This window comes from Rhineura floridana, chromosome 21 (assembly GCF_030035675.1).
Source record: "Rhineura floridana isolate rRhiFlo1 chromosome 21, rRhiFlo1.hap2, whole genome shotgun sequence".
In the NCBI taxonomy this organism is placed as follows: domain Eukaryota; kingdom Metazoa; phylum Chordata; class Lepidosauria; order Squamata; family Rhineuridae; genus Rhineura; species Rhineura floridana.
Window position 1 is genome coordinate 543133 of NC_084500.1, and position 568248 is coordinate 1111380.

Genomic DNA, 568248 nt, shown 5'->3' on the forward strand with positions numbered 1-568248 from the left:
AGGGAAAATAACTGGAGAGAAGTAAAAGGAGAAACAATGGTATAAAATTGGTTCTATTACGTAGATTTGGGCTGGAGGTGGTTCCCGCATCTGAAAAGATGGACAGTGTACTGGTGTAGTAGCTAAGGTTGAGTTGGATAGTCCTCAGTCCAAGTCTTCTACCAGCGTGAGACTGTCATCTTTCAACCTTGCCCCTTCATCTGCACAGTGAGTGTGCAGGGCTGTTGTAAGGATTATTGGGAGAGTTTGTGTGACTTTTTTTAGAAAACTTAAAAAGAATAATACCAAAGAGGATGCAAGATTCATTTTTGAGAGAACCGTACAATGATACTGTCTAGTAATGTGCTTTTTGTTTGTTCCTCCGGTTAAAAGCTGGGACTTGCAGGTTTCCAGTCTCTTTGTGGCATTGTGGAAGACAAGTACTTTAATTTGGAAAGTGGGAGATTTCCACAGTATTGTGCTGTCTTTCTCTTCACCCTGTTTGCAAAGAGAAGATTTGATGGCCCCTTTGGGGATATGTTGGGATGCATATATTAACCACATGAAAAAAGCCCTGTCTAGTGGCGATAGGCACAGGTGAGTGGCTTGTCCTGGCCCAGCAGGTGATGTGGCCACACCCTTTCATGTAGCCACAAATGCTCACTTGAATATGACAACATAGTACATTTGCTCAAACTTGCTAGCAGTTGCCTCTGATTTCTCCTGAGATCCTCATAGCCAAAGTTGTGAGTGTATTGTTATGAAAGAATTCAGAGACAGAAGTGTGTGCTGCTACTGAGCACAGAATCCAGTTTTCTAGCAATCTCTTCTCTTCTTTACAGGGTGGAAGTATTCTAGTCTCTATGACTGCAGGCAAAGCTATGCCTGAAAGCCTGTGGGCACTGAAATCTCAGAAGCCAGACAGGTTACTGAGTTAGAATCCCAGTGATGAGGGGTTTCAGTAGCCCCTTCCTGTGTATAGCAAAAGCAGAATAAATTATCTAGAGTAGCAAAAAAAATGGAGCCTAACATGCAAAGGAAAAACCAGTTGCATAATATGTGCCATCAGCTTTTGCTGCACTGGAGGAGAATAACCTTGACAGGGTTGCTCAGAGTAGATCCTTTGGAGGCAATGGATATGAGTAACTTAGTTTCATTAACTTCAGTGGAACTACTCTGAGTAGGACTCCGTTGACTGCAACCCAATGTTCTGTTTCCTTGGTATACAGTTTGGATTACCTGGTCGTGAATTCCCTGTTTAGAGCCGGGCAGCCACATCCTTGCTAATATAACTGCTAGTTGCTTTTTGGTGGTCTATCTCTGCACATTACTAGAAATGATTAACAAGTGCATCACTTGTGAGCAAGAAACTGTTTTGGAGTGCGAATTGAGCATGCAGATCCCCCCCCCTTTAAGAGATGCAGGGGTTTGCAGGCGTCTTGTGGCTGTGAAGAACTGTAGGAGGCAGCAGGTGGCAGCAGATCCTTTCCTAACTAGCTAGCCATTTATCTCTTCCTTTCCTGCACATGCTTCATATCGATCAGTGTCTACTCAGACTCAGGCTCCAGGTTTTTTCAGGGCATATTGGTCAAAATTCCCATAATTGGAATGAATTGTGCAGATTTGACATATCTAGATGTGTCTACCTTAGTGTGTCTGGTTTAGTTTGATTATTTAATCATATAGAGTTGCTGCTTTTACATTTTGTAGAATATACGTGGTTATACTTGGACCTTGCATTCTCCTCAGGGCTAAAAGACCAAAAGATCTCCTTTCTGAGATGCACACTCCTGTGGCCTTTTCCCATCTACTTGACTCTACCACTGTTGGCTCTCCAAGGGTCACTCTGAGGTTGTCTTAAATGACTCTCTACTTTCTCTTGCCATCCTATCTCCCAGAACACCCCTCTGCTGTTACCTTCTCCCCCCTCCTCTTCCTGAGATTTCTCAAGTTTAAAACCTACCCCCGTTTTGGATGCCTTTGGCTTAATTCCTTAGTCCTCATCCCAGCTGAAATAAAAGCAAAACAAGTGTTCACTTGCCTTTCCCCCTCATTTGGCTGCCTTCTTTTGTGTTAGGCTCTATACCATGTGCTGTGTACGCTGTACGCCATAAGAAACTATGTGGTGGTCTAGCATTCCTGTCTAAGGGCAAGCCTTTTTTTTTTACAGCTCAGTCACTGCAGTGCTTCTAGGTGCCTGCAGAGGGAAATATGGCTGGGTGGGCTAAGAAAATTAGAACCCAGGAGGTTTTTATTTATTTTTTATTTATTTGTTGAATTTCTATACCGCCCGACTAGCATAGCTCTCTGGGCGGTGTACAACAGAGAATATAAATATACATAATAAAATCCAATAAATCAGTGCAAGGGACATGTATATAAAAATCCACAAATCTAAGATCAATTACAACATATTTAAAACTAAAAAACCACTAAACTAAAATGCCTGAGAAAAGAGGAACGTTTTAACTTGGCGCTGAAAAGATAACGTCGGCACCTCATCGGGAAGACTATTGCACAGTTCGGGGGCCACCAGTGAGAAGGCCCTAGTTCTTGTTACCGTCCTCCGAGCCTCCCTATGAGTCGGAACTTGGACTTTTCAGGGCAGAGGCCTATCTAGTCCAGCATGCTGTTTCCCACAGTGGTCAGTCAGGTGCTTCCAGGGAGTCCGCAAGCAGCTAATAAAAGGCAACAGTTCTTTTCCATTGTTGCCCCTCAGCAACTGGCAAAGGGGGTCTCATTTAGCCAGCATGGCTAATAGCATTGCCTCAGGGAATCCACTCTGCCTCCCATTTCCCCCATTCACAGTATGGAGGTATTTAATACTGAAAGTCTTTAAAGAGTTGTTGTAAGGATTATAACTAGATGCTGCCTGTGAAGCATTTTGAACAACTGAAAACGCTGCACCTTGTTAAGTATGACTTATAATCTCTCCTCCACAAACTTTTCTAACACCCTTTTAGAGGCATCTAAGTGGGAATCACCACATCTTCTGACAGTGAAATACATAAATCTAGATGCCTGCAACTCAGGATAAGATTTCATGCATCTCATGAAGTGACCTGTAGTCCATGGATGGCACAATAAACATTAGTCTTTAAAATGAATTTTTAGTTCTTAAGATTCTTTGCTTTCGCTGAGCCAAGCCATACAATCCAAGGGGAAGCATTAAAGAGAATATGTCGGTGGCCCAGTTTAATGTGATGGAGAATTCCTTTCCCACCCCAAGTTGGAGTTCATGCATTGAGATGTTACTCTTTCAAATGGATCTTTCAAATCTCTCTTCCGCACTTACTAGGGTTTTCTTTTTCATGAACAGACTTGCATGGGTGCCTTTACATAGCAAGGGCTTCTTATTCTGCCTGACAGACAGCCACTAGCAAAGGCAAGTTAAGAAGTGCAGAGGGGGACAACCTTCATCTCTCTGTCGTTCCACTGCCATGTCTGGAACTCAGGGCAGAGTGCTTGCTCTGTGGCGCCAGCAGAAATGCTGCTGTGGAGTCTATGGCTGGCACCTTCAGCCTGCCTGAGTTATTTTTTTTTATTTCCTGCTGGGGTGGGGGTGAGAAGAGGGGGAGATGTTGGTTCAAATGTTCTCCTGTGCCTGCCACTGAGTTTATGTTGGCAGTAGCTTGGGGATGGAGCTGATTTAACTGGCAGTTGTTCTTTTGTGGCCAGGGCATTATGAAAAGATTTTCTGTCTTTCCCCTCCAAGGTTAATGCTGAATATTTTCCTTCTTAATATACTGTTCACTTCATTATTAGCTGAACGGTGCTCTTTTAAAAAAACATTTTTAAAGAAAAACTTTTTTCTTCCATTTTTTTTTAAAATATAAAAGTCCCTTCATAGTTCTGTGTTCTGGGAGCCGGGAAGTCCTGTGGACAGGAAGTGAGAAACCTGATGGTTGGTGTGATTTATACAGAAATTCCTTTCTTCCCAGTGAGCTGGAACAGTAGGCCGATGTGTCAGTTTGCGGCTGGCTGGCTGGCTGCAAACCCCAGCCATTGTTGCTCCTTTTGTCCTCCCAGCTCCATTCCCCCTGCCCTCCCCCCACATGGCAAATGACCCACTCTGTTTAAAAGTGATGAATGAGGTGTTCTTTGAGTGTGGAATTCAGAGGAGGCTCCTGAAGCCAACTTCACAGTACAGCCACTTTATTCCTGTCACAGGTTTCTGTGCCTTCCATTGTTCTTCCATTGTTCTTGAGAAGCAGGGTGGGTGGGTGGGTGCTGCGCCTTTTGCTGACTGAGCCCCCTTTGGGGGCATAGCTTTTCACCCTGTCCACTGTTGCTGATCATGCATGTCTTCAGGAAATCCTGTGTGTGGTTCACAAAAATTACTCACCTAGTTCGTGTAGTTGGTATTAGAGGCTTTCTCCTGCATCAGCAGAGTTTGTCCTGGAACATTTTCTCATTAAAAGCTTGTTCCTGAGAGAGAGAGTAGGGGAGACTGACTTGTTTGTGACATCTGTGGGGTTGGGTGAGGTGTAACTCCATCGTGAAGCACATGCTTACATCTGAAAGATCCTGGGTTCAACTCCCCAGTTAAAAATAATCTGAGGTAGCATGTCTGGAAAGATCTTGCAAGTGAAGTCCTCAATGTGCCCAAGTTTGCAACATAGAAATGGTACCATTGATACTGCTCTGATAAATTGCACAGGTACCAGAATTGGTCAGTGTCAGGCAGAAGCTGTTAACTTCATTTGTAAGGAGCAGAGCAGTCTAAACAATAGGAAGTCACTGTACCTTACAGCAGCTTAAATTATGCTGGTGTAACTTCTGCTGGGTTGCTAGTCCATGTGACCAAGATGAGTAGAGTTTGGAATAGGGCAAGTCTCCTCTTGTTCAGTACTTAAGCCAGTGTATCTCCAGCTGAGCCGAGATGAGGAGCTTCTGGGCTTAGCCAGAGATCCGCCTTTTCCAAACTCCACGCATTCCGGCAGATCTTGGGTTTGGATTGTTCCCCAAAGTAGGCTCAGGTTGGGCATTCTGTACAAGTAACAGAAGAGAAACAAATGTGGTAAAAACACAGGGGGAGAAAAGTGTTTGTTGCATAAAACAAACCAACCAGCAAACAGTTTTATCATGCCATGAGCTTTTGTGAGCTAGAGTCTACTTCACAAGTGATTAACACGTAATGCATCTAATACAGTGGACTCTGGCCCACAACTGCCTTATTCTTTAAGGTGCTATATCACACTTCTTTGTTCTCATTTCACTATTATCAGCAAGGCAGTTGTGCTTTTTGCATGTGCCAGCAAACTGAAAATGGTAGTGTGGCTAAAATTAAGAGAATTCCCTCTGTATTGCAGAAAAACTATCAGGCAGCTGGATCAGGGTGATTGTGTATGCATTTGTCTTTGGTGTTCTTTGCGAATGTCACCAGATTAGACAAAGTCAGTCATGGGTTAGGACAGCCTTTGCCAAGCAGGTGCCCTCCAGAAGTTTTTGATTACAACTCCAACTCCCATCAGCCCCAGCATCATATGGCCACGCTGGCTGGGTCTGACGGGAGTTGTAGTCTAATACCCTGGAAGACAGAAACAAAACTCAAAGTGATCTTGATAGCTGGAGCATTGGGCTGAAAATAACAATGAAATTTAACAGGGATAAGTGCAAAGTCCTACACCCAGGAAAAAGAAACCGAATGCACAGTTATAAGATGGGGATACTTGGCTCAGCAATACTACAAGCAAGAAGGATCTTGGAATTGTTTTTGATCACAGCTGAATATGAGCCAGCTGTATGATGTGACTGCAAAAAAGGCAAGTGCTATTTTATGCTGCGTTAACAGAAGTATAGTTTTCAAATTGTGTGAAGTATTAGTTCCCCTCTATTCAACACTAGTTAGGCCTCATCTTGAGTACTGTCCAGTTCTGTACAGAGCACTTCAAGAAGGATGCAGACAAACTGGAACAGTTTCAGAGGAGGGCAACAAGGATGATCAGGGGACTGGAAACAAAGCCCTATGAGGAGAGACTGAAAGATCTGGATATGTTTAGCCTGGAGAAGAGAAGGCTGAGGGGAGAAAGAATAGCACTCTTCAAGTACTTAAAAGGCTTTCACACAGAGTAGGGACAGGATCTCTTCTCGATCGTCCCAGAGTGCAGGACACGGAATAATGGGCTCAAGGTGCAGGAAGCCAGATTTCAGCGGAACATCAGGAAAAACTACCTGTTAGAGCGATAACGCCAATGGAACCAATTACCTAGAGAGGTAGTCGGCTCTCCTACACTGTAGGCATTCAAGAGGCAGCTGGACAGCTATCTGTTGGGAATGCTTTGATTTGGATTCCTGCATGGAGCAAGGGGTTGGACCTGATGGCCTTATAGGCCCCTTCCAACTCTACTATTCTATGATTCTATGATGCTTGCTTCTAGAAGGCCTGCTCAGCTCTTGATGTAGGTTCTGAGATTTTATAATGAAATGACAATACATTCTCAGGTAAAGTTTGTCTTTTGAGGGCTAGAATTTTCTTTTTTTAAAAAAAGGAGCGGAGGATCTATCATTTGTGACTGTTTCTAATCCAATCTCGTGAACTTTTGGAATGTGTGTTACATTCGCTATTGCTTTCGTGAAGCTTACCTCGCAGGCTCTGCAGCCCAGGCAGTCTCTAAGCCTTGCAACTGTCTTTCTGATTTTGAAAGGAATGTACACACGAGAGCTCCCGCTGAACCTGACTGGAACATTTAGAAACTGAAAACACACTCATTCCCCCCCCTCCACCTGTATGCATTCTCTTCGGGACTCGGCCACAGAGCTATGAGGGTTTGGGGTTTATCAGTTGTGTCTTCCTAACAAATAGCAGTTGCTGTGGTGCCCATCAGTCTTGGTTTTACAACTGTTGCTGGAATTGCTCTTGGTCAGTGCTCATTTGGGACTGGGCCATCCACATTGTGCCTTACAGCTTTAGCTTAGGATCAAGGCTGGTTTGATAAGAAAGCTTAAAATGCCTTCGGGCTGTTTCCGTTTGGTGCTTTCATAAGTATTAGCAAAAAGAGCCTTTACTTAAATGCTGAGTGGCAGAGTGTCCCTGTACTGTTTTGTGATTCACACCTTGGCAAATAATTCACCCTCGCAACCTGGTGCACTCATAGAGTTCTTTGGGGGGGGGTCCCATAATGTGCTTGCTGCCTCTGTTTAACACCATTGCATCTGAGGTGCTGTAAGAGTTCTGTCTTGTGGTAGCCCTTTGACATCTGCAAGCCAGCCCTCCACATCAGGGTGGGAACCCTTTTTCAGCCTGAGGGCTGCATTTCCTACTGGTGAACCTTCCAGGGGCCACATACCACCAATGGGTGGGGTCTGAGGCCAAAGTGGATGAAGCAACAAATACGAACTTTTGCCTTTGTACAGTATGCTAGTTTCTACGCGCACCCAACTTATACTCCATTCGAGCAAGCACAAAACATCATCGGAGCAAGGGCACATTCCAGCCGGACAACAACACACAAAGAGGCTTCAGAGCAGAGCTAGCGAGGAGCATGGTCAGGGGAGGGCAAGACAGAAGCCTGGGTGGCTGCATTTGGCTCCCAGTCCTGAGGGTCCCTGCTCTTGCTGTGGTAGATGCTGCAGTCATCATTTCTGAATGTAGCCAGTCCTAAGTTATGGAGAGCTGTGCAGATAAGGGAAGAAGGGCTATAACTCAGTGACAGAACACCTGCCTTGCATGCAGAAGGTCCCTGATAACAATCCCCAGAACCTTCTCCAAGTAGGACTGGGAATATTTCCAGTCTGAAACCCTGGAGAGTTGCTCTAAGTGTAGGCACTACTAAGCTAGACAGACTTGTGGTCTTCAGTATAAAACAGCTGCTTGTGCCTCTATTTAAACCAGGGATTTATTCCAAACAATGTGCTCTGGAATCTTGCATTATTTTTTAGGGGCAGAGCCATAGTTCAGTGGTAGAATATCTGCTTTGCATGCAGAAAACACCTGGTTCGTTCCCTGGCATTGTCAGGTAGGCCTGGGAATGCACTCCTGTCAGAAACACTGGAGAGGAACTGCCTGTCAGCGTAGATAAAACTGAGCTAGGTGGCCCGAGGGTCTGACATGGTAGAACACACTTTCCCATGAGTTTTTGTCATGCAGGATAAAGAGTGAAATTTTCAATTCATTCTGCATAACGTAAGCTAAGGCTCTTGTGGAAATAGAAGTGTCCTACCCTCAGGTGTGTTTTCTAACCACTGTGCTCTCCCTAGAGCGGGCTGGAAATCGTAGAAGGTCCCTTCTCTGGCACTTCCTTGCACATTTCCCCACCACCTGCAAATGACAATGCAGGCCTTGCTATCAGGTCCTGTTTGCTTATGGCCTGCCTCCAAAGTTTGGAGCTTTGAACTCTAACAAGGTTGCTCCAGAGCAAACAGCTCACTGGAGACGGTCAAGCTGCCCTCCCTCTCATGGACATTTTCCAGAAGGGTAGCTATGTTAGTCTGTTGCAGCAAAACAAAAGAGTCTTGTGCCATCTTAAAGACTAACAGATTTATTTTGGCAAAACTCTTGTGCAGGAAACTTGTGCCATAAAATTCCCATGGCCATGCGACTGCTCCAAGCTCTTACCACACCCAGAATGCAGCTGCAGAGGCTTCTCTTTCTCCAGGACCCTGTTGTTGTCAGACACTTATTCTGCCACTTTGCAGAATAAACGGGGGGGGGGAGAGGAGGCGAGAAAGGCATACGCCCAGCTAGGTTTATGGCAAGCCTGGGTCATGCAGTCTGTAAGCAATGGCAGCCACCTTCTTGCTCACCTGCAGTAATGCTGGCGATGGAGCGGAGGGAGCCAGCAAATCCCCATCTCTAAAACAAGGGCCAGATACATCTAAACTGCAGTGCTTCTCTGCTCTGGATTAAAGATTCCTCTCTCTGACCTGGTTTGATACTTTGCACAGAATATTGTTGAAGTGGTGCTTGTTGTGTGTTCCATCCTCATCATCACTCCGCATTCATAACAAGATCCATTTGTTTTTCATGAGCTATATTTAGGCGTCACTGGCAGGACCCCAAAACTGCTGAGTTCTGTTAAGACAATATTTTTTTTCCTTGGAAGGTAGAGAGCAGGATTGCCAAGTAAATGGTAAATAATATTTTGGTTTAGCATAGCTGAAGGTTTTTTCACCACGAAGTCCCTTGTGTCCAGCCAGGGCAAATTATTCAGGTGGTGGTAGTTACAGGAAAAAGATCCTCTGCATTTTTAAGGGAAGTTAAATAAAATAATAAAGGGGTCTTTGAGAATGGCTCTTCACCCAGTGTTTGAAAAGCAATGTCACTTTGAGGTGTTTCCACTGGGGAGGTAACGGGTTGCTCCAGAGAGCTGGAATTTTTTTCAAAATGGTAACCTTGCCTGTGGTGGCACAAGCAAGACATTTATCTCATATGATAATGGCACTGGTTTCAAACTCTGTGTCCATGTATAGGACTTGAAAGTGGGAGAGGGGAAAGTACAGTGCACCACATACCAGTGGGACTCTCAAGTTTACCCTGAAGTAGGACAGGACAAAGCACAGGCCACTCCAAAACAAGTAGTTAGAAAGAAACAATAGGTAGAAGAGTATGAATGGGAAGGATACTCCAGTGGTTGTGACCTGCAAGGGGTGTGCCATGTTTGTTTTCTTGCCTGAGAACAACATGGCGTACACGTGCAACAAGTGCAAGCTCGTGGCACTGTTGGAAGAAAAAGTGAGAGGCCTGGAACGGTGGGTGGCCACACTGAGGACTATAAGAGAAGATGAAGAGTTCTTAGACAGAACGCTGGAACAACAGCAGCAAAGAAAAGTGGAGGTGGAAGAGCAACAGCATGTGGAAGCAGAAGAGGAGGCTGCTTTGGAGAGGAGCAACGAAGTGGAGGAAACTCCGTGGGAAAGGGTGACAGTTAGGAGCAAAAGAGCTGGAAGACACCCTTCACCAGTGGAGCTATGGAACCGCTTTCAACCACTCGAGAATGAGACTGGAGGACAGCCTGTGGTGGAAGAATTGCAGGAGACCCTGTGCGACAATGAGCAAGAGGCTGAAGCACAATTAAACAAGGACAATGAAACCACACCCCACAACAAGAGTACTAGTAGTGGGACACTCCCTACCGCGTGGGATTGAAACCCAACTATGCAGAGAAGATCCATGGACTCACCAGGTATGCCGTCTACCAGGAGGATGGATTAGAGATGTGACAGAAGGGTTGCCATCACTCATGAAGCCCACCAACAGGTATCCCTTTCTCTTCATCCATGTAGGAACAAATGATACTGCCAAATGGAGCTATGAAGAAATCACATCAGACTTTGAAGCTCTGGGAAGGAAACTCAAGGACTTTGGGGCCCAGATAGTTTTTTCATCCATCCTTCCAGAGGAGTAGAAAGGGAAAGAAAAATACTCTATGTGAATGAATGGCTATGAAGGTGGTGCTGACATGAGAGATTTGGATTCTGGGACCACGGGCTATGCTTCCTGGAAGATGGACTGCTGGCAAGTGACGGGTTGCATCTCACAAGGACTGGGAAGAATATGTCTGGCCACAGCATGGAGAAGTTCATCAGGAGGGCTTTAAACTGAATCCTAAGGGGGAGGGAGATGTAATCTTGGTGATAACGACTGATGAAGACTTGTGCACAGTAATGAGAACAGAGATCGGCTGTAATAGGGCCCAGGAACAGAAAAATGTAGTAAGGAAGCCAAGCTACAAATCACGTGGTCTGCGATGTCTGTATACTAATGCGCAGAGCATGGGAAACAAGCAGGACGAACTTGAACTCTTACTACAGGAGGGCAATTACGACTTGATAGGTATAACTGAAACTTGGTGGGATGAGATTCCCATGACTGGAATACAGCAATTGAAGGATACAACTTGTTCAAGAAGAAAAGAAGGAATAAAAAGGGAGGTGGAGCTGCGCTATATGTTAAAAATATATATCTCTGCACAGAAATACAGGAAGATGAGCTTGGTAGCTCGAAGAGTATCTAGATTACAATTAATGGGGCAAGTAATAAAAGGGATGTGGTGCTTGGAGTCTACTACCAACCACCTAATCAAGGAGAAGACGAGAGTGTAACTTTTGAGAAGCAAGTTGCCAATGTTTCGAGGAGGCATGATGTAGTAGTAGTAATGGGGAACTTCAGTTATCCCAATATATGTTGGGAGACAAATTCTGCCAAATAGGGCCCCTCCAAGAAATTTCTGACTTGTGTTGGAGATACCTTTCTCCTACAGAAAGTGGAGGAAACAACCAGAGGGTCAGCTATCCTGGACTTGATTCTAACCAATAGAGATGACTTGGTGGATGAAGTGCACAAGAATAGACACAGAGGAGGGCCGGGATCCCTTCTCGATCATCCCAGAGTACAGGACACGGAATAATGCGCTCAAGCTGCAGGAAGCCAGATTTCGACTGGACATCAGGAAAAACTTCCTAGCTGTTAGAGCCATAGGACAATGGAACCAATGACCTAGAGAGGTAGTGGGCTCTCCGACACTGGAGGCCTTCAAGAGGCAGCTGGACAGCCATCTGTCAGGAACGCTTTGATTTGGATTCCTGCATTGGGCAGGGGGTTGGACTGGATGGCCTTATGGGCCCCTTCCAACTCTACGAGTCTATGATTCTATGAATCCCATCATTGAAACAACTAGATAAATAACCCAATTCAAGGCTCAAAGCATTTTTTAAAAATGGGCCCAAAGAGGCAAAGTTAACAAAGTTAAACAGCAACAAAAACTGTGTTTAAAAAGAAAAGCCTTCAAGCGCTGGCAGAGCAGAGATGAAGAGGAAGATGATCTAAACCAGCTTTCATCAGCTTCAGGACCCCAGATGTTGGACTACAGCTTGCATCTTTTATAACCAGCTTGGTCAGTGGTCAGGAATACTGGGAGTTGTGTTTTTTGTGATATGATTGTAGGTTGTTTTAAACTGTTTTTAATGATGTTTTAGTGTTGTTTAATGATGTATTTTACAGTGATGTGGCCTGCCCTGGGACCTTTGGGTGAAGGGCGGGCAATAAATCTGAATCATAATAATATTAACAACAATAATCCAACAACATCTAGAAACCCAAGGTGGTGGTTGTTAAATTTATTACCTGCCCTTCACCAGCAGGTCCTAGGGCGGGTTACAATAATTTAAAACTCAGTATTGAAAAACAGTTAAAACAAATTACAGTTACAGGAGTAGGGTGGGTCCTGAAAACACACATCTTGGGTGTGAAAGGCCAGGGTAAAGAGGTGTGTCTTCAGCATTCACTGAAAGCAATATAGCAAACGTGGCAGATGCACCTTTTTGGGGTGGAATCCCACAGTGTAGGGGCTGCCACAGAGAATGCTTTTTGCCAGACCACCACGACCGAACTTCAGAGGGCAGCAGAACCACCAGGAGGCCCCACTCTGCTGATCTTAACACATGAGAGAGTCTGTAGGGCAGGAGGTGATATTTGGGCCTTCAGTTAGGGCTTTAAACCCTAGCATGAGCACCTTAAATTAGCCTAAAAATAGCTTGGCGCCAATGCAACTGTTTTGCAGAACCAGAGTGACCCAGCTAGAAGGTAGGCTAGCCAGGAGGTTATGCTTGTCTGCAAAAGAGAGTGCTGGAGTGTGAACAATAGGTTTGGTCTGCTTCTCGATGCTGGGTGTTTGCTGGGGAATAGCCACCCTTTTTTCACTCACTTTTCATGGGTTTTGTTGTGAACAAAACTCTCCACTCTACCTTAAGTCCACCGCTTTTCGGCAATTGGGCCAGAATGGTACTTTGCTTTTCCCACACTTTTCTGGAAGAGTGTAAAAAAGTATATCTGGCTTTTTGAATTAATGTGCATGCACAGATTTGCCATGTTTTCAATGAAGTTTATTGGTCTTTGCATAATATTGCAAAATAGCTTTTAAGTGGGAATGTGATTCATTAAACATTTCATTTTACGTCTGAGTGCAAAAGAGTCGTTTTTTAAAAAACGACATGTGATACAGCTACAGAAGGAGGAAGTTCCCCGGTTCAGTGCCGGAAGCAGGAATGAACTGTAAGAAAGGAGGAGGAGGTGTGGACCGAGGATGGGATCTAATGTCATCCACCCATAATAGAAAAAAGCAGGGAAAGACTTCCTCGAATTAATGGACACACAAGGGGGTTAGATCGCAGATTAGAAGGAGGTATGGATGGTCCCTTGGTACCAATTACTTCTTCCCTAATATTATATTTATGTCCCCACCCTCACCTGCATGTGGGGTGGTGATGGTCACAGTTGGAAGTTCAGTGAGAGGAGGGCATTTAATTCTCTCCGTCCCCCACACCATACCATAGTTCAGTGAACGTTGTCCTCTTCTGCCACTTGGGGGGAGGGAGGCTACCCACTTGGCTACAGAGTTTTAGAAGTCTGGAGGCAGAGTTGGCATTCCCCTGCCAGCTGAAAGTAGGGCAGCAATAACTGGAGACTGCTAAATCATCCATTTAGCTGAAAGCACCCTTCGCCCTCTGAAGCCATTGTAAGTTGGGCCTGTCCTAGAAGGCCTTGGCATTTGCTGAATCCTGTGGGCAAGAAGTGGCCCGCTTATCCAGGCAGAGGTGCCTGTGCTGTCTCTGCCCCACCAGGCCTGTTTCCTGAGACCAGCCTCGGCAGCGAGCCCCAAAACGTTCTCCGTTCAGGAGGCTCCAAAACGTCCTGTGTTTCTCTCCTATTTATTTATTTCTGTTGGGGATGTAATAAAACTCCATCAGGAAATGGAGCTGGTTCCATGAAATTCTCCGCAGCCCACTGCTGGAAAGGCCAAACAAGGAATCACTTTGTGTGAAGAGAGGCTTTGCTGCCAGGACCAGCCTCTGGGTTGGGAGGTGGGGAACGGGGGAGGGAATGTGGGAACAGGCAAAGAAAGAAGAATTTGTGCTGAACTCTACCCCAACCCCCCCTTACCTTGCCACACCCCAGGCCCTACCACCACTGCCGAATGAGACCTGATCAGAAGAACTCGCCTATAGATTCACAACCACTCGTGCCCGAAAAGAAGAAGCAGCAAGACCCAGCAGGGAAGGTTACAGTGAACAGCCTTGTGTGCTGGGGCTGGACTGCCAAAAGTATGAGCCGAGCCAACCCCACAGGGAAGGGAGCAGTGTGTAGTTGTCCCGTGGGTAGGTGAGGGAATCCAGCTGGCCAAGAGGGAGCTCTGCTGTAAGGTCACCATGAAGATGTCACCAAAAAAATGGTGTTTTGCTACCCAGCCCGAAGTCCCCATGCCCTGGCCATATGCATGGGAGCATCTGGGAGGGAGATGTGGGTGGAGAAGGTTTCCAGCAGGATGGGGTAAGCCACAGGGTGAGTACTTGGGAGCAATCATAAGAGGGCATCACGCCCTGGCAGACTTGACATGCGTGCATGCATGCGCCCACAGGCCACTTTTCTGGAGAGTGTCCAAAAGCAGATGGCTCTCCCATTGTGGTCACACCTGGTTTGATTGGGGGGGGGAAGCTACTGAAAGTCCCTTTTTCTCTGCTGCTCAGCAAGCAACACAGCTGTAAAATAGTGGGTAGGTCGGTGGGAGTATGTTAGCCTTGCATAATATTGAGAAGGGCAATACATTCTTGCTGCTTTCATAACTCGAAGGTAGCCACCATGAGCACGCCTGGAATCCCGCCTGCAGTGACCCATGCCTGCCAAACCTATATCATGAACTTTGGCTCAGTTACCTGAGGTGAGCCATTTGCTCTTCAAATACCTCTTCTCTGCTTGGGGCCTCTAGGGACGGATCTTGTGAGTGGGTGGCCCTGCTGCTGGGCAGGGAGGTTGGTCTTGGTGGCATCTTGATCCCTTCCAGCTAATCAGTGTGCAAATCATATTCTTTCTTACTTTGCTTCTGGATCTCCCAAGTGTGGCTAATTGCAGCCAACCCGTCTGAACTGGAGTCCTGGCACTTGTGTTTTAAATACATTGCCTTTACTCCCTCCTACAGCACTTTGACCACAGCCTTGATCCTCTCGTGTAAACCTTTGGTAAGGTGTGACTTAGAGACAAGCCACATGAGCAGAATGGGAGGGGAGGAGCCATCGCTCAGTGGAAGAGCATCTGCTTTGTATGCAGCAGGCCCCAGGTTAAACCCCTGGCATTTTCAGGTAGGGCTGGGGAAAAGACCTGCCAATGAGTGCAAACCAGCGGTCATCAACCTTTTTGGACCAGGGGGCACACTTCAAATTTTGAGAGTCCTGAGGGTGACAGTCACAAAATGACTGCCATGGGGGTGTGATCTAACACATCAGCTGCTATGAAGGGAATGGCATGACACAAAATTAGAGAAAATGCTTTCATTCTGCTACTCCCTCCCCCCGACAATTTCATGTTTACCATGGGAAGTCAGCTGTGTTGCACTGGTCCCGATTGTGGAGATACAGCTGTTAAAGGCACAAGAACCCTGTTTTCCTCCGTGCCAATCCTAAACCAAAGCCTAAGCTGCCATCCTTGTAAGTCACCTGGAGACCTCTGGATGACAAATGACTAATTAATAATCATAATAATCTTGTACCCACTTACCTGGGAGTGGGATGGGTGAGAATTTTGATAGTTCGCATTTTAAGCAGAATTTATCAAATTTGCACTTTCTGAATCAGTATGAGAACCAAAACACAGCCATCTTTAGAAAGTTGCATTTATGAGAATTTTGTGATGCAGTTCACCAGCTAAACAATATTTACAAAAACACAGATATGAAGGGAAAGTGCATAAAAATGAATATGAGTGAAAACATGCAAAAATGCATTAGATAACAAGTGGCTTGCAAAAATGGGTACCTTTGTTAAAACTGCTTCTTTTTTTAAAAAAATGGAAATTGCTGCAGAAATGGGGAGAACTGAATCTAAGGTTGGAAACATGAGCCACTGAGAGAACTGATACTGACAGATCTTTTCCTCCTTACCCGGGAGTGAGCTCCATTCAATGCAGAGATTTATTTCTGAAGTAGACATGTATACCATTGTACAGTGAATTCTTAATAATTGTCTGAATACTAGTTCCTGCACAGCAGGAAACAAGCATCTGGTTGGATAATAGGATGCTACACCATTGGCCTGATCCAGCAGGCTCTTATGAGACCTACGTAAGCCTCTTTGCAAAGTTTTCACATTTTGCATTTGCCGCTTGGGGAGTGGATTCTTTAACATCCACCCATAGCACTCTCTCAGAATCTGACATGTTCACACTGGTCCAAAAAGGCTGGCGACCTCTGTTCTAGGGAGTTCCTGATGTCAGGCAAACCCACCACGGGAAGGATGCATCCTGGCAGCTAGAGAAAAAGGAAGGGCAAACTACAGAGATTCCAAGGACTTCCAGTAAAATGGACAAAAGCAGAAAAAGTGCACTAAAGGGGAGAAAGAAGCAGAAGATATTTAGGGCCCCAGGTATTCATATTGCCTGATATTCAATCAACTCACTTATCAATCACAGCTCTGACTTCACTCATTACTTAAAAGCATGTGACAGGCAGCAGCCACCAGACTGGCTCATTTCACAGAAATCACTTAAAAGGGTCTCTGCATATTTTCCTTCATTACTTTTTTTTCTAGGAGGATTAGAGACTTGTTTTTTAAAAAACACGAAAGCTCAAGAGTCTAGGACCCCTTCCTTTCCAGGCACCAGGTTGGAACACCCCCCCCCCCTGAATAGACAGTTTTGAAGTAGATGGACCAAGGGTCTGACTCCTAAAAGCAGCTTCCTAAAAATCACATGGTACAGCTTTTGCTGGACTACCACTTGCCAACAAAATCTTACTGAGTTGCTCCATAAACCAGCAAGTGAAAAACCATAGACCACACTTCCCCAACCTGTGCCCTGTGGATGTTTTGCACCAGTCCCAATCAGCACAGCCATACAGTGCTGCGGCTGGTGAGGGCCAGAGGCACTAGCTTGGGCAAGAGTGCCATAGACAATTTGATATGGCATATCAGCATTGTGGCACTGACTTAAATTGACTTGATACTCATCCCCTCTTCCCATGGAAACCTTGCATTTGTAGGTCTGTGAAGGAGAGCTAGGAATCTAAGCAGAGAAATCTCGGCATCAAACTACCATTCCCAGGATTCTTGGGATGATGCTGTGGCTGTTTAAGAAGCTGATAGGAGATTATAGTGTCTTTCAAGGGGCTCACCAAGTTGTACTGTAGCGTGGCAGGGTGGGAGGAAGTCTTCACATTTGCATAGTGCTGCCTTGAAGGGGAGCCCAGATTTTGAAGGCAAGCGAGTTGATTAACAGTGTCTCACCACTGAGGACTGGCGAACTGGTGGACGGGCACAGAATCTGGTTTAACCTCCTGACTGTAAAGCGCAGAAACCAGTAGGCACTCTCAGCCCCTTAACAGAGGAGCCCTTTCAGCTCTGCTTGGATTGGAAACGGCGAGGCAGGGCAAAGCCAAAGTTCCTGCAGGACATTTTTGCTGGGCTGGAAGCACAACTGGCCCTTCAGGTGAGGCATGAGCAGCAGTTGAAGGAAAATGCCGCACTTTCCAGGGGAGCTGGGGAGGAACTTGGGGGGCCTCTGGTGGTTGGCCAAGCAGACCCTCGGCTGAGAGGGCTGATGGCGATATGGCAGCCCTGCCTGAGGAAGGTAACATTAAGGCTACCTCAGAGGAGCTTGCAGTCTTGGTTTGGCTCTACCCTGCAATGTATCACAGCTCAGGGTTGTGGTGAGGAGGGGATGCGCTTTGCTCACAAAGCAGCAGGAATGGCTCACGTTGACCTTCCTGCCCAATTTAGCTCTCACAGCTGCTAGAATTACTAAGGCTGCTGCACACAGAAATACTGAGCGGCCTCTCAGCAGAGCCTCAGCGGGGGATTTGATGTAGCTGACAAGACCTGAGGCCCATCCCAGCAGGGGGTGCCTTGCGCTGGCAGCCAAGGGTCAGCTGCATGCTCTCCAGCCAGAATTGGATCCCCTATTTATTTCTTACTTTATTAATAACACACAGGAAGAGAAAAAAGGCCTTCCTCATACTTGCTTGAGGTGGCAGGAGAACAAGGCTGGCCTTAATATGAAGTGGAATCAAGCAGTCCCTTTGCGCAGCAGCAGCAGCAGCAGATCTGAGGATAGAGTGGGTGCCCTATTTTTATGGTCTCTAGTCTCCGGAGGCCTTTTAAAAAGTTCCACTTCAGTTCAGAGCTGGGGACCCGTGAGCAGGATTTTGACATGTCTGAACTTGGCATTTTAGGAGCACAGAGTGTTTTGCAGACACCTTACGACGAGGTGCATCTGCCCCATACCTTAGAAGATTAGCAATGTTTGGAGGCGTCTCGAACAATAAATATACTGGAAGAAATGCATGAAGATCCTTGGCACAACACTTTGGAACCTACCCATCTTCTAGATGGTTCCCCTCTCCACGCCCTCATGTAATTTTATACTTGGCCAAGAGTGGCCCCCAAGTGCAGAATCCTGCATTAAACACAGACACCCGTGTGAGGGCATCCATGCCTTCTGCAACCTAGAGGAGCCACAGAGCTACCTAGGGATCTTTCAGAAGTGGCAAAACACCTTTTTAGTCAGTGAAGGATCGTGTGAATCCAAATACACAAACACTGTGGAGAGAGAGAGAGATGCTTCTCTATTGGTTAGAAGGAAACAGGTCCATACGTACACCAGGCAAGCACATTTGTAGGGGGTGGGGTAGCAAGCGACTCAGACTTTTCACTAAGGAGGCCCTTCTCCAGGTTCCCCCCTCTGAGGGAGACTGGAAGGGTGGTGATGGGGGAGAGGGCCTTTCAGTTGTGGCTCCCCGTTGGTGGAATGCACTCCCCAGTGAGGTCCACCTGGTGTCTTCATTAACATCTTTCTGGAGCCAGGTAAAGACATATGTTTTCTCCTAGACATTTGATAGACTGTGATGATGATGTTTACATGAGTGCTGCCAAAGCTTCCTGTGGCTATTATGGGGGTGTTGTTTTGTTATATATTTGTTTTTGTTTTTAATGTTGTAAGCCACTTAGAAACCTTTAGGTATCAAAAGACTAAAAAATCTAATAGATGATGATGGAGGGGCCACCACAGCACCCTGCTCAAGAATGTACGAGGCCTCATTTCAACTTGGGGATTTTTCCTCCTTCCAGCAAACACACATTTCCTTTACAGCCATACTGCAAACCTTTGAGTTTTTAAATTGTTATTATTAAAAAGGAGTAGGTTAGATACATCTTACAGGGCCAATTTCAGGGAGTAGCATTGAGTGACTGCACTTCAGCCCCTGGTGATTGCTACAAGGTGCCATCTTGTCCCCAACTCTGTTCAACATATACATGAAGCCATTGGGAGTGGTCACTAGGGGACCTGGAGCACAGCGTTGCCATCCAGCTGTATTTCTCTTACATCTGAATCCAGTGTGGTCGTCCAAGTATAAACCCATGTCTAGTTGCAGTAGCAGGCTGGATGAGCGCCAATAAGCTGAAGTTGAATCCTGACAAGACAGAAGTCCTGTGGGGGGTCCCCAGGTCTGGGAATTGGAACAGTAGCCTGTTCTGCACAGGGTTGCAGTCCCCTTCTCCCCCCCCCAAAAAAAAAAGTGTTTGGGGATGTTTCTTGATTTACTTTTGTTACTGGAGGCACAAGTGGCTGCAATGGTTAGGAGTGCTGTTCACAGGCTTTGGCTGGTACGCTAGCTAAGACTATTCCTGGACAGGCAGGAACAGTGTCACCACTGTGATTCATGCATTGGTAACTAGGCATGGGATCCGTTGGCTGGTGCCAGTTCAAAAGCATTCCATTGACCTAACAGGCTGGTATCGATTCGAGGTCTTAATTTGTCTGCAAGCCACTGCTTTTACTGATCTGTTTTTTCCCCTCAGAAAAAAATGATATTAATATTGATATATTGAAAGGAGAGAAACTGAAGGAAATATCGATAAAAATATTGATATTAATGTCAATATTTTACATGCTGATTTTTTTAAGAAAGAAAAATCCATTTCCAAAAATAGTTGCAGAAAATTACTACATAAAAATCTGATCTGCAATGATAGTGATAAGCAAATTAATGAAAAAGTTGGTACCCAATACAAATTCTGGCACATCTCTGTTGGTAACCTTAAGATTGGGCCACTGCAGTGAGCTGGTGCAGAATGCAGGTTCTGGGTTCCTAAGTAGGTTATTCTACCACACGCACATTACACGTCTCTTTAAAAAGTGGCACTGGCACTGGCTGCTAATATGCCACCAGGCCAGTTTTAAGGTTTTGGGATTGACTGATAAAGCCCTGGACAACTTTGGACCAGGCTCTCTGAGAGAGCGTCTTCTGTATTGAGCTGCCCAAACACTTAGGCTGTCTGATGAGCCCCCCCTCCCCCAGCCTGGCTGTGCCACAACCTGTAGACATTTGGCAGCAACCAGAGAGATGGCCTTTTCAGGGCCTCTGAAGTAAGACAGGAGCTGGCATCAAAGGCATTTTGACACCTGCTAAAAACTTACCCAGTCCTTTGCTGGACATCGATGCCAGTTGACTATACCTTAATGCTGTCTATTTTGGCCTGATGTTTGTGGCTATTTTATTCTGTAAGTTTATGTCATTTTAATGTATTTTCGTATACTCTCTTGTGATGTTCACATGAAAGGCAGTATAGAAACAGTTTTAACAAATAGATCTCATTCCCAAAGTGTTCATCATTCAGAGATTTCACTTTTCTATGACCGCGTTTACTCTCAAAGTTGCATAGCCTGATAGCAAAAGCAAGAACATTTGGTGTCCATCATCAGCCAGGAGTGCACATGCAAACTAAGTCCCAGGGTCAGGCAGAGACTGGGCAGCTGGGAGGTACTCTGCCTGCCCCTTGCTCAGGGGCCTCTGCCTTCATCTTCAGATGCCACGCTCCAGAGCAGAGTGTGGGCCATTCCCAGAGATGTGTGCTGTGGAAATACGTTCTGTATCTCTTGCACTTGGGAAGCTGAGGTTGATACAACTTCAGTAAACTCTGCATACTGGTGTCTGAATTGTAACTTTGTTCCTGATTTGAAATCAAAGCAGTCTCTCTGCTTAAAACACTCCCTCCTCCCTTGGCTCCCTAATTTCTCTGTCCTCCTGTTTCCTCCTTTTCTTGTAACCCCAAATCTCTTTTTTTTGCCACTACTTTTTTCTCAGGTGCTGCTGGAGCCACTGATGTGTCCATGTTTACCTGTCCTGTCACCTGCCTGTAGGCAGAGAGCCTGATATCTGCAGGGCACCACTGCACAGCTTCCAAAGCTGTCCTCCCAGCTCAGGTTTCCTTCCCAGTGCCAGGAAATTACAGGAAATGCCAGTGAGCTTAACACGGCCCCTGGCATAAAAATAACAGCAGCTTGGATTTATAGGTAGCTGGCAGGGCTGCTGCATCCTCCTGCACTCAGTCTCTTCTTGTTGGGCTCCCGTAAGTAATGCCTGGTTGAGGTGGCACAGAGGAGCTGCCCAGGGCTGGCCTTGTGTGAGCTCTGCAGCCATACCACCCTTTCAGACCATGGTCACTCTCCCTCATTAGCCCCTAGAATTGGTGCAATGCTGTGGCTGAGAGCATGAGCTGGTAATCAGGAAACCTGAACTTAGCTAAGGTCTCAGGCAAGTCGCTCTGCCGCTAAACTGGAGTATGACAAATAACACCACCCTCTCTTACTAGTCTGTTTGACGGATTACAAGAAGATAATGTCTTCAGAGTCCTTAGAGTGGTTAAGAAGCGCTAACAAAATGCTATCGGCTCCACCATGTAAGAAGAGCCTGCTGGATCAGGCCAGTGGCCCATCTAGTCCAACATCCTGTTCTCATAGCGGCCAGCAAGATGTCTGTGAGAAGCCCTTAAGCAGGACCTGAGCTCAAGAGCAACCCCCAAAAGATCAGAAGCGTCCCAGAAGCACCAGGGAGACTGCTTCCTCTGCTGGGCGCAGACACGTCACCTAGAAGGGCCAGTGGAATGGTCTCAGTCCAGCAGAGCACCAGTTGGGGGGAATGGCCTTCTTTTGCAATAGCTGGAGCAGAGGGGTTAACTGCACATTCCCTCAGGGCAGCGCAGGGTGGCCACCCTGTGACAGGAGCCTCTCCCTGATAGGCAGGAACCTAGGGGTGCATCTCCTTTTGGGGGAAAGCTTCACCTGGATGACTTTGGCCTGTTGTATGTGACTATTCATGTGGCACAGAACATAATGAAGCTGATGAGCCAGTAGATCTCAGCTTGGCTTGCAGTAACATGTGATTGTTTCTCAAAGGTCTGGGATTTACATATGGAGCAGGATGGGGTGGTATGGTGGGCTCCAGACTGTAGTTGGAGGATACCATTTTGGAGGAGGGGAACTGTGTTGATTAGGAGATTGGACTAGATGGCCTACAATGCCCCTTCCAATTTTAGAATTCTATAACTCTAGTTGAAAACAACAACTAGGACATCAAGCAGAGATGTCCCAGCCCGATGCATTTCCTCTTGTGCTACATTTGTACTTGGGAGTTTTTCATACAAGCGAGCATTAGAAATTGTGTTCCCCACAGCTGAAGTCTGGAGTCGTACAGTGTAGCTGACCATCTTAGAGGTAAGACTGCCATCTCATAGCTGTAGGTGGTGGGGCTGATGGGAGTTGTAGTCTGAAAGAGCTGAAGGGCACCGGGTTGGGAAGGCTGCCATAGATTATTGTGTGATGATAATTAGTTGGGTTTGCCTCTTCTGGTGTTGTTGCTGTCTGTTCCCCCATCCCTCATTCCCTCCAGAAGCTTGCTGGCTCCTCACAGAGCAGTGCTCCTCTGGCAGTCCTTTGAAACTTGAACCCCTGGCCTTTCACTCCCATCTATTTCTGCAGAATTCCAGAGGAAGATAAATTTATCTCCCAAGGATCAACTTGAATGAGTTCTTTCACCTCAGCCTAAGCTTCATTGCAGTGGGCATGCGTGGCGGCGGGCTTATGGGCGAAGCTCAAACTGGAACAGGTGGAGGCTTTGCTGGAATGACAGGTTTCCATAGAGCCAGGTTTGGGTTGCTTGGGGTCTGGAGCATCATCACAGGCACTCATTCTGGAGTTGGCTTGGCCAGGGCACACACACACCCCACAGCGCTGTCTATGAAGTTGGATCAGTCAAGGCTTCTAGAGGGGTGTTTTTGGGGGGGTAGGGCTTATTGGAAAGATTTCAATTGAGGATGTACAGGAAGAAATTGATCACACACCAAAGCAAGATGTGCTGATAATCATGGGGGACTAGAATGCAAAAGTAGGGAACAGGACTAGGAATTATGGGGAAATGGGGCTTAGGAGATAGAAATGAAGCAGGAGAAAGACTTACTGAATTCTGTGAGGCCAATAATTTGTTCCTTGCAAACACATTTTTTGAGCAACAGAAAACATGACTGTACACGTGGACATCACCAAATGGTCAATATAGAAACAAATTGATTATATAATTGGTAGCAGAAGACCCATACTTTCTGCAAAAATAAGACCAGAAGCAGACTGCGGTATGGATCATGAACTGGTAATATTGAAAAACAGAGTAAAGCTAAAGAAGAACAAGCAATCATAATGCCAAAATACAATTTAAACAACATCCCAGAAGAATATAAAGATCAAATAAGGAACAGATTTGAGGCTTTAAACTTCATTGACAGAGAACCAGAAGAACTCTGGATTGAAGTCAGAGACATTATCAGGGAAGAATGCAAAAAGACAATACCTCTAGTTAAAAAGAGAGAAAGACCTGACTGAAGAAACTCTTAAAATTGTTAAAGAGAGAAGGAAAGCAAAAGGAGATATAAACATGGTTAGAACCCTAAATGCAACAATACAGTGACTAGTACTCAGGGACAAAGAGAACTATTACAATAGTTATTGTATAGAAACAGAAGAGGACAACAGAAAGGGTAGTACAAGAGCCCTATTCCAAAAGATTAGAGAAATTCAAGGGAAATTTAAACCAAGGGTAGGGATGTTGAATAATTAACAGGGCAACACACTGACTGACTGAGATGAAATAAAAGGAAGATGGAAGCAATACGCTGAAGAACTCTATAATGCAAGGATGACAGATTCATTCATGGAGGAACCATATGATGAAGAACCAGAAATTTTAGAATGTGAGGTGAAAGCTGCTCTTAAAATACTGGGAAGAAACAAAATCACCAGGAACAGATGGCATACCAGTAGAGTTGCTACAAGCTACTGAGACTGAATCTGTTCAAATTTTGACAAAAATTTGTCAACCAATATGGAAAAGAAAACAATGGCCCGCAGACTGGAAGCACTGAGAAAGGGGATCCCAAGGAATGCAGTCATTATCAAACTATTGTCCTAATATCCCATGCAAGTAAAGTAATGCTCAAGATTCTACAACAAAGACTCTTACCATATACGGAGAGAGAAATGCTAGATGTCCAAGCTGGATTCAGAAAGGGAAGAGGCACCAGAGATCATATCGCAAAAATACGTTGGATGATGGAACGAACCAAGGGATTTCAGAAGGAAATCACCCTGTGCTTTATATATATTAAAAGGCTAGGCGGCAGTTCCTGGAAAGGTGCGGGTGGCAGGCCACGCCAGTTTAGGGGAACAAGGGATAGATGCATAATATCTATCCCCTGTTCCGGGCCTGTCCATCACCAGAAGACAACTGGGGGACGCAGGACTCCATCCGACCTTCGACTGCTGTTGTGTAATGCCAGGTCTGTGGTACAGAAAACAACGCTCATCCATGATATGATCCTGGATGAGAACGCAGACCTGGTGTGTATTACGGAGACCTGGCTGGATGAGGCCTCAGCTCCCACTCTTGAGGCCATGTGTCCAGCCGGTTTCCAGTACGCACAGCAGCCGAGGGTTGGTAGGCGGGGAGGGGGAGTGGCAGTCATCTATCGAGGGTCCTTGGTCTTTGCCAGGCCCCCCCTCCATAAGACCAAGTTTGTTGACTGCATGTACTGGAGGTTGGGCCCAAAGGGCATTTTAGGGATTCTACTTGTGTACCGCCCACCCCGCTGCACGGCAGACTCCCTGGCGGAGGTGCTCGAGGTGGTCTCGGGTGTACGAATGCTCTCCCCAACCTATTGGTTTTGGGGGACTTCAACGTGCACGCCGAGACCGTCCTCACTGGAGCCCCTCGGGATTTCATGGAAACCATGACTTCTTGGGAACTGCACCTTAGTAATATGGGGCCCACCCATGTAGCCGGTCATGCTCTTGACCTTGTGTTTGTCTCGGGAGGGGGAGGAAGTGCTCTGAAAATGGGGGCTGTTTCTTCTCACCCCGTGTCATGGTCAGATCACTATCTGGTGAATATGGACCTCTCAATGCCACACACCCTCCTCAGGGGACAAGGACCTATTCAGATGGTCCGCCCCAGACGCCTGATGGAGCCAAAGGGATTCCTGAATGCGCTGGGAGATCTGGAGCCGGCGGAAGGCCGCCCGGTCGAAACCTTGGTGATGGAGTGGAATAAGGAGATCACTAGGGCAGTAGACCGGGTGGCTCCGAAATGTCCTCTCCCCCTGAATAGAGCTCAGATAGCACCCTGGTATACACCACGGCTCCGGGGTCTGAGACAGGAGGTGAGATGACTAGAACGCCGGTGGTGGAAATCTTGCTCTGAAGACGATCGGACACTGGTTAGAGCAGCAATAGCCGCCTACCAGGTGGCAACAAGGGCAACAAAGAAGGAATTCTTTGCTGCCTCTATTGCGTCCGCAGAGTGCTGTCCCAGGAGGTGGTTCCAAGTGGTCTGAAATCTGGTCGGTCCAGTTGTTCAGGAACCCATGAAGCATTCTAAAGCCTCCTGTGACACATTTGCTAAACTGCCGATAAAATCGAGCGCCTGAAGAGCATGATTCCGTGCGCCGTGGATACAGGAAGTGAGCCAGAGTCGGCCAGTTGCATTCCGGTACAGTGGGATCGGTTTCAGCCTCTTCCCTCTGAGGAAGTGGACAAGGTGCTCTCTACTGTGAAGCCAACCACCTGTCTGTTGGATCCTTGCCCCTCGTGGCTCATTATGAGCTGCAAAGAGAGACTGAGCGAAGGGATCAGGGCAATAGTAAATGCATCCTTGGAAGAGGGTGCAATGCCATTAGCCTTCAAGGAGGCAGTTATAAAGCCCATCCTGAAAAAGTCCTCCTTGGATCCCCAAGAGTTGAATAACTTTCGCCCAGTCTCTAATTTACCATTTCTGGGCAAGGTGATTGAGCGAGTGGTGGCTAAACAGTTACAGACACACTTGGATAAAGCAGATTATTTAGATCCATTCCAATCGGGTTTCAGGACTGGACATGGAATGGAAACAGCCTTGGTCACCCTGGTGGATGATATGAGGAGGGCGTTGGATAAGGGAGAATTCACCTTCCTCGTCCTCCTGGATCTCTCAGCAGCTTTCAATACCATTGACCACGGTATCCTTTTAGATCGCCTGGAGGGATTAGGAATAGGGGGCACTGTTCTACGGTGGCTCCGTTCCTATCTCTCAGACAGATGCCAACGGGTGGCATTGGGGGATGAGGTTTCAGACCCTTGGCCTCTCAATTGTGGAGTGCCACAGGGCTCTATCCTCTCCCCCATGCTATTCAACATCTATGTAAAGCCGCTGGGGGCCATCATCAGGAGATTTGGGCTGCGGTGCCACCAATATGCGGATGACATTCAGCTCTATCTCTCATTTAAGTCCTCACCAGAGTTGGCAGTGGACACCATTTCCAAGTGCCTGGAATCTGTAAGTGAATGGATGGGAAGGAATAGGCTGAAACTAAATCCCGACAAGACTGAGGTGTTGCTCATGGGAGACGGGGCAGGTTGGGGGATATAGACCTGGTGTTCAATGGGGTAAAATTGCCCCTAAAAGACCAGGTCCACAGCCTCGGGGTCATTCTTGACTCCTGGCTGTCCATGGAGGCTCAGGTCTCGGCAGTGAGCCGGGCAGCTTGGTATCAATTACATCTGATAAGGAGACTGCAACCCTACCTTCCTGCCCATCTGCTGCCACGGGTGATACATGCCCTGGTCTTCTCCCGCTTAGACTACTGTAATGCGCTCTATGTGGGGTTACCCCTGAGAACGGTCCGGAAATTACAACTGATACAGAATGCGGCGGCACGTTTGATTAAGAACAGCCATCGCCGTGATCATATCACTCCGGTGTTAGTAGATCTACACTGGCTACCACTTGCTTACCGGGCCCAATTCAAGGTGTTGGTGTTGACCTTCAAAGCCCTATACGGTTTCGGCCCAGTTTATCTGAAGGAGCGCCTCCAGCAGCACCAATTATGCCGCCTGACAAGATCAGCCACACAAGACCTTCTCTCGGTCCCACCAGTTAAGATAGCCAGGCTGGTACGGACCAGAGAGAGGGCATTTTCGATTGTGGCCCCCACCCTCTGGAATTGCCTTCCTTTTGAGCTTCGCCATGCCCCTTCCCTCTGGGATCTCTGGGGTAGCTTGTTTTTAATACAGGTACATTAATTACTGTTTTGGTTTTCATTGGTTTTTATTGTATTTTAATATGTAAATGTACGTCGCCTAGAGTGACCGTTAATTCGGCCAGATAGGCGACTCATAAATAAAATTTTATTATTATTATTATTATAGATTACAGCAAAGCCTTTGACTGTGTAGATCATGAAAAACTATGGAATGCTTTAAAAGAAATGGGGGTGCCGCAGCATCTGATTGTCCTGATGCGCATCCTATACTCTGGACAAGAGGCTACTGTCAGGACAGAATATGGAGAAACCGATTGGTTCCCCATCGGAAAGGAGACAGGGATGTATTTTATCACCCTATTTGTTTAATCTATATGCAGAACATATATGGGAAGTGGGGTTGGACCAAGATGAAGGAGGTGTGAAAATTGGAGGGAGAAATATCAATAATTTAAGGTATGCAGATGATACCAGACTACTAGCAGAAACCAGTAATGATTTGAAATGAATGCTGATGAAAAGCACAAAAGCAGGACTGCAGCTGAACTTCAAAAAGACTAAAGTAATGACAACAGAAGATTTATGTAACTTTACAGTTGACAGCGAGGATATTGAACTGGTCAAGGATTATCAATACCTTGGCACAGTCATTAACCAAAATGGAGACAATAGTCAAGAAATCAGAAGAAGGCTAGGACTGGGGAGGGCAGCTATGAGAGAACTAGAAAAGGTCCTCAAATGCAAAGATGTATCACTGAACACTAAAGTCAGGATCATTCACACCATGGTATTCTCGATCTCTATGTATGGATGTGAAAGTTGGACAGTGAAACAAGCGGATAAGAGAAGAATCAACTCATTTGAAATGTGGTGCTGGAGGAGAGCTTTGTGCATATCATGGACTGCAAAAAAGACAAATAATTGGTTGTCAGAACAAATTAAACCAGAACTGTCACTAGAAGCTAAAATGATGAAACTGAGGTTATCATACTTTGGACACATCATGAGAAGACATGATTCACTAGAAAAGACCATAATGCTGGGAAAAACAGAAGGGAGTAGAAAAAGAGGAAGGCTAAACAAGAGGTGGATTGATTCATAAAGGAAGCCACAGACCTGAACTTACAAGATCTGAACAGGGTGGTTCATGACAGATGCTCTTGGAGGTCGCTCATTCATAGGGCCGCCATAAGTCGTAATCGACTTGAAGGCAGATAACAACAACACAAAAGCCATCAGAACGTAGGAACTTGCCTTATACTGTACTGAGTCAAACCACTGGCCACCTGGCTCAGTTTGACTCTGCACTGGCTGGCAGTGGTCCTCCAGGTTTTCAGTCTGGGTTTCTCCTTCTATTGGTGATTGGATGTGGGACTTTCCGTCATACAGAAATACGTGCTGTACCACTGAGTAACGGCCTTTCCCCATTCAGTTACAGGAGGGCAGGCAGAGAGCATAGTCAGCAGCTGATCTGAAACAGACAGGAGAAGGGTGGCTTTTATCTGGTTTGTAACCTGTCTAGAATGGGATATTGATATCTAAAATGAAGGACTTGCAGCATAGCCAGAGTGTTTGCTGGCCTGTTCCACTGAACATGTGAATCCATAGGTGCTCTTTCTTCCCAGACCCTCTATTGCTGACCACCATGTGCCCTCATAGGAAAACATGGGAAGCTGCCATATATCAGCTCAGGCCCTTGGGCCATCTAGCTCAGTGTCCTCTACACTGATTGGCAGCAGCTCTCTAGGGTCTGTTGCAGCTCTTCCTGGGGACTGAACTTGGGACCTTCTGCATGGGAAGCCGTTGTTCTGCCACAGAGCCCCTGGGTCCTTCTGTCCTTTGGTTCTGGCCGCTGATACGTCCTTTGTCCACCACACCCCTCATTCTCTTGCTATGCTGCCTCTGCTTGGACCAAGCTGTTGCCTACTGTGCCTGCCTACCTTCTTTTCTCCAACTCCTCTCCATGTTTCTCAGGGTGACTTGGGGGGGGCATAGAGAGAGAGAGGCAGACAGGGCAGCCTCAGTGTTTGCTGGAGGCAGAAGGGAGAGCCTCTGCTTTTGAACTCTAATGCAGGCTCTGTTGGAATGCCTCCTGGTCCAGTCCTCCCTCCCTCATGCAGGTTTCCAAGCCCAACTGGTAGGGAGGAAGTGAGGAGCTGTGCGGGTGCCAGGAACCACAGTCTCCCGGCTCCTGAGATACAGCCTTCCAAGCGTCTGCCCCTTCCATCCAAATGGACTCTGGGCAGGCTCCCCGTTTGAGTTCTGTGGCTCCTTTCTTCTAGCTATTGATATTGGATCCCCTTCCAGGGCTGTAAAGAAAGGTGATCTGTCCCTCCTTCATCAACAGCGTTTTGCTGTTCCTCCAAAGAAATCCAGGTCTGGTGAAGTGCGGGTTGGTGATGGGCAAGGTCAATTTCAGCAGGCAAGAAACTAAGCTGAGCCCCTCGTGCCTGCAGTGGTGCAGACAAGAGATTGTGTACATAGCCAAAGTGCTCTAGAGCCCATGAGTGTCCCAGCCTGTAGGCCTGGGAGAACATCAGCCCACCCCCATTCCAGGTGGATTCAGCATCTTTCCTCTTTGACTTCCCCCTTCTTCACAGGCCTTTGTTTTTTTCAAGCATCCTCTATTCTCCAGGAGCCCCTTTCTGTGCACTGCAGAGGAAGGGTGGGGAACATTTTTCAGACCAAGGTCCACATTTCCTTCAAGGCAACCTTCCAGGGGCCACATGCCAATGGTGGGTGGGGACAGAAGCAAAATGTGTTGAGCAATGAATATAAATTTTACCTTTGTACAGGACGCTGGCTTCTGCATGTCCTCCATAGGCCAGGAAGAGGCACGATCATAGTTCAAGGACACGTTCAGCCCAGGCATAAACACTCAGCAGAGGAGGGCTGGGAAGGGATATGGCCTAGGAAGGGTCCCAAGGGCCAGACTGAGAGGCTGGAGGGCTGCACCTGGCCCTGAGGCTCCCACCCTTGCTGCAGAGGATTCTGGGGCATTTCCTAGGACACCCACTCTGCTGCTGCTGTCCAGGCCAGGGCAGTTGGATGCTGCTGTTGCCCTCTAGCAGGGGTGGCCAGCTGTATCAGGAGGACCCCAAAAACAATTTTGCCAGATTGAATCAAGGCGTGATGCCTGCTGTAAAAAAAGGGAGATATCCCGGACCTGCGCTCTGTGATGCTTTTGGCAATACATCAGTGCACAAATCGGCATTTCAGGCCAGCCCGTGGCTGCAGGGTTTCTCCTCTTCACCAGGAGGTTCCACAGCAAAGCTGGCTATTTCCAGGTGGTGCCGATTTTGTTTTGGAGTTTGGCAGTTCATGAGGGGCCACCTTGTGTGGCAGAATACATCTCTGCAATGCGGTTGGGAGAGGCTTTGATATTTGCTGCTGCAACTTTGTGGGAGGTCATGATTGGTGCTGCCTGTTGCTTTACACTGTTCTGCTGTATATTGTTATGTTTTAATTCTTGCTATACCTTTGTACATTGTTAGCCGCCCTTGGATTACAAACGCGAGGAAGGGTGGGATATAAATCTAATCAACAAAATGAATAAATATCAAAATAAATTGTAAAGCAAACACAACTATAAGCACCCTGACATGCTCGGGGGAAGGTGTTAATGGCAGGCAAGCTGTCTTTCAGAAGTTTTCTGCTCCCCGGAGGAATCTGGGATTACCCAGAACAGTCAGGAAACCCTTTCTTGCTGCGCCAGGTGGGGTGTGTGGATTCTGCCCATCCAAGGCACCAATCCTGCTCCATTTTGTAGCAGAAAAGGAAAGTGGAAACTCAGCCAATAATTCAGGTGAGCTCACTTTAGGCTTCTCCGGATGGTCTGTTTATTGAGCCCTCGTCCTGATTTGCCTGCACAGAGTTTACTCAGAGATTAGGTTATGTATTGAACATTCGTTCTGATTTGCTTGTGGGGAGGTCATCATATAACTTAGCATCCTGAATTCATCCTGATTTGCTTTCAGGCTGTTTCTACATCATCTCGTTCACCCCACACTTTTCAGTGTGTTTCCCCATCACTTTCCTAAAAGTCTGGGTTGGTTGCTGTTGTTTTTTAAGTGACTTTGTTGCACCGGGGCAACAGAGCACTTTAATCCACTAACAATGCAAACCTAAATTTTTGGTATGTGCCAGAATCCCTCCCACAAAACCCTGACAATCTTGGGGCGACCTGTATCTTCAGAGGTTGAGCTGGGTTCAGGGACTCTGATCCTGGGGAAAGTACTCTTGAAAACAGCCCTCAGTGGAGAGGAGGAGGCAGACAGCAGTACTAGTGAAGAACAATTGTGTAAAAGGGGGAGTTTCAGCAAGTGCTGCTTGTATCATGCAGGGCAGAAATCCCCTTTGGCTCACTTCCATCCCGGGAGCCGTTGCTGCCTTCCTTCCCACCTGTTAGCCCTGGTACCTCTTTGGCACCATTAGCAGGACGTTGGCCCATATCCCAAGCTCAGCCTCCAGGCAGAGGGGTGCTGGGCCCAGGAGGGGCCTGCTGGTGTTGTCACAGCAACCAGGATCCAGAGGACCCAGCGTCAGCCTCCTTATTTATTTATTTATTTATTTACTTATTTATTTATTTATTAAATTTATTAGTCGCCCACCTGGCTGGCTGTCCAGCCACTCTGGGCGATGTACAGATTAAAAACATACAAATACATTAAAACATTAAAAATCTCAACAACAATAATAAAACCTAGCCCACCCCAAAAGCCTGCCTGAAGAGCCAGGTCTTCAAGGCCCGGCAGAAGCTCATCATAGAAAGGGGCTTGGCAGAGATCATTTGGGAGGGAATTCCACAAAGTGGGGGCCACAATTGAAAAAGCCCTCTCCCTAGTTCTCAGCAGTCTAGCTGTTTTAACTGGTGGGACAGAGAGAAGGCTTCTGAGATGCCTCCCACTCGCCTGAGGGATAGGGCACCTCACCCAGGAGACACCTATTTACACCTGGAGCCAGATCAGAGGGGCTAGTGGCCCAGCAGCAAGGGAGAGGGGCAAACATTCTTCTTAAGTCTTGGGCTCCTCCCCACCCCCAGGACATTTGGGGAGCATCCTCTCTGAAAGAGCTCCAAGGGGTCATGCTGTGGATGAATGGTAGTCCACTGCTCTCTTCCGTGCCCTGCCTGATAGCCTGGCTTGTGTGTTTAAAGTGCATCTTGACTTTGAAAGCCACATGTTATGCTTGGCCAAGCCTTGGTGCCTCTGGCCAAGAGCAACAGTTTTACATATTACAGCTAAATTAAATTTAAAGGCATGCATTTTGTGTTTCTGTCATCAGTAGTCTGTTAGCTTTTCACTGTCTCAGCAAGCCTTAACTTCCAGAAGAACAGCATCTGGGTTAGTCTGTTGCTCCTAAAATAGCAAAGATTAACATATTTGTGATAGACAAGAAAACATTTTGGGGCAGATGCTTCATTACTGTAGTCCATGAAAGTTTATGCCATTGTTACATACTCACCTGTCACCGAATGGTGAGAGGTTTTCAGGGGTTGCAGCATGTGAATAATGTCACTGGAGACTTACATCACTTCTGTGATATAACGTTTATTTACAAATATATGCAGGCTGAGCATAAGGGGGTTGATGCTATGAGCTGCCCATCAGATTTCTAGAGGAAGCTCCAATGCCATCGGTCTGGATTCCCACAGGTGGCAAGTCAGACCACTCTCTCTTTGTCAGGCTCGGTTCCAGGACTGCCAGTCTGTTGTCCTTTCTCATGTATACAGAGACACTTCAGTGATATCATCTCCAGCCAGTAGGGAGCAGGGGTGGGGAGGGAGGCCTGTCCTCTTATATCATACTTGAAGTATCTCCAACCCTTCCTGTGACCTTAGCTTGCTGTCCATTAGGGATGGGACCTGTTGGTCAATGACAGTTCAATGCATCCCATCGACCTAACAGGCAGGTGTAGATTTCAGTTGTGCTTTCTCCTCCAGCCACTGCTTTTACCAATCCGTGTTTTTCTTCCCTCACAAAAAATATTAATATTGAATTTTTTAAAGGAAATATTGACAAATGAAAGGAAATATCAATAAAATTATTGTTCTCAGTATCGATGTTTTAGACGGAGATTTTTTTTAAAAAGATCCATTTTTGAAAATAGCCACGGAAAATCACTACATAAAAATTCAATCTGTAATGAAAGAGAATTAATGAATCAATGGAAAAATTGGTTCCAAATCTGAATTGGGTGGAATTGTAACACATTCCTACTGTTAGTCAATCAGTCAAGGTGGCATATGTGGTTCTCCCTTGCCCCAATGTTATCCTCACAACCACCTTCCTGTGAGGTGTGTTCGGCTCAGAGATAGTGACTGGCCCAAGGTCACCCAAAATCTGCATCTCCCATATTCTAGTCCAGCACTCTAACCCCAGGATAGCCAACCTGGTGCCCTCCAGATGATGTGGGACTCCCAGCTCCCAACAGGCTCAGCCAGCATGGCCAATGGTCAGGGATGATGGGACTTCTAGTCCAACATCATCTAGGGTACTAGATTGGCTATCCATGCTCTAACCACTACAGTACACAGGGTTAGGTTGTTCGTTACATTTCTTAAAAAATGTTATGTTTGCAATGTCATCTTCATTTTATGAAATGGACTTAAATGATTGGACTTAACGGACTTACAGACTTACGAATGGACTTAAAAATGAAAATTGCAAAAATAGCTCGTGCTGGGATTAGCCGGATCCATGACATCCGTAGTCAAAAGGCTCAGGACACGGGCAGCTTTGCATTTGACCAGAGAGGAAGGCAGTGCTTCAGTTGTTTCCCAGCATCAGCTGCTATCAGTGGCAGCTAGTGCCGCCTGGACTTGGTCACGGAGGTGTGACCAAGTTCTGGTTTTCTCCACATCTTTCTTCTTTGCAAAGATACTGGGGACACATAAGCATTGCAGTTGTGCATCCAGCTAAACTGACACTTGGCTTATTTTGGTTCAGAACAGCTTCCTGTTGTCACTGTAGCTTCTCTACTAGAAGAAAAGTTGTGTGTGTTCTGGTTCTGATTCTCTTTCTATTCTCTTCTTTTGCAAAGGAACAGTGGACACAAACATTTCAGTTTTATTATTATTTGGCACCTAAATGTCTTGCTTTGATTCTGAAGAAGTCTCTGCAGTTTCACTTACAATTTCTAGTGTGAGTCCATGCCACAATGACCATACATTACTCAGGAGTAATGAATTCCATGGGTTTGCTCCCTGATAAGTATGTACAGGGTTGCAGTCTGAATTAGTCAAGTCTTAAAGGTACCATGCAAGGGACCCCATAAATTTCCAGACCCGTGAGAAAATATAATTTACCCCAATGCCTTCTTTTCTCCGAATTGTGGAATGATCTTCCTGATGAGGCACGCCTGGCGCCAACATGACTATCCTTTCGGCGCCAGGTTAAAACTTTCCTCTTCTCCCAGGCATTTTAGCATTTTAGTATTTTAATATTTAGTATTTTAATATGTGTTTTTGTCTGTCTTAAAATGTTTACAATTTTGAAATTTGGATGTAGTTTTAAAATTGTTTAAATATGTGTTTTAATTGTAGATGGAAGTTTTAGTTTGTACACCGCCCAGAGAGCTTCGGCTATGGGGCAGTATAGAAATTTAATAAAATAAATAAATAAAATTTCAGAATGTGGAATAAGATGTATGTACATTAAGTGGTCTAGGGCCTGGGAGACCAGAGTTAAAACCACCTACTCAGCCATGAAACTCAATGCGTGACCTTATTTATTTATTAAATTTATATCCTGCCCTTCCTCCCAGAAGGAGCCCAGGGCAGGAAACAAAACACTAAAAACGCTCTAAAACATCTTTAAAACAGACTTTATATTAAAACAAAACATTTTTAAAAACATTAATAATAATAATAATAATTTAATTTAATTTATGTGTCGCCTATCTGGCCAGTGGCCACTCTAGGCGACGTACAACTCAGTTACAATAAAATACATCATAATAATACAATACAATTAAAACAAAATATCTTTTTAAAAAAAGCTTTAAAAACATATTAAAAAGCAATTCCAACACAGACACAGAGGATAAGGTCTCTACTTAAAAATCTTGTTGAAAGAGGAAGGTCTTCCGTAGGTGTTGAAAAGAGATGGCGCCTGTCTAATATTTAAGGGGAGGGAATACCACAAGGTAGATGCCACTACACTAAAGGTTCTTTTCCTATGTTGTGCGAAACAGACTTTCAGACTTCCTGAGGCCCTCACCTGCACAGCGCAGGGATCGACTGGGTATATAAGAGGTAAGACCGTCTTTCAGGTATTCTGGTCCCAAGCTGTATAGGGCTTTGTACACCAAAACCAGAACCTTGAACTCGGTCCGGTAGCTAATGGGCAGCCAGTGCAATGCTTTCAGCAGCAGGGTGACATGTTGGCAATACCCTGCCCCAGTAAGCAGTCATGCTGCCACATTTTGCACCAGCTGCAACTTCCAGACCAGCATCAAGGGTAGCCCCACATAGAGCACATTACAATAATCCAGACTGGAGGCTACCAGGGCATGGACAACAGTGGTCAGGCTATCCTGGTCCAGACACTTCTTGTAATTTCCTTTGGTAGGGCAATGCCCTTGTTTGCCCCAATGGACCAGTCTCCACTGGATGTCATGATGCTTCAAAAAGGCTCGCACTGCCCTCCTGTGTGCCTGCCTGCCTGCTTGCTCCCTGCTCAACTGGTAGATTTCTGAATAAACAGTGTATAACAAAAGCCACTTTAGTCTTCATTGTTCTCTCTCCTCAAAGAAAAGTACTGTATAAATCTCCCCAGAACTTCCCTTGTGGGCTGGGGGATGGGATCGAGCACGCTGGCAGTTGTCTTTTGTGTGCCTGTGAAGTGGACACAACAGGATCTTTGCCAGTTGCTGTAGTCAGTCAACCAGGCTTTGAAACCAACATAGCCGGTCATGTTTCTCTGGGATCTTTCTGACAGCCTTTGCTGCTGGTAGTCAATTCTTCCTCACTATAGAAGATTGTGCAGGCAATGGCAGGATACTTACGTTCTTCCCCTGTGGGAGATTTCCTTCTTTTTGTAGTGCTGTTTGATGTGCCATTTCAGTCAGAAGCAATAGCCCAAAGCAGTCACATCCATGCAAACAGTCTTCTTGACTTTCTGCTCTCTACGGCAATTTTGCAAGCTGCAGACTGATTAGACAGCCTGCAAGGGGCTTAAAGGATTCAATCTCAAACGACCAGGCTTCTAATAGCTCACCAAAATCTTAAGCGAAGAAGCAACTCACAGCCTCACAACTCTGCACGTGGGGCTACCTCTAGGTGTTGCTTCCCCCTGCCTCTGAAACAGGAGGCACATAAAGTCAGTGTGATGGGGAGAGCTGAAACAGGAGTTTGTGCAACCCCAACATTTTGGAATATTCAGATGTGATTTAGATGAAATGTTTTAGCTTTGACAAAATGGCAAGGCAGTTTTGTTGAGCCTACCAAGCTAAAGATTTTGCACCCTTTCTTTGCGGGGAATACACTCTCCATTGGATGGCCTTACATTAGACAAATGCCTGGAGGATAAGGCTATCACGTGCTACTAGCCATGACTGCTCTGCTGTCCCTCTGCTGGGGACCACCATAGTTGCACCTTGGTTCTGCGTGTGGCTTCCCTGGTTGTTCATTGTGCGAACAGAGTGCTGGGCGAGATGGGCCTTTGGCCTGACCCAGCAGTCGCTTCTTGTGTTCTTAAACTAGCAGTCTTCCCAATAACCCTGGGCACCCAGGAGCCATGAATTCCACAGGCTGGTGACACTTTGTACAGAGAAGTGTCTGCCTTCAGCCTTCCACCTCTCCAGGTCCCCAAAGACGGCAATGAAGGAGCACCCCAAGGACAGGGTCCCTGCAATGAAAGTCAGATTGCCTGGCTGTAAGAGCCACCATGAACCTTCTGTGTAGAGAGCTGGGTGGTGGCAGCTGCAGCCCCTTGCCCTCAGGAATCCAGAGGTCCTGCAAAAGGGGACCCACCAGGCCACCACCCAACCACAGAAGACAGAGGGCCAAGTAGGGCTCTCCTCCCATAAACCAGCTGCACAGGGCTGCAGGTGGTGGGGAGGTTTCTCATTTTGCAAGAGCGTTTGTGTGGAAGAGAAGGAGGTCTGTTATGGGCAGGCTGGTGATTGCATACTCTGTTTATTACTGGCTTTTGCTGAGCAGATCACAGCATCTCACTGGTCCTTGCCTACGTGTGCCACATGCATAATAGTCCCAGGCACTTAACAGTTTCTTCTTCAAAGTAGTTTTCTAAAGATTCCCTAATATATTAAACATGCCCATCCCCTTCCCACTGAAGAAAGGACAGAGCTCTGGTTAGGGTTTGTAGCCACCCTTCTGAAATCGTTTGCTTCCAGGGGACCATGAGGTTTTTTTGAAAGGTTCCAGAGAGAGAGAGATCCCCTTGTGCTGCTTCCCTTTAGAGACAGCATCAAGAGTTCCCAGAAAGATCCTTGGTCTCACTTGAAGCCTGAGAGGCTGCTAAGGTGAACCTGTAGAAGCAAAGACCTGGAGTGGCTTTTTGGTGTGAGAGTTGGGCGTCAGGCTGTGCATTTTTATTCCATTCTTGTCCACGACAAGTATGCAGAAGAGTTGCTAAAGTCTAGAGCAAGCTGGCAAGCAGGCCTGTGGCTGGGATCTAATAAGACCACCAGAACGGCCCTACAGGAGGATCAGGCCAATGGGGGCCCATCTAGTCAAACCAGACACCCAAAAGGGAAGCCCACAGCAAGTCTCACCTCCTGTGGCTTCCAGCAGCTGGCATTCAGAAGCATGCTGCCTCTGACCCTCCCAGCCTCCCAGGAATTAATATGCTCTCCTTGATAGGGCTTGCACAGAATTCCTTGCTGGATTATCTGGGCCCCCTATGGGTCAGATCTCTCTCGCTCCTGCCACCTTCAAGGGTGCCCAACACTCCCGTTAGCCCCCTAAGCTTGCTTCCGACAGCAGTTTGAATTACACCCCTGCAGGCACGTTATGACAGGACTGCTTATTTGGGGTCCAAGGAGACATTTCCCTGCAGGATGTAGGTGCAAGTACCCATTATTTCGGCACGAGAGAACCCCCCACGAGCACCTGCCCCAGGGATTAAAAAAGCACGGGTAGTTTGTTGCCTTTTCGTGACATCCCAAACCAGCCGCCTCGCTCTGCTTAAAGGGAGAGAGAGGGCGGCCCTGGGTGGGTGGAGGGGCAGTGAAGCTTCAGACGCTGGAGGAGCCCCGGTGGGGAACTGGGTCTTGGTGCGGCAGCCAGGAAGAGAGGAAGATCCTTCCGCTTCGCACTGGAAGAGTCCCACTCCCCACGCGGGGAGACCAGCGGTTTCCCCTCCGACGCGGTCATCTCTGCACTGCTGCCCGACGACCGCGACGCTTCCACGTGTCAGGGTCCCGGGCTGGCGTCGCCTGCGCCGAGCCCCACAGCCTGCGAGGCCTAGCTGTTGCGCCTCCGAGCCCGGGCAAAGCGGCGAGAGGACAGGCCATGGCATAACAGGGCAGGCGCCCTGCGGCTGCGGCTCCGCCGCTCAAGTCTCCCGTCCTCTCCGCCCCGCCCCGCAAGGGTGTGTCCCGCCGGCGCCGGCCCGCCTCCCGAGGGTGTAGCTGGGCGGCGGAGGCGCCCGGGACTCGGTGCTGGCGGAGGCGCGCCATGCCACGGCAGGGCAGTTAGCAGCAGCGATCGGGAGCGGGCGGCGGCGCAAGGGATGGCCGCGCCTGCCCTCCCCGCCGGGCTGCTGCTGCTGTTGGTGGCGGCGGGCGGCTGGGCGCTGGAACTGCTGGGCGGCGGCGGCGGCGCTTACGAGGCGGCGGCGGGGTCGGAGCGCGGTGGCGGCGGGCGGTGCCAGGTCATCGCGATCCCCATGTGCCAGGGCATCGGCTACAACCTGACCCGCATGCCCAACCTGCTGGGACACGAGCACCAGGGCGAGGCGGCGCTGAAGCTGCACGAGTTCGCGCCGCTGGTGGCCTACGGCTGCCACGGTCACCTGCGCTTCTTCCTGTGCTCGCTCTACGCGCCCATGTGCACGGAGCAGGTGTCGGGCAGCATCCCGGCCTGCCGGCCCATGTGCGAGCAGGCGCGCCAGCGCTGCGCCCCCATCATGGAGCGCTTCCACTTCGGCTGGCCCGAGGCGCTGGACTGCGCCCGCCTGCCCACCAAGCACGACCCGCAGGCGCTGTGCATGGAGGCGCCCGAGAACGCCACGGGCGCCGGCACGCCCGAGCCCCCGCGCGGCCAGGGCATGCTCCCCGTAGCGCCGCGCCCCGCCCGGCCCCATGCCGAGGCCGCCGCCGAGGGCCGCCTGGGGGCCGCCGGGCCCTGCCCCAACCCCGACAAGTTCCAGTTCGTGGCCAAGAGCGCCTCGTGCGCGCCGCGCTGTTCCCCGGGCGTCGACGTGTACTGGGCGCGGCGCGACAAGGATTTCGCCTTCATCTGGATGGCCGTGTGGGCCACGCTCTGCTTCGCCTCCACCGCCTTCACCGTCCTCACTTTCCTGCTGGAGCCGCAGCGTTTCCAGTATCCTGAGCGCCCCATCATCTTCCTCTCCATGTGCTACAACGTCTATTCGGTGGCCTTCCTCATCCGCTCAGTGGCTGGCGCCGAGAACATCGCCTGCGACCGGGAGGAGGGTGAGCTCTACATCATCCAGGAGGGGTTGGAGAGCACCGGCTGCACCCTCGTCTTTCTCATCCTCTACTACTTTGGGATGGCCTCCTCCCTCTGGTGGGTGGTCCTCACCTTGACCTGGTTTCTGGCCGCTGGGAAGAAGTGGGGCCACGAGGCCATCGAGGCCCACAGCAGCTACTTCCACCTGGCGGCCTGGGGTGTCCCTGCCATGAAGACCATCGTCATCCTCACCATGAGGAAGGTGGCTGGGGATGAGCTGACTGGGCTCTGCTATGTGGGGAGCATGGATGTGGCTGCCCTGACGGGCTTTGTCCTCATCCCTCTGTCCTGCTACTTGGTTATCGGAACCTCCTTCATCCTGACGGGCTTCGTCGCCCTCTTCCACATCCGCAAGATCATGAAGACGGGGGGCACCAACACCGAGAAGCTGGAGAAACTGATGGTGAAGATCGGGGTCTTTTCCATTCTCTACACTGTCCCAGCCACCTGCGTCATTGTCTGCTACTTCTACGAGCGGCTGAACGTGGACTACTGGACCCTCCGGGCCTTGGAGCATGGGTGTCTGCCCTTTCCTGGGCGGCGCAGCACGGACTGTGCCTTGGATTCTTCTGTGCCCACCGTGGCCATCTTTATGCTGAAGATCTTCATGTCCTTGGTGGTGGGCATCACCAGTGGTGTTTGGGTGTGGAGCTCCAAGACTTTGCAGACCTGGCAGAACCTCTGCAACAGGAAACTGGGGGTGAGGACTAGAGGGAAGCCCTGCAGTGGGGTGACCTGCACCGGGGCACACTGCCACTACAAAGCGCCTGCCGTTGTGCTGCACATGACCAAGACAGACCCGTACCTGGACAACCCAACACATGTCTGAGACAGGCCACCAGGGAGGAGCAGAGCCATCTCAAGGGAACAATTCAACACTTCACAGAGTTCCACATTTTGTAGCAGGGTCAGCAAAGAGCGGACAGGCATGTCAGGTGCGGGATGGAAGGAGAAAGATTTCAGGAGTGGCCATATGTGGGCATGGGGGGGGGCTGTGGGCAACTTTATAACGCCTCTGTCTGAAGACCCCAAAGAGGACACCTAACAGAAAGGCCTCCCCCCCTTCCCTCCCTCTTCCCCACCCCGTCATATCTAGCTTTTATTCCTAGCGTTGTGGGTCGGATCGCTCTGTGGCCAAGATCCAGCACCTATTTGAACGTTTTTGTTTTGGAGGGGAGATAGAGGATTTGTCCAAGTTTATTTAATTCTGTAATTTATTTTCGTTTGGTTTTTTAAAGGAATTCATTAACTAAAAGAAAGGAAAGAATCCCCAATAAACCCTGGCTGTGTTATTTCAACTGAGGCTGTTTGCAGGAATGTTGCGAGGCTTTGGAAGCAGCTGTGTGGGGGAAGAGATTTAAGTCCAGCGGCTGAGCCTGGATGTCTGCAGGAGGCAGGCAGGGGGTGAAGCCTCTTGCTGCTGCTCTGCAGCCCTGAACTAGCTTTAGACCTTGTCACCACCAACGTGGGGAGGTGTTTGGGGCTGGGGGGGGCCTCTCTGTCCCCAGAGTTTCAAGCAGCCAGGGCCAAGGGCAGGAGGCTCTTTAAATATTTTTAGCCTGGCTGCTGGAGAGTGACAAAGCTGAGGTGGCCTGTGCCAAGGCTGTACAAGTCATCATCACACAACAGCCGTCGCCCCCTCCAAGCCCCAGTGGCTGCCAGTACTCTGACCTTCAGCCTCCTCTCCTGCTGAGCTCCAGGCAGGCGCTGGCCGGGCAACCGCTGTTTGGCCAGCCGGGATGCTTCTTTTGCCCTCTGGAGACCTTGTGTTGTGTTGGTCCAGAATGTTTGGCCTGCTTTGACTTGGATTGGCAGAACGGATCCAGGGCTCAAGGGGGAGGTTGGGAGCATGTGACCTCAGATGGTGCCCAGTTGTGGTTGGAGGGGTGAAGCGGCGGCTGTAGCTGTGCTCTTGCAAAAGGGGTTGGCCATTCAAAGGTTAGAGCAGCTCTTCTACTCACCAGGTCCTCTCCCCCCACCCTCACAACAGCAGCAGGGCAGATATCTCACCCCTTCCCCAGAGAGGCCCTGGCTACTAGCCAGGAGAAGCCGGCTGCTGAGCTGAGCGAGCGAGCAGGCTGTGTGTGTGTGTGTGTTGTGGGGATCATCTGCCAACAGCAAGGGGGTGGGCAGGCGCCAAGTGAGCCTGTCTGCTCTCTTTGGCTGGGTCAGCTGCTGAGCAGCCCCCAGTGCTGCTTTTGGCACTCTCTGCTCCCACCAAGAGCCAGACCTTCCCCCTGGACAAGCAGGGAATGAATAATCCTTTCCATTCTGGCTCCCCTCCCATGCATGAGGGGAGGGGAGGGGACACACATCTTGCATCCAGTGAAGCCCAAGAAACTTTCTGCCATAATAAACGTGTTAGTCTTTTAAGGCCCTTGGCTGTTTCTGAGGCACTCACCACCTGGGGGCGCGTGGTTGGATCCACCCACCCCAGGGAGGCTCTAAAAATGGGTTTGCCCCCCTAGAGTGATGAAGCTGGGGTGGGAGATGGGAACCCACCAGTGCTTCAGACCTTTCTGCGCAGGGCTGCTCAGCCATCAGGCAGAGGAGGGTGGGCTGAACAGTCATGGGGCACATGGGCACACTAATGGGCTGAAAAGGGGTGTTCCTGGCGCATCCAAGCCCAGCAGCCACCCTGTGTGGGTTGGGTGAGTTGGGTAGGCAGCATCTGGGCATCTGGCACAGCAGAAGGTGTCCCTGGATGGCAGCTCTGTGGTTGGGGTTAACAGGGCCTCTTCTGAGTGGGCAACACGTTTTGCCTGGGTTCCTTGTGGGCAGAAGGCACCTTTGAATCCGGCTGGTTTGCCATGACATGACAAGTCTCCTTCTGCCATGCTCTGAAGTGGCAAGGTGCATGTCACACCTGCTCTTCTCGCCCTCACAATGCCCCTTTGAGGTAGGCTGCTGTTATTCTCCTTTTGCAGATCAGGAAATGAGGTAGAGAGCAAGGAGCTTATTGGAAGGCATGCTGTTCACGACCAGGGCGATGACCTGGTGATGTAGTTCTTGTCAAATTCTGGGGAAAGCGCTGCATGCATTTGTGTGCTCAGTGTGATTCACCATTTACAGTTAGGGTATCGTCTGTGGTTGGCAACTGGAAGGAGAAAAGTTAATACAGAGGCACCCCAAATCATCAGAATGCCAGAGCAGTTTCCTGTAAGGGAAGGGCACGTCTGGGGCTTTTGGGTTTAGAAGAACGAGAGCTTGGCGAAAATCTGTATCAGTGTGAGAGATGGGAGGGAAAGTGGTGGCAAGTTCTCCTCCCTCCCCCATAGCACTAGAAGCCAGGGGTCACTCCACTGAAGTGGTTGGCAGGACAGACAAAAGCCTTTATCTATCTCAGGATGTGGCGGTCACTGGCTTACTTAGCTTGAAAAGAAGACGAGACAGATTTGTGGAGAAGGAGAGGTCTAGCAAAGGCTACCACTAGTGAAGGTGGCTAAACAGACCCTCCAGGTCCAGAGGCAGTCTACCACTGAATTATCTGTTGCTGTGAGGGAGCAGCAGGGAAAGACTATTGCCTCGTGTGTCATGAGGAGGAACTACATAGAACAGGCTTTGACACCTGGTGCCCTCCAGGTGTTTTGGGCTATGACTCCTGTCAGCCCCAGGGTTGTCATATACTGTCTGGAGTTGATGGGAACGGTAGTCCAAAACATCTGGGTTGGCAAAACCGAAGGTACAGCTGGGTTGCCAGCAGAGGTTTGAAGCCAAAGAGGGGACCCCCCCCCAACTCGCCTGGGGATCTGCAGGTACAGGACGCTGGAAATGCCTCCTGGCTGCGGCAGGTGCACAACCCCTGGCCGTTCACACTGAAGGCAGAGCCTGCCCGGGATGCCCCCTTCTGCTGTTGGTAGGAAAGACTGACAGGTTGCCGTACCAGGAAGGGTACCCAAGCAGCGCAGAGCCAGTGAGGATGACGGGGAAGGCTTTTTATGCTGTCCGTCTGGAGGTGGGCAGAGGACAAGGGTGCATGCCATCTTTTTCTTTTCTAGATATTGTCGCTGTGCACCCCACCCCACCCCATGCATGTGCACAGGCATAGCAAAGGCAGAAGCATATGGAGAAAGACCTCCTTCCTTCAAACTGGCTACAGAGGAGGGAGATCACTGGTGATGGGTGGGAGGAGCAGTTCTGGTGGATCCGCATCTTCCCACCAGTGAGCCAGAATCACTCGACTCTGCCGTGCGCAGCCCTCCAGATGTTTTGGACTACAATTCCCATAAGCCCCAGCCAGCACAGCTTGTAGTCCAACACATCTAGAGGGCACCCTGTTGGGGCCACTTGTCCTAGTGTGACAGAGAAGACTCCTCCTCTAGCAACAGGCCTTTGCGGCTGAGGTGGTGTTGAGCTGAGCCACTGTCAGATCATCAGATTGGGCCGTAAATCCCACCCATTGGGGCCATGCAAACATCCTGGGCTATACTATCTCCCCCCACACACACACTTCTGCCAGAGGGAAACCGTTACTTGAAAATCTCCCCCTTACTCCACAGTAGCCAGCTGAACTGAAGCCAGCCAGGAGCCTGCCCCAACCAAACCCTTTTCCAGAAAAATGCTCACACTCGGCCCTGTGGCATGTCAAGCAGTCCTGGGCACTGGTGGTGGTGTGTTTCCCCCCTTCCTTGAATGGGGAAGTCGTTGGGGAAGCCAGTGATGCAGCCCAGAGGCTTGCTCCTTTCTTTTGTGGGTGAAGCAACCTCTGAGCAACCTCCTTGGGTGAAGGCAATGTGTGTGTGTGTCATAAGGGGCAGACGGCGTCCTGGGACTGTTGCATGTGACAGCATACTGAGCAGCAGCAAACTTCTGGCCCTCCAGAGCCAGCAAGGACCCTGCAGTGCCCTCGCCCTCTTCTTCTGGGCTGCCTTTGCCATCAGCAATGCTTTGTGGGCTAACTCAAGCAAGCGCTGTAGATGCTCCCAGAGACGAGTACAGTCTGCTGAGATGTTAGCTGTAATAAAACCCATTAAACCTGAGCTACAGGATAGCTCAGCCCCAAGGTGTTGGATTCCTAACCAGCCAAATGGAGCAAGGACGGTGGAGAGCGCTGGTGACCCTGGAGGCAGGGGGAAAGGAATTGTGCTCATCGTGGTGGGTCAAGCATTGGGGATTGCACAAGTGAAGCGTGTAAGAAGTCGCCTTACACCGAGTCAGACCCTTGGCCCATCTTGCTCAGTGCTGCCGACTCTGACTGGCAGTAGCTCTCCAGGGCTCCAGGGGGGGACATTCCCAGCCGTACCGGTGATGACGGGGACTGAACCTGGGACCTTCTGCATGCAAAGCAGCTGCTCTGCCACCGGGTGGTGTGCGCTGCTTTTCTGATGTGCTGGAACAGCCTGAAGTCATGACCCCCATGGGGAAGCCCCTCACCCCAGCTGAGGGGCAGATTCTGCAAAGGAGCCTTCTGCACCATCTCGGAGACATACCGTCACTGCTCTTGCCTCGCCCAAGGCCTTTGGCCTGCCAAAGTGAGCTTCGGGAGCCCTCCGGGGCTTCTTGTCTCATGGCGGCCCCCCGCCTGGAGGCTCTCAGGCCTGCTTCAGCAGCCTGCATAGTAATCCTCTCTGGTGCCCGATGTGCAGCCTGGCTTCCCACCTAGTTCCTAGCCCAGCGCCTGCTTTTGCATGCCCAGTGCAAACCACAGTGATTGATGTTGCCAGTCACTTCAATGCGCCACTCCTTGGGAGTCTCACTCTGCTGCTTCTGGAGAAGTCAAGTGGGTTCTGATGGAACATCTGCCTCATGCCTCCTCTGGGAGATGTCAGGTTCAAGCCTGTGCTCCAAGGTTTTCTCTGTAACTAAGCCAACCTCAGCCCCCAAGGTTGCTGTGGGGCTCCAGGGCCCCGCATTGAAAGCATAGCAGACAAGAGGCAGCTATAGGGCCTGGGCAGTTAGGGTACTGGGAAGGGAATGGTGCTGATGTGCACCGTCTGTTTATGTGCTCACACACCTCCGCCCCCAATCACATGGAGCAAGCAGTGCTCATTGTAGTGGTGGACAGGGGCGATCTAACACCTTCATAGCAGCACCCCTCCCCCAAATGTACACCTAAGAAGCGACTCTTGGGTTTTATTTGCCTTGGCAAGAGGGTTTAATCCTTATTCTGGACCAAGGAAAAGCCACACCTGTGACCTGAATGCACAGTGCCAAATAAAGGCATCTGCACAGGGCAGCTTCCCTGTTGGGGAAAAATGATTTGACATCTGCCAGCCACAAGGCAGCCAGGCTCAGGATCTTCCACCTTTTGAGCTGTCACGAGACCTCAGCCACGGTGGCTTTAAGCTTTTGGTAGCCCAAAGGGATAAACACTTAAAAACAATAACATAAAGGTGAGATTCCAAGGTTGGAAAAAATGAAAATGGACTGTTGAGGTTGCAGGTGCCAAATCTAGCATTCATGTCTTGCACTTGTGTCCGTGGTGTGCAGGGGGGGTGTTGCTGTTGGTGATGCTGCTAACATCTTGGGGCCTGCCTAGTGAAGGAAGCCTCTCTGCCTTTGTTTGCCGCTTATGTATCCCTCCCCTTCCACCACACTGGAGCCCTGGGCAGGGTGGAGAGAGGCCTTCTTGGGGACTGCTCCCCACCACTTTGGACTCCTGCTTGCCACAGCCAGGCCTTGCCCGGACACAATGCAGGACTCCGTTAGTAAAGGCATGAATTAGTTGCTGAAATGTGTCCTGCACTCCCCCGGGCCCTCATGGCAGATGCGTAGGTTACTCCCTGACACAGCCTGCGTGTGCTCTGGTGTATTTGCTGCATTATGTACTTGGCATGAATAATCCTGCGGGAGCCTGAAGGATGACAGACGGCACCTCTTGGTTTTATTTTAGCTACACTTTTTACTATGTTTCACTGAAAGAGAGTATCAAGGCAATTTATCGGGGGGGGGGGGAAATAAAATAATAAAATATAACTCAAACAGATCCAACAGCAATGATATCCTCACCACCACCACCCTCCCCCCAAAAATCAGACAGGCTGAGCTACAGGGGACGTTTGCAGCGGCCTCCTCCAGGTGCTGGAAGGGAGGGCCCAGCTGGCCAAGAGGAAATGCTGGGCTGCCTGGGGGGAAAGACTCTCCTGCTGCCGGGGCCTGGCACTCCTAGCAGCTGAGGAGGCATCCTCAGCCTCCCATCTCCCCTCCTAGCCTTCCTTTCTTATGGAAATTGCCAGGCCCTTGCTGCAGCAGCCCTGCCTGGCCAGTCCTCATCTCCAGTGGTGGCCGGTAGCGGCAGCCAAAAGAGGCCTGGACCTTGGGCTGTCCTCCCTCTGCTCCTAGACCCCTTACACCTACTTCCTACGCCAACGTGCAATGTGTCAGACTAAACTGTAGACTGCATGAGGTCATCCCCATGAAGGAGCCCATGGAACAATGGAGTCTTAATAGGTAGAAAGGCTAGCAAGGACTGCAAGTGGGAAAGCGAGCAGGACGCGGCTGACGTTGCCAGAAGGGGGCTGGGGGGGCAGAGCACAAGGCTTAAATGGAAAAACCTTTATTGCCCTTTGCACTAGAGGGCAAAGGTTTCAGTAGGATGACTCAAGACTGCTGCTGGTCAGAGGCAAGTAGAAGGCACTCCATACATGCCCAGAGGCATTGTTCTTTACTGGGTAACATTTGTTCAGGTCTGTTTCTTCAACTGACAGGTCACAGAATTGTGCCAGGTGTCTCCCGGGCCTGCAGGGTGAGGCAGGCTTGGGCACGTTAGTGGAGGGAGAGAGAGAGAAATCTGGCCAAGCCAAGATCTTTGCTCCACCCTCTTGCAAACTGGAGGGAGGGGTGATAGAAAATATGGAGAAAATTCCACGCAGAGAGAACAGCAAGCATTGCCCTCTGAGATGGATAGACGGGTCTCCAAGCTTGCCACAGACAAAGCACAGGAAGGAGCACACACTGGCTCTTTTGGGTGTGGGAAAATACAGATCTGGAAGCAAAAGGCAAGCGATCTGTGGAGAGGCCTACTTCTAAATCATACAAGTGGATCACCCACTGGATCACTCCTAACCTGCAGCAGAAAGCCCAGAACAAATGGGAATAGCTCCCCCCACCCCCACAAAAAAAAAAACAAAAAAACAATTGCATCTACAGGAATGTTGAAGTGGCTTCTGGTTTTGGAAATAAAGTAGGTACATGTTTCTCATTATTATCCATCATCATCCAGTTCTAGGGCACTTCTGTAGGTAAAGCACTATACAATTTTGTTCAGAAGGTAGGCACAGTTCCCCCCTTTTTGCAGTTATACAGTGAGTCTGGTAGAGGCAGGACTGGAACCCAAGCCTTTTCACAGTCAAGTGGTGTCCCTTTGCCTCCGCACTTGTACATCATATGCACCAAGCATTCAGAATAGCAACTGGTTGCCCCTGAGGTCTACCTTATTTCCTTCTCACTCAGAAAACATCATTGCAGTTTGATCACAGCGTATCACTTTACTCTGTACATTTTAATTGGGTATGGTGTATTCAACATCCATGACAGCTTCAAAGGTTAGTTGAACAAAACAAAGAATGCAGACGGCTCCAGAGAGTAAGCCAAGCTGCAAACAATAATAAAGGCAGCCACCCTGCCTCAGTCAGAGATCTCCTTGAGAGAGAGAGACCAATTGGTATTCAGTGAGCAAGAGATTTGTAATATGATAAATAAACCAAAGGAACAAGAGACTGAGGTCTGGTGGATCCTTTAAATATATTTAATACTGGAAAGTGTAACTTTTCCAGTGCTTAAAGAACTTCACATACATGAGCCTTGCAACAAACCTGCAGTGTAGTTGGAGCATTATTTTCCGAAGGCAGGTGGGCTGCAGGAAGGAGCTGAGACGAGGCTACCTGGTCAGTGTCTGGCAGGTCAGGCCTGAACTAGAGCCCTCTTGGGCCTCAGCTCCCACTCTTAAGAACGACTCTAGCCCAGGCCTGCACCCTACAAAGCACCTCCAATTTCACAGCTCAATGCCGTACGTTTGACCTGTTTAACCGATGCCGTCTCCATCTCACTGCTAAGATGCTACAAATCTCAGAATTTCCCCTGAAGGCACTTGAGTAAAATGCCAAGAGCCCGTCTCCCTCCCCTATTTCATGCCAACCAAGCTGGTATGCCCAACAGGTGAGCTGCAGCCACACAGGCTGTTCTTACATGTGGGGCCACAGCAGGAGGGGTGGGGCTGGTCTGCAGACCACCTCTCTGCACAAGCCACCTGCTACCAACACTAATGAAGAAGGGCCTGCGTTTCTGCTCTGGCAGCCATGCTGCCTGCCTCTCACCTGACATTTCAGCTGGGAGAGGGGATGGTGTGGCTCTGTGGGATGACACTTTGCTTCCATCACAGACCCTTCAAGGGCTTTTCCTGCAGTCTGCCTGGGAAGTCAAGGCTTCCTTAGGGGAACTGAGAAAAGTGAGGGTGTGGGGAGAAATGGCTCAGAAACCAAGCTGGCCCAGCACTAAGGGCCCCCACTCACTCTCACCCTTATAGCACAAGGAAAAGGCTCCACCATGGCCCCCCACACTAACTTCTCCCGGGCTCTGCTCAGGAGCGACTCCTGCACAAGGGACACGAAGAAGTCCTCAACCTGCGCTTGGAAGAAGCGGTGCTCTTTGGAGATGTCACAGCCTGGCCTGGCTGAAGGCACGAGGTGGAAGGCAAGACTCTGGCAGCTGCATCCTGCCTAGGGCCCCGGCTTCCACCCGCCTCTCCTGAGTTGCAGGTGTTCACGGCCTGCTTTTTTACACAAACCTAGGGAAGCCTGCACAAAAGCTGCTCCGGAACCGCCCTGGCCCAGCTTTTCAGGCACAGGGAAATGGGAGCAAAGTTCTGTCCTAGGTGGCCACTGAGGTCCCTCCCTCTCAAAGCGCCTGGCAAACCTTTTGGTTTGAGAAACCGGTGTCTCTCACAAGTGGCTCTTGCAGAGTTACCACTGAGGTTGCACTAAAGCCCTTTATTTAGCTAGAACAAAGGCCCCACCAGCTGTGCCTTGGACCCCCAACTCCCATCACCCCAGAGCATGGGCCAGGTTTAACTGCTGGGAGTCCAACCGGTTCCCCGTCACCAAGTTAGACCATTTCCCGTTCTTATAACTCTTATAACCATCAAGTTCCAGGCAGAAGCTGAGAGATCCTGGGACAAAAACTCCTCGCCCACAAACTCTCCTGTTCAGGTTCCACATTTCATTTCACTTTGCTGCTAGGACCCTAAAAAAACCAGTATCGACAGGCAGGAAGAAAAACAACTTTTACTTTTATATTTCCAATTTATTACAAGTACAGCCCTTAGCAGAACCCCCCCTCCTCAACAAGCAACAACCTTTAAAAAAAATAGTCCAAAAACATATCATTGTGTAGAGAGAGGTTGGAGGGGGAGGGGAAAATTCAACAGAACAAAAGCTGCAGGGGAGGAAAGTGGGCAGGTGGCAGTTTGCAGGTGGGGTGGGGGTCACTGCTGGCGGCCGAGGAGAGGAAGTGACCCACTGCCAGGCTGGGGTCCTCAGCGCCACAGCCTTCCCAGCTCCAGCAGAAGCAAGAGCTGGGTTGGGAGGCCCCCTTTCGAGAAGGAGGACCACGCCTTGTTCATAATCCCACCGTCTCAAATCAGAACGCAACCCAAAGGAGGGAAATGCTTCTTGAAATGGAGGAAGGTCCAACAGAAAAATGGGGGGCGGAGGGTGGGGGAGAGAGAAGCATCTTTGTGGGGCGGCCCAGGCTGCCCCCAGACTCTGAGGGCTCCTCTGCAAGGTCAGACCCTCCTGTGACCCAACCCAGATCCCAGCATCAGGAGAGGAGAGATGAGGCAGAGGAGAAGGGGCAGGACTAGGAAAGGGGGCTGAAGAAAGCTACAAAGGGCACAACCCCTCACGGATTCCCTGGGTCAACTCCCAGCTACTTTATCTAAGAAAAAACAAGTGGTTTATATGGGGGGGGGGCAGGGAAAAGGAATATAAAGCCAACACATCATCCTCATATAAACTGTACAGTCCATGTCAAAGCCAAGACGAGTGTATCTTACAAGGTGTTCTGTACAAGGTCAATGCTGGAAACAAGAATCTTTCCTTAACTAGGAAAAAAAGAGTTAAAAGTTGGGGAGGAGCGGCATTCCTCCAGCCACCACAAGCCCCACGCTCTCTTCCCCCGGGGCAGGGGAGGGCACAACCTTCCCTCCACTACACCCAAAATAGAAAGGGCAGAGAGAGAAGCACCCCCAAAGCTGGTCTACACAGAGATGCTGGTGAAAGGGGTGGGGGTCACCTGGAGAGGTAAGTGCTTGCTTGTCTTTCTGCAAGATGGCTTCCTCGCAGGGCTCCAGGTACTCACTCATAAATAGAGAGCCCATCCGTCAGCCCACAGGCAGGCTTGCTTGTGTCCAAACGTGAGCCAGGACAGCGGAGGAGAGGAAGGGGGCCCCTCTGGAGCAGAGAAGAGCCTCCCCCCCCCGACTGGAGGCTGCTCCCTCCACTCCCCCCAGGGCCCTTCTGCCTGGCCTGCAGAGGAACTACTACGCCGCCTGTTCCACTTGGGGGCTGATCAAACGCTTCAGGAAGTTGCCGAGAGTCAAGCGAGAGCGAGCGGAAGGAGAGCCGGGCAGCGGGTCCTGCTCCAACCGCGCCCCCTCCGGGGGCCCTTCATTTCTTCCTCTTCCGCCCCCTGGAATACTCCAGCGCCTCGGGATCGCTGTCCCCATCAGCCTCCTCGAGTTCCGGGCCGGGCTGGGCCAGCGGCCGCTTGTATTTCCGCCGCAAGTACGTGTGGCCCGGCAGGTGTTTCTGCAGCATGTCTATCAAGCACTGTTCCGTCTTCTCCAGGCAGGAGAGGACGTGGCTGCCATTCTGGTTGTATTGCTCGGCGTTGGTGAAGACCTGCTTGATGTCGGAGAGGAAATCCTGCACAGAGCGGTAGCTGCCACAGCAGCACTTGCTCCGCATGGTCTGGAAGTCCATGGGGCTGCTGATCACCTCAAAATAGTCTTCGGCCTCTTCAGTGGTCACCGGCTCCCTGCCGAGGAACGCCGCATGTTAGTTGCCGGCTGGGGCACTGCTTTCTCCAGCCCAAGCACCACCCTCAGGCCTCTGCCGAAGCCTGGCTCTGGCGCCACCATGCTTCACCTCCCCACCACTGCCCCAAAAGTTGTAAGAGGCTCGCACACCCTGAAAAAGCCAGCCACCATCCGCTTCCCCTCTTTAAAGGGGGGGGGGAGATCCATGGGCCTGGAAGGCATTTAAAACACACAGCACAGAGCACTGCTGGTCTGTAGCCACATGCTTCGGGAGAGACAAGGAAAGAGTAAGCACAGCTGAGGAAAAGGGGGGCTTGCAAAGGACCTCCCGTGTGCCATCAGGTATTCTGCTTAACATGACTTGTACTTGGTGATCCATTCATTGTTTCCACCCAAGCTGCACAGGTAGCGTCTTCCCGTCTTTCAGTACATACTCAAGAGCTGAGAGTGAAAAAGGCAAACTTCATGTTGGGGATCATTAGGAAAGGGGCTGAAAACAGGCCTACCAATCTCATAATGCCATCATCCCAATCTATGGTGCGACCACAATTGTAAGACTGTGGACCATCCTTTCCCAACCAGTGTGCCTCCAGATGTTGTTGGACCACAACCCCCATCAGCCTCAGCCAGCATTGCCAATGGTCAGGAAGATGGGAGTTGTAGCCCAACATCTGGAGGCACACTGGTTGGGAAAAGCTGCAGGTGTGGATAGTTCTGGTTGCCTCCCCTCAAAAAGGGGACCGTAGAGATGGAAAAGGTTCAGAGGAGGGCAACCAAAATGATCAAGGGAATGGAGCAACTCTCTTGTCAGGAAAGGTGGCAGCATTTGGGCATTGTTGGTTAGAGAAAGGGCAAGTCACAGGTGACATGATGGAAGCATATAAAATGATGCATGACAGAATTTCTTCCCTCATGTAATACTGCAACTCAGCAGGGTCATCCACCAAAGGTGAATGTTGGGAGATTCAGGACAGCTGAAAAGAAGAGTTCTTCACAGAGCACACTGTTCACTGCCACAAGACACAGCGATGGCCACCAACGTGGGCAGCTTTAAAAGGGAATTAGACAAATCCACAGAAGGGCAGCCATGTACGACCGCCAGTGATGGGCACACTATGCCTTTGGCAGGACTATTAGCCCAGAACACGCCACGGTGCTTTGGGCAATCCCACCCTCCAGTGTGGAAGGAAGGAGGGTCTCTCAAGAGCGACTCCAAGTGACAGGAACCAGCCAGAACAGCCGCTCAAGGGGCAGGGAGGTAGAAGAGCTGTGCCTGACAAGCACGTGGGAAGGTCCTGTTTCCCCTGGGGCCGTACCTGAAAGGCCAGCTGAAGCGGTACTTGACAAGCTTGTTGAGGATTTCCTCACACTTCTGCAGCTCCAGGTTCTGCCGGCGAGAGATCTTCTTCGTCTGATACATCTGGAACAAACAAACAGCCAGCCAGAGGCGTCACAAGAATCAACGCGCCCCTTCCCCACCAGCCCAGCACACCTCTGGAAGCTAAGGGGGCTGGAGGCCACTGCAGACTGCTGGCTGGGCCCATGCCAAGCAGCTGACTGGGGAGAGCAGATGCATCTGTGGGGAGGAGCAGCTTTGATAGGTCTCCCACTGGAGAGCAGGTGGGCCAGGGAGGATCAGGATCACTGTACAAAGTGGAGCATAGGACTCGCAAGGCCCATCACCCTCCCAGCCAGAAAGCCTGAAACAAACCCGGGCGGCTGCTGGGACTTTGATGGGGCAGCCAAGGAACATCCCACCCCCACTTGCGTTTCAGAAGTCCTGCCCAGAGAGCCAGCCAATCACTTTCCAGACAGCCCCACTCCTCTCTGGGGGGCAGCAGAAGCTCTTCTTCAAAGAGCTTCAAAGCAGCCAAGGGATCAGCGAGAAGGGAATTGTGACCCACCCAACAGGGCACAGCACGCGACAAGAGGGCGGCAGGGCACCTGCTGAAGGAATGGGGTGGCCAGATTTCAGATGCCAAACAGCAGCTGAGTCCCCTGCTGTGCAGGAGGGAGGAGGGAGGAGAAAGGTCCAAGGCCAGCCGCCCACCCACCCCACAACCACCAATGGGCCAGGATACAGGGAGAGGAGGCAGCTGGCCGCAGGGAGATGCAGGTCTGGCCTTGCACAAGGAACAGGGAGCTTTTCCTTCTAGACCTCCAGTTTGAAAGAGGGAAAGGTGGTGTGTACAACTCAAGAGTTCACAGCTGAGCTACAGTCCCCAAGGTGAGAGCAAGTACACAGCAGTCTCTGTGGCAAGGCACACAGAGAAGCGGCCAACTCTGCAGCACAATCTGGCAAGCGGCAGGTCCCGCCGTCCAAAACATAACTTGGGGGGGGGGGGAGAGGAGGAGACTTCCCAAGAGAATGAAGGCCGAAAGGTTTCTTCTGTTAAAATGCCACGTGAATTACGTTCAGGCAAGCAGGGCCAGTAGGACGGACAGCCTGGGCACCAACTGTCCTCCCTCAGGGGCTACCTTGGAAGGGACGTGGTGCTTCGCATTGCAGGCATGCCAACGACCCACCCTCCCCACCCCTGGTCTCTAGCCAGACACACATGGCGGCTGCTCCTGCCGTTCAAGAGATTCTAACAAGTTTCCTGCTAATCGGGAGGAGGGAGGGAGAGAGAGAGAGGCGGCCTTCCTGGAGAGATGCTTGGCATGCTTGTGTGGCACAGCCTGTGCCTGCCCAGGCAAGGCCCTCTCCTGACAATGCCGAGGGAGGAGGAGAGGGAGAGAGATGCCCAGAGACAGACACTGGCTCTGCTCAGAACTCCTGAAAGTGTCACCATGGGCTCTTACCAGCTCATCGATGTCTGCTTCACTGACAGGGGCAGCCCGCTGCCGGGACCCTCGGGGGCCATGCAGGGCCCGCTTCTTCCCTTGATGCCGGCCTCGCCGTGGAGGGTCTGCAGCTGGGCCACCTTGCTTCCCCTTGGCTGCTTTCCTGGGCCTCACTGCAAGGAAGAGACGGCAGTCAAAGAGTCAGTGACCCCCTTGGTGGGGGGAGAGCCCAAGGGCCAGGAAAGAAAGCGGGTGCCGTTCCTGCCCTCCACCCCCAACTCACAAGATGGACTCCAAAGTCCACCCCACAAAGCAAAGGCAGCTCTTCCCTGACACCTGTACAGGAGGCAACTAGGGCAGAAAGTCCCAAGCGGCCCCATGACACACGAGCAACTGCACATGGACACTGGGAGCTCATGCCGAAGGGGCCTCCCGGACACTGCCCCAGTCTCTCTCTGCGACCTTTTACTGCATTTTGTGGATGAACAGATGCATCTCATGTCAACTATCCTAACAGCTGTAGACCTGTCTCGTTCTCAGCAGGGCGGCTACTCCAGTCATTCATCCAAGTGGCCATTCTCATGCGTCTGCTGCAGTCCAAAGGGAAGTGTGCAAGGCCAGCGGTTGGGAGTGGACAGGCCAAGAGAGAGACAGAGAGGAGAGCTGCAAGAGGAAGGGAAGCTCGAAAAAGAAGGGCCCTGCTTGCTCATTCCTCTGATCCAGGGGTCTCCAACCTTTCGGGGCCCATTTGGAATGTTGGGGGTGCCATGAGCACCCCCCCCCGGTTGCTTCTGTCCCCCATTCCCTGAGTTACTTCCCCAGCCCAGAGAGAGAAAGGCAGGGATGGTGGTAGAGAAAGCACCTGCACAAGCACACTGACTTTGCTCTCTGAGCGGAAGTCAGACCCAGCAGAGTTAAAAAGCGGGTCCTCTTCAGTTTGCGCAGTTGTACAGGGGGGGTCTCAAAAAGCCACCTGGTTAGAACACGGACCACTTTTTGCACCACAGCAGCACTGCAAAGTACCAGATCTGTGGTTTTTATGGCCCAGGCAACAGGCAATGGAGAGACGCCACCTGTGATCTGACGGTGGTGGACTCATGAAAAGTGGTCCCATTTCCCTGGATCCCACTTGTGGGCAAGCAAGCACCTTCTCTCTGGCACGCCATTCCCTCCTCCCACCCACTGCAGCACCCTGCTTCCCCCAGGGTCACCCTGCTTCCCCCAGGGTCACCCTGCTTCCCCTGCTCCTCATGCCCTCTCCACCCCCCACTTTCTGTTCAGCTGCTTGGGGAAGGGCCCACGAGTCCCTGCTTTGCCTGCAGATGGTCCCAGGCTCAATCAAGGCCCAACGGCAGCATCTCCAGGTAGCGCTGCGAGGCAGCTCCCAATGTGCCCATCTGAGCCTCCAGAAGCACATGGAGCTGGAAGAGGGATGCAGAGTCTGCCCCCGCCCACCTTCACCTCTATGTGCTTTCCATCAGGTGGCGGTGGAGGGAGCAGACAGGCACCCTCGCCCTCGGGTGGCAGAAGGGGGCAGAGAGCGGGGGCACATGAGCAACCCCCACTCTAGTCACACACACGCGCAAGTGCCCATGTTTGGTTCGGGGGCACCATCCATCCCAGAGCGCCCACGAGCACGTTCATGAAGCCCATTCCTTGCCTAAAGGCCACTCTTCCCTCCTGACTCAAGTAGGTCCCGGGGGTGGCCTGAAGGCCCATCAGGCAGCCGCTGGAAGCTGAGCAAGTCTTGGTCAGGTCAATGCCTGGACAGGAGACTCGGGTATCCTGCTTTGGGTTCTGTGGCGGAAGAAAGATGGGGCATAAATGAACTTGAATGCAGCTGGCCGTGAGACAGGCATGCTGAGTGGGAAGCACGCAGCCCAGCTCTCTGATTTGTAGTCTCTGGGGCCAGACCCTACCGCAAGGCCTGGAGCCGAGCCGAGCCCCACAAAGGCCGCTTGCTTTCCTTCTCCTGCTGGCCACGCACTCCCAGGAAGAGTGACAGGCTGCACGAAGCACCATCCCAGGCATCTCAGAGTGGGCCACAGCAGCTGCTCAGCCCCTCAGCAGTCGGCCTGTGCACACGCCGGGTGTTGCGTTTCCCCTGCCAGCTGGCCAGGAGGCAGAGCCGGCAGCAGGGGGCTCGATGGCAGGAGAGCCTCCTCCACGCTGGCTCATGTGGAGGGCTTGCAGCAGCAAGAGGGCTTGCTGCACCGCAGAAGGACAAGCGCGCCAACCACCTGCCACTCTCCTGCCCCACGTGCCCAGCTCCTGTACCCAAAGCTGCTCTTGTCCTGCCTGAGGCTGCCCCACGTGCGAAATCGCTGGCAGTCCCACCCTTCCCCATCAGAGCTGCAGGCTCAAGCCCAACGCTGCCAGAAGGGGAGGTGTCTCCACAACAACCCACCTGGGCAGGAAGGAGCCTGGACAAACGTCAGGCTCAGTTAAAACATAGAAGCTCCCCTCAGAGCAGGTGGAGGGAGCCGTCGGCCTTCCAGATGTTTCTGAACTATGGCTCCCATCAGCCTCAGCCAGCAGGGCCAATGGCCAGGGATGAGGGGAGCCATAGTTCAGCAACATCTGGAGGGCCGACGGCTCCCTGCCTCTGGAAGGGGCTCCACACAAGCCTGGAGAGCAGTTCTGAGCAGAGCCTCAGCCCACAGCCTCCCTCTTCCCTTTTGCAGTTCAAATTGCACAAGAGAGTGGGAGACGCATCACCAGAGAAATTGACCAAAAAAGCCAGCTAGGTAGAAAGCAGCGACGGCTAAAAGCAGCAGCGAGCTGCTCCGAATAAGCTCCAGTGTTGGCCACGATAGTGCCTCAGAAAAAGCCACTGATGTGGCCCCCAGGCAGCTCTGGTTGTCCCAGCTGCAGAGGAGGCAGAGGCAGGCCAGCCCAGGGCTGCAGGAAGGCCACCAGCCAAGGTGGAATCTCTCGAGGCTCAAGGGGCAGCGTGGAGGGGAGGAACAGTGGCAGCATGGGGAGCTACTCGCTGGCACGGAAGACCAATCAAGACTAGGACAAGCTAGTCCGACTCAGAGTAGACCCATTGAGGAATGGACTGGGGCAACCTGCATCCATACATTTCAGTGGGTCTACTCTGGGTAAGGCTTAGTTGGATACAACCCTAGGTGGCGTTTGAAAACAGAATTTGATGAAAGGAGGGGGCAGGACTTTTATGCAGTTGTATTACCGAGTATCATGAATGTTTCATTCATTGCCTACTGATTACAGCCGTCATTGCATGATCATCTGAACCTGCCCAAGACTTGTGGCCAGTTCCCCAGACTGCATCATTTCAGGCTGCAGGTGGCTGTGAGGGGAATAGCATATTTCAGGTGTGGAAACAGGCTCTTTGCAGCCACGACGCCAGGACGAAGAGCTCTCTTGGCACAGCAACCTCCTGGCCTGAGGCTTTTCCACAGAAAGAGAGAGAGAGAAGCTTGTTTCCCCAATGTAACATTCAAACACACCACCTGGCACAAAAGGGAAAAGCTTCACCAGTTGCACCTGCTGCCTGTATAAACTGCATTTTTGCACATGGGGATGGGTAGGATGTGTGTCTGCAGCTACAAGGAACAAGAGGAGGATTTATTCAACCCAGGGAGGACTGCAGCACATGCAGCCTGCGGAAGCGCTGGAGGCCGACACCTTCTCCAGAGGAGCCGCTTCTCGGAGCGCCGGTTGGTCCTCTGCCCAAGCCAGCTCTCTGGCAGGGACAGGAAGACGGGAACGTCAACAGCACCAAGGGAGACGGGAGTATCACGTGGGAGCGATCGTCTCAGGCTCGGACTAAAAAGACACCGGGGCAGTCCAGGGGACGTGAACTCCTCCACTGGGGGCATTTCGGAAGCCTGCCTGTGCCTGTCAGGGGATCCCGCTCCAGCCCAAGGGCAGGCTCGCATGCCAGTGATGTCTCCACTGCCTCTCTGCAGCCTTGCAGGCCCTGGGAAATCCCTGGGCCCAAGAATGCTTGGATGGTAGCACAGAGCCCTTAGGCAGCTTCACCACAGGCTGCTCTGGTGAAAAACCCAATTACACATTTTAACGTGACTCGCCACTTGGAACCTGCCCCCAGAGATTTCAGCCGCGCTCCTCAAGCCACTCTAGCTGGACTCAGTTCAAGTTCTGCCCCCAGCTCCTAACCCCCAGTGAAGCATCTGGAGCGAGAGAGTCAGCAACTCAAGGACGAGGGTTTAGTGGGAAGCTGAGTGAGGCAGAGAGAGACCCCCCCACCGCTGCCTGCCCTTCCTTCTTCCAGGGCAGGGCAAGTTCCCGTTTGGCTAGCTGTCCTTCCCTCAAGCAACAGAGCAATTGGCCAAGCAAGGCCCCCTCACCAACCAACCATGACTCTGCTGGTGGCTTGGTGGCATTTGCAGGCAGCCCCTTAGCCCAGAGGGGCCAGCCAGGCACACCACTGTTTAAAAGGAGGGCATTTTACTCCTAAGTGGCAACCTTACCCCCCCCACTGGCCAGTCACTGAACTGTTGCATTTTTATGGCAAAGGAGTACGTACATTTCAATCCAGCAACCTCATAGTCTTCCTCCTCTTCCTCCTCCTCCTCCTCAGAATCCTCCTCCCCGGCTTCGCTCTCCTCTCCAACAGAGTCTTCAGCATAGTTTCTAAAGGAAAGGTTCCACACCAGCCTCAACACCTCCGTCCTTCACAGACCTCTGCCCTGCTCAGCTCTGTGGCCTTGCCCTGAAGCAGGCCACAAGATCCTGCCCGTGTCACGTCAGGTCAAAACAGGCAGCCACCCGAGTCTAGAAGCCGCCCCAGCAGCTCATGTCCTCAAACTGGGGGAAATGGACTTATTTTGGAAATGGCCGCTCTGCAAAGATGGCGTTTAACCTCCCACACTTGCCTTGCCCAAGGAAGGCCAGCAGGAGCGACTGCTGCACAGCCCTGGCTCACTCACGCCCGTGAAGTCCTCCCCTTGTCCATTTCTCCCATTCTGAGACTGAGCCCAAACACTCCTATAGGACACCAGGAGTTGGCAGTGAAAACAAGCCTGGCTTGGCTCTAGATCCAGTCATCGACCCACTCATCCCGACCTCCGGGGGCAAGACACACCAATGCCGGTGGGCCCTTTATTGCAGGGCAAAGCAAAAGCGGCCTTACCTGCCCCGGGAGCTGCGCCTGGCCACAGAGGGCTGGCAAGCTGGGCATTGCCACTCGCCTTCTGGGATCTCGTAGAGGGCAGGCCTCAGGCAGAAGAGATGGAAGGCTTTGTTGCACTCATCGCACAAAATGAGCTTGTCGTCCTCACCTGGGGGAAGGATGGAGAGAATTGTATACCTGGCAGCACAAAGTGGGGAAATGAAAACCAGGCAAGGGGCAGGCTGAAGAGTGGTCGTCAAGACACCGACCACACCCCCCAAAGCAAGTCACAATGCTGGGCACTGCCTTGGAAGAGCCGAGGAAGGAGAGAGGACCACACAGCGCTCTCCCCCACCCTCCATGCTTGTGCCAACAGGGAACAGCTACGGAATAAGATCCTTTACCCCTTCCTATCTTGCCTGATCCCAAATCAAAGGCTGAAAGTGTCGGAAGTGCAGCGCTGGGGAAAAGTGTCTGTCCTAACACTTCCATGCTGGCACCTTAGGAAGCCACAGAAGGCTCCAGCTGCAAGCAGAACCACAGCGATGAAGCCTCAGTGCAGCGCTCAAGCTTCTTGCCCTAAAGATTCTCCCCTTCCACCTTTCCCCATCCCTCTGCCCTCTCATCAACAGCCGGCTTTGCTGCCTCCGCCTCCCGCTGCCTCTGACCAACTTTGTTTCCGGAGGTCAGGAACGTGCCTGCCACCAAGTCCTCCTCTTGTCCTTAGACGCCACTTCCACCATCGGCCCTTGTGGCACGGACTGCAGAGCCACCTGCTTGCTGCTAACTGCCCCGCATGCTTTCTCCTAGCTCAGGCCCCCAGAGTGTTATGGACCACAAGCCAGAGTAGCAAGAGCCAAAGGGGCTGCAGAGAAGTGCTTTCGTGGTGTCTTGAAAAGGTACATTAATAAGATGAAGAGAACAGCCAACCAGGGCAGGGGGGAGGTCGTCTCTGCAACCACTGTGAGCCCCGCAGCAAGGAAGGGTGGCAGCATTCAAGAGCTCACTCAGAAAGGGGCCCCTGTAGGAAGCTGCCTTCACTGCCCCCCCACTTTGAAAGAGGACACCAGAAGCCATCGTGATGAGGCAGTGGCTACAGAATGGGCGTGCGGGGGGGATATCTGTCCAGGTTCAGATCACTGCTCTCAGACAGAGAGCTTGCAGGGCTCACTTTGGGCCAGACACTCTCCGCCCGCCTTGCCGGTCACTGAAAGGAAAAGGGAGGGGAGCGGGACAGGAGGGAACAGCTACACTGTCCTCCGCTCCTTGGAAGGAAAAGTGGGGTAAAGCCTAACAACCCCCTGCAAGAGGTCCCAGTAGAGGTCCCCGTGGCTCCCCCTCTCTCCCCCAGAGCTCCAGCAGGGGCCTCCAGGCCACCAAGACGCACCTTTCTTCCGACAGACTTTGCACCGGGCGTTCTCTGCCGACATGTCCCACTTGATGCAGGCGTCCAGCATGCCCAGCAGCACATGCACACGGGAGAAGGTCTGCGCCTCCCGGATGGCCACCTTCCACTTCTCCAGGGCTGAAGCGACCTGGCAGAAGGAGCAAGCAACTTAGGCCAAGACTCCCAAGGGCTGGGTAGGCATTTGGTGACCCTTCCCTGGGACTCTCGACAGCTGTTCTTCAGGAGACAGCAAAAGAATCCCTCCCCACCACCCGCCAGAGGCCTGCAGCTCTTGCTCAATATGTCCCACGCAGCCAGCCTGGGACTGGGCGGCATGCTTGACTTTGAAATCCTAACCAAATCCTTGTCCATCAAGGAAAAACAAACAGCAGAGAACTTTAGATGCTAATTGCAAGAACAGCTGGGGAGGGAAAGTTCAGGTCACAAAACCTGAGAAGAGCCTGGGCTGCCCTCTAGTGGTGCCTGTAAATAGCTGTGCCCTGAATGGGCAGCCCAGCCCATTCCACAGGAAAGCCATGACACTGGCCACTAGCCCAAAGGCAGAAAGGCTCACAGTTGAAAAGCCTTCTGTGCTCAGCGCTGGGCTGAGGTACTCACTGCTCTTAGCACAAGCATCCCCTTAGCCAGGCCACCTGGACTCTGCATCAGGCAGAGCCGGAACATCAGAAGCGATCAGAACTGGCTCACTGGAGGGGGCCTCACACATGACCCTCCGTGGCTGCTCCAACAGTGGAGGGATTCATGGCACCACAGCTCACATCCTCCTAGCCAGGGCAGTTGAGCAAGCGGCAGAGGGAACAGCTTGGCTTTGCAGTTAACAGCAGTTCGGGAGCCAAATAAAACAGTGGATTTCTGCAGAGTTGCACATTCCCCTCCCACTGAATCGGAGAAAGTGCCATGTGAATGGGACACCTAACAAAACAGCCGCTGCTCACACCAGCCTAGAATCCCCTCCTGATGGCTCACTGGGGCAGTACCTGGAGCAGGAGGCAGCCAAGGCGGCGGGAAATGGCGGGAACTCTATCAGCCAGCCGCCTGCTTTCGCCCGGAACACTGCTCCCAGTGCTTCTCGGACCCACCAGTTTCCAAGGAGCTATTCCCAGAGCTTTGCTGTTAAGATGCTGGGCAAAGATAAACCTGGGCAGATCCTGGCAGATTTTGCTCCCTGACTCTGAAGAAAGCATCAGCACGACAAAAGGGGGCTGGGTGGGAAGAGCAGCTGTGCTTCTCCCCAAGACGGTTGTCCCACCCTGATGCCAGCTGAAGTGCCCAAGGGCAAGCGGGAGGCTCGGAGCCCAGAAGGGGTCATTTCTCACCCCCTGCTCCATGTCTGGGGCACCTGATAGCCCTGCATTGCCTGTCAAAGAAGACGACGTCACAATGCCCAGCAATTGGCCATGTGCAGCAGTCATTAAGCAGAACAAAAACAAAACACAACACCAATTGTTCCACTTTTAGGGCTCAGGGCCAGGAGGACAGCAGCAGCAGCAGCAAACAGATTCAAGGCCATCACTTCGCACCTGCTGCCCAGGAACCGGGACAGGGACAGTGCCTTGATGCCCAGCTGCCATTTAGGAGCCCGGCTGGCTAGCTAGTCCTTGCTACCCCATGGCCTAGTCTCCATCCACACACCATCCATTTCCACCAAGGGCCCATCAGGGAAGAGCAGGAAGACACAGTGTGGGCCAGGCAGCTACACGGGAGCAACAGAGCCAAAGAAAACCAGCTGCTGTCAGCCTGGCAATTTCTGGAACAATGAAAACAGCAGGAAACAGCCCAAGAGAAGTGAAAATGGATAATTCGCACATTCCCCAACTGGCGACAGGCGCTTCTTGCTTGCTGCGCCCGTAGGAGGGGAGAGGATGCAGCCTACTCTCCTTCCCTCCCTGCGCCATTATTCTGGCAGGGGGGCCAAGGCCTTTGCCCTTATCCCTCCACGCACACCCCTGACAGGTGCACAGAGCCTCGGTTAAGCTGAGCAGGCCTCCCCCCTTCCCCTCAGATCTGCCCCAGTCAAGACCTTGGCTTCTTCTGCCACCCTCTTCTCCTCGTCCACTTCCTCAGCTGCCTTGGCAACAGCATCCTCCCCTTGGTGTTTTCTCTTCTTCTGCTTGGGGGCCATGAAGCCTTGCAGGAACTTCTTGATAACGCTGGCCTGGAGGGCAACCACACACTCCCCGAAATCCTTCAGGCTCTCCAGCGTGCAAACCTGATCCAAAAGGCACAAACATATTCCGATTAGTCACGTCCAGTGCGCAGAGGGGCTTTGCAGCTCTCGTTCCCCCAAGCACCTTAACAAACAGCTGCCACTCAGTGCTGGCAAGAGCCTGGCTACAGCATCTCTGGTCCATGCTATGCTGAGGACCAAGGGGCCTTCACAAGCTCCACACGGCAGAGAGACTTCCTCAGCCCCAACTGCGCTGCTTCGTCAGAGCCTTCTATGGAAGGAGCCCCCCAAATCCTCCCCCCTCCAGGGGACCACTTGAAAATCGCTGGGGGTCTTGGCAGAATATTCATGATATTTTCTTTGTCCTTTTTGCCAGTTTAGCCAGTGTAATCCGCCACAGCTCTATTCCTCCAAGGGGCAGCATCCTCCCCACTTCATCACTTCCAGTCTGTCTCTCACTTTCTGGGCAGGCCACTGGGCTCCAAGGGCGACAGAGGCGCTGCTGCGCCCACCAACCGTCTCTCTCTCTCACACACATATGCAGCGATGCCACCCCACCACAGGCCACCTGAATGAAGCTTGTGAACTACACTGAGAGAGCCCGTTCTATGGCGCCCGTCAGAGCGACTCAGGGTCACCAGGGTTTCAGCTCAACTCCGCTACATGCAAAAAATACCCAGCGTTGTCACCCCACCCCTTGGCTTACAACTGTTCTTGTGGATCTGCTTCAAGGGCCAGAATCTCCCAAGGATATTCCACAGCTCTTAGGGTGGGGAAAGGAGCCTCTGGCTCGTGGGCCAGATTTGGCCTGCAAGGCGTTTTCCCCAAGCCACGCCCACCCACCCCATGTCCGACGTCCTAAGTGAAGGCTAGGTCAGCTGCACAGCCAAGCTTCCCATGGGGAACTCAACCAGCGCAGAAAGCATGGTTGCAGTCACCACCCAGCAGCAGCGGATGGGCAGCAACTTCAAGCTGGCAAGATCCACGGGGAACTCGATTGCAGCTGATCAGAAAGCAGCTCAAGTACAGGGCTTGCAAAGAGCGCTTCCCAAACACCTGACAGCCAGCTTTTCCCAAGCGCCAAGCATGGGGGGGCCGGCAAAGCCCCTGCCCTGCGGCTGCCAAGCACCAGACAACCAGCCGTCCGCTGGGCACTTGGGAAGCACTGCAGAGGGGACTTGGACAGGCAGGCAGGACAATCCATCTGCCAATTATGTGCCATCATGACAACGCCTGGTGATTGACAGGTGCTTTGTCGCAGCCATCTCTCAAGGTGGCCTTGGGGGTGGGAAGGCAAGGGTCTGGCCAGCCAGGCCAAAGAGGTTCCTGACCTCTATCTTAGGGGGTGGCCTCTTCATTACTGCTCTAATGCCAAGGAACTCCATTCTGACGGCTTCAGTTACCACCACAGCAAGAAACACAAACACAGAGTCTGCCTGACAGCAGCTCCAAGTTGGGAAGCCCTGCCAGGGCGCTGGAGCTGGCCCTTCTCTGCCCAGGCCTTTCGACGCAGTGGCTCACCTTGGCTTCAAACTCTGCCTCACTGATGTATCCCAAGCCGCCTTTCTGCAGCCGTGTGGCCACTTCAATGAGGTCGCTGCGCAGGAAGTTCAGCAGTTCCTGGTTGCCGTCACAGGACTTCAGGCCTGGGTTCTGCTTCCGAGCCAAATGCATGGAATGTGTGATGTCTTGATATCTGAGAGCGGAGAGGACACCGGTTAATGACGTACAGTGGACTGACTCTCACGAGCTGGGGCCCTGGGAGATGCTCAGTTAGCTAGCGAGCTCTGCCGGACAACTATTTAGCTCTATCAATCTGAAGGTCTGGATTTTGGAGACGGCCTGTAGTAAGCATGAGGCCATCTACATGCCATGGGAGCTCAGTGCTGGACTACACCACTGGCTTACCAGGCCTGAAGAATTTAATGCTGGTGCTTAGTCCCGGATAGGGTTGATTTGATGCCGGTGCCTCAAAAAATTTAAAAGTATTTCTTCAGCCATGTTCTGGGATATACAATGGCCCATAAAGGAACAATCATGTACAGCTGTGGTTGTACTGCTATGCATAGGGATGTTTGTTAAAAGCATTTAAGACGACTAAAAGTCTATACTTGCAGCAGCAAGAGCTAACCCACCCAGTAATTTTATCCATCCCCAAACATTTGTCCATGATGGAAAAGATCAGGGCTCTTGTAAACCATTTCTTGCTCCAAAAGGTGTGTGGCACAAGCCCCTGAAACAGTCCTGGCAAATGCATCTGAGTCCTTCTCCAGCCTGGTCTGACCAGCAGAAGGGACACTCAAGCAGGACGCTGACCAAAAAGCAAGCAAGGCCTCACCTTTTCTGCAGGCGATCTTTCAGCTGGCTCTCTCTGATCCCCTGAGAATGCAAGGCAGCTAGCAGGTCATCCAGTTCTTTCTGGCTGTCACAGAGAAACCTGGAGGAGGAGAGCATACACCTGTTCAGTGCTGCTGTCGACATGCAGTAATATACAGCCCACCTGGAGAGGCAGGCAGGCCGGCCGGCCACACCGAGGTGAGCGCCATAACCCTTCTCAAGTGAGGAGCCAACCTCTCTTCACCAGTCCACACCAGATAAACACTAGCAAAGTCCTTGAATCATTTAACTTAGAGCAAAACACACAATATTCAACTCTCAAGTAACCCTGCACTGGGTTTAAATGCACTGGGTTGCTATTTTTATTATTGTTGCACCAAAGCCCCAAGGAAAAGCAGGGCTCAACCCTAAACCATCAGCTGGGGAATGCGGGCATGACTTATTGCAGGAACAGTACTGTTGTTACTGCCCCCTGCTGGCCACAAGGTACATCAGCACGGGAGGTGACAGTGAACAGCGAGGCCTTAGGGTCGTGGCAGATAGCTCAGTGAAGATGTCGCCCCAGAATGCGGAAGATGTGAATAAGACAAATGCCATGCTAGGGCTCATTAGGAAAGGAACTGAAAATAAAACTGCCAATATCATAACACCGTTGTATAAATCAATGGTGCAACTGCATTTGCAACACTGTGTACAGTTCCAGTTGGCTCTCCTCAAAAAGGATATTGCAGAGTTGGAAAAGGTTCAGAAAAGGGCAACCGGAATGATCAAGGGGAATGGAACGACTCCCCTACGAGGAAAGGCTGCAATATGCATGATATGGAGCGCGTGGAGAGTTTTTCCTCCCCTCTCATAACACTAGAACTTGTGGACATCCAATGAAGCTGAATGCTGGAAGATTCAGAACAGACAAACGAAAGGACTTATTTATAAAAATATTTCTATGCCACTATTCATAAAAAAATTGAAGCAGTTTACAACTTATGTAAATACACGATAAAACCATATAAAAATTTAAAATCAGAAACCATTAACTATTTCTTCACACAGCACATAGTTCAACTATGGAATTTGCTCCCACAAAAGTGATGGCCGACAGCTTGAAAACGGGATTGAACAAATTCATGGAAGATAAAGCGACGGCTGCGCTCTGCCTCCATAGTCAGAGGTGGCCTGCTTCCAAATACCAGTTGGTGTAAACTGCAGGAGGGGAGAGTGCTCTTGCGCTCCGGTCCCACTTGTGGGCTTTGGCCACTGTGAGAACAGGGTGCTGGACTAGATGTGCCTCCTTTGGCCTGACCCAGCAGTCAGGCTCTTCTCATGTTCTTAACAGGTCAGAAGTAGACAGTGGCAGAGGGCCAGGAGGAGGGTCAGTCTGGCTCCCTTAACGGGAGGGACCACGTGTCCTACAACCTACAAGGTCCAGCCACCTTTCCCTCAAAACAGCAGCTTAATTGCCAGTTCTTGTACTTTGCAGTAGAGTATTTTGTACTGACTGGAGTCCAGAAGACTTTATGTGCATGAGCCCAAGGCTTGGCTGTGGAGTTAGGAACCCTCAAGAGCACCACAATTAACTCTTCAAATAATGCAACAACGGCAGAACATTTTCTCCAAACGGGTGGTTCCAAACACAATGGAATGGTGCAGGCCTCTTTACAAAGCCAAAGCTGCACTTTCCTTGCACAGGCCAACGAGAAACTAACACCCTCCCAGCTGATGATGGTGCACCACCAAGACCCCAATGTCAAGGGCCCACACATTTCGATTGCCAAGAGCAGAAGCAGCAAAAGAGCATCTCACCAGAGGTTCTGTCCCTGCTTGGGCACCGTGGTCTCCACAGGAATCTCTGGGACGGGCAGGACCCCTTGTGGAGCGTTCAAGACACTGCCTTCCACCAGGCTCTCCTGAGTGTCTGCAAGCAACACACACACACACACACCATGAACAAGGAGCCTCAATGTCCCCAGACCTTCCCTGGACCACTTCAGAGTAGTGCCAAGCCAAGCCCCACTTGAGTGAGGGTTTGGGGTGAGAAGAATGACTGTTCCTGTGGACCACAGATTTGGCTCCTGAGAGTGCCAGAGCCACGACTGAACGGGAGAACGCTGGAGCCACTTTGGGAAGAAAAGCAGGAAGGTGGGGTGGACACCTTTATACTGCATTTTCCTGCAGGTTTTCACTTTGAGAAATGCAGTGTTCCATACAATCAATTAGGAAATTTTACACACAATACAAGTTAAATTGGGCAAATGAAATGGGATTAATCCAAATCAAACACTAGTCAAACTTGTAACTAGTTTTCTTTCAGACTAGAAAGTATATCTTTACATGAATAGCTCTACAGGCATACTAAAATCAGTAATTAAGCTACAGCTTTCAGCACCTTCATTTTTTTTCATTAGGGTGCAACCCTAAACAGACTCACTATGGATCAAGTCCCTATTGAGCTCAGTGGGACTTAATTTAGAGTAAATATGTAAAGGATTGCATTGTTAAAATTGTGCACGTTCTTCAGTAGTGTCTTAAGTACAGCAGGGAAATAATTGCCAAATAAAGCCTTGAATTCATTTGAATACAACATTTAAATCAAATTAAGTACACTTTGTTGTTCCCCCACCCTAATCAAATATTTCAACACATCTATTTTTGGCTACTCAACTATTTTTATACATTTATACAGCATGTGAAGCTGACATGACACTTTTTTTTTTAGTTTCAGAAACCCACATCGTTATACAAGGCTCCCCCCCCCCGCCTCACTGACGGTTTTTAGAAGACACCTTAATACACGTCTGTTCACAAAAGCATCTGATTTATTTCTACTTGTTTAATGTAATTTTAATTATGTTCAAATTATTTTACAGTTTTATTATTGCATGTTCACTGCCCTGGTATCCCACAGGATGAAGAATGGTCTACGACAAAACAAAATAAAAGCAAACATTAACCACTCAGGTGGGAAGCATGAGCAAGCGTGCCATGCCCAGCAAAACCACAAAGAGATAGTACGAAGAGGAGAGGCTGCGCACTGTGGAAAGACTTGGATTCCAGAGAGGTCTGGATCGCTCTGCTGACTTCTGCAGAGCACACACCATTGGCCACTTCGGCAGGGCCAGGGTGAGAGAAGACTGTATGTGACAACTACTGGCCAGTCACCAAGACCCCATTTTTAGGGAGGATGCTTGTCGAGATCCACTCCAATCCAGGATTAGGCCTGGTTTCCAGGCTGAATTGGCCTTGGTCACCTTGATGCATGACATGCATTGGGGGAGGTGACCGTGTTAGCACTACTTGATCTCTCAGCAGCTTTTGATACCACTGATCATGGCATCCTCCCGGACTGACTGTGTGGGATGAGTATCAAAGACACTGCACTACAGTGAGTCCATTCCTACCTGCACAGTTGAGTTCAAAAAGTAGCACTGCGGGAGTGCTCTTTGACTCCCTGGCACCTGTGCTATTGGGCTCCACAGGGCACCATGTAACGTCTGTATGAAGCCACTGGGAGGGCCCATAACGAGTTCTGGAGACCGGTGTCATCAGTATGATGGTGACACACAGCTCTACTTCTCCATAATATCTTACTCAGGAGAGGCTGTGCAAGCCTTGGACTGGTGTCTTAATGCAGTGCAAGACTGAATGAAGGGCAATAAGCTGAGTGAATCCTGGGAAGACAAAGGCTGTGTGGGTAGGTGGTTCATATGTCCGGAAGACAGGCCAGTTGTCTGTTCCGGAGAGGGTTACACTCCCTGTAAAGGAGCAGATACGCAGCTTGGGGGTACTCCTGGATACATCTTTGGGACAAGTGACCTTGGTGGCTAGGACTGCCTTTTACCAACTTTGTCTGGTATGCCAGCTATGGCCATGTCTAGATCAAGGTAACTTTGCCACTGTAGTCCATGCTCTGGAAACCTCAAGACTGGATTACTGCAACATGCTCTAACTGGGGCTGCCCTTGGGCCCGGCCCAGAAGCTCCAGCTGCTGCAGAATGCAGTGGCCAGACTACTGAGGGGGGCAGATGGCCGACAGCGAGTGACACCTCTGCCGAAACAGTTGCACTGGCTGCCCACATCCTACCAGGCCAGGTTCAACGTTCTTGTGTCAATATACAAAGTCCTGAACAACTTGGGTCCAGGATACCTTAAGGACCGCCTGAGCCCTTCTATCTGTGCCCAATCGCAGAGATCATCACTGACCCCCCATGCTGCCGGTCCCTGGCTGTGGAACACGCTTCTGGCAGCCATTTGGCAGGCCTCCCACCCTTTTGACTTCAGGCATCTCTTGAAGGTTTGTTTGTGCCAACAGGCCTTTGCAGCTGTTCAAACTGTTTTTAAGTATTTTTATGTTGCTGTGCACTGCCCTGATGTTTTGCAAGGTGGTGGTATATAAACACTTCTATAAATAAATCATGTATTATTATCCCCCTTTAATATTCAGCGAGTGTTGCCCACCCACATCCCACCCACCAGGCAAACCAACTGAACACTCAGGCCCCTTAACGGAGAGGAACCTTCTGCAGACTGCTGCTCAATGAGCAGCTCTGTTAAAACAATATGTCAGTTGCTCTTCTAGGGCTGCTTAATGCACAGCTATGTTACATTGCTGCAAACAGCCTGTCTGGCCGCAATAAAAGAGTAGCTGACCAACAGTTTGGTCTCTAGTGGCAGGAGCAAAGGCCCCATCCGCAGTACAGCCCAGCAGCAGCACCTGTTTCATAACCAGACAGAAGCAGCTGTTTCAGACAGAGAGAGGCAGATTATGATTTCTGGTGAAGGGTTGCTTAGTGGTTAACTTGCTTCTATTTTTTCTTACTGAGAAATCCAGGAACTGTGGCATTCACAAATGCAATGCGTCCAGCTACTTGACCAAGAAGAAGCTGTGAGAAACGGTCAGCCTTACCTTGCTGGTAGTCCTCCTCGTCTTCCTCTTCCTCTTCTTCCTCCTCTTCTCCCTCCTCCTCCTCCTCCTCCTCCTCCTCTTTGTGGGGAGGCATGAAATTATAGTTGATACCATCATGCACCCAGCCCTTCTCTATGAACAGCCCAGGAACCTCATCAGAGAACAGCCAATACCTAGAGGCACAATATGTAAGACATATGAGTGAGAGAGGTTAAATTAACATCCTTTTCCAAGACGTTTTCTCAGCTGCTTTGCAAGTGCCCGTTCAGGAGCATTGTTTACAGCTGCTCAAGAAAAAGCATAACCAGAGAATGCCAAACACACAGCGCTTGTGCCAATGTAAAGCATTTAGGAGGGCACTCCAGAGGCGCCTAGACACGGGCAGGAGGAGCCCAGCAGCTGGATGGAGCAGGCTGCAAAGCAGAGGATTACAGGGGAGAGCGGTGGCTCAAGCACCAGCAGCAGCAGGAGGGAACAGGGCTGCTTGCCTCTGCGCTACAGGCAAAGGGAGTAGGCCACAAGAGCTTGGGGCAAAGCGACTCAACAAGGCTAAAATGAGCAGACGGTGGGAAACTTACCAGCTGTGCGTACGGCCATTGGTGCAGCGAGGCCCAGGCAGCACAAGCCTCCACTTTGCTTCCCCAGACTACATGGGGAAGGCCCATGTAAGCTCAGTAGCAGAGCCCCTGCTTTGCGTGCAGAAGGACCCAGGTTCAATCCCCAGCATCTCCAAGTAAGGCTGGGAGAGACCCCCTCGCCCCAAACTCTGGAGAGCCACTGCCAATTAGCACAGACGATACTGAGCAAGACAGACCAACCGTCCGACTCGGTTTCTACCTGAAGAAAGCCTGGAGACAATGCTGAACTAAATCAGTGATGGGGAACTTGGGGCCCTCCAGACGTTGGGGACTCCCAATTCCCATCAGCCCTAGCCAGCCAGGGCCAATGGCCAGAGCCCAGGGGTGATGGGAGCCCAGCAACATCAGGAGGGCCACAGGCCCCCCGCCAGGCAGCAGCTTCCCACCAGCCACGGAGGAATGCCCTCTTCCTTGCCTGTTGTGATTGCGGTCCGTGCCGACTGGCGTCCTGCGCATGACCAGCTTGGCCTTGGCAATGCCGTCTTGAAAGGCCTTTTCAGCTGCAGCCTTATGCTTCCGAATCCGCTCCTCTTCTGCTTCTCTTTCAAGTTTTACTGGTGGGGAAGAGAAAGGGGGGAAAGGTATGTTGGTTCCCCCACCATGTACAATTCTGCCATTCTCATCCCTTGAAAGCTGGATGATAAACTAACTCTCACAGGAGCTGCCTCCCTCCCTCTCTCACGTCAAGGGCCGATCGGGAAACACACGACATTTCAATGGCGCCCTGGAGCGTCCACAGGACCACACCGCCATGCAGAGTGCTTAGAGCGGATGGGAGTTCTGGCTCAGAGGGCTGCCACAGACAAGGGCCTCAAGCGAAGGCCCGCCCAGAGCAGCAGCAGCAGCAAGGATCCCTCTTAGCAGACGCCTCCCCCCGCCCTCGTCCCTTCTTTGGGGACTGATTCCCAGGCTCAGCAGCCAGGAGTGTCTCATGCCCCCCGCCCGCTTCTTTCCAGGACGCCATTTCCTGGTGCTCCAGAGCCGTTACCTTTCATCTGCATCTCCTGCTGCTCCTTCTCCTTCTTGGCCTGGATAGCCAGAAGTCTCCTGCTCTTGACTGCGCTGATCATGTCCTCCGCTTCCGCCTCTGCCCGCTGCTCTGTCTTGACGGCTTTTTCCACTGCCGCAGCCCCCACCTCCCCTTTCTTCTTCTCCCCCTTTCCCCCAAAGCTGCCCTCCTCTTTGCCGCTGCCCTCCTTGCTCTTGGCCACCATCTCCTTCCGTTTCTGCTTCTCCGCCCTCTTCTTGTCGTTCTCCTCCTTCAGAATCGCCAGCCGCTCCTTCCACAGCTCCGCCGACATCTGCTGCTTCGCCTCTACGTGATCCTGCACCGAGTAGGTCATCAGGATCCGGTGGCAGAGCGCAGCCAGGATCTGCAGCTTCTCCTCGCAGGTCAGCTCAAAGAATTCTGACGTCTCGAGCTTCTCCAGGAACTCGTCCTGCACCTCGTTGTCCTCAAAGGCTGCCAGGCCTTTGCTCTCTTCAGCGTTCTCCGACGCCTCGCTCTCCTCTTGCACGTCCGACTTGCGCAGGCAGAGGCGGACTAACTCGGAGACGGAATGCAGAGTGAGCGGGATTTCTGACAGCTTCATGCCCAGCTCACGATAGTCTTCCGCTATCTCATCTTGCAGAAGGGTCTGCAGGAGAATAACCAGAATTCTGTTCAAGTACAGGAAGCCCCCTTTGTCAGCACACAGGGCTTCCATGAGGGACATGGCAGTGATGGGATACTGGGCATCCGGCAGCAGGAGCCCCGAGTAGCAGCTGAGGAACTCCACAACCATGGCCACGTCCCCAAAGAGGGTGTTGGGGAGCCCCTCAGGCGTGTCCACCAGCTTGAAGGCAGGCAGGTTGCCCCCCTGGAGGTCCTGGTCCTCGTAGCGCTTCTGCTTCTCCAGCTTCTCCAGCATCTCCTTCTCCCGCCGCTCCCGGGCCCTCGCCTTCAGTTTCTCCTTCAGCTTCTCCCGCTTCTTCTTCAAGTACTCCTTCCGCTGGTCCTCGGTCATGGAGGCCCAGTTCTTCCGGTGCTCGAGGAGCTCGTAGCGCTTCTGCACTATCCCCCGCAACTCCTCAGGAAGGCGGGCACGATCCTCGCTAGACAGCAGCCGGGCAGCTTTGGAGATGATGCAAGAGAGGGCGCTCTTCCTGTCCTCGCGGTCCTTGTTCTCTCTGTAGTAGGCAATGAGGTGGAGAGCCGCAGGGGGGAGGTGCTTTGGGGGCTTGCTGGAGGACCTGGGGCTCCCCGCCGAGCTCCGGGGGGATCGTGACACCTTGGGGGTGCCCTTGGTCGCCATGTCCAGCAGGGTCATCTGCTTCATCTTCATCTTAGAGTCTTTCTTGGGAGGCCGGGATTTGCCAGACTTCTGCCCGTTCAGCAGCTTCTTGTTTCTCTGCTGCTTCTTGCTGAAGTTACTGCCCAGCTTCCCAGCCGACATCATCTTCATCACCTCCTCCAGCTCCTCTGTGGGGGACTTGGGGCTCTTGGAGTTCTTGACTTTCAGTGGGGAGCCCATCAGCGTCTTCTTCAAGTGGACGCTGCACCAGAGTGAGGGGGGGCTCAGCCCCTGGCCTGGAGCAGAGCCGTCCGATTTGGGCCTTTTGGAAGGCTTCCTATCGGGTGACGATGTCCTCTTCCTCTTCGCTGAGGGGTTGAGTGTCAGGTACTGGAATCAAAGGAGAGGCAAAGGTAAGGGCCAGCCTTTACAAAAAGGAAGACAGAGGTTGCCAGGAGTGAGGTGAGCGACAGGTTCAAAATCCTACACTGGTATTTGTCTCTCGCGCCTCTCGGCAGCCCACAGAACATGGAGGGTGCTCTGGAGGCCGCTCAAGTGCTCCTGAACACCAACCCTGACTCGGCCACATACATTTGGGGAGAAACTGCCCACACACCGAGGGGAAACCCCTTAGCGTCCATGATACACCTCAGTGGCATCTGAATCACGTTGCTGACAGAATGCAGCTGCGGCGGCAACAGAAGCAAAATGGAATGTACTGTCCCACATCACCAGAAAGCTGCTCTAGGCTTATGGCAGTCACCAAGCGACAAAACAGACAAAGGAACGTAAGACACAATACTCTTTTTTGTTTGTATTCCCTTTTGTAACCATACTGACTGTGAACCATGCACAGATTGTACCTTGTGGAGTATGCTGCCTTTTGTTTATTAAGCAATTTCTACATTTCCTTTACTTTCTGTCTGACCTTTGCCTCAGCGTTCCTGACAGGACTTTCCAGTGAGGATATGGGCTGAATCTGCCATTACCCTTTCCTCTCCTTGCAGTGGCCTGACAGTTAAGCTCACAATGGCTCACTCAGAAGCATTCACATCTCCAGAGATGATGCAAGTATGACCAGCATGCAGGGCTGCCCAGAGCAGGATCTCAACATTTATTTATTTATTTAGTTTAATTAACATCAGAACAGCAAAGCAAGTGTCTAAAAGCGAAATCATTTGGATACCAGAGTCAAGGGGATCCACTGTGGAGGCAGATCTTTCTGCAACACTCCCACAGTATGGAACACCTCGTGATGCTCCAAGCTCCTCTGAGCCATTGCATGGAGGCCCTTTACAAGCACCCTCATCTCAACCAAGAGATGGATCATGAGTTTCACAGGCTGTCTTTTCAAGAGCAAATGCATGGAGCTCCTCTGAGAAGACAAGGCCAGCTTTCAGTCACGCACAGAAAACAGCTTCCATGCCCGATTCCTACCACAAGCTCAAAGGCAACAGATTCTGTTAACGCAAGACTGCAAGTGAACTATTTTTTCTTAATTGGCCTTTTAAGTCACTTGTTCAAGCGCTTCAATAAAAGGAGGTCATCTGATAAGACCACTCGAGTGGCAACTGAAAGCATGCCGTTTGGGAACAAGAGAGAGGCACGCAGGGAAACCCTGAGGCTTGCAGAAGCACAGTAGGTATTTTTTTAAAAACCTCAAAATGCAACCCAGCAAGGACTGTGGATGCTCAGCAGCCCGAAGCTGAGCGTCAGTTGGACAATGTGAAATGGAGGGAGAGGACAGCATGAAGAGATGCTGGCAAGTAGCTTTGCGGGGAGATTGCTCTGGAGACCCAACTTCATTCCTCCTTTGAAGAAATCTCCACACAGCTGTCATAAAGAAGGCAACAGATTGCAGAGACTTGGGCAGGCCAGCTCAGTCTCTGCAGGGTGGAGAAACAGCACGGAAGACAAGGGTCACTCCTGAGCAACAGCAAAGACCAAAGCTGTCTCTGTAGCACCCAATGACTGCCACAGGCCAGCCACTGAGCCAAGATTCGCCCTTGAGGGTGCCTTTACGCACCCCTCCCCCAATGTCAGCAGAGGCACTTGAAGCACCACCATTATGAGCCAAACGCTACGCCTGCCCTTTCTCCAACCCACAACCCAGACAGATCTTGCCTTCTTTCTCACTTTATACGGGTCAAGCAAGAAGTCACTGAACTTGCTGGGAAGGGAATATTTCTTCACCAGCTCATCCTCAACGACCCAGGGGGCGTTCTCGCCAGTTCCAGCCCGAAGGGCATTGTGGCGGATGAAATAGCGCAGGATCTCCTTGTTTGGGGGCCGCTCTGTACGAATTAAGCTGTCCACTGGCACGTTGCTGATGATCTTGGGAGACAAAGAAACAAGCCATTAGTTTTCACAGCCAGCCACTGTGCTAACGTACCACTGTCCAAAAATAGACACAGTTGTTTCTAATCGCTCCTGACCTAGAAGCAGCCACATCGTTAACATCCTGCACACCCTCCTTGCCAACAGGTAGCCAAGGCTTCTTGATGCACTCTCTCTGCCTCCTCACCTTGTCTTCATTTTGCAGCTTGACATCGTATTTGTGGGGTAAGAACTTGGGAGGGACCCATTTCTTTTCTTCCTTCTTCAGAGAAGTTGGCAGCTTCCGAGGAGATCGCCGTGCCCGGTCACCTGCGGAATCGTATAGAAGACAGAAAGACAGTGAGTAGCACACAGTGCTCCAACAAGGCCTAGGCTGACAAGTCTGAAATGTACTAATGGGGGAAAAAGATTACAGCTTGCAGCAAGCACAGATGGCCAAGGAATAAACACAAGCCCAATTCCAAAGAGGCAGGCAAGGAAGACTGCAGATCAAACAGTTTTCAAAGGAGACTGAACCTCGAGCGCCTTTTGCAGGATCAGGCCAGCAGTCCATGCATAATCCAGCAACCTCCTGTATCCCACAAATACATGCCCCTGGAAGCCCACAAGCAGAGCTTCGAAACAACACCTGGTGCTCAGAGAATTCTGCTTCTGAACGTGCGAGTTCCACACAGCCATCAATCTGAGTATTATGAGAGATATGGCAGTCCTCCTAGCAATGCAGGTGTGGCAAACCAGATGTTTACCCCCCGCTGTTCAGGGAAAACAGCCAGACGCAGCAGCCTCTTACACACGTGAGGGCTCCAATATGCACAGTCCCTGCCTGCGCAAAAACCTCAGACTTCGTTCCAATGAAGGCAGCACACACAAACACCCCAACTAGCAAGTCTTTCAACTGCAGGGGCTATACATGTCAGTGCAGAGCATGCATAGTTCTGGAAGGGAGCCAGGATCTCTGAAAGACACAGCTGGTTTGAGGAGCACCACCAGTGATGTCACACGTTGCCGCCTTCATGCCTCTGATGTATGCTCAGTTGAGACTGAGGAGATTTAGTCAAAGAACATGACAGATAGTTGGCCCAATGAGATGCTCCCATCTCATGTTTTCAGATTTTCGAAGCGCATATGTGAATATTTGCACTGTCTAACTAAGAGAAGCAAATTTAATAAAATATTGTGTTCCTTATTTGCTCATGAAGCTTCCTAATGCAAAGCCCATAAACGCTGCATCTTTAAAATTATTTTCTAAGCATCTATAGGTGAAGCTGCAGGAGAAATTGATTGATTGATTGATTACTTTATTACGGTCAAAGACCAGCAGAGCTGCAGGAGAAAGCAAGTACATACAATACCAGCAAATGCAACCATTCCCTTGGAAGAAAGACACAAAGGGTCCACCTGCATGCTACATTTAAGCTATGACTGTGTTTTGTGCCACAGAACCCAAGGCCAATCAAGTGGACTATTAACACTGAAGTGGCAAGACCAATGGCAATGCCCGTTACAAAAAAAAAAGCCCCCCTCCTTGCACAGGGCACCAGATTTCTCTGGTAAGCCAATGGTTTTGGTTTCCCTTTAAATGCCACTGGGCAAATGTCTGCCAGCCACTCTTAACTCCAGACTGATCTGTGCCAAGGACTTATAAGCAGCACACTTTGGGCAAAGAAGTCACTCCACAGCAGGTGGGGGGAGCTTCCTAATGCTGCTTCTTCAAGCAAGGATCAGTCCTACAATAACAGACACTGGAGGCCTCAGCTTAGCCAGAGAGAAAGCCAGCCGGGCGCCCCTCGGCACAACAAAGGCAGGCGCCATCTGGGGGACCCCTGGGGATTTCCACTCTCCAAAGCAGTCTGGAAAACATGGCAGGGAGATCAGCCCTACCCCTCACAACCAAGAGATCTTTTGATGGCAGCAAATATTACCCAGATAAAATATGGTGGCATGCCAGTCCTCGGTCAGCCTGCAGAAAGCAGCTGTCAACCATGGCCTTCTACACACTCTATGGTCAGAATGAATCAGAATCAAGGCTGGCATGAACTAACAAGAGAGTTGTGCCTGAAGCTGCTAGCAGCCATGTCCAAACCGTATGTGCAATTTCTGAATCATCTGCTCCTCAGAAGAGGGGCCTCAGCAACACCCGAGGCCAGGGCGCCGCTTCCTACTCACTCAGACTATCTCTCCGGCTGTCGTCTTCCTTCAGTGCCAGTTCCTTTTGGTTGTCCTGAACAGCCTGGCTGGAATTCTCTTTGTCACTGGACGGGGAATCACAGGCCCCATCAGCTTTCTTCTGTGCTGCCGCCACCGCCTCCTCCTCCTCTGTTGCCTTCTCCAGAGGATGGATTTTCACTACCTTCACCCGGAGCACCTTCTCTTTCCCAACCTGATTGGAAGAGATTGGAAGAGATTAGACCTGGGCAAGAGAACCCGTGACCAGATTCAGGCAGCCACTTACAAAATGCTGACTGTGGGTTCATGCATGCAGCTGGGCAGGGAGCTGGTGGTTATCTTTAGCAAGGCCAAGTTTACCACATGCACACACACACCCTTGTGCTTGGCCGGGAAGGCAAGATGGTAGGAAAATCCACTATTTAAAAGATGGGGTAAAAATCTTTTAAACATTCATTTGAAATATTTTTACCCCATCAAACTGAAGTTTGAAATAATGTACAAAATCTGAAAAGCCAATAAAAAATAAAGCCCAATTCAAATACAGTGTAGGCACAAATTTTAAAAGCAGCACTAAACAGATTAAAAATCAACAACTACAGTTAAAACCCAGCAAAGGCTGTGCTTTGTGTTTCCTCCGTATACCCAAAGGCTACAGATCACTGGCTCGCCTGAGCCTTGCAGAGGTTTACATCAGGCCATCGACAAGAAACAGGCATCTGAGCCAATCCAAAGATGCTCTGTAGGTGACAACTGGTCACTTGTTCACCTTGACAACTATCTCCCCCCACCCTTGTCTTTCCTCATCCCAGGAGTGCCACTTCTAATATATACTCTGAAATTTGTCTGGAGACTCCCACCTTTCTGACACGACAATACCAAGGTCATAACATCACAGAATAAGTAGGCCTGGAAAAGAGAAACAGCCACAGACATCTTGATTCATTCAACCTGGGGCCTTACCTCAAAGTCACACTCTTCTCCCACAGCAAACTTGGTCATGATCTCCAGCCATGAAGTGTCTACCAGTTTTTCTAAGGAAATTGTGTTGTGGTGAACCATTTCCAAGACAAGGTTCTCATACCATACTGGGAATTCCTCCTTTAAGCTGAAAATATCAACAAAAGAGATATAGCATATAGCACATTCTATTTAAGAGGCAACTCTTACAAAATGGGCAACAGGAAACTCCCAAAATTAGCATCCAACCAGGGAAACCAGATTCAACTACAGTAGGGTCCCGCTTATATGGCGGGTTAGGGACCAGGCCCCCGCCGTAAAGCGGAACCCATAGACTATAATGGGGCTGTCGTGCGAAAATGCCACAAAAATGTCGCAAAATTGGCTTTAAAAAGGGGGAATTTCCCGTCGCCGCATTAGCGGAATACAGGAATGCGAAGCGCCGGTAAGCGGGGCCCTCCTGTACCCATTCACAAGATCCCATCACAAGATGTCAACTGATAATAGCAATACCCACAATGTTGTAGGAAGATGCCTTGTGTCTACCTAGTTAAAAGGGGGCAGGGGAGCTGTTAGTGAAGCTGCTACAAAACCTTGTACAGATCGGGGGAACTAAGCAAGCCTGCAACACTCGGCCTGCATTATTACGCTATTATAAAACCCAAGTAGGAAGATTCAGTCATTCTATCAGAAGACAGGCTAGAGACAAGGTGAAAGTTCAGACTAGTTCTCACACACAGCTGACGAGATGACAGACCTGCTTCTCAATAACCCCTCTCAGACTGCAGGTGCTATAATCCCCTCCACACAGAAATGGGTTTTAAGTCCTGCCTTCTTCCCGATAAATTTCTATGGGTAGGATTTTTTTTATTGTAAGGAATCATTTCCATCGTATGAGCTCCACCTGCAGCCCAACACACACAAATGCACCACCACTTCTAGCTGCTGGGAGAGAACTAGGCCAGAAGCTTTCACTAAGACACTGGGCCCTGTGGGAGCCTCATGTGCCTAGAAGAATGCCTTCCCAGATATTACCCAAGGGAAAACGTGCTGATTGCAGCTTTTCAGCATGAATGTCCAACTCTCAGAAAGCCTCAGGAACGACATACATTGGGTTAAAGGAGTGCTGTTCTTACTGCCTTTCTGTGCAACACATCTGCATTTGATTTTAATGGCAGTGTATTAACTTGATAAATAGCCACCTTGAGTCCTTAATGGCGGAAGGCCAATTAGAAATAAAGTATGAAAAATGGAAATGGACTGCCTTCAAGTCGATTCCGACTTATGGCAATCCTATGAATAGGGTTTTCATGGTAAGCGGTATTCAGAGGGGGTTTACGATTGCCTCCCTCTGAGGCTGAGAGGCAGTGACTGACCCAAGGTCACCCAGTGAGCTTCATGGCTGTGTGGGGATTCGAACCCTGGTCTCCCAGCTTGTAGTCCAACACCTTAACCACTACATACTGAACTAAAAAAAGACAAGTTGCACATTTACAAGCAACAGAAAAATAAGACCTTTCCAACAACACAATGAATTAGAAGAAGAGGCAAGGCCAAAGCCAAGTCCAACTAAGGAAGTAACCTTGACTCTTAGGAAGTTCTATTTATTTATTTATTACATTTATATACTGCCCTATAGTCGAAGCTCTCTGGGCGGTTTACAGCAATTAAGAACAATAAAAACAAATATACAAATTTTAAAACACAAAAACAATTTAAAAAAATTAAAAACAATTTAAAAACAATTTAAAAAACATGTCAAAGTGGGAGAAGGGGAAGAAAGCCACACCTCTGGATTGATCCCCTTGATCAAGGGAGCTGGCGAAAGGGCTTCCCTTTTCCTTTAGATGTTGACTCTAACATGACTCCTTCTGAGGATTTTCACAGCAACGACCAGCTCCTTGCCCAACATGCCACCACCCATTCAGGCCTCATGCCCTGGCCTCTAAAAACACACCCTTTGGATTCTGCTACTCACAGCTCAGCAACTTCCTGCTCTTCCTCCCAGGCTTCTTTGTGTGTCAGCTGGCTGCTTCCGGTACTTTTGCAGGTCCATATTCGTTGATTGTACTTTTCAAGCCGTGCTTCGTACTCTCTGAAGGAGCAACAGCTCAGGAAAACAGGATGTTTAGTTTGAAACTGCCAGTTTATCTGCATTGCTTTATACAAAGTTGTATGGATTGACTGATTTTTTATGTGTATATCTGTTGATACTTGATTAGTTGATCCTATTACATTTTCCAAATTGTTATCATTTATTGCTGTTCATCTGATATTCTGAGCCACTTTGATGGCTATCAAACAAACAGTTTGCCTCCAATGAAAATGGGAAGCTAAGCTTTGAAGGGGGTTTCCAGTTCATGCGTGGAGGCAAACGAAGGCTTGCTATCACCATAGCGTGCCCAACCCAGTTGTCACAAAAAACTGCACTTGAGTCCATGATTTGACTCTGACACCTGAGACAGGACTACATCAACACAAATCCAAGACACATACACCAACTATTCAGTACACCAGCTAAATTGTTATCAAAGTATATTGTGCACTGTGTGCTTAGACAAATAGGATTCAACCCAAGCCAGCCTGGACTTTTTCTATTCACTCCCATAAACAAACAGCTCTGGCATGAGTTGCTGGAGAAAACAGCCACTCAAAGCAGAACAACATTTGAATGTTGCACAATTAAACAACCAAGTTCCCCATTCTATGCATTTGTTCAAGGAGTGTGGCTGACAAGATAAGGAGGGTCTGTGGTCCCTTTAAGACCAACTCACTTTCAGGGACAGCTTATCTCATCTCTGATAAACCTAAAGTAAAAGAAATGGACCGTCATGAGAAAGGAAAATATGGAGATTGAGATGGCAAAACGAAAACATGGATAATGGCAAATGCACTTAGAATCACACACCACGGTTAGACACTAAATGCTCTAAAATTATAGAGCTATGGGGCAATACAAAAGTGAGAGGACTCAGGCAAGCCAACAGAGTGCAAATACAACCGTAATTTAGCAAGATATACTAGAGATGATGTGCAGAAGGAAGTCAATAGAGAAGAGAATGAATGAGGAAGTGTCATCCTTCTTTTCTAGGACCCACAGAAGTCCCAGAATCTGCATTTATAACCCTTAGCCATTACTGACAAAGGATCCCGCCTAACAGTTACAAGACAACAGACACAAACTCTTTTTAGGTAGAAATATGTGGAACTGTCGTCCTAGCTAGCCCTGTACAACCTGGGCTGAACTGGAACTGAAAGCGAAGGTCAGAATAGGGAAGAAAGCCAAGAATGAACACCAGTGTGAATGAACACCATCTACATGCTGCTGGAGATGACAAAACCCACACCAAGTGCTTTTCACAAGAGCACAGAATGCTATGGCAATGACAAACCCACAGCCACAGGGCACAGGATCCAGACACCTTCAGCAAAGCTCCCGTTTACGAAGATCTTTGGATGGTAAAGGAGGGAGTGGAGGCCAGTCTCTGGATGGCCTGCTTGGAATGATTTGTTCCAGTGCCCAGGGCGCTTGTATTCTATTTGATATGTTTTGTTGTAAACTGAAGTTGTAAGCCGCCTGGGGCAATTGAGGAAAGGTGTTTCAAAATCTACTACATTTTATAACCCACAGCAATCTAAATGAGTGGCAATAACTTGGCAGTCCAGCTCCAGACCAAAGATCCCCTCAAGTCCTACCCTACAACCAAGTCCTCCAGTGTCTGCAGACCACAGTTGCTTCTGGCAGACACAGGCAATTGCAGGACTCTGTTACTACAGAAAAGCGCCAGAGCCCAAGCCTCTTCCACAAGGACTGTTAACACCTTTCCATCTGTGCTAGCCACTGCTGGCCAAGGTTAAGCCTTTAACTGAGCATTCCAAAAGCAACAAGTCAGCTGGCGAAGGGGACAAAAGTCACAGACCCTAGGGCTGCCTGCCCCTACCATTAAGCCAAGCGCTCCACACACATCCTCCAATTTCAACTTCCCCAAACTGAACACTCCATGCACAATACACTGAATTTCACAGCCTGTATAAATTAGGCCAAATGTGTATACGAAATGAAATGTGTGTATATATGTATTTGGTTTCAGAAGCTCCACCCCATGGAAATTTTATTGGCTTCCCCTCTTGCTTCAGTGCTTACACACTCTCAAGACTGCATTTGGAGTCTTAGTGGCTAAATACTTGCCTTGACTTTTTGGTACAAAACAGATTCTCATGTGCCTAATCACATGCCCAGTACCAATCTGTGGGTTGTTTCCTGCACTTGTGGAGGTTTCTAATGCACGCAGAGTACTGAACTACATATATTCTTAACTAGTTTAAGAGTGTGCAAACCCACTAAAGCAAATTCCATCCACTCATTTCAGACTTCCATTTTCCACACCCTCTGCCAGCTGTTACAGCACCTCAGATATGCCACAAAAGTTTAATATACCACCTCCCTCCAGTCCTCCAGCACAGCCGCTTATGGCATTACAAACCATCAATGCATGTGTGTCACCCTCTACCTCCAGCTGACAGCCACAGACTGATTATCTCACCCTCAGCAAGGAGATTCCCCTGCCAATCACATTCCCTTCCTGTCATCTCACTGTGTAGTTATGCGGCACATGGATGGTTTAATCCCCAGGGCTGTTCTGACAGTAGACTAAAAAAAGAGAAGAAAAGCAGGAGCTGCCTTTGTTACGGGCGCATGGAGGCTGTACTGAACACGCTCCAGCCAATCAACACGCTCTCCCCAAGGCAGCCCTCCCATCTGCGGAAGGACCCATCTCACACACATCTCACTCATTCTGCAGTCCAGCTCCTTACCAGATGCCTGAACCCCCTTCACATACACACTGTGGGGCAGGAGCTACTCAACCTGTCTAGTAATGGTTTCTGTAGAGTCCAGGCTTCTGTACCACGTACGCTTGACTTTGTTCTGCTGCCCCCATTATCGTGACAAACATTTTTTAAAAGATAAGACAGGGGTTGCAGACAGTCCACAGGATTCCAGTGGAGTTAAACTCACTTGAGTGGGCTATGCAAGCTGCAATCTAGCACCCAAAGGAGTTACTCCAGAGGAAGCAGGCTGGGAACTACTGTGGCTTGACAGATTTAAACAAGCCAGAAGATTGACACAGCCTTCTTCCCTCTACACTATGGGCATGCTTCTGCATGATCCAGGCAGATCTGTGCACACGAGCAGAAGGGCTCCAGTTTCATACAACAGCTTCTGGCCCTATGATGGCAAACAAATTACAAACACAAAAATCAGTGAACCCAACTCTTCAGAAGTCACTTTCTACCTCAAATCTCTTGCCATAGATTATCCATGAAGACATTGCAAAAAAGTCCCCCTTCCCCCCAAAAAACCCCAGCTGCTGCCAACCAGAGAACAGCTAAGGCTGTGCAGACAGGACTGGGAAGGGGGAGGGGAAAGAAAAGAGGAGAGGGTTGGGTCAGAGGAAAGGACTCTCTTGAGTACAAGACAAAGAAGCCAGAGTGGGGGAGGCAAAGCTTTTTCTTGTGTGGTTGCTAAATGTAATTGCTTAGGCCTACAAAGATCAGCACTTTGAGGTTTTAAGATGCCCATGCATCCCACCCTCAGCCCTTGAGACAGGGCAGCCTAAATCCTCGGAGAGAATTACATTTTATAGGCAAAAATAAAATGACATCCATTATTAGCCTAACAATGTACTACAGAGAGATTTGGAGGTGGCAGATTCAAGTTCAGTTCCCTGTTTAGCCATTAAGCTCACTAGCTGTTGGGCGTTGGCAATGTTACAGTGATCAGTTCCTAAATAGCATTCCTTGAATTTAACATCAATAACTGTTGGGTTTGGATGCAGACCTGGTTCAAATCCCTGCTCAACCATCGTGAATGAATAATTTATGTCAGCCAAAGACCAGCATAGTGCTCAACCATCAAAAGGTCTTTAAGTGGTCCGAGCAAGGTCACATCAAGCCTAACCTCTTACACAGTAGTAGCAAAAATAAAATGCCTAAACAAAGGGTTAAGCCACAGAGAATATTTGCATCAATCATGGCCAGGTCTTTCCTGGCACTAGGCCTCAAATCAGCATTGGAATCAAACACACAAAAGTTATTAGACTGCAAAAAAACAAAAAAACAAAACCCCACGTACAGCCCACTTGTGGCTGGCAGAGGCCAAATGGGGGCTTCTGTCCCTTTCCTGGCAATCCAGGCATAAAGGAGGGAGGAAGCACTTCATCCCTGCTCTGCTACAACCAGATACATCCGTGACATCCCTTGACACCTGTGGCTACCAATGCTTAAATACAAGACTGAAGGAGACCGAAAAAGCACATGCAAGGGAAGCGGCAGCACATGGCAAACAGCAGCACTTAAACAGTAAAACTTCTGCCACCAACACCACGTAAGTGTTTAAAGCACTAATGGGTCAAGAATTAGGAAAATAAAAAATACTAAAATAGGAAAGCAACAGGACCATCTCACTCATCGTTTGCCAGCTTGTGACCTTCAGTTGTTGTTGGACTACAAGTCCCATCAGCCCCAGCATCATGTGGCCATTTTGGCTGGCACTGATGAGAGCTGTAGTCCAACACGGCTGTTTGCCACAGTGGCCAGGCAGGTGCCCCAGAGCAACTGACAAGCAAGGTGGGAAAGCAGTAGCATTCCTCTGCTGTTTGCTCAGAGATGTACTTCCTCTGAACATGGAAATTCCATTCTGCCATCAGAGGTAAGTATTTCACCATGAAATTGGTCTAAAGAGATTTAAGGTAGTGGCTATCAATACTTGTGATAGCAAATTTATTTATGCACACCACGACAACAGGGAGCAACTGCTGCTGCTCTGCTCAACAAATAGCGTTTCCTGAACTTTCTGCCAATCAGCCTCACTGGGTAATAACATGAATTCCAGGACTATACAAGAAAAGACTACACCCATAAAGGGAGGTCCTATTCTCAAGTATTATTCCCAGGATGCAGTCACCACCTTGCCAAAACTGGGCTGCTCTGAGTCTGGTTAGCGTTTAGATGGGAGGCCTCCCTGGAGCCACACATGTGCTACTCTGGGTTCCATGAGGAAGGGAAGGAAGGTTGGATACAAAAGTAAATAAAAGCAGATATGAGGATTTCCCCGGCTGGATCAGATTGAAGGGGCTCCAACCAGTCCACCGTCCCCTTTCCAGCAGCACCCAGCATGGCACCTCTGGAAGCTCACAAGTGCAGGGCTAAGGCAAGAGCTCCTCCCCCAGGAGCTTGATATTCAGAGGCAGACTGCTGGTAATCATGGACACTTCATTCCTAACTCTCTTGGCTAATGATAAAATCATTAAAGCCCTAATCTATTCAGACTAAGGCCCATTGAGCTGGCAACGTTCCCCCACCCAGACGACTGGCATCCGGAGATAGTAAAAGAATGCTGTTGTGCTCATGCCCTGTTTGTGGGCACCTGGCTGGCCACTGTGGGAAAGAGGAAGCGGGACAGAGAGGTCCCTCTAAACTGATCCAGCAGCAGGCCAATTCTTATTGGGGAAGGAGACAGACCCTGTGAGCTAACAGTCACTGAGGGAGCTGCAAGAACAGGAGGGGGGCACTGCACCCTGCCCCAGATTCTGGGTCAGCCCACTGCCCCTCAGTACTAACTGCTACCCTGCTCAGGTCGTGCTTGGGGGCTTCCCTTTGGAGCACCCGGCTGGCCACTGAGGAACGGGGGGGAGAGGGTGCTGGGGACGTGCGGCCCCTTTTGGCCTGACCCGGCTGCAGCGGCATCCTGGCGCGGGTGGTGCTGCTGCGCTCCTGCCGCTGCTTCCGGGCTCCGTTTCGGGGGCACCTGGCTGGCCACTGAGAGCAGAGGCTGGACTCCATAGCCCCCGGCCTGACCCAGCGCAGGGCTCCGGAAGAGGGCTAGGCACACCCAGGGAGGACAAAGCGCGGAGCCACAAGGCCTACTCCGGCGGCGGCCCGCCTCTGGGCGCCGGTGCCTGGGAGCGTGGCGTGGAGGGCGGGCTCGTCTCTGGTGGGCCGGAGCAGAGGATGCCTCCTCGGCCGCGGTCCAGCAGCCGGGCTCCTCGGGCGGCGCCTTCCTCCCTGCTCCGTTGGGGCCTCCCCGGAGGAAAAGGAGCGACGAAAGAGGCGGCCCGGGGGGAGGGGCGGCCTCCTCTCTCGCCTTCCTCGCTTCCCGAATCGGGTCAGGCCAGGAGAGGGGGAGGGGCGCAAGAGCAGACAGAGACAAAGCCGACCCCTCCCCCTGCCCGACTGAGGTAAACAAGGCCTCCTCCCCCCCCGCGGCCCCGGCCCTCCCCCGAGCGCGGCGGGATACTCGCTGGAGCGGAAGGCCTCCTGCGTGTGGGCGATGACGAAGCGCTCCTCCGGCGGCTCCCCCGGCAGCTCCCCCGGCGGCGGCGGCAGTGGCTGTGGCGGCAGCGGCTTGGCCAGCGGGAAGGGCTTGCGGCCCAGCAGCGGCGCCATCGCCCGGCGGCGACGGGCAAACAAATGGCGCGACCGACTCCGAGGCCGAAGCCGCCTCCGCCTCCCTCTTTCTCCTCACAGAAGCGAGCGCGGGAGGGAGGGAGAATCCCCCTCAGCCGCTCTCGCCTCTCTCTGCGCGCGCGCGAACTACAGCGGGCACAGAGGGAGGGGAAAAGAACAGCGCCTTGCTCGCGCGCTCTCTCTCTTTTTTTCTTTATGGCGGCCCGCCTACTCCGTTCCTCGCCACCTTCCGAGCACCGCTAATGGCCCGGCTCAAAGAACCTGGCTGCGCCATTGGTCGACAAGGCACGTCAATCCAGGGACACGTTGCTTGCGCGCGCGCGTTCGAGAGGGAGAAAGAAAAAAGGGAGGGAGGTCGCGTTATGTAAGCGCAAGAAAGAAGCGCGGGCGTCCCTCCGCCATTTTGTGCGTCGCCGTTATTATGTCCCGCCTTCCGCGGCCAATGGGAACACGCAGCTTCATCCGGGGATGCGAGAAAGATGGAGGAGGGGGAGCCCGCTTCCCCGGCTTTTGTCTGGACGAGAGGCGCGCGGTCTCTGCTTAAAGGGGCAGCGCCCTCTCTGAGCATGTGCAAAGAGCCCAGGGTTAGACCTCGGCTTAGCTTGGCCTAGTTTAGCTTGGTACTGGTATGTGCGAATAACTGTGTGAATAGTGTATCTGAGCACGTGCAGAGCCCCCACCTCACAGCTTTTCAGAAGCCGCTGGTCACGCCATCCTGCTCCTGGCTTTCCAAGACCCAGATTTTACTTGTTTATCTGTCAAGCTCTATCTGCCAGTCTTTCTATTTGCATACCTTGAGAGGAGTGAACAACATCCCTGCCCAGCAATTAAGAAATTGGATATTGTTGTTAACAATAAACGAGCAGATCCAGCTATTATTCAGCCGCTTCACTTTCAACATCGCTTGGGGCTGGACTAGGACACTGCGGAGCCCGTCCAGCCAAAGTCACCTTCTCATCCCTCTTTGGTGACTCATCTGGGGCTCTCGGGGGTTTCGCTGTGCACGGCTGAGTGGATCAGGACTTGCACAAGGCATAGCTAAACTACTAATACTTCTTTTCCTTAAAAAAAAAAATAGTCCAATTGCTTTCATTGTTGTCCTGCGACTAAAGAAATGGATCACTTCCAGTGTCCAGTGTCACCATGCAAATCTGCCTAGGCCATTTTGGTAGTCTTACGTGCATCATGTTTGGGGGGGGGTCTACACACAGCAACACAGATATACAGTCATCACACAACCTGCTGCTCACACACTCCCTGCACACAGAAATAAGTATGCATATGGAACATACCTCATGGGGTGGGCCCTATTTTCGTTTTGCACTGGGAATATACAAGCTAAGAGAGACTTCAATTCTACACATGCTGAAGGACTTACTCCCACGTACCTAGAAACAGGCTGGAACTCAACCAAGGGCAGAGGTGAGACTTTAATTCTGCCAACTGAGGCACACTAGAAACTTGGCCTTCTCTGCATGGGCCCCAAGGTTGCAGCATGCCCTTTCAGCCGACTGTATCTGGCCGCATTTTTGTGTGCTTTCCAGATGGTGGATCACGCTGCATCTTTTTGCCAAGGCCTTCAGGGATGGAGAATCACACCTGGATGCCCCCTATTACTTTTTAACAGATGATAATCGTTACATAGCTTTGTTGTATGAAATTGGGTGTCAACCGCCAGGGACCACTTGGTGAAAGGAGGGGGGTCAAAATGCATTTTGTTGCGTGAACCCCAATCTCCAAGTGGTGTGAGACTCCCAGGGGTTCAAGGACTTACCCTGGATACAGTTTCCTTGGAATGAAGGTCAGCAGAGACTGCAGTGTCTATAGAATATATGGTTGTATTTGCACATACATATATAACCTGAGCACAAGATGGAGGGATTCACAGCGTTAGCGCTCCCTCAGCTCTTGCTTCCCCATAAGGCATCTGGGGGATGGTGGTGCCCCAAAGCCATGGCCTTGGATTCAACACAGACAGAGGAGTCAAGCTTCTCTGTCTCTTCCTAGCTCCCAGATGAGACCAACGCACACACACACACAGACTACCTCCTGGCCCTAGGGTGGGGGTAGAGGCCTACCTCCTTTGTTCTCATGGGACACATCTGCTCTTGACCAAGGTTTTAGATGGGTAGATTGGGTATTCGACTTTAACTTAACAAAGAAACTGGCTTAACCAGTACAGCGGTTTCTCTGCTACAACTTCATCTATATCATAGGCTGAAAGGGGAACCAAAAATATCATCCATCCCAACCCTGCAATCCTCTGACACTACCCCCTCCCCTGAAAAGATCTGTACACACAGGGCTGGCCCTACCATTAGGCAGGTGATTTGGAGGTGTCATTAAAGAGGCAACAAATTGTTGCTTATTTGTATTGCTAGGGATGAGGGGAGGCTCCATGGCTTGGTTATTATGCACCTTGCTCTTCTGCTTAATGTCTTATGCTAGCCCCGAATAACACGTTGGGAAGAACTAAACGGGATGCATTTTAATTGAATATGATGAAAAGCGCCTTAGGGTCCTACAGGATGAGAGGTGGCTTAAAAATGAAGCAAATAACTTACCGGGTTGCCCAGGTGACAGGTGTGGACATGGCTGAAAAGCTATGTTAGGGCTGAACAGGAAAACCTGATGCGCTTGGTTTCTTGGGGGAAATGTGCTACTTAGAAGCAGGCGCCGAGGGAACCACCTTATTCCAAGTCAGATGGCTGGTTCATCTGTTGAATCGTCTGCACTGACTTGCAGGAGCTCCCCTGGGTTCCAGGGAGGGGTCATTCCCAGCCCTGGGGATGCTGCTGTGGATGGAGCCTGGGACCTTTTGCATGCACTCTGCCACATGAAGTGAGATGCCAGTGCTCAGGCTTCTGAAGAAACATAGGAAGCTGCCTTAGACCAAGTGTGGCTATTGGTCCACCCAGCTCACTGCTGCCTACCCTGAGCTGCAACAGCAGCTCTTTCCCATTTTGGGAATGATTGTTAGTTGTTTCGATGGCATGCTTGTAAATCGCCTTGAGACCCCTGTGATTCAGAAATCAATAGATAAATACCTGCCTCTTGGCCATCATTTGTAAGGCTGCGAGCGTGTAAACATTTTGCATAAAGGCACCCTAAGAAGCTTTGTCTGTCTCCTCTGCAAGAAACTGAGGCTAGTGAGGAAGAAAAATCTGTCAGAGCTCCCGGGAATCACAAGTGGAAAGAGCCACTATTGCGCTCAGGCCCTGTTACCGGGCTTCCCAGAAGAGGCATCGGGTTGGCCTCTGTGAGAACAGGATGCTGGACTAGATGGGATGGGGCCCCGCTGGCCTGATCCAGCAGTCAGGATCTTCTGATGTTCTTAATGGTTCTAGGTTGGATGCTCAGGAAAATAAATGCACAGGGCGTGAGAGAGGCAGGTAAGGCACTGGGCACAAGGCCCATTTGTGGTTTTTCAAAGGAGAAATCCAGTGACAGATAGCAAATATTCCCCCAGTGCAGGGTGGTGAAATGCCTGATCCACACACACACAAAGGTAGCATGCTGTTGATTTTATTTGGCAGGACAGCTGAAATCCAGATGACTTCGGAATCTGAAGAGAAAACAAAAACCCACCAGGTCAACAGTTTTCACTCCCTTTTTTGGGGGGGGGATTATTTCATTCACTTTTCTTTCAGCAATTTAATTAAACACAACACATATGGCCAATCATTTCAATAAGTATACAAAGTATACATAAAACCAACTTGTTCCTCAAAAGCATTTCTCTGTATCAAAAATGTATTTCCATCAAAATCCAACAGAATTTTCTTTGCGAGTTTGCACACCCAGAAATAGAAATATTAAAACATATACAAATGGCAAAGTTCCCCATGGATTAGATAGCACTGTTGTAGAAAACGTGTAAGACTGGCGTTTCATCTGCACCAGTAATCCTAACAACAACTCTGCAAAGTAAGTCCATGCTATTGTACCCAATTTACAGGTGGGAGTGGAACAATCATGGCTGGCCCAAGGCAAACTCATGTGTTTATAGTAGATCTGAGAGTTAAACGAAGGAGTCCTGGCATGCTGTTAACCACTACCTGACACAAGCCACCCATTTATTTGACAGTCTAGTAAGGTGCACCTGAAATTTATCTTCCTGACTTACAGTTGACTCTGGGTGGTAACTTGGAATTGTTCTCTCTTTGGAGAGTTATCTGTGGAGGGACATGGTAGGGAGAACGGAATGTGCTTGTGTGGCATCAGCGTCTATTTTGTTTAGAAGCATCAACATTTCTGTGGAACAAATGTGGAATTGGAAAAAGATCTGGAGTTTATGGATATTAGAAATAAAATCTACTGTTTGGAATTTAACGTTATCTCTGAAGAAATTAATGAAGATATTAGAGATAAAGTTATCAATGGCTTGGATAATCTTCTGGACTGGAATGACGTGATGGAGCTTGATATAGAGAAAATATATGGAATTAACTGCAGCCATGTGACAATGGAAAAACTCTCAAGAGATGAGCCAGTGCATTTTGTAAAAAAGAAGAACAGAGATATGACTTTACAACAATATTTCAGCAACTTATTCAGAATTGATGGCAAGAAAATATTTGGGATAGAGGAAATTCCCATCAGACTCTTATTATATGACTATGGCTATGACAGCAAGATTATTATGGAATACTGATAATGGAAGATTGGACACTGAAATTACTGGATTTAACAGGACTATTGAAGATGGAAGATGGAATTAATATGGATAATGGAATAATGGCTATTGAAATTATTGGACCTAACAGATTTTGATGAGATGGATTAATCGATATGTTTATTTGGACTATGGTTATGACAATAAGATTATTATTATTATTAACGAGATGGATTAATCGACATGTTTATTAGGAGAAAAATTGATAGATATATTTCTTAAAGAATTGAAACCTCTCTTTGACTTTTTGTGGAAAGAATAAAGTAATGTCTATGAGATTTGATGATTAATTAAGATAACTACTGGAGGAAAGTGATTTTATAATATAATTTAAGAGACAGGATTGTTATATATTGTAGACCTATAACTGATTTGATCTGCGACAAATGGGAAGTCAACATTTTATTTTTTTGTTTAATCATTTTTGTTTTGTTTTGTTTTTTGTCTTTGAATGTTTTATGATTTTGTTTTGTATGTTTTATGAAAATTTGAATAAAAATTATTGTAAAAAAAAAACATTTCTGTGGAAGAGGTGCCCACCCACTTGCCCTTGCCTCATCCCCACTCCATTGACCACTACTGTTTACTGTTGCTCCATGGTGGAGGTCATCAACCCAGCACCCATGGGCACCGTTAAGCCTTTCATGGGTGCCCCCAGCCAGGGGCCCAGACTGAGCTTTCATTTAAAAGAAAAGATAAGTCTCTAGCCCTTCTAGAAAGAACATTATTAAGCCAAATGTGCAGGGACCCTTGTAAGCAACGTCTACGAAATGAAGTGGCCTGGCTGTGGTCACCTCTCAGTGTTTTAAGCTGATAAGTGAAGTCAGAGCTCTGATTGTTAAGTGAGTTGTTTGGACTCCAGGTTGTGGGGAGCTCTGACAGCATGTGTTTTTAATTTTAGAAATTTTTTTTAAAAAATTAAATTGTATTTTTAAATTGTGTTTTAAAATTTGTATATTTGTGTTTAATGTTTTTAATTGCTGTAAACCGCCCAGAGAGCTTTGGCTATGGGGCAGTATATAAATGTAATAAATAAATAAATAAGAGCCATTCTCTCTTGCATGCCCTGGCCATCTTTTGGACGACACCCAAGTCCTGATTCTCTGGGATGGGGCGAGTTAATTTCCCTTGCTCAAAGTCACCCGCTGATTTTGTAAGAAGGCTCTTGATCCAGAAAGCTGAAGGCAGCACGCGCAAAACACACACACACACACTCACACCTCAGGCAGGAATGTGCAAGAATGATGGGATCATGTCCGGCGAGATCATCCCTTGGTCGTAGAGGTACCACCCGACTGCACAAGCCAAACAGATGATGCCGATCATCCACAGGAGACTTTTGATGATTACCGAAGTCCAGGAACCTGCAAGGGTTAGCGGATCCTTAGAGACCCCGTCGTTAGAGACCTCGTCCGGCAAACCTGCACAGGAATTCTTGGGTTAACTGGATTGAGGGGGATGTGGTTCCGCATTCACGTTCCTGCCACCATTTCTGGAAACACACTCGTGTGCGTTTGTGTCTGCAGTGCCAGCTGGTGGCTCCATGCCAGTGAGGCAATGGAATCCACTCTGGGTTTTAGTCTGAGGAGCTGCCCAAGGTCCAGATGCTTTGGAGGCAAACTCCCATCAGCCCCAACTAGCACAGGAAGGCATCCGGCCTGCCGGTTGGGGCAGGCTGCTCCCTGGGGGATCCCTCCTGTGATTTCTAACCCAGACATTTCTGTGAATAGAGCTATCCACTGCCCTGTGTGAATTGCCCAGAGGGGCTACCTCTTAAGGCCTTGACAAAAGACTACTGATAGCCCATTAGCATTAGCTGACTTCCTTCAATAGCTCAATTGTTTCAAGATGGCCCCGGAAGGGGGCAGAAGGTGATGGGGAGAGGGGGCTCATTCTTAGTCTCTGCAACTTCATTAGTCAAGGGCAGGCAGCAATCCAAAGCAGCAGCACCCTGTTGTTGGGGTTTTTCGATCCAGAAAGGACACAGGAAGTTGCCTTATACCAAACTGGACCATTGGTCCATCTAGGTCAGTACTGCCGACCCTGACCGGCAGCGGCTCTGCAGGGTTTCAGGCAGGTGTCTTTTTCCAGCCCTACCTGGAGATGCTGCCACTGGGGATCAAAGCTGGGGCCTTCTGCATGTGAAAAAGGTGCTACGGCCCTTGACCATTTCAAGCACATTTAAAGCACATTCCCCTCCCCCCCAAGAATCCTGGGAACTGTAGTTTGTTAAGGGTGCTGGGAATTGTAGAGGGGAAAACTGACACTCCTAGATGCTTGGGGTCATGGGTGTTCTTTAAATGTTTTGTGTGTACACCGCCAAACTTAAGGCTGAGAAATGGACAAGGAAAGCTGAGTTGCTCTCTGTATAATAATAATAATAATAATAATAATAATAATAATAATAATAATAATAAAATGTTTGATGGTGCTGGCAATTCTGCTAGAAATCTGATGCGGAGCAGTGAACTTGGGGGCTCTGTTGGAGTTAAGCCATATCTCAACCTAACTGATCAAGAGAAGTACAGTGCACATAGTCCTATTCTGCGCTTTAAAAATCATCTGTCTGCATCCTGCAGCTTGTATAAATTATGCAAATAAAGGACATGTTTCCATTGGCTTGCATAATTTACTCTGCTTTTGCTTCTCATGGGAAGGGACTGCGAAAAATCCACCTGAGCCTTTTCTGGCTTTAGAGGTGTGCATCATCCACATGCTTCAAAAATTTTAATTGCTGGCATAGGGACTAGAGGCTTGGTGCACACATGCACATGCACACACACACAGAGGTTAGCCATCACAGAACTGAGCAGGCCCAATCGTTTGCACCCCTCCCTTGCTGGCGCCTTCCAGCCATGCTCAGACCCCCTTAGCATCCCAGATGGAAACACAACAGGCCCTTCTCAGGGTCAATTGGGGGAAGGAGTGGAGGGGTTTGGTCAAAGGTGGGGGTGGGGAACCTCTGTGGGCGGGTCTCCAGAGGTTGCTAGAACACAACCCTCCTCATCCCTGGCCACTGGCCAACCTGGCCGGGCCTCATGGGAGCTGGGAGTCCTGCACCACCAGGAGAGCTACAGATGGTACTCACCCTTGGTGGCAGGCTGCACCAAAGAGGTGGACTTTGAAAGAGGAGGACCAGAGGCCCTCCCACCAGGTACATAAGGAGAGCCTGGCTGCTGACCAGGCCTATCTAATCCAGCATCCTGTTCTTCTGGCAGTGGCTGACCAGATGCCCCCAAGGGAAGCCTGGAAGCGGGGCGGGAGTGCAACAGCAGCACTCTCCTCCCTTGGGATTCAGAGGGGTGAAGGGACAGCCAGCCATTGTGGATAGTAGCCTGACTGTGCCGGGAAAGGGGCAGTGTCCCAGAAGGGGGCAACAGTCTCCATTCAGGGCCCCTGCTGCCACACCACCACCCCGGTGCCAAATTCCAGACGTGCCCTGCAGGGCCACTGCATACCTTTTTTGGCCAGGGCTTCTGAAGCACGGTAAGCCGCCTTCATGATGGCCAAGTTCCCCCTCGGGTGGCCCGGGGTGTAGACCTCCGCATCCACCTCGATGGCCTCCAGCTCCATCGACCCGGTCTTCTCTGCCTCCCCCTTGCTGGCAGCCTGCGCACCCTGTTTCTGCGAGGGCGCCTTCGGGAAGGCTCCCCGGAGCAGCCGCAGCAGGTGGGTGCGGGCAGCCTCTGCCTCCCCGGGCTTGGCTTCCATGATGACCCCCACCAGGGCGCAGGGGGACTTCTCCACAAATGTCTTCACCTCCTTCAGGACCTTCCGCAGCTCCGTCTGCTTCCCCTTCAGGCAGGAGGCACGGCAGAGGAAGAAGATCAGCTGGCACGGGGTGCCCCCGAGGGTGCAGGTGCCCCCGAGGGTGCAGGTGCCCCCGTGGGGCTCCTTCAGGAGGTCACCAGGGTGGATGGGATGGCAGGTGGAGGAGAACAGGTCCTTGACAAAGGAGGCCATCATCCCATGGACATCCTTGCCCTCCAGCGTCTCCCCAATGAGCAGGACCTCAGGCCTCCCACCCACCTTCTGGACCAGCATCTGGAAGTCCTGGGCGACTTTTTGCCCGGAGCCTGGAATGCATATTGCATCGGGAAGTTGTTCGGAGCCCTTCCCCTCCCTGCTCATGTCCTGCTAGCATGGACTCTTGGGCCTGATGCCCTTCGGGAAACCTGTGGCCTCCAGACACAGTCCCTGACGATGTCACAATGCACACCCACACACAGCTGGGGATAGCCCCTCCCCCCCAGCCTAGCAGCACAGCCCCAGCTCACCTGGGCTGAAGGCAAATGGCCGGCGGGTGGGCAGGCGGACAGGCCGGCCAGCCTAGGGGAGGGTGGGGTGAAATCACAACCTGGGTCCTTCAGCTCCCGGTGAGGCAGATGCATCAAGAGCCACAAATAGTTGCTACAGTCGGGCCCCAGATGTAGTGACTGCCTTAGGCCACATCCAGAAACTGTCACTATGGTGCAAGCGCGTACAGGCGCACTTAGGTTGCATAGTTGAAGTGGCTCTGGCATTCTGGTGCAGCAACTCCGATTTTAAAAAAAACCTGGACTTTTGCAGTAAGGGGAGTGGCAGAGAAAATGCGTTGGGAAGTGCAGGCCAATAATCACTTGTCGAGATGTCATCTAACTTCTCCTGCAAGCCAATCAGAGCTCAATGAACAGGAGACGCCATCTAACCTCCTTGCAAAAGTTTGTGCAAGCAAGTCAGGATGAATATTCAGTAAGTTCATCCTGGTTTGTTTGCACAAAGTTTTGCAAGGAGGTTAGATGACGTTTCCAGTTCATTGAGCCTGTGCTCTGATTGGTTTGCAGGGAGGTTAGATGATGTTGCTTCAAGCAAATGTTATCTCACACTTTCCAGTGCATTTTCCCATGACTTTCCTTATTTTATTTTATTTTTAAAGTCCAGTTTGGGGATGGAGCGAGCGCAGATGGTTTGTTGCATAAGAAAGAGCTCCAAATCCGCTTTAATGGCACAACCTGAATTTGTGGGGATGTGATTGAATCCCACCTGCAAAACAGCAACTGCCGGGAAGCACACTTAGTCTGCAGCAAAACCAACAAGGAGTCATGTGGCATCTCAAAAAGTGCATTTTGTCAGAGGTATGAAGGCAGACTCTATATCTACGGCTCCGATGTCAGCGGGGCAGTGAATCCACTCTGGGTGGTAGTCCAAACTTTCAAGGAGCAACTGTCCAAGGTGCTTTCACCTTGAATGCTTGTACTAAAACCTGGAGTGGATTCACTGCCCTGCTGACATTGGAGCCACCTGCCTCCACTCTGCACACCTGACAGAGGAAGAAGTACAGTCAGACAGCGTGAAATGCAGGAGGCCCAACCTGCATTCATTCTGTGTAACGCAGGTGTGGGGAAACCTTTCAGCCTGAGGGCCGCATTCCCTTCTGGGCACCTTCGGAGGGCCACATCCCAGTGGTGGGTGGGGTCAGAGGCAAAAGTGGGTGGGGCAATGAATGTAAATAGGTGAGTTTCTACAGCCACTCACACCCCTCTCCCTCTCCATCCCGGCCAGCATTCAACAGCACATCCCAGCCCCTCCAGGAAGGTGAAAAGCGGGCCAGAGGGGGTGTCAGCTGGGAAGAGCTCCAAGGGCCAGGCAGAGTGGCATGCAGGGCTGCAGCTGGCCTTCAGACCTGACGTCCCCGCTCCCGATGCGAAATGCACACCAGAGACCTACAAGGGCCTGTTCACAGCGACTGGGGGCAGCAACAGAGGCTGCCTCACTTTGGCGGGTGAATTCACACCTGCAGCCAATCCAGCCCCAATCAAACATGTCACTCAGTGCCAGTGACACGACAGCGGGCGAGAACCTCTCTTTGAAGTTCTCCTGCTTGGAGAACCCGTCAGCAAAATCATGCAGCAAACCGCTGCAGAAGGACGCTACTTCCGCTGCGTGAGTGGGAGGGGGAAGGCCGCCCCCTCCCCGCTTTTTGGCATGAAGTATCCCCACCCCTGCAGCAAACTCCCTACACTCAGAAAGGTAGCACGTTCCCAGCGCAGCCTCCCTGATGTACTAGCTTTCTTCTCTGTGGACCTTTTCCTCACATGGGAGATGGACCGCCTTTGGCCGGATCCATCAGCCCAGCTGAGTCAAAAATGATCTAACACTGAGTGCCACAGCAGCATCTTGCCGCAATTGAGTTCCACAGGTTAATTGCGCGCCATGAAATACGCATTCAATCTGGGGAGCGCTTTGTGGATCCAATTAAGAGTCCTTGGATGCCATCCTAAGAGACATCCTGAAAGCTGAGAAGGACTTCCTTCTGAGTAAACAGGCCCGCAATGGATAGTGTCGGTTTCCTTTCGTTTTGTCAAACTTCCCGGGAAGGAGAATGAGACTAGCTGCTCCTTCAAAAATGGAGCTGGTGGCATTTTGGGGGCTCCCTTCCACAGTTTCTATCGAGTTCTCTCTCTCCCCAAAGCTCAAAGCTTTTGGTGAAGCGAAAGCTCCTGCCTCAAAGGCAGGCTGGCTGGCTTCCTTGCTCCTAAGGGGAGGGGGCCCTGCAGGAGGGGCGCATCTTGGACGGCTCCTCCTCGCCAAAGAGGCCTGGGCAGTGCGCGCTGTGCCCCCTAAGCGCATGGGGCGGCTGGTCCAGCGCGCGCCTTTCCTGGGCACACGCAGCCCCTTACGCGGGGCGGGGAGGGATTGTGACAGGGCGGCGCGGGAGGGGCAGCCCCGTCGGGAGGACCGCCAGTCGCTGGAGCCGGGCGGGATGCAGCGCAAAGAGCAGCATCGGGGCGGGAGCCCGGCGGGCGCGGGGCGGCAGTCGGAGGCCCGCGACGAGGCGTGTGAGGGCGAGCCCGGGTCGGTGGTGCAGCGCACGCAGGTGGTGCTGTTGGCCGGCGAGCCGTGGGGGGCCGACGGCGGCCAGAAAGTGCTCAGCTCTTTCGCGCACCACGTCCTGCCCCCGACAGGCGCCGGCGGCACCAGCCTAGCCCACCGCGACCCCGCCGCCGCCCCGGGCGAGCCCGGCGCCGAGGAGCAGCAGCTTCAGCACCGGCGGCCGCCGCCGCATCCTCCCTCAGAGGAGCCGGCTGCGCCGTCAGGGCAGCTGACCTTCTTCCTGTGCCGGGCGGCGTCGCTGCGGGAACGGGCCGAGCGGCTGCGGGAGGTGCTGCAGGGCGTTCGGGACCAGAGCCGCGGCGCCCCCGCGGCCCTGGTCGGCGTGATCGTCCAGCCGCGGCCCGAGGAGGAGAAGGAGGCGCTCCTGCGCCTGGAGGGTCTGCTCCGGGAAGTCTTCGAGGCCGAGGGCGCCGCCGCGCCCATGGAGATCCACACGGCCGTCTTCGCGCCCGGCCGGCCCGACGGCGCCCTCGAACTGCGGCGCGTCACCAGCCGCGTCTCGGCCCAGCAGTCGGGTGAGTGAGAGGAGGGGCTGCCCGGCTGGGCCGTGGGGAGCCCGAGGCGCTTCGGATACGAGCAGGGGCCAAGCTAGGAGCCTGTCCCCCAGAGCTAGGGTTTTCTTCTGCTGCGGGACACGGTGCCTTTGGGGGTGTGCAGAGTGCCACTCACCCCAGCCACGCCTGTAGCCAGCCTAAAAGAACTGAGGCGACACCAAAAAAAAGTAGGGGGGGAGAAAAAATGATGTAATAATTGTAATTCTATATATATATATATGGGGAGCGAGCGAGAGAGAAGAAAAGGTAAGGGGGGCCCCCCCTCTGCTACAGGCTGCCCCCAGCTGCAGCCTTCCAGGAGCTGGCCAAGTCGGAGTCTACCTTGCTCCCAAGCGCCTTTCTGAGGTGAGATTTGGGGGAAGGGGGGAGCGTCAGAGTCTGGTGTTGCAAGTCACAAGAAGGTGTGAGCCACACAGAGCACTGCCGCCCCTTCTGGGGCTAAAAGATGAGGTATAATTGTTTGTTTATTTATTTATTCAATGTCTATCCTGCCCTTCCTCCCAGAAGGAGCCCAGGGTGGCAAACAAAAACCCTCTAAAACATCTTAAAAACAAAATACTTTAAAGTATATTGAAGCAAAGCATCTTTAAAAACATGTTAAAACAAATTATCTTTAAAACAGCTTTTAAAAAACAACTTTAAAAACATATTCCATCCATGTGCTCTGTAGCTGACATGGGCAGGGGTCTCTGTGCATGCCCAGAGTCTACTGTCCTTGTTTATCACATCCTGTGTTTATTTGCCTGTGAGCTGCCCAGAGAACGTTGCTGTTTGGCCTCACGTGGATGTTGTTATAAGCGGACCATCCTGCGGTGATGTTGGCATTGCCTTTCTCCTCCCTCTCTGGAACCAAGCCTAAGCAGGCGTCAGTGGCAAACGTCAGATCGGGGGCTCCCAAACTGTGGTCCGTGGGCTGCTGGTGGGCTGCAGGTGTCATTCAGCTGGTCCACGGAGTGTCTGTGAATGTGGGGTTGAAGACGGGAGGCGGCACATCCATCACACTTGATATTCATATTGATTTTTTATTCCTGCTTTTATGTCTTATGGATATTGTATTCCACGGAATTCAAACTGTAATAAATAAAACATAATAGGCATAAGAAATACAGGAAGCAATAAAAATGCCACTAAAAACAGTGCCTAGCGCAGTGCGATGGCTACGACAGGCAGAGAAATCACTCACTGGGTTTCCCAAGACCCTCAAGTGGTCCGTGGGGAGGGAGGAGGAACGTTTGGGAACCACTGCTTTAGACTGCAACCTCCGTGGGGGCAGAGACTTGTCCTCTTGCACTTTGTAAAGTGTGATGCACATTTATGGGACTATACAAAGGCTCACTCATTCTGTTTTTTCTCCCCCCCCCAAAGTGAGCGCAATCTGGAAGGACAAATCGCTGTTTATTCAGGTGTTGGGAGCGTTACTGTCCTTTGGAACGGTGGCCTATGGCGGCTATTACTTCTACCACCATCCCCCCATGTGAAGCCTGCATCCCGGTTTCCTTATGCGGTTAAGGTGCGTATCAAGGGTGTGTGTGTCAGCTTCTGCTTCCAGGGTCAGGGTGGAGGTGGAGCGGCTGAGGGGAATCAAGGCATCCTTACGCGGCAAGTAGCTCAGCAGAATCCCGGAAGGACTCCCCCAAGTTGGCCTGAGAGGCAACCGCAGAGGCAGTGGTGGCTGGTGCCCCTGGGGACTGGTGGGGCGGAAGGCAGGGGGCCCCGCAGGAGGTGGGGCCAGAGTCAGTGATAGGTGGAGCCAAAGCCACCAAGAGGCGGAGCCAACTCATTCGAGTTCTGTCCCGGTCTTCCTCCTCGCTGCTGAGCCCTACACGGTGGCAGCACAGACCCTTAGGGAGAAGGAAGTGGGCTGGCAGTGCTGCGCCCCCCGGGCTGGATGAGCAAGTGGAGGCCCGCTGAGGGCAGGCTGAGGCTGGTGGGACGGAGCCACTGTTGCCCTAATAGAGACGCCTCCATTGGGCAGAGAGGAGGGCTGCTGCCGTTGGGTCCTGCACTTACCAGCTTCCTGTCGTCTTGCGGGCCACGGGATTGAAGCCCTGTTTGCGTGCAATCTAAGGGGCTGGAGGGGCTCAGAGTCCCCAGCACTCCCCCCTCCCCAAGTGTGTGCATAGGATCATATCCAGCCTTCGCTGGCCTGGTGCCTTCCAAGGGTTTTGGACTGCAGCGATCCAAAGCCACACTGGCTGGGGCTGGCGGCAGCGGTAGTCCAAAAAGCCTGGAGGGCACCAGGCTGGGAGAAGTGGCACAATGCGGTCTCCAGGGGGTCCTGCTCCTTTAACTGCCTGTGTTGTTGGCAGGTTGGCACGAGAGGCTGGTGTCTTTGGGGTGATGGTGCCTGCCTTTATGGAGATCCCTCCCTGGTGAAGTTCGGAAAGCCGTGACGAAATTAAGACCACTTTATTTCCTCGAGAGTTATGGGCTTTAAATATATAAATCCAGATTTTATTGTGGGGTTGGTTGGTTTTTAAATGCAGGGAATTTGCTGGCAGCTAGGAAACCTGATTCAGCTGAACATTAGGAAAAACTACCTAACTGTTAGAGCGGTGCAGCAATGGAACCAACGGCCTAGGAGGTGATGGGCTCTCCAACAGTGGAGGCCTTCAAGAGGCAGCTGGACCACCTGTCGGGGATGCTTTAAGTTGGATTCCTGCATGGAGCAGGGGGTTGGACTAGATGGCCTTAGAGGACCCTTCCAACTCTACAATTCTATGATTTTTTCTGCTGCTAATTTCATGAAATAAATTATGTCAGTTCAGTGTAATATGCCCTTTCTAAAGTGCTTCGAAGCCAGGTGGCCAGACACATGTTTTGAAAATAAATAATTATAAAAGTCAGGAAGGCTGCAAAACATAGATTGGCGCCACGTGTTGACCAGTTGGTTGCATGCGGGGGAAGAGCCCTGACAGCATTAGAAGCCCAGAGGAAGCCCACAAGCAAGGCAAGGACCACGGCTCAGTGGCAGAGCGTCCGCCTTGCCTGCTGAAGGGCCCAATCCCTGACAGCATCTCCAGGCAGGGCTGGGAGAGACCTTGGACAGCTGTTGCCAGGCAGTATGGACACTACTGAGCTGGATGGACCAAAGGTCAGACGCAGTATAAGAGAGCTTCTTGTGTCTGTGTGGATTTAGATATGGAATGGTGTAGTGGTTAGAGTGTCAGACTGGGACCTGGGAGGAGCCACGTTCAAATCCCCGATCAGCTGTGAAGCTCACTGGGTGACCGTGGGCCAGTCAGCATCTCTCAGCCTAACCTACCTCACAGGGTTGTTGTGAGGATGAAATGGGGAGGGGGAGACCCATGTATGCCACTCTGAGCTCCTTCGGGGAAAGGTGGGATAGAAATACAATAATATAATGAATAAATATATATCCACTAAAATAGTTTTTAAAAATCTGAATTGTTATTGTAAGTAATGTATTGTTCATGCAAATGTATCTCAGTGTTCGTATTTATTAATAATCTTGTCTATATTTGCAGTCTGCTCTTGAATCATTTTTGGTCCTCTCCTCCTAATGTGGTGTTTGCATTTTTTTTTCCAGTTCTTGTGCCCATTTGGATTTTCAGCTGTCACCCAAAATAAACATTAAAAAAAAAAACCACGAAAGGTGTTGCTTTGTCTTCATAAGCCACTCAAGGGGAACTTTCTTCAGCCGCGTGACCTTGCAGAAAACCTTCCAGGGGGGTGAGGTAGCATGCCAGTGGTGGGCAGGAAAGTCCAGAGGCCTCTCTCGCCATCCTGTCTCCAGGCAAGCAGGGGGCCCCATCACAGCTCCAGGGCGCATTCAGCCAGGCACAAGCACCAGAGGAGGGTAGAGCCAGAGTTCACGGCCAGCATCCAGGCAGTGGTGGTGGAGGGACCCCCGCCCCCCAAGCAGGCTGCGGAGTGCCCGCACCACCCAAACACACACCATGACTTGGGTGTGTGAGGGGGAGGAAGAATGATGGGACTTCCTCTCAGGGTTGTGAGGATGGAGGCAAAGCCTTTTACAACAATAAACATCATGGAAGGCTATGAAGACGCACCAGTCTGGAAGCCAGACAAGAACTTTGTCATCTCATTTAAACCAGAATGAAACGGACACTGGAAACGCCTAACTCCGCCCAGATACAGTAAAGTCCAGTGCCACCTAATGACAACTATAGAATGACACTATCCACATATTTATTAAATTTATATCACGTCCTTCCTCCCAGAAGGAGCGCAGGGTGACAAAAAATCTACAAACATATTAAAAACAAAGCACCTTAAAAAAAAATAATAAAAACTTAACATATCTTAAAAACAATTCCAACACAGATGAGGACTGAGCTTGTATCCCACCCTTCCTCCTGAAGGAGACCTGGGGCGATAAAACAATTTAACAAGAAAAAAGACAAGCATACTAAAAAGATTTCAAAACAATCCAAAACACAATTACAATTAAAAATATCCTAAAACACAGCTGAAAAAGAATGTTAATAAAAACTTTCTTTCGTCGGTGATCTTCAGGTTGTGAGGAACAGTTCCCTTCAAGCCATCCAATGCATGGCCAACAGGAATATTCCTATGTTGTGCAAAATGAGCCTGGAAGCATTAGCAGGAACAGCAGCCTCTCTGGTGCAGAGGTGAGTGAATTTTTGAGTTATGAGAGGCAGCTGGACAGCCACTTGTCAGGGATGCTTTAAGGTGGATTCCTGCATTGGGCAGGGGGTTGGACTTGTTGGCCTTATAGGCCCCTTCCAACTCTACTATTCTGTGATTCTTTCCGTAAAGAATCTGGACAGGAATGGTGGGGGGGGCGGGGATTCCAGTGCTGGATTCCCCAGGAGTGGAATATGCAAGAGCTCCACAGAGAACTGCCAGGGCAGATAGCGACCGGCCAGCAGAACCCTTGTTGCTAACAATGTCTAGGAAGGTTCTAGAAGGGCTGCGCGGAGGGAGGTGGCAGTTGGAGGGCGAGTGCTCTGAGGGCAGCAACTCAGACTGAACCCCGAGATGGCATACCCAAACCGAGGGCTGCTCAAGGCAGCCATGGGACATTACCTGACCGAGAGTGCCCGGACAGCACTTGAAGCTTTGGAACCAGATGAGGATGTGATAAATGTGAGTGCTGGTGCTGCTGCTGTGAGCTGAGGCAAGACCCTCCTTTGGAGCTGGGGTGGGAGAGAGAGAGAGAAATGTAAGAATGGTGGGGGCTGCACTGATCCGTGTCCTTAGCTTGAGGGAACTGGCAATTTGAAACACAAGGTGGCCCACCTGTCTACGTTGTGGGAGGGCCCTTGACACCTAGGATCAACCTGTGTTCTACCAACCCACCCATTATTAGCCAGAGTTCCCCAACCTGGTGCTCTTGCAGCCATATGAAGCTGAGGCTGTTGGGAGTTGGAGCCCCAAACATACAGAGAGCACCAGGTTGGGGAAGGCCAGCCTAGTCCATTGGCTCTCTAATGGAGCAGAAAAACACAAGCTTGTCTAGTCCAATCCTGGCCCAACCCACCTGGGCAAGTGCCAGAATAGTCGTGCAGCAGAGAAATGCCCCTGCTCACAATATTTTGTCAGAAGTTCAGAGTATACTTCTGAAGCTGTTGGTGTGTCAAGTGGCTGGCTGTGCAAGACAGAGGCATCCCTCCCCCACCTAGGTAAGGAAAGTTGCTCTGTAGGAAACAGTGGGCCCCACAGAATGGCCATGGAGTGCTGCCCCAGGCTTTTCTGCGCTGAGGGGAAGCACAGATTCTGCTCTGAGCTCCTTGGAGGACAGATGCAATGAAAATGAAATAAATATTTGCAGCACTGCCCCCCCCCCTTGCATCCAGGGCTGAGGGTGGGGTGGCGGAATGAGCTGAACTAAGTAAGGTTGGTCTAGAGTTTTTTGTTACACTCTCAGAGATCTTTATTACGGTGGAGACTGGTGGCTTTAGAGATAATACCTTCAATGCCTTGGACAGCTCCTTGAAAGTTCAGGCCAAAACCCGGAGTGGATTCACTGCCCCACTGACATCGGCGCCACCTGTCTCCATCTGTTTATCAAGAGTCCCCAGAGCGAGTGGAGCGCTGCCCTGCGGTACACAGCAGATGACCAAAAGCCCGCTTCCTCTGCTTGTGGGCATGTTTTGTCTCTTCCAGGTGGGGCCTGGAAAGCAGATGCCGGCCGTGGGACCTAACCAGATCCTGGACATGCCCCTCTTCACCAAGATCCCTTTCCTGCCGGGCTCCGGCACCATGTTCTACACGACAAATTTGGGTGAAAAGGTAAACAGAGGACATCAGCCAAACCCCACTCCAAAAAATCAAAAACAAAAAATGGGGGGAAAGCCCTTGTCCAAACTTGCCCTGGTCTCATCACCATTTTGCTGTCCATCAAAGATGTCTTATAACACAGCCCAGGTCCAAGAAGTGATTCTACAGGGCTGACCGCCCGTTGCACACTAAACCTGGCTGAGTCTGCCCTGGCACAACGGAGGGACGAACCTGTCGGTTTTAGCTCCTCACAGTTTCTCATTTTTCCAGTTTTAAATTCAGTTCTCCACATTTATGAAGCAATTCGCTATTATGTTTTTCTTAAAATATCCTCATGAAAATTCATCAGCATTTTAATGTGAATTTCTCAATATGCACATTTTTGCAAGCAATTTCCTCGAATATTTTTGTGTGTCATTTTCACTAATGCATTTTTATTCACACTTTCCCCTACTATGCACATTTTTGGAGACATTGTTTGGCTGGAGAATTGCATCACAAAATCAGAGAAGTGTGGGATTTGTAGGATGGTTAGCATTTCAGATTGGTTTGAAAAAGTGGGGATTAGGTAGTTTCTCAAAAGGCAAACAATGGAATTCCTCCCTCATCTCAACCTGACATTTGTTTTTCATGAGAAAAAGAGCTGTGAAAGAATTTAGAAGCTTCAATTTAGAATTTAGAGGTAGGCTTGACTGTTCTTCCCCCTCCTTGCCACTTCTCCCTCTAACATCCCTGCTCTCCAAGTGGTGTTTCTACTTCAAAACCAGTGCCAGGGTACTTTTGCACATGCTGCCATGTAGTTAGCAACTGTGTGGTCTCTTTATTTATTTTAAAAGATGTATAAACTGCTTCACATTCAAAATAATAATAATAATAATAATAATAATAAGATTAATTAGATTAAATTTCTATCCCATCCTTCCTCATAGTGGGAGCCCAGAATGGCAAACAAAGGACAAAACACCTTAAAAATAAAGCATCTTAAAAACAGATATTTTTAAAAAGCAATTCCAGCACAGATACATACTGGGATAAGGTCTCTACTTAAAAGGCTTGTTGAAAGAGGAAGGTTTTCAGCAGGTGCCGAAAAGATAACAGAGATGGCGCCTGTCTAATATCTAAGGGGAGGGAATTCCACAGGGTAAATGCCACTATACTAAAGGTCTGCTTCCTATGTTGTGCAGAATGGACCTACTGATGAGATGGTATCTGCAGGAGGTCCTTACCTGCAGAGCGTAGTGATCAACTGGTTATATAAGGGATAAGATGGTCTTTCCGGTATCCTAGCTGTACAGGGCTTTGTACACCAAAACCAGAACCTTGAACTTAGCCCGGTAGCTAATGGGCAGCCAGTGCAATTATTTCAGCAGTGGGGTAACATGTTGATGATGTCCTGCCCCAGTGAGCAGTCACGCCACTGCATTTTGCACCAGGTGCAGATTCTGGACCAACCTCAAGGGCAGCCCCACATAGAGCACATTACAGTAATCCAGCCTGGAGGTTACCAGTGCATGGACAACAATGGTCAGGCTATCCCGGTCCAGAAACAGGATGAGAAATACACAACACACAATAATGTCAAATCAATATAAAATTACAAGACAGTATATTTCACACATTAATCATGAGAGAGCAGTGTGCTTGACCAGCAACAATAGAAACTTACCTGGGAAAGTTTTTTGCATGTTCCAAAAATGCAGATCTTATTTCTAGGAGAATAGTGTTGCATAGATCAGGCGCCACCACAGTAAAGGCCCCTCTGCACGTGTGCAGAGGTACGCGGACTCACCAAGAGGGCCTCATCAGATGATCCCAGTGAACGGACCAAAATGTCAGCAGGGATTGGGGTTGGGGAGCCAATCTCTCAGATGACCTGATAAATGTAAGCTGTGAACAATAAAATACTGCAAATTTTCGTCGTGGTTAGGCCTCTGAAACCGGCGATGTCTGTGCTGGCTGGGGCTGATGGGAGTTGTAGTTCAAGAGCATCTGGAGACACCAGGCTAGGAGAGGCGGCTCAGAGTCAGAGGGAGTCTTCACTGGCTGTGTTTTGAAGTGTGCCTTTCCTTCCAGCTTTACCAACCGTCCGCCACTTTTGACCTGAGCGATCCGTATTGCAATGTAATGGCTCCGAAATATAAAAGCCTCCACGACCCGCATTTGCGCGCCTACTACAAGCGTAAGGACAATCTGCGGAGGCTGAAAAAGGCTGGCCACATCACCGACAGAAACAAAGTAGGTTGGGTTGGTTCAGCCATTTCTGTCCCTTCCACCTCCCTATTGAGACAACCGAGATGGCAAACGATAACATTAATATATATATATATATATAATGCTACAAACTTTAAAAAAAGATAGCACTATTAAAATTATCTCGGGACAGCTCAAAAGTTTATCAGCCACATCAAGAACTGCCGCTTTTGTAGAAGAAGAGGCATCTTCACTGGGGAGACGGCTGAAGCACCTGGGACAGCTCCTCCTATTGCGAGGAAGAAACAGTTTTGTTGGCTGTGCCAAATGGAAAGACAAAGGCAGAGGCAGAGATGGGAGGTTTAGGTGAAACTGAGGTGCAGCCCATTGAGCCCATTTTTCAAAGAATCTGATGCACACAACCAGAAGTGTTGCTACCGGCTTTGCAAGTGCTAGATTTTATTATCATTGTTTTCAGATTTTTAATGTCTAATGTATTTGTATGTCTATTTTGTACGTCACCCAGAGTGGCTGGATAACCAGCCAGATGGGTGACTAATAAATTCAATAAATAAATAAATAAATTTGCTTCCATTATGCTCCCCATTTATTTATTTATTTAGGCAAATCAAATAGGTGCCACGAGCACATACACCAGTTTGTGCTACTAAACCCTGGAGGCCTGCCCCTGGTTAGTGTGTGGACTAGGACCTCAGAGGCCAGAGTTCAAATCAGGGTTGTCACATAGAGGAGGGCCAGGATCTCTTCTTGGTTGTCCCAGAGTGCAGGACACGGAATAATGGGCTCAAGTTGCAGGGAGCCAGATTTCGACTGGACATCAGGAAAAACTTCCTAACTGTTAGAGCCATACGACAATGGAACCAATTACCTAGAGAGGTAGTGAGCTCTCTGACACTGGAGGCATTCAAGAGGCAGCTGGGCAGCCATCTGTTGGGAATGCTTTGATTTGGATTCCTACATTGCACAGGGGGTTGGACTTGATGGCCTTATAGGCCCCTTCCAACTCTACCATTCGATGATTCTATGATCCTCACTCAGCCAAGAAGCTTGCTGGGTGACCTTGGGCCAGTCACAGACTCTCAGCCTGACCTACCTCACAGAGTTGTTGTGAGGATAAAATGGAGAGGGAGGAGAACCATTTGGCTGCCATGAGCTCTTGGAGGAAAGGTGGGATAGAAATATCAGAATGAATGAATGAGTGAACAATGTAAGTGGGGAGTGTGTGGGCTTGCTTAGAAAATAAGGATGCCATCTTAAGGAGGCAGTAAAGTCCAACTAGGGGCTTGCTTCTGAGTAAACGCTTTTCAGATCGGGCTGTAGATGCTGTGCCTGGGATGTTGGCACAGCTGGTCGCGGGCATGAAAGCAGAATGGATCTCAGCCACTCCACTTCCCAGTGGGTCCCTTTGGCCATGGATCCTGACCTTTTGGTCTCCTCCCAGGTTGTCTGCACCCTGAAGGAGTTCAATGAGTACAGACAGTACCTGACTTCCCTCAAGCTGGAGTTTGAGAAACATTATATCAGAGAACAGGCAAGTCTTGGGGCCTTTGGGGTCTTTTTCTGCCTTCTGTGCCTCAGTCTAAGGCCCGATGAGGTCCTGTAAACAGAGAGCATATTGCAAACATTATAACAGGCATGGTTCCCACCCACCCCCAGCCAAGAATCCTTGGGGGACAATTTTCCCTGCTTCCCATCATGTTATGGCCGTTTCCAGGAGTCCCAGGGATGCAGGGGAGTTGCCCAAGTACATGCGGTTCAGGGCATAGGCCTGTGACACAAATGTGCATATATGCCGACTCTCTGAGGCTTGTTGTCATGGTTTACTCTGAGCCACAGGATGCCAACAGGGTTTTTGGGGCCCAGGACACTGCTCATAGATTGGGTCCTTTGCAAAAGAAGGGGGCAGGGGTCTCCCTGGCACTGCCGTCTGCAGTGTGCCCAGCTGCCCTGCAGGCAAAGTGACGGGGCAGGAGGTCCAGGGCCTGGTGGCAAATGCCTGGGGCTCAGGGCTCCTTGGCCACCCACTAACAGGAGCCCCAACTGACAACCCCGTCAGAGTCTTCCAGGAAAACACGCCCAGGGTCCTGCTGTTGCTGTTCACCATGGCTCAGATCCGCAGCAATATACCTGGTTGTCTTTTCTGCATTTTTGGCTTTATAAAGATCTGCCCTTTTACTTACACAGACAAAAGGAGAACTGCCCTTGGCTTTCTCCTAGCTGCTCAACAAGAAGTAAGCAGAAGCGGCTACTGGGCACCAGCCCTGGCTACCAGGTGGCATGCTGTACCCCAGTGGGAGGGCATCCACTCTGCACGCAGAGGGTCCCAGGCTCAGAGCCCAAGGAGGGCATCTCCAGGCAGGGCTGGGAACATCTCCTGCCTGAAACTGTGGACAGCTGCTGCCAGCCAGTATAGACAATATTGAGCTAGAGGGCCCAGTGGTCTGACTCAGTGCAAGACAGCTTCCTCTGTTCCTGTGTAAACTGGCCCTCTTCAGAACCATGAGGACTGGAATCTTTTTTTATTTTTAGGGAATGTTCCATAGCTCACTGGTAGAGCATCTGTCTTGCATGCAGAAGGTCCCAGGTTCTACACCCCATGGCATCTCCGGAGAGGGCTTGGAGAGATTCCCTGCCTGAAACCCTGGGAGCTGCTGCCAGTCAGTGTAGGCAACACTGAGCTAGACGATGGTCTGACTCTGTACAATGCCGCTGTTCCTGGGATCACCCTGCGCCACGTGGCAATGACAAAGCCCTGATGCCCTCCCCCCCCTGAATTCCAGAAAATGCTTGAAAAACAAGTCACCAAACTCCAGGACTCTCAACACCTTCCTGAGGCCGCTGACACGTCTAAGTATCGGGACTGGATGCTGAAGGAAGAGAGACCAACCATCCAGGAGCAGGAGACTGTGATAAGGAACAGGTGCCAAAAGCAGAGGGGCTCCTCTGGGCGTTTCTCTACCTGAGGGTTAAAGCGGCCCTTTAGGAGGTTTGCACAAAGACACCCCCCCAAAAAAAGCCCACATTGGCCAGGGGGCTCTTTCAAAAACCCCTTGCCTTTCTCATCTGCATAAACAGTGAGAACCAGGCGTAAAAAGCTGGAGAAATGAGGGGTGATCCACTGCCGCCCAATCTCCCACCACTGCACAAATTGGGCATTAGGAAAAGGCGGGAGCTTTAATTTATTTATTATTACCCACGTATTGAATTTATATTTATATATCAAGCTTTGCATGTGAGGGGTAGGAAAGTAAAGAGGCAGCCATTTCCATTTTGACCAGTGTTTGTCACAATCAGCGGCGTGTCCGTTCCGCTCCAGTTCAGTTTCCACCAAATACTGCACGATTGTCTTGCTGTCTGCTGCTCAGCGGAACCGACATAACTAATTACATATTTACATAACGTTGATTTCAATGTAAAGGAAATTTCAGAAACAATGTAAAAATAAAGAGTCATTTATTACGTATCGTTTGCAGACTTAAAAACAACATTGATGTGAACAAACACTGATCATATTTGCTTGGCTGATTTCCATTCCTGGCTACAGACGAACATGCAAAGGGCACCAGTTTCTGCTTCCTTCTCCATTTTTGTTGGTGTTCTCCAACACTTTACTAAGTGGAGAGACAATTAAGGGCATTCATGTGAGAGCCAGCCAGGAATCGGCAACACTGCCCCATGTAAGCGATTTCAACCAATTGTTGACATTCATTCCTTTTTTAAAAAGATATTTAGAGTTGATTAACCAGGAGCTTGAAAAACTCGAGCAGCTTGCTGAAGAGAACCGTCAGCTTGCCATGGACCAAGATGACAAAAAGCAGGAAGGTCTGGAGAAACGGAAACAGCTCCTCCTGCGTAAGAAAATGGAAGAGGTAACGCAAAGGCAGCCAGCGGGCGGGAGGAGCAGGGAGAGTGCCAAAGACCCCAGCAGATGCTGAACTTGTGCAGTTTAACATTAGCAGTAGTAGCATTGGTTGCAGCTGTAGGAGCATGTTTGTCACAGTCAACTAGGGAGGGACAAATCTGTAAGCCATTGTCCCTAAATCGATGCAATTTTGTTCATTCTTTCCTCGCTGACATCATCCCTGACCATTGGCCATGCTGGCTGCTGGGGGTCAGGAGGGCAGCAGTGCCTGGAGAGCCAGGCCCCCTCCTCTGCTTTGCGCCCTGCTGAAATTAGGGATGGCACAAGGACAGCGGACAACTGACTGACAACTTTCTGGTCCCCAGGAATGGAGAAAAAAGGAAATGTTGCTCCTGATGAAAATTGGCGACGACGTCAAACGAGAAGCAAGGGTTGAAGAGCAGCGCAGGAAGCGCAAGGAAGAGAAGCTGAAAAGGGTACATGGAAGAGTGGTGGGGAGAGGCAGCTGCCTCTCCCAGGGGTGGGGAGGCCCAAGGGGTCTTGCTGGGCCAGCCGCTCAAGGTGGTGACTCAGCCGCACAGCACCAGCACCACGGACAGGGGCACAGCGGCCCAGTCCAGCCCAGCTCAAGCTGCTGCGGGGTCAGGGGTGTTGCGAGGCCCTGAAAACACGCCAGGCACATCCCATGGCACAGATCCGTTGCAGGGCCCTTCAGAGCTGCGTTGCCACAATTAGCTGGAAGGAACATTAAAACATGGCACTGGATGTAGTGCTCTGTTATCAAGAAGGGCTTGTCACCTTGGCAGAGGCCCTTCCATCACATTTACTCAGCAATAACTGTTATTCAGGAAAGGCCCCCTCCAAAGTTAACTAAAAGTTTCCTTGTACTTGGATGGCTTTCCAAGAGGATGAGACAAATTCATGGAGGAGCTAGTGGTGGCTACTAGCCTGGGTGGCTATGTTCTGCCTCCACAGTCAAAGGAGGTCCAGTTGTGGGAAAATGCAGGACGGGAGAGTGCTCTTGCGCTCCGCTCCTGTTCAGGCTTCCCAGAGGAGGCTTCTGGCTGGCCACTGTGAGGACAGGAGGCTGGACTAGGTGGACCCCTTTGGCCTGAGCCAGCTGCTGAAGGGCTCTTTGTTTGTTCTTACGCTCCTTCCTGTTGAGTGTGGAGTGCAGAATCGTCCCTTAACTGCCCAGTAATCAGTCAGTTCCTGTTCCTTCTAAGGTGAGAGGTTTACTACTAGTTTCCTTTCTGTCTGTCTTTCCTTCTTGTGTAGCAAAACTGAGCAATTTTGTTGTGACCAGGATCATTAGCTATTCATCACAGCAAAACAGACAGACAGCACAGCTCACGGGTGCAAATCCACCAAAAGTCAATTGGGCAATTGCAAAGGAACTGAGTTGTGACTTGTGCCCAGTACTTGCTGCAGGGTTTTATCGCTATTTTTTGGCGGTGGCGGGAGCAGGGGAGGTTGCTCCAGCAGGACATTCTTAATGAGCCCCCTAACCCTGAAAAGAGGTGGGGCATGCAGGCAAAGAATTCTCCCACACTGCCTCTGAGCCTCCAGGGCGCACAACGAAAGGGCCTTTACCAGTTTGGGGCTCTCAGCGCCTCTGCCTGGATCAAGTCCAGAACTGATTCCGACATGATGGTGAGGCTCTGCCCTTTGAATCCTGCAGAAACAAGTCATGCTGGAGAAGAAGATGGCCTACCACCTGAAGAAGCTGCAGGAGCGCTTCCAGAAGGAAGGCCTCCTGCCCCCCACAATAACCCTTGAAGACCAGGCGCCCCCGGCTAAAAAACAAGGTATGCGGGCAGGTTCTGCTTGGGTGGAATGGCCTCCTGCTGCTCCCTCCCCTGCCTCCTCTCTCTCCTGGGATGCTTTCACGCCATCCTCTTTATGGGGATGGCCTGTATATTGAGCCCTCATCCTGATTTGCTTGCACAAACCGTACGCGGAAGTTAGACTATGGCTGTGAACACAGTACTCTTCAGAGCAAAGCGTTCCCATTGGCCACACCTGGAAGGGGAACGGGTTGATTTGCCAATCAGCTGCAACATCTCTTTGCAGATATTTTTTTTAAAAATGCACTCAAGCTGCTCCCACCAGGTTTTACAGCAAAATGAGGGGGGGAGTTTGACTAGCATTGTGTGCCCCCGTTTTCAGAAGAGAGAGGTGGAGATGCACCGGAACTGGCAGTGCAGGGAGTGTGTCTCTACTTTCTGTCTGCTGTTCACTGTGCATCCGCTCTGGTTTGGTTTCAGAGATCCCACCAAGCATTTCCTAGGCATACTAAAAGCCCCTCTTAGCCCCCCTCAAAGATGAGATTGTGGTATTATGATTTTTTTTGGTAGTATGGATGACATTTTTGTACCATCTGATAATTATGTTGCATTTTGATATATCTTGATATATTTTGATGTTTTCAGTATGATTTGTTTTTGTGGTCCTTAGTTGTTTTGCTTATGTACATTTTTGGAGGTATTTATTTAATCTTGTTACTTAAAATGTGGAACTACTATTATCAGTGGCAGAAGTGGGATTGTTTGGTTTTGCGTGTAGAGTTTGAATTGCACTTCTTATATTGATTGTTTTTTGTTGGCATTTGTAAATCGCTGAGAGATTTCTGTTGAAATACGAAGCAGCGTAATAAACAAACAAACAGCATTTTCCAGATGCTGAATTCAGAGACTAAATGCCAGATTCGGAGGCTTTTCTGCTCTGCTGCACACACCTGGCACTGGCTAGTTTAGAAGCTGACCAATTCATGTTTATTATTAAAGACTCCTCTTTGCCCAAGAAAAGCACTGAGGATGCCAGCAAGTACACAGAGATGGAGAAAAAGTCCACCAGCTTCCTCGGCCAGAAAGGCTTAGAGCTTCAAAAAGGTACAGTTTGCTTTTTGTGGTGTAGGAAAAGGGGCTGGGAAGCCAAGCCAAGGCTGGGTTGGACAACACGGAGGGTCGGAAAGGGTTGCCTTTCAGCACAGGCCAATTGCGTGGATGCGCATGTGAATGCATTTCTAAGTGAGAGGTGGGGAGTGTGAAGATGTCGGCAGTTCTGTGCTCCAAAGGATCCTGGTCTTATATCCAGTGGGAGCCAGTGCCCATCACTCATTACATATTCCTTTTATTTGTCTCCCTTTCTATACGGACATGTACTCAGAGCACATTCAGAAACCTAAAAACACAGGGGGGGTCTCCTTGGTGAGGACTAGGGATGCACAAAACTGTCCCTTGCCTTTTTTCTTAGCTTCTCATTTTTCCAGTCTTGCATTCAGTTCATAGGACCGGGTGGGCTGAGAGAGGTGAATTGGGCGCGTCACGATGGGAGTAACGTGCATTACTTTCCCCTCCAACCTCCCCACCAGCCTCAGGAGCCAGCATGACCCAGCCTGCAAGCCAGCTGTCCATTTCCAAAGGGAAGAGCAGTACGAAACAGTCAGTGGTGAGCCTGTCACCCTTGCCCAACGTCGAGCTGGCCCCAAGCAAGTCCATCCCATCCCTGGAGGTGAGAGAGGCCTCAGATGAGAGGCAGGTCGGTGGCTGAGATGTGCCAAGCAGCAGCCCTCTCTAGAAGGGATGGGTGCCTTGTTGTCTGAACCACTGAGCAGGGTGGTGGTTCCCAAGTGTTTTGGACCACTTGGAAACTGCCAATGGTCTTGGTGGACCCCTGGATGATGCTTCTGCCTGTTGCAGCCATTTCAATGCACCGTTCCAGGTGCTGCGTGATTTCCATGGTCTTTTTTTATTTGTGCCTTTCATTTTTTACATTTTGTATCTTGTTGCATTCCATAGAGTTAAAATTGTTAATGCCATAAATTCCAATATCAGAAATAAAAGAGGCAATAAAAGAGGCCATGAAAAACCAAGAAGAATATTTTGATGCAGAGACACCACGGACCACCTGAATGATGCTCACGAACCACAATCTGGAAACCCCGATAGAGGACCCGAGGGGCTGATATATTAGGTGCAAAACTCAAATGGCACAGCCCCCCCTTGCGAACAAGGGGCCTCACTTGCTAGGAAACCCTTGCACATGGTCCCCCACTGGAAGTGCCCAGGAGGCAGGTCAGAGGTGAAGGGGGGGCATCTAATGCCTTTTTGACATCCCCTCAAAGTGCTTTGCTGTTTGATGCTGCAGCTAGGTGGTCGTTTTTAAGAGAGCTTGAAGAGTCTTTGTGAGAGGTGCTTCACTTCCTGCAGCAATACCCTCAAGATTTCTTTTTTCCATCCGTGGCTCTGGTCAAATAGGCTTTGCAGGGTTTTGAGGCATTGCAGAAGCCCCCTGAACGTGCTTAGTGGAGGTGTAAGTGGGGTGAGTGCCCCTCCCATAAGCTGCCTTAGAAGACTCTCTGGGAAAAGCAACGCCAGCCTTGGGCCCTCGGAGGGGCCACCCGACAAAATTCAGGGGCAGGAGATTCAGGACTTTTTCATACAATACATAATCAGTGTGTGGAACTCACTGCCAAAAGATGCGATGGTAGTAACTGATTTATGTGCCTTTAAATGGGGATGGGACAAATTCACGGAGGGGGAGATGGAGGAGGAGCCTGTCAATGGCTCTTTGTGCAGCGTATAGTTAACCTACGGAACTTCCTGCCACAAGATGCAGATGATTGGGGAAATTAATGGAGGATAAGGCATCAGTGGTTACTAGTCATGGTGGCCATGTTCTCCCTCCAGAATACCTCTGAATTACCAGTTGCTGGGGAACAACAAGCTGCATATTGAGCAGTATATGCATCTTGCAAAACAAACAAACAAACAGTGGGAGAGATGCTCCCTCCTTTTGGGCTCCCTGGAGCCATCTAGCTGGGCCCCCCATGGGAAACAGAGAGGACTGGGCCAGAGGGATCTTTGGACTGACCCAGCAGGGCTCTTTTTGTGTTCCCAGAGGGAGATTTGGGGCTGACGGCAATCTACTTCGAAGCCAAATGAGTGAGTTAAAGGGCTTACTTTCTCACCATTTTTATTTTATAGCAAGAAACAGTTATCAGTGAGAAAAACCTGCAGAAAAAAGCAAGCTGTGATTCAGAGACAGGTAAGAGGGGGCCAGTGTTGTTCCTCAAGGTGAGCAGGGGATGGTGGACTGCAGAAATGTCTGCATCTCTTGTTGAGACATAGAGAATATTTTATTTTATTTTGGGGGCTGGGTGTTTCAAGAGCTGAGATATTCTTGGACTGGTTAATTTAAGGGTCACCAGCGTGGCATCTATGGGCACAGATGCACCCACAAAAGGTTTTTCTGGTGCTCATAGGATCTCCTCCCCTGCTGAAATTAGGCTTTGGAGAAGCATTCAGGTTGTGGCGTGTGCCTGGTTGCAGTGTGTGTGTGTGTGTGTGTGTGTGTGTGTCTGTGTTGGTGGTGTACTGAGGATTGCTATGTTCTTAACTCTGTCATTTTATTCTGTTTGGAACTTACCCAGAGAGATTACTTTTGCATTAGGCAGCTAATAAATCAAATCCATAAACTCATAATTTAAGCTGTGCTGAAAGGAGCTAGGCAAATTGCTGATGTGGCTGGAGGATCTGCCCTGTGGCTACCACTTGCCCAACGCTGACCTAGAATAACGTAAAAATTATCCTCCTGAATTTGAACTGCCTCTCTCCATAGGCTGACAACTCCCCAAACACAGCTTGTTATGTCTTGTTCCTGGTCGTAGGACCATAGGGAGTTGCCTGGTAGGGAGTCAGACCACTGGGGTCCATCTAGCTTACTACTGTTGACACTGACTGGCAGCAGCTTCCAGGGTTTCAGACAGGACCTTCCCAGCCCTGCCTGGAGAGGCCATTGGGGACAGAGCCCAGAGACTACGGCATGCAAAGGAGGAGCTGTTACAGCCCTTCCCCGAAAAGTTCCCGGTCCCTTCTACAAGACACCCAACTCTAGTCTTGCTTTCGAACACACACATCCCTTGTAAAATACCAGCAACACAGACACCCGCCATGGCGGCTCTCCCTGGCTGAACATCTCCCGGCCTTCTTCCCCTCCCTCCGCCCTTTCCATTTACCTCCTTACTCGTGTGTCGTCTTTCTGTCACTGTTACATCTGCCAGCAACGTTTTAGGCCTCTGCAATTTCTTGATATTTTCTTCTCCAGACCTTTATAAATAAGCCACCACCATCATAACTGGCACAGGTAGGTTCTGGGAAAACTGGTTCAGGTAGGTTTTGTTGGTGGGCTCTTGTTGGATCCATATCAGGTATTTAGGAAGAGTCTAAGTAAGGAAGAGCATGGGTGATGTCACCCCATTGTCATGGTCAGACCACTTCTTGGTGAAGTTTAGACTTATGGCTTCAATCCTCCCCTGCAGGGGTGGTGGGCAGATTAAGACAGTCCACAGGATTCCTGAATGCCCTGGGGGAGTTCGCAGTAGATAGAGCAGGTGACCCTGTTGAAGCCCTTATCATACTGTGGAACAGCGAGACATGTCAGGCTGTTGACACAGTTGCCCCCGAGTGCACTCTCTGGCATTGTGGAGCCCGGTTTGCACCTTGGTACACCAGTGAGCTTAGGGCAATGAAACTGGCTGGAAGATGGCTAGAGTGCAAGATATGCTGTGATCGGGCACAAGCAAAACATCATAACTGTGCCTACTGTGTGGTGGTGAGGGCAGCAAAGAAGGTCCACTTCTCTGCCTCCATCGCATCCTCAAGTAGCCATCCGGTGGAGCTTTTCCATATTGTCAGGAGTCTGTGACATCATAAGAACATAAGAACATAAGAAGAGCCTGCTGGATCAGGCCAGTGGCCCATCTAGTCCAGCATCCTGTTCTCACAGTGGCCAACCAGGTGCCTGGGGGAAGCCCGCAACCAGGACCCGAGTGCAAGAACACTCTCCCCTCCTGAGGCTTCCGGCAACTGGTTTTCAGAAGCATGCTGCCTCTGACTAGGCTGGCAGAGCACAGCCATTATGGCTAGTAGCCATTGATAGCCCTGTCCTCCATGAATTTGTCTAATCTTCTTTTAAAGCCGTCCAAGCTGGTGGCCATTACTGCATCTTGTGGGAGCAAATTCCATAGTTTAACTATGCGCTGAGTAAAGAAGTACTTCCTTTTGTCTGTCCTGAATCTTCCAACATTCAGCTTCTTTGAATGTCCACGAGTTCTAGTATTATGAGAGAGGGAGAAGAACTTTTCTCTATCCACTTTCTCAATGCCATGCATAATTTTATACATTTCTATCATGTCTCCTCTGACCCGCCTTTTCTCTAAACTAAAAAGCCCCAAATGCTGCAACCTTTCCTCATAAGGGAGTCGCTCCATCCCCTTGATCATTCTGGTTGCCCTCTTCTGAACCTTTTCCAACTCTATAATATCCTTTTTGAGATGAGGCGACCAGAACTGTACACAGTATTCCAAATGCGGCCGCACCTTAGATTTATACAACGGCATTATGATATCAACTCCAGGAAATGGATTTTAGACCCTTCGGAGGCCCACTGTGAATTGTTTGCAAGGCACTTTGAGGGTAAAGTTGCTCGTCTCCATAGCAGTCTTGGTGCCCCATCCGCATCTACTGTAGTCCCCAATGAGGTGTCCAGTGCAACGTCTGCTGCAACATCTTGGGAATGGTTTCAGTTGATGCGACCTGATGAGGTAGACAAGGTGCTTGCGATGATGCGGCCAGCAACGTATCCTCTCGACCCTTGCCCTTCTTGGCTTATTAAAGCTTGCCAAGGGGGGTTGACTGAGTGGATCCAGGGTGTGGCCAATACATTGTTGTGGGAGGGACTAGTTCCAGCCACCCTGAAAGCGGTGATGATCCAACCGCTCCTGAAAAATCACCATCTCTGTTATCTTTTTGACACCGACTGAAGACCTTCCTCTTTCAACAAGCCTTTTAAGACCTTATCCTAGTCTGTGTCTGTGTTGGGATTGCTTTTTAACATGTTTGACAACTTAAAAAAAAATAGATGTTTTTATACCTTTTTTAAAAAAAGATGTTTTTAAACCTTTAAAAAATGTTTTTAAAGATGTTTTGTATATATTCTAAAGTCTGTTTTTATGATGTTTTAAAGTGTTTTTAGTGCTTTTGTTTGCTGCCCTGGGCTCCTACTGGGAGGAAGTGCAGGATATAAATCAAATAATAAACAAACAAATTATTGTTGTTGTTGTTAATTAATCAATCAATTAATTAAGCTCTCCATGCTTAGATGTCCCCTTTTGTCCTCCGCAGCAGGCAAGTCTGCTGTTCCTCAAGGCGACAGCAGCAAAACGTCCTTCACCTCTACCAAAGACATTACGTCAATGGCCAGCAGTGCCGCTGACAACACCAACCCAGTGACAGAGGCTGCCTCCAGCATAGCAGGGAGCACAAATGTTGTCCCTTCTGCCTCTGGTGGATGCATCAGTAACGAGGGTGGAATGTCCACCTGTGGATCAGCCGGGTGCGGAAGCAAGACTTCTTGTTGTGGATCAGCCGGATGTGGAAGCAAAGGATCCTGTTGTGGATCAGCCGGGTGCGGGAGCAAAGGGTCCTGTTGCGGATCAGCCGGGTGTGGCAGCAAAGGATCCTGTTGCGGATCAGCCGGGTGTGGCAGCAAAGGACCCTGTTGCGGATCAGCCGGGTGCGGGAGCAAAAGATCCTGTTGTGGATCAGCCGGGTGTGGCAGCAAAGGATACTGTTGCGGATCAGCCGGGTGTGGCAGCAAAGGATCCTGCTGTGGTTCAGGAGGATGCTGCAGTAACAACGGCAAGCCTGTCTGTTGTGGCTCAGGTGGATGCTGCAGCAATAGCGGTAAACCAGCTGGTGGCTACGATTCCAGTGGCAGCAGCAGCAAACAGGGAGCAAGCAGTGGCGCCAGCAAAGTCCCTTTCACGTCCTCAGATGGTAAGTTGAAAGGCTTGATGGAGAGACAGAACTGGAACTTGACCTGAAATAAACAAAATGGGGGAGAAAAAGTCTCAAAGGATCTCTGTTTGTTTGCAAAATTTTATCTTTTCCAGGGTTGTAAAATACCCGGGGAGCCTCCCCTTGTATGGAAGGCGTCCTGCTTCAGACAGTCAGCCCCCAACTCATACAGTGCAACTTACTAAAAAGTAAGTTTTGTTCAGCAGAGCTCCTCTGCAATGTTAATTAAATGGTTCCTGTTTGATTATTTTGTTGCTTCCTGTTCAGCACAGCTGGAAGATCAGTGATGAACACAGCCTGTGAATTGCCCCTTATCATTCAGTTCCTGCCCTTGCAAAGAACGTTCATTTCTGTTACTGTTTCACATACAGAGCACCTGACGAGTGCTCTGCAGCCTGTGAACAGCCCCTTCAAATTCAGCTTCTGCCCCACAATGTGGGTGGCTTTAAATTACTGGTTTCTTTCCATTCTTTTTTGTTTTCTTTTTAAATAGCACTAGTATGCAATTAAAAAAGGGAACACGATGAGAGGGGCATAGAAATGAACATTCTCTGCAGGGGGCAGGAGCTGAATGATAAGGTGCAATCCACAGGCTGTGTTCATCACTGATCTTCCAGCTGTGTGGAACAGGAAGCAACAAAACCATCAAGATCTGCAAACAGGAATCATTTAATTAACATTGCAGAGGACCTTTGCTGAGCAAGGCTTACTTTCTAGTAAACATGATAGATGGATCTTAGGTAAGGAGAGAGGCAGTGTTGGATAATATAGTGCTATAGTAGAGGGATGGGTGCTATCTTCATTTTGATTCCACTTCCCAGTTAATAGCAGAAAAGCTGTGCTTCAGCAGTGCTAAGGGCAATCTAATTGCAGCAAGCCTCCATTGCATGAAGCTGCTCAAGGTCCCTGGTGCTGCAACGGCAGAACTCAAATGAAAAACTGAAACGAGTCACACAATCCCATCATTCATGGCATGGTGCCAGTGGAACAAGTGGGTGGCCAGGGGGCAGAGTCAAGCTTTTCCAGATTTCTATGTTATACAAGCAAAGTATTTCTCTCCCTTTCATTCTAGGAGCGACTCTGTCACATCAAACTCCACTGAAGCCTTCCGCCAAAGCGACAGCGTCTTCAGCCGTCTCCCAACATGCTGTTAGTGAGGGCTCTGGCAAAGGGAAGCAGAAGAAGCGAGCAACCTTGATGGTAAGCTGTTGGGATACTCAACAGCAGGAAGTTAAAAGCTGAGCAATGGAAGTAGTGTCAGGCTTGGAAGGGCTGAAGAGTTGCCATCAGGGTTGGGGCACTTGTTCTGCTGCGGCTTTTGGGGCAGGAGTGGTACAAAGGCAAGGGAAGGCAGATCAGGTCAGGTCAGAATCTTGGACAGCTCTGAATGAGCCCTGCTCGATGAGCTAGGGAAGATGTTGTCTCAGCTAAGGACTAAGGTCATCTGAAGGCTCAAGAAGGCTGGCAAGACCTTCCCTTCCAGTGGGTCCACCCCTCTGGAAGAGCTGCCTGCAATCCTTAAAGGGGCCCATAGCTGGTTTTACACTCACACACCCCTGTGTGGCTGTGGAGCAGGAGAAGCTACAGGGGTATTAGGGATTGTGGATGGTGGGAGAGCCACCTCCTCAGGTCAAAGTGATATAGAAAGGGACACAGAGGGCTCCCCACTGAATGGGGCAACCTCCTCAGGACCTAGACACAGGGAACATGACAAGGTCTGGACAGGCTGCAGACAGCCTGCAAATGCAGCAGCGTTTATTGAACTTTGGGGTGGTTTAAAATCCATCTGGGAAAGTTGCAGCCAACTCCAGCAGATGTCAACATCCTTCCCCCTCATCCTTTTTTTTTAGTTTTCCCAGAATGAGCCGGAAACACAATCAAAAGAGAGGAGCTCAAGTAAGAAGAGAAGAGTTGACAAGACTAAAATAGGTACGGCCAAACCCTGGATCATGGCCTGTACAGCCACGTGGGCAAGTCAGGTGATTTCTGGGCTTTTGCAGCTGCCGCCATGAAACCTGATAGCAGGTGTGGCCATTTAGGATCCTGGGCACCTTGTGCTTCACGTATTTATTTTTATTTATTTATTAAATTTATACCCTGCCTTCTTGCCAAAAGGCCCTCAAGGTGGCTTACAAAAGAAAATGAACATAACAATACATCAATAGAACATAATACCTCAATAAAATACAATTCTCAAAATTAAATAACAGTTCTCAAAATTAGATAACAAATAACATTATTAAAGCAAATTATTGAGCAAGTGACTGCTAACCTACTCACTTACCTGGGGGTAAGTCCCAACAATCCCAGTAGGGCTTACTTCTGAGTAGACACAGAGAGTACTACACTGCAACACTGCAGTATTGGCATTAATTCCCACTGTCCTTCCAAACTTCATAAAGTAACAGTGCATGTCTACTCAGTAGAACAAACAACACCCCCCCACACACTAACCTGAGTCTGATTTCCGCTCCTGAACCTTCCTGCAGGGCAAAAAGGGTCTGCTTAAAATCTGAGACGTGAGAAATGGATTTGGCAAACGGCCCATCAATCAGGCATGGTGTGTACCGACCCGAATCTGTGAAGATGATAAGAGAAAGCATCTGGGCGTGTTATGAGTGCCTTTTCCTCACCACCAAGTGTTAATTAATACCTCCCTTGAGGTTGGGGGGGCAGGGGGTGGTGGGAAGGGGGGGAGAGACATCTAACTTCACATCTTAACACTTTAATATGTTTTTAAAACTTTTTAAAGAAAAAACGTCTTTAATCTTTTTTTAAAAAAAGATGTCTTGAAAGCTTTTAAAAAATGTTTTTAAAGATGTTTTGTTTTAATGTATTTTAAAGTCTGTGTTTATGGCGTTTTAATGTGTTTTTAGTGCTTTTGTTTGCCGCCCTAGGCTCGTGCTGGGAGGAAGGGCGGGATAAAAATCTAATAATCAATCAATCAGTTTTTCATTTCACAAAACAAGCCCTGGGCAGGGCACAAAGAGTGGACTAAAGGAGGTTTTCTTGTCATCTGTGGGGTCCCCCCTCGCACTGCCCTCGCTAGCTTGGACTGTCGCTACATCCCTGAGGTGGTGCTCACGTCAGTGTCCCTCCTCCTCTTCCAGAGAACATGGCCTCAACGTCGCAGGACAACGAGGACTCGGAGTCCTCTTACTCAGCGTACCTTCAGCACCTGCTTTCAAATTCGTAAGTGCCGAAAGAGAATCAGAACAAAGCACATGTGGAATCTGCACAATTCTGCCATGCTTTGGAGGGGGAGTTGACAACGTGGAGCCTTCCGGATATTGTTGGGATGCAACTCCCATCAGAGCTGGCATGGCTCATCTGGAGGGCACCACGTTGGCTATACCTGCTCTAGAGTCTTGTTCTGTAGTTCTCTAAATGTCTTTTTATCTTTATGTTTCTCACTGGTACTGTATATGGGTTCTCCTTTTACCCTGCTATTTTACAACAATTGGTAATAAACCAACCTGTAATAAACTGGTGTGGTTTTCCTGGATGCGATGTTGGTACTAAATCCAGAGTCTGGCCAATTGGCTGAGCCTGGCTTTTAGCTCTTGTTCCACTGAATCCCAAAGGACAACCAGTACATAGCTTGGGATTCTCCTGATCCAGGCTGGAGTGTGATGAAGTGGATGCAGCATTCTACTTTGCAGGGTTGGTTTACCCTGGTTATATTTTGGTACCTACGACACCCACAAGGACTCTGGCCCTAGGGTTTGAGGACTAGCAGTCCTTGACAGGAGAGTCCATGGCAGCCTGCCCCCCCATGGATGTTCAGCGCCCATTCCCCAAATGTGCAGCTTCGCAAAAAAACAAAAACCCAACAAAGATATAAAGTAGAGCATGCCAGGAGGATTCTACCCAATCGCGCTCTAAGGAGTCAGCCTGTTCCCGCCTTCCAATGTTGAGACCAATGAGGGCAAAGGCACTGGGATGGCAAACAAGCTTGAGCTCGTTATTTTAAATATTATAACATCAGGCTGATGCAGTGGTGTTTACTTCTGACTGCATAGGCTCAATGTGTGAAAGGCATCAAGCTTTAACAAAAGGTCTTCAGCGAAGTGGAATGCAAGCTTTAGTTTTTAATCAGAAATGCAAACCATCTTTCACGGAAGTGTGATCATTCAAACTACTAGTGTGAAGTAGGGACCCCATCCAATACAAGGAGAGAAGTGTCTAGCCTCTACTAGATTATTCACCTTGTTTTCTGCTTTCTCTGTGCTAATCTGTCACAAGTAAACCTGAAAGCCTCCGTCGCCTCATTCACTCCCCAGAGCTATCACCCTGGGGCTCTGGCAAATGATGGCTTCTGCTCTGAAAAAAGTCCCAGAGCTTCACCCTGTTGTCTTCCCTTTCCACTCCACCCCTCAACACAACGGAGCCTTCCCCGTCATTCTGGCCTGAAGTCGGTTGCTTGCCGATGCATGAGTTGGCTGGATCGGCCCTCAAAGCTTTGCAGGGGTCCCAATCCTAGGCACATGGAAACACAAGTTTGCTCCAACATTGTAACTGACTTCTTTCTCTCTCTCTCTTGTTTCCAGAGATCAGTCGGCGATTCGGGACAGCCTAAAAGGAAAAGTAGGCCATTCCATGAATTATATTAATACATTTGAAGGTAGTTGAGCTGAGCCTTGAGGCGGGGGAACTCAAACTCACCCAGCTTCAGCCCCACGCACTGAGAGTGATCCTTTAAGATGCGATGGACCTGATGGGAAGTAGGAGATCTGTTTCCCTAATTGAAATCCCTCCCACACTCAAAGAAAGCTGCTATAGTTATTGATTATTATTTATTCCCTGCTTTTCAGCCAAGATTGTCTCGCAAAGCAGCTTACAATAAAATACACACGGCGATACAATTATGAAAGGGATCTTTTCATTTATTTACTAGCAGCCTCAAACCTGGCATAGCTCAGGAGTTCTAAGAAACCAAAAAAAACAGTGCAGCTTTGAAATCAGTGGTTAAACCCAGTGCCGCTGGGAAAGGTTCTGTCTGCCATCTTGATTCAAAATGGCGTCCAGCTGTATCTAAACATAAACGAAAACCTGCTCTTTGATCTCAGGAACAGTCATTCAAAAACGGGTCGAAATCATTGCAGTTTTGAAAGGTTAACACCCCCTTTCCCCTCCTCCCATTTCCGCAATAGGTCTCAGCTTCTGAGCTGAACAGCATCATCCAAAACACCATGACCTGGGTAGTGTCCGCAGTCACCAGCATCCTCTACCCTGCCCTTACCAAGTTTGAAGAGCGGGTGAGGACCAGAGTGTACACAATCTCCGAGGAGTCTGTGATGTCCTCAGACAACTCCAGCAGCTGCAGCACCTGCAACGAAGACCTCTATGAAGCCTACGGGAGCCTCCCGACCGCATCCACCAGGAAGGTCAGCTTCACGGACACCAGCATAAAGCCGACCACCAGCTCTCCAAGTGAGTTCCAGGCCACGAGCAGGAAGCCTGCTTCTTTGCTGTCCTCTAAGTCTTCCTACACCTCCTTTACCAAGAGCACCCACATGTCTCTGGACAGCGACCTCTTCAAAGGGAAGTTTAAGAGAGGGAAAACGGCTGTATTTTTGTCCCCGTCCAAGCACAGCGGTTTTCTATCCACCACGGCAAGCATGAGGAGCTCCAAATCGGACAGCCAAATCACCCAGGTGCAAAGGGGAACTGTTGATGCCCCCGAGAAGCTGGCTGCTTTGTATCATGGCAAGCGCAAGCACATGCTTCCAAAAGGTCACTTCGGCAAAGCAGATGCTGCCACCACCACCACTGCCGCTGCCACCACCACCGCCACCACCACCACCGACACAGAAGGCATCCCCTTTGCTGGAGGGGAGCACAAGCCCCCGCGTGGCTCCATAGACCGGAGAGAGACCGTCTGCTCAAAGGACCTCAAGAGCATTTTCGCTGACCTGAAGCTTCCCCTCAGCAGAATGACTGCCATTATCCTCGACGATGTTTTCAAAAGGATACTCATAGGCCTGGGTGGCATATCTTGCTCCCTCTCCATCTCCATGGAGGGCCTTTTGGAATCCATCTCAGAGAGCCTTTTGGGTAATCAAGCCACAGGCCAGCCTGTCCCGGGGACAGTCTCCAGGATCGCCAGCTTTGTGGCCAGCGACATTGTTGACAGTGTCCTGGGCAAGCTGCAGTCTACCGCACAGAAGAAATATTTTGAGACGGTCTCCAGGGATGACTTCATGGCAGAGTGCAAAGCGATGTGCACCATTGCGGCTGCAAAGTGTTCTGTGCCAGACCCGGCCTTCTGGTGGACTCGGGTGTCCCTGTCCCTTGAGTCGACGTATGGGATTGCTGAGGAGATCGTTCAGATCATCAACGAGAAACTGAAGGTGTTTGTGACTTTGAGCCAGACAAAAGTGTCCCAGTTTGAACTGTACGCAAAAATAAAAGCCATCGGCATTCCTCTCGAGCAGCTTTACGCAACAATTCCACCGCATACCGTAGAATCCGAGGCAGCAAATGCAATTGTGAAAGACACAATCCGCAAGATCGTTTCCAAAACGGTTGCTTCCTCGGAGACAAACATCCTCCAATATGTGGAAGAGATGATTGGCAGCATCTTAAACTTCATCCAGAGGCAGATGAGCCCGGAAGGAGCAGTCCCATCGAGGGAGAGCTCAATACTCCTTCAGCTCATCAACGACGTGTTCAATGACTTAAGTACAGAAAAACTCCAGGGTATTATTTCTCCATCAGCAAAATCAGGAGCCAGCCCCAAAATGCAAGGAGGGCTTCTGAGCCTCGAAGCCTCTGCTGCACCTGAGGCAACAGCTACGACAACGGTGATGACCACCACTCTCTTCACCGCTGAGAAAAAGCTGAGAAAACCGTTTCCTCCTGTTAACGTCCCTGGCATGGTAATTTATTCTGAAGCTGAAGCCAAGGAAAAAGAGAAAAGGGAACGTGATGGAACTTTATCATCACTCAACAAGGAGAGGAAAGTGTTGGTGACAGAAGAGGCTCCTGATAAAGTTAGATACGAAAGTTTTGGTGTGGAATCCCGACAACGGAGCAGGCCCAGCCCAAAATCAGCCCTCCAAGACGAACAGGAGTTCCTGGATAAAGACTGCAGGGATGATTCAAAAGAGACAGAAAACTATATGGAAAATTTTGTGCACGATGCTATTTTCTCTTCTCTTGGAGCTCAGCAGAAAACAACCTTTCCTGTTAACCCAACGCCAGAGACGGGGCAATGGCTGACTGCTGAAGAGTGCACATTAGAGCAAGCCTTGAAAAAAATGGAAGAAGACTTCAAGGGGGAAGAACAGTGTCCAATCATCCAAACGGTGCGGAATCTCTTAAATGAAATGTTTGAGCATATTTGGGCTGAGCAACCAATTTGGCCTCCTGGTCCTCCTCCTCCATCGCTGGCCCATGTGGGCATCAACCGGCACCAGCCAGAGGAGCAGCTAGCCTCCAAAGGGCATGCCAGGCCCAGCAATCAGGCTCCAATCCCTGATTCGGATGTCAATGCTTTTGCCAGCGATCTGGTGAAGACTGCATTCCAGAAGATTTCATGCGCCACTCAAACTGAGGCCCAGGGCATCAGAAGCCGGCACTCTAGTTTGATTATCACTGATATCTTCCCTCTGAATGTACCTGGAGAAGCCAGCAAAGTTCTACCGATGGTCCATTTCAGAGACCCAGAGATGCCTTTTCAGCCAAAAGCGGTGCAAGAGGAAACACATACCACTGCAAGCGCCACAGAAGATCCAACCAAGACCAATCAGCCTGGACATAACTTCCCATCAAAACCAGACTTGGCTAATGACCTCGTGCAAACTTTTATCGCTAAACTGGAAACATTTGTCACATCCAAAGTGGAGTCTCAGCTTTGTTCGGACGTGCAAAACCTAAAAATGTCAATCAGTTCAGACTTTTCCTCTGCCATCCAGCAGGAACTCAGGCGGATACTAGCTAATCAACAGGGTGATCTGCCCAGCTACTTAGAAGACATTTTTAACACCTACAACAATTCTGTTTTATGCGAAAAGGAGAAGGCTGAACAGGTGCTGCCATTGTCTTATTCAAGCCTTAAATCATATGCACAAGAAGTGGCCAAGATGATGTTGAAAAGCCTAAAGCACGGGCTGGATAGGGAAGTGGAGAAGATTTCCGCTCTCCCTGTTATATTCTCTGAAAGCATCGCCGCAAGTCAGATTGTCAGCATGGTTTTAACTGTCTTTGCACCTCAAGAAGCGCAGTGCTCCTTAAAACGGCAAGAAAGTGTTCTGGAGAAACTTTTCAGGAAAAACCCTGCCTACAAAAGAGATCTTCAAGTCCAAATCCAGAACACGGTTGAATCGTTTTTAAATGAAATCTACCAGACCATAATGTTAGATGTGGGCAGCTCTTCACCTTCGCACTCTGGGACAGAGAAAATGCATACATCTGGGGCCTCTAAGCCAGGAGCTGACCCCACCAAGACAAACAATTCCAGACCATCTGTGGCCAAGTCTGACGTTTCTCTGGTTTCCAATGACTTGGTGGATATCATGCTTGAAGATTTGAGTTCTGGTCTTGCAGCTGTACTGAACACAAGGGGAGCCCTCTCAGACCGGCTTCAATCCCTCCTCTACAATCTCATTCAGAGGACAGTTGAGCCTCTTGCACAGCTGACAGGTCATGCAGGCAAAGCAGGGCCCAAGAGCCATTTTCAGGATTTCAAAATGGGTCGGCATCAAGTCCCAGGCTTGTCAAAAGGCAAAAAAACAGGCGAATTTGGCCCCAAACAGCTCTCAGATTTAAGGGAGTTTTCCCCTGAAGGTATGGCAAAATACTTAGTTGACAGTATTTCCCAAAGGCTAGAGCAGTTTGCTGAGGAGAAACTGGACGCTGAATTGGCCCTTGATGCTCAGCAGAGAGCCACCGAGGCCAAGGCAAGCAGCCATCACAATAGAGCAAAAGTAGCCATTCAAGACTCCCTGTCCAATTTAAGGCTGTGTGCTGAAAAATTGACTTGCACCCTTCTGAAAGTCATCCAGGCAGATCTGGAACGGGAGATGCTCTCTTGCCAGAACATTCTCCCGTATGAAGAAAATGCCTCCGCTAATGAAATTATGAATGATCTCCTCAAGATTTTATCTGTCCAAATAGCTTTAACAGAAGACGAGGTTCAGAAAAGGGTCCTGAGAAGGATTTTTAGGCAGCAACAGCCAGGGCAGAGAGGAGGCTTCCCACTGCTGGCCAGAGTAGAAGATGTTCTCAACCAGGTCACTCAAAGGATTATGGGAGAAGTGGGCCACTTGCCCTCATTTCATACAGATTCCGTATTCCTCAGTTCCGAGTCAAAGTCGTCAGCTTACAACGGGTTGATGGAGACTGTCTCTCAGGCAAATGCTGGAAGCGTTGCTGGCAACATAGTGGACAGCGTCCTTAACAAGATGTATTCCGTGGTGGTGGACACGCTCTTTAGCTCGGGTGAATCAAAGTCAGAAATGGACAGTTCAGGCAGCAATAAAGACCCATCGTTGCTGGAGGGGCCTTGCCTGGTGGGGAAATCAGACATCCAGAAAATGACTTTGGCCCTGTCTCAAGTCCAGCCACTACCACGGTCCTTGGGAGAAGAATTGGTCCAGAGCGTTTTGAATAAAATTGCCCATTTTGCTGCATCCAATTTGGAAGAGATATTTCCATTATTTACGCAACAGAAACGGAAGCCACACGTGGGCTTTCAGCACGAAGCACAAGGCGGTGACAGCATGGTAGGAAGGCCGAGAGCCTTCTCTGATGACTCGGAAACCTCACTCATGAGAGTGCGCTTGTCCAAGTCTGACTTGACGGTTTATGCCAAGGATGTGGTCAGCAAAGTGCTGGGAACCATCATGGATGAATTCAGAACTGAAGATTACCACCGGACAATCTTACGAGTCAACACCTTATCGTCAGAGCAGATATCCATAGCAAGTGATCTGGTTCATTCCATCGTGCAAGACCTGCACTTCGATGACCCGCATTCTCACATTCACAAACATACTGCCAGAAAGCGTTACAAAACAGACAATGGCCAGGTGTACTTTCAGTTTGAGTCAACAACAAAGGACACCCGGGGGAAGCCCAAGTGCATCTTTTATGAGGATTTTTCATCCTACCTCAAGCAAGTGCTTCCCAAGGAAGGCATTTTAAGAGAAATATTTGAACAGCAGCCACTGACTGATGCAAACATAAATGAAACCCTGAAAATGCTGCAAGTGGCAGAGAATATTGTCAGTGAGGTTTTCATGAGAACCCGAGATCTTGAGCCATCTGTTTGCATCCTGAAGAAGACTCCAGGCGAGCTCAGTGAGAGACTGTTCTGCTGTGGCTTTAAAAGGCCTGAGGGTACTGTGCTTTTCCATAGCGATTCTCAGGCAGAGATTGGCTCAGCTGCAAGAGATATAGTAGCAAGTGTGTTTGAAAATGTGCATAAATGCTTGATGTGCAGCATTCCCTCTACCTTAGAAAAGGATGGCTTCCCCAGAAGGAAAGTGACGCCTAAAGGATCCGCAAAGATCCTCAAACACCGATTTACCCAGCCCGAATTTCCTTTTTACAACGTTTCATTGAAAAGTGCTATGGACACAATTGACAAAATAGCTAAAGAAACTGTTGAGTGTGTCGTTCTCATGTTGGAGACCTTTGTAGCGCGGCATTTTAGACGGGACTTCAAATGCAATTTTTTGGAAATAGTGAAATTCCCACTGGAGAGCCTCTCTTTTGCACAGCTGACGCGCTCTTTAGATTCCCTCTCGACCCAGGTGGGAAATGTAGCAGAAACCACAGTAGAAGCATTCAGAAATAAATTGCAGGAAGATAAAGGGAAAGGCACGTTGCCTATATTGGGGTCGACCCACAACCTCCTTGACTTTTCCAAGTTAAGCAGCGCTGTCACCCGAGAATGCATTGAGACAGCAATCCAGCAGGTGCAAATGCTCCACTCTGAGCTCAGTGTGTATGCCAACAATGCCGTCAGCAGCATTCTGGAAATTATCAAGCACACCCTGGACAGGGAGCTCACCCAGAAGGATGCCACTCTGTTTTGTAGCTCATCAGAAAGTCTCGTGCTGAGCGAGACCATCAGCGTCATGTTGGATCACTGCAATGAGAGCCTGACAGAGATTACGTCTGAACTGATGGTGGAAAACCTGCAGCTAGAAATGTCCGGGCGAGCCTTTGTAAACGACAAAACCCTCACTCAGGATCTAGTTGCGTCACCAGGTGTCAGAACAACTTCTAAGAAAATCAGAAGGATTGACATGAGGGATAGTTTCCCCCCGATCAATGTACCTGGGATGGTGATCTATTCAGAGGAAGAGGCAGAAGTGCAAGAAGAAATCTCATCTAAATTCCCTTCTGTTTTTAAGTACTCTGAGTGGGACGCCCACATTGGGCCAGACAGGTACAAATGCATGCCCTCTTGCATGTCAACTCCCAGGCTGAGGCCTTCCGGAAGACGTAGACAAGACAGAGTCCCAAACAAATTCCGGCTGGATTTCCTGGAGGATGACTGGTTCCCCAGGCAAAGCTCTATTCCCGAGGGAAGCATTTTGGACAAGCTGTTTAGGAAAGCGGCAGAATCTGAAGTCATTCCCAGCCTGGCCAGAACAGGCCACTGGACAAAGGCAGGCCTCATCCAGCACCACCACCATGAGCCCTCTGCAAGAGGCCCTCCACTAGCTATCCCAGAGAACATGTGCTATTCTGCCATCTGCCCTCTGAAGCTTGGCCACGCCGCCGAGGCCATCGTCAACACTCTCCTCTGTGAGTTTGGGCTGGAGAATGAGCCCTTGGTGCCGACCAGTTGCTACGAGAAATGCAGGCATCTTTTCCCACTGAAGGAGGGCTCCAGCCTGAGGGCATCAGGCTCCTCGGAGTTTGCAGAATCGAGGCAAAGGGTGCACAGCTTGCTCAGCCAATGGGAGAAAAAGCTGAGTGATTCCAGCGAAAGGACCCACACGACGACGGAGGAAAGCTGCCTGCTCACGCGGGAAGGGAGTAGCTTGCTTTCCAAGTGGGAGAGCAAGCAGTACATCTTCAAGAGCAAGAGTCCCGACAGGCATAAAGACCTAGAACTCCTGGCTTGCTCCCACGTCCCAGACCCCTGCGAGATCCAGATGTTGGCCAACCACATTGTCCTGAGTGTCATCAAGGAGCTGATTGCCTTCCGGCCAAGAGGTGAGCCTGAGCCCTTTGCAGCAGCTCATTTCAGGCGAGTGACAGCTGCTGATCTTCCACAGCAACAGCAATTAGGGATGGGCAAATCTGCAAATTCTGGCTTCTCCAGTGGTGGCTGCTGGGAGCTCCATGTCAGTGGAATCCGCTCTAGGTTTTAGTCCGAACTTTTCAAGGAGCTGTCCAAGCTGCTGCCACGGTTAGGGTTAGGCTCAGCACCTTGGACAGCTTCTTGAAAGTTGGGACTAAAACTCGGAGTGGACTCCACTGTCCCACTAACGTGAAGCCACCAGCTGCCACTGGGTTTCTTTCAGTTTCTAATTCAGTTCTCTACATTTTTGCATCAGTTAGATTTAAAAAAAAAAAAAAGCCCTCATGAAAATTAATCAGTATTTTAGTGTACATTCTTTTAATACAAATATTTTATTTTGCTTCATATACACATTTTAGCATGCAATTTCCCCTAATGCTTGTCTTTTTTATGTTATTTTACTCGAATGTGTTTGCCTTTTTATGTACACGTTTGCCTGACAGATGCATTTTTACACACATTATTTGGCTGGAGACCTGCATCACAACATTCAGAGAAGTGGAAAAGTCAAAGGATACCTGTGTTTTGGATCACATATTGTTTTAGAAAGTGTGAATTAGGTAGCTTTGCAATAAAATGCAAACAAAACTGAATTTCTCCCCTGTCTCTAGCCAAAATGTGTTTGTAAAATGTCACTGAAAATTTAAATTCGGCCAAATACATTGCGAAGGATGCAGAATTTCCCAATTGCATTCAGATTCCCCCCCCCGATGTCGCATCTTCCAAAACCAAAATCAATGAAACAGGAGGCAAACGGTGTTCAAGAAAATGTGTGGGTCATTACCAATTGCTGTCTAGTGGTGTGTTATTTGTGCCTATAGCATCTTTTTTTCACGGGGTGTGTGTGCCTGCAGTTGGTGGTGCCTATCCTTTTTTTCCCTGTGTAATTTTTATCCTCAAAACTCAAGGGCTTGAAACTCATTGCCCTCTCATCCTTGCCATAGTCCTCCTCTTCCTCTCCCCCAGGCACCCCACCCCCTTCCACTCCTCTCCCCTCCCCTCCCAAAGAAGAGCCAAAGAGGAGGGCCTGTCCGAAAAGGGAGGCATCCTGAACAAGGAGGCTGGTAGAGCCTCTGTCCTGCCACCACTGTGGCCAGAAATGCTGGTTAAATGTGGTAGAAAGTTTAAAATTACAAATTAAGTATGTTTATATAAATTGGGCCAATTTACCTGTTTAATTCAGGGTGCAGAATTCAGCTTTTTGTAAAATGCAGAGTTTATAATTATGGGGTTGTATCTGACTTTAGTCCTACTCAGAGTAGACCCACTGAAATTGATGGGTATGACTAACATGGGCCTCCCCTGAGTATGACTAAAGTCAGGTGTAACCCAGTAATGATAATAAAAGCAGCACGAAAGACCCCTTGCCCCCGAGAGTGGTTTCCCCAAGGGCACCCTTTGGGGATTTCCAGACTTGGCTCATGGTGTTTATTTATTTATTTTATTTATTGTTTCATTTATAAACCGCCCATAGCAAGTAGCTCTCTGGGCAGTGTACAGAAAGGTTAAAATACAGAAGTATCACAATAAAATCAGATTACAAATGATAAACACAAGCAACAAACAAGACAATATATTAAACAAAGTATAAAAGTTTAAAAATTACTGTGCTTCAGTAACCTCTCCGTGTTCCCTTCCCCAGATGCTTTGAATGAGAAGGGCCTTCAGACTCCCTTGCCAGCCTGGAAACAAGAGCTGATCAAATCTGAGTCGAGATGGCTTCAGGAGCGGATCTGGAGAAGCACATACTTGCCACTGACCAGGAAACAATCTTCCTGCCTCAACGTGTTCTGGGAGCCTTTAACCCAGGCCGTGGTTTGCAATGTTCTCCTAAGCATTTTGAATCCTTGCATGCGACATAACACTCAAGAGAGGAACGAGTTCTTTGACAGCAACCTCTCCATGTTCTGTTCTGTGGACACTTGCTGCCCTGTACACGGGCCCAGGAGTCCCAAAAGCCCTCCCATTAACATTGAAGAACTGTCCTTCCACGTCTCAGAGGTCATCATTGGCCTCTTGTGTGAGCGAAACATCTTGCAGGAGATGGTCAGCAGGAAAGGCTTTGGGGCAAAGCGGTCAAAGTACATTTGCCTCCCGCCTCTCTGCTTGGCTGACTTTGACGACGTCTATTTTCCTCTTGTGAAGGAGGTTGGCACCCTGCTGTCCCTGGAAATCGAAATGAGGTGCAGATACAGGAATGAAGGAAAAACTGGGGACACTTTCTTGCATCAGCCGCGCTTCCTCAACTCGCGCTGCTTCAGCAGAGCCTCCAGAGGAGACTGCCGAGGCCCTGGTGACGTGAAAGGGACGTCGGGTCTGTCAGCAATGAGCCAAATTGCCCGCAAAAACCAGAGGCTCAGCTGCGTCGCTTCCAACCTGGACAGCTTCATCCACAGCTTGAAGACCAGCGAGTCAAAAAACATTGTCAACAAAGTCTTGCACATCATTTTGGACTCTATGTGGCCTGACCAGTCCCAAAGTGGTTTTGCAGGGCCCTTCGTGGATCCCAGATCCCAGAACATGATGCCTTATCGAGAGACAGATCTGCTGTCTAAAAGGCAGCCCCTCTGTTCTTCGGTATGTCCACACTCTTCTAGGCTGTGCCACGACATGTTCAGCAGCAACCTGGGACTCTCCCCCAAGTCTGTCATCCTGCTGGATGTCGTGAGTGAAAAGCTCATACGGACACTCTTGGACAAATGCCTCACGACAGACCATTTCACCGGCACCTTTGCTTTTGACGAGTTCCCAGAGGATGAGCAGCTTTGTGATGTGCAGAGGTGTGTCAGCGATGGCGAGCTCTTCCAGTATTCCAGTAGAGAGGTGAAAGCCCGCAAGACAGACTCCAACTCCTCCGTTCTGACGTACGACATTAAGTACACAGAAGCTCCCTGGGTGGAGGCTGAGTCAGGGGTGTCTTCCTATGAAGCTGCTCTTGATATCCTGGCACACACCCTGGTGAGGCCTGTCATGACAGAGCTCTCCCTGAGCATCGAGCATCCGGGGCACATGAAATCTTTCTCAAAGAAGGCCGTAGGGTTCTCACAGGCACCATCTAGAAAGGCTCGCGGACAGGCCTTCAGTAGAAAGCACACACGAAGCAGTAAATGGGAACCATACTCCTCGCTGCCGAGAGGTAAGAAACCAGACTTGAAAGCGACAGTTCTAGGGAGGCGTCAAACACGCAAGAGCATGCGAGAGAGGAACAAGACGGTCCTGGAAACAGCCATGCAGCACAGAACGCTCAGCTCCAGAGCAGCTGTGCCAGCAGGCAGGCCGAGGGAAACGAGGCCGTATTCAGCCACCTGCACCATGAAATCTTACCGGAGAGAAGTGGTGACAGTGACAGGGCATGGGGATCATGGGCAGCTCCAGCCAGAGTTTTCAGCCATTTATTCTGCATCGTTCCTGGAGGAAGCCATTTCTCAGCTCTTGACCAAGATATTTTCTTCGCTGCAAAACAAATATGACAGTGAGACCTGTATTGGCCTCTATGAGATGAACACATTATTTGTCAGTGCCCTGGTGGAGGAGTTTAAGAAGGGAGGTGTGGGGATCCTACCGGGGGCCGAGGATAAAACATACTTCCCACTGGTGGACAGCCGAACCATCAGCAAAATCGTTGACTCCATTTTAAGGGAGTTTGGATTCCAGTTAGCTGCCGACAGGGATATAGGAAGGGACATGCAGACTTTGGCTGAGAGGGCAGCTGAAATTATCCTGACAGAGATCCTGGATTACCAGTTGCCTCCAGTGGTATGCAGGAGGCTGCCCCAGAATGCCTATCAGAACGTAAAGGCTGAGCACATCATCCAGAAGATTGAATGCTGCATCTGCCTCCCTAGCGCCCAAAAGCACAGGCAGCCTCCTCCGACCTACATCACCATATTATCTCAGAAGTATTTAGAAAGGGTAATCAACCGACTCCTGACTCAACTCTTCCCATCCTCCAAGGGCATCGCAAGGAAGCGAGATAGGAAGGGGTTGCCAGGAGCGGATTTTGATGAGCTCTGCTCTTACATGATCAAGCAAGTGATGGCATCCATTTCAAAACACAAAATCTGGGTCGCCAAGAAGGACGACCCATGCCGTTCCCATTCAGAGAAAGAGATTCAGAACATGGTCGATTCAGTATACAGAAATATGCTGAAAAAGTCTGGCTCGCAGGAGTCTATACAGAAAGATGTAAAGTGCAGGGACACAGCTTTTGTCGACTGCATTACCAGCTTCATCATTCAGGAAATTACTAACAATCATCTTCAGAGATTCCTCTTTAAGGAAGAGTCCCCTCCAGGAAGCCCCAATCCTGAAGCTCTGTCTGAGAACATCGTCAGGACAGTTCTGGATAGCCTCGGAGGGCCCCTGGCGTCTCGCACGGGGGTTTTCCCAGCTAGGTTCTTAGAAGAAATAGTTTCCAGGGTTTTATCCAAGATTTTCTGCATTTCAGTAGACAAAAAAGACGTGGGCAGAGGGGTGTGTGAAGCTGAGCTTGAGAAGGTGGCCAAAAACTTGGCCAGTTCCATTAACTTGCACTTTGGCAGGGCTACAGTCAGTGGGATCCCAAAAGGAGAGGAGCAGAGTCTGGGAGAGCAATTGACAGACGTCATTGACAGCGTGGTTGACTCTGTATGTAACACTCTATCAAGAGAAAGAGAGATGGCCCCAGAAGATGACCTCAGCCATGGGAAGGAAAGTGCCCTCTTTGAAAATATTAAGAGGCTGGTTGAAAAAGGCATCTCTGATTACCTTCTGCATCCATTGTTTTCTGGAGATTTGCCCAAGGCTTCAACTCTGTTTCATGCAGATGTTCCTGAAAATATTAGAGACGAGTTCCGGGAAACTCGGGAGGAGAATGAGAGCCACTCGCCATTTAGCACTCTCTTGTCATCAGGATTCCTAAAAGATTTAATTGCTGGGTTGTTATCAAAAATCTTCCCTTCCACATCATCCAGAGATGCTACATCTCCTTGGGGGAAAAGGCTCCCATCAGAAATGGACCTCAACAAACTCTCCACCCAGTTGCTTGATGATGTCCGGATGAAACTTTTAAAACATGAAATCAGGGTTACGAAAGATGCCCACCCAGGGCAATATGAATATTCAGAGGAAGATGTTCAGAACATGACAGATTCCCTGTGTAGCAAGATCATACAGAAATCTGGCTCCCTTGAAGCAGTCCAAAGAGAAGTGAAAAATAAGAGCAACAGCCTTATTGACCGAATAGCTGGGTTTCTTGTTGGAGATATCCTCCAACAACATGTTCAGCCTTTTGTGTCCAGACAAGAGTCTCCTTCTTGGGACAGAGCTGCTGCAGGGGACTCCATGGCAGGACTAGAAGTTTACCGAACTGCTATCAAGCCCTTGGACCTATGGCGTACAACCCAGGGGCAAAAGAAAGGTACATCTAGCCCCTCCTCCTTCCTAGGAGAAATAATTTCTGAGTTAATTTCAAGGATCTCCAATTCTTTTTTGGACCCCCCTCTGAGTGCCCCTGGGGATGACACAGAAGACACAGCCATGAGGTTGGTGAAGTCCCTTACGAAAGAGCTTACGAAAGCTCAGCTCAACATCCAGGAGGGACCCAAGGAGCCACCGGGCTCCCCTACAGAGACCAGAACTTTGGGGGACTGGAAGTCACCTGACAAGGACGCTGCACAAGATTTGCTGTCTGATGAAGATACCAAAGATGAGAGGGACACTTTGTCTCGTCAAATGGCCACAATGGTATTTGAAGGCACCGTTGATCATCTGCTTCAACCAGGGGCTCCATCAAATGCAGTAGAAGTAAAGTGCCTCCTTCAAGAAAGGCTGGTGATAGATGAGGGCAGCCCCGAGGCAAGCCCGTTGCCCCCTTACACCACTGTGCTCTCCTACCCAGTGTTAGAGGCCATCGTTGACAGGCTGCTCTTGCGGATCTTCCCACCTCCTTCTAACACCGCTCCATGCTCAGGTCCAGGGGAAGAAGTCCCCTTTGACTCTGAACTGTGTAGCAGAATTGCCCAGCTCAAAAAGGACATTGTGGACATTGTTTTGAAACAGGGCATCTGGACCAGTACTTACGGCAATGGGAAGGAAGCGGGCATTCCGGAAGAAGCCATAGGGAAGATGGTGGAGTCTGTCTATTGCGATGTCCTGCATGAAGTTCTGTTGCAGCAGCCCTTTCCGGAGGACAGAGAAAGCTTGCGGAACTTATATGTCACTCAGATAGCTTGCTTCATCATTAATGAAATCTTTAAGTATCATCTTCAGCCTTTGACATTGGACGAGGCACCCGCGTACGAGGTGGGCCCTTGTGCCAGGGACCTTCCAGGCTCCTGCGTGACTGTCTTCCCTTTCAGTCTCCTAGAAAATATGCTCAACCAGCTGCTGGAGAAAATATTTCCCACTCCAGAGAGCATCGCTGCTTACATCGGAGACCAGGCAGACTTCTCAGAGACAGATTTCATGGAGATGGCGGTGAGCCTGAAGCGCTACGTCGTCAAAGAGATTCTAGCGCATGAAATCAAGCTGGAAAACAACTCAGAGCGAATTCCAGACATGGACCAAGAAACAGAGGAGGACATTGCTAACTCCGTGTACAACCAGATTTTGCAAAAGTCTAATTCCCAAAGTGAACTTCAGAGTAGTCTCCGGGACCAAAGGAACAGCACTCTCCTTGAAGTTGCCAATTTGCTCATAAGGGAAATTTTGAATTTCCATCTCCACCCATTTTTAAATAGCAATGATTCCTCCACCCTTGAATGCATCAAACAGCAGAAAGAAAGACAGCCGATTTCTCAATGCATCTATTCTGCTACATTTTTGGAGGATGTTGTTGTTGCTTTCTTTTGTAAAATCTTGTCATCCCCAAACATTTTGGCATATTCCAAAGACACCAATTTATCAGAGCGAGAGATGAGAGATCTAGTTATTGCACTAGTAAATGCTTTAGTCAGTGAATTTAAAATGTCAGAAATAAAGGTTGTTCAGAGTGCGGAGGGAGACTTGCCTCTCCCACAGATAGCAGCCGAAGAGGTGGTTCAAATAAGCAACTCCATCTATGAGAAGTTAATGCAACAACTCGGATCAGAGTTTGAGATTTTTAAAGCCTTCCAAAGCAATAGACATTTGTTAGCAGAAAAACTCGCCCCTTTAATAATCGGAGAAATCTTTGGATACCAGTTGCTGCCTCTGTTTACTGGGGACACTACCCCTTACCTGTTTTCATTTCTGGAAGCTGAGACGATTCTTGACAGAGTTGAAACGATCCTACCAGGTACAACCTCCTCTGGCTCTTTGTTTGGAGAGATGTTTATCAAGATAATGCACAGAATATTTCCATCATGGGTCTCCATCAATTCATTGGATTCTTGTGACCCAGCAGTGGCTGGTGCAGGAAACAGAAGTCCTCCCATGAAGCGCATGAAGGTAGAGCCATCTTCTCGTGCAGGCAAAAGTATTCAAAGCCTTGTGGAAAATATCTACAAGACTGTCTGTATCAAATCTGAGTCTCCAAATAGGAAGTGCGAAACCAACGCAGAAGAGTTCACAAGATTTCGCGGTCAATCAAGGCAGGACTATCCGATTCCCAAGACACCTCCCAGCCAATCTCACCCTCCTCCTGCCCTTTCTGCTAAAACAACTGGCTGGACAATCCACCATGTGAAGCTTGGTGAAGGAGAGGTGCAGTCAATGCAGGATGAAGAGGGAAGTGATGTTTATTCATCGACCTTCTTAAAGGACATTTTTAGTGGACTAATAAGCAAATTGCTCTCATCAACAACCAATGTATGTACGCTGAAGACAAAAGAGACAGAGCCTGAAGTAGAGCCCCCCCTCACAAATTTGGTTGAATCCATTTTGAAGGAGTTTGCAAAATCCCCAGTTAAGGTATTGCAGCTCCCTGATGGAGGACAGAGTTTCCCGGCTGTGGGGAAGACGGAGGTTGCTAAAATTATCCATGCCTCTCTGTGTGGCATCTTGCAAGATTGGGATTCCGGAGTCCCCATCGGCACAGACAAGGAAAGCAATCACATGTTAGCAGAGAGACTGGCCAATGCAATAAAGCAAGAAATCCTAGGCTACCAGGTTCAGGGGCTGCCAAAGACACCCCAGAGCCCAGTCTCTAAACCTTTTGAATTTGGAGAGATGGCGAAGAAAGTTTTGATGGAAGTGAAGAAAACCAATACTCCGTCCCAGACTGCTACACCAAATCCACTGCTGGTGTCTCAGAGATTCATCCATGATGTTCTCGCAGTCCTCTTATCCAGAATTCTCCCTCTTCCCATAACAGCTTCTGCATCTGCTGACGCTGAAGACCAGTGTGCTGAATTTGATTTCATTCACATGAAGCTCCTGAGCAAAGTGATGGCAGAAATCTCTAAGGACAAGAACACAGAGGTCCAGTACCTTGACAGGGTGCAGCCCAACCGTGTGGTGAGCCAAACTGTGGCCAACTCCATCTATAACAATATTTTGCCAGAGTTCGGAACCATGGCAGCAGTTGAGAAATGCATCAAGGCAGGCTGCACAATCCTTGCAGAGAGGATCACGGACTCTGTGATCAAAGCAATTTCTGGTAACCAGATGCAGACATACTTCTCAGAGGAGCTGAACCGACAGCAAGAGGTCATTGAAGCAGAAATAGACCTGGAGGATCAATATGGGGGCAGTCCCGAGCCACCAGTGGGTGAGACGCCATTGCGATCCCACCTCAAGGGGTTGTCGTCTATCATCATAGAGGAGGTCGCTGCTAAACTCCTGTCAAAAATGTTCAGCTCCCTTCCTCTGGACAACATGGAGGCAAGCAGCATTACCTCTATGAAGGAGGTGGCCAAAAAAATAATTAATTCCTTGCAAGGGCTCATTTCAAAGAATAAGCTGAGTGTCTGGCAGCAGGACGATGTGGAAGACTTGGGCTGGGAAGACAGCCAAGCGGTTGGTGAGGTAGTGGACTCTGTTTACACCGACATCCTGAAACATTCCAACTCTGAAGCCTCCGTGTATGAAGACTTGACAAACAAGAACGAGGACTTTGTCAACAGGGTGGCATGCTTCATGGTGAGCGAAATCTCGAGGCGTGACTTCCAGTCAGTCTTTGACTCAGAGGATGAGTTGTCCCGACACTCCAGCAGTGCAATAAGGCTGGAAACAGACAAGATAGTCAAGAAATTTCTTGGCAACATAGGGGCAGTGGAAGCCACGGAAGAGTCCTCGGCAACTCAAGTGCCTGTGGTGCCCGTGGCATTCTTGGAGGAGATCCTCAGCCGGTTCCTCACGAAAATCCTCCTCGCACAGCGGGATCTTGGATTCCATGAGAAAAAGACTTGGTCTAAAACAGACGTAAATGAAATTGTTGGCCAGCTGAAGACGTCCGTGGAGAGAGAAATGTCAAGGAACAAGATCGGCCTCGTGGCTTCTGACGATCAGCCAACGCTGGATCCGCAGTATGAAGACACAGTCAACCAGGTTGTCCATTCTGTCATCAGCAATGTCCTGGAGAAATCTGGGTCCCAGCAAGAGCTGTACAATGACATGACCACCAACAAAGTCATATTCCCTGAGCAAGTCGCCAGTATCATTATCAATGAGATCTCCAGCTTCAGTATCAGCAGCAACTCTTACGGCGAAAACTTAGAGAACGAAACCCTCAGCGCTCTGGAACTGGATCGCATTGTCGGCAAAGTCCTTGCTCAGGTCAGCTCCCACCGGGAGCCCGAGGAAGACCTCTCCCTCCTGGAGCTGACCAATCTGCCACGCATGCCAGACGATGCCATCCCAGAGGCCCTGCTGCAGTCTGACGAATTGCCGGTTAGAATCATCCCCTACATTGGGCACAGGCCCTTGAAAATTGACCCAGACATCATCTCAGATCATTTAGCGGTGCTGTCCATAAAAACAGAGCCGTTGGAGAAGCTGAAAAAGACATGCCTGTCGAAGATAGGGGTGAGCCTAACGGAGCTAAGGAGAGCCTCTGCGTCAGGGAAGAGTCTCTCAAGCGGGATGACCCTCCCAGAAGTCAACAAAAGGAAGGAACGGCGGCCATCCTTGGACATGGCAGGACGCCTCGGGGTGAAGCCCAGGGAGGTAGGTGGCGGCCGCGGTTTGCCTGGGCGAGTGGACGTGGATTCAGATTAGTGCGCTCTGCCTCTTGTGCTGCTGCTTTGCGTCTTCTGCAGCGCGCACACACAAAGCCCCTATCTGGCTCCAAAGGTGTTTTCTCTGGAGGGGCTACTTTTAGTTAACTAGCAGTGTCCGTGCCAAATTGTTGTCTTCCAGCAGCGGTTGCTCCAGCGTCAGTGGGGCAGTGAATCCACTCCAGGTTTTAGCCCAAACTTTCAAGGAGGTGTCCAAGGTGCTTTCAACTTGAACATTTGGGCTAAAACTCAGAGCGGATTCCACTGCCCCGCTGACATTGGAGCCACCTGTTTCCACTGGACAGGATGTGACACAGCATCTGTTTGCAGCGCAGCCCCACCAGCAAATGAGCCCCACACAGAGGGGCCATGACTCAGGTGACTCAGGGCAAAGGGCCACATCTCCCTGGCTTCCTGTGGCACACACGCAGAGCTATGAAGGACGGGCACTCTCCCCACCAAGGAAGCCCCTTGGCCTATTTATGGCCTGTTCTTTGGGTCCGTCTGTTAGCAAGGAGTGGGGGAGGATCTTGTCCTTGTTGTTGACTGTCGGTAGGTGAAGGTGTTTAGCATCATGGGCGGCTTTGTTGTGTTTGCCTGTGTTATGGTGTCCTGCATTTTGTAACCTATTCTAAGTCATGGACCGAGACTTGGCGCAGGTGAACCGTGGCTTCATGGAGCATCCCACTCCGTGGGGGGTGGGGCACTCCTCCTCCGCATGCTGTAAAGAGGCCACTGCCCCTAAAAGGTGACGCTCCACCTCCTTGCCCTTCCCTTCTGCATTCCAGGCCGTCTGCAGAAACTCCTTCCAAAGCCTAATGAAGCCTGACATCACCAAAGTGGAGCTCCTGAAGGATGTGGAGAGCAAGCAAGAGCTTATCCTCCGCCTGGTGGCCCATGACATTGATGAGGTCCACTTTGCTGGCGTGCGGAACATGGATGACATGGAGAGTGATGAGGAGGAGCAAGTCCTGAAGGAGCACAAGTCCTTCTACTTCGAGGTCCCGACTCTCATGAAGCGGCAGGACACCTTGCCAGTAAGCGAGGAGAGGAGAGGACAGGCAGGCAGGCACCCTGTGTGGGACATGCCGTGTCCTCCCAGCTGAGGGAGGAGTCACCCCTTGGACAAGAGGGTGCAGGGGAAGTCCGGGCCGAGGTCAGGATCCTGAGAAGGCAGTTAGAGGGGCTGGAGAAAGGGAAGGACCGCTCTCTGGACCAAGGGGATTAGCAGAAGTGGGGGGGGAGTGCTAGCAGGGCCTTCTCTCAGCAAGTTCATGACGTGATTAGCCACCTAGGCAGTGGCGGCTGGTGGCGCCATGTCATTGGGGCAGTGGAATCCGCTCCGGGTTTCATTTGAAACTTCAGCAGCTTGGAAGCTCCTTGAAAGTTTGGGCTAAAGCCCAGAGTGGATTCCAGTGGCTCACTGACATGGAGCCGCCACTGGTCCTAGGCAAGGGATTAACAGAAAATGGACATCAGGAGACAATCACAATGGGGTGTAGCAGAGGAGAGCAAGCAGAACTACTTGGGCCCCCGGTAGGGATTTCCTGCAAAGAGCAGCAGCCCCGAGCAGAGCTAGTGACCCTGAGCCCTGTGGTCCAAATGCAGCCACCCGGGCTTCTCTGTCTGACCCTCAGGACGTGCTCAGGCCACACCCCTCCCTGGCCCTGTTCTGCACCCTCCTGGAGTGCGTTTGCTTGTAAGGAAAGTGCCCTCCAATGGTGATGAAGCCTCTTGTTTGCCTTGAGTGTGTGTGTGTGTGTGTATGTAACAAGCTCTGACCTTTGCACAGCTGGAGTGTAGCCTCTGTACAAAGGTAAGAGTCCCCCCCTGCACCGCTGCCCAGTTTTTGCCTCCATCCCTTCCCCCTGCCACCCAGAGGCATCAAGGCACCAAAAGGCTGCCCCCCTGAGGGAATCAGGATCCTGGACAGCTCCTAGTGGGCCCCCCTAGATGAGTTTGGGAGATGTTACCTCAGCAAAGGCTGAGGGAGTCATCGGAGGCCTTAAAAAGCTTTGTCGGGGCTTGACTCCATTCATTCATTCATCATTTTATTTGTATGCTGCCTTTCCACAACAGAGAGCCAGTGTGGTGTAGTGGTGAAGGTGTTGGACTACGACCTGGGAGACCAGGGTTCGAATCCCCACATAGCCATGAAGCTCACTGGGTGACCTTGGGCCAGTCACTGCCTCTCAGCCTTATGAAAACCCTCTTCCTAGGGTCGCCATAAGTCGGAATCGACTGGAAGGCAGTACATTTACATTTTTTCCCCACAACAAATTGTACTGAAGGCGGCTTACAACGAGGTGAACAGAACTACATCTCAAAAGCAACTGCAAAAACAATTTCCTAATAAAAAAAAACAATAAAACAGTAACCCAACAGCAAATATAACTGCAAACAAAAGCAACTTCTCAATATTATGCATGTTGCAACATGACTTCCCTGTGGCTCTGTGCCCCCACCCTGGGGAGAGCTGCTGGCGATATTTACAGGGCCAGTAGCCTATCCGGCATCCACATGCTCCTGTGTGGTTCTGAAGCAGGCAAGCCTGCAGGGAAACCATCCTCAGACTCCGAGGGCCCCAGAAGAGCCATATGCTCGGGTCAGAGGAATGGAGAAGGGGGTGCTAAGGATGCCCCCTCGAGTGGGACATCATCCAAATCAGAGTCCTGTTCCTCCAGCCAACACTGGGATCCCACGGCAGGGACAGGACGCCAGTGCCAGTAACGCCTCTGTTGTTGTTGTTTTTGTTTGGGCCTCTCCACGGCTGTGGCAATTCAGTGAGTGAAAAGGTAGGATATCAATGGGACTCTGTGAGCCAGTGATCTTTTTCCTTTCCTTGCCCTCAAACAGCAAACCCCGAGCGACCCTCTCCTGCCAAAGGCATCCAGCAGTGTCAGCCGAAAAAAGAGCCTGTCCCTGAGCAAATGCTGCCCGTCTTTAACCTTGTCCAGCACCAGCACCGAGGCCAATCTCCTCAAAGCAAAGCAGGAACCTCCCTCTCTTCCACAGACCGAGGTCACATCCCAGTCGATGGCCAGCCAAGCACATGAGGTAGGCCGAAGGGAGAGGCCCCCTCGTGCACTGAGGGCCAGAGGCTACCCCTGGGGGCGATAATAACCCGCTTTCTTTCTTTATGCTCGTCAAAATCTACTCTTTGATTACAGACAAGAACCAAACACAGGAGGACAGTAAAAAGTAAAATGAACCATGAAAACAAAATGCTGACGTTTCAAAACCAAGTGAAGTCAGCATTCAAGGGCTAAACTAGATAAGACATGTGACCGGTCAAATCTGCGCTCAAAACCAAACTCAGTAAAATGAACCAGGAAACATTTGGCCCCAGTGAAACACATGGAGGTTACGCAAAGGGTTTTGATATGAAAAGCTCTTTGCTGTGCATTGGCAGTGGATGGGTACTCAATGAGCCTCCCAACGGAGGGACCTTTGAAGGAGAGGCACTACGACTGGGGAGGCCCCTCTCTGCTCTTGGCCACTAGCCCAGCTTCCAAAAGCCTTTCGAGGCCCAGGGGCTCAGAAGTGGGGAGTCTCAGGCCTGAAGGTGTCCCTCCGGACTCCTCTGTCCAGCCCTGGGAACTCCCTCTGGGTGACACGCTTCACCAGCCCTGCTCCAAACTCCCTTGAGTGCTTTCTGCCAGCTGGTTAGTGTCCTGAAGCTGTGATCCTGCCTCTGCTGGCCTAGTTGCGGGATGGTGATAAGCAGTGACTTTTGCGTGGCTGGAACATAGTCTTCTCTACAGTGGTAAGTGTCGCATCCATCCCCCCCCCATTTTCTGCCCCTGACCTTGCCTACCCCGGCATGCGGACCCCAGAAGGTGGTCCCTGAGGGAACCCGGCCCTCAGACTCAAAACCCCCCACCCAGCCCAGCCTTAAAACATAAAAGAAACCATTAACAGTGTAAAACATTGCTCGGAGTGCAATCTCAGGGTAAAGCAGACGTGAAACGAACATTAAGAAGTCCTTACCTGGTGCAGGATGGACATGTGAATCAGCACCATGGTCAGGTGTGACCCTTCCACAGCCAGTGCCCTGCAATGGAAACTGAGCTCCCCTTCCACAGTCATCCCTTGCCTTTCGGCAGGCCTAATGGTGGAGAATTGTAAAACTCAGGTGGTCCTACCTGGCCAAAGGTCCTCCAGGGGTGCTGTGATGCTGGGAATGGGCTGCTTTTCCCTCCAGCTGTTTACTGAGTGAGGAGATATTTTTTTCCTTGTATCAGGTCTCAATTTGGGCTGCTAAACCTTCCTTGGGTTTCCATTCCATTATTTAAATTGACGTATCAAGCAACAGCTGGAACAGATATTCAAGAAAATAGGTGTATTGAAGAGTGAGGTTTTAATTTATACATTTTGGGAATGACAAAATTAGATATAACATATCCCACCCTATCCTGCTTATGCACCACTCTGAAAACAAGTTGAAAGACCACTGGAAGAACTGGGGGGTAAACTTGTATGATACAAGAGTTCACTCTTGTTTCCTAATTGATTGTCGTACTAGCAGCCCCGCACCAGGCGTTGTTCAGGAATTCAAAGCAACCAACAAATCAGTGCCGTTCTGGAAGGTGCAGTCCGCCATCTTGATTCAAAATGGCACCCAACTGTAACCCAGCACAGACAAAAGCCAGCTCCTTGACCGCAAGCACAATTTGGTTATGATATCTGAAGAGGTGTCCCAATGCATGGCAAACACAGAATTTCCCAAAATATAAGGAAGTTTTTTGTGGTTATAAAAACAGTTTTGTTTTGTTTTTTAAAAATGACTTCTTACTGGGCACACAGCTTTTTGGAGAGCAACTTACACATTTTTAAACAAGATAAATAAAACGGGATTGGATTTTGCCCTCCAGGCAAGACCACCGCCCCGCCCCCCGCTTTCCAGAATTAAGCGTCAGCTTCAGCAGCACAGCACAGAGAATGTAACCAAGTTATCTCCCTCCCTTTTTGCAGGCCCATGTGCCCAGCCCACCCATCACGAAAACAGAGGAGAGCATCCCCCCCACAGCTTCTTACACCAGCATGGAACCTGCAGAGACCCCCGAGAGGTAATGGCTGGAGGGGGGAGCACAATCCATGGTGGGGCTGGGCTGCGATCCGCCAGGAAGCCTCCTTTCAGGGAACACACGTGCTTGTACATACCCCCTCCCAGGGGAGACTGGTGTCTCCGATGTCAGTGAACCTGCAGTTCAGCACCTTGGACAGCTCCTGCCGCACTGACCCCTGTGGGGACTGCCCCCACCAAAGCCCGTCCTGGTTCCCTGCTGATCTGGGTTCTCCTCCACTGTCAGGGGCAGCCTCTCGATACCAGTTGCTGGGAACCCCAAGTGGGGAGAGAATTTATGTAGGGCACTCAGGTCCTGCTTGTGGGCATCCCACTGGGCATCTGGTTGGGCTCTGTGAGAAGAACAGGTGCTGGGCTAGAGGGACCCCCCTTGGCCTGATCCAGCAGCCCAGCCCTTCTCACATTCCTAGGACAGGGAGAGGGAACATCTGTGGCCTCCCAATGTTCCTGGACTAGCGACCACTCGTCATGCTGCCGGTTGGGGTTGCTGGGAACTGGGGATCTACAGAGGTTCCCTCACCCTGTTAGGGCTGCCAACGTGACCTGTGGGCTGAGCGGGTGGGTCACAATTCTCCAGGGGCCACGTGCCTCAAGAGCCAGCTGATGATCATGATCCAAAGAGGCTTTGGTGGCGGGACTGCGGGGCTGAGGAGAGCAAGCGTGGTTCTGCCATTGCTGCATCTTAACCACATCCTTCTCTGTCCTTTTCAGTGAGAACACTCTGGATAAAGGTGACTATCAGTTTTGTCGACTGGGGTACTCTGCGTGGGTGTGTTCAGTTGCTCTTTGTGGCATCCGTAGAAGCAGCATGGTGCCGAGCCCCACACAAGCATTGGTGTGCAGAAGGTCGGGGGCTGGCTGTGTCCCATTGACGGGAGCAGAAAGATGTGCGGCTCCTTTCTCACCCCCTTGGAGGGGGAACATGGGGTTGCTTGCAGCAGTTACATCCCCCCTTGGGATCCAGTAGGGTTGCACAATAACCCAGCAATCCCTCCCCAATTTTATTTCAGCTGCAGTTGGCATGCACCTCACACGGGACACTGAAGATCTTTCCGGGCCTTTTGAGGTAAAAAGGACTTGATATTCCTAGCTGCATTCCAGTTAGGTAGGGGGCAAGCAAAGAGCTTTACATGGATTGGGTCCTGCCCCTGCTTTGCATTTCGGCCATAAAAAGGCCTCAAGGCAGCTTGCAACAAAGATTTAAAATCGCAACAATTAAGAAATTTACACAAGCCAAGCAGCACTGTAGAAGGAAATCTATCCAGCAATGCACTTCTATAAAACGAGCGGTGCTATCTGTAGGAATGCCAGAAGCTGCCTCATATGGAGTCAGACTCCTAATAAATAATAATAAACTAATAACTAGTTATTATTAATAACAAGACAGCAATAATTTACATAGAAACAGACATGATCAATGATGTTAATTAAAAGTGCAGGTGATCAGGACAGACTTATTCTGGCACTGAAATGGTGATAAGGAGAGTGGCAGGCAAACCTCTTTGGGGAGGGAATTTTAGCACTGAGGTACCACCACAGAAAAGGCCCTCTCTCAGGTAGACACTCACCTCACTCCTGAATTGGAAGGGACCTCAAAGGCAAGGCAATGGCCTGGCCTGGACATTGCCCCTCATGCTAGAGGAGACAAAGATAACATGGCTCCTTCTCCTCCGGTGGTCAGCAGAGAAGAGAGAAACAGGAAGGTGAGTCAGAGGTGTGAATTGCTTCCTGAGACATGTCAGTTTACACGGACGGAAGACAGACAAAAGATGGACGCAGGTCAGTGGCAGCCTAGCCATGGAAAGAGGACCAAATGGGAGTTGCTCTTGTCACACTTCTAACACCTGGCAGATGCTGTGCTCCCACACACAGAAGGTCCCAGGTTCAGTCTCCAGCTAGACGGCTTTGGAGTAGCCAGGAGAAGGGGGGTCTCTGTCTCTCTCTCTCTCTCCGCCCAAGACCACACTGGACTGAGTGGGTCAGCAACCTGTTCCCTACTGACATCTTTCCCTTTTGCAGATCACCTCTGTCTACCAGGACGTAAAAATGACAGAAATTGTCACGGAATATGAAATCGGTAAGCTGTGCTGCAGCCAATTAGGGAGGGAGGGAGGGAAGGGGGGGTCTCTTTTGTCCTTTTAACAGTGGTCAGGGGGAGGCAATGTCCTCTCCCTTCTTATCTCAGGAGACTTCCAGCACCACCTGGCCAGGTCTACTTCAGGAGAACTAGTGGGGGAGAAATTTGATTGCATTTGCATTTAATGGTCAAGCTGCCTAATTTGCACCCTCTAAAATAATATGCAGACAGAAACGCAGCCATCCTTTGAAATCTGCACTTCTCTGAGTTTTGCAATGCAATTTTCCTGCCATGTAATGTGTAGAAAAATGCATGTATTTCTGAAAACAGCATACAAAAACATTAGGAAAAATTGCTTTGCAAATGTGTACATTAGGTAAAATGGCCATATGCATGTTATGAGAAATTTGCACTAAATTGCTGATGAATTTTCATGAGGACTTTTTTGTAATGCAAACTAATGTGGAAACTTGGAGGACAAATCTTAAGATTTGAAAAATGAGAAACCAAGATTGACACATCTGCCCATCCCTCATGTACCATAGGGGGTAAATTAACTTTTAAAAAACCATTCAGGCTCCTATGAGCCCCAAACCACAACTCCCATAACCCCCAGGCAGGACAGTGATGAAAGCTGTAGTCCAAACCATCTGGAAGAACTGGGCATGTTTAGCATGGAGAAGAGAAGACTGAGGGGAGATATGATAGCGCTCTTCAAGTACATGAAAGGTTGTCACATAGAGGAGGGCCGGGATCTCTTCTCGATCGTCCCAGAGTGCAGGACATGGGATAATGGCCTCAAGTTGCAGGAAGCCAGATTTCGACTGGACATCAGGAAAAACTTCCTAACTGTTAGAGCCATACAACAATGGAGCCAATGACCTAGGGAGGTAATGGGCTCTCCGACACTGGAGGCATTCAAGAGGCAGCTGGACAGCCATTGTCGGGAATGCTTTGATTTGGATTCCTGCACTGAGCAGGGGGTTGGACTTGATGGCCTTATAGGCCCCTTCCAACTCTACTATTCTGTGATTCTATGGAGGGCACCAGGCTGGTGAAGTCTGAGCTGGTTGTTCTCTGTTTTGCCTCCTGGAGGCACATGGAGAAGGACAAGCCACCCTAGTCAGGTTATGGGGATTCCTCACCCCCTGGAGAGGCATCCTTACAAAAAGCAAATTAGGTAAACTCACACATGCACACATGGTTTTGGGACTTGGATACTTTTCTTATTTATCAAGCCTGCTAGGTTTATTATTTACCAGGTGCCTACTACCTGGTGTTGCTCAGAAATGAGAAATAAACAAAAAAAATGCATTTTTTAAATCAGTGGTTAAAATCAGTGCAGTTTTGAAAAGTCCAGTCCGCCATCTTGATTCAAAATGGCATCCAGTTGTATCCAATCATAGGTGAAAACCTGCTCCTTGATCTCAGGAATCATCATGCAAAATTTGGTATAATATCTTAAGAGGCGTCCAAATGCTTAGCAGACAGACAACTTTCCAAAATATATTAAGTAGGTTAATTTTATTTAAAGCATTGATAGACAGCCCCTTCCTGCCCTAAAGCCTCAAAGGCAGCTTGCACCATTAGATTAAAAAAGCAACGCCTGAACAATACAAAGAGACAGACAACAAGTAATTCAGAAAAATGCCAGGGCGCATAACAACAAAAGCCAGCAGCTTGAGCAGCAACATGCTTGTCAAAAGAAAAAACAAAACCTTCACAAGATGTTGGAAGACCATCAAGGGCTTTGCCCAACAGGCATCAAGGCCCTGAATTGCCCTCTGTCCCATGCTCCAGGATGGAGGTGGCCTGGGGCCCTCCAGATGTTGTTGGACTCCCAACTCCCATCAGCCAGCATTGGCCAACAGCCAGGGATGATGGGAGCTGGAGTCCAGCAACATCTGGAGGGCCACAGATGTTCCCCGTCTGTGGTCTAATGCCTTGTGTGTGGCCCCGAATGGCAAGCTGAGGCTATGCAAATCCATAACAAGAGCTCTGTTTTGCTTCCAGACGAAGAGGGAAAAGTCATTTCGGTCACCACCACAGAGGCCCCCCTGCCCCGCCGCCAGAAGTCTTCCATGTTTGAGAAAGTCTCCAGTGCTCTGTCCAGGGTTTTCTCCCGAACGTCCACCAGCAACCTGACCCAACCTGCTCAGGCCCAAGAGAACCCCCCCAGCGACCAGGCCTGACGAGGGCCCAACGCCGTCTTCTTTATACAGCCGAGAGAATAAATATTTTCTTCAGAAGTGGGGAGGCCCCGCCTTTGCTTGTAGAGTAAAAGGTCCATCTGGAGCAAGGGGAGGTGGTGGAGGAGCAAGCAGGCACTGGCCGGTTGTGTGAATGACCTGGCTCATTGCAGCCAGGGCGAGGGGTGCAAAACATCCTTGCCCTCCCTCAGTTGCTTAGCCGAATCCGCCTGAGTCAGGGACGTTCCACGGGCACAAAATCTCCTGTAAGGGATTCTTATCACCATGTGGGGAATTCACGTGTGTTTATTTTGCCATGTCTGCATCAGGCAAGGGGGAGAAAATTGATTCCATTCACATTTAAAGCCGAATTTGTCAAATTTGCACTTTCCAAAACTATATCAGAACTGAAACTCTCCTTTGAAATGTATACTTATCGAAATTTTGTGATGCATTTCCCCAACCAAGCAATGTTTACAAAAATGCATGTGTGAGGGGCAAGTGTGCATAACAAATGGATGTATTCATCGAAATACACAACAATGCATTATGTTAGGAGAAATTGCTTGCAGAAGTGCGTCCATGAGTCAAAACTGCATGCAAAAATGTGTTCCTTAGGAAAAATTTGCACCTAAATGCTGAACATTTTTTAGAAGTCAGATTGCTGCAGAATTGTGGAGAGCTGAATTTCTGATTAGACCAAATGAGAAACTGAGGGAATTGAAACGGTCAGATCCTTCCTCCCCTAGTGTGAACGGAGTCCTGAGTAAGGCCGAAATGGCATCATGGTGTGCATACAGTTTTTAAAATGAAAACACCTTGGACAGCTCCTTGAAACTTTGGACTAAAACCCAGTGGGGATTCAGTGACGTCAGCCACCTGGCTCCACTGCCCAGGCTCCTTTCAAACAGATGCAACCTCCACTTGTCCCACATCAAGGAGGCTTCGGCATCGAGCAGGAAAAACAGGAGGAGCCGCCCTCAAGAGGCTCTTGTCGTTCTCCACAGGCATGAGGCAGAGGGAGTTAGCTGACGATGCCCCCACTTCTCCTTCATTGTGGGGCCAGCAGTGCCAAGGGGGGTGGGAGTCAAAGGACAGGGAAGATCCAGAACTAAGTGGGGGCCCCACCTACGGAAAGGCTCCAGAGGAAAAAGCTTTGCAGGGAAGGTGGTGGAGAGAAGGGTTGCACCTGCATCTGAAAGTCTATGCAAAGGAGAGCCCTCCCAGTCCTGGCCTGAATAAAGGACTTCCCTGGGCCATTCTCCCCATTTGTCAACTCACCCTCAGAATGCCGTCAGTGCCAGGATTCGCCTGGCCCTCCCTGTGCTCACCAAGTGGGTGGCAAACTGTGGCCAGGAAAGCCAATGTCAATGGGGGTGGGGTAGCTGGTGGACGGCCCTCCCTAGGGGGGGTCTCTTCCAGAGTTGGGACCTCCCCTACTTCAAAGACAGCCAAGCAGGACCCCCACCCCACCCCTCCATTCTCACTTTCTGAAGAGGAGGATTAAGCCAGCAAGATGTCCAGAAATAGCACTCCTTCCAAAACAGACGCCACTTGAAACTATGCATATATATTTCAGCCTTCCTATGTTTCTCCTTCAGTTAGACCTGGCCCCAGGGCTGTCAGGGGGGCCCTTTTGCTGCCGGCGGAAGAACCAGCCAGAAAGCAGAGGCCTCCTTTGGCGGCCACGAGCCGAGCTGGTCTGGGTCTCTTGGCGTCTCCGCTGCACGGCACGGACAGCTTCCGAGGCGGCAATCTGAACAGCGGCACAGGGGTCATGGCACAGGGGGCAGAGGGCTGTGGAGAGAGAGGAGAGGCATCCATACTTTGCCATGGCACCTTGCCAAGATGCTTTCAACACCCCCAGTGTTTGGTTCTGGCAGCCTCGGCGCCACCTCTGAAGAAATCAAATACTGGCAGCCATTTTCCAGGCCGTATTGAGAAGGCTCTCAGGTGGACGACCTCACATCCACAGGGCAGGCTGAAACTGGTCATTTCCACCCATTGGATCCCAGAAGCTGTAGCTTGGTTGGGGGGTTAGGGTTGGGTGACCTTCAACGGAATACTCAGTGCCCTCATCAACTTAGAAGGATTCTTTGGGGCATGGCCAGGGAACCTTTGTCTTTCACAGGCCATTGACCCATAGATCAGGCAGCATGGAATTGGGGCTTCTATTTTTATTTTTGTGCTGTGGGTCAACAGTCTGCCTCATCTGGTGTCACTCCAATCCACACTTTCAAAGCTCTCCCCAGATTTGTTTTTTGGGGGAGGAGGCTGCCCAGGCTGTGGAGAGGTTTGAAGGTGTTGGGGAGGCATCTGCTAGCTTTGAAAACATCTCTCCCCAAGATGGAGATGAAGAAGACCAAGATATTTTGCTGCTGGAGGTGAAGGCAATTCCCCAAATAGGTTCAGCACCCTGGACAGCTCCTTGAGACCCCAGAGTGGATCCACTGCCCCACTGCCACCGGAGCTAGCCATCTCCCTTGGGGAGGTCAACAGGGCACACACCCGCACCCCAGTTCCACACAGAGAAACTGTCTGGACCGGTTCCAGTGGGGCTCCTCATTCCTGGCTCTGTGGCGTGGCCTGCCTTCCACACTCACATTCGAGGAGCTGCTCCAGATCCACCCATCCAAGGCGCCGAGTGTCCACTGTCTCCACAAGGATTCCTTGCAGGAATAAAGGGAAAGTCCGGGCCTCAAGTCTGGGGCAGGGATGCCAACTCTAGGCCTCCCTCTCATGGTGCTTGGGAGGGTGTGTGGAGAAGAGGAACACACCTAGGCCTTCATCCTCTCCCCCCAAATGGGCCACCATCTCCACTTTCCTCACACATCATCTCATACCTGCTAGCTTGCAAGCTGCAAGGCGGATCCCTTCCCAGGGGCCGTGCATGTACTGGGGCACCTCAGCCACGATGGCCTCCAGGAGAGCTGTGTTTGTCTGGGCCTAAGGATGTTAAGAACATCAGAAGAGCCTGCTGGATCAAGCCAAAAGGGCCATCAAGGCTAGCATCCTGTTCTCACAGTGGCCAACCAAATGCCCCAATGGGGAGTTAGACCAGAGCACAAGAGCACACTCCCCTCCTGTGGCTTCCAGCAACTGATATTCAGAAGCATCCTGCCTCCGACTGTGGAGGCAGCCCTTGTGGCTAGTAGCCATTGATAGCCTTATCCTCCATGAATTTGTCTAAAGCCATCCAAGTTGGTGGCCATCGCTGCCTCTCGTGGGAGAGAATTCCATACAGCAGTGGATGAAGAAGGTCTTTCTTCTGTCTGTCCTTCCAACATTGGAAGGACAGCTTTGTTGGATGTCCCCAAGTTCTGCGAGGGGCAGAAAACCTTTTCACATTCTCCACACCATGTGCAATTTTGTATACTTCTGACATCACCTCAGACTTGCCTCTTCTCTAAACTAAAAAGCCCCAAATGCTGCAACCTTTTCTCATAGAGGAATTACTCCATCTGCTTGATCATTCTGGTTGCCCTTCTGTGAACCTTTTCCAGCCCTACAATATCCTTTTTGAGGATACCCACATTGTGAAGAAGTCTCAGAGGGGGAGTCATGTTAGGTTGCTTCCAGATGACCTACTCAATAACTATTAAGCCTCATTTGTTTGTGAAGAGATTAGACGAGATGGCTATTTAATGAGCATTTATCTTGATTTGTTTGCCGGGGGACTAGACAATGTTGTGTCAAAACAACAGTTCACCCACACTTTCAAGTGCACTTTCCTTATTGCAAAAAGTCTGATCTTTTGGGGACACGAGTCTGTTGCATGAAATCTCCAAATCAGCTTTAATTGCACGCCCTAAATTTGCTGGGATGTGATTTAATCCCACCCCAAAATAGGGACAGTCCAGAAGCGTCTTAATATCTTGGAGAAAAACAACAGTGAGTCTTGGTGCATTTTAAAGACTAACAAATGTTGCCAAGGTGCGCAAGGAAAGTGAACCCAAATGATCGAGGCCTGGGGGCACCTCTCCTCCAGTTAAAGTAGTTTGGGCTCTCTAGACAAAAAACCAAGGCATACCTTCAAAGCACATGGCTTCCCCCAAAGAATCCCGAGAACTGTAGTTTACTCCCCACAGAGCTACAGTTTGCAGCAGCCTTAACAAACTACAGTTCCCAGGAATTTTTGAGAGGAAACCACGTGCCTTAATGTATGGTGTGGATGTGGCCTTTGTGCAGGGGTCAGGGGATGCAATAGAGGTTTGGAAAAGGTTTTGTCTTTACTCTATTTTTGCTCCAACAAGTATAGTAGGAGAATAACCAGGATTTTTTTTTTTTGCCTGGTGCCTAAATGACAGGGAAGAAAGCACCCTGTAGGCCTCCCTCTGGAGACCATTCCACAGGCAAAGACCCCTCTCTAAGTTTCTAGCCCTCAGGACTACAAAAGTAAGGTTTCAGCTCCACATTCTTCTCCTCACAGCTTCACTACAGACCTGCCAATTGGGACATAGGGAAGAGAGCGGTGGGGAAGACCACCAAGCAACGAAACTTAAGGAGCAACCGGGCAAAGGTTTTCCTGGCAGTTGCAAGGGGTGGTGTCTTGGCTTGTCAGCTCACTCACCAGCTGTCGGCAGGCCCTGCCCATCAGGTGGCAGTGCCGTGCACCAGAGACGTCTGACAGCAGCAACAGCATCCCAGCCTCCAGGCTGCCGGTGAGGCCCACCAAGGGAGCACATGACGTGAAGGCAAAGTGGCAGGCCTGGCAGAAGAGATGGGACAGGTCACTGCTCCGTGCCCACAAAGCGGAGGCTGGGGGAGGAGGAGGGCCTTGCTGGTAATCCCAGCATGGAAGGATGAGCGTCCGTGTGCCCAACTGTACAGAGGAGAGTCCTCTCGTTGAAGGCATCCTCTAGCTCAGTCTTGGCCAACCTGGGAAACACCTCATGGTCCATTTGCTAAGCAGGGTTGGCCTCGGTTTAGATATGGATTGGGGACAACATGTGTCTGCTGCAGAATATCCCGTGTTGGGAAGGGGCCGTAGCTCAGTGGGAGAGTCCCTGCCTGGTAAGCAGGTTCAGTCCCCAACGGCATCTTCAGTCAGAAACCCCTGAGTCTGAAACCTGGAGAGCTGCTGCCAGTCAGTGTAGACAATACTGGCTGAGATGGACCAGGGGTCTGGCTGCCTATCAGGCAGTTTCCTATGGTGCCCTCCAGATGTTTTGGACTCTGACACCCAGCAGCCCTGGCATCGTACAGCCGTGCGGCTTGTGCTGAATGGGTCAACATGTCTGGCTGGCGACTGCGGCTCTGCTTGAAGGACTGCTTGGCCCAAGGCCCATTTCAGAATGAAGAACTCAAAGGAGGCAGAGCAGAGGCAGCCTCGGAGCTGTCTGCCCACCTAGGGGGCAGACTGAGCAGGTGGCACCAACAGGCCGGCCTGGTTCCCCACAAGGAGGAGACAAACGGCATTCCTCTTTAAACTGCACCCATGATTTCTGCACGTGCATTCAATACATATAAGTTGGCATTTGCAAATTGTATGCAAATCTCTGCCTCCCATTCCCTCCTCTGGACACTATTGTAACGGCACCTTCCTGTCACGTGCAGCTGTGTGAATTCTCACTGGGTTGGGGAGACTATTAAAAAACACACCCTCAAATCATGAGTCAAAAATGTTGCTTTTAGGATCCACCCCCTTCATTTTTTGCTGCTGGATTTAATTTTGATTTATAACACAGGAGGGGAAAAATTTGTTCAGGCCAAGGGCCACATTCCTTTCTGGGTAACATACCAAGGGCCACATGCCAGTGGTGGGCAGGGGCAGAGGCACAAGCAGGCAGAGCAGGCATATCTTAGCACTGCACAGCAGGCTTGTTTCTACACACGCTCACACACCCCGCTCGCTATCCTCCAGGCCACCAAGAGACCTTATCAGAGTCCAAGGCACGTCCCAGCCAGGCGGAGACACTCAAGGAGGATGCAGAGCCGAGCCAAGGAAGGGTGTGACCTTGGAAGAGGGGGCATGGCCTAAGAAGAGTCTCAAGCCCTAATGGCTGGTGGCTCCCAAGTCAGTGGAATCTGCTCTGGATTTTACTCCAAACTTTCAAGGAGCTGTCCAAGGTGCCGAAAGTTATTGTTTACACAATTGGGTTCAGAACCTTGGACAGCTCCTTGAAAGTTCGGCCTTAAGCCCAGAACAGTCTGCACTGCCCCACTAATGTAGCAGGCCGCAATGGGCCCCAAGGGCCAGACGGAGAGGTCTTGGGGGCCTGAAATCTCCCCTCCCCCACCGTTTAGCAGAATCACCAATCAGAGAATGAAGCACTTTCCTCTGGGAACAGAACTGAGCTTTCCAATCCTGGAAGGCCGAGGTGGTAGCTTGTGGCCAAACCCAATCGCAGGCTGGCTTGAGATCTGATAACCTAAGAGCAGCCCCTGAGAAGAGCAAGTTTCCAAAGGGGGGATCTGACAGGTCAGGCCTCTGGGGTAAGGACGGTGGGGTGAGGAATAGGCTTCTGTTCACATGTAAATGCATGAAATGTAAAATTTGCCTTTCCTGAAACGATACCGGAGCCCACGCGCAAAGTACCCTTTGAAATTTGCACGTCTCCAAATTGCGTGATGCAATTCTCCAACCAAAACATGTGTACAAAAGTGCATATCTTAGGGAAAACGGCACATTAATAAATAAATACATAGAAATGCTTATATAAGTGAAAATGCATTAGATCTGGGGAAATTGCCTACAAAAATGCAGATCAAAAAGAAATCACAAACTGATGTGGAAAATGTGGAGAACTGGAAAAATGAGCAACATGTAAAAACTGAAATTGGCAGATCCGTTGGCCCCCTAACTCTGGGAAGCCCCCCTGGGTGGCCTTTGCTCGTTGCTGGTTTCAGGGTGCGCAGAGAGCGTGATTGGGAGCATGAAGCCCAAGGCGGCCTGTGGAATGAAGGGGTGTGTGTGTGTGATGCCCCCAGGTCCCACCTTGGCCACAGCAGGGCTCGGGTCCCGGAGGTGCAGCAGGAGGGCAGGCAGAGCACCCCACACCTCCTTGACAAAGGACTTGGCCTGCTTCGGCTGAGTCACCAAGGGCAGCAGGCCAAACAGTTCAAAGGCTGCTTCACGGTGGGAATCATCCGCCTGCAGGAGAAAAGAGAGGGCGGGGACAGAAGCTCCTATGAAGGGGAAGAAGCTCACAACTTGCAGGGAGGGAGCAAGCAGAGAGCAGCATCCAGATTTTTTTGGGGGGTGGGGTGGGGATGGGGAGACCAGCAAGCAGGTGGGTTGGCCAAACCAGAATGGTCTCTGCAGTGCCAAAGCCGGCTGGTGGCAGATTGAGGGCAGACGAAAGGAAGGACAACTGACCGAAGGACAGTGCTTGGCACGAACTAATTCAGATCCACTCATTTGCTGAATTAACTCAAAAATCTCCGAAGGACACCTGAAAGTAGTTCCAGCACCAATAACTTCTGGGGAACTGGCCGCGAATAAAGTTCATTTTCCCATTTCCCCACTCAGTTCGGTTTTAGTAGATACAGATGGGTTTGCTCTCACTTCCCTCTCTGTTTGGCTGGGGCTGTTCTGCCTTTCCCATTCTCCTGAGGCAGGACTGGGAGGGAAGGGCTCACTCACCCACTGGAAGTGCTTCCGGGTCTGGCTGGCCACTGCCTGCAGAGCCCGGCCAGAGTGGCATCTCCCGAGGCATCCCCATGCCTTGCTGAGGGCACGCAGGCCCTCAGTGGCCACCTCGGGGCTGGCATCGTCCCCCAAGGCCTGCAGCAGCGTTGCCACCAGTGCCTGCTGGTGCTTCTTTGCCTGTGGAGGAGACCTTGTGCCTGTCAGTGCCGGGGGGTCCCTTGTGCTGCAGCCCCCAAACCTCCCAGGATGAGCTGCGGACACCTGCGCCGAAGGCTGAGTAGCAAACTCTTTGCCTGGGTGTTTCAGGATAATATGAGCCCCCTCAACCCCATCCTCACCCAGTGGAGACTGGTGGCTCCGATACTGATGGGGCACGGAATCAGCACCTTGGGCAGCTCCGTGAAAGTTAGGACTAAAACCCGGAGCAGATTCCACTGCCCCACTGACATGGAGTTACCAACCGCCACCAACCTATTCAAACAAACCCAACCCCAAGCAGCTGCACAGCTGAGATTTAAGATCTTCCACATGCAGCCCTCCCTTCCTCATATGCCAGGGCCACTCTGGGCATGCCCTGCCCTACCTCTTGGGGGGCTTCTGCTGCCATGCTCCCCAGTGCCCGGACCGACAGGGAGCGCAGGGTGGTGTCCCCATCTCGGGACTTGGCCAGCAGCTGTTGCAGGAGAAGGCCACGGGTCTCCGGCGTGCACAGCAGGGGATGCCCTGGGACCTGAGCCAACGGGAGGGACAAGCAAAGGGGCCGCCGGTCAGCAAATCCTTGGAAAGGGAGGGAGGTGGGACATGCTGCCGACCTGCTGGGCTCACACTGAGGAAGATGGCAGGAAAATGGGTCTAGAGAGGGGAGGAGGCATGGAGCCTGCGACTGAGGAGGGCTGTCTATAGCTCAGCCCCTGCACTTTGCTGTCTTTTGCTCTCCAAGTTCCCCCCACCCCTGCAGTACTTGATGCTGTCACCTCACCTCCATGCAGAAGACCAGGCTAAGGTCTCTGGAGGAATGCAGGGAGGGCAGGAGGTGACGCAGGAGCCCATCCAGGAGGGGGTTCCTCGAGGACCCCATTGCCCTGGGGAGGAAAGGAAAGGATAAGCCTAGCTGCCAAAGCATCCAGCCTCCCCATCTTCAGCCTGGCCTCCATCCTCCCCACCCTTTCTGAATCCGAATGTTCCAGCTTCCTCATCATTCTGGCTTCTTCTCCTTCACCCAAGGCGTTGAAGCGATGGTCTTGGCAAGTGCAAGAGCTGAGCGAGCCAGATCAAAGCAAAGCACACCATGAGGCAGCTCAGCTCCACAGCAGGTTCGTCCAGGCAGAGGGTGCTGAGCCGTCAGCTGAGATCCAAGGCCTTGCAGACAGATCCTCCTTACCTCATTTCCTTGCAACCTAAGTGTGAGGTGCCCAGATCAGAAGGCAAAGGTTGGGAGACGTCTATCCAGGCTTGACTTTGCAAGGTCCCAATGGCGTGAACTCTTCCCAAGTGGGAAGCTGCTCCTCTCACCTGGCCAAGAGGGCGACACCCTTGAGGTAACTGCCCGGCTCCACCAGGAAATTCCAGGCACTTCCCAAGTTCATCTCCCTTGCAGCTTCTGGCAAAGCCCTGCTGAGCACGGCCTGCAACACCAGAGCAGCCAGCCTGGAAGATGAAGGCAGCAATGACAGAGGAGCAGCAAACTCCATTCAGAGCAGTGGAGACGGGTGACTCCAATGTCAGTGGGGCAGCGAATCCGCCTCGGGTTTTAGTCCAAACTTGCATGGAGCTGGCCAAAGTGGCAAAACGATTTTGGGAATAGGCTTCAGAACCTTGAACAGCTCCTTGAAAGTTCAAACTAAAACCCGGAGTGGATTCACTGCCCCACTGACATCAGAGTCATCAGTCACCACTGGGCACACAAGATAATCTGCTAGGCATTGTGGTTCTGAGGCTTTGCGTGGGGCTTTCTACTCGGGTACCAGGACCTTGAACTTCGCTTGGTCATCCAGAACATCCAAAGGGCCCCAGGTTGGGGGAGGCTGCTCTATACAAGAGGGAAGAATTCCTGCATTGAGCAGGGGGTTGGACTTGATGGCTTTATAGGCCCCTTCCAACTCTACTATTCTATGATTCTATGAAGGCCATCAGCATGAGAGGGCTGCTGCTGGGAATAGAAAGAGAGGCATTACCTGCGAGGGGCCCTGGCGAGGTCCCCGCCCCTTTCCGGAGAAGAGAAGGGTGGCATCGGCGGTGTCTCTGCATCCAAGTCCTTGCTGAGTTGGCATAGGAGGGTGTGGCACAGCTCCGAAAGCAGCGGGAGCATCCTGGCACAGCTGTCCAGAGCCAGGACCCCTTCCCGGAGGGCAGCAAGCACCTGGAAGTGAGAGAGGCTCCGTTCCACATGGGCTGCCCTCGTCCAAGCCAGGGCGTGAGTCCGTCTTAGTCCAGAGACGTGGGGCCTGTGGTGGCCCGCCAGGAATCGCTGGAGCCCAATTCAAGTCATGACCACCATCCCTGAGCGTTGGTCATGGTGGCTGCCGGACTGTGAGAGTCAGAGCCCCAACTACACACAGAGGGCAGCAAGTGTCCCCTAGCAACATCATGGGCAGCCATGTGCCTTGTCTTCTTTATTATCTCTCCCAACAGTTAGAACGTCATAAAAAATCAGAGTCCCACTGGCCCTTTCTGTACATATCCCACAAGCAGCAAGCCTTGCAAACACAGGGCTGTCCCCCGGCCTCAAAGCCAGAGCTCTCACCGGTGCATAGCTGGGGGAATCGCTTCCTTCCACTCTCAACCAGCTGAGCAGATACTTCAAGATGGGCGCTCCGTTCGTCTTGTGAGTTGCCATGGCCACCCAGAGTTCCTTCCTTGCCCTGAGGAGGGCAACACAGATGGTGATCCCACTCAGAGAAAGCACCAGTCTGCACAACCAGCACCAAGGGTTGGCATCACTGGGCATCTGTCAGGGCCCATGTCCCAGGAGGGGACCATGGCCAATTTTTGGAGACTCTGGGCCCACCTCCTTCTCCTCTTCCACTTTACTTGCTGCAGCCAGTTCCCCTGCCCTCCCTGAGTGAGCAAGTGAGAGGAGCAAGGAACATCAGCCTCTTTCCGTGCCTCTGGGAGGTGGTCCACAAAGGGAAATATAGGAAGCTGCCAGAGTCAGGCCCTTGGGTGGCAGTGGCTCTCTGGGGTTTCGGACAAGGAATATTCCCCAGCCCTACATGGAGAAGAAGTTGGGGATCAAAACCTGGAGCTTCTGCAGATGCATTTGGGGCCCTTCAGCATACAGTAAGAGGTGACACGGTAGAAGTGCATGAAATTATGCATTTGTTGCACCAGGGCTGCAGAGCACTTTGATCCACTGAGTGGCGCAGTCTGGAGGCGACTCATATTGTTTTAGGAGCAGGACTTTGGGGCGGGGCTTGACTTCCAGGTCAGAGGGCACAGCCAGTTCCCCATTTGGGAGTAAAGCACCAATGTTTTCAACAAATCACCTGAACCAATGGTGGGTAATAGATGGAAAGGCCACCTATTCTTCCCTCACTGATTCCTTCTTAAGTAACATTGTTGTTTTGTGCCTTTAAGTCGCCTACGACTTATGGCAACCCTATGAATCAGCAATCTTCAGCGGCATCTGTCATGAACTGTCCTGTTCAGATCTTGTAAGGTCAGGTCTGTGGCTTCCTTTATGGAAACAATCCATCTCTTGTTTGGCCTTCCTCTTTTTCTACTCCCTTCTGTTTTTTCCAGCATTATGGTCTTTTCTAGTGAATTCTTAAGTAACTACTTGTTTGTTTTTCCTCAGGCTTCACTTCCTCCCTCTTCCCTTACTTTGTTAGTCAGAGATGGTGCCCCTGAGTGTGAGCCTCATGGCTCTACCATGGCCACATGTATCCCTGTACTCAGAATGACTTTACTTCCCAGTAGTAATGAACCTTAGCTTTCTTTATTCTTTCAACCACCAGTCTTACCAGACTACTTATTTCTGCACTCCACTGCAATATATACCACACTCCAATAACCCCAAATGACAGTGGGGATCCCTGGTGTCCTCTAGCACACACCTGTCGGGGAGGAGGGGCTGCTCCAGAAGGGCGGCGCAGACAGCCTTGCGATGGTGCTCTGTCAACACGCAGATGGCCTGGGCCAGGGAGAGGCGCTGAGCTGGGTCCTCCAAGTGTTGCATGCAGGAGCAAATGACAGCCACGATGTCGCCAATCTGGAAGGGACAGGGGAGGAGCTCTGTGTGGCTGCACCATGCAGCCCTCCTGCGTTTGGGGTGCCACTTATACGACTGTCAGTCCAAGACAGACTATATGGCTTCACAGTTAGAAAGCTCTACAGAACAAAGCAAACAGAGACTCACAAGGACCTATCAATTCATCAGCTCACTCAAGCGCCTAGTCTCTCAAGACTTTAACCATGTGCAAGTTTACTTCACAGGTGACTCGGGTGGATGGCACAGCGAGCCTAAAGGGATGTCCAGCACCAAGCCAGGAGTGCACCAGCTCTTGCCAGCCCTCCTCTAACCCATGGGTTTTCAAAATCTCTCTCTCCCCCTCTCCACCTGAAGACCATTTGTTTATTTGTTGCCTCACACTGTAGAACGCTTGCATTGCTTCCAGATTAAATATGAAGAAAAATAATACACCATTCTCCCCTGCCTGAGGACCAGTTTTATTTTCCAAGCCAGAGCCGTATTGTCCAAAAATCACAGGCCCTGAGCCAGGCTGCCCTTTAACTGGCAATTTTTACAAGCGTATGAAGAACCCAGGAAGCTGCCTGAGACCGAGTCAGAACATTAGGCTCCCCCTAGCTCAGTGTTGTTGACACTGACTGGCAGCAGCTCCCCTGGATTCCAGGCAGGAGTCTCTCCTGGCCATAACTGAAGACACCAGGGATGAAGCGTGAGACCTTCCACACGCAAAGCAGGTGTTCTGCCACTGAGTTATGGGCCCTCCCATAATCTTGTAGCACCATAAGGGTCTTGCCAGCCTGTGTGGTGCTCCTGCCCTGGTCAAAACAGCCTCGGTCTCCATCATCAGTGGAGAATCATCAAGTGCAAGGCCAAGTACAGAGTTTTTTTTACCGTTCTGCATCATTTTCACAGACCCCCTGGATGGAGCCTGCACCAAAATCTGAGAGTCTGTGATCCAAGCGTTTCATCCCCGGCCTTACCTTGTCCTTCAGGTCGAGTCTTCGCTCCCTCACGGCCACCTCAAACCACAGGAGGACAGCCTGGTCACAGGTGGCGCCCACAGCTCTCAGCTGCTCCAGCAAGCTGTGCACAAAGGTCAGGATCTCTGCGGAGGGCAGGGCACAGCTGACGACCTGAGCCGGGAGCAGGGGGGTGGTGGGGAGAGAACATGCTGAAATGGCCCCATGTTTGTCTGCAATTTCCATCCGGTCTCCTTCCCTGGACGCTCTGATGACCCCTGGGGCCACGGAGGTTCTGGGACATTTTGGGTGTGTGTGATGTGGTGGCCGGGCTGGAGTAATAGCTATGCTACCATACTTCCATAGTGGGACTTCTGCACGGGGTCACAGGAGCTGTCCTCCAGGCCTCAGTCTTCTCCCAACACCCACCTGGTAGTCTCCAACCTGCCCTACCTTGGCCAGCTGGAGTGAAGCCGTGCGCACCTCCTGGGTGCTGTCGCTCCGAAGCTTCCGTTGGATGCAATGCAGCCGCCATGCCTCAACGCGGCCCTTTGGCCAGTGAGACCCTGTCATGCCTGTGGGAGATATCTGCAGGGTAGAAAGCGTGGCTGGCAGCTGGGCGCAGCCACACAAGGCACGGCCAGATGGAGGGTCATTGCAATGTTCGCCATCAGGCCCAGAGCCAGAGGGGTCGGTCTCATTGGGCATCTGCTGTGGCCCCCTCTCTTGGGTCCCCACTACCATCCCCCAGAGGCTCCTTCCCTTGCTGATTTAGCTACTCCTCGATGTTGGCGTCCTCTTCATCTGCCCCCCCCCAGGCATGCAGGCAGGCTCTGGCCACAGGGAGCAGGTAGAGGAGCCTCAGAAGAATATCAGAAGAGCCCTTCAGCAGCCGGATCAGACTAAAAGGGGGCATTTTAGTCCTGCCTCCTGTCCTCACAACGGCCAACCAGATGCCCTGATGGGAAGCCCGCAAGCAGGACCTGAGTGCAACAACACCCTCTGCAGGAACCAAGGAAGCTGCTGTATACTGAGTTAGGCCACTGGCCCATCTGGCTCAATATTGTCTACACTGATTGGCAGTGGCTCTGCAGGGTTTCAGCAGAGGACATTCCCAGCCCTGCCTGGAGACCGTCTGCATGCAAGGCAGATGATCTGCCATGGAGTTATCGCCATTCCTCTTGACCCTTCCCCTCTCAGGTGGTTGCGCAAGGACCAGGACCAGAGGCAGAGGGCCAAGTAAATTGGCTCTAGCGACAGTGGCGAGGGAGAGGTGGGCCCACTCAAAGAGGAGGGGGTCCACTCAGCACATCCTGCAGGCTGCGCTGTCCACCAGGATCAATCCCGTCAGATTTGGGGGCTGCAGGATCCATCCAGTGGAGGCTGGTGGCCCTGATGCCCGTGGGGCAATTTTACTCTGAACTCCCAAGGAGCTGTCCAAGGTGCTGTCAGGTTGGCAAAGGCTGTTTTACTGCAACTAGGTGTTGGGCAGAGACAGATTTGGGCATGGGCTGGTTTGCTAAGGCTGCAAGCCTTTTTTTACTTCCTCGGGAGTAAGGGGACTTCCAAGGGAGGACGCGCTGCCATGGCTAAACTGACTAAGCACGCCCACCTTGGACGCTTAGCAGGACCCTGACGCAGTCCACAGCGCCTTGGCGGATGGTGCCCAGCACGTCACCGGTGAACGGCCCCAGCACCCCCAGCAGGCGGCTGAACTGGCCTGGGGGCACTCGCTGCTGCACCAATGAGAGGAAAAATGAGAAGCTGCCTTATGCAGAGTCAGACCGTTGGCCCAGCCGGCTCAGTGTCGCCTACACTGACTGGCAACAGCCCTCCACGCTTTATCCCAGCCCTACCTGGAGATCCCGGGGAGTGAACCACAGACATTCTGCATGCAAAGCAGCTGCTCTGCCACAGGGGGGCCGCCTCTTACAATGAAAACCATTTGTCTGGAAATAACACACAGGCCCGGAGTGACCTTGCACTGAGAGAGGGCCCCACAGCAGAGGTGGGACCCCCAGGAATCCCTTGCTGGGGAAAGCAGGTATGTCCTGAGGCCGGGGGAGGCCCCACGGAGCCGTACTCACGGAGACGCTGGCCCTCTGGCAATGTGCCCGTAGCAAGTGGACGCCAAGCTGCAGAGCCCGGGCACGCTCCCATTCAGACTCAGAGAACATCCAGTAGCCCAAGAGCTGTGGGTGAAGGGGAAGCGGAGGCAACAGTCAGCCCCTCATCTGAAGCAGCCGGTCTTTGTGCTGGAGACCCAGGGGCCACGTGGGTTACCCACGCCAAGGCCCTTCTCTCCCGGAAACCACACAGACAATTGGAAAGGAGGTGGAGGGTGGAGCCCGTCTAAAGACGGCCCGCCAGCGGGGCTGGCTTCAGGGTTTGGGCAGCAAGAGACCGTCTGTGGCATCCCCCTTTGCCACTGGAGGGGAAAGGGGGTGGGACATGCCAACTGGGGCAACCCTGCTGAGGTGGCTCCAGGAGTCCAGCCAAGCTGCATAGCTCATTTGTTCAGCCTTTGGTTCACCGTTCCAGACGGGGCCTTGTTGGTGCTGGCCCTGCGCTTGTGGAGCCCTTTTCCAGTCAACATTCACTCAGCGCTTCCCCTTCAGGTCTGGCATCCGAGAAAACCTTCAAAATGGATCTCCCCACCCACCACTATCGCCTTTCCTTAAGGTTTTTTAGCAGACCTGACCCCGTGATGAGTCTGTTGCTCTGCTTCAACTCAGTGCTTCGTGTTCTGCCTGAGGTCCCGTTGTTTTTCATCTCTTGCCCTGAAAAGCAGCTCAACAGGTAACAGGGATGACTGAAATAAGCAGACACAGCCCTCGCTCTGGTGGCAAGGGACACCCCACCTGGCCTCCCTCTGGAGAGGGCCTGGATGGGTGAAGCGGGGCAATGAGAAAGCGGCAAAAAGAGGTGGAAAGTGAGCTTGGGCAGTATGGCAGAAGCAACAGGGGGTGGATGGGGAGAGGAGGGGAGGGAGCAGTGAGATTCAACAGTGAGGGCTAGAAGCTTAACGCCGATGTGAAGACCATCTCCCGCCTTGCTCACCTGGAAGGCCTGTTGGAACCATTCTGAAGTGGCACCCGCTCCCTCCTCCTCCTCCTCCAGCAGGGTCTCCACCAGCTCTGACAGGGAAGTCACTGCACCCACATACAGTGCCTGAATAGCCGTGCAGACAGGTCCGGATGCTATCGAGGACCTCCCCAGCACTCCTTTTTCAGCAGGAGGCTAGCTCCCCCCCCCCACCCTGCTGCTACAGCCGCTTACCTGACCTGCGTCTCCTGAGAACCCCACAGGAGCAAGAGGGAAAACGCTGCTCAGGCAGGCCTCCGCCAGCTCCCGGCTCTCCTCGCGGCTCAGCCTCTCCGGCACCTTGCTGAGGGGACAGGACGAGAGTCATTGGGGCTCACCATTGAACAGACAGCCCCCAAGCCACTCTTGTTCCTGGAAGGATAGAGGGAGGAGTCCCCCACAGCAGCCTGGTCCAGGCCCCTTTCTTGACCACCCCGAGGCTGGACTTGCACAGAGGCCCAGAGCCAAAATGGCAGAGAGCTCTGTATTTGCGTCCCTAAGAGCTGGTTGACCCATAATAAGTATGCCAGTTGATGCCAGCTGTGTCCAGTGGTAGCCTGTATGTGTGAACAGCCCATCACAGAGCCGTCGCTGCGACAGGGTGTCTGTATCGCACACATCCCCAAAAATGCAAAGTCTGCTGTCCACATGTGCAATTAACAGCCATCAAGGTCACAGAAACCAAATGGATCTCATGTTTGTGTTCCGGGGCTAAATTTGGGCTTCGAAATCAGGCTCCAGGGCTCAGCCTTCGCTCGGAAGTGGCTCCACCCGACGCAAGCGTGGGGCTGAACCTAAAAAGATGGGGCAGAAATGGGGTGCTCACCTCAAGTGCCGGAGAGCAACCATCGCTTGCTGGCGGACGGGAGACACGAGGCTATCGAGGGGCTCTGCTTTGATAACGGCCTGGAACAAACGTAGTGAGAAAGAAATGTATGACATAGGCAATGAGCCCTCAGTCGGTGAAGGATTCTGGGTGCTGGCTTGAATACTTCCAAAGGGTCCTCCCCAAAGGGTCACTGCCCCCTTGGCAGCAGTCCATAGGCTGCCACTCACTTCCCAAGGCAGTGGGGTGGGGGGAGGCCAGCTGAAACTGCTCAACCCCTTCATGACGCTCACAGAGTCTCCCCCCCCAGCACCTCTTCAGGACATGAGCTACTGACCCCCAAGGGCCACAACCACCCATTCTTGCCTGACCCACCCCTCCCTGTGGTTGCTGGTGCCTGTCCCAGCGTCCCACTCTCCCCTTTGCCACTCACTATGAGATGGTCAAGCAGCCGTTGCTTTTGGGGCAGCCGGAAGGGTGGGGCATCCCGCTTGTTCTGGATGGAGAGGCTGATCTCAGAGACACACTGGGAGAAGCGCAGGACCAGCTCAGTATCCTTGGCTCTCTGGACAAAGAAGGAAAGAGTGCAAGGGAGGCTGGCTCTGGGAGCAAGGGAGTCGCCCCGCCGCAGCCTGCCTGGGTTATGGGGAAGCTCTGAGCAGGGGCAGGCAGAGCTCTGTATCGTTGTGGATAAAGAGCCCTTTAACGTGTGGAGTGCTTCATTTGCCCCATCGCAACCTCAGGAGGATGTCTTGGAGCCCTCAAGGAATAAACATGTGCTGGCTTTATGCTTTCTGTCCTGATGTCTTACCCTCCATCCCAGAATAGGGATATGGGATGGTGGAGTCAGGCCCCTGGTTCATCTGGCTCAGTATTGTCAACCCTGATTGGCAGCTGCTCTGCAGGGTTTCAGACAGACGGCGTTCCCAGCCCACCTGGAGATGCTGCTGGGAGCTGAACTGCTCCCTCATGCATGCAAAACAAATGCTCTACCAGTGCTAGATTAACTAAGCACATAGAAGAACAAGCCTTGCTGAAGCAGAGCCAGCATGGCTTCTGCAAGGGAAAGTCCTGTCTCAGTAACCTATTAGAATTCTTTGAGAGTGTCAACAAGCATATAGATAGAGATGATCCAGTGGACATAGTGTACTTAGACTTTCAAAAAGCGTTTGACAAGGTACCTCACCAAAGGCTTCTGAGGAAGCTTAGCAGTCATGGAATAAGAGGAGAGGTCCTCTTGTGGATAAGAAATTGGTTAAGAAGCAGAAAGCAGAGAGTAGGAATAAACGGACAGTTCTCCCAATGGAGGGCTGTAGAAAGTGGAGTCCCTCAAGGATCGGTATTGGGACCTGTACTTTTCAACTTGTTCATTAATGACCTAGAATTAGGAGTGAGCAGTGAAGTGGCCAAGTTTGCTGACGACACTAAATTGTTCAGGGTTGTTAAAACAAAAAGGGATTGCGAAGAGCTCCAAAAAGACCTCTCCAAACTGAGTGAATGGGCGGAAAAATGGCAAATACAATTCAATATAAACAAGTGTAAAATTATGCTTATTGGAGCAAAAAATCTTAATTTCACATATACGCTCATGGGGTCTGAACTGGCGGTGACCGACCAGGAGAGAGACCTCGGGGTTGTAGTGGACAGCACGATGAAAATGTCGACCCAGTGTGCGGCAGCTGTGAAAAAGGCAAATTCCATGCTAGGGATAATTAGGAAAGGTATTGAAAATAAAACAGTCGATATCATAATGCCGTTGTATAAATCTATGGTGCGGCCGCATTTGGAATACTGTGTACAGTTCTGGTCGCCTCATCTCAAAAAGGATATTATAGAGTTGGAAAAGGTTCAGAAGAGGGCAACCAGAATGATCAAGGGGATGGAGCGACTCCCTTACGAGGAAAGGTTGCAGCATTTGGGGCTTTTTAGTTTAGAGAAAAGGCGGGTCAGAGGAGACATGATAGAAGTGTATAAAATTATGCATGGCATTGAGAAAGTGGATAGAGAAAAGTTCTTCTCCCTCTCTCATAATTCTAGAACTCGTGGACATTCAAAGAAGCTGAATGTTGGAAGATTCAGGACAGACAAAAGGAAGTACTTCTTTACTCAGCGCATAGTTAAACTATGGAATTTGCTCCCACAAGATGCAGTAATGGCCACCAGCTTGGATGGCTTTAAAAGAAGATTAGACAAATTCATGGAGGACAGGGCTATCAATGGCTACTAGCCGTGATGGCTGTGCTCTGCCACCCTAGTCAGAGGCAGCATGCTTCTGAAAACCAGTTGCTGGAAGCCTCAGGAGGGGAGAGTGTTCTTGCACTCGGGTCCTGGTTGCGGGCTTCCCCCAGGCACCTGGTTGGCCACTGTGAGAACAGGATGCTGGACTAGATGGGCCACTGGCCTGATCCAGCAGGCTCTTCTGATGTTCTTATGTTCTTAGTGGTGAGCTGCAGGCCTTCCCCGAGAAATAAAGCACAATTCTAGTCCTCATGGCTCTGAGCAAAGGGTAGAAATAGGAGCACAGGATGGTGCCTTCTGCGGAGTCAGACCTTTGCGCCACCTACTTCTGTACTGTCTCTATCAGGGGTTCCCAAACTGCAGTCCGTGGACCACCAGTGGGCCACAGGCTTCATTCAGACTGTCCGTGGCACGTCTGTGGATTTGGGGCTGGAGATGGGAGGCGGCACATCCATCGCATTAAATATCCAGATTGGCTTTTAATGATATTTTATTGCTTGTTTTGTTTCTCATACGGCACTTTATTGTATTGCAGTATTGTATTGCAGAATACGATGGAATTCATCTGCCCTGAATTTTATGATATGACGGTATGGAAATACTTCTATAAGTAAAATAAAATACATAAAGAAATAAAAGAAGTAATAAAACTGCAGAGGATCCAGGACGGACCATCACAATTGCTACAAGAGGCCGAAAGATCTTCACGGGGCTGACCTCGGCAGCTGCCTTAGACTGAGCCACAGCAAAGGCCGTCTAGCTGCGTGGTCTTGGCACTGACTGGCCCGTGGCCCCCAGAGTTTCCGGGAGAGGCCTTCCCAGCCCTACCTGGAGAGGCCCTGGGGGCTGAGCGTGGGACCTTCTGCATGCCAATCAGGGGCTCTGCCACTGAGCCACTGGCCCTCCCACGGAAAACGAGCGCCAACTCCACAACTCCCAGCCAGCCCAGCAACCAGGGACCATGAGCAGGACCTTCTTTGGCCCAGAGCCTGCAAGGCAGAAGGAGCAGCCATCAGGATGTTCTGCTCTGCCCCACATCCCCCTCTCCCCTGGGGGCTGGGGAGACCCTGTCCCTCTGTCTCTTCCCTGGCCAGGGGCTTATTATTGGAAGGGGATCCCCAGGGGCAGGCATCTCTCCTCCTCCTCTTGGCCCTTTGGAGCCCCAAAGTGTGGATCTGGAGGGATTCAGGCGCTCACAACAAGCTTTTCCAAAACCCAAAGGCAGGTGCTGAATGTGCCGGCTTCATCCTGGGTTAGGGCCTCCCCCCAAAGGCCCAAACTCCATGGCTGGAATAATATTACTCCATTCCCTTTGGCCACCTTCTCTGCAGCCACCCTTCCTCCCATAAAGCCCTGCCTGTAGATCTTGGTTTCTTCTCTCCTTTTGTCTCTTCTGAGGCCAGATTCTGCCCCCAACCCTTATTCCTCCACCCCTCCTGAGTCCTGACAAGGAGGCCGGCTGTGCTTGCAGCAGAGAAGGGTCACCTCTGGGCCGCTCGAGGTGTAATGGTGCAGGATCCGGGGCACGATCTCACTCGCCAGCAGGGGCAGCAGCTGCTCCCAGGGAGCACGGATCGCCACGCTGCTGTATAGCAGAAGGAGGACACTCTTCACCCTTCCCCTCTCCGGCTCAGGCAGGCCCTGCAAGTTGGAGAGGGAGGACGGAGGTCACGGCAAGGCAGCCCCCCCTCCCAGGGCCCCCAACCGAGGATACGGCAAAGATAATGGAGCCCAGGGTGCCTACACTGACTGGCAGCAGCTCTCTGGCGTTTTAGGCTTGGGACACTTCCCAAGCCTTCCTGGAGATGCTGCCAGGCACTCAACCAGGGAGCTCTGCCACTGAACCACCAGGAGCCTGCCTTCGGATCTGAACATGACCCTCGTTCTGACTTGGCTGTTAGGAGTTTATTTTTCAATGCATTTTTAAGGGCGGGTTGCAGCAATGTAACCATACCACTAAAAAACAAGTCAAACAGTTTATACACACGTAAAACAATTCCAAACAAGAGCAGCATAGGATAAGCCAAACGGAGGCGGCCAGGGCGCACAAAACAAAACACCTGAACCGTCACACACCATGGAGGCACATCTTTATTTATTTATTTGTTTGTTTGTTTCATTTTTAAACCGCCCATAGCGAGTAGCTCTCTGGGCGGTGTACAAAAGATTAAAAATACAAAAATACAAAATATCACAATAAATAAACAGTAAACAAAGAGATTTAAAATTGTAACATTAAACGCATTAAAATGCCTGGGAGCATAGCCAGGTCTTAACCTGGCGCCGAAAAGATAGAAGTGTCGGCGCCAGGCGTGCTTCTTCGGGGAGGCTATTCCACAGTTCGGGGGCCACTACAGAAAAGGCCCTAGATCGAGTAACTGTCCTCCGGGCTTCCTGATGGGTTGGTACCCGGAGGAGGGAATTAGATGCTGAGCGAAGTGACCGGGTCGGTTCATAGTGGGAGAGGCGTTCCACAAGATACTGCGGTCCCATGCCGTGTAAGGCTTTATAGGTCAAAACCAGCACCTTGAATCTGGCTTGGAAGCAAATGGGTAGCCAGTGCAAACGGGCCAGAACAGGTGTTATATGCGCTGACCGGCTGGTCCTCATCAGCAGTCTGGCTGCTGCGTTTTGCACTAGCTGAAGCTTCCGAACTGTCTTCAAGGGCAGCCCTACGTAGAGCGCATTACAGTAATCCAACCTAGAAGTTACCAGAGCATGAACAACTGAGGCGAGGTCATTCCTGTCCAGATAGGGGCGTAGCTGGGCTACCAACCGAAGGTGGTAGAACGCATTCCTTGCCACCGTGGCCACTTGCGCCTCAAGAGACAAGGAAGGATCGAAAAGCACCCCCAGACTACGAACCTGTTCCTTCAAGGGGAGTGTAACCCCATCTAGAACAGGGTGAACATCCACCATCTGGGCAGGGGAGGCATTCACCAACAGTGTCTCAGTCTTGTCTGGATTGAGTCTCAGTTTATTAGCTCTCATCCAGTCCATTATCGCGGTCAGGCAGTGATTCAGCACATCCACAGACTCACCTGTAGAAGATGAAAAGGAGAAATAGAGCTGCGTGTCATCAGCGTACTGGTGGCAACGCACTCCAAAACTCCTGATGACGGCACCCAGAGGCTGCATGTAGATGTTAAAAAGCATGGGGGACAAGACCGACCCCTGAGGGACTCCACAATGGGGGGTCCAAGGTGTCGAGCAATGTTCCCCAAGTACTACCTTCTGGCGACGATCCGCCAAGTAGGAGCGGAACCACTGCCAAGCAGTGCCTCCAACTCCCAACTCCACGAGTCTCCCCAGAAGGATACCATGGTCGATGGTATCAAACGCCGCTGAGAGATCAAGGAGAATCAACAGGGTCACACTCCCTCTGTCCCTCTCCCGACAAAGGTCATCGTACAGGGCGACCAAGGCTGTTTCAGTGCCAAAACCAGGCCTAAAACCGGATTGAAACGGATCCAGATAATCGGTCTCATCCAAGAGCACCTGGAGTTGACCGGCGACCACCCGCTCCAGAACCTTGCCCAAAAAGGGGACATTCGCCACCGGTCTATAATTGTTCAAGTTATCTGGGTCTAAGGAAGGTTTCTTTAAAAGAGGTCTCACTACTGCCTCCTTGAGGCTACCAGGGACTACTCCCTCCCTCAAGGAGGCATTAACCACCTCCTTGGCCCAACCGGTGGTCCCAGCCCTGCTAGCTTTCACTAGCCAAGATGGACAAGGATCTAGAGCAGACGTGGTCACCCGCACCAATCCAAGCACCTTGTCCACTTCCTCAAGCTGCACCAACTGAAACTCATCCAATAATGAAAGACAAGGCCGTGTTCTGGACACTTCAATGGATTCGTCAACACAATCTTCAACACAATGCGGAAGACATGCAAGAAGGTGAGGCCCCCGATGCACCTCTGTGGGGAGGGAGGCCCACAGTTTAGGGGCTGCCACAGAAAAAGGCCCTCCTGGGCCCTGCTGTGGGTGGCAGAACTACCGAGAGCCCCCTCTGCTGGCCTGAAGCCGCTGGAAGAACTGGGTTCATTTTCAGGCCAATGGGTGAGGAGGGGCAGGGTGGAGAGCTTGCCCATCTCTATCTAATAGGAGCTAAGATCAGCCTTGCAAATCTGTTGGCAGGCTAAACCCTGGAACGTGTCAAATGGAGCATGTGCAGAGTGCCCTTCTCTGGCATTAAGGAGGAACAACCTTTCAAAACCAGAACAGCGGGTTGGACTATCCAATGTTAGTCATACTCAACATAGGTCAATAAATTTCATTAGTTCTGTTCTGAGTAGAACTTAAGTTAGATACCCAACCTCAGCATATCCTTTCCCCAGGGATTTCTGAGAGCTGTAGTTCTCCTGCCGAGTCTCCAGGCAAACTACAAATGTCAGGATAACTGTATTGCATTCCAATGAATAAAACATTTACAGCAAAGAGATGCCAATCCGTTTGTGACTCGTTGCCCCCTTTGTGGTACAAGGCAGCCAGTTCAAGGAAAAAAATGCCTGATTAGTGAGCCAAGCAACTCCACTTAAGCCATGCAGGGTCTTAATGGCTCAGGAAAGTTCCTTTTACTAAAGTATATATATAATATGTTTAATATGTTTAATTTTAAATTTTAGTTATATGTTTTTTAAGATCCTATGTATTGACTATTTGTTCTTAATGTGTGTGGGTTTTTTTTAATGGATTTTGATACAGTCTGGAGACTTATTCAATAAATTTGTTTCTGATTCTAGTAGCAAGTGAATAGGGAAGAGGGCCTTTCCCTGTCGGGCACCTACTGCCAGTCAGAGCAGACACAGATATAAAGAATGGCCTGACTTGGTGCAAGGCCGCTTCATACATGTCCACATGAGCTGTGCCACTTTGGGCTGGCCCTGGAATTGGTACATTCTGCTTTTCACCCAGCAGCTGCAAAATGGGGGGGAAAGGGGGCACCTGTGGAGATCTGAACCTGGCCAAACTGAAGGCAAGCCGAACCCTCCTCTTCCTCCTCAGAGATCTCCTCCTCAAAGCTCCTCAGGGCCTGCAGGACAGCGGACAGCTGCCCCTCAGCGCAGTAGGCCAAGCACCAGCGGACCCCCTGCAGGCGAGAGAAAGCAACCATGAGCTGGCATGACCTCTCGGCTAAATCCAGGCTCCCCCCCATACCTTGCAGCCCCCCATCTTTCCATTTCTATCACCCTCTTCTGCCTGTAGCTGTGGGTCTATATACGCTTCCGGCTTAAATAGAGATGGGCAAATCTGTCCGTTTCAACTCCTCTCATTTTTTTCAATCTTTAGTTCTCCATAATTCTGCATCAATTTGCAATTTTTTAACGTCCTCATTAAAATTCATCAGCATATTTCTCCCAATATACATGTTTGTATGCCGTTTTGCCTGATATACACTTTTTTGCGAAGTAATTTTCCCTTACATAATGCTCTAGCAGAAAGTTCCCAGCGTTGCTTAGGAATTCTATGAAACCCCAAAATACTGAGATGCACATATGCATAATTTAATTTTTTGGTTTCTTAATGGGGAAATATACATATTTTCATTCTAATTTTGTTGGATAAAGTATAATATACAATCCTGCCGAATTTGGCTAAAATCAGTTTAGTTTAGAAAACTTCAGCCCACCATCTTGATTCAAAACGGCATCCAGTTGGATCCAAATGACAACCTTCTCCCTGATCTCAAGAACCATCACACAAAACTTGGTGACGATATTTTAAGAGGCGTCCAAATGTATAGAGAACAGACAGACAGACAACCTTCCAAAATGAATAGATTTTTGTACATTGTTTTCACCAGTATATGCATTTTAACACACAATTTCCTTTAAGGTACACATTTTTGTACATATTTTTGATCAGAGATCTGCACTGCAAAATTCGGGGAATTTCCCTGTCCCATTTTGTGGGAAGCCCCCTCCCCGCCGCAACCTGACTCTTAGCAATTTAAAGGGTGTTCCCCATCTGCACTCAAGAATTCTTTCCAAACTTTTCCCGGCCTCTAGTTCTTCTACCAGCAGGCTCTCCCCCAATGCTGCTGAGGCCTGCCCATCCCTGCCTTTGCTTCCAGTGGTAAGCTGGTGGCTCCATGTCCATGGCACACTGGAATCTGTGAAAGTTCAGACTAAAACCTGGAGCGGATTCCACTGCCCCTCTGATACGGAGCAGACAGCCGCCACTGTTCGCTTCTCTCTCTAAAACTCGAGGGCATCCGGAGTTCCCATGTCTGTTCAGTGTGGAGGGAAGAAGAGGCGGAATCAAGGGGCTCCGGGCAAACCATCCCTCCCAGTTGCAGCTCTTGCCTCTAACTGGGCTTCCTCTGTGTAATCCGTGTGCAGCAGCAGATCCAGAAGCTTCTGTGCCACCCCATCTGCGTCCCCTGGAGCAGACAGAGCCGTCCCTGTGGCCTTGTAGAGGAACCCCTGGAAGAGGGGGAGGAAAGAGACAACCCACTGCAGGTGTAGCATTGCGCAGTTTGGGCAGCCAGCAACAAAACAGGCCCAGGCAGACTCAGACCCACAGCGAGCAACCCACCGTGGCCCAGGATCTAAACTGCGAGCTGCCTCAAATTCCTCCCCTGTCCCTACGCACGGGCAATGCAAAGATCACTCCCGGCGATCAAGAGTGTGCAGTGGGAAGGAGAGGGACTGGGGAGTAACTTTGGGGAGGGGCTGCATTGAGGGGGGAGGAAGGACCCTGGGCGCCTCCTCGTGGGCACTGACTTTCTCCCTGGAGGAGCCGCGATAGATGCTCAGCTGCTTGGAGAGTTCCTTCCCCAGGGACAGGCTCCAGCCTCCCACCTGGCTCCTCAGTAAGGACTTCTTCAGGAACTGTGGAGGCATCAGGGAGATGAGGGTCAGTGCAGAGGGTCAGCAGTGCTGCTGCCGCCGCCACAAGACGGGTCCACTCATTCGCTCGCCCTGCCCGTGTTACCTCCAACAGTTTGGTCTCCCAGGCTGCCGGCTCGAGCGTGTACTTGCTGTGGCCTTTGGGAGAGCAACAGAGGAGGCTGCTTTAGGCAGAGTCAGGCCATCTAGGTCCACCTAGCTCAATACTGTCTACACTGGCTGGCAGCCATTCCGCAGGGTTCTTTCCCAGCCCTAGCTGGAGATGCTGCCGGTGACGGGACTCGAGACCTTCTACGTGCAAAGCAGATGCTCCACCACTGAGCTATGGACCTTTCCCGAAAAATAAACTAAGATTCTAGTCCCCATAGTTTCGAATAAAGGGTTGAAATTGGAACATACAAAGCTGTCTTATACAGGAGCAGACCACTGGTCCATCTAGCTCAGTACTGTTGACACTGACAGGCAGCGGCTCTCCAGGGTTCCAGACGGGGGCTGTTCCCCCTGCCCTGCCTGGAGTTGCCATTGGGAACTGAAGCCAATGCCAGGCCTTTAGAGACGAGGGCCGAGCGAGGGGGGGGCAGGATGACTGGCAATGCCTGGCACAGGCTGAAGACATGCCAGCATGCCAACAGACCTGGGCACCCACCACAGCTCCACTGCAAAACCCAGAGAGGGAAATAAGACCGTGCAAACTTGGCCCATCCACCTGCATGAAGAGCTGATCCCACTGATGGGGTTTCATGGGGAAGGATTGTTGTTATTATTATTAATGGTTGTTATTATTTATGTAGATATTGTTTAATTCAAAAACCATTTAAAAAGTATGAACGTGCATCAGGGTGACTTCACTTGCTCCTTGCAACATAAGCAACGTGAACATATATATGCGTGGATACGCAGATAAGTAGGGAAGGGTCAGGAGACCCAGGGCCCAGCACAGAAGACTTGGGGCTCAGGCCCCCTAACAACCCCCCAGATGCCAGGTGAGGATAGCAGGACAGCAGCCAACAGCTTAGAGGTCTTCATTAGGCACAGTCACAGGGGAGAGGATTGCCAGCGACTCTGAGCCCCCAGAGAGAGCTCCCACCTATGGAGGTGTGCATCCCCTGAGCAGGGGAGGGGAGGGCGGGCTGCTTTCCGCATCTCACCTTCCAGGTGGTGCACCATGGCAGGCACCCCCACCCACCAGTGGTCGCCCACATCCCTGTAGAGTTCTGGGCGCAAGGCGTTCATCAGGAGCAGCACGGCTGCCCCTCGGCCGGATCCTTCCAAGGGGGACACCGCCAAGGCCTGTGAACAAAGGACGACGATTACGGGGAGAGGAGGTTTCTTGCAAAGGGTGCCATGTTTACACATCAGAAACATGCTCTATCCGGAGACCAGGCTGTTGTCACATCTGCAACGCACCAGATGTCACTGGACTCCGCCATCGCCATCCCTGGCCACAAGGGCTGAGAGGAACTGGGGGCCCAGTGGCATCTGGGGGGCCACAACTCTGCTTTAAAGCCAAGAGAGGGAGACCCACGTAGACCACCTTGAGCTTCTTGGCCAAAAGGTGGGATGTACATGTAATTTAAGTAATTAAACTTAAAATTAATATTGCCAAGCTTTTTATGAAATCTGTACCGCAACGGGCCAGCTGCGAGCAGCTGGTTGATGTTTTGACTCCCTCTTTGCAGCTCCCCCCATGTCCTATGAGAGGAGAACAGACTTTTGATAATGAAGAGAGGCTGAAGGGTGGGGGGGGGAGAGACAGGGGGGTGGAGCTGAGCAGGAAGAACTTAAGATTTCAGCTTGCACTGGGAGTTTATTTATTTATTTATTGCATTTATATACTGCCTCATAGCCAAAGCTCTCTGGGCGGTTTACAACAATTAAAAACATGAAAAAGAAACATACAAATTTACCTGCCTGCCTATCAGTTATGGACAGAGAGAAGAGACAGACTGGGAGGTCTTTCAACAGAAAGAGGAACAAACTTTCTTTACTAGCTGACCTTTGATCTGGAGGGATCCCGTCACTTAGGACTTGTACATACTTATATTTTTGTGGTAATAATGAAAAGAACAAAAGTTGGAGAATCATAAACTTTATTTTGTCCAGGTGTTTGCTCTGCAAAGAGCCACCCTGGTTGACTAGAACCCTTATAGTTTTATTTGGGGGAGGGGAATCTGAGAGCCTGGCCTTATCGGAGAGTATTTCACTCACACAGGAGGCAAGAGGCATCATCTCCCGGGTGGTTTGTTACCAACAGAGGGGCAGCTCATCCGCTCTTCTCCTCTGTCCACCCTGGAAACCTCCCTTTTTAGGAAGGCCCTGGGGGATCTGGAAACCGGGTTGCCACACATATTGCAGAAAAGGAGGGCAAGTTCCCTTGCAAGAGTTGAGCAACAAGGGGCTTTCTTTCCGGGGATGCTAGAAAGGACCACGAGCCACTTCCCTTCCCCCCCTCAAAAATACCCACATCACTTACCAAGAGCCGAGCCATCAATTCTTGGGGAGTTGGTGAACCCACTGGAGAGTGGAGAGAAAAAGAGGATGGGCGGCGGAGAAGAAGTATGATGATTATTAGAAGTACTTTACTTCACTTGTTAGTCCTGTACTACCAAGGCAACTTGGAAGTGAGTTATGGCACGTAAATTATACTACAACAGAAGCAGTTGAGGTAAGGAATTGCTGGTGGCATTCAGTGCTAGTCCTACTCAGAGCAGTCAGCACCTTGGACAGCTCATTCAAAGTCCGGACTAAAACCCGGGGCGGATTCCACTGCTTCACTGACAAGGTGGAGTGATCATCAGCTCCTGCCTGCGGGCTTCCCATTGGGGCCTCTGGTTGGCCACAGTGAGAACAGGATGCTGGACGAGGTGGGGGCCCCCTTTGGCCGGATCCTGCAGCCAGGCAGACTCTTCCGATGTTCCTACTGGCACCCCTAAATCTACTGCCGCCCAGAAGCAGCCTTGGGGGCCGCCTGTGCTGTTGGGCCCTGCCCAGGAGGGCATCCTCGTACCCACCTGGCTCCGAGCTGTCTTGGCCGTTGACTTCCCTCCGCAGTCGCTGCTCGGCCATCAGCCTCAGGGCGTGGCACAGAGGGGTGGCCAAAGCTGTGCAGGGGGGCTGCATTACATAGCCCAGCAGCTTGGTCCATAATTCCTGCCACGAAGAGGATGGGGGGTCATGTGCTTGCAGCCCGCTGCCTCCCTGGCCCCACAGAGCCCCTTCCTTCATCAGAGAGCTCAGGGCTGCCCAGGCCCCAACCATTCACCTCCACAGCCATAGCAACTCTCCCCCCACCAGCTGCGGCCTCATCAGAGGCTTGGCATCTCTTTTGCAGGGACAGGCTGCTTACTGGCGAAGGAAAAGCGTACTGTACATGCTCAGAGGTAGACTTTTGTCCCACATGGTCCAAGGCTGCTTCCAGTCCAAACAAACAAACAAACAAGTTCTGGATGTGATCCTTTAGCCAGGGGTAACCAACGTGGCGCTCTCCAGCTGTTCAACTATAACCCTTTTCAATGGTCCTCCCTCCTTGCTGACTTCTGCAAGGAGCAACACTGAAACTAAAGGGGATGAGGAAGGTGGCGGGCAGGGCCATTCCCTGGGCTGGCTGTAAGAAGTAAGAAGGCCGGGCAAGTAGGGGGTTGGCTGAGGTTGGGGGGCAGGGCCCCAGGCACCCCACACAGGCCAGCCTCCACTGGTCAACAACATGCTCAAAAAGGACTGTTGTCCTTCAGCACCCCTGCATAAGAGGAACTTGGAGACCCTCTCAACATAGCAAAATGCCCATTTATTCACGCAGAATTAGTCCCATTCAGAGTGTACTCCCCCCTGCCCACGGCTGCCCACAACCGTTTTACTACCCAGCCAAACAGGTCCCTGACCTGGCTTGTTCCCCTTCCTGAAGCAACAGCGATCTGGAGCACGTCCGCACTGGCTCTTGCAATCGCCTTTTCCTCCAGGCCACCCAAGGGGAGGGTGAGTGAGGAGTGCGTCTGGAAGGAAGGGGGGGGAACAGTGGGAGGGGGTGCTCCTTAGATCGCCACCAAGCCTCACTGGGCAGACAGGAAGCAACCCTGTTTGAAAGAGCACCGGTTATGAAGGTTTCACACTCCTTCAGTCCGAAAGCAGGAGTGGCTAAACTTTGTTGGCCACGGGGCCAGGTTTGCTCTTAGACACCCCTCCAGGGCTGCATGCTAGCAGAGGGGTGTGTGTGTGTATGGGCAACACAAAAGAGGATGTGGTCGCCATTCACACACATGTGCAAACCACACACACACACACCATACATGCCAAATTGGGTCACCGGGGGGGGGGGCTACTGAGGAAGGCTTGCTAGGCCAAACCAGGTCCACAAAGCAGTAACTAACCACCCCTGATGAAAAGGAATCAGCACTTTCCTGGGCACCCAGGCTAGTGCTAACAGAACATTTGTTTTAAGAACGTCTGCAAACACAAAGCAGCTTGCAAAATCACCAAAACAAGGAACAAGATCGACAACATCCAGACATTGCTGCAAAGAAGGGAAAGGGGAGCTGGCTGGGCCTGACTCTGCCTGGAGCAGCCTCCCCCGTTCCACAAGATCCCGACCAGCGGGCGCAGGCGCTGCCAGGGGCACCCAGAGCACCCTCCTCACCAGCTGATGGGTGGCCACAGCCATCTGCAGGGAGACGTAGTTGAGGGGCCAGCCCTCCACCTGCTCCAGGTAACCGGCACGCAGCAGCCTCCCAATGGCCTGGAGCGTTGCCAGACGGACCTACGGGCCACAGGAGGAGGAGGGGGCACAGATGCATCTGTCAGGTACTTAGAGGACAGGGCACTGACCCACCCGTGCCCCACCTTTGCGTGGGTCCTGGTTCTCCTCACCCTGGGGCTGTCGTCACCCAGCGCGGCCTTCACCACCTTGATGCACAGCGGCCGCCTGCTCCACAGCTCAGGCACTGGAAGAGATGGCAAGGCACATTGGGGACCTCCCTGACAGAGGTACACCCGGGGAGGGGCAGCCACCCCAGCCCGGTGCCCTGCAGAGGCTGCTGGGAGGCAGAGCCCAGCAACATCTGGAAGGGCCCGGTTTGTGGACGGCGGAAGGAGGGGCTGGAGGGAAGGGGGAAGACTCTTTGGAAACAGGGTCTCCCATCAACAGATTCTCATTGGAGGAGACACATACTAGATTTATTGCTCACAGCTGAAGGGCTGCTTAAAAGAGATTAAAGATAACACTTAAATTTAAAATAATGAACATTTTTTTTTAAAAAAGCATGTTGCCCAATTCATGGGCGATGCAGTTTTAACCAATTAAAATTGAAAGGGGACTTTAAGCGAAGAATCTAACTGATTCATAGATTAAAGGTTGTCCTATGGTGTGTGTGTATATATATATTCAAAATACGTTCCTTGCACTATCTCAGTAATCCTTACAACAGCTCTGCAAGGTTGACCAGAATCATCATCATCCCTATGTGGCAGATGAGAAGAGTGGCTGGCCTAGGCCTACCTTGCAAGGTTGTCGCCAAGGTCAGATTTGGGCCAAGGCCTCGTACACTTAGCCACAATGTTCTGTCCACAGCACGGAAGGGAAGGGGTGGGTGGGGTAAGGTTGTAGGGCAGCTGTGTGTGTGTGTGGAGACCCAGACTGCCTCCCTTCCCAGACGCTTACCCTGGGTGGCGACAATTTCGGACAGCAGCGCCAGCAGCACCACGCGGACGTTCTCTTGCCTGTCCTCCATCTTCCTCCGGAAAACTCCCATCAGCTCCGAGGGATGTGAACGGGCTGTGAGGGAGGCAGAAGGGCCATTCGGGGCTCAGCTGCAGAGCGCCTGCTTTGCAGGCAGAAGGTCCCAGTTCCATCCCCGCCAGCAGCATCTCCAGTTCACACTGGGAACGAAGAGCCCCTGCCTGAAACCCTGCAGAGGTGCTGCCAGTCAGAGCAGGCAACACTGAGCTGCTTAAGGCAGCTTCCTGTGCTCCTAATGAGTGCAGGGCCCAGGGGTGCAAGTGTCTACAGCTTCCCACCCCCTTCCTCTTGGGTCGAGCTGCAGGAGGGTCCCAGAACCTGCAGGCCCCCTCCTCTTGCCCCTACCCAGTCGCAAGAAGATGCAAGAGATCTCCGCGTTGTTCTCCTTACAGTGGGGGTGCTGCTTCTGGCCCCTCGTGCAAATCTAGAGGGAGAAAGAGGTTCGAGGGATGGCAGGAGGGCTCAGCCACAGTCAGGCACTGCGCTCTGCCCTGGTGCCTCGGCTGTCCAAAAAAAGAAAGACCTGCTACAGCACTAGGAAATCCAACAATTGTTTTACAACAATCCTGTGAGGTAGGTCAGGATGAGAAAGGAGACTACTTCTCCTCGTTATATCTGCACTGACTTCATGTGAAAAGAACGGGGTCCTAAGTGTTGGGCAGCCCCCCAAATGTCTGCTGCATTCAACAGAAGGTGTCAGTGGGATGCGTCTCACCAACTTCACATGGTTGGGATTCATGATCACACAGAGAGCCCCATTCATGCCTCCTGCCAAAGACCTGGAGGTCAGTGGGCTGAGCTGCCTCCTCCTTCCTGCGGATGGAACAGGGCTAGCCCAGCATCCCATCAGCCCCAGCATCATGAGCCTGGCTGGTGCTGACCCACGACAATGCCTTTTCAGTGGGGGGCCCCTGTGTGTGGAATGCCCTCCACAGTCAGGTGCATCTCTCTCCATCGTTACTGACTTTTAGGAAGAATTTGAAAATGGGGACTGTTCCTCGCCGCCCAGAGATAACTGGACGGAAAAATGTTTTTATCTGCAATTGCGTTTACAGTGTTTTAACTGCAACTGTTTCTAATTGTTTTTAAAATATTTTGTTGTTGTTACAACGTTTTGTTGTAAATGCGTTTGCTGCCCTGGGCATAAAAAAATGAAAACATAATATGGCCATGCTGCCTGGGGCCGACAGGAGTTGGTGTCCAAAACAGTTGGAGGACGCCATGTGGGTGGGAGGCTGGCCTAGCTTGATGGACCCAAGATCCCCAGTGAACTTTGCAGCCAAATGGTGAGCTGAACCTGCTGCTAGCCTGACACACCGACCACTACACTATACTACCTCTCCCTCGAGAGTTTTGCATCCAGTAGCATTAGGAGTTGGTTGTGTTGTGTTTTTTGCCTTCCCTGCATCTTTGGCAATCGCACACCTCACGCATGGAGGCGGCAACTCTGCCCTGGTGGAGAAGGGTGGTTGGGGTCATTATTCATGTTTGGCTTCAGGATGAAAATCATGAACCCGAGTTAAGGCACAGCCCGAGAGGCAGGAGCCCCCACCGAGGCAGTGCATGGTAGAAATTGTGCAAGGCAGCGCGGAGCAGGCCTGCTGCCTGATACATGCTACAAGCCCTTTGGGGACGGTAGCATGTCAAGCCCCTAATGCTCTGTTGGCATTACATGTTGCCACCCAGCCATGGGGTCTGCCACTTCCCAATCTTACCTGGCGGGTCAGGACCCACGTGAGGGGCTCCACATGCCCCCTTGGGATTGGGTTGTGGTTCACCAGAGATGCTTCCAAGATCTGGCCCAGGACCTGCAAGAGGCATCCGGAAAATTGATCTTACCTTTGGGATGCCTGGGGCAGTAGCAATATTTGGGATGGAAGGGGGCAGGTGTAGGCAAGGAAGGCCTGGGGGTGTGCGCCTGTTGAGAAGAAAGTCTGGTCACTATGAAATCATAACAATGGTTTACACCACTTTCCAACCTCCTTGGGTGCCAGATTTAGGGGTTGCAGCACTTATTTGCTCCGGGCCAGCCACACCTGCTTTTGTTTCACTGCCAAATGGGTACCAAAGATGTTGGGGGCTTTTGTTTCACTGCCCTTCAGCCGTTGGAGGGCCAACAGCTAAATATTGAAGGCTAAAACACCTCACCACTCTGGGGACATTCCCCCTCGCAGCCTGTCATAAGGCCAGTGCTACGCGCCTCCTTCACTGGTGGAAATATGGACAGTGGCCTTTTCTGTGGTGGCTCCTCCTGGCCTTCGGAATTTGCTCCCTCAGGAGGTCTCTGTGCCTGAATCCTGCCTGATCTAAGACTGCCTTGGAGAGAGGAAGGGCAGTCGAGGGGGCACATCTTGCTGCCCGTTGGATCCAATTTATCAGGTGTTTTTTTAAAAAAGAAGAATCTACCCTCCTTACAATTGTTTGATTCTGCTCTTACTATGATTCATGGCCGAAAGCCAAACATGTTTGTTTAATACGTATATTTTTAAACAGAGGCAGCAACAGCAACAGCAGCCAAGCGTGGCGTGGCTCACTCAAGTCCTGGGTGGGGAGCAGAGTCTCCCAAGCGCCCTCACCTTGGTGACAAGAAAGCCGCCCACGCTGCTCTCGTACTCTGCCAGCAGCAGAGAGATGTCCTTATAAATCTGAGCCTGGAAGTCGGTCTTGGGCAGCAGGATCCTCAGCATGGGACTCAGCGCCTTCAGAACGGCCAGCTTGACCTGTCGGATGAGGCAGCAGCTGCGATCGGGGCTGGACCAAGACATTTTGCTGCCCAAGGCCAGGGGAAGACGGTGAACCACCCCTTGACATGCCCAGAAGCCACCTGGGCTGGCAGTTGGACCACCTCCCTCCCGGGGGACGGGGCACCCTCCTCTGCTAGAGAAGGGCAGGGAGCCAGCTGAGGGGCTGCAGGGCCGGCAAAGCGGCTCGTGAGCCTCTCCGTCTCCAAGACTTTGCTGCTCCTTCCAGCATCTGACGCCTGAGGCCTGCCTCACACTGCCCAATGGTACGGCCGGCCCTGGCAGTGAGGGCTGTATGCTGGGAGGGGTGACCAATGGGCTGCAGGCCATATATGCCCCCAGAATGCTCATGTGAGCCCCCAAGGGCCCCATAACATCTTTTTCTGACTGCTCCAATGGACACCGTCCTTACTACGATTGCCAAAAAGGGGTGTTGTCCCTCACCATTTTTCTCAATTTATTAATTTTTTTACAGACTGCTCCCATAGGTCACCAGCTGCGATGTCAAAAGGTTCCCCCCCCAAAAAAACCCTCCAAATGTGTCCCATTTTAAAAAAAATAAAAAATTAATTGTTTTTACTGACCAGTGCAGCGGGTCACCTGCTGTGATTCTATGATGCCAAAATGTTTTTGTGATAGTTCTCCAGGACCCCCCACAAACGTGTCCTTTTAATTAAGGCCACACTGGCTTCCACACTTTGGCCCCCTTTGACATGCAGACCACCGAGGGTTGACCATGCGGCCATCAGCCTGACAAAGATCAGCCTCCCCCTCCTCTAGATCACCATAAATCTTGCCAGGGTAAAACGTGTCCTTCCTTCTTCCAGGGACCACCAACGCAAACCCCGGAGAGGCAGCACAGCCGTTCCACATCCCCCACCCGAGGTCTAGAGGGGGTCCGAGGAGAGGATCCTCCGGAGTCCTCCCTGGTGGGGGGCTCACCTGGGCATCGCTTCCAGGGAGCCAAGCACGGATCATGCAGGCATAGACAGGGAGAAGATAGGTGGAGAACTGCTGGACACTGATCCGGGGGTAAGAGCTCCGCTCCCAGCTCCGCAGGTAGATCTGGATTGCCCCACATATCTGCTCCAGAGCTTGCGGACGTGCATATGCAAGAGAGAGGGGGGGGTTGTAGAAGGCCCCCAGGCCAAGCCCCACTGGCATCTCCAGGTAGAGCTGGGAACGTCCCTGCCCCAAACCCTGGAGGGCTTCTGCTACCAGTCAGTATCAACAGTACTGAGCCAGATGGTCCAATGGTCTGACTCAGTCTAAGGCACTCCCTACGTTTCGATTACAGGGTGCCCTCCTTCCTGTCACCAGGATGCTGTTGCGCTCAGGCCCTACTCAGGGGCTTCCCATGAGGGCACCTGGTTGACCACTGTGAGGACAGGATGCAGGACTAAGTGGGCCCCCTTCGGCCAGATCCAGCTGTGGCCGGGCTCTTTGGATTACCTCTGTTCAGAGCTAGGAGGGGGTGAGGTGGCAGGTGAACAGGAAGAACACAGCAACGAGTAGGAGAAGCAGCCAGAGCAGGAGGCTCTGGGGCTCAGCAGTGGGACCCCTGCAAGAGAGGGGGCCTCAACAGGTGCCCAATGATGCCGACCTTTCTGGCGCCAGATCTGGGTGGCCATTCCAATCAGAAATCCTGGTCCCTGAGAAGACTTGAGTTCGAGAACCTCTCTTTCCCAGCTGTGGTCACCACCTAAACCCCACTAGGTCCAACTAAGCTGGGGAGAACTCAGGCTGGACTTCCCACGCGGTCCTGAAGCCCAAATTTGGGGTGGCGGACAACAAGGCTGGGGCCAGCTCTGCGAGACTCACCTGTACAGAGGGCCCTGCGCCTCTGTCCATCCTCAACCCGGCGCATGACGGTCTGAATGGTGGTCAGAGTGATGCCCAGGAACGGGATGCAGCTGTAGACTGAGAAGAGAGAGGTGGGCCAAAGCAGGAAAGAGGCTGGTAGGTGGATACCAAGCAAAGGCTAGGCCCCCTTTTGCCTCTCGGTTGACGAAAAGGCCAGATACAGACAGAACAATTATTTTTGGGGGGGGAGGAACTGGGTGTCTCAGTGGGCCGGTGGGGTGGGGAGAGAAGAGTCCCTCCAGGCCTTTGCACCACACTCTCAGTCCCCCTACCATTGCTGGCTGCAATCTTGCCCAAGGTGAGGAGGGTGAATTCATCTGGCTGCGCAAAGGGCTTGAGCTGCCGCTGAAGCTCCGTCATGATGGGGTTGAAGTGGCAGCGGGCGAAAGTGGCCAGGGCGTTGCTGGCTGCCGCCCGCAGCTCCCGGGAGACTTCCTCCTAGGGAAGGATGAGATTGCGAGGCAGGGAAGGATCAGCCACCGGGCAGCAAAGGGGCAGGGAGAAGGGAGAGGGCAGCTCCAGGGCCTGGACTGGAGCAGAGGCGATGACTGAGCAGAGAGTGCCGCCAAGCATGCACAGAGCGTCGTTCCTTTACGAAATGAGTGACATTCAGGATTAAAAGGAGCAGCATGCCCCGCCTTCCAGGCATGTTTGAACCCTTGCACCTCTTCAGGTTTTAGAAAATATTATTATTATTATTATTATTAAGGCAATCTGTCCCTCCAAGTCACAGGGCAGATGTCTCCATCCAGTCCCTAATGCAAGGGCAGCCAGTGTCATGCCCTCTAGATGCTGGTGGATTCTAGCTCCCATCCTCCCTGACTATTGGCCATGCTGGTTGCTGGGGCTGATGGGAGTTGGAGTCCAACCACATCTAGAGGACATCATATTGACCACCCTTCCTTAATGATGTTATGTTTCATTAATTGATTTGTTTACTTTTTTTAAAAAAAAAACACCATTTTGTATTGTGTCAGGATTGGAGGGTTGGTCTGGATGATGTCTTTGGGTCCCCTCTCAGCCTCTAATTCTGTATCTGTAAGGATGGACTTGTAGGAGAGGGAATGACTGAACTGGTCAAGCCAGTCCCTTTGTTAAGGTAAAGGTCCTGGCCAAGACTGTCAAGCATCCTAGCTGCATGTCTAAAGAGTAGGCCATGTTGCCATAGGAACAACCTGCTGGTAATGCTCTTTCAGGTTAGGTCTCTCCACACACACCCCTCTGCTAACCCTGGCTGGAGATCATCTTGAAAGCACGACAATAGTCCAGGAGCTAGCCCTGGCTAGTCTGGTCTGGAGCTGGGAAGACACAGAGCTTGACTTGCTCTCTGTGCTGAATCTAAAGCTAAGGGTTGATAAAGAAATAAATTCTCTTTGCCATCTGGACCATATCCAGAATGGGCCTCATCCATAGGCTTTTGGAAAAAAAATATTTAGTTTGGGAGAGGAAAAGGGAAGAGATTAGATTAGATAGAAAGATCGATCGATCTGTGCTTAATTTCAGCTGGGTTTGAACCCCCCAGAGTCTATGCCTCCTGAGCATGTGCAGAATGCCTTCTTCCCTTCTGGGCGATCACTCCCCACCCACCACATGGTTGAGAGGTCACAAGGCAGGCTTTGGTCTCTGGATGCCTTTAAAAAACAACACAGAATTAACACCCCCAAGCAGGAAGAATCCTCTGTCGCTTACCACTGGAGAGGCCCTCAGCTGCTTGGAGGCTGTGACAATGAAGTCGCAGGCAGGCTCCACCTCCAGGCCATGCTCCAGCATGGCTCGGAGGCTGTGGTAGATGGCCACCTTCTGCCAGACCATGGCCTGTGGGGAGGAAAGAGACACAGTCCTGGGAGGTGCCTGGACATGGAGCCACGGAGCCAGGTGCCCTGGATCACCAGGAAGCCGCTTATTGCTTCCTTCCTAAAGGCACTTGGGATAATCATCTCTCCGGGCTGGGAACCCAAAGTGGAAACTGACTCTAACCAGCCTCACACATGCCACTCTTCTTGGTGAACCAACATTCCCTGTGACGTTGCAAAATGTTAAAATAAAGGAGGGAGTTGTTAGGGGGTGAGACCCACGTTTGTTGAGCTGAGCGCCACGTGTCCTGAGTAGACATGTATATCACTGTACGGTAAGTTACCTATACGGTGAATTCATATTGAGTGCCTAAGCCTCTTTGCAAAGTTCTCACACTCTGCATGTGCCATTTGTGGGAGGATTCTTTAGCATCCACATACACTAATAGTGTACCCACACTTGCGGAAAATAACTTCAAGGGATTACCTGATCTAAGAGGAGCCCACCACAGGAAAGATGCATCCTGGTTGCCAGGGAAAAAAGGAAGGGCAAACTACGGAGATTCCAAGGACTCAAAACTGAGGGAGGAGCAGGAAAAGTGCACTAAAGAGGAGGGGGCAATAGCAGCTCTTGAGGGCCGTAGGGCTGAGTTCCCAAACCTTTCCCTTCATGGATGGATATTGCTGAGGGTCTTGGCAGACTTCGTTATTTTTCTTCCTGCTGTAATAATTGTAATGTGCTGTGTTAGATGCTGTATGATTTTTAATTGCATTTTATTGCTGAATTTATTTCCTATATATTGTATTTTACTGTATTCCATAGCATTCAAATTGTAACACAATATAAGAAATCAAAGAAGCAATAAAAAGATCAGTATGGATATTTAATTGTTGTAGCAGTTGAATCGAATGAGGTGTCCAGAGCACGGTCTTGCCTTGATGTTTTGGATGAGTTTCAGTTGGTACAGCTTGAGGACGTTGACAAGGTGCTTGGAATGGTGCGTGCAACCACTTCTAGATTGGATCCTTGCCCCTCTTGGCTAATAAAAGCTAGCAGGGCTGGAACTGCTGGCTGGGCCAGGGAAGTGATTAATCCCTCATTGCGAGAGGGAGTGGTCCCTAGCTGCCTGAAAGAGGCGGTGGTAAGACCACTTCTGAAGAAATCGTCCCTGGACGCAGAAAAATCTTAATAACTATAGGCCGGTAGCAAATGTCCCATTTCTCGGCAAGGTCCTGGAACGAGTGGTTGCTGACCAGCTCCAGACACTCTTGGATGAAACCGATTATCTAGATCCATTTCAATCGGGTTTCAGGCCTGGTTTTGGTACGGAGACAGCCTTGGTCGCCCTGTATGATGACCTTTGTCGGGAAAAAGACAGGGGGAGTGTGACTCTGTTGATTCTCCTTGATCTCTCAGCGGCTTTTGATACCATCGACCATGGTATCCTTCTGGGGAGACTCGCTGATTTGGGAGTTGGCGGTACTGCTTTGCAGTGGTTCCGCTCCTACTTGGCGGGTCGTCTCCAGAAGGTAGCACTTGGGGAACACTGCTCGGCACCCTGGGTCCTCCAGTATGGAGTTCCGCAGGGGTCAGTTCTGTCCCCCATACTTTTTAACATCTATATGAAGCCCCTGGGTGCGGTCATCAGGAGTTTTGGAGTGCTTTGCCATCAGTATGCTGATGACACGCAGCTCTACTCTTTTACATCTTTTTCAGGTGAGGCTGTCAATGTGCTGAACCGTTGCCTAGCTGCGACAATGGACTGGATGGGAGCTAATAAACTGAGGCTCAATCCAGACAAGACTGAGATGCTGTTAATATTTTAAGGAAGTCCATTTTTAATGTTGTTTGAATTGTTTTAAATATGTGTTTTATTGTATTTTGATATTGTCTGTTGTGAACCGCCCAGGGAGCTTCGGCTATGGGGCGGTATATAAATTTAATAAATAAATAAATAAATAAATAATGCAATGGATGCGATGTCTCCCGTCTTCAAATACAAATGCACAGGCACTCCACTGATCACCTGAATGAATCTTGCAGGCCACAGTTTGGGAACCCCTGCCCTAGAGACTCCTATTGCCTGGGGTCCAAACAACTCACTCATCAATCACAACGCTGAGTTCACTCAGTGGCTAAAAACACTGACATTCCACAGAAATCACCTAGAAGGTTACCTGCACGTTTTGCTTTGTATCTTTCTTTCTAGGAGGGCCAGAGACCTTTTCCCCCCTAAAAATGAAAGCTCACAGCCTGAGGCCCACGCTGACCTGACTGTGGGCCCTGTTGCAGTCTTGCAGCATGCTGGCTGGGGGCTGATGGGAGTTGTAGTCCAAAATGTCTGGAGAGCCCCAGGCTAGAAAAATGGTTCAACTCGGCATAAGAGCAGCTTCGAGAAGAAGGCTTACCTCGTCTTGCTGAAGCATCACCATGAGGACTGGCATCACGGCAGCAGGCTGGCTACGAGCTGCCCGCACAATGCGGAGGATGACCTCCTTCTGGGACACAGCCTCTGGGAACTGCAGGAGGTGGCTGATGGAGCACAGGCAACCTGAGCAGAGGACGGGAGGCTGCAGCAACCCATCAGCCTAACAAGGTTCAATGTTCTAGCCCTCATTGCTATGAAGATAGCCTTGAATGTGCGTGCAAAGTCTGGTGAAGTCTCTGTACCACTCAGGCCATGGGGAGGAGCGAGGTGAAGGCCAAGAACAATTTACAGTGGGGGTCTCTCCAGATGTTGCTGGACTCCAAATCCCAGCAGCCTTAGCAGCTAGCATGGCCAGTCATCAGGGATGATGAGAGTCCATCCACATCTAGAGGGTCACATTTTGACCAACCCTGATTTACAGCATCCGTAACCCACAGTGAGCAGAAACTCTAAATTTTTGTACCCTTGGCTGACCCTCCGGGGGCCACTTGCCATCTGTGAGTGGGCCAAATTCAGGTGTGGCATGCACTCTTTTGCATGCATGCACTCAGCCCCCTCCACAGCTGATCTGCCCAGATCAGTTGGAAGAGGGAGTTATTGCCCTTCTACACTCATCAAATGATTGATCTGATGACAGGGAAGCTTTATGTTGTGATTACGTCAAATCTCAAATTACTGTCATAGTGTGTCCAGCAGTTCTCAACGGAGCACGCAGGGTTACAATTTTCAATTCCCCCACTGAAGTTCTTAGAAGAAATCTTTAGGTATGAGATCTCGTTAAATTATCTCTCTCTTTTTTTAAAAAAGTGTTGAATTACTTAATACAACAAACGGAACTAAACCATGAGACTAAAGCATAGTATACTACAATGGTTAGAATTCTGTATGCAAAAACCTGGAAAAATAATCAGGAGCCTAGTAGAATGGATTTGCTAAGGAAACTCTGGGAACAATTAAGCACAGTAAAATTAACTGGAATGTCTACAGACGGAGAAAAAATATGGAGTTTAGGAGCTGGAATCTAGGAACACAGTATGTTAAAAAAGAATGGAAATATCAGGAAAAGAAATGGCTTGTTTCTTAAAAAAGCAGAAAAGAGGAAGGAAGCATTTTTAGTTGCAAGTGAATACGTAAATACTTGATATTTTATATTTAATACAGTTACGATACTGACAATTTGAATATATATATTAAAAGTACATATAAATATTACCAAATAATCTTCCATGATGTATATACTGAACTGTATTTTTTCACTGTGCAATTTATACTTTTAAAAACACACACACTTGGTAAGTAACATTGTATAACATGTTAATTTGCAACGTTCTATATAAAACTCAAAACAAAGAACAATTGGCAATCTCCATCAGGGGGCCTGGCTGGGTGGAGAGATTTACAGTTCTTGGCTGCCGCATCCCAAATCAGTGGGGCCAGAAAAAGTTTGCTGGGGGGTCGGGAGGGAGAATCAGGCTTCCAGGCCCCCTGCTGCCTGGGGTGAGGTTAGCCACCCCGTTGCAAAGTGAGCAACATAGAAACTTTGCTTCCATCATTTATAAGGCAGCCCACGCCTCTTCTTTCCTTTGGGCCGAATTTTGGGTTCTGAAACAGCAACAAACCACCATTCAGTGTATTAAAGAGCCAGAGGCTGGAGGTAGAGGGGCCATTTGCAGACACAGCTGCAAGATGGATGATGAATTGTCGTCAAGACGCATCTAGGAGAGCCTTTTACCAGCTTTGGCTGGTAAGACAGCTGTGGCCATTTCTGGACCAGAGTAGCCTGATCACTGTTGTCCATTTAACTGGTAATCTCCAGGCTGGATTACTGTAATGTGCTCTATGTTGGTCTGCCCTTGAGGTTGGTCTGGAAGCTGTAGCTGGTGGAAAATGTGGCGGTGAGACTGCTCACTGGGGCAAGGTATCACCGACATGTCACCTCGCTGCTGAAAGGGTAAGCAGGGAGGGTTAACCTAAGCTTTAGGGCCGTTTTCCCAACCTGGTGCCGTTCAGGTGTTGCGGACTGCAGTTCTCATCAGCCCCAGCCAGCATGGCCATTCTGGACTCCAACTCCTATCAGCTCTGGCTCTCAGGGCTGTGCGCCCATCAGCCCTCAGGACCACCACACAGCCATGCTGGAGAGGGGGGGCTGGGAGCAATCCAAAAAGATCTGGAAAGTCCCAGGTTGGGATAAGCCGCTTTAGGGAGAACTTGCCGGTGGCATTATTTATGCTCCTGCCATGAGGGGCCAATTGTGAAGTTATCTTTTTAAGGTGTGTTAATAGTGGTGATCTTTGGATCCAACGATACGAAGAGTGGTGTCCTTACACTGAAGGCACAGGAAATGGGAGAAAAAGAAGAGCAAACAGTTACATTTGAGCCCCTAGAAGCTGTAATAACCAAGTCATTATATTTGAATTATTATTTTTAAAATCTTGCTTTCATAAATGGCCCCACAAGCTCCAAGTCCCTTACCGTCACTGGGCGATTCTCCCTCTTCAGCCATGCCCTCACACTCCTTCCGCTTTGCTCTTTCTGTCCAGTGATGAAAGACTCAACGATGGCGTCTTGCATTTACACACAACCCCCTTGATGCAGTTGGTCACTTAGCTCTCCTTCCGCCCACCCCCTCCTTGTGCAGGTGAGGGGTCCTGAGACTCCCAACACATTTCTCCAAGGTCACCCTAAGAGCCTGTGGCAATGCCACAAGCCACACCAGAAGGTCAGATCAGGGCAGAAGCTGTCAGCTAGCACTCCCTGTGACGGGCCGGTCACAGGCCACAAGGTGTCCTTGGAAAGACACAGGCGTCCTGTCCTCAGAGAAGCCCTGTGTTTGCCATGGGACAGGGAGACGTTTTTCTCGCTCTCTCATAATACTAGAACCCAGTGAACGTCATCCAATGAAGCTGAATGTTGGAGGATTCAGGACAGACAAAACAATGTACTTCTTCAGAGCGTACATAATTAATCTATGGAATTTGCTTCCACAAGAGCCAGTGGTGGCCACCAACTTGGATGGCTTTAAAAGGCAATTCATGGAGGACAAAAAGACTATATATCAATGGCTACTAGCCACGATGGCTATGCTCTGCCTCCATGGTTGGCAGCAACGTGCTTCCAAACACCAGTTGCTGGAAACCGCAGGAGGAGAGAGTGCGCTTGCGCTCCGGTCCTGCTTGAGGGCTTCCCTTCAGGGCATCTGGGCCACTGTGAGAACAGGAGGCTGGACTAGATGGGCCTCCTCTGGCCTGATCCAGTAGCAGAGCTCTTCTGATGTTCTTAAGGGAGCCAAGGCAGAGACTGGCCACTTGCACAGGGAAACACACACAGGAACAGCCTGTCTGTGCACTCTAGGGGAACGAAGCTGCAGTACAGGAGACCACCCCCACCCTTACAATGCCAATTGCCCACGTCAGAGCAAGGACCCTGGTGGTGGTGGGGAGGAGAACTAAACCAAGCCACTTCTGCTAAGTCAGATGTTCTTGCAAAGATCTAAATTCATGTAAAGCAGCCTGGCCATGCTGTCAGTCTCAATGTGGTCTGTGAATTGCTCAGCCAATCAAGTCCCAAGGATGGCAAACCAGTGGACATTATCATCATCACAGAAGACTGAATGCGCCACCTCCCTCCCTCCCTCGCGACACATAAAAGGGGGCTTGAGAATCCCGTCCAGCTCACTTTGTAACGTGCCAAGTGCTTGCAGTCATCCCCCAACCACGAGGCCCTCAGAGAGCGAGAGAGGGGTGGCCGGCTGGGACTTCAGGTGAGCTAGCAGGAAAGGGTGACCGTGGCTCATGGAACAGCCGCATCCAGGAGGGCTCTGTGACATCACTGAGCTGTGTGGAAACCCTTGAGGGGCTGAGTCACTTGGAGGCAGCAAGGAAGAGCCTCTGAGTGCAGGCGCGGGCGGCAGGCAGCAACAGCAGGAGTGCGTGGGGCACCCTGGAAAAGGGCAGGCCCCTCTTCTCCCCCCTGGGGAGCCGCCTAGCAGCAGCGCCTACCCAAGCCCAGGCAATGGCATCGGCCAACAGGAGGCACCATCTGCCCTCAGAAACAGAGCCAGTTACAGACCCTTCACTGAGCTCATGCCAGGTCTGGGGCAGCAGGGAGGGTCTGGTCAGAGGGTAGCAGGAGGGCAGCAAAGAGGTCAAGACAGGCATGCAGCGCGGGATGGAGGGACGGGGGGGAGAAGAGAGAGAATGGAAACACAGTTGTGGCCACTTATTGCAGTTTAATCTATTTTGCTATTAAAACAACAAGCAACCCTCTTCCTGCACACAGCTCTGCTATGTTAGAAAATATTGTTGTATTTCCTGTCCTTATTGCCATTCCTTTAAAGCAGCCCTCCCCCACCACGGTGCCCCTCCAGATGTTTCGGTCCCCAGTTCCCACCAGCCCCAGCTGGCATGGCTAACATCGCACTGGCTGGGGCTGATGGGAGTTGTAGTCCAATAACACCTGGAGGCCCCAGGTCGGGGAAGGCTGCTTTAAATTGTCCCGTGTCACATGCTGTAAGTGCAGAAATAACAATAACAATAACAATGAAGCATTCTACACACACGTGCGCATGGAGAGAATGAAATGCATCCCACCCACCCCAACAGAAAGCCTGGCCTTGCTGCCAATCAGCCCACAGGCCAGTCCAAAGAAGGACCTTCCGTTTCAGCTCTCGGACTTCTGCAGCACTCAGGAGAAAGGCAGCCAGAGCTCCAAAGAGGCCAGGCTGGAGGAAAGCAGCTCTTCAGGCAACACGGCCATTGGGCAAGTGAGGAACTTGGCCAGCCACAAAGAATTACCTCTGGAGCCCAACACACTGCCTCCCGCCACCTCCTCCAGCTGCAGACACAGCCCTCAAACAGCGGGGAAGGACCCTGGTCTTGCCCAGAAGAAGGACGAGGGCCACCCTTGTTTCTCTGCACTTGTAGATTTGGACTACAGAATCCTGTGACTGCTTGATGGCGGCTGGTTTTGAGGAGGGCTTCCTGTACCATCGCTGCGCTCAAGTTTCCTCCCGACACCAGAGGCCCGGCTGCAACCTTGCCTTAGAATGCCCTTGGAGAGAAGGAAGCCTATCGGAGGCCCTGGCCAGGGCATCTCGCAGGCTCCTCCCAATGGGCATGGGTGAGAGAAGCCAGGGCTGCTGCCGGCCACTCAAGACTGTTCTCGTCACTGCTGGACGGCGGAGGCAGAAGTGCGGATCAAATCTTGGGGGAGGCTGTCTCTGGCCTCTCGCATCCGGTGCCGGGCCCTCTGGAATGCCTCTGCAACCAAGAAGATTTGGAAAGGTGGGAGGAGGGAGGGTGTTCAGCCTGAGTAGGTAGCTTGCCCCCGACCCCTTCTCTGCCACTGAGAAAATACCCTACGACTCTACACAAGGCCTAGGCTCTGCACTTTGTAGCCCAACATTCGACTTGGAACAAATTACACACATTTGCAAAATCTGCTTCTCCTTGCCTAGGGTGGGGGTACAAAGGAGAGCACAGACACCTCCACAGTGACTTTGAACCCTGGAAGCCACCACCAGCTGCAAAGACTTATCGCCCAAAGACCTTCAGGCTGGTAACCATAAGGACTAGAAACTTTGTTTAAAAAATGTATATATAATTACTCCAAGCCACCTTGAACTTTTGTAAAAGGAAAGGCAGGGCATAACTGAGATATATCTGTATCTAAAAAGAAACACATCTGTGTCACAGCCTCGGTTAAACCCCTGATCCATCTCTAGCTAAAAAGGATCCTGAAAAGAGACATATACTTAAAAAAAAAATTGTTTTAGAAAGCTAAACATTCCATATATGTGGAGGGGCTGTGGGACGTTTGCTTGAATGGAAAGAAAGCCCTCATCTCCCCTGCCCGCTCTCCCTGCGGGGCAGCGGAAGCCTCACCCAAGACGTTATAGAGGGAGCCTGGCTGGCTGAAGCTGCCCAGTCGGTCCAGGACGCTCTGCATGCGCCTCCTCAAGGAGGTGGATTCCAGGAAAGCCCTGCAGGGAGAGGAGGTGCACAGCTCAGGCACAGACCCAGACCCACACGTGACCTCGCAAAACAGGCTGGCGGACAGTGGAGGATGCCTCCCACCAGTCTCTCTCAAGGTGGGACGTGGGAGGGAGCTGGCATTCAAGAGAGGATCCCTCACGTCCTGCCTGGGCCTTTTGAGAGGGAGGAACACACACACACCCCTTGCCTATCCAGCAGTCATGTCACACAAGCCCCGGGGTGGATCATGAGTGAATCGTGCTTCCTTTCGTGTTTCGGGGACTCAGAAGCGCTCAGCCTTTCTAGTGGAGGGCGGTGCTTCCTCCTGGGGCAGGGAGCCCTTGGCAGAAGAAGGGCCGCATTCCCTTCTGGGGGCCAATGCCAGCGGTGGGCGTGGCCAGAGAAAAGTAGGCGGAGCAATGAACGTCAATGTTACTTTTGTCCAACAGGCTGGTTTCTCCACCCACTCACACTCCCCTCTCTGTCCTCCATCCACAAGCAAGAGGGACTGTCAGAGCTCACGGACACGTCCCAGCCGGGCTAAGACGCTCCAGGAGGGATGCAGAGCAGAGCTGGGGAGAGTCCCAAGGGCCAGACAGAGAGGACTGGGGGCCGCATTCAGAAGCTGGGCTTGAGCTTCCCTGCCCCCAACTTACCTGGACTGCCACAGGCAGTTCAGCCGGAAAGTGACGCTGCCTGTCGTCTCTGTGCGGAAGCCAAACCGGCTCAGGCGGCTGCCCTGCAGGGAAGGAAGACAGGAGCACCAGAATAAGCACCTCCAGGATCCATCCTCCTCGTGCCTCCTTCAGTCCGCCTCCCACGAGGAGCCAAGAGGTCCTGCAGGGGGACGCCCCCTGCCAACGGCACGAGGACATACAAAGAGTCCTGGCGGCTGGATTAGGCTGGAAACGCGTCCCCGCAGTCCAGCAGGCAGTCCTCACAGCAGCCAGCCAGATGCCCTGTGGGAATCTCGAAGGCAGGATCCGAGCGCCAGGGCATCACGCTCCCCAGCCGCGCAACTCCCCAGCAACCAGTGTCAGTGGAGCAGGGGAATTCGCCCAGGGTTTAGCCTTCAGCGCCTCGGACAGCTCCTCGAACGGTTGGATTAAAACCTAGAGCGGATTCGCCTGCCCCACTGACATGGGGACGCCAGCTGCCACAGTCAGCAACTGACATTCGGAGGCGAGGCAGCGGAGGGGGAACGTAGCCATCGGTATATGGAGATGTGCATGTGAGGAGGAATGCCCTGTTGTCCCCACTCCACAGCTCTCCAGCTGCAGACACTCACCACGAAGGTGCCGGGCACTCTGGCGTAGGTCATGTCCTCCAGCTCTGGTGAGCCCCCAATGAAAAACCTCTGCAGTTCCGAAAAGGTGCCCAGCTCCACAGGACGCCAGGTGGAGGCCGTTATGGTGTGAGCCCCTGAGCCGCCAGATGTGGGAGAGAGGGGAAGAGATCACGGGGCCACTGCCCAGCCAGCCAGCAACCCCCACCCCAACCAGCACACGCCATTCCAACCACAGAGAGCATCGCCACAAGGCAGCAGCCTGGATGACTCAGGTCACGGTGGCAAGCCACGTGCTGCCAGGCAAGGGACGGTCACAGAGGCCTCAGAGCAGGCCAGACTAAACGGCTGCCCTGCCCAGGACGGTCTGCTCTGAAAGAATTCAGAACCAGGAATTCTTTAGGCCAGCCTTTGATCAAACCGGTGAGGAGGGCTCATGTCCGGTGCCAAAATCGGCTGTGAACAGGCGGCGGGGGTGCCTTGCTTCGTGCCCACCCTCCCCTCTCCTCATGGTGTCTTCTTACCCGCTGTGGCTGGCAGGACCACAAACCCGTAGCCTTCGACGCGATACCTCTGCCAGTAATCCAAGGAGAGGACCTCAAAGTAGAGGATGGGCCACTCGGAGAGGGTGCCTGCGGGAGAAGGGGAGGAAGGGAGGAGGAGACCAGCGGGGTCCTTGCAGAGGCCCAGCCGCCCCCGCCTGTTCCTGGGTCAAGCGATGTTCCCGCCCTCTGGGCTGCTGGCCAGATGCTGAACTGCAGGTGGAGATATGAAGGCCTAGGGGGAAAAACTGGGGAAAGGGGGTGGGAAGTGTTCCACCCGTTTTCCCAGGTCTTTTTCTGGCCCTTCGCATCTCTAAGCGCAGCCTTCCCTGGGACTAGGTCAAGGCCTTCTGGGTCCAACAGTAGCAACGGCCCCTCGCGACTTCATTGGCACAGACCACAACCCTCTCGGCCATCCTCCGGAGAAAGGCTGAAAAGGTGTTCCTGTTCATCCAAGGGGGCTTTTGCCATGAGGAGACTCTGACAGACCCAGCCTCACGGGACACCATCTCCTCTGTCTCCTGCACCGCCCTCCCAACTCTGCTGCCAGAGACGGCAGCCTCATCTGTGGCAGGACCACCTCTGAGCTCTGCTTGGCAATGCCATAGAGCTAATCTCCGAGGGCCCGACTCACCTTCCGACTCGTCCTCTTGGGTAAAGAACATCTCTACGGTGAACGGGAAGGAGAAAAAGGCCACCCTTTCCTGGGAAGGGAGAAGGGAAACAGAGTCACCTGGCGTCTGTTGGGATGCGTGCGCATGTGAGTGTGCGTTTAGAGAACTGGTATCCCAGAGAACAGGCCTGAAGGAGCGGCAAGGGACATGGCTAAATATTGCACTGAAATGAAAGGACTCACATAAGAATATGAAACATCTGAGTGAGGACTGAGGATCCTGAGCGATGGAGTTTTCCTGTGCAACCTCAAGGGTTGGAAACTTAGGGTTGCATCCAATGCCAGTCTTACTGAGAGCAGACCCTTTGAAAATGTATGACTAAACTGTGGTTAGTCATTATTTATGATTACACCTACATCTCACCTTTTTTCCTCCAAGGAGCTCAACACAGTCCTCCCCCTCCCACTTTTCTCCTCACAACAACCCTGAACCCTGTGAGGTAGGTGAGGTTGAGAGACTGTGACTAGCCCAAGGTCACCCAGTGAGCTTCATGGCTAAGTGGGGATTTGAAGCTTGGCCTCGCAGGTCACAGCCCAACACTCTGACCACGACATCACTGGCTCTCAAAATGAGTAAGACTCACTTGGGTTTATCAGTTTCAGGGGGTCTACTCTGAGTAAAGCTTAGCTGGCTACAGCCCATTGGCCCTTGCAGGAGCGGGGCGTCAGATATTGCTCAGCAGGTGCCCTGTTTTTAAAATGCCAGGAAGCTAAATTCCTGGGTGAGACCCGCATGCCCTAGAGACACACTGGGCTGTTTATTCCACAGTGCTCAGGCCCAGTGCTCATCGCCTCTCCCTCCCCTCACCTTGGCAAGCGTCTTGGTAGCACAGGTCTGCGTCACTCCAGAGAGCTGCTGGGATGGGGGGCACGACCAGCCTAGGAGAAAGCAAGTGGGGGGCTGAGCTGGGCTCTGCCCCGAAGAGGGAGCTGGCTGCAGATGCTCTGAAGCAAGGAGACTCCAGTCCAGCAACAGAGACATGCTGAGATCTTGGCAGGAACTCTTGGCAAGTAGATTAGAAACCCCACAAATGCAACACGCTTTCATCTGCAGGTGCAGGGGCCAAATGCGGCCCCCAGAACTCCCCCCAAGCCACACCTCCCACGGGCCCTGCTGAAAGCACCTTGAAAGTTTGGACGAAAACCCGGAGCGGATTCCCTGCCCCACTGACATCGGAGTCACCAGTCGCCACTGGATGGCAGGAAACATTAACAGCAACCCTCAGCTGCTGCCCTCTTTCCCCAGAACAAGTCGGGCGCTGCAATGCCCTGGGCTCTGGACGTGCCCAGGGCACTGCCTAATTGCTTCTGCAGAACATATTTCAGGGGTGGGTGGGAACCAGGATAACAAGGCTTCTCTCCTTCATTCGGGCAGCCCCCTGGGGTGACCTCCTTGCCCATCAGCACCCCAAGATAAAGACTCAAGGGGGGGAAAGAAGGGAAGGAGATGTGGCGGGTCTTGAGGGCCGTAAGAAAGAGCCAGGCTTGGGGCGGTTTTAACAGCAGCTTCAACAGCTACCAGAAAAATACCTCCCCCTCCACTCCCATCCCCACCCCCACACAAAGGCTAGGCCCAGGTTCCCACCCAGCTCCTAGGTCCCTCCCTCTGGGGACAGTGGCTGTCTGGAAACCTTGGCATGCCACGGAGAGTGCCCGGCCACGTCCTCCCCACAACCCATGCCTGGTTTACTCACAGCTGGGCAGCTCCAGAAAGAAGTGGATGTAAAGATTGTTGTATTCGTAGCCCTGGGCTGAGACTGGGAGGGAGGGAGGGAGGGAGGGAGAGAGAGAGAGATGGAGGGATGGATCCCAGCATTCTCCCAGAGCAGACTCCGGGGTCCTCATGCTTCTTAAGCAAGCTCCCCCGCACCACCAAGAGCCACGGTGTGGGTGCATCGCAGCCGATTTGTCCCACTGTGCACATCTCTCCCCAGCCCAGAGAAGGGGATTGTTTCGGGCTGGGGGCCGGTTGCATCTCAGCCAGGGGACTGCAGCCCACACCCCAGAGGCTGTGCAAACGCAGAAGGAGGAGACGCAAAAGCCTCAGGGAGTCACGTACCAATTTCGCCGTTCACGAAGAGTCGGAGGGCGCCAGGTGGGGCCTGCAAGATGGGGAGACAGAGAGATCACTGGAGGGGCTGAACCCTGATGGCCTCCCTGAGCTGATTCTCTGGCGTGTCCAGTTAAAGCAGGGATGGGGGCATCTGTGGGCCTCCAGCATTGCTGGACACCACCAGCCTCAGCGGCCAGCACGGCCAATAGCCAGGGGGATGGCCATGGGAGTTGTGGAGCCCAGCAACATCTGGAGGGTCGCCACAGAGGCCCTCAACCCCTGGCTTAAAGGATCTCAGAGGCAGTCAGTCAGAAAAGGCTCCCTCTGCCCGTGGCCCTGAGGAGCCTGCTGCCAGCCAAAGGCAACGATGATATCCGTATATTTTTCACATGAGCAGCAGGACGCCAGAGGCAGATCACCGGAGCCGAAAAACCAGGCGCCCCCTTTTTAATCATTATCGTCACTAGGGCTGCTATTCTGGGTTCCACACCCAGAGCACTTCTTCTGCACAAAGGGATGCCTGATGAGGTGCCTACAACCTGCACTCCCTGCTTGTGGACTGGACCAAGGGGGCTCCGGGGGGGGGGGATGTCCTGACTCGAACTGGGGAGGGGGGAGTCTTCTGAGCCTTTCCATGTCACCCTTCCAGGAGCGCAGGGCGGGGGCCCCAGGCGAAGAGAGAGACTCGCCCAAGAGGGTGCAATGAGTTCACTGCAGAGATACAGGAGGAATCTGGGGCCTCACAAGCGCCAGGCAATCTTCTCCATCTCAAGCCTTCACAGGAGCCCTGCTCTATCTCTCCTCCAGTTTCGGTTTGCTGAGCTCAAGCAGACTTGAGATGCTTTTGGCAGCCCTGGCGGAGAGCAGCCCAACGCAACACCTCACCCACCTTTCCTCCCTGCCCCCTCCCTCCCGAAAAGGGCCATCGTTACAACCCCTACTTGGGCACACTGCACACTGCAGGATCATCGTCTATTTGCACAGAGCAGAGCGGGGCTTAATTCCCCGAGTTTGCTTGTGTTTACAGCAACGCCTGTCGGGAGCCCAGACAGACTGACCTCCACCTCAAGAGGTCCTGCCGGAATCAAGGCCGTGGCCACACCAGCAGTGGCCAGGGCACGGAAAAGTCACTCACCATCTCAAAGTCGGAGCCAACAAGTCCGTTGAGGTACTCCTTATGCCGGCTGTACAGCTGAGGAACGGCGAAGCAGAGGGGAGGTCAGGCCGGTGGGGGCTTCCCACCCCCCTTTCCTCGGCGGCTGCCACAATGGGAGTCAGGGGCTTAAGCAGCACCGAAACGCTGAAACACTTCCTTGGGATATTTGTCTCAGTGGGTGGATTCTGCCAAGACTCCTGGGCTGATCCCTGGCTTGTCGTGACACGGGCTTGTCACCAACTTAGGCCAACCCGGGGTAGACCCATTTAAATTCATGGACATAACTTAACCTAGGTCTGTTGATTTCAGCGGGTCTACTCTAGGGATGTGGAGGAAAGTCAATTCAGTTTGCCTTTAGAGTCGAATCTATTAAATTTGCACTTTCTGAAACGACAGGAGGGCCGAAACACAGCCATCCTTCCAAATCCTCCTGTCCCGAGACTCGGATGTAAACCTGAGTGCCTGTGAGCCTCGTGCCCGCAAATGACCCTCCCCTGAGACGGCTCCCACTGAGCCGAGGGAGACCAGTCAGCTGGCAGGATCCGGGTTCTCACGCACGGTCCCAGATGGCAGTCGGCTCGGCCTACACAACAGTCTTCCCTAGTCTGGCGCCTTCCAGGAGCTCTAGACTACAACTCCCATCAGCCCCTGCCAATGCAGCCAGTCATTGCCTGCTTCAGCACACCCGTGCTGGCAGGGGCTGATGGGAGTTGTAGTCCAGAACACCAAGTTGGCAAATGCTTTACTCCCACCCACCCCCAGGGTGAAGGGCTCTTACGTCCTTGAAGACTCGTTGCTCCCGCTCCTCTTCCTCCGGTTTCACGGGGGCCGAGGTGTTCTCCAGAGTGAATTTCCACATCTCCCGCTTCTCGCCTTCCAGCTCGATCCTTTGCAGGCCCACAAGAAGGCAGGCAAAGTTCAGAGGAAACTGCCAGGGGCCCAGTGGATCAGCCCAACTCCCTCCCATAAGCCACCTGGGCTCCATCCGCCTACCCCAAAGGCCAAGGAGAGGGTGGGGAGAGCCTGGCTACAGTTTTGTTCCTGACCTGCCCCCTTCGTCCTTCCAAGGCTGTGATTTTTGCACTTCTTTCTATTTGTACTTCCTTTAACGGTCGGCCGACTGTAACAAACGTTCGGTGGACTGATCGCCTGGGCTGCTCACCTGTAAGGCCCTTTTGTGCCTGTGAAGTCCGGCTTGACGGTGATGACGCCATTGCCGTCCACCTGGATCGTGCAGAGGACACGCTCGTGCTCCCGGCAACCGAGTCTGTGGGGAGGTCAGCGTGAAAGTCAGGCCCCGGCTGAGCCTGGCAGCGCAGGGCACTTCTGTGGAACGGGAGGGTGTGCAGGCGGGCAGCACGGCGTGAAGAAGCCCAGGATCTGGCAGGCTCCTCGGCCAGTGCAGGAGGCCGAGCAGGTAGAGGAAACTTCCCACCCTCCCTTGGGCTGCAGGCAGATGAGCCCATGCACACACCCTTCACCTTCTGGGTCACGTTACCCTCCGCCCTCATTGCTGTGGCCATCGGGGGAGGACCACCTTGATCCCTTCTCCGTGGTCCAGACTGCCTGGCCACTGCTCCCTCTGCTTCAGGATGCCAACAGCAGCTCTCTAGGGTTTCAGGCATGGGGCACTTTCAGCCCCGCCTGGAGATGGAAGGAGGAAACCTGGCACCTTTGGCTGTGCCACTGAGCTATGTTTGTACCTCTAAGAATAAAGGAAGATTCCAGTCCTCATGGTTCTGAAGAGAGGTCTGATTTAACCTGGAACACACGGAGCTGCCTTATACCGAGTCAGACCCTCGGCCCATCCACCACAGTACTGCCTTGCAGCTCTACCTGGAGATGCCAGGGGTTGCACTGGGGGTCTGCTGCATGCCAGGCAGATGGTCTGCCACTAAGCTGCAGTCCTCCCTGACCCACGGCTACAGACAAAACACCCCAGAGAGGGGATGTGGTTTACGGCTACCGAACCCTGGATGGCGACTCACTCCGGACATTGCGGCCAAGGGCACTCCTTCAGCCTGTCTCCGCAGCCATCCTGCAGACCGCCCCGCGGTGAGCTGCTGGCTTTTGACTGAGCGCCAACCCCTTTTGGAAGGGGGGCAGGTGCACATGTGTGTGTGAAAGAGAGATGGGGCCAGGAGGGTTCCGATCCATGAGCGCTGGCTTACTTGCCGGGGGGTCCAAAATCCCCCATGATATACATGGTCTGCACAGGGGTGTTGATGATGTGGCTGTTCCTGATGAATTCATCCGAGGGTTCCCAGGTGACAAGTCGGGATTTCGGGATGCCCCCTTCCCTGCCAAGAGGGACGCAGGAGACTGTTACCCACAAGGAAGGAGGTTCCCTTCTGCTTCGGCAGCAGCACCCGGAGGCGCGGCTGGCAAAAGCATCCTGGCTGATTCAGCTCACCTCAGCCTCCGCTCTTGCCGTCTCCTCCTCACATTGGCCATCCTCTCCGCCAAGTACGAAGGTACTTCCTTGACAGATGTGGTGACCTTCTGGGAGAGCTGGAACCCACGGAGACAGCCTGTCACTCCTCAGAGCCCACCAGCAGCTGGATCAGATCAATGGGGACCCATCTACTCCAGCCTCCTGGTCTCACCGCGGCCAACCAGACGCCCCGAAGGGAAGCCCACAAGCCAGGCACGAGCACAGCAGCTCTCTTCCCTCTTGTGCTTCCCCAGCAACTGGTACTCAGAGACTTACTGCCTCCCATAGTGGAGAGAGATCAGAAGCCACCGTGGCTAGTAGCCACTAGCCACTGACAACATCGCCAATGTTTTCTCTCCCAAGAGACCTCAGCCTCGTTCCTTGAGTTAGTAGCTCAGCCACCATTCTGCTGGGTGACCTTTGTCAAGTTACAGTAGGGCCCCGCTTTACAGCGTTCTGCTAATACAGCGGTTGTGAATTGTAGAAAGGCCCCGCTTTACAGCGCTTGTTTCGCTTTTACGGCGGTTTTTTCCTGCTGGGGGCCATTTTGGTCAATGTAAGTCAATGGGATCTGCTTTACAGCGGGGGTCCGGAACGTAACCCGCTGTATGAGCGGGGCCCTACTGTACTCTCTTCCCCCTTAGATCTACCTCTCTCCATCTGTAAAATGGGAACAGCCACCCACTAGAAGGAGCTGTTATGCAAAAGAAGCACAGAGAAATGCTGCGATAATTTGAGACTCACTGAAAAGTGGGTTGGAAATCAGACTCCCAGGCCTGGGGCTTCTCATTCCCTGAAGCAGGCAGCCCCTTCCACGTCCCTGCCCCCAGGACACCTGAGAGGCATCTGTATTCTGTGCCCCCCCCATTCATCCCCACCCGCCTGAGAGGAGCAGGTACCTCCTCGAGGTTGGTGAAGCGGTCATGGTCTGTGTAGGTGAAGATTCGGCGGTTCTTCCGACCCCCGGACCCTTCCAGCTTCACGATCTCCTGGTGGTACTGCCGGTCGAGGGGGCTTTGGCAGGCAGACTCGTTCTGGTAGAGGTCCACCTCAAACTGAGCACAGCACAGAAGCCCTTAAGGTGCAGGGCAACGCACTGGGAGCAGAGGCACCCCGACCGGGCAAAAACCCTGGTCCCTTGAACTGCAATGATGATACCTGGGAGTATTTAGGCTTTAGTCAGAGCAGAGCAGAATGAGAGCACAAAGAAAGGCCTCTGGTTTCTGCGGCCCTCTTATGTTGCTCGATTGCTGACGCCTGAACGGGACGGTCTGTTGAAAAGCTACAGAAGTGGGGACGGGGGGGGGGGAGCCCATCAGCGGGGAGAGTGCTTCTACCAAAGTCACAGGCAGAGCGGAGCCCAGAGAAGCCAGGCTGACTTCTGCCTGTCAAGCTGCAGCCTGAAACCGGGCACAGAGGAATCCCGTTCAGACATGTCCCCTTAAAAAACCTGGGGAGGCAAAGAGTTGCATCCAGTGCTAGTCTTACTCAGAGTAGACCCACTGATCATAATGGACACATGACTCACTTCAGCCACGGGTCTACTCTGAGTGAAACCTAGTTGGGAACAACCCGTTGGCCTTTGTGGGAGCAAGGCTTCAGGCAGAGCTGAGCAGGGTCCCTCTCTGCCAGGAGGGATCAGGACCTTATTCAGAGAAGTGTTAAGCACAAACTGCCTCATTGGGGGGACCTGCCCACTGACCAGGCACTGGCTGGCTGCCGACTTAATGTTCTCCACCACAGAGGTGCTCTGGAACGTGGGCAGCACAGAGGAAAAGTGACACCAGATGTGGTAATAAACATGTTTGGATTTTGCAGGGATGGCGTGCAAGAAATTCTGTAGGGGAGGCCAGCAGGAAGCAGTGGCCGCCAGCAGGGATGAGGAGCATCTGTGGCCCTCTGGGTGTTGCTGGACTACTGCTCCCATTATCCCTGGCCACTGGGCATGCTGGCTGACAGGCTGGTGGGAGGGGGAGACTCAAGACATCTGGAGGGCCACAGATGTCCCCCAGTCCCTGGGCTGGTGCTGTGCTAAGAGGCTGGAGATCTGAGTTTAAGTCAGATATGAAATTGACCTTGGCAAGTGACTCGCCTTGATTACTTGTTTCTTTTTTTACTCAATTAATAGGCCACTGTATATCTCCCTGTCTATAATTCTCAGTGATTTAAACCACAGCATCAAGATTACGACACAAACAAAATGAAAATACACACTACCGATAAAAGAAAAATGGGAATCAAGATACTAAAAGAAAATACCGAGCAGTGCAATTAAGAGCCAAGAAATGTTTTTAAAACAGCCCTCTTTGCAATTTCAAGGCACTCTGAGTTCTAGAGAAGCAACTCTTCATCCCGCAGGAAGCCCCTCCTGTCCACTCACCTGACTGAAGAGTTTCTCTTGCCAGCCAATCACCGCCTCCTCTTTCTCCTCCTCAGGACAATGCCCACCTGGAACACAGACAGGTGTCAGCTGGGCACGGACTCCGACCTGCTTGTCGGCAGCTCTTCAGCCAGGCCAATCCCCCTCTTCATCAAGTTTGTGTGTGTGTATGTGTAGGATCAAGGACACTCCCTGAGGAGGAAAGGGGTCAGGAGCAAGGTGCTCATTTCACTCCTGAAACCTGATGAAAAGGGCAGTGGCTTTCTCTTTTTCAGAAAAGGTCAGAAACTTACTGCTCTGCACTAAACCTGACCCCAAATAGGGGAAAGGGGGCATCCATTCTTCACAGTTGCCAACCAAGCAGTAACAAAAATGTGCAGGGTGCAATTGTGTGTGTGTGTGTGGGGGGGATCTGACCCACTTCCCCTGGCCTACATCCAGTAACCCAATGCCTTCTCCAAATTTATTTATTGAAGTATTTATAAGCCACACTTGATAGAAGTACATCAAGGCGGCCTACAACATACAAAGATGCAGTAAAATGTGAAAACCAATAAAAACATCAATGGCCCACCAGTAAGGGTAGTTGCCGATACAACCGCGCAAGGCGCTGGGCCTAACTCCTAGAATTCTTTGCTTTGACCTCTTAGCACAGAAAACATCTGGGCCGAGATCCTTACTGCCCCATCGCAAATGGTCAAAAGCCTCAGATGAGGCCTAAGTATTGCACACTAAATTAGCCAACACTATCGCTACACAAAAGATGCAAAGCGCTTGACTGTACAGCTTAGCCAGAAAAGCGAGACGATGGCGAAGATCCGTCAGCTGAGCGGCCTTCAGTAGTGGAGGCGGCACGCCCACTCACTTGCTGTGTTGTGTCCGCCGAGGGTGGCCAGGCTGATGAGCTGCTGGCCCAGCTGGCTGAAGGGCTGTTGCAACTGCTGCAGCATGAGGCTAGTGGAGGTCACCCGCTGGATCTGAACCCTGCAGGGCAGGAAGCAACACCATTGGAACATCTGGAGTACAGGGGAGTCAGGAAGAGATTGCAAACAGGGCAGAGAGCGCGAGGCCTAATAACGCAGAGTTCACAGCTAGAACTCAAGGGGAGAGCAAGGATGCTTTTCGAGCAACATAGGGCTGAACACATTAAACACATTCGTAAGGGCCAAACATGTCAATAGCCATTCGCAGGAGAGTGAGGAATGGATCCTCCACACTCAGCACAGCAGACTCTGAAGGCGAACAACGTGAGGCGGTTATTATCTGCATCCTGTGAGCTTTGCAGAGGCCTCTGGCTGCCTGCTGCTGGAGCCAGTGCACTGGGTTCGACGGGGACCCAATGGAGCTTACTTCTGAGTAGACTTGCATTGGATTGCAGCCTAAGATAATGTTGGTTGTTAGTATGCTGCCAAAGCTTCTTGCAGACCTTGGGATAACAAGCGACTAAGAAATACAACAGTCCTGCCTCGCCCCACGTGTCGATTCGCTGGGATTGTGTTTTCCTCACTTGCTCCTCTTGCCAACTGTGTCACTGCGCGCATTTTGCGCCCATTTCGGCACACGCTGCTCCACTTTTTGCATTGTGCATCGCCAGTCCTCTCTCCCCAACTAGTCCTACCAAATGGGTGGCCGGACTTCGTGCACGGGGAGAAGCCTCCAGGCCGTGGAAGCGCCTGCCGCAAACAACAGCAGCTTGCTACTTTTTAAGGCAGCAGAATACTCTTTGGTGCAGGTTTTGCAATGCGGGGCAGAGAACGCGTGCCTTTGATGAGTGGCCAGCATTACAGGCTTGTTTTGATCGATTGGTTGGTTGGTTGGTTGATTGATGGGCGGGAGGGCCGAGCTTAGTCTCGAGGGATGTGGGGGAGGGGGGCTGTACAATGGCGGCGGAGAGAACGGACTGACCTGACGCGCAGGTTGCTGATGGGGTCGCGAGAACGATAAACCGCCCCGCCCGGGTCCTCGTTCCAAACGGCCTCCGCCATGGCTTTGGAGGGCTTCGGCGTCTCCGCTAGGCCGCGTTTCCATGGGTACGGCAAGATGGCGCCGTCCACACAGAGATAGGAAAAAGGTAGAAGACACCCCCTTGCTTGTCCAGGTAGGTTCCTTCCGGTTCTCATTCGAGAAGCCGTTCTTAAATCTCCCCCTCCCCCCCCGAGGAAGCTAGGTGGGGCTGCTGCCCATAGAAATCCACGGAGATCTCTCAGGATTTGTTTTTTTGGCATAACAGACTGGGTTGCAAAGGGTACATCCACCTTGAAATGGTAGCAGCAAAGAAGAGTTTCTTTTCCAGCTTATTTTTGTGTGAAACGTTTTTTTTTTTTTTACCGTGACCTTCGCAACACTTAAAATCTAACCCTGCCGGTGCAGATGCCACTGCAGTCCCTCATCCCCATATTTGCAGGCTGCCGGGGAAGAGGGAAAGGAGTGGAGTTCTTTACAACACCTCTGCAGTGTAGTCCACTGTTCATATTGCTGGCTTGGGGCAGGCTGAGTGGGATTTGCAAGCGCGTCTGCCGTGTAGTCAAGTGTTACCCCCTAGTGCAGACTGGATAATTGTATACACATTCTATCACATCACCTTTTCTCTAAGCTAAAAAGCCCCAGCGCTGCCACCTGTCCTCACAGGGGAGTCGTTCCATCCCCTTGATCATTTTGGCTGCCCTTTTGTGAGCCTCTTTCAGCTCTACATCTTTTTGGAGGTGAGACGGTCAGAACTGTACATAGGAAAGCGTCTCTCCATTGACGTGCTATTGAAACCGGAAGCTGGTTCAGTCTCATTCTACACGTTGTAAGTCTATGGGTGTCACGGGGCTGCTTTGCCCTGCGATCAGCTGCTTTCTTGCCAAGCTCTGCAAAAGCGCAGCAGTGCCTCCCAGCGGCCGGAGGCGGGAAACGCAACTGTAGGTGCCTATTGGGAAGGGCAGGATATAAATCAAATACTGTCGTCCCACTCAACTGATTTCTTTTGAAGGTCTCTAGTGGAAGGGAAGATCTCACCGGTTCCTCCCCCTATTACTTAATTCCACCACCCATTGCCTGTGTCAAATAATTCGAGTTTGCAGAGCTAGTTTAAAAGCAACCACCTTGGATCCAGATGACAATCTAACACCTCGCCTCCGTTGTCCACGCTCTGGTAACTTCAAGATTGGATTACTGTAATGCGCTCTACATAGGGCTGCCCTTGAAGACAGTTCGGAAGCTTCAGCTGGTGTAGAACGCAGCTGCCAGATTATTGACGAGGACCAGTCGGTCTTCGCATATAACACCTGTCCTGGCGCGTCTGCACTGGCTTCCTATTTGCTTCCGGGCGAGATTCAAGGTGCTGGTTTTGACCTATAAAGCCTTACACGGCGTGGGACCTCAATACCTTGTGGAACGCCTCTCTCGCTATGAACCTACCCGTTCACTTCGTTCAGAATCTAAGGCCCTCCTCCGGGTACCAACCCATCGGGAAGCCCGGAGGGTGGTTACGAGATCTAGGGCCTTTTCTGTGGTGGCCCCTGAGTTGTGGAACAGCCTCCCCGAAGAGGTACGCCTGGCGCCTACACTTCTATCTTTTCGGCGCCAGGTAAAGACCTTTTTATGCTCCCAGGCATTTTAATCTTCTTAACTTTTTTAATCTTTTAATCCGTATTTTAATTTTTGTAGTATTTATTTTGTTTTTGCTGTGCTTTTCGTTGTTTGTTTGTATATGTTTTTGTATTTTTATTATGATATATTGTATTTTATTTTGTTTGTTCACCGCCCTGAGAGCTATTTCGCTAAGGGCGGTATATAAATTGAAATAATAAATAAATAAATAAATAACACACCTCCATGAGAAAGAAGATCAGAAGAGCCTGTCTGCAGCTAGAGCAGGCCAAAGGGGGCAGGGGCGGGATCTAGTCCAGTGCAGCACCCTCTTAAGCATCTTCACTTGCTGCTTTAAACGGGCCTCCCCTCCCTAAGGTAGTTTAGGATGGCAGCCTTAGCGGCATAAATCCCAGTCCATTAATTGGATTAAATCTGTGTGCATTTTACAGGTGAATAAAACAAAGAGTTTTGCAGCATTTCTGTTTCCTGCCTCCAGACTGAGAGCAGGAAAAGGGAGGCACCTGCAAGGGCGGCAGGAACCACCAGGTATTTGCCGAAGCTCACCTCGGTGCCATCACGCTTGCAGTGGCAGCTAGAAACGTTTCTCAAGCATGTGACAGATGATGATGATTTTGCTGGATGTGTTTTCTGTGCCTGTTCTACAGATTTTCAAATGGTTTTTATTGTTAGTTCTTCTGCCTCCTGATTGTACATTTTAAAAAGTCTCTAAGGCTGTAGCTAATACATGTCTACTCAGAAGTAAGCTTCATTGGGTTCAATGGGACTTACTCCCAGGTAAGTGTGCACTGGATTGCAACCTAAGTCACCTAGAGACTTCCAATGGAAGCGACAAATAAATTTATTATTATGTATACATTATGGTGGGCAAAGCTCATGCTGTTATCTTGCACTCAAACCCACAACCTGACCACACAGAGAATCCTAGAGTGGCCATTGGCCAGATAGGCGACAAAGAAATTAAATTTATGTATTTATTTATTTATTTAATCCCTGGCCACATATTTCGTGATTGGCCTTCTGTGCAATTCATCTCAGTCCTCCCTGGCCACATTTTTAAATAAGGAAATTCCATATCCTTGCAACAAACAAACAAATGCCACATTGCAGAGGGGCCTCCTGGTAGCCCAGTTTATTTCAGCACTGAGGGCTGGGTTACGGTCGGGCTGGCTGGCTTGGGGAGTTGTCGTCCAAAACATCTGAAGGCTGGCCATGGCTGAGCTAGGCAGTGGCTTCACCTGGTCAGGAGTCAGGCTGGCTCTGCACTTCCGGAGCCCCTTCTCCAGGCCCTGGCCCCCACCTTCCCAGGTCCCCGTCTTACCAAGGTTGTCCCAGCCCCCGGCACTCATCCCTCTCAGTGCCGTCAGTCACACACCCCACCTGCAAGATACATACGCACGTACACACATGTGGGCTCTATTTCAAATAGTTTAATTTTAAAAATATTCTCTTCAGTGCTAAAATATCTCTTTGCTTCCCTGTGCGGCTGGCATTCCTGGCCGCAGCAGGGCCTCGATCGCAAACTCCATTCCATGTGCAGATCGTGATGGAGCAGACAGGTCTGCAGAGGCAGGAGGGGCCAGGTGGTTGGTGGCGGGTGGCCCCCGGGAGGACTGCTTGGAAACAGGGTCCCTGAAGCCAGGATAGGCCCAGCTTCTGCTTCCCAGTACACCTCCCAGCTCCAGCGGGTCCCCTTGCCTGGGTGCAGAGATCTGCCTCGCTCCAGTGCTAATGGCTTCACCCCACAACTATTGCACAGCATCCCAGCTGGACTGCCCACCAGATCCTGCCCTTCCGCCAAGCGGAGGAGGAAGGAGGGGGTGGGCGGGCGGACCTGGGACCACCCATGAAGTGCCGACAACTCCTCTTTTCTACAGAAACATCTGCAGCCGCGGTCCCCAGAGCCACAAAGAGGATAAATTAAAAGCATACAGGAGAGGCTGCAACACCTTGCCCTGGGGCGTGCAAATCGGGAGGATGTGGCTGGCCAGCGGGGGGGGGGGGGGGAGGAGGAGAGAAGAATATTACATGGGGGGGGAAGGAGCAGGGAGAGCCGGTGCCTGGAGGGGCCACGGGAACGGCAAGTTGATTCTCAGAGGGACACAGAGGTGGAAGAGAATACCGACTGCCAAAGAGAGTGGCATCCTGGGGGCCAGCCGACTCTTGGGAAGGGCCACGCCATGGGGGGGGGGGGAGAAGCAGGCCAGCTAGCTCTCGGAGGCCGCGTGGCTTGGGGCGTTCTGATCCGTGCAAAACCTCTTGAGCGGAGGCGCGCCAGAGTCCTCCTCCCCGCCAGTGACCTGCCGCAGAAAAACACAGGACACTGCTTTAGGCCAAGTCTGGCCCCTTGCCTGGCCCACCCGGCTCAGTGCTGCCTACTCTGATGGGCAGCAGCTCCCCAAGCCTGCCTGGCGATGCTGGGGATGGAACCTGTGATCGTGTGCATACAAAGCAGGGGTCTATCCCCCCACCCCACCAAGAGAGGCCTGTTGATGAGAGGCCAGGCATGGGCTGGGCATCATCCTGTGGATGTGGGAGTTATTAAGGGTTTCTCCCCCCACACACACACCCTTAGCAGAAGAGGGAAAAGCAAGGCTGTCCAGCCTGCAAAGAGGTACGTGAACCCCCCTAACTCACCAGCATACAAATTTCAACTGGTGGCTAAAACGGCAGTCAATCCATCTGCCCTTTAAACCAGCTACACCTTACAGCTCAGCTGGGAAAGGTTCACTCAGAGCCCTGATTATTTTAAAAAATGCTGAAAGCTGCTCTGAGTCCAGGGGTGTAGTCGTCCAAGGTCTCAGGGGGTCTTACACCCTTTACTTTTTGGGGAGCAGGGTCCCAATGTCTCTAGCATCCCGTGAGCCAATCAGCATGAAAGGGGAGTGTGTTAGCCACTGAGAAGAGTCTTCCCACATGCTTCCTTGACCTTTCCTGCTGATTGGAGCCAATCGGAATGAAAGGAGGTGAGTCAGCCACTGAGAAGACTCTTCTCAGTAGCTAACACTCTTCTCGTTCATGCTTATTGGCTCCTAGGGATGTCTGTTGTTGTGGGAGAAGACAATACCAAGGATCTCATTCTCAACCCAGCAGCAAAAAAGGGGGGAAAGGGGGTGTGACCGTCCTTACCTGAGCCTCAAGCGGAACCGGCTCTTCCTTTGTGAGAGTCGGAGGCTCGTCGGCTACTTCAGAGGGAGGGAGGGCAGGCTCTGGAAGCAAGCGTTGGGAAAGGGGGGAGGTTAGCAACGTGGCAAGTCAGGGGCTTTGCTGCTGCTGGGATTGGCCCCTCTCGAATGCGCAGGAGCCCAGAACATCAGGTGTTTCTGCGTACGAGACAGACCCGCCTTCACCCAGGAGGGAGCTGCCCCAGCCTTCCCGGGGCAGCTCTGGACGGGCCTTTCCCCACCCTCCCAGCCCTTGGACAAGCAGCTCACCTTCCAGGGGCTCCTGCCCCAGCGTGGGCGGCTGCGAGTCGTCGGTGCGGAAGTCGGATGCGTGGCTGGGGCTCATGGACTCGCTCTGCTGGGGGCTGGGGCTGGAAGCGGGGCTGCTGTCTGCCTTCAGCTGGTAAGGGTCCGAGAGGGAGCTCTGGTTGCTGTTTTCGTCTGAAATGCCAGGAGGGGAAGAAGGCCGTTACAGGAGCAGCACTGTGAGGGCGGGAGTCTGCCTGGGCGCAAGTGTGCGAGTGGGTTCCCCACACCTAAGAGGCCTCCAGGCTTGGATGCTGCCTGACTCCAGCTGATTCCCAGCATGGACAGACATGGGTCTACCCCACCCTCAGGCAGGATGACACCCAAACAGAAGCGGTGAAAGGTCTCTGGGTCAGGGCATAGCGCCTGCTGCAGTTCTGCGAGAGGGCAGGGAAAAAAACACCAGATGCGGTCTTGGGTGTGGAATCCTGCAACCTGAGAACCCGGCCTTTCATTTTTAAAAAGCAAGGACAAAGTTTCTAGCCCTTATGGTTTGAAGAGATGCTTCAAAGTGTACGGCTGAAGCCTGTTGGAATAAAAACCCGGAAGGGTGGCTGAGTGGGTTTTCTGGTGGTGGTGACCGTGACTGGTAAATCAATGCCCCCATCCTGCAATGCCAAGCCAAGCCAAATAGATATGCCAACTAAGAGGGGGAAATGGCCCAATGAACCAGAATTAGATAAATCACACAATTCTGCTTACTGGCATAATTTATACCGGATACCTGCAAGATCCTCACCCCTTATACTCCCAGTCCGTCACTGCGCTCCGCAGGTGAGGGCCTCCTGCAGACACCATCTCATCAGGAGGTCTGTTCCACACATATAGGAATCGGGCCTTTGGAACTCCCCCCCCCCAAATGTGAGACAGGCGTCTCTTTCGGCACCTACTGAAGACCCCAGTCTTCAACTGTATCGGAATTGCTTGGGGGGAGGGCCCACGTACCTCTGTGGGGCAGAACGCCTGTTTTGCACGCCGGAGGGCCCAGGTGCAGTCCCCAATGGCAGCATCTCCAGGAAGGGCTGGGGAAAAGCCTGCCTGAAGCCCTGGAGAGCTGCTGCCAGTCAGTGATGACAATACTGAGCTAGATGGACCGACGGTCTGACTCAGTGTACGGCAGCTTCCTACGTTCCTTTGGTTTAAATATGTTTTTATCTTTTTATCACTTGCTATTTGCCACCTTGGGTCCTTTGGGAGGAAAGGCGGGGAATACATTTAATAGCAAACAAGCAACAGAGACTGCAGAATCAAGCCATTCTTGGCACAGACCTTCAAGGGCATTCATCACAAGTGACTCGCGGTCCTGTTTATTGGGGGGAGGGCAGGGATGAGAGGGGCAGTCCGGCAACATCTGAAGGGCGCCAAGTTAGCTACTGCTGAGTTAGGCCGGGACGTCACTACCAACGCCCCCCCCCCGCGTTTGTAAACACCCGAAGCTGCCCTATACCGTGTTGGACTCTGTTGAGGTCCCAGGGTCTCTGGCAGGGGTCCCTGTGATGATCCTGTATTAGTGTAAATAGGGTAAGTGCTGTTTGTTTAGAAGATACATGGTAAGTGGAGTGAAAGAGGAGGGGGAGTGAATGGGCAGTAGAATGCTGGATGATTGGCTGAATGTTTAAAATGGCTGACAGTATAAAAGGAAGAATGACAGGTAAATCTGGGTGGATGTGGTATGGACGTGTGTGGACGTTGGTGGACGTTGGTGGACTTGAGAGGGTTGTTTTGGTGCGTTTTGAGAGGAGAGGGTGGAGTTCGGATTAATACTAAGACCAGTACCTCAGGAATAGATGTAACCATATGCTTAAGTGCCTTTTAAAGAAATCTTGTTATCTCTGTTATATAATAAAATACTTATTTGGTTTACCAAAGGCCTGATCCTTGGCTGGGGTTTCACAGACCAGAAGGAAGGGTGAGGTAAATAACCAAGGCTGAAGAGTGACAAATGGTGGCAGCGGGTGAAGGGAAGAATATAACACCACAAGTATTCAGAGCAAACCAGAATTATAAGCAGTCTGAGTAAATCAAAGGGATTGGGACAGCTTAAGCACGCAGTCACAGAGGTAACCTAATTGAGGGAGACTCAGGCAGAGTCTCTGGGACTACTGGTTATAGGACGTGACTGGTGGTGCTGCCTAGCAGGGGGATCTGCTGAGATCTGTGCTAGAGCGGGGAGAGAAACCATATAAAGGACAGTCCGGACTGGTGGAGTCCCTGGTGGTGCCTAGAGACAGGCAGTATCCACGAGCAGGTAGGAACCTGACAGGGAGAGCCAGGGAAGGGCGTCACAGTCCCCCTTCCCCACCCTGGCTGAGTGCCTGCTGACTGAAGGGACGGCCTTGCCCTGGCAGTTACAGGCCCTCTTGGCCTGAGCCGGCAGCACCCATGTCTCCTTTGATTGGCCAGCCTGCCAAGGAGGCAAGCAGGGATGGGGAGCCTCAGGCGTGTGGGCAAATGCGGATCTTATGGGCCTCCCTGCCTGGCCCTTGGGAGTCTCTCTTCCCAGGCCACCCCATGTCCCCCATGACTGTTTTGGCCTGGCTGCAGCGCGTCCGTGAACTGTGCTCATGCCTGGAGGAAGAGATGTGTTGTGTATAGGAAACCCTCTTGCCTTCACATTCACAGGCCCGCCCACCATTGCTATGCGGCCCCCAGAAGGTTGCCTGCAAAAGAATGCAGCCCTCGAGCTGAAAAAGGAAAAAGGCTTCCCGGCCCCAGCCTGAAGCCTACTCACCCTGGAATTCCAGGAGGAGTGACGAGTTGGCTGCGCCTTCGGCTGGAAAGCCGTTTGGCTCCCGGGCAGCCGCCGTGTCGCTGGATTTGGACTTCTCTTTCTTGAAGGGAGAGAGGAAGAAGGTTGTGAGTCTCCCTGCTGGCAGCCTGCCCACCCGCAGCCAGGAGCGTCTGGGGCAGGGCAGGCCTCGAAGGCTGGAGGAGCCATCAGTCACGTGGAAAAGTGGCCAGCTGGAAAGCCAAGCGCTCCTCGATGCCTCTTCAGCCGGCCGGAGGGATGTTCTGAGTGGGAAGGCAGGGAGAAGGGCAGCGGCTCTGGGCTCTGTCCAGGCCCTGACACATGTCAACATGGTCCTTGATGACTGAGCCCCACGATGCAGAACTGGCGCCCTCCAGATGCTGCTGAACTTTCACTCCCATTAGCACCTGGAGCCAACACGGCCAAAGACGATGGAGATGGAGTCTAGCAACACCTGCAGGGGGCCAGGTTCCCCATCCCCAACTCAGACGAAGCAGTGGAAAAAATCTTTATCAAATTTGCAGCTGACACAAAACCATCCTCCTTACATTTGTTAGTGTGATGCATTAATGTTCTTGCGTGTGTTTTGATCGGCCGTGTTACGACCTGTGGTTGCAACATGAACCCAACTTACCTTTATTAGCCGCTTTATACAAAAAAGGTCTCAGAGTCACTTAACAAGAAACTAGGCATCTCGGAAGACCGGAATAAAAACCAAAAGGGCCTTCCCAGAATGGAAAACGGGGGCCGAAAGATGGAACTCAACAGAGACAAATGTCATTTAGGCAAAAAACAAAAGCCAAATGAGCATTTATGCAAAAGAACGACAATAATTTTATGCTGACAGCCGCCTGAAGGGAATGGCCTAGCTCCGCTTTTCTTGCATCAAGAAGCGGGGAGCGAGTCTGCTTCTGAATACCAGCCAGCAGGCTCTTCTTCTTGTCTTTGGGGGGGGAGGTTGGAGAAGATGGCCTCTAAGAGTTTCTCTGACTTGATGATTCCCTGTTGTCAGTCTGAGGTGGGGGGAAGGGAAGCCCCCCCCCGGGATGGGGCTCAATTTGCCTTTGAGGAATGAGGCATGAGAAGAAATTTGACCATGTCTCTGTCATGCCAGAAGCTCTTCTGCTGGAAGCCTGACCGTGAAGACGCTGGGAGAATCCCCTCCGTCTTGCAGTGGGCTGTTCATGAGCCCCCCCCTGCAAACATCCTGCTCTGCCTGTACCCACAAGTCACCTTTCTACATTTCATTCCCCTTTTCCTTCCGGGCAGACAGGCCACACGGCAGGGGAGCCCTCCAAGCGCTCGCCTCCTCTTGGGAGGTGGCCCTCCCTCCAGCCCGCTCCCCAGCAAGGTCCGGCTCCCGTCCCTCACCTCTTTGCTGTCGGCCACAGGAACCCACTTGAATATCCGCAGAGACGTGTCTCCCACCGTCACCCATTTCTTCTCCCTGCACCGGGGGGCAAAAGAGGCTAGACACAACCAGGCCTGCAGTTGTGGGCTCTGCAGAACACGTCCCCATCCCCCGTCCCCGCCGCCCATTTCCCGTGATTTTTCCTAGGCTGCAGTGAGGCCAGTGTGAGCCTGGGGAATCTCAGGTCCAACCACCAAATAATAAGCCGTTCCAGATCTCCCCCCTTCCAATTCCAGCCCCATCTATCACTAACTCTCCCAGACCCCAATGTACAGTTGCGTATTTATTTCTATGGCTGGAGATAGTTCATCTGATCTTTTTCCAGCCGGCAAGACACTCTGCAATCTGTTCCTTGTTTCTTATCTCATTGCCAAGAAGAGCCAGCCAGGGAGCTCTGGTGAGGCAGGCCCCTTTTCTTTCTTTCTTTTTTTTTTTGAGGCAGGCCCCTTTTCACCTGTCCCAGCAACCGGAGGCACAGAAGGGAAGGGGCTGTAGCTCGCTGGGGGAGCGTCTGCTGTGCATGCGGAAGGCCCCAGGCTCAGGCCCCAGTGGTATTTCCAGGTGGGGCTGGGAAAGGCTTCTTGCCTGAATCCCCAGGGTGTGTCCAGGATCTGCCAGATACCGCCTGGGAAAGACCACGAGGAGAGCATGAAGGCAGGGCAGCCCTCGCAGTTGTTGCTGATCTTAAGAGTCTAGTGCTTTGAGGTAGCCTGCCTCTGAGCCTGGAGGTTCTCTCTGAGGCTTCAAGAATAACTAAGGGCAGGCCGGCACACGGCTCAGCCCTGCCCCCTCTGAGACATTAGGGGCGATGCTGCCACTGGCCTGCATTGCGGGTGGGTTGTGAGGCGTATTCAGATCATGCATGCAAAAGGGCTTTGAAATAAAATGGGCTGCTGCGTAAATGCTTGGCTTCAAAAAAACCCCCAAAACACCTTTGATCTTTGTGACCACTCCCCAATAAAAATTCCTTTTAAGTAAACGATGGAAAACGTGACATATGCAAAAGAGCGTGCATGCAAATTGAGCGACGTATTCAAATGAGCGAGAACCTCTCTCCACCAAACAGGGCAAGTCCCCATAGCAACCCAGCTCCCCGCCCTCCGGGTCCCTTGCGGTGCGACTGGCCCAGCGGCACGCTAATCCAAACCACCTGCCAGCGCTCGCCGCTGAATCATAATTGGCCGCCTGCCCCGCCAACCGCGTCGCTCCCCGCAACCCTGCCTCCAGCTCGCGCAATATGATTGGCCGCTACGAGAAGGCCCCTTCCCGGCTGCCGCCGGTTGGCTGCCCTGCTGTCACCAAGGCCGCGGCTCTCGGAGATTGGCTGCCTCGCCACTAGGCCCCTCCCCCGGGGCCCGTCCCTCCCCACCCCCTCACCATTTGCGGACGCGCTCGATGGCCGCCATGACTTTCTTGATGTCATCCTTGGCCCGGCTGCGGGTCTCGGCCCGCACCGAGCGGCCCGACATGGCGCCCGTGGCCCCGGCAGCGCCAGATTCCGCAGCCGCCGCCGTGTCCAGCCGTGCTGCGCATGCGCGCGCATGCTCCCACCCCCCCGTGCGTAACGCGTCAGTGCCCTCGCCCCGCCCAAGGGAGCGCGGCTGCCTTAGATGCGCATGCGTGAGGGGAGGGGCTGCGCTCCTCTCCCTTTTCCGCCCACCTGCTGAAGCGCTCTCTGTGTATGCTCGGGGGAACGCTTGCGCGAATTCCTGTTCTTTTTGTTTGAGGATTGAGGCCTTTTAAAAAAAAAATTAGGTTGAGGAGGCAGGAAAAGGCTGATTGCCGTTCACATGGACCACTCCCAACGAGCAAACAGTTGAAGGGCTCCAGCCTAAGGGTGACAAAAGTAAAAAAAGCCAGGACGTTGTAGCAGCCTCTACATCGCAAAAATAAGATACTAACCAAAGGTGAGAGTTGGCCCATGAGGGTCAATCTCACCTGCAAAAGGATTTAGAGAACTCTATGGGTGTATTAAGAAATGTGCCAAGTACCCCCCTTTAAACGTGTTTTGAGGGTAACCTCAACTTGGACTGTGGTGGAATGGGATCCCTGAGGCAGCAGTCCCAGTGGCAGGAGGAACACTTGCCCTTGGTGGGACTGCAAGGAAGGAAAGGGCCTGCATGGAAGGCCAGCTGAGAATTTGGGCCTGGGACAGGGCACATCTGCGGCCCTCCAGTCCTGCTGGCTTCCACATGGCCAAAGCAACGGTCAGAGATTGTGGGAACTGCCAACTCAACATCTGGAGGGCCACCCAATGCCCATCCCTGGTTTAGGCCCCCAACTTCACAGTAAAGGTAACCCAAAGTAGACCCACAGCCCACTAGTGCCTGCTGGTCAATGGGAGTTGTTCCACAGAGTGGCAGGTGGACATGGCTTGATCCAGGAAGACGTGTCTTACGGCTCCTAAGCACAAGTATAGACTTAGTATATCCAGGCAGTGCCACCCAAATCATATTTACTCAGAAGCAAGTCCACTGGGCTCAGTGGCATCTTCACTAAGTTCAGGATGGCAACTTCCACAGTGCAATCCTATACGTGTCTACTCAGAAGCCACAATGGGTTCAACAGCTAAGCGTGTATAAGATTGCAACTTGAGCCCTTTAGCTATTAAGAATTCTTTTTTCCCCTCTGCCGTTTTGGCTCTGTAAATTTCACACACATCAGTGGACCAGGGCGATTCTTGTTAAAAGGAAATAAAAAAAGGTAGATCAAGGAAGACTGAAGGGAGCCCAGCTCTGGCCTACATTAAACATCACTCTGGGGACAGCTGATCCACTGTTGTCCTCCCCAACCCACCCAAGTTCTTCAACCTGCTTTTCAGTACTGTATTTACTCTATGTCCCCACCACCACCACCCCCCTTACATAAGAAAGCCAGCCCTGCACTCAGTCATTGACAGGTAGGGACAGACCTGCTCTTGGGATGGCTCAGTTCTAAGCAAGAAATGACATGCCTGTACAACAGCACAACGGTTGTAGAAGTAAGTGGGATTTTTCCAGCCCTGCGTCAGAGGCCTGTTCTGGGAATGAGCAAGGCTCCCACGCTCCCTCCCACTGATGAGCTTCACGAAGTCCCAGGAGAGCAACCGTTGTGCAAAAGTTATTTTATTAACCATCGTCCTGACATGATTAAAATCCTGGCCCCCAGTCTGCACAGCAGAAGCCACCCGCTCTCTGGGAAGGGCTCAGTTGATCTTGCCATAGATGGCATCCAGAGCGCTTTGGGCACTTGCGACCTGCTGCTGCAGTCTCTGCCTGGTTGACTCGTTGGTGGCCTTCTTCAGCAGGGCCTTCATTTCCTCCACCACCGCCCGGTAGCCAGTCGTGTTGTGGAAGATGCGGATGGCCCGGTCCCCACAGGAAGCCAGGAAGCGGCTGCTCACATCAAAGGCCAAGTCTGTGATGTGCTCCCCATGGACACCCTCAAAGCGCTCCTCCTCTTCCCCGCGCTGGGTGTTGTAAACAATGATGTTAGTGCTGCTGGAGATGGCCAGGGCCCGGGCATCCGGGGAGAGAGCGAGACGGCAGGGCTCCGTCACCTTACACCTCCCCGTCAGGAGCAGGTAAGGGTCCTGCTGCTTCTTGTACTCAACATCCGTGTCCCACAGCTTCCACGTGCCATCCTTGGAAACCGTTGCCATCCTGTTCGGGGGGGGGGGAGAGAAGACATTTTTATCGCCTTCAGGCTAAAGCTCAAGGTGCAGAACTACTCTCAAGAAGCTGCCACTGGGGTAGAATGGAGGCACAACGACCCTGACATGCCCACCCTTCTCTCGTGGTTGTTGTCATTACAGAACACTTAAGATTTACTAACTGTCATAGGTAGGACAGTCCTTGCTAGCAGGGTCAACATCTAACAGATGGTGTGGTGAAGAGTGTCGGACTGGGACCTGGGAGACCGGAACTCAAACCCCCACTCAGCCAGGAAGCTCACTGGGTGACCTTGGGCCTGTTGGAATTAAATGATCAGAGGGAGCACCACGTAGACCACCTTGTGGTCCTTCTCAGGCCTTCTCAGCTCTTACCCCACAGAGACAGGCACCTTCCCCCGAGAGACTCAATAAGCCTTGGAACGCCTGATGACAGGACCCGGAATACCCATCTGGTGCCCTCCAGATGCTCTCAGCAGCCAGCATGGCCAATGGTCAGGGATTGCAAGAGAAGCAGTCCACCAACATCTGGAGGGCCACAGGGCCCTCTTCTGCTGCTCTGCAACCCCATTCCCAAGCTCTGAAGCCCGGCTTTTGTTAGGTTAAATCAACAGTTTCCCACCGGGAGCATTTAGGGCAGAGCGAGCTATAAATCCCATGCAACAAACCAACTAGGGAACTGGCCCAGACAACAGGACCTGGACAGGGAGGCAGTGTGAGTCATACACTTCAAGCCTTGGCAGGAGATTCCTTCTGCCCAGTTAGCTCCGGAGAAAGACATGGAGGCAAAAGAAGGCAATACCAAAGAGCCTCCTCAACCCACCCATGTAGCACAGGAGATAACCTGTCTGCCGGGGGGGGGGGGGACACAAATGTGGCATTTCAAGGCGGCAGTTATTATTTATTTATTTGATTCATATCCCACCCTTCCTCCCAGCAGGAGCCCAGGGCAGCAAACAAGGCACTCAAAACACTTTAAAACATCATAAAAACAAATCTTAAAATACCTTAAGACAAAACAGCGTTAAAAACATTATTAAAAACATATTAAGCAAATCTGACACAGAGACAGACTGGGATAGCTCTCAACTTAAAAGGCTTGTTGAAAAAGTTATTGCATGCAGGTGAAAGACGGCTCCTCACTTACCGCCTGGAGTCGTTGGAAAAAGAGAAGGAATAGACGCCGGCTGTGTGGCCCTTCAGCTCAAAGGCCCTGGTCACCTCTCGGAAGTCTCCGCTTTTGCTGAAACACACCTCCCACACCTTCACGTCGGGAGTGAAGCCGCACGAGGCAACAAACCTAGAGGAAGGGGAGGGAAAAAGCCACAGGGGTGTGTGTGGTGTTATTAAATAAACTGCCAAATCAGATTGCGCCAAGCGACCTTGAAAGCCGCTGCTGCTCAGTTGTGCCAGACCAATCGTACCTCCTTGGCACCAACATTAGGCTTGTTCGCATGTTGCACTGAACATCTGTATAAGCCATCTCTACACACATACAAAGCGTTTGTGTGAGTTCACTTGTTGATCTGTACAATTCAACTGTTCTTCACACACGAACACAGATTGCACATTCATCAAATGGAATGTGTGAACACCCCAACTGCATGTCTGGATTTCAGCAAAGCATCTGACAGAATCTCCCATGAAATGCAGGGTGGCCAATACCAAGGCGAAGCTGTATGGAAGAGTTGGATGGCCAGCCCCTGCTCACTAGCGGCTCTGGGTCTCACCCAGGAGGAGCATTTCGAGTGGAGTCCACAGACCCCAGACTGTTCAATGCTGTTATGACTTCGATGAGGACACAGAGAGGGGCTGTTCAAATCTGCAGATGACGTGAAGCTCAGAGACAGAGCTAACAACACGCCACAGAAACAAGATTCAGAAACAATCCTGGAAGGCCAGGCTGAAGTCAAGAAGGTGACATTCAACAAATGTAAAAAGTGTTTTAGATATAAAATAACAACGAAAGGCACAAGTATGGGACGGGGAAGACTTGGTTTGACTGTAGCATTTGTGAAAGGTGTCTTATTTCACCGCAGATGAGCCAGAATAGGAGTACAGCTGCTACAAAAGCAAATGCAATCCTGGGCTGTGTCAACAGAAACACTGTATCCCAAAGTAGAAGTTCCACTCTATTCTACTCTGGCTAGGCCCCATCTGGAGTCCTGTGCCCTGTTCTGGACATCACATTTTCAGAAGGACACTGACAAACAAGCATCTCCTGAGAAGAGCAACTAGGATGGCGAGGTGGTCTGGAAACCAAACTGTGGGAAAGAGCCAAATGAGAACAGTCTCCAAAGAGGGCTCCGTCACTCAGGAGACAGAGCAGACTTCTTCTCTGTTGCGCTAGGAGGGCAGGACTAGGGCAACAACGGGTGGAAACAGCAGGGAAGCAGATTTTGGCTCAACGTTCGGACAAACTTCCCAGCGGTAAGAAAAGCACCGTCTGACGGCAAAACAGATGGCCTCCAGTAGCGATGAGTTCCCTCTCACCGGCAGCAATTAAGCAGAAGGTGGGTGGCCATCTGCCAGGGAAACAGTAGTTGCCGCCTGCGTTGCAGCTCCAGCACTGGCAAAGGGCCTTGACTACAGGCCTCTTCCAACTCTGCAGTTACCCTCTTCAGCGTTAGTGCAGTGCCAACACGAGGAAGGGGCCTCTGACTTTCTGGCGCATGGGGGAATGGAAGCAACTGACCGCCCTGAGGGTGCAGGGGTGGCAGAGCGTAGCCCAGGTGTGCAAGTGACATGCCCCTTACCTCCCACATGGCGACACAGCCGCAAACGTGTTGTTCATCTGGTTGGTGTTGATGCTGGCGAGGACTTCCGCCTTCGTATCCCAGATAAGGATGGTGGTGTCGCTGGAGGCGGTCATAATGTACTTCCCTGGGGCAGGAAAGGCAAAAAGGGTAGGGACGCTGCCCAGCCAATGCAGCTGTGGGTACTTAGGGGCCAAGTGAGGGCATTTTCCCCAAGGAATGAACCACAGAGTCAGACTGGCCTCCAACTGGCAGACAGCCAAGGAAAAAAAAGGCACCCCAAGGTCCATACCTGTGTCTGCAACTCCAATGTTGATGATGGGGGCCTTGTGCTGCTTCGGGAAGTCTTCTGGAAGGGCAACATAGGTGAAGCTACCGTCATCTTTCTTTGTCATTTTAAACAGCCTGAGGGTGTCTCCGTTTGCCAGCCACGCAATAAAGGCTCTGAGTGAAGGAAGGAGAGGCATTGCTCATAAGCAACATAAGAACAAGCTGCTCTGCCTGGCAGTCCAATAACCAAAACCCTTCAAGCACTTTGCCAGCCTGGGAAGGCTCCCATCTTTGCTCCTGGCAGCAAAGCTGGCTGAGAGAGGCCTGGGCAGCCCTTCTGTCCTAGCACTGCCCTTCATCCAGAGGTCCCGGGGAGGGTTACAGCAATTTAACAATACGGCATTAAAAACAATTAAAAACAGCCTAAAATCACAAAACAGAATGGAGGTCCTAAAATTATACATCTCAAGCATCAAAGGCCAGGGTAAAGAAGTGGAGAAAAGCACTTCTAACCACTGAGGTCACCTGAGCCTCCAGTGACAATGTTGGATTCAGGAGCAGCCCCAAGCTGCAGACCTGCTCCTTCCAAAGGAGTGCCACCCCATCCAGAACAGGCCGTCTCCCCATCGCCCAGACATGAGAGCTCTGGACACATAACACCTCTGTCTTTTCAGGATTCAGCCTCAATTTCTTGGCCCACAATCTAGCCTATCACCGCCTCAAGCACTTCAACTGCCTCTCACGATTCAGATGGAACAGAAAGATAGAGTTGGGTGTCATCTGCATGCTGACAACATCCCACTCCAAATCTCCGGGTGACAACTTCCAGAGGCTTCACACAGATGTTAAATAGCATGGGGGACAAGCCCAGGGTGCAGAACAGCAGACTCCCAGAAGTCCCATTCCCCAACCCAAACTTTGCCAGTTCAGTGTTCACATAAGGCTGGCAGGAGCAGAGAGCAGCAAGGAAGAAGCTTTCCAACTGCCCCCCTTCCCCCTGCCAGGAAACAGGGGCACCTTGACCAGCAGCAGACATTGCAGGAGATAAGCAGCTGCCCCAGGGGAGGCCCACGCTACTCCATGGCGGAATTGACTAACGCCAGTTTGTATAGAAGTTCCCCAGTGCTTGGAATGAGCTAATTCAGCTTAATAGGGATCAACGCATTTTGAACTACACCTGAAAGTAGTTTCCATAATTCCTGAGTGAACCAGTTTTCGAGAAGAACTTTGAGCCGTTTCCAGTTTTCATTCTCTTATATATGCACGTGTGTTTAAACTCTTTGGGCCTTTAATCATTGGGAAAAATAAATCAAACTATTCACATTCTCCTGTGTGTGTGTTTTGATGTGTTCCTAAGTATATTGTCTTAAGTATATTTTATATTTCAGTACAAGCAACTTGTAACGCTCCGAATAATGAAAAAAAATCGTGGGCATCATTTGGATGAACTTGAACTGAACTGTGAACCGAACTAGTTTGCTTTGTGATGGGACAAACATGAACTGGAATTAGTTCCTCTGTGGGCATCCTGAATGTGAACTTGAACTAGTTCCTTTAAAACACAAACTCTCCAAGCCCTGACAACTCCTCATGTCAGCCTGAGCTGCTGGTGCCTCAGCTCCCTAGAAAGGACCAACTGCCTCGCAAGTTCATCTATAAAGAAGAGGAGTGAAGGGGATGGTGCTCTGCTCAGGCCCAGCCGCCCCACCTGGAGTCCGGGTAGAAGCGAACCAGGGTGGCATGGTCCAGGTCTACGTTGGCCCGCATGCAGCGGTGCTCCCGATCCAGGAAGTCCTTGGTGCTCCAGATGCGCACTGTGCGATCATCGGAGCAGGAAGCCAGGTACTTCCCGTTGCTGCTGAAGTCCAGGCAGGTGACGCTTCCGCTGTGGCCCTGCAAGACACCAAGAGGATGATCCGCCTCTGGCCTCTCAACAAGCAAGCGAAAAGGAGGCACTAAGAGCTGCTTGTGATGCTGCCAAAGTGCTCACCCCCAACATATCTTTTTTTGGGGGGAGGAAGCAAGTGGAAAGACCCAGCCTTTCTAAACACCCAAGGAGGATTGTGAAGAGGCAAGCCCCATCACCAGAAGATTCCCATTAACTGCTTGAACAATGAGAGGGAACTGCCCAAAGGAAAAGGCTTCCGTTACAGCGCACAAGAGAGCTGTGTGTGTGTGTGTGACTCCCTACTTAACGAAACTGGTACCCAGGGCTGCATCCAGCGAAGTTCTTCAGGGCTCACCTTCAGTGCCGAAGCCAGGAGCGGGTGGGTGAAGGTGTGCTGCTGGGGCTTCTCTCTGCGGATCCGCTGCTGCGGCTTCTGCTTCTTCAGGACTGAAGTTTTGCTGCCTGCTTCACTGTTCACGTCCTGATCTGGAGAGAACAATTGGAAAAACTTTTTCAGAAAGAAACGAATCAAAATGAGAGACCAGACATCCAGCATTCTCGCCCAGGTAGTGCGAAGGAGCAAGGCCAGATTTATAACCAATTTTTTCATGGGGGTGGGAAATCTTCCCAAAGCGGCTTACAAAATAAGTGCCAAAACATATTCAGCAAATAAGTGCCCATTTCGCAGGTGGGGAAAGGCCAGGGCCGCTTAGGGGGCGTGGCGAGGGCCGCTTAGGGGGCGTGGCGAGGGCCGCTTAGGGGGCGAGGCGAGGGCCGCTTAGGGGGCGTGGCGACGGCCAAGCCCCGCCCCTCCCCTGGCGCCCCCTCACCGTCGCTCGGTTCGGGTCCCGCTTCTTCCCGGCTGGGCTGCGCCTCCGCCCTCCGCCGCCTCAGAAGGAGAAGGAGCAGCCCGAGGACGAGGCCGCCGAGGACCAGCGACAGCCCCACAAGCCCCGCCGAGGCCGGCGCGGCCGCCTCCATCTTCCCGCCGCCGCCGCCTTCAGCCACCTCAGCGCTCGGGGCCGAGCCCGGCAGCGCGCGAGGCGACTTCTGGAGGACGCCAGCCAATGAGACGGCGACGCCTGTAGCGTGCGCGCTCTCGCGTAAGCCATTCTGAGGAGGTGGCGCGCCAGGGGCGCATGCGCCCCCAGCCGCCACACGATTGGCCAAAGCGCTGTTGAATGTCCTTTGTATCCTTTTAAAAAAATCCTAATCCATGTCGCCTCGACCAGTGCTGTGTCGCACGAGTGTGACGTAGTAGAGCAGGCAGCATGGCGACCAGCAGGAAGAGGCCTGAGCACCGCGGGCCCGCTGAATTGGTGAGAGGGGGGGAGAGACAGGGGGCGCTATGCGGCGGCGGGTGGGTAGGGAGGAAGAGGGAAGCTGTCTCTCAGCTTCAAGCCCCCCCCCGAACTAAGAATGGAGCCTCCACGCACAGGCGCAGTCTACCCCTGGGCAAACCTTTACAATGGCTGCCTTCATGCCTCTGGAGGCACCAAGCTGGCCATTGTGGCTGCGATTTGGTAACCAGGAGCCTTGGTGTATTGGCCTTTGCCGACCTGGTGCCTTCCAGATGTTTTGGAGTACAACTGCCCCCAGTGGAGGCTGGCTCATTTGGGGGAATGGGGCACTGCCCCACCAGTCTCAGCCAGCCCCCACACCTGCCTGCCTGGGGGTGGCGGGGTGGCTGCCAGCTTCATCCTCTGCAGTCTCACTGTTGCCCCCTTGTACAAGTCAGCAGGGAGAAGGTGACACTGGGACATAATTAGGATTAGTTGACGGTGCCTGTCCTTGGCTCAGGGTGCACCTGCTGCTGAGCCTCCCCGCTTTCCGCCCTACCAGTCCCAGTGGGAACCAGAGACCATTGTAGTCCAAACATCTGAAGGGCTCCAAATTGCTGATACCTGAGTTGTATGATAGAGTCCACTCCTAGTTATCAGTTACTATTAACCAAGATGGTCAAAATACATCCTCCACTGTCAGAGGCAGTCTATCTCCAAGTAGCAGGCGCTGGGAATATGCATCCATATGAGATCCATCACCTGGAATCAGGTACAAAAAACATGCCCTTAGAACAAGTATGAAGAATATCTATGGCTCTCCAGATGTTCTCCAAGAACGACTCCCAACTCTCAATTCCAGCCAGCGTAGAAAACTGGCAGGGATGATGAGGTTAACGTCCAAACCTCTGGATGGCCACAGGATCGCCTGCACTGTCATAGAATTAAATAATTGAGAGCCCAGGAATCTCTTTTGAATACTGGAACTGAACTAAGCTCAGAATCCTTCCATGCAAACATCTGCTTCCTGATCCAACACATCCACTCCCAGGTTTCTTCCCTTCAGCATTATGGTTTGGAGAGTGAAGGAGTAATCTTGTTGCTACAGTTGCCAGAAATCCTTGCTGATACATTTCACATCTCCCACCCAATGGATCTGGTTCTGCCTTCTGCCGAGCCTAGAGAGAAGGTTGAGCTTTTGGTCAGATCCATGAGGGCTCTTAGGTTTCAACTACTGTCTCTCTCTCTTCCCAGTTCTACAACAAGGCTGAAGCTCAGAAGTATACACACAAGTAAGGCAACCCAACTTAACCTGTTGCTTGAGAGGGCTTGTGTAGCATGTGGTACATTACACAAAGCTATCTTAACACAGAACAGCCAAGACCAAAATCAGTGTAGAATAGAACTCAGCAGGCTTCCACAACATCTCACGCATAGCTTGGGCAGGTGCTATTGACCTTCTGTTGTGTGGCAAGGCTAGGCAAGGGTAGACAGAGTCCCTGGCGCAAGGCAAAGCTAGGCTAGGCAAGGCAGAGGCCCCAGCGCAAGGCTAGGCAAGGCAGAGGCCCCAGCGCAAGGCTAGGCAAGGCAGAGGCCCCAGCGCAAGGCTAGGCAAGGCAGAGGCCCCAGCGCAAGGCTAGGCAAGGCAGAGGCCCCAGCGCAAGGCTAGGCAAGGCAGAGGCCCCAGCGCAAGGCTAGGCAGAGACCCAAGGCAAGGCCCAGAGCAAGGCCCGGCCCAAGGTAAGGCAGAGGCCCAGCCCAAGGCCCGGTGTAAGGCAAGGCAAGGCAAAGCAAAGCAGAGCAGAGGCCTGGTGTAAGGCCCAGTGCGGTGTAAGGCCCAGTGCGGTGCAAGGCCCGGCTAGGCCAGGTCTAGCTGGGCTGAAATCTAAACAGAGAGCTCTGAAGTTGCTCCAGCCGGAAGCAAACTACAACTGAGCCCTTATATAGTAGTCGCAGCAGCATTCGCTGCTGCAGCCTCATTGTTGGCACCTGCTGTGCTGCAAGCTGCTGCTTTCCTTAAAGGGCCCAGCCTTCCCCAGTGGCCCCCCACTGCAGAAGAGCTGGGGATCCTCAGGTCTTCCTGGCACTTCTGCAGTGGTGTCCTCCGACTTAGAGTGTGGCAGTGCCACGTTCTCAGGCTTGAGGGGGGGCACTGGCTCCGCAGGTTCATCTGGGAGCACTTCTGGAGCTGGCCCTGTGCATCCTTCCCATTCTGCTCCAGCGCCCTTGCCCTCATCCCTGGAAGATGAGGAATCCGACTGCAGCACCATGACAGCGCCTGCCTGGCCGAAGGAGAATCCGAGAGAGGCCATTGCCTCATGGAATGGAAGTCTTCAGCCCTGGAGGATGGGAGCCCCATCGTGGAAGAGGCTCTCGGACTGGGGAGGGGGATGTGTGTTTCGGTCTCCTTAAAACAAGGGCAGCCCACGTGGGTTCTGCCGAGATGTAGCTGGGCTACAGCTCCCCCTATCATTGTTGACCCATAGCCGTACAGGCTGGGGTTGATGGGTGCTAGAGTTGGCCACCACGGCCCTGGAAGGAGACGGAGGGAAAAGGGGCCGGAGGTGTCCCTGATTTAGAGAAAGAGCATGTGGGTGTTGCGAAGGTAGTCAGACAGCTCTGTGTCAGCTCTGTGTGTGTGTGTGGGGGGTACATGGGGGATTTGTGGTGATCTGCAGAGAGACGCCCATCCAGACCACCGCAGTTGCCAGTGGCTGTCCTGTGCCCATTCATCACTCCCAAATGCAAATATTTTTCTGCTGGTTTGGTATAATTTTTGCCTTAACGTTGGAATGCTTGTTTTTCCTGTTGAAAACATGGGATAGACTGGTTTTTGCATACTGCCCCCCTCCAATCTTGCACCTTTGCTGACCTCAGCAAACATCCAAGCTGAGGGTAGGTTTGTTCACTGCTTGCCTGGGAATGTTTCCATCCTTCAGCTCTCGAATGATTGAGATCCAGTCGCAGATGTCTGAACGGGCGGTGGAACTCTTGGGTCTCCCAGAGGGTCGGCCATGTTTCTTGTTGGACGTTGGGTAAGCTCGCTGCACCGTGATTCAAAGCAGTTGCTGCTTCCTCCTCTGAAGCGCCAAATGTGGGAGGGCAATGCCTGTTGGCATCCCAGATTTCAAAGCTTGTTTCAGTCTTCTCTACCTAAGTTGCGGAACAGGCAGAAGTCCTGCCTATCAGAGAACATACGGAGCCAAAGCAGGACTTCTTTGCATACCGCATAGTTCATAATATGCTTGGGCCCGGTCATATCTCAGAAGCCAAAGGGCAGGAGCTCTCAGGTGCATTCTTGAATCATGTTTGGCTGCTGGTCATAGAGCACTATAGAGCACCAGGCAGTGTTCTGCCCTGCCTTAAACTGCGCTGCTCTTCCCCTCAGCTGTGGCTCTGGCCTGAGTGGCGATTACATCTCTGAGGAGGGGCACTGCTGGGTCGGCATGGACATCAGCCCTGCGATGCTGGGTGAGTAGACCTTCCCCCCCCCCAATCCATCCATCACTTTGGCTTGAACCACCTTGCTTCGGACTGGTGGACTGGCCAGATACAGCAGAAACGGCAACCCTGCAGTGTCCTTAATTCTGAACAGATGTGGCCATGGAGAGAGAAGTGGAGGGAGACGTGATGCTTGCAGATATGGGCCAGGGGATCCCTTTTCGGCCAGGGACGTTTGATGGCTGCATCAGGTAGGAAGACCGCACTGGGTGCTTCGCTTACTAGTGGATGCAAGTTGGATGTAACATGAGGTTGCGCTGGGAGAGGACGGTGAGGGCTTCCCTGCTGGCCAGTATCTCAACGCCCATTTTCTTCCTTTTCAGTATTTCTGCAGTGCAGTGGCTCTGTAACGCAGATAAGAAGACCCACAACCCCCCAAAGCGGTTGTACCGGTTTTTCTCAACGCTCTATACTGCTTTGGTAAGGGTTGCTCCCTCTTCACCACCTCCCCCTCCCCCGAGCCACTGCAGAGGACAAAAAATGTGTGCATGGGGTGTGTGCGTCCACGCAGATCATCTAGTGTCCCCTCAAGCTCCCGTACAATTTGGTGCCGTCCCGATGGGCCAGTAGGATGGTGGGAGTGATGGATGGGAGCACAGCCCTGCGAGTTGACGCTGGGGAGAGTTGTAGCCCCAAACGTCTGCAGGACGCCAAGTTGGCAAAGGCTGAGGTAGAGTAAGGAAGCAAAGAGGGGGGCAGTGGTACAGGAGGAAGAGCTGGGGGGGGGGAGAAGGGGCCACTAGCAGCGGCTGGGAAGAAAGGACAAAACAGGCACCCCTCCTTTTTGCCACCCCCCCTCCCCCAGCACCCTGACCTGTAACCTTGATGAGGAAACCTGAGTGTGATTTCAGCCTCCAGGCCTTTGCTAGCAAGCTAGGCCCTGTGGCGAAACTGAACTTGCAGCAGTCGCGTCAGTGGTCAGGAGAGGGCTGGTGTTCCTAGCATTTGTTGCCGGGGGGGGGGGCGAGACTCTCCTACCTCGCAGGGTTGTTGTGAGGATGAAATGGGGAGGGGGAGAGAAGTGACGGGAGGGGGTGGTGCCCATGTACACTCTCACAAATCCAAATCGTCGACTTCTGATGTAGATGCCTGGCCACACAGCAGGACACTGCATAGCCGCTCATTGCTGTCCTTTCACCTTACAGGCCCGGGGAGCCCGTGCCATCCTACAGCTGTACCCAGAAAACTCTCAGCAGGTGTGTCTCTTGGGGGGGTAAAGACTCCCGCTGCAAAACTCATAAGGAGGCTTTTGGAGGCTAAGAGGAGGTTGGCGTTGGCATGTGAAGGAGTCCCATTCAAATAAGGTCAAGGAGCCCCGCACCCCCTGTGGCCGGTCAGACTCACCTGGCTTCTTCCTTTTTCTGTTTCCCTCCCAGCTGGAACTCATCACCACCCAAGCTATGAAGGCCGGCTTCACGGGCGGCATGGTGGTCGACTACCCCAACAGCGCCAAAGCCAAGAAGTGAGTTCCTCTTCCATCTGGTGGGAGGAAGGGGGGCCTTTTTCTGCCCTCCAGAGGTGGGAGGCAGGGAGGCTCAGAGCAGCGCAAGACAGACACCAGGAACTGACTCCCTCCCCTGCTTGTGAGGACGAGAAATCCTCCCGTCTCGCACGGGAGATGTGTTCAAATCCGGCATGACCGCCTGTCATTCAAAATAATTCCAAGGAGAAGGGGCACCCAGAGCCATCTAGTCTGCTCCAGTATGGCAGCTGGGTTCCTGGAAGCATTAATCCAGGCCTCTCCCTTTCCTGGGTAATTCACTAAGAAGGGCATTTAGACTTCAGAAGACCACAGGCCCCTGGAGCAAAGCCGTGGGGCGGGGTGGGGCAACTCTTCTGGAAACCTTGGAGAGCTGCTATCGCTAAATAGTGTTGACAGGATGAGACAGGATCTTCGAATAAAGCAGCTCTTGGTGGACTATCGGGAGAGAACGTGGTGCCCAAGTAGCGCTCTCTCTCTCTCTCTGTGTGTGCATATTTATGTCTCTCTTTTTTGCAGATTCTTTCTCTGCCTTTTCGTTGGCACAACTGATGTGTTACCAAAGGTAATCTGTGGAGATTTTGGGGCTGGGAGACACCAGAGATGGTGCCTTAACTCAGCAGCAGGGGGAGGGTCTTGCCATACACCAGTTTACGTCCACTCCCTCATTCCGCCCATCTAGTTTGAGCAAAGGGAGTCCTAGGTGGCTGCCCTGTAGCTCTGGCCCTCCCATCCGCTGACCTCTTGCCAACTAGTACATTTGCCTCTTTTGAAAAGGGGGCTGGGTTGGAGTTCCAGCTGTTGGTTTCATTCCAAAGCGGAACCTTTCTTCCTGGGGTGATGGGGGTCAGTAGCTAAACGTTGCTTAAAGATAACCAGAGCCCTACAGCTGGACCAAATGGGGCCCATCTAGTCCAGCATCCCAAAGGGAACCCCACAAGCCAGACATGAGCGTAACAGCACTCTCCCCTCGTGTTTCCCAGCAACTGGTATTACTCAGAGGCATGCTAGTAGCCAATAACAGCCTTACCATCCTTCAATTTGTTTACCCGCCTTTTAAAGCCATTCAAGTTGGCCGCCATCAACTACATCTCTTTATGATTTCTGGGAGAGTTGCTTTAAGACAACAAGAACATCAGACGAGCCAAAGGGGGCCGATCTAGTCCAGTTCTCACACTGTTCACACTGGAACACAAGAATAAAAAAAGGACTACAAATACAGTTAACAATCAGTACGAATATTTAGTGTGGACATGCTGCGGACCACCTGAGTGAAGCTCACTGACTACTGGTGGCCCACAGGCCACAGGTTGGGAGCCCCTGCTCTGTGGAAAGCCCGCAAGTGGGACCCGAGTGCAAGAGCAATTCTCCTCCCTTGTCGTTCCCCAGCGACTGGTATTCAGAAGCCTCCTGCTTCCGGCAGTGGGAGTCGTTCACAGTCATCATGACAAGTGGCCTTTGACAGCCTTTATCCTCCATGAATATCCTCCTAATTGCAGCCTGTGGGTTGAGGCCGCTAGTGGCTTGACCTTTCCTGGCCCCCCATGAATGTATCTCCCACACTTGATGCCCTGCACAGTGATAGCAGCTGCACCCCTCTCCTTCCTTAAGGCAAACTGACGTCGTGTGTGCGTTTTGCTTCTCCCCTTCCCAGGGTCTCGGTGCAGAGTGCAGCAGTGAGGAGGCGGCACGGGTGACTTTCACCAAGGAAAGGTACCCGGGCGGGAGTTGGGAGGCCTCTGGTGCCAGGGTGAGGGGGTTGTTGAGTTTGAATGCAGGGGGTGACCCCGGTGGAAGGATGAGCGTGCTGACAGCTTACCTTCATAAAACCGTTCCAGTATTTTTGATGTAGGGGGATTTATGGACAGCTGTTCCAACTTGCCATTTGCAAAGCACTGTCTAGTTCAGACCACAACCGTGAGATTTTCAGCTTAACAAGCTGAGGCTTCCTTTTTTACCCTAGTAAAAGTCTGGAGAAAGAATTAGAAATGATGTGATGGCCCGAGTTTGGCCAAGGGCCCACCCATTATAACATCTGAACAGTGACTGCTGGAGGTTCCATGTCAGTGGGCCAGCGGAATCTGCTCTGGGTTTTAGTCCCAACTTTCAGAGTTCAGCCCCTTGAACAGTTCCTTGAAAGTTCAGACTAAAACACAGAGTGGATTCCACTGCCCCACTGGCATGGAGCCTGAAGCAGGCAGATTGAGCCTCTTATTTATTTATCTCTGTTGTATTTATTACCCGCCCTTCACCAGCAGGCCCCGGGTGGGTTACAACTGTTCAAAATTCAGTATAAAGAATTAAAACAAATTGCAATCGCAAGAATAGGGCGAGTCCTGAAAACATGCATCTCAAGTGCCAAAGGCCAGGGTAGAGAATTTCCTTGAGGCCTCCTGGGAGAGTCGGGTGAGAGCCGTTGGATGGAGGTGAGAGACCCAGCCCATGTTCACACAAGACTTCCCAATATTATCCCACTAAACAGTCATGGCTTCCCCCCAGAGAATCTTGGGAAGTGTAGTTTGTGAAGAGTGCTAAGAGTAGTTAGGAGAGCCCCCTATTCCCCTCCCAGAGTGGTTTTAATAGTGGTTTTAACAGTCAATCCATCTTCCCCGGGAACTCTGGGAATTGCAGGTCTGTGAGAAGAGGGGGTCTCCTAACAGCTCTCAGCACCCTTATCAAACTACACTTCCCAGGATTCTTGGGGGAAGCCATGGCCGTTTAAAGTGGAATAAATATCTGGTGTGAATGTGGCCCAGGTCATGCCACTGGCAGCGATTCAGAGTGTGGTCTCAGGCAAATCATACGCTCTTGGCCTTAGTCTCACAACTGCAAAATGGGAACAATAGCGGTCTCTCTTTTAGGGTGGCGGTGAGGAACAACAGGTGGTTTTAACCAGCTGTCTTACCAGTGGATGTCTGCATGCCCCCCACCCTCCAACAGTAACGTCTTCCCGCCCCACCCCCTAGCAGCTGCGGAGGGCAAAGCCTACCCCCTCCGTGGCTTGTGGGAGAGACGAAGAGTAACGGCTAGAGGATCATCGTCATGGTGACCAGCAGCTCCCGGTTGCCGTGTTTTCCTACCTCGTACAGCCTGCAAATGCCACAACACCCCCCATGACAGCCCAGCTAAACCCCTGAATAGACTACTGTAGTACTCTATATCTGGGGCTGCCTTTTGACAGGCTTGTTGTGCCTCTTCCGGCCCAATTCAGCATGCTTCTTTTTACCTGCAGAGCCCTAAACAGTTTGGGTCCTAGGCATCCCCTCTCCATAAGCCTCTTTGGCCCTTTCGATCCTCTGATGAGGCCCTGCTCTGGTTTCCGTCTTCCGGGCAGGCCAGATGACTCTCCGCCAGGAGCAGAACCCTCACTGCTGCTCCTGCCGCCCAGATCGATGCTGTGGAACGCTCTTCCGAGAGCTGTTTGTCCTTCATCGTCTTCCTCTCCCTGCTGACTTTTGAAGGGAGGCCAACACCTTTCGCTTGGTTGCTCTTTGAAAACTGCGTCCAGGCCTTTTCTTCCTGTGACTTTTAAAGCTTATTACTCTATGGTTTCAGGGGCATTGGTCGTTTTTAAACCCTATGGTTGTTGTGAGGGGATTTTTTAGAAGGCATTTGTTTTTGAGATGTTTTAGAAGGTTTTCAGTGTTTTTGTTTGCCGCCCTGGGCTCCTTTTGGGAGGAAGGGCAGGATACAAATTTAATAAATAAATACATAAAAGTAGCTGCTACTTCCAAAACATTTTCCACCCATCGAGCACTTTCTCCTTTGTCTTTTCTGCAGCTGTCCAGGGATGGGGAACCTGTGCCCCCCCCCAGATGTTGATGGATTCCAATTCCTATCAGCCCTAGTGGCCAGCATGGCCAAAAGCCAGGGACGGTGGGAGTCGTAGTTGAGTAACATCTGGAGGGCCCCCACAGGTTTCCCACCCCTGCTGTAATCCTCGCAACAACCTTGAAAGGTAGGCCAGTCGCAGCCAGGGGTAGGCAAGAGAACAGTTTGCCCAAGGGCCCCTGCCGAGTTTGTGGCCAGACTGAATGACAGACCAACTTGGGTGAATGGGTGCTGATCACTCTCCTCCCGTTCCAGGATGCGGTTCAAGAACGCCAGGGGGCAGTCTGTGAAAAAGAGCCGGGACTGGGTGCTGGAGAAGAAGGAACGGAGGCGGCGACAGGGCCGGTAAGCTTGAGCTCCCCCCCTCCAGTCGAGAAGAGCAGGGCCAGCCGGGGATTTCTCCAGGGATGGCTCATTGTTTTTGTGGCTTGGAGTCCTTGGACGAGCTCCTGGGAGCCACACGATCTCAGATGTGCCACGCCCAGCCCTCCTGCAGTTTTACCCCTTTCTCTGCTCATCACCTGTCTGATCTGGTGGGCTGGGAAGGGGGCAGTTTGCATCTCCACCGGGGCAACTGGACCTGGAGGTTGAACCCGCTCTGCTCAGCCCAGTGCTGTGTCTTGGGGAGGCCTGAGGGAGGAGGGTTCAGTGGGTAAAGGCTGCAGAAGCCCCCCTTCTCTCTGCCCCATGGTATTTCATCCACCCAGTTTCCCTGCTCTTCCTTCTCAAACCTGTCTCGTGCTTCCCCTGCAGGGATGTACGTGCAGACACGAGATACACCGGCCGCAAGCGGAGGACTCACTTCTGACGGTTCTAATTGCGGGGAGCATTCTTACACCAGTCTGTGTCTTCTCCAATAAAATGAAGTGAAAGCAACCGATGGAGTTGCATGTGAGCACCCGGCTCCCTCCAGGCTGGGTCAGCAAGGACTGCTTTGAAGAGACAAAAATGGTACCCACCCAATTTTGATGCAGGTGGTTTTCTGCCGGCTGCAAAGTGGCGCCTCCTCCCAAAAAGCCGCTTTCCATCTCAGGAGGCCTCACCTGGAGCCTGCCTCATTCGCTGCTCCAGTTTACTTGTCCCCCCTTTGCTAGAAAACATCCGGTGAAAACAAGTATGGGGTGGCAGCGATGGGGACCTTTTTCCTTTTGGGATGGTGCTGAACTGCAACTCCCATCATCCTCCCTGATGGTTGGCCTTGCTAGCTGCTGGGAATTGACATCCGGCAACATCTGGAGGGCCCACAGATGTTCCCCCATCCCTGGTAGAAAAGAATTTGGAAACCCCGTCCTGTTGAAGTCAGAATGCTTTGAGGCAGCGGCTGTTAAACGACAAAGACTTTGCTGAGATGGTGGTGGTTTGCTGGATGGTGTGGCTGGCTGAATGTGCATAGTTCCCCCTCCCTCCCTCCCTCTCAGTCTCTACCCACCCTTCCCCAAAAGTGACAGACTTAAGCTTTACCTTCTACCTTGGTGCAATGCAAGGGTTAGGGCTGCTGTTGAACTCCCATCAGCCCCAGCCAGCACGGCCAATAATGCACAGAGGGAAGCTGGGAGTGGTAGTCCAGCAGGACCTAGAGCCCTTAGAGGGCCCAAGCGTGCTCCTCATAGGGACTCTGCATGTTAGCCCAGGGCTGAAGGAGAGTACATACTTCCACCTTGGGTTTATGCTGCTAGCTGTCCTCGAGAGCTTGCCATTGTCCAAACCTCTTCTGGAGCACCCACTGCAAATGATCACGCCTAGCGCGCTAACGTTCGCTGACTGTTCCCTTTCTAGAAGCAGCCATGCTCCTTTGTTGAGGGTGAGGTGTGTATAAATCGTTAAAATAAATATGGAGAAAACCCCATGGCCTGGAGTCTATAAATGTGTGGAGGCTCCTCAGATGCCTGAAAATCTGAGCTGTCAAGTTGAAGGCTCTAGTCCTTGTGGCTACAGCAACAGCCTCAGGTTGTGAGACACTTGTGGAAAGCCAGGGAGTGGCTGTGAGTTAGACCGATGAGTGGAGCCAAACCTTCCCCTAACTACTAAAACTTGAGCATTTAGGCATGTTTAGGTCGTTCCCCTTTAAAATTAGAGAGGTGCTGAATAGGAGGCAACAGGCCAACCCCCACCCCACCCAGTTTATGGAGGAGCCAGGAGCTGCTTCACAGATGTAAACACTTTTTTATTCTACATTAAATTCCATCCATAAATGGAAGCTGTTTTCCACCTGAAGTTTTATAGGGTGGATAAATAAGCAGGCTGGAATGTTAGAAAGAAGGCAACAGACAGACAGCGCCACATCCGCTGAGGTGGGTCAGCGAGGCAGTTTGCGAGGGTCACGGCAGAGAGACAAGGGCACTTGTATCACACAGCGCCACAGCAACGTCACACGACTCCACGGGAGGCCTCCGCAAAGATGTGTCGAAAAGAAGTTTTGGTAAATGTTCTCTCCCTGCAAGGAGGCAGAATACTGATGGTGGCACTTCCGGGCGCTCTCTTTTTTTAAAAAAGAAAAACTGACAACTGGCAGGGTGGGACAGCTTCTGAAGCCCTGACACGCCTCTGACGGCTCCGATTTGGACATGCAAGAAAAAGGCAAGGAAGGCCTGGCAGAAGAGGAAGGGCAGCAGCTGGTACTAGTGGCTCATCACTCCTGCGTTGCTTGCAGAAGAGTGAGTTTAGGGTCTTGGGGGAACGGGGTCGGGAGCAGCACTGCACAAGACGTAATTGTATGTACTCTATGGAAAGAGGTTGTTTCGTCACCCCTGACCTTCTGCAGGGGAAGGAAGGTCCGTCCATCATCGGGGAGGGAGAGAGGGTCTCTGCTCCATCTCGGCAACTGGTCTGCTCAGCTCCTTGAAGACTGTTGATTTAGCTGCTGTGTGGCTCTCGAACAAAACGGCTTGCTCAGAAGGGCCAGCGAGGCTGCACGCCATTGCTGCAGACTGAAGCCTGGGAGAAGATGCACACCGCACAAGCCGCCTCGGTCCTGCAGCGGATGCAGCTTAACTCTCCTTGGGAGTGGGACAGGCTTCATCCTGCTTGCTCTGGGGTCCTGGCCAGCAAGGAGAGAGCCCTCCGCTTCAGGAGGCAGAACAAGGTCCTGCGGTTACAAGACGCCTCCCTTTATCAGCATCTTCACTCCCCTGGCAGAGGGAGGCCTCAGCAGCAAGCGCGTGATCCAGGTCGGTTACGGTGCTGCTTTTCCCAGAGACTTGCTGGTGCTGTGGAGCCACTGGAAGAGCCAGGTTCAAGACGGGGTTGGCACTTGCTGCGTTGCATATAGAACTGGCGTCACCCTTAACTCGCTGCAGATGAAGGAGTGCAAATCCTCTCCTTGTCACGGGAAGCAGCTCCTCGTTGGACTGCAACTCCCATCATCCCCGATCATCGGCTGTGCTGGCTGATGGGGAGTTGGAGGCCAGCCACGCCTGCTCTCCCACCTCTGCTGTAGAGGAACCCAAAAGCACCCCACAGCTCCTCTACTGGGCCTGAGAAGGGGCGGGACGGATCTCGACCCAGTTCTGTGCTTCCACATTTTGGGGGGGAGGGGGCAATCTTTGCTCAGCCACCTCTGAAATTGCCTCACAGGGTGGCAGCAGGCGCAGGCTTAGCTCAGTGTGCGAGCGCATGCGTTTGACCAAAGAGAAAAAAGGTGGCAGGTGGCATGATTAGTCAGGCAAGGCAAGCACACCCCTCACTCAGGAAGCCAGCAGGCTGAAACTGTTACAGGGGTAGGGAACTGGTGGCCCACCAGGCACTGTTGACCCTCGTCAGCCTTGCCAACACGGGCAATGGTCAGGGATGGGCACTGGAGTCCGGCAACATCTGGTAGCGCAGAGATCAGCGATCTCTGGCGTGAGCAGCTTGGGAAGGAGGAGGGCAGGCAAGGTGCCGAATTGGTGCTCCTTGGAGGACATTTTGGAAATTCTGCAACGAGGCTCTATTTCACCCACGGAAATTCAAACCCCTTTGGACCACAAGATGTGTGGACTGCGCACATAAACACACACCCTGCTGGTTGGCTGTGAGTCCACTGGACACGCTTTTCAGTGTCTGCTTACAAACCTTGAGTGAACATCTAAAAAAATCTTAAAAAATAATGGGAAGCAGCGGCAATGGCCTGTTTCTATAAGAGCTGGCTCCCTGCTCCTCCTGATTTCTAAAAGTGCTTTTTTAAAAAAGCATAAAATAAAACCATTGCTTTTGTGTTAATCTGGAGTTACACCGAGGCTTTTTTAAGCAAAAAGGTTGGAGTCATATTTTAAATAAATATACCAGCTTGGAATATGGCAAGAGGCAGGCCCAGTAGCTGATGCTGGTGGAGGGGGGGGTGGGGAGAGGGGACCCAGGTTCAGTCCCCAGGGGCGTCTCCAGACAGGGCTGGGAAAGACCCCTGAGTCTGAAACCCTAGAGAGCTGCTGCCAGTCAGTGTGAACAGTACTGAGCTAGAGGGACCAGGAGTCTGGCTTGGGCTAAGGCAGCATGCTGCACTCCTAGACATGGGAGGACAACACAAAACAAGCACCTGGTGCAGAAAAGAGCAGCTAATGGCTGCTCAGTGGAACCAAAAGTCAGGGCAAATGGGCACCACCACTGAGGGGTCCCTGCAGGGGCTGCAGCTTGGGGGGGGGCAGCAGAGAAATACTGTTCCCGTTCACACAAAGGGATCAGCAGCTGTTCCAGGAGCTTTCCTTCCGTGTAATGGGCCAAGCCTCAGCCCTGGGGGCAGGGAACAGGGCCTGGTTTTGCTCATCTTTGGAGGGGGAGCAGGAAGAGGACCTCGCTGGGACTGAAACAGGAGTGGTTCCCCTTGCCAAGTGGAAGAGAGAGGCTGTAAGCACGAGGAGGCAAGGTTGTCAAGAGGTGTGGGGCGGGAGCCATGAAAGGGCCTCCTCTGTGACGCTGCTGCTGGTGCTGGGTCCTGGTGCAGGCCACATGCACCCCCCCCGTACTTGGACACGCAGCATTAACACGAACAATCATGCATTAGAGATGGAGGAGGTGGCCAGCCAGTTTTTTCTCCCTGCAGAGACTGCTGTGAGGCCCAGGCACGCCAGGGCAGCTGGGGACGTGGGTGGCTGGGCCCCAGGCACCCTTCCCCTCCCCTCCCCATCCCCAAGAGACAAGAGTCCCGGCCATGGGCTTCTAGGCAAAGATCCCGCCAACTGTGGAAGCGATGACGACGCCCAGCACCACGCAGCAAATGATGATCATGATCTTCTTCTGCAAGGAGAGAGGAAGTAGGGGCAGTGATGTTGCAATTCACCCCACCAGGCATGCAGAAAAAAAAAAACGCTGTAGCCAGAGGTCGATCGGTTTGACTGCAGAATATAAAAAGAGATCCTGGCATGGCTCCCTGGATGTGCTCTTTTTAAGGTAAAGCTAGGTTGCAATGTGCAAAGAAGAGATTGGGGGGGAAGGGGCTTCCTGCTGAGTGATCAATCACTGGGCGAAGGGAACACTTAACTATGCAAAATGCCCTTCCTTCCAAGGCTGTCAGCCCCACCACTCCTATAAGGAAATGGGGAGCACAGCCATGAATTCTACCGTGACTAAAGACAGTAGGAACACCACCAGTGGTGGGAGTCTGCAAACGGGGAGAGCTCATGTCTGGGTTTTGTGGGAGAAAGAAGTCTAATTTTGAGCAGCACCTCAGTTCTGGAACAGTTCCTTTTTTAAAAAAAATGCAAACCTGAAATCATGCTAAAACATATCCCTGAGCAAGTGCAGAGTGCACATAACTCTGGCAGTGTGCAGCATCTGCCCTTACCCAGCTGGGGACAGGTCAAGTGGGCTTCAGACACTTGTTACTCCATCCACGGGGTGACCCCTTCCTTACCCGCCTGGCTTTGCTCTGGTACTTGACCGCTTTCTTGGTGTCCGACACGGCTCTCTCGACGTAATCCACGGCGTGCTCCACGTTGTATTCGATGCGGTCTATCATCTCGCCCTACGCAGCAGGGGATGCACACAGGTTTGTATTTCCAAAGCCACTGGCAGGGCCTCAAAGTGCTTCCCTTACTCACAAATGACTCCACTTGCAGTCTCGGGAGGGCCGGTGCCCATATCCCCAGCCATGGCATTCAGTCCCAGACCTGCCGCCAGGGAGTAGGACAGAGAGAAAAGTGAAACAGATTAAATTCATCCACAGATTAGAGCTGAACTGGGGTTTATTTTGCTAAATGGTCTGCCTGTACGCATAATTTGCTCTGCTGTTCAGCCCCTTTAAGGCTCCACTGTTTTAATTAGGACTTTCAAAAGTCAACAAATCCCAGTTTTACAGGTGGGAAGCTGAGGGGGAAGGCCTGGCCAGAAGCCCCATGACAGCGCTGGGAATTTGAACCCAGGGCTTCCAGACCACTTGGCCCCTCAATGAGACCCCACCCACAGAGGTTCAGCACCCAGGCAGCTCCTGGAAAGTTTGGACTAAAACCTGGAGCGGATTCCACTGCCCCACTGACATTGTAGCCACTGAACAAAAAGCACAGATGCATGCAGGGGTAAGAAAGACAGACACTCACACACACCCCTCTGTCCCACTCCTCTTGGCTAGCAAAACCAGAAAGAGAGCACCCACAAGACAGCACTCGCTGCCCATGCACAACATGCACGGTTTACTCAGAGAAGACCCATTGAGATTCATGACCATGACTACCTTGGGCCCATTCATTTCAAGGGGTCTACCTTGAGCAGGACTAGCACTGGATACAACCCACAGGTCCCCAACACACAGCCGAGGAAGGAGGCTGAAGCCCCCCCGATCTTGTTTCCTCAGAGAGCGCAAAGCTGCCCCGAGCAGGGGCAGGAGCCAGCGGAGCCTTCAATTCTATGCTCATCCTGCAGAGAGGGTGAGCAGGGCTCTGGCTTCAGAGCCAGGATCCAGCCCTGCAGGAAAGGGATTGAGCACCGAGCGGCTGCAATCGGAACTAAGGGAAAGGATTCTGCTCACTGGCTCCCAAACTGCAGTCCGCGGGCCACCAGTGGTCCGCAAACCTGACTCAGGTGGCCCGTGGCATGGCCACGTTAAATATTCTCATTGCTTTTAAATTGTATTGTGACAGGAAGGAGTCAAAACGCCGACAAGCATGAGGAAAATTCTGGGTGCCGGGGAAGCCAAGAGATCTCTGGGACTGTTTCTTGGGGACTCTTTGGGTCCAGTCCGCAGGAGCTCTCCAGCCAGCCCCGGTGCCCTCTGTGGACTAAAAGGGGCAGGAGCCCCTTGTGGTTCTGGGAGGCCAACAAGTATCCTGAACCCTGGGACACCTTGCCCAAAGCCACCGCACCACCCCCTGTCCACTGCACTTCTCTGAGTGAGTAGCAGGACTCTCTTTTCTGCACTCTAAGAACATAAGAAGAGCCTGCTGGATCAGACCAGTGGCCCATCTAGTCCAGCATCCTGTTCTCACAGTGGCCAACCAGGTGCCTGGGGGAAGCCCGCAAGCAGGACCCGAGTCCAAGAACACTCTCCCCTCCTGAGGCTTCCGGCAACTGGTTTCCAGAAGCATGCTGTCTCTGACTAGGGTGGCAGAGCACAGCCATCATGGCTAGTAGCCATTGAGAGCCCTGTCCTCCATGAATTTGTCTAATCTTCTTTTAAAGCCATCCAAGCTGGTGGCCATTACTGCATCTTGTGGGAGCAAATTCCATAGTTTAACTATGTGCTGAGTAAAGAAGTACTTCCTTTTGTCTGTCCTGAATCTTCCAACATTCAGCTTCTTTGAATGTCCACGAGTTCTAGTATTATGAGAGAGGGAGAACTTTTCTCTATCCACTTTCTCAATGCCATGCATAATTTTATACACTTCTATCATGTCTCCTCTGACCCGCCTTTTCTCTAAACTAAAAAGCCCCAAATGCTGCAACCTTTCCTCGTAAGGGAGTCGCTCCATCCCCTTGATCATTCTGGTTGCCCTCTTCTGAACCTTTTCCAACTCTATAATATCCTTTTTGAGATGAGGCGACCAGAACTGTACACAGTATTCCAAATGCAGCCGCACCATAGATTTATACAACGGCATTATGATATCGGCTGTTTTATTTTCAATACCTTTCCTAATTATCCCTAGCATGGAATTTGCCTTTTTCACAGCTGCCGCATGCTGGGTCGACATTTTCATCGTGCTGTCCACTACAACCCCGAGGTCTCTCTCCTGGTCGGTCACCGCCAGTTCAGACCCCATGAGCGTATATGTGAAATTAAGATTTTTTGCTCCAATAAGCATAATTTTACACTTGTTTATATTGAATTGCATTTGCCATTTTTCCGCCCATTCTCTCAGTTTGGAGAGGTCTTTTTGGAGTTCTTTGCAATCTCTTTTTGTTTTAACAACCCTGAACAATTTAGTGTCGTCAGCAAACTTGGCCACTTCACTGCTCACTCCTAATTCTAGGTCATTAATGAACAAGTTGAAAAGTACAGGTCCCAATACCGATCCTTGGGGGACTCCACTTTCTACAGCCCTCCATCGGGAGAACTGTCCATTTATTCCTACTCTCTGCTTTCTGCTTCTTAACCAATTCCTTATCCACAAGAGGACCTCTCCTCTTATTCCATGACTGCTAAGCTTCCTCAGAAGTCTTTGGCGAGGTACCTTGTCAAACGCTTTTTGAAAGTCTAAGTACACTATGTCCACTGGATCACCTCTATCTATGCAGCCTGAGCTTCCAGGGACCGAAGTCCAGGGGCCTTGGCACAAAAACACAGGCGCACCTGTGAGAACACAAGAAGAGCCGGCTGCTGGGTCAGGCCAGCGGGGGCCCATCTAGTCCAGCGGCCTGTTCTCCCAGTGGCCAACCAGACAAGCGCAACAGCAACTCTGCCCTCCTGCGGTTTCCAGCAACTGCTGTCCGGAAGCGTCCCACCTCCGACCGCGGAGCACAGCAGAGCCATCCTGGTTAGCGGCTCTCTCTCTCCCCCTTCAGGAATTGGACGAGCCCTTCTCTGCCTGTCGGGCCGGATCCACCCTGCCCTCCGCAGCACCCGAGGCTCCCACCCTCACCGTCTTATGTGACCCTTGCGAGGGGGGCGGCACGCACAGGGACACAAACAGCCATGCAGCAGCCCAGGCATGCAGCGGTCTCGGCAGAGAGAGGGACGGACGTTACCTGCCAGTGCCTGAAGGCCCCTTCTCCAGGTGCGCACGGTAGCATGGGGGACACACAAAGAGGGGTCAGGCCCAGGAAAGGGGCAAGAGCCTCTGCAAGGGACCAGATCGCTGTGCTGCCACTGCCGCCCCCGCCCGGAAACTTTCAAGTTACAAAGATGTGGGGAGCAGCATTGATACAGGGCATGGGGGGGCCTCTAGACCCAAACTCACGTAGGCTAATTTATACAGATAGAGGCAAATTTATGTATTTAAACATCGCAAAAGGCAAGCCCAGCAACCTCCCACCCAAACCGCCCATGCCAAATACCTCAGTTAATTTGCACCCCACTCCAGATCACCCCAAAGTCTGCCCCAATTAATTTCCCAGCAGATCCTGCTCCAAATCCCCCTTCGGTTAGCTCCCAAACCATCTCTAGATAAGGTTATCAGAAATTAATTTAAATCAGCCCCCCCCCAATGAATATCCTGCCTAGTGACTCGGATCACACACATCTCATTTCAACACCCCCTAAATTCATTACCCATCCAGAAACAATGGGGGCCTGTGAGCCTGTACTGATCCCCCCAGCGTGGCAAGATGACCGCAGGCTCAGAGCCTCGGGCTTTGCTCCCAGTTCATCAGCTGCAGTTTGCCTCAAGGCAGCAGGGAAGAAGTTTGCAATGCTGGGCCACGTGGGTCCCCCACAAATATTTCCAGCAGGCAGAGGTGGCAGCAGCCTAAAAACCTCCTGGCACTTGCAACAAAACCCTGCCTTTCAGAAATCGCAACCTCTGGACACATAACGGGCTCCAGTAGGCCTTTGCGGGCTCCAGACAGCAACGACAGATCAAAAACAAGCTGCCTTCTTCAGACTCGGGTCAAAGGTCCACCTGGCCCCAGGAGGACAGACCTGTAACCCTCCATGTTTTAACTGGAGATGGACCCCAGAGTGGAAAGCATCTGGCCAGCCTGGGTCTCAGGGCTGACGGGGCTCCATTTCCAATCCTGTGGGACATGGGAAGTGGCTCCACCAAGCTCAGTCCCGCCTGCTACATTTCCAGCCGTTCCCGGAGATGCTGCCGGGAACTGAATCCGGGACCATCTGCCTACAATGCAGAAGCAGTCTGCCCCTGAGCTGCAGCCCTCCCTCCCCAATAAATGGCAGGGCGTTGCTCTCGGGGAAAGGAGAATAACCACAGGAAGCTGCTTCATACCAAGTCAGACCACTGGCCTATCTAGCTCAGTATTGCCTACACTGACTGGCAGCAACTAGCCAGGGTTTCAGGCAGGAATCTTCTTTTCCAGCTCCACCTGGCAGGGATTGCTGGGCAACAGCCATGCTTCCTCTCAGTCTGCGCATGCAGTGAGTGAAGGGCCCCCCTCCACAGCCCTCCGCCTCGCACCCCCCCCCCCCGTAAGCTCCCACCTGGCTCTCCACCAGCATGGCCATATCCATGAACATATCGTGAAGCTCACGGATGCTGTTCTCCAGCTTGATGATCTCACTGTGCCGTGTCTCGATCTCATTCAGTGCCTGCTTTGTAATGTTGGAGTCCATTATGATCTGGGGGTAGAGGGAGAGAGGAACAGGACATGAATGGCCACGGAATTTGGGCCCAGGCAGGCCATTTCTTGAGATCCGCCCTGACCCATCTTGGACTGAGACTGCAGAAGTTACTTTCCTGAGAATTGGGGCTTGCTTTAAAAGCAAAGCAAACCGCATTCTTAGGCACTTAGGGTTTGGCAGTTGCACCTTCAAAAGTGTGCTCCTGTTACACATGCAGAAGTCCCAGGAATAAGAGGGGATGCTGAATTAGATCCACAGTCATCTGCGCCCTTCATTGGTCCCTAATCTTCCCACCCGATTAAGAAACCCAGAAGAATGCAAAGCAGTACAAACCACAGAAGAATGAAATATAGTTATTTTGTACAATAAGAAAAAGCAAATTTTGCATGCGTTAATGGTTGACAAATTTGCTGCTTAGATTGACTGACATTTATCATTCTCTTGAGATAAATATGGATTTCTATGTCCTTTGCTGCAGGCTTGTCAACAGATGTTCACCTGGGGCGAGTTAAGAAACGGCTCCAAGAAAGTTAGGTTGTTTTTTTAAAGAAAGGCCACATATGATTAACATGATCTCCATGTATGGTTTGAAGGCAAACACTAAAGTAGTTTTAATGAAGCTAAGCAGACAGGGAGTGGTCAGCACCTGGACAAGAGACTGCCTGGAAGTCCGTGCACGGCGCCTTGAGTTCCACGGGAAAAAAGTGGGGTATAAATGAAATTTGTAAGGCTTTGGGCTCGTAAATTCCACCTGTTTTGTACTGCAAGACTGCGGTGCTAGTGGTACAGGGCAACCCAAGTTCCACCAGAGAGACATGAGCCACACGGCAACGCAGGTCGCGGTCTCAGGAAAGTCCCTTGATGGTCTCCTGATTGTGGCGAAATGAGTGAATGGCCCACAATTTGCCAGGTTAAAGAGATGGTGCCTATAAATGTCCCCCTGCCCCCAATGCACAAAGGAGGCCTCAACTGGCACCCCACACCTGGGACTTAATGTTAAGATCACTAAGCCAGGGGGGTGGTGGAGAGAGACACGTACCCCAGAGGAGAAAATGGCTGGGTTCCCGCTCTCCAACATGTCCTCCAGCTCCTCGCTGGTGGTGGTTCTGCCGGCTGCAAAGGACACAGAGGAGAAGTGAATGCACCCCTTTCTCGCTGGAGCCCTGTGATCCGAGGACTGCCCACGTCTCCCGTCCTTAACAGTCTTGCTCAGATCCTTCTAGACTAGTCCCCGCAAGGTCTGGCCTTCAGGAGGCCCTTCTTCTCATCTTCACAGCTGTCCTCGGTAGCCCTGTCCAGTGTATCAACATCCTGATTAAACTGGGGTTCCTGAACTGGGAAAGCTGAGCTCCAGGTGCGAGTTTACTGATAGGGAGCGAGACCCATTACGTTGGCTTTCCTAGAGGTGCTGCTGAACTGATGGTCCAAGCCAAGGAGACTGGGGCAGTGCATAAGCATCACTGAAAATACCAGGCATTCAGCATCCTAAAAATGTCTACTTTCATTTTTTTAAAAAGGTGCCAAGTTCCTAGTCCTTATTGGTTGCATGTTTAGAAGCATATGGGAAACGGATGTTTGTGCAAACCCCAGAAGCCAGAGAGTGACTGAGTAAAATTCCCAGTGATTATGGGGGTGGGGCTTCAGTTGCAAAAGCAGAATAAATCATGCTAATTTGCATAATGTTTGACAAATTGCAGAATCCAGTTTTGCTTGGTGCAGGATTCAGGGTTTTGTTTTTTTTAAATGCTCAGAGTATACACAGGTCTGAACAAGGCTTTCTGGCATGAGATCAACCCTCAAAGGTGCTTGCTTACGTACTCAGACATGCACACATTTATAAGCTGCCTTTCTGCCGATGCACCATTTTAAAATACCTAAGCAAATAAACGAAACGTTCTTTCGGAAACTTATGTCCCACCCTTTCGTCACAGGACCCCTTTGCTGTCCCAAGTCCACTGGGGCCATAGCTCAGCTTGGAATCCTATCAGGTAACCTCTCCACTGACAGAAATGGAGCCTCCCTCCTGAAGAGGCGCTAATGAGGCAGCTGGCAAGCCAGAGAATGGCTCACAGGAAGAAGCATGGGGTGTGTGGAGGCCCTGAGCTCAACCCGTCGCTGCTCCTGGATTCTCAGAAGACAAGAGAGAAAGAGAGAGAAGGGAGGCAAGAATACAAGTGACAGACGGGCCGATCCTCAGTGGCTGGGAGACGCCACACGGTCCCAAGGGGGAAAAACAACACCGGACCCTGAAAGCCCATCTGCTGCTTTTGTAACTGGGGCCCCCAATCCTGCCCTGGCCAGATGCACCAGGGATGCGCCTAAGAGAGGTCTTTAGGATGATGATGATGATGGAGAGTCCATGCGGTCTCCAGCAGGCCCAGGTGACGAGTCTGAGGTCCACACCTGCCACTTGCTCAGCCCCGTGCAAGCTGGTCCTCTCTCCCTCTGACTCAGTGTCCCACATGTAAAACCGGGAGGAGGTGCCCAGCGGTCATTGTCGGCCGACTGGCAGGTGGCCTAATCCAGGCGTGGAAAAGTCACCTCCTCCCCTGGGTGTCTTTCTGGCGATTCAAGGAGGACCTTTTCTCTTTTTTCCTAGCCCCCACCGAGACCCTCACCATTCCCATTACGCCCTTCCCAGGTCAAGCAGCACCTGGGACTTTTAGAAACCCTCACCCCGTGCTCTGCCCTAGACGGCCATAGCTGGAGATGAGCTGATGGGGCCGTAGAGTGGCTCAGCCTTCCCCGGCTCCCCATGCCTTAGCTAGCTGCCCACCTTCCTCCTGCCCCTTCCCTGCGCTGGCAAACGTCTCTCCTCCAATTGCCAACATCTCCCACTCAGCCCTTCTATTCTCATCGCTCTCTATCTCACCTCCGCCCCCTTACCTGCTCCCGCCAGCTCCTCACCCACCCACCCTTCACACCAGGCAGCTTGGAAAAGCCACACAAATAAACGGGACACGGCAGGGCTCTCCTGCTGCATGCAGGACAGGTTGCCGGCCGGGCAGCCCAAAGGCAGGCAGCTGGGCCCTGAGAAGCAAAGAATGGCTTGATAAGAGGATGAGACAAATCCTGGGCGGATGAGGCTCTCAATGGCTACTAGCCACTCGGATGGCTATGCTCTGCCTCCATAATATCAGTTGCTGGCAACAGCAGGAGGGAAGAGTTGCTGTTGCGCTCAGGTCCTGCTTGCCGGCTTCCCAGAAGAGGCCTCTGGTTGGCCACTGTGAGGACAGGAGGCTGGACTAGATGGGGCCCCGCTGGCCTGATCCCGCACGTTCTTTTTATGCTCTTATGTTGGTGCCCTCCAGATGCTGTTGCACTCTCAGCTCCCATCAGCCACAGCCAGCATGACCAATGGTCAGAGATAATTGCAGTTGTAGAAGTAAATGTCTGGTGGGCACTATGTTGGCCACCTTTCCCTCAGAGGGCATGCCCATTTTATTACTTCTTGTTTAGTATCATTGGGGGGGGGGGAAGAATTAGTGATTATTGCTCCTGAACTGTACCTTAATTGGTCAGCTACGGGTTCCCTGGCTGGGAGATGAGGACTCTATAATTACTGGCTTCCTCACATGATGATTTTTTCTTCTCTTTTGTTTATGGTGAAACAGTACTTTTTCCACCATGCAATGGACAGAAATAATAAGAAGCAGCAATTAGAGCCTCACCCCAGGGAACAGAAACTAACCAATCAGTAATCTCACCATGCTGAACAGGAAGCTTCTAATAAAAGGCACAGAAGCCTTGAAAAGCTTCTATAGCTTGTTGCCTGTTCACAGTGGATAGGACAATGGAACAATATATTTAAAAAGAAACACCACAAACCAGGCCTGAAAATAAACAACAACAAAAGCACTGAAATACAATGATTTGGCAGAAGTGGATTCTTTGGAAGGTGTGAGTGAACAACAGGTGGCAATTTTAGAGGGCAAAGCACGGGTGGAAGCAACTCACTTATTTCTAGTTGCCTCTGAATCCTTCCCTTGCAGCGCTCCCGGTAGTCGGACTGGGTGGCGTTGTACTCCGACATCACTTCCACAAACTTCCGTGACAAGGTGGAATGCTGGGGGGGAGGGGGAAGAGAAAGAAGAACTAGGTTATCACCATTTTCCCTACGGGTAACTGGGTGCGTCTGTTATGCTGCAGCAATGATGACAAGAGCATCTGGTGTCAGCTTAAAAAGGCTAGCAAATTTTGATGACGGCATGCATTTCCATGGACTAGAGCCCATAAAAACCAGGCACAACCTCAACGGCATCTGTTACTGATCACTGCAGGCAGGAAGAGCCCCCTGGTGGCCTTAATGCCAAATTCAACCAGTTTAATGAGTGCATCTGCCTCCTCCGCCCCGACCCCTAACAGGCCTACCAAATTTTAAGCCAGAGAACGGTGGAGACATCACCCACCATCTGGCGTGGCCCTTGGCCAAATTTAGCCCCCAGGACAGCCTCTTTCTTGCTTCCCTCCCTCCTCTTTTCTAGTTTATTATGGAAGCAATACAAAGGCCACCCAGAGGATTCTGGGACAATCAAGCCCCCCCCCATCCCCAATGAAGAAAAACTACTTCACACGGACAACACATAATTCAATTTATGGAATTTGGGGCCAGTAGAAGTGGTGTCAACATTGGCTTAAAAAGGGATGAGGCAAATTCACAAAGGGCTCCCAAAAGCGCATGATAGCTAAAATGGAGCCTTGATGTTCCAAGGCAGTCTATCTCTGAATACTATGTGTTGGAGGGAGATGGGAAGCGGACGCAGCAGCATCAGGAGGGGAGGGCAATTGTCCTGATGCCCTGCAAGGAGGCTTCCCCAAGGCTTCTGTGGGGAATAGGCAGTGGTGGCTCCATGGCAGCGGAATTCGCCCCAGATTTTATGCAGCTGTCCAAGGTGCTGAAGCCATTCACTGAAAGTTCAGTCTAAAACTCAGAGCGCTTCCATTCATTGGCGATCACTCATGGCCGAGTAAGATTGTCTTCCAAGGTTTGGTTGGAGGACACCTGTGTGTGAATTCGTTTTATGTGGGGAGATCGGCGCACCACGATCAACACACAATCTAGACAAAAAAAGGCTTTGATCCAATGGCATGGGTACCACAAGGATTGGAAGTCTTCTATCTGCTTCAGCCTTCATCCCCCTTCACACATTGTTATCCTCCGCCTCTTCTGCCGTTGAGGACATTCTTGGATCGTTGTTTGTCTGGTTCCTCTCCCTTGACCTGACCACCATGGGTGACCCTGCTGGGAGCACGTGACTCCCGACGGCATCGGCTCACGGGGTTCACTGCAACACGCAAGCCCGCTCACCGCTGCAAGGCGACGATCCAGCGATTCCACCGCCCTACTGACATCAGCCACCCACCGCCTCATGCCCTCCGGGTGTTGCTGTCCACGGGCCACGCTGGCTGGGGCCGATGGGAGCTGGAGTCCAACAGCGTCTGGAAGCCTAGTTGGACCCCTGTTGCTCTGCTTGCGTAATTCGAAAGATAGATAAAAGGATGAAGCATGGAAGCAGCACACGCACGCAGCCCCCCGGCCATTGCTGGGTTTGGCGCATGTACTGCAGTTTTCTTGCACCTGATTAAGCAACAGGCTGCTGCACGATGATAAATTTTCGCACTTGCACTCCTTGGTGCCTCACCCATCTGCTCACTTTCAGGGAGCCAGAGAGCCGCCACCGCCGCTTCTTTGGATATCATGGGGGGGGGAGGCTTGGATTCAGCGTTGTTTGTTGTGAGGACGAGCTGTTTTGCTCCCCCTGAGCCCCTGTAGAGGGGGAAAGGCAAAACGCACCTTGCTTCCTCAACAGACCCCATCTCTGGGCAGCCCCCGCAGCAGCAGCAGCCTCCTCCAAAAGCAGCCGCGTGGTCACCCTCCCTTCGGCGGCCTTCGGCTTTGCTGACCGTTGCCGAAACAGGGCCAAGAACGGACACATCTATCCACTGCCGTGGCTTGTTTTCCAAGTCTTCACGTCATTTCTTCTCATTTCCAGCCCGGTTTGCAATATTAAAAAGCTCCTCACAAGAATTTGTCAGCATTGTAGCTCACGCCCGCACCACACGTTTGAAGCACAAGAGTGCCACTTCAACAGCCGGGGCTTTTCCCAAAGCAGAGGCTCCCACACTGGGGTCCATGGACTCCCTGTGGTCCACAAGGGCCATTCTGGCGGTCCACGGCATGTCTGCAGAAAGTACTCACATGGCTTTTCATTGTATTTCATTGCTTCTTTCATTTCTGATATTTTATTTTATTACAATTTGAATGCCAACAAACATAAAAAATAAAGGAAGCAATTAAGAAACCCCACATCCAGAAGCAGTCTACCTCTGGATACCAATTGCTGGATGAGCTATGGACAAGGGAGGGCCTTGCTCGTGGGTTTCTCAGAGGCATATCTTTGGGCACTTGAGGGAGCTCAGCCAGATGGGCCCACCTTGGCGTGCGACCCAGCAGCCAGGCACTTCTTATCAGGGAGTCCCTCTTCTCCGCTGAGGTAGCGGCACAGGCCCATTTTTAACATCGTGCATAGCTTTGGCCTCTGTGCGCAAAAGCTCAACGCTGCCCTGGACTGGTGGGGAAGGACCATCGCTCCATGGCAGAACATCTGCTGTGCATGCTTTGCGTCCACGGCTCAATCCCCAACAGCAGCACTGCGGTGCCGTTCCAAGGGGCTGCAGCACAACAGAGCCTGACACTGATTTTATGTCTTCTACATTAAATTTTACCTTTCTAGTCCCTTTAGTACCAATCCCTATATATATGCATATGTGTGTGTGTATATATATATATAGTATTTTATGTATTTTAATTGTATTTTATGTATTTTAATTTATTTTAATGTTTTTGTGATTTTACTGCTTACAATTTTATTATGTACATGTCTGATTTTATTTTTGTAAGCCGCCTGAGTGCCCTTTTATAGGGTAGAAGGGTGGGATAGAAATATTTTAAATAAATAAACAGAAGCGGGACACATGTAGATTCAGCACCTTGGACAGCTCCTGGAAAGTGTGGACTAAAACCCGGAGCAGATTCATTGCCCCACTGACATCAGAGCCCCCAGCAGCCACTGCCTGACAGCATCTCCAGGTAGGGCTGGGAAACACGCCTTGCCTGAGACCTGGGAAAGCTGCTGCCGGTCAGGGTGGACAATACTAAGCTGGATGACGCAGTGGCCTGGCTTGTTATCAGGCTGCTTCCCGCGCTCGTATCCTGTCTCTCCCTGCCCTCCCTGGAGAAAGGCGCACCTGTGTCTTCCTTATCCTCAGGTCTGCCGACGATCTGTTCAGCCCCTCCTCTTGTTCGATGCTCTGCTCAATACCTGGGAAGGAAGAGAGAAAAGCAGAACAGATTTTCAGAGAAGGAAGAGAAAGGGGGGGGGATCAAGAAACAGATGGGCCCCTCCCGCTCCTGTCTCCATTGCCTGCAAAACACCCATTCCAGACTGGGTTAAAAATAGCTCACCAGCAGGCCAAAAAAAGAGACCATCTATGAACAATCCTCCCACCCTTTTTTTAAAATGCCAACATATTAAAATGCAGCACTACACCTGGAAAGTGATCACTTGCAGGCCTGCATCTGCGCCTCATTCAAATTTAAAGAAAAATTTAAAAAGCTGAAAAGGTGAACTCCACCACCCAAATAAATCACACACATTTGCATTTCCTCCCTCTGCCCCCTCCAAACATATTTCTAAGCTCCGCTAGCAGCAGAGAGGAAGAGTCTCCTGCTTTGCAGTCGACTGGGTCCAGAGATCTCCCCCAGGCAGAGCCAGAAACTCTTGAGAGCAGATCTTTGCAGCCCAAAAGGCTAGAAACTTAGAAACAAAGACAGGAGATTGCCAGGAGGCTGGATTCTGCATCCTTTACTTGCAGATCAGTTGCAAGGTGCAAAATGTATGTGGCAATGACTTTGCTGAGCATGTGCTTTTTGGGTCCCTCTAGGCTAGGGTTTGGTTGCAGCAGGTGCATTCTGCAACGTGTTCTTGACACAAGCACAAAAGCACATTTGGGGCAGACTGAGTCTGCTTCATTGATTGTTCTGCGATGCCATGTTAGTGCTGTTCAAATGGGCTACAGCGCTACAAAAGCAGGATGAAAACCAACCAACCCCAGAATATTTGTGGCATGAAATGTTTCAGGATTTCAGCAGGAAGTTATAGGATATGCAGGGACTGGCAATGAAGCAATATGACCGGCCCAAAACATTTGGAGGTACAAGCGGGATCACGGACGACTGCTCCGACAGCGTCACAAGCACAAATCAAAATGCATGCCCAGTAAAAGGAGTGCACCCTTCAGCAGCCACTACACATGGAAGAGGACGGGATGGCAACAGCCCAGGCAGGGCATGCTCTGTGCCTCTTCAGAATGACATGCACACAACCAAGAACTCCACACTGAATTCCTGCAACCTGTAAAAATCATGCAACTTAGAGCACATTTTTTGCCTTTTTTCTTATGACTCAAAGAAGGCCAATTCATCCTGTGAGGCACAGAGAATCCTTTTGCCCCCCAGTAGGGAAGTCATGCCCAGGCAGAGATTTGGGCAGGCATTTCCCCATGCACTTCCAAGCAGTAGAACTCCATGGGCATGAGGGCTAGAAACTTGAAATGAAACAAAACAAAGCACCCCCCTTAAAAGCTGAGTTTCCCAGGAAAATAAAGTCCGGCCCTCATAGCTCATGGAGCTCGTCACCAGAGGCGTGCAACTTCATCTCCTGCCCTGTCTGTGCAAGGCTGGCCCCAAGTCACAGACAGCCTTCCTGTATATGGTGCTGCCATCCTCAGGCTGAGCCTCTTTCACTGGGCAGCTCCAGAGAGCCTCCTTGCAGCCGGCCCTGCTCCTCTCTGCCTTGCCTCAAGTTAAGAGGAAGTGGGCCGGGAAGCCAAGCCAGCTCCCGTGCAGGGTGGCATGGTGTGGCCCACTCCCTCCTTCTCCCCGGAGATACTCACTCTTTAGCTTGGAGCGCACTTTGTTGGCTGTCTTCTTGATGTTGGACATTAGTTCTTCCAATTCCTCCTTGGTTTCTAGAAGGCAGAAGAGCCGGAGAAGTCTCTGAAAAGGGCGCCCTGGCCGAGAGCACCCTCCCAACTAGAGATGTGAAGGCCCGGGAGGAAAAAACATGGAAAATTTCAGGGAGGGGACTGGGACCCCCGATTTTTCTGGGCCGTCACATCTCTGCTCCCAACATTTGTCAAACACATCCTGAACACCTGGAAATACGCTATAGGGGTGGGAGACTTTTTCTTCAGCTCAAGGGCCACATTCTGTTGTGGGAAACTTTCCAGGGGCCGCATCACAGAGGTGGGCTGGCCAGATGCACACCACACTCCTTCCTCCATCCAGGCAAGCAAGAAATATTGTTACCACAGTTTGAGGACACATCCCAGCTGGGGAAATCATTAAGAGGAGGAGACAGAGCAAGGCCCCTGTGGAGGGGGGGCTCGGGGGGGATGGCCTGGGAAGGGTTCAGAGTGCCAGACAAAAAGGCCTGGAGTGCCACATTCAGTTCCCAGGATTGAAGTTTCCCACCTCTGAATAGCAATCCAACCTGCTGGTCCAAGGCAGACATCAAAATCCAAGGTTTTGTGCGTGTGTGACTTCCTATGAGCAGAATGCAATGAAAGAAGATGACATAACCTCATGAGGCAGAGAGTTCCACAGGTGGGGAGCAGTCACAGAGAAAGCCCTCTTGTGCATTTCCATGCATCAGGTGTTGTTGTTAAGTGCCTTCAAGTCAATAACGACTTATGGCGACCCTATGAATCAGCGACCTCCAAGAGCATCTGTCATGAACCACCCTGCTCAGATCTTGCAAGTTCAGGTCTGTGGCTTCCTTTATGGAATCAATCCATCTCTTCTTTGGCCTTCCTGTTTTTCTACTCCTTTCTGCTTTTCCCAGCATTATTGTCTTTTCCAGTGAATCATGTCTTCTCATTATGTGTCCAAAGTAGGATAACGTCAGTTTCATCATTTTAGCTTCCAGTGATAGTTCTGGTTTGATTTGTTCTAACACACAATTACTTGTCTTTTTCACGGTCCATGGTATCCGCAAAGCTCTCCTCCAACACCACAGCATATACACAAGAGATGCCAATTGCGAGCTTGAAAAGGATGGGCAAATTCACACGGGAGGAGGCGGCCCTTCAGGGAGCTCAGCCCTAACCTGTTTAGGGCTATTAAGCTGTTTTGAGTTGCACTCAGTGCAGCTGATGGCATATAAAGGGGTTGCGTGGCCCCAGTCAGAATTTTAACGGCAGCATTCTGCATCCACTGAAGTTCCTGTGAGGTTTTCAAGGGTGGCCCTGCATAGAACAAATTACAGTAGTCCAGCCAAGCTGTAACTAATGCATGAGGGACCACGGCCAGGTCTCACCATGCCAGGAGCGGGTGCAGAGGGCGCACTAGGCAAAAATCACTCTTGACTACAGTCAATCCCTGAGCATTTAAGCAGCAAGGCCGGGTCTTCCAGGAGTTCTCCCAAATGAGAAACCTGATCTTTTATCCTAATGAGGCCTCCCCTGTCATTTTGGGCTAACCATGCATACCTTTCCCAGGCTTGATGCCACAGGAATGCACTCCTGATGCTCTCCTCTGAAGTCGGACCACCGGACTGGCAAGTGGGCAATTCTGTTCACCTGTCAGAATGGCCCACAGGGGTAGGGGAGTTCAGGATCTAGCCCTCTGGCCAGATCCAGTTTTAAGGAGAGAACATAAGAACATAAGAAGAGCCTGCTGGATCAGGCCAGTGGCCCACCCAGTCCAGCATCCTGTTCTCACAGTGGCCAACCAGGTGCCTGGGGGAAGCCCGCAAGCAGGACCCGAGTACAAGAACACTCTCCCCTCCTGAGGCTTCCGGCAACTGGTTTTCAGAAGCATGCTGTCTCTGACTAGGGTGGCACAGCACAGCCATCACGGCTAGTAGCCATTGATAGCCCTGTCCTCCATGAATTTGTCTAATCTTCTTTTAAAGCCATCCAAGCTGGTGGCCATTACTGCATCTTGTGGGAGCAAATTCCATAGTTTGACTATGCGCTGAGTAAAGAAGTACTTCCTTTTGTCTGTCCTGAATCTTCCAACATTCAGCTTCTTTGAATGTCCACGAGTTCTAGTATTATGAGAGAGGGAGAAGAACTTTTCTCTATCCACTTTCTCAATGCCATGCATAATTTTATACACTTCTATCATGTCTCCTTTGACCTGCCTTTTCTCTAAACTAAAAAGCCCCAAATGCTGCAACCTTTCCTCGTAAGGGAGTCGCTCCATCCCCTTGATCATTCTGGTTGCCCTCTTCTGAACCTTTTCCAACTCTATAATATCCTTTCTGAGATGAGGCGACCAGAACTGTACACAGTATTCCAAATGCGGCCGCACCATAGATTTATACAACGGCATTATGATATCGGCTGTTTTATTTTCAATACCTTTCCTAATTATCGCTAGCATGGAATTTGCCTTTTTCACAGCTGCCGCACCCTGGGTCGCTACTGCTCTACCCCTTGCCTCTCCTGACTAACTGCATCTCTGACTTGGCGGGATTTAATTGCAGTTGGTTTGAACCCTCATCCAGCCCTATCCATGGCTCTCCCCAAGCTAAAGGCTGCAGCCAGGGCATCTTGGGGGGAGAATTTCACAAACAATGCACTTTGTGAGGACTACTGCTTTGTGACTTCATCCAGAATCTCCTCCCAGTTTCATCAGATGACCCCAAGAAAAAATCACCTACTAAGAGATGGAAGGAATAAAATCTTCCCTCTTAACTCTTCCTCCATGTCAGGCATCATTGCAAAAACCTTGGTCAACCCTCTGCCTTTTCCATTAACTTTGGTCTAAACCAAAAGGTGCAAAGGTTGCAGCCTTCCCCTGCAGGGATGGCGCTCCAGCCCTCTGATCATTCTGATTGCCCTTTTCTGCAACTCTCCTTCCGATTCTTTCTACTTCCACCAGTGCTGATGCTGCCTGGCGCTGACGGAGGCAGGTGCAACTGTGCTCCCGCCCTCCCGCCTCCCAAGAGGAGATAATTACCATCACCTGGAACTCTGAATGCTACCAATGTAACCAAGCAACGTTGGCAGAGCAGCCAAGCCTTAGTGGCACAGAGGCAGCGACGAGGGCACAACGAGGTCTCCGCAAAACACATAGGCGGCCTCACTTTTTATAAAAACTCTTAGCTCAACATGCATTCTGGATGGGGCCCAAAATGTCCTTTGCACACTCAGAGCTGGTCGCCAAGTCTGGCCACCCGTGCACACTTTCAAGTTGCACTGAATGCACCTTGGACAGCTCCTTGAAAGTTCAGACTAAAACCTGGAGAGGATTCACTGCCCTATTGATATCAGAGCCACCAATTTCCACTGGAGTCAAACCATCTAGCCACTGCTGTCTGCTTTGACTGGCAGCCCTGCTATCTTGCTATCTTAGAAAGAAAAGGACAAATGTATAGAAGCCAGTAATTAATGTTCACCATGCGAGGAAGAGAAACTAATTAAGAGGCAAATCATTATTTTTAGATTGCAAGTTTGGGGATAGGGACTGTCTTATCTTTATTTGCTGTATTGCACTTAGAAAACTCTAGGTGTCATATTAAATTAACACTATATCATATTAATATACAACTATTCATAAAAATCACTGTGAATAGGAAACAAAGTTGGACAGTGAAAAAAGCGGATAAGAGAAGAATCAACTCATTTGAAATGTGGTGTTGGAGCAGAGCGTTGCGCATACCATGGACTGCGAAAAAGACCAATAATTGGGTGTTAGAACAAATTAAACCAGAACTATCATTAGAAGCTAAAAAGATGAAACTGAGGTTATCATACTTTGGACACATAATGAGAAGACATGATTCATTAGAAAAGATAATAATGATGGGAAAAACAGAAGGGAGTAGAAAAAGAGGAAGGTGAAACAAGAGATGGATTGATTCCTTAAAGGAAGCCACAGTCCTGAACTTACAAGATCTGAACAGGGTGGTTCATGACAGATGCTCTTGGAGGTCGCTGATTCATAGGGTCGCCATTAGTCGTAGTTGACTTGGAGGCACATAACAACAAAGGAAACAATAAAATAGGACAGGGCCTGAAGACAGCAAACGTTTACTTAAAGGCACAGGAGCTCCAAAAAACCTCAGAAGAGCTTTGCCTGTTCACACTGGACAGGCTGACATTGCCGCTGTATTTTACTGTCATTTTTTTTTAAAATGGCCACAGGTCAGGTCTTAAGGGGATAATGCAGAAAAACATTAGACTACAATGGGTTGGTGCCATCCCAATTCTCTGTAGAAGGGAGAGAACAGATTACAGGATAAAGACCTAGTGCTTCAGCACCCTGGACAGCTCCTTGAAAGCTTAGACTAAAATCCGGAGTGGATCCCACTGCCATGGAGCTACCAGCCACCACTGCCTTTCAGTTGGGGTAGGTGCTAACTGTTTGTAAAAGTGTAACGCTGAAGCATGTACAGCACCGTTGGAAGGAAGGAGGATGGGGAGGAAAATCAGAACAACTTGGCCACGCCCACTGTGACCTCCACAGGTCTAGTGGGCACCAGCCGGCTCTGGAGCCAAAGGGGGGCTAATAACAGCCTGGCGTGCAAAAATTAAGCAGCCAAAGCTACTCATGCCACTACTATGACAACGGCGGGGGAACCCTGCAGCCTCAGCTTCTGCATGTGAACTCAGGAGCAAGTCCCACCGTGATCCTAGGAACACCAGGAGCTGCCGTAGACTGAGCCACACTATTGGTCCACCCAGCTGAGTGCTGTCTACACTGACCGGCAGCAGCTTTCCCCAGCCCTACCTAGAGATGCTGCCGGGGACTGAACCTTAGAAATAAAGCAAGCCCCCAGTCCTCACGATTCTGAATATAGGACTAAGGGAAGGTGCCTTCTGCTGAGTCAGGACCATTGATCCTTCTGGCTCCACAAGGTTTTAGGCAAGGAGTCCTTCCCAGCCCTACCTGAAGATGCTGCCGGGGACTGAACCTGGGGCCTCCTGCATGCCAGCAGGGGCTCTGACACTGAGCTGCAGCCCTTCCCAACTGACCAAGAAGATTCACTCCTTATCTTAGTGCACAGGGTTACAGCATTCACCAGCTGCTGAGATACCCACAGCAGCAAAAAGATGCCTCAAGTTTGCATACTGGCAGAGACAACAGGATTGCCACCTCTTCACTTCACAGGTGCCCACCACACAAGCACAGCCTCCTCACTCCAAAATCAAGCTTGACAACACTCAGCTTGACAACAGGCTTCCCAAAGGCATTTCCATTCCCCCAGCTGTTAAAAAGTCTCTGGGTTTTCAAACGGACCAACATCTCCAGGGGGCAATTTCCATCTTGCAGCAGTGTCGGTGTTTCCAGCGGCTAATAAGCCACGCCGATCCAGCCTTGGAAATTGGTGTTTCCATTCTCTGCCTGCCTTGCCTGGACCCAAAGCTCATTAATGACATCCTGAAGCCACGGAGAAACCAGATATCTGTTGAGCAAGAAGGCAAGGCAGCTGAAATTGCTCAAGACTGATGCGGACTGTGTGTTCAGGGAGCTGACCTCCCCGGCACTGAGCAGAAGCCGCAGACAAAGCAATTCGATGGAAAGGAGGTTTCCTGGGAGGAAAAGAGGGTGGCTTATAGGCAATCCTCCTTGGATCTTGAAACATCTGAGCAGTGCTGCAGGAGGTGGTGTTGGGGTAAGGGTTTCAATTCAGTTCACATTTAAAAGCAAAACTATCCTTCACATTTTCTGAAACAAACAACCAAAACACAGCCATCCTTTGGAATTTGCACATCTCCGAATTTTGCAGTGCAATTCTCCAGACAAATAACGTCTGCAAAAATGCATACACTGGGGTAAAGTGTACGTAAAACTGCATTATGTTGGTGAAAACAACATACAAACACGGCTTATATTCGGGGAAAATGTTTTGCAAAAACGTGTATATTATGGAAACTGGCATACAAATGAGCACATTATTTATTTATTTTATAAAAGTATTTGTTTATCGCCCTGTTGCAGAACATCAAGGCAGTGTACAGCAACATAAAAACATTTAAAAGCAATACAAAACAGTCATCAAAATGACTGGCTACTCAAAAAGCGCTTTAAACGGGTGCATAGGCCTGTTGGCACACACACATAAAGAAGTCTTCAAGAGATGCTGGAAGGTCAACCTCTGCCGGCAGTGGGTTCCACAGCTTGGGACCAGCAACACTAGATGCCCGACTTCTAGTTGAGGCCAGCTGGGCCTCTGTAACACGGGGACAACGAACAGTGTTCCCTCCAAATGATCAGGAGAAATTTGCACAAAGACGATTATGAGGATTTTTTTAAAAAAAATTGCAAACTGATGTGGAAATTTACAGAACTGGCCTTAAGACTGGAAAAACGAAGAACAGAGAAACAGACAGATTTACCCATCCCTAGGTGGGGAATTTTGATCATGGAGAAGCATCAAGGGTAAAACAAATCTGTAGTGGTTAACCACTTCCAATGGCGATTAGACTTAAACGTATTGGCATATTATCAACAGCTACTTGCAAGCACGAAGAGGTGTTGCTGGGGATGACCTGGGGGTTTCTTTGCACAGGTTCCCAGATCTCCAGCCCCTTCGCCCCTCCTTTCAAACTTCAAATTTCTTGCTTACAGGGCAGTTGAGCTAGCAGCAAAGCACAGTGCCGGTGAGACACACACACCCAGCCACCCGTCCTCTTAATTTGCAGAAGGCCTGACCTACCAGCAGGAAACCAAGCCCAGAAAATCTTTATTAAATTTATATCCTGCCCCTTCCTCCCAGGGAGGAGAGCCCAAATCTTGTTGGCAGCTCAGAGGAAGCCCTGACAGGAAGAGACAGTTTGCTTTCTTTGCTCTGAAAAAGTCTGCCTAAATTAGCACCAACACTTTTGGTCCATGGATTTCAGCCGGTCTACTCTGAGGAGAACACAGCTGGCTACAACCCCGGATCATTAGAGAGTGCTCCATTTCTGACCACCCTCCGGTGTGAAAAATGCCCCATTTCTTCCTGCTCCGAGTCAAGCATGCCATTTATTGATGGACACGATTCACACATTTGGTGGGTGCAACAGCAAGGCCTGCTGTGCTCGCCACAAAATGCCTGCAGGATCAATGAATGGACAGGAGTGTATAAAATGAATGAACGAATCCGATGAATCTATGAGTGGACATGAGTGTATAAAACATATAAAATGTATTCTAACATAATTTTCAAACGTTACCTTTCATGTCATTATGGCTGTTCCTATGTGCTATAGGAATGATTGTCTATTTTAGAATATGTTTATTTTAAGCTCATCCTCACATTTTATGCATCGATTGTAACTGTGATTTTGGATCTTGCATGAAAGTATTTTAATGTTTGGTATTATGTCTTGTCTGCTAAGGTCAGTGTACATGCTCAATAAACATATTCTTCTACTTTTGTGAGTGGACAGAGAGAGGCGATGGGCTTGTCTCCCCCCCCCAAAAATCGTGCACATCGATTAGGTCTCATGAATGGAGCTTGCGGGGGGGGGCAGACAAAAGCAGTTTCAACAAGGTCCGAGCTGGCAGGAACAGGCTGAGCAGATGATTACTCAGCTCCACGCGGAGGAGGAGGAAACAGCAAGGCGGGCGAGGAACAGAAGCGAGGCAGTGAGTCAGAAGTGGCAGAGGGGGAAGCCAGTGGAGAAACCTCCGGCACCCACACAGGGAATACAGCAGGCAAGTGAGAGGCATATGCCTAGAAGGATGCACTGAGGCCAGCCGCTCTGCGCTGGAGGCAGGAAACCCCAAAGGAACATCACCCCACACACAGGAAGCCACCTTGCACAGAGTCAGATCAGGTCTAAGCCGTGTTGGCACTGACTGCCAGGAGCTCTCCAGCGCCTGAGGCAGAGGGACGTTCCCAGCCCCACCCGGAGATGCCGCCCTTGGGGACTGGACCGGGGCCTTCTGCATGGAAGGCAGGTGCTCCGCCCCTGAGCCACAGCCCTTCCTCTGGAAAGGGAAGAGGTTACATTTCAGATCTGTTGTTTCCAGGGACACAGGAAGCTTCCTTGCTCCGAGTCAGGCCCAGCGGCTCAACCTAACTCAGTACTGCCTCCCCATTTGGACTGCGAGGCCGTTTCCCCCACTTGCCCCACACCAGGCACTGTATGCAACATCACTTGTGGGGCAAAGAGAGGTACAGCCAATCCCTGCAGAAGCCAAGGCTGACCTCCCATTCATCAGCTGGATCCTGCTGGTGGCTACTTCCCCCCACCCTGTGGGCCAACTTTGGCAGGTGGGCGGGGCAACCCACCTGTCAGTCACCCAACTTCATTAAGACACCAGATGATTGGCAGGCGGGTTGTCCCGCCCACCTGCCAAAGTTGGGCCATAGGGTGGGGAGCAGATCTGTCGCCAGCATGGGGCAAATGGGCATACCGCCCTCCCCCAGAGCTATGCTTTGCCCCTTTCCTCTGGGTTTTAAACAGACCCTTAAAGACAATGCAATATAAAACAAACTTAAAAGTTTTAAAAAATATGATCAATACAAATATCCACATAACACCAACACAATCGGCAGAAAATAAAACAGGATTAAGAACCAACTAAAAAACAATTTGTTCCAGGGGCAAAAATACATTGAAGAATAATTCTAAAGGCACTTAGAAACAACTGGTGTAAGCCACCCTGAACTCAGTGGATGAAGTAGGATACAAAATGAGCTCCCATCGCTGGCCACCATGGCTACTAGGAGCCCAAGAACTCCAGCAGAGCCACAAATGTTCCCCACCCTTGACAAAAATCAAATCAATAAGTACAATCATCCAAACTGCAGAGGACACAGGAAACGTATAGGAAGTCAGTTTCCCATGATGTTCGATGGAGCTCTGCTCAAAGAAACAGGAACAGCACAGAAGAGATTTTCAGCTTTGATTCACCTCCAGTATATTATAACTTCATTATTCCTAAAGAATATATAGTTTATTAGTTTATTATAAAAACTCCACATCACCTTAACTTGCTGCCAATGACCTCGTAGATGACCCGGGGGTGCCCCTCTTGAGGGCATCAAGGCTAGCTGAGTTGGCGCCCTGGCACGGGCAGAAAAAACACTTGGGCCCCCTCTTGCCCTTGCAGTGTCATCATTTTCTGTTTCTTGTAGTGCTGAAAGGGCCCCTGTTGCAGCTTAAGACGGACAGGAGCGCCCCACTAGAGTTCTGCTGTCTAAATTAAGGCACGGATAATTACAGAGCACTTTGCTCTAATGTGCTTGCATGAATCAGGCAAGGGAGTTAATTGATATTTATGCAGCGCACAGACTTGCCACGGGAGATAATGTTCTATTGTTTTTAGGGCGGAGGTTAAACAGTCGCAGAGATCCACGCAGGGCGGCCAACCTGACAAAAGCTCCCTGCTCCCCAAATGCTGCCTCAAGCAAAAACACAGGGGCGGAGGGAGGCTTCGACAGACGTGAGGAGAGACAGGAAAAACTGAAGGAACAAGAGCTTCCTGCTTCTCCCTTCACTGAATCACCGGAGAACCATGTGGGCAACAGCCACCCTACTGAAAAGGGGGGCACACACACACCACCCACACACAAAGGATCCTGGACTGCCATCTTTTTTCGCCACCTGGCTTAAGGTTTTTGTGATTTTTTACTATGATATATTGTATTTTATCTTGTTTGTTCACCGCCCTGAGAGCTATTCTGCTAAGGGCGGTATATAAATTGAAATAATAAATAATAAATAAATAAATAAGACAAAGGGTGCCGCTCTCCCAACAGGTGGTAGCAAGCAGCGGCGGCTTCATGTAAGGGCAGTTCAGCACCTTGGACAGCTCCTTGAAAGTTCAGACAAAAACCCACAGTGGATTCTACTCCACTGACCTGGAGCTATCAGCCACCACTGGTTGGAAGTTGGCCTGTGCTAAACAGGTTTTCTCAGGATACTGGCCACGAGCGGCTACACGTGGCCTGTCCCACAGGCAACCCCCCCCTCTGTCCACAGCCCATTGCAAAAGGAGACACAAGGTGGCCTTACTCACTCTCGTCGGGGTTGGGGGAGGCCAGGATGGCGCTGTGCTTCCGCTTGACCTCTTCCACATTCTCCAAGATATTGTCTATGAAACCCCGAATCTCTTCCACCTGGAGAACAAGGAGCGAGCAGAGAGCTTAGAAGGCTTTGCCTTCACTGAGTCCATCTTCCAAAGTTGAACCACAACTTTGCTAAAATAACAACTGCCACGGCTTCACCGTACTGCTCTTTGCCTGCCCAGGAACCAGCAGCGGCTAGGGTGGAGCCAGCCTCCCAACACCATCAGCTCTGCCAAAAGACCATCTCCATCTCCACCTCCTGTCCCTTGACTGCTTCTATGCCAGCTGGCCATTATAGGAACTATTATTTAAGAACTAGGACCAGAGCTCGCTTTTTTCCTCTTCCCTCCCTGTCCCTTTTACCTTGTGTGTCATGTTTTTTAGACTGTAAGCCTGCAGGCAGAGAATGTCCTTGTTTTAGCTGTTTATATGTAAGCCACTTGGGGAGTATTTTTGGCTGAAGGGCAGGGGACTAATACTCCAAATAAACAAACATACTGGGGGGTAAGAAAGGAATGAGTTCAGCCCCCTTGCATTGACACCAGTGGGAGTTCCAGACTGGTGACGGAGGTGCCGCTGCTGCAACCACGTCAGTGAATGCCACAACCCACTTAGAAACTCAGAGAAGGGGAGCAGCAGGCGGGAGACAAGGCAATGGCAAGGACCAGGATGAGATGGGAAACTTGGCTCTCCCTAAAAGGGTTTCCTCACCTGCTCAAAAAACTCGTCCATGAAGCGATCCCGATCGACCCCAACAGCCACCTCCTCCTCGTCATCGCTGTCCTTGCCCTGGAAACAGAAGCAAGGCCTTGAAGAGAACCATTTCCAAGAAGAGGGAGCACTGAAGGGCAGCTTCAAAGGGAAAGGGCACCCCTGGACTTGGCACTGTCACAACAGCCACCCAGCGGACAGCATCAGAGCCGGAAGGGAACTTTGGAGGTCCTCTAGTCTAACACTCTGCTCAGTGCAGGATCTGTGATTGGAGAGGCTGCCCAACCCTCAGCTCCAATCCCTCCATAATTGGAGCCCTTCAGATATTTGAAGGGCACTATTATGTCTCCCCCTAGTCTTCTCTTTTCCAGGCTGGACATACCCAACTCTTTCAACTAGAGGATTTGGTTTCCTGAACCTTCACCACCCTGGTTGCCCATTCCACTTTATCAATGTCCTCCTTAAAATGTGGCATCCAAAATTGGACCCAGCACTGCAGCACAGAACAGAGCCAAACTATTCCTTCTCATTATATGGACATTCTGCTTCTGCTAATGTAGCCTAGGATCGCATTCACTTTTTTAGCAGCTGCATCACACGGCTGGCTCATGGTCAGCTTATGATTAGGGATGCCAGAGAACTCCGACGGAAACAGGAGCAGAAATCGCAGATGATCGCTTATTTGTCCCATGCCCAGAACAGAAATCAATCCAGCGAATATGATCAGTATTTGCTGCTGCTGCTGTTGTTTTCAGTCCTCAAACAATACATAATTGATGACTCCCCACCCACCCCAACTTGCATTGTACTTCCTTTGCGCTGAAATAAATGGTCTCTGCATTGAAATGAATGGTGTGGAGTAACATAGTAGCATAATTACGTAATTAAGTACAATTAAGTAAAAGAAATCAGAAGAAGGCTAGGACTGGGGAGTACAGCTATAAGAGAACTAGAAAAGGTCCTCAAATGCAAGGATGTATCACTGCACACTAAAGTCAGGATCATTCAGACCATGGTATTCCCTATCTCTATGTATGGATCTGAAAGTTGGACAGTGAAACAAGTGGACAAGAGAAAAATCAACTCATTTGAAACGTGGTGTTGAAGAAGAGCTTTGCACATACCATGGACTGCAAAAAAGACAAGTAATTGGGTGTTAGAACAAATTAAACCAGGAATATCACTAGAAGCTAAAATGATGAAAATGAGGATCTCATACTTCGGACACATAACAAGAAGACAGGATTCACTAGAAAAGACAATAATGCTGGGAAAAACAGAAGGGAGTAGAAAAAGAGGAAGACCAAACTTGAAAACGAAATGGAAATGGACTGCCTTCAAGTCGATTCCGACTTATGGGGACCCTATGAATAGGGTTTTCATGGTAAGCAGTATTCAGGGGTGGTTTCCCATTGCCTTCCTCTGAGGCTGAGAGGCAGTGACTGGCCCAAGGTCACCCAGTAAGCTTCATGGCTGTGTGGGGATTTGAACCCTGGTCTCCCAGATTGTAGTCCAACACCTTAACCACTACACCATCCTGGCTCTCTGCACTACACTGGGCCAAACTTACAAGATCTGAACAGGGTGGTTCATGACAGATGCTGTTGAAGGTCCTCATTCATAGGGTTGCCATAAGTCATAATCGGCTTGACGGCACATAACAACAACAAGTAGTAAAATTCTGTCACAGTGGACAGGGAGATGAAAAGTAGAGGCCAAGCAGCAGAATGGAAACTGTGCTACATGCAAGGGACACGGGTCAGAAGGCAAATCACCACCCTTCTTACATTCATACTTGTGATCCACGAAGACACCTGCATCCTTTTCACATGGACTCCGGTCAAGCCAGACCTCCCTCATCCTAGACTTCTGCCTTTAATTTTTTTAAAAAAATATATATATATTTTTAACCTAAATGCAGGGTGGTACATTTCTCTCTTTGATTTCCATCTGGCTGGCTTTGGCCCAGCCTTCTGGCTTGTCGGGATTGTTCTGAGCCTTGGTTCTGCCTTCTGTGGCGTTGGCTACCCCTCCCAGTTTCATGTCAGCCCCTCTACAACCTCATCCAAGTCATTTATAAAAAAATATTGAACAGCGCAGGAACGACAGGACCCTCTGCCTCCAGCAGTCCACTCGAGACTTGCCTCAGGTTGGCACAGAGCCATTAACGAACCTCCATTGCCAGTTCTTCCGTATCCTTATAAACAAGCAAACAAAGAGAAAATGCACTATGAAGACGATAGAACAAGTGCAGAAATGAGCTCACTGCTTTCACCTCGATGAAACTGAGAGGCCTCTACACCCTTATTGGACTACAACTCCCGTCAGTCCAAGCGTTGTGTTCGCTCTGGGAGATATGCAAGCCCTCCACTCCAAAACCTGCCACGTTCTAAAGGAAGCTTTGCAGAAAGGCACCCAGGCAGGGCTGGAAGCAACGGGGTGCAGAGTTAGGCCCACTGGTCCACCCAGCTCAGTACTGTTCCCAACCTTTATGAGTATGGGACCCTCTAGGTAAGCTCAAAAAATTCTGTGCCCCCCCCGCTAATTGTAATTTTAGCCTCTGTTAATTGAAAAAATGCTGTGTGGCCAAATCACATCTCCAAATATCCGTTTCCATAAAAAGCTCCCTGCAGAGACAGAGGTGTTGCTTTCTTTTCTTAATGCAAAGGTCCAATCAAAATGGGATCCCACTCCCCCGCCCCCCGACAGTGTGAAGATGTACAGTCCTGTCTCCAAACACCAGCTGGTTACAGTGTTGGACTAAGGTCCAGGTTCAAATCCCCACCCAGCCATGAAGTCACTGGGTGACCTTGGGCCAGACATAGCCTGACCTTTCTCATAGGGTTGGTGCAAAGATAAAATGGACCATCTTGAGCAGCTTGGAGGAAAGGTGAGATATAAATACAATAATAATTAAATAAATACATTTCAGCTGCAGTGTGTGGACCCCAGCCTCAGCCAACCTGCTGAGCTTTTTTAAAATCATCATCATCATCATCGAGAAGCAGCAATGTGGTCGCGGTGGGGATGCTAGACTATGAAGACAAATGGGTGGATACACTGAGGAGGGCAGTTAGTGCTTTTAGGCCTTAGGATGATCATCAGAACTGATAACTTGCTCAACGTGCACTCGGGGAACGACAGTGGAGCGTGCATGCATTTTGGCATGTGGGAGGGGGTGGAATGTTGGGGGAAGAAATGGGGGACGCTGGCACACACACTTAGCCTCAGAGATGGAGAGTGAGCAAGTCCTGAGCTTCCTCACTGCTCCTTGGCTCTGTCTGGGCCGAAGGTGAGATCCGGGCAGCCTCACAAATAAAAATATTTTTTAAAAGGAGGTGGCAGTGAAGCAGGAGCCAAGAAAGGCAGGCAGGGGGGAAGCAGCCTTGCCTTCCAGCTTTTTGCTTCACAAAAGGCCCTTTCCTCTCATTCTGAGCAAGGGCGTCGTCAGCAGCAGCAGCAGCACAAGGAGATGGGAGTCAGGATAGTAATCCCCTCTTCTTCTGGGTAGCCCCACCCTCAACCTCCTTTGGCATCTGCCATGCATGGCATAGGCAGATGCCTGCCCTCGGTGTGCCTGGAAGACACTCTGGCGCTTCAGCAAAGTCCTCCCCTCTCGTTTGGAGCAAGGGGGAGGTGTCGTCTGCAGTGGAAGTGGGGAGCAGACAGTGTCCAGGGAGGGAAGACTTTTTTAAAAAAAGATTAATAAACAATTTGTTTCCTTAGTGTTTGTGGCCCCCTGTGGATTACTTCACGGTCCCCAGGTTGGGAACCACTGGTCTGCGCTGACTGCCAGGAGCTCTCCAAGGTTTCAGGCAGCAGACGTTCCCAGCCCCACCCGGAGATGCCGCCCTTGGGGACTGGACCGGGGCCTTCTGCATGGAAGGCAGGTGCTCCGCCCCTGAGCCACAGCCCTTCCTCTGGAAAGGGAAGAGGTTACATTTCAGATCTGTTGTTTCCAGGGACGCAGGAAGCTTCCTTGCTCTGAGTCAGGCCCAGCGACCCCTCTAACCTTTCCTTCCCCCTGGCCTGAAAGGGAGTAGAGCAGAGGGGGGCATGGACTGATCTTTCCTTCCTCAGGAGGGGAACGTCCAGGCGACTCCCCCAGGCCTGTGTGTGGCAGAGCACTGCTGCTGCGGAGATCTGTGCTCGCACCGCAGGCCGTCACGTCGCTGGAAGGCAAAAGCAATGAAGCACAGAGCAGCCTCTCCTTGCCTGAGCCCTTCTCTCCCTCTCCCCCCTTTCTCAAAGAAGGGGCTTTCCAGGCCAGGGCTACCCCCCATCACTGGGGTAGCCTGGTGCCCAGAAGGTTCCAGCAGGGCAAGCAATCTCCCCGTACCAAAGATCAATGCCCCATCAAGGACACTGTTGCTGGGCACACACATAAGGGGTCAGTAGAAACGAGCTGTTGGCATTTGGCCGAGGAGGAGGAAAAGTGTGGGAGGAAGCCTCCAGGGACGCGACAATTCAGCTGTTGGCTTGTGGGGGGGCTACAATCGGAAGGATCTTCAACCATTATTATGCATTGGCCAAAAAAGAACAAAGAAGAAAAGGGCATTTATCACATTTGATGCAAATTTTTAAAACAATTACCATAATTTAAATCAGGGGTGGGGACGCGGGTGACCTCTGGATGTTGCTGGACACCTTCTTCATGCCATGCATAATTTCATACGCTTCTATCATGTCACCTCTTACTTGCCTTTCCTCTAAACTAAAAAGCCCCAAATGCTGCAACCTTTCCTCGTAGGGGAGTCGCTCCATCCCCTTGATCACCTTGGCTGCCCTTTTCTGAATCAACATGGCCAATGGTCAAGACTGGGGTGGGAATGGGAATCTGGGTAGCCAACACAGGTTTCCCACCCATGATTTAAATAGGCATACAATCCAATTTATCACAGTGAGAAGACTATGGCCAGGTGACCTGTGGATGCCTGCTCAGTCCAGGTGCTGAAACTGTGATGGGACAACCTCAAGCACCCCCCATCCTATTTTTTATCTTTAACCAGCCTTGGATTGGAGAGGGGGGGCTTCAATCTGAGGATGCCTCCAAGTAGAGGACTGTCCTCTGTAAAGCAGGACACACAGCCAGCCTAACAATATAAAAATAACAATCCTATCATTTATATTAGAGGTACTTGTCAACATTTCCAAAGTCCTTCATACAGATTTTCTGAGAAATCCTGACAACAGCCCTGTATGGTGACAAGTAAAGCACATGACTTCCTTCAAAGAATTCTGGGAACCACAGCTCTGTGAGGGGGAAACCCTCAGGATTCTTTGGGGGAAGTCATGTGCTTTAAGGGTGCCTCGGATGTGCTTTAAACGTGGATCTGGTGAGAAGAGCCTTGCCTATAGCCGTGTAGGGCATTCACGGCAAACAAGAAGGCAATTCAAAGGGGGTCTTGGAGAATGCAAGAGCATGCCCTTATCCCAAGTCAAACCATTGGACTATCTCGCCTGGTACCATCTGTGGCTCACTAAGGCCTTGGGCAGCAGACAGGCCCTTCCCAACACTCACTGCCTCATCCTTCTAAACTGGAGGAGCTGGGGATTATAATTTTGGTCATCATTCCCCAATACATAGGACCAAAGTGCATATCAACAGCAATCCTTAAAATAAAAACATATAAGCCATGAACCATACCAGCCTCCCGGGCCACGCTACGTGGATTAAGAAGGCCCCTTCCCCCAGCAGACTCCTATGGCGGCTGGTGAGGTTGGATGGCCAAGCCCCCCACCTTGAAAGGTTGGGCGCTGGAAGGCAGAGGCATACTTAAAGAGGAAACGAAAGGGAAGGTGAAGCTGACAGAGTGTCACCTAGAAACAAAGCTCTGGAAAGCTTCCAAAAGCAAAACACCAGCCCCAAAAGGAACATTCACTCAAGCGATGTCCTTGGAACGATGCATTCTTCTAGAGAGGTGGGAGAACATATGTGTGCTTGCAACTGGGTTGGCCTGCACGCCCCTCTGATGACACCCCCATGGAAAACGCACCTGCACTCCACTCTTTGCCTTCCCGCGTCCTGCAATTAATCCCACCTCTCCTGTTATGCCATTTTTATCCCCTATTGTTTCAACCCTGGGGCCTTTTCACAGCGAGCAGGTGTCCGGGCCCTCCCATGTGCCAGCCACCCAGAAGGCAACACCCCCCCACCCCCAGAAAGGAGGAAAGCAGCCTTGTCGCCCAGAGACCCTGGAAGAGCCTTGCCTGCAAAATGGCTCATGGTATGGACAAAGCAGGTGGGAAGAAGCCTCTCTCTAGGAAGGTGCACGTTGGGGAGACTCAGGCCAGACAAAGGAAAGGAGTTGCTGCACGGTGAAATGATGGAATTCAGTCCCACAAGTTGCAAAGGAGGGAAACCAACTCGGACGCCATCGGAAGAGGGTCAGGCAAATTCATGGAAGGGAAGATGGGTGCTAGCCAGAATGGCTCTGCTCTCCCTCCACTGTCGGGGGCAGGATGTCTCCGAGTACCAGTTGCTGGGCAGCACAGGAGGGGCCAGTGCTTTGCGCTCAGGTCCTGCTTGTGGGCTTCCCACTGGGACATCTGGCTGGCCACTGGGCTGGACAAGATGGGCAGACTGGCCCGATCCAACAGCCAGGCCCTTCCGATGTCCTTCAGCAGCGAGCCCCTTCTGAATGCCTCTTTTAAAATCAAGTCGAAGCAGCCAGGCTTAACTGGTGAACAGGCACTGGGCCCCACTAAGGTCTGGCACCCCTTTTCGTTCCCAAAAGGTGCTTCTGCTGCGCTGCTTTTGCACTGCACGGGGACCAGCAGCTCCTCTTCCGCATGGCAGCCATTCACGTGCCGCATCCATCGCACAGTTCCGTACAACAGAGCAACACTTGCAGCCAGCGGCACCTGAGAAGTGGGTGAGAGTTTTTAGGTGTTTGGCATACTCCTTCTACCTCTTGCCCAGTAAAACATACTGAACAGAGCATTTTGTGGGGGGCTCAACATTCCAGAGACTTTGAAACTTGAAATTGTGCCCATCTAGGGGTCGACTAAGAGCCAGTGTGGTGTAGTGGTTAGAGTGTTGGACTACAAGCTGGGAGACCAGGGTTCGAATCCCCACACAGCCATGAAGCTCACTGGGTGACCTTGGGCCAGTCACTGCCTCTCAGCCTCAGAGGGAGGCAATGGGAAACCCCCTCTGAATACCGCTTACCATGAAAACCCTATTCATAGGGTCGTCATAAGTCGGGATCGACTGGAAGGCAGTCCATTTACATTTAAGGATCGACAGGTTTCCCTCACTTTCTCATTTCCCCCCAACCTTGACTTTACCATGTTTCTGAATCAGTTTATGGATTTTTTAAAAAAATCCTCATAATTTGCCATATATATTTCCTAATGTACCTATTTATGTATGCAATTTTGTCTAATGGACACATTTCTGCAAGCAATTTCGCCTGGCAGCCCCGTACTTGGCATCGCTTGGGAACTCTGAGAAACCCCCAAATCAGCGCAGTTTTGAGAGGTCCCGTCCACCATCTCGATTCAAAGTGGCGTCCAGCTATATCCAAACACAGACACAAACCTGCTCCTAAATCTCAGGATCCATGAAGCAGAATTTGCTTACAATATCTTGACGCAGAGCAAACAAACAACTTTCCAAAACGTGGAAGCAGATGTTGGTAACATTTTCACAATATTGTTATGAAGAAAGCAGGGACAACTCCTGCCCAACCTCTATTGGCAGGGAGGTGCCGCATGAGGAATCAGGCAGCCTTAAAGGTATTTTGGGCCCAGGCTGCTTAGGGCTTTGGGGATCAACACAAGAAAGGTGAAACTGGCTCAGTAGCACACTGGCCACTTGGGCAGCTCTCTCAGCAGAGGAGTGATGTGCTGCAAGCAACCTTCGTCTGCCAGTTCCCAGCCCTACCTGGAGATGCTGGGAACTGACCAAGGGGCCTTCTGCATGCAAAGCAGGTGTTCTGTCAGCGGGCCATGGTGGCCCATCCCACGATGGAGCAAGAGGGGGCAACTGATCACCCTGCTGGTAGCACCCAGCCACCCTGGTGGAAGAGATGTGAAGGCCTGCGGGAGCGAATGCAAAAATTGGGGGGGGGATGGTCTTCCCCTATTTTTCCATTTTGGGGAAGGGAAAAAAAAGCTTTAAAAAAACGGAAAAAACCACCACCCCCTCAATTTTTTACAATTATCCCCCCAGGCCTTCACACCTCTCCCTGAAGGTGGGGCTTTCATACGTAGAAAGTCATTGTCAGGGCAAGCATTTGGGGTTCATGTGGTTGCTGATTCCTTTTACTGCCCCAGATTGTGCTGGCACCTCACCAGCGGCTGGCCATAGACAGCTGGGGCAAAGAGGCTCGGCGATGGCCAGTGACTCATCCTGTGATTGTCTCCTCTAGCCGGGACTGGAGAGAATCTCAAGGCCTTGCTAAGATCTTTGCAACTCAGCAGGCCTTTCAGGGGTGGTGGGGAGTGGCGGACATGCTGCAGGAACAACTTTTGCAAAGTCACAGTGACAAGGGACCTGATCCATGCCTCAGAAACGTGGGAGCTCTACTTATCCACCATCACCCTGCGAAGTAGACCAGGTTGAGAGACAGCACAGTTTAGTTCACATGCATGGACCTCTCATGGGGCTAGCTCACCACCTGATGACCGTGCCCTCAAGTGAGAGGGTGGGCATATGCAAAAGAGCCATCTCTGCCCAACCCCCTTTCAGTGCCACAACAAGGGCAAAAAATATTGGCAGGAGTGCAAAGCTTCGATAACAACCTTGTCTGGATGCTTTGTAGAAAAGTCAGTGACGAAAGGGCAGCAGCTCCACAGCACAGACACGACAGACACGTGACCTTTAAAAACGCACCTCCTCACTTTCCACCCAGCTGCCAGGAGGGGCCGGTTTTTCTCTCTTTACATTTCAAGTTGCACCCCAGGTTCTTCGAGCAGACGGTCCAGCAGCGGAAAAGGAAAAGTCACCTCCTGTCTTGGCCGCAGTTGCCAACTAAGGCAGTCTAAGAATAGCACACCCCCCAAAGGGAAGAAGGCAGACCTGGCTCATTAGCCCACTTAACGGGCTTTCCAAACAAGCCACCCTGGTCCCATTAGACACGGCGCAAAGGTTATGGCTCTGCTGTCCCAGAGGAGACATACAGCAAGCCATGGAGCCAGTGACAATAGGCCATGCCAGCTCCTCAGCGTGGCTGCAAATTTGAGGTATCTGGATCCCACTTCCAATGACAACGCACAGCCCGGATCATGTAGGCAGTGGTGGCTGATGGATGAAAGCACCTTGGGTAGGCCTTGAAGATCTGGACGAAAACCCGGAGCCAGATTCACTTCCCCGGTGACACTGCCTGCGGGTGTCTGTGCAAGGCGGCCGCCGCTCACTGCTCAGCCTCATTACAGGATAGCAACAAACAGAGCTTCCCTATGCACATGCAGTCTACCTCTGCAAGTCAGTGCTGGGGGAGAAATAAAGGAAGGCCGTCGCCTTCTGTTGAACTTCCTGGAGGCATCTGCCCAGCTGCTCCTGGCCGCCAACCCTGTCAGTCAATTATATGCAGAGTGAAAAATGTCCTCTGTCAGCCCCAAATCCACTGCTCATCAGTTACACTCAGGTTACGGGGGGGGGATGGAGAGAGACGGAGAGGGGAAAAAAACACATCAACAGCCATTTCCCCCCATAAAACTAAATAGCTTCGGATGCTTTGGAAAGATAAGAGAAAGGAGAGGATACTCGACTCAGACCAGGGCTGAGGAGAGGCCGCAGCTCAGGGGTTACAGTGCTTGCTTTGCATGCAGAAGGTCTCATGTTCAATCCTGGCAGTCTCCAGTTACGGCTAGGAGAGACTCCTGCCTGAAATCTGGGAAGCCGCTGCCACTCAGTGACGGCAGTATTGAGCTATTGGTCTGACTCAATATGAGGGAGCTTAATTGTTCAGGGGAAGGGCGGCAGCTCCTGGTGCTCTACGGCAGTGCTGGCTGAGGCTGATGAGAGTCCCAGTCCCAAAGATCTGGAGGGTGCCAAGTTGGGGAAGGCAGTTGCGAGAGATCAGGCACAGGGAGGGGCCGCGCTGCCCCCGTTGCCACAGCCCCCCCCTCCTGCCCTCCTTTGGCCGCTGTGAACAAGCGCAGGCCTCTTTCCAGCAATCTGGCACGCTCTGCTCCGCTCGCCTGCAGAACCCAGCCAGCCTGGAAGCGGCGGCAGATGGGCAAGGCCCCAAACCGCCCTGCAATCTGCTACATGTAAGACAGACCGTGAAGTGCGTGTGTGTTTGGGGGGTACATGGATCTGTGGAGGGGGCTGCCAAGCATCTTGGTGAAAAACGCAGCCCGGGCCAGCCTCCTCCTGCTCATCCCGACACAGACATGCATTTGGCTGCCTTGAAGATCAAAGGCAAAGGATGCGATGCCAAGGGAGCCATTCTCAGTCTGAAACCGTTCTCGGTTTCAAGCAGGGCTGGGGAGCTGGATCTCTCTGTGTACCAGCCTGATCTTCACAGGAGACTCTTCTCGGTGTCCCATTTTCGAGTGAAACTTGTTACGGTGGCAACGAGGGAGAGAGCCTTCTCTGTGGTGGCTCCCTAGCTACGTCATGGCCTCCCTGCAAGGGGGTAGAGCCTCCATTTCAGTGCCAGATCAAACATCCCAGGAATGCAAGAAGCTGCCTTATGCAGAAGCAGACCATCTAGCTCAATAGTATCCACACAGCCGCTCTCCGTGGTGTGAGACGTTCCAGGCTCTGCCTGGACATGCCGACTGCACCAGAGACGTTTTGCATGCAAAGCAGACATTCTGGTATTTTAAGGTTTACAGTTTATATCTTCTTTACTCTGCTTGTTTCTTTAGTGCTTTTATCTGAGCTGTTCTTTTATCTCTAGTTGCATTCTCTTGTTTTGCTTTGCATGCTGCTCCTGCTATCTTTGAAGATGGTGTGGTCTAGAAGCCTGCTTAATTAATGAATTGCTTCTTACCCTTCCTTGGGTGAGAGCCAGTGTGGTGTAGTGGTTAAGGTGTTGGACTACGTGCTCGAATCCCCACCTAGCCATGGAGCTCCCTGGGTGGCCTTGGGCCAGTCACTGCCTCTCAGCCTCAGAGGGAGGCCATGGGAAACCACCTCTGAATACCTCTTACCATGAACACCCAATTCACAGGGTCGCCATAAGCTGGGATCGACTTGAAGGCAGTACATTTACATTTTACCCTTCCCTGGAGACACGACTGCCTCTATTTCAACCCGGGAAATTTTAGTTGAGAACATCAGCTGGATCAGAGGAACATAGGGATATGCTAGAATTCCACCCAACTCAGATTTGGTGCTGAATTTCCCGTTAATTCACTTATTCTCTTGTTGAGGATCAGATTTTAATGTAGCAATTTTCCACAGCTATTTTCAAAAATAGATTTAAAAAAAAAAGTTCTGCCACTAAAAGGTTGATATTAAGAACATTAATTTTATCAATATTTACTTTCATTTATCGATATTTCCTTTCAAAATATCTATATTAATTTCGGTATTTTGGGGGAGGGAAAACCAACAGATCAGTAAAAGCAATGGACAGCAGACAAAGAACAGACTTGAATCAATCCCTGTCTATTAGGCTGATGGAACACTTTTGAACCGGCACCAGCCAACGGATCCATCCCTATTAGGAACACAGGAAACTACCTTATACTGAATCAGACCACTGGTCCCACTAGCTCAGGACTGTCCACACTGACTGGCCGTGGCTCTCGGGGTTTTCAGATGGGGGTCTCTCCCCCTGGGGACTGAACCTGGGACCTTCTGCATGCAAGGCGATGTTCTGCCACAGAGCTATGGGCCTTCCTCAGCCCATCCAGTCCAGCATCTTGTCTTCACAGCAGCCAACCAGACGCCTCTGAAAAGCCCGCAAGAGGAACTTGAGCCCCACAGCGCTCTCCCTACTTGTGACCCCCACAACCGGTACTCAGAGGCCTCCTGCCTCCATTCGGTGCAAGTTGCCAGAGAGCTGCCTTTTCAGGGTCGGCCTCTTCCCATCAGCCTACAAAGCTGGAATCTCAAAGGTGGCCGTGGAAAATGCAGCTATAATTCACTTCTCCCCACCCTTGTGACTCCAGCTCCCAGCAGCCAGCATGCCCAATGGTCAGTAAGGACAGGAGACAAATGCGATCCAGTTTGCATTGAGAGGCGAGCCTCCGTAAAGGCACGTTACAAAACTATGCACAAACAGAAACAAAGCCATCCTTCAAAATTCACACTTACAGAAATGCATATGCTGGGATCAAGCGCGCATGAAAAGGCACACATTACTGAAAACAACATACAAATACGCATCATATCAGAGAAAATGGCTTTGCAGAAGTGCGTATGCTAGGCAAGATTGCACTTGCACTGAAATGCTGATGAATTTTTATGAGGACTTAAAACAAAATAATAATTTGCAGACTGGCGTGGAAATGTGAATTTAAAACTGGAGAATGAGGAACGGGGAGGAACCAGAACTGACACGTCCACCCATCCGTCACAGCCAGGGACAAGGGTCACTGGAACCCAACACTGTCCGGAGGGTGATCTAATCTCTGGATGCCCATGTGGGAGCGCAAACTGCGCACAGGCTGCCGTTTAGGTCCATTCTGAACAACTGACTTATACAAGGCAATTATGGCTGTCTAGTCCAGCCTTCGCCAACAGGGTGCCCTACAGATGTTTTGGACTATAGCCCCCAATGGCCCCAGATGTCATACGGCGGCCATGCTGTCTGAAGCCGATAGGAGTTGCAGATACAGATGTGAAGGCCCAGAAAACAACCCGGGGGGAAATGGAAGAAATAATCCCCCCCCCAGTTTTCTTCAAAGCCTTTTTTTCCCCCGAAAAATTGGAAAAATTGAAAAAAACAAAGAAAAAATGGATTATGGAATGTTTTATTTTAGCATGATGAATAAAATGTTTCACTGAATCTTGGTCCCCCCTTTTTTCTCAGTTCCCCCTTGGGTGCTTTATGTCTGCTTGACTGTGGAAGACTAGCGGAGACATAAATAATTTTCTTTGTTATTAATTTTGATGGTTTCTTCTGTGTGTTTAATTGCTTTTTGCCTGCTCCTCATAAACTGGCAAAACGAAAGAGGTTCCTTACAGTTCAGGATCTTGTAGATCCATTTGTTGCAAAATAAAGAAAAGTAAACATTTAAAGAAGTCAATTCAATTTGTAACAATTGTTTGAATAAAATGTCCTTTTAATATACCAAATGTGATAATTTTATGCCAAACCAACTTGTACATAATTACATTTGATGTTCCCAAAACCCCAGGAAAAAATTGTGTTTTTCCATGGCTTCAAAATTTCCAGAAATGTTACATCTCTAGTTGCAGCCCCAAACACCTGGAGGGCCCCAAGTTCGCGAATGCCGACAGCCTGCCTTGAACCCTCTTGGGCTTCATCCTGTGCTGGGCAGAGGAAAGGAGAATCAGGGAAGAGCATCAGCCACATGGAAAAGGAAGCAATCCTCGGGAGGGGGGGAAGTGTGTTATGAGGACACCTCTCATTTTCCAGCTATGAGGTGCCAAAAGCTATCGAGGAGGTGCAAGATGATGCAAGGGAAACCTCTCCTCCTTGGCTTTGCAGCAGTCAGCACACCCAAAAAGGAGAAGCCAACTCAAGGGACACCCTTGGGTGCCCTCCAATTCACCTTTGGCCATGCCAAGAACTTCCTGGAACCTAGAAAGGTGCCCCTTTTATCGGCACGCCGCTTGCTGCTCCCAGCCCTTCCTTAGAGCAAGCTGACTTTTCCCATTCTGGAGCAGAAATTTATTCTGGATGAAAAGGAGATGGGGGGGGATGCGGTGGGAAGAAGAAGAGGTTGCTCTGAACCGACAGCGATAAAACAGCAGCAACAATAAACCTACTTGGGAGGGGAAGCGGGGGGCGGGGGAGGCCCCTGTTTCTTCTCCAGATGCAGCCCTCCAAGTAGCACTTAAAACAAAAGATGACAGAAAGAGAGATGTAGGAGGGCAAACAGACCAGGCAGACGGAAAACCAGGAGGAACTAGTCAAAACTGACACTTACAGGCTTGCTGCTAAGGAGAGCCAGAGGGGGAACAAAACACACGCACAACTTGCCCTGACTGTATGCATCATCTAGTGCTACTATAGCGTGTGTGTCCCCCCTCCAGCTGGAACTCTGATCGTGCCTCTTCCTGCCTGGGCGGAAGGCAGAGAAGGGCGGTGCGTCTATGCAGAAACCAGCCTACTCTACAGAGGCAGCAGCTGCAGAGGCTCCTCCGCCTGCTTTTGCCTCTGCCCCCTCCCAGCATTGGCCCTTGGAAACCAGTCCAGAAAGGAATATGGCCCTCGGGCTGACAAAGGTTGCCCATCTGGTGCACACACTTGTGGGTGGGCCAGAAAGACAGGTATGCTGCTGCTGATGCGTGTCTATTTCCCAATTCTGTGCTTCAGCCTCCTCTAACCAATAACTACAAGCCTGCCTGACAACAAAGCGGGGCAATTCTGGAGCAATACAGCATCGCAGTTCCTCATTTCCTGAAGCATCCCGCCTTGGCAACAGGTTTTGCAGAAAATGGCCCCTTTATTTTGCACAAGGCCACTTTCCATTCTGAAGATGCAGTGCTCGGTTGCCTGGAGGGTCTTGCACATGCCAGAGAGAGATTCAGGCCGGAGCAGGAGTAATTCCTTTTGCGCCCCACGCATGTAAATCAGAGAGCAGATAAGGCAAATGAACCTGTTACCCTAGAATCAAGGAACTGTGACGAAAACAAAGCTCCCTCTTCCGACAGAGATTCCCAAATGCTGTGGCCTTGGGGCACAGCAAGCAGAACTGAAGGCATCTCTTGAAAAAGATCAGACCAGGGGTTCCCAAACTGTGGTCCGTGAGCTTCGTTCAGGTGGTCTGCAACGTGTCCACATTAAATATTCAGCTTGATTTTTAATTGTGTTTTTACTGCTTCTTCCATTTTATTTTATGTTACTATATTACAATTTTAATTCTGTGGAATGCAAAATGTAATATAATAAAATAAAACACAAGACGTAAAAGCAGCAATGAAGATGCAATTAAAATCCATGCAGCCTCCAGCGTAGTGTGTTATGACTGCTACAACAAGCAGAACATTCTTCATGTGGTCCACCCAGATCACCAGCAATTTTCAAGTGGTCCATGGGGGGAGGGGGGATTGGGAACCCCTGGGTTAAATCCTTATGTGGGATGCATCCACGTACCTTGGGGTAGGGAGGCCTCACAAAGCACTGATTGCCCTCCCCCTATACTTCATTCCATTTACAAATTGCTTCCTAGGAAACATCCTGAAGCAATTTAACAATAAAAACCATACAGAAAAAAGATCCAATACAGATCCAATACTGGGACCAACATCTCCCCAGAAAAGGCTTGATGAAAGGGGAAGGTCTTTAGGAGGCACCGAAAAGACAACAGAGATGGCGCCTGTCTGGAACTCCCTTCTGTTACATATCAAAGGGTCAGTGCCGCCCCACTAAAGTCCTAATGCCTCTATTGTGAAGAATGAACCTCCTGATAAGATGCTAGCTGCAAGGGGCCCTCTCTTGCAGAGCGCAGTGATCGCTTGGGTTTATAAAGGGGGCGAGACAATCTTTTAGGTGTCCTGGTCACAAGCTGCACAGGGCATTGTGCACCAGTATCTTGGGTGATGCCACTACCCAAGATACGCCCAGAAAGTCAGTCCTATCCCTAAGCCTTGATTAACAACCAAGCAGAGAAGGGGGGGCAGCAATGTGTAGATATATTTTCAGGGTATGAGCGGTGGCTCCCCAATTCAACCTAGGATAACACACACTTTATAATATTTGCTATCACAAACTGATGAGCAGCATCTTTAAAATGTTTGGACTGTAGGCCTGTGGGCAGGGACTGTCTCGTATGAATTGGTTTATGTAAGCCACTCTGGGAGCCTCTCCGGCTGAGGAGTGGGGGTACAAATACAATACATAAATAATAAATAAATAAAAGGGGGTCAGACACATTTGGAGGAAGGAATCTGTCAATGGCGACCAGTCATAGCAACTAAACAGAACCTTCTGTTGCAGCAGCAGTCTACCTCTGAATACCAGAACACGGCTGAGGCCTGTTTGTGGGCTCTCAAGAAGCGCCTGGTTGGCCACAATTGGTAACAGGGTGTTGGACATGCCAGACAGACCTTTGGTTCGACCCGGTAAGGCTGCTTTAAGTTCTTAAAAGAACAACAATGTATCTGGCTATCAGAAGTTTGTGAAATGCTGATCTATAGATTTCTAAAGGCTCACTCATACCGTATCTAATACTGAACACGGCTACAATACTATATAAGAGCCAGTGTGGCATAATGGTTAGAGTGTTGGACTGCAACCTAGGAGACCAGGGTTCGAATCCCCACACAGCCACGAAGCTCCCTGGGTGACCTTGGGCCAGTCATTGCCTCTCAGCCTCAGAGGGAGGCAATGGGAAACCCCCTCTGAATACCACTGACCATGAAAACCCTATTCAGAGGGTCCCCATAAGTCGGAATCGACTTGAAGGCAGTCCGTTTCCATTCACAATACTATATATTTTTATAATATTTTGTGTATTACAATTTATTTATTTATTTATTTATTTTATTAAATTTATATACCGCCCCATAGCCAAAGCTCTCTGGGCGGTTCACAACAGTATGGCAACACTGAACACAGCGACAAGCTGTCTCTACATGCGTTCAAGTGTTTGTGTGAAAAGAGGGTAGTCTGGTTGATTGGTCCAACTCAGCTATTTTATACATAGGTACACACTCTGTACATGCCAATGCAATGTGGGAACACGCCTCAGAGAATGCAGAAGCAACCTATTTTCACCGCAAAACAGCCATCAACTTGCAGTGGAATCTTCTCAAGAATGGGTCTCCGCTAGAGAACGCATCTCTTTCAAGGACAGCTCAGAAAGAAAGCACCCAAGAAACAAAGGAACGTGAAACATTAATTGAAAAGCAAACGTACACACACTGCCCATGTCTGCCCAGCACTGAAAAGCTCTTTGGTTTTGTTAGAGTTTGCAAGCGTGTGACTCTTCCTCACGCTCCAAATACTCAATGCTGTTTCGTATCACCAATCGAAAGCCTTCAACGCTCGCCTATTCAAGCGACGGCACTCAGTTCGTAACGCAGAGAGGGAGTTCTCCAAGTATCCGCTCAACAGTCAGAGAATAGTTTTTGCAGAGAAAAGACGGTGAATGTTCAACAGCAAAAATGAAGAACTTTGGGGAGCAAATCTGTTCCAGCCTTACTGCAGAGTAGAGATGGGTGAGACATTCAATTCAGTTCGCATCTCAAGCCAGATCCATCAAGTTTACACTTTCCAAAACAACAAGAGAACCGAAAACCAGCCATCCTTTGAAATTTGAATTATTTGAATTTTGCAGTGCAGTTTCTTAACCAAACAATGTTTACAAAAATGAAAAATCAATATATGAGTGACAATAGCATACAAAAATGCAGTATATGACAAGAAACTGCATGCAAGAATGTGTAAGTCAAACCTGCGTACAAAAACATGTTTAATGGGAGAAATTCTCACTAAAATGGAGAAGTTTTCATGAGATTTTTTGGGGGGGAAAACCCCCACAAATTGCTGCAGAAACGTGGAGAACTGAATTTCTGGCTTGTTTTGTAGTTGTTTATATGTTTAATTATGTTCTACTACTTGTGGTATATTGTTTTTAAGTTGTTGATATATGTTTTTACTTGCATATTGGATGTTTTTATGTTGTGCACCGCCCAGAGAGCTGCGGCTATTGGGCGGTATAGAAACATAATAAATAAATAAATACATAAATAAATAATTTAATATTGGAATAATGAGAGAACAGAAATCATTGTTACTGCAGCGTATCAGAGGAGCTGGAGGATTAACAGTTTGCATTTTAAAAGCAGAACGTCCATTAAGATGCTGAGATCTCCTCCTCCTCAGATGGCAAGGTAACGATTCGCATCTCCTTGCAAGCCAGGCAAAGAGACAATGAGAAGGGACTAGATCCCAAACAACCATACCAACATGCAAGGCACCTTTCAGGGAGAGGGGAAACCGAGTCAGAAACGTGTGCTGGCCTCAGAACACAAGGAACTGCCTCCCCCTTTGCCTTGCCTTTAAACACACTTTCATTACGCCAATGCACTGATTTGCTGAACTGCCACTCAGGGCTGACTCAAGTTGGCGGCAAATGTGGGCACATCTCATTCTCACGGGGTGAACCAAACAGAGCATGGATGGATTTGATTAAACTTGGCAGTAATCCTAAAATTAGTAATCCTAACCCCAGTTACCTGGGAGTAAGCCCCACTGAATCCAGTTAGGACTTACTTCTGAGTAGACACGGTGTGCTGACAGTCGCCTCACATGGTGGCTGTGTCTAGGCGACTTAAACATACAACATTGTTACAAGCAACAACCATCCAAATCTAAACAATCAAATCAATGCATAAAACTTCATCAGCTTTACACTGGAAGTAAGGAACGGTCTTGGGGGGCTTCCACCATCAGGTGTTTAGTGTGGAATTTTCATGCTTCATTCACTTATTTTTTTACCGGACATCCACATGACACTGTCCTTAAATCACTGTCAGCCTATTAATTCCCCTCTGGTTCTTCTGGGGTTTTTTGACAGATTGATCCCCTTTGAACTTGCCTGACCCCTTTTTAAAAAAACAGCTTCTGCAAGGGAGCGACACTCTGCACAAAGGCAGGCCATCGAGCCAAGAATGGTCTCTTCCAGCAGCGGCTCTCAAGGGGCCGCAATACCAGAGATCCTCTGTCTTCCCCAACCTGGCACCCTCCAGTTGTTTTGGCCTTACCCTTTTTGGCCACTGGTCAGCACAGCCGTGCCCTCATCTGCCCCACCATCACATACAGCAGGTGCGGGGAACCTACAGCTCTCTTCATCACCTCTAGCCATTGGCCAGGCTTGCTGGGGCCAATGGGAGCTGCAATCCAGCAACATCTGGAGGGCCACAGGTCTGGCTGGGGTGGATGGGATTCATAATCCAAATCTTCTAGCAACACGTGAGAAATTTGATTCAGTTTATATTTCAAGCCAAATCTATCAAATTCACACTTTCCAAAAAGTATGAGAACCAAAACATAGCTATCCTATGGTCCCAGGCGATGGTCTGAAGGCACATGAGGCTGGCACCCGGTCAGGTCTGGTCAGTGCCTGGATGGGAGACCGCCTGGGAACCTTTTGTAAACCACCTTGGGTTTCTATGATGAAAAGAAAGGCAGCGTATACATGAAATTACTAATAATAATAATAAAATCCTTCAAAAGTCGCACTTATCCAATTTTTGTGAAGCAGTCCTCTAACGAAACAATGCTTACAAAAATGCATATATTAGGGGAAAGAGTGCTGACAAATGAGTACATACGTGAAATAGCAAGCAAAAATGCATTCCATGATGAGAAATGGCTTGCAATTTGTGTACATTAATGTGTATATATAATGTGTACATTAGTCAAAACTGCCTACGGAAATGTGTTTAGTAGAAAAATTTGCGCTAAAATGCTGGAGAATTTTCATAAGGATTTAAAAAAAAATCACAAATTGCTGCAGAATTATGGAGAACTGAATTTAAGACTGGAAAAATGAGAGAAACTGAGAACCGAAATTGACAGATCCATCCATTGCTAGTACCCGGCCAGTTATACCTGTTTTTAAGCTGTTTTTAATTGAAGCTTGTACATTGCGTGTGTGGAAGGCAACAAATAAACAACAGGAGAGGCCGGGGATTGATCTTAGGACCTTCTGCATACAAAGCCAATTGATTTCACCAGATGATCCTGAGCGTAGAGAGAAGCGGGGAACCCTTTCTACCCATTCTCTCGACAAGATTCAAAATCTGATCAACCTCTAGCATATTCTCTCCTTCCCCAACTCATCTCCTCGCCCTTGCAAAGTGAAATCCATGCAAAACACTTCAACCTGACCTTTACAGAGCAAGGCGTAAGCAAGTCAGGCAGACCCTGCCCCAAGGAACTTACAAGCTGAAGTCTGTAAGCTAGACATGTGAAAGCCCAGGGGGAAAAGATTTTTTTTTTAATGGGTTTTCTGTTTCCCCCCCTGAAGCTTTTACAAAAATGAAAAAAAAAACTGGTAAAACCCAGGGAGGGGGGGGGACAGAAAAAACAGTCTCAGCCCCCCAAATTTTTCCAGTTCCACCCCCCAGGCCTTCAAATCTCTACAGTAAGCCACTATGAGATTGTTAGCCCCTTTGTGATGGAAGTTAAAGTGTTAAATTAAAATAAAATAAATAGCACCGAAATGACCGCTGGTTAACTGCAAACAATACCTCCCCAGCACATACGAAGAGGAAGCTGCCTTATACTACATCAGACTATTTGCACACCTGCCCAGTATTGCCAACACTGACTGGCAGCAGCATCCCAGGGTTTCAGGCAGGAGTCTTTTCCCAGGGGCACTTGGAGATATCAGGCTTTGAACCTGGGACCTTCTGCATTCAAAGCAGTTGCTCTGCCACTGAGCTATGGCCCTTGGCACAGCCACAGGCTGGGTTGATAAGCCCTGTGTGCTGGGCACAAGCTGCCCAGACTTCAGAGCAACTGTGCAAACCAGCCATCCCCAAGCTGGCGCCCTCCAGATGTCTTGGACTACAACTCCCATCAGCCCCAGCTAGCATGGCCATGTCCCCATCACTCCTAGCACCAGAAGGCCATGGTTGGTGTCCAGATCATCTGGAGGGCACCAGCTTGGGGAAGACTGACAGATTCAGAGTATTCAAGGCAGAAGCACTTGCTGCCTCGCCACTCGGTCCTCTGACTTCTTTGGCTGAAGGAAAGGGGGAAGTTAGCAAACAATGGCGGGCGTCTGGAGATGCACAGTCCAGCTATGCAGGATGGACTTCCCCAAATGCAACAGCCAGGCTCTGTGGGGCCCACGTGGGAAGCACCAGCCCTGCGCATCTTTCCGATTCCGTAGGCACTTCCCAGGCAACATGGCAAGGAGAAGAGGACAAGGACAACCATTCTGCACTCAAGTTCTCCTTCTGTAAGCCTTTGGGAATTGACGCTGTTCATTTTCTACCCCATCCCAAAGCCTTGAGGGGGTGAGCAGCAAGTTAGACAATCAGCCCCCCCCTCTATTGCAACAGTTAAGCCACCTTCATCATTCGTGGCCACACACAAACGGGCCACGCTTCACGCACAGCACCTGATGCACCACCGGCACGGATGGCGAATTTCAGGCTCTCTCAGTGGCCTTAAGTTCCGTTCTCCCCATTCCTTGGCAATTTTTTTTTGGAAGAAGTCCTCATGACAACCCACCAGCGTTTTAGTGCAACTTTCTCCTGACATGCACATTTTCATACGCAAGTTTTGCCTCATATGCATTTTTGCACATATTACTTGTCCAGAGAACTGCGCTGCAAGATTCCAGGAAGTGCAAATTTCAAAGCGTGCTACGGTCTGCGCAAAGGTAGGTTCATCTTTAAGTGTGAACTAAACCAAATTTCTCCCCCTCCCCTATGCACAGGCTCAGATTCTGTCGAGCCTCCAAGAGAAGGGAATCTGGGGGTCAAGGAGTGGCTTACGCCTGCCTCATTCCTGCGATGGAAGTAGACATTGCGAGAGATCAAAGGCTGCAACGGCTCCCTTTGCTTTCTTTCCTCTCGCTTCCTTCCAGTTAAAAACAGAGTGCGACATTATATCGCCAAACGGCCCCTTTGCCTCTCACATCACCATCAGTGCTCAGCACACAGGAGTGTAGTGGCAAATTCAGAAGCGCAGGGTCCCTTCTTGATAGTCACAGCCAACCCCCCTTTTTTTGCTGCTGGGTTGAGAATGAGATCACTGCTAATGCCTTCTCCCACAGCAACAGACACCCCTAGGAGCCAATAAGCATGATAGGGGAGTGTTAGCTACTGAGAAGAGTCTTCTCAGTTTCTGACTCACATCCTTTCACTCTGATTGGCTACAATCAGCAGTACAAGCCTAGGAAGCATGTTAGAAGATACTTTTCAGTGGCTAGCACCACCCCTTTCATACTGATTGGCTCAAAGGATGCTAGAGACATGGGGACCCTGCTCCAAAGAGGTAAGCGGTAAATCTAAGACCCCCTGAGACCCTAAACAACTACACCTCTGTCAGGCCACAGCAACATCAAAAGGTGGGGAGCAAACAGGTTCCCTAGGCCTGCTTTAGAAGATGCCGTTGGCATCCGTAAGAGAACACCCTGCTATCTAATCCCTGGAGTGTTGGTGGGTTGGCTATTGGTGATCCGGTGGAAGAGGACAATGCACTCTGCTCCAGAGAGACCTCTTCCCGTTCCAGATTCACAAGGGAGTGCTGGGTTTCACTCCAGCCAGCTGGAAAAGCATCTTGAGTGGAAGGTTCTTTGGCCCCTGGGATGTGGCCGCCGCTGCTGGAACAGAGGGGGCTGCCTTACCCTGGACCACAGAGGCCAGCGCCATCTACATCACAAAGGGGGAAACTGGGGCTGATGGAATCGCAGCCCCAAACATCTGGAGGACCACGGATGCTTCCCATCCTTCGCCTGCACTGACCAGCAGCAGCAGCTCTCCAAAGTGTCAGGCAGGAGCCTTTCCTAGCCAGACCACGAGGTGCTGTTGGGAACTGGACCGGTGACCTTCTGCAGGCGCCAGGCCATCATAATGCAAGTAACCCTGCAATTGCCAGGACTGCTGTAATGGAGGGGGGATTACCCTACATGGGGGGGAGGCTTCCGCTCAACAGGCAGCTTCTCCAGGGAAGCAGCAAGGACCCTAATCAATCCCCAGACCACCCGCCTCCTTAAACACCCCCCCTCATAATAAGGTAGCCATCAGATTATCAAGGAGTGTTAGGCAACAAGTGTGGCTTGCTCAACAGTTGTCTTCTAAGGTGCTAGACCTCAAGCACGCAGAGAAATACAGACCTCTGAATGTCTGGAGAGGCTACTGTGTTAATAATTACAGCGGGGGCAGGGAGGACATCTGGAGCCTTCCAGATGTCAATGGACTACAACTCCCATCATTCCTGGTCACCGACAGGGATGGTAGATGGGAGTTGGAGTCCGACAAGGTCTGGAGGACCACAGATGTCCCCCCCTCAGAATTACAGGTCCAACAAGGGCAGAGAACAGCTGCCAGAGTTGTGGACAGGACTGCAATTGCTCCCTGGGTGAACAGTGCCCTCTGCATATGCTCAAGTAGGGTTCTTTAGGCAGTCCGGGACAAAAAGGCACCCATCGGAAATGCTTGAGTTTGCCAGAGGCAAAAAGAACAGAGAGAAAATTAATCTGTCCTGGGCAGCGGCAAACAGAAAACAACCTACCACGAATGTCTCCTTTTCATTCAGAAAAGTTACAGCCTTCAACAACAACAAACATTAGCTAAACAATTATACAATTGGCCGCTTGGAACAAGCAGGCAAAATCTGAGCAGAGTCCTCAGTTAAAAATAGCCAGATTAAGGCTGCAATCCTGGGCGTGCTTTCCTGTGGGCAAAGCCTCCCAGCACACAGCAGGGACTTGTTTTCCGAGCAGGGGGGCAAAGAAGAGTCCCTCCAGACCCTCAGCCAGACTTTTAATTAAGCCCTCTTTCCCCTTCTGCCTGCTGCGCCCAATGGGGGCACCCCACAGAGGGTGGCCCACCCCCAAACCCCAGATGGATACAGAACGCCCTCTGCATATACTCAGAGGCCACCTCTCCCCTATTATGCTGCATGGCCCAGAGCTGCGTGCCAGCCCCACACTCCTTGGAGCCACCCTACCCATACCAAGAAGATTTGAATTTGGGGGGGGGAACTCTGCTACATGATCTTTTGCCTCGTCCGGCCTTCCCCATCTCCAGGGGTCGCATCCCCCTCCCTTTTTTCAGGTCCACCCACAGGAGAGTAGCAAAGCCCACCTCTTGCTGCGGCAATGTGGGGCAACCTCTCCACCCAGACCCCAATCCCTTTCCACTCTCCCCACCTGATCAACAGGATCCCTCTAAGGAGATGCAGAAGGGAGGGCGCGCGGGGTGATAGTCTTTTCCTCCCCAGCCCTGGTTTTCTTTACAGTCCACTCCCCCCGCGTCCGGTAGAGTTGGGAGAGGGGCAAAATGCTCCACGACCCCCCTCCGCCCAGTTTCCTACAAGCAGCCCGGTAGATGGGTACCAGCGTCTGAAACGGAGGAGACCCCCCCCAACTCACCCCAAGCCAATTCCACCCCCCCAGTTCTTTTGCTGGCTCCCCTTTCGACGGGGCGTCCGTCCGGCTTCAAAGGGAGGGGGGGAGAAGGGGGGAGAGGGGACCCCTCCCTCCTGGCCCTATATTGGGGGGAGGCTTTGGGGGGAGGCTTGGGGGGAGGCTGCGCTGCGCTCCCCCCGCCCGCCCGCCAGCCCGTCCTCCCTCCCTTCCTTCCCTTTTCCGACGGGGCCTCCCTCACCGTGCGCAGCTCCTGCGTCCGATCCTTCATGGCTCCGGCTCCGCGTTCGCTGCTCGGCTCTCCGGCGGCGGCCGCGATTGAGGGAGGAGAAGGAGGAGCGGCAGCTGGCGGGGGGGGGGCGGCACATGCGCGGGAGGGAGGGAAGGAGGGAGCGGCCGTCTGTTTGTCCGCCCACCCCGCCTCCGCCTCCGCCTCCGCCTCCCTCGCCTCGCCTCGCCTCCCTCCGCATCCGCGCGGCCACCACCCACCCCTACGGGCGCCGCCTGCAAGGGGCGCTCCAAGCCTAGAAGGGCCGTGCTCAGTGGTTGGAGCCCCGCTTTGCATGCACAAGGTCCCAGGCTCAGTCTCCAACGGAGGCACCTCCAGCCAGGGCTGGGAACAAGAGTCCCTGCCTGAAACCCTGCAGAGCCGCTGCCAGTCAGAGTAGGCTCACTAAGCTAGATGGACCAAGGGTCTGACTCGGCGCAAAGCGGCATCCGATGTTACCGCGCCGCGTTCCTAGACGCGCATCTGCAGGCAATTCCCCGGCTGCGCGGCGCCGGCACTCCGGACGTGCTCAGAGGCACGGTCATCGCCGGCTCCTCCTCTACAAGCGGCAGTGTAGAGGTGCATAAAATATACAAGGGAAAAGGGCGAGAGAGACCTCCCATAATACTAGAACCCAACTGAGGCTATCCCATCAAGCTGAAGGTTGGGAGATGACATTGTTGGGCTTTTTTGGGGGGTGTTAAAGCACTAAAAAGGGGGCATGAAAGTCCTTCAGGCAGGGCATAGTTAAATTCTGGTATTTGCTTCCTCAAGGGGGCGTGAGGGCCCCACAAGTTGGATCCCTTTAAAAGTGGGTTAGACAAATTAATGGAGGATAATCAGTCATGGCTACCAGCCAAGATGGCTATCCTTTTCCTCCTCTGTTGGCGGCATTTAGCCTCTGAAAACCAGTGGCTGGGAGCCGTGAGTGGAGAGAGAGCCTCATGCTGCGATCCTGAGATCGTGTGTGTGCTTTCCTGAGAGCAAGACCCAGGGAATGCCAAGGGTTTTACTTCTGGGTAAACATTTCACTGATGTGACTGCACCAGTCTCAGGCCTCCTAACTTCAGACAGCCTCCTTAACTTCAGTGGGGCTGACTTTTGAGTAAGCGCCTTCACTAGCCCTAATCCTGCGCACACTTTCCGGGAAGGAAGGCAGCCACACGGAACACCTGCCGGGATATGATGAGAATCGTAGAGCTGGAAGGGGCCTTTAAGGCCATCTAATCCAGCCCCCTTCTCAGTGTAGGAATCCTGCGTTGGACTGGGCTCTGCACTGAGCTATGAGGATGTGACTCTACAGAGGGAAATCGTCTTCCGATGTGCATCCTGTGGAGGTGTTTTCAGGTCATTGCATTGTTTTTAACTGGGCTTGTTTGTTACAATTTGTTTTGGTGTTGTATTTTTGTGAGTTGCTTTGGGTTGCTTTGCGAGGAAAATGACAAACATAATGATAATCATATATACAACGGCACAGCAGCAAAGAATACTGGCAACTGTAGTTTGTTAAGGGAGCTGGGAAGTTGTAGCTCTGTGAGGAGAAAACCACCATTCCCAGAATCCTTTGGGGGAAGTCTTGCGCTTTAAAGATACTTTACAAGTCCGGTGTGGCTCTACCGCAAGTGACTTGTCACCCGTCAGGCGGAGCGGCAGAGAGGAGGCCATGCACCTCTTGCTCCGGGGCCGTTTAGTTATTCATGGGATTCTTATGCTGCCTTTTAATCACACAGTCGAGGCCGTTCACGGGCACTGCGGTCAATAAAAAGCCAGGCCGCTGGCCCATCTAGTTCAGCATTGTCCACACCGACTGATAGTTGGCTCTGCAGGATATCAGGCGGGGGACTTTCCCAGCCCTGCTTGGAGATGCTGCCATTGGGGACTGAACCTGTGGCCTTTTGCATGCAAAGCAGATGCCCCCCTTGCGGTTTTAAATCAATTCAAATCTCCACACCACAAGGAATACCAGAAAAGGCACACGCCCCCAGCAAATCCCCCAGGCATTGTCTCCCAAAGGCAAGGCAGAACAACATAAGGGGTGTGTGTGTGGTTAACAGCCAGCTGGCAAACGGCATCCTAGAGCTACGGGGGTGGCTGACTAAAAGGCTGTTGTGGGCACTAGTCTGGCATCCAAAGAAGAGGGTGATTGGGCAGCTGATTTTAAGTTTCAGGGAGACTCATATTGGCAGACGCACCTTCTCTAACATCCCACGGGGGACCTTTTCCATGCCTGGGAAAGCTTGACGCTGCTGCTAAATTCCTATGGCTGTTTAAAGCAATCTGTCTCCAGCCCAACCTCCCCCCCCCCTGCATTTGGCCAGTCTCACTTGCTAGCCAGGATGCCCTGTGCTCATCCCTCCCTACTCTCGGTTTATATATGAAGCCTGTGTCCAGCCACAAGGGAAACGGTACTCTTCAGATGCTCAGAGGTGCTGTGTTGCTAGAATCTGCCTTTGCAAAACAATCTTGTTCCTCTCAGCTGAAAAGAACTGCACATGCTGGGAGGCAGGCTGCCTAGGATGCATGGATTTCTGAAATGGGCATCTGACTGCGCTGTTTGGCTCATTGCCTTCAAGGATCAAATGGTTGCATGCCACAGACCAGCACATCGTGAACAATTAAAGGTATGTAGGTTGCTGGCTGGTGATGGGCCACTCGCACGACTAGGGTTGCCAACTGACCAGAAAAAGCCTGCCCTGCCTCTCTGCTTTTAAATATCAGTTTCTTGTGCAGAAACAGCATGTGACGATAGCGTCCCTGTGCTGATGTTGCTGTGTTAAAGGCACAGCTACAGTGGCTGGTTGGGAAATTGGCAACCCAGCACCTGACTGTTTCCATGAGTGCAAAAGTCCTAGAATGGTTCCCAGAGCCTGGGGGTTTTGCTGGGGAGGGGCTTTGAAGGAAGATGAGGACAATGTGAAAGATGTGCTCGGGTATTCTGCCACCTTCTGACCACAGAGAGTAGAGCAACCTGCCCTGCGGAATCCATCCAAATAATCTAATCGTTAACCACTGTTTAGTTATTAGCATCCCCCCCCCAGTGTACTCAGTGATTTGCAGCCTTTATCCCTTCCATCCTCCTAGCTACTGTGCAAGGGAGGTTTACCTTTCCCAGTAGCTCCCCTCCCTCTTTCGTGGGTCATCCAAGACTACCCTCCATGGTATAATGTTGCTGACAGTGGTGCCTGTTGGGACTGATGGGGCAGAAAGGAGGGAGCCCCACGGTAGGCCAAGCCAGAGCCAATGACAGGCAGAGGCAACTCGTTCTAGTTTCGCTCCCATCCTCCTCCTCCTTCTCCTCCCTGCCGAGTTCTGCAAGGGCAACGTTGAGAGTGAAGCGGGAGGAGCTGGCAGGCAGGGCCACCCCTGGGCTGGTTGTCTGTAAGAAAGAAGGCAGGCAGGTGGGGGCTGGCAGAAGCTGGTGGGGCAGTGCCCCACTCACCCTAATGCACCGGCCTCCTCTGGGTGCTGATGGCCTGTCTTTCCTTTCTGCCGGTGGGATAGCACCCTCTCTCATGCACAGGGTTCCTGCCTTCTTTTCCTGGCAGGGCTCCTGTGTCCTTAACAGTAGCATGCTGAAGCTTTTAACCTCCTGTGCAAGAATTAGTTTCTGGTGTTGTTGGCTGGTTCCTTCCATTCCGAGAGAGTGTCACTCCCATGTTGGGAAAGGCTGCATCAAATGATTTTTGCTGTTAATATGCAGCTGATAAAAGCCCAAGACCCCATCAGAAAAATAAAAGAAATCTGGCAATCTACTTGTGTGCAGTAGAATCTGAGGATGTTACAACCTCAGAAATGTAGCATGGGTTCCACATTTCAATTGCACGTTTGCCTTTCTTTCTTTCTTTCTTTCTTTGATTGCAAAACAAACAAACAAGCATTTATTCCCTCCCCTTCATCCAATGGTCTCAGGGCGGAGTACAATTTTAAAACACAGCATTAAAAACAATCAACAAATGTCTGTTGTTATTACGCCATCTGTGTGGATGGCCTTTTGCAGCAGAATTACAGGCATGAATGCAGTACGCAACAGAGAAGTGGAAGAAGCAGTAAAGAGAGGAACAATTATGTGTTTATTTCGGTTTCACTTTCTAGGCTGCAATTCTAAACACGCCCTTATTTCATTTATTTGCAAACATTTCTAGACTGCCCGCATTAAGAAAAAATAATGTAATGGCAGTGAATGGCATGAACTCAACAATAAAATTACATCCATAAAACATGTACAGAATACACCACAACCAAGTAAATCAGCCTTAATACATTGGCGTAGGTGCATCATCCCTCAGGGAAAGCCTGGGAGAACAGAGGAGTTTTAAGAAGGCAAGTGCCTAAATGCCAGTGTTGTAGATAGCTGCTTGATGTTCATTGGGAGCGCATTCCAAAGGGCAGGTGCAACCACACTTAAGGCCCTGTGCTTAGTGGACATAAGGCAAACCTCGGGAGCATCCAGTAGGACCAAGAGTCTCTCCTAAGGATGAAAGTGATCGGGCAGGGGTAGGAATGGACAAATCAACTCTCAGCAGCCCCCTTCACAATCTGCACTTCCCTGGAGTCTTTGGGGGAAAGCCATGATTGTTTCAAGTGGAGTAATGGTGGGGTAATCTGTGGTGTGAATGTGATCATGGTCTCGTGGGGCTTGGTGGCACTTAAGTTCTGAGTAAACATGCTTCAGTTGGCACTTTCAGTTGCTAAATCATCCCCAGGCACTTTCCCTTTTTCACGGGAACCCCAAACCTGTGGCTTGCAAATGATTGGGCTGTCCCTGGACTTGGGAGCACCCGATTGTCTCCCTGCCGTCACCTAAGGCAAAGTGGCTTGCACAGCGGCTTGCCAGGCACTGGGGCAGCCCTGCGCATAGAGCCCAGCCGGCTTGGCAAGTCCTCTGCTTGGCATGTGAGGAGCTCTCTGCATGGGCTTTGCTAAGGGTTCCCTGCTGCAATTCACACGCGCCCAGCAATCCGCTGTGCCTGCAAAGCCTTTTCCGGCCCAGCCCTGCCCTTACCTGCTACACACCTGGAGTCACATATGGTAGGGTAGGTGTGTGTGGCTTGCCCCAAACGGCCTCATGGGCCAAAAGTTGCAACCCAATGCTCTACCTTCTCCAACCTTTTGCAGGCCCCATTTGAGACCCCAGCCGGCTCTGAGCTGTGCGGCCCAGGAGGCTGGTCTGATTTGATCACCGCCCCCTGGAGACCCACGCCCAGGGCATTGGAGGGGGGCAGGGAAAGGCACCCACCCATTGGTGCCAGGGAGTGTATTTTTAAGCCTGGCCTTTTGCCGAGGCCTGCGTCTTGCGTCCTGCTGACGCAACCCCCAGGCCTCGCTGGGGGGTCCATTTCCACGGGATGTCATGGCAACGCCACCCGTAATGACAGGCCTGCAGCTCGGCGCGTGCCCTGCCTGTCAGGGAAGGCTCCTCTGGCGCCCGCCCTTGTCAGGGTGACAAGGCCTTTCGCCTGCCTGACAAAGGAAGCTCCCTTTTGACTTTCACACCCCCGCAGCTGCTTGGAAGGACTGCCCCCTCCCCCCGCACTCTCCTTTGTGCCTCCGCTTGCCATCTGTTTTTCTCCACCAACACCCCCCTCCCTGCCCTAGCCATCCACCCCCAAATGACACAGCATTTCTCTGCTTGGCTCATAGTGGGTTTGCGGGGCTTGCCACCACAACAGCTGGCCCCGCACAATGGCTTTTCAAGGGGGTTGTGTGACAAATCCTGGGAGAGGGCCAGCCATGGATGGCTAGATGGAACCTCCAGGTGCCAAGGCAGTCTCCCTGTGGATTGCCAGTTGCTGGACAGCCAACAGCAAGGAAGGGCTATTGCCCCCTGTGAGGATCCCACCTCAGACCTCCTCCTGTCAGGTCCCTCCAGTCAGGATCCTCATTTTTATTTGTTCTCTCACCAGCTCTAGCACAGATCTCTCAAGATCCCACTGCTAGGCAGCACCACCAGCCACTTCCTGTAAACAATACTGCTAGAGACTTCGCCTTAGTCTCCCTATGGCTTGTTACTTTGTGTCTGGGTGCTCTTGCTGTCCACAACCCCCTTGTCTTGTGGTTCTGCCATTTCTGTTGATGGACCAGCCCCTGCAGGCTCCTCTTCTCCCTGAACTGTCTCCAAGATCATGATACTTTTTTTTAACTTTAAGAACTGAGAATTGCTTTTTTCCTCATCCCTCCTCATCCCCCTTTTCCTTTTGTGTCATGTCTTCCAAATTGCAAGCCTGCAGGTGGGGGTTGTCTGGGAGCCTTTTTGCTTGAAGAACTAAGTACAAACACTCTTTTTAAAAAGTGTTTCCAACCAGGGCCTTGCTGTTTGTCACAGTTGGAGGTCTAGCAGGGACTCCCTCCTCCCACCCCTGCCTGTTCCCAGAGCCATTTCGGCCAGGGCTTGCTCGAGCTATTCAGTACTCCTTCCTGCTTTCCTCTTCCTACATTCCAGGATAGGATGCAATCCCAGAAAACATTTCTATGTACAAAGTGCTTAAGAATCTGCACTGTGTTTGCCGTCAAAAACACCCCTTTAAGTAATGGATGAGATTGAGATAACGAAACAAACCCTGCGACAGGGCAGTAAGGAGCTGAAAATGGAACTGAGCAAAATGACGCAGGAGCTTAAAGAAATAGGGGATCCTGTGAGAGAGGAGAATGAGATCAGAGATGAGAAAAGAAAAAATAAAGGGAAGATACAAGCCCTGGAGATTGGAACAAATGTGGAATTGGAAAAAGATCTGGAGTTTATGGATATTAGAAATAAAATCTACTGTTTGGAATTTAACGTTATCTTTGAAGAAATTAATGAAGATATTAGAGATAAAGTTATCAATGGCTTGGATAATCTTCTGGACTGGAATGATGTGATGGAGCTTGATATAGAGAAAATCTATGGAATTAACTGCAGCCATGTGACAATGGAAAAACTCTCAAGAGATGAGCCAGTGCATTCTGTAAAAAAGAAGAACAGAGATATGACTTTACAACAATATTTCAGCAACTTATTCAGAATTGATGGCAAGAAAATATTTGGGATAGAGGAAATTCCCATCAGACTCTTATTATATGACTATGGCTATGACAGCAAGATTATTATGGAATACTGATAATGGAAGATTGGACACTGAAATTACTGGACTTAACAGGACTATTGAAGATGGAAGATGGAATTAATAGGGATAATGGAATAATGGCTATTGAAATTATTGGACCTAACAGATTTTGATGAGATGGATTAATCGATACGTTTATTTGGACTATGGTTATGACAATAAGATTATTATTATTATTAACGAGATGGATTAATCGACATGTTTATTTGGAGAAAAATTGATAGATATATTTCTTAAAGAATTGAAACCTCTCTTTGACTTTTTGTGGCAAGAATAAAGTAATGTTTATGAGATTTGATGATTAATTAAGATTACTACTGGAGGAAAGTGATTTTATAATATAATTTAAGAGACAGGATTGTTATATATTGTAGACCTATAACTGATTTGATCTGTGACAAATGGGAAGTCAACATTTTATTTTTTGTTTAATCATTTTTGTTTTGTTTTGTTTTTTGTCTTTAAATGTTTTATGATTTTGTTTTGTATGTTTTATGAAAATTTGAATAAAAATTATTGTAAAAAAAAAAAACACAGCCCTTTAAGGTGGACCTCTGGGATCCCCATTTCTGAAGACTCACAAACTTCTCTTGCAATCTGGTCCTCCTAGGATCCTAACCATCATCCCCCCCCCCCGTGGGCGTGGAAGCTCATGCGCCATCTGTGGCCTTCCTTCAGACTGGCAAAGAGTGGAGGAAGCCTTTGCTAGCTTTTCCTGTTGTGCTTTTTGTTCCCCCTCTCCGAGGGCCAGGGGAAGGTGGGGCACAGCTTTTTCTGTCGATTCATGCTGTGTTGCACACGGGTTGCTATCACCTTGCTTATTTTTGTCTCTTAATCTCTGTTTGCTTGCAGGGAACGCTGGGAGAGGGGATGCATTAAAGGCTGGGTAAACACAGTTGATCGTTTTCTCCCCTGCCCAGGATCTCAGCCAACGCAAACAATGGCTGTTGGGCCAGCTCATTGGCAGTGCTCTCTGTGTGTGAAGGGGTGTCTTTCCCCCCCACCCCCAATGAACAACAGAGGAGAGATTGCGGAAGGAGCAGGCAAGGGGGGAAATGGCCCCCTGACTGAGACGAAACCCTGTTGCCCTCTGCTGCCTTTTCTCACTGTTTCACACGCAGAAACCACCGGGTGAATCTTCTTTAGGAGCCACGTGCTGTCTCCTGGTAATGGCAGAAGACCAGAGGCCACCCCTAAGAGGCACAGCTGGCTACAAAAGCTGGCAAACTTTGCTGGAGGTTCCAGTGGCTCATCCCTGGGGAGCTGTCCTCTTGAACACATCCAGCACACAAGGGGTTAATCCCCCCTCCACAACTTTGTGTGTGTGTGTGTGTGTGTGTCCACCCACTACCAGGAGGCGGAGCCCTTCAGGCTGATCTATAAATGGTCCTGCCTGGCAGGCGGGAGGCACAGCAGTGGCAGGCTCCACCTGCTAACAAAGGTGTGGCATTGCAAGGTGTGCCCATGTGGCACGAGCTGAGATTGCAGAGGGGAGCCTGGCACTGTCCTTGACAGCCAGGGCCCCCTACTCTGCCCTCCATGGCAGCGATCCAGGCAGGCCCTTCTGCGCTTTACCTGGAACCACAGATGGGACCAGCAGACGACTCCGATTCGGATTCTGACAGCCCGGTCCCCAGTGGCCCTGGCCCCGGCCCGGGCCACCCTGCCTGCCCCCAAGTGATCCACAGCGGGCACTTCATGGTGTCCTCTCCGCACAGCGATGCCATGCCGCGCCGGCGCCACCACCCGTCTGAGGCAGAAGCCCGCGATTCTCCGAGCATCGACCCCACCCTCACGCGGCTCTTTGAGTGCATGAGCCTGGCCTACAGGTGAGTCTGTGGCCAGCTGTGGCTGAGTCCCTGTCAACTTTGGGGGGTGAGCAGGGGGTGCTCCCCGCCCCACCCCAGTCCACCCACCAGCCTGCCTTTGCTCAGAAATCTCTGAGGCCAAGGGCAGTTCTGTTGGGATGCCAGCTTCGTCCAGGAGAGGGAACTGCTGTGAAGGTGGGCGGCCTCAGAGGTCCTTCGATGTCGGGGAGAGTTGGGGTCTCAGTAAACAAAAAGCTCAACATGACCGTGTTATCTGGCAACTCCTTTGTGTGAAAGTGTTTCGCCCTGCCCCCCCCTTGTGCTTTCAACCAAGTTTGAACTTTCTCTGCATATTTTTCTCTTTCTGAAACTCCCCACGGCCCAGACTAGGGGAAAGATTAGGATGTACAGACTACAAAACTTTTAAGTGGCTGCAGAAGGTGGATGGGTTGTTTTTCAGAGCCAAAGTCTGTGGGGAGGCTACCGCGATGGGACGGGGGAAGGATTTCTGGGCTTGCAAGCAAACTTGTCTTGGAGTCCACCACCCCTCTTCCCCCCAAAATTTTCAGTATTATCTGCAGTCAGTCTGCAGAAGAAGAGCCCATCTAGGTGAGCCCATTTAGCCGGGTGTCCTGTCTCCAGCAGGGGGCAGTAAGATTCCTCTGGGAGCCCCAAAGGACTTCTTCAAGTAAGGCTTGGTTAACTAGTGGAACTCATGGCCACAGGATGTTGGGATGGCTGCCGTCAGGAATGGACAAAACCTGACACAGACCATGGGACTGACCTCTCTCCTCCCCAGAGTCTTCTGGGTGTGCCTCAGGCCTCGGGAACAGAGGAGGAAGGGTGTGTGACCACAGCTGGCTACGAAGGCCAGCTAAAATTTGGGGGCCTTTGCTGTTGTCCCATTTTTCCTGTGTCAAAAGCGGTTTTGACAGGTTTTGGAAGTGTATTGCTCAGAGGCAAAAGTGGGGTTTGCACAGGTGTGGAGAACTTTTGCCCCCTGCAGATGGTGCTGCACTACAACTCCCATCAGCCTGATGGCCACGCCTGCTGGGGCTGATGGGAGTGGCAGTTCAGCAACACCTGGAAGGCCAAAAGTTGCCTGCACCTGCATGAGTGCATCGCAATCAGCCACTTCTGCTTCTTTCCTTGAAAAAGCCACCCTCTGCCTGCAGCCCAGGAAAGCCTGGTTTCAGCCGGGCACCACCCTTGCAACATGACTAGGGGACGTTTCCTTGTCTCTAAAAGGGGGCTTAGCCTGTTGTTGCTGCCTGCTAGGGTGACTGGGGAGAGCTATTGCACCATTAGTTCTGGGGCCAACTCCAGCAAGACACTTGCTTATCAAGCTTTCCCCTGTTAACAGCCGACTGAGCGGATGTTGCTATTGCAGGCCTGTCTCCTGCAGGGAGAGGAGCGAGGACAATGCACAGTCTTCCCCAGGCTGTTGACTTTCTGGACATGGTGTTCTCAAGTCCTGTTTACTTTGAGCAGCGGGGCGGTCCCAGTGCAGGCAGGTCTGGCCTGGAGAAACCCTGGAAGGACCCTGGCGGTGTTCAGCCGGCTGCTCCCCAAACAGCCATTTGGGTTTTGCTTTGGCAGAAACACTGAGCTGCAGGAAAAAAAACCCCAAGCCCTTTTATGCTTTTGCTGTTTGCCATTCTAAGAACTCCCAGGGAGGGAAGGGACAAAAGGAACATGAATGATCCCCTCTCCGTTGGAACAGTGAAACTTGGGCTGCTCAGATCTGGCCAGCAATTTCACTTGGTGCATAATTTAACTTAATGGCTTTTCATTCCCACAAGAGGTTGTGACGATGGCTGTTGACGTTCAGCAAACATTTAAGTGTGGTGATACAGGGATGGATAAATGACCTTTTCAGGTTCTCATTTCCCCCTCCAATATTAAATTCAGCTCTTGGCATTTCTGCAACAATTTGCCATTTTTTTAATTTAAAAAATACTTAGGAACATTCGTCAGCATTTTTGTGTGAATTTTTCCCAATACACACATTTCCCCCCAGCAATTTTCCCTAAGGGAATGCATTCTTGTATGTTGTTGGAACGAATATATACCTTGTCCTCCACGCTTTCCTCCAACGTATGCATTTTTTGGTTTGTACATGTTGTGTGTTTGGAGAAGTGCACTGCAAAATTAGGATAACCATGAATTCAGTTTGCATATTGCCTCAAGATCTCATTAAAATACACATTTCCCTCCCGAGGGGGAGGGCCGCAACTCACTGGCAGAGCGCCTACTTGGCATGCAGATGTTCCCAGGTTCAGCCCCTGATAGCATCTCCAGCTTGGGCACTTACAAACCAGCCTTGTGAATTGTTCTCTCTCCCTACATCTGGCGGTAGAGTGGGTGGGTCTCTTCTTGTGACTGCCTTTGCATCGAGAAGGAAGAGCTCACTGCAGGTTTGGAGGGGGGCTTGGCAGAGGCTTGTAACGCAGAGGCCTCTTCCCTGTGGCTTAAGAGCCTGGGTTGCTCTTTATATTTTGAGTCTTATATTTGAAATATGGTGTTGGAGGAGAGCTTTGCGGATACCATGGACTGCGAAACAGACAAATAATTGGGTGTCAGAACAAATTAAACCAGAACTAAACTAGAAGCTAAAATGATGAAACTGAGGTTATCATACGTTGGATACATCATGAGAAGACACATTCACTAGAAAAGACAATAATGCTGGGAAAAACAGAAGGGAGTGGAACAAGAGGAAGTACAGCTTTGGAAAGTGCGAATGTGATAGTTTCACCTTGAAATGTGAAGTGAGTTGAATTTCTTGCCCATCCCTAGTTCCGCCCCAGCCTTCCACAGCCCTAATCTGGTGGCAACTCCCATCAGAGCCAACCTGCACGGCTGTATGATGTCCCAGACAGCTGGAGGGCACCACGTTTGGAAAGGCTGGTCCGTTGTCCAGCCCAGGTGGAAAAGGCTGACTCTTCGGCCCTCTCAAGGTGCTGCTTTGGGACTGCAAAGCAGATGGGGTGTATCCTGACGCCAACTTTCAAGTGGAAAAAGAGGACACGTCCGAGGCCCAGTGGGTTGGAGCAGGGGGGGAGCCTGCCAAGGCCAGCCACAACGAGTCTGTGGCAGAGGTGAGGCTTCAGACCAGCTCTCCTGCTACCAGATCTTGCCAGCAGCCACTCGGTGGTCCCAGAGTGGCATGTTCAGTGATCTGACCATTGCTGCATAACCACACTGGCTCAATGTGTGCAGTTCCCTTTCAAGGGGAGAGTCTGGTCTGCTGCACCCTTCGCTTCTAGGCCGTTGGGCAGCCTTGGCCCATGGGGCAATGGGCAAGGCAAGGCGCCCTGCTGCTGCCGCCCCCGCCCCCTGCAATGACTCATCCGCTTGGCCCTGGTAGAATGTTTACTCTGGAAGAGTCCAAATTCCCAGATGATGACAGTGAACGTGGCCTGCCTCCTGAATAAGTGTGACTTAAGGCGCTTTGATGGCAGGCATGGCTTGTTTTGCTCCTAGACCCTGTTAAGCTCTCGAATGTGTGGAAAAGTGATTATGAGAGAGAGCTTTAAAGCATGTGCAGAGTGTTTTTTGCCTGGCTGAGGAAGGATAATTAATGTAGCAGCACCTTGTTGAAAGTGCTGCAGTTATCTCGGCAGTCCTTACAATAGTCCTGCTGAATAGGCTGGCACAGTGTTACTGCCTCTCTACAGCAGATTGCAGGGACTGAGGCCAGAGAAAGGCAGTTTCTTCCCCCACGCCGGGAGTCACAGTTGTTGCTATTTTTTATTTCTTACATTTATATCCCACCTGGATCCCCCCTCGCCATTTTATCCTCGCAACAGCCCTGCGAGGTAGGCTAGGGTGTTAAAAAGGTGGTATAAAGAAGAGACACTGGGTGTGCTTAGTCTCTTGGGCTTCTTTTTTCATTGTGAGCATCTGTGATCAGAGATTATTCATGCAATGAGCACCTGCACTGGACACCTCTCTCAGTGTCACCATTGACTCTTGGGGGTGGAGAAACCTGGGGCCTTCCAGATGTTTTGGACATCCACCAACCCATGGAGCTGATGATGTCTGCTGTCCAAAGCATCTGGAGGGCACCAGGTTGACCAAGGCCAGGTTAGAATGTTAGGCTGGAACCAGAGAGAGCCACGAGTTCAAACCTTCCTCAGCCATGAAGCTCCCTGGGTAAGCTCGGGCCTTGCCTCTCTCAGCCAAGCCTCCCTCACAGGGTTGTTGTGGGGATTAAATGAGGAGGAGAACCAGGTATGCCACCTCGAGCTCCTGGGATATAAATGAATCAAATAAATAATGAAATAGTCAGAAATGTGCCCTCTGCCTGTGGGACTCATGTGGCGAGTTTTCCGCGTCAGAGCTCTTACTTGCAACCTCTCTACGCCACGGGTGGGGTCTCTGCGCTTGGGAAGGCCACAGCTTCCCTCTTCTTTAAAACTGCTGTTCAGTTTTAAGTGGCTTTATCTCTTCTTGCGAGGTGTCCTGAGAATTCAGAATTCAATATTGCTTAAAAAATGACATATATATGCACTGTACTGGTCCTACAGTGTGAATGCTTCATACGATGGGCTCCTTCTGGGAGGAAGGCCGGGATATAAATTTAATAAATAAATAAACTGCAGGGCAAGGCTGTCAATGTATTTATTTTTATTTAAAAAAATGCATATGCCACTTGATTGTAAGGAACCTCTAAGTGAGCGTACAAGAGACATTAAAATGATCCACAAACACAGTTAAAAACAAGTCACTGAAAACTTCAAAAAGACTGTTAAAACAGCAGTAAACTGAAAAAGGTCATTTAACAATTTATTTAGTAAAATTTACAATTCATTTAAATTTAATTCTGCTTGAAGTCCCCCATGCTTACCTTCTGTTATTTTCTTTCTCTATGACATTTTTATTCTTTCCTCAGAGATTCTTAGAGCACGAAGTGAGACTCCCTTCCCCCACCCTTTCATCCTCACAACAGTCCTGCAAGGTAGCTTTGGCTTAGAAAGTGACCTCTGGCCCTCCAAAGGTCTCCCAATGGGGGGCTTCATGGCCATGGGTGTGTGTGTGGGGGGCCCAGATCCTGCTTTCCCTGCCCCTTCCGCCACCCCTTTCCACAATGATGCATCAGCCTCCCTTTTGCCACTCTCTCTCATTGTGCACCTCTCCCTGCCACCCCACTTGGCCTCTCTTCCGGGGCTTTCCACCCCAGCTGGTGTTTGCTTGCTTTCCCATCCGGGAGGTGTTGAGGGGTTGCTTTGAGTGTGGGTCTCTCAGTCTTCACTCTGCTGCTGCACACAGATGAGTGGAAATGTGCTCAATCCCATTAGGGCCTTCTGTGAGCTGCCGAGCAAACACCACTTCCTGGGAACCTGGATACCAGGACCAGGAGGAGGGGAGAAATCATCTGAGCTAGATGTTCCATCCAGTGCCGTCTGCAGGGCTTTATTTGGGGTGGGGGAACTTGGCCAAGATGCTTCCACGATCCCCCTCCCTCAGTAAACCCACCCCCTTGCTGCCTTGTTGCCAACTGCTGCCGCTCCTTTGCCACATTACTGCCACCCCCTGGCTTGCTTTCCCGTCAAAGAGCCACTGAGATCAGGGGACTAGAAACCAAGCCCTATGAGGAGAGACTGAAAGAACTGGGCATGTTTAGCCTGGAGAAGAGAAGACTGAGGGGAGATAGGATAGCACTCTGCAAGTACATGAAAGGTTGTCACATAGAGGAGGCCGGGATCTCTTCTCGATCATCCCAGAGTGCAGGACACGGAATAATGGGCTCAAGTTGCAGGAAGCCAGATTTCGACTGAACATCAGGAAAAACTTCCTAACTTTGGGAGCCATATGACAATGGAGCCAATTACCTAGAGAGGTGGTGGGCTCTCCGACACTGGAGGCCTTCAAGAGGCAGCTGGACAGCCACCTGCCAGGGATGCTTTGATTTGAATTCCTGCATTGGGCAGAGGGTTGGACTTGATGGCCTTATAGGCCCCTTCCAACTCTACTATTCTATGATTCTATGAGCTGGCGGACAGTGGCATCTGCTGATACTTCTCTACCATCAGCATTGCTGTTGTCTGGGCCAGAGTGAGAGGTGGGTGAGCAAGCAGGTTGCAGTGGTGGAGAAGGTCAGCAAGTCCAGTGGGGGTTGGCTCTGCTGGGATGTGGGCTCTGAGCAGATGCCCGACCACGCCGACCTCTGGCACCTGTTCTGTTACTGTTTCTTGAATTAATGCTTATGTATCAAACGGGGTGTTGTTGTTTTTAATGCATTGGAAAGTGTGGGATGACACTTGCTTTGACGGAACATCATCTAACCTCACCGCAAATCAGAAGGAAGGCTCATGAAATAGCAGGCGTCATCTAATCTCCCTGCAAAGAATGCTCAAAGAACAGATTGTCTGGATTTCTCTGTATTTTCTGTAACTTAGCCCTAAAGTCTCAACTCTCTCTCACCACATTGTTTTTTATGTTGTTCACCTTTTATATCTTCCCCCTGGCACCCCCTAATTCATAGTCTGCTGCTTGACATTCCAGTGGGAAACTGGTGTCCCCAAAGTGGAAGAACTTCAAGGGGCTGCGGCTGCTTTGGCGAGACAAGATCCGCCTCAACAACGCCATTTGGAGAGCCTGGTACATCCAGTGTGAGTCTGGGGGCTGGGGAGGCGGAGGGTTGGATTTGTCCCTGGCAGATGAAGGCCGAGAACAGTCTTGGGGTGCGGGGTTCAGGGTGCAGATGGCAACCAGAGCTGGAAGGAACTTAGCTTGCACCCAGACTTGACAGTTGGCTAAGTTGTTTTCTGCATTTACCCATTTCTGCAGCCTTGATTTCAATGGTCCGCTCAGGGCCGCATCCAGAGAGTAGCCCTGGGCAAGTGTTCCTTAGTCCCTTGCCACTTGCGCTGCAGTGGTTCTGCAGGGTACAGTTCTCTCCCCAGTGCTATTCAACGTCTGCATGAAGCTGCTGGGAGGCGGCCATTAGGAGTTTTGGAGCAAGGTGTCAGCAATATGCTGACGACACGCAAGTGTATTTCTCCATAACATCTGAATCAGGAGAGGCTGTGAACGCCCTGGATCGGGGTCTGAATGCTGTAGTGGGCTGGATGAGGGCCAGTAAACTGTGCTTGAATCCTGGGAAGACAGAGGTTCTTTGGGTAGGTGGTTCCCATGTCCGGGAGATAGGCATGTTACCTGTTCTGGATGGGGTTGCGCTCCCTCTGAAGGACCAGGTCTGTAGCCTTGGGGTATTCCTGGATTCATCTTTGTCACTAGAGGCCCAAGTCATAGAATCATAGAATAGTAGAGTTGGAAGGGGCTTATAAGGCCATCAAGTCCAACCCCCTGCTCAATGGAGGAATCCAAATCAAAGCATTCCTGACAGATGGCTGTCCAGCTGCCTCTGTCCAGCTGCCTCTGTGGCTAGGAGTGCCTTTTACCAGCTTCGGTTTGTCAGCTATGGCAGTTCCTGTACAGGGATAGCCTGACCACTGTTGTCCATGCATTGGTAACCTTGAGGCTGGATTACTGCAATGCGCTCTTTGTGGGGCTGCCCTTGGCCCTGGTTCGGAAGCTCTAGCTGGTAAAAAGGCAATGACCAGACTTCTGATGGGGGCACATGGCTGACAACATGTGATACCACTTTTAAAACATCTGCACTGGCTGCCCATCTGCTACCGAGCCAGGTTCCAGGTATTGATTTACAAAACCTAAACAACTTAGGTCCCAGCTCCATCACTGAGATCATCTGCAAGAGCAGCTCTGGTCATTCCCTGAGTTGGCGAGGCTCATTTGACACTGACATGAAACCGAGCCTTCAGAGTCAAGGGTGCAGTTCTCTGGGATGCTCTGCCAACAGAGATCCAGAAGGCGCCTTCTGTTTTAACCTTTAAACACCTGCTGAAAGCCTCTCTGTTCCGCCAGGCTTATGCAGGCAATTAAGAAAATGCTTTTTTTCCACAACGGTTGGCCTTTGTTTTTATTGTATTTTTAATATTTTTTATTCTGTGGTGGTTGTTTTTAACATGTTGTAAACTGCTTTGATGTTTTCAGTGAAATAGCGCTATACAAATGTTTTCATAAATAGATAAATAAATGATATATAAATAAATACTCTGAGTAGAACTAGCACTGAATATCTGCCAAAATCATTTAAGAACATAAGAAGAGCTAGATCCGGCCAAAGGGGGCCCTTCTAGGCCAGCCTCCTGTTCTCATAGTGGCCAACCAGATGCCCCAAAGGGAAGCCCGCAAGCAGGACCTGAGCTCAAGAGCAACTCCTCTTGGAATAGGTAAATTATTATTTATTATATTATTTTATTTGTTGAATTTCTATACCGCCCGACTAGCATAGCTCTCTGGGCGGTGTACAACAAAGAAAATATAAACATATACAATAAAATCTTATGATTCAGTGCGAGGAACACATTAAGTAAAATCCACAGATCTAAAATCAATTAAAACATACTTAAAAAAATTAAAATGCTTGAGAAAAGAGGAAGGTTTTAACTTGGCGCCGAAAAGATAACAACGTCGGCGCCAAGCACACCTCATCAGGAAGACTATTCCACAGTTTGGGGGCCACCACTGAGAAGGCCCTAGTTCTTGTTACCATCCTCCGAGCTTCCCTATGAGTCGGAACTCGGAGGAGGGCCTTCGATGTTGAACGTAGTGTACAGGCAGGTTCATATCGGGAGAGGTGTTCCAGCAGGTATTGTGGTCCTGCACCGTATAAGGCTTTATAGGTTAAAACCAGCACTTTAAATTTGGCCCGGAAACATATTGGTAGCCAGTGCAGGCGGGCCAGAACAGGTGTTATATGTTCAGACCGCCTGGTCCACGTAATCAGTCTGGCCGCCGCATTCTGCACAAGCTGTAGCTTCCGAACCGTCTTTAAAGGCAGCCCTACGTAGAGCGCATTGCAGTAATCCAGTCGAGAGGTTACCAGAGCATGGACACTGAGGTGAGGTCCTCCCTGTCCAGATATGGACGTAGCTGGGCTACCAATCGAAGTTGGTAGAACGCATTCCATGCCACCGAGGCTACTTGAGCCTCGAGTGACAGGGAAGGATCTAAAAATACTCCCAAACTATGAATCCGCTCCTTCAGGGGGAGTGTAACCCCGTCCAGAACAGGGTAAATATCCACCATCTGATCAGAGAAACCCCCCACCAACAGCATCTCAGTCTTGTCTGGATTGAGCCTCAGTTTATTAGCTCTCATCCAGTCCATTATCACAGCCAGGCAACGGTTCAGGACATTGACAGCCTCACCTGAAGAGGATGAAAAGGAGAAGTAGAGCTGCGTGTCATCAGCGTACTGATGGCAGCACACTCCAAAACTCCTGATGACCGCACCCAGCGGCTTCATGTAGATGTTAAAAAGCATGGGAGACAAAACCGACGCCTGCGGGACTCCACATTGGAGAGCCCACGGTGTCGAGCAATGTTCCCCAAGCACTACCTTCTGGAGACGACCCGCCAAGTAGGAGCGGAACCACTGCCAAGCTGTGCCCCCAACTCCCAATTCCGCAAGCCTCTCCAGAAGGATACCATGGTCGATGGTATCAAAAGCCGCTGAGAGATCAAGGAGAATCAACAGAGTAACACTCCCTCCGTCCCTCTCCCGACATAGGTCATCATACAGGGCGACCAAGGCTGTCTCAGTACTGAAACCGGGCCTAAAACCCGATTGAAATGGATCTAGATAATCGGTTTCATCCAATAGCACCTGGAGCTGGCCAGCGACCACTCGTTCCAAGAACTTGCATGTTCCCTTGTAAAAGGGAGATGTTCCCTTTAAGGGATATTTGGGAAATACCCCATGTACCTGCAGGCTGGTTTATATTCTCACTCTGCTGCTAGCTTTTATATCTCTGCTAAGAAATAGGACCATGAAACTTAGTTCCTATTTCATTATATATTTTTAAAATAACAAACAACTCCCCCCTCCTGCGGTTTCCAGCAACTAGTACTTGGAAGTATACTGTCTCTGATTGTGGAGGCAGAGCAAAGCCATTTAGAGCTTTTAGCACTAATGTGAGCATGTCAAATTGGGCCTGGAAACAAGCTGGCAACTAGTGTAGCTGTTTTAAGACAGGAGTTATATAAACCGTAAATGGAACCCCAGCCAGTAACCTGGCAGCTGCGTTTTGGACCAGCCGAAGTTTCCAAATTGTCTCCAAAGGCAGCCCCGTCTAGTGTGCATGGAAGCTGTCCAACCTGGAGGTTACCTAGACACGGAGTTCAGTGGCCAAGCCATCGAGGAACTGCAGCTGGCCAAGAAGCCATAGCTAGGAATAGGCACTCCTAGCCAGTGAGGCTACCTGAGCCTCCTCGAGTTGGATTTCTCAAAGGCATAGGATGGGGGGCCTCAGCCAGGGAAGAATCGGGGTTAGAATCAGGGTCTGGAGAAGAGGGTAGACATCCTCACCCAGAAGAGTTTTGCTGATGGAGGGGATGGGGGGCTGAGCTGGATGATCTCATGGTTCCCCCCGCTTCAGAAGCACAAAGTCTGGCTCTGTCTTTGCTAGGTGGGAAAAGGTTCAGGAAATTATAAGGAGAACCAGGCAGGGATGTTGCCGGGGGCAGGGATCTGGACCTTTGCCCTGATGGATTCTCTGCCACAGATGTGGAACGCCGGAAGAACCCCGTCTGTGGGTTTGTCACCCCCTTGGATGGCTCGGAGGCAGATGACCACCGGAAGCCAGAGGTGAGCATCCCAAACACGTTTTCTCCTTTTTTAAAATTGCTGTCTTACCAGTTCAGAAGCACAAATAGACAGACAGAACACTGCAGAATCAAAATATCCAAGCTCCGAAGTTTGCATGGGCCACTTCCAGGCTGTCGCTGTTTTGCGGGTGGGATTCAAGCACAGGCCAGCAAACACAGCAGATGTGGCCCTCTTGTGCAACGAGCCCACTACCCCTTCCCCCCCAACCACCGCCCCTCCAACTTTTTGTGGTCAGGAAAGCAATTGGGAAATCCCCTGGAAAATGTGAGGTCGTTTGACAGAGTGTCATGTCACTTCCCCTCAAACGAATCGAACGAACGAACGATTGATCAACAGGAGGTGTCGTGTAGCCCCTCCCTGCAAAGTACATGCAAAGAAATCAGGATGAATGCTCGATAAGTGCACCAGAGCGACCGCCCTGGACTGGTCGCCTCGACCTTGGAGCTGGCGCTTTAGCTTTTATTTTCCCCACTTGGTTTCTTCTCTTCTTCCTTAGGCTGTTGTGCTGGAAGGAAAATACTGGAAGCGGCGCATTGAGGTGGTGATGAAGGAGTATCACAAGTGGCGGATTTACTACAAAAAAAGGGTCAGGTTTCTCAGCCCCCCTCCCTTCCCTCCTCCCCACAAGTCTGAGATGGGAAGGCAGGCAGGAGCACTGGAGGGCTTCGTCCTAGAAATGGGGGCCATGGGGGAAGGGAGTGTGTCCTGATTAACCAGGGCCATGCAGGGAGGAAAATTTTCAGAAGCATCCTGCCTCCAACAGTGGAGGGAGAACATTGCCATTGGTCCCAGGCACATGAGACCACCACCTTCCTGAAGCTAAGCAGGGTCAGGTCTGGTCAGTGCCTGGATGGGAAACCGCCTGGGAACCATACGTAAGCCACCTTGGGTTTCCATCATGAAAAGAAAGGCGGGGTATACATGTAATAAATAAATAACCAAATTTCAGACTGAAAAAAGGAGGAACTGGGAAGGCCAAAATGGACAGATCCATCCCTAGTTTTTTTTTGGGGGGGGTGCAGAGAAGGGCAGCCAAGCCTAGTCTGGTATACTCTAGCCTGGTTGCTGTCTCTCTCCCGCCCCCCCCCCAACTTCAAGAAAGGGATATTCCCTGATGCAACCAGCATTCACAGTTGACCCAAGCAGGTGATTCAAGAGACACACTCCCCCCCCCAGCAAAAAAGGGAAAAAAAGGAAATGGACTGCCTTAAAGCGATCCCGACTTACGGCTACCCTACGAATTGGGTTTTCATGGTAAGTGGTATTCAGGAAAAGCCAGCTCCAAGACCCAAGTTGGACAGCAGCACCATCTAGCGGTTGATGTTTAACAGGCTCCCAGATGATTTCAGCTGCTGCATTTTTTTGTAATTCACCTGGAGTTTTCCCTCCCCAGCTGAAGAGGCAAGTCTCTTTTCAGGTGAGATTTCAAAATGTCAGGTGAAAAGTGGGTTGCCTCTTCAGCATGCGGGATGAGGAAAGATACAAACACACACACACACCCTCTGGCCTTTATTTTCCATTGTAATCTTGGGGGCAACCTGAAACTATACGAAAGAGGTTGGGGGCTTTCTAATTTGGAAAGAGGTGGGTCTCTGCTTAAGTCACTGCTTAAGAAGCCCTGCAGCTCATTGTGCTCTTTTGCATGTCTTGGATCTTCTCTTCCTACCACACTCTGGCTCTGCATTGTCTCTCTGAGCCCCCCCCCCGCAGAGCTTCTGACCCCCACTGGGAACACAACCCGAACTAAAGCGTCATTTCTCTTGCAGCTCCGCAGGTTCAGCCAGGATGAAGAGAGCTTCAGCCCCAAACCAGTGAGTAAGAAAAGAGGGACTTTCACCAGCCAGGCTTGCTGGATTGGGTTTGGGGACCCACCTGGGCCATTTGTCATGATTGGTGGATCCCTCTGTAACCCTCGCCTTCTCCTGTTCAGGATGGCGGGGCTTGCAGGTCGCCAGAGAACTGGTGCGACCAGCTCTTCTCCAACATGGTTCCAATGCTGCTGAGGGACAAGGAAGAAGAGGCCGGGGGGTCCCCACTTTTTGATATGGACAGCTTCTTGTCGGACATCTCTGACACCCTCTTCACCATGACCCAGGCCAGCTGCCCTCCTCAGCCATCCCCGGAAGAAAGTAATCTTGATAGCGGGCACCCTGGTCACCTTTGGGGCATCCGGACAGGGTTGTGCTGACATGCAGATGCCAAACCATTGCTCCATCTCGCTCCGCATCTTGTCTTCCGGCCGTGGCACACCCAGTGCCTCCGGGAAGGTCACAGGCGAGGCTCGATGGCGCCTGATCCTTGGGGTCATGCCCCAGACACTGGCGCAATGAAGATGCCGTGTGTCACTTTATGGGGCTGCCTCTTCAGCACGGGGGAGGTGGAAGCACTAAACGGAGCAGGTTCTAAATCTGGGGTTCCGACACTCGTCGTGTCCACGAGATTCATTCAGGCATCCACGGCGTGTCTGTCCACATTAAATATCCACATCGCTTTTTAAAATTGTGTTTTAATTGCTCCTTTTGTTTTGTGTTCTGGCATTACAGTTTAAATTTTATGGCACGCAAATATCAAGACAAGACAATAAACTGTAACAAATAAAGGAAGCAATAAAGATGCACTTAAAAGAGCGCTGCGCGTTGCAGTGGCAGGAAAGTCATGAAGTGGTCCACCAAAACCACCAGCAAGTTTTAAGTGGTCCACTGGGGGGGAGGGGAGTTTGGGAGCCACCGCTCTAAATTATGCTGAGCCAGACCAGTGGCCCATGCAGCCTAGTCCTGCTTGTGCTGACTGACAGCAGCTCTGCAGGGTTGCAGGCATGGGGCGTTCCCAGCCCCTGCCTACCAGGGGGAGAGAGAGAGAGGGGCAGGGAGGGAGAACAAGCAGGTGGCACTTCATCTAAAAACGAAAACAAAGAGACCCCAACCGTAGCAGCTTGAGTGCAGACAAAAGTCTTAAGGCTTCAGACTGTAGCACTGTTAGAGTTTGTGTGTGTGTGTGACTGTCAGTGGGGAGCAGAAATAACTGGTCTGTTAAGACTGGTAATTGACAGAAAAAATACACTCGAGGTTTCTTCCTAGAAAAAGGTAAAGTCATCCATGCTGAAGCAGCCATGCGGCTTCTGCTCAGATGACTGACTAGCCGAGAACAAAGAGAGGAAGAGAAGGGAGGAGGGGGAGGAGCAAAGCCTGAAAAAACAACAAACACTTTAGAGGAGGAATCGGAAGAGGGAAGAATAGATTGCCTTTCTGTCTGTCACATGTATACCCACTTCAATGGTTCAGGTCACTTGTAACCTCTGTCAGTGCTTTACTCCCAGCAGGTATGAGGTTGGGTATGAATGCACATTGACACCAGGCGCTGGAGACACATCCATCTCCACCAGGCCCTGCTACTGAACCCCCAGTGGCTGCTCTTGGAAACAGAATGGCAGGGCAAGATGGACCTCGGATCTGTCTGGCAAAGGCAGCTCTTATGATGGATGTTCACCATCACAGCTTCCATGGGCAGAGGAAGTCTACCTCTGACTATCTGGCATGACCATCACTTGCTCACCTTCGAGAGAGGCAACTCTGAGGGAGTCTGGCCAGCCGCTCTTGGTCTGATCCAGCCATCCTTCTCTTCACTGGCAGGGAGCTCAGCGCTTCTGACTCTCGGCTTGGGCGCCCCTTCATTGTCCGTTATAATATTTAGGGAGCCTCAACAAAGAAGGAAATTTATTTGTAGAACCCTGGGAGAAGCTGAGCCAAAGTGAAGGTGGGTCGTATCAGCTTCTGCTCTGAGTGCGAGTTGTGACGGGCCCGATTGGGAGAGAGGAGCATTGCGATGTGCTTCCCCTGACCTGAAGCCTGCCTTTTTCCCTCTTGCAGCCTACACGGGCAACGCGGACATGATCCAGCCAGACTTGGCCCCGTTGCAGCCGAATCTCGACGATTTCATGGAGATATCTGGTAGGGCTCAGCTTGTTCAGAGATCAGAAATTAATGCTAAGAGTGGGACCAGGCCTGGCCTGTTGTAGGACTTCTGAGGTTGCCTTCCATGGTTATTTGAAAGTGGAATTGAAAAAGAGGTCTAAAACAAGCCCCCTACAGGCTGGGTTCCGGAACAAGATGTGCAACCTTGGTGAGGCTGAGCCGTTTGAAACAGCTTAAGTTCGCATCAAAACAGGAGCCTCTGCAATACTTTGATCAAATGTCATGCCTATTATTATTATTATTATTATTATTATTATTAGCTTTTGATTGCTTAAATGTGCAGCCACCAGTCTGCATGTAAGTACATTAAGAGTGGGCTGCACTGCAGGGCATTCCATGGCGTGGATTTCCATTCTGAGCCGTGTTCATCGCAATCTGCACTGTTTCCATTCTGCTGTGGCTTGGCTTCTGACAAAAAATGACATTGCTAATTTCATTGTCTGTTGTGGTGGGATTTTACGTAATCGACATTTTCGTAATTAATAACATCCACCCCATTCATTTCAATGCAAAGGAAACACAATGGGGCGGAGTTATCGGTTGCGTATCGGTTGCCGACTGAAAACGAGGACGGCGGATACTGACTGTATTTGCTGGATCATATTGTGTTCTGGACATGGGACAAATAAGCGAACGCTGGCAATTTTGGCTCCTGTTTTAGTTTCTGTCGGAAATTCTCTGACAACCCCAGCTGCGAACAAGGGTCTGAAACAGGAATACAGAAAGCGCGACGTATTTTCAGTTTATAGTGCTGATGTGCTGTTTAAAAAGTTTTGTGTTGGGCTGTGACTTAAAGAATGATATATTTATTGGGTTTGTTAGCCGCTTGTTACTTGACAACATTGTTAAGAACAAAAGTAACTATATCATGCCACAAAAACAAAATAACACAACCGCAACCCCCCACCCCCATAACAGCCATGGGAAGCTTTGGCAGCCCCCTAACACAAACGTCATCTGAGTCTATCAAATGCCTGGGAGAAAATATAAGCCTTTCCCTGCTGCTGAAAAGATGTCAGTGAAGGTGCCAGGCAGACCTCACTGGGGAATGCCCTCCACAGACAGGGAGCCACCATGCAGAAGGCCCTCTCCCTTGTGACTGCCCTCCGAGCCTCCCTCAGAGGGGGGACCTGGAGATGTCCAGCAGTCAGTGGCAGAGGAACAGGGACATCTGTGTGTAAACCAGAGTGGCAGAGGAAAAGATGGGAGGAAGGAGGCGCCCACGCCTTGCAGCAGTTCCCCAAAACAGAGCTGTTAAGTTATAGGAAAATGAAACCGTACTTGGGGCTAGTTGAGAAAGGAAGAAAAGCCTTCTACCCAAGAAAGAGGGAATTTCTGGGGCGGGGCAGCTGGGGGCTGCAGAGCAGGAGAGGGCTGGGGACCTGAAGAGGGGCCGGGGGGTCTGTGTGTGTGTTTGTGTGTGTGCATAAGTCACTCTTCCTTGTCTCGATGTGGCTGTTCCTGATCCAGCCAGCTGCTCTTTAGACTAGAGGAGAAGAATGAGGATGTTGTTGGGGGGGGTGTCCCAAGCCCCAGGTCTTTTGCACCAGCCCCTGGATTCCCTGCTTCTCCCTCCCTTTTAAACCTTTTTTTTTAAAAAGCACCATTGCTTTACAGAGTGGCTGAGCCATGCTCCAAAAGCACAATGCCTCTGAGACCCTCGGCACTCCGCCACCTTAATTCGCTTAGAGCAAATTGAGATGGCCATGTGGCTAGCGGTGAGGGAATCTGGCTAGGGATAAGTGAATCTCTCAGTTTCTCATGTTCCAGACTGAAGTGCAGCTCTCTGCATTTCCACACATTTGTGATTTTTTTTCAAGTCTGCGTGAAAATTCCTGAGTATTTTAGTCCACATTTCTCCTAATATACACATATTTATATGTGGCGCAGAGTGGTAAGCGGCGGTAACACAGCCGAAAGCTCTGCCCACGGCCGGAGTTCGATTCCAACAGAAGGAGGAAGTCGAATAAAAGGGGTCGAGGTCCACTCAGCCTTCCATCCATCCGTGTTCGGTAAAATGAGTACCCGGCATATGCTGGGGGGTAAAGAAAGGCCGGGGAAGGAACTGGCAATCCCACCCCATATATACGGTCTGCCTAGTAAACGTCGCTAGACGTCACCCTAAGAGTCGGAAACGACTCACACTATAAGTGTGGGGTCACCTTTACCTATATGCAATTTCCCCTAATATAACACATTTTAACATTATTTTCACTAATACATGCATCCTTATGCCCACCTTACCCCATCATGTGCCTTTTTGTACACGTTACTTGGCTGGAGAATTGCACTGCAGAATTCAAGTAAGTGTGAATGTTGACGTATGGCTGCGTTCCCATTCTTGTTCTGTTTCAGAAAGTGCAAATCAGGTAGGCTTGCCTTCAAATGCGAACCGTATCAAATTTCTCTGCCACCCCTTCTCTGAGCATGTGCAAAGTGCCTTTTACTCATCACCCAGTGACCACCACCACTTGATCCTACACAGCTGGGATTTTAGGGACTGTGGCCCTGTGGCAAGTTTGTCTCTCAGCCTTGTCTCCTTCTAGACACGACATGTTGGACTAATTCCAAAATGCCCGTCCCCTGGAAGGCTAAAAATGTCTCCGAAATGCCCCCTTTCTGCCTCCAGATGCTCTGAGAGGCTGCTTGGCTTGTGTTGAGGGAGGAGGTCCAAGGAAGGAGCTGGCCCAGCCCCACACACAGAGGGCTGTTGCAATGGGGTGGGGGCAAGGTCACCAGCTCTGTCCCCAGCCAGCCAGCCAGCAGAGGCTCTTTGGCCTCCTGCCTGCCAATCAAAGGGCCGAGGGAATGAGGAACCAAGCCCAGAGAGGAAAGTAGAGGAACCTGAGCTGTATGGAGACGTCCCCATGGCAGGACCACGGCAGAGCACCCTGGGGATGGTGACAGACTGCTGCTGGACTTCTGCTGCAGGTAGGAGACAGAGGATCAAATGCGCACTGCGGGTGGGAGCGGAAGGCGCCTCTCCTTGCTTGCAGTCAGCTCCTTGCTGTCTGGACATCCTTGCTGTCTAATCCCAGAGGGGCTGGTGGTGGGGGCAGGAAGGAAAGGCACTCTGCATGTGTCCAGGAGCACTCTTCATGTCTAGACTTGAGCCTTGTGCCCCCAACCCTCTAAAGCCCAGAGGGAGAGTTGCACGTCAGACAGGTGGTGATGCTGAATAGGGTGGTTGGCCAGAGATACCAACAAAGTGCCCAGAGTTGTGTGGCAAATTTGGAGCAGTGTGGCTTTGCTTACCCTACCCTTGTGTGACAAGTTGTGCATCCCTCCATTCCCTGCAGCTGCACTTGCTCACTCAGCGTCCCACCCCAAGAAAGGCGCTTGTCCTTCCCTGCTGCCGCCTGGGCACTGGGCGCCAGAGTGCGATAGTTTCCTTTAGGGATGGGTGAGGAATCCGATTCAGTTCGCGTTTCAAGCTGAATCTATCAAATCTGCACTTTCTAAAACGATGCGAGATCTGAAACACAGCCGTCCTTCGAAATTCGCACTTATTTGAATTTTGTGATGCCGTTTTCCTACCAAGCAGTGTTTGCAAAAATGCGCATGTGAGAGAAAAGTGTGCATGAAAATGAATATATGGGTGAAAATAACGTGCAAAAATGCATTATATGTTGAGGGATGGCTTGCAAAAAATGTGTACATGAGTCAAAACTCCCTACGAAAATGTGTTTATTGGAAGAAATTCACGCTAAAATGCTGGAGAATTTTGATGAGGATTTTTTAAAAAAATCTCAAGTTACTGCAGAAGTGTGGAGAACTGAATTGAAGACAGGCAACGTGAGAAACTGAGAGAAGCGCAACGGACAGATCTTTCCATCCCTAGATGCCCCTGGAGGTGGCTCTCTGGACTCCATGGCAGTCGAGACCCACAGGCCATTGCCAGGGGGCAACTGCCATCTCAGGTGCCTGTCACTGAAGGAGCACCTTAAGCAAGGGGCAGCTGCAACTGCCATGCTTTCTCCAGCCTTACTCGGCTGCTCAGTTCATGGTCCTTGATGTGCAGGGCTGGCCCAAGGCACTTTGGCTGCCTGAGGCAAAGGATGGCGTCCCTGCCCCCCCATCCAATTGCATGCACAGAAGTAGACTCACCTGGCAGTTGAACCTTACTTCAACACTGCCAGTCTCCTCCACTGCGCCTGAAGGCAGGAGGGCTAGCTGAAGGGTATGTGGGCCACGCTGCGTGGCTCTCCAACACCTCACCTCCATTGCCCACCCCCCTTCCCCAGCATCGGCCACCTGAGCTGGCTGCCACGCTTTGCCTAACCGTGAAAAGCTTCCCTTCTTGATTACTGCCCAGCAGGCCTTTCTGAAAGATGCAGAAGCAGAGGGCCGTTGAAAAGTTGGCAACCCTTTCTGAGAAGAGCATGCTTTGCAACACTGTGAGAGATCAAGGACTGGAAGGTGAGGGCGGACAGCTGGCTCAGCCGTTTCCCCCGCTTCCTGTCAAATGTATTTTATTTATTTCTTACATTTATTTATTTCTTTTTATTTATCTATATATTTATTTCTTACATTAAATGTAAGAATGTAAATGTAAGGAGCTCAAGGTGACATTCGTTTTATCTCCACAACGACCCTGTGAGGCAGGTTAGGCAGAGAGGAAGTGAATAAGGATCTGAACCCATGTCTTCCAGGTCTTTGGAGAAAGTCGGCCTGTGCTGGAGCTAGCAGGGCAATTAATTAAGAGGATCTGAGTCAACATCTCAGCTGTGCTATCTTATGAGCTCCTGGGGATTTTATTTTTATTTAAAATCATTTCTTTAGTGCTGTTGGTCAAAAGATGCATGAGTAACTACTCACACACCATGTGATAAATGCAGTAGGAAAGCCAACAGATAAACATAGCGACAAACAACAAGGGTAAGCGTTGGACGCAAAGTGGAAGAGTGGAAGGTGATAGGGAGGCCTTAACCGGGTACCAGACAGATTGTAATGTTGGTGCCAGACGGTCCTCTTTGAGTGTGTGGGTGGGTGTGCATTCCAGAGTGGGGGCGCTGCTTCTCGAATGCGCAAATGTGGTGCTTTTGCATTTCTGCAGTTTCTAAATTGGGGTGATCAGCCTGTGGCCCTCCAATTCTGGGGTCCTCAATCTGGTGTCTGTGGGCAACATTATGACCTCAACCTCCCCCTTGGCGTCCACCTAGGCCCCCCACCCCTCCTAATTTTTTTACAATCAGCTTTGCGGGGGTTTCTGCATTTTGTTTGCTCTCTCTGTGTGGCTTCTTTTGTCTGCGTTTGATTTGTGTGGGTGCACAGGCGTTTTGCCTGGCTTGGGTGGTGGTTTTGAGCATTGCTACTTTTTCTTCTGTAAAGTGGAGGTGTGTGTGTTTGGTGCCCACAATGGTTTATCAGAGTTCCAAACGTGCCTCCCCCCAGGACCAAGAAAATTGGGGCCTGCAAGTCCACATGTTCCTACACTCTAACTTGCATCATCCCTGACCATTGGCCATGCTGGCTACTGGTGCTTGGTCTGATGGGAGTTGGGCTCCAAAGACATCTGGAGGGACACAGATGTTGCCCAGGCCCCTATTTTGAATGTGTGCCAAACTCATCTACATACCCTGATCTCCGCTGCGTGGCCTTAGCCGAATTTCTGGGTGAAGATATTAATGTGTGCGTCCCCCTACACACGTATCTCCTGTCCCTATTTATAAAGCCAAGAGTTTGCATACTCTTTTTTAAAGATCTTGGCTGATGCAAGGATAGAATTCAGCCAGCACCTGACCGGGATGGAAACTTGGGAGGCAGCTGCTTAAATGGCCATCCAGTGCCTGGCGCAATCTTGCTTGGGCGATGCTGTGCTGTGAAATCTCTCTGGTGTTTATGCAAAGTGGCAGCACCGAGAGGTGAGGGGGAGCCTTTGCTTGCCTTTTTGACTTTCCTGCCGTGCCCCCACAAGTCCTATGATGTGGATTGGGTGAACTGGCTATTCCTCCCCCCCCCCCAGACACGCAAAACAAGGGCTGCTTCTACACGTTGGCGAGTGGGATTCAGTGGCATCCCTGCCAATTCACTTGGCGGAATCAAAGGGGATTTGCAGTTCTTGTGCAACAAACTTGGTTACACATGCAAACAAACATGGACTTTTTTGCAGAAAGGAAAATGATGGGGAAACATACGGCAATCGACGTGGCCTAACCTCTCTGCCAACAATTCAGGATTGATGCTCAATAAATAGGGTCTCTGGAAGCAACCCAGATACATATTGCACCATCATCGGTGTGAGTGGCGTTTTTAACCGTCGACATAAGCGTCAAGCAGATCTCTGCCGTGATGGCAACAGAAGGAGAGCAGAGGGTTAGAGTCTGAAGGCAGGCCTGCAGCTCAGTGGGTAGAGGATCTGTTTTGCATGCATAAAGTGCCTGGTTCAGCATCTTCAGGTGGGGCTGGGAGAGAACAGAGGGGACAAGCCAAAAAAAGCCTCCCAAATTACCAGCTTTCTTTCTTTTTTTAAAAAAGGGTACATTTCTAGAATTTTTTGAACCTCAGAAATAAGGCAAAACGTACAGGCAGTCAGACACTATTCTTCTCCATGTTTTTGTGAGAAAGGAGCCTGCTCTTTCCCCTTTAAAGTGTTTTACTTTGCCCCCCTCTCCTCCAGAATGATTCTTGCAGATGCCCACAGAGGGACGCCTTGCCTGAAATCCCAGGGAGCCGCTGCCAGTCAGTGCAGACAATATTGAGCTAGTGGACCAAGGGTCCAAATTGGCAAGAAGGGTGTTGAATGTCAGATTAAAGGCATTTCCATACCATGGAGCTTTCTTATGGTTGCACGTGGGGGCTGAAAGAGAGGGTGGCCTTGATGGCAGATGAAGGACGGCTCCCCACCCACCCAGGAGGCAGAAAGGATTCTAGTTTACATTTAGTGCTTGTGAGCATGAAACTGCCAGGCACAGTAGTTGGTCTGGTCTGGTGTAAATGGTACCCACATGTGGGGTCCTGGAGGGCAGGCGTCCTTGGAGAAAGGACAGCGTGGAAGGAATTACATTTAATTGACTGAGCAGTGTGTTTACCTGGCAGACCTGAGCTGAAATCTTGCATCATTCTCATGCCAGATCTTTGATATTAGGTCATGGGCAAGTTGCTTTGGATTGCAGCATAAAAAAAATATAAACTGGCAAAAAGGGTTGGCTTGTGCCTCAGGTGGGAAAAGTAGGGAGAGGTGGAGAGAGGGAAGATATTTATTTGCTAGCAGCCTCGTAGCTGGCATTGCTTGGGAATTCTAAGAAACCAAAAAAATCGGTATAGTTTTGAAATCAGTGGTTAAAATCAGTGCAGTTTTGAAAGGTGCAGTCTGCCATCTTGATTCAAAATGGTGTCCAGTTGTCTCTGAAGCATAGACCAAAAGATCGTGCTCCTCGATCTCAAGAACCATCAAGCGAAATTTGATTACGGTAACTTCAAAGGTGTATAAAAGCACAGAGAACAAATGACTTTTCAAAATATATATAGCAGGAGATGTAATTGCATTTATATCCAAACTTTCTTCCATGAGGGTGGCGGACACAGCTCTCTTTCTCCTCATTTCAGCTTCTCCATAGTCCTGTAAGGTAGTCTGACTATGCCTGGCTCAAGGCCACCTAGTCAGGTTCATGGCCGAGTGAGGATTCGAACATTGGGCTCCCCGGTTCTAGTCCGACACCCTAACCACTGGCGCCACACTGCCTGGTGGATGTGAGTGGATGCAATTTAGGGTTGGAACAACCTCAGTTCTGGTTCTCTCTGGTTCTCATTTTTCATCTTAAATTCAGTTCTCCACATTTCTGCAGCAATTTGTGATTTTTAAAAAAATCCTCATGAAAATGCAAATTTCTCCCAATCTACACATTTTCGTAAGCACTTTTGACGAATTTACACATTTCTGCAAGCAGTTTCTCCTAACATAATGCATTCTTGTATGTCATTTTCACGAATATATTCATTTTTATGCACGCTTTAATATATGCATTTTTGTAAATACTGTGTGGTTGGTGAACTGCATTGCAAAATTCAACTAAGTGCAAATTTCGGAGGATGGCTCTGTTTTTCGTTCTCTTATTTTTTGGAAGTGCGAATGCCTGAAATGCGAACTGAATTGAATGTCTTGCTCATTCCTAATGTGGCTGAGGCATGCGTTCCAGAATATGTTTACTAAGATGGAGGCTGCACTCTTGTGCACATTGAACATACAGGCACATGCGTCTGTGGGCGTTCTCCAACGGCTCTTTATTGCGGCCTCAGCACTGCCCACGCATGCAAGTGTTGCATAGCCTCTATACAACATTGCCCTCATCAAAATGCTGTCTCATATTATTTTCCCATGTAACCCGGATTTCCCTGTTTCTGTGGAAAATCTGATAAATAAAACAACGCTGGGATGGTAATCAGATTAAATGAGGGAAGAAGGGAATAACCATTTTGATGAGGATGGTGTCATTGTGGGGTGCTGTGAAAAATGCCCAACTATGAGCAGCCCCAAATGTCACAATAAAATGCTGAGAAGCCCCTATGATCACTGTGCGTAGGATGGCAGCCACCATGCACGGGGTCATGTTGCACACTGTGCTTGGGGAGGATGGAAGCCCAAGGGTGCTTCTGGAAAATAGGGGGTGCCAAAGATATAGTGATGCGAACCTGCCTTATAGGACTGTTGTGAGAAGATGTAAGAGGAAGAAATCAGAAAGCATGATGGTTTATTTTTGTGCATGTGCTACGGCTGTATAAAAAGGGTACATGCTAAGGATTTGGTGTTTACATGCAAAGGGGAAGTTAGAGTACAAAGAGAACCTCTGTGCGGATTTCTTGGGTTGGGGGTGTATTGTGGAGGAGGAAGCTGCACAGGCGGTGTGTTTGCAAGGGGAAAGTGAATGTGTGGAAGTGTCGGAGGGGAGGGGCGCGTGTGGGGAAATGTTGCAGGGGGAGGATGGTGTGGGTTGGAGGGGTTAGTGGAAAGGAGAAGTGCCTGGGGCCGGGTGTGTGTGTTGTCTTAAGGAAGGGAGCTATTTTTGGTGGGGCTGGAAGGAGGGATGGACAAATCGCTCAATTTCGATTTTCCAGTCTTGAGTTCAGTTCATCTTATTCCCCCCCAGCAGCTTGCATTAAAACAAAACAGTCCTTGTGAAAGTTCACCAGCATTTTTACTACACATCTCCCCCGAATATGCACATATTTGCAAGCCATTTGCCATAATAGTACGTTTCCACTGATGTACGCATTGTATGCACACTTTCCCCCAATATGCACATTTTTACTTGCTTTTTTCTTTTTTTTGGCCTGGAGGCCTGCACCACAATATTTGGATAAGTGCACATTCTGGGAGGGTGGCTGTATTTCCGTTCAAGTATTGTTTTAAACATTGACATTAAAATGTGAACTGAACCAAATTTCTCTCTCCCCCCCCCCCCCAGCTGGAAAGTCAGGGCATGTGTTTGGATTGTTTTATAATTTGTGGGTGGGTGACTCATGATTGCAAAGAAGTGGCAGATGCCCGCATGTGTTCGTGTGCCGATGTTTAGTATTGATATGATTTATTCACCCAACAGTTATTAACCCCACATGGACCACTTCCTCTGGGTGTCTGACAGTTTTTTCAAACAATAACACAGGTGGGGGAACCTCAGGACCATGGACTGAATGCGGCCCTCCAGACCTCCATATCTGGCCCTTGGGACTTTCTCTAGGCCACACCCCTCTGTCACATCCCAAGTGCTTTTGCCTGGCTAGAGAGTGTCCTTGAACTCGGAGAATGCCTTTTGTTAGCCTGGGTGGAGGACAGAGAGGTGTTCGTGTGTGTTGAGAATATTGTACAAAGGTAACATTCCCTTCATTGCTCTGCCCACTTTTGCCTTTGGCCCCTGACAGGTTTCCTAGAAGGGAATATGGCCCCCGTGTTGAGAAAGCTGTTCTATCCCTGCATTCACAGTATACAGAAAAGGTTAGAATAAAAAACCCAGAAAAATCAACGCAAGCTGCATGGAATCCTTCTGAAACAAGGTTTTAAAAACATAGCTAAAACCCAAATTCTGCCAAGGGCCAAAATAAACTAAACACTTCAGCAGTGTTTCTCTTCAAAGCAGCCTTCATGATGATGGCAGAAGGAGTTTTTGCCCCCTCTGCCCCTCAGGGCTTGCCTGCTGTTCTAGCCTTTTCCAAATTGGTGCATCTTGGGATTGAAACCCCTTTTCTCACATTAGTACATCAGTTGTGGGGCCCGGCAGTTTCGCCTCGAAGTCCAGCCCTAGCTGCACCACTGCCTACCGCACAGGGTTGTTTTGAGGATAAAAGGGGAGGGGGGCTATCATGGCCTTTGCTCAGTGACATAACAGAAGGGCTGTGTAACATTTAGTTGCCAGGTTGGCCAGATGAATTTGTTTTGCGTCCATTTTTAAAATACTGATGCACATTTCCCTGAATGAAACATAAATCGAACAGATGCAGGAGACCGTTTTTCTGCCTAATATAATCCCAAAGTGTGTTGAGCCCTGCTGGCCCACTTGCACTGGCTGCCTGTATGTTTCCGAGCCCGATTCAAGGTGCTGGTTTTAACCTATAAAGCCTTACACGGCTTGGGACCACAATACCTGATGGAACGCCTCTCCCGACATGAACCCACCCGTACACTACGCTCAACATCCAAGGCCCTCCTCCGGATGCCTCCTCCGAGGGAAGCTCAGAGGCTGGCAACAAGGGAGAGGGCCTTCTCAGTGGTGGCCCCCAAATTATGGAATGATCTTCCTGATGAGGTGTGCCTGGTGCCAACACTGTTATCTTTTCGACGCCAGGCATTCTTCTCCCAGGCATTTTTTAACAGCATTTGAATAGCATGTGTTTTTAACTTGCCTGTCAGTTTTTATGGGTTTTAATTTGGTACGGCTTACATTTGTATACTTGTTTTTAATGTTTTTAATTGTTGTAAACCGCCTAGAGAGCTTCGGCTATGCGGCGGTATATAAATGCAATAAATAAATAAATAAATCGAGCAAATAGCTCTTCCTAAGAGGCCGGGTTTCACCTGGGTTTACCCTGAAAGGGGGAGGTATATGTTTTTTAAAGGAAAAACCATTGGGTCTCCTTTGGGGAAGAAGGGCAGGACATAAATTGAATAATAAATAAATAATTTGCAGTCCTTACAAAAACTGCAAGATGGCTGGAGCCGTCTCTGAAGAACCCTTCCATCTTCTCTCCCCCATAGGTTGAAACGCCTCGTCCGACTTGTAGCTTCCATCCTGGGGAGGGGACTAAAGAACCCCTGTTGTACCAATTTGGTATATTAAGTGATGAAGCCGTAAGCCGGTCATAAAAGGGTTGAAAACGGGTCACTTTGAAGTTACAGTGAGGCACTGGAGTGGGTCAAGGAGGAGCTGAGCAAAGGCAGCGGAAAAAACTTCAGAGGGGTTGATGTGGGGTTGCGGTTTACAAATTTTCCACTCTGGATTGAGGAAGAAAACAAGCTAATAATGAGTGTGCTTCTGAAAGTGCCACGGCAGCGGTTTAGCGCCGTCTGACTCTGCGGAAGCCAGAGGGTTGCGCCGCAGGGACAGGAAGGGGGAGAGAGCCGCAGTGGGGTCAAGGGGCTTGGATTCGGGAAGGGCATGGGATGTGGTTAGCCACAGGCTGCACGCAAGGCAAGGGCGAGAGGGCAGGTACGAAGACGTCTCCAGGTGCCGCGCCCGCTCAGCCAGCAGGTCGGGTCTGTCACTGCTGGTTTCTCAATCTTCCAAGCTTTACTGTGTTTGCCACATTGCCAACACTTTTTAAAATGCACATGGACATTTTGCACACATCATTGTTTGCATTTCCCCTAATTAGGGGTGGGGGAGAATTCTCGGTGGTGGCCCCTGAACTTTGGAACACCCTTCCTGACGAGGTTCGCCTGGCGCCTACACTACTATCCTTTCGGCGCCAGGTGAAAACCTTCCTCTTTGCCCAGGCATCTTAACATTTTAACATCTGTTTAACATTTTTTTAATATTTTAGTATTTTGTACTTAATGTTCTAACAGACAGTTAAATTGTAATCTGATGACCAGATCGTTTTTAAATTGTATTTGCTGTGTTTTTACTTGATGTGCACCACCCAGAGAGCTTGCTATGGGCGGTATAGAAATGGAATTAAATAAATAAATAAATAAATGTATTCAGTTCACATCTCAAGCCGAATTGATCAAATTCGCAGTGTGGGAACTGAAACACAGCCATCCTTTGAAATTCGCCCTTCTGCAAATCTTGCAATGCGGTTCACCAACCAAACAATCTTTACAAACATGCATATATTAGTAGAAAGTGTGCATAAAAATGAATACATGGTTGAAAATAACATACAAGAATGCATTATATGATGAGAAATGGCTTGCAAAAATGTGTACATGAGTCAAAACTGCCTACAAGAATGTTTTTATTATGAGAAATTTGCACTAAAACACTGGGGAATTTTCACAAGATTTTTTTTTAATTGCCGATTGCTGCAGAAATGTGCAGAACTGAATTTAAGAGTGGCAAAATGAGAATTGAAGTGAAATTGACAGATCTTTCCATCCCTACTCCAAATATGCACATTTTTGTGGCATTATCTTCGCCAATGCATTAACCGTTGTGCTTTCCCCTAAGAGATGCTTCCCCCCCCCCAAAAAAAACCTCTTTTGGTTGGACAACTCCATCGCAAAATCTGAAGATGTGCCCATTTCAAAGGATGGGTGCATTCAGGTTGCTGTGTTGCTACAGATGTTGCAACAAGACCACATTCACACCAGGACCTTTATTCCACTATAAACAGTCGTGGCTTCTCCCAAAGAATCCTGGGAACTGTAGTTTGCGAAGGGTGCTGAGAGCCATTAGGAGACCCCTATTCCCTTGACAGACCCCCAATCCCCAGGGTTCCTTGGGAAAGGGGGACGGAGTCTTAAACCGCTCTGGGAATTGCAGTTCTGTGAAAGGGGGGGAAATAAGGGTCTCCTAACAACTCTCAGCAGCACCCTTCACAGACGACAGTTCCCAGGATTCTTTGGGGGAAGCCGTAACTGAACGAGAATGAACTGAACTCCTTTCTCCCGCATCCCTCGCTAGGGATGGGGAGGACTCGATTCGTTTTCCCCAGGCCAAGCTGCCTCAGTGAATTTGTGAGGAGGAGGCCCAGCTCAGCATCAGAGCACTTGCCTCACATGCAGAAAGTCCAGATTTCAGTCTAGTTCGTTCGTTTGCTTATTTATTTGTTTATGTTAAATTTATATCCAGCTCACCTTCCAAAAGGAGGAGCCCAGGGCAGCAGACAAAAGCACTAAAAATACTCTAAAACAGCTTCAAAACAGACTTTAAAAACATATTTTAAAAACATCTTTAAAAAGTCTTTTTAAAAAAAGCTTTAAAAACATCTTTAAAAGCAGCAGACATGGATCAAGGAGCAAGCAATGAGGGGCAAGCTCTTTCTCTGCCGGAGGTAGGGCTAGTTCAGAGATGAGTGACTTGGGGGGCCATCTGGAGGGCTTGTTGCCCTGACCATTGGCCTGGGCTGGCTGGGGCTATTGGGGGCTGAACTCCCAGCCAGATGAATCTCAGCTGCAAATTTGCAGGGAGAGATACCATTTGTGTATTTGGGGCAGGCTGACTGCGAATGTGGCAGTGCTGGACCCCCACCCTGCTGTGGTCAGGGCCCCGGAAGGTGTCGGGCGGCTCCTTGGTGGCCCTGACATGTGACTGCCGCTCTGTGTGGTAAAAATGCTTGTGTTTCACAATTGCTGCTGCTTCGCCCAGGAGCTGCTCCAAACTGGCTCTCAGTCAAGCAAAGTCCCCCTGTGGTGCAGTGGTTAGAGTGCTGGATTGGGACCTGGATGGCCAGGGTTCAAATCCCTGCTCGGCCATGAAGATTGCTGGGTGACTCTGAGCCAGTCACTGCCTCTCAGCCTAACCTACCTTACAGGTTTGTTGTGAGGATAAAATCAGGAGGGGGAGAACTGTGTTTGCACACCCCCTTGAGCTCCCTGGAGGAAAGGCAGGATATAATAGTAACAGTGATAGTAATGTGATAGCAGCAGCAGTAGCTGGTGGCCAGCCTTGCAGGGCTGGCACAACGCAGGCGGCTGCCTGGGCCTGCAGCATTCAGAAGGCGCTACACTAATTAGGAACAAAGCCACCTTTTGGGGGGAAGAATACAGTTGCCCCCCCACCCCAAAACTTTGGGATGAAAGAGTCTAGGTTGGGGTGCTGGGGTATCCTGAGTAAAGCCTCACTTCTTTCTTAATTCACCAGGGACCTGCAGATTGTGGGGGCTAATTCTTTGTGGGGGGATTTCTTTATTTAGTTAAACTGAGCATCAATATTGATAAGGATAAAACTAAACATCACGGCCTTTCAGTGTGATGGGACACCTTAGAAATCCCTAAACTTTTATCAGCCTGAGGGCCACATTCTTTCCTGGGCAGCGTACCAAGGGCCACCTGCCATTGGGGGGTGGGGCCAGAGGCCAAAGTGGGCGGAGCCACAAATGTCAATGTTACCTTTGCACTGTAGGCTAGTTCCTACACACATTCTCACATAGCCCTCTCCATCCAAGCAAGCTGCAGGGCTCATAAAGCCCCCGCTTTCCATGTGTGCCCCCTTCAAAGTGTGGGGTCCATTGTAGCATCCTCACTATCCTGAGAACCCCAACTTTCTTTTTAAGGTTCTAGCCCCAGATGAGAGCTAGAAAATAATCGGGCAAAGAATTGCTGCTGGAATGGGCCAACCTGTCAATGTCTGTTTCCCTTTGTAACTTATTTTTCCAGTTTAAGTTCAGTTCTCCATATTAATTTGCAATTCTTTCTTTCTTTCTTTTTAAAAAGTCCTCATGAAAGTTCTTCAGTATTTCAGTGTGTATTTTCTCCTATTAAATTTTTGCATGCAATTTTAAGCGTATACATTTTTATATGCAATTTTGCCTAATGCACATATTTTTTTCAAGTGTATAATCATGCATTTTTTATGTTATCTTCATGGACGTATATGCACCCTTCCTCTGAATATGTACATTTTTGTACACATTATTTGGTATGGGATCTTCATCGCAAAATTTTGGAAAGTGTGAATTTCGAAGGGTGTCTGTGATTTGGTTTGCATTGTTCCAGGCAGATTTGAGGTGCAACCTGAATCGAATCTACTCCATCCTTAGGGCAAAGGTTCAGCCCACTCTGTAGCAGTCCTGCATCTCTCTAATAATCTAGGCAGATACATACAGATTAATTTTTTTAAATCAGCATGGTTTGATTAAGCTGCCAAACTTGGCCTGCTTGGTTCAGCTTCTACCTGCTCTGCTCTGACTGCTCTTTCTCATTCCCTGTTTAGATTTCTTCTCTACCCCTCGGACGCTGCCTGCACAGAACTACCAGGACCAGACTAGTTTTGTGCCAGACACCCTGTTTGGTACTGGTGGCGGCACCCTCCTCCCCAGCCCTGTGGACACTTTGCCTCCCCCAGGCCCTGACAGTTCTCCTGGCCTGCCCAGCGCTCGGCTCCAGGTGCGAAAGCTTGGCCTGTCCTCCATCTTTCCAGCTGCTGAGTTGGTCCCACGGCATGTTGGACCCATTTCACACTCTCCTCACTGTATGCATCTCCCGGTGGTCTGAGGCTTCGCTTGAGCAGAGGTTCATGGGCCATCAAGCCCTACAACCAGAGCCTTTCACTGGGAATGAGCCATTTGTGCATGTGCAGAGTGCTCTTTTCTTTTCAGAGGGTCCTGTCACCACCTTTCTGGGGTAAAAGACCAACACGTTTATTTACAGGACTCCTGGTGGAGACGTAGGGATGGAATGATCTCTCGATTTCGTTCTCTCCATTTCCCATTTTTCCAATCTTAAGTTCAGTTATCCACATTTTGGCAGCAATTTGCAACTTTTTCTTTTATAGGGCGAATTTCTCCTAATAAACACATTTTGTATGCAGTTTTTGATTAGCACACACATTTTTGCAAGCAATTTCTCCTCACATAATGCATTTTTCTATGATATTTTTGCTAATACTTTCATTTTTATGCCCACGTTCCTCTAGTAGATGCATTTTTGTAAACGTTTCATTAGAGAACTGTGTCGCAAAATTCAAACAAGTGCGAATTTCAAAGGATAGTAGTGTTTTGGTTCTCGGATTTTGGAAAGTGTGAATTTGATAAATGCAAACTGAACTGAATATCACGCTCCATCCCTAGTGGAGAGCAGTGGGATTTGCTCTGCCTTGAGACAGAACATAGATTGGCTTGCTTGTCTGAGCCACCTGTAGCTGTTTCTCTCTTTTGGACCCCTGGGAATTTGCACAGGTTGCTCTGTGTATGTGTGTGGACTCCTGGCTGGATGGCCTGGCTTCCTGCAGAGAGCTGAGCTAGGAGCTGTCCATTAAGATAGTTTTGAGTCATGGGGGGTGCTGTTAAGAGGCTGGGTGAGGCGCCCCCTCCCCCAGGAGGTCTAAAGGGCAACCAAGTGGTCAATTCTTTCTTTATATTTTTGCTGACATTGGGTTTTCTGCCTGAAGCACCCAAACATATCAGAGAAGATCTTGGGTCTAAATAAAGAGATGTCCCTCTCCGGCTATTTTTTCTCCCTGTTTGCAGGCTTCTAGTCCTCAGTGTTGCAGGAGTAAGACTGGAAATAGCCGGCCAGTGACTCTACTGATATTTCTGTGGATTCTTTCGAGAGTAAGCATCCCGCCCCTGCAACTAATCACAGCACCTTTTTCCTGTCTCTTCCCCTCCCCACTTTTCTTTCTCCAGCCGGCAGGAGATCGCTCTACTCCACTTGGCTCATCTGGGGCCTTCCTTGGCTCTGATCTTCTGCCAGCCCCACTGCCCTCAACGCCCCGCAGCAGCCTTGGCCCTGACCTCAAGCATAAGCCAGTACTGCCTTACACATTCCCCAGCAAGTGGCTCACCCTGGACCCCTACGACTCCTATTGCCCTGCCCCACTGCTGAGCCCGGAGGCAGGGCACCTGGCCTCTTCCGCCCTGCGTCCCAAGTTCCACTACCCACCCTCCACGCCGTGCTTCCCCCCCAACACCCCTGGCTATGGCATGGACCTGCCTTCGGGATACCCCCCTCCGTTCAGTGCCCCCCATCTGCATCCTGGTATCCCCAGCGGCCCCATGTTTGGCACTGGTGCCCGAGGGCAGCCCCAGCCTGGGAGCGAGAGGCCAAAGACGAAGGTGGCAAACGCCAAGAGCAAGAGGCCCCCACTCGTGGCAGTGCCAAACCCGTGTCTGACGCAGCTGCTGTCCACAGGTAGGGGGGAAGGGGGGATTCTTCTCTGTGATTTGGGATGGAAAGATCTGCCCATTTCAGCTCTTTCCATGTCTCATTTTTCCAGCCTTGAATTCAGTTCTCATTTCTGCAGTAATTTCCCATTTTTAAATCCTCATGAAAATTCTCCAGCATTTTAGCGTGAACTTTTCCTAACACATGCAGTCGCTTAGGCAGTTTTGAGTGATGTACACATTTTTGCAAGCCATTTCTCATCACAGGATGCATTTTCCCCCCCATGGAATTGTCACATATGTTCATTTTCATGTATGCTTTCCCCTCACATACGCAGTTTTGTAAACATTGTTTGGTTGGCGAACCGCAGCGCGGATTTCAAAGGACAGCTGGGTTTTGGTTCTCACATTGTTTCGGAAAGTGCAAATTTGAGTGATTCCGCTCGAAAGGCAAATGGAATTATCCTTAGTGTGGATATACATGGGTGTGTGCATGGCTGCCTTCATCTCGTTCCCTTTCCTTCTCACAGCTAAACCGGAGCCTAGACTAGAGGATTTGCCTGATCCCAGCCACACCCTGCTGCCGCCCGTGCCTGAAGCCCTGGTAGGAGTCTGATGATGGCGGAGGGGTTTGGGTGTGGCCACAAGGGGGCTTTCCCCTTCCAGGTTCCAAACAGGGCTAAGACCAGGGGCTTCTGGAGCTGCAAGGAAGGGGTCTGCTTCCCGCTTGGCAAAACTTGCCAGGGCCTCCCAAGATAAGATGAGGCAAAGCCCCTCATCCCGTCACGAGGAGGGCGGAGGGGGCGCTCACCCTGATCATGGGACACGAGGCCAGCCGCCGAAACACACAGAGAGATCATCAGGAGAGCCTTACAGCGGCTGGAGCAGCCCAAGGGGGCCCACCTGGCCTCTTCTCACAGTGGCCAACCAGGGGATGCGACGGCAACTCTCCCCCCCCCCGCGATTCCCGGCGGCTGGCAGCCTCCCACCAGATGTAGCAACGGCCACCAATTTGGGTGGCTTTGAAAGGGGATTAGGCAAACACGTGGGGGACAAAGGCTACCCGTGGGTACTAGCCACGCTGGCTGTGTGCTGCTTCCAGTGTTGCTGGAATCTCAACTGCTGGGACTCTGTGGTGGGGAAGAGGGCTGTTGCTGTGCTCACGCCCTGCTTGCGGGCTTCCCCAAAGAGGACGCTGGGCTGACAGGGGCCCTCTGGCCGGATCCAGCTGCAGCCGGCACTTCTGGTGTTCTAGATATGTGCAAGTCCATTCAACGTGCATCCTGGATTGTTGAGGCAGCTGAAATTGCCTCTCCTTAGAAGGCTGCATCCGGCTAAAGGGCCCATCTGACCTTGCACTCTGCCTCCAAGGATATGCCTGAGAGCTGCCTTATAGCGAGTCAGACCCAGTGGCCCATCTAGCTCAGTACTGTCTACACTGACTGGCAGTGGCTCTCCGGGGCTCCAGACAGCGTCACTCTCAGTCCTACCTGGAGATGCTGCTGTGGATTGAAACCGGGACTTTCTGCATGCAAGGCAGGATGGAGATAGCCCTCCCATGGTTTGACCTCAGAATTTAGTATCCAGAGGTATACTGTCTCTGAATGTGGAAGCTCCATTTCTACTGTCAGGACTGTAACTGACAGAGCCATCCTCCGTGCGTTCTTCTAAATCAATCAGAGCCATCACAATGTCCTGTGGCAGACAGTTCCACAGACATACATGCTACGTAGCTGGTGATCCCGTGGCACTTGTGCCCTCTAAACATTCCTTTTCTTCCATTTTTTTGGGTAGCAAAACACCTTTTGCGAAGAGCCGGCCAGCTTCTTGCCCAGAATGGCCCAGCTTAGTCCTCGTCTCTCCTCAGTCTCCAGCCCCTCGCAGTCCATCCCGATCACGCTGCCAGCGGGATCCCTGTGGGTCCCCAAGACGGAACGCCTCTCCCCTACCCCTGCCTGTGGTGAGTGGCACAGAGCTGGTAGCCCCCCCCCAGCAAATGCCTGAAGGTGTATTTCTCTCTCTCTCTCTCTCGTGTGTGTGTTGGGGGGAAGGGGGCTGTTTTGTAGCAAGTCAGCAGCTGCAGTCAATTCTGAAGTGTAGGAGCTCGTCATGGCAACCATCATGACCACTCCCCCCCCAAAAAAGAGGGTCCAAATTGTTGGAAGTGGGGCAGGAGCAACTCCTGTTTTGTTCTTCTGTTTATGTTCCAGAAGGGAGACACAGTCAGGGTCCTCCAGATAGAGAGGCTTGACTACCTTTACCTGGGATGCTCTGACTGACTTCCTTCTGTGGCTAGACTGTGACGCCTTTCGGGAAGCTTACCTGCCTCCCTCCTTCCACCCTTTCCACTCCTTTGTCCTCCGGCTGTCCGGGAGAGAGGAGACTCCCTTTGTCTCTGCTCTCTCCAAGCATGGGGCGAACTCCTACACCTGGGCGTTACGCCTCCAACTTAGCTAGTTAGTTAGAACTAGGCATGCCTTTCTATCTACTATGTATTTCTCTAAATAAAGTAGCTTTTCTTATTTTACTAAGTCTCCAGTCTCAGTGATGCTGATGCAGGGTAAATCCTGCTTTCTTAGGTACACGCACGCACACGCTGGCAGACTCGCATTTCAACATCTGCTGTTACTCTCTGCTGCTGTGGTGTTGCTTTTAAACGAAATTAAGCAACACAACTACACACAGCGCACCACAAATCACAGACAGCTGTGTTGATCCAATGTTATCTATGCCAGCTGGTGGCTCCCAAGTCAGTGAGGCAGTGGAATCTGCTCCAGGATTTAGTGTGAACTTTCAAGGATCTATAGGTTTCAGGACCTTGGACAGCTCCTTGAAAGCCATTGGAATCCGCTTGGGGTTTTAGTTCAAACTTTCAAGGAACCCTTGGGCAACTCCTTGAAAGTTCGGACTAAAACCCGGAGCGGATTCCACTGCCCCACTGACACGGCGCCACCAGCTGCCACTGGATGTTCTACATAATACTTTCACCTCACCCCACTCCCAAAGAGCTGCTGCAGATAGCACAATGCCCAATTTATTAGGTTCAGCTGAGAGTCTTGGAATAGATTATTATAGAAAAAATTCAACACATAAAACACACTGAGCTTCAGCTAAAGACCTTCAGCCAGCTGAAAGGCAACGTTTAGTTTTTCATTAGAAATGCGAACGCTCTTGCAAAGCAGTGTTGTCACTGAAGCTGCTTGTCTGAAGTGGGAATCCCATTCAAAGGAAAGGAAAGGCATCTCCAGCCTTGGTTTGATTATATCCCTCATTCTGTGACTTCCCTTTGTCTCAGGTGTGGGGAATCTTTTTCAGCCTGAGGGCCGCTTTCCCTTCTGGGCAAGCTTCCAAGGGCCGCGAGCCAGCAGCGGGCAGGGCCAGATGCAAAAGTGGGCTGAGCAGCAAATGCAGATTTTACCTTTGCATCATAGGCTAGTTTCTACACACACTCGCAGACCCCCCTCTCTGTCCTCTTTCCAGGCGAGGATGAGGCATGATCAGAGTTCAAAGATGCATTTCCAGCCAGGGAAAAACTCTTGAGGAGGTGAAAAGTCAGGCTAGGGAGGCGGGTGGCCTGCAGGAGCACCAGACAGAACGGCCTGGAGGGCTAAATTTGGCCCTGGGCCAAGAGGTTCCTCATCCTTGCTTGATGCTAGAAACAAACTTGTAAGTCTCCCTATCACCTCATTCACTTGCCAGACCATGGAGGATTTGTCAATTACTCTGATGCTCTGGCAGACAATGTCTGTGGGGGGGGGGGGAACAGTCCCGGAGCTGCGTTGCCCCCTCCACTACGTCACAGGCCAGCGATGAAGGAAAAGCACTTTGTGCGCGCTCAGATGTGATTAAGAACAAGAGAGTCTCTTTTTTTCTTCTTCCTAGCCAGTAATCGGAGGATGTCGGGGCAGGGATCCCCAGTCTCCATTGAGGGGATGATTTCATCCCCTTCCTACTCCTGTAGCCGGAACAGGACAGAGCCAAGCAAGGTGAGGAGATTAACCAGAGGGTGGTGCATTCAGGGCATTACCTCCCGTCTTTAGCTGGGTGGCTGGCGATCAAAGTCGAAAACATGACGTCTTTGAATGGAAAATTCATAAGACTCCCCTGACCGGCCACTGTCAGTCTCTATTAGAGGTGGGATCTGTTGGCCGGTGCTGGTTTGAAAGCTTCCTGTCGACCTAACAGGCCGGTATCAATTCGACTTGGTTCGTTGTCTGCTATCTGCTGCTTTTACCCATCTGTTTTTTCACTTTGCAAAAAATATTGATATGAATATCGATATTTTGAAAGGGAATACCAATCATTTTAAAGGAAATATCGATAATTTTAAGGGAAATATTGATAAATGAAATACTGATAAAATTGTTGTTCTTAATATTGATATTTTAGAGGAGGATTTTTTAAAAAAAGTTTTCGTAAATAGCAGCTGAAAATCACTACATAAAAATCCAATCCTGAATGATACAGAATAAATGAATTAATGGAAAATTCAATATCAGATCCAAATTGGGCAGAATTCTAGCCTGCCCATAGTCTACTAGTTTGCTTGCTCTGACCTGCAGGGTCCCTTCCTGCTCTCTCGCAGTTCTCGAGCTCATGGAGTGTCACAAGAACACCAGAAGCGCCCAGCTGCAGCTGGGTCAGGCCAAAGGGGACCAACTAGATGCCTCTAGTGAGCCCTTAAGCAGGACCCGAGTGCAACAGCAAGTCTCCACATTTCTGATTCTGGCCACTGATATTCAGAGACATGTTGCCTTTGACAGCCATCATAGTAGAACGCAGCCGTCATAACTTGTGGCCACTGGTAGCCTTTTCCTCCATGAATCTGTTGAACCCCCCCCTTAAAGCAATCTGAGCTGGCATCAACGGTTCAGGGGTTCCCAAACTACTTTTCTCAGGGACCCCTTGAAAAGAGCTGATGGTCTTGGTGGACCAGTTACACAATCTTTCTGCAATTGCAATGCGACTGTGCCAGTTGCGGTGTGATTTTTAATTGCATTCTTATGACTCGCTTTATTTCTTTCACAGTGTTTCGTTGCTTCACAGCTTGTGTCCTGTAGAATTTAAATGGTAATGCAACATGAGATTGAACATAACAAATAAAAGAAGCAATGAATTAAACAAAGTAGAAATCAATACGAACGTTTATAGCAGAGCAGGGGCGCTGCCGCTGAGACAGCACCCTTTGCCAATGTATATTTGCAATGGAGATGCCGGCCTGTGCCCTTCTTAGCTATTCATGCCTTCCTCTCCCACAGACGGAGAGCCGCCGGATCACCCACATCTCGGCCGAGCAGAAGCGCCGTTTCAACATCAAGCTTGGCTTTGACACACTGCACACGTTGGTGAGCACCCTGAGCGCCCAGCCCAGCCTCAAGGTGAGTGGCAAGGAGGCGGCAGGACTGGGGAGGGGCATTCTGAAGCCGTGGGCCTGCTCCAAAGGACACAAGAAGCGGCCTCGTCACTGAATCGGACGGGTGGTCTCTCTTGCTCAATATTGTCAGCACAGACTGGCAACAGGAGTCTTTCCCCAGCCTTGGCAGAGATTAAACCTGGCTCCATTGGCATGCAAACTGGTTCTCTACCAGTGAGCCACTGTCCTTCCCCTAATATTCCGGTCCTCGTGGTTCTGAATAAAGGGCTGCTTTAAAGAGGAACGTAGGAGGCTGCCATCTGCTGAATTAGACAGTTGGCCCACCTTGCTCAGTATTACCTACACTGGCTGGCAGCAGCTCTCCTTGGTCTTTTCCACCCCTACCTGGAGATGCCAGGAACTGAGCTGGGGAACTTGTGCACGCAAAGCAGATGCGCTGCCACTCAACTGCAGCCCACGTGGCTGCGACTCTCGCCGCTCTCTAGGGGAAACCTGCCTCTCTGACCCGACCCGCTTTTCTCTCCTCCCCCGTGCTGTACAGGTCAGCAAAGCCACCACTTTGCAGAAGACGGCGGAATACATCGGCAAGCTGCAGCAAGAGCGGGCTGCCCTGCAGGATGAGGCGCAGCACCTGCGGAATCAGATCGAGGAGCTGAACACTACCATCAAGTACGCACAGCGGGAGAGGGGCTGTGTTTCCTTGGGGCGGGGTAAGGGGCAGGGGCATCACGCCTTGGCCCGGGGTGGGGAACTGGATCCAGCCGGTGGGGTTTGAAATCCAGCCACGCAGCCCACGGCACGGAGGGTTTGTGAGCTTCAGGGATCAGCTCATCCCAGGCACCTGCTCTCATGTCTAGCCCAGGGAGTCCTCATCAGAGGACGACCAGGAGGCTCCGGATTTGGCCCAGCCCTGGCTCAGGCTCTATGTGGGGGCAAGGAGCCAGAGTCCTGTGATGAAGCCGAGGAATGGCCCTGTGCACCCTCTGACATTGAGGCTGAAAGGGTCCCAAGCCCAAGGGAGAGGTGGCACTTCCAGTGCCAGTGGGAGATGTGCCTGACTGCAAGCAAGGTCTCCTCGGGAGTAGAGGCCTGGCTGAAGGGAGTGGATGGAGTCAGGTGAGGCTAGGTGTGTGGTTCCAGCACCTCCAGCTCAAAACCCGCAGTGTTTGGCTGGAAGGGCTGCGGGAACAATGTCTGTGTCCCAGCAAGGTGCTGTGCCTGTGAGCTGACCCTGGACTACCCTTGCCCTGCTGTGTCCATGGACTGACTGGACCCCGGCCTTGGATTGCGCGGACCTTGCCTCTGGCCTGGCCCTTTGCTGTGGGATCCGCTTGTTGGACCCTGACTTTGGACTGGCAACGGATACTGCTTGCATTGTTTTTGCCCACGTCGATGGCGTTGCTGGCCAGTCCCTTGCTCCTTCAGGAGCCCAGGGAGAACAGGATGCTTGCAAAAGGCGAGGCTTTGCTGGTGCCAAGAATCAGCTGACCTTTGGCGCTTGCAAAGCACCATGCGCTTGCAAGTGCTGATGATCATGCGGTGCTTGCAAAGGCCTGGGGCTTTGCAGGCTCCACAGATCAGCTGATGGGCTGTGCCTGCAAACGCTTTTCAGCTCAGCTACGTCTTTACCTGCTTCAGGTCATAGAGGACATCAAGTGGAGGATAGGTGGGGAGCAGAACAGCATTGCGGGCTAAATGGGGGAGGCTTGGGGGATCTAATTTGCCCTGTGGGCTGGAGGATCCTTGCCACTGATTATGAGCAATAAAGGTTGACCCAGGGTGGGGCACATTGTGGGATGGCGCCAAGCGGAGGGGGTGTGCGGCTGCGCTGTGGCCTTTGTGCTCTGCCCTGGCCATGCTACGTTCCCAAAAAGGGAAACCGACTCCATGTGGTTCTTCTTTCCAGCTTGTGCCAGCACCAGCTGCCTGACACAGGGGTGCCCATCACCCGCCAGCGCTTTGACCAGATGCGGGACATGTTTGACGAGTACGTCCGCTCTTGCACCTTGCAGAACTGGAAGTTCTGGGTCGTATCCTTTTTGTGTTTGGGGAAGGGGGTGTCTCTGTGCCCCTGTTGTCATCGCAGCTGGTTGGCGACAGGTAACAAGTTTCCTGCAGGAGATGGGGAGGAAGTGGGCGAGGTGGGGGTGCTCGGGCTCATCATCGCACCCCTCTGGCCCTTAACTGCAACTCCCTCTCAGTTCAGCGTCATCATGAGGCCGCTCTTCGAATCCTTCAATGGGATGGTCTCCACCAGCAGCCTGGAGAGCCTCAGCCAAACATCTCTGGCCTGGCTGGATCAGTACTGCTCCCTCCCGGCACTGCGACCTAGTGAGTAGCCTCCGTTCTTCCTGCCTGCCAGGTGGGAGTGGTTGGGCCTTTACACACTTTCCCACCTTTTCCTGGAACCTAGGAACATGGGAAGCTGCCTTTTATACCGAGTCAGACTCTCGGTCCATCTAGCTTAGTATTGTCTACTCTGACTGGCAGCAATGGCTCTCCAGGGTTTCACTCCGGGAGTCTTTTCTCAGTCCTACCTGGAGATGCCACTGGGGAGCTTTGCCACATGAAGTGGGGGCTCCGCCTCTGAGTATGGCCCCTCCCCATTACGCCAACATGCCATGCAGGTCTGGGGGGCGGGCAAAGATTGGCAGTGGGGCCAAGGCCAAAACGGCCCCCAAACTCACATGAGGGCCACTTCTTTCTGGTTTGGGCCATCTCGCTTCCATATCCCCAATTTGGCACTAAATCTTGGCAAGGAGTTGGGCTGCCTGCTGGATCAGCCTCGACCGTCCCTGGATACACCCAGGAAGCTGACTTTATGCAGGGCCTTTTGTGCAGAAGGCAAGGCATAAATACCCCAAGTGGGAGAAATAATACTAGGTAGCGACCCTTGGTCCATCTAGCTCAGCACTGCCTGCACTGACTGGCAGCCACTCTCCAGGGCTTCCGACTGGGGTCTTTCCCAGTCCTAACTGGGGATGCTGGAGATTGAACCTGGGACCTTCTGCATGCAATGCAGGTGCTCTGCCCCTGAGCTACAGCTTGGCCCAGCCTGGAGCTGCAGTCTTTCCTCAGTAAAGCAAGCAGACCGCACAGCAGGAGGGCTGGACTTGAGACACGGGCCGGGCTCTGAAAGCATCACGCGCGGTGGGAAAGAGGAGTCAACCACAGGCAGGAAATAACGTGGACCTCCTTCAAACCATCCACTTGCTGCTTGCACCCCCATTGCAGCTGACGGTGTGAATGGCTCCGCCAGGGCAGGCGCCGTGTCTCCGAGTGCCAGTTGCTGGGGATCACGGGGGGGGGGGAAAGAGCCACTCTTGCGCTCATGCTCAGCTTGCGAGCCTCCAAGAAGAGGCTCCTGGCAGGCCCCTGGGAGCACAGGACACTCGCTGGCCTGCTCCAGCTGCGGCCAGGCTCTCCAGAATTTCGCACGCTGGCCTGAGCCGGTTGCTTCGGTTTTGCTTTGGTTTCCGCAGCTGTCCTGAGTGCCCTTCGCCAGCTGAGTGTTTCCACTTCGATCCTGACCGACCCGGCGGGCATCCCTGAGCAGGCGGCCCAGGCAGTGACGGGGGCAGGGCCCAGCAACAGTTCTTCATAGCCCCGAGGGATGAGGTCCTAGCCAGGGCCGTTGCCTGGACCAGCAACAAGATCTGTCCCCCCTGCAGATGAACTGCTTGCAGAAAGCAGCCTGGAAGGAGGCGGTCTGCGCTGGCCGGCCTGTCCTCTGCCTGGAAGGGAAGCCCACAGCGGAGGCTTCTTTACCTTGGCAGGCCGTTCTGTGCCTTTGCTAGCAACCACAGCTGCAAATCCACTGGGCACAACTTAAGAAAGCCACCATTGTGGCATTCTCCACCTCTTCTTGGCCTCAGCTTGGCCAGTGCGTGTGTGGGGGGGTGATTTTGCCTCCGGACCTTGCATGGGCTATGCGCTTTCTCTTGCACACGGTGCGGACACTCTCCAGTTTCTGCAACAGCCACAATGGTACTGTGCCACTTTTCCGGTCATGGTGGATGACCATGATGGATGCCTTTTTCCTCTGTAGAATCTTGCTTGCCTTCAATGACAGCTGGAACTCTGAGAAGTGCCCGCAATGCAGCTTAACCCCCTTGTGCCTTAACCCCCATTTTTACCATTTTTACAGGAGACAAACCTGGTCTTTGTGTCTCGTTTAGGGATGTGCTATAATTCTGCCCAATTTGGATTTCCTACTGAATGTCCATTAATTTGCTTATTCTCTGTCTTTGCAGATCAGATTTTTAAGTAGTGATTTTCCACTGATATTTTTGAAAATATTTTTTTAAAAAACCCACCTCTAAAGTATCAAGAACGATAATTTCATCAACATTTCCTTTTATTTATCAATATTTCCTTTAGAAATATCCATATATTTTTGGCGAGGGGGAGAAAAACACAGATCAGTAAAAGCAGCGGCTAGCGGACAAAGAATGAACTGAAATTGATACCGGCCTGTTAGGTCGACAGAAAGCTTTTTAGCCAGCACCAGTCAACGGATCCCACCCTTAAGTCTCATTGTAATGGTAGAGCAGTCATGGCAGTTGTCCCTGAAAGAAGAAAGATGTACGTTTTGGAAAGGGTACATGGCCTTCTTCCTCTGTAGTTTGTGGGAAACTTAGCGGACCACTGCTGCTCTCTAGTCTTCACAGGGGGGGAGTGTTGGAGCCTCTTATCATTTGTGCTCTCCATCTCCCCCCCCCCCCAGTTTCTGAGTGAAGGGGGCCACATTTGCAAGCACTGCAGTAAGCTATTTGCAAATGTACAGGTTGAATGGATTGGATGGAAGCAGCCAGAGCATGAAAGTATCAGACCATCTCTTCCAACATCGTGAGTGGGGGATCAAAAGACATCCACCTTCCTTAGTTGTTTGTCCCCAGCATCAGAGGAATACTGTAGCCAATGGGCCCATATGATTGTCTGGTCCTATATATAAGGCTCCATCTAATCCAGCCCCGTTTCCAGCAGCAGATGCTTCTGGGAAGCCAGGCTCACAGGTGCATGCTCTCTCTCCACAATGTGGTACTTTAATATAGACTGCTTCTGAACACAAAGGTTTCACTTTGCTTTCACATTCAGTTGTCCCAGGGCAACATCAGTCCACCTGCTGCATAGTGCAGAAGCTTCTTCTTCTAGTCAAAACAACTACTACTACCCTCCTGGGAACCTTTTTAGCAAGCTCATACCTGCGCCTCTTTTTCAACCCACATTAAACTGCAAAAATCATTCTGTCCTGCACCCCAGTGTGAAGCAATTCCCAGGAGCTATTGCCCCTTCATGTGAATTCGTCAGGACCATCTTGTGTCAACTGTGCTAAATGTAAGAGACAAATGACCATACGTGCAAAAGGACACGTTTGCACCTGCATCGTAGCAATTAAATGCCTGCGAAAGCTTAGTTTATTCTGCAACGTAATCTGTTTGCAAATACCTGCTGTCTTTGCTTTCCTTTCCTTTTTACAATTAGTCAAAAAGATCCCCACTCTTTAAATAGAAGAGTCCTTCTGTAGGCCAGTGGAGGCCTAATATTTGCATGGCAGGCCGATTTAAGAAAATCCCAATGTACATTTCATGACCGAAAGGTTTTTATTTCGGCAGCCAGTCTCTAGGACACCCAGATATTTATGTGTGTGTTGTTCTCTCTCCCTCTGCCCTAACCTTGTTGTGTGGGCTTAAGAGAGATAGATTTGCCTCCTGTGATGGTAGAGGGCTCTGCTTCTATGTGGCAGACATTTTAGGCAGCAGGGAGAGCTGTTGCTGGCAACGGCTTACAATAGCCCGGTCATGCGGTCCACTGTTGTGCCCACATTTTTTAGGAGTGGGTAGCCAAGCAACTGAGTGTAGAGAGCGCTTATTGCAGGGAGCAGAGTCCGAGGGCCCCTCCAGGTGTCCTTTTCATTGTGCATTCATCATGATTTGTGCGCCCAATGCCATCAGGGTGATCAACCATGCTCCTGCTTTCAATTCTGTCTGCGCCTGCAAAAGTTTTTGGGTGGACACCCTGCAGCGGTGTTTTATTGTGGGTGTATCCTGGAACACATTTTCGACACAGTAATAGTGTGTTAGTGGTGGACTGCTTTAATTTGTTCTGCATGGTTTCCTCACTTCTCCCACTTTATTGCTGTAACAAAAGCGGGACAAAAATAATCCAGAATGTTTGCGGTATTAAAAAGTTCTGGGATTTCAGCAGGAAGTTACGGGATATGTACAGACTGGAAACGAGGCAGTGTGACTGCCCCAAACTGCGTGGAAAGCGGGATCATCATGTGTGTAGCACAAATAATCGAGCAATGAAAAGGCACTATTATTGTGTTAAAAACATGTTGCTGAATACACTCGGAATAACATCAGTCTGGAGGGGCCCTGACAGTGAGTCATTTGCAACAACTCTTCAGTGTAGTCCACGGCTGTTTATTGATTATTACATTTATAACTTGCCTTTTTTCCTCCAAGGAGCTCAAGGTGGCATACAAATGTGGTTCTCCTCCCCTGCATTTTATCCTCACAACAGCTCTGTGAGGTAGGTTAGGCTAAGAGAGAGTGACTGGCTTAAGGGTCACTCAGTGGGCTTCATCACTGAGCGGAGATTTGAACCCTGCTTCTCCCAGGTCCTAGTCTGAAACTAACTGCTACCGGAGGTAGGTCGAGACTGGCTTGCGACAGCCCACCAGTGTAGGGTGCTTCCAGATGGGTGCTTGGTGCTCCTTATATGTGCAAGATCATTGGCCTCAAAAGGCCAATCCTCTCCCCATTTCATCCAGATGTACCTTTTCCTGTGGGAATTTGGTAAGTAAAACAACTACCACCTCCGTTGCCCGTGGCCTGTTTGCGCCTTCTCAGCTGCTTATTTATAGTATTAGGCTGGTGTCAGGAAGCGCCCTAGCCTGCTGTTAATGCTGCAGGTTGGAGGAGTGGAAGAAGTGGAGGGAGCATAGTTCACAACGCTGCAGGCTAGATTATTTCTAGGACACCATGGAATGGCCGTGCCGCCCCAGAGCAGGAGCCTGCTGCCACGTATCACTGATAGCAGTGCTCATGAGTCCCATGAAAGACAATACGCTTCAGCAATAGACTTCCAAGAGAGAAAAGCCTCTCTGGCCTAGAGGAAGAGCTTCCTGGTTACTTTGGATCCCATCCATCCATTGACACACAAAGGGCACCCTCCCCAAAAGGCCTTTGTTCGTCTTATAAGGTCTTCTGATTTTTCACGTCAATGCAGGCTGGAGTTATGATAGGCCCATTCCAGCCCGGAAGGCTGAGCTTCCTACCAACAGAATGCCCTGCCTGCTGCAACTGAGGCTGTTCTGAGTCTTCCTCCCGCTTCTGCAGGCAGAGTGAAGCTGCTATAGCCCCAGGTTGCTAGCGCTCACATTGCAGGCTGAGCAAGGCAGAGAGGAGAAAGAAGGGCTGACAACAGCCCTGCGGTGGGGAATGGCCTTGGCTTAGTCGTAGACCGAATACTCTGGATGCAGAAGGTCCCAGGTTCAGTCCCCAGCATCTCCAGGTAGGGCTGGGAGAGACTCCTGCCTGAAACCCGCGAGAGCTGCTGCTGCTGCTCGTCTGTGGACAATACTGGAGCTAGATGGACCTCAATGGTCTGACTGGGTGTCCGCTGAAAGCAGGCTCTCTCCGTATTGCGTGTTGGGGCTGAAGCTGAGTAAAAAAGTACTTTACGACAGTCCTGCAGTGCAGTATGTGGTTGCAAGCTGCAGCAGCAAAAGGCTTGCAACAGCCCTGCAATGCAGTCCAGCATAGCTACTATATTATCATAAGGGCGTCTGCGGGCTGAAGGTGAGAGAGGTGCTGGTTTACAACAGCCCTGCAGGGTAGCCCTGGCGTGATTTCCGCTCTGGTGCGGGCTGTGGCTGAGAGTGGCTTACAACAGCCCTGAAGAACAGGCACTACAGTCCCTCATGGTGTGAAGAGCAGCTTAGGACAGCCCTGCAGGGTAGCCCAGCGTGACTCCCGCCGTGTCGTGTACACTGGCTGAGACGGGCTGGCAACAGCCCTGCGATGTAGACCGGCGCCATCCACCTACGCCCCCTTTTGTGCCACAGTCAGAGCCGTCCAATGGCGGCGCCTCTCCCTCTCCCCGCCCCCGGAGCTCTTGCCATTGGCGGATCACCCGGCACCGAGCAACAAAGCACATCAATCGGGTAAGAAAACGTCATCACTACGCGCTACGCTGAGGGTATTCCCCCCCACCTATTAGTCCGTCTTCTGGACTCGTCGCGCGCTCCTCCTCCCCCCCCTCCCGCCTCATTGGCCGCCTGGGCCACGAGAGCTGCCTCTCACCGCGTCGCCCCCTCGGCCCTTCCACACCATTGGCTGCGCCGAGTGCCCGCCCCTTCCCCGCCCCGGAAGCGCCTTCCTATTGGCCAGCTGTCTGGGAGGTCAAGAGCCGGCCGGCCGGCCGCCTGTCACCCAAAATGGCGGAGGTCATGTGTGGAGGGGCCTCCTGAAGCGGCGGCCCATGGCCTTGGCCAGGGCCCAGGCGGGCCTCAGGCTCAGGGGGGTCGCTCTCCTGTGGGCGCCCGGTGGGGCCCTCGGGGTCAGATCCAGGGCGGGACCCCTCGCCCTCTGCCTCCCGCCCAGGGCGGCCCCCTTCCCCTTCTCCCTCAGGTACTCAGGGGGGTCTGGCCAGGCTGGTGCTGGTGCTGCAGGGGGAGGCCCTGCCCTCCCTGCCCGCCCGAAGGGCCTGTACGAGCTGCTGAGGGTGCCCTCCAACGCCACGCAGGCCCAGATCAAGTCGGCCTACTACAAGCAGTCCTTCCTGTACCACCCTGACCACAACGCGGGCAGCGAGGCGGCGGCCAGGCGCTTCACCCTCATCAACGAGGCCTACCTGGTGCTGGGCAGCGTCGCCCTACGCAGGAAGTACGACCGCGGCATCCTCAGCCGGGAGGATCTGCGCACGGCCGGGAAGCCCTCGGGCAAGGAGAGCAGTGGTGTGGCACCCACAGCGGCCACGGGGAGGAGGACGCAGACTTATGCCTCCACCCACCGCTCCGACAAGCCCATCTTTGACTTCGACGAGTTCTACAGAGCCCACTACGGCCAGCAGTTGGAGCGGGAGCGCTGGATCCGGGAGATGCGGCAAGAGCTAGAGAGGCGCAAGATGGAGGACAAGAGGGGGAAGCTGGGGGTGCTTCAGGAGGTGGTGATCGCCGGCCTGTTCATGGTGGCAATAGGCATCCTCTTCAGCTTCAAGTGAGCAGGGAGGGGGAAAGGTGACTTGCTAAATGGCTTGCACTTGCCCCTTCCTGTGGAAAAGCTGGATCTTCTGGAGCAAGCAGGCTCAGCAGCAGTGGCGAGGGAAATGGCATCACCTCCAAAGGGCACTCGGTAGTGACTGGCTTCACAGGGTGCAAAGCAGGTCTCGAGAAGGCTGGTGTCGCCTCCCATCAGGTCCAGACTTGGGGGAAACTTTCACTTCAGTCATGTGCTCATTAATCATCCAGAGACCATAATGCAAAATTTCTGAAGGATTTGGATTGTTGCCAAGACCCTGGACATGTCGTGCTAGAAAGCGAGTCTTCCGATGCCAATTATATTTCTTTTTTTAAAAAAAAAGGTGTTTCATTTTGCCTTAGAAAGCCCAGTCCTGCCATACAGTTATTGCTGGTTTGGATTCAGTTTCCTCAGCTGGTTCGTTTCAATTAAAACATGAGTGGGCGTAATCTCCCACACCTAATTGCACTTTGAGCAGACATGAATGGTATTTATTAGTGTCAATACATGAAACACAGTGTTACCGTTAGTAGATGCCACTTCTGTAACTTGAAATTCTCCCTTCCTCTGGGTGTGTGTGGGGGGCAGGCGGTTTAAGTCTATTTTTCCTTCCTTTCATAAAGGAATTTTTGCTGCATTTGTCCACGCTGAGTCTGTTGTTGGGATTTCCCCTGCATTTGGGCCCAAAAACTGCTTCAGGATACAAAGGAGCAATGCTTAGACACTTGTTAGCAAATCTCTTTTGATAAAGGAAACACTTCAGGAGAAGAGTCTTCATCTAGGCAGTTAGCGGTACCTTCCAGTGAGGGTGTCTTGGGAATTGTGTCCCCTTTCAATCTCTTATGGGGTAAACTGTAGACATCAGTCTTGCAGTTTGGAACGTAATGGCGTCGCCATGATGATTTGATCTGTGTATATACAAGGGATTAAAACAAATAATGTGAATGAGTTTTATTTTAATATATAAAGATACAAAGAATCAATTTAGAACTGTTTCCTTGTGATGGTCTTCAATCTTTGTCCTTAACCGTGAGGTGCTCCTGGTAGCGTTTGGAGAACTTAGCTCTGGAAGCACCCTTGCCCATTCCCTCTCTGATTGGCATTGAGGCCACCGTTTGCAAAAGAAACCAAACATCAGTGAAAAGTTATTTAGAAGGTCAGGAGAGGCAAGAGTATAAAGCATATCCCAATATGGATACACCTGGGTAGGATTCACTGAAACTGTAGGGGGCAGCAGTTAAGCAAGGGCTTTCAGGAGCAGGTTTCAGCAGGAAGTAGAAAGAAGAAAGGGAGAAGCTGAACTGCTAGTAAAATCTCACCCCCATTCTCCCGTATTTTTCTTTTCTCCATTCCTTCCCACAATTCCCTTTAAAGCTGAATCCAGCAAGAAAGAGGGGGAGGGCAGGGACCCACCCTGAACTGTGGCTGGTCCTGCTCAGCAACTCATGTGTTGAAATATCCACACATATGCACACCTTCCTGATGTTTCCAATTATTGGGCTGCTGTTCCCGAGCAGTGCTGCAGAGGGGGTCCTTGTACCATTGTACAACTGCGGGTGAAATGAATTGGATTTGCATTCCAAAAGGATATCACACCACTGCCTGGCCCTGTTCAATAAGTAGGGTGTGGTTTGTTCAGCTGGGCTTAGCCGGATTCGGGGTGAGTGAGCTCCCACTTACAGCTTGGTGGGAGGAAAGAAGTTTCTTCTTGGGACGGCTGATGGAAGATGCAGCAGTCAGTAATGGGGAGGGGAATTCCCTCTATGAATACATCGCCAGGCAACCAACCTGTCCATCGCCTTTCCCAATTGAGTATCTGCACCTGATGTCAAGGATGGGTGCTGCGGTCCTCCAGGCCCTCCTTGTAGAATCATAGAATAGTAGAGTTGGAAGGGGCCATCAAGTCGAACCCCCTGCACAATGGAGGAATCCAAATCAAAGCATTCCCCACAGATGGCTGTCCAGCTGCCTCTTGAAGGCCTCCAGTGTCGGAGAGCCCACTACCTCTCTAGGTAATTGGTTCCATTGTTGTATGGCTCTAACAGGAAGGTTTTCCTGATGTCTAGCTGAAATCTGGCTTCCTGCAACTTGAGCCCATTATCCCGTGTCCTGCACTCTGGGACAACTGAGAAGAGATCCCGGCCCTCTATGTGACAGCCTTTCATGTCTACTCTAAATAGCCCCCCTCCTCTGCCTCCCTTTTCAGCTGTGGAGTTCCAGCTCCTGCTATGATTGTAGGGCCACTTTCTTGGGCAAAGGTCTTGCCTCAGGCAGCTATTCCTCTTGAGTTAGCATGAGGGACAGCTGGAGGGTGACAGGACACGCAAAGACACAACTGTTGTTGGCTGCCATCCTCGGGCAGAAAATGCCTGAAGCTCTTTTTGGCTAAAGCCACCCTTGAATAACCAGGCTGGTTAGCCACTAGGCCAGCATTATTTGCCCTTCTTCCAGTCTCAGCAAAGTGCAGGCCCTTCCACCTGGCTTCCAACCCCCACCTGGCCTTCAGCAGGGCAAGCTGCCTCTATGCCCAAAACAGGACATTCGGGGAGAGTAGCCGCCACCGAGTGAATCCTCACTGCAAACTGAATTGCACGTGTGTGTTACACAGACAATTGCACTTTAATCCTCCTCATCAGAACATCTGCTTGCTCTTTGTCGTCTCACTCTGCTGCGGGAAAGGCTGCTTCTGCCGGAATCCCTTCTGACCGACTAGGTCAAGCGTATGAGCAGCAAGAAATAAATATATGCAAGCAAGTCAAAATACTCTGGTTCTGCTTCTCACATTTCACTGGATTTCAGCTTGAATTTCAAATGTGAAATTCCAAGAACTGGATTTTTTCCCCAGTGCTTTGGGCCTCTTCTCAGTCTTTCCAGTAAGTTCTCAAAGTCAGCACACAATTTATTTATTTTTTAAAAAATGACTGGCCTCCTAGCCTGTTAGTATCGTATGTCAATCATTTGTAGCATGATCCTAAATCTATATCTAAGAGCACAAATATTGCTGGATGTCATATAAACTCCTAACTACATGGAGGGTATTCAAAACCAGGGTTCGCGAAGGAAAAAACCATTTCAAATAAGTTTCACCTTTATAAGGAAGAGTTGCTCCAGATGCTCTCAAGGTGTTTTGGACTGCAACTGCCATCAGCCCCAGATGTTTTATGGCCCCAAACATCTGGAGGGCACTGGGTTGGCAAAGGCCACTAAACCTTAGGGCGATACCCAGCTAAGTCATATTCAGAGCAGAACTTCAGTCCCTTGATTTCAGTTGGTCTGCCTTGAGCATTGACCCTGTATGCGAGCAGGCCGCGTGAGGCCCATGGGTGGGGTGGGGTGCTTATGATGGAGAGTTGCAGGAAGGAAAGGTTGAACCTGTCCTCTTTATTTGTGTTCTCCCTATGCGTGGCCACACGCACCAATAACTCAGGCCACGGCCACCACTGCCTCTGGCTATGCCTGCTGCCATGCAGCCCTCAGCCACTTGCCCACCATTTCATGTGGTCCTTGAGAACAAGAAGATTGCCTATCCTGTCTATCCCAGGTTCTGAACTGCTCCAACCAGGCATAAAATGTCTGGTTTACGTTTCTGGTAGTATGTGACTTGGCTCATTTGTTTGAGACATCTGCAGAACTCTGGCCAGCTTTCTGTTGGGTGCATGTTTCTGGAGTGTGCTATCCCTCGGGTCCTTTCTGTCCCTAATTTCCCATGAGCTCTTCCTTTAGGTGTCTTAATAATCAGTTAATGTCAAATACATCTTTCTGGAAACCAGACCCTATAATCCCCAGTGGTGTAGCTGGGGCTGGTACTGAGGGTGGGAAACCCTCTGTACATACTCTGAGATGCTCTTATGGGTGAGCACAGAGGCAAACAGAGTCAGTGTGGTGTGGTGGGTCAGACTGGGACCCTGGAGTCCAGTCTTCAAATCCCTGCTTGGCCATGAAGCTCACTGGGTGACCTTGGACCAGTCACTGTCTCTCAGTTTAACTACCTCGCAGGGTTGTTGTGAGGATAAAATTGTGAGGGTGAGAGCCATGTTTGTAGCCATCTTGAGCTCCTTGGAGGGGAAAGGTGTAATTTAAGTGCAATAATAACTACAAAGCTTTGTCTAGGTGTGCTGGCTCAATTTCAACACCCTCTCCGCAAATAGCTACCTTGCTTGGTCCGAGAGGGATATTGCAAGATCCCTGGCTGTGCTGTAGGGCAGGAACAGGGAACCTGTGGCCCTCCAGAGATTGTTGGACTGTAATTCTCATCATTGATCCTTACCATTGGCCATGCTGGCTGGGAGCTGTCATGGCTGGCACAGCTGTCCCCAAATTGGCACTGGACTACCAACTGCCATTGGAATGCTGCTACTGCGAGTCCAAAACATCTGGAGGGCCATGCAGGTTGCGGAAAGCTGACAGCATGCTGAACTAGGCCCAGGGAGACCCAGGTTCAAATCCCCACTCAGCCATGAAGCTATTACTGGCTCACCTTTGGGCAGTCACTATTTCTGTGCCTAGCCTACCTCAAAAGGTCATGATGAATCTAAAATGGAATATATGTTTATGCGTGTGTGTGTGTGTGAGAGAGAGAGAGAGAGAGAACCACACTGAAGGAAAGGCAAGGTATGCTATAGTAAATGAACAACAACCCTGGCCACAGAGCATGCAGAAGGAGGGTGTTTATTGTTTACAATTTTATTATATACATGCTTGATTTTATTTTTGTAAGCCGCCCTGAGTGCCCTATTACAGGGTAGAAGGGCAGAACAGAAATATTTTAAATAAATAAATAAATAAACTTCTTGCACAGCTCGGTTCAGCCAGCAAGGGGCCGTCTGTGACCCGCCCACAGGGCCCTGGCTCTGTTGGGTGAAGGTATGTTGCAGTCACCAGGGCTCTTCGGAGAGGGCTGCAGGAAAGCAAGACATCTCTCCCTCTCTCCCCTTGCACGGGAGGATCTGGATGCTGCTGTTGCCAAGGCAACGGGCGGCCCATCAGCGAGCAAGAGAGCCTGGCTGGTCCTCTCCACCAATAGCAGAGCCCAGCTGGCATCCTAGAGACAGTGGCTGTGCTGCCTGTAACCAGGGGTTACCCACTGGCAAATGGGAAGCAGTGCTCTCTCCTTCCCTCCCTCTTTGGAAAGGCGTTTGATTTCCTATTCACCTAAGCAGCTGGGGGGGGGGGCTACGAGGATCCCCCCTTCTCCCCATCAGCGGTTACTTAGCAGCTAGTTCATGAGCATAATAACCTGTCCCTGCAGGCTTCTGGGAGGTGGGGACCCCTGCAACCGAGTGCACTGTTTCTGGTGTGAGAGCCACCAGGAACTGGAGGAGAGGCTGAACTTCAGGCCTGTTCCTGATTCCACACACAGCCGCTTTAGCCTGAGTGAAGGATGTGGAGTTTGCACAGTGTTGCGTCCCCAAATCAGCATTGTAAACCACACACCCTGAATGCACAACCCACACACCCCTACTTGCCACAGAAACGGAGACATATGTTTAATTCTTAGTAACTCCAGTCGAGTGTCACCTGTCATTTTCTCATATACTGCGTGTGTATATGCAAAAAGAGTATATATAGGCGAAAAAGAGTTGTCCAGTGCTCGTCATCTGACCTGGCTGTGAGAAATGGGGGGGGGGGAGGAATTATAATCCCAGGAGAAGAATGCAAATAACATCAATGCTCAACTGAACTGCAAGCTCTGCCTTCCACCTATTCAAAGCCTCAGGCATCAGAATGCAGTTGCGTCTTGAAAACTGCATGTGTGCAGCTGCAAAGTACATGGAAACATTTTGCACGTTTGCAAGGAGTGCACGTCTGTTAAGACATTTCCCCTTGTTTAGATCTTGCAGGGCAAGGAACTCCATAGACAAGGTGTCCTGGCATCCCATTTCATTTTGGGCAAGACATTTTGGGCCACGTGTGTAAACACTTAAGGAACTGGGTCACCCCCAAAGATACATCCTCCCTGTTGAGAGGCTGTCCCCTATGGGGCTGAGGCTGTGACAACTCGGGGGCTTTTCAGTGGGGGCAGTCTCCAGGACGTGGGGATGACTATGATCTGGGGGGTGGGTCAAAATTTATTTTGGAGTGCAGAGAGGCATGAGAACCTCAGCTCTCTCAGGCTGTTTATGCAGGTCTGTTGGAAAAGGAACTGGGAACTCACTTCAGCCATGTAAACTCACGCTTGACGGAGACCTGGAACAGCGAGAGTTCAAATCACTACTCATCATGATGTCATGAAAGGCCAGTCACTCTCTCTCAGCCTAACTTACCTCACAGGGTTGTTGTGAGCATAAAGTGAGGCACAGGTGTAACGTGTATGCTAGCATCCTTGGAGAAGGAAAGATGGGCTATAAATGTCACACTGCTACTCTCGGGGTTTACCTCAAAATGGTAGGAACTATGAGTTCGAATGCTGCTTCTGGACAGGACCGCACTGGATGGCCTCAGACAAGATGCTTTTCTTCTGTCTCATCCTAACTGTCACCCCATTTGCAATAGAAGGATAATAATGCTGTCCTACCATGCAGGGTTGTAAGGATTATTCTGAAGGCTTTAAGCACTATAAACCTGCTGTTATTACAATGGCTAAAACAACTCCGTTGGGTCCCGTCATCCTGGCTTGCTGCTGCTGGAGGAGAAACCTGAATCCCTAAGAGGAGAGCAAAGAATCACTTTTAAACCATAGGTTGTGAATCTCATGTGCATGTATCTAAGCACCCTGTTCAACTTGTGGGTACCTGCACTTCTATGTGCCAGAGCTCCACCGTCTTGGGGCCAACTCAGAAAGTGACCTGAAGTTTCGTAGGGTTCCATCTCCCCAAACTCTGGATTCCTTCAGCTGCAGTCCTAATCGCTTACTTAGGAGTACACCCCGCTGAACTCAGTGGGACTGTCTTGTGGGTAGACCCGAACAGGACGGTGCAATACAGACCCTTGAGGATGTCTCCCTCCCTCGTGTGAAGTGAGTGTGTATTTTTGAATTTTAGGGCACAAAGATGTCTGGTTTTAAAATGTTCTTAAGGATGCTTGTTGCAATATATCTTAAAGTCTGTTTTTATAATGTCTTAGAGTGTTTGTAGTGCTTTTGTTTGCCGCCCTGGGCTCCTACTGGGAGGAAGGGCGGGATATAAATCTAAGAAAGAAAGAAAGAAAGGTTGGATTCTTTTGGCATTTAGTTCTTGTTGTTGTTGTTGATTTCTACCCTGCCTTTTGGTCAAAAGGCCCTCAAGGCGGCTTACAAAAACTAAACACAAATATAAAAATGCATCAATGCAAACAATACAATTGACAAAAAGCAGCAGTTACGTCTCTCCTTCCTGATGCTGCGGCTTCTGGTATTTTCCAGTGGTGGTTTGTTGTAAATTAAGTACACATTTCATGTTTTTTAGGCATCTCTTAAAGCATCCCCCCTCTCTTTCTGAGCAGCAGCTGCTGTTTGTCTGACTTGGAGAGCGTTGCTCATATTTTGTCTGGTGCGTCCCCCAAACAGCAAACACGGCTGAGCCAAGAGGGCCACCCTCTGCCAGCCGCCGCGCCTGCTGTATCTGCATGATGAGAAGGGCCCGTGATGTGGATTCCAGTGTGACTGAACGCTCCGTTCCTCTTTAAGGCCACTGCTGCTCCAAGCCATGCCAAAGAATTGGAGCCTGTGTGGAATTAATATCCACCGACTGCCATCCCTTAAAGCTTAAAAGCTCTCTCTAGTGTGCCTGTGTTGGCTTCTAGACAGGAGGAGTGGTGGTAGGGGGTGGCGCAGGGGGCACACGGCCTGGGTCTTTGCTCTGGGCTCTGGATCTCCTTTTCATTTTTGCAAAGAAAAAAAAGGCTAAAGACGTCGCTTTCAGGGCAGCCCCCTCCCCCAGCAACTTGCCACCTTCATTTGCACAGGGCCCAATCCAGCCACAGTGTGCGGGGCCCAGGAAATCCTGTTGGGTGGCGCCCAGTTGCTCAGTAACGCAGAGTGGGAGAGGAGGCCATAGCCCAGTGGTGGAGCATCTGCCTTCCCTGCAGAAGGTCCCAAGCCCAACCCCCAATGGCGGCCTCTCCAGGCAGGGCTGGGAGAGACCCCTGCCTGAAACCCTGGAGAGCTGCTGCCAGTCAGTGTGGGCAATACTGAGCTAGATGGACCCGTGGCCTGACTCCATGTAAGGCAGTTCCTGTGTTTCTATGTGGGCATTTAGGAGAAGGCAGTGATCCCCTCACGCCAGGCTAGCAGCCAGGGGTGTAATCATCCAGGGTCTCGGGGAGTCTTAGTCCCGCTACTTTTTTGGGAGCAGGGTCCCAGCAGGCTCCCTGTGTCTCCAGTATCCTGCAAACCAATAAGCATGGAAAGGGAGTGTGTTAGTCACTGAGAAGAGTCTTCTAACATGCTTCCTTATCCTTTCCTGCTGACTGGAGCTGATCAGACTGAAGGTGAGTCAGCCATTGAGAAGACTCTTTTCAGTAGCTAACACTCCCCCCCTTTCATGCTGTTTGGCACCTAGAGATGTCTGTTGTTGTGTGGGAAGGCATTAGCAAGGATCTCATTCTCAATCCAGGAGCAAAAAAGGGTGTGTGTGGCTGTGACTATGATAAAAATGTTTTAATATATTTTAAGGTCTGTTTTTATTATGTTTTAGAGTGTTTTTAGTGTTTTGGTTTGCTGCCCTGGGCTCCTAGTGGGAGGAAGGATGAGGTATTGTTATTATTTAGATTTATATCCCACCCTTTCTCCCAGTAGAAGCCCAGGGCGGTAAGTAAGTAAATAAATAAATAGATCCCTGCCCTGCTGAGGCTTGCCTGTTTCTCTCTCTCTCTCTCTCTCTCTCTCTTTCTGCTTTGCCCTCAGTGCCTTTGTACCATTATTCCAATCTGCACCCTCATCTCAGACCTATCTGCATGCCTAGCAACCAACACAGCTGGCAGGTGGTAAAGTCTGCCAGGGATAGCAGGCCTGAGACCGAGTCAATAATGAACGTGGCAACTGCAGCCGCCACCACCAAAGCTACTGTCGGAAAACACAGAGTGAGAGCACAGAGGACACATCCTCCAAGATTTGGGGGCAAACTCCTTCCATCATGGGTCCACCTACCTCACCACCTCCAGAATGTGAATGACGCCTGCTGTTGAAAACGCCGCATATAGAAATGCATTTCTTCCAATTTATTCCAAAGAATATATATATATTTATATACTGTTTCCACACTTATGTTTCCAAAAACGTTACATGGGGGAAAAAAACGTTCACAAAGACAGCATGAGGTCTATCTTGAAGCTGCCGGAATCAGATTAACGTTGGAATGGAAAGACACCCCCCCCCGCCTCCACACACACACACACACACGTGTAAGGTTTTGCAGCGGATCCCGAAAGAGAGAGTTCTGGCTTGTGCATTATGCAAACGGGGCTGAAAAGAGTCCAGTTGGCGTTTGGGAGATAGACGATTTGAAAACTCTCCCTTTCCCTCCCCCCCATCTCTTAAATCTGCCAGGGGAAAAAATCACATTAGCAAATTTTTATTCCAAGAGTGAGGCCTCAAGGCTTTCTTGGGAGAGTGGTTCTGGATATTTGTAGGACTCTATGCCCATTCTCCCCGAAAAACCTAGATGTGGGCACCTGCCAAGTTTCAAACCAAGTTTCGGTAATTTTTTTTTTTTAATCTAGCCATCAAAAAATAAAACAACTCTGTGTCAATGCTAGAAAAGCAGCTGCTTTACATTTGCATGCAATTAAATTAATTAACATATAATTGACCAATGGGCCCTCCCTTCCCCTTCCTTTGGAGCTGAGACAACTTTGGGTGGAAGTTTTCAAGCAAATTTTGGAAACTCAGGTTTCTCTTGCAGACGGCAGGCCCCAACATTCTCCTAAAGCAATGCCCTCTCACCGTTAGATTTCCAGTGAAAAAGAAAGCGTGGACAAATTCATGGAGGAGAAGTATATCACAGGCCATCAATCACAACAGCCAAAAAAGGTATCTTCCAGGTTCAGGGGCAGTGTACCTTCATTCCACCAACTTTGCCAAAAGACCAGCTCCATCAGGCACCTCCTGCCCCTGGACTCCTTCTATGGCAGCTGGCCATTATGAGAACTATTATTTAAGAATTAGGGCCTGGGCTTGCTTTGTTCCTCTTCCCTCCCTGATTCTTTTTCTTGTGTGTCATGTTTTTAAGATTTTTATAAGCCTGTGGACAAGGACTGACTGTCTTCGTTTGAAATGATTGTATGCAAACCACTCTGGGAGCCTTTTTGGCTGAAGAGTGGGGTGCAAAATACTATACATAAATAAATAAATGTTGTTGGGGAGGCTGGCTGTGGGCTGCTGATTGGCTGCTACTGAAAACAGAATGCAAAATGAGATCAGCTTTTTGCCTGGCGTAGTAGGCATCTTCTGACGCTCCTTTGACCTTGGTTTTTACTGTATTTTTAACGGTTTTTTATCTGTTGTAAACTGCTTTGATGTGTTTTAAAAGGAAATAGAAGTATACAAATACGTTTACAAATAAATAAATAATGAAATAATTATAGATGCTGCTGGACTCCTAGGTTTAAGAAAACCAGCCTGTCAAACAGGGATGGGAAACACTTGCATCCTTCCACATCTTGCTGGACATTGACTCCCTATAGCCAGTATGGCCAATGGTTAGAAATGAAGGGAGCTGAACAAATTCTGGAGGGCTTGAGGTTCTCCATCCCTGCTATAAAACCTTAAGAGTCTGGTTTTTTTGGGGGTTCCATGGTCTAAACCAGCCTTTGGCAACCTGGTGCCCTCCAGATGTTGCTGGACTCTAGCAGCCTGCATAGCCCACTGGTCAGGGCTGACAGGCACTGGGACCCAGCGACACCCAGAGGGCTGCAGGTTCCCCCATCCTGACCATGAAATGTATCCTTTGCCAAGTGACTCCTTTCAAAACCCGCCTTCGGTTTTCTAGCAATGATTTTAAAAAGTTTGCCCTTTCTTGTAACCTGGCTTTTGTTCACCTGGCTTTTGTAAGGCTTGACACTTTGGATTCAAATGTCATAAAATGCTAACAACATTACGATTCGGCACATTCAGCGTTGCAGGAGGGTAGGCAATGGTGTTGATGGCAGAGGTACCCAGGAATGGATTTCAGGTGGTCCCATCTAGCAAATACCCCTGCACTTCCTCTAGGAACTGGGTTTTGCAGCTGGTATCTGCAGGGAAAAGAGATGGTTCTGACTTGGGGGGTGAAGGAAATCACACGTGTAGCAGTGTAGGAGAAAGAGCAGGTGTTCATTTGAACCAGAGCAGTCTAGCAAGGCTAGGCAACCAAATGTGCTTTCAGGTCGGGGGCACGGGAAAGGGAGACAGTGCCTCTGAGCTTGTGTGGAGAGTCCATTCCCTTCACCACCATCGCTCTGCTTGACCATCCACCTGCCAACCACATTAAGCGGCTGAAGTCTCCAAAGCAAGGAAGGAAGTGCTTTGGACTGGCAGAGCAGGCAGAGGGGGAAAACAGGTTCTACAAATGAAGATCCCACACACACACTGCCATAGAACCTTTTGCCATGTCGGTCAATGGCCAACATTGTGGGCCAGTTTTGCAGCCGTGGGATTAAGGAGCTGCCCTGACGCCCCCTTCCTGGTATGCAATCACTCCAGAGACCAGCTGGAGGTGGGTGGCATGGCTGTTCTCTCCCACAGTGGGATCAGTCGCAGGGACATCATTCCCCACTGCAGAGAAGAGGCCATGCCCTCACCGGGCAGTCTTCTTCTCCCTTTTCCAACTCCCAAACTCTCTCCCCCCACTGGGGGCGCAGCAGCTCCACTCTTTCTCCCTCCAGCCCAGCAGCCCAACTCCAGACCGGATGACAAGCACAGCCCCCAAGAGCCGAAACGAAAACTTGCTGCCCACCAACAAAAAGTGGGAAACTTTTGACAATTGAATGCAAAATGCAAAGATTTGGGATTCTGGTTTTTTTTTTAAGCTAACATTTTTAGAGAGATTTCATACAAATTGTTCCTGCAGAGATGCAATGGGCAGCCTCTTTTGTGGGCAGGTAAGAATACCGCTCGTTCTTTCTACTGGCAGGGACTGAATAACCCACTCATACCATGTGCAGAGGCACAGCAGTTATCCACCACCAGAGAGGCTGTTAGAGTAGAAAAGCCAGAGCAGGGGCTCGTTCAGACACAGCTGGCAACCTCTTCTGTGGGTGAGTATTTGAGGCTTTTGGTGTGTGTTTTTTTTAAAATCCATTTATTTTCCACAACACAGACTGGTCCTTTGGGTAGGCAGCAAACAGCTGGTCCAAAGCCTCAGCCTCCGATCCAGCCAAAGCGATTAGTACCCCCAAACAAGCCCCATTCTGCCCTTGCTTTCAGTGGGGCTTGCTTTGGCTGGATGGTGCCCTCCAAGTCCATCAGCTTCTGTAACTGTGTAGATGTGTGAGAGAGAATTCCTATTAGGAGAATGTAGACATGTTTTCAGGTCAATCCGTCCCCTCCCTGGTTTTTTAATAATTCAAAATTTTGCAAGCACATTCAAGTTAGGACTGCTCAGAAAATACGTCCTCCCCCCCAACCCCATTTCTCTTTTGTTTGTTGCTCAACCCTCCCTCTTCCGGAAAAGCGAACTCCCCCTGGACCCTTGCGGGAGCTTTCCTACCTCCTTTCCCACTGTGCATACCCTGTCGAGACCGTGTGCCTATGCTGGTGGTCCTACAAACCCCTTTTCTAGCCGTGGCGTAACTTTGGGCTAAATGTTCTACCCTGTGCTTCACAACCTCCCCCCTAACCCTCCCCCCAAGTAGCCCTCCCATTGCAATCACAGAACCCCCCCCCAAACCCCACATACAAACCCCACAATGGGAAGGGGGACAAGGCAGCTTCCCGTTTCAAAAACTATCCCCCCTCCAAACAGCACCTCTGCCTGTGTCTCTGCCATTGCCCCCCCAATTCCTGTCGCCCACCCCGCAAAATGTGCTGTGCTCTGTTCCTGCTTGTCTGCTCACTACCAAAATGGAGGCGCTTGTGCTACAGGCGAGATCCGTTGGCAGGCCGTGTCCGGAGGAGGGGCTGCCCTGCCTGAGGGCGCTCCCACCCAGCATCCAGTGCACTGAAGCAGGGAGGGAAAGCCAGGAACAGCCTGCACATTTCTCTCTCTCTTTCTGACATTGAATGGGTGCAGAATGATTGTAGGGTCCCCAAATAAGAAGAGGGATGAGGCTATGTAGACTTTCCTAGTTTCTAAGGTTGGGAAGGGGGGAGGGCAACGCCCCCTCTCCAGTCTCTGGCACCAATACTTACAATGACGCTTTACAGCCCTAGCCAGGCAGGCTGCCCAAAGGGATGGTGAGGCGGAGATGGTGCGGGCGAGTGTCTAAATCCCATGTGACACTTGGCAGCCAGAGAGGACCAGGAACTCTCTGCCACAGTCTTGTCCCATCCCACCCCAACCCCCAGCTCCGGGCAAGCCTGGGAGGGCAGAGTTGTTGGCGGGCTGGTGTCGCACCTCAGACTCTGGCACGTCCTCTCTTGTGGCAGAGGCTCCGGTAAAAATGGTCCATCGGCGCTGTAGCAGCTACCGGTGAGGCGGCTCCTTCTTCTTCTGCTGGTGAGGCAGGTGGGCTTGTGCCAAGTGGATGTGTCCAATCAGACTCAAGGGAGAGCTCACAAAGGGAGCTGCGGGGTGCGAGGTGGCCAGGGTTGGCAGGCAGCACTTTTGTGGGGCCGCTGCCACGGGGATTGGGAGCACAGCCTCCGAGGGGATCAAGAACGCCGGCGCCAGGCGGAGCTGGAAGACCTTGGGAGGTGGCCCGTTCTGCACCGGTGCGGCTTGTGCTGAAGTCGGTGGAGCTGGAAGTGCTGGGGAGATTGCAGGCTGCTCCTCGCCGCTGGGGCTCGCCTTATCCTTGGCCTTTTCCTTCTCCATCTTCAGGGCCCCCTGCAGTTTCTCCAGCTGGGTGCGACGGAGGTGCGAGAGCATGCGGGTGTGCTGGAACGAGTCCACAAAGGTCTCCACGGGAAGGTCCCAACACAGGAATTGCTCCATCTGCTCCTGCAGACACAGGGATGGGATGTGAGGATGCCATTTGGGTTTGTTGATGTACTGGACAAGTTTCAGCCACTGCTGCAGGCGCTTTCCAGCCCCCTGATTCAAGCAGGCTTCCAGTGTACTTTCTATCCCTCTTGCCCTGTCCTCTTGTTCCTAACTGGCTTGCAGAACCCTTAAATAGTTCTGACCCTCTTTGGTATTGCTCAGACCTTTATTGTGTCATGACCCCTGAATCTAGCAGTGATCTGGAAACAGAGCCAGAGGCTGCAGGGATTCCAGATGGGGAGCTGGGTCAGGTTTAGGGCTCAGAGCTGACTCCTAAAGATAGGGAGACCATTGCACCTGAGGCTGTTAGTCAGGAGCCCCCAGAGGAATCCCCCAGACCACCAGGGCCAGAGCTTGGACCCTCTTGGTCACCTTCTCCTGAGCCTAAGAACCGGATGCCTCCCACCATGCAACACCAGTCTTGCGGTGCAGGGAGCGGTGCCTATGAAATGGATGAGTGCCCATCTTCAAGCTAGAGAGTTGGCCCTTTAAGGCTCTGAAGCTCTCTACATTTCTCATTTTCCCAATCTTAAACTCTCCATATTTCTGTAGGAATTTGCAATTGCTCTCATGCCCTCCCCCCGAGAGGGCCCTGCTGCACAGCTGGAGTCCCACTAAGTTTTAAGTTAACATTCTTTTGTTTACCTAGGGTACCAACACTTCTGCTGTAGCCAACTGGAGTCCACTGTCGGGGAGACTGGCGAGCGAGGGATGCAGTGAAATCCTGCCCCATTTTTCCTTTGGGGTGGGTGGGGAGGGAGGTGGAGATTGTTCCTTCCCTTTTGTGTCAGTCTTGCCAGTGCCTTTGCCTGCATTGGCTGGAACAGGTTGGGGAGGCGGGGAGAACTTGGCTTCTTACCAATGGCGACTGGGGCCCAGCTCCACCTACCTCACTCTGCCCTCAGCCAGCCCCCATCTGCCTGCCTCCTCCTCTAGAGCCTGCCCGGGAGGGTGGCCTCCTCGCTCTCTGCTTTGCCCTCGCAGAACTCCGCAGGATGGGAACCAAACATATGTCAGTCGGCTCCGCCTGTTCTCGGCTCTGGCTCCGCCCACTGTGGAGCTCCCTGCCTTCTGCCCCACCAGTCCCAGTGGAGCACCAGACACCAGTTCCCACTGGGCCATGAGGCAGGCAGCCTCCTACACGGCAGTGCAGGCGTGTCTCTCGTAATACCACCCCCGCACTGTGACTCACCTCCACTTTGGCCTCCACGCTGTCCAGCTCAGCTTGCAGCCTGCTCATGGCGTTCTCAGGAGTCCACTTTGCCATACAGGCACCTGCAGGGCAGAAAACAGTGTCAGCTTCGGCAACTCGGTCACAGACCACCCCCTTTCCCATTGCAGGAAGGGGGTGCCAACTAGGTTGCCCTGCTCTACCCCCCCCAAACCACAGGGTTTAACCCCAGCTAGCCCAGTGCAGGGATCTGCCGTGATGCTGTGCGGAACTATCAGGATGCTATCAGTTTGTAATATGATTTATTCTACATCAACAAAAATTGCTGATTTTTGTCTTATTTGAATTTATTGTTGGCTTCTGTAAACGTGCTTCTCTCTGCACCCCCAGCGCTTTGTATTTCGATATTTTGAATGTTCGTGGTGAGCCACTCTGGACACAGCATGCTGGAGAAAGGTGGCATATAAATAAACTCAATCGATCAATCAACTCGCCTTGAGTTGGTGAAACAGGGATGACCCTGTTGATGCCTCCTGCCCTCCAGCTTTGGAATGCGGGGAGCTGACTTACACACAACCAGACCCTGGGTCCATCCAGGTCAGTATTGTCGACACCGACCGACAGCCGCTCTCCCGCATTTCAGACAGGAGTTTTTCCTAGCCTGTTACCTGGAGATGCCGCCATGGACTGTGCCTGGCAGGGACCTTGGGCATGCAAAGCAATTGCTCTATCCTGGAGCTAAGATCCCAGCCCTCATGGTTCTGAATAAATAGGAACATTGGAAGTTGCCGCATACCGAGTCAGGCCATTAGCCCATCAGTACTGCCTGCACTGGCTGGCAGCGGCTCTCTGGGGTTTCAGGCAGGAGTCTTTTTTCCTAACCCTGCCTGGAGATGCCATTGAGGATTGAACCTGGGGCTGATTGGGAACCATGAGGACTGGGATCTTAGCTCAGTGGCAGAGCCCTTGCTTTGCATGCAACAGGCTCCAAGTTCAGTCCCCAGGTAGGGCTTGGACTGTCTCCTGCCTGAAGCCCTGGAGAGCCACTGCCAGTCACTGTAGACACCACTGGGCTTGGTGGACCAGGGTCTGAGTCTGTGTAAGGCAGATCTCCATGTTCGGGAAATGGGGGTGCATGCTAAGAGAGAAGCTGGTCTGCTGGAGAAGAGCTGCTTGGGGGTGCAGGAGGGCAGGATCCGGCTACAATGACCAGTGGGGATCATGTAACAGGCCCTCCCAACAAAGCCGAGCCCAGACCTCAGCTCCAAGCAGTGAAAGCATGTGCAGAGTTCCCCTTTCTCACAGTGCACCATGGCCTGCTAGCACACATCTGGGACAAGCGGGCAGGCTCGCTGTTGCTATGAGGCAGCTTTGATCCCCCCTTCTGGAAAACAAGCATCCTGCCGGTCCAGAATATGGGCGGGGGGGAGGGGGTCAGGCCGTCGCTCACCCAGGCGCTGCTGCTTGTCCCGGCAGGCCTCGCGCAGCTCCCGCAGCTCCTGGTACTTGATGGCCAAAGCGGTCTTGCCGTTCTCCAGCCGGGGCTGCAGTGCCAGGTTCTGTTTGGCCAGGGCGTAGTTGGAGCCCAGGCGCCTCTCCCGCTCTGCCTGCAGGTTCTGAAACTGCAATGAGAGACACAGTGGGGTGGAGGGCGCTTGGCTCTGCGGAAGAGGGGCTGCAATTGGGGGCGTTCTGGGGGGACGGACTGAGTTAGGTGGGTTGGTTGGGCTGCACACCCAGAGGGGGGCCACCTTCAGGATTGGCCTTGCACTCCTCCGCAGAGTGCAGCTTGGCTTGCTTGCCTGAGCTACCCATTTGCCCGCAGGCAACTTTTTCTCAAGCTCACCTGCCCCCCTGTCTGTCACACACAATTTTGTGATTGTAAGTCCTGATGGGAAGATTTGCCAGTTTCGCTTCTTCCAGCTTCTTAAATTCAGTTCTCCACATTTCTACAGCAATTTGTGTTTTTTTTAAATATATCCTCTTCAGCATTTTAGTGCGAATTTCTCCTGGTGCACATTCTTGTAGGCACCTTTGACTCACATACACATTTTTGCAAGCTGTTTTTCATCATACAAAGCATTTTGGGATGTTGTTTTCACTAGTATATTCATCTTTATGCACACTTTCCCCTAACGTATGTATCTCTGTAAACAAACTAGTTCGCAAAATTTGACTAAGTGCAATTTTCGAAGGATGGGTGTGTTTCAGTTGTCACATTTTTCTGGAAAGTGTGAATGTGATGGATTTGGCTTGAAATGCAAATGGGATCAAATTTCTCGCCCATCCCTACTTGTAAGGCCCTCACGGCAGGAAACTGTCATTGCTTACTGTGCAAACTGCCATGCTATATTATTATAATTATTTAGCTGATGGTTTTAAAACTTATTCTCTGCCTTTCTGCCACAAACAGCTCTGATCCAGAGCTGCACACAGTATTTAACAACTGCAAGATACAGGTTGCAGACACCAAGCAAGTGACCAAACTGATTCAAAGCTGGAGGATGCCCTTTCACAGACAGGGGGAGCGAGCGCTAGAACTGTGGACCCACCACTACGCAGGCCCTGTTTCACATCAGAAAGCCTGCTGGGTTGGCCTCAGGGTGGATGGTTTATCCTGGGGTTTTTTTTGGGGGGGGGAGATGTCATCTGGAGTGATGAGATAACCAGCGACCCTAATTATACAACAGCAACAAAGAAGCATGGCTAAAACCGTGAGCAGAGAGGGATTCAGATCTCACACCTGTGAATTCACTAAGTGGTGACCTTGGGCAAGCAGCCACCACTCAGCCTCAGTTTCCCCCTCTGCAATATGGGGACAAGATGCAAGCGACCTTACAAGGACAGCAGAGGAGAATATCTGCAAAGCGCTTCAGATGTGAAAGAAGCTATCTAATTGTCAATATTGCAATTGTTGCCACAAAAGAGTCCCTAGTTCATGTATGAAATTTTGTGTGTGGAGAGGGCAGATTTCCCTGACATCGTTAAAACACCAATTTTTGGGTGGGTGGGACTGTTCCTGGCAACCTGAAGATCACAGATGAATGTTTTTAAGCTGTGTTTTAGGATATTTTTTAATGTTTTTAATACGCTTTTGTTGTTGTTGTTAAATTGTTTAATTTATGTTTGCCACCCTGGGCTCCTTTGGGAGGAAGGGTGGGATATTATTATGATGATGATGATGATGATGATGATGATGATGATGATGATAGGCTTCAGTTCCTGAAACTCCATGTTGTCACGGCTCCGGCAGGTGACACTCACTTCAGAGCTGTTGTAATGTGCCACATTTGCTTCAAGAATATCAGAAGAGCCCTGCTGCGGGATCAGGCCAAAGCGAGGCCATCTGGGCTAGCGTTATCCTCACAGTGGCTAGCCAGATGCCCCAAAGGGAAGCCAACAAACAGGACTGGAACACAAGGGAACTGATCGCCCCGCTTAGGATTCCCAGCAACCAATGTTCGGAGACATATTGCCCCACACACTGGTGGTCTGGCACAGCCATTGTGGCCAGTAGCTGCTGGTAGCCTTACTAGCCTTCATGAATTTGCCTAATCCAGCAGGCTCATCTTTGCTCTCCACGAGCCTGCATTTGGTGGCTGAACAGGCTTGGCCCTGCAGGGCTGTTGAGAAGCTGCAAGGGTGGGTGGTGCTTCTGCCTAGCAGGCTGCCCTTACTAAGGCTCTCGGAGCAAGCTGGCCTCTGGCCTCTAGCCTACCGTCTTGAAGACATGCCTAATTATGCCAAAGTGGAAAGGGCATAATGCACAGCATGGCATTCTTTAAATAACTCTCAATAGTACTGGAAATGCATTGCCGAGTTTGTGCCTTTGTTCTGGCCCTCCCCCTGGAGCAGGCAGGGACTGGTATCATCCCACCCTGGGTATAATCCTGGGTGGGGCTAACCAGATGTGTATGCGGGGAGGGGAAGAGAACTCCTTCTCCATCTGTGCCCTGTTTGGGAGCATCTCAGGGGCATCAAAAAAAGGTGCAGCGGTGCTACGATCTAGCAAAGGTCCTTAGGGATCCTTGCTAGCGTTGTGCACGCAGAAGCCGGCAGACAGGAGTTATTCCGAAGCAATTAATCTGGGGCAAAGGCGGAGGGGAGGGGATATGCAATCTTGTGCCTGCCAGGGAGGGAACGGAGAGGCCTTTCCGAGATAAACAGGCCCAACCTATTCTGGTGAGGATGGATGGACAGTGTGTGATGTGTATAATCAGTGGGCCTATGCAATGTGTGTGTGTGTGTAGAATTTGGAGCAGGGAATTCCTGGAATGAGAAGGAGGCTAGCTGGACTGTGAGGGGGTGGTCCCCCACCAAAAAAAAATACAACAGGCCTTCCTTTGTTTCTGTGGCTGGCTGTTGAACAGGCAGAACCAAGACGCCATTTGTGATCCAAATGTATGAACCACAGTGGCAATTATTAGACAATCTCAGCCCCCCCCCCCGCAGCTCTGTTCCCCGGCACAATACAATTGTACGGCCAGACAGCAACTCCCTCCCCCACAAACATACACACACACACGCACACACAAAATCCTCTGGCTGATTCAAGGAGGCTGTGACGGATCCCTTCCAGCAAGCGCCTGGAAGCAAAACAGTGTGTGTGTGGGGAGGCTTAGGGGGGTTGCATTACGAGCGTTGTGGGTGGTTTTTGTCCGAGGCAAGGAGCATGGGGGGGCACCCAGGATGGGGCCCCTGCCGAGACAAAGCATCCAGGCCTTTCCAAATCCTCATGCTTGTACCCCCCTGCCAACCACTGGCATCTCCAGATAACAAAGAAGGACCCATTCAAACACTGCTGCAAGGGGGCGGGTTTTTTTGGGGGGGGTCCCTAAGTGACTGGTGGGTCTGGAAGTGCCCGATTATTAAGATTATTATTATTTGCATTATTATGCAAAGGAGTCGGCAGCATCGATTGGGGTGGGGAATTGATGATGGGGGTGCCAAGGGAACAGAGCAGCTGTGCTAATTTGGGGGGGGATGCCCGGGTGGCAGCTTTTAAGGGGTACCCGAGTAGGAAAGGGGGAGATTGGAATTCACCAAGGGTGATGAGCCTGAAGCAGGCTTGGCAAGGGGGCCCCCTGGGAGGGGCCGCTTTGCCCACAGGGTGACACATTGGGGGCGTGCATGTGGCGGGTGTTTTTTTTGGGGGGGGGGGTGGAGTTGAAACTAACGGAAAGGCCCACAGTGGTGATGGTTAGGCATCATCTCTGGGGCCAAGCGCAGGCCTGGCTGGATTGGCATTGCCCCCCCCCCCGTGTCATTTCCCCCTTCGCTACAAGAGGGTTTTTGGGGGCGTGTGAGCCCCCAGAGGTGGCCAAGGGGGGTCCGGGGGGGCATCGCTGCCCCTTTGAATGCTGCTGATTTATTTGGCGGGGGGGGGTTAGGTGTTTGGAGGGGGGGCTGGAACATTTAACCCAATCCATGCAGTCGAATGCAGGAATGCAATCAAAGAGAGGCGGGCAGCGAGGCAGGATGCAACCCCGTCCGACCCCCCAAGGGCCCGATCCCCTCTTTCCTCCTCCCCCCTCCTTGGTGGCCCCGATCCGGGAGCCAGCCCCGCGCGTTACCTTCCTGCTCAGCTTGACGATCCGCTCCAGCCACGTCTCGTCCCGCATGAGGGCGCGGAGCTGCGCGGTGCTGAGCGCCCCGAAGCCCAGGTCCACCGCCGAGCCCCGCGGGCCCCGACCGCGCTCCATGATGGGCAGGCAGGCCGAGCGGACGGAGCAGCGGAGGCAGCCGCACCTGGAGGAGCGCGAGCCTCCACCTGCACACGCAGCGCCGCCTAGCGCCGCCAGGGGGCGCCCTCTCCGCCGCCGCCGCCGCTCTTAAAGGGGCCGCCGCTCTCCGTCAGCCAGGAAGGCTGCGCGGTGGGAGGGGCAGGATGAGGAATAAGGGGCGGGGGAGAGAGATTTTGGAAGGGCCCTGCCGCGCAGCCTCCTTCTCGCCAAGGGGGACATCAGGCAAAGGGGGCGAGGCTGCTGCTCGGGCGTCTTCAGTGAAAGAGGAAGGAGCTTCTGAGCATGTTAAGAGTGCCTTCCCAGATCACCAAGGGGGAGAGGGGGGGCTGTTGCCTTCACGTTCTGCTGCTGGGCTTCCCGGAGGCATCTAGCTCAGTGGTTCCCAAACTCCCCTCCGACACCCCCCCACAACGGACCCCTTGAATATTGTTGATGGTCTTGGCGGACGCTTAATGCCCCCCCCCCGTTGTAGGAATTGTAATTGTAAAACTCCCGTGCAATTTTTAATTGCATCTCTTTTTTTGGCATTTTTAAAAAGTTGCATTGCAATTTGCATTCCATAGAATTCAAACTGTGGTGCAATAAAATGCAGAGCCAGTAACAATACAATTAGTAATCAGTATGAATGTTTTACGCGGATGACGCTGGCGGACCACTGGTGGCCCACGGACCACAGTTTGGAACCTCTGATCTGGAGGGATGCCCCCACCCCTTTGGTCTGATATAGTTGCTGCTCGGTTCTCTTATGATCCTTGGGGGGTGGGAATTCCTGCAAAAATGAAGCCCTGGAACAGAGCTGGAGGTTAGCAGTCCTCATTACTCCATATCTAGGTGCAATATTGAGATCAGAGTATACCGGTCTGCCTTGCAGGTTTGTTGTAAGGACCAGAGAGAGCATTTATTTAACGTTTGGCATTTTTACCTTTCTGCAATAAGCAATTGAAGCAGGTTTGTTATTAAAAAGATAAGTAAGAAATAAATGAAATGAAAATACTTTTTGTCACTCGGAAAGCATCATATACATGCAAATCATTATTTCATCTGAGTTGGGGCTAGCCAGGACTTAGTCCTGAAACCGCTTTTCAAGAACAGGTGCAGGGACATGCAACCGGAGATAGTGTTCCTGAGCATGCCTAGAGAGCCCCTGCCCTCTACACTGGGGGTTCCCAGATGGGATGTATCCCCAGAATCTAGGAAAGATGGTCCTAAATGCTCCTTGTCTCCTCAGACGGGAACAGAATTGTTATGCAGTGGCTAAGGGAGTGAACTGTGAGTCCTGAGTTTGAATTTCACCTCTGCCATAAACTTACTAGGCACTCTCTCATCCATCTACCCCCCCAAATATGGATAAAATACTGTTGGCCTACTTTACCTGGGGTTTGTAAAGCTGAGATGCTGCCTGCCTGGGATGTGAAGTGCCTTTTGTAAAATGTCTTGGGTTGTGAGCAAGGCATTTTTATGGAACAGCTGTTTATTCAAACAGACCCCCAGTCCTAGCTTTTGGACACCCAGTGAACACAGACATGTAAAATTTGATCAATGTACCAAGATTTAGATTGGAAGCCACTGAAACACTGGCTAGAGATATGAAATTTTAGTGAAACTGAATAGAAAGAGTAGAACTTAGGGCCACAAGATGCGATAAATTCTTAAGGTTATTACAAACCACCAGCCTTTCTGAATAGCTTCTTAACAAATTCTCTCTCCCTGTACACTGTGATGTCTGACTCTCTGCGTCTTTGTCCTTCCATTTTGGGAATAGGTTTCAGCACTTTGGACAGCTCCTTGAGAGTTCAGACTAAACCCCAGAGTGGATTCACTGGCCCACTGATACCGAAGCCACCAGTCCCCCACTGCTTCTGGGCCGCCTAACACCAGCAGCTGAGAAGTTCCATCATTTGTGGGGCCTTCTACGTGGTGACCCCGTCACCTTGAAACTCTTTTCCAAGGGAGAGCTTCCAAGTACCCAACAAACTAAGACATTTCCTTTAGACATTACCAGTAACTTAGGCGGTGTGCTGTTGCGTTAGTGCAGGGATGAGGAACCAAGGGCCACATTCTCACCAGGGCAACTTTCTGAGGGCCACATGCCAGCGGTGTGTGGGACCAGAGGCAAAAATGGGTGTCACGATAAATGAAAATGTTACTTTTCTACAATAGGCCAGTGACTGTGCACACATCCGCACCCATCCTCTCCATTCCCCCATCTGGACAGACAACAGACACTGTCAGGGTACAAGGACTCATTTCCTGCTAGGCCAAAATGCTTGCCAGGAAGGGGTATGGCCTGGGGAGAGTTCTGAGGGCCGGACAGAGAGGCCTGGCAGGCCATACTCAGCACCTGGGCCTGAGATTTATTTATTTATTTTATTTATTTAAAATATTTCTATCCCGCCCTTCTACCCTACAATAGGGCACTCGGGGCGGCTTACAAAAGTAAAACCAAATACGTACCCTGGTCTTGGTGCATGAACTGATACTGTTCAAAACTGTGGCAACTTTTTAAGCATTGCATTTCATCATGCCATCTTTTTAAAAAATAAAACAAAGTTTCTTCAAAGTAACACATAAGCAGAAAATGAACCCATGCAAATACATTTCTCAATCATGCGCCTGTTGCCTTCCCATTGAATTATAAAGAGGAAAGCAACTACAAAGTCCATCAAGGCGCCTCCTCTGGGGAAGGCGCCCTTCTGGGACCTCTTCCACTGGTATAATCCTTAAAGTCCAGCCAGGTTCTCACAAAAGTATCATGTTTATGCTTGGCCACTTAACATTTTAATTTTTATCCATAATTTTTTTTCCCCCAGAAGTGCCACTTGCTAGACTTTTTGATGCCAAGTATATGTGGGTGTGAGTTGAGCTATTAAAACCAGGGTCTGTGAAATAAAAAGTTGTGCTGGGTTTCAAACTCCTTTTAGTCCAACACTTTGCTGAATATGGACACAATCTACAAGGTTTGAAGTCACGCTGTATGGTAAGGATTGAAGGTTAAGGATCTCAACTGAACTGCAGACTGCTGCAGACAGAACCATTCTGGATTCATAAAGTCCAAAGTAGGGATGGAAGGATCTGTCAAGTTAGGTTCTCTCAGTTTCTCATTTTTCAAATCTTAAATTCAGTTGTCCACATTTCTGAAGCAATCTGTGATTTTTTTTTTTTAAAGGTGAAGGTAAAGGTGTCCCCGCACTTGTAGTGCGAGTCATTTCCGACTCTTAGGGTGACGTCTTGCGACGTTTACTAGGCAGACCGTATGTATGGGGTGGGATTGCCAGTTCCTTCCCTGGCCTTTCTTTACCCCCCAGCGTATGCCGGGTACTCATTTCACCGACCACGGATGGATGGAAGGCTGAGTGCACCTCCACCCCTTTTACCAGAGATTCGACTTCCTCCTTCTGTTGGAATCAAACTCCGGCTGTGAGCAGAGCTTTTGGCTGCGTTACCAATTCTCCAGCATTTTAATGTGAATTATTCCTAACTGACACATTTTTGAGGTTCTGACCAATGTACACATTTTTGCAAGCAATTTCCCCAAACATATTGCATTTTTGTAATGATTGGTGGGCGAACTGCATTGAATCAGTGTATTTGAAATATGGCTGCGTCTTGGTTCTCATACTAGAGCCAGTGTGGTGCAGTGGTTAAGATGCTGGACTACCACCTGGGAGACCAGGGTTCGAATCCCCACATAGCCATGAAGCTCACTGGGTGACCTTGGGCCAGTCACTGCCTCTCAGCCTCATGAAAACCCTCTTCATAGGGTCTCCATAAAGACTTGAAGGCAGTATATTTACATTACTGTTTTGGAAAGCGTGGATTTGATAGATTTGGCTTGAAATGCAAACTGAATCAAATTTCTCACCTCTGCCTAGTCTAAAGTACCAATTGGCCTTAATGAGGAAATGGGTTGGAGGATGAGGTGTTAAAGTTAGTCTCGATGTGCAATTAAATGTAACTTCTGAAATGTTAAGTAGCCATAAATGGTTGACCATTTTGTTTCTATTCATATGCGTTACGTAGTCTATATTGGCAATGGGAAATATTTAGTGGAATAAATATTGGTGACATCCTTTAATATGGAAATGTACTGCCTTCAAGTCGATTCCGACTTATGGTGACCTTATGAACAGGGTTTTCATGGTAAGCAGTATTCAGAGGGGGTTCACCATTGCCTCCCTTTGAGGCCGAGAGGCAGTGACTACCCAAGGTCACCCAATGAGCTCCATGGCTATGTGGGGATTTGAACCCTGGTCTCTCAGGTCATAGTCCAACACTCTAACCCTTACACCACACTGGCTGTCTGACATCCCTTTAAGGGAGGATTTTGTTAACTTGCAAGTCACCATGAGTAACAACACCCGTAAGGATTTTGGAGCATAGAGGAGAGCTAGGTTTTCCGCTGGTTCATTAAGAGCCAGACAGGATTCCAAGGTGGCATAGTAATGCTTGATGGCTTATTAGCTGAACCAATCAAAGATGTGTGTAAGTACTATTTGTTGGACAGGATTTGTATTTAAATGCTATTTTTTTATTAACTGTATAATTCACAATATCTTTTTTGCTGCTTTAAGGTTGCAATGGGAAGGGCACTTGACTAAACAACACATCCATATATTTATTATTTATTTATTAAATATATATCTCCCCTTCCTCCCAGAAGGAGCCCAGGATGGCATATATCTCTCTCTGTGTCTGAGACTCAAAGGTTTGAGAAGCATTATTGGTTCAATGTGTGAATTTTTAATATCTATCTATCTATCTGTCTATCTATCTAATTACCATTACATTTTACAAAATACATTTTGTATTTGCAGATGGTGGTGCTTTTGACTTATATGCATTTTATATTTGTTTTAATGTTTGTAAATTCATATTTGCTTTGATGCTAAACAGTGTTTATGTTTGTAGTTGAGAGATCATTGAGGAACACCAAGGAGGAAATGTGTTTGGGTTCTGTTGATACTATGTGAGTTGTAACTGTTTATATTGTTGATATTTTGTCAGTTCACACTTCTCAATTCTTTTTGCTTTTGAAACAAATATGTATATGCTTTTATTGCCATTAGATTCAATATATAACTTATTTATATATCAGATTCATTTCTATTAGTTTGTAGAAGTAAATTTCGATCCTGATCTTGTTTAATGACATAAAGTTCTTCCAGTGTCTGGAAATAATAGCCCTTACTGCAAATAAGACATGGCTTACTCATTCTTTATCCGTGATATCAGCATCTCATTCCCCAAAAAATGTACAGCAATGCCAATTGTGGGGAAGGCAAGATCGATTGTCTTGTGATTAGTCCAATATCTCTGAATGCAAGTCCCCAAAACTTGGCACTCCCACCACTTCTGTACAGGAACCAATAAGACGGCCCTTCTCCAGCAAAGTGGGGACACATGGTGTGAGATACCACTTAGGAACCTCTCTAGTTGGGAATGTAATTTGTTTTAAACTGTTTTTAATAGTGTGTTTTTTATATTGATGTGACCTGCCCTAGGGTAATAAACTTAATTATAATGATGATAATTTTTAAAAAGAGCAGATAAGGGGCAACCTTGCTTTGTTCCACGCCACAGATTTGTTTTGAATCCAAATGGTTCATTCTGGTTTTTGTCATACAGATTCAGTAGATTTCCCCCCAATATCCCAATGAATTTGATGCCGGTTCCCATCTTCCTAATTACCCAGGGTTTGCTTTCCTTGGAATGAAGGTCACTGGATACTGTTGTGTCTTAGGGATATATGACTTTATTTACATATATATACAACCTGAGCATAAGATGGAAGGGCTCACAAGCATTAATGTTCCCACAGATCTTGCTTCCCCATAGGCTTTTGGGGGATGCCCCAAAGCCATGGCCTCGGATTCAGCACAGAGAAAGAGGTCAGGTTTCTCTGTCTCTTGCCAGCTCCCAGATCAGACTAAAAACACACCCAGGCTACTTCCTGCCCCTAGGATTGTTGGGGGGAGGCGTACCACAGTCGTTCCTATGGCAGCATATCTACCCTTTGCCAAGTCTTTAGACATGTAGATCAGGTACATGACAAACTTGGCCAGAACCCATGAAGTTAACAAAGAAACTGGCTTGACTGGTGCAGTAGGTTCCTTTACTACAAGCTCCATGTCTGTAGATGCAGAATTATAGGCTTGGAGAGGATCCCCAGGCATCATCTAAACAACCTCCCCAACCCTATAACAATATCTAGTGCAAAGACTGTGGGGGAGTAACCTTTTGTTTTACAGAAGTTTATTATATTTAGCAGTTTCCTGATCAGGTTGGCCATCTTATTTTTAAGCTGCTAAAACTTCCAAGGTTCTTTGAGCATTTTAGACATGGGGTGGCATTGTGGGACCAGAGAAGAGTAGCCCTTTGCCCCTTGGAAGGGCTGCACAAATGAGAGGTTTGCATTGCCTCTTGACAGGTTTGCAGTGTGTGTCTGATGACATCACAGTCTAGCAGAATGACATCACGGCTGCCTGCAGAAGGGGCCTCTGGACATACTCTTAGAAGAAGTGGGCACTTTATGGAGGGCCAAAGATCACCTATCCTTAGAACCAGCAGGGGTTGTGCCCCCTTGGAGGAGAACCAGGGGGAACTGGTCAGATCATGGGCTCCAATGAGAAAGAGTCACCTGCCAGGCTGGCCCGGGTTGTTCCAATCAACATAACTCCTGATCCATGTCAAGGTTCATTGTCCCGTCGAGGTAGTGAAACTCCAAGGAATGTCTCACCTCAGCGAGAAGGTCCCACCAGCAACCAGTCTCATCGAGGGAGCAGCATCCCAGTGGGTCCCCCCTCCTCCCAGAGAACTGCCTCCCCTCAGAGAGGAAGTGACCTGGCCCGAAGCGCCTCCCCCCGAAGAGGAAGTGAGCTGTCCCAGGGAGCCTCTTCCCCAAGGCAAGTGAGCGATCTGCCCCAGAATGCATTCCCACAGAGAGGGAGCATAAGTGAGGCTCCCCGAAGATCTTCCCATTCTCCTGGTGCCTCTTCGCGGAGAGGGAGTGACCTCTCCCAAGGCACTCCTTCTCCTCAGAGAGGGAGTGAGGATCCCAGAAAAATGTCTACTCCCAGAGGGGTCAACTTCCCTCCTCCTGGTGGGTCCTCTTCACGGAGAGCGAGCGAGCTCTCTCAGATGTCTTCCCGCCAATCACCAAATTACATTCCACGCAACTCTTCTCCCCAGAGAGGAAGCAATGCCTTCGGGAGCGCCTTGCCCCCCAAAGGCGCTGATCCGCCACCTGGTGCCTCATCCCGCCGAGGGAGTGACCTCTCCCAGAGCCCTTCTCTGAGGCAAGGGTGCCAGGAAGACAGCGAACTCTCCTTTGGCAGTTCTCTGCCACAAGGGAGGCTCCCGGTCCGGGCCACCTCCCCTCAGGCAATAGTGGACTACCAGTGTGGGAGATGTTCCATCCAGCCAGGGCAGTTTAGCATGACAACCAGCCGGATGCTCATGGCCATGCAGCAAGGCCTGAATTCACAAAGGGAGGAACTGTGCCAGAGATCCCGGAGTGGGCTGGGAATGGAACCAAGGCTGGGGAAGTCCCAGGTGGAGAGCAAGTACATCCCTGTCTCCCCGGGTCTGAGCGACTCCCCCCAGCCAACAGCCCGGCATTTTTCTCAGCCCGCTGTCAGCCCAAAGGATGACTCCACACAGCCATCTCTCCCGAGGAGGGAATCCCTCCAGGCCCCCAAGATGTCTCCCCATCTGGCAACCGGAATGGGACAGCGAGACTCATCGCAGCCGCCACGGAAACTCATCCGCAAGAGTGTCCCCAACCCCAAGGACGAATGGACCCAGACAGAGCCGGTTTTCAGGGTCTCCTTCTTCCCAAAGAGTCTGTCTCCTCAAGCAGAGGTGTGGGTGCCAACCGCCAAGACCCCTTTCCCCACGGAGGCTGAACAAAGAAAGAGCTCCCTCCAAACACAGCCTGACCAGACCTGCAGGAAGAGCTCCCCTCCCAGGGAGCCTGACACAAGAAGAAGCTCCCTCCAAACAAGGCCCAAACTGAACCAGGCAACATACAGACCTGTTTTCCATCCGGAATGTGAATCCGAGTTTCGGTGCCAGATGCACCAAGAGATGGAAACGGCCCAGAAACGAGCTCTCTCCCCGGGGGCTGAGTCACCTCACCGGCTCTCCCTGTCCACAGAGGCAGAACGGAGAAGCTCCCTCCGAGCCCAACCTGAAGTGACCCCCAGGGGGTCCATCTTCCAGGAGCCTGACGTGAGGAGAAGCTCCTTCAACCAACCCAAGCCCACCCATAGGGGCTCCTTATTAAGAGACGCTGATCCCACGAGAGTCCCCCTCCCGACACTGCCCGAATCAAGCTACCAAGAGTCTCGCTGGGCGGACTCTCCCCCAAGCCAGCGAGGCTCTCTGCAGCTAGACTGCCAGGCTGTCCTCAGACCTGCCTTCCACCCAGAGAGTGAATCTGAGTATCGCTGCCCTCTCCATCAGCAGATGGAAGCAGCCCTCAGCCGACCCCCATCTCCGGGGACGGAGCTTCTCCCCAGGGGCTCTCTTGCCATAGAGACCGACGCCTTCCTGTGGCAGAGCAGCCTTCCAATGGCTTGGCCGTCGGCTGTCAGCACTTGGACCCAGACAGAGGCTGGCCTTGATGCCAGTCTGATGCCCAGGGACTCCCTTCGGCCCAACGTGGAAGCAAGACCCAGGCCCTTGCCAGGCCCAGAGATTGCTGGAGACCCTGGCCTCTTACCCCCACGGCCTTTAAGCAAGTTTGGGCCTGAGTCACCTTGGTGGCCATTACTTCAGGCAAGCCCCAGCCCCCCCACTCCAGACTTAATGGAGAGACGTGCCAGCCTGCCCGGTCCAGACTTGAGGGAGAACCCCCCCAGCTTAGCGCTGGACTGTATGGAGACAGTCAACAGCCTGCTGGCTCCAGACCTGGCAAAGGACCAGCCACTTCCTCCCATGGAGTGGGAGGAAGTCTTGGAGTTTTCACAGGATGCTGTTTCCACCTCAAGCACAGACCCCTCACCAGCAGGAGCAGCCCGTTCCGAAGAGCCACCCGCCTCGTTGGACCCCAAGCGCGGAGAGCGGAGGCCATCATGCACAGGCCCCAGCAGTGAGGCAGAAGACCTCATGGGGCCACGGCGAGGGAAGTTGACCCCTACCAGGTTTAGCGCTTTCTTTGTGGGTACGTTGCAGGTGTCTAAGTCAGGGCTGCGTCTCTTGGCATGAGGCCAGGTCTCTCGCGAGGGCTGAGGAGGTCAGGCTCACTAGAGGCAAGGGGGATTTGCAACAATAAAATAATTTTTCTCCAAATTTGTTTGCAAAAAAAAAGAGGCTCCTAATTGAGTTGTTTTACAGCTGTAAAACCGAACATCTGCTTTGTGTGGAGAAGGTCCTGGCTCCAGTCCAGTGATAGCAGGTGATGATCTTTCTCAGCTGGGGACCCTGGACAGGTGCTGCTAGACACTCCTAGGCCAGCTAGAACAGTGGTCTGGCTCAGTAGTCATATGCTCAACCGTCAGGCCTGTTTGAGGTCGGTATGAGACATTTGAAGCCATGTTAGACCCCCCCCCACTCCCTCAACAAAATCTCACATCAGAATCCAACTAAGCTGGCAACTGACTCGTATTTCGACATGGGCGATGGGAGAACGGCCCCTGATGTAGGTGAGGCAGCAGGGTGCTTTAGGAGGTGCAGCACAGAGGCTAGCTTAGGGGACTCGGGGGGAATGGTTAGCAGACTGCCGCCACCCCCTACAGCCTCTGCTGCCTGAAGCTGTTGTCCTGCTCTGCCCAACGGCATGGCCAGCCCTGGATCTGGTTCCTGTGGAGCTAAGGGCAAGGCAGAAGGGTGGAAGAGTCGGGTTGGGTGAATCGGTCAGTTTTGGGTGCCTTGCTCTTGCTCATTTTTTTGTCCTACAGTTCTCCACATCTGCATTTTTGAAAAAACAAAGGCTTCAGAAAGGTTAGTCAGTATTTTTTTGTGCACGTCTCTTCAGACCTACACATTTTTGTATGTAATCTTGCCTAATGTACGCACTTCTGCAAAGCAGTTTCCCAAAATACAGTGCATTTTTGTATGGTTTCCCCACTAATTATGAATTTGAATGCACATTTCCCCTGAATAAATGCATTTTTGTACAGGGTCCTTGGCTGGAGAACGGTACAGCAAAATTTGGAGAAGCGCAAAGTGTGAAGAGTGGCTGGGTTTTTGGTTCACGAACTGTTTCAGAAAGTGTGAGCTAGGTGGGTTAGCCTTGCAATGCACACCGTGAATTGAATCTCTCTCCACCATCCATTGGTCCCGCCCTCACTCAGACTTCCAGGTCTCACATCAGCAGAGACAGAGTGCGACATAACATCATATGATAAAAAATACATCAGGAAAACGAACAAACTGTTAAAACTCTGGCAAGGAAAGACAACTAAAAACCGTTGAATTGGGTTTGGAGGGGGATTCAATTTGGTTTGCATTTAAAGCCTAATCTATCAGATTTGCACTTTCCAAAACAATATGAGAATTGAAACACAGCCATCCTTTGAAATTCACACGTATCTGAATTTTTGATGTAATTCTTCAGACAAAGAATGTTTACGAAAATGTATATACTAGGGGAAAGGGTGCATAAACATGAATATATGAGTGAAAACAGCATACAAAAATGTATTGTATTAGAAGAAATTGTCTGCAAGAATGTGTACCTTAGTCAAATCTGCTTACAAACGTGGGTTAGGAGAAATTTGCAAACAATGCTGAAGAACTTTTCAGGAGTGTTTTGTTTTTGTTTTAATTTACAAGTTCCTGCAGAAATGTGCAGAACCAAATGTCAGAAATGAGAAGTGGCGAGAGAGCTGAAATGGACAGATCCTTCTATCCCTAACAGAGGGCACGGCTAAAACGGTCAGTCGATAAAACTGGCCAGAGGCACCTGGCCTCTCTCTTGCTGCACCATGTCCGGCCTTGTCCCCCGTGACTGGCAGGAACCCTACATGGCCTCAGGCACAGAGAACTCTTTTCCACCCTCGGATTCTTTCAGCTGGAGACACGGCTGGGGATTGGACCCGGGGAACCTGCTGCATGCAAAGTAGGTGCTCTGCCACCAATGGCGGCTGGCGCTTCTCGGGGCTGGTGGGGCGGAAGGCTGGGAGCCCAAACAGCAGGCAGGAACAGAGCCAATGACAGGCAGAGCCAGCTCATTCTACTTCCGCCTCCCTACTGAGTTCTGCAAGGGCAACATTGAAGCTGAGGGGGAGGGAGTGGCAGGCATCTCAGACGCAGCTGTGCTGGTGAAGTTCAACCCTCCTGACTTGCCCCCCCATCATTCCTCCCCCCTCAGTTGCCAAAGTGGCACGGGTGACGTTTGATGCCACCACTCTGCACTCTCCCCCTGGGCTGGTTGTATGTAGGAAGGCAGGATGAGGCTGGTGGGGCAAACTCTGCTTGCCGCAGAGCAGTGGCCCTTCCTCTGTATTGCTACAAAAAGTCTCACCCTCTCAGCAACAGGGCATTTTGTGGCATCCCTTTTAATACATGGATGGGGGGGGATTTCTGTGGCCATCTGGATGATGAAGTTACCCCAACTCCGCCAGCCCCAGAAGCCAGCGACGGGGATGGTGGCGGCGGTTATGGGAGCTGGTGGAGTCCAGCAACATTTGGAGGGCTACAGAGTGCCCCCCCCACAACATGGAAGCCTCCAGGCTCTGTTTGCTGAGGGTGAGGCTGGAGCCGTGCCCAAACAGGGCCCTGATGCATAGCTGGTGGAGTGAGCAGATGAGTAAAATGCCAGGCTTCCAAGGGGCAACACAGCTTGCCAGTGTCATGATTCCCCCGATTGCTTCTGGGGGTCCACTGGGCTGTCTTCCCTTTAGCCACGGCTGGCTCGGCTCTGAGCCGGAGCATTCCCGGGCAGGGAGGTGGTGTGGAGCCTGTCCTTTGCTTCCGCTCCTGAGTGCGGCGTTCTGGCCAATGACACTACAAGCACGCACGGAGGGCCGGCTGGCTGGCTCCTTTCCTGCATCTCCTGCTCAGTTCCTGCACTGCAGTCCTCACCCTCCTGTCCTCCTCTGTTCTAGATGTCTCTGACGAGAAGTACGCCGATGTTCTCTGGTGGCTAAAAGGTGGGTGTCTGGAGCACCGTCCCAATGACCTAGAGGGAGAGCGAGCAAGCACAAAAGCATGCCTTTGTGTGTCTTTCCACGGGGAGATTGATGCTCTTGGGAGTCCCAGAGCCCTGCATTGAAATTCTCTCTGGCCTTTCCTGAAAGGTCCCCCTCTGGGCTTCTCTCCTACTCTTTGCAAACCTTGAGTGTTGAGGGGAGGCGATTATGCCGAAGCAGAGCAAACGAGGTGTGTGTGTGGTATAGCAGCTTAACAAAAGCTGGCTTCTTTGTTTTTCCTTTTTGCATCCGGCATTCACAGAGAATGAAGGGCAATGTTTAGTCTCTAGTTATTCCGTTCATGGCTGCTTGATTTGAACACCTCCATGCGTGTAAGTCATGCTGCGGCCCTGTGCACGCTGACTTCCTCAGGGGGAAGCTCCACTGAGCTCAGTGGGACCTACTTCTGAGCAAAAACATGCATACAGTTGCACAGGTGGCATATCTGTGAGCCAGGAAGGGCATCCTGTTAAGTAGTTGCTTAGTCCATCGTTTGCAGAAGAGAGCCTCAAATGTTCAGTAATGACAACAGAGGACTTACTGAAGAGGTCCCAAACATTTGAGGCACTACATTGCTGTAGTCAAGATCTTCTGAGTCCTAACACCCCCTGACAGTAGGCATTTTATCTTTATTTTTGTTAGACGTTGCAAAGTCATTATTTATTTAATTTCTCCTTCATTTTAGTGGCAAATGTCCCCCTCCCCCCAGGATGGAAAGTTCTGTCAATTTTGGTCCTCTCTCTTCCTCATTTGTCTAATCCTAAATTTGGTTCTCCACATTTATGCAGCAATTGTCAATTCTTTAAAAAAAAATCCTCATGAAAGTTTCTCAGCATTTTAGTGTGAATTTCTCCTAGTAAATACATGTTTATGCACTTCTGACTAATGTACATATTTTTGTGAGCAAATTATCCTTATAATGCATTTTTGTATGTTATTTTCACCAGTATGTTCATTTTGTGCACACTTTCTGCTTTAAATGTGAATGAATGGAGGGTCGTACCAAATAGCCTGACTCGGCTCCACCTGGACCCCAAACACATCCATTCCAGTGCAGGGGGGTTCCAATGAGCACGCGGAGCTCTTCTGCTTCTCCCTTTGGTGTGGCATTGCTCTAACTCGCCTCCTTCTCTTTCTGATCCTCGCTGTCTCCTGGCTGCTCGTCTCTCCAACTTTGCCCCCTGCTTGGAATGCTGCCTCCTTGAACCCTCCAGATGAAGAGGTAAGGGAGACTCTCCGTGCAACAGGCTCTTCCACCGTATAGCGTTTGAGAGACGTACAAGCCCGCCAGGTCGCCCTAGTCCCTCCCCTCCACCCCCCCCCCCCGAGGGAGGTAAGGGCTTTCCTCCAACTCCGGAGCTAGCGGGTGGATTGAGAGAGGACCGAGAGGAAACAGCAATAGTTTTATTGTTAGAAGTCATGCTCTGTAATATGGGGTTCCGGTTGCACGGTTGTTACTGGCCCTCCCCGCTCCCCACCTTCCACCCACCCATAGTGCTTCATTGTACCTTTTGTGGAGGAAAAGAGAGTATAACTTTTGGAAAGCTCTTTCGGGCTAATCCATCACTGTGCCTCTTCTTGCCCAAGTGTGCTGTGGGCGCTACCAGGGCCAGCTCTACCATTAGACAGCCGCCTCAGCTGTAGAAGATGCCAAGGAGAATGAAGGTGCAGGAGGGGCACCTACCCTTCCAAGGCCAATTAAGTGCTGGCTTTCCTCTATATGTTTATTGGTGCCTCCGGAACCGAATATCTTCTGGAACGCCTCTCCCCATATGAACCTACCTGGACTTTTGAGGCTCTTCCCTGGGACTGTCCTTTGAGGGAGGCTCAGAAGATGATGACAAGGAAGAGGGCCTTTTTGGTTGTGACTCCCCTGCCTGACACCGTCACTGACATCTCTTTTTTTAACACAAAAATGTACCTTTCCCACCAGGCTTTTGTTGGTCTGCGATGAAGTTGTTCGATGTGAGTTGTGCTGCCGAAACCTTTTGCTGCTGTTGTTGAAGGGTTGTTTTGTGAATTCAATGAGTTACATAATAACAACAACCAGTGCATTTTTGAGCTATGGTTGTTAGTTGCTTGGAGATCTTTTTTGTGTAACAAGTAGGGATGGACGAGGGATGTGATTCAGTTCACATTTCAAGCCCAATCTCTCAAATTTGCACTTTCCAAAACAACGTGAGAACCAAAACCCAGCCGTCCTTAGAAATTCACACTTATTTGAATTTTGCAATGCAGTTTGCTGACCAAACAATGTTTACAAAAATGCAAAAATTAGGGGCAAGTGTGCATCAACATTTGCGTGAAAATAAGATACAAAAATGCATTATGTAATGAGAAATTGAGGATGAGGATTTTTTTTTAAAAAAATCAGTTGCTGCAGAAATGTGACAAAGTGAGAGAACCGAAATTGACAGAACTGAAATTGACAGAACTGAAATTGACAGAACCAAAATTGACAGAACTGAAATTGACAGAACTGAAATTGATAGATATTTCCATCCCTAGTAATGAGGGACTAACACGTTTAGATTATGATGATCATGATGGTAACTGAGCTTGCTGGCCTCAGGTGAGCTGTCTCCTAGCCAGGGTTGAAGTAAGCTTAAACTCCCAGTGGTCTCCTCGTCTTCTGAATGGGGGATGGTGTGTGTGTGTGCAGGGAGGGTGTGTGTGACAACATGCCCAGGGCCTCAGGCAGCAGCATGATTTTGGTTGGCCCTGGATGCTACAGCTTGCTCTTGCCCTGTTCCTGCAAGGATGGGGGAGATGTTTGATTCTCCCTAATTCACTCTTCCTGAGGTGAAATCCTCACTTTCTCAAACAATGTGAGAACCGAGCCAATTCTTCAAAATTCACACTTATCTGAATTTTGGGATGCAGTTCTCCAACCAAAGTTTGCAAAAATGCATAAAAATGAATATAGGAGTGAACATAATATGCACAACTGCATTATATGATGAGGAATTGTTAGCAAAAATGTGCATTACTCAAAACTGAATATAAAATGTGTTCATGTGGAGAAACTGATGTGACATGTACATGGGATATTTTATGACATGATTTCTGAGGACATGGAGCAAGATTCAGCCATTCTCTCCCCCCCCCAGTATTTACAAATAAGAAACATAGCCAGTTGTCAAATTATGACCCCTTTCTATTGTACCTATCACAGGGGTGGAAAGAGCTTGTCCATTGTTTCAGTCAGTTTCTCTTTTTTTCCAGTCTTAAATTCAATTCTCTAGGTTTCCACAGCAATTTGCAATTTTATTTTTTATTTTTTTTAAAATCCTCTTGAGAATTCTTCATCATTTTAACATGAATTTCTCCTGTGAATGGCTGAAGATAGTGTATTTTTGTATCTTATTTTCATTAATATATGCATTGTTATGCATACTTTACCCTAATATATGCATTTTGCCTGGTCAGGACAGGTGGGCATGCAGAGTGCTTTTGGAAACAGATCCTGTTGGGATGCCAGGAGTGATCTGAGTTCATCCTGTAGATGGCAATGTTGATTTAGTAACTGGTCTGTCCGGGGATTCTTCTGTCGGATTTTCTCTTGCATCCAGTTGTTTCTTAAACATGTGAAGGCTGCGATGGTTGATGGGCGCCGGTGCAGGATTGGCGAGAAAGACTCTGAATGGGTTCAGGGTCAGTTTACTCTTCTGAGGGTGGGCAACCCTTAATTACTGACTTCTTGTCATCATATTTGCATTTTTTTTAAAGAGCAATATAGCGCACTTAAAAAAAAGAAGGGGAATAATAACAAGAGCCCAGTAAATAAAGCATCTTCCTTCACCCTCAGCCCCGGTGGGAAGAGAATGCTGCCCTCATGCCCCATGACGAAAGAAAGGCGGGGGGTTACATGCAAGAAAATAAATCTAGACTCTCGCCTTTTCGATTACATCTCTTTCTTCCCGGCGCCGCGGCGTGCTGATTCTTAAAACAAGAAAAAGGAAACCACAGTTCCCAGGTCAACTGCTGGGTCCAGGCAGGGCCTTCTGCCCCTCTGCACACGCCCAGAGGCACGCCACCCATTCTTTTAACTCCGCCCCCTTCCAAAACTGGGCGCTGGACACATCGCCAGAGCCAATCCTGGCTCAGAGCGAGCGCCAGCTGTGCCGTCTGCACCCTGTCCTGGCTCAGAGGAACTCTTGGCACCCCCCGTGTGATCAGAGGGAGGACTCTTCCTGCAGTTGCGGCGGCGGCTCCCCCGCCCGTCCTGCTGCCGCCGGCGCCGCCGGTCACATGGCCGGCCTGCCTGCCTGCCTGGGTCGGCTGCCTAATCCTGCGGCACCGGCCTGGCAGGGACGGAGCGCGCCCAGCCCAGCCGCCTCACCTGCCGGCCCGAGCCGCCTCCATCCCTGGTAAACCGCGCGGGTCCCCCGGGGAGCGGGAGGGGAACGCGCGCCTGCCCGGGTTGGGCAGGAACCGGAGCGACTCCGGAGCCGGGCTGGCGGCGGCGCTGTTCCCGGGCGCCCGCCGCAGGGATCCGGGTGGCGGCGGCGGCTGAAGGGCTGAGGGCGTCGCTCTCCCCCGGGACTGGGTGCCCTCTGCCAAAGGATTGGGGGAGAGCGGGCACCCTAGGGCGGAGGAGCCTCTTGGGGAGGTCTGGCGCGCCTTCCTGGCAAATGGGGGACGTTCTAGCCGCAGGCTAAGGGGGTCTCTGAGCATCTGCAGACTGCTTTTTGTTTCGGCACGCTGGTCTCCCCCCCTTTGCATCTGAACCAGGGGAGGGGGCTTCTGAGCAGGGTTGTGTCCCCCCTCCCTGGAATGCAAGGTTGGGGGTTCTCCTCCGCCTCCTGTCAGGCTCCCCTGCCCCAGAGAGCAGGCCTTGGCAGCGCCAGCCACAAACTCTCTAGTTAGCTTTAGGTAATAAGCCGCCGTGGCTACCTCAGCCTGGGCTTCACCTCTTGCAGTAATTTATATAATGCATGCCTACCTTGCAGGGATGTTGTAATAAGTGCTGCTCAAAGCTCTTTGATTGCTGCAGCTGTGAAGCGGTAGTCAAACGATATCCTCAGAAGGCGGCCCCTGGACTCTTTGAGCCGCTGGATGTGGGCCCATCAGGAAAAGGCGAGGCCCAGATCTCTGTTGAGAGAGATGCAGCAGTCCAAATTAAAGCATCGCGACAGGTGCCTGTCCAGCTGCCTCTCGAAGGCCTCCAGTGTTGGGAGGACCCAACACCTCCCTAGGTCGCTGGGTCCATCCGCACATAGACCCCTCCCCACACGCTGGACCTTGGCCCAGCGGCACAAACAACCCAAGTGATGTTCTGGGGGAGGCATTTTCTTCAGTGGGTCTTGCCGATGTTGAGCGTGGCACCCTGTGTGCTCAGTTGGCACCCCCATTCTTGCGCTGATTTTGCAACCGTTTAGAGCAAGTGGCCTTTGGGGACCTTGAGATCGTCTAGTCCCTGAATAGTCCTTTGGGCAGCCCAAATAATTTCTCATTTGTTGCTAACTCGGCCAGGTTCTGTCTAGCTGATGCAAATTGTTATGGCGAGGTGGAGCTTGCAGTTCTCACGGCCTGCAATTCACGTGCGGAACTGGTGGCGGTGAGATGGGGCGGTGGCTCTAGAAAGGGGGTTGGAATGGCCATGATGGAACCTCCAGCTTTAGAGGCAGTCTACTCCTGGATACCGGCTGGTGGGAGTAAGCCACAAGGCAGGTCTCCTGCCTTTACACCCTCTTTGGGACATCCTGCATCCACCTGTTGGAGGCAGGATACTGGGATGGTTGGATTTTTAGCCTGATCCTATCAGGTTCTTCATAGATCCTTCTCAGGAGGACTATAGTTCATAGTCTTGCCCTGAAACTATTTCTGCTTCCTGTCTTAGCAGGCTTTGTTTATTTTGTACCAGTTGGTCCTTCTTCTGGCCTCTTCTCACTCTGTCTGCCTGCTAGATTAGCAAACCCCCCTCCGGCCACTCTTAATTTCCCCAGCAGCCTTTTACGCTCTGTAGAAATACATGCCAGATTCTTATGTATTTGCCATTTTCTTGCAACAAGCTGGGAATTCTGTGTGTGTGTGTGTGGAATGGAAGGAATGGTTTGCTTCTAAACAAATCTGAGAGGTTAGGGCAGTGGAGATTGTCAAGACCCTTGCACTTGCAAGAATGGTAATCTTTATTGTTTTATAATTTGCTGTGCTTTTTTTTTTTTTTTTGCGACAGTTTTGTGCGCTGTTGGTTTTCAAGGGAGAGGAATGTCCCTGGCCAGCCAGTTAATGCTTTGTATTTCTGCTTCATGACTTTTTTATCAGCAAGAGTGAAGGTGTTGTGTTCTTAGCTTCTTATTCAACGTTCAACTTCAGAATTGAATTTTGGGAATGAAATTTGTGGATTTTGCAACAAGAAGGACGCCCGTGGGACCTGCAACAGAAGGCGGCAGTATGTTCGTCTCCTTGCAGGAGTGTTGTTGCTCAGGGTTCCCACTCTGCCAGCCAGCTACCCATGCCCTCTTTTAGGGCATTCCATTCCATACCACCACCCCATTTTCTTTCTAAGAATTCAATAGTTGCTGAGTGTGGGGGTTGTTTCCTCATGTTTTATTTATTTAAGGGTGTTTTTTAAAAAACTTTTGCAAAACTTTGGGTCCCTCTGAGCCTGTTGACATCTTCCTCCAGTTTCCCAGCAGCCTACTTGGGCTGCAGAGTCATCTGAGTTCACTATTAGAAGAAGTAGTCCCTTCCATCATTTTTAATAATAATTTGCTAAGTAGACACTTGCAGGGTGTGTGTGCGTAGAAGTGATTTTGATAGACTCTGATGTTTTGGTTTTAATGTGCTGCCAAACCTTCCTGTGGCTGTGGGTGGGTGGAGTTGCTATTGTTGTTATGTTTTTAGAGGGTGTTTTTTGTTTTGTTTTAACATTGTGTAAGTCGCTTGGGGACCTTCGGGTATCAAGCGACTAATAAATAGTAATAATGTATGCCTATCAGAGCTCCAGAAAAGCAAACTGAGGTTCAGGCCTGTTTCAGTGAGTGAATTTTGTGGGAAATCTCATCTTGGCATGTGTGTAACCTCCCCACCCCCCACCCAGTACAAACTGGTTAAATGCCAGAGAATAGTTGTTTGCAGGACTTGTAGATCTGCGTCTGCCTGGCAATTGGGCCTTTGAGCTATAGTCAGCAGATCAGTCTGCTGAAACCGGTTCAACCTTATTTACATTTTGAAGTTTAGGTTCTCCTGGTATATTATTAGGAAAATTATAGGCTGAGACAGTGACTGGTCCGAGGTCACCCAGTGAGCTTCATGGCTGAGAGGGGATTTGAACCTTGGACTCCCAGGGTCCCAGTCTGACACTCTAACCACTATGCCACACTGGCTATCAGTTCTGAAACTTTAGCATTCTTCTGGCTGAGTTTACACAGTAGCAAGTGCAGGGCACTCTGCACATGCTTTGGGACACTCCTTTATTGTTACTTCAGAGGGCTTGGAATGATCACCTTCTCAGAGGAGTTAAGACCTGCTCTCTTTCTGTCTCCCTGCCCTCCAGCACACAACCAATGGAAGAAATTTCCACCACATTTTGTTTCACAAGAGTTGTCTCCAGGCAGGTTTGAGCACATGCAGGCATTGCTGGGGTGTGGCCATGCAAATAAAGCCCACTGTCTCCCCCCCCACCCCTGTGCGCTTCAGTCTCCCTTTATCTTAACAAGCCCTGTAGCAAAATATTCCATTTGCAGTCTAGATCTCGCATCAGAGTGGAAAATGGCCTCGTCCAATGTGGAGCCAGGAGGCAAGTAAAAGGTACTGAGTCAAGGGGGGGGGAGAAGAGGACTGCCTGGTGTCTGGGGCTGGATTTGAGGAAAAGTAAAGTCTCCACCCTTCAGGGCAGGGGTCTTGTTAGGCCCATCCTCCTCCTTTTTAAACTTAATTTTTTAAATACAAACTTTGGAGAGACTTGATTCAGTTCGCACTTAAAGCCGAATCTATCAAATTCGCAATTTCCGAAACGAGCGCCCAAACCCAGCTGTCCTTCCTTTATCTGAATTTGGCGATGCCGTTCGCCAACCAACCAGTGTTTGCAGGGGAAAGTGTGCATAAAAATGAACATATTGGTGAAAATAACATACAAAATGCATTATATTAGGAGAAATTGCTTGCATAAATGTGTACATGAGTCCAAATCGCCTGCAAAAATGTGTTTATTAGGATAAATTTGCCCTAAAATGCTGGGGAATTCTCAGGAGGATTAAAAAAAAATCCACAAATTGCTGTAGAAATCGGTAGATTTGAAACTGGCAGATTTCCCCTTCCCTTCTTCAGACTGTACCCTGGGAATTCTGCCTGAAAATTGACATGTTTCTCCTGGTGAAGGCTTGTTTGTGTCACAAAACATCTCTGGCTTTTGTTGATCAGATTTATGTATAGCTTCAGACGAAGTAAGTCCCGAAGTGATTTACACCAATATACAATATAAACAAACCCATTGAAATGCAACAAGTGGACTGAACGCGTTGAATAAATGTATCTCTGCACTGTTTTAGGGGCTCCTTTGTGTGTCGGACCACCCCTTGCCTCGGAGCAGAGAGGCCTCTCTAGCAAGGGCCAGGGGGTCCCCAAGTGCAGAAGAGTGTGCTGATAATTGGACGCTGCAACGGAAGTTCATGCTGTGAGGCTTCCTGAGAGGTCTGGGTTGATTGTGGATCTCCTCTGCTGTAAGGACAGCTGGGTGATGCGATCAGGGTTCAGCAGATGTCCACAATGCAGAGATGTCATCAGTCCCAAATGCGTTTTGTGATGGACTGAAAATAGAGGCTCATTTGGCCTTTATAGGGTGCAACACCTGTGAATGCCACCGGCTACAGCCTGCCACCATCCAGCTGATGTCACGTGAGGTTTTGAACAGGCACTCAATTTGTCTAGGTCTGCCCCTGCTGGTGTGCAGCATTCTCCACATTTTGGACATTCCTCGCAATATCACAGCCCTCATCCTTCTCTCCTTTTAAAGCAGGGATGGGGAACCTCAGTGGTCCTTCAGAGGTGATTCTTGGACTCCACCAGCCAGCCTGACACATGGTCAGGGAAGATGGGAGTTTGAGAGAGCCACACCTGCAGGGCCACAGATGCAGCCCTCTCTGCTTTAAAGCCTAGATGAGCAGAGGTGCTGTTCTAGTGTTTGGATACGTTTTGTGGCTTTCCAGTACCCCTTTTTGAGATGGGGAGGCTGGCAAGTGAATCCATCAGGCCAGGCTGCTTGCATTATCCCTGCGTGATGCCAGCCCAGAGTGAGCAGGGATGGGCTTTATTCTGCACAAATGAGACTGGAAGTATGTGCTGCCTGTCTGGGCTGTCTTTAGCCTCACATTCCTTCCGAGGACAAGAGCAGCTCCGTGGAAGAGCATCTGCTTTGCATGCAGAAGGTCCCAGGTTCAGTTCTCAACGGTGCCTCCAGGTCAGACTGGGATATCTCCTGCCACAAACCTGGAGAGCACTCAGAAGTTCATGCACTTTTCCCTTGCCTATGCATTTTTGTAAATATTGTCTGCTTGGTGAACTGCAGCGCCAGCTCCGGATCAGTGAGAATTTCGAAGGACGGCTGGGTTTCCGTTCTCCTGTTGTTTTGGAAAGTGCGAATTTGAGAGATTGGGCTTGAAATGCAAACTGAATCAAAATTCTCACCCATCCCTAGACTCGATATAAAGCAGATTCTGATGTTCCTGGTACATTGGTTTGGGCTAGGCTTTGGAGGGCATGGAAGGACTTGTAAAGAGAGACTAAGGGAAGCCCACCGACAGTGCAGAAAAGCACTGCTACCTCTTCAGCAGAGAAATGTTACCTGTGACTGGCAGCCTTCCCCAATCTGGTGCCCTCCAGATGTTTTTCTTCTTCTTCACACAACACATAGTTAAATTGTGGTAATTTGCGCCCCTAAGATGTATGGATGGCTTTAAAAGAGGATTAGTCAAATTCATGGGGGATAAGGCTACCAGTGGCTACTAGCCACGATGGCTCTGCTCTGCCTCCTTACTTGCAGGCGGTATGCTTCTGAATGCCATTTGCTGGGAGTCACAAGCGAGGAGATCAGGCCCTGCTTGTGGGCTTCCCATAGTGGGCATCTGGTTGGCCACTGTGAGGACAGGATGTTGGCCTACATGACCCCTTGGCCTGATCCAGGTGGCATTTCTTCTCTTCTAACCCTCTTGGACTGGGATGTCATGGACATGCTGTTCAGAGGACAAAGATGGCCCTGCGCCAAGGCGGAGGAGCAGGAAAGGGAGGAGAGCTAACTGCAGGGCAGCGAGGCAGGGGGTTAAAAGCTGAGGTCTAGAAGCTTGATGTTCTCATGCAGGGGGCCAGCCAAGAGAAGGATGGGACTCCGGAATCCACAGGATGTGATTGGTTGCTCAGCCTTGTTGGCCCAAAGCAGTCACTAACCATGCTGTGACCTCTTCAAGGTCAGAGTCACCAAGCATGCCTGAAGCGGCACCGATCTGGGACACGGCAATTAGACAGGCATAATGAGTGAAATTGATTGGGGTGGGGATGAGCAAAGCCTCCCTCCAGATGGTGCATGGTTGCTTGGGGGAGAGGGAGCCATCCAGACCCCATTCCGCCCTTGCCCTGCCCCACAGCTGAGGCTGCGGCCTCTTTTTCCAGGCCAGCATCAAAAGGATAAAAGAGGTCTCTGGCTGCCTCTTGGGGGGACATAGAGCCCACCCCTCAGAGGCAGGGCATGCAGAAAGCCCCCAGCATCTCCAGTTAAGAAGGAGCTTTGCCTGAGACCTTGGAGAGCTGCTGCCAGTAAGAGCAGACACTCTTGAGCTAGGTGGATCAATGGTCTGACTTAGCGTTAAGGTCAAAATGCACCTTCAAAGGGGGCTAGGGAGGTTTTCTTGTGCAGCTGAAGGTGCAGAATCAGAGTCTGTGAAATTTGGTCTGTGAAAGAATCGCCGAGTGCCTCTCTGAGCATGTACAGAATAAATGCAACCTGACAAAATCTGAACTTGAATGTGTCTGTAGAGCTTCCAGCAACCCACAAGGCCAGAGTTGCCATCACGGCGACAGAGTCTCTTTTAGCAAGGAACTTTCCTGTTGGTTTAAACCAGTCTACGGGAAGTCTTGTCATTCTGTCTCCCCTGAGCATTGCAAAGAGCTGAGTACAATGCCAGTCCCCGGTTCTGAAGACCCCTTCCACATCCATCCAAAAAGGGGCGCTCTGGAGAATGACCATGACACATACACACACATTATTATAAATTCTCAATTGCCTTTGTGAAAAAATAGTCAAGGTGATATACAAGAACAGTTAACTCCTCCCCCCCAACAATAGCACCATTGTCCTAGCACCCTTTTTTGGATTACATGCTAATGACTAGCAGCTTGACCTCAAAGGCGCAATTAAAGAGCTCTTGCATGGAGTCTGCTTTGGTGAGGTGTTTTTGGAATGTGCCTGAAGATTATTGTGTTGCTGTTGTTGTTGATAACAATCTTTTCTGATGCACATTTCGGAGCTGAAGGAAGTGATTATCTCACCGGTCTGCACCGTAAGAGCCAAGGTGGGGGATTTTTCCCACACAAGGCAGTGAGCTTCATGGCTGACAAGACTTTTGAACTCCAGGCTCTCATGTCCAAACCCAGTTGCAACCAGTGGCCTTTGGAGTCCCAGGTGCCAGAGAAGGACTCAAAATTGAGGGGTCACTTTCATTTTGCTGCCTGTCCAATTTGTGGAATCCCTATTCTGTAATTTGTGGCATCTCATACTTCCTTCACGGAGCTCAGGGGGGCATCCATGTTGTTTTGAGACCGAGAGCACCGAGATGTGGTTTTGGAGCTCTGGAAGCGAATAGTGTCAGGGGCTGCTTTTCTCTATAGTTCTGATGTGGGGCAGCAGATTTGGCTGCCTGTTGGAGGGCTGGTGGGCTGTCTCTACCTCTGCGCAACCTGTACATTTGTAAATAAATACAAACTTTACAAAATGCCAAGAAGCCTCCAGTGCCGGGGAGTATTCTCACGGCTCTGGGAAAGATAAAGGATTGTACCAAGATACTCTTTTGGAGGGTGCGGTAGTGATTTGCGGTAGAGCAGGGAAGCGTCACTGGAACCCTGCCGAAAATGAATTTGTGAAAAGCCTGTCAAGATTGTGGGGTGAGGGGTTTTTTTGGCAGTGTTTTAGCAAAACACGCATAGTGGTGGTGGTGTGAGTGAGAGAGAGAGAGAAGGTATGAAAATTTGTCCTGAGGTTACATTATGTTTTCAGAATGCTGGGATTAGCCAATTGCAAAATAAGCAAGTCATTTGCGTCCCAGTATAGCAGCAAATAAACCAGAAATTCATTCTTTTAGCCTTGGCCAATCTTATGTTGTAGGCCAAATTCCTTTTTAAAGAAAAGTGTGGTTGTTTCTAGCTTTGTGATGTTAAAAACCAAACCCACTAAATAATGGTGCATTGATTTTATTTATCTGGCAAAATGCTTCGCCGGTAGGTAGTAGGTTTCAGCACCTTGGGAAGCTCCTGGAAAGTTTGGATTAAAACCTGGAGCGGATTCCACTGCCCCACTGACATGGAGCCAGCAGCTGGGCTGCCTGAGGTGAAGTTCAGCATGGCTCCCTTTCCCCGTTCCTTGTACAGCAACGGACTGGCAGTTGAGTCTGATTTCAGCAGCGGTGTCAGGGCAGCAGGCAAGCTTGTAAGGGAGTGTGGGGCAGGGCCTACGCCACTCATCGCCTTGTTCTTTGAAGGCCTCGCTGCCCCTCTCCGCATCTGTTGCTTGAGGCTGTTGCCTCGCTCTGCTTAATTGGAGGGCCAGCCTGGGATTTATTTATTTGTTTATTTATTACATTTCTCTCCAACCTTTCCTCCCCCAAGGAGCTCAAGGTGGCATGTGTAGTCCTCCCATCTCTCCTGTTTATTCTCACAACAGCCCTGTGCGGTAGGCTAGGCTGAGAGACTCTGCGATTGGGCCAAGGTCATCCAGGGAGCTTCATGGCTGAGTGGGGATTTGAACCCTGCTCTCTGCCAGGTCCTAGGCTGACACTCTAACCACTGTACCACACTGGTTGGAAGGAAACGTTGGAGAAAGCATGTCGGCTCCAAGGCCTGGTAAAACCACACTTTCTAACCCTTTTGTTTTTCTCTGTCTTTACGCACGCTTCCTTTTGTCTTCATGTGCTCTTCACCCCGTCCTTGGCCACAACCTTCTCCTGCTTCAGATAAAGCACCTCTTGAAGGACGACTCAGAGGAGGCTGCGCTGGCCCATTTCCTCAGCGATTACCCAGCTGAGGAGGCCTTTCATCGCGTGGAGCCAGGCGGGATCTGGAAGAACCAAGGGCCCAGCCGGGTGGATCCTGAGATGCTGCCCACCGCGACGGCCAGGACCATCCCCGACGAGTCCTTGGAGGAGAAGGAGCCGAAACTCTTCTACCGCCCCCGGCCTCTTGACCTGAAACAGCCTCAGCAGCACATGGTAGCTCCAGCGCCCACAAGCCCATCTCGGCCCAGAAGCCCCTGGGGCAGGCTTGACCCCTATGAGCCCGATGAGGTATGGCATCCCCTCCCCGCCAGCTCCCTGTTCTTCCCTTGCTCTCTTGAGCTCCTCATGTGCTTAGATCTTCCTCTGAGGCCCTTCTCCAGGTCCCCCTCTGAGGGAGGCTCAGAGGGTGGTGAGGAGGGACGGGGCCTTCTCACTTGTGGCACCTTCCTTGACATCTTTCCAGCACCAGGGGAAGACTTGTCTTTCCTCCCGGGCATTTGATAGACTGCGATGAGGTTGTTTGTTACTAGCATGCTGCCAAAGCTTCCTGTGGCTGTTATGGGGTGGTGATGGTGGTGGTTTTATTATTTTGTTTTTTTGGAATGGTTTACTTTCAACAACTCTGTAAGTTGCTTGGAGACTTTTGGGTAACTGACTAACAATGATAATAAGTAATAGTATGTAAACAGCCCTAGACTTCTTGACCGGGGGGGGGGGGGCAAGGGCAGATTTGGTCCCTGGCTTGAGCTATTTTTATAAATTTTGTCTTTTATCCTCTCTTTAGCTTTTGGGGTTTTTCTTTTGCCTTGTTGCATTTTGTTGTGTTTTACCTGATGGTTTTCAGTGGCGCTTCTATGTCCTGCAAATCCACTTCCTTCATACGTTTGCAGACCAACTTAGTGGAAGCTTTTGGTGGAAGGTAGTTTTTTTTAAAATGAAATTTGAAAACATAAGAACATAATGGATGGCTTTAAAAGAGGATCAGACAAACTCATGGAGGATAAGGCTGTCAGTGGCTACTAGCCACGATGGCTATGCTCTGCCACCATAGTCAGAAGCCGCATGCTTCTGGAAACCAGTTGCTGGAAAATGCCAGAGGGTAGCGTGCTCTTGTGCTCAGGTCCTTCCTTGCGGGCTTCCCAGAGGAGGCATCTGGTTGGCCACTGTGAGAACAGAGAGCTGGCCTAGGTGGCCGCCACTGGCCTGATCCACCAGCCAGGCTCTTCTTATGTTCTTTAAGAAAAAAGGCCTCTGCACAAGGTTGGCCTAGATGGCTTTGGCTGGTTGCATTTCTGAAATTCTTCTAGCCATACTTTCCCCCTCTCTTCCTTCCTTCAGGATGATAAAGAGTATGTAGGCTTTGCAACTCTTCCCAATCAAGTACATCGGAAGTCTGTGAAGAAAGGATTTGATTTCACCCTCATGGTTGCAGGTATCGGGGCAGTTTTGGGGCAGAAGCTGTGTGCAACCGATTCCCCCTTCCCTCTCTTTTGATTGCACGGGATTATTTCAAGTTAAAACTGGTACTCTGCATGGGAAAGGAATCTAATTTTAAAAAGGCTATCAAGTTTCTAGCTCTCAGCCACCTGATATTTAGACTGTGTGTTTATGGAAAGTAGAACCACCACCACTTTCGCCTTGTGTGTGTCGGTGTGCAGCTGATGTAGTGATGGTCACCAATTTGGTTGGCTTTATAAGGTGATTAGGCAATTTCATGGAGGATAATTAAAAGCTGGGAATGGCCACTAGCCAGGATGACTGTTCTCCCTCCACTGTTGGAGGCAGAATGCCAGTCGCCGGAGATCACAAGCGGGGAAGGCTGCTGTTGTGCTCAGGTCTTGCTTGCAGGCTTCCCAAAGGAGGCATCAGTTGGGCTACTGTGAGAACAGGATGGGTTCCCTTTGGCCGGATCCAGCCACAGGGCTTTCATGTTATTATGTACTTACCCCTTCATCTGGCTGATTGGTTAACTAGCCTATGCTTTCACTTGGATCCTTGCATTGAGCAGGGGGTTGGTCATGATGGCCTTATAGGCCCCTTCCAACTCTATGATTCTATGATGCTAAGTCCAAACAATTTTTTTAGCAGCTGCTTGTTCACAGTAGCTCTCCAAGAACCTTCCAGCTCCGCTAAACGAGACCTGTCTCCTGGGGATGGAATGCAGGACCTCATTTGTGCACAGCGAATGCTCTGCCTTTGAGCTATGGACCCTCCCCAGGCCAGAATCTCCCACCTCAGCAGCAGTTTCCTCTAGCCACTGTCTAGTATGTCGCCTTCTGTGGCAGCTTCACCCCTTTGTCTTGTCGTAACCCTCTCCTTCCACGCTCATTCAAAGCCTGGCTCTGCTTGGCCCCTCCTTGTAGCTTAGTGGCTCAAGCGACTCATTCCTCTAAGTCCACAGTAAAGATGGGCGAGAATTCCTCTGAATTTGGGTTTAGTACCAGACCTTTGAATGGTCAGAGTATTCCCCATCTTCGCAGAGTGATTCTGTTTGCTCTGAAATTCAGTGGCTTTCCCCTGACACTGGGTTTCCCCCCCTCTCGAATATTCCCTCAAATATATTGTTCTTTTATTAATTTTACACACAATACAGCTCTCTCTTCTCTCTCACTTGCTGTGCCTCCACTTGAATAATCCAAGCTCCAAGCATGGAGGAAGCAAGGCAAGCTTATAATAGCCTATAACAGTGGAGGAGGAGGTTGTGAAGCCACTTTTCTTTCAGAATATTAGTAGTTCATTTCAAAATATCGATAGTTTCTTCCAAACTATTGATATTAATATTGATATTTTTGGAGAGGAAAAAAATTGAACTGGTAAAAGCAACAGAGAGTGTACAAAGAGCAAACTCGAATTGACACTGCATGTTAGGTTGATGGAATGCTTTTGAAGTGGCACTGGCCAAAACATCTCATCCCTAGTCCAGGAAAAAGCTTTTATGACATTTTTATGTTCCTAGCCTAAGCCAGTCTGTGGATCAAGAGCTGAGACTTGGTATATACCCTCAAATGTGGCATATCAAACTTAATTTATTCATGCAATGACTTCTTGGAAAGGTAAAAGGGATGCTAAAAAAGAATTTGAGGAGCACATTGCTAAGAACATAAAAACCAACAACAAAAAATTCTATAAATACATTCAAAGCAGGAGACCATCTAGGGAGACAATTGGACCCTTGGATGATAAGGGAGTCAAAGGTGTACTAAAGAACGATAAGGAGATTGCAGAGAAGCTAAATGAATTCTTTGCATCTGTCTTCACAGTGGAAGATATAGGGCAGATCCCTGAACCTGAACTAACATTTGCAGGAAGGGATTCTGAGGAACTAAGACAAATAGTGGTAACGAGAGAGGAAGTTCTAAGCTTAATGGACAATATAAAAACTGACAAATCACCGGGCCCGGATGGCATCCACCCGAGAGTTCTCAAAGAACTCAGAGGTGAAATTGGTGATCTGCTAACTAAAATATGTAACTTGTCCCTTGGGTCCTCCTCCGTGCCTGAGGACTGGAAAGTGGCAAATGTAACGCCAATCTTCAAAAAGGGATCCAGAGGGGATCCCGGAAATTACAGGCCAGTTAGCTTAACTTCTGTCCCTGGAAAACTAGTAGAAAGTATTATTAAAGCTAGATTAACTAAGCACATAGAAGAACAAGCCTTGCTGAAGCAGAGCCAGCATGGCTTCTGCAAGGGAAAGTCCTGTCTCAGTAACCTATTAGAATTCTTTGCGAGTGTCAACAAGCATATAGATAGAGGTGATCCAGTGGACATAGTGTACTTAGACTTTCAAAAAGCGTTTGACAAGGTACCTCACCAAAGGCTTCTGAGGAAGCTTAGCAGTCATGGAATAAGAGGAGAGGTCCTCTTGTGGATAAGGAATTGGTTAAGAAGCAGAAAGCAGAGAGTAGGAATAAACGGACAGTTCTCCCAATGGAGGGCTGTAGAAAGTGGAGTCCCTCAAGGATCGGTATTGGGACCTGTACTTTTCAACTTGTTCATTAATGACCTAGAATTAGGAGTGAGCAGTGAAGTGGCCAAGTTTGCTGACGACACTAAATTGTTCAGGGTTGTTAAAACAAAAAGGGATTGCGAAGAGCTCCAAAAAGACCTCTCCAAACTGAGTGAATGGGCAGAAAAATGGCAAATGCAATTCAATATAAACAAGTGTAAAATTATGCATATTGGAGCAAAAAATCTTAATTTCACATATACACTCATGGGGTCTGAACTGGCGGTGACCGACCAGGAGAGAGACCTCGGGGTTGTAGTGGACAGCACGATGAAAATGACGACCCAGTGTGCGGCAGCTGTGAAAAAGGCAAATTCCATGCTAGCGATAATTAGGAAAAGTATTGAAAATAAAACAGCCGATATCATAATGCCATTGTATAAATCTATGGTGTGGCCGCATTTGGAATACTGTGTACAGTTCTGGTCGCCTCATCTCAAAAAGGATATTATAGAGTTGGAAAAGGTTCAGAAGAGGGCAACCAGAATGATCAAGGGGATGGAGCGACTCCCTTATGAGGAAAGGTTGCAGCATTTGGGGCTTTTTAGTTTAGAGAAAAGGCGGGTCAGAGGAGACATGATAGAAGTGTATAAAATTATGCATGGCATTGAGAAAGTGGATAGAGAAAAGTTCTTCTCCCTCTCTCATAATACTAGAACTCGTGGACATTCAAAGAAGCTGAATGTTGGAAGATTCAGGACAGACAAAAGGAAGTACTTCTTTACTCAGCGCATAGTTAAACTATGGAATTTGCTCCCACAAGATGCAGTAATGGCCACCAGCTTGGACGGCTTTAAAAGAAGATTAGACAAATTCATGGAGGACAGGGCTATCAATGTCTACTAGCTATGATGGCTGTGCTGTGCCACCCTAGTCAGAGGCAGCATGCTTCTGAAAACCAGTTGCCGGAAGCCTCAGGAGGGGAGAGTGTTCTTGCACTCGGGTCCTGCTTGCGGGCTTCCCCCAGGCACCTGGTTGGCCACTGTGAGAACAGGATGCTGGACTAGATGGGCCACTGGCCTGATCCAGCAGGCTCTTCTTATGTTCTTATGTTCTTAAGAGTACCCTACAATATATATTCTAATAAACTTCAGGTACATATCTGGATTGTCATATGAAGTCAAACTGTATAAAAATTTAACTTTTTCCTGATTATGAGGCTCGTACCACAGAAACAGTGATAGATAAGGTCATAATTACAACCAGTTATTTGCAAGAGAATTCATGAGCTTTCCAACATAGTTTTACATTTTAAAATTGGACACTTTGGTCACACGTGATAGCGTAAATGAGAAAACCCCGAAAAGTTAGAACAATATGGCTTTGGCCTTCTTGATGACATCATAAAAACCTTAAGCAACCAGTTAGAATCGTCTATCACATGAAAATACAATCCAGAGACATCCCCCTTTCAAACAATCATAATGACATTTTGCCGCCACACATGATATACCGGTTTTTGGCCTGGCCCAGGAACTGAACTGGAGATGGTGGAGAGGTAGAAACTAGGTGGCTGGCTTTACCTGCACTTCTCTGCTGTGCCCAGCACTAGTTCTGAGTGGCAAATGACTGGTTCGCTTTATAAAAAATATTGTCTGTGTATATTCTCTGCTCTTTCTTTTTCTCCCAAAAAGTCTATGCTTTAAGGATCCATCTTAATTTATTATTAATTGCTCCCGCCCTCTCTTCTCAGGAGAGGCTGGGCTTGGGAAATCCACCCTGGTGAACAGCCTCTTTCTCACGGATCTGTACAAGGATCGCAAGCTCTTAAATGCAGAAGGTAGGCTGAGCCTCTGAACCAAACTTTGCTCCTGTTTTTGACACAGCAGGAGGAGGAAAGGCGCGCATGTGGGCGCATTAGGGACGGGTGAGAATTTCGATTCAGTTTGCATTTCAAGCCAAATTGATCAAATTCGCCCTTTCTGGAATGATATGGGAACCAAAACACAGCTATCCTTTGAAATTCACACTTATTTGAAATTTGCGATGCAGTTTGCCAACCAAACAATGTTTACAAAAATGCATATGTTAGGGGAGTGTGCATAAAAATGAATGCATGAGTGAAAATAATATGCAAGCATGCATTATATGATGAGAAATGGCTTGCAAAAATGTGTACGTCAGTCAGAACTGTGTACAAAAATGTGTTTATTAGGAGAAATTCAGACTAAAATTCTCATGAATTTTCATGATGATTTTAAAAAAAAGTTAGAAAATTGCTGCAGAAATGTTGAGAACTGAATTTAAGAGGGAGTTCCAAGAGATTGGGGTAGGCAAAAGGAACACACTTTCTTCACACATCTTATGGAACTCACTGCCACAAGACATGGTGACAATCACAGGCTCGGTGGCTTTAAAAAGAGGGGATTCGTGGAGGGACTCTATCCAAGCTGGGACCCCTGACAGCTAAAATTAACGTCCATGCAAAGAAGCAGTGTACTTCTGAATCCTCAAGGGTGGGACAGGGTGAGGGAGGGTACATCACTCTCACTCCTTGCAGAGAGATCTGGGTAGCTGCTAGCAAAATAGGAACATAGGAAAGCTCCTTTGGGCAGCAGGGCAGGATATAAAATTAATAAATAATGATACAAATATATAGCCAGACCCATAATCCATCTAGCTCAGTATTGCCTACATTGACCGGCAGTGACTCTCCTGGGTGTCAGGCAGAAGACGTTCCCTGCTCTACCAGGAGGAGCCAGGCAAAGCAGTTGCTCTGTTGCTGAGCTATAGGCCCTTCTGCACTCAGTAGACCCCTGCAAAGCAGTTCTCTTGGAGGATACCCCGCCCAGTGGCTGTTATCCCTAACAGTTATAATCGGACTCCCAGGTTCAGGGGCAGTCTACCTCTGAATACTGGATGCTGGAGATAAAGCAGTGGGGATGGAATGGCCACCAGTTTTGATGCCTTGCTAGTTAGCAGCCCAGAAACACCTGGCCTCTGTAAGATCCAGAAAACTGGCCTAGGTTGGGTCGTCTTGGTCTGATCTGTTTCACTGTGTTCTGAACCCACAACTGGGCTGTGAGGGATCCTTTGGGTGGCACATCTCTGGGAGCCCCCTTCCTCTGGGCCCCCGCACCCCAAATCCCCTCCTCACACCTCCCCTCTTCTGTCTTTCCCACGGCTAGAACGGATTGTGCAGACGGTGGAGATCACCAAGCACATAGTGGACATTGAGGAGAAGGGTGTCAAACTCCGCTTAACCATCGTGGACACGCCGGGCTTCGGGGATGCCCTCAACAATACTGAGTGGTAGGTCTCCCGGAGAAGAGGATTGGAATTAGCCCCCTGGGGAAGCTGCTGGGAGGGAATCCCATTAGGCCTTCGCCTGCTGGGCTGAATTGACCTTTGGATGGAGGCCGAGGCTGGGATAAAAATAACCTGTGAGAGACAAGCCAGTTGGCTGTAGGGCGGATGAATCCTCTTGTTTGTACTCAGTGGAAGGGGAAAGCAGGCCAACTCAGCCCCCTGGTGCGTTGATACACCAGTGAAGCTTCTTCATCCAGGGCTTGGATGATGATGATGATGATGATTAGCATCCTGCCCTTCCTTCTAAAGAAGCTCAGAGCAGCAAACTACGAAAATGCAAATCAATACAATGGAAAAATAAAGTGAAAAACCTTTACAACAATGGTTTTTAACCTTTTTTGGGCCACCCACATTTCTGAGAAACTGATGAAACCTGTGTGTGTTATGTGCCTTCAAGTCAATTACGACTTATAGTGACGCTATGAAGCAGCGACCTCCAATAGCATTTGTTATAAAGGATGAAAGCTATGGACACTCATGAATAAATAAATGAAGACAATTGAGTGTATTACATTGAAAACTGATATATATTTTTAACACCCACTTCACAGACCTCCTGGAGCCCATCTATGGATCCTGGGGGCGGGGGGGGAGTCCTTGTTTACAGATGATGACGAGACTTGGCCAAGGCCTCATGTTGAGTCTGTGACGGAGGTAGGACTCAAACCCAGGACTTTCAAGAGCGAGTCTGTCAAACCTAGGCCTGTTCCCAGCCATGAGTTTTAACAACTGCAGAGCAGGAAGATGTTCATGGCCAGCCAGATTTCTGCCCCTTCCTTTCTCTTTTAAGAACTTCAGTTCTGTTGGGGATCATCAGCCTTTATGGGCCAGGAGATCATTTGGATATTTGAGAATGTGGCATGAGCATCAGTCCAAAACGGCTGCCATAGCGCATCACAAAACGGCTGCCATGGGGGGTGCGTGGCATAATGATTTCAGTGTAGGAGAGCCTGATCCAGCACAAACAGGAAGAGCAAATGCTTTGCTGTGGATTGTGGATTTCTGAGGATATGCTTACCTTCACGGGCGCCCCAGGGAATCCTGACGCGTTGATGGCTCCTCTTCTAAACCGTGCCCAATTCTCTTCCCCAGTTGGAAGCCTGTGGCCGACTACATAGACCAGCAGTTTGAGCAATATTTCCGGGATGAAAGCGGCCTCAATCGTAAGAACATCCAGGACAATCGCGTCCATTGCTGCCTCTACTTCATTTCTCCCTTTGGCCATGGGTATGAAGTGAACTGGCGGGGGTGGGAGGGGACTGAAGGCATCTGAAGTTGGGAATTTGGATTGGTTAGGATTTTTATTGTGAAACTACCTAATTGGCACTTTCCAAAACAATATGCCAAAAATAGCTATCCTTCAAAATCCACCCTTCTCTGAATATTGTGACCAAGTTCTCGAACAAAATAATATGTTCAAATGTATATATTAGGGTAAAATGTGGATAAAAATGGAGGTTACTGAAAATAACATAGAAACATGCATTGCGTTGGTGGAAATTCCTTGGGAAAATGTGTATATCAGGAGCAATCGCATACAAAAAAGGTGTACGTTAGGAGAAATATGCACTGAAATGCTGACACATGTGCATGAGGACTTTTTAAAAATAATTGTAAATTGATGTGAAAATGTGGAGAACTGAACTTAAGCTTGGAACAATGAGAAACATCATTGCTAATTACTAGACATTAACAATTATTAGTTACTAGTGATTGAAAAACAACAACTCTCCCCCAGTGCCAGTAGTTTAAGATTATTGAATCAGAGTTATGCAGTGTATGAGATTGTTTGAATCAAAAGGCAACAGTGGTGTTGCAAAATAATTGGCAAAGGTCTCAGGGCGCATCACTCATCCTATCATTTGGATTCATTGTTTAGAAAAGAAAAGCTGCTTTTTTAAAAAAAAAAAGTGTTCTGTTTAGAAGATTTGATAAACCTAATCAAAAAACAAAAACTAAGGGTGTGTGTAAACAAATACATATATAAAAAATCAACACAGCATGGAGGGAGATAGCTCTGTTCCACAACACTCAAGGCTCTCTCTCTCTCTCTCTGTGGTCTACACTTGAGTTTTGTGGTGTCCCTTTTTGGCAGGTTGAGGCCTTTGGATGTTGAGTTCATGAAGGCTGTCCACCAGAGTGTCAACATCGTTCCCGTTTTGGCCAAAGCTGACACCCTCATGCCCTCCGAGGTGGAGCAGATGAAAACCAAGGTGAGATGCTGGGGAGAGGAGGATGTGCTTGGTTGCACGCTCCCCACTTTCCTGGCTGGAGAAGCATCTCGGTCCCAGAACACTTGCTGTCACCTGAGATCCTCCCACACCAGGCAGAGGAGCATAAGAAGAGCCCAGGAGCTGGGTCAAGCGGAAGGCTCTACAGTATCCTTTTTGAGGGGAGGCGGCCAGAGCTGTGCACAGTATTCCAAATGCAGTTGCACCATCGATTTGTATAATGGCATTATGATACCGGCGGTTTTATTTTCAATCTGTTTCCTGATGTTCCCGAAAGTGGCATCCACCTTTTTCACAGCTGCTGCGCACTGGGTCTATATTTTCATCAAACTCATCAGCTGACCCCTAATCCCAGGTCATTTATGAACAAGTTGTTGAAACTTTTGTCCCAATAGAGAATCCTTGGCTCACCTCCTACATCCCTCCATTATGGAGAATTATCCATTTATTTATAAGGTTTGCACACATACCTTACAATTAAAACACCTGGAAACTGTAGTTTGTTAAGGGTGCTGGGAATTGTAGCTTTGTGATGCTGACCATTGGCCATGCCGGCTGGGACTGATGGGAGGATGCCAGGTTGGGAAAAGCTGGATTAAATGTAATATTTTTGGGGGGGGAGGGGAACCAGACATGCCTGCCCTTTTCTGTGGCCATCACACATCTGTCTAGTTTTGTCCTCCGGTTGTGGTAGCTGTGACTGTAAGTCATAGGTGCTTCATCTGTGGCCCTCCAGGTGTTGCTGGACTGTAAATCCCTTCAGCCCCAGCCAGCATGGCCAGTGGTTAGGGTTGATGGGAGTTGTAGTCTAAGGACATCTGGAGGTCCCACAGATATGACCAACCTCTGTCAGCTGACAGGCGCCTTCCTCTTCCCCAGATCCGCGATGAAATCGTTCAGTTTGGGATCCGCATCTATCAGTTCCCTGAATGTGATTCGGACGAAGATGAGGATTTCAAATTGCAGGATCGAGCTCTCAAGGTGAGGAGGAGGACACCGGGATGGGCTTAAGTATGGGGGAGGAATTCGATTCAGTTCACATTCAAAGCTGAACCTATCAAATCTGCACTTTTTGAAAAAATATGAGAACTGAAACTCAGCCGTCCTCCGAAATTCACACTTATCTGAATTTTGCCATACAGTTCTCTAACCAACCAATGTTTACAAACATGAATATATTTGGGGCATAAAAATGAATATATCAGTGAAAATAACATTTAAAAATGCATTATATTTTCAGGAATTGTCTACAAAAATGCGTACCTTAGTCAAATTTGTGTGCAGAATGGTGTGTTAGGAGAAATTTGCACTAAAATGCCAAAGAATTTTCCTTAGGATTTCTTAAAATTTGCAAACTGCTGCAGAATGTGGAGAACCGAATTTCAGATTGGAAAAATGAGAGACTGAGCGGACTGAAATAAACAGATCCTTCCATCCCTAAATGGGCTAGCCTCTTTTGTTCACCAAATTTTGTTAGAACAAATTCAATAAGAGGCCAAGGTTGGGCCACTTCAGGGATTACGGCTCAATGAGAATGGGAGTAAAACCTGTTTTTTAATATGAACCTGCCTAATTCTGTTCCCAAACCAAGGCACAAACCAAAGTGCACCGATCCATCCAAGTTTGCATTCTCTGAATTTTGCAATGCACTTTTCCAACCAAAAGATGCATTCCGGAAAAAAAGGGTACACTTCCAGTGAAAACTCCACACTGCCACATTGTTAACATTTGACATGGATTTAAATCCTGTTTGCCCAGGCATTTCATGGCTGAAAGATATTGTTCCTAAATATCTTGAAATTATTTAGCTGTGAAGATATTTGCTTTTATTTTATTTTTTAAATTGTTTTTGCTCTTTCGTTGTTTCCTGCCCTCAGTGACTTTGGGAGGATGATGATGGTTGTTGTTTATATTAGTAAAAATAACAGAGAAAAGTCATTATAGTAGGGAAGATTCTTGCACAAGTGCGTATGTAAAGTGAAATGCACTCAAAAATGTGTATGAATTTTTTAAAAACAAATAAATCAGACACTGATGCAGAAATGGGGATGAATGAAGAGAGAAACTATGAGAAATGAAAAAAATCCAAATTTGATGGATATGTCCATCCCAAGTGAGAGATGGCAAGCATCTGCCACGCTCTCCCTTAGCCAATCCGGTTCCTCATTTACCAGTCACCTGACTTGGTATATGGTAGTTTTCCACGTAGGGATGTTTGAGCAATTCTCATAGAAATTGACCTGGCCTTCATCTCCTAAATGAATGTGCAGATTGGAAGGCAGATCTCCCTTGGATTTAAGAACATAAGAACATAAGAAGAGCCTGCTGGATCAGGCCAGTGGCCCATCTAGTCCAGCATCCTGTTCTCACAGTGGCCAACCAGGTGCCTGGGGGAAGCCCGCAAGCAGGACCCGAGTGCAAGAACACTCTCCCCTCCTGAGGCTTCCGGCAACTGGTTTTCAGTTCCCCAGATTTTGTGATGCAGTTCTCGAGAGTCCCGACACACACACATGAACACATGCATTCTGGGAAGTGTGTACTTTGAGAGAAAATGGATTTAGCAATCTGCATTTTGTAAGAAAACACATTCAAAAATATGTATTTAAATGCGTGCTTGAATATCAATTTTTGTGAGGATATAGGGACATAGAAAGCTGCCTTTTACTGAGTCAGACTGTTGGTCCATCTAGCTCAATACTGCCTACACTGGTTGGCAGTGGCTCTCTTGGGTTTTGGACTGCAGTCTGTCCCTGCCCTACCTGGAGATCCCAACGGGGATTAAACCTGGGAGCTTCCTCATGCAAAGCAGAGGCTCTTAACGCTGAGCCCCTGGTAGCTTAGTGTGGAAATTGGATGGAACGGATGTGCAAATGAAAGCTTGCAAAACAGAAACAGACCAGAAAGGAGCTGATATTTTCATTCCTATTTCTGTGCTCTTCATATTTGCAAAGAGATGGAAGGTTTATGTTTGGCAATGCCTTCGGACCCCTGATTGCTACGGTTTGGTTTCCTTGTAGGAGAGCATCCCTTTTGCAGTGATTGGCAGCAACACCGTGGTGGAGACGAAAGGCCGGAGGACCCGAGGGAGGCTGTACCCTTGGGGCATCGTAGAAGGTGACTGAGAGACTGCCCTTCGCAGCTTGTGGCTCTGTGCCTGCAAGCGGAGTCGTTTCCCTAGAGTTTGGGGGCTGTTGCCAGCAGGTCTGTGCAAAAAGCACAGATCATGGGTTGAATTTACTGTCCAGTTACAAGTGCTACTGGAAGGCAGGAGTCTGAAATATCCAATTGAGGAGCCCAATGTCTGAAATTTGCAAGGGGGTGGTCAAGAAAGATTTGGCGTCGGTCTGTCCTCCCCGCGACCTGAGTGCCAAACTAGATGTTATGATCAGTGCAGATGGGGGGCTCCGACGTCAGCTGGGCAGTGAATCCACTCTGGGTTTCGAGGAGCTGTCCAAGGTGCTGAGTTTAGGATTTGGGAAAACGAGAGATAACCCAAACTGACGGATCCTTCCCTCCCTAGTGGAGAACCCTACCCACTGTGACTTTGTCAAGCTGCGCACCATGCTAGTGAGGACCCACATGCAGGACCTCAAGGATGTGACGCGGGAGACCCACTACGAGAACTACCGGGCGCAGTGCATCCAGAGCATGACCCGCATGGTGGTGAAAGAGCGGAACCGCAAGTAAGCTGGGGGAGCGAGGTGTGCCAGAGCAATTGGGGAGGGGGGAGGGGGCACACAATCCGGGAGGGAGCGGGGTCCCCCCTGCCCTCAATAACAGTGCTCTTGCCTCTCCCCCCAATAACAGGGTTGAGGCGGAGAGGTGGACAAAGTGTTCTTAACAGCCCCCTCAGCTTGGGCGAGGGTAAAGCAGAGAAGCATTCTGCAGGAAGGTTAGCGCTGCCTTGAATTCCCAGATCACTCTCTTTTCTCTTTTTTAATTTTTTTAAAAAGCCACTATTGTTTTCAAGCCCCCAAAGCAGGACTCGAGTTTATGACAACCGGAGCTGCCCTACTGTTTTGCAACTGGAATAAATTATTCACATTGAAATCGGAAATGACTTAACTTGGAGCATTTTTTTAAAAAAATAACAACCTCCCTCCCCCCTGTTCTTAAAGGCTTACAAAAGATCATTCACAAGGATGGGCCTAAAAGGGATCAAGGATAGGGAGATGTCAGGGAGAAGGAGGGGGTCCAGCTACCTTTCAGCTACCAAAGGCTCTAGGGACTGCACCGAGGACCCTCCGCCTGCAAAGCGTGTGTGCTGCCACTGAGCTATGGCTGCAGGCGAAGGAACCGAAGGGGCCCTGCTGACTGAACAGCTCCTGGGTGAGTCGACATTGCACAGGGGGCAGGGCAGATGGGCTAAGGATCTGTGCCACCCTGAGGGCCGTCCTGCATGGCAGTCCTTGAAAGCACCTTTGTCTCAGGCAGAGAGAGGCCTTCTCCAGCCATTCTCACCCAAAACCCTTTGCCTGGAGATGCTGAGGATTGAACCCGGGTGCAGAGCAGGTGTTCTGCCGTGATGACGGTGCCACCATGGAACAGCCATGTCCAAAGTGGACTTATTTATTTATTTATTTATTAGATTTATTATGTTGCAGCTCTAGGCCTCCAGCTCATTGGAAGGAACCTGCAGCAGCTGGGTTGGACCACAGGGGGCCCATCTAGTCCAGCATCCTGTTCCTCTCATGGTGGCCAGCCAGATGCCCCAGTGGGCAAAGGTCCACAAGCAGGACCTGAGGGCAGCAGCGCTCTCTTCCCATTTGGGATTCCCAGCAACTGGTTTTATTCAGAGGGCTGCTGCCTCCTTCAGTGGGGGCAGAACATTGCCACTGTGGCTAGGAGGCAGGGATAGCCTTGTCCTCCATGAATTTGTCTTTTTAAAGCCGTCTATAAGAAATAAGAAGAGCCCCACTGGATCAAGCCAACGGGGGCCCATCTAGCTTGACATCCCGTCCTCCCAGCAGCCAACCAGATGCCTCTTCTGGGACACCCCGAAGTAGGCCCAGAGCACAACAGCAGCTCTTCCCACTTGTGGCTCCCGGCAACTGGCATTCAGAAGCAGCCAGCCTCTGACTGTGGAGGCAGAATACAGCCGTCCTGACTAGTAGCCATTTCTTGCCTTATCCGTCAGGAATCTGCCCAACCCTCTTTAAAGCCATCCGTGTTGGGGGCCATCACTCTGCCTCATGGGAGCTCATTTCTTAGTGTCACTTAGCCTAGGTGCTCAGAAGCTTTGCTGGGCTTCTCAGCCAGCATCGCTGGTCACTGGCCATGCTGGCTGGGGCTGCTGGGAGTTGCAGTCCAGCCAGACCTGGAGGGTGACAGTTTGGGGAAGGCTGTTGTATCCAGATTCACCTTAAGAAGGTACCTTGTTGAATCAGGCTGATAAAGGAGTCAAAGTCCTTCTTTGCAAGAGCTGGAGAAGGTTCCTCAATCTGATTTGCTGTGGAGCTCTCAGAAAGTCCTGCTTATTTAGGTAAGCTTTTTTGGAGGGAGGGGGAGTTGAGCTATTTAAAAGCAGCACTCTTCCTGAGAGAGGCTGTAGGCCACTGAGCCTTTAGCCCCAATGCGTTGCTCTTGATTTGAATTATTGGCTGTCTTCATAACAGCCTTGTTGGATGTCTCAAATAACAGAAGAGCCAGTATAGTGTTGTGTGCACCCCAGTCTCCAAGAAGTGTGAGGCTTCCAGGGCTCACCCAGGTTTTGGTTTCCTTGGAATGAAGGTCATCACTGGAGACTGTTATGTCTTTAGGATATATGGTTTTATTTACACATATATACAACCTGAGCATGAGGTGAAAGGGCTCACGAGCACTAACACTCCAACAGATCTTGCTTCCCCCATTAGGCTTCCAGCCATAGCTTGGGGTTAGGCACACAGAGCAAGCCTGTCTGTGTCTTTTCGGGTCTCAGTTCCACCTAATACTCATTCAAAATCTACCTCCTGCCCAAGTCAGGGGACGGCTGCCCTCGTTGCTATGGCAACACACCTTCTCTTGGCCAAGTCCTTAGACATGTTAATGGGGACACTTGACAAACTTGACTGAACCTATTAGCTTAGAAAAGAAACTGGCTTAACCCGATGAGCAGGTTTCTCTGCTACAACTCCCATCTATACAGATTCAAAATCAGAAGCTGGAAAAGGGACCCAAAGACATCATCCAGACCACCCCCACCAATACTCTAACACTAGAAATGTGTTAAGTGAATAAATGAGGAGGACTCAAATGGCTTTGTCATAGGGTGGGGGGTGGAAGCACATTTCTGTCTCTTTAGCCTTTGAAGATGCCTTGATGAGCTCTCTGTCTCTCTCTGTCTCTCGCTCTCGTTTAAAACAAACAAATAGCAAGCTTACAAGAGAAAGTGGGACAGATTTCCCCATCCCGGCCATTTCCCCAGCGGCAGACTCGGAGACGAACAAGCTGATTCGCGAGAAGGATGATGAGGTGAGTGACAGGAAGGTGGAGCCAGAAAGTGTTTTGAATGTGCAAAGCTGCATTATAGACACCAGGTGGACCGTTGATCCCTCTCGCGCAGTATAGCCTACTCTGAGTGGCAGTGGCTCCAGGATCTCAAGCAGAGAGAGAGAGAGAAAGAGAGAGAGAGAGAGAGGCCTTTCTCAGCTCCAGTGGGTGGAGCCAGAGCTAATGACAGGCAGAATCAAGAGCCAATGAGAGGCACAGCCAGCTCATTCCAGTTCTAGGCCACCTCCTCCTCCTCCCTGCTGAGTTCTACAAGGGGCGACCCTGACTAAGGAGGAGGGGGCAGAGCACCAAGTAAGAAGGCAGGCCGGTGAACAGACTGAGGGTGGTGGGGCAGTTCCCCATTTGCCCTCATTTATTTATTTATAAAAATAATTGTATACCACTGCGTTAAAAACAGCAAAGTGCTTTACAACATGTTAAAAAAACAATCACCCCATTGAATAAAAACATTAGAAATACAATGAAAACAAAGGTCAAGTATTGGACCGGCCACTGCTGCTTGGTGGCATTATTATTGTTGTTGTGGTTTATTTATCATATCCCACCCTTCCTCCCAGTAAGAGCCCAGGGTGGCAAAAAATAACAACACTAAAAACACTCTAAAACATCATAAAAACAGACTTTAAAACATATTTAAACAAAACATCTTTAAAAACATGTTAAAACATCTTAAGGGGAGGGAATTCCAAAGGGTCGGTGTCACTACACTAAAGGTCTGCTTCCTATGTTGTGCGGAATGGACTTCCTGATAAGATGGTGTCTGCAGGAGGCCCTCGCCTGCAGAGCGCAGTGATCGACTGGGTATATCAGGGTAACCAAGGCAGGTGGTCCAAGTCTGGTTTAACGTTAGAGAGGCGTAAGATGGGTGAGCTGTGGGGTCAGGGGATGGGAGTGGTGGCTCATCCACAGCACCTGGACTGCAGATGAAGCAAGATATCCAGGTCACGATGGGTGAGATGGGTTATATTTCTGTTTAAAGTATGAACAGTTCTAGCGTTAACCACTCTGGGATCTTCTCAGTTCAGAGCAGCCTACAAATGAACTATGTGATGGAATGGATTTGCATGTCTACCTATAAACCATCATATAAAAATGTAAATGTATTGCCTTCAAGTCGATTCCGACTTCTGGCGACCCCATGAAGAGGGTTTTCATGAGGCTGAGAGGCAGTGACTGGCCCAAGGTCACCCAGTGAGCTTCATGGCTATGTGGGGATTCGAACCCTGGTCTCCCAGGTCGTACTCCAACACCCTAACCACTACACCACACTGGCTCTCCAAACCATCATACAGTACCAATTTTATGCAAATCTGTGCTCTCTTGTTTGGGTGTGTGTATGAAGCAGAAGTGGCCACCCTAGAATGGAGTGTCTTCGTGCATCCTGGGCCCCAGTTGTTAAAACACCTGGGTCTAGTCTCAACAATTTGTGCCTTACACTCGAGGCCCCAAACGCAGGAACAATCTGGTCCAATTTTTTCCCTTTCCCTTTTCAGTTACGCCAGATGCAGGACGCGCTGCAAAAATTCCAGCAGGAGATGGAAGACACCCATTAGCCACCCTCCTCTCTGCACAAGCCGTGCACACCCTCCGTTGGTCCGTGCCCCCCGCAGAGACACCAAACATTTACATCTCAGCCAACCCACCCACCTTCCAGCGCTTGGTCCTCGCAACGCACCTTCCACCTTAAGCTAATGATCCTTCACTGCAACGATCGCCTTACAACTAAGCCTCACCATACTTACCTGCTGGTTTCCTAAGGAATGAGGAACTCATGAAGGTGCCAGAGGTTCTGCCTGCAGCTCTCCAGCATGTGAGATTTGTGCCTCTCGCTCTTCCCTGCCCTGAGTCACCTGATGGCCATTGCTGTGAGGAGTTTCTGTCATGTGCAGGTCAGACCTCTTTCTGGCTGCAGAGGGGCAGGATTTGGCAGAAGTAGCTTTTCTGTTCCCAGCTGACGGCAGAGCGTGGCCTCCGCTCATTTGCCCAGCTGATCCAACCATGGCAAGTTTAACTTCGTCCACCTTCCACTCTGACTAGGTACATATTTTTTGCATTTAGTGTGGGAAGACTATATACAATCATATACAATCAAACACACCCTATGTGCTGTCCAAGGCCTGTCAGCTTTATTGCCGAAACCTTATTTTATTTTATTGATATTTATTATTTGATTTATATCCCACCCTTCCTCTCAGCAGGAGCCCAGGGCGGCAAACAAAAGCGCTAGAAACTCTTTAAAACATCATAAAAACAGACCTTAAAATACATTAAAACAAAACGTTAAAAACATTTAAAAAAAAAAAAAGCTTTAAAAACATCTATAAAAAAGGGTTAAAAACATATTGTTTTTTTAAAAAAATATTAAAAAGCAATTCCAACACAGACACAGACTGGGATAGGTCTCAACTTAAAAGGCTTGTTGAAAGAGGAAAGTCTTCAAAAGGCGCCGGAAAGATAACAGAGATGGCGCCTGCCTGATATTAAAGGGGAGGGATGTGTGTATTAGAGATGAAATGACAAATTCAAAAATGATCAAATAGCAAATGTGAAAGATCATGTTTTAGAAACATTTGACCTTGCAGGAGCTTTTTTTAAAATATATTAAGGCTATGGGTGTGAGTGAATGTCTCCACTGAATTGAATGGGACTTGTGCACATTTTGTACCAAAGACCTTACCAATAGCTTTTCCCGAGGGATACCGAATACACTTATTTTCTGTCCTGTTTTTGTAAAAAGAAAAAGAAAAATCACTGAAAACCAAACCAAACCCAGAATTAAAAAGATTTAATTCTTGCAAGCCAATTTGTCTGAAGACAATTTGCTTGAGGAAGTTCTCCATCTCTGCCCACCTGCCATAAGTGCTTTTTCCACACGCTAGGTGCGTGCCCGTTTCCTTGCTTGCGCAAATGCTCCTGAGCTCTGGCCAATCAGCAGGTGAACCTCTACTATGTAGCCTAATTGTGTCAGAAATCTTTCAAGAGATCTGGAAACTTCAGCAACATTCTTTTTGAAGCTGCTTCTGACGCTGCATGCTTTGCAGGCCTCCCTCGGGTTGTGCTTTTGAGCCTCCTGAAAACCTCCATCTCCATCCGTGCATGCTAAGCTTAAGAAAGACCAAGTCAGAGGATAAAGCTGCTTGTATGTCTCCAGATAGCAGACTGCTCACATGCAGAAGGGATGGGTGACTAAGTGATGTACTTAGGGGGCAGAGCAGTGCTGCTGGTGCCACCTGCTCCTCTGCACCTCCTTCTCCCTGGCATTGTCAGAAAGGAGCATCACAGCCTCAGGAGCCAAGCAAACGTGGCCTGGCCCACTCAAAGTGGAAGGGGGCTCCCTTCTCTCAAGGAGCGGCCCCCATGGGGAAGAGTTGCTGTCCAATAAGATGGGCGAACCTCACTTCATGCTGATGACGGAATAAGTAATATCAACATGCTGCGTCAGAGGCCTCAGAGGAAACCCCAAAGCAGAACATGATTGTAAAGACCCCCCTCATATTACCAGCATCTGGTCATCAGTGGTAGCCTGCCTCTGGCCATAGAGGCTCCATTCCTACTTCATAGCAACAGCTCATCACTGTTGAGAAATACCTGCTAGTTGCTATGGTGGCCTGTCGAGATTCTTTTAGTCTTAAGCTGCCTGTGCTAGTCGTCGTTGCAACATCTCGAGTCATCCAGATCCAGCCAGGAACTCCAAAGCCTCTGTTGGAGAGCCAGGTGTTGGCTCATCCCTCTGGAGCACCTAGAGAACCAGCAGGGCAGCTTTTGACCATCTCCAGAGCAACCGTTGGGATAGCCACATTGTGCAGATAGGAGGAGAGTCCGCATGTTGGAACCACAAGCCACTTTTGCATCAAGCCACCAAAAGCATAGGATAGATGTGGTTGCCGACTGACCAGGGAAGAAGCCGTCCTGGTCTGCTGATGTGCATTTAACAGCACCTTGATGTGCACAGACTGGCAGCTGATGTTTTTCATGGCATGGGGAAGGAATTCTCGCCATCCCGTGCCTGAAGATCAACCTATTGCACAGGATCGGGCTGGTTATAAAGTTGGCAATCCTAGCATAAGCTTGGCTTTAAAGCACTCCCTAGGTTTATTATTGCCTTCCTGTTGTTGTTTCTTTATCATTTGATGTATTGATTGTTGTTAATTATGGCTTACTATGGATTATTATTTTATCCTCAGGGAATAAGCAGTTACATTTGCAAATGCTTTTCTGCACCAATGCTGTGGCAAAATGCCTGCTTTCCCCCTAAGTCACTCATTTTTAGTCTATTATTATTATTTATTGTGGTTGGAGAGGCTGGGGGGATTGTGAAAGCTCTTTTCCAAACATGTTTGCTTTGAGGCTGGTGGCAGAGCTATCTCATGGGGACGTGGCCCTCTGCCAGAGTTCCACCAATGCTTCTGGGTAAGGCTGCATCAAAGGTCTGCAGTGTTTTGACATATTACTGGCTTAAAACGCAGCCACCCCTGTTCTTTGAATCCGGGTACACAGGAAGGAACCCATGATCCACTGGTCTCTTCTGAAATGCTGCGTTTGAATGTGGTATCGCCAAAAGCAACTTCACTCCAACTTTAAAACTGTTTTGAGTGGCGAATCCCAGGTGTATACAGGGGAAATGTTTCCTGGGGGTGATGTTTTTTTGGGGGGGTGGAGTTGGAGGAATAAATGGTCCACCAATAGGATGGGTGGAAGAATGGGGAAACTGGTTGCAGACAACGGGAAACAACAGGATTTGCAAAAATTGCATTGAAACACAGCGAGAAACAACAGCCTTGTAATGTGTCCCTACCCAGCATGGTGTGCTCTCTCTCTCTTTCTCTCTCACTCACTCACACAGAGAGAGAGAGAGGGGGAGAGAGAGAGAGAGAGAGTCATCGGGGTGACACAATGTGATCTGGGGCTGACTTGGGCTTACACCTGGTCACCTCTGGACACAGGTAGGGCTTTCCCCAACCCCATCCGTCTTGTCATTACTTTTTGCATGTATCCCGCTCATTTGTGACAAGCTCAGTCCATGCGCCTTGTCTGGGATTCTCAGAGGCCTCCCATCGAAGCACCGACCAGGCCAGGAGGTCTTCTCTGGTTGATTTTTTTCCCCATGTCTAATTTTAAACATTTTTGGCTGAGGTGGTCCATGCACAAAGCTGCCTGTTAGGTTTTGAGTTGGGGATGATTATCCATCGCTGCTTTGGGAGATGATTTTGGGGAGGGCAGAGCCTTGCAAAGCAACCAGCATGCTAAGTGAAGTAAATTGGGGTGGGGGTAGGGAGTTTCAGCACAGCTCTGGTCCTGTGCCCCTGGATGGAGAGATCCATCCGCAGAAGAGCTCTGGGACCCAGGTTTCTGAGGGGCCCTCAGCAAAAGTGACGCAAGATGGAAGAGACGGTGGGTATTTTGAGATGCAAGGCCGCTGGGCCTTCCTGAGACCACAAAAAGGTGTGTCTCCTTCCTAGGGATGGAGGACATACTTGATTCAGTTCACATTTAAAGGCTAATCTATCAAATTTGCACTTTCCAAAACAGTACAAGAACCAAAAAAAGCCATCTTTTGAAATCTGCACTTATCTGAATTTTGTGATGCAGTTGGCTAACCAAACAATGTTTACAGAAATGCATAGATTGGGGGAAGTATGTGTAAACAATGAATATATTATTGAAAATAACATGCAAAATGCACTATATTATGAGAAATGGCTTGCCGAAATGTGTACGTTAAGTCAGACCTGCCTATAAGAATGTGCTTAGTAGGAAAAATTTGCACTGAAATGCTGGGGAATTTTCATGTGGACTTTAAAAAAGAATTGCAAATTGCTGCAGAAGTGGGGGGAGCTGAATTTAAGGTTGGAAAAATGAGAGCCTGAGAGAACCCAAATTAACAGATACTTTCATCCCTATGATCTTCCTCAACCTGGTGCCCCACAGATGTTGCTGGACTCCATCATCACTGACCATTGGGCCATGCTGGGAGTGGAGTCCCCCCGATAATCTGGAGGGCACCAGGTTGGCAAAGGATTCCTTAGCCGCCACTTGGCTGTGACTGGTGGCTCCATGTCAGTGGGGCAGTGGAATCTGCTCCAGGTTTTAGTTTGAATGTTCAAGGAGCTGTTCAAGGTGCTCCTTGAACGGTTGACCTAAAACCCAGAGCGGATTCCACTTCCTCACTGACCTGGAGCCACCAGCCAACCCTCCTCACACTGTTTCAGCCTCCCGGCTCTTTTTAGAAGAAGCAAAGAGGGTGGGTGTCGGTGTGTGGGGTGGGGGTGGAAAGGAGAGAGTAAAGCTGTGCAGGCAAAGAATGTTTCTGCTTCCCCCCCCACTTTTGTTCAAAGCTTGCTATTTTCTTTTTAAAAAAAGAGAGCCTATATCTTTGCACAGTTGTTCCAAGAGAAGGAAAGTATTTATTTTAAAATATATATATAGGTTTCTACATTGAGACAGCTCCAGTCGAAATATTTTTAATCCTGCTTATAAATGTAACTAATTTCCATGAGCTTGTTTGAGGCCTCCTGATTTGCACAGAGCTTTGATCTGAGGCGGCGACTCTGCACATGGCGCGAGATGTTCCTTTCTGTTGTGACGATGGCGGCCGTCCGGCAAGGGCCTTCGGATTGTGTCGCTCCATTGTAATGGAGGGAGACATTTTGTGGGCAGAGCCTTTCTAGAGTTGAACCAAAATGCCCTGCCCCAAATCTTACCTCTCTGTCTGAAGTTGGGGAACCTTATGGAAGGGTGGGGTTGGGGGGGAGATTTGGGGTGTGGTGACATTTACTGCCAATGGCTGCCAGGATTCCCTAGTGCAGAGGCAGAGAGACTTATCTGTCGGGAGCTCACCAGAAAAGTCAACCCTGAGGCCTATGGAGGGTGGAGCCTGATCTGGTGGTGGGAGGAGCCACTAGCCAAAAATTGAGTTTTCAGCATTGCATAGCTCTCTGTGCCACCCCATATCTGCACTCTCTCTCTCTCTCTGCCTCCCTCCCCTCTTCTCCCCCCCCAGATCCTGGGTGTAATTATGTCTATGAACAAATAGGCTATTGGGGAGGGGCGCAGATTGAAGAGGGAGCATTAACGAAAAAGGCTTAGGTGACACATGGCCTGGGTGACAACATTCTACGAATGGAAATGGTATTTCCCCCCCCTCCTTGCATCCACAACAGGGTAACAGCAGCATATTTGGTCAGACTTATGAGCCATAGCCAGATTTTATTTGCAGGGATACAGGAGCCAGACAGGGGCTGCCCTAGACTGGGAAGATGTGAGTCATTAACTCGGCTTGGCTCTAAACCATCCTGAGTAGCCTTGGGGGACAGGCATGGCCTCTCCATATGGATGGAAGAGAAATGCAATCTGGCTTGAGCTTGAAGCCGAATCTATGAAATCCTCACTTTCTGAAACAATATGACCACCAACACAGCCAACCTTCAAACGTTGCCCTTATGAACACACCCCACACTGGTGGTGATACAGCTTTTGAAGCGTTCAAGATGCTTCTCGGGAATTACGGTGATATAAACTTAACAATCCTGTCAGGGAGACTAGTATTTGTATAGGTTAGGTCAGGAGAGGAAGAGGGGCTTGTTAACAGAGCAGCCTCTGAAGCTCTTGGTCCCTTTGCCCCCTCCCAAGATGCTACAGGTTCAAGAGGCTCCACCACAAGGGGGCAGCAGGACACGGCTAACAAAAGTTCTGCTTCAGAGGCCAGCTGGTCTCCAAGAGGCTGGTGGAGGGCTCCAGCGCATTGAGAAAACCTCAAGTGCTGCTCCAAACAACTCCCATTTGGGATAGCGTCAAGGCATTAAACACGCATGCACGCACGCACATACGTCCATCACATTCTCCAGAGGGGGAAAGGGTCATAGCTCAGGGCGGATGAACTTCTGCCCTGCATGCAGAAGCTCCCAGGGTCAGTCTCTGGCAGCATCCGGGTCAGGCTGGGAATGCCCCCGATCTGAAATCCTGAAGAGGCACTGCCAGTCAGTGTAGACAGTACTGAGCTACATGGAGCGATGGACTGACTCCCCAAGGAGATCACGCAAAGCATAGAGTGGACACTGTTTTTTATTTATTAATTCCATGTGTTTTCATTTCACATCCCTGTTTTGCAAATTCTCCTCTCCTCCGAAGACGGCACCATGTTTCACTTCAAGGCCAAGGTGCTTCACAGTCATTCCTTAAAAAAAAAAACACCACTCTTGCGCTCTCGCTCTCTCCCCTTCCCTCCCCCCTCCCCAGCCAGTGGAGACTGGTGGCTCTGATGCCAGTGAGGCAGTGGAATCCGCTCTGGGTTTTAGTCCTGGGACAGGGCCTAAAACTCGGAGTGGATTCATGGCCCCACTGACATGGAGCCGCCAGCGGCCACTGTTCCCAACATAATACTTCCCGTAAGCAGAACTGAGGCAGAGTGATAACACGGTAAACTCCAAAACGCCAAGGCCGGCAGTATGAAAAAATAATACAAACTCTTCTCTTCAACTATGTTACAGAAAAATTAACCTGGATGCATGGGGGAGGGGGAGGGGGAGGGGAGAAGCTCCACACAGCCCCCTCCCTGATCTGGCAGGCCTTGCGGAAGATCCCCCAACCCCCCCCCCAGCATGGGAAAGCTCCTTGAAATGCTGGATCAAATGCTCAGCACCCAATGAGTTTTCAAAGCACCTAGAAGGATGGACTGGCACGGAGGGGGGGATGTGTGCACAAGGCAGAGCAGAGGGCCCCTGCCAGCCTCGCCAGCCTGGAGGAGACAGGTCCGGGAACCTTCACAGACAATGGGATGGTGTGGAGTGGGCTCAGAAGGCAGGGCACCTCTGAGACCGAGTGGGACACTTAACTGGACTTGGGACCCAGCGGGGACCATTTAACACAGGGAACCCTTCTCTGGAACACTCTCTGCATGGGCCCCATTGAAACACAAGGCTTCCCCACTCATTGTAAGGCGTTGCACAGTGGAGAGCCCCACATCAGAGGATGCCACACAGCCCTAAGTCAGATCTATTCCTCTCCCATTAGTGGGGCCAAGAAACCAGCCTGCCCCCAGGTAGGGCCATTCCTGGCTTTGAGATGCACCTCGCTCCCCAGCGTAAGAAGAAGGAACCTGCTTGCCTCAGCCACAGGGCAGTGGAATCCACTCCGGGTTTTAGCCCAAACTTTCAAGGAACTGTCCAAGGTGCTGAACCTATCTTGGGAATAGGTTTCACAGCACCACGGACAGCTCCTTGGATGCTCGGACTAAAACCTGCAGCGGATTCACGGCCTCACTCACATGGGAACCACAAGTCCACTGAGAAAGGCAGTGACACAGACTTGGTCCTCACACCCTCTATACACAATGCATGTGCACTGCCAACCCTTGTGTTCAGCGGCTGGACCACCCTCCCGCAACCCGGCACCCTCTAGATGTTGTTGGACTACAACTCCTATCACCCTGACACTGGGAGGGCACCAGCTTGAAGAAGGCTGCTCTAGAGGTGTGTGTGGAAGAGGCACACAGCTGAACAGCTGCCACAGAATGGTAATTGCTGACAAAGACATCTGTGAAATATGCAACATCTGTCATTAGACCTGAAATGCATTTGATGTCCAAAAACCTCAACGTCAACATTGTCTCAATTTGAGTACCTTGGGAGGCAGTGGGCTTTCCAACACTGGAGGGGTTCGAGAGGCAGCTGGACAGCTATCTGTCAGGTATGCTTTAATTTTGATTCCTGCACTGAGCAGGGGGGTGGACTCGATGGCCTTATGGGCCCCTTCCAACTCTACGATTCTATGGTTCTATGATGTTAACAAGAACCATCTTGTATGCACGCCCAGATGCTCCCCATTCTTTGTCCTGAGAATCTGCTTTGCAGAGGCAGACAGCTTCTGAACACGGAGGCCCCTTTTAGCCTCCGCTGATTTTTGAGGAGCACACTTACTGTAAGACAAAGGGCTGACAAAAGGCTTAAAACCTTGTCACAGTTTGGAAGCTTCAGACACTGTTCCCCCCCCCCCCAAATGCAATGCTGCCCTTAAACTGTGCATGTTATAAAAACAAAATACACTCAGGTTTTTTTTTTTTTGTGAGCCACCTGGAGCTGGGAGAATCTGCTTTGCCAAACTGCAGTTTGGTTTTCCAAATGCATTTCAGATCCCGCTCACATTTGGAATTGGTGAGGAGGGAGGCTGGAAACCCTCTATCCCACAACAGCAACAACAACAGCAACAACAAGCAAACAAGCAAACAAACAAACAGAACAACTGCCACCTATGCTCCCGGTTCAGTAATGTGGACTAGAAACTTACACGTACGGACATTTGCTCCGTGGACTGAGGAATACAGCTTCCAACTGCAATGTAGCCCACTTCAGAATAATTCCAATGTTTTGGTGTCAGTTGTTCATCCATCTTTAAGCTCTTTTAAGCGGCCAAAACCCCAGAAGATTCACATCTCCAAGCCAGAGAGTGGGATGCGAGTTTGGCACAGACCCATCAAAATTTCCCCCTTTAAGAAAGGGTTGTAGCTCAGTGGCAGAACACCGGCTTCCTATTTAAAGCAAACCTCTTTTGATCTGGGATCATGAGGACTGGCATCTCAGCTCAACGGTCGAAAATCTGCTTTGCATGCAAAAAGCTTGGGGTTCCAGCATCTCCAGGCAGGGCTGGCAGAAAACTGCTGCCAACCAGTGTGGCCAATACTGAGCTAGATGGACTGATGGCCTGACTTCGTATGAGACAACATGTCCTGCTGACAAAGCTCTGGGTAGCAAACGTGTGCGTCTTTTGGGAGTACTAAGGCTTGTTTCTTCCTCTATCCTGACAGGTCCCAACAGTTTTTTGCTTTTATTTTTAATTACAATGTGGAAACTGGCCTTCCTTCACAAAAAAAGAAGTGACCCTGACATTGGTTTGAAAGGGACAGAAGTAGCAAATGGAGGATGAAAGCCTGACGCTCCGCCCTGCCTATTGCTTCTTCCCAGCCTCTGGTAATCAGAGGTAGAGTGCCCCTACCCATGGAGGTTCCTTTCCTAGTTCACAAGGCTAAGATCCCTCATCTGTGCTGACTATTCTTTCTTTCTTTCTTTCTTTCTTTCTTTCTTTCTTTCTTTCTTTCTTTCTTTCTTTCTTTCTTTCTTTCTTTCTTTCTTTCTTTCTTAAAAACCAAGGGTTGTGGGGCTTCCCAAAGGGCCTTCTGGAACTTGAGCCTTTTGCCGTGAACCCTGTACTTTAAAATCTTGAGTACTGCAGTTCCGGTCTGAGTGACTTAGTGAGTCAGAAATTTTGGAGAGGGGCCAATGGGGGAAAAGGAGAGGTGTTCCTTTCCCCCCATTGGACACTCTCCAAAATTTCTTCCCTGGTTGAGGTTGTTTGATGACACTGGTCATCTCCTCCTCTGAGAAATCAGACATGGGGGGGGGGTAAATTACATCTTTGAATGCTCCAGCATCAATGTTTCCCCTGCCTGTAGAAAAACAGCAGGGCAGGGAAATGGTTTGATCCTCAGCTTCCCTGTAATGTGGGGGCTTTGACAGTCGGGGGATTTCTTTTATGCAAGAGGACATTCGAAAATGCAACCCCACACCCCAAACAGCATGCTCCACAGAACTCTATAGAGTGCTAGCTTGCAACAGACTGTGTGTGTGTGTGTGTGTGTGTTGGATGAGGTGAGGGGCATGGGTGAGATGCCTCCAACGAGCTCCCCTTGTGATTGCCATCCAGCTGCTGGCCATCTCCCTCTGGATTCAGCCTGCGTGCAACGGTGCCCAGACGGAGAGTGCAAGGCGAGGGAAGCTTTCTGCGTCCTCTCCTGCTCCTGCCTAGGTGCTCAGAGAGGACAGGTGAACAGGCAGGGGGAGAAGAGGAAGAACAGAACGCAAGGAGGCCCCAGGGGTTGGGAGTGGGACCCTTGCAAGAGTGTGGGCCTTGGCAGGTGCCTGATGATACTGACCTCTGGCGCCACCCCTCGGTCTGTCTCCTGTGATTCACCTGCGCACCTCGCTCCGCTCCTCTTCTGTGGTTCTGCCTCAAACCTGAGATGCATTTCCAGAGGGTGGGAAAAGAGGAGGGGGCTGATGCCCCCTTTGCTCTGTACAAATAACTGGGCTGCCCAGGCTCCAGAACACTCCGCGGCACACACGTGCAACAAAATCCTCACAAGGGGAACAGCAGCTTGGACAGGAAGAAGACTCGGAATAGAGAAGTGGGTGGAGAAAGGGTTAAGCATATCCCCCCCAAAAAACCCCACACACCTAGCTTCTCCACTCCGAATACCCCCCTTAGGGAGCTGTCGGGTTATGCAGTTCTGCCGGCAGGGCTAGGACACAATCGAAGGGGCGGACACACACACACACACACGAGGGCACAGAGAGACAGAGACAGACACCACACGTGCTCCAGGGAGCACTCAGGCCAGGCCATGCGCGCACATCATTATGCGTCTTTTGCCTCCTCACAGACGTGACACACACAGAGGATGAATGAAGGCCCCCCCAGAGAACCTGGGGGCGGGGGCGCAAGCTCACGTCGACCCAAAGGCACCGCTTTGCAGGAGGACAAGGGTCTGCCCAGGGGAGGGAGGTGGGGGGGCTTCGCAGGAGGGTGAGGGTGGGGGGGAGGAGGCACCCTGGAGATCTCCCCCCTGCCCAAGACAACGCTAGCTTGTGAGCAGTGGCCAGCCAGGGACAGAAAGGCGCGTGATCGGTGGAGCGTGCAAAGGCTTTTCGCAGCCACGAAGCGGGCAAGGCGGAAGTGGGGGGTGCCCCCTTCCCTCGCCCCTGATGGGGTTTGCCTGGGCAAAGGGTGCCTATTCATTTACAGGAGTATTTACAAGAGCCCAGGCTGCCCTTCCAATGACTGTGCACACCAGGCACAGAGTCTCCACCACCCCTTGAAGGAAGCAGAGGGCCAGCTCTCAGCCACATGGGACGCCACCATGCGCTGCTGGGGACCCAGAGACCAGCTCTAGTGGGCGAGCGGTGTGAAGCCTGCAGGATGGCTTTGCAGGAGAGGACTTCGCCTTCAGCCCGCCGCACGGGCACACGTCTCGGCTCGCCGCTGCTCGCCCACCTCTGCAGCAGTGCTCACTCCAACACTTCAGGGTGTGCGGGTAGCCCACCCTCGGCCCGCCGGTGCGTCTCCCAGAAGGCTCGATCCAGCTGCTCCAGCTGTGAACTCAAGGGCAGCTGCATGGCCAGGTGCATGCGGAGGGCTTCCAGCCAATGCTCCAAGCGGCTGAAGGCAGGCCTGGTGGGGAAGAGCAGAGCAGATGCGGGAGGTGAGGATCCACTCTGGCTTTGTATTCACTGGTACACTGCCCCTGTACATGGAGGTTCAGCTCCGCACAATCACAAAGAGCAGAAGAAGAGTTCTGCTGGTCCTGGAATGTCGAGAGGGGGAGGACCTAGGAGACGTGGACCCCCAATACTTCTGGAAGGGCCCGGAGTGTTTCTGGGTGGGTGGGGGATTGAGTTGAGGGTAATGTGGGACACCGGGTAGGATAGTAATATGGAGAAAATGAATTAATGTAAGAGGAGTTTATCTAAAGATGATTTGGGAGGAAATTAACAGAGGGTCACTGGAGGGGAACCTCAGAGCCAGTTGCTATATCTCAGCCTAACCTACCTCACAAGATTGTTGTGAGGAAGAGAATCACGTTTGAACACCACCTTGAGCTGCTTGGGGGAGGAAAGGTGGGATATAAATGTAATAAATAAATAAATCTTAGTTGAGTTGGAGCAGATCTGCTGGGAAATTAACGGGGTGGGGGTAAATGAATGAGTAGGATTCAATTTGGAGTGATCTGGGGTGGGGTGAGGTTCCCACCAACTTACAGCTTAGAGCACTCTGACCCCCTTTGGGCACAAAATCTGCCCCCCTGTGGATTTTCCTCCCCCCCTCGCCACTGCTTACCGTTTCTCAGCATCCAAATCACAGCAGCAGACGGCAATTGGAAAGAAGCCAGGGGGGCAGCCGGGAGGGCAGTAGCGGTCTAGGAAGCCCCGCACATTGAGGCCAAAGTCCAGGGTGCGAGGCAGGTAGTCAGGGTCTGCACTGACTCTCCCAATGATCTGTGCAAAGGAGGGGAAGGAGCTGTTGGCTTGTTTATCGAGTCTCTGTCCCTCCCTTCCTCCAGGGCGGCAAACATAAACAAAACAACTTAAACAGAAAAGGAAAAGCATACTAAAAACAATTCAGAACGTTCAAAAAACTCACTTAGAATTAAAAAATGTTCAAAACACAAAATATTCTAAAACACAGTTAAGAATGTTCTAAAGTACAGTTAACAGCGTTCTTTCATTAGTGATCTCTGGGTTGCCAGGAATAGTCTCCTCCAGCCCTCAAACGCCTGGTAAACAGGAATGTTTACAAATTCCTCCTGAGAGTCAGTCGCGATGACAGTAGTGGTGAGGGCATTCCACAGACGGAGAGCCACCTCTGAAAAGGCTCTGCCGCAGGTCAGCTCCAACTGGGTAGACACCCCTGTGGGCTCCTCCGGGATTGACTCAGAACCCAGAACCCAGCATCAGAGGACCTGTTTGGATCCAGCCCCAAAGCTCCTGGCTCCCTCTCCCAGATTGGCTCATGCTAGGTGGGTGCGTCAAGGAGAAACCCAGAGTCTTGCTCAAGTGCATTTAGAGCAGGGAAGGGAATGTTGTTGGACTCCAGTTTCGATCAGCCCCAACAGCCAGCATGGCCCACGGTCAGGGAGGATGGGAGTTGGAGTCCAGGGCCCCAGATGGCCCCCACCCATGTACTAGGGGGTCAAGCTGCATTAAGCATTTGCAGTTCAGTATTCAAAAACAATATAATGCTGTCCGTACGCGTCCAGTCCTACTTGCCTCGCAAAGAATAATGCCGAAGGAGAAAATGTCCACCGTCTCATCATAGCTTCTGCCTGCAAGAGAGAGAGAGAGAGAGAGACCATCACCCGTGGCATCAGGCCTCTAACCATCTCCTCAGCAGCTGTTTCTCTGCCCACATTGCACTGCCCATGGGGGGGAAATTGGTGCCCAGTTGAGTTCAGTTCCAAAGCAATCCTGGTCAGAGTTGAAGGCTTCCAGCCAACTAAATTTTAATATTGAATATTTGAATATCAGGCAGGCGCCATCTCTGCTATCTTTTCGGCACCTTTTGAAGACTTTCCTCTTCCAACAAGCCTTTTAAGTTGAGACCTATCCCAGTCTGCGTCTGTGTCGGAATTGTTTAATATGTTTTTAATAATGTTTTTAACCCTTTTTTAAAGTTGTTTTTTTAAAAAATGTTTTTAACGCTGTTCTGTTTTAATGCATTTTAAGATCTGTTTTTATGATGTTTTGATGTGTTTTCAGCGCTTTGTTTGCCGCCCTGGGCTCCTGCTGGGAGGAAGGGCGGGATACAAATTAAGTAACCAATCAACCAATAAATAAAATAAATTTTACTCCAAGCAGATCTAAGAGAGTCACGTCCCTTAATTTCAATGGGTCTACTCTGAGTAGGGATGGAAAGACCTGTCAATTTTGGTTCTCTTGCCTTCTCATATTTCCACTCTTAAATTCTTTGCTATAATAATACTTTGCTATTTCCTTTTAATTGCTCATGGAAATTCTCCAGCATTTTCGGGCACATTTCTCCTAATAAACACATTTTTGTAGTCAGTTTGGAGTAATGTACACATTTTCAAAGCTATTTCTCATAATATAATGTATTTTTGTATATTATTTTCACTCATATAATCATTTTTATGCCCGCTTTCCCCTAACATTGGTTGGTTAGCGAACTGCATTGCAAACTTTGTGAATTTCAAAGGATGGCTGTTTCGGTTCTGATATTGTTTCAGAAAGTGTGGATTTGATCGATTTGGCTTGAAGCGTGACCTGAATCAAATTTCTCGCCCATCCCTATTCAAAATACATGCACTTTTGTATGCAGGTATATGCATTTTGGAAAGCAATTTTCCCCTCTAACAGGATGCAGTTTTGCACATTATTTTCAAAAAGCATTCATTTTTTGCATGTTTTTCACTGACTTGCATGTCGTTCATATGCTCTTTTGTCAGAGAACTCCACTGCAAAATTCAGGAAGTGTAAATTTCAAAGGAGAACTGTGTTTTGGTTCCCATATTTGCCCAGGATGTGCATATCGGGCAAATTCACATTAAAATGCAAGGAGGGAGCACACACCAGGCCTTAGTTACTTCAGACGTTGTGTAAAGCGTTATCTTTCTGCCCCGGCTTACCCTGACAGATAACATCATACCCTGATTTATGTACATGAATCCCCTGAATGTGTTTTAATTTGCCCTTATATGCTTTTACACTGTTTTATTGATTTCAGGTTGCTTAAAGATTTAAAAAATATTGGGGGGGGTTAGAAATGCTATTAAATAAATAAATCCCCAGTCCTGGCATGCAGAACTCTAACATGGAGGGATGGCCAAGGGGGCCTTATGCATCTGCCCCCTGAGACCATCATCCCACTTTCTGGGCCTGCTTGCACCACAAAGTGCCATAAGCACCGCAGCATCCTTGATGCTTAATATTGGGAAAGAGCTGTTTGGCCAAGGCCACAGAGGGCCTGTCCACCCTGGAGTTGAGCCCCCCACATACGTCTTCCCAAGCCTTGCCTTGCTCTAGATGCTGGCCCCAGCAAGACCCACAGACATGCCCTGGCCAACTCACCGTTGATCATCTCTGGGGCCATCCAGTAGGGATTCCCCACCACCGTGTATCGCTTCCTGCGGTCCGGCTTCTTCAGGCTTGTCAGCTGGTTTTTCTCGTCCACCATGAGCCGGGCAAGGCCGAAGTCGGCCACGACGACACTTTTGTTCTGCCCAGGGGAGAGAGACAATCCTTGCCGCTCACACAGCTGCTTCCATGCCCACGGCCATTGACAAAGTGAAGCCGGAGTGAAGCGTGGCTCCCCCCTCCCCACCACACTGAAACCGGCACAGGGACCACTTACCTCCCGCACGAGACAGTTGTGCGTGTTCAAGTCCCTGTGAATGATGTTCATGGAGTGCAGATAAGCCTGTGGGAAAAGGGGGAGAGACCATTTTTTATGCTTCTGTTTTTTAAAAAAGACCCCCTCCCAAATTATGTAGCACTGCTAGATGCTTTTTACTGCCTATCCTTACCACAAGATCATTCCTCTTTTACAGACAGCTCAGCTGCAGTGACTGAAACGAAGGCCAACAAGGCTGAAGCCAACTGGAAGCCCTGATTCGATGAGTCTGCTTGTGGGCACTAAGAGGCGAGGGCGAGGCATTCCACGCTCCCCATAGACATACTACTCTTTTATTGGGCACTGAAAGCCAATTTTAGGGGTTAAGCCCAGGTCACCATGAGCTCTGGGAGCGAGGCTGGCTTTCTAGGCTTGCGTCTGTCAAATCTCTGCAACCCACGGGAGTCCTAAGCATGCTTTCCCCCTGCAGTTTACAACCAGAGGAACAATGCTGGGCCCCTTCTTCCGCTAGGAATGTGCCCAATGATGTTTTAAGTCCCATGGAATATACCAGAAATGAAACTCAAAAGGGATCTTCCCAGAGGATCATGCAAGCATTGCCCACCCCTGGCCATGTAGCCTCTGGTGAAGGAGCGTGGTGATCCCCCACACACTCACCATCCCCGCAGCGATGTCTTTTGCAAAGCTGACCCGCTGGCTCCAGGGATACTGACTGTCCTGCAAGCAGAGAGGTGGCTGGTGAGTGGGGGAACTTTCTGGGCGGTGGGAGCAGGAGGGCAAAAATAGCCAGGAGGTTGGGGTAATCATTGCAGGCTCGGCAGACACGAGTGGTCTTGGAGGAAATGTCTTATGATGCTGTTTGAGGGGGCTGAGGACTTCTCTCTTCTCGCCAGTGGCCCAACGGCATCCTTTCTCCTCTGGAAGAGGAGGCCCCAATGGGAGCACCCCCACCCTCCAATTTAGCCAACGATGGGGCAGGATTCCCACTGGACGACTCTCTTCAAAGGAAGGAAAGGGCACTGCCAGACCTCAGTCTTGACGCATCGGCCAAGGATCCTTGCGTAAAAATAAAGGGGTGGCATCCAGTGCTAGTCCTACTCAGAGTAGACCATCCTCATCCTCATATCCTGCCCTTCCTCCCAGAAGGACGCCTGTGCGTTATTTTTTTTTTTATGTGTGGAGATCGGTGCACGACGATCAACACACAGTCTTGACAGAAAAAGGCTTTGATCCAATGGCATGGATACCACGACGATTGGAAGTCTTTTATCTGTTGCAGCCTTCATTCACCCAGGTGGCACACAAGACGTGATAAAAACACGAAAAACATCTTCCAAATATTTTTAAAAACATATTTTGAAAAATCTTTTAAAAACATTTTAAAAGCTGGGAAAGTAACAGACAGGGCTAACTTTGGTTACTGGGTGACCTTGGGCCTGTAACAGTCTCTCAGCCTAACCTGCCTTGCAGGGTGATTGTGAGGATAAAACGGGAGGGTGGAGAGCCACGTACATTGCCTTGACCTGCTTGGAGGAAAGACAGGATAGCAGTGTAACAATAAAATAAAATAATAAAATGAAAAGCATCGCCGTGCTGCGCAGAGGAGGTCTCCCATCCCCTTGGCTACCCAGGTTGTGACCTCACCATGCTCTTGATGAGCCCGCGGAGGGTCCCTCCTTTGATGTACTCTGTGATAAAGTTCAGCCTCTTGTCCTTGTAGAGAACCCCGATAAACCGCAGCACATTGGGATGCTCCAAGCACCGCATCACCTTCACCTGAGGGGGCGAGAGCACCGGGGGGATGTGAGGATCAGCAGTTGTGTAGAGGCCACAGTGCAATGGCCGAGTTTACCCAAGAGCTGCCCGGGGCTCACAGCAGTCAGGGGTGGCGGAGAGGGAGAGTCTGGCCATTTTATTCATATCCATCTTAGGGCTCGCTCTCACACTCCTGCAAACCCACTTAGCAAGCGAGTGTGCTTCTGCGGCCTCATGGAAGGAATCTCCTCATGCATTCTGAAGGGGAAGGGCCAGTCATGGAATGCTCACATGCAGGTTCCGTGAGAGGCACAAGAGGTCAGAAAACTCTCACACGTGGTCTAGAGCAATGGGTCCCAAAGTTTCCCCCCCCCCGAGGACCACTTGAAAATTGCTGACAGTCTCAGAGGACCCTTGATGATTTTTCTGCCTGTTGTAGCAGTTGTAATGTGGGGTGCCAGATGCTGCAGGATTTTTCTGTTCCATTTTCATTGATTTACTTCTTACATTGCATATTGCATTTTAGAGCAATTGCAATTTGTGTTCCACAGGATTCAGACTGGAACGCCACAAAATGCAACGTAAGAAGGGGGAAAAGCAGCACAAATGGAGTTAAAAACCAAGGTGAATGTTTCATGTGGACGTGCCACAGACCACCTGAGTGAAGCTCACCAACCACAGTCTGGGAACCCCAGTCTAGGGCTTCCAAGGAGGGGAGGGACAAAAATTCAAGCTAGCCAACCTTTGGTCTGAAGGAGCAAATAGCAAGACCTATTGGGTGGCTAGCAAGGGCCAGGAGAGTGGGCCAGTGTGTGTAAGACAGAGAGAGAGTGTCGTCCGTCCCTCCAGTCCCTGGCATCTAGTTAGTCCTACCTCCTTAAGGAACGTTCTCTGAGTCTCCTCATCAAAACGGATAAGTTCCTTCATGACCATCACCTCTCCTGTTTCCCGATGGGTGACCTGCCAAAGGAAGCAGTTGTTCCTTTAAAAATACCCTGTCAGCTTACATTGACAGAACATTTAAACATCTACACGTCCATTTTATTTTACACATATAGATCAATATATGCCGCCCAAATATATATCCAGATATATATACACTCAAATGTATTTCTTTCAAATGTTTATAGCCCACTTGTCGACAAAAGCTTCCCAGAGCAGGTTATGAGGCCAGATCCTTACAAACGTCACACATTAAAACCCAGATACACATGTGAAAAAATTTAAACAAAGAGATTCTCAGGGCGACACCAGCTCATCCGAGGACCTGGGTAAGAAGGGAAGTCTTTAGCTGGTACCAAAACCCTTAAATGAGAGGGGAGGGAGTTTCATAATTGGGGGGGGGGAGCTTGGAATGAGAATGCCCTCTGGCACATAACTGGATGCCAAATTAGATGCCAGTGTGCTGCCCAAAAGTCAGCAATTCCAGCCGATCTTAAAGCGCTGCCCACTTGGCACTGACCCGTGACAGGGCACTTTCAGTGGTGGCTCCTCATCTGTGAAATGCCCTCCCTGCTTCTGTCTCCATCACTATTGACTTTCAGGAAGAACCTGAAAACGTTCCTGTTTAGCCAGGCATTGGATGGTTGACGGGGACTGTTCCTGGCAACCCGGAGATCACCAGTGAAAGAATGTTTTTACGCTGCATTTTAAAATATATTCAACTGTGTTTTAGAATGTTTTTCATTGTAATTTGTTTTTGGAATGTTTGTAACTGTCTTTAGTTTGCTTTTCTTGTTCTTGTTAAATTGTTTTGTTTCTGTTTGCTGCCCTGGGCTGCTTCGGGAGGAAGGGGAGGATATCAACTCATAAAAGCATAAACAGCAGTAATGCTTGAGTGACGAAAACTGTTTCCTTATGCTTTTGTATTGGAATGTTATGTTATTAATATTGAAATGTTACGCTATTAATTTGATATATTTTAAGGGATTGATAGCTTGTTTTATGATGTTTTATGATGACTTTAAACATGATAATATTTAGGTAATCAATTGGAGTGATTGTTGGATTGTTATGTTTCGAAATGATTTGAAACGACTGTTATATTTTTGAATTGATTGCTATTGATGTTGTCATTTGCACTTTTGTCAGCCACTCTGAGCATATTTGTATGGAAAAGTGGCATATAAATTCAAGTAATAAATAAATAAATAAATTAGTGCAAGCAGGTTGATGTGGGACCAGACGCTTAGCCAAGTCTCTAGGTCTTAAGGTGGAATGGGGAACCTCAGGCCTATGGGGTTAATGTGACCCTACAGGACCCTCTAGATGGCCTCCTGGACCCTCCCCAGGCTGCACCCCCTCCACGGCCACACCCCTCATCAGCCCTGCTTTGCACCCTCGTTGAGTGTTTTTGCCCTGCTGGAATATGCCCTTGAACCACTGGCAATGCCTCTTGCTTGTCTGAATGGAGGGCAGAGGAAGGGGTATGTGTGTATGGACAAACTAGCCTGCTGTACAGTGGTAACATTTACATTTCTTGCTCCGCCCACTTTTGCCTCCGCCCACCACTCGCATGCGGCCCTCAGAAGGTCGCTCAGAAGGGAGTCTGGCCCTTGAACTGGAAGAGGTTCTACCACCGTGAATTTAGGGCCAGGATAAAGAGAAGCAAACCAAAGAATATACACATATTTCTGGGAACATATTGTATATGTTCCTGGCTGCCACCGGAAACCTGCCCCCTTCCAATCTGAGACCAACTCAGAGATGAGAAGGTTGTCCCACAAGACAGTGCTCTGGGCTGGTCTCTACAGGGTAAACATGGCCACATTTTTGCCCATGACAGATATAAATGTTTCCAGACATTTCTAGTGAGGACAGAGGGAATCTCTGGGTCAAATCCCAGCTTCCTAGCTAGTATAGAAGTACCTTAATCATTTTGGGGGACAGTTCATGTCCCCAGCCCCACTCTGCTCTTCAAAAAGGAAATGTATACAAGTTTTACTGCTAGATTCTTCCACTGATCAGGCTGCCTTGAAGTGTGCATGTACCAAATTTAAGCTTTTCTGGCTGGTACAGAAATACCGTTGCCATTTTGGGGGCACCCTCCCTGCCCTCCCTCCATTTCAAACTGCTAGGCCACTGTCCTGCTTTCAGACTTCTCTAGGGACCAAGATGCCTCAGAATATACGAGAGACCAACTTTCAGCTTTCTAAAGGGTGTGCAAATCATCCTGAAAGTCAGCCTCAGCCTCCTAGTTGGCTCTCAGCTGGCTAAGCTGCTGTGATGTCACAGCGTGTTCATCAACGAGCTGGCCAGGGTGGTGCGATTAAGTGACAGGCAGGGCCCAGCTGGGGAACATGAAATGCCATGTTGGTACCTTGATGGCCTGCCCAAAGCAGCCCTTGCCCAACACCTCGCCATGGATGAGATCCGAGGGGCGGAAGATGCGATGAGGGCACGAGACGACACGAAGCGACTCGGAGCGGCCGATGTCTTTCCGTTGCGATGAGGGGGACCCCAGGGAACTGGAGCAGGGTGACTTGTCGATGCTGCAACTTCTCCTATGTGGATACAGGTGAACAACAGATGACTGAAAATGATCAGATTGGCCCTCTTGAGAGGGAAAACTGGATCGTCTATCAATAGCAGGTGTCCTGCCAGGGACAGAATGGGAGATCTGACAGGGAGTTCATTTCCCAAGCTGGTGCCCTCCAGGACTCCAACTGCCACCATCCCTGAACATTGGTGGGGGAGAAATTTGATTTAGTTCGCATTTAAAGCTGAATCTATCAAATTCACACTTTCTGAAACAATATGAGAACCAAAACCCAGCCATCTTTTGCAATTTGCACTTGTCTGAATTTTGCGGTGCGGTTTTCCAATCAAGCAATGTTTGCAAAAATGCACCTATTAGGGGAAAGTGTGCAAAAAATGAATACACTGGTGACAATAACATACATTATATTAGGATCCATTGCTTGCAAAAATGTGTACATTAGAAAAAACTGCCTGCAAAAAATCACACTAAAATGCTGATGAATTTTCATGAGGATTTTGTTTAATAAAATTGCCAATTGGTGCAGAAATGTGAAGAAATGAATTTTAGATCAGAAAAAAACAGAAATGGAGAGAATCTAAATGGACAGGTGCTAAGGCAATGGGAGACAGACTTCACGCCAGATTTTGGGCTGCTTGCCCTTCACCTCGCCTTTTCCCAGATCCTTACATGACGGCACGCTGGCGGATGGTGGAGGGTTCCGGGCAGGGTGTGCGGCTGGGCGAGTGGAGGGGGCTGTGCAGCTCTGAGAGGGGGCTGCTGTTCTCCAGCATGTCATGTGGGTCGTGCTCGATGGTGAGCTGGAGCAGGCGGCTGGTCTCCTGAATCAGGAGGTCAATCTGCAGAGGCAGAAGAAGGCAGGATGGTTGGGAGGGTTGGCTTTCCCAGCCAGGCGTGGGGCCCGGTATTCTTTTCAAAGGAGGGAAGGATACGGTGCTGGAGACAATACCAAAAGAAGGATCACCTCGTCTAGCGGGACATGTCGGATTGGTGTGCCGTTGATCTCCAGGATGCGGTCGCCAACGTGGATGGCATTTTTCATGTCAGGACTTATGCAGTCTGGGTTCAATCTGTCGGGGGAAGAGGGAGGCAAGAGCAAAGTTGTTCCAAGCTGGCATGCAAGGGCACCCCCACAGACCAAGCCTCGGGGGGGGGGCAAAGCCAGATCCTCACCAGTTCCTGACGGCGGCCAAAAGAGAAGGACCAAAATGTCACCCAATGAACCATCCCACCACCAATCGCCCCTCTGCTCTACTCCCTCCTCTCATGGCCAACCAAGGCGGTGCGCACACACACTGCCTTTGAAACTCACAGGGGCCGTCTTTCCCCCCCCCCCACAGGGTGCGTTTGTACATCACGGTGTGCAGTTCTGCACACCTTCACACAACGACGTCAGGCAAAGCGGCAGCTCCTGCCCGCATCGTCCGTACACACAGGTGGGTGTGTTTTCAAACTCCCCTCCCCTCCATTAGTGCCTTCACAACCCTTCTTGTTCTATTGATTTTGTCGCAGTCTTTCCAAAAAGAAGGGCTGGAAACTGGTGTGTTGATATACAAATATACAGGGATCTATATTGGTATGCACAAGTGGCTGTCCTGCTTCCTGATTTGCCGATTTCACTCCGGGACAAGCTAAGCCTGGTGAGGGGGTGGCCCAGCCCTGCAAGGCCACTAGGTCTGCCCTGGTAGGAGGTGACCTGAAAACACTCTCTCTGTGTACACATCTATGCAGCAAGCACTGAAGAAGGGCATTCTCCCATTCTCTGGCAGGAAGGGTGGGATATAATAACAATAATAATAATAATAATAATGATTATAACCATTCCAACAGAATGTGCTTTAGACTGACAAATAATGTGGGACAGAAGGGCATTCTCCCCACACGGGGACGGCATTGTATGTCTACAGTAGCCCAGAGAAGCGCTTGCATCAACAAGCACTGAGTGCACCTCATCACACGGTGTGTACGTGCTCCAACACAATCTAGACTAGGGATGCGTGACAAATTCTATTCAGTTTGCACTTCAGGTTGAATCTATCAAAGCCACACTTTCCAAAACAGTATGAGAGCCATCCATCAAAATTTGCAGTTGTTCAGATTTTGCAATGCAATTCGCCAACCGACCAACGTTTACAAAAATGCATATATGAGGGGAAGGTGTGCATAAAAATGAATATACGAAGGAAAATAACATTTAAAAAATCATTATACGATGAGGAATGGCTTGCAAAAATGAGCGTAGGCACAGCTGCGTACAAAATGTGTTTTAGTAGAAATCTGAACTAAAATGCTTCAGAACTTTCGTGAGGATTTTAAATTGCAAATTGATGCAGAAATGTGGAGAGTTGAATTTAAGGTTGGAAAAATGAGGAACAGAGAGAACCGAAAGTGACAGATCATCCCACCCCTAACCTAGACCAGGGGTAGCTAACACGGTGCCCCCCATCATCCATCATGGTCCATGCTTACTGGGCCTCATGGGATTTGGGAGTCTGGCAAAGCACGGAGAGTACCACATTGGCTACCCCTGGTCTAAACTGAGTGGTTCCACTCCCAGATAGCAATGGGTAGTTGAACGATCGCCAAATATCCAGAGCCAGTGCGGAGTAGTGGTTAGCGTGCTGGATTAGGACCAGGTCCAAAACCCCACTCAGACATGAAGCTCAGTGGATAACCTTGGGCCAGTTACTGTCTCTCAGCCTAACCTACCTCACAGGGCAGTTGTGATGATAAAACAAGGAGGGGGAGAACCATGTATGCAGTGGCCGTCAGTGGCTCCATGTCAGTGGGGCAGTGGAATCCACTCCTTTTTTTTGCAGGAGCTGTTCAAGGTGCTCCTGGAAAAACCTGCGATGGATTCCACTGCCCCACTGGCACAGAGCTACCAGACTCCACAGGAAGTATGCCACCTTGAGCTCCTGAGAGGGAAGCTAGAATATATGTGTAATAATAAAATATATTAACCAATAACACTTAATATTATTTGATTGCATTTGAAAGATGACAAATTGTGGCATCTCAAATTTTATAGCAGCCAAGAAACATTTTGCGGTATTTCACAGTGTCTTGGGAAGGCCATGCAAATGCATTAATTATTTTACCAACATGCAGTGGTAATTTGGTATTTGAGAGCTGACTGGATTTTGTATCCAAAGCCTGCCAGAACTACAGTAAATCAGAATACCCTGACAAGCCTAAGAACACCTGAATTCTGAAGAGCTGCCTATCAAATTTCACAAGCAAAAATGACAAATTTAAAATTGTGTGTTTGAAATGGGAAGCTCTGATGGAACTCAAAGTGTGTCAAATACTATTCACTTTGGACTGACGTCGGTTCTCATCAGAAGGTGACCCCGGAGCCCTTGCAGGGAACCTTCCTTAGGGTGCCACATCTCTCCTGGATGAGGCCATGGCACACCTAACGCCCAGCGAGCTGCACTCACTCTCGGACACGGACGGTGTGCGGGTGCTCTGAACCACCGTGCTGGTCGATGGAGACGGAGAAGCCTCGCTTGCCGTCGGAACAGGCCGGGATGGACACGAGGGTGACCGTGTGGGGGATCCGGGTGCCAGGAGATTCCGGGAGCAGCTGTTCCATCACGGGTGTCACCACCATCTGGTAATAGCAGTGCCCACTGCGGTGTGGAGGAAGAGGAACAGGCTTAAGGGCCGTCACTCCCAACCCGCGGGGCAGCCCCAAGTGTTCCATGAGAAATGGAGTAAATGGTGTGACTCAAGGTCCCAATATGCCTCCTCTGAAGGCGGGCAACTGCAGTGAATGAGTGAACCCCAGGCCCTTGGGACTCTCCACTTGAGGGCCACATTTGGCTATCACCCCTCAGATGCCCCACCCCAGATGTAAGAAGACCCTCCTCGCCCTTAGCACGTTCCGGGGTAGGAGAGGCTGCCGGCCCAATGGCTGGGCACACAGAGACATAGGAAGATGCCTTATACTGAGACAAACCATTGTCCACCTAGCTCAGTATTGCATACACTGACTGGCAGCAATGGCTCCCCGGGATTTCAGGCAGGAGTCTCTCCCAGCCAGTGGAGACTGGTGGCTCCGGTGTCAGTGGGGCAGTCAATCCCCTCTGGGTTTTAGTCTGACCTTTGAAGGAGTTCAGACAGCTCCTAGAAAGTTCAGACTAAAGCCTGGAGCAGACTGACTGCCCCACTGACACCGGAGCCACCAGTCTCCACTGCTCCCAGCCCTTCAGAAACTCAAACTGCACAGCCTCTTTGCTTTATTTCCTCTCTCCCCACGAAATGGATGGTGCCTCTTGCTGCTTTGCAATTGGCATGGGGGGATGAAAGGATGGGAGCAGCAGCAGAGGTGGGGTGGTGAGGAGAATACTGCAGAGGGGGCCCCATCCATCCCCGGGCACAAGGCAGGAGGCTTGACAGCATATATACGCATGTGGTCCGTCTCATGCAGATGCGCCCTTGGCCAAGGTCAGGCCTTATGCCATGCATCGGAGTGGCTCCCCGCAGGCTTATGCAGCAAGAAATGTGATGACCCCGGTCACAGGCGTCTTTGCTGATTCTGTTCCCACAGACTCACCCAGCCGCCCTGCTGGAATTTGTTCCCAGGGGAGGGCTATGGGGTGCGGGAGGAGGCCACATGGCTCAGGTATGGCAGATCGTGAAGCTTCCGGATGCAGCCTTCCAGAAAGAAAGCTATCCCATTGGTTTGCTCGGCCCATCTCCTGCCCATCTCCTGCCACCCCCCGGTTAACTCAGTTATCTACCCCACGCACCAGTACAGCTTGGACCGTTCCACCAGTGCGTAGGTGTCTCCATCACCGATGAACACCCGACAATTTAGGCAGCTGAAGCATTCTGGATGGTACTTCTGTTCTCCAGCCACCTAGGACGGAAACAGACAGCGTGAGCCTCGGACAGATGGCAAGACTGACATCTCACATCTCTTGTGGTCCCCCAGTTCTGGAGTCACCAACTGGGCATTTTTAAAAAGGAGAGCAGTTTATGAATTCTGAAACAAACAAGCAAATCGGCACCGACAGCACGCTTTGTCTGTCTGCAGATGCAGCTTGGATTCAAACCGCAGCTGTAAATAGATACTTTCCCTCCACGGATCGGCAATGCTCTCTACAGAAGAAAAATGTCTACTGGCAGGTGCAGCAGGCATGCAAACCATGCCTGCAAACCAGAGCTGGGAAAAGTTACTTTTTTGAACTACAACTCCCATCAGCCCCAGCCAGCATGGCCACTGGATTGGGCTAATGGGACTTGTAGTTCAAAAGAAGTAACTTTTCCAAGCTCTGCTGCAAACAGACAACTTCAAAAGGGCTCGCTGTCAGTTCTGATCAGCCCTGCTTGCCAAGGAACAAGCGGGGTGTACTTCAAGTGCCCCATTGTACCTTTACACCTGCATCTTTAACTGCCTCACATCTGTTGAAAATTCTGGGTACGGGGTAGAAGTTCCACGAGGGGACCAGACTCCCCTGCGGCCCAGGCCCTGGCATCCTCCCACAGGCAGCCTAAAGTGGCACCACCCGGCATGAATCCCCAGGCATGATTTTCTCTGAGCTTGGAGCCCAGGTCCAAATGAGCATCTCCGACTCACCACGTCCCCCCAGGCCAAGCCCAACCACTGAAGAGCGCATGCAGAGTGCGAGTGCACCACACAGCCATCCAGCCAAAGCCCGTGGTGAGCTCCTACAAGCGAGCCAATCTGCGTAGCCCACTGCCCCTGCTGCTCTCCCCCTTCCTTACCATGACGAGCCCCTTGGTGATCTGCTCTGAGCAGCCATGGCAGAGTTCCCCAAAGTGGGCCCAGTAATCTTTCTTGCAGTAGAGGCGCCCATCCTTCTCGTAGTACTGGTGGGAAAGGGACGCCCCACACTCACAGCACCTGCACAGGCAATGCAAAGGCGAGACGTCAGACCTCAGGACCTTCCCTGGATGGCCCTCGTCTTGCCCAAATAATGAGCACGCAGCAAAGCCTCCAAAACTGCAGCTTCAAAAGGACGCCAATCATCAGATCCTCCTAGACAGAAGGTTGCCTAGGTGCATTTCCAGTGTGGTATAGTGGTTAGATTGCTGGACTAGGACCTGGAAGACCAGAGTTCGAATCCCCACTCAACCATGAAGCTCACTGGGTGACCTTGAGCCAGACACCGTCTCTCTAATCTATCTGACAGGGTTGTTGTGAAGATTAAATAGAGGGAGTGGGCAACCATGTACACCAGCTTGAGTTCCTTGATGCAAAGATAGGAGATAAATGCCACAGGTAAAACAAATTCCCTCCCTTTCTGTGCATGACTCATGGATTTCGGATTGGGCAGTTGACTGCTCAAGGAAGCAATTAGGTTAACAGGTCAAATAATGGCCGAGGCATTTTTCAAAGTCTAATGGGAAGACCAGATAATGGCTTAAAGTATGCATATAATGTGCTGAAATCATTTACCTATGCTTAGATTTGCTCAGAAGATGCTTAAGACTTATTGAACAGTGTATAAAGTTTGCTATAGGTACAAGAGCTAAACAGTAAAACAGGAGTAGTTTGAAATTGCTCCCCTTCAGAGTTGGAGAAAAAGCATTTTAAAAAGACAAGTGTTTCTGTACCCATTTTCCCCCTCTAGGAAGTCTGGGTGTACAGCCAAGACAGCAGATAGTAGCCAAGACAGTAGCCAAGATATTTTCAAAATAAACAAGTCTGTGTTAGAACATAAACACTGAAGAGAACAGGAAATACCTTAGTAAGATTTTCTGAATGGCCGGCAGTAACCTGGCCAATTCACCTATGAACTGATATGAATCTCAGAGAATGTCTATGTTTATGAAACAGAAATCTATGAGAATGAAAAGGTATGTGTTTGTAAGACTCTCCCATGAGAATGTTTATGACAAATCTGTGGGAATGAATTCATGAGAGAAGACCATGGGAACACGCCTTCCCATAGAAAAGAAAGTGTATAAAAAGCCAGGTTTCATAGCACTCAGGGCCCCTCAGCTCTGCTAGAGGGGGCAGGGTTGAAGAAAGCAGGAGAACCATCTGTCTATTCCATCCGTGACATCTGATGGGTGATTTATCATGACAAGTATTCCTATGTCCCTTGTACTCTGGCTCTGTGATATGACTGAGTTTAACTCAGTCCGTCAACTATTGTAACTTGTTTTAATTAAGATGTGCCTTCAGAGTTTTATACTTTGATGTTAAATGGATATCGGGCAATTTCTGCTAACAAGACTGCTAACAAGAACTAAGCGGTCTGAGCATATAACACCTGTGCTAGCCCGTTTGCACTGGCTTCCAATATGCTTCCGGGCCAGATTCAAAGTGTTGGTACTTACCTATAAAGCCTTATACGGCGCGGGACCACGATATCTGTCGGAACGCCTCTCCCGATATGAACCGGCCCGTACACTGCGGTCTACTACGAAGGCCCTCCTCCAGGTTCCGACCCATAGGGAAGCCCAGAGAGTGGTGACAAGATCTAGGGCCTTCTCAGTGGTGGCCCCCGAACTATGGAATGGTCTCCCCGAGGAGGTGCGCTTGGCGCCGACACTATCATCTTTTCGGCACCAAGTTAAAACCTTCCTCTTTTCTAAGGCATTTTAATTCCTGTTAATTCTAAATTATTATATTTTGATTTTAGACTGTACAGTTTTGTGTTATTTTTATTGTATTTTTAATGTTCACCGCCTAGAGAGCTGTTGCTAGTCGGGCGGTATATAAGCTTAATTAAATAAAATAAAATAAATAAATAAATTTCTTTTGTGCAGATATATATGTTTCTATTTTTGTTTTCTGTTTCTGCAATGCTGGCTAAGGCCACCTAGAATGCATTTTATTAGTTGTAGTGTGAAAGATATGAATAAATAGCATATATTATAAAGAGTGTTCTGCTGTCTGAAGTCTGACTCCCAAATAGAAAATTTCTGGTACCTCCTGAGATTTAAGACTTCTTGAGTGTGGTCTCCTCTATTCTATTCTCCGCCTACACTAGACAACTGCTATTGATAACCTGTGAGCTTAGATGACCTAACGTTCAACATGCAAGGACCCTGTGTAGATACGGGGGAACAGAGAAAGCAAGAACCCTCAACCCTGTGCATGCACTGGCAGGGGGGCAGTCTTGCCAGTAACAAAAACATTCACTTTACTAAGACAACAACAACAACAAAGTCCCTCTCATTGTCAACAGACACAATCCTTGTTCTCATGACAGAAAGTGAACACTTATTCCGAAACAGTGAAAATAAAAAAAAAGTGCGATGAATTGTTATCTTTCTCTAAATGTGAACGACAACACTGGCCAGTTTTTTTACTTTGCTTTTGAACCTGGGACATCAGAGCTGGTCTGCTGCTTTACAAAATGCAATTGCACTACAAATGTATGAATGAGTTTCTTTCCTCATGAGAAAAGCCCTGCTGGGGGCCCATTGAGGCCAGCATCCTCTCCTCACTGTGGCTGACCACACACCTCTGCTTTGGGGAAGCCCAACCACAGGTCTTGAGCACAACAGCAAGTCTCCCCTCCTGTGATACCCAGGAACTGGTACTCAGATGCAGTGCCGGTAGAACAGAGCCATTGAGGCTAGTAGCCAATGAATTTGGGCAAACCCCTTTTGAAGCCGGCTAAGTTGGTGGCTGTCACTGCCTCCTGTGGGAGCAAACTCCATAGTTTAACTCTGTGCTAGATGCAGGACCGCCTCTTTTTTTTCTGTCCTGAATCTCCTAACATTCAGCTTCATTTTAAAACAACTTCCTGAGGCTTGTGGGAGGGCTAACGGCTGAAGACTGAGAGCAAAACAAACTGTGGGAAGAGAGAGGCAAAGCAGCCGTATTTTTTTTTTTAAGTCAGGTTTTAAGGGAAGCTGTGGTAAAGAAGCAGAGATGGCCCAATCCTTCAAGCACCCTCAATGTTGTGTATGCATGGAATATTCGGTGACGTCTGACCAGCCGGTTGTGACTGGCATGCCGACCGCATCCAGAAAATCCACCCCAAAGTTGTCCCTTTGGGGCGGCAGAGCTAAGAGCGGGTGCAGATGGTGGCGAATCCGCAGGGCTGGCAGCAGCAGCATGAAGGCTTGACACATTGCCAAAGGCTTGGGGATGTGTGGCAGACTCATGCTAGGGAGCTGCGCATTGGTGGATTTGTTTGCTGAACCAAACAACAAATGATGAGGCCAGTGACCTTGACGTCAGTTGCTGCTTCCGTACCTGAAACTGAACGTTTAGGGGAATGATGACACTTCCCACCCCCACCCCCGACCCGTCTCAAGGTTATTTCCTGGCTTGCAAAACTACACATGATGCTTGTCTGGATCAGCCCCCTGACAGCTGGACGCTCTCTACATGAGGAGGGACAACATACACCCGAAATCACATGTCAATTGGACTGGAAGGAAAATCCCTGCCCACACCACGTAGGGTGAGCCCGGTAGTGGCAAAGGTCAGAGGCAGTGGGGGCAGGGTGGGGGGCAGGGAGCCCAAATGGCAGGGGGCGCCGGAGCCAACAGAGAGGCAGAGGCAAGTCATTCTCGTTTTGACCCCGTCCTCTTCTCTGCTGACTTCTACAAGGGGCGGCACTGAGATTAAGGCTGGGTGCCCACTGCTGGTTTAAAACGCAGCTAGGTGGTTCTTTGTCTCAATTCAGATTGAAGCTGGTTTGCGGAAGAATACATCAAAACACAGTATTTCATAAGAAAAGAATATACAGGAGAGACACGGATTGCCGCTAAATGCAGGGATTGGATAGATTCATGGAGGACAAGGTGGAGGAGGCCTATCAATGGCTGATGGCTAAATGAAGCCTCCAGGGTCAGGGGCAGTCTAGATGCTGGGGACAAGCAACAGAAATGGAAACTTCCATTCATACCCTCCTTATGAGCATTTTGCATGGGAGGAACCAGGCAGGACTGAGCTAACAGCTGGAGGGGATTTCTCCGGAGGAGAAGAGGAGTGACGTGACAGATTCACTTCCTGTTGCAAAGGCTCTGCCCGTCTTCCCACGCCATGTGGTGCAGTGTCAGAATCAAGCCATGGAAAAACCCCTTACTGCCAGCTCTCTGTCATCATACAGGTGGCCTTCAGGCCCACCTTCGCCAGCCTGGTGCCCTCCAGATGTTTCAGAGTACAACTCCCATCAGTCCCAGAATGACACTGGGACAAAGCTCTGACCCTGTTTCAGGGGAACAAAGGGCTTACACACACTCCAAACCATTCCAATTTAACCATTATGGACCCCACCTCATTCCAACATGGAACTTTAAGAACAACCAATGGTGGCTGGTGGCTCCATGTCAGTGGGGCAGTGGAATCCGCTCCGGGTTTTAGTCCAAATGTTCGGAGAGCCTTCCAAGGCGCTGAGCAACTCTGCAGATGGCAGTAAGGCAATTGCCAGCAACCAAACACAGATTCTTTGGCTGCCCTTTTAATCTGCAGTTGATTAAATGCAAAGGAAGATGCACATTACCGAAGCTGCCATATAAGTGGCTTTTTAAAAAACATTGATTTGAGTCCAACTCTGTTTTACTCAGAGAGTAGACCCATTGAAATCAATGGACCGAAGTTCATTATGTACATTAACTGAAATGGGTCTACTTTGAGTAGGATGAACATTGGAAATAACCCATTGCCATCAGCATCAGATAATTACAAACAGACCATGCTTCCTATCTTCTTTTCATTCTCTAAAATAACCATTTGCCAGGGCCAGTTACAGTAGGGCCCCACTCATACGGCGGCTTACGTTCTGGACCCCCGCTGTAAAGCGAAAACTGCTGTAAAGTGGAACCCATTGAATAGAATGGCACGCGATGCCCGAAAACCACCGTAAAAGCAGAACAAGCGCCGTATGAGTGGGGCTTTAGTCTCATTGTGTCTAACTGAGACCGCTGTATTAGCGACGCGCTGTAAAGTGAAGCGCTGTAAAGCGGGGCCCTACTGTATATATATTTTCTTTTTTAAAAAAGCCTTTCAAAATCTGCAAGGGAGTCCTGAATCTGCAACCCACCCTACTAATGAATATTGGCCTCCCCCACACCAATGAATCCATCAAAACTTTGGTTGATTAATCTACACATCCAGGCAATTATTGTTTGGCACAGAGGATGAAGCCCCTGCCCCCAGCTGGCCTCTCTGCAAGACCAGAATCTCCAGGGCAGGTGGAAACACCCTCCCCATCTGTCCCCTGTCCCCTGATCACCCATCCTGACTGTCCCCAGCGCTTCCTACCCATGTCTTTTTTCCTGGGCTCTCCGATTTACCCTCGATTTGGAGACGCGGCTCCTGAAACAGAGAAGCTGGGCTCAAATGTCTCTTGCGTCCACCTGTGAATGCTGAATTTGCTGCCCTCTGCAGCATTCCCTTTGTCCTTGAGCACTCTGCTTACATTTGGGTGTCAAATGACACACCAGAATCCCCGCCCTGCCCCTGGGTCCGCTGCTTCTGGCGGATCATGGCAGCCATGCAGGCACCCCTGGGGCCTTCGCATCTGCCTTGCTCTGAATAGAAAGGCCGGGGGGCACCAGCAGGGTGGGAATGGAGTTACTTTGAAACAGAAAGCCAACGCACACGATGCCCAGAGTGTGGTCAATGTGGGAGGTGAGGCCGCTTGGCACCCCTGGGGCTGGTCGGACTCTGGGGGCTGCACTGCTTTGGTCTTTGTTATGGTCAATTCCGCTCCTCTAATTGTAAATGTGGAGGATGCTATAAGAAAATAAGAAGAGTGCTCCTTGGTCAGGCCAAAGGGGGCCATCTAGTCCAGCCCTCTGTCCTCCCAGCGCCCGACCAGAGGCCCCAACGGGAAGCCCACCTGCGCACAGGAGCAACGCTCCCCCTTGGGATTCCCCAGCAGCTGATATTCAGAGGCTCTGACAGTGGAGGTCAAACATAGCCATTCTGGCTAGTAGCCCACTCGCCCACAGGATAGCCTTTATTACCCTCCATGAATTTGTCTACTTCTCTTTTAAAGCCATCCAAGTTGGTGGCTGTCGGTACATCTCATGGGAACAAATTCCACAGTTGAGCTAAATGCTGTGTGAAGGAGCCCTTCCTCCCTTCTGCCTGCCTGAGTCTTCCCAACATTCAGCTTCGCTGGATGTCCACGACTTCTAATATTATGACAAAGGGAAAAAACCCTTCTCTCTGTGCACTCTCCAGCCCACGCATCACTTGATACACCTCTAACGTGTCTCCTCTAAACTAAAGAGCCTCAGAAAGGGCTTTCTTCATTCCTGGGATCATCATTCTTGTCCTTTTCTGAACCTTTTCCAACTCCACAATATCCTTTTTGCGGTGAGGCAACCAGAACAGTGCACAGTGTTCCTCGCCTCAGTCGTCCATGCTCTGGTAACCTCGAGATTGGACTACTGCAATGCTCTCTACATGGGGCTGCCTTTGAAGACAATTCGGAAACTACAGCTAGTGCAAAACGCAGCAGCCAGACTGCTGACGAGGACCAGACGGTCCGCACACATAGCACCTGTTCTGGCGCGTTTGCAATGGCTACCTATCTGTTTCCGGGCTAGATTCAAAGTGCTAGTTTTGACTTATAAAGCCTTACACGGTGCGGGACCAAAATACCTTGCGGAACGCCTCTCCCACTATGAACCTACCCGCTCACTACGTTCAACATCTAAGGCCCTCCTCTGAGTTCCGTCCCATAGGGAAGCTCGGAGGGCCGTTACTAGATCCAGGGCCTTTTCAGTGGTGGCCCCCAAATTATGGAACAGTCTTTCCGATGAGGTGCGCCTGGCGCCTACTCTTCTATCTTTTCGGTGCCAGGTGAAAACCTTTTTATTCTCCCAGGCATTTTAATGTTTTAATGTTTACTGTTTATTGTTAAGTTATTCTATATTAAGTTGTTAAATGCTCAATGTTGTATGTTTTTAGTGATTTTATCTGATTTTTATTTTACTGTATTGTATTTTATTCCTTGCTGTGAACCGCCCAGAGAGCCATTGGCTAAGGGCGGTATAGAAATGGAATGAAATAAATAAATAAATAAATAAGTGTGGTCTCACCATAGATTTGTATAATGGCGTTATGATCTTGGCAGTTTTACTTTCATTGCTTTCGCTAATGAATTCCTAGAAGTGGAATTCACCTTTTTCACAGCGGCTGCATTCTCGGTCGACATCTTCATCTAGCTATCCACTGTGATCCCAAGATCATATTATGTGTGTTATCGCTCACACAGGCAGACATAAAAACAGACAGCAGCATAAATACCCAGTTTATTAGGGTCTGCATGTCTGGGATCCTAAGCAGAGATCCTTAGGACTAAGCTCCAGAGCCGATGTGGTGGTGTAGTGCTTAGAGTGTTGGACTAGGACCCAAGAGACCCGGGTTCAAATCCCCGCTCAGCCATGAAGCTCACTAGGTGACCTTGGGCCAGTCAGTCTCAGCCATGCAAGGTTGTTCTGAGGATAAAATGGGGAGGTGGAGAACCATGTACACCAGCTTGACCCTTTTGGAGAAAAGGTGGGATATTAATGCCATAAGGGCATTATCATTGTTTTTTGTGATCCCATTAGAAGTTTCTCACAGTCAAGTGGTATATAAATTTTGTTAAATAAAAACAAATGAATAATGAACAACCACCACCACCACAATCATAGGCTGCATTGAACTCACTGGTGTGCTTACTTATGACTAGGTAGGTTCAAGTGATGCAACAGAACGAAGGTTCACTAAAGTTTTTCAGCCCGAGAATGTCCCCTGTCTTAAATCCTGGAGAGCTGATGCCACTCAGCATAGACAGTACTGAGGCAGGTGGGCCAACGGTCTGATTCCGTATCAGGCAGCTTCCTGTCCATGAGGACTGGAAACTTGCTTCACTTTTTAAGGCGAAAGGTTGTAGCTCCCGTGGGCACAGCATCTTCTTGGTATGCAGAAGGTCCCAGGATCAGTCCCCTGCATCTCCATGTAGGATTGGGAAACTCTGCAAAGCTGCTGCCAGTCAGTGGAGACAATACTGACCTCAATGGACCAAAGGCAGTGGAAGCTGGTGGCTCCATGTCAGTGGATCGGGGGAACCGACTCCAGGTTTTAGTCCAAACTTTCAAGGAGCTGTCCAAGGTGCTGAGCCATAGGCAGCCATCTAGTTAAACCAGCCTTCCTCCAGCCTGGTGGACCACAACATCCATCAGCCCGAGCATCACACAGCTGTGCTAGCTGGGGCTGAGGGCAGTCGCAGTCCAAAACAGCTGGAGGGCACCAGGTTGGCAAAAGGCAGAGTGTGACACTCGGAAAAATGTTCTTTGGTTACGCTTAACGCCCTGCACTGACAAACGAGATGTTCCTGAAAACAAAAAAGGCCGCATCCCAAACTTTGGGAGTGCCTAGATCCATCATTTGCAAGCATGCAGAGATTTAAAATGAAACTTTCCAGAATCCTGCAGAGAAGGGAGGAGATTCCAGACTGGCCCCATCTGGAGAAACACCTGCCTTGGTTTTCTGATCTGCCACCTCCCTACAGTGCAGTTGATTTGCATGTCCAGGTTTTGAGGGGGGCTTTGCTTGCAGCAGCGCCACCTAAGCCAGCCACGACTCCCATTGTCTGAAGCATGCCTCCCATGCCTGCCAGCTGGCCAACCAAAGAGAAACCCTGGAAGAGGGGAGCCGGCAGCAGCAGCTGCATAAAGGCATTCAGGGTGACTCAGCCGGCCTCTGGTCTCTTGTTGCTGTGATGGATTTGCAGTCCTCTCCTCCAGGCTGCCCAGCCAGCCTTTCCCCAAAGCTCCCTCTCCCTCGCTCCGCCCCTTGCTTCTTGCACAGGTAGCCTGCAGCTGCCCCAAGAGGCAGAAGCTACCTTGAGGGGCAGCCTTGGCTACAAGCCTCTGCGTTGGCTGTTGGAGGTTGTAGACACACACAAGCCAGCACTTGCAAATGGGCGGTGCCATGCATGGCAGGCGTGTGTAGGATTTGTACAACTTCCTTGCATGGTGACTAGGCCAGCCCGGCCAGCCTCATCACCACTGGGTGACCGTGCGAAGAATCAGCTACGTGGGTTGCAGCATTTGGATACCCAGAGCCGGGCAGTGGCAACTCAGCCAGCCAGCCAGCCACCCCCTTGCCCAGGCTTCTGGGAATCTGGCCCCAGGCAGAGAGGCCTTTCCCAGGCTCTCCTGCCCCCCCAATATCCCCGCTACAAAACGGGAGGCTCTTGTGCTGAGCTGTTCTACGTCTCTCTCACCCGCAAGAGCTTTGAAACAGAGACTTTGTTGCATCAGGCTGGCCTCTGTCACTCAGACCCCTCCTCTCCCCCCCCATTTTGCCAAAGTCAGGAGGGGAATGCCAAGTAGGCTGACGTCACCTGGGGGGGCACCCCATTATCACCCTTGCAGAACTCCCCAGCTCAAGCTGTAGTGGGAGGGAGGCCAGCCAATGACGGGAGCCGGCTCCTTGCCTGGCTATCTGACGATGCCGTTTTAACTATTCTGAGCCGGTTCCTCTCCCCCCCCCCCCCCCCGGAATTGGTTAGGCTCAAAAGGCAGCAGTAGCGGCTCCAGCGCTCTGCAGGGCGAGCCCCCAAAACGCATCCAGACAACGGATGTGGAACATCTGTGCCCTTCAGGATTAGGGATGGAAAGATCTGTCCATTATGGTTCTCCCCGTTTCTCCTTTTTCCAGTCTTAAATTCAATCCTCCACATTTATGCCACAATTTGTGATTAAAAAAAACAAAAAACTCCTCATGAAAACTCCTCCGCATTCTAGTGCGAATTTCTCCTAAAAGACACATTTTTGGAGGCAGTTTTGATTCCCGTACACATGTATGCAAGCCAACTCTCATCACACCATGCATGTTTGTGTGTTATTTTGGCCCATATCTTCATTTTTATGCACCTGACTCGTGCATTTTTGAAAACATGGTTTGGTTGGTGAACTACATTGCAATAATTCCAGTAAGTGTGAATTTGGAAGGGTGGCTGTGTTTCAGTTCTCACATTGTTTTGGACAATGTGAATTTGATATATTTGGCTCGAAATAAGAACTGAATCGAATTTCTCAACCATTCTCACTCCAGATGATGTTTGCCTCAAGCTCCCATCAGTCCCCACCAGTCCAATGATGGCAGTTGGAAACCCAGCAATGTCCCCATTCCTGATCTAGATAGACAGCGAGATTAGATATCTATTTATTTCTTAATTTATTAAATTTATATCCCACCCTTCCTCTCAGAAGGAGCCCATCTAATGAGTCAGACTGTTGGCTTGTCTGTTGCAGTTTCCTCTGAGGCTGACAGAACCACACAGCAAATTCATCACTCCTAACTAACACACAGGAGCACAGAGGGCACATTGTAGGGCCAGCAAGGCAAAGAAGGCCAGACCTGCCTTGCTGCTGCATCAGATCATTAAGCCCCAGCACACTGTTTCCAACAAGGGACAGCCAGATCTGGGAAGATCCCAAGTAAGGCACAACGTCAATGGCTGGTTCCTGTTGTTCATCTGCAGGTACTCGGAAGTATATTGTTTGCAATAGTAGAACCTGGGGCCATCCAGTGAAGCTGAACATAGGAGGATTTAGGGGGCAGGCAAAAGAAAGCAATTATTGACACAGCAGCACAGAGTGAAACTACGGAATTTGCTGCCGCAAGATCTAGCAATAGCCACCAACTTGGATGGGTTTAAAAGAGGGTTAGACAAATCCATGGAGGATCAGTATGGCTATCAATGGCTCCTAGCCATGACGGCTATGTTCTCCCTCCGCTGTTGGAAGTAGTATGCCTCTGAACAGCAGTTGGGGGTCACAAGTGGGGAGAGCGCTGCTGTTGCACAAACACCCTGCTTGCGGGCTTCCCATGGTTGTCAGTTGGCCACTGAGAGAATGGAATGATCCTGCAGGGCTCCTCTTATGTTCTTATGGCCGCTCGACAGGGACCGAAGGAGCATCACCCATGCTTCCAACTGTGGGGACAGGCACCTCGAGACCACTGGATGTGAACTGCTGCCTCCCACCCAAGGGCCGTGTAATCCAACATTCTGTTCCCCACAGCGGTCAGCATGATGCTCCTGGGAAGCCCCTGAACAGGTCACGTAAAACAGGGTCCCTCTCCCGGGGCCAGTCTCGAGCAAGTGGTGCGAAGGACATGGGAAGCTGCCTTATCCTGCCTCACTCCTGTGAGATAAAAAACCAAGTGTGGTTCTATCACTCTGCTAACTCACAAACAAAGGGGAGGAAGGGACCGGAAGAGAACAGGAAGTGACATCACAGTAAACAAAACAGAGCTGTCACCAAATCTGGCTAGAGGGGGCATCTCCCTACATTTGTACTAAAGCATGCACGCTTGCTGATTCCCAACAAATCAGACCCTTGGTCCATCTAGCTCAATATTGTCCACACTGACTGACAGCGGGTCTCCAGGTTTCAGGCAAGGGAACCTTCCTGGAGATGCTGGGGACTGAACCTGGGCCTTCTTCATGCAAGGGAAATGGTCGGCCACCGAACTTTGGCCCTTCCCCCAAAGGGAGGTATTCAGGGATATACTCCCTCTGAACATGGAGGCTCCATTCCAAGCCATGATGGTGCACAAGGGCAGCCTTGTTAGCTCCAAGCAAAATCCATGTAACAATCCCAGCCAGATGCCTCTGGGAAGCCTACAAGAAGCTGCTGGTTTGGGGCAGCTTGTTATCCTGCATCCAGTTGCAGTTGGAGATCACTTTCACTTCCAGATATCGCTAGGCTCATGCAAACTACACTCAGACTTCCTTGCTGCTGTGGGTGGCTCGCTCTCTTCTTCTTCCCCTCCCGGCCACACCAGCTTGCAGATGGGAGCGCTCATCAGAGGGCAGCAAATAAAACAATAATGACTGCATGCTCAGCAGAGCAGCCACAATGACGACCACCCTGTGGAGACACTTCGGAGCTGCCTGTCGGGGACAAGAAGAGCCCCGTGGCTGGATGAGGCCAAAGGCGGATGATCTAGTCCACCATCCTCACCGTGGGCAGCCCAATGCCCCAGTGGGAAGCCCACAAGCAGGGCCTGGGGGCAAGGACACTCGCTCCTCCTGCTGGCTATTTCATTGTTTATTTTTATTTATTATTTGATTTATATCCCGCCCTTCCTCCCAGCAGGAGCCCAAGGCGGCAAACAAAAGTGCTAAAAACACATCAAAATAGACCTTACAATACATTAAAAAAAACCTTTAAAAACTTTTTTTTAAGAAAGCTTTAAAAACATTTAAAAAGGGGTTAAAAACATATTTTATTATTTTCTTATTTTAATTTAATGTAATGTATATCCCACCCGTCCTCCCAGGAGGAGCCCAGGGCAGCAAACAAAAACTCTCTAAAACATCATTACAAACAGACTTTAAAACATCTTTGAAAACGTATTACAACAAAACATCTTTAAAAACATATTTTTAAAAAAGCTTTAAAACCATCTTAAAAACACAGGCGCAGACTGGGATAAGGTCTCTTACTTAAAAAGGCTTGTTGAAAGAGGAAGGTCTTCAGTAGGCACCAGAAAGATAACGGAGATGGCACCTGCCTAATATTTAAGCGGAGGGAGTTCCAAAGGGTCGGTGCCACCACACTAAAGTCCCAGTTCCTATGCTGTGTGAAATGGACCTCCTGATAAGATGGTATCTACAGGAGGCCCTCACCTGCACAGTGCAGTGAGTATATATATAATGAAGAAGAGAAGACTGAAGGAGATATGATAGCACTCTTCAAGTACATGAAAGGTTGTCACATAGTGGAGGGCCAGGATCTCTTCTCAATCGTCCCAGAGTGCAGGACACAGAATAATGGGCTCAAGTTGCAGGAAGCCAGATTTTGACTGAACATCAGGAAAAACTTCCTAACTCTTACAGCCATACGACAATGGAACCCATGACCTAGAGAGGTAGTGGGCTCTCCGACACTGGAGGCATTCAAGAGGCAGCTGGAGAGGCATCTGTCAGGAATGCTTTGATTTAGATTCCTGCATTGATCAGGGGGTTGGACTAGATGGCCTTATAGGCCCCTTCCAACTCTACTATTCTATGATTCTATTATATATGCTGGCTATATAAGGGTTAGGACTGCCTTCCAGGTTTCCAGCAACTGGTATTTGGAAGCATGCTGCTTCCGACCGTGGAGGCGGCACACAGCCATCATGGCTAGTAGCCCAGCAATCTGTCTGCTGATAGTGACAAAGCAGCAACCCTACGGCCCATGAGCTAGGGGGGCACTGGGGCAATCTCCCTCTCCTGTCCAGTTCCCAGGGCCTGGTAGCCAGAAGGCGCCACACAGAAGGCTGTGCAGTTTGCTAAGATACATAAATACAGATATATATCTACTGTGTTTTTTTGGCGAGGGTAAAATGTCCTCAGTTCAATCTCCAGTGGCATCTCCAGGTAGGTCTGGCAATGTCCCCTGCCTGCAACACTGGTGAGCCACTGCTGCCAGTCAGTGTAGACAGCACTGGGCTAGATGGACCCAACGGCCAGACTCAGTATTCAGAACCATGAGGACTGGAATCTTGGTAATGTTTTCGAAGACCCGTAGCTGAGTGCTAAACCAAGAAGGTCCTCGGTTCAATCCCCGGAGGCATCTCCAGGTAGGAGTGGGAGAGACTCCCTGTCTGAAATCATGCGGAGCTGCTGCCAGCCAGTGTTGACAACACTCAGAAGGACCAATGGTTTGATGCGGGACCAATCCTGCATTCCAATGTGAAATAAAACACCCTGTTATCTTCCTAAAAGGTCACTTATGCCAGAGGTCACCATCGCTACATCCTGGCAATGAGTTCCACAAGCTGGCCGTGCGCTCTGGGAGTGTCACAGGAATCCAGTGGATCACAGGCACTCAGAATGTCACACACGCTTGTTCCTAGCAAGGGCCTTTCAGTTCCTTTCTCCAAAACGAAGAAGCAAAACCACTTTTCCTGTGAAGCCTGGAGCTGAACCTCTTCACTGGTGTCCTCAACCGAACTGGAACCTGAAATATGTGGAACTGTAACTGCTCACAATTGCTCCCCCCTTCCTCTCATCTGCTCACCCCTATTGTGCTGTTTCCCTCATGGGCACAATTTAACTTGTAAGCTCCTGGGGACAGAGGCCTCTCTTTTTGACTAATGCTATTTGGCAAAGAGCCCTGCGCAGCACTGGCAGGCCTAATAATACAAGGCACAATTATTGACCCAAGAAACCCAGCTTGTCTTTTCATGGCCAAGGCCTATGAAGGACAACCTTCCCTTGGCCATGCTGGTAACCCTTTGCCGCCCTCCAGCCGCTGAGCTGGAATTATAATCATCAGCTGGAAAAGTCCCCCGATTTGCCAGCACCGAGGAGCGTCTATGGAACAACGGGGACCATCGGCTCCCTGTTCTCAGTTTGAAGATAGCTGAACATGATTCTGCTTCTCAGAGTGCAATACATATTTATATTGTCTCCCTTTCATCTCAGGTCAACCAGGTCCTGCAGGTTTTTGAAACAAGACAGAAACCTGCTGGACCTCTTGATCTCGCTACCTGCCGCAATGATTTGATAAAAAGCATAAAAGCGCAAAAGCAGGACTACAACTGAACATCAAAAAGACTAAAGTAATGACAACAGAAGATTTATGTAACTTTAAAGTTGACAATGAGGACATTAAACTTGTCAAGGATTATCAATACCTCGGCACAGTCATTAACCAAAATGGAGACAATAGTCAAGAAATCAGAAGAAGGCGAGGACTGGGGAGGGCAGCTGTGAGAGAACTAGAAAAGGTCCTCAAATGCAAAGATGTATCACTGAACACTAAAGTCAGGATCATTCAGACCATGGTATTCCCGATCTCTATGTAAGGATATGAAAGTTGGACAGTGAAAAAGAGGATAAGGGAAAAATCAACTCTTTTAAAATATGGTGTTGGAGGAGAGCTTTGTGCATACCATGGACTGCGAAAAGACAAATAATTGGGTGTCAGAACAAATTAAACCAGAACTGTCACTAGAAGCTAAAATGATGGAACTGAGGTTATCATACTTTGGACACATAATGAGAAAACATGATTCACTAGAAAAGACAATAGTGCTGGGAAAATCAGAAGGGAGTAGAAAAAGAGGAAGGCCAAATAAGAGATGGATTGATTCCATAAAGAAAGCCACAGACCTGAACTTACAAGATCTGAACAGGGTGGTCCATGACAGATGCTGTTGGAGGTCACTGACTCATAGGGTTGCCATAAGTCATAATTGACTTGAAGGCACACAACAACAACTATTGCCTTTTACTTTACATGAGCCACTTCAGGGATCCTTCTGGATAGAAAAGTGGTAGAGAAACCAAGTACCTGGTTCTTCCAGTCTCATCGCAAAAGGCAATTAGACAAAACCACGGAAACGTTGGTCAGTGGCTACTTGCTATGACAGCTAAATCAACCCTCCATATTCAGAGGCAGTATATCCCTGAATGCCAGCTGCAAAGGACAAAGAATAACAGAAGCTCTGCTGGGGAGCTTTCCAGAAGTGGCTGGCTGACCACAGTCGGAGGCAGAGCACTGTGCCAATTCGACCTTCCATCTGACCCAGAAAAGCAGCGGTTCACTTCTGCCAACTCAGAGGTTGAATCCATTTGCCCCCCACATGTAACAAATACTGGTGGAGACTTACTTGGCTCCTGCCGTCAGGAAGCGGTGGCCCTTGAGCACCGCAGCTAGCATGGTGCTTGGGATCTCCTCTTTGCCACCTGCCCACTGGTGGCGCCTAAACTGTGGCCGGATGCACACCCTTCCCTTCCTCCCGAGGACGGCTGTGGGCTGAGCCCAGGCCCCGAGAGAAGCCTCCGAGTCTTCCAGCTCTGCTCTAAGCCCAGAGAACAACAGCCTGCTGCCGCCTCGGCGTGCTCCGCTCTGCTCTCTGACTCAGGCAGAACTGGCCAACTCAGCCCAGCCCCCTGCAGGAAGCTCTTCTGTAATCACAACTGGAGAGCACTTCCTCTGTGGCCACCGCCTCCACACAGCACTGGGCCTCTCTCAGTTGACTCCCCTAGGAGTAACGTAGCTCTCTTTGTCTCTGGTCCTGCAACAGCCAGAGCCCCGTCTCGCTCAGTGAGTCGCCTCTAGTTAGCGGCACGCAGGCGTCATTGAACAGAAGGGCCGGATCAGGCCAATGGCCCATCTAGTCCAGCATCCAGTTCCCACAGAGCCAACGTGAGCGTCGCCCACCTCAGAGGATGCAAGCAGTCTTGGCCCCTCTGGGCTTTGGCTGCCTCCTGGCCAGTGGGGTAGCCGTGGCATTTCGGGATCTCCCCAGGACATGAGAGCTGCCCGCTCAGATAGATCACAACTAGGGCTTGGGGAGAAACTCAATTCAGTTTGCATTTGAAGCTGAATCTACCAAACCTCCGAGGCAGTACAAGAACTGAAATGCAGCCATCCTTTGAAATTTGCATTTATTCAAATTTTGCGATGTTTATAAAATGTTTATAAAATGTTTATAAAATGTTTATAAAAATGCATATATTACGGGGAAAGTGTGCATAAGAATGAATATATGAGTGATGATGAATGAGTGAAAATGACATACAAAATACATTATACGATGAGAAATTGCCTGCGAAAAGGGCCCGCAAAAGGAGAAAATCACTCTAAAATGCCGGAGATTTTCCTGAGGATTTAAAAAAATAATAATAATCACAAATTGCTGCTGAAATGAGGAGAGCTGAATTTCAGATCAGGAAAATAAGAAGCTAAGAAAAGCAACAGTGCCTGATCTTTCCAACAGCACTGAAGGCGCACCATCCTCAAGTCAGACTCTTCCCAACCTACTTAGGGTGGCTTATTTCTTGCTTGATGGGAGAACCAGACTTTTTTTTAAAAAAATAAAAATTAAAAGCTGGAAAAACAGCCAGGATCAGAGCATTGGGAGTTGGTTCTGTGCTGGACGTGAGAAAAGAGTCTCTTGCAAGAGGGCCCAAGAGGCATTTGAGCTCAGGGGCTGCAGGAGGGCCAAGTGCATGCGCCTGCCAGCTGCTGCGTACACTATTAATGGCTGCCCAGACCCAGCCACGCAGGAAGGGGAAGAGGGGGGAGCCGCGAAGCCAAGAGAGGCGCAGCAGCCAAGCTGTCAGGGAAAACAGATGATCAGCAGAGCAAGGTGGCGCTCACCGCCACACACGTGGGAGCCCATGGTGGGAGAGGGTGGGACGGAACGTGCCCCTCGTTCACACTAGCGGGAGGGGGAAGGAACCCCGTGCCTCTTCCAGCCAGGCCCAGGATCATGCCGTGAGCCTCGCTTGCAGGAGTCCACTGGAGGCTGTTGTTCATCCCAACCAAGGGATGTTGAACCACCTGCCTTCTAAAGGGGTTAAGCATAAAAACAGTTGCATGTGACCCCTGGGGACGTAGGAAGCTTTCTTATCCCAAGTCAGACCCTTGGCCCATCTAGCCCAGCACTGCCTACACCAACAGGCAGCTGCTTGCCAGGGTTTCAGGGCAGGACCCCTACCTGGAGATTGAACCTGGGACCTTTGGCGTGCAAAGCAGGCGCGCCGCCTTTCCCATGGAAAAGAAGAGCTTTATGCCAAGCCAGACCATTAGGCCATTGAGCTCAGTATTGTCGACACTGACCAGCAGCAGCTCTCCAGGATTTCAAAGAGGAGACAATCCTTGAAAGTTTGGACTAAAACCTGGAGTGGATTCCACTGCCCCACTGACATGGAGCCACTAGCCGCCACTGTGGCTGTCCAGATGTTGAAGAACTACAACTCCCATCATCCCCAACCATTAACCATGCTGACTGGGGCTGGCGGAGTCCAAAAGCAGCTCCCCTCCATGTGTTAAGTCCACCATCCAAGCCCTGCTGGCCATCCCAGAACGGTCCTACCTGAAGCAGTCAGCATGCCAGTCGGCGTTCAGAGCTTGCAAATACTGGCCATCGTAGATGTTGTGGCTGCAACTGGCGCAGACCGGCAGGTTGCTTCCTGCAGAGCACAAAAGAGATGGGGGGTGAGGGGGGGTCACCAGCATAGCCTTCTAGGGATGGAAGGGTCTCTCCAATCTGGGCCTCTCCGTTCCTCATTTTTCCAGTCTTAAATTTAGTTCTCCACATTTCTGCAGCAAGTTGCGATATTTTTTAAAAAGAAATTCCCCATGAAAGTCCTCCAGCATTTTAGTGAAAAAGTCTATCAAAGCACAATTTTGCATGCAGTTATGACGTACAGATGCATTTCTGCAAGCAATTTGCCCTGACATCACTGCATGTTATTTTCACTAAGATATTCATTTTTATGCACACTTTCCCCTAATGCCTGCATTTTTGTAAACGTGGCTTGGTTGTCGAACTGCAATGCCAAATTTGGATTGGTGCAAATTTCAAAGGATGGTTCTTCTCACACTGTTTCAGAAACTGTGGATTTGATACATTTGGCTTTCAATGCAACCGGAATCAAAATTCTTCCCCACTCTTAAACCTGGAGGAGCAGCTCTCTGCAGGATCTCCTTTTTGCAGAAAATTGGATAGAAGCCCCCCCTCCCAGGATTCCACAACAGCCATCTCTGGGGCTGTGGAACTGCCTAGCAAACAAGACTCCAGACAGGCTGTGTGTTCCGTTTCTCTCCTAAATGCCCCTGTTACACAAATTCTTTTGAAGCAGTCCTCACCAAAACGTTGCACTCAAACCAAATGAAAAAGAGTACCTCTGAGAAGGATCAGAATAATTTCCTCTTGCCTGAAGCCTCTTTATTCAGTGATGACCCCCTCCCCCCGGTGCATGAGGGCAGTGGTGCTTGTGGGATAAGGACATTCTTCTCCTTCTGTGGGGCAGGAATGAGAAAGGTTCCCTACTTGAGGGTATAATGCACCTAGCTGGCCACGAGGGCACAGAGGCCAGCAGCTGACCATGCCCCTTTGACCTCTTTCCCCATAACTGGCAGCAATCATTCGATCGCCTGTTTACAGAACAGCAGGATTGCCCCTTGTTTCACCCCCTGCCTTGGGGGTGTGTGGCAGGGGGAATGGGGATGGCAAGGAAACAAGGAGGAATCCTGTGGGGCAGGGATCAGAACTGTGGCGTGGGGGAGTAAGTTTTACCTTGCACCAGACCTTTGAAGGCGTTCCAGTGACGGGCTTCGGCCCTGGGACACTTGAAACAATCACAGAGAGGAGAGAGAGCATGTGTGCCTGTAAGCATGCACAGAGTGCCTTTTTGTGGTCCGCTTGAGTCACAATAGCACGCCCACCCTTTGCTGGCCACGGCTTTCCCACTCTCCCTGTTGTGGCACTGGGGTCGCGAGGACCAGAAGAATAATGGGTTTGGGGTGGGGGGATAAAACCCCCAGCATCCCTGATCCTGCTACGGAGTAGCATTTTATTCATGCTCGCCTTTTAAACCCAGCCTTATCTGGGGGAGTTGCAACCGAGGAACAGAAAACTCCAAATCCCAGGAAAGGAGGGAACTGCTGGAGCGCCATTGCCACCGGAAGCAGCTGCAGAATATGCTGAAGGATTCAAAATGCCCCCCCTGGGGGGGCTTCTCGGGACCCCCTGCCTTGCCTCCTGAGCAGCCAAGGGCCACTTGCTCGCTGTGGGGAGATTTCAGCAGGAGGCCGAGAGCGGAGGGGAACAGCACCCTGGACAGCACCCACCGGGTCGGCCCGGGTGAGCTGGAACCCGCTCCCGGTGGGGGAGAGGCAACGCGCTCTGCATGCTCTCAGAGGCATCCCATCAGAGCCAGGCTGCTGGGCCCTAGTTTTGCGGGCGAGTGACGCGACAAGGGGGGGAGGAGCGGGAGGGGCGTCCAGGGCCGCCTCTCCCGAGGTGCCAAGGGCATCGCCCCCTCTCCCAAGGAGCAGCCCCCGCCCCCGCAGGGGAATCCCCCCCCCGCGGGGCTCAAGGTCACCCGGCAGGCGAAGGGGCGAGGGGGGCCGGGCGGGACATCTCCTGCGCCCCCGGAGGAGGCAGGCCAGAGGCCGGGCGAGGGGCGCCGCGGGAGGGGGACGCCCACCTTCGTCCTCTCCCATGGGCTCGTCCCTCCAGGTACAGCAAAGGAGCATCAGCCTCATGCAGCCGCCCCGCCTGGCCCCCCGCGGGCAGCAGCAGCAGCAGCAGCAGCAGCGCCGGCGCCTCTCTCGCTTCTCCCGGGCTGCGCCGGCTGCGGACTCGCCCGGGCCGACTGCGCGGTAGCCCTGGGAAAAGGGGGAGGGGGAGGACGGGGAGGGGCGGGCCCAAAGAGAGAGGGAGGGAGAGAGACCCCCCCTCCAGCGAATGCAACGTGCAAAGCAAGGCGAGGCGAGGCAAGGCCAGGCCCCTCCCCTTCAGCTTGGCGGCGGCGGCGGCGGCGGCGGCAGCGGACCGGGGGCAGCGGAGTCCTGGCCGGCCCTGGACCACCCGCCGCGCTCCCTGCGAGGCGAAGCGGACGCCCTTTGAAAAGAGGAAGAGAGGGCGACGGGGCCCCTGAGGGCGTGCAGAGCGCCCGGGCAACTCGAGAGGGAGCCGGCCTCGGGGAGACGGGGGCTAGTATGAGGGCAGCAAGGCGCGAGGGCGAAGGTTGGGCGGCCCGCAGGGTGGGTTGCAAACGCTGTGCCCTTTAAATCAACCTTGACAATAACAGGATGTCCCCCAAATGGGTTAAAGTACTCACTAAAACACTATTTAAATGAGTTAGTTAATTAAACAAACGTCTATCCCACCCTTTCTCCCAGAAGGAGCCGAGGGCGGCAAACAAAGGACAACTAAGATAATCTTTCGACAGATCAGAAAAAATCCCCTTAAAAACGTTTTTAAAATGAAAATAAAACATCGTAAAAACACCTCTTAAATATATCTTAAAAGCAACTTTCAAAGTGTACAGAATTAAAAACGGAAGGTAATTGCATGTTGATATTTTTTAAGAGCTGCATAAACTAGGGAGTCAGCTTCTGCACCCAGCTTCGGACCGATGCCCCTACCTGATAAAACGCAGAAGAGGGCCCAACGCCATTGGGCAGGCGTCTTCTCCAGCAGCCTTGAAGCTGAGGACAACATCCTGCAGAGGGCAAAGCAGAGATGTCTTCAGACCCCCGGAAAGGCCCCTGGCAAGTGCTTCAGGCTTCATAAGTCAGCTGTTTGGTGTGGATGCTGTAATGCCACTTACCCGGAAGATGGCCCTGGGTCAACAAGGCTTAGGCCTTTCCGGTAGGTTTGAACCTGGAGAATAGTCCCTCCAAATCCATGCATGGCCGTATGGTGGGATACGCATCTGTGGAAAGAAAAGAAAACCTCCCTGTTTGTGGCAGAGAAGAGGCAACCTGGTCTGCCGTTGTCTTTCCCGCCTGTGAGTGGATTACGCCCCCTCCATTACTACACAGCTGCTGAGAGCAAGTCTGCACCAGTTCCCAAATTAAATGTCCAGTAGCTATTGTGGCTGGTTGCCCCCCTCTGTGCCCACATTCAGTCTTGGCCTGTTGAGCCAAGGTTTCCTTGCCCTGTTCCTTCACGGGGAGACACTTGGCTTGCTTGCCATGCAAATTGGTGTGAGGTGACAATGGGGATTGGGGTAAGGGCTGCTGATGTCACCAGGGCATGGTTTGGTCCTTGAAGGGGGCTATTCCCCTCTGCAGTTCCAATAGAGAAGTGGTCTCCAGGATGGTGGAGGAGGGGGCCGCGTTTCAGAAGAACATAAGAAAAGCCGTGCTGGGTCAGGCCAAGGGCTCATCTAGTCAGTAGCCAGTCATTTTAATGATTGTTTTGTATTGCTTTGCAATGTTTTTATGTTGCCTTGCACTGCCCTGGTGTTTATTTTACTTTTCTAAATAAGTGAAATGAGTCCAACATCTTGTTCTCACAGCGGCCGGTGAAATGCCCATGTGAAACTTACAAGCAGCATGTGAGGGCAAGAGCACTTTCCCCCTTGCAATTCCCAGCACCTGGGTGTTCCGAGACATGCTACCTCCAACAGAGCAGGGAGAATATAGCCATCATGGCTAGTAGCCATTGGCAGCTGCATTGTCCTCTATGAATTTGCCTAAGTCGCTTTTGAAGCCGTCCAAGTTAAAGGTCATCGTTCCTTCACCCTGTGGCAGCAAATCCCATAGTTAATTTAGTAAGTAGATGAATGAATGAATGGTGTATGAAGAAATACTTTCTTTTCACTGTCCTGAATCTTCCAACTGGGGGGGGGGGAGTCTCATTTAGGATACAGATTGCATTGACTCCCCCCCCCATGATGCACAAGGTAAGTGTTCAAGATGGCTAGGGCATGGATGTCTAAGGATGCACCCAACACCGCCCTCATGCCAATGGCTCTCTGGATTGTGCAGCTCCAAATCACCAGGCCTTAGGAATGGATGAAATCTGTCATGTTTTGGTTCTCTCTCTTTCTCATTTCCCTAATCTTAAATTCAGTTCTCCACACGTCTGCACAAGCTATGATTTTTAAATAACAATAACAATAACTTTCAGCATATTAATGTGAATTGCTCCAAACGATAACATTTTTGCATGCAGTTTTCACACATTTTTGCAAGTAATTTCACCAACTATTATGCATATTTTCACAAATATTTGCATTTATATGCAGATTTTACCCCAATATATGCATTTCTGTACACGTTGTTTGGATGGACAACTGCATTGCAAAGTTCAGGAAAAAGAGTGGATTTTGAAGGATGGCAGTGCATTGGTTTGCAAATTGTTTTGGAAAGGGCAAATTTGGTAAGTTTGCCTTTAAATGAGAACTGAACTGAATTTCTCCCATCTCCTTACGAGGTCTTGGTGCTGAAGAGGAGGACCAAAAAGTGTGTGTGTGGACTGCAAGCTGGGACAGCTGTTCTATAAGGAAAGGTACATCATTAGGGCTTTTTAGTTTAGAGAAAAGGAGCCATGATTGAGCTGTATAAAATGATCCAGTGTGGCGAAAGTGGATACAAGGGAGAGGGCCTTCTCAGTGGTGGCCCCCAAATCATGGAATGGTTTTAATTGACAAGGTGTGCCTGGCGCCAACACTGTTACCTTTTCGGCACCAGGTCAAGACTTTCCTCTTCTCCCAGGCATTTTAGCATGTGTTTTTAAATGGCATTTTAAAAATGTGTTTTTAAAAATTTGTATATTTTTAATGTTTTTAATTGTTGTAAACCGCCCAGAGAGATTTGGCTATGGGGCCGTATATAAATGCAATAAATAAATAAATAAATACAGGAAAGTGTTCCTCCTGTTGGAAGTGGGGCAAGAGCAACTCCTCTTTTATTTTTTGGTTTATGTTCCAGAAGGGAGACAGAGTCAGGGTCCTCCAGATGGATAGGCTTGATTACCTTTACCTGTGATGCTCTGACTGACTTCCTTCTGTCGCTAGACTGTGATGCCTTTCGGGAAGCTTACCTGCCTCCCTCCTTCCACCCTTTCCACTCCTTTTTCTTCTCCGACTGTCCGGGAGAGAGGACACATCTCTTTGTCTCTGCTCTCTCCTAGCATGGGACTAACCCCCGCACCTGGGCATTACGCCTCCAACTTAATTAGTTAGTTAGAACTAGGTTTGCCTTTCTTTCTACTATGTATTTCTTATTTTACTAAGTCTCCAGTCTCAGTGATGCTGATGCAGGGTAAAAGCCTGCTTGCTTAGGCAAACACACGCACACGCTGGCACACTCTCATTTCAACATCTGCTGTTACTCTGCTGCTGTGGTGCTGCTTTAAACGAAATTAAGCAACACAAACACACACAGCCAACACCTCCCTCTGAAATACTCGAACTTTGGGCCACCTAATGAAACTGTTAGAAGATTCAGGACAGGCAAAAGGGAGGCACCTCTTTGCACAGCGCACAGTTAATCTATGGCATTTTCTCCCGCAGGAGGCAGAGATGCACACCAACTCGGATGGCGTTTAAAAGGGGTCTTCCCAAATTCATGGAGGGCAATCTCAGTGGCTGCTAGCGCCAATGGCTGTGCTCTCCCTCTGCTGCCGGAGGGAGCGTGCTTCCAAATGCCAGCTGATGGGGCACAGGAGTGGGGAGTGCCGCTCCTGCTCTTGGGGCCACTCTGAGAGCAGCTTGCTGGGCTCGACGGGCCCCTGTTGGCCTCACCCAGAAGAGGTCCTCTTAGGTTCTTATTGTTTCAGAAATTGCCACAAGATGGCTGCCAACTTGGGTGGCTTTAATAGGGGCCTTAAACAAAGCCGTAAGGGATGGGGTGCAGCTGTCAATGGCCACTCACCATGACGGCTGCAGTGTGACGGTCACCTGCTGTCCACCACAAGCGGGCAGAGTGATGTTGTGCTGATCTCCTGTTCATGGGCTTCTGGTTACTGGCGGAACAGGACGCTGGACTAAATGGGCCCCCTTTGGCCTGATCTTCTGAGGCTGCTTAACACATTGGGAATCTTCCTTTGTTCTGTTCTCTTTTTAAAATGTATTTCTGGATTTTGTGCCAAGCGCGAAGCAGGAGCAGCTTTCAATTCCTTCAGTCCATTTGGACGTGTCTGCCCTCCCCCCCCATTCCCCTCTGCACCTGCGTCTTGACAAAAGGGGGCAAAAGCACTCTTGTGGCAACTGTGCGTACGGCTGCATTGAGCTTCTTTTGGTGTGGTGCCTTTTGCTGCTGCGCAGGACAACCTCTCTTAAGATGCTGCAGACAAAGCATTGCTTGTATGAGCAAAGAGGGCTCTTTGGTGTGCACGATGGGATTTGCCTGCTGCAGTGCATCCTGTGTGGGGCTTCCCTTGAGCTGCAGGTGGTGCAGAATGCGGCACCCATGTTGTTGAGTGGTGTGCCTGGATGCACCCGTGCACCTGTGCTGAGGGGACTGCATCAGCTGCCAGTGAGCCACTGGGCCATGCGCAAAGGTCTTGTAATTAACATACAAAACTTGGAATGACTTGGGGCTGGTTATTTGTACGACTGCCTGTCCCTTTGCAAACCTGTTGGATGGATAACTGAAATCTGGGGAGCTCTTGTTACTCTTATGGATCATTATGTGGTGGTGATCAGTGATGGCATTTTCTGCTGTGCCCCCTGTTTTAAGAAAGCTGCTTCCCCTCCTATATAGCACCATCTGCTCCTGAAGTCTTTCGAAGACACACCTCTCTCCCCCTTTCCCAATTTTCCCTGATCATTAAGCTGGACCCTGCCTTTTGGTAACTTACAATGCTTTATTGCCTATTGACACGGAATAATGGGCTCAAGTTACAGGAAGCCAGATTTCGACTGAACGTCAAGAAAAACTTCCTGTTAGAGCAATATGGCAATGGAACCGATTCCCTAAGGAGGTGGTGGGCTGTCCAACACTGGAGGCCTTCAAGAGGCAGCTGGGCAGCCATCTGTCAGGTATGCTTTAATTTGGATTCCTGCATTGAGCAGGGGGTTGGACTAGATGACCTTATAGGCCCCTTCCAACTCTACTATTCTGATTCTATTACATCAGGCAGGAACTTTCATTGTATTCTTTTCAGTGCCTGCTTAAAACAGATTTTGTTTAGGCAAGCTTATAGATGTTGATGTGCTTTCATCTTTGTGAAACAGTGCAGAAAGTTGTGCTTGCCACCAGACCTTCCTTTCCCTCCATGGTGCGCTGGTATTGCCGAGTACCACCCTGAGGGCCACATCTCGGGTGGGCAGGGCCAGAGACAAAAGTGGGCAGAGCAACAAACTTAAATGTTACCTTTGTCCAGTAGGTTGGCTCCTCCTACACACACTCACACCCTTCTCTGTCCCCCATCCAGGACAAAGCTCATCAGCTCCCACTGGTGGTACATGCCCTGGTCACCTCTCGGTTGGATTACTGTAATGCGCTCTACGTGGGGTTACCCTTGAAAACGGTCCGGAAATTACAACTTATACAAAATGCTGCGGCTCGACTACTTACAAACTGTCGCCGCCGGGAACACATCACGCCAGTGTTGTTCGACCTACACTGGCTTCCAGTTATTTTCCGGGCCCAATTCAAGGTGTTGGTATTAACCTTTAAATCCCTATACGGTCTCGGCCCAGTTTATCTGATGGAGCGCCTCCAGCGCCACCAACCATGCCGCCCAACAAGATCAGCCACACAGGACCTTCTCTCAATCCCGTCAACTAAAACAGCTAGGTTGGCGGGGACAAGAGAGAGGGCATTTTCAGTGGCGGCCCCCACTCTCTGGAACTCCCTCCTGTATGACCTTCGACATGCCCCTTCCCTGAATGTATTCCGCCAAGCTTTGAAGACCTGGCTCTTCAGACAGGCCTTTGGGACTTACGGGGAGGGTTAAATTTTTACGACCAATAGCCTACTACTCTGTACTGGAACTGTTTTATTGTATTTTATGATGTATTTTATTATGATGTAATGTATTGTTGTTAAATTGTACGTCGCCTAGAGTGGCCATTGGCCAGATAGGCGACCCACAAATTAAATTATTATTATTATTATTATTGTAAACAAGAGGCATCATTAGAGTTCAAGACACATCCCAGACAAGCAAAAAAAACCCCTTGAGTTGTGAGCAGTGTCTGTGAGAGATGTGGCCTGCTGAGAGTTCTGAGGGCCAGGTAGAGAGGACTTGAGGGCTACACTCAGTGTCCAGGTTTGAAGTTCCCCACCTGTGCTTTAAAATATGAAATCACTGTTACCACACCCAAAATAGCAGAGACATTAATTTGCTCACTTTCAGCACTTTGGACAGCACCTTGAAAGGCTGTCCTCAAACCTGGAATGGATTCACTGCCCCACTGAGATCGGGGCCACCAGTCTCCCGTCTGCCCTCTTCCCTTCACTGGATGGTGAGGGTGCCTGTTTTTGTTTTGTAAAAAAAAGACTATGTGAATGGTTTTACTCTGGTTCTGTAAACAGCATTGAAGGCCCACTTGCAGACCAGCAGGGGGAAATGGGCAAACACCTTACAAGGGGTTGTAAAGACTGCAAGAGAATGAACTTGCAAGTGCTACATGCTCTAAGGCTGTAGCCCTCTGCAACACGCTTCCTTGGGAGTACATCCCATTGGGCTACAGAGGGGCAAAGCTGACCATTTGGGCTGCTTTCTGTCCGTCATTTTCCCAGTCTTAAAATTTCAGTTCTCATTTCCACAGCAGTCTGTGATTTTTTTTAAAAAAGTCCTTGCGAAAAACCAACATTTTAGTGCAAATTTCCGTATATTATTTTGCCTGATATACACATTTTTGCAAGACAAGTTCCCCTTGTATAATGCATTTTTGTTTTTGCCCATATTTGCATTTTTACGCACACTGTGCCTGGATATATGCATTTTTGTAATCATCGCCTGGCGACAGAACTGCATTGCAAGTTTCAAAGGATGTGTCTGCTTTCAGAAAGGGCCATTGAGGCAGGTTTGCCTTTAAATGCAGACTGAATCAAATTCCTCCCCTGCCTGTGTACTGAGCTCAGTATTATTGGAGGGGATAATATTGATGCCAGTGGTCAACCCAAGGCACGTTGATGCCTGCGGCAAAGGACAAGATGGTGCTCTCCCATTCCACTGGACTGGCAGCACTGGTGATGACGGGATAGTGTCTCACCACACCAGCAGGCAGCAGTCTAGTTTAGGGGGGTTCGGGACACACAGGAGGGAGCTGTGCCCACCTGCTGCCGCCTGAGTCAGTTGCTTCACTCTGCCTGCTGGCTGCGCTACCAGTTAGGGTCAAGTCCTGCTTGGGGCAGCTGAGTGGAATCTGCGGGCCCAAGATGCCCGGCTGGCCAGCGTCATTCTCAGATTGCACACGCTGAGCGTGCTATACAGGTTTTTAATTTTTTTGCCACTACAGACTGAGGCTGATCCAAACCTCACATGCTCAGCAGTCTGGCCGCAACTCTCGCTAGCATTAAATGAGAAATGGCAGTGCATGGGAACAGGAGAAGAGAGGCCGGTATTTCTAAAAACAACAGTGAATTCATCCGGAAGGAAGCGTCGCTGCCTGTGTTGAACGTCATTTGTTGAAGAGGAGGCAACAAATAATAAATATTATTTGCTTTGCTGAGAGGGAAATGCCCTCTGCACCGGCTCAGAGCCACTCTGGGTAATTTTTGCTTCATGCGTTCAGGGGTGTTGGGAAACCAAGCTTAGACAGGCTGTCTCCAAAGAAAAAGCACAACACAGAGAGAAACAAAAATGTCCCTTTAGAAAGTTATTTTATTAGTCAGGTTTTATTTTATTTTTCAGAAAGCAGTTTACTGTTCCTCTTTATAAAAAGTGTCCCATCCGCGTTACATCGAAAGGATTACACATGAAGAGACGTGGAGCTGGCCGGCTGGTCACGGGAGGGGATCCCCAGGGCAGGAGCCCCTTCGCTCCAATGTGGACAGCTGGCGCGGGCTCCAGCGTGGGCCTTAGGGATGCTGGATGCAGCCTGGGCCGTGCTAATCCACCTTGGCCCTGGCAGGCAGCAACAGGAGGAGCGGCTGGAGGATTAAGGCAAATCCTGTTGGGCCCTGACCACTTGACCCGGCGCATTCCCTGCCTCATAACACAGGCAGCGTGCTGGGGGAGGGGAGGGGTGCTCCGGGGAGGGGCTCCCACAGCACCCCCATACACTTAGAGGAGTCCAGAGAGGGAGAGAGAGACTGGGGAAAGGCCAACTGGCCAGGGGCTACTGACTCCCTGTGGCTGGGCACAGGGCTCAGGAGCGGGTTAAAGTGCTCGGGCAGTCTCCCCCTCCCCGAAAGCAGCCCTCCTTGGCCGCAGCACCAAAGAGCCCCAGGGAGTGGGCAGCTGGGGTGGTCCCCGGAGGATGGTCATAGCACCAGTGAGAGGGAGGAGGGCTGGCTGGCTGGCTGGCTGGCTGGCAAGTGGGGCAAAGGCACAGGGGAGGTGGTGGTGGTGGTGGAATCTCTGCTTTTCTCGGGGTGGGGGGTACATTCGAGACCAGGCAGTAGCACCAAAGTTCATGAGGTGAATGGAAGACAGTCTGCCGGGGCTACTTTCTCTTGCGACCGATCCCACCTGCAGGGGGGGAAAAAGAGGCAGGCCTTAGTGGAGGGGACTGGGGGCCTTAGTGGAGGGGACTGGGGGCCTTAGTGGAGGGGACCGGGGGCCTTAGGGGGGTTGCCCTGAGCCCCAGATCCCCTGCCGTTTGCTCCTTTACTTAAAAACGTAAAGGAAAAAAACCCTTGCTTAATACAGAGCAAGTTTCCCTCAGAATCAAAATGTGCAGCTAAGTGACTTACCAGGTTGCTAAATATGCTAACCCAGCCTTAGAGAGGAGTCAAGTTGTTCCCCCCTCTGGTGATCAGAGATGCTCCTAGAGCCATTTAAATTCATCTACTCATTTAAATATTGAACCATTGTGCCAGTTGCTAGTGCAGTTTACGTAACCGATTCATCTTTTCTAAATCTCTGCTATTAATGTGCCCTTTTTTTGCATGTGTCTTCCTCTGAAGTATGTGCAAAAAGCCTGGCAGGCTATTGCGCAATACACTGAACTCCAGGATCTATATCGGAGGGGGGGGCAATTTTTTCGGGCCCAGGGCCACACATCCCTTTGTGGGCCATTTGTTGAGGGCTGCACGGCAGTGATGGGCAGGGCCAGAGGTTAAAGTGGGCGGGGCGACAGCTCTGACTCTTCCCCTTGTACATTCATAGGGACACAGGCAGCTGCCTGATAGTGAGTCAGGTTGTTGAGCTCTCAGGGATCGCAGAAGAGACCTTATCCAGGCAAAGTTGCTGCTCCACCACTGAGCCATGGCTCCTCCAGCCAGGCAAAAGGACTCCAGGAGGGGGCAGAGCAGGGCCGTTGATGGGAGTAGCCAGGGAAGAGTCCTAAGGGCTGGGTGGAAAGGTCTGGAGGGCCACATTTGGGCCCCAGGCCTGAGGTTAACAACCCCTGATGTATATGCAGAAATTAGCATATGCAAAATATATGCAAATCTGTGTCATGGGTCTTTTAAGGACCTACACATGTTCCAGTTGAGTCCCAAGGTGTGTGTGTTCGTGTGGGTGCGTGATTGATAGTCACAATTCTCATCCTTGGCCAGCCCAGAATTGAGCAGAGGCGGAACTTTCTGAAGCGAGAATCTGAAGTGTCAAATCCTGAAAACAGTTGTGCCTGAATTATTATTATTATTATTATTATTATTATATCCTGCTCTGCTTCCCATGTGTGGGCTTTTGACATTTGAATCCAAACTGCCCACTTCCTATTGCAAAAGCATGATTTATTTTTTTAAATAACACAGTTCTTCAACAGAGCAACATTAGCATAGTTCCAAACTGGCTCCCCCCCACCCCAAAATGCCTGATTTAGGTCTCCCTGTATTATAAAGTTACTTTACTCTTGATATAGTTGCTTTTAAAACTGTGGGTTTCTGCTGATGCTCTGGTACTTCCGTTATGTCTGCTGTTTTTAAAGTCTGCTTTTAATCACTATTTTAATGTGCCTGTAAATACTGTTTGATGTAAACTGTCTCGAGATATTTATTCTGATGAAGGAAAATATAAGTCTTGTGGAATAAAAAGAAATAAAGCCAATTCAGGTCCGATCTTGGTCTCTACATGAGGATCCAGCTCCTTGACTGGCTGACCACGACCATCCTTGGCTGAGGATGCCTCCCTCTCCCCCGGGGCATGTAGGGTGGCAATGGAGACTGGGGGCTCCAATGTCAGAGGGGCACTGAATACACTCCGTGTTTTTATCTGAACTTTCAGCATCTTGGACAGCTCCTTGGAATTTTCAACTAAAGCCTGGAGCGGTTTCTACTGCCCCACTGATACGGAGCCACCAGTCTCAACTACAGGGCAGTCTCCCATCTGACTCTCTGTCCCCCAACTCAGCAGATCTGTCTCCTTCCAGCTTCTCCCCCTCCCCCTGGACCTAAGACACTGCCTTGCTTGTTCAGCTTGAGATGCCAACTGGAAGGAATGCAGACCTTGGAAAATTCATGTTGAAAAAGGAACTAGTTCAGGAACTCATTCCGGTTCATGTTTGCCCTTTTACAAAACAAACTGGTTCAATTCACATTCAGTGCCCAGTTCAATTTGAGTCCATCTAAATGATCCTTGGCAATTCCTCCCCCCGCCGAATTCAGAAAGTTACGTTTCTGCTGTGCTGAGGTAGAGAATATGCTTCAGAAGACTTAAGAAAGCATCAGGGGAACGTGAATTGTTTTCATTTGTTTTTTCCACAACAGTTATGATCTTCAAGCTTAAAAGCCCCCAAAATCTAAAGAGTCAAAAACACATGTAAGAGAATGGATTTCAAATGGTTTAGAGTTCAACCCTCAAATGAACTCAATTCAGATTCAGTTCAATTGGCAGTAATGGAAACTACTTTCAGGTACAGTTCAGAGATTTTGGAACAAACTCAGTGAACTTCATTCAACCAAAGGAGATCACTCCAAGCCCTAGGAAGATGGTGTAGGGCCTTCTGTTCAGGTGGGCCCCCTTCAGAGGGATGCAGACCAGACCAAGACAAAGTCCCCTTCAGCATCCGGTTCCAGTCAGCACCCAACCGGAGGCCTGTGGAAATCTCCCAGTGCAGGCAAGGCACGATGGGAAACAGCTCCCCCCTGCCACCAGAACCTGGGACTCAGAGGTAGACTGCCTCTGAACCTGGAGGTTCTTGGAACACTATGGAAATGATTTAAAAGGGGGAAAGCTAAACTCCCCTTCTGGGGTGTGATGGGACTTACCTCTGTAGCCTACTGCTCCCAGGACTCCGTAGGGCTTGGGGGCTTTGCCTGTGGGATGGGAAAACATAGGGAGGTGAGGCCCCCCAGGGCTAGCTGGCCTGTCTGCATGTAGGCAGCCCCTCCTGGTCTCACCCTTTACACCCCCACCCCACCCAGCCGAAGGAATGGGACTTACCGCCATAGCCCACCTGGCCAGGAACCCCACCTGTAAGACAAATCCAGCAGGAAATCCTGTAAGCAACACAGCCAGGCCCCCAACGCTCTCTCTCTCCCTCTCCACATTCTGAGCTATAGCCCTGGGGGGGGGGAGCATGCCAAGGGCCTCAGGGTAGGAGAAGCCAGGAACTGCCCTCCCCCTCCCCAAGAATCTCTCTTACTCTGTTGCCTTGTATTCATACCTCCGGTATGAACCTTGAACTCTGGCCACCCTGAACACCAGATGAGCCCAGCTGCAACTGGGTCGGTCCAAAGGGGGCCCATCTAGTCCAGCACCCAGTTCTGACAGTGGCCAACCAGATGCCGCTTCTGGGGAGCCTGCAGAACGCAGACTCCCAGCAACCAATATTCAGAAGCATACTTGCACCCGGGACGGAAGGGTCTGTCAATTTCGCTTCTCTGTTTATTATTTTCCCAGCCTTAAATCCAGTTCTCCACATTTCTGCAGCAATTTGTCATTTTTTTCTTTAAAAAAAGACTTTACTTTTTTGTAGGAACAAACCTTAAGCTACTTTATCCTTCCAGTTACCACTAACAGGCCAGTTATTTCTGTACTCTGCTGCAAGTGCAATCCCAGGGTAGACTGTAAGCCTTGAAGCTCTGATGTCAGGCATGGGGCAGGTTGGTGCAGTTGTGGGGTATGGCCTCGTAGGCCAAATTGGGACCGGTGCTAGGCCTCAGTAGGCACTCATGCAGGAGGTTCCCTGGTCGTTGCCTCTGAGGCAGGGACAGCATTGCTCCTGTGGGCTGCCGAATTTTCAAAGAGCTATCCAAGGTGCTGAAATCCACTCTCAAAATAGCTTCAGCACCTTGGATATCTCCTTGAAAGTTTGGACTAAAACCCGGAGTGGATTCACTGCTTCACTGACATCGGAGCCACCCGTCTCCACTGGTCCCCACCCCCACCCCACAAACATACCTGGGTAAATGGGAGACAAACCAAAACCAAAACCAAGGCCATCCGCTGCAACAGAAGAGGAGAGAGAGAGAGAGAGAGAGAGAGAGAGAGAGTCAGGAAAACCTTCGATGCAGCAGGGATTCTGCGAGCCTGGCATGCACACACACTTGCATTCATCACTAGATGCATATGTGGGAAATGGGGGGTGCAGCCCAAACTCCACCTACATCTCCTGCATGGAGTCATCTCAAGCATTCAGCCACCCATCACTAAGTGTGGCTTAGGTATGTACTTGCCCACAGAGTCAAAGCTACTGGATGTCTGAAAGCACACCGTCAGCGCCCACTGCAACCCCCACTTGTGCCCATTGAACGCTGACCCTTGAATTCTGGCTCCACACTCAGGATGGAAGGATCTGTTCATTTTGGTTCCCTCCATTTCTCAGTTTTCCAGTCTTAAATTCAGCTCTCTGCATTTCTGATTTTTTTTAAAAAAAATCCTCATCAACTTTCTCCAGCGTTTTAGTGCAAATTTCTGCTAATCCACACATTTTTGCAAGCAGTTTCTCCTAACGTAATGCATTCTTGTATGTCACTTTCATGAATATAATAATTTTTATGCACACTTTCCTCTTAACATATGCATGTTTGTACAGGTTACTGGGTTGGCGAACTGCACCACAAAATTCAGAGAAGTGTGAATTTCAAAGCACGGCTGTGTTTCGGAAAGTGCAATCTTGATAGATATGAACTGAATCGAATTTCTTCCCTGCCCCCTACATCACGCAGGTGTTGGGAACTTGACTGATTTCCTGGCTGGGCCCTCCTTATCTAGCACTCTTCCAGGCCCCCTAACACAGGCCAGCAGCAGCGTTGCAGGCCTGTGTGGGGCAGCCTGCCAAAGGAAGGTCTCTGAACATGTCCTGTGCCTTTCCATCACTACGGAGATGCATCACACTAACACTGAGAGCAAGGAGAAAGCTTGTGAGGCTAGAAACCAATTCTGTGAGTATATCACATGGGCCAGAAGTTGCCAACACGGTGCCCACGGTACTAGCGTGCCTGCCGATACCTCCTACGGTGCCCGCAAAAGGTCTCAGTCAATATCCCCTCAAAAATTCACAAGAGATGCTTCCTGAAACATGCCCACATTTCCCTGGATGCCAAGACTGGTCACTTTCCCTCCCATTCTGAACAGAGGAGAGGTGTGGAGAGCTTGGCGAGGCCCCAAGAGCGAGGGCAGCAGCGGCTGAGGCAGGTGCGTTCAGAGACACGGCAGCCATTTTGTGTTATTATGCCACGTCCCCACGGCAGCCATTTTGTGATGGGCACACGTGACAGCACTTTTCTCAAAATTTCAAAATTTGCCACTGGCAAAAAAAAAAAAAAAGTTGGCAACCTCTGACACAGGCACTTTAAATTAAAAAAAAAAAAACCACAGGAGCTTTGTTCATCAACTCACCAACTTGTGGAATGCCGCCGCCATACCCTGTGGTGGTGCAAAGGAGAAAAAGAAGACACTCCGTCAGGAGGGGTAATGTTTGGGAAGGTCACTCGGGGGCCGGGTCGAGCACCACCCAGGCAGCACACTGTTCAATTCCTCAGTGCCTTGGAAGCCTGCAATGTGTCTGCCCAGGATCCTCTTTCAACAAGCCTTTTAAGCAGATACCTTTATCCCAGTCTGCAGCTGTACTGGAATTGATTTCTTAAGATGATTTTAAAGGTTTGTTTTTTTAAGATTTTTGTTTTTAAGATTTTTTAGTGCTTCATCATCTGTTTGCTGCCCTGGGCTCCCTTTGGGATAATAATAACAATGCTGTGTTTTGACATGTGGTTACAACAACAACAGCTACTACTACTACTAATAATAATAATAATGTGGGAGCCTTAGGAAAGTTGAGGTCGGGGGGGATGGGTTCTTATACGAAACCTCAAAATTTGCTAGGGGGCTCCATCACCTTCACCCAGCCTGGAGAGCCCTTTCCAGTCTGAGGGCCACATTCCCACATGTATCACCTTCCAGGGGCCGTATGCACTAGGGGTGGGTTGGGCTAGGAGGCAAAAGTGGGCGGAGCAACAGATGCAACATTTCCCTTTTGACTGTCGGTGACATACCAGTGTGCAAAAGTCAGAGTGACACACGCACATGTTTCTCTGCATCCAGGCAACCAAGACCGCAGTGCAAGGGCACTTGCCAGTCAGCCAAAATCAGGCAAGGAGGGTGCAGAGTAGGGCTGGTGAGAGGTGTAGCCTGGGGGGGGGGAAGAGCTCCGCAGGCCAACAGAGAAGCTTGGGGGGGCTGTATTTGGCTCCCACACCAGAGGTTCCCCACCCCTGAGTTGCACCTTGGAGAGGTCTGGAGCAAAGTGACCTCTCCCCCTCTCCTGCCAGCTGTCCCCCACCCCACCACCACTGGAGGGGGGTAGTGTCCCATTTTCTTACTACCTGGCTTGGGAGGTTTACCGCCGGCCCCTGGATACGTCAACCCTGTCCAAAAGAAGAAGGGAAAAAATAGCATCTTGCTCTGAAAGTCACACTCCCTGCCTAATCCTCTTTCAAAGCCACCCGTAAGAACAAGCCTGGCTGCTGGACGAGGTCCCATCAAGCCCAGCACCCTCCTGTTCTCACCACGGCCAACCAGATCCCCCTTGGGAAGCCCACAAGCAGGACACAAGTGCAACAGCGGCGCTCTCTGCACTCGGGAATACTCTGCACAAGGAATACTGTCTCCAACAGAGCCACTCCCAGTGAGGACAGCCTTTTCCTCTTGCTTCAACAGATTTGCCTCACACTCCGGCCCCAAGGAGGCAAAGAAGAAAGCAACAGCCTTGGTGAGGAGGAGGCTGCCCCATCAGCAAGGGGCTGGATGCCAAGGGAGGGGTGCATCTGTCCATTTCCATCAAAATCCATCAGCATTTTAGTGGGAATTTCTCCTGACATACACATTTCCGTATGCAGTTTTGCCTGATATAATTTGCTTTCGCATTTCAGCAACACATGCCTTTTTACCCCAGCCTCTGCATTTCTGTACACATTACGTGGCAGGAGAAATGCACTGCAAAATTCAGCAAAGGGCGAATTCCTGCGGACAGCTGTACTTCCGTTCGTATGTCGTTCGGAAGGTGCAACCTAGGCAGGCTGAATCCCTCTCCCATCCCCAGCGGATGCCCTGAGGTGGGGGGTCACCAAGGATGTCTTGCCCAAGGCTTCTGGCTGAAGGATCTGTACGTACCGGGTGCCAGGCCTCCGGTCCCCAAGCCGCCAAGCAGTCCTCCAAATCCCCCCAAGCCTGTGGGGAAAACAGGCTCAGTCAAAAACCTGCCCTCCCTGTGCAGTTCCAGACTACAGAGTGGATGAAAGGGACATACGCACACCTGCAGAGCTTGGCTGCAGCTGGATCAGGCTGGGGGAGGCATCTCTTCCATCAGCCTGTTCTCACAGTGGCCAATCAGAGGCCCCAATGGAAAGCCCACAAGCAGGATCCATTTGTGATTCCCAGCTACCGGTATTTGGAGGGAGGCTGCCTCTAACTGTGGGGGGACAGCACTGGCACCGGGAGGCTGCTTTGACTGACAGCCTTTCCCTGGTGTCTTACACTGTCTCTGTTCCTCTGGTGCCTTACACTGTCTCTGTTCCCCTGGTGCCTTACACTGTCTCCGTTCCCCTGGTGTCTTACACTGTCTCTGTTCCTCTGGTGTCTTACACTGTCTCTGTTCCCCTGGTGCCTTACACTGTCTCCGTTCCCCTGGTGCCTTACACTGTCTCCGTTCCCCTGGTGCCTTACACTGTCTCTGTTCCTCTGGTGCCTTACACTGTCTCCGTTCCCCTGGTGCCTTACACTGTCTCCATTCCCCTGGTGTCTTACACTGTCTCTGTTCCTCTGGTGCCTTACACTGTCTCTGTTCCCCTGGTGCCTTACACTGTCTCCGTTCCCCTGGTGTCTTACACTGTCTCCGTTCCCCTGGTGCCTTACACTGTCTCCATTCCCCTGGTGTCTTACACTGTCTCTGTTCCTCTGGTGCCTTACACTGTCTCTGTTCCCCTGGTGCCTTACACTGTCTCCATTCCCCTGGTGCCTTACACTGTCTCCGTTCCCCTGGTGCCTTACACTGTCTCCGTTCCCCTGGTGCCTTACACTGTCTCCGTTCCCCTGGTGCCTTACACTGTCTCCGTTCCCCTGGTGTCTTACACTGTCTCCGTTCCCCTGGTGCCTTACACTGTCTCTGTTCCCCTGGTGCCTTACACTGTCTCCGTTGGCTTGTCCCCACGTTACAATGAGCACAGGCACCAGCCATTGCTGTCATGCAGAAGTGTTTTTGTGTGGAAAGAGTGTGCACAGACTGTACACTTGCTGGATGTTCCGTGGAAATAGTTGTACGAGCGCACAGCTCAACTACCGGTGCACATTAGTAAAGAGACTGTATGCACGGTGACTACCATGCGTGAACACCTGAACTGTCAAGGAGCACAGTGGGTCCTGGAGTAAGCCAGTGTCTGGCTTGCTGGAACAAACACACCCATCATTTTGGATGTGAAGCCAAGAGGAGCCAAGCTAGTGCCCATCTCTGCCCTAAGAATGCCCTGCCACCTAGCATAGCAGCGGTCCCTGCCTCTGGGAATAAAACACCAACCCATGTAACAATAAATAAATAAATGTAACAATAAATAAATAAATAATAACCAGAACCAGTGGAGGATCAATAGACAGAAAGGCAACCTATTCTTTCCTCACTGACTCCCTCTTTAAACTACTTGTTTGTTTCTCTCAGGCTTTCTTCCTTCTCTTCCTGTCTAGTTAGAGACAGCTCCCAAGAGTGCAAGCCTCACGGCTCCACGGTGGCTGCAACGGCATGTATGGTTTTAGTTTCTTCACAGTAATAAACCTTAAGTTTCTTTGTTATCTCAACCACTGGTCTTAACAGACTTGGCCCTCCCTTCCCTTGGCATCGCTCCATTGTACCTGGCACCCCGAGTCCACCTAGTCCAGCTCCTGGGACACCTGCAAGGGCAAGAGAGGAAGCAAGTCAGAATTTGTCACAGGAATTTCCACTCACAGCCAGCCAGCTGCTTCCCGCGTTCTGTGCTGCAGCTGCCTCCTAATTCTCCAACGCAGTGGCCTGCCTAACTTTCCTTTGTACTGCCAGCTAGATCTCTCTCACTCCCTGGCTGTGCCTCGTTGTTGGGGGGAGTTGGGGTGGTGATGATATGTGGATACGCAGAACTGCCAGTGCCTTTTTCATCTTTTTTTTAAAAAAAATCCTGCAATCATACCATATTTAGGTGGTTTGGCCCCCGGCTGGGCTCCAAGTTGTGGGATCCCTGTGAGATAAGGAAAAGCAATCCATGTCAGAGCCCTGATGCCCATGGATCATGACAGGATGGGTAATCCTGGGCGGTGCCAGTTCTCCAGGAAATGAACTCCGGCTTGGGAGCATTTGGAGCAGCAAAGAAGTGACTTACCTGCACCAGGCACAACGCCGCCCCCTCCAGGCACAACGCCGCCCCCTCCAGGCAAGACCCCTGCGCCACCGCCTACAGAGAGGTTGAAATTAAGGGTAAAACATGAACAGACTTTCCCCTGCCCTACTCTACTCCATTATCACTGGATGGGTTTATCAAGAAGAATGTCAACAATAAATCAAAATCCATCCTTCCAGTGTGTACATTTTTGTACGTCCATTTCTGTATATCTTTCCCCCTTCCTCACACCATCCCTTGATGTTGCAGTCATCACTTTGGGTCTGTGAGACCCCAACAACAACAGCCCGGCCACCCGTCTGATGCGCACCAGAGAGAGGTCTCCAGCAGCCATGACTCACACTCCGCAAAGGGCAACAACCGTCAGGCGTGGTGGATATGACAGATCTTGAAAAGTGGTTGGAAAGAGGTGCCTTCCCTAGCAAACACTGGGAGGGATCTGTCAACTGTACTTTCTCATCTTAACTTCAGCTTGCTGCATTTCTGCATTTTTTGTTCTAGGAAAAAAGTCTGCACAGGTCATAGGCATTTTCACACACATGCCCCTCCATCTATTTTTGCGTGTAGTTATCTCCTAATAGAATATTTCTGCAAGCAATTTCCCCTAATATGATGCTTTTTTGTACATTACTTTCCACAGATATTCATTTGTATGGGGCTGTGTGGGGCTGCCCTTAGGCCTGGCCCAGAAGCTCCAGCTGCTGCAGAATGCAGTGGCCAGACTACTGAGGGGGGCAGATGGCCGACAGCGAGTGACACCTCTGCCGAAACAGTTGCGCTGGCTGCCCACATCCTACCAGGCCAGGTTCAACGTTCTTGTGTCAATATACAAAGTCCTGAACAACTTGGGTCCAAGATACCTTAAGGAGCGCCTGAGCCCTTCTATCCCTGCCCAATCGCAGAGATCATCTGGAGGAGCGCTGTCCACTGACCCCCATGTTACAGAGACCAACTGGCCTCAATTAGAAGTTGGGCATTTAGTGTTGCTAGTCCCAAGCTGTGGAACTCTCTTCCCACAGAGATGGGGCAGGCATCCTCGCTTTCAGGCATTTCTTGAAGACTTTTTTAAGCTGACAGGCCTAGGCAGTTGTTTACAACGTTTTTAATTGTTCGGCATTGTTTTTAACGTTTTCCAAGGGGGCGGTATATAAATATTTATATAGCTTTTTTGATTCATATTTGCCTCTAATATACTCTCTGTCTCTCTCTCTTCCGTAGTTGTTGCAGACCTTGGTTTGCACTGCACTGCAAAATTCAGAGAACTGTGAATTTCAAAGGAGAGCTGTGGTTTGGTTTGTGTATTGGTTTGGGAAATGCCAATTCAGTAAGTTTTAGGGACGGGAGAAATTCAATTCAGTTCATATTTACAGCCAAATGTACCAAATTCACACTTTCTGAAAAAAATGTGAGAAGAGAAACAGCCATCCGTCAAAATTTGCACTCATCAGAATTTTGCGACACACTTCTCCAAGCAAACTATGTTTGCAAACATCCATATATTAGGGGACATTGCTTGCAAGAATGTCTGCATGAGTCAAGATTGCACACAAAAATGGGTTTTATTAGGAGAAAGTAACAATGAAATGCGGAAGAATTTTCATGAGGATTAAAAAAAGGTTCGCAAATTGCTGCTGCTGAAATGTAGAGAGATGAATTTAAGCTGGAAAAATGAATAACGGAAAGAGCTGAAACTGGCAGCTCCTTCTGTCCTTAGTTTGTCTACTGGTTTGGGGTTTACAATTCAAGCTGAACAAATTTCTCCCCTCTCAGTTATCTATCTGTCTGTCTGCCTGCCTGTCTGTCTCTTTACCTATCTGTCCATCCATCTATCCACCTATCCATCCATTTGTCCGTCCATCCGTCCGTCTATCTATCTGTCTGTCTGTCTCTGTCCGTCCATCCATCCATCCATCCATCCATCCATCCATCCATCCATCCATCCATCCATCCATCCGTCCGTCCATCCGTCCGTCCGTCCGTCCGTCCGTCTGTCTGTCTATCCATCCATCCATCCATCCATCCATCCGTCCGTCCGTCCATCCATCCATCCATCCATGCTAGATCCTGTACAAAATACCGAAGTGTCTTCAAGGTCTCTGCCCTAGAAAGCTTACAAATCTGCACTATGTCAATACACGGCACTTTGGCAATCACCTCACCTCCCAAAATTGGCATTCACCCTAGAAAGATCCCCGTGGCCAGCACTGTGGCACAGGATGTGCAGAGGGGCTGCTCCCGCCAAGGAAGAACCAACGCTATCAGAGCGTGGGAGGCACGGGCGGGCAGAAGGAAGACTCACCGTATTTAGCTGCCTTGGCTGCTGCTTTTGCTGCTGCTGCTGCTCCCAGCGTCCCTGGCACTAAGCGAAGGAGAGAGGAATGCAGGCTTAGGGGACCCAGTGATGTGCTGCCAGATCTTATGTGTGCCTTTTAAAAGGGGAAACCAGCTGCCGCCTGAACTGGAGGCTGCTGTGGCTGGGAAAAGAGACTTTTACAAACAAGAACAACATGCCCTCTGCCCCCGCGGTGTATTTTGAGTCCATTTATTTATTTATTGTACTTGTATACCGCCCCATAGCCGAAGCTCTCTGGGTGGTTTACAATAACTAAAAACACTAAAAACAAATATACAAATTTAAAAACACTTCTTTTAAAAACAATTTCAAACACAATTTAAAAATTTAAAACAATTTAAAACACATGCTAAAATGCCTGGGAGAAGAGGAAAGCCTATTTATTTATAGATATATTTGTATACTGCTACTTTGTTTACAGTAAGTTAAAAATGACCACCACCATACAATGAAAACACTGTTGTTGTTATGTGCCTCCAAGTTGACTGTGACTTATGGCGACCCCATGAATCAGTGACCTCCAAGAACATCTGAACCACCCTGTTCAGATCTTGTAAGTTCAGGTCTGTGGCTTCCTTGATGGAATCAATCCATCTCTTCTGTGGCCTTCCCCTTTTTCTACTCCCTTCTGTTTTTCCCAGCATTATTGTCTTTTCTAGTGAATCATGACTTCTCATTATGAAAACATTAAAAATACAATAAAAACAAAGGTCAACTATGCTGTTCACCCAGTGTGAACTGCTGCACAGGGCAAACCACGGTTCTTGTGTCTGTGTGGCTTTAATCAGGAAAACGACACGAGGGAAATGAGCTGAACCACTCTTCTCCCATCAGTAAAACCCTGGTCTAATTCCTTCTCCCTCCTCCATCAATGGCTGCTTTTGCCTTTTACAAAAAAACAAAGAGAGGGGTCCAATCACAAATTGCCCCAAAGTCTGTTTAGTATGGCCCCCAAACAATTTTTTTTAAAATGATGCCCATTGAGCCTATTATTCAGTCTCCAACAGTGGTCAGCCATACACCTTTGGACCCGCTTGTCCCACGTTATTGGAGGCACACCGAAGTTGATTGAACATTTATTTTATTCATCTATTTAAAACATTTATCATTTGAATTTCTAACCAATGTACGGAAAAACAAAACAAACATAAAACATGCAAGACATCTATCCATCTATCCATCTGTCAGAAATAGGTTCTAATGGGTAGTCAGTGTTTGCTTTTAGCTCCTGTTTCATTGGGGCTGATTTTAATCAGTGAAGGCTGCAAATCCACAGCACACATTTCTTTCTTAAAAAAAAAAAGGAAAATCCGAACCTTTCCTTCTTTCGAAGGCTTTTACTTACTATATTCCAAAGGCACCAGAACCTAGGTTTCAGCCATCTCCAGCTTTATTTCATTGCAGGAGAAAGTGGTACACTAGCCGCCTTACATTACCAACCTCCTCACTGAAAGAACCCTGATAATGCTTCCTAGGTAACTACATACAGTAGGATAATGTTTGAAACCCCCTCCGCCCCCGGTTAGATGAAACCACTCTGACAATATATAGCTGATTTGCCATGCTGAAAAATACACTTTTAATTGGAAGGCTGAAGCTTAAAGCCGGCACGGTTGGGCACCTGCCAAAGGCCCGCACCCCAGCAGGTCCCCCCCATATCAGTTCCTCCTCCTTGCTGTTGTGACCTGCTTGCTTGTTCACCCGTCTCTCACTGTGGCCTAGACAATGGTGTGTGTGTATGGGGGCAAGAATGAGGATCAGGAGAAGCCACTGCCTGCTTGCCCGTTGGCTCTCTGCCTGGCACACGAGCAAGGTGGCAGCCGTGAGGAGGAAGGGGGCAGCAGAGGGTGAGGAGGAACACTTACCAAGGGAGGGGGGCCATGGAGGGTACCTTTCCCAAGAGCCACCCAAAACGTCTAGCTTATTTGGACTCACAAGAGCATGTGTCTTGTTTAAATTTTGTGTTGCGAACCTCTTAGAAAGCTTCTGCCTGAAAATCTAATTGCCAAGCATAACATAAAATGAAATCATGGGGCAACCGAGTGTTGGCGCTCAATGTTTGCTTACCTCCAGCTCCTGGAACCCCTCCAATGCCTGGCACCACCCCACCACCAGGTACGCCGACGCCGCCGAAGCCAGGGATGAAGCCTCCACCCCCTCCAGCTCCTGATGGGGCAAGACACTCATTGGGAAAAGAGTTCTGCTGCTCCCAGAGAACAGCACTTGGGCAGAGCCAAAAGTTCTCAGAGGGAAGCTTTCAGATCATAATTGGAAGGGGAGGATTGCAGGGGCTGAGGATGCTTCAAAACCTCCCCCCCCCAGCTCCCTTGCTAAGGGCAGTTGTGCTTCTGTGGATGGTCATTCGCTCCCCGCCTGTCTTCTTGGAATGATGCTACATTGTTCAGAGGGGAAGTGTGTGTGTGGGTCAGTGATGGTTGGTGCCCCTTGCGACTGGTGGGGCAGAAGGCAGGGAGCCCAAACAGAAGATGCAGCCAGAGCCAATGGCAGGCAAAGTCAACTTGTTCTAGTTTGGGCCCAGTCTTCTTCTTCGCTGCCGAGTTCTAAGAGGGCAACTTTGAGACTCAGTAGGGGGAATCAGGGCAGGCCGTTCATCCGCCCCCTGGATGTGCTGTCAGTAAGGGAGCCGGTTAGGGGGCAGATTGGGGTTGGTGGGGCAGAGCTCCCTTCCACCTAATGCAGCCACTTCCTCTGGCGTCTATGTGGCTGTGTCAGTGTTTTGCGGGATGGACTCAAGAGCACCCTGGATCTTCAGATTTGGGTGACAAAAGTGGATTAAAATGCTCAGCTGCCCTTGTGCAACAAATCCTTTTTAAACCAAACCAAAAGAAATCCGGACTTTTGGTGGTTTCAAAAGCGGCAGGGAAATCTGCTGGGAGGTGCGAGAGGAATGAAAGGTTAACGGAAAGACAAGCAAATCAGGATGCGTGCAGGACGAATCCTGATTGCCATACGACCAGCCCATCAGCGAATCAGAACGAATGCTGAATAAAGGCCAGCCGTAGTCGAAACTCCATGTCCGCTTTCTGGAAGCAAATCAGAATGAATGCTCAGCAAAGCAGGTCATCTGGAGGAGCCCCGTGTGCCAGGCGTGTGCGTATGTATATGACGTCTATATGTGCGTGTGGCGCACCTGTGTGTGAAACAGTAGCCACCGCCACTGCCCTGGCCCCTATTTCAGCCCCCTGCCCCAATCACAAAAATGCTCCTTGCAATTTCTTGCTATGGGGTGGTGAAATGAGGTGGGGGTAGGCGTTTTGGCTGTTTGATATTGATCAGATGTAGAAAACACAACAGGTGGAAAAACTGGATATCAGCCCCCCCTCCTCCGCCCCCCTCAAATGTCACACATCTATTGAATTCACTCCAAAAATCAGGGATGATTTAACTTTTGGTTTGCTCATTACAGAATGAGTGCTCCAATCAGCAACGGACTGACTCTGGACATGAACTGTTTTTACAAAAAGTAAAGTGCCAATAGGTGGTGGTGGTGGAGAGAGAGCACAGCGCTATAAAGTAGGTTCAAGAATAGCCCCACTGGCCATGGCTGGCCAAAGTGCCTAGCTCTTCATTTCTTTAGGCCCATGAGGACTAGCGCCAGTTATCACGTGTGGGCAAGGTAAGCAGTCAGTGGCCAGGACAACTTGTGAGGGGCTTGTCCTTGTTTAAGAGGTCATATTTACAAGCCTGCTACAAAAGAAAACATTGATCAGTGACTTTGGCCTCTTTTTTTCTTTTTTAAAAGCCCACCCTGTGCTGGACGAAAGCCACCCTACTTACCGTATTTGGCTGCCTTTGCGGCTGCCTTTGCTGCTGCTGCGGCCAAAGCACTTCCTGGAGCTGAGAAGCAGAGAGGGAGGGGGTCAGCAGGACTACCAGCATCAGGCTTGGCATCGGCCAACAGCCTCCACTGGCCCAACCCAGCCGCCCTTAGGAACAGAGGATGCTGCCTTATTCCAAGTCAGGCCACCGGTCCATCTAACCCTGCACTGACCACACTGGCCAGGGTTTCAGGGAGGGAATCTGTCCCAGCACTCCTTGAAGATGCCGAGCACTGACCCCGGGAATTGACCCTGGCAAATGTTCCACCACCAGGGATGAAAAGATCTGTCAGTTTTGATCTCTCTGTGGGTTTCTCGTTTTTCAACTCTTAAATTTGGTTCTCCACATTTCTGCAGCGATTTGCTATTTTTTGTTAAAAAAAATCCTCATGAAAATTCTCCAGCGTATTAGTGTGAATTTCTCCTAATAAGCACATTTGTGTAGGCAGTTTTGATTCATGTGCACATTTCTGCAAGCTATTTCATGCATTTTTGTATGCTATTTTCACTCACATGCTCATTTTTGTGCACAATGTTTCCACAAATACAGGTGTGCATCAACAGACACACACAAAATGGCCACTCATGGCAGAGACCTTTTTATCCAGGTGGGAAACCTTGTCAGAACAAAAACAGGTCTTCAGTTGTTGCCAGGAAGTGCAGGTAGTGGGCACCTGTCCTATCTTGACAGGCATGCTGATCCACAGAACATTATTCCACAGAAATATTCTGCGTGGAGTCACCAGTTCCCTTTTGACCATGTTCACATCCTACCTATTCCGCCAGGGGCCACACCGCCGGTTCCTATCCCTCCAGGGGCCACACCACCAAGGGTGCCATAGCCAGGCGCTACCCCGGTCCCTGAAGAAAAGGACAAAGGAGAGATGAGATTATCATCTTGCTGTGAGACCTACAAGACCTGCTGCCTGCTTCGTCTGGCCTGGGCCCTTGTCTGGTTCTACCTACAAAGTCATTCATTACTGGGGTTATGCATGATTTGGCTGCTAATCTGGGTGATGCTCTTGTATTCTTAGGCCTCATTATGAATCATCAGTGGATTATTTAATGTCGCTGAATTCATATGAGATGCTTTCATGAGCTTATTGTTTATGGGGCCCTCCTGAAAGTTCTTTGGCATTTTAGTGCAAACCTCTCCTAATAAACACATTTTTGCATGCAGTTTTGACCAATATACACATTTTTCCAAGCCATTTCCCTTAATGTAATGCCCCTTTGCATGTTATTTTCACCACTGCATTCATTTTTAGCCACACTTTCCATGAATATATGCATTTTTGTCAGCATGGTTTGGCTACAGAACAGCAGCAGCATATTGGAATAAGTGCAAATTTCAAAGGGTGGCTGCGTTCCGGCTCTCAGATTGTTCCAGAAAGTGTGGATTTGATCGATTTGGCTTGAAATGCGAACTGAATAGAATTCCCCCCCCATCCTTATCGTAAGTGCTGTGTTACAATTTCCTTAAAGCGTCAAGTTGAGATCACATTTTCCTAAAGAAATCTTTCCCACAATTTGGTATTTTCTTGTCCTGCTCTGAATCATCCGGCAGCTTCTGTGCTGTCAGGAAAGTCCTACGGCACTCAGCTTACCGTACGCGGCTGCTTTTGCGGCTGCTTTTGCGGCTGCTTTAGCGGCTGCCGGCGTCCCAGCTCCTGTTGATGATACATTTAAAAATATAGTCAAGGTGGCAGGCAGCTGCAGAAGCCACACATTGATGAAGCTACCTTCTTATCTAAATGCACCTGGGACTGCTGGCACCCCAGGAACGCCACCGACACCTGGAAAGCCACCGACACCCGGAATGCCACCGACACCAGGAAAGCCACCGACACCCGGAATGCCACCGATACCAGGGACGCCACCGACACCAGCACCAGGAACGAGACCTGATATGGAAGAAGTGAAACTGGCAGACAAGCTAGGTTTACCACCAGATCCCGACACCTGAAAGCAGCCAGATCTAGGTTAGCCACCTGGACCTCAGAGGTGGGCAGCGCTGCTTTGAGGGAAGGGGTGGTTCCCGTACAGCAGACGGTGGCCCGACCCCTGCTAAAGAAAACCAAAGATGATGAAAGAGTGTTTTTAACAGTACGTCAGAATATTTTAAACGTGCTTTGGAACAATTTCAGCTGTGTTTTAGAACAGTTTTAATGTTAATTGCTTTGCACTGTTTTCAACTGTTTTGAGAATGCTTTCCTTTTGCTGGTTAAATGGTTTTATGCTTGCTGCCCTTTGGGAGGAAGGATGAGATATTAGCAGGGAAATGTGGAACGTGATGACATCACATCACTTCCCAAGCATGGACTTGGCATCATTAGGGCCAGAAACTTGAAACAGACATAAGGGGGTTGAGAGAGCTGAATGCAGTGCTCAATGCTACAAAGTGCACTTCTGCAGAATCACGCCATGCCCACCGTCTCAACGCTGTGGCTGAACAACTTACCATATTTTGCCGCTTTTGCTGCTGCTGCGGGACTCACTCCTGGCAGACACAAGTGAGAAAAGACTGGTCTCAGAATCAGGTAGGAGGTAAAACAGGTATGTGTATAATGGATCACCTACACCATGACGCTAATTCACACTAAAAAAATAAATACAAACCTACTGCCAGGATGCAACTCTGCTCAGACCTGGAACCTGAGGACTGGAAGTTCTCACACGAATTGCCTGGGTTCCCGATTAACTTGCAACTTTACCCACTCCCTACCACCAAAATAAATAAATCAAATCCCCCAGGGCTACAGGAATAGTGGAGTCAGCAGGGAGAGCTGGAATTTTGGTTTCCTTCTGGGTTGATGAATCTGGAAATAGCAAGCTATAGGGATGCCAGATTCATTCACAGAGGAACCGTATGAGGAAGAACCAGGAATTTTAGAATGTGAGGTGAAAGCTGCTCTTAAAATACTTGGAAGAAACAAATCACCAGGAACAGATGGCATACCAATAGAGTTGCTACAAGCTAATGAGACTGAATCTGTCCAGATTTTGACAAACATTTGTCAACAAATATGGAAAATTAAACAATGGCTCACAGACTGGAAGTGTTCAATATATATCCCAATTCCAAAGAAAGGGGATCCCAAGGAATGCAGCAATTATTGAACTATTGCCTTAATATCCCATGCAAGTAAAGTAATGCTCAAGATTCTACAACAAAGGCTCTTACCATGTATGGAGCGAGAAGTGCCAGATGTCCAAGCTGGATTTAGAAAGGGAAGAGGCACCAGAGATCATATCGCAAACATATGTTGGATAATAGAACAGAGCAAGGAATTTTGAAGAAAATCACCCTGTGTAGATCATGAAAAACTATGGAATGCTTTAAAAGAAATGGGGGTGCCACAGCATCTGATTGTCCTAATGCACAACCTGTACTCTGGACAAGAAGCTACTGTAAGGACACAATATGGAGAAACCGATTGGTTTCCCATTGGAAAGAGTGTGAGACAGGGATGTATTTTATCACCCTATTTGTTTAATCTATACACAGAACATATATGGGAAGTGGGGTTGGACCAAGATGAAGGAGGTGTGAAAATTGGAGGGTGAAACATCAATAATTTAAGATATGCAGACGATACCATACTCTTAGCAGAAACCAGTAATGATCTGAAACGAATGCTGATGAAAGTTAAAGCACAAAAGCAGGACTACAGCTGAACATCAAGAAGACTAAAGTAATGACAACAGAAGATTTATGTAACTTTAAAGCTGACAATGAGGACATTGAACTTGTCAAGGATTATCAATACCTTGGCACAGTCATTAACCAAAATGGAGACAATAGTCAAGAAATCAGAAAAAGGCTAGGACTGGGGAGGGCAGCTACGAGAGAACTAGAAAAGGTCCTCAAATGCAAAGATGTATCACTGACCGCTGAAGTCAGGATCATTCAGACCATGGTATACCCAATCTCTATGTATGGATGTGAAAGTTGGACAGTGAAACAAGCAGATAAGAAAAAAATCAACTCATTTGAAATGTGGTGTTGGAGGAGAGCTTTGTGGATACCATGGACCGTGAAAAAGACAAATGGGTGTTAGAACAAATTAAACCAGAACTATCACTGGAAGCTAAAATGATGAAACAGAGGTTATCATAGTTTGGACACATCACGAGAAGACAGGATTCACTAGAAAAGACAATAATGCTGGGAAAAACAGAAGGGAGTAGAAAAAGAGGAAGGCCAAACAAGAGATGGATTGTCTCCATAAAGGAAGCCACAGACCTGAACTTACAAGATCTGAACAGGGTGGTTTATAACAGATGCTATTGGAGGTCACCAATTCATAGAATCACCATAAGTTGTAATAGACTTGAAGGCACATAACAACAACAAGCCAGGGATGAGCCAAAAATGTCTGTTTCACTTTCTCAGTTTAGCATTTTTCCAGTCTTAAGTTTCACATTTCCACATCAGTGTGTGTTTTTTTTCAGTCCTCATGAAAATTCATCTGCATTTTAGTGCAAATTTCTCCCAGCGTATACAGTTTTGCATGCAATTTTGCCCAACACGCTTATCTGGGCAAATCCCTTTCCCCTAACAGAATGCACTTTTGCATGTTGTTTTCACCAGCATTTCCATTGCTACAGGCACTTCATCTGAGCAGTCAGTTTTGCACACATAACTTGGTTAGAGAATTGCCTGGCAAAATTTGGAGAACTGAAAACTTGAAAGGATGGCTGTGTGTCAGGTTGTGCATTGTTTCAGAAAGTGTGAATTAAGTTCGTCTTTATAGGTGAACTGAATTTGTCTAATTCGTCCCCCTACTAAGTTCACCTATAAATGCAAACCAAATTAAATTTCTTCCGTTCCAGCAAGCAAAAGCCTTGATTCCGCTTTCTCCTCTCCTTCCCCAACCAATTCTCCAACAGGGACGGAAGGAGATCCGTTTCTCATTTCTTTCTGGTCCTAAATTCAGTTCTCCCCATTTCTGCAGCAATTTGTGATTTAAAACAAAATCTCCAGCATTTTAGTGCAAACTTCTTGTAGGTAATTTTGACTAATTGTTTGCTGCCCTGGGCTCCTTCTAGGAGGAAGGGCGGGATATAACTTTAATAAAAAAAACAATATATGCATTTTCGTAAACATTATTTGGTTGTCAAACTGCATTGCAAAATTCAGATAAGTCCAAATGTGTAAGGACGGCTATGTTTCAGGAAATGCAGATTTGATAGATTCAGCCAACTGGATCAACTTTCTCTCCCACCCCAATCCTCCAAGGCACGCACCGCCCACTCCAACAGCTCCTGGGACTACCCCGGCACCAGGCGTGGCTCCAGGCACTCCTCCAACACCTGGACCTACCCCTGGAAAACCGACACCACCAAGACCAGTCCCTGGGACAGCTTTGCCACCTGCAAAGAGAGAGAGAGAGAGAGAGGAGGGGAGTCAAAGAAGCTAGCAAAAAAAGCAGGCCGCTGGGATGGTGGTGGTGGGAGTTGCCCTTCCCTTCCCCATTGGCTACTACCATGAATTTTTTGAATGCCAGCATAATTAGTAACACTGGCATCTGACTGGCCAAGTATTGTTGAATAACAGGGTTGTATTCAGCTAGGTCCTACTCAGAGCAGCAGACCTACTGAAATAATGAACCTAAGTTAGCAAAGTCTGTTTGCTTCAGTGGGTCCTCTCTGAGTTGGACTAGCATTGAATATCACCCACTGTCATCAGTGTATTAGAACAGGAAACAGGAAAGGGGATAATTGTTATAGAGGGAACAGGTCTTCTGCAAAACATCCCCTGAAGGCCAAACAGTTGTGGCAAAATTTGCTTTTCTTCCACAAGCCTTCCCAATTTATTTATTTATTAGATTCCCACCCTTCCTCCCAGTAGGAGACCAGGGCAGCAAATAAAAGCAATAAAAACACTCTAAAACATAAAAACAGACTTTAAAATATATTAAAATAAAACTACCATTGAAAACATATTAAAACATATTTAAAAACATTTTTAAAAAGCTTTAAAAAGGTTTAAAAATATATTAAAAAGCAATTCCAACGTAGACGCAGACTGGGATAAGGTCTCTACTTAAAAGGCTTGTTGAAAGAGGAAGGTTTTCAGTAGGTGCTGAAAAGATAACAGAGATGGCACCTGTCTAACATTTAAGGGGTGGGAATTCCACAGGGTAGGTGCCGCCACACTAAAAGTCTGCTTCCTATGTTGTGTGGAATGGACCTCCTGATAAGATGGTATCTGCAGGAGCCCCTCACCTGCAGAGAGCAGTGATCGACTGGGTACATAAGGGATAAGATGGTTTTTCAGGTATCCTGGTCCCAAGCTGTATAGGGCTCTGTACACCACAACTAGAACCTTGAACTAAGCCCGGTAGCTAATGGGCAGGCAATGATAGTCTGCAATCCTAACCCCACTTCCCTGGGAGTAAGCCCCATTAATTTCAACAGAATTTACTTCTGCATAGACATGGGTTGGGTTTGCACTGATAAGTCTAGTTCTATTTCTGCAGTTTAAATCCTACTTGGTTTTTATCTTTTCACGCTGTTTTGTGATCCGCATTGTGTCTTATCTGTTTCTGTATATTGCGTGGGCATTTTCTGAATGTACAGTAGATGATACATTCTGGAATAAACTGGAAGGGGATGAATTAATGTGGCCTTAAGGCTGACCTCAACGTCATACCCCAAACACCCTGTGGGATCATGTATGTGCTGTAGCCAGAACGATCCACTAGAGGGCAGCCTCCTTCATCTGTGGGATCCATCTCCAATTGGACTTGGGCCATAGAGGTAAAAGCAGTGTGGCATGTCTTGCAGCCTGAATGTCTGGTTTCAGTGGACATGCTCCCCCTCTCCTCTGGGGAGAACGTCAGAGGTGCCCATAGGGAATCCATGGAGAAATCTAGAATTTCACCATAGATGTGATAGGTGGAGCAGCAGCATATCTGTCCTGTGGCAGCAAAAACAGTTTATGTACTTTCTACCTTGGGTCTTATTTTGTGCAGAGAAATGTTATATTTGCATAAGGATTCCTTTTCAAACATTTAAGCCTGCCACATTGCTGCATGCATGTCCGTGGAGTGCAAGGTTTGGACATGAAGTTGAACACTAGGACTCAGGCTGGGAGGTGGCCTGAGTGGCAGCTGGCCTTTGTTGCAACCTGAGGGGTGCTTTATAGGAGGGGGGAGAACAGTTGGCTGGGAAATCCAGACCACCCTCAGCCCCCTCCTCTGACCTGAAAAATGGGTGTGAGTGGACTACACTGCAGGGCTGTCATAAACTGCTCACAGGCACAGCCCCTCAACCTGCAATATGGGGGCAATGGAATGTTTTGGCACTGGCACTTGGTATTGTCACAGCTATGTTTTAAATGTTGGGGGAAAACAGCCACCCAAAACATGAGATGCTTGCATAGAATAATACACTTATTTGCTGTTTCTCTCTGTCTTGAGGAGGTGGGAGGATGCACCTGATGCTGTCCATGCATTTAAACATTTATACACTAAAATCCTGGAGTCCTCATTGGTTTTACAAGCAGTTTGCACTTCTACACCCAAGGAGACCACAAAAACAACAATCAGAGCAAAACTGGCTTTCGGTGGAAACCTGGAAGTTCCCTATCCAGAGAATGAGATGGGTAACTCTGCCATCTTCTTATCTCTGCAGGCTGGGGGTGTCGAAGTCTATTGCTTCTCTCTGGTAGCAAAAAGCGTGTTGCCTCTCACCCTGCCACCCTGCCTCCTGACGCAACTGAGCAGGGGATCTGTTCCGCATCATTTAGAAAACAGAGGTGGGCGAACTAATTTACAAATATGGAGAGAGAGAAAGGTGACTCTAGAGCAGCATGGCAGGGACGATGGAAGCTGTAGCATCCGGAAAGCACCATATTGGGAAGGAGATATTGACAGGACACCAGCCTTGAGCGCTGAGCTGCCAGAATCAACCCTGGCAGATGCAATCGGGACAGAATTCTCTGCTTCAAGTTCCAGCGCTAGATTGATCCCCGTTTTCAAGGAGGCCAGGAGAGATGCAAAACTTCACAGTGCCTGGGACTTGCAAAGAGTGCCTGTGATCATGTCCAGAGAGTCTTTTCTTCACAAGATGGCAGCTCCTGCAGAATTGGAGGAGGGGAAGGGAAGCCAGGCTGGAAAGATTGATTTCCAGGCAACCTTAATCCTATTAGAAAGAAACATTGAGGCAGGAGTCCAGGGCCCCACTCAGCAGAACAAACAGCTGGGCCCGCAAACACAGCTGGGCTGGCTTAGCACATGTGGAAGTAAGTTAATCCATCCCCGTTCCCATCTAAAGAGGGGGAGGGGTGTTATCACCCAGGGACCCCTTGGTCCATCTAGCTCAGTACTGCCTGCCCTGACTGGCAGCTGCTCTCCAGGGTGTCGGGGGGGAGTCTTTCCCAGCCCTACTGGGAGATGCTATTGGGGGTTGAACCTGGGACCTTCTGCATGTAGAGCAGAGGCTCTGCCACTGAGCGACAGCCCTTCCTAGTAAATCCAGTGTCTCAAATGCCCCCACGTCACTGCTGGGAGTTCACTCCTCCTCATGGCCTGCTCTGTCACGCCCCGAGCCCCCCAACTGAAGGAGCAAAACAGCGGACCCATCAGTTCTGGTGCCCTCCCTCTTGAGCTGAAACGCAGGGAGAAGGGGGCGCTCAGCGCTCCGGAAACTGGGAAAAGAATACAGTCTCCCTCTTCCTTGCAAACACACCCTCCAGTGAAACCCGACTCTCCTGTGGCTTTTCCTCAATCCCTAAATTGCACGGTTCCCCGCTGCCTGCCTGCGTCCAATTAAAAGCAGATGGCGTTCTGGGACAACCCAGGAAAACCGCACCAGTCCAGGACGCACCGCCACTCTCAGGCGGAGCTCTGGGCAGCACAGCCGATCAGGTGCAGCTGAGCATGCGGGGTGTGTGTGTGTGTGTGTGTGCAGCAATACTTAATGCAGGGGGGAGAGTTACTACTAAGCACTCCAAAAGTGGGGGGAGGGGATGTTGGGGGCACCAGCCTGCCTGAACTCACACCTTTTGACTTGGCGCCTATCCAGACGATTCCCCCCCCTTTGCTTTTCCCCAAATCAGATTTGTGCAGATCCATGCTTGGTAGCGCACTTTCCTGCCCCTGGGCAACTGGAGCTAAATTTCCCACCCTCAAATTCAATAGGATTCATAAATCAGGGATGCAGGATGCAGAATGGAATTTCTGTTAGAAAATAGAGGGTCCAGCTCAGAAAATCTGGGTTTGGGAATCCCCTGTCTTTAATCCCTTATGTTCCTGCCTCACAGGTTTGGGGGAAGGGCACCTTCCACATGCTCAGAGGTACTGTTATTGCTTCAGGTGCTGCAGCTTGACATTGAGAACAGGTTCCAGAGCTCAGCCAAGGCTCAAATTCAACCAGGTCTGTGCGTTCCTCCTCAGATGACCACACTGGCAGCAAGTCCTACTTCACAGAGGAGGACAGCCTCTCTTCAAAGGTTCAAAGGGCTGTCCAGCCCAAATCGGGTTTCAAGATAAGGATACTAATAAGCACTGCCCATCTGCAAGTTCAAGGTTCTTGCTTTAGTTTACAAGGCCCTTAACAACTCGGGCCCAGGATAGCTTCGGGGGCTCCCGATTCTTTACATCCCTGCCTGTTCACTGAGATCCTCAGGGCAGTCTCTGTGACAGGTCTCCTATGGCTTGGATGCACAGCTCGTAATGACCAAAGCTGTGTGAGTTCAGTAGTGTAGGCCTGGATCTGTGGAACTCCCTGCTGACTAAGATCAGATCAGACAGGCCGCCTCCCAGTTGAACTTCAGGAGCCTAATAAAACCCCATTCTCTTTCAGCAGGCATTTAAAGCAAGCTGTGCTATGCCTATTTATGGAACTTATGTTTTGACCTGTGCGGCTTCTGTTAGCTTTAAAAACCATATTCTTTCGATTGATGGATTGTTCTATTAATTGTTGTGTAAACTGCTTTGCGGCCAGCTGTGGAGAAAAGCAGTCTACAAATAGTGGAAACAAAAAATAAATGAAAGCGTATGTTCTGAGATGTCTTGCAGAGACCCCTGTTCCTAGATCATTCATTGAGTCTGGCCTGTAAAATCATTACCCTGAAAAATTTGCCTGAGTTCACTGAGTGTGGTGTAGTGGTTAAGGTGTTGGACTACAACCTGGGAGGCCAGGGTTCGAATCCCCACACAGCCATGGAGCTCCCTGGGTGACCTTGGGCTAGTCACTGCCTCTCAGCCTCAGAGGGGGGCAATGGGAAACCCCCTCTGAATACCGCTTACCATGAACACCCTATTTGTAGGGTCCCCATAAGTCGGAATTGACTTGAAGGCAGCCCATTTCCATTTTCACTTACCGTATGCCGCCGCTTTGGCCGCTGCCTTGGCTGCTGCGGCTGCTGCCGCCGCCCCACCTGCAGCAAAAAAGGGGAGAGAAGCTGAGAGCCGCAGCTTTCTGCTGGCCAACCTGGGTGGGCTGTTGTTTTCAGAATGAGTGGGCTACAGAGATTGCAAGCCTAACCCTGCCTACTCAGAAGTTAATGGATGGGGAAAGAAAGTTGATTCAGTCAGCATTTAAAGACAAACCTACCTAAACTGAACTTTCTGTTCAAAATCCACATTTCTACAAATTTTGCAATGCAATTCTCCTGTAATGGGTATATTTGTCAAAACTGCATATAAAAATGGGATTATTAGGAGTTGTTTGCTCTAGGTATGTGCTGGAATTCCACCCAATTTGGATTTGGTACCAAATTTTCCATTAATTCACCTATTCTCAATCACCGAGGATTGGATTTTAATGCAGTGAATTTATGCGGCTAGTTTTGAAAACTGACTTTTTTTAAAACAAAAAAATCCGCTTTTAAAACATCAGTTGTAAGAATCATATTTCCTTCAAACTATCAACATTTTAAAAGGAAATACCAATATTTCCTTCAAAATATCAAGGTTTCCTTTAAAAATATTGATATTAATATCTGTATTTGTCCCAAGCAGAAAAAAATACAGATCAGTAAAAGCATCAGTTAGCAGATCCAAAACGAACTCAAATTGATGCCAGCGTGTTAGGTCGACGGAATGCTTGTGAACCAGTGCTGGCCAATGGCGCACTAAAATGCTGACAAATGTTCACGAGACTTTTTTTTAATCACAAATTGCTGCAGAAATGGGGAGAACTGAATTTAAGATTGGCAAAATGAGAAACTGAGAGGGCCAGAATTGACAGATCTTTCCATCCCTAGTCCAGACCCCTCTGCAGTCATTCGCATGAAGGTGATCGTCCACCCTTCTCTCAGGATGGGGAATAAATTGGCTGCAGAAATGTGTGCTCCTCAAAACGAAGTGCAGCTGACTTTGAATTCACAGTCCTCCACATTTTGCAGGGCAGTTCTCCAGTCAAAAATGTGTACTTTAAGGGAAAGTGTGCAGAGAATCAGAGCTTGGAAAAGTTACTTTTTTGAACTACAACTCCCATCAACCCCAGCCAGCATGGCCACTGGATTGGGCTGATGGGAGCTGTAGTTCAAAAAAGTAACTTTTTCCAGCTCTGCAGAGAATGCATATAAAAATGCATTATACTGGGGAAAATTACTTGCAAATAGGTGTATATATTGGAGACGGGTGCTCCAAAATGCTGACAGAATTTGAATAAGTGCAAATGGCTGTGTTTTGGCTCTCATACCGTTTCAGAATGCGCAAATTTGATTCAGCTTGAAACGCGAACTGAACCAAACTTCTCACCCAACCCTAGTCTGGACTTAGAGGGACGGTTGGTCCCCTGCTCCAGCAAGGCAATCTCTGTATTCTTACAAAGGCCTTTGACATTCATTTCATGCATTTATAGTCTACGTTTCTTCCACGGTAGAACTCAAGGTGGCATAAATGTGGCTACCCTCTGGGCAGTCTCCCCTCCAGGCACTGACCTGACCCGAACCTCCAGACTACCAGCCCTCCTCGTGGAAGACCCATCTGGCAGCTGCTCACCGAACAGAACTTCCATGTACCGAGGAAGCCTACCCAAGGAGGCATCCAGCTGGCCACTGCTGGAGACAGATGCTGGGCCAGAAGGACTTGAATCTGATCCAGCGAGCTCGCTCGCTTGTTGGATAGATCTTTCGTATTACCCATGGCAGCCCCAAAATGCTGCCTCCATGTTCTAGGACAGGGACATGGAAACTTTGTGGCCGTCAACTCCCATCAGTCACAACCAGCACGGTCAGGGAAGACGGGACTTGTGCCAAACATCTGGAGTGCCACTGATGTTCCTCACTTGTGTTCCAGGTTGTGAGCCAGCAACGCCAGTGTTCATTTTATTTATGCATTTATTGATTGACTGAACGTATATCCCGCCCTTCCTCCCAGGGGGGCAAACTTAAACAAAACAATTTAACAAGGAAAATGAAAACATACTAAAAACAGTTAAAAACATCCCAAAACACAATTACATTTCAAAAACATTCTAAAGCACAGTTTTGTAAAACACAGCTAAAAATATTCTAAAACACAGCTTAAAAATATTCTTTCCTCAGTGATCTTCAGGTGGCCAGGAACCCTTCAGCCATCCAATGCCTGGGTAAACAGGAATGTTTACAAATTCTTCCTGAAAGCCAACAATGAGGGAGGCAGATGCACCTCACTTGGAAGGGTGTTCCACAAACAGGGAGCCATCACTGAAGAGGCCCCGTCGCAGGTCAGCGCCATCTGAGCAGCACTTGGTGGTGGCACCACCAACAAGGCCTCGCCTGCTGATTGTAGGGTCCAAGACTGTTGATACTGGGGGAAGGCGCTCATCATAGGATTAATCTGTTCAAAGACTTACCTATTGCTCCGGGAACACCGCCAACTCCAGGCACCAAACCTCCACCGAGCACCCCAGCTCCAGGGACTCCGCCTGTCCCAGGCACAGCCCCAGCACCTTGGGAGAGAGGAGGAGGAGTGAATCAGGGCCAGCCCAAGTCATTTGGCTTCCTGGCACCCCCATCATTTCCTGTGCCAAAGCTGATCTGGCAGCCAGTTAAGCCTGACTTCAACCCCGGCAATGGGATTGTGACCACAACCACCACCATACTTGAGGCCAGCAGGCCTGACCTCAAACACCTCACCACCGCTGCCCACCCTGCAAGTGTCTGCCTTATGGGAGGGCTGGTCCAGGGGCAAATATCAGCCCAGCATCTTTGAGATGGAGGATGCACCTGAGCGAGGTGTTCCCTGGGTGAGTTGGTGGGGAACACCAGTGGCCAGGAATGATGGACGATGGAGTCTGGCAGCACCTGGAAGGCACCAGATTCCCCATCCCTGCACCTGGGCAACCTGAGTCAGGCCTGTGCCAAACATGTTGTGGTGCCCACCTTCTACATCGGATTCCTGCATTGAGCAGGGGGTTGGACTTGATGGCCTTATAGGCCCCTTCCAACTCTGCTATTCTATGATTCTATGGTTCCTTTAATCTCCCCCTCTCTTGAGTCACTGAGGAATGTCCAGTGGGGCATTCCTGATCAACGGAAGCAACGAGGAGGTCCTTGTCCATGCTGGCACCACATAACATTTGCCAAAGTCCTCTCCGGGGAGCCCACCAGACCCACTCCCTTTAACATGTTTCCTTTGAATATTAAGACAGCTGGTTCCAGGAGCCTTTTAAATAATTTAAAAAGAGGCAGTTTCCAAATCAGGGATGGGGTGACTGCAGCCTATGGGCCGGATGTGGCCCTCCAGATCTCTCTCTCTGGCCCTCAGAAACCTCCCCAGCCCTCCTCTGGTGCTTTCCTGGCTGGAAGGCATCCCTGAGTTGCGGGATTGCCTCTGGTTTGCCTAGATGGAGGATGGAGAAGCATGTGGGGTGTTTGTGGGCTCCTTTGGGAGGAAGGGCAGGATGCAAAATAAATAAATCAGACCCTCTGCCTTTTATGTTAGGAGGTATTTATGGAATACCTCCTGCTGTGCAAAGATTAAGGGCCATATCCATCACTCCTCCTACTTTTCCCTCTGGCCCTCTCTGCGTTTTGCCTTTGACCACGCCCACTTTTGCCTCTGGCTCCACCCACCCGTGGCAGGCGGCCCTCACAAGGCTAGGAATCAGGCCCTCCAGCTGGGGGGAGAAAAGGCTCCCCATCCATGTCCCAAGTTGAAAAACAAAATTATCACATTTGCGGAGGGACTTGTGGGTGGCATGACCATGCTCCGCGGTTCCTCTGCTGTGCTACTCACCGTATTTGGCGGCTGCTTTGGCGGCAGCTACCTGTGCTCCCACACCTGCAAAAGGGACAGGAAGAGCCTCAGAAGGGCAGCGACTTTGCTGGACTCTTCAGCTGACAGCCTTCCCTCTCTCCACTCCTCCCTCGCCCCAAAGCACAGATCTCCTTCCTGGCTCACTGGCTTTGGACAGCTAGGATGCAAAAGCGCCTCTGCCAACCTGGCATAATTGCTGGACTACAACTCCCATCAGCCCTGGCCAGCATGGCCATGTGATGCTGGAGACGATGGGAGTTGTAGTAAAAAACAACAACAGGAGGGCACCAGTTTGGGGAAAGCTGCGCTACACTCCAATAACAACATCAAGGAGAACAACATCAAGGAGAACATGACAGCCTTGCTGGGCTAGAGAAGAAGAGTATTCCATATTCCGTGGGGACGGAAGGATCCGCCACTTTGGGTTCTCCCAGCTTCTCATTTTTTCCAATCTTAACTTCAGATCTCCATGTTTCTGCAGCTATACGCAATTTATTTTATTTTATTTAAATTCTCCATGATTTTAATACAAATTTCTCCTAATAAACACATTTTTTGTAGGGAGTTTTGACTGAAGGACAAATGTCTGCCAGCCTTTACTCATCATATAATGCATCTTTGCATGTTATTTTCACAAATATATTCATTTTTATGCACACTTTCCCCTAATTTATGCATCTTTGTAAATATTGTTTGTTTGGCAAATCACATTGCAAAATTAAAAGAACAAATTTCAAAGGATGGCTCTGATTTGGTTCTCATATAGTTTTGGAAACTGCAAACCTGATAAACTCGGTTTGAAATGCAAACTTAATTCTCCCATGTCCCCACCTCATCATACTACAGGATTCATCCTTTTTAATAATAATAATGATGATGATGATGATAATAATAGAATTCCAGCATCCCTTTTCCCCACCAAGGTGGTGTTCCTCTTGCTGCTTCCTCCCCAAATGTTAACCTCGGAGTGTGTCATAATGCCAAACTCAAGTTGATTCTGTCTCTGCAGAGCAGCAGTGGTGACAAGCACAGGGAGGGGACTCCAGAGGAGGCTGCTCCTCGAAGCCTTGGCTGGCATGGTGCCCTGGTCCAACCTGCTTACCTGTCCCCGTTGGGTAGCCGGCTTTCCCTCCGGCTCCGCCGATCACCCCACCTGGCCCGGCACCTAGAACCACCAAGAGAAGTTAGGTCTGCATGGGGGAAACCACTAATATTTTGCAAAATCCAAAGAAATTTGTGTGTGGGTGGTTTTTCACTTCCCCGGTCTGCTTCAGGGTGGTGCGGCAGAGTCCCCTCCTCCCTCCCCCCGGGGTGCAAAGAGCTGGACGTCTACACTGAGATATCGGAGGCAGCTTCAGTGCCGCTCCGCTGTTACAGATCTCAGGCACGGGACTTGTCTGGGACTGTCGCTCTGGATGACAAAGGGCTGAGTGTTCCAAGAGGGTTCAATTCCCTGTTTCACCTCCTGCCCCAAACCACCATCCTCACGCAAAACCATGGGGTTAAAATCTGTCGTACAGACATGCCCCTCCCCACCAGCTTCATTGTGGCACCCATCGCATGGCCTTGGAGAAGCCCATGTCTAGCAGAGGGCTTGCCTGGTCTGTGGGGCGCCTGGAACCCAGGTGGCAATTCAGGGGCTCCCGGCCCCAAACTTCCAGCTATTTCCATCACCCCCCCCATCCCGGCCACTGCTGGGGCTTTGCTCTGCAGACACCAAGAGGGCCACTCACCATAAGGCTGCTTCCCGGCACCGTAAGGCTGCCCATAATAGCTACCTGGAAAGAGAATCCCGGATTGATCAGAATATGTGCACCAGGCACTGGCCGGCATAGCCTCAGGCCCAGGTCATTGTGCTCCTTCTTGCATAGAACGGCTGGCGGGGGGGGGGTTCCTAAGGCCTTTCACTACCCACCTCACTGGAGGTCCTTTTAATCTGGAGATGCCATCAGGGATTAAACCCGGGAGCACTGTGCATGCAAAGCAGGTGCCTGATCACCAACCAATGCCAAGCATATGATCAAGCTGGTCAAACCCAGGAGTGTAGTCGTGTGGGGTCTCGGGGGGGTCTTGAACCCCTTACATTTTTGGGAGCAGGGTCTCTATGTCTCTAGCATCCTACAAGCCAAACAGCACGAAAGGGGAGTGTGTTAGGCACTGAGAAGAGCCTTCTAACCTGCTTCCTTGTCCTTTCCTACCAATCAGAGTGAAAGGAGGTGAGCCAGCCACTGAGATGACTCTTCTCAGTAGCTAACAATCTCTTATTTCATGCTTATTGGCTCCTAGGGATGTCTGTTGATGTGGGAGAAGGCGTCAACAAGCAGCTCATTCTCAACCCAGCAGCAAAAAGAGGGGGGATGGCTTTGACTATCACGAAGGGACCCTGCACCTCTGAATTTGCCATTGCACTATGGAAACCAGCAGACCCGGTTTTTAATATCTGCATTCTTTTTTTGCAATTTGCAATTTGATTTCAAAGGGCTGACTTGCATTTGCATTAAAAGTGTTGCCTTTGAGGATGGAGAAGCTGTCCATCTGGATAAACAAAACAAATTAACCATAGCAATGCCATGCCTTTCGTTAGAGATGGGGATGGCCCTGCAGGCCTCTCTGCCTGGCCCCTGGGACTCTCTGCAGGCCACACCCCCTGCTGGCTCCGCTTTGCACCCTCCCTGAGTGTTTTTCTTCCTGGCTCCAATGGTGTCCTTGAATTCTGATCATGGCTGTTGCTTGCCGTTGTGTTTGTGTGTAGAAACTAGCTCCTGTACAAAGGTAAAACTCAAATTCATTGTGCCACCTAGTTTTGACTTTAGCCCCACCCACCATTGGCATGTGGCCCCAGGAAGGTTGCTCAAGAAGGGAATGTGGCCCTCAGGCTAAAAATGTTCCCCACCACTGTCTTTCACATTTGATACAAATTATCAGCCCTTAAAAAACAACACATGTACCTCCTACTAATAACTGCAAGTGAGGGTGGATTTTGTTCCCATTCCACAGAAGCAGAGCTATGGTTTTGTCATTCTTTTGCATGGCACCGGACCTCTACTTTACCATGCTTTGAAATTGTGTTCTGCTCTATTTGATTTTGATGTTCTATACATCGCTTCGAGGTTCCTTGAACACAAAGCGATTAAGACATCTTTCTGAATAAAGAAACGAATGGTGGCTGGGACAGGGGGGCAACCTTCCTAAGTCACACACAGTGAGCTGGCAGCCTTGGATGGGACCCAAACTCAGAGCAGACATTGCTGGCAGAGGAGATACGCCTGATGCACTTTGATCACAGACAGATCTTCCAACAGAGGGATTTTCAAAAAGCAATTTGGTTCCGGGTGACAGGCTCACCTGGCAGCTTGGGTGCCTTGATGGGATAGCCCAGAGGTAGACCTGGCTGCTGACCACCGAAGCCGCCTCCAAAGCCTGCAACAACCAAGGAAGAGTACCCACAGGGTGAGGCTCTCAGTAAGCTAATCAGCTTCATTGCCCGGCTCCATGGCCAGCAGTGTGGGCTGATCGCCCTCCCTCCCAGCTCTGTTGGCAATGGTTGCGTGTATATATGCATGTGCATCTATTGGGCCCAACCTACCAGGGATCCCTGCAAAAGCACCTCCTCCTGCCCCTGGAAGGAAAAGAGAGAATGAGCAGCGGCTGTCCCCACACACAGCATGACATTTGCTGGCATGACATGAAATTTCAACGCAGCAGACAGAAGGTTTGAAGGATTTCACATCATTTGATTTTTTAAATCATATGTATAAGCTGTTTGTTTGGGCTCACAATCCATACTTCTATTTTGGTCAGAACAGCAGACTTTAAATACAATACATAATTAAAAAGAAACAAGGTGATTAACCATATTGCAATGGTTACTGCATCACATCTGGTTCTCAGATGGTCAAAATTCAACAGCTCAAGACTTGGGGCTTCTTCACACCTCGCTAGTTTAATCTGCACAAGACTGTCTTCTGCACCTAAAATAAGCTTTGCAAGAGGCTGGCGGCCAGAATTAAGAGAGACGTGACCGTGAAAGCATATATTTTACTCAGATCGGACAGAACGCAGACTCCTAGCTTCAGTGTTTCACCGATCAGGATTGGAGATGAAAGATCAAGGGGAAATTGCGGAGGGGAAGGGGGGCACAGAGGCGAAGTTGTAAGTGAGCACCACGTGTGAGACTGTCAAAGATATTTGCTGCTGAGCTTACAATTTCCCTGTTTTTGGTGCATGAATAAGTACCGAAAATCCTAAAACGGGAGGATTTTTTTCATACATATATTATTTCAAGTGTGTATGAATATCACTAGGTTGTGTTGTTGTTTTAAAAAAATCCACATCATTCAGATACACTTATCGGAGTTCTGAGGCTGTGTCATCTCCTGCACAGGATGGGAGCCATTGGCCGGTGCCAGTTCAAAAGTATTCTGTCAACCTAACAGGCCGGCATCGATTCCAGTCCATTCTTTGTCTGCTAGCCGCTGCTTTTACATGCTTTTTACCATTTCTCCTCCCATAAAATGTTGGCATTAACACTGATAATTTCAAAGGGAATATCAATACTTTTAAAGGAAACACTAATATTTTGAAAGGAATTATTGATAAAATCATTCTTAATATTGATATTTTAGTGGCAGATCTTTTAAAAAAGATCCGTTTAGGAAAAGAGCCACAGAAAATCACTACATAAAAATCTGATTCGCAAATTGACAGAAAATTTGGTACCAAATCCGAATTAGGCAGAGGTCTAGCACATCCCTGTCTCCTACGGAGCATTGCTGTGTGACACAGCCCATATTCCAGCACAGGGGTAGCCAATGTGGTGCCCTCCAGATGTTCCTGGACTCCAACTCCCATCAGCCTTTGCCATTGACCATGCTCGTTGCGGGGGCTGCTGGGAGTTGGAGTCCAGGAACATCTGGAGGGCACCACAATGGCCAGCCCTGTTGTAGCACCTGAAGATGTGGGAGTCAGCTGCAGGAGTCATCCTGCCAGTGGAAACAGGTGGCTCCAATGTCAGTGGGGCAGTGGAATCCGCTCCGGGTTTTAGCCCAAACTTTCAAGAGAAGCCCCTTGGATATCTCCTTGAAAGTTCAGATTAAAACCTGGAGCGGATTCCACTGCCCCACTGACATGCAGCCCCCAGCCCCCTCTGCATCCTACAGCTGGAATAACAACAACAACAACAATCATGGAAAAGAATCTCAGTGTGAGGCAGAAGAGCATAAAGCCTCACCTTCTCTGAACAAGGTACATACAGAAGCCATCAACAGCGTGGGGGTGAGGGGACTTACCTGGGACTTTTGGCTTCACACCAGTGCCTGTTGGCACTCCTGGTAAGACCCCTACACCAGGGTAACGGATCCCTGAAATATAGAGACAGAGGAGAGGCAGGACTTTTCCCAAAGAGAAGAATGACAGGGCCTCCGACATGGGTCTTCACGAGGAGGCAGCCCCCCAAAATCACATTTTAAATTAGAAATGTTCTTCTCATTACAGATTCGATGTGCTATGGGAGAACAAAGGGACGTCAGTATGCTGCCATGCACCGAGTCAGGCTACTGGCCCATCTAGCTCAGTACTATCTACACTGACTGGCAGCAGCTCACCAGGGTTTCAGACAGGAGACAGCCCAAGCCTTATCTGGAGAGGCCAGGAATTGGACTTGGGACCTTTTGAATGTAAAGCCTCTGCCACTGAGCTAAGATTCCAGTCCTCATGGTTCCAAATCAAGGGCTGATTTCTACAGAAACATTGCAAGCTGCCTTATACGGCGTCAGATCTTTAAGGTCCATCTAGCTCAGTGCTGCCTGCTCTGACTGGCAGCGGCTCTCCAGGATTTCAGATGGGGGCACATTCCCAGCTCTACCTGGAGATGCTGCCAGGGACTGAACCAAGGTGTTTTGTATGCAAACTAAGTGCTCTACCACTGAACTACGGCCCTACTCCAGGGCAGAATGGAAACCGGCAAGGGCCAAACTCACCCGTGCCAGGGAGGACCCCTCCGGGGAACACACCAGGGATCCCGACACCTGTCAAGGAGAGAAGACAAATTGTGACCCTCTGCCACTCTCCCCCTTCTCCTCCTGGGCTCTCATCTTTAGCTCGTGAGCAGGGCGGGCCCAACGCATCTTGGTGCCTGCCATGGGGACGTCAAGATGGTGCCCCCTCCACTTTCCACGTATCCTCAGCTCTGCGAGGTGAACAGGGGCCTCCTAACAACTCTCGGCACCTTTCACAAACTTCACAGATTCCCAGGATTCTTTCGGGGAAAGCCATGACTGTTATAAGAGGTGGAAGAGGGCTTGTAGAGTGCAGATGAGGCCTCCGTGCAGAACTCAGCAGGGAGGAGGAGGGGGACAAAATTAGAATTAATTGGCCCTCTCTGCCATCGACTCTCTTGTCACCTACTTTGGGCTTCCTTATCTCCCGCCCTACCAGTCCAAAGGGGCACCAGCCGCCATTACAGCACAGAAATGTTTTAAATAAAACAAACAGCATTGCAGTGGGTGGTTGAAGGCAAAGGGGGGTCTCCTCTAAATTCCAAGAAGCAAAGAACAGGGTGCCCCCAATGAACTGGCCTCCCTTCTCCCCATGCCACCTCTTTCAGCTGCTCTCCTGGCCCACTAGGAGGGATGGATAGTTTCTCTCAGCTTCTCATTTTTCAAAGCTTAAGTCCAGTTGACCACATCTCCACTTCAGTGTTTTTTTTTGAGAGAGAGAAAAGTCTGCAAAAATTTATGCATGTTTCCATGTACATTTCTGTATAGACGGACATAATTATTTGTGCGCAAGTTTCCCTAACAGAACACATCTTTGTATGCTGTTTTCATGAAGGTGTGGATGTTTGTGCCCCCTTTCCCCTAATATATACATCTTGGTATGCATATTTTGGATGGAGAATGGCATCACAAAATTCAGAGAAGTGCAACGCTCTCTTTTTGGTTTGCAATCTGGCTTGGGAAGTGGAAATTCGGTAAGGTTTGCATTAAAACGTGAAACAAACAGATTTCTCCCCCACACTTAATGTGCTCCAGAAACCTCTGTCTCATCTGGATGCCCCCGCCCAATGAGGCAACCCCCAACCTACCAGGGATTTTGCCAGGCTTGGCTCCAGCACCAGTTCCAACGCCAGCTCCCGGAAAAACGGCGCCTGCAGGAGAGAGACAGAGGAGCAGAGAGAGGGAGAGAAACTGCCACATTTTGCTGCAGGACACACGGGTGGAACATCTCAGGCCTGGGGACAGAATGCGGCCCTCCAGGCTTCGTTATCTGGCCCTTGGGATACTTCCCAAGCCTAATGTAATTTGTATGTTTTTATGCTGTACGTTGCCTAGAGTGGCTGGATAACCAGCCAGATGGGCGACTAATAAATTTAATAAATAAATAAATAAACCTTCTCTATAGGCCACACCCCCTCCACAGGCCACACCCCTTCCCAGCCTTGTTCCTTCTTGTGTGCCTGGCCGGAGGATGACCAGTTTAACTTCCTAAGGTGCCAGCCTGTGGAGACTGGTGGCTCCGATGTCAGCAGGGGAGTGGATCTGCTATGGGTTTTAGTCTGAACGTTCAAGGAGGTGTCCAAGGTGCTAAACCTATCCCCAAAGCAGGTTCAGCACCTTGGACAGCTTCCTGAAAGTTTGGACTAAAGCCCGGAGCGGATTCACTGCTTCACTGACATTGGAGCTGCCAGTCTCCCGCGGATGGCAGGAAATGTACGCAATACATGGACAGATTCAGTCTCCTGTGCTCGAAAGACTCTGGTGCACAGGGAGATCAAGGCAGTCTACCTGTAAAATAATTTACCTCCAGGTACGCCCACACCTCCACCGGGCACTCCCACACCGCCTCCAGGCACACCAGCACCAGCACCTGGTTTAAGAAAAACCGAAGCAGAGGTTTGGAGGACTCAAACCTTGTGGGCATCTCTGGGGTGGGAAGGAAAGCAGGAGTGATCCAATTTCAGATAGGTCCCTCCCCAGCCCCACCAAAAGAGAGACACTTTTTGAGTGCTTAAAAGTAGGAATCGCCTCCTCTCAGAGGAGCATGCTCCCTCAGCTTTTGTGCGAGTTGCTGTCCGGAACAGTGACTCATCCAGAGACACACAAAAGGGCTGCGTGCCCTGAGGGCAGGGGACTCTGCTGCACCTCTGCACAAGAAGTGATTGCGTTCCCCCAGCAGAGATGGGGTGGTGAACAGCGCCTTCAGCACAGGCTGACTGGAAGGAGGGTAGGCCAGAGCAATGGATCATGCAGAGAAGCAACAGGAAGCCTCCTCTGAGGGCTGCATCTCTGTATTGGGAAGCCCTTGTAGAGGGATTACTTGGGGAAAGCAAGAAGGAAGATCCACAAAAGGCAGGTGGCCTCGTGGGGAGGGGAGGTGACCAGAACACGGATCCCGTGCCACACAAAGGTGGCAGGCAGAAGACCCTCCAAGGTCATCAGAGATGCCCACAGGCTTGACTCACCAGCCTTGGCCGCTTTATATGCGGCAGCGGCAGCGGCAGCAGCAGCAGCAGCTCCGGCTCCTGGGTAGGCCCCACCTGGATAGAGACCACCTAGGGCAGAGAGTGAAGATGGGGCTGAGTTCCACCTGCTTGAGATGGGCACAAAGCTTAGCCTGGCAAGGGCTGCATTCTCACAGATTTCGTTTGTGCCTGCAAAGACACTCATGAGCGCAAACAACCAGCCCTCAGCCCGGGTAGCTTTGCAAATGCCAATCCAGTGCCACCAGGAGGAAAGCGCATCATGTGCACAGCTGTCAAAAGGCAACTGGAATTATATTAAAAGGACAGCTGTGCCAAGGGAAAGCACCTAAATCTGCAGGTGCCCAGAGCTGGCCCTACCGTTGGGCAGAGGGTGGCAGCTGCTGAAGGGCAGGTTGCAGCAAGGAGATGTAGAAGGAGAGAGCTACACGGGGGGCAGCCATCTGGGCTGGAGCAAGAGTCCACCGCCCACCCGGTCAGCTTTTGAATATGCAACAGGGAGAGGCGACCTACTCTCCTGCTGCAGGCAGAAAAAGGCGTCCTGCCAGCCGTCAGCTGGACAACATCCTCTCCTTGACTTGCCAGATTCTGCCAAACTTACCTAGTGCTGCTCCGGCCCCTCCAACACCTGCAGGGAGAGAAAAGGTACATCAGAAGAGCCCAGTTGCAGCAGGATCAGGCCAAAGGGGCCCAAAAGCAGGACCGGAGCACCCAACAGCAACTCTCCCCACTTGGAACTGCAATTCAGAGGCTTACGGGGAGATTAGGAATAGGAAGATTTGTCAGCTTCAGTTCTCTCCGTTTCTCATTTTTCCAGTCTTAAATTCAGTTCTCAACATTCTTGCCGCCATTTGCGATTGTTTTTTAATCCTCATTAAAATCTCTCCTAGTAAATACATTTTTGTATGCAGTTTTGGCAAATGTTCACTTTTTTGCAAGCACTTTTTGGTCATGTAGTGCATTCTTGAATGCTATTTTCACTCTATATTCATCTTGGTGGACTCTTTCCTCCAGCATATGCATTTTTTGTAAACTTTATTCGATGTAAACTGCATTGCAAAATTTGAATAAGTGCCAATTTCAAAGGATGGCTGCATTTTGCTTCTCCTATTGTTTTGGAAAGTACAAACTGGATAGATTTGGCTTGGAATGGGAACTGAACTGAATTTCTCACCCATCCCTAGTGGAGGCCTCGTGGCTGGTAGCCATTGACCGCCTCCTCTTCCATGAATGTGTCTAATTCTCTTCTAAAGCCAACCAAGTTGGTGGCCATCATACCCTCATGGGGGAGCGAACTCCACAGCTAACTATGCACTGTGAGAAGTAACACTTCAACTAGAAACTGCTCGACGCTCTACCCCAAAACAAACTTAATTCACATTCAGTTCCCCCGGCGATTACGGGAACAATGTTCAGGGGCAACTCAGAGATTTTGGAATGAATTCAGCGAGCTTCATTAAACCAAACTAGTTCATCCCAAGCCGTAGTCGCAAAGAGCACCAGGGGAAATGGATCAGGGCACTCACCTGGTTTGGGAGGTTTTGCTCCTGCACCAAATCCTGTGGAGAAAGGGAAATGTCTGGTTCAGTTAGATGAGCTCAAATCTCAGGAGAAGCATCTGCACCTCCCCCAGCCAGCACACCAGCCACAAGCCATTTTGAAATGGGCATCCATCCACATCAGGGCATCTGCCCAAAGCAGAACTCAAGAAACATTTCACTGTGAACATGAAAAAAAGTGGAAGTAATACTCTGTTCAACTCTGCCAAGCCCAAAAATGCTCCACCAAAGACAAGGGAAGGTACTGAACATTATCATTATTATTACATTTCTTAATCACTTAATCAAGGAATCTCAATGCGATGTACAGAAGATGAAAGTCAAATATAATCAAACTTAAATTTCTGGGAAATTATGCAAGGGACAGGTCCAGCACCATGCAAAATAACAAAAACCATATATAAAACACACAAATCAATACCAAAAAAGAGAGAAAAACCCTCAAATCAATGTACAGTATAAAATACAGAAATTTGATACAATATAAAGCAACCTCCAAAACATATACTAAATATTGTTAATTGACCTGCTTATTGGTAGGTTTTATGCTGACTTTTGGGTGCTTTTTGCTTGTTTTTTGTTTTAAAAATGAATTGTTCCTCGTTGCGTGGTTGGTGTTACGTAGCAGCGAGAGTATAACTTCGGTGATATGCTGTGTTTACATTATTGTTCTTCGAGACTGTCTTTATTTTCTCTAAACTGCTGTGAGCACAAACGACGGATGGCACTTTGGCTCAGTTTGTGCCAATCCTGGCTGAAGTTACTTGCCACTTTTGCCCACAAGTTTCCACTGTTGCAGCAAGAGGAATATGCATCCCTGGCAACCTGATAAGGCGTTAGAGTAAACAGCTGTGTGAAGACATAGCAAAAGTGAAAGCATAAAATATTTTTGCAGCAGTGGCAGATGGTGGTTCCATGTCAGTGGGGCAGTGGAATCCGTTCTGGGCTTTCATCCGAACTTTCCAGAAGCTGTCCAAGAAGCTGAACTGATAGGCTCATGGACACGGAGCCACCCGCCACCACTGTGCTGCAAGCCAGTGCAGTGCTGAACTCATTGCTTCTTGCTACCGTTAAGCTTTGTTCATCAGTAAACCTGTGTATTCATCTCACTGACAGTTCTGAGCCTGTGATTTCTCTATGGGCATGCTTCACTTCTTACTTCCACTGTGTTGCTGCTGAGCAAATTGAGCCAGAATTGAAAGATCCAATGAAAGTTGTTGCATAGGCCAGAATTTGGCATGGTGTGCATAGGCCCTGACTGGGTCTCCTGAACAACCCAAGGGCCAGACACACGTGGAGGGCCACATTCAGCATCCAGGTCCGAAATTCACTACCTCAGCACTAGAGAAATACTGAATAGCTTGTTGGGCATTAATAGAGACAGGACCTTTTCATCAGTGGCCCCCTTCTGTGGAACTCCCTCATGAGACAGCCTCTTTTGACCCCTGCACTGAAGACGGCAAAAAGGACCTTAAAGACTTTCTTCCCCGTAGTTCCAACCCACTTTTGCTATTTATAGTCAGGGTCCATCTGCGGTTGCATTTTCCGCCTTCAAATTGGCTATCTTTGCTGCCTGTTTTCATATTCGTACTGCTTTAGTTTGCTGATCCTCTTTTCCTGCGGCTGTTGCAGTGATATTTTTAGATGCGTCTGTCTGTTTTTGATTAGGCTTTTATCTCTGTCTAACGTGATTGCCAAAAATTGTAGCGAGTGGCCCTGAATGGCGGCCCATAAATACTGAAAACAACGGAATAAATAAATGCAAATTCCTAATTATCAATGATAAACAAATGGAATAAATAAAATAAAACTAATGCATAGTAGTAATTTGTAATGTTATTGATTAATATTAATGAATCTTTAATAATAATTATCCATGGGGGGCAGAGGACCCCACTGTTGGCTTCCCCCACAATTCCCTGGAATAATGCATCTAGGAATGAATGAGAAATTTGATTCAATTTGCATTTAAACCCAAATTTATCCAATTTGCACTTTCTGAAACAACATGAGATTTGAAAGAGAGCTGTCCTTCCAAATTCGCACTTACCTGAATTTTGCTGCGCAGTTTGCCAACCAATGTTTACAAAAATGCATGTAGTCGGGAAAGCAGGCATAAAAATGAATATAGGTGTGAAAACAACATCAAAACATGCATTATGTTAGGAGAAATTGCTTGCAAAAGTGTGTACATGAGTCAAAACTGCATGCTGGAGAATTGTCATAGGAATTTTTTGTTTTAAAAAAAGTCAAATTGCTGCAGAAATGTGGAGAACTTAACTCATGCATATTCTTCAGCATTTATTCCTAATACATACATTTTTGTCAGCATTTTGTACACATTGTTGCAAGCATTTTCTCCTAATATATACAGCATTATATTAGGTTCATTAATATATTCATTTTTAAGCTCATTCTCTCTTAATAAGTGCATTTTTGTCAGCTGTGTCTGGTTGAAGAAGTGCACTGCAAAATTCAGATAAGTGTGAATGTCAGTCTTTTGGCCCTCTTGTTTTGGGCTCTTGCTGGGAGGAAGGGGGGGACATAAATCAAATAATAAAATAAATAAACAAAGTGCAAATTTAATAAATTCAGCCTTTAATGCAAACTGAATCAAATTTCTCTTCCATCCTTACTCCAGATGCTGCTGGACTCCAACCCTCATCAGCTCTGACCATTGGCCCTGCTGGCTGCTGGGAGTTGGGAACCAACAATATCTGGAGGTTTATTTTGATGTATCTGTTAAGAAAGCCCAACAAAGACCCTCAAGGAGACAGTGGAAATTGAACAGGGAATCTTCCACATTCAAAGAATTTGGTAGCCCAGCAAGATCTGGAGGGCACCATGTTGCCTGCTCCTGAATGAGAGTAACAGAGGAGGGAGAACGTGTCTGTGGTCCACAGTGGCGCTTGTCTGCCCCAGCCCAATAGAGAGAAACTAGCTACACATGGGGAGAAGCTCTTCAACCGAGGACTCACCTGCTCCACCCACTCCAGCGCCCAGACCTCCCAGACCGCCAATGCCAGCTCCTGTGGGGGACAGGAAAACCTCAGTTTACTCTTGAGATAAATCACAAGTCCAACAAGATCACAGCTGTCGCAGGCAGCAGATGTACTTTGTAATGGACATTTTAGGTGGATACCATTCCATGAGACAAGATGACCCATTAAAAACTTCTTTTAGCCCTGAGAAGGACAAACGGGACAGCCTCCTTCCTTCCTATAGCCAGATCGGTAGGGCATGTTCAATGGGACATAGTTCGGGCTTGTAAACAGCCACTCGCCTGGTCACCTTCAATGAGCCAGGACTGCATGCGGAGGTGGTTCTTGGGCCGTAACAGAAACACGCAGAGCCCCCCTCTCTCTAATGCACTCTGCTGGTGGTGTTGAGCCCTTACCTGGGTAGTAGCCTCGCCCGGGAACTCCCACTCCAACTCCAGCACCCGGGACCCCTGCAAAAGAAACGAAAGTCAGAATGGCTCAGACCCAGTGATGAAGGGGAAACTCAGATGTTGACTGAACATCAGGAAAAACGTCCTATGGTACGACAATGGAACCAATGACCTCAGGAGGTGGTGAGCTCTCCAACACTGGAGGCCTTCAACAGGCAGCTGCACCTGCCAGGGATGTTTTCAGCTAGATTCCTACATTGAGCAGGGGGTTGGACTCGATGGCCTTAAGAGTCCCCTTCCAACTCTTCCATTCTATGATTCTATGGTCCTCTTCTCTACAAAAGCAGCGAGAGGCATTGGGAGAGTTTCTGCACCCTTAGCCTTCACATCTTCCTCACTCCTGTCTTCCTGCCATCTGGGGGTGTTACTAGACACAAACGTGCATAAATCTTCCATAGGTTATTTTTTGCCTTAAAAAAAGTCTTCAATTTTATGTTCATGTTTTACAAACAGCTGCTTCAAAAATGTATCGCTTGATGACAGCCACCTGATGTGATTATTATAATGTCAGGTGACGACTTCAAAGGTGCTCAGATGATTAGTGCCGACAGCAACCATTCAAGGGGTCTCACTGTTGACACCGATCAGCTGATTGGTGTTGATAGCAAGCTCTGCTTTGTCCATTTTCAGATGAGCTTTGGATTCAAACTGAACCCGCAAACTGACATTTTTCCTCCATAAAGCTGTCTATTTGCAGGTGCTGTCTGGATCTAAACCATGCCTTCAAAAAGACAGCTTCAAAAGGGCTGTCTGTCAGTAATGATCAGCTGATTGTTCCTTGGCAAGCAAGGCTCACTGACGGTGTCAATCAGGAGTGCATTTAAAAGTTCTCAGTTGTTCCTTTGCAGTCATGTCTTTTGCGGCCAACACTGGACGTCACATATGAGGTAGGCGTGGTTTGGGGGGAAATGGCATCGTGGACCAAATTAGGAGCCTTGTTGGGCCCAGTTAGGCCTGTGGGCTGGAGGTTCCCACCACAGCTGCATACCACTGATGCACAAGGAACAATGAAAACATAAAACAAGGAACAATAGTGGTCTGCTAGTTTTCAGGATACATAAAGAGGAATAAATATTCCAGTAATTTTTAGCTGTATACTTCTAAGGTGGGGCACTTTGGGACCTTCCATCAATGGTATGGACCAGGAGTTCTCAAATTGTGGTCCATGAACCATCAGCATCTTCATTCAGGTGGCACGTGGCATGGCTGCTTCGTTCTCCTGAAGTGTCTGTGCTGCCCCTTGTAGGGCTCAGCAGGGAGAAAGAAGATGGGGACAGAACTCGAATGAGTTGGCTCCGCCTCTCGTTGGCTCTGCTCCTCCTCCTCCTCCTGTTGGGCTCCTTGCATTCCGCCCCTCCTGTCCCAAGGAGCACCAGCGGCCTCTGCTAGTGATTTTGCATGGCACTAGTCCAGAGTGAGCCAAGGCATTCTTGCTGGCAAGGCCACCCTTGCACCCACTCTGTTTTACACCAGCACAGCGATTTAAAGTAGACACCCCACTGGGACACACACACATGCATGCGTGCTCTCTGTCTCTCTCACACACACATACTCCACCTCTGGCCTATGTCAGCAACTCACTTGGTGCTCCAGCCCTCTGACAGACCCTTGGCGCTGCCAGGCGGGATCCTGGGTTGCATCTGACCCTCAGTGCAGATTGTGCAACTCTGCCCTACACGGCTCCTTCCCCCGCACCAACCACGAGGAGGCCTTTATTGCTTCTTTCCTCATAAATAAACACTGGTGTTTAAGTTTCACATGTTTTGCCTTGGGAGTCAAACAACAGAGCTGACCTTTTTTCAACCGCTTGATTGCAGACGGCCTCTTTGGGGCCAAAAAGCTCTTGGTATGTGGGGGGTGGGGGATGAAAGACTCTCAGCTGGAAATGAGGAAATGGGTTGTCTGAGGGCTGGCCTAAGCCCCTTGAGGCACATCAACCCATAGACCTTCACTTGAGGCAGGATCACAAAGTCTCAGCCCCACAACCCACTTGCAATGCCTACCCCAGTCTGTGTGGTGCAGTGGCAAGAAAGAGACTACCTCTGAACACATGCAGAGTGCTTTCCTCTCATTAAAGCAGGGACCAGAAACCTTTTTCAGCCTGAGGGCCGCATTCCCTTTTGGGCAAATTCCCAGGGGCCACATGCCAGTGGTGGGGCCAGAGGCAAAAGTTGACGGTGCAATTAATGTGAATTTTACCTTTGTACAATAGGCTAGACTCTACGATTGCACTCACGCACCTCTCTATCCTCCATCCAGCCAAGCAAGAGGCATTGTTGTTGTTGTTGTTGTTGTGTTGTTGTTGTTGTTGTTGTTAATTGCCCACCCTTCGCCAAAAGAGAGGAGAAGACTGAGGGGAGATAGGATAGCACTCTTCAAGTACTTGAAAGGTTGCCACACAGAGGAGGGCCGGGATCTCTTCTCGATCATCCCAGAGTGCAGGACACAGAATAATGGGCTCAAGTGGCAAGAAGCCAGATTTCGACTGGACATCAGGGAAAATTTCCTAATTGCTAGAGAGATACACCAATGGAACCAATGATCTAGGGAGGTGGTGGGTTCTCCAACACTGGAGGCATGCCAGAGGCAGCTGGACAGCCACCTGTCGGGGATGCTTTAAGTTGGATTCCAGCATTGAGCAGGGGGTTGGGCTCGATGGCCTTACAGGCCCCTTCCAACTCTACGATTCTTTGATTATACCATTGAGCTACGGCCCCTCCCAAATCTACTCTTTCTTCTTTTTCAATTTTTTTTAAATTCTGCTTTTCAGGAAAACTGCAAGTGTCTTTCATTTGCAGCAGTCATGTCATCCAACAGACAACCTGTGGACCAGTTATCTTAAGAATTTGCCAACAGCTTCCATGGACTGGACTATGGGCTTCTTGACCTCCCAGGCCAGGAATGGGGAGCCTGTGGCCTTCTGGATGGCACTGAGCTCCCAGCTCCCATCACCATTGTCCCTGACCATTGGCCACACTGGCCACTGGGAGTTGGAGTCCAGTCACATCTGGAGAGGCACAGATGTTCCCCGTCTCTCATTGCAGGCAGGCCACATGATGTGATGATCCTTTGGTTATATACAAAGGGAAACCAGCTGCTCGTAAATCAATGTCTTTTCTCTTAACATCTCTTCTGTTAACAAGATAGAATATTTTAAAAATTTCTCTTCTGTTAACAAGATGGAGTCTTTTTTTAAAAGTCAATCTAGTGCAGATCTGGTTGTACTTACAGAAGAGTAGTGACACCCACCCAGCCACATTTGCGGTCCAGATAGATGGTGATGGGGTGCAAGGGAAAAGCATTTATAGATATATTAGGGATGGGCTATAATTTCGATCCAGTTCACATTTCAAGCTGAATCTATCACATCTGCACTTTCCGAAACAATCTGAGAACATAGCCCTCCTTCCAAATTTACACTTTTCTGAATTTTGCAATGCAGTTTGCCAACCAACCAATGTTGGTTAAATTTAACTTAAATTCAGTTCTCTGCGTTTCTGTAGTAATATAGAATTTTTTAAAAAAGAAAATCCTCCAGCATTTTAGTGCAAATTTCTCCCAAAAAACACATTTTTGTCGGCAGTTTTGAATAATGTCCACATTTTTGCAGGCAATTTCCCCGAACATAATGCATTTTGCATATTATTTTCACTCACACTTTCCCCAACATATGCATGTTCGTAAACAATGTTTAGATCACAAACTGCACTGCAAAATTTGAATGACTGAGAATTTCAGAGGATGGCTGCGTTTTAGTAAATATGAATTTCATAAATTCGGCTTGAAACGTGAACTGAATCAAAATGCTCGCCCATCCCTCGTCCTGTCGCTCAAGCCACCTATCAGGCTGATGGAGCTGCAGAAATGTTATTTGCTAATCGTTTCCGCCTGAACAATATGAAGGTCCTGAGAGATGGCAGAGGCCAAGTGAGGAAAGAGTCTTAGGCAGCTCTTAACATTTCTGTAGCGCCACCAGCCTGACAGGTGGTGAAGAAACAGTCTAACCTCTACGAACGTAAGAAGAGCCTGTGACGGATCAGGCCAAAGCAGGTCCATTTAAGACAGCTCGGGCTAGTGAGTCAAGTTGCAGATTGCCAGCAAAACCCCAGACAATCCCCAAATCAAAGTCATGACCCAGGGAGGGAGGGAGACATGCCAAATATGGCATACAAACACTCCTCACACACACACACTTGCGCACAAGGGTATTTTGTTCTAGCAGCAGCAGCATCTCAAGGTGGGATACATGCTTTTCCCCCTCCTGATTTAAACTGCACAACAACCCTGTGAAGTAGGTTAGGCTGAGAGACGGTGACTGGCCCAAGGTCACCCACCGAGCTTCATGGCCAAGTGGGGATTTGAACCCTGGTCTCCCAGGTCCCAGTTCAGCATTATAACCACTACACCACACTGTCTTTCATTTTCACATGTAGCACTTTATAAAAAACGATAGCACATCTCAAAGCATTTCTGTGACCCTTTCTTGGACAACCAAAAGCAATTTTGCACACGTTATCTCAGAAATTCTGAGAAATAGTGAGGTTATGGCGAAGGTGGCCTTGGCGTGCCCAGGGGCTTCTGGGCCGATCTCTCAGCACCAGCACAGCACCAGCAGTGGAAGCAGAATAGGAGGACAATGAACTGACCCGGCTCCCTCCCATCCTGCGCGCTGAAGCCCACGTGTCCAGATGGCCAGGCAAACAGGCCTGGAGTAGGGACAGAAGGGTCTCCCCCATTCTCATTCTTCCAGTCTAAAGTTCTGTTTCCCGGATTTCTGCAGCAATTTGTGATTTTTTAAAAAAAGGCCTCATGAAAATTCTTCAGCGCTTTAGTGCACATTTCTCCTAATAAATCACATTTCGCATACAATTTTGACTCATGTACACATTTTGCAGAATTTTGCATAGATCCTCCGTAGCGCAGAGTGGTAAGGGGCGGTAACGCAGTCGAAGCTCTGCTCATGGCCGGAGTCCGATTCCAACGGAAGGAGGAAGTCGAATAAAAGGGGTCGAGGTCCACTCAGCCTTCCATTCATCCGTGGTCGGTAGATATTGAATGGGTCTGGCTGTTCTCTCAGAGGCCTACTGGGATAACTAGCTTGGGTAGGTTTTGTTGGTGGGCTCTTGTTGGGTCAGTATTAGGTATTTAGGAAGAGTCTAAGTAAGGAGGAACATGGGTGGTGCCACCCCAATTCTAGTGATCGTGGGTAGAGGAGGTATGGCCATGGGGAGGTGGTGAACTACCACAGAAGACGAGGGCGGGGCTATCTACCCCTTGTTCCTCCCTCCCACTCCTCTCATGGATGGGTTCCTCGTTGCTCATCTGCTGTGCCTACTGGCCTGTGTGTGTTGTTGTTTAATGTCAGATTGGTACACAATAAGACCACACTCATCCATGATTAGATGGTGTGCATTACTGAGCCCTGGGTGGGTGAGCTGGGAGGAGGTGATCTGACCCAAATTTGCCCACTTGGATACTCAGTGCAACATCAGCACAGGCTGCAGGGATGGGGGGGAGGAGTTGCTGTGGTCTACAGAACTTCCATCTCTGTCACCAGGAAACCACTCTGTCTTGGAGCTGGCTGTGAGGGCCTGCCCCTGGTGTTGGGAGACAGTCAATTAGGGTTGCTGCTGGTGTACCGTCCACCCGGCTGCCCAGCAGCTTCTCTAACTGAGCAGGTGGAGACCATCCTGGCTGTGGTATTGGAGGAGCCCAGAACGATAGTCCGGAGTGATTTCAATGTCCATGCTGAGGCTGCCTCTAGTGTTCCAGTTCGGGGTTTCATGGCCTCCATGACAACCATGGGGCTGTCTCAAGTTGTCACCGGCCTGACGCATAGTGCAGGGCACACCCTCGATTTGGTTTTTGCTCCAGATGGAGGAAGGGGTGGTCTGGAGATGGGGAGATGGCTGAATTTCGCTTCTCATGTTGTTTTGGAAAGTGAGCGTTTCATAGATTCGTCTTGAAATGCAAACGGAATGGAATTTCTCACCCATTCCCTGCCTAGAGAGCCACCTTCAGCTACTGGACCTGAGCGTCTCCATCCCCCACTGCTACACGCACGGCAGTTCCACCATTTCTGCTGTGTCCCTCCTACACACCCCAGAGAACTGCCCCCTGCCTCTGGCCAACAGTCCATCAATGGCAAGTTTCCCCAGAGCAGCAGGCAAGTACGGATGGAAAGATCTGTCCGTTTCCCATTTTTCCTATGATTTTTTGTTTTTAAAAATCCTCATGAAAATTCTTTAGCCTTTCAGAGCGAATTTCTCATAATAAAACAAATCTTTGTAGGCAGTTTGTTACTCATGCACACATTTTTGCAAGCCATTTCTCAACACAGAACACATTTTTATATCTTGATTCCCTGCATATATTCATTTTTATGCACACTTTCCCCTAACATACGACTTTTTGTAAATATTGTTCGGTTGGCGAACTGCGTCGCAAAATTCAAATACGTGAGAATTTCAAAGGGAGGCTGTGAGTTTCGGTTCTCATACTGTTTAGGAAAGCGTGAATTTGATAAATTCGGCTTGAAACAAGAACTGAATCTAATGTCTCGCCCACCCCTCCAGGCAAGACACCAGAAGCCCGTTCCTTATAGCCAGTGGCTAGCAGGAGGGGGGCAGGCAATGCTTTGTTTTGTCAGCTGTTGCTCAGGATCTGAGGAGGAAAATGCCCACCCACCAAAAGGGAAGGCAATGACAGGCTGCTCCCCGAAGCCCACTGAGGCGCATGCAAGGGTTAGGGCTGACTAAGTGCTACCACCGGAACATCTGCTAGACAGCGCGGCGAAAAACATCTGGAAACCAACGAAGGAAACAGGCATCTGATTTGCAGATCAGTGAAACTGTCGCAGTTGGCATTTTCTCTCTCCCCCCCCCCACATCTCAAATACTCTTCCAGCCAGCTTTCCTGCCTCTCCAGTCCCAAATGGGACTAGCACTGGTTTAAATCTCCAGCATTCCAGCTTAATTGGCTCCTGGAGTGCAGCCCAATGTGAAGTCAACCCAAGCCAGAATCCCCAAGGCACACGAGCCAGAGCAGATTGGGAAAACAGGCTGGAGACTTTGCCGAAGGAAGATAGTGGGAAGAGGAGGAGGAGGAGGAGGGTGGAATAAACACAGACACAAGACAGAGGGGGGCAGGGGAGGAGAAAAGGGCAGGGAGGAGCCCAAATATCACCCCGTTTGACCCGTTCCCTCGTTTTGCAGGCCTGTGCTGAGCCAAATAATGCCAGCCAGCGCGGGACCCCTCTGTGCTCACCCCCCAAATAACAGCCATCAGCTGCACCTAACCCTGCAAGGCAGAGCGGCGAGGTCTTCTGCTGCCCCCAGGAAACCAGCGACAAGCTGTGCCCTACACATCACCCTGGGCCAGTAGATGGCGCTGAGGCTCCCATTTGCCCAAGTATCCGGCTGGAGCAGCGACTGCCATCCCCCCACAACTGGCTTCGCTGGATCTTCATTTGTGTGTCTCATTCGCAAAAGCAAAACAAAAGACAATCTTTTGTTTCCTTCCAAAATTGTCAGTGGCTGCAAGCCAGCTCCCCTCTGCCTTTGCCCAGGGTCTGCACGAGCCCCTCCCTCTCTCTCTCTGCAGAGGAGGCACATGTGAAAAAGAGGGCCAGAAGTCAAATGCAGCCCAAAGCTCACATGCGGACCAGGGGTCTGCCCTCCTGACACCCTTTTAGCACCAGGATCTATTCTTTTTTCATACCAGAGAAATTAACTGGAGGGAGAAGGCTTGAGCATGGGCAGAGTACAAGTTTGAGGGGGGACTGACCTTGACCGAGCTACAGGTCAGGCCTGTACCCCTGAATTAAAGAGTCTTTTTTTCTTGCACATGTGCCAGGTGAATTTATGTGCACCACATATGTGGGATATCACTTCATAAATGGGATATAGATGTTCTGTTTAAATAAATCAACCAACCTCGCTGGATGGCCCAGCTCAGAGTTCTCGCCACGCCATTCATAATCCATAGTTTTATAAATGCCTCACCTCGCCTCCAATTTACAGCTCAGTCCGATGCATACTTATTTCAAAGGGAGCTCCACTGAACTCAATGGGATGTACTGCTAAGAAGCAATAAATGAATCTGTGTCTGAACTGCGTCACATTTACACGTGTTTGTTCATTCCCAAGCCTGTTTCACCCTAGTCAATCTTCAACTTTTAATAATAGCCACATATAAATCGACACTGCACTGTGCCATTTTTAAATAAGCTTATTGTTTTTCACATCACACACAATACATAAAGTCACATTACAGTAGTCAAATAAAACCAAACCAAAACAGGTTGGAGATGGCCCCATCTGAATCATTCATCCGACGAGAAGATGTTCATAATTTCATAATGTCATTACTACATTCATAATATAGCGGGAAACCCAAGAGCAATATCAAAATTCACCATCAGCAGCAGCACCAAGTGAATTCATGGATGGATCATCCCCAGGAGATACGAACTACGCCAGGCTTGAAAATGTGCTTTCACAGAGTTTCATGGTGACAGTGGAAGGCGGCTTTGGCGAGTTTCACGTGGATGTCTCCGCATTTCTAATCTGCAGGTTAGTCTGTGAGGTACGGAGCTCATCAATTTGGACTGAAATCCCCCAAGCGATTGTACTTCTAAGTCAGTATGCACAGCAGGCAGGGGTTGATGGGAGTTGTAGTCCAACAACATTTGGAAGACAGCAGGTTGACAAAGTAGGGCGATAGGATCACTGCCTCTTCAACAGATTCCTGTACATGTTTACTCAGACGTAAGTCCCAATGGGGAGCTGACTCCAAGGTAGGTGTGTTAGAATTGCAGTTGTTTCTCAACTAAAAAGCCTGGACAGCTCGGGCTTACCTAGGATAACCCCTTATTGCTTGCTTGCTTTAATTTAGTCGTCACCTGGGTGAAGGAACTAAGGCCTCCAATTTGCAGGGGAACTGTACTCTCTTCAAAGAAATAAAGGTGCACATTTTGTCTTAAGCAAACAAGGAGTTCACCCACCTCCACCCAATTCTTTAAAACTGTTTTTACTGATAATGTAAAATGTTTCTTGTAAACTACTTTGAGGTTTTCTTACAATCAAGCAGTATACACATTTTGTTAATTAAAATTCTCATTTTTTTCAAACTCAAGTCCAGTTCTCCACTTCAGTTTGAGGACTTCTTCCCCCCTCCAAGTCCTCATGAAAATTCATGCAAGCGCAAATTTCTCTGAACAGTCACATGTTGGTAGGCAAGGTGATCTTATATACACATTTGGGCAAGCACTTTCCTCTAATGTAATGCCTTTAAAATATTATTTGTTCTAATATATGCACTTTTAGGTACACAATTCCCAATATGACATTTTTGTACACATTACTTGGCTGAAAAACTGCCTTGCAAAATTCAGAGAGGTGCAAATTTCGATGGAGGGCTGTGTTTCACCTCATTTTTTGTTTCAGGAAGTGAGAATTAAATGCAAACTGAATAAATGAATAAATTCGAATGCCTTTAAATGCAAACTGAACCAAATCTCTCCCTCATGCCTACTGGTGAGCAATACACATGAAAGTCCCTTGGAAGGGGGTAGAGATTGAGAAGAGGGCTATGTTGGGCTTGCATTCAGGCAAGAATTTTTTGAAATATTACCTTCAGCGTGCATCTCAACTTACAACACAGAGAGCACGTTTTTAGCATTAAATGCCAAAAAGCTATTTTATTGTCCAAGAGTTCATGGTGTGCTGGAAAACAGAGACCCAGTTTCCAAAGTCAGAAGAGAACCAAAAGGATAGCAAGATGAATTAGCAGGACTGGTAGACAGACTCCAGGATCAGGCAGAAGTCTAGCATAAGGGACAGTGCAAGATGTCTGCAAAATACCGGAGACGGTCTACAGGGGAAGGCCATTGACTCCCTGCCGCCACCCTCATCATTTGTATTTCTCATCTGCTCTTCACCAGAAGACGAAGAGCATGTGAAAAGTCAACCGAAAAAGTAAAAAAGCCAACCCCACAGCCCTCAGATCAATAAGCCAAACCACACATTATTGGGAAGAAGGAGAGGCAAACCAAAAGCAGCTCTCCCGCTTTCCACAGCACGTCTTCAGCGCAGGGGAGGGCACGGCTCAGTGGCGGAACATCTGCCTTGTATGCAGAAGGGCCCAGGTGCAATTCCCAGCCGCATATCCAAGTAGGGCTGGTAAAGTCCCCTGCCCGGGATCCTGGAAGACCTGCTAGGTAGGCACTACTGAGCTAGACGGACCAAAAGTCTGGCGCAGTTCAAGGCAGCTTCCTTGGTCGCTAGAGGTTTTCCTCAGCACTTAAAAGACTCAGGGGGCCACGAGAGAAAGGTGCTGCTTGGCAAATTCGGATGGCAGGTGGCTGAGGCTTCCCTGGCCACAAGGCCTTGCAGGACACCCAGTCACCTTGTACGCAACATAAAAGCCATGGTGTAAAAGGGTGTGGGTGAAGGGGCAGAAGGTCCAGAGCCCAGTGCAAAAGGCTTGGGACTTGGCCTCTTGGGGGCCACGCCATAACAGGCCCCGTCTGCTGAAGAGCCTAGTTTCAGAAAGGCCAAGAGAGCATTGAAGATCGGGGGCTTCAATGGAAGGGAGGGGGGGAGACCCTTCTCCAACCTCTCCCCAAAGTGTTCCTCTTGAATTTCCCTGAAATGACGACACACGGCATTGCCCTGTTCAAGTGCAGCTTTGCCAGGCCTTCAGGAAATGCACAGAAAATTGTGATGTCGCAGCACATAGACACAGACACACACCCTTCTGGTGCAATGTCACTCAAGAAGTGGCGGGAACCGTTCCAGGAAGCGAGGCGGCTGCATCTGGGAGAGTTGGCGAGTCAGGACCCGGCTGGTGTGCGTGCGTGTCACAGACTGCCTGTGAGATTTATTTGTGTTTATTGTTCAACGTATGTCTTGCTGCCTTTTCAGTCTAAACACATCAGCCCAGGGAGCAAAGTGTTGGGGGAGCATCTGGACATTTTGCAACGACAGAGGAACGAACGCAGCTAGCAAAGCCTTGCAAGAGATGGCTCTGCCAGCACATATGAGGCTGGCAGCCCCCATTGATCTGGCCGGGTAGGATGCGGGTGCTGGTGCATTAGAGGAGCATCTGGGACCAGGGAAGGCTTGTAGCTCAGGGAAGGCTGGCGCATTAGAGGGCACTGGGGCAGTGCCAGACCAACCTCCGTCTGCCAGCCCCCACCAATCTGGCTGCAAGCAACCTCCTCTTCCTTAGTTGCAGGTTTGCCCTTGCAGAACTCAGCAAGGATGAGGATGGGGTAAAATCAGTTGGCCCTGGCGCCACCTGCTGTTGGCCTCCCTGTCTTCTGCCCCACCAATCCCAGTGGGCACCAGCTGTCACCGGGGTAAGGTCTCTTCTTTGCTCCCAGAAGGCCCCAGGGTTCAACCCCCAGCATCTCTACTTTGAAAAGGACCTGGCAGGAGCTGGTGTGAAAGGCCTTTCCCTGCCTGTCACCCTGGAGAGCAACTGCCAGCCAGAGTCAATCAGACACTGGGGTAAATGGAGGGGGGAGTCGGTATAAGGCAGCTTCCTATGTAGAAGCACTCTGCACATGCTCAGATAAGGCACCATTAAGTTGTTTTTCTCTCCCTCTAAAGGATGGAGACAGATCTGGGTAACAGCTGGGTTTTATATTTTCAGAAATCTGTGTGTCTGCGCATGAGAGAGAGAGAGAGAGATGATTTTATAACCCTTCTTATCGACAGTCCTTGGATGCAGCCTGAAGCCTACACAGCAGCTAATGGAGCCTCATTTGAATCTCTGCTGCCTCCTCCCACATTCCATCTTAGGACTGTGACTAACAGCAGACTGCAGCCAATTCCCCCTCCAAAAATCCCTAACCCCTCTAGCTTCGTTTACAAATTAGCTTGATGAAGAGCTGGGGAGAACTCGGAAATGTGCATGCCCTTTTGCGACATTTTGGCTGCCCTAATGCAGATACTGCTGATATGGATTTTTAAAAAAAATACTCTGTTCCTCTCAGGGGCTCCTCCAAGGGGTTCTCCTTGCCAAAGGGGAAAAGGGGGTGCGTACTTTCAGGGAGGCCCCACAGTCTAGTCCCACACATCTGCCACTCCCGCGCATACGTATATTCATAAAAATGTAAGAAGTCACCATGCTGTTGTTTACTTCGCCGCAGACAGGTGGAACTGTGAACGACAATGTGGATGCTTCAGCATACAATGGTACCAGACGGCCCAGGCACGGTGGGAAAGGTAGGTGGTGACTGCATAGCAATGCCTGGCAAGGTGATTGGGAGGTACATGGGGCCCTCATTCCTGGGGTTAGGTGGCGGGGTTGGTGTGCAAAGCACGCAGGGGCAGCAGCCCCTAATATAGTTTAAAAGGAGCAGGTAACAGATCATGAGATTTACCTTTCTCTAGTTTGCCAGACCACATAGGCAAATACCAGGCCAGAGGCTGGACCAATATGGCTGCTTCGTATGTTACCAACAGGGCTCCACAGTTCAATGGCAGAGAGCATGCTTTGCATGCCTGTAGTCCAGGTTTCCATCTCAGGCTTTGTAGTGAAAGGATCTCAGCTTGATAAACCTGAAAAGGGCCCTCGCTTGCAACAGGTGTGATTCCCATCCACGGTCTTCTCCCTCTGCCCACTCCAGACTCCATCGGTCAGAGAGGAATAGACTTTACTACACACCCTCCTAGGTGCGTGGTCTGCCCATGTTTGTGGAGGGATGGGAAGTAGATTTGATTTCATTTGCCTTTTAACGAGAACCCCCCTATTTCACATTTCTTGACCCAGTGCCTAAATCGAAACACAGCTATCCTTTGAAATTTGCTCCTCTGAATTTTGCAATGCAGTTCTGCAAGCAAACAATATGTACAAACGGGGACGCACCCATAAAGACACAAACAATGAAATTATATTGGGGAAACTGCTTGCAGGCATTGGTCAAACCAAACCTAATACAAAATGTGCTTATTATGAGAAATTTGCACTCCAATTCTTACAAATGTTCATGAGGGTTAAAAAAAATCACAAATTCCTGCACAAATGTGGAGAACTGAATTTAAGACTGGAAAAATGCAAAACAGAGATACCAAAATTGACGGCTTCGTCCACCTCTAAGTGGGGGCCAACTCCAGCACCTACTCCAGCAGCCTTTGCCAAGCTGGTGCCCCCTCGATGTTGTCGGGCGACAACTCCCATCACCCCCAACAGCCAGCACTGCCACTGGTTGGAGCTGGAGTCCACCACTGCCTGCAGGGGCCCCACTGGCTCCGAGCAAGCTATAGACTGGTGCAGAACAGAAGAGAAACATGGTGCAACTTCTCTCATGTTCAGTCTTGCTCCAGCAGGGCTAACTAATCCTTTTTAATAGGCAGGAGCGCTCTCTCTCTCTCTCTCTCTCTGTGTGTTTGTGTCCATGCGAGAAATTCAATTCAGTTTGCATTTCAGGGCAAATCTAGCAAATCTGCACTTTCCATCCTTTGAAATTTGCACTTCTCCCAACTGTGCAATGCAGTTCCCCAACCAGTATTTACAAAAATGTTAGGGGGAAGTGTGCATAGGAATGAAAATATACAAAAATGCACTACAGAGGAGAAATGGTTTGCAAAAACGTGTATGTTGGCTGAAACGGAGAGAAACCTGCGCTAAAACGCTGAAGAATTTTCATGCAGATTTGTTTTTTAAATTGCCAATTGCTGCAAAAATGTGGAGAACTGGATTTATGACTGGGAAAAAAATGACAAATGGCAAGACCTTAAACGGAGAGAACCTCCTCTTTCTGATCGTAAGCTCAGTTGTTGCGGGCTTTGTTTTGCTTACTTATTGACCATGGAGGGGGGAAAGCACTCTTCACATGTTCAGAGGCATTTAATTTTTCCCAGAGCTCTAGCATGGGAACCAGAAGGCAAATACTGTCTAATTAAGCCCTGCTCTAACCCCTGCCCCCTGTTATCACTGGGGCGGGGGAGGGAACTGGACAGCATCAGGGTGCTTAATTGTATCAGCAATGTCTTTGCCCAGAAAATGAATCAACTTTTGGAAAATGCTTCTTTTCTCTCCCCCCCCCCGCCGCTGCCCCCATTTTTCCATGGCTTGGTATGAAAAACAAAAATGATGTGGAAAAGAGACTCTTTCCTAAACAGACTAACTATCGCAAGTGCTTTGCTCCGACTGTGTGGGTTTTCAGGGACACAGCAAATTGCATTTTGTAAATTGACCCTCTGCCCAAAGGATGTGACCAAGCTTGGGCGGGTCAGGGTTCGCTGGAAAGAGGCATTGCTCATGCGTTTCCCCTGCAATGTTTATGTCTTTTGTCATTTTAATTGGGATGGGAAGGAGGAAGTGTTTCCCCCCCCCCATGCCCAATAGTGTAGTAGCCAATTTAGAAGTGCAGGGTCCCTTCATGATAGTCACAGCCACATGCACCCTTTTTGGCTACTGAGTTGTACCCTTCTCCCACAACAGCAGACATCTGGGAGCCAATCAGCATGAAAGGGGGGAGTGTTAGCTACTGAAAAGAGTCTTCTCACTCTGATCGGCTCCAATAAGCAAGGAAGGACAAGGAGGCATGTTAGAAGATGCTTCTCAGTGATCAAAACAGTTCCCTTCCATGCTGATTGGCATGTACGATGCTGGAAACAAAGGGACCTGGCTGAGACCCCACTCCCCAAAAAGTAAAGGGTCTACACCCCCACCGAGACCCTGGATGACTTATGCCTGGAGACAGACAGACAAGTTGGTTATGCAGGAATGAGAGAGAGGCACTTTGCACAAGCCCAGAGACCTTCATGCTTTGATATCGACCCCCTCCACACAAATAATGGCTCAAAATAAAAACAGGTGCCCAGGTCTAAGCTCAAGTGAATCCCAAATACCAAGGTGTGCACCGAAAAGTTCAAAATGAAATGAGAGGCTGAGATGCCCTTCCTTTCTATTCTATAAATGTATGACGGTTTCATACCTGTCTAACTGTCATGGCATCTGCCAAAGAATGCTGGGAATTGCTGGTTTGGTTGAGGCATGGGGGGGAAGCCCTTCTGAGGAAGTGGACAAGGTGCTTTCATCTGTGAAGCCTACCACTTGTCTGATTGATCCTTGCCCATCATGGCTCCTTGTGAATTGCAAGGAGAAACTGGGCGAAGGGATTAGGGCGGTGGTAAACGCATCCTTAACGGAGGGTGTGATGCCACTGGCCCTCAAGGAGGCAATTATAAAGCCTATCTTAAAGAAGTCCTCCTTGGATCCCCAAGTTTTGAACAACTTTCGCCCAGTTTCGAATTTGCCATTTTTGGGCAAGATCATTGAGCGAGTGGTGGCTGACCAATTGTCAGCACACTTGGATGAAATGGATTATCTTGATCCATACCAATCGGGTTTCAGGACTGGACATGGAACTGAAACAGCCTTGGTCGCTCTGGTGGATGATATGAGGAGGGCATTAGATAGGGGAGAATTCACCTTTCTTGTCCACCTGGATCTTTCAGCGGCTTTTGATACCGTTGACCACGGTATCCTGTTGGATCGCCTGGAAGGACTGGGAATAGGAGGCACTGTTTTACAGTGGCTTCGTTCCTATTTTTCAGACAGGCACCAACGGGTGGCATTGGGGGATGAGGTTTCAGACCCTTGGCCTCTCACTTGTGGAGTGCCACAGGGTTCTATCCTCTTTCCCATGCTATTCAACATCTATATGAAGCCACTGGGATCCATCATCAGGAGATTTGGGCTGCGGTGTCACCAATATGCAGATGACACTCAGCTCTATCTCTCGTTTAAGTCCTCACCAGAGTTGGCTGTGGAGACCATGTCCAAGTGCTTGGAATCCGTGAGTGGATGGATGGGAAGGAACAGGCTGAAGCTAAATCCTGACAAGACCGAGGTGCTGCTTGTGGGAGACAGAGGAAAGTTGGGTCCTGTTGACCTGAGGTTTAATGGGGTACAATTACCCCTGAAGGACCAGGTCCGCAGCCTTGGGGTTGTTCTTGATTCCAGGCTGTCCATGGAGGCTCAGATTTCGGCAGTGAGCCGGGCAGCTTGGTATCAATTACACCTCATACGTAGGCTGCAACCCTACCTCCCTGTTCATCAGCTCCCACTGGTAGTACATGCCCTGGTCACCTCTCGATTAGACTACTGCAATGCGCTCTACGTGGGGTTACCCTTGAAAACGGTCCGGAAACTTCAACTGGTACAGAATGCGGCGGCTCGTTTACTTACAAACAGTCGTCGCCATGATCATATTACGCCAGTATTATTCAATCTACACTGGCTTCCAGTAGTTTTCCGGGCCCAATTCAAGGTGTTGGTGTTAACCTTTAAAACCCTTTTCGGCCCAGTTTATCTGAAGGAGCACCTCCAGCATCACCAATTATGCTGCCCGACAAGATCAGCCACGCAGGGCCTTCTCTCAGTCCCACCAACAACAGTAGCTAGGTTGGTGGGGACTAGAGAGAGGGCTTTTTCGGTGGCGGCCCCCACTCTCTGGAATTCCCTCCCGTTCGATCTTCGGCATGCCCCTTCCCTGGATACCTTCCGCCGAGCCTTAAAAACGTGGCTGTTTGGACAGGCCTTTGGGACTGCCAGGATGGGCTAATTACATACTGAATGCCTGTTGTTGTGTACTGCATATGTTGTTATTTTTGTTACTGCTGATTATATTGTATTTTATTGTAATTATTGTATTTTATTGAAATTTAATATGTACGTCGCCTAGAGTGGCTTCGGCCAGATAGGCGACCTAAAAATTAAATTTACATTTACATTTACATTTTTCCCTTATCCCTGTGGGGAATGGAAGAAACATTAAACTACACAAAGCCGGTCATGCAGATAAGAACGTAAGACGATCCCCGTTGGGTTAAGACGGGTCCATCTCGGCCAACATCCTGTTACCTACAGTGGCTGGCTGGATGCTCACAAGCAGAGCACAAAGAAGGCAATTTTATTGATCTTTCACAGCTATATACGCCTCCCTATTTAATAAAGTCCTTTAGGCAGGATATAAAAGCGCACACAAAACTAGGATTGGGGGAGAAATTCAATTGAGTTCTCATTTCAAGCCAGCTCAATCAAATTTGCACTTTCCAAACCAATATGAGAAACGAAATACAGCCGTCCTTCGAAATTCACACTTATCCGAATTTGGTGATGTCACTCTCCAAGCAAACAACGTCTACAAAGATGCATATATTGGGTAAAATTGTACTTAAAAATGAACATATTACTGAAGGTTGCATTTAAGAAATGCATTCTCTCAGGTGAAATAGCTTGCAAAAATGTGTACGTTAATTAGAACTGCATTCAAAAATGTGCTTCTTTAGGAGAAATCCACAGTAAAATGCTGAAGAATTTTCACACATTGCTGTAGAAATGTGGAGAACCGAAACACTGGGCCTGGCCACCGAGAGGTCTTCTCTATCTTTAAAAGGTGTGCAGGGGGAAGGGAGAATTCCACCTTGTGGTTTTTCCCATTACAGAGTTGCAAGAACACCTGCACTTGGCTGACTTTCTCTTCTCCTAAAGATACAGGATCAGTCTTAGTCCTGAACCTGGCAACCCTACCGGGAAAGATACTGCCTGCGAGCATGGTCTGATTTGGAGAAGGCAGCAACACATCTCCAGATGCCATAGTCCCTGATGCAATTCAAGTGCCCTTGCCAACCCAATGCTGTAGCAATTCCTCCTGGGCCATCCTGACTGTGCGTCCTTCTCCAGACATTCCCCCCCTGCCCCCAGCCCAAATTTTCCAGAACTTACAGCAGGTCAAAGGGTGGGTTCTTTGGCAGGAAGGCTCATGCTGAGCCTTCCCCAGATCTCCTTGGGGGAAACTGAGGCCCCTGCTGCTTGTGAGAGCGGTTGGCTGTGGCAGACATACCAGGGGGTGGCTCTCAGCTGGGCCTTCCCCCCCTCCAGCACAGCTGAGACAAGGCTTTGCAGATCTTCAGTGCCAAGTCAGCTGAGCTTGCTGGGACTCCCCAAAACCAAAGGAGGGGGTGGGGGCAGGGAGAAGCATTTCAACATCCAGTCATAAGGAGGGCAAAGCAGAGAGAAGCACTTGGAAAGATGCCTCCTGTAATATTGGCACTAAGGCTGGGAGAGAAATTTGGCTCAGTTCACATTGAAAGCCAAATCTATCAAATCTCTGACGCAGTCTGAGAACCGTAACACGGCCAGCCTTTGAAAGCCACACTTACCTGAATTTTGCAATGCAACCCAACGATGTTTACAAAAATGCATATGTCCACAAAAATGAATACGTGCGTGAAAATAACTGCTTTGCAACATTCAGAAAACTGCATGCCCACCTTTTGTGCAGCAAACAAGATGGGTTACAGTTTACAAAAGCTTCTGGTGCCATAAAATTCATTTAGGCTACAATCCAATGCATGTCTGCTCAGAAGTAAGCCCCATTGGGTTCAGTGGGATTTACTCAAAGGTAAGTCTGTAGCCTTTACTCTGCTACAAAAGTCTGTGCTGGGTTTGTGACATTGCACCAACACAGCCGCCCCTCTGTACTAGGCTGAGTGGGGAACCTCATCCCCAAAGAGTGCAAAGGCAGACCTTTTCCTGTGTTAATAGGGACCCCACTAGCATCCCTTTGTCACAATTTTACATTACACCGATAATCCATCTTGCATCCCTCTGGGAAGGATTATGAGACTCCCTTCCTACTCGCACCCCTTCGAGGCTGGCCAATCAGAACATGGCCCAGCACCTCTGCTGGACTGATGGCCCTGAGATAATGGCGCTCCTCAGGCAAGAGGCGGTTGGGAAGGGCGGCTGGTAGGCTTGAAGCTTGTGTCTGTGGGTCAGGGTTAGGGGCTGGCATGTCAGCTGACAAAGCCTATGCGCAAGGCAGGAGGGTGGCACGCGTGCACTCATGCACAAGCTACGTAGTGGGAAATGAGGCGGGGCAGCTGCACATCTCCTTTAAGCAGCGACCGCCTGCTGGTCTCCTGTCAGCAGAAGCACCCTCTTGTTTGCATCCTGTGGCTGGGCATGTGGACGGTGTTAAATATGAGGCTGCCCACAGCAATTCCACGATAGCCGGGCTGTACGCGCCCCACGAGGGATGGAAGGATTTGCCAGCTTCTCATTTCTCGAATCTTATATTTGGCTCTCCACGTTTCTGCAGCAATTGGTGAATTTTAAAACAAAATCCTCATGAAAATTCTGCAGCATTTTCGTGCAAATTTCTCCTAATAAATACATTTTGATAACACAAGTGTAGAAGCAATTCCCCCTCGTCTAATGCATTTTTGTATGCTATTTTTACCCATATATTCATTTGTATGCACACTTTCCCCTGATGTGTGCATTTTTGGTTGGTGAACTGCATTGCAACATTCAGATAAGTTTGCATTTCTAAGGATGACGAGGGTCCAGTTCTCATATTGCTTTGGAATGTGCAAATTTGATGGATTCGGCTAGAAATGCAAACTGAATTGAACATCTTCCTCTCCCTAATCTCCACACAGATCAGTGTTTGTCTCCTGCCCAGGAACGCACATGCAGCTGAAGGCATGGCCCAGAGTGAAAGGCAGGGAAAGGCCTGCTTTCTGCCAAGATAACTGGATCCTGTCCTCCCCTCTCCCCCCGTTGTGCATCAGAGATGGAGAAGACGGCCGGTATTTGCATGGGTCTGAGGAGGTCTTCCTACCACGGGAAATGAAAGGATAATTTTGTGTTTTCTTACTTTCTTTCTTTCTATTCCCTCCCAGATTTTTTTGTTGTTGTTGTTGGGGGTAGAGAGGGTAAAATTACAAGGAAGCAAAAGCAAAACAGCAAAATTTCTTACCTGCCAGGCAAGAAATGTTGCTCACTTTTTGCGTTTTAACATGCAGGGGGCAAAATAGACACTTCCGCTTGCCAGCTTTGGAAGCAGTTTCTGCCCTGTCCCCCAATCCAGCATATCTTGCCAGGGGCCTCTGATGGCACCACACGCAAATTCCTGCACGAGGGAAAAGTCTAGAGAGAGAGAGACCCCCAATTGCACTTTTGCAACATCCTGGTGTTGTTTCAGGGCGTGTGTCCATGCAAAGGAGGCTTTGGGATTCTGTGGATAGCTAGGAGACTGCCTGCCCAAACTCCAGAACCTTTTATTCTGCCTTTGCCTTCTGACACCTCCTCTGCTCACTGACCCAAGCTCCTGCGAGCCCCAATTGGCACGGTGTTGGCAGGGCACATTTTGTTGCCCAAGGCAAAAGAGAAGATGCCATCTTCCATTGCACCGCAGGGCAGCGGGCTAGCAAAGGCCAGTGGCACACCCTACCCAGGTCTCCAACATCCGGCCACTGCTAAAAAAAAAACATCTGCCATCTGAGGCAGCCACCTCCTTCTGCCTAAGGGGAGGGCTGGCGCCCCTCACCCCACACTCCCTATTAGCGTTTGGGGGGGTGTATGGGGGGTGGAGGAAAATTGAGATTCAGTTTGTATTTCAAGCCAAATCTATCAAATTGACACTTTCTGAAACAATCTGAGAACTGAAACACAGCCATCCTTTGAAATTCACACTTCCTTAATTTTGCAAAGCAGTTCGCCAACCGAACAATGTTTACAAAAATGCAAATGTTAGGGGAAAGTGTGCAGAAAAATGAATATCTGAGTGAAAACCCACAAAATGCATTATATGATGAGAAATGCCTTGCAAAAACATGCACATTGGTCAAAACAGTGTTTATTAAAAGAAAGTTGCACTAAAATACTGGAGAATTTTCATGAGGATTTTAAAAAAAGCAGAAATATGGAGAGGTGAAACTGATTGGAAAGTCTGTGTTGGAATTGCTTTTTAAAGTTTTCTTTTAAAAAAACAATATGTTTTTAACTTTTTATAAAGATGACTTGAGAGCTTTCTAAAAATGTTTTTAAAGATATTTTGTTTTAATGTATTTTAAGGTCTGTTTTTATCATATTTTAAAGTGTTTTTACTGCTTTTGTTTGCCGCCCTGGGCTCCTGCTGGGAGGAAGGGCAGGATATAAATCAAATAATAAAATTAATAAATACATAAATAATGAGAAACTGAGAGAGCCACAACGGACAAGTCCCTCCGCCCCACACCCTTTCCCTCTGGCTGCGTTCTCAAGGCCAAAGCTCACACCGGGGAGGAGATCAGAAGCTGGAACTGCCACCAAGTCCCAGCCTCTCATGCCCACCTGCCTCAGCTCCCCTCAACTAACTGGCCACAAGAACTCGGTGTCCTTGCTCTCTCTGCAGCCGCCACGCTAACCACCTTAATTGTTGAGACACGCCAGACTCGAGACTGAGGCCACCGTCGATGCCAAGGACACAGAGGAACTCGCTGTCCAATAGGTGCACCCAAATTTGGGGCCAATGACTGGAAGGAAAGAATAGTTTTTCGGTGACCAGAAACAGCTTCGTCAACTTTTGCTGGATTACAACCACAATCAAGCCTAGCCGGCATACCTGAGTTGCTTCTCCCTGCCATCTGGTTCTCCGAGGTTGACTGCCTTGGTATATGGAGGCTCCACCCCTAAGAACAGAGGAAGCTGCTTTATACCAGATCTGGCTCTTGGTCAATGTAGCTCAGTATCGTCCACACTGACCAGCAGCAGTGGCTCTTGAGGGTTTCAGGCAGGAGGCAGCCCTACCTGGAGATGGCAAGATTTGAACTTTGGACCTTCTCTATGGAAAGCTGGGGTCTGCTGCTGAGATGACCCTTCACCTGGCTACCCCGATGGAGAGAGCCAATGCAGTGGGTAGAGTTTAAAGAGTCCGACTAGTTTAAAAACCTGGGTGCAAATCCCCACTGAGTCTTGAAGAACATGGGAGGACGTTGGACCAGTCTCCATCTGTCAGCCACACACACACACACCTCACAGGGCTGTTGTGGTGCTAAAGCAAGGTGGGGGTGGGAAAAAAGGAAGTTTTCCAAACTGTCATGAGTTCCTTGAGGAAAGTCCAGGTTAGAAGTGCAAGATGTTAAATGGATGCCTAAATGGCACATTATTTTGCAGGCTTCTTTCTACTGGGAGGGAGGGCAGTTTATGAAAACAACTTAACAGCTTAAGTCTTGCCAAGTCCAAATGGCTTAAGAAAAACACACCGCGGGGTTACGAGGAAGGGACGGAACAAAAAGTCGTATCTTTATGGCATCAGGGAGACTAGACTTTCATTTTCTTGCATGCAACCCTCAGCTTCCAACACTTTTTTTGGTTAAAGAACAAGGATACAGGCTGGAGTGGAGGACGTAATCTTATCGCACAGGCCTCTCGTAACAAAACAGGTTTCGCGAGGACACTGTCAAAACATTACAGACAGCCCACAATAAAAGTGGAAAGCTAAACATCCCCGCTCATTTGCCTCGGCCTCCACTCCGTCTCTGGCCGCCACTGAGCCCTCCAGATGCGAAGAGGCTCACAAGCACCAGTTGTTGCCAGCTTCATAAAATTGTGGGGGTGTCGCTGACCGAGAAACATTCCTTCTCCCTCCTTCTCTGGCTCCAGTATCCTGTTTTGCACACAGATCCTCTCGGGAAGCTCGAAGCATGGACCTGCAGAGGACAGCCAACCCTTTTTGTTTGTCCCTGGCATCTGAGGTAGACTGCTGCTGTTGGTGGAGGCCCCACTCATAAGAACATAGAGCGGAAGCTACCTTATATCGAATCAGGCCACCGGTCCATCTTGCTTAACATTGTCAACACTGGCTGGCAGTGGCTCTCCAGTCTTCCTCAGCCCAACCTGCAGACACCAGGGTTTGAAGCTGGCACCTTCTGCATGCAAAACAAGTGCTCCACCATTGAGCTATGGCCCTTCTAAGCTATCACAGCTGGTTCTCATAGATCTGTCCTCCATGATTTTGCCTGATCCTTCTGTCTCCATACCGTCTAAGGCGGTGGTCATCATTGCATCCAGTGGAAGCTGCAAAATCCTTACCTGATGTATGGAAGCAAGTATGGCACATTCGTATCCCGCCCTTCCTCTCCAAGGAGCCCAGAGTGCCAAGTAACAGAAGGTTAAAACGGTACCATTTAAGATAAAATAAAAGCATGTTTAAAACATTTGAGAACAATGTAACACCATCTAAACAACACTTAGAACATCTAAAAACATTTGAAGGCAATCACATACCCTCGCATGTATTGATTTCACGATTGCCATGATTTTGTACCCCAAAGATGCATGCCTTTCAGCACCCAGCACAAACCCCTTTTGCGCAACTTTGAAACACAAACACTCGAGATTTAGGCCTGAAGTTTCACAGTTTGAATACACAGAGGGCAAACAAGATGTTTGGCAAAGAGCCAGAGCGAGAGGTGGGGGAGAGATTTGGTGGGGATTTTAATGCAAACCAACCCAATGTGCACTTTCCAACACAATATGCAAAGCAAAACACAGCGACCCTTCGAAATTCACACTTCTCTGATGTTTGTGAGGCAGTTCTCCAACCAAATAAAGTGAGCAAAAATGCATATATTAAAAGGAAGTGTGCCCAGAAATGAACAACATTTAACATATTAGGGAAAATTGCTTGCAAAACAATAAGTACAGCAGGCAAAATTGCATACCAAAAATGCGTACTTTAGGAGAGCTATGCACTACAATGCGGATGAATTTTCTTGAGGCCTTTAAAAAAAAAACAACCGCCAAACTGTTGCTGAAATGTAGAGAGCTATACTGCAGAAATGTTGGGAAATGTCAAACTAGAGATATGAGAATTAGAGTCACCAAAACTGAAAGAGGCCCCCATCACTAGGCTCAAAGCAGGGCGAGGTCCCCATCTTCCTCCACCATTCCTTTTCTCCTGGAATTGCCTTACTTCCTCCACTTTCCAAAGCTCTGGCAAGAGGACAAGAAGGGCAGGGAAAGGCAATACGGGGAGGAGGGGTTAAGCAACCTCCCTTCCCGTCCCGCCTCTAATCACACCCTCCACACTGCTGCTTTGCAGGGTTGCGGTCTAAGGAACTGCTACAAGCAGGGCCTGCCCTCCTTCAGCATTTTTGCACCTTGCCTACATTTGCAGCAGTTTTCAGAGCCACACAACAATCCTTCCTAGTGCAAGGCTCCTAGAGGCAGGCCCAGGTCTGACGGCTTTGCTGGTCTCTGAGGATCGCTTTGGAAAATAACCAAAACCCTGATTCCTCAGAATTGTTGACCAGCTTTAAGGGACTGAAGAGCTGCCAAAACACAAAAGGCACCATCCTGTTTTTCTTAAAAGACTTTATTTTTTCCCCTGCAGTTCTCCAAATGCTTACTTGGGAGTAAGTCCAACTGAACCGAGTAAGAGTTACTTTCAAGTGAACATGCCGAGGATCAGCCTGTCAGGGCTGCTCTCCCTGGAACAAGGGTGGCCTGGTGGCCTGCTTTGCAGAGGACAGTCCTCCAGTCTGAAGGAGACTTCTATCTGATGGGCTGCCTGGCCTCCAGACTGGCTTAAAGATAAAGAACTCCAAGCAGGGAGAGGCTGAGGCAGCTACAGGAACAGTCTTGAAGTTGCCTGTCATCAACAGCCATCAGCACCTGGACAGCAGACTAAGCAGTTTGGCACAGGTCACCTGGCCACAGCCTTGCCCCCCACTGTGGCGAGATGGTTTCATTCCTATTTAAATTACAGTCATCTCTCAATTTGCATTGATACATCACAATTGGCCCATGTCCATTTTATGCAAATCTGCACCCTTTCTAGCACTCCTTTGAGGGGGCAATGTGTAACCAGCCATCCTAACAGGGACCGTTAGGTTATAAATATTAAGCACAGAGAGAGAGAGAGCCAGCTCACATTTTTCAAGGGAATGCATATGAGCCAAATCCAGTCCTCTTTGCCACTTACTCATTCATGGTGGGTGGGAACGCACAGAAAATAAAAAGCCTTTAAGAGTCTTAAGGTATAGGAAAACGTGGGAGCCCTTTTCCCGAGTGCAGTTGCGTTTCAAGTGTGTGTGTGTGAGTGTGTGAGAGAGAATTCATCTCCCCTCCAAACACACATCTGCAATCTGAAACAGCACAGCCTAAGAACCTGGTGTATAAACGGACCTTCTGACTACAATAAAGAATACTAGCCCACACTTTAAAAAAAACCCAACCTGGCCCAAATTTGCCATCACAATTTTTTTTTTACCAGCCTCTGTTAGGAAGTTGTGGCACACCGAACACCTTGTAAAAAAGAACGAAGCCAACCCCTTGCCTCTTTACAAACTCTGGTTGATCAGAAGGTCATTTCAGTTCGCCCCAGGCGACAAGGGCAAAGAGCTATTTGCAAACCTGTTTCCCTCTCCTGTTGTTGTTTTCCCTTGTGTATGGGTGTGTGTGTAAAAATAGCCAGGCACCTTCCGTGGCTTTCACAGACCCTCCCCTCCCCCATAAATATTCATTGAGAAGCAACACTCAGAGGCATGGGCTGTGACAAAAGTCGGCTGGGGAGTTGAATGGCCATGCAGGGGTGTCGTTAGGGTGTCCAAGCCCCAGGTATTTTGCACTGGGTCCTAGATTTCTTGCCCTTTTAAATCACCCTTTTAGCTCCAGCCTCCTCTTTGCTTACAGGTCTTTTGGGCCCTCTGCAAAAAGCAGCCGACGATCTGCCATTTTCATGTGCCTAGAGGCTAGTCTGCCTCTTGGGCCTGTGGGTCCTCATCAGAACTCAAGAAGAGCCAGTCCAGCATCCTGTTCTCACAGTGCCCAACCAGATGCCTCAATAGGAAGCCCACAAGCAGGACCCGAGTCCCAAGTCTTTCAATTACCCAGTTAAACCGCAAGAGCCCAGGATGAGTGGATCAATCTGCCTGGTTTGTTCCTCCTTTCCTTCAATCCTATGCAGGCTTACTGGGAGCAAGCGCCCCCAAACCACCTTTGCACCCTCCAAATGCCCTGCCTCCACAACTGCCAGGCACACAACCGTTTGTACAGGGCACACAAGGAAGTCTGGACAGCGAAAAGGCAAAGGGGAAGCTCCGCTCAGCTAGAAGTTGGCCTGGGACACCAGGGCCGGCCTTGCCATTGGGCAAAGAGAGGCAGATGCCTGCAGCAGCAGGTATGCGAGGAGGACAGATGGGGGTAGGCTGACCTGAACCCCCAAAGCGAGCCTGCTGTCCTCAGCTGTGGGAGTGTAGGCCAGCCCATCAGGGCCAGAGGCTGAGGCAAAGGGCAAGGTGCTCTGTCCCCCCCCCCCCCAATTTCACATGCAGAATGCGACTGGGCTTCCAAATGACGCTTATTTCAACAGAGGCAATGGAAAAAGCCTCCACTGTACCTGAGGTAACAGGGTAGTTTAGGAGCTGCACCGCAGAGGCTAACTTGGTGACTCGGGGAACGGTTGGGGGACTGCAGGCACTGCCCCCCATGGCCTGAGGCTGTGGCCTCGCTCTGCCCAGTGGTAGGGCCAGCCCTCAATCCCACCAGCAGCATTGAAGTCAGATTCCCACCAACAGTCCAGTCGGGTTCTGCCCTTGTAACTGGAAGTGGGTGCCATCTTGGCTGCCTGGGCTCCTTTGGGTGTAGGGTGTAGATTAAATAAATAAGTGGCCTTTCCCCGCAAAGCACCTTGTGCCAGCCCTGCGTGGAAGAATGAATAGGAGGAGTCGAAGATATCCGCCCCATGGCACACTCCAGGGCTGTGGATGAAAAGAAGCGAGGCTTGCAAAATAATCGGGACAGATGTCCAATCCAAGCAATGGTTTTAGGATCAGAGGGCCTACTTCTCCTATTACTGGGTGGGTGCTGTTGGGTTTTTTTTATCATGCAATGGGGGGGGAGAGAAAGAGACAGACCTGTCACGTTGTGAAGTTAGATGTGGACTAGGATTGCCAGATCAAACTCTCTGGGATGAGGGGCCTGTTGTAGCACAGCGCCTGAAATTATTAGCCTCCCAAAATGTGTTAGCCATGATGGCTAAATGGAACCTCCCTCCTCAGTGGCAGCCTATCTTTGAACACCAGATGCTGGAACCACCAATAGGGGAGGGCTGTCACCTTCCTGTCCTGTTTGTGGGGTTCCAAGAGGCATCTGGCTGGTCTCTGCAGGGAAAAAGGATGGCAGGCAAGATGCACCTTTGGACTGACCCAACAGGGCTCTGTATATTTTGAAGGGAATCAGACAGACACCATCAAAGGGTGGCTGTTTTGTTCAGGAAGAGGTGAGAGCTTCCCTCTGCTGGCCGTCACTGCTGCCTTAGTTTGCCTGTAGAGCTGAATCTATCAAACCTGCACTCTCCGGAACACAGCCTTCTGTCAAAATCCACACTTACCCGAACTTTGCGATGCAGTTTGCCAACCAAAAAAATGTTTACCAAAATGCATATATCAGGGGAATGTGTGCAGAAGAAAGAATATATTCATGAAAACAGCATACAAGGGGACAAGTGCTTGCAAAAATGTGCACATCTGTCAGAACGACACACAAGCACGTGTTTATTGGGGGAAATTTGCACAAAAAAGTGCTGAAGAATACTCATGAGGGTTTTAAAAACAAAACTGCACATTGCTGCAGAAATGTGGAGGACTCAATTTCAGATTGGAAAAAGGAGAAATGGAAAGAAGCGAAAAGGCCAGAACCTGGCAATGCCCTTGCGATGTCACAAATGGTGTTGGGCCACCCCCGGCCCCCTAAGCAGGTTGAGGGAGCATCTGTGGCCCTCCATGCTGTTGGATTCCAAGTCCCAGCAGCCAGCAGGGCCAATGACCAGGGGTGATGGGATCTGCAGCCCCCAGAGAGCTCAAGTGAGAAAATCAAGCCAGCCCTACCCAGAAGGAGGTCTCCAGCTCACTTGACTTGGAGGTGGGGAATTCTTCCAGCCTACCAGACCTTGATCTCCCAAACAAGGTTTTTTTAAAAAATGGGACCCTCACACCATAGTACATTTTCTCTAAAGTGATGACAGTTCCCAAGGGCAGCAAGGAGAGAGAACATGATCTCATGGGGGCCACAGAAGGCACAGGGCATGCTTCATGAATGCATGGAGCTCTGTTCAAAACCCAGGAAGATCATTTCTTCCAGGAGAACACATAAGCTGCAAGCGCTTGGCAGGACAGCGATGTCTCCGAATGAGGGGTAAATCGTTCAAATTGGGGGGCATCCCTTCCAGCGAATCCAACTAGATCGTACAGGTGGGACTCACTTCTGCCTTTCCTGCTGGACCCTCGCCTGGACCCAGCACAGCCACTGGGCAATGTGTCTGGTCACCAGTGGAGAGCTCTGTGACACTCTCACACCTGCTGAGAGGGGCCGATGCACATTGTGGGGGCCACACAGGTGGTGCAGCCCTCTGACAATGTCCAGAACTCCCTTGTGCAGAACCCCCCCCCAAGAAGCAAGGAAATACTGAGCTTCAAGATGAACATTTCTCACTTGGACATTCTGTGCTTTAATCCCCAAAGCATGGCTGTGGATGCTTGACACACTCTGCACATGCTCAGAAACACTCTCCTTTACTAGATGCTCACATGAGGTTTGGCATTTTGGAAACACCTTCTAGGGCTCCAATTACACCTCCCTGGATTTCTCCCAGAGTCCCGGTGGCTTTGGGTGCTATCACTCCCTTCCTTCCAAACTATCTTGACCCACATGACATGCACTGACAGCTTTTCATTGGGGGTGGGGATGTAATCTTAGCCACTCTCTGTGGGTGGGCAACAGTCACCCCCAGGATGCACCCAGAGGAGGTCAGAGGCCACAGAGATGGGCAGACCAGGGGTTGGTGAACTTTCACTCCCCATTTGACCCTTGCAACTGGCAACTTGAATCAGTGGGGGGAGAGACTGGTCCCTGCAGCATGTTTAAGGAAAGGAGTAGTGAGCTTTACTCACTGAGGGGGGAGCAGAGTGTAAAAAAATGGTCTGCCAGAGCAGTGGCCACCTGGAACTTAAGGGGCCAAAGGCAGAGAGACCAGCAGTCAGAAGAGGTAGAGCCAACTCATTCGAGTTCTGTCCCATCTTCCTCTGTGCTGAGCCGTACAAGGGTGGCCCAGAGACACAGGAATGGGAAGCTGTGCGATAGCCACTGCCACCAGAATCCGGCCAAAGGGGGCCCATCTCATCCAGCATCCTGTCCTCACAGTGGCCAACCAGAAGCCCCCATGGAAAGCCCGCAAGCAGGACCTGCGCGCAAGAGCCTCCTCCCCTTCTGTGGCAACTGGCATGGAGAACTATACCGCCGCCATCCATGGAGGCAGAGCATCGTGGCTAGGAGCCACCGAGCGCTGTGGATCTGTCTAACCCTCTTTTCCAGCCATCCAAGCTGGTGGCCCTCTTGCAGGAGCGCATTCCGTGGCTCAACTTGGCACTAGACGTGCCAGCAGGCAGGTGGGCTCAGGGCGGGCAGAGGGCAGACCGAGGGTGGCAGGGCAGTGCCCCAACAGCCCCGATGGACCAGCCTCCACTCACAGAGCGGGACCCCGATGGGGGAGGTGAAGCCCAGGGCTGGCCCTCCTCGCTGGGGGAAAAGCACCGCCGCAGAGGCCGTCCAAGGGTTTTGCCGGAGCCCTCCGCTGGATCGGCTTACCTCCTTGCCACGAAGCCGGGAGGCTGGAGAGCAGGAAGGCGGCCACAACGAGGACTCCGGGCCGGAGGGAAGCGCTCCGCAGCGTAGCCATCTCTCGCGACGCAATGCCCCAGTTCGCTGGCAGCCCGAATGTTTTATCCCAGCGGTGCTGCTTAATTGCGGCTTCCAAGGATGTAAGGGGGAAAGGGGGGGCCGGGCTGAGGGGAGGAGGAAGGCTCAGGACACGACGTCATTGCAAAAGGGCAAACACACAGCTCTCTCCAAGAGCCTGCGCTGGCTTCCCTCTGCGATTTTGCTCGCTCGCTCGCTCCAGTGCGGGTGGATCTGTTGCCAAAAGCAAACTCGGCTGCCAAGAGAGACTGCACAGAGCTCCCGCCGGCTTTAGTGCTGCAGCGCCCCCCTCCTCCTTCTCCAAAAAGAGCAAAGGGTTGTGGCCAGCTCAGCCAGATGCCACAGACTAAAGCCGGGCTGGCTGGCAGTCAGGGTGCAGGGCTTGACCGAGGGGGACGAGGGTCTCTCAGAATGGCACAGCGAGGGCCGGGAAGGGGGGTCCCTTTCCTGGAATGGAATGCACAGGGCCCTGGGAATGGGAGGCCAAGCCGGCTGGCGGCGGGTCCCCACCAAGCAGACGGATGCGAAGGGGAGGGCGCAGGGGGAAGGTGGTGGAAATCAAGCCAGAGAGTCTAGAGATAAGTTATCTCCAAAGCGTTTCTGCTCCAAGCAGCTGAGCCCGTGTGGGTCAGAGCCAACCGGCCCTTGCCAGCAATTGCTAAATTTGTTTGTCTTCAGACATCCTACACCTGGACCGATGCTCCGCAGCACAGAGAACGTGGCCTGGAAATGGCACGGAGCCAAGGCATCGAGTGTGGAGCCCCTCCCTGGGACCCCGGGTGGCAGGCCCTGCGACCTTTGACAAAAACAATACACTCATTGGCACATGGCCAACACACTTGGTACCACAATTGGTACAGGTGGGCCAATCTGTCCGCTTTCATTCCTCCCAGATCCTTGTTTCTCCAGTCCAAAATTCAGTTTTACAAGAAGTCCTCATGAAAACTCATCCGCAAGTGCAGATTTATACTAATATGCACCTTTGGGGATGCAATTTTACCTAATGCACCTGTTTTTGCAAAGCAGTTTCTTCCAGTATAATGCATTTATGTGCAATCCAAATCAATTTCTCCTCTGTTCCTACAAGGGCTGCTGTGGGATGTGGGGGTGGGAGATCTAAATTTATTAGAATCATAGACTAGTAGAGTTGGAAGGGGCCTATAAGACCATTGAGTCTAACCCCCTGCTCAATGCAGGAATCCAGATCAAAGCATTCCCGACAGATGGCTGTCCATTAAACACATTATAAATGAAAACCCAGGCATCTTGGTGACTTGAGTGCGTACATGCAGCCTGGATTTCAAGACTGCTGTGCTACCACACTCACTGCAAAGCCCTAAGCAACTCCTTCAGCCTCAGTTGCCCCTCTGCAAAATGGGAACAACAGCCATCCAGGTGACAAAATTCATGGGAAAAGCTTACAAGGGAAGTAGCCATGTGCCAGTTTTGAATTCCAGTTGCACGGCATGCTATGCCCATTCCCTATATCAGCCTGGCACCTATATTGTATGGGCTTCAACGCTAGTTAGAGAGATCTCTCTTCAGCAAGGCATTCTGGGGCAGCATTGCCCACTTGCAACGCAGGGTCTGTGTTCTGCTTTCAGATTAGGGATGGAACAATCTGCCAATTTTGCTTCTCTCCACTGCTCATTCTTCTAATCTTAAATTCTGTTCTCCACATTTCTGCTACAATTTGATTTAAAAAAACAACTCATGAAAAGCCTCCAGCATTTTAGTGCGAATTTCTCCTTATAGACACATTTTTGTATGCAGCTTCGACTAATGTACACATTTTCTCCTAACATAATGCTTTTTTGTATATTTTCAGTGCTATTTTTTCATTTATGTCCACACTTTCCCCTTATATATGCATTTTTGTCAGCACTGATTGGCCAGACAGCTGCATTGTTGAACTTGGATGAGAGCAGATTTTGGAGGATGGCTATCATTCCGTTCTCATATATTGTTTCAGAAAGTGCGAATTTGATAATTTGGCTTTAAATGTGAACTGAATTGAATTTTCCCCCATCCCTATTTCAGAGAGATTTTAAGCACAGATCTTTAATGTTTTAGAGTTTTAATAACTTCATATGCCTAAACTGCTCTGTACTGGCAAATCTACCTGCCATGTCCCAGCAAGGTTATTGAGCTGAAGGAGTGGTACAGAAATTTATTGAAAAGCTGAAAAGAAAAGGATGATAAAATCGAGGCTACGCACAGCCCCCATGGAGTTAGGATCTAACTCCTTTGCCAACTTGGTGCCCTCCATATGCTGCTAGATAACAACTCCCATCAGCCTCAGCCAGCAGGGCCGCAGGATGCTGATGGGAGCCCCATTGACTTGAGGGTTTGCTAAGATTGGGGATGAAGACTGAGCCATTAACCCAGGAGTGGGGAACCTCAGTTCTGGGGGCCAAATGTGGCCCTCCAGACCTCTCTACCTGGCCTTCAGAACTTTCCCCAGGTGACACCCTGCTTGGCACCTGCCTTGAGAGTTTCTGCCTGGCTGAGAATGCACCCTTGAGCTCCAAACACGCCTCTTGCTTGCTTGGATGGAGGAGAGAGAGGGGTGGGAATGTGTGGGGGTGTCTAGAGAAAGTAGCCTATTCATCTGTTGACTGAATTCACACCCTGCCCCTCCTCCCAAAGGGGCCCCGGGCAGCAAACGTAAAACAACTTAACAAGAAAGAGAAAAGCATGGTTAAAAACACGGTTAAGAACATTCCAAAACCACAGTTACAAATTAAAAGCATTCTACAACACAGTTAAAAGTATTCTAAAACAGAGTTAAAAACCATTTTTTCATCAGTGATCTTTTGGTTGCCAGGGACATCTCCCTGCCCCCAGAGCACAAAGGTGAAATTTGCATGCATTGCTCCACCCACTTTTGCCTCTAGCTCCACCCACCACTGGGATTTGGCCCCTGGAAGGGAATGTGGCCCTCAGGCTGAAAGAAAGATTCCCCACCCCTCCATTAAGCCAATAACTTCACAGAGACAATTCATTTACACCCTGGTGGGAGAATTCCTCTCCCAGAGCTGAATTTCTTACAAAGAGAGGGCACAGCAGTCACAGTTGCAGTGACAGAAATGCACTTTGCTCATGCTCAGAGGCACAAGGATACAATCCCATAAATTCCAGGGCTCCAAGCCAAGACAGAGGGTCTTGCAGCAGCTGAACCACATCAAAGTACAAATATAAAAACCAGTTGAAATATTAACCAAATCACATCAGCCCTGATCACCGTGCAAAATTACAAATAGCTGTGAAAGAAAGCTCTCCAGAAGAAGAAAGTCATTAAGAACTGTCAGGACTGAGGAAGATCCTTCTGAACGGCACAACTCCCTTACTTTGGTGACTGCAACACACTCTGCACACGCTCGGGGCAGACCCTAAAAGAAGAGTATGTCCCCATGCTTAACCATGCTATAGAAGTGGAACAGAGAGCATCAGTCATGCCTTGCCATGGCTCCTGAGCGAGCAAGAGACTGCCCAGCAGCAACAACAGCCTGGGCAGCGACAGGCAACGCGGTGTCCAGGGCCAGTCCAAAAAAGCAGAGTCTGCACCAAAGGGGTCCAAGTCCAGGCAATGTCCGGACAAAGCCAGGCACCAGGACAGTCAGGCACTGTCCCCACAGCCATTCCAGCCTAGCACTGGGGCTGTGAGGTGCAGGTGCTGGAATCACACCCCCAGCCTCAGCTGACTGCCATCCACTCCCTTCAGCCAGGCCTTTACTCCCGAGGAAACGGTCACTCTCAAGGAGACCTTGCCTGCAGTCAGGCACTTCTCCAGATGGGCCAGGTCTCCATCTGGCATCTGAGGCAATGCCTCTTCCCTGGGCTTGGGGCTTGTTCAGCCTCTATGCCAGCGGCCAAACTCATCCTCTTTCTCAGCCTTGTTGCAGGACCCTGGCTCCTCACCCCCAGGTGGAGCCGGGCCCAGGCTGGGTCCAAGACAGGAGCTTCCTGGTCCTCCTCAGATAAGGACTCCCCCGGCTGGGACCTTAGTGACGTAACTGAAATGTGCTTTGCATATGCCCAGGAGAACTCTTACCATGAGTTCATATATTCCCAAGGTAAGTTCTGCTAATGAAAATGAGCTCTAGGCCCCAGAAAGCAGGTGCCAACTCGGGCAGAGCTCTGTCCCTTTGCCGTGCTAACCACCTTGGTGCGGATGCCGGGGGCTGCTAGAGTAGGACTGTACCACCTTGGTGCCTGTGTGTGTGTATCGGGGGTCACATATAGGGAAGAAAGCCAGCTGCAAAAAAAAAAAAAAGCCCTCACAGAAATCTGGCATGGGGTGGTGGCAGAGCACAGCATTCCCCACTCAACAATGTTTGGAACCCTTTGATTCCAAGGACTCGCCCTTCCCAGCCTCCTAGAAAGCCCATTATTTTGTTGACACTTTTCCTTTGATGCCAGAAATTGGCTTCTCTTCCCTCCCCTCGCCCCCTACAGCTCTGTACTGGCAAATCTACCTGCCAGCTCCCATTAGGTCAGCGGCTGGATCAGATTTTTTTTAATTAAAAAAAAAGTTCAGTCCGGTGCTTTCAGGCAAGAAAGATGGAATGCGATGAGCCAAAGATGCGTGCATTCTCAAGTGAGCTTCCCTCTAAATGTTAGAAAACGAACGGGTGCTCCACATTTCTGCAGGAGTTTGCAATTTTTTGGTAAGGTCCCTCACGAAAATTCCCCAGCGAATTGTCAATTTCTCTTAACGGACACATGTTTATAGGCTCTTTTGATTAACGTGCATATTTTTCCAAACATTTCTTGTCATGGGACGCATATTTGTATGTGTGCAGTAGGAGAAACTCACACTAAAATGGTGAAGAATTTTCAGGATGATTTTTTTAAAATAAGTCCAAACTGCTGCAGAGTTGTGGACAACTGAATTTAAGATGTGAAAAATGAGACGCTGAGAGTTATCAAAATTGACAGAGCTTTCCATCCCTAAGGGGCCATTCAGGATTCTCCTCCCCCTCCCACTTTTATCCTCACAACACCCCTGTGAGGTAGGTGAGGCTGAGAGGCAGTGACTGGCCCAAGGTCGCCCAGTGAGCTTCATGGCTGAGTGGGGATTTGAACCCTGGCCTTTCCCAGGTCCCAGAGCAACACTCTGGCCACTACACCAACACACTGGCTCTTTTTGTTAGAAATGCAAACATTCTTTCGGAAGGGGTGGCTCTCAGATCCGCTCCCTTCCCTTCCAAGAACGTTACCTCACCTCCCAAAATATTGCTGAAACTAAACCAGCTGATTTTTCAAGGTCTCAGTTGGTCATTGTCAGTTGGGTCCAGCCTTAAAATCAACAGAGTCTCAAAATTGTAGACAGAGATTCCTACTACCTCCCCAAAGCCTCCTTCCAATCTGTTGCTGCTGTGTGTGTGTGTGTGAATCTCCCATATTTCTACAGCAAATATCATCACAAAGGGGTCCAGCTGCACTGGAAACAGGACAATTCCTGCCCTTGGTTCCGTTTGCGTTTTAATGTGAATCTGCACATCTCAAACCAAGAGGTGAATCAAAACACAGCTGACTTTCAAAATCCACACTCTGAATTTTGTGGTGCCGCTCTCCAACTTAAGAAAGTGTGCGGTGTCTGTGTTGGTGAAAACATACAAAAACACATCCTATTGGGGGGGAAACCGCTTTTTAAAACATTGCAAACTGATGCAGAAATGCACCGAACAGAATTTAAGACTGGAAAAGTGAGGAAGGAAAGGTGACAGAGTCCTCCATTCCTGTCTCAGAGCAGGCCGCCTATCAGGCCTCCCTATTTTTGCCGTGGACATGACTAGATCAGACCCAGCGTAGGCTGCCTGTTGCACCCCTGCACAGGCCACTGGCCTCACCTCCTTTCAGTAAGTAATTGTGTCACACCTGTGGCAGAGACAAACCCGTGGCACAATCCCCCTGTCCTCAGAGGAGGCATACCCAGAGCAGTGACTCCCGCAGAAACAGAGAGCAGACTCCCCTGAGAACAGATACTCGCACTTAAACAATAAATAATTCTGTGGGCAAGAATAGAGCACCCTGCCAGGGATTTTTAACTTGGAGAGAGCAAGAGAAAGCAGATATCAGACATTTAGGAAGCCACACCCTGCAAATATCTGACCATTTCCTAAGCTGGCTTCCCAGACGCACTCCTGAGCCCCAGAGTGTTTGCGGGGTTGGGAAAACACGGCAGCCCTCCAACAGGCAGAATAAGAGTTTCCAATGGCATTGGCTCTGGCACTTGGGCAGGGGCCTGCCGGCTTCCCCAGCCACACCTATGGGCCTGTGCCAAGCTGTCGGGCAGCCTAGAGGAGACAGGAAAAGGCATGGGCCTCCTTCTCCCCACATGAGCGGGGCGGCGGGCAGAAGACTTCTCAGAATGCAAGAGCTCACAGGCCCTCAGTAAAGTTGTTTGGGTTGGTTCAGAACACGCAAAGGAAGCGTTTTGCTTCATACAGGGCATTGTTTACGTGTGGAACTCCCTGCCACAGGAAGGAGCGATGTTTGTGGAGGAGGGGAGGCTGATGGCGGGCTAGAAATCATAACCTGGGCCCTGGCGCTGTGCTAAGCAGCGACTGCTGAGGCTTCCCAGTGTAGCTCTACGTCCTAAGAGTCAATTGTTGGGGCCTGCAAAGTGCCGGGGGTGGAAGGCTCTTCGCAGGTGCAGCTGACCAGAGGGGCCAGCCCCGCAGGCCAGCTGCTTCTTCTTCCGCCATCACAGCTGACATCAGGTGTAGGACAGGTGGGTGTGGCTTGGCCCAAATGGCCTCCAGGGCCAACGGGGGGGCATTAGTGGGCCTCATGCTGCCCATGGACTGGAGGGTCCTCACCAAGGAATCCGGGTGAAAACAAATGCCGTTTGCAATCCCAAATTGGAACTGCAGTCACGCTGTGCCTGTCAAAGCAGCCTGAGGGAAAGATGTGAAGAGACTCTGCCAAGCAACGAGGGGTCCCCCTCCTTGTCCCCAGCCCATAATCGGTGCCTGGTATTGATTTAGCCAACCCTTCCAGCATCACTGTGTGCACGGTCTCCCTCTCCTGTTGCCTCACAACAACCTTGCGAGGTAGGCTAGGCTGAGAGATCACGACTGATCTAAGGTCATCCAGAGAGCTTTGGAATTTGAACCGAGCTGTAGGACCATTCCGCGCGCCCCCCAATCTCATATTATGGATTGAGAAGCAGGTTGTCATTTTCAGCACCAAGCACCAGTGGCTGTTGTCATCACATGAACTCGTTCTGTTCTGCATTTAGTGGAACCTCCTTGTCCAGATGCAGTGTACTTCCGCACACTGTGCGCTAAAGACAGCCTTCGTCCTTTGTAACCTCCCCAGAGCCATCTGGCCGGCCGTCATTGCAGAGAGAGGGCTGTCTGGAAAAATCCTGGGGATCAGCCAGGCTAAGTGGAGCCTCCATGTTCAGAAACGACCTACCTCCAAATACCACCAGATGTTGGGAGACCACCGACAGAGAAGGACTGCTGCTTGTGGCCGTCTCAGAGGCATCTGGCTTGCAGCTGTCAGATACAAGATGTTGGATTAGATGGACGTTGGTCTAATCCAAGAAAGGGTGCCAGGCTTCTCCAAGCCGTGGGAAAAGGCTCCAGCTATTGGGGACACACTCTAGAATTATTAGGGAAAAGCACAGTTACTTACAGGGTTGTTGGTTTTTTTCAGTGCAGTCTCTAATCATGAGTCATCCCAACTCCTAAGGGACCGGACAGGAGATAGACAGATAGATAGATAGATTGATAAAATTTAATTGTTATTATTTATTTGTTTGTTTGCTTATTTATTCCATTTATATACCACCCCACAGCCAAAGCTCTCTGGGCGGTTTACAGCAATTAAAAACATTAAAAACAAATATACAAATTTTAAAACACAAAAAACAATTTAAAAACACAATTTAATTTTTTTAAAAAACAATTTAAAAACACATGCTAAAATATTTTATTTTAATGTGTTTATTATTGTATTAAATTTTTGTATCGCTCATAAGACTATAGGAAGACGGTTCATAGCCAGGCCGACCTCTGGTCTATTTAGCTTAGTACCGTTTACATCCCAAACTCCTCACACACGCGCACAGACACATGCCCACGGACCAGTTGGAAACTGCGGAGTGCCTCAGTGGGTCGCTCAATGACTTCTCAGCCTGTTGTCGCAATTGTAATGCACTGTGCTAGGTGCTGTATAATATTTAATGGCATTTTTATGCTTTCTTTTATTTACATATTGTAGCTTATTGTATGACCATTTGAATTCCACAGATTCCCAAAAGAAATAAAAACAGAAATACAAACACAATTAAAATGAAGATGAACATTTCATGCAACAGATGTAGTGTCCCCCCTCTTCCTCCACAAATCCACATACACCTGAATGAGGCTGACGGACCTGTGGTGGTCAGTGGACCACGGTTTGGGAAGCCTGGTCTACCCTGACCGGCAGCTTGCACTCCAGAATTTCAGACGTTCCCAGCCCTACCTGGCGATACTGGGCGGAGACTGAACCTGGGCCCTTTTGCATGCCAAGCAGATGTCCTACCACCGGGCAACAAAGATGACCAAGGCCTTTGCCTGAAAGACATCAGAGAACAGAAAAGTTCAGCAAACAGCATAAGACAAATAAATCAACAGGAAAAATAAACCAGAAATAAAGCAGACCACAGAATAGAAGTCTGGGGAAATAATAAGGAGAGTTCCTTTTTTAAATTAACAAGTCCACATGAAAATTTGTATTTATTTATTTGTTAAATTTATATCCTGCCGTTCCTCCCAGAAGGAGCTCAGGGCAGCAAACAAGCAATAAAACACTCAAAACATCTTAAAAACAAAGCATCTTTTTTAAAAAAGAAAGTTAAAAAGTATCTTAAAAACAAAACACCTTAAAGGACATCTTAAAAACAAAACATACTTTAAAAAAATTTTAAAAAACCATTCCAACACGGATGCAGATCATTTATCCTTTTATTCAATTTCTATGCCACTCATGGGAATATAGGAAGCTCATACCATATGCATTGTGTGTGCACTCCTAAATGAACACATTTCTTATGCGTTTTGGCCCTGAACACACATTTTTACAAGCAAATGTCCCCCTAAAAGAATGTATTGTAGTACATTATTTTCAACAGCACAGCAGGTAGTCATGTTCCCCTCTTTGCCTTGAAAGGCTCCCTCTACTGGGCTGCTGTAACTCAAGATGCAATAAAGGGGATAGGAACAGGGCATGCTGGGTTTCCAGTGGTCATTTGGCAGCCCCAATCGCAGGAGACAAGAAGCAGAGGTGAATAAACCGCTTCTCCATGAAGGCCGATCCATCATTTCCAACCTCCTCATTGAGGAATCTCAGCATTCCCTTGAATTAGTGATGGGAGAGAAGTGCACTTGGTTTTCGTTTGAATGCAGTCCTGTCAAATCCACAGTTTGTGAACTGAAAAGGACCTATCCTTTGAAATCCACATGTATCTGAATTAGGGATGGGTGAAAATTTCAATTCAGTTCACATTTACAGGAGAACCAATTTGCAGTTTCTGAAACAATGTGGGCTGAATTGCAACCGTCCTTCGAAATCTGCATTTTTTCAAATTTTGCAATGCAATTCTCCAGGCAAATATTGTGTACAAAAATACATATACTCGGGCGAAGTATCCATATACAAAATATATACAAAAATGTATATATTAGGGGAAATTCACACTAAAATGCTGGTGTGGATTTTTTTAAAAAAAATGCATGCTGGTTTGGATATGTGGAGAACTGTGCTTAAGACTGGAAAAATGAAAAACCAAAATTGACAGATACGCCCATCCTGACTTTTGTGATACAGTTCTCAAACGAAAACGTGTATTATTACGGGAAAGTGCTCTCAAAATTGCTCATATTTGTAAAAATTGCCATTGCATAATGAACATACAAAAACCCCATCGTATGCCCATAGTAGCAGGAACATGCCTAAAAATGCACACAAGTGTCCATGCAAACGTTAAAAAAATATTGCACACTGAAATGGGGCAACTGATGCAAATGCACCGATGCCTACCTGGAACACAGCTTGACAAAACGGGAAATTTCACCAAGTTCTTTTTTGAACCTACAGGTGGCACCCATGGGGCAATCGACTCATTCTTTCTAACCCTTTGCACAGGTCATATTGGGCCGCCTCCCCACCTCCTGCTGCAGTTTGCCACACGCTCTAGAGGTGCACAGACACAGAAGGGATTTTTGGCCCCCATTGCTGTGGGCACCAGGGTTTTGCAGTCCCCATGACTTGACCCATGACCCCATGACAGAGCCACAAGGACAGTAGTGCCATGCACAGTATTCCACATCTCAAGGAGCTCAGCTTGCATGCTTTTTAAGAAGCAAAGCATTCAGCCCCAAGGTTGGAGAGCAACACTTGACAGAAGGACCTTGCACAGGGTTCAGTCCTGAGCATCTCCAGGCAGAGCTGTTGTCAGTTGGTGTAGACAATGCCAAGCTGAATAGATATGTTTGTATCGTTTGAAATGTGTATTTTGTGATACAGTCCTCCAGCCGAAAACTGCATACGAAAAAAGTGTGTGTCATGCAGGGAAGTGCTCTCAGAAATGCATCTATTGGTGAAAATAAGTAACACATCACTAAAAAAAACTCCATTATGTTAGGATTTTTTTTAAAAAGTGCAAGCCTCTCTAATTTGCACTCTGCAAACCATTTTGTGGACTGAAGCACAGTTCTCCTTTGAAATTCACTCTTCTCTAGATTTTACGATGCAGCTCCCCACCCCAAAAATACATACCATAAAAAGCATATGTTGGGGGGAAATGTGAAAGCAAATGCCTACGTTGGTGAAAATACAGAACAAAAATCATTGTATTAAGAAACGGCTTGCACAAAGCACACATTAGGCAAAATTGCATACGCAAAAATGCACACACATTGGGTGAAATGCCCCCCAAAATATGTATGAATTTTCATGTGGATTTTTTTTAAAAAGCAAAGTGAGGTAGAAATGTGGAGAAACAGAAAGGAAAGGAAATGGACAGACTTGTCCCTCCCCATTCGAACATGTGCAGACTACCTTCCCTTTCTGAAGCAAACGACTGGTTGGCAGTGCTGTGGACCCCTGAGCCTTGCACCTCTTCCCTCTGGTTAAGATGGAGGCTGGGGGAGCCCTTGAAATGTCCCTTTGCCTAAGAGGATGAGACAGGAAATCAAGAGAGGGGAGGGGTGCCACCCAGCCCCGAACATTGCCTGGTTGGCTCTGACCCATGACAGGGCCTTTTCAGTGGTTGCTTTCCATCTGTGGAATGCCCTCCCTGGTGAGGCATGTCCATCACTATTGACTTTCAGGAGGATTTTGAAAATGTTCCTGTTTACCCAGCCATTGGATGGTGAAGGGGACTGTTCCTGACAACCTGAAGATCACAGATGAAAGAATGTATTTAAGAACATGTGTTTTAGAACATTTTAACTGTGTTTTACAATATTTTTAACTGTGTTTTAGAGTGTTTTCAATTGTGACTGTATTTTGGAATGTTTTTAACAATTTTTAGTACGCTTTTCTTTGTCTGGTTAAATTGTTTTTGTTGATGTTTGCCACCTTGGGCTCCTTTGGGAGGAAGGGTGGGATATATGATAAATCATAAATCATAATACTTGGAAGTCTATATGGCCTCAATATGTGTGTGTGTGTGCGTGCTTGTGTGCGCAGTGCCCAGCCCTCATTCCACAAGGAAGTAATCTGCACCATAAAAATGGCTGTTGTTTCCCAGAGAGCCAGCCTGGTGTAGTGGTTAGAGTATTAGACTAGGACTAGGATCTGGGAGAGACCTGGGTTCAAATCCCAACTCAGCCGTGATGCTTGCTGGGTGATCTTGGGCCAGTCACAGAATCTCTCAGTCTAACCTACCTCACAGGGTTGTTGTGAGGATAAAATGGAGAGGGAGGAGAACCATTCATCTGCCTTGAGCTCTTTGGAGGAAAGATGGGGTATAGATGTAATTAAACAATAAATGTGTCTGCTTAATGCCCCTCTGTGTGCCGTGACAGCACACTTGAGACTCTGCTTGTGAGGTTTCCCCCTGGCTCTAAAGCGCCAGTCTGTCTCTGCCCTCCTGTGCAGGGTCGTCAAAAGCTCTGGAGGGGCGCGGCAAGACGGGGGAAAGCAAAGCACCGTAGGAAAGGAAGTGCAGGGCCCTTGGCTAGCTCCGGCTGTGAAGCGCTGCTTGACGCTGCACCTCCTCTCCAAGGGGGCCAGCCTGCGAGGGACTCTGGCCAGATGTTTGCATGCCTAGCTGTTTGTGCCTGGCGGGGTTCCTCAGGTCATTGACCAAGCAGCAATCGAAATACCCTCAATTAGAGTCGGCCTCTTGTCTTTTTGTGGCCGAGGCTTCAAGAGTCTGGATGTTGCCTTTTTGTCTCTCTCAAGTGGGTTTCTATCTTTTCCACTTGGCTCTGGATGGCTCCAGATGGCCTGTCTGGGCGGATGTGGATTCTGCTTCTGAATGAACACAGCCTACCCCCTGCCTTTCTTTTCTATTTTTTCCTTTTTTACACAGCTGTGGTAGAGTACTATATAACAAGCATGCAGAGACCCAAAGCAAGTTGACTGTGGCATGCAATGGGGGCTGCGCAAGAAGAACACACATGTTGCACACAACACCTGCTTCTTTGATGCGCGACAGGGCAGGAACTGGCCAGGAGCTGCATAGCAGAATTTGGGGGTGGGGGTGAGGTAACAACAGGCCCGTTCCAAAAGGAGGAGGTCAAAGGCAGCTGATTGTCTATGAGCTTTGAGGGGCCTGAGGATGGTGCCAAGGAATGGCATGATTGGGCATCTGTCAATGACCCACACCCCAGCAAGGGGCCTGCTTGCAAAAGTGCCCTGGACTGGCTGCATCAGGGTAGACTCCCTGGGTGGTGGTGGTGATAGAGGCTGTTTTACCCAAGGACCTTCCAAAAGCTGGAGCTAATACCAGAGGGGGCGGCTTTCTAGTCAATGCGCTGGCCAGCAACTGAAGGCTCGTTCACACAGCGACTTACTGTGAGATCGGTGCTACTTGCATACCCATTTAATTTGCATGGTTCACATGACAATTTAGGTAATCAGCAGCTATCACACAGTTTTCCCATATCAAACCAATCCAATTTTAATGCTGAAAGGAAAGGAAAAACCATTGCGCTCCTCCATGTAGGTGCTTTGCCTCAATGTTTTTTAGTGGGCAGGCTCTCTTATGCCCCATCGCCAGCTCCCTGTCTCTCTGCCATTGACAAAAGCTGTGGCAGCTGCTGCCTACTTTGCCTTTCACTCACTCCCCCCTCTATTCAGTTTCATACGGTTTCCTGTCAATTGCACCCCTACTCTCTTACAGCGTGCAATTGACAAGAAACAATGAAACTGACAAAAAAACCCTTCCCTTCCCCATTAGCAATATCGATACTCCAGAGGGAGTAAACATGTAACATTAGGGGCGGGGCCACAAGGAAACTGAGATACTAAACCTTTCCAGAGGAATGCCTACTTGTGTGAAAGGAAAACCAACGGATTTGAAGGTAGGAAATGTGAACCTTGCAAATCTATCATCTTTACTGTGAAGTTCAGCTCTCGAGTGAATGAGCCCTGTGCTGTCTTTCTGTAAGGATTAGATATATGCAGTGCACAGTCATCCATTCCTCACATTCTATTTCCGGCAGTAGGAGGGAGACATTTGATTCAGTTTGCATTTAGAGCTGAATCTATCAAAATTGCACTTTCCAAAGTCCTATGAGAACCGAAACACAGCCATCCTTCAAAATCCGCACTTATCCAAATTTTGCAATGCAGCTTGCCAGCCAACCAGTATTTACAAAAATGCATTTAGTAGGGGAATAAAATGAGTATATTAGCAAAAATAACATACAAAAATGCAATTATGTTAAAATTTGCTTGCCGAAATGTGTACATTAGTCCAAACGGCAAACAAAATGTGTTAATTAGGAGAAATTCGCACTAAATGCTGGAGAATTTTCCTGAAGATTTTAAAAAGTAAAATTCACAAAATGTGGAGAATTGAATTTAAGACTGGAAAAATTAGAAAGTAAGGGAACCAACACTCATTAATTCTTCCATCCCTTGCTGGCACAGATTAAGAATGAAAACACATTGCAAGTCAATTTAGGATTTTCTACCAAGTCTTTAGTCACTATTGGCTTTGAACCCTCATCCAACCTTGAGGGGGAAAATCACATTAATGGTTTTGGGGGTATATTTTCTACCACAATGAGATTTCTGATCAATGGTGGGCTGCTTGACCCCAGATAACATTTGTGACAATAGCCAAACCCCCAGAGCCAGAAAACCCATAACCAGAGAGAGAATTTATCTTTCTTGGCCTGTCCCTGATGATTTTTCTATGAGAAAACCCTGGAGTCTTTTGGTACTCCAATCTGCTAACAATGACTGGGATACTAAATGACCCAGAAGGGGGGGAAGTTACGTGCCCCAGGTGGTTTTGTGTTTCCAGAAGGAAAATAGTAAGCAGTGACAGGCTGAAATTTGGGGACATTGTATGGGTAACAATTTGTGCCCATGTCCTAGAAAGGCTACCTTGTAGGTCTACTTATGTGTAAATTGCACAGAGAAAAGTATGCTGGGGGGGTGGTTTGACCCCAAGAAGTCAGATGAGGTGTTATATGCGACGAGCAGAGCAGAACCTTCAGCAAGATGGGTAATAGGCCATGGGTGTCTTGGGTGGTAATCATTGTAAGGAAAATGAGTGCATTGCAAGCACGTCCCTATTTTTCTCTAGAAAACGTTGGAAGACGTGGCAAAGCCAGATCTTATTTCTTGAAAGCAGTTCAGGCCACCACATATTTTATGTTCAGAACACTTGAGTTGCAGCAACCTAGAGTGTTTATGATCATTCCGTATCCTCGCAATAGTTTATCTGTGTCAACTATTGATCTATCATATGGATGCCAGGTTTCATTTTCTCCTTGGAATTTTACTCTGCTTTTGTTTTAAGCCACAAACAGAGCCCAGGATCCAACCTGAAGCCTCCAAAGGCTGTGTCGGTGAAGTGCTGAGTGCCTGCACTGTGAGTCACCCTTTGCTATGTTTAGGAGCCTTGCAGGACACATTTTGCTCAGATTCCAAAAACATCTCTCTTTGCCCGAGTCAGGGCTCCAGTAAAAAGGGTGAAGATGAAAGGCTGGCTAATTCCAAGAGTTGCTCATGCTGGGGCCAGCAGGCGGCTGGAGCTTTGTTGACCTTGGCTCTTCATAGGCTTGGCATGCTCTCGCCTCGCTCAGAATTGGTTTGTTGAGCTAATCTCCCACACCAGTCCTAGCCTGCCTTGTCCCTTCCCCCCAAAAAAAGGAACAGAGAGAAAGAGAGAAAGCTGAGGACATCCTCCCAGGAAATGGCAAGATTGAGGCTGGCACTGTGGGCACAGACATTCCCAGCATGCTTTGCAAGGGGGCAGAGCACTCTTGTCCAATCTTGGCTGGAGTGGGAGGTGAAGGGGACACCTGTCATGGCCCAAACTTGTCTGCATTCCGCCGATGGGTACTAAAATCAGGGCAGACAGAAGAGCGCTGCTTCTTTGCACAAGGTACTATTGACTTATGATCCCCAGCAACTAGCAGGCAAAGGCATACTGGCTCCGGCAGGGGAAGGGGAACACAGCCATTGTGGCTAGCAGTAGCCATTGATGGCCTTATGCGCCATTAATTTTAGCTGTTTATTTATTAGATTTTATATCCCGCCCATTCTCCCAGTAGGAGCCAAGGGCAGCAAAGGAAAGCACTAAAAACACTTTAAAACATCATAAAAACAGACCTTAAAATACATTAAAACAAAACAACCACTAAAAACATATTAAAACAGAACATCTTTTAAAACATTTTTAAAAAAGGTTTAAAAACATCTTTTTAAAAAAGCCTTTAAAAACATATTAAAAAGCAATTTCATCACAGACACAGATTGGGATAAGGTCTCAACTTAAAAGGTTTGTTGAAAGAGGAAGGTCTTCAGTAGGCACCGAAAAGATAACAGAGATGGCGCCTGTCTAATATCTAAGGGGAGGAAATTCCATAGGGTAGGTGCCGCTACACTAAAGGTCAGTTTCCTATGTTGTGCGGAACGGACCTCCTGATAAGATGGTATCTGCAGGAGGCCCTCACATGCAGAGCACAGTGGTCAACTGGGCATATAAGGGGTAAGACGGTCTTTCAGGTATTCTGATCCCAAATTGTATAGGGCTTTGTACACCAAAACTAGAACCTTGAACTTGGCCCGGTAGCTAATAGGTAGCCAGTGCAATTCTTTCAGCAGCGAGGTGACATGTGGGCAATACCCTGCCCCACTGAGCAGTCTCGCAGCCGCATTTTGCACCAGCTGCAGCTTCTGGACCAACCTCAAGGGCAGCCCCACATAGAGCACATTACAGTAATCCAGCCTGGAGGTTACCAGTGCACAGTCAACAATGCTCAGGCCACAGCTGTCTTACCAGCTGAAGCTGGTAAAAGGCACTCCTAGCCACTGAGGTCACCTGGGCCTCTAGCGATAAAGATGGATCCAGGAGCACCCTCAGACTATGGACCTGCTCTTTCAGAGGGAGTATGACCCCATCCAAAGCAGGCAACTGACCAATTATCCTAACTCGGGAACCACCAACCCACAGCATCTCCGTCTTGCTAGGATTCAGACTCAGTTTATTGGCCCTCATCCAGCCCACTTCATCCAGGGCTTGCACAGCCATTCCCAATTCAAATGTTACAGAAAAATAGAGCTGGGTATCATCAGCATACTGCTGACACCTTGCCCCGAATCTCCTGATGACCGCACCTAAGGTCTTCATATACTGTAGATGTTGAACAGCATCAAGGACAAGATAGTATGCTGCAGCACCCCAGAACAGACCCACTTAATATTTTTCACACAGGGCACATCCACTCCTCCCCGTCTCACACCCAGGGAGGGCCAGCCTTCTGCCAGTTCCAGACTCTCACTCTGAAGCAGAGCTTGGAAAAGTTACTTTTTTTGAACTACAACTCCCATCAGCCCCAGCCAGCAGGACCACTGGATTAGGCTGATGGGATTTGTAGTTCAAAAAAGTAACTTTTCCAAGCTCTGCTCTGAAGGCATCTGGCAGCTTTCTCCTATCACTCCACAGGCTCTCACCCTGTGCAGGAACTACACATCAGCCATATGTCCTCTTCACTACCAATCTCCTCTAGATTGGTTTTAAAAAAATAGCAGCGGTAATGCCCTCACCCTTGGGACTCCCTAGGGGCTCCCCAAGGGCAGCCAGGCTTTTAGGCCCCCTGACCCGGCCAGAAGCTGATGCAAGAGGCTGCCAGATTGACTGCAGCTGCTCTCGGGAATCAGGGTCAGTCCTTGCAGCACTTACCAGGGACTCAAGAGACAGCAACCCAGAGGAGCAAGCAAGCACACACCCAGGTGCTCAGGTTCTCCCTCCCTGACAGTGGGCAGCATTTGGGGCTTCTTAGTTTAGCAAAAAGGCAAGACGTTTTACTCCCTCTCTCATAACACGAGAACTCGTGGACCTGCAGTGAAGCGCAGCGTTGGAAGATTCAAAAGAAAGGGCTTCTTCACACAACACATAGTTACAATATGGAATTCGCTCCCACAAGAGGCAGTGATGGGCACCAACTGGGATGGAGGAAAAGGCGACCAGTGGCTACTGGCCCCAAGGGCTCTGCCACCGTAGTTGGGGGTGGTGTGCTTCGGAATAGCAGTTGCTGGAAACCGCAGGAGGGGAGAGCACTCTTGCGCCTGGGGGCTTCCCACGGGGGCATCTGGTGGTCAATTGCCTAGTGGCTGCCACCTGATTTCCTGCACGCGTTCCAGAGCTCTTTCTCCAATTTTTTACAAGGCAAGGTGAGAAGCTGTTTCAGGCAAGGCAGCCACGTCCGTGCTCCCTTTATGTGGGCAGCTGCTCCTAGTTCAGCCCGGTGTTCCAAAGGTGCCCTTGCAGGCTTGCTCCCACCCTTCCTGTTCTCTCTCCTCCCGGTGCCAAGTGCCTGTCAGGCTGAATGGGACCTTGGCGAGCCCCAAGCGTGACATAAGTCTCCACGCTGGACAAGAATAGCCTGTGTGTGCCTGCAGGTGCTGCGGTCCAGGCTCTCCAGCACAGGAAAGAGCGGCTGAGAACATGGTTGGCAACACAGAGGGGCCCTTCCTCCAGAAACCGCACGGAGGAGACAGGAGCGGCTGCGTTGGGCATGTTTGCAAAGGAAAACAGGGCAAAGTTTCTCCAGCAAGACTCCCCATGGTGTTCAGCAAACACATTCCAAAGAGGGGGGCGCGCACGGATCAGCCAGAATTGGGAGGAGAAGGGTGGTGAAGGAAGACGGGTGTCCCGGTGCCAACAGAATTTATGCCCCAACAGGTTTATTTATGCCCCTTAAAGGAAAAAAAATCCCTGGCAGCCTGCTCCGAGACCAACCCATCGTCCAAGCCTCTCAACAAGAGTTCTGAAGAAAGAGCCAGCTGGAGGTTAGCCCCTGAACCTGTGAGCTCAGCTCAGGGGCTTGTTTTTCACAATCTGGGCTCCGTCCTCAAAAATATGGCCATGATGATCATGGAAGGGGAGGTAGCTTCTGAGCATGCACAGAACGTCTGCTTTCACTGTTGGCTCCTCTCTCCGGAGAAGCCCACCGGGCAGCAGCTTCACATTGTTTCAAATAGTGGATCAAAAACATTTCTGTTCAGTCAGGCCTTTGGAAGGTTTCAGACAGGTGCTGGCCCCCAAGAAAAGTAGGATATTGGACCCCACAGTCCTTGGTTGCTTATCATGCGGCTGGCCTGTGTAGGAGGGAACAGGGGTGTGTTTGAAAGTGTCCCAAGGCAAAAAGAAGGCTACTGCTAGAAATGGAATGGGCCATTGTCCTGACTGGGCCAGTACAATGTAAGGAGCATGCAACTCATAGAATCCTAGAGACAGAAGGATTGCTAGAGATCATCCAGTTCACCTGCTCAGATCAGGGTGCAACTATAGCATCCCTGATAAATGGTCCCCCAACCTTTGTTTGGAAAACTCCAGTGAAAGAGCCCATCTGCTCCTTACTTCTCAAGATCTGGACACTATACTTCTGGTCACGCAGCCCACAATTGCATTGGCTTTGTAAGCAGCTGCATCACACCACTGGCTCGTGTCCAGCTTATGATCAGCTAAGACTTCTAGATCCCTTTCACGTCAATTGCTTGTCCAGCCAGGTCTTCCTGAATCCTATTTATCTCCACTGAATTTCATCTTCTTGGTTGCAGCTCAGTCTTCCAACCTGTCGGGACGATTTCAAAACTTGATTCTGTCTGTTTTGGTCTTAGCAGCCCCACCCAGCTTAGTGTCAGCTGCAAATCGGATAATACGCCTTTGTCTAAGGCATTTATAAAGATGTTCAGCAGCACCAGGATCAAGGCAGAGCCCTTTGGCAACCCGCTAAAGACCTGCCTCCAGGTTGACACAGAGCCATTAATGAGCGCTCATTAGATGCACGGCTATTCCACCAGCTGTGGATCTACCTAACAGCAACATTGTCCGCCTTAGGGATGGGGGAGAAATGTGTCTTAGTTCTCATTTAAAACCAAATTCACAATTTGTGAGACAAAACACAGCCGTCCTTTGAAAGTCACACATCTAAGTTTTACAATGCAGCTCTCTAGCAAAACAAAGTTAACAAAAATGTATACATTAGGGGAAAATGTGCATTAAAATGATTATATGGATGAAAATAACATTCAAAAATGCATTACCTTGGGAGAAAAAGGTGTGCCTTAGTCAAAATTGCATACAAAAATGTGCTTATGTGGAACCATTTGCACTGAAGAATTTTTATTCTTTTTTTTAATTGCAACTTGCTGCAGAAATATGGAGAACTGAGTTTCAGACAAAATGAGTAAGTTAAAGAACCGAAACTGACAGATCCTTCCATCGCCAATCCAGCCCACATTTTACCTTCTTCTCATCAAGGATATCCGAGGAGACTTTGTCAAATGTTTTGCTGAAATCAAGATATACTATGTCTACCAAAGTCCCACCATCTACCAAACTAGTGACTTGATTTGAAACAAGATATAATCATGGAGAAGGAGAGATATGTCAACTCCTATGAGTGATTGTAGCTGAAGAGTGGAACTTATGTGTTCAGGTGCAGTATACCTCAAAGTATCAGATGCTGGGAACAACCAGAGGCATCTGCTTGGCCACTGTGAGTGAGAAGATTCTGGACTGGGTGGACCATAGTCTGACTCCAGCAGTTGTTACGCTCTTCTAAAGGAGAAGACAAAGACAAATTCATAGAGAAGGAGAGTTCTGTCAGTAGATGTCTTGCTCTCCAGAGCTTGGCCGCCAGTATTGGAAGGAACCAGCAGGGTGGTCTGGATAGACCTTTGGGCTAGTCATGCAGAGCTGCCCTTGAGAACACACTGAGTCAGACATATCATTCGTCCATCCAGCTCAGTGTTCTCTACAATGACCAACAGCACCTCTTCAGTGTTTCAGGCAGGGGACATAGCCAGCCCTACCTGGAGATGATGACGATCATGATTTCATAAAGTTATATCCCACCCTTTCTCCCAAAGGAGCCCAGGGTGGCAAACACAAACAAAACAATTTAAACAAGAAAAAGAAAAAACGGTTAAAAAACATTCCAAAACACAATTACAATTAAAATTATCCTAAGACACAGCTTAAAACATTCTTTCATCAGTGATCTTCAAGTAGCCAGGAACTGTCCCTTTCAGTCAATCAACGCCTGGATAAACAGGAGTGTTTTCAAATTCCTCCTGAAAGTCAGTAGTGATGGATGGAGACAGATGTATTCCACAAATGGGGAGCCACCACAAAAAGGCCCCAGCATGGGTCAGCGCCAATCAGGCAGTGCTCAACGTCAGCACCACCAAGAAGGCCTTGCCTTGTTTGAACCGGAGGCCACTGAGCTATAATCTTTCCCTCTTTATGTTCTTAGGAACAGGCCTGAAACCGAAAACAAGGCAGAGAACAAGCGCAAGCATTGTTCCTTACAACGACTTCCCTGCTACAACACCAATCGCTCAGGCTAAACAGCTTCTTGCCTGGCAGGTTGTGGCAAGTAAGAATCACCTCTAGGCAAGTGGGAAGGGACGCTTTTGTACATGCTCTTTTTCCTTGCAAGGTGTCCTGTGAGGCATGAAGAACTAGCACCAGTCACTCATGTGCACATAATGACAAAACGAGATCTCACAAGCTTTAATGAGGTGTTTTTGGATCTCATTGCCACAATATTTCACATCGGCGACTCACTCAGAAGGCTTTTTAGAACGGAATGGAGGCAGTGTACCTGCAAATACCAGATGCTGGGGCCAACAACAGAAAAGGGCTTGTTGCCTATCTCCTGCCTGTGAGTTCCTTGGATGTATGAGAGTGGGATGCTATGATCTTGGTTTAATGCAGCAAAGTCATTTTTATCTTTTTGTGTTTTTGTTTTTAAAGCCTGAAACAAACTCGCCCCCCCGCCTTCCACCACGAGCAGTTGCTTTTGTCTTGATTTTTTGTGTGTAAAAAAAAATAAAATAACCCCTAATTTATAGCACATGGTCCTCAAAGTAGATGTTTCACAATGAGACACATCATATTCATTAGTATAAGAAAATAGCCTTGTGGCATTGGAGAGGTGTCAGAGGAATCCATCACGGATGTGGACAAAGTCCAGCCTCCCTTGCAAACAGGGCTGGAAATAGATTTGAAATTGAAAAACAAAAAGGAGAAGAATAGCTGGGATTCAGTTGGAAGGAACTCCGCCCCCTCCCTCCTCTGGGCTTAGAATAAATTGTGCAATCAACGCAGAAAGGACAGGCGTGGCTTTCACTTGCCTAGAGGGGACACTGGGGTTAGCATTTGTTGGGTGGCACCAAAGTCTGATGTCTTTGGCCAAAGCTGGCGACATGCAGCAAAGGGTTTCTAACAGAGCTTGGAAAAGTTACTTTTTTGAACTACAACTCCCATCAGCCCAGTCCAGTGGCCATGCTGGCTGGGGCTGATGGGAGTTGTAGTTCAAACAAGTAACTTTCCCAAGCTCTGGTTTCTAAGGAGGCCTGGGCTCTGCTGCGGAGACTTCCTCGATTGCAATCCTTGTAAAGGCCTTTGCACCTGTGTCTGTGGCTCCTTGGCACAGCACCAGATCTGCATGCAAGAGGCCCTAAGAAAAGCAGTCCTGCTCAGATTCCTGTGTTTCCTCTGACAGGGGAATTGGGAACCCACGGGGCTCCAGATGTGGCTGGACTCACATCAGGCGACGCTGCAGGCAGGAGGGGTTATGCTGCAGGTTTCAGTCTCAGGCATCTCAGGTACAGCTGGGAAATCTGCCTGAAATCCTGGAGAGCCACTGCCAGCCTCCTTTGTTTCCATTTAAATCAGCCCTTTATGCGGAACCATGAGGACCAGAGCCTTACATTGTTTTTAGTAAAAGGGCCATCGCTCCATGGCACAGAGAGCGCCTGCTTTGCGTGCAGACATTCCCAGGTGCAATTCCTGGCACCTTCAGGGAGGCCTCAGAAAAGACTCCTGCCTGAAACCCAGGAGAGCTGCTGCCAGTCAGTGCAGATAGTATTGCGCTAGATGGGCCAAGGGTCTGACTTGGTATAAGTATTCCTAAGTATTGCAGAGGAGTGGTGCATGCAGTGCTGCTGAGAGCATCCTTGCAGCACAGCGGTGCATAAGAATGGTTCACCACCAGAGGGAGCCATTTGCAGCAGCCTTTTCTGAGTGGTCAGTTTTAAAAAGGGACGGCTATCCGTCTCCCATTTGATGCCTGCAGTAATGCACAAGAGTGGGACACAGGCTGAGGGTGGCCCCAAGGGAGGAACGTTGTGATTGTGTGATCCATCCACCCGGCTCTCGTGTACAACTCGTGCTCTGGGCAGTGAGTCGCACACTGAAGAACACGCTTGAGGGTCTTCTGCAATGTGCTGCAGGCTTTGGCGCCCAGCAAGCTTCCCTGATGCATCCATAAGCACAGGCAGTGTGCAAACTGCTGCTTTAGCGCAAATGCCGCAGAAGGAGATTGCAAATGGAGACGACGATGCCATTTGGAGTCCTTGTGAGCGTCACTCCAGGACAATTAGAATTACCAGAAGCGACAAGCCTAATTAAGGCTGATGTTCCATTTCCTTTCAGAGCCTTTTGCCTCTAATTCAAACCAATTCCACCCGGGTTGCATTTTCTCTTGGCTTCATCTAGAGCCCAAGGTGCTTTTTAAGGAAAATTGGAGCGCAAAATAGACTTGGTTGTTTCAGAGAGATGCGCCGTGTGAGCACATATGCAGAAAAGTGCACAGTGCACACAACTCTCAAACCCCTTCACAAACTACCCTTCCCAGGATTCTTTGAGGGAAGTCATGAGTTTTTTAAGGGGAATAATTGTGGAATAAATGTATGGTGTGTGAATGCAGGCTAGGTTACAACTAATGGTGGCTACTGGCTCCATGTCAGTGGGGCAGTGGAATCCACTCCAGGTTTTAGTCCGAACTTTCAAGGAGATGTTCAAGGTCCTCAGCCTCAGATTTCCCACCCCTGATCTCGAGGCACTCTGGGGTATGTGTGGGGAGATTGACTCTGAAGAATGATAATTCTAGAAAATCCGATTTAGGCTGCAGTCCTGTACAGATTAGGGATGGAAAGATCTGTCAGTTTTGATTCTCTCAGTTTCTCATTTTTCCATTCTGAAATTCAGTTCTCCACATTTCTGCAACCATTTGTAATTTTTTTAAAAAAAATCCTTATGAAAATTTTCCAGCATTTTAGTGCAAATTTCTCCTAATAAACACATGCTTGTATGTAGTTCTGGTAAAGGAACACATTTTTGCAAGCAATTTTCCCTAAGATGATGCGTGTTATATGGTTTCACGAATGTATTCATTTTTCTGCACACTTTCCTCTAATACGTGCATTTTTGTAAACATTCTTCAGTTGACAACCACATCACAAAATTCTAATGACTTCAAATTTCTCATTTCTTGCTAGTCTTAAATTCAGTTTACATCAGCTTGCCATTTTTTCCTTTTGAAGTCCCCATGAAAATTCAGCAGTGGATTTTGCCCAACATATGCATATTTGCAGAGCAATTTCCCCTAGTATAGTACATCTTGGTATGTTATTTTCATGAACACATGTATGTTTATACTAGGGATGGGTGAGAAATTAGATTCAATTCGCATTTCAAGCTGAATTTATCAAACTCACACTGTGCAGAATGGTATGAGAATCAAAACACCACCATCCTTTGAAATGTGCACTTATCCAAATTTTGTGATGCTGAACGGTTTACAAAAATAGATATATTAGGGGAACGTGTACATAGAAATGAACATATGAGTGAAAACAGCACACAAAAATACCTTATATATTTGTCAAAACTGCCTACGAAAATGTGTTAAGTAGGAGACATTCTCACTAAAATTGCTGGCAAATTTTCAGGAGGATTAAAGAAAAAATCACAAATTGCTATAGAAATATAAAGAACCGAATTTAAGAATGGAAAAACGGAGAGAAGCAAAGCTGACCGATCCTTTCATCCTTTGTTTATACACACTCTACTGTGTCCTTTTTTGTCCACATTATTTGCCTGCAGAACTGCAGTGCAGAATTCAGAGAAGGGTGAATTCCGGAGGGCTCCTGTGCCTCACTTTGCAGGCTATTTTGGAAAGGGCCGGTTAGGTGGGCTTGCCTTTAATGCCAGCTGAGCCAAATTCCACCACCTGCATCCCTAACCCTGGGTAGACACATTTAGGATTGCACTGTAAGGCCATTTGTAAACAAGCCATTCTCCGAGAGGAAAATCATAGGCAAAACTGGAACAGTCATTTGGGATCAGAAAACGGGACTGTCCTTAGTAAACAGGGGCAGTTGAACCATACATGAGTCGAGGGAAGGGCATCTGTCATTTCCAGCTAGGGCCAATGGCTACCCCTCGCCCTCTCCATGCCCTTGGAATTGCCTCTTGCAGGCACCCACTGGGTCGTCCTGGCGCAAGGACCCAGAAGGGCCTCCTCTCTCCACCTGGTGCCATTCAGTCCTTGGGACCTTATCCAGAGGAACTGCCATTTCCTTTGGCTGGCTGCCCTCATTTCCTCTGGTGCCTCACCTCGGCCACTTTCCTCTCCGTGCCTTGCTGGCAGCTCCTATGCTTCCTCCTCTCCACTCGCTCCCTTCCTTGGCACGGGACAGTGTGAAATGCTCATCTTATCGCCATCCACCGGCTGTTCCCAAGTTCCTCTCTGTGGAGCTGGTCCTGATACCTTCTCGCTCTGCTGCTGACTCAGACATGTCCTCAGCTGGCAGGTGGGTGGGGACGGAAAGACCTCCGTTCAGAGACAGGCTCAAACTCCAGAGGGTTTGGCCGCCATTATTCTGTTCCTGTTCTGCATTTCGAGGAGAGGGGAGGGCGTGCCTTTTAAAAACACCTGCAACTGCAAGAAGCTTTAGGTCTCTCGTTCTGTGTCGTCGTGAGATGCTAATCTTTTTGAGTTTTGTACAGGGATGCATCTCAACTCTGGTGTGCATGTGTGCCCCCCCTAGACACAGGAATGTCAGTGCACTATGCCCCTCCACCTCCCCTTTGAACCACCTGTTAGAGATGCCAGGGATTAAATCTGGGACGTTCAGCATGCAAAGCATGCATCCATCACTGAGCTAAGATTCTAGTCCTCATGGTTCCATATCAAGGGCTGATCTAAATAGGAATGTAGGAACCTGCCTTGTGTGGAGCAGTCCTTTGGTCTACCTAGCTCAGTATTGCTTCCGGAGATTGGCAGCAGGGGATGCAGCTGGGGCCTGAACCTGCAAACTTTTGCCTGCCACGCAGATGATCTACCAGTGAATTATGGCCCCCCATCAGTGTGCAGATGCTACGTGCACAGACTGAGCCCTCATGCTCACTTGTACCCCTCTGCCATGTGCTGGGAGGGCTGTGACTGGGCCCGGCGTCCTCCTCATATGGAAGATTCTACCTGCATACACCGGCATGAATTTATGTCCCTTTCACACTCCAGTCAATCAAGCAGATGGGCAAAAAGGCCTCTGTACACCTCAGTAGTCATCTGCCCAGAGGGGCAATGGAGTCCGTTTCGTGATTTAGCCCAAACATTCAAGGAGCTGCTTCAGCACCTTGGACAGCTCCTTGAAAGTTCAGACTAAAACTCGGAGCGGATTCCACTGCGCCATTGACATTGGAGCTACCGGCCGCCAGTGCATCTACTTCCCCCCTCCCTTGATGAGAATAAACATTTTATTCAGCTGCAATACCTTACTCAGAAGTAGGGAGAGGTGCATCTGTCAATGTCTCATATTTCCAATCTTAACTTTGGTTCTCCACATTTTCATATCAGTGTGTGTGAATTTTTTTCATGAAAATTCATCAGCATTTTAATTTTCCCAAATATATACATTTTAATATGCAATTATGTACAATTTTGCAAAGCAATTTTTCCCTAATCTGATGCGCTTTTGCATTTATATGCACATATTATCTGGCTGGAGAACTAATCCAGAGAGGTGCAGATTTCAAAGGATGGCTGTGTTCAGATTCATATCTTGGTTTGAAAAGTGTGAATTCGGTTCGTTCACCTTTAAATGCTTATTGAATCAAATTGGTCCCCCGTTCCAATTCAGAAGCAAGTCCAATTGGACTCAGTGGGACTTACTTCTGAATAAACATGCATGGGATTGTGCGGTTCAATATTTGTCTCTGTTTGCTTTCCAAAGAAACAATCCATTTCTTTGAACGCTGACAGCTTCACAAACCACAGCAGAAAAAATGAATACAGAATGCTAACAGCACTCAATGGACCAAAGGGGCAAAGAGCTTTAGCAGTGATTTTTAGGTACAGCATTTACAAGCATAAATGAAAGTGACTG

The 568248-nt window shown here is 50.0% G+C and overlaps 14 protein-coding genes and 1 long non-coding RNA gene across 24 annotated transcripts; 6 read left to right on the forward strand and 9 right to left on the reverse strand.

Moving 5' to 3' along the window:
• The first annotated feature begins 38906 nt into the window (after positions 1-38906).
• Positions 38907-41481, forward strand: FZD9 (frizzled class receptor 9). Its single transcript, XM_061604726.1, has one exon. The coding sequence runs from the start codon at positions 38997-38999 to the stop codon at positions 40785-40787; it is 1791 nt and encodes a 596-aa protein (XP_061460710.1). The 5' UTR covers positions 38907-38996; the 3' UTR covers positions 40788-41481.
• Positions 41482-50176: 8695 nt separating this feature from the next.
• BAZ1B (bromodomain adjacent to zinc finger domain 1B) lies at positions 50177-87852 on the reverse strand. The gene is made up of 19 exons (XM_061604607.1): positions 87300-87852; positions 80982-81098; positions 79007-79151; positions 78044-78257; positions 76065-76186; positions 75677-75874; positions 72256-73930; positions 71683-71821; positions 70630-70802; positions 67530-67641; positions 65731-65829; positions 64914-65088; positions 63246-63434; positions 61205-61352; positions 59839-59986; positions 59233-59339; positions 54735-54889; positions 53249-53352; positions 50177-51931 (listed from the first exon to the last, which is right to left on the reverse strand). Exons 1-19 carry the CDS (start codon positions 87446-87448, stop codon positions 51562-51564), a joined length of 4539 nt encoding a protein of 1512 aa, XP_061460591.1. The 5' UTR covers positions 87449-87852; the 3' UTR covers positions 50177-51561.
• A 5513-nt stretch (positions 87853-93365) lies between these two features.
• Positions 93366-96275, reverse strand: LOC133374476 (uncharacterized protein C2orf72-like). The gene is made up of 2 exons (XM_061605499.1): positions 95603-96275; positions 93366-93565 (listed from the first exon to the last, which is right to left on the reverse strand). The coding sequence occupies exons 1-2, from the start codon at positions 96273-96275 to the stop codon at positions 93366-93368; spliced, it is 873 nt and encodes a 290-aa protein (XP_061461483.1).
• Positions 96276-196968: 100693 nt separating this feature from the next.
• Positions 196969-211301, reverse strand: MKS1 (MKS transition zone complex subunit 1). 4 transcript variants are annotated; one of them, XM_061604952.1, is made up of 18 exons: positions 211161-211301; positions 210121-210239; positions 209256-209323; positions 207775-207930; positions 206855-206952; positions 206613-206741; positions 205604-205708; positions 205220-205328; positions 204421-204477; positions 203292-203334; positions 202927-202989; positions 202041-202111; positions 201194-201263; positions 200542-200649; positions 200021-200154; positions 199389-199471; positions 198643-198740; positions 196969-198018 (listed from the first exon to the last, which is right to left on the reverse strand). In XM_061604952.1, exons 1-18 carry the CDS (start codon positions 211238-211240, stop codon positions 197924-197926), a joined length of 1686 nt encoding a protein of 561 aa, XP_061460936.1. In that variant the 5' UTR covers positions 211241-211301; the 3' UTR covers positions 196969-197923. The 4 variants fall into 4 exon arrangements, with proteins under 4 accessions (XP_061460936.1, XP_061460937.1, XP_061460939.1 ...); XM_061604953.1 differs by lacking the exon at positions 211161-211301 and adding an exon at positions 210763-211149; XM_061604955.1 differs by lacking the exon at positions 211161-211301 and adding an exon at positions 210606-211148.
• Positions 211302-214264: 2963 nt separating this feature from the next.
• BCL7B (BAF chromatin remodeling complex subunit BCL7B) lies at positions 214265-222030 on the reverse strand. The gene is made up of 6 exons (XM_061605094.1): positions 221857-222030; positions 220440-220515; positions 219051-219150; positions 216284-216454; positions 215979-216058; positions 214265-215149 (listed from the first exon to the last, which is right to left on the reverse strand). The coding sequence occupies exons 1-6, from the start codon at positions 221946-221948 to the stop codon at positions 215057-215059; spliced, it is 612 nt and encodes a 203-aa protein (XP_061461078.1). The 5' UTR covers positions 221949-222030; the 3' UTR covers positions 214265-215056.
• A 1537-nt stretch (positions 222031-223567) lies between these two features.
• On the reverse strand, positions 223568-230245 carry TBL2 (transducin beta like 2; the record flags this gene model as incomplete). Its single annotated transcript, XM_061605501.1, has 7 exons — positions 223568-224120; positions 225276-225428; positions 226885-227011; positions 227177-227328; positions 228863-229047; positions 229398-229528; positions 229873-230245. Coding segments are annotated over 7 exons (1578 nt in total), but the record flags the coding sequence as incomplete, so codon positions are not given.
• On the forward strand, positions 229872-240980 carry BUD23 (BUD23 rRNA methyltransferase and ribosome maturation factor). Of its 2 annotated transcripts, XM_061605265.1 has the most exons (12): positions 229872-230361; positions 231577-231614; positions 233262-233357; positions 233711-233793; positions 233918-234014; positions 234147-234243; positions 234969-235019; positions 235200-235285; positions 235823-235868; positions 236958-237016; positions 239390-239479; positions 239888-240980. In XM_061605265.1, the coding sequence occupies exons 1-12, from the start codon at positions 230314-230316 to the stop codon at positions 239940-239942; spliced, it is 846 nt and encodes a 281-aa protein (XP_061461249.1). In that variant the 5' UTR covers positions 229872-230313; the 3' UTR covers positions 239943-240980. The 2 variants fall into 2 exon arrangements, with proteins under 2 accessions (XP_061461249.1, XP_061461250.1); XM_061605266.1 differs by lacking the exon at positions 231577-231614 and having other exon boundaries at positions 230193-230361.
• Positions 240981-241277: 297 nt separating this feature from the next.
• STX1A (syntaxin 1A) lies at positions 241278-294073 on the reverse strand. 3 transcript variants are annotated; one of them, XR_009759883.1, is made up of 10 exons: positions 293952-294073; positions 269561-269638; positions 268801-268900; positions 258729-258803; positions 257022-257095; positions 253731-253839; positions 250813-250886; positions 249633-249770; positions 244959-245214; positions 241278-244342 (listed from the first exon to the last, which is right to left on the reverse strand). XR_009759883.1 is itself a non-coding variant. In XM_061605268.1 (10 exons), exons 1-10 carry the CDS (start codon positions 293979-293981, stop codon positions 244265-244267), a joined length of 867 nt encoding a protein of 288 aa, XP_061461252.1. In that variant the 5' UTR covers positions 293982-294073; the 3' UTR covers positions 241278-244264. The 3 variants fall into 3 exon arrangements, 1 of the variants encoding a protein (XP_061461252.1); XM_061605268.1 differs by having other exon boundaries at positions 244959-245069; XR_009759884.1 differs by lacking the exon at positions 241278-244342 and adding an exon at positions 244361-244440.
• Positions 294074-302502: 8429 nt separating this feature from the next.
• Positions 302503-344449, forward strand: MLXIPL (MLX interacting protein like). Its single transcript, XM_061604762.1, has 17 exons — positions 302503-302910; positions 309400-309506; positions 313487-313569; positions 314087-314176; positions 315357-315401; positions 315521-315719; positions 317457-317537; positions 332870-333042; positions 334284-334788; positions 335291-335364; positions 336555-336720; positions 338643-338746; positions 340019-340138; positions 340676-340803; positions 342041-342164; positions 342336-342465; positions 343617-344449. Exons 1-17 carry the CDS (start codon positions 302621-302623, stop codon positions 343736-343738), a joined length of 2541 nt encoding a protein of 846 aa, XP_061460746.1. The 5' UTR covers positions 302503-302620; the 3' UTR covers positions 343739-344449.
• A 3930-nt stretch (positions 344450-348379) lies between these two features.
• DNAJC30 (DnaJ heat shock protein family (Hsp40) member C30) lies at positions 348380-350372 on the forward strand. The gene has a single exon (XM_061604763.1). The coding sequence runs from the start codon at positions 348625-348627 to the stop codon at positions 349363-349365; it is 741 nt and encodes a 246-aa protein (XP_061460747.1). The 5' UTR covers positions 348380-348624; the 3' UTR covers positions 349366-350372.
• An 11827-nt stretch (positions 350373-362199) lies between these two features.
• On the reverse strand, positions 362200-370328 carry VPS37D (VPS37D subunit of ESCRT-I). The gene is made up of 4 exons (XM_061604957.1): positions 370163-370328; positions 366040-366211; positions 364611-364693; positions 362200-363376 (listed from the first exon to the last, which is right to left on the reverse strand). Exons 1-4 carry the CDS (start codon positions 370289-370291, stop codon positions 362900-362902), a joined length of 861 nt encoding a protein of 286 aa, XP_061460941.1. The 5' UTR covers positions 370292-370328; the 3' UTR covers positions 362200-362899.
• Positions 370329-381520: 11192 nt separating this feature from the next.
• On the forward strand, positions 381521-395652 carry LOC133374203 (uncharacterized). The gene is made up of 3 exons (XR_009759835.1): positions 381521-381597; positions 382384-382428; positions 395628-395652. It is a non-coding gene; the product is annotated as an uncharacterized LOC133374203 (long non-coding RNA).
• Positions 395653-395674: 22 nt separating this feature from the next.
• On the forward strand, positions 395675-417814 carry LOC133374202 (septin-4-like). 3 transcript variants are annotated; one of them, XR_009759834.1, is made up of 11 exons: positions 395675-395957; positions 397008-397101; positions 401369-401455; positions 402804-402927; positions 404077-404211; positions 405080-405197; positions 406095-406196; positions 408233-408329; positions 408736-408898; positions 409023-410697; positions 411569-411638. XR_009759834.1 is itself a non-coding variant. In XM_061604792.1 (10 exons), the coding sequence occupies exons 1-10, from the start codon at positions 395769-395771 to the stop codon at positions 413258-413260; spliced, it is 1182 nt and encodes a 393-aa protein (XP_061460776.1). In that variant the 5' UTR covers positions 395675-395768; the 3' UTR covers positions 413261-417814. The 3 variants fall into 3 exon arrangements, 2 of the variants coding, with proteins under 2 accessions (XP_061460776.1, XP_061460777.1); XM_061604792.1 differs by lacking the exons at positions 401369-401455; positions 409023-410697 and adding an exon at positions 413201-417814 and having other exon boundaries at positions 411569-411668; XM_061604793.1 differs by lacking the exon at positions 411569-411638 and having other exon boundaries at positions 409023-411556.
• A 5020-nt stretch (positions 417815-422834) lies between these two features.
• LIMK1 (LIM domain kinase 1) lies at positions 422835-459838 on the reverse strand. Of its 2 annotated transcripts, XM_061604730.1 has the most exons (16): positions 459771-459838; positions 457652-457748; positions 439612-439750; positions 438633-438742; positions 437319-437510; positions 434840-434945; positions 434545-434714; positions 433696-433879; positions 431250-431336; positions 430266-430397; positions 429279-429338; positions 428622-428687; positions 428339-428486; positions 426521-426576; positions 425592-425749; positions 422835-424925 (listed from the first exon to the last, which is right to left on the reverse strand). In XM_061604730.1, the coding sequence occupies exons 1-16, from the start codon at positions 459826-459828 to the stop codon at positions 424763-424765; spliced, it is 1926 nt and encodes a 641-aa protein (XP_061460714.1). In that variant the 5' UTR covers positions 459829-459838; the 3' UTR covers positions 422835-424762. The 2 variants fall into 2 exon arrangements, with proteins under 2 accessions (XP_061460714.1, XP_061460713.1); XM_061604729.1 differs by lacking the exons at positions 457652-457748; positions 459771-459838 and adding an exon at positions 455438-455672.
• Positions 459839-467845: 8007 nt separating this feature from the next.
• On the reverse strand, positions 467846-541574 carry ELN (elastin). Its single transcript, XM_061605065.1, has 35 exons — positions 541261-541574; positions 511771-511824; positions 511352-511402; positions 508341-508373; positions 507416-507442; positions 506797-506886; positions 506136-506201; positions 505420-505482; positions 504314-504361; positions 503624-503695; positions 501922-501954; positions 501681-501755; positions 500069-500113; positions 499438-499500; positions 498315-498359; positions 496930-497025; positions 494468-494524; positions 489385-489510; positions 486596-486634; positions 485895-486038; positions 485742-485804; positions 484909-484995; positions 484094-484153; positions 482363-482461; positions 480242-480301; positions 477925-477996; positions 477736-477783; positions 477425-477463; positions 475697-475753; positions 474910-474951; positions 473927-473953; positions 472487-472531; positions 471527-471556; positions 471352-471399; positions 467846-468667 (listed from the first exon to the last, which is right to left on the reverse strand). The coding sequence occupies exons 1-35, from the start codon at positions 541349-541351 to the stop codon at positions 468642-468644; spliced, it is 2121 nt and encodes a 706-aa protein (XP_061461049.1). The 5' UTR covers positions 541352-541574; the 3' UTR covers positions 467846-468641.
• Positions 541575-568248: the final 26674 nt, after the last annotated feature.

Coding starts and splice junctions, on each gene's coding strand:
- MLXIPL (XM_061604762.1), top strand. CDS start 302,621: ATGGCAGCGATCCAGGCAGGCCCTTCTGCGCTTTACCTGGAACCACAG. Junction 302,911..309,399: donor TGCATGAGCCTGGCCTACAG/GTGAGTCTGTGG, acceptor TTGACATTCCAG/TGGGAAACTGGTGTCCCCAA. Junction 335,365..336,554: donor CGCCCGTGCCTGAAGCCCTG/GTAGGAGTCTGA, acceptor TTTTTTGGGTAG/CAAAACACCTTTTGCGAAGA.
- BUD23 (XM_061605265.1), top strand. CDS start 230,314: ATGGCGACCAGCAGGAAGAGGCCTGAGCACCGCGGGCCCGCTGAATTG. Junction 230,362..231,576: donor ACCGCGGGCCCGCTGAATTG/GTGAGAGGGGGG, acceptor CTCTCTTCCCAG/TTCTACAACAAGGCTGAAGC. Junction 237,017..239,389: donor GTGACTTTCACCAAGGAAAG/GTACCCGGGCGG, acceptor CTCCCGTTCCAG/GATGCGGTTCAAGAACGCCA.
- LOC133374202 (XM_061604792.1), top strand. CDS start 395,769: ATGCTGCCCACCGCGACGGCCAGGACCATCCCCGACGAGTCCTTGGAG. Junction 397,102..402,803: donor TTTCACCCTCATGGTTGCAG/GTATCGGGGCAG, acceptor TCCCACGGCTAG/AACGGATTGTGCAGACGGTG. Junction 408,330..408,735: donor CCCTTGGGGCATCGTAGAAG/GTGACTGAGAGA, acceptor TTCCCTCCCTAG/TGGAGAACCCTACCCACTGT.
- VPS37D (XM_061604957.1), bottom strand. CDS start 370,291: ATGGAGCGCGGTCGGGGCCCGCGGGGCTCGGCGGTGGACCTGGGCTTC. Junction 364,694..366,039: donor GGACAAGCAGCAGCGCCTGG/GTGAGCGACGGC, acceptor TCTGCCCTGCAG/GTGCCTGTATGGCAAAGTGG. Junction 363,377..364,610: donor GCGTGGAGGCCAAAGTGGAG/GTGAGTCACAGT, acceptor CTGTGTCTGCAG/GAGCAGATGGAGCAATTCCT.
- BAZ1B (XM_061604607.1), bottom strand. CDS start 87,448: ATGGCGCCGCTGCTGGGCCGCAAGCCCTTCCCGCTGGCCAAGCCGCTG. Junction 73,931..75,676: donor TCTTGCTTGACCCGTATAAA/GTGAGAAAGAAG, acceptor CTTTGATTCCAG/TACCTGACACTCAACCCCTC. Junction 65,830..67,529: donor AAGCAGGGACAGAACCTCTG/GTGAGATGCTCT, acceptor CTCCTCCTCCAG/GTTTCTCTGTGACAGCCAGA.
- MKS1 (XM_061604952.1), bottom strand. CDS start 211,240: ATGGCGGAGGCCGTTTGGAACGAGGACCCGGGCGGGGCGGTTTATCGT. Junction 203,335..204,420: donor TTGGCTCCGACTTTGAGATG/GTGAGTGACTTT, acceptor CCCATCTTGCAG/GCCCCACCTGGCGCCCTCCG. Junction 200,155..200,541: donor GGTCCTGCCAGCCACAGCGG/GTAAGAAGACAC, acceptor CTGGCGGCTCAG/GGGCTCACACCATAACGGCC.
- ELN (XM_061605065.1), bottom strand. CDS start 541,351: ATGGCTACGCTGCGGAGCGCTTCCCTCCGGCCCGGAGTCCTCGTTGTG. Junction 477,784..477,924: donor CGGCGTTGTGCCTGGTGCAG/GTAAGTCACTTC, acceptor CTTATCTCACAG/GGATCCCACAACTTGGAGCC. Junction 471,557..472,486: donor TTTGTCTCCCATTTACCCAG/GTATGTTTGTGG, acceptor TTTGTCTTACAG/GTGGGGTTCCTGGCCAGGTG.
- FZD9 (XM_061604726.1), top strand. CDS start 38,997: ATGGCCGCGCCTGCCCTCCCCGCCGGGCTGCTGCTGCTGTTGGTGGCG.
- LOC133374476 (XM_061605499.1), bottom strand. CDS start 96,275: ATGAGCAGGGAGGGGAAGGGCTCCGAACAACTTCCCGATGCAATATGC. Junction 93,566..95,602: donor AGAAGCCCTGGCCAAAAAAG/GTATGCAGTGGC, acceptor ATTCCTGTGCAG/GTTTGCCGGACGAGGTCTCT.
- STX1A (XM_061605268.1), bottom strand. CDS start 293,981: ATGAAGGATCGGACGCAGGAGCTGCGCACG. Junction 269,639..293,951: donor GGACGCAGGAGCTGCGCACG/GTGAGGGAGGCC, acceptor TTCTGTTTCCAG/GGCAAGGACAGCGATGACGA. Junction 253,840..257,021: donor TGAGGATAAGGAAGACACAG/GTGCGCCTTTCT, acceptor CCTCCCCCCCAG/CATTCCACCTTGTCACGGAA.
- LIMK1 (XM_061604730.1), bottom strand. CDS start 459,828: ATGAGGCTGATGCTCCTTTGCTGTACCTGGAGGGACGAGCCCATGGGA. Junction 434,946..437,318: donor CACACCGTCCGTGTCCGAGA/GTGAGTGCAGCT, acceptor TTCCCCCGACAG/ATTGAACCCAGACTGCATAA. Junction 433,880..434,544: donor ATCCGCCAGCGTGCCGTCAT/GTAAGGATCTGG, acceptor GTATCCACATAG/GAGAAGTTGCAGCATCGACA.
- DNAJC30 (XM_061604763.1), top strand. CDS start 348,625: ATGGCCTTGGCCAGGGCCCAGGCGGGCCTCAGGCTCAGGGGGGTCGCT.
- BCL7B (XM_061605094.1), bottom strand. CDS start 221,948: ATGTCGGGCCGCTCGGTGCGGGCCGAGACCCGCAGCCGGGCCAAGGAT. Junction 220,516..221,856: donor ATCGAGCGCGTCCGCAAATG/GTGAGGGGGTGG, acceptor CCCCCGGTGCAG/GGAGAAGAAATGGGTGACGG. Junction 216,455..219,050: donor ACTCCTCCTGGAATTCCAGG/GTGAGTAGGCTT, acceptor CTGGCATTTCAG/ACGAAAACAGCAACCAGAGC.